Source organism: Crinia signifera, chromosome 3 (genome assembly GCF_055691185.1).
Source record: "Crinia signifera chromosome 3, ASM5569118v1, whole genome shotgun sequence".
Classification (NCBI taxonomy): domain Eukaryota; kingdom Metazoa; phylum Chordata; class Amphibia; order Anura; family Myobatrachidae; genus Crinia; species Crinia signifera.
Window position 1 is genome coordinate 66,107,804 of NC_139219.1, and position 576,716 is coordinate 66,684,519.

Sequence of the window (576,716 nt, forward strand, 5' to 3'; positions counted from 1 at the left end):
TCGCATTTTTTGCTGTAAATTCGCATCTCATTAAATATGCGAATTCGAGGCAAAAAAAAAGCAATTTTAAAAAGTGTGATATGGTGCGACAAAAAAAAAGTGTGATATTCGGAAAATGCGACAAAATCGCATCATATTAAATGTCACCCATTAGATTTGCACTATCTACATTAGATTTGCATTACTATTAGATTTCCACTAGATAGTCTTGCCTGCCAAGACTTTTTTCTATTCGATTTTCACTACACGGAATCGAATCTGCATCGAATGCTAATAAATTTGATGTGCATTCGATTGCATTCGATGCATCCGCAACCTGACGTATCTCTTTCTAGTGAAAACAAAACCAATCTATATATTAAATTAGATTTCTGTTATGATTAAAGTTACCCCTAAATTTATGAACATTTTCTATCACTTATGCCTTTCTTATATTTCCAGGTGTTCAACACTATGGGTGAGATTTAATCATGGTTGCCAACTTTCTGGCTGCTCTCTCCGGGAGAGAGCAGCCAGCTCAGTATGGCAGGGGGGCGGGCCCAAAGCCGGGAGGAAAAGGGGGCGGAGCCGCGGCTGTGATGAGCCATTTAGGGGCGTGGCTAGAGCGATCACAACATTTTAGCCAGGCCCCCCGTCGTGCAATGCCGGTATTTTATGCATTGCACTGCGGGGAGCGGGGTTTAAGTGACGCAATCACATCATTTGACCCACCGAACCCCCCACGGACCCCCTCTTTGCCGGAGAGGCAGGTCAATGCGGGAGGGTTGCCGTCCTTTCCGGGGGGCCGGGAGGGGGACCCGATTTCCGGGACCCTCCCGGACATTCCGGGAGGGTAGGCAACCCTGGATTTAATAGGATGAGAGATTCCGAAAGTGAGAGATGTGGTAAGAAATCTTCAGTTTTTTTAAAGCGGCAATCATTTACACTGCAAAACCAGTTTGATTTTGAAGTGTAAATGATTGCCGCTTTAAAAAACCTGGAGATTTCTCTCACTTTCTGAATCTCTCATCCTATTAAATCTCACCCTATATCAGAGTTTTTCAACCAGTGTGCCGCGGCACACTAGTGTGCTGCGGCCAGTCCTCAGGTGTGCCGCGTGACAGCGTGTCACGGCGACTCACCAGGGTCCTTTTTCCTCAGCGCCATTTTAGCCAAGCAGCCTGAGACAGCGCCTGTCAGAGCTGCGGGCCGCGCCTGTCAGGCCTGCGGCATCCCCGGAGCTTCCTGGCAGCAGCCAGAGCCCAGGCGTCCCGCTCCTCTCCTTTGCTGCCAGCCAGGCTTTGGCATCACCTGGCTGGTGGTCCGACACGGGCACTCATCCCCTCTGCTGCCGCCTTACCCCCAGCAGCGGCCGGCCGCGGCCCACCCTCCCTGCCTGCCACAACCACCTCAACGCCCTGCACAGGCCGGAGCGGAGCCTCAACAGCAACCACCATCATCAGCCAGGTAACCACTGCCCCTATGCCCAGCCAGCCAGCTGGCACATGCCATTCGCCCAGTGTTGCCTCCAGCTCTATCATATGATATGATGGAGCTGGAGGCAACACTGGGCGAATGGCATGTGCCAGCTTGCTGGGCATAGGGGCAATTTAACCAATTAATATGATTGACAGTGCAGGGCTGAGGGGCTTGGCAATGTAACCAATTAATATGATTGACACTGCAGGGCTGAGGGCCTCAGCTGTACTGAGAGGGGGCATATGTGTTATCTGGCATAGTGGGGGCATATGTGTTATCTGGCATATTGGGGGCATATGTGTTATCTGGCATATTGGGGGCATATGTGATATCTGGCATATTGGGGGCATATGTGTTATCTGGCATATTGGGGGCATATGTGATATCTGGCATAGTGGGGGCATATGTGTTATCTGGCATATTGGGGGCATATATGTTATCCGGCATATTGGGGGCATATATGTTATCCGGCATAGTGGGGGCATATGTGATATCTGGCATATTGGGGGCATATGTGTTATCTGGCATATTGGGGGCATATGTGTTATCTGGCATATTGGGGGCATATGTGATATCTGGCATATTGGGGGCATATGTGATATCTGGCATATTGGGGGCATATGTGATATCTGGCATAGTGGGGCATATGTGTTATCTGGCATAGTGGGGGCATATGTGTTATCTGGCATATTGGGGGAATATGTGTTATCTGGCATAGTGGGGGCATATGTTTCCCACTGATATTTTATGTAAGTAAAACCTATTTGTTTCTACTAATTTTAAAGGCAATAATAACAGATCTCAACATATATTAAATATATGTCAATATTTGTTATTACTTGTCTTATATTTGATTAAAAACTGTTGGTGTGCCTTGGCAATTTTAAAGTCTTGTCAGGTGTGCCGCGACCTGAAAAAGGTTGAAAATTACTGCCCTATATACACATATCTTCTCATGTCCACCTTTACATGCCAAGATTTTATTAACCATTGCAGACGATAGTACTGGGTGCTGCCAGTGTTTAGCATTGTTGCCTCACAGCACCATGGGTTTGATTTGAGCCACTGTCCGATATGTGTGGAGTTTGTATGTGCCCCCAGCGTTTGCATGGGTTTCCTCTGGTTATTTTCCACAATCCAAAACTCGCTGATAAGTGAACTGATTGTGTGTCCATATGGTAGTTCTTATTGATTGTAAGCTCTACTGGGGCATGGACTAAATGGTTGTATATTATAAGAACAGTGCTGCTTAATATCTGTATTCCCCACGCAGCGCGAGAGGCCCCCACTGTAGAATCCTTCAAAAATAGACTCAAGACTTTCCTGTTCTCTCAAGCATTTCACTATTATCCACTGTTAAGCTTGTTTTGTTTTGTGTGCTGTAAATGTAAATGGAAATTGCTTTGAGTCATATTGGGAGAAAAACTTCTATACAAATAACATTATTATTATTATTATTATTATTATTATTATTATTATACTTATCCTTATAGAGTGTAAGCTTGCGAGCAGGGCCCTCATACCTCTATGTCGGTTTGTTTCTACCCAGTTTGTTTAATCACTGTTGTTTCCAATTGTAAAGTGCAGCGGAATATGCTGCGCCATATAATAAACTGTAAATAAATACATATTATTATTGCACAACTATACTCACCTCAAAGTAATGCCAGGGACCACTATAGGCCATTTGACGGACCAACGTAAAGTGAATCCTGATCTGATACTGACACTGATCTGTTTCAAACTTGCCGGATATGGGCCCTTATTCTGATTCACTCGCAAAGGCAAATTCACACTCAAATCTAACTCTCTCTGCACAGGATACATCTGCCCCCCCCCCCCCCCCCCCCCCCGATACAGTGCACATATGGTTTTGTCCATTTGAGAAGCAATTTTTGGTACTTGTTTCCTAGCATGGCCACCACGATTTCTATCGTGTTGGTCGTGTCGGAAAAAATCGTGTCGGTCGCGTCGGGTGCATACCAAAACGCACACGACGCGACCGACGCGATGTACCCTATTTCTCCATAGGCTTCAATGTTAAATTATTTTAACATTGAAGCCTATGGAGAAATCGGGTCCATCGTGTCCATAGGATTCAATGTTAAATTTTTTTAACATTGAAACTGAGTCCATTTAACATAGTAAAAAATGTTAAAAGGGCCAATATGGGTCATTTCTCATTGGGTATGGCCCCGTCATGTGTGTAAAAAATAATGGCCCCCCATTGTGTCCGCCACCCCCACAATTGACGCGAACCCGAAGCGTGGCGAGCGGCGGCGGTGCGCGTCCTCCGACCTTTTCATTCCCCTACCATCCACGTCGGCGTGGAGTTGAGAATAGATTAGTGTGGCGAGCGCAGCGAGCCACCGAGCCCGAAGCGTGGCGAGCGCAGCGTGCCCCGCGAGGGGACGCTGATACCTTCACAGATCCCTGCGTCCCGTCGCGGGCTTCACAGGTATCAGCGTCCCCTCGCGGGGCTCGCTGCGCTCGCCACGCTTCGGGTTCGCGTTAATCATGGGGGTGGCAGCCACAATGGGGGGCCATTATTTTTTACACACATGACGGGGCCATAGCATATGAGAAATGGCCCTTATTCGGCCTTTTCCCATTTTTTTATATGTTAAATGGACTCAGTTTCAATGTTAAAATAATTTAACATTGAAGCCTATGGACAAATCGAGTCCATCGCATAGGCTTTAATATAAAATATTTTAACATTGAAGCCTATGGGGAAATCGTGGGCATCGCGTCGCATCGTGTGCCTTAAAGTTAAGGCACACGATGCCCGCGATTGTGACCGTGATAAGAAACCAAGTACCCAATTTCTCATATAGCGCAGCAGATTCCGTTGCGCTTTACAAATGTTGACAACACTGAAAGAACAAACTGGGTAAAACAGACAGATGTAGAGGTTGGAGGTCCCTGCTGCAAGCTTACAATCTTTTTGCCTTTGCGAGTGAACCAGAATTAGGACCATGGAGAGAGGACGCTGTGAAGACAGAGATTAGAGGTAGGAGCAGATAGCCACTGGGCATGGGGTGGACAGTTTGTGGGGTAAAAACTGTCACCGCTCAAACTGAAAGTAAAACCTATCACAGCTCAAACTGAAAATACATTGCAGAAGTCTACTGCTACTGCTATATATGGTATTATTATTATTAATAACAACAGCTGTGTAACCAAAATGGTATAAGTAACACAATTGTTGTGAAACCCTACATGGATTACACTACAGTCATGTAGATGGGACATGCATTACATTGGAGCATCTCCCAAATCACTGGCTAAAATTTCCATAAATTCCCCTGGAGCATCAATTGCTATGAAAATACCTTGGAAAATCATGGGTACGTTTTTTAGAACAAGTCCACAGAATCCATACTGGAAACGTCCGTCCTTACATATGTAGTACCCTGTGTGGAGATGCGATTTCTCACGCTATAGAACATAATTAGTCTCATGACAATTTCACCTTTTCCATTACCTATTGTATTTACAGACAGATAACACAACTCTAGCAAAATGCCAGCATTAGCAATGTGTTTTTATCACTGACTTTCATGTAGCTAATGGGCTTCGTATAATTTTCAGGTCATATTAGACAGCCTTGTGCCTTTATGCTCATAATTATAATCAATCTGTTTTGCATATTAAAATGCGTGTTACCTACAGTAGGATGCAACGCTCATAGCTCCAGCCTCTTACTGGTATTTCTTTTTCTATAAATCCATTATTTTATCTCACAAGACTGCGGTTTCACATGCCAAGCCAACATGCCTGACATATCAGTGCCAGTCTTCTAATGCATGTTGGGGATTTGCCTTCTTCCACGCACCCCTCTGCCACCTACACACGCCCCTGTGTTCTTCCACGCACCCCTCTGCCACCTACACACGCCCCTGTGTTCTTCCACGCACCCCTCTGCCACCTACACACCCCCTGTGTTCTTCCACGCACCCCTCTGCCACCTACACACGCCCCTGTGTTCTTCCACGCACCCCTCTGCCACCTACACAAACCCCTGTGTTCTTCCACGCACCCCTCTGCCACCTACACACGCCCCTATGTTCTTCCACGCAACTCTGCCACCTGCACACGCCCCTGTGTTCTTCCACGCACCCCTCTGCCACCTACACACGCCCCTGTGTTCTTCCACGCACCCCTCTGCCACCTACACAGGCCCCTGTGTTCTTCCACGCACCCCTCTGCCACCTACACACGCCCCTGTGTTCTTCCATGCAGCCCTCTGCCACCTACACACGCCCCTGTGTTCTTCCACGCACCTCTCTGCCACCTGTACACGCCCCTGTGTTCTTCCACGCACCCCTCTGCCACCTACATATGCCCCTGTGTTCTTCCACGCACCTCTCTGCCACCTGTACACACCCCTGTGTTCTTCCATGCACCTCTCTGTCACCTGCACACGTCCCTGTGTTCTTCCACGCACCTCTCTGCCACCTGTACACACCCCTATGTTCTTCCTCACACCCCTCTGCCACCTGCACATGCCCCTGTGTTCTTACACGCACCTCTCTGCCTCCTTCACATGCCCCTGTGTTCTTTTTTTTTTTGCTTGTTTTATTGAGAGATTTTCAAAGTTGTACATATAACAACATATAAAATCCTATATGTGGGTAGGGTGGGGGAAAGGGGTAAACAGAAAAGAGAAAAGGGAAAGTTAGGGTATTAGGGAAAAAAGGGCGGGGTACACAGTAGGTTTATATTCGGGTTCACTTAAATATGATGTCCTTTTATTAATATAATATAGTTTATCGCTACTTTTTTCCAATTTCTTACATCCAGGAGCATGGTCAGACATCATACAGCCTAGACCTGGCCCCCTACAGCCTAGACCTGGCCCCCTACAACTTCTTTATGTTTGTACAAATCAAGTGCAAGATGCATGAAATGAATTTTGCGTCACCGGAAGCTTCATCTAGCATGTAGCAAGACATACCTCCTTCCAACTTGTCCAGCTGCTTCACCAAGTGGTTTGAGCACATGCAACTCTGCATATACTCCTCTGGCAAATACTTTGAAAAAAAAAAAATGTAATGCTCAAGGTATATTACAGTGGTCTGCACTAGAATGCATCAGATCTTTGGTTATGTGTCCTCTAATAGTAGAACTACCCCCAAATCTTGCAAAATTTTAGATCTCATCAGCAAAGCCTTCAGGGGGCTCTCAGTGGATGTCCTTGACCACTCCACAGACAAACTTGTGATGCTTGATGACTACCCATGTGAATTGCCTTGAAGTGTCGCAAGGAGGGTGCGGGGCTGTCAACTACGCAGGGTGCTACCATTTCATTGGGTGAACCAAAATGCTGACTCCTCTGCATTGACATTCTCGTTTAGTGCCCGGCTTCTGCCTTTGAAAAGTCTCCAGGGGCGGTCCACCATCTTCAGGAAACTGATGTCATGCAGACTTTCCATGAGGTCACAGCCTTCCCTGTGAAGACACATTCCCGGATTGGTGTACACGTGGGCTTCATATGAGGTCACACCATCACAGTGAGGATGCCTCCTTGTGGACAGCATGCCTTTGGTGCACACAGGTGGCTTATTTGCCTCACCAGGTGTCACTAACCCCAGAGCCACTTTTTGGTACCTAGCTGCAATGGAAATGGAGTATAACCTTTCCAGCTTTCCTTTCCCCTCTTATCCTCACCCCTTTCTTTTACTTGGTGTTTGTTTTTTGTTATTGAAATGTTTAGACACAACTGTGACTTTGGTAATAGCATATCTGTTTGATTTTGTTATTTTTTTGCACAGTTATCTTATTTCTGAACCAGAGGCGTAGCTACCGTAAGGCAGCCACCGCGGCTGCTTGGGGGAGCAAGCGCCAGCGGGGCACCCCCAGTGCCCGGGCACCCCCCTTACCCCTCCGCATGCCGCCGCCACCGCATTCAGTCCGGCACCGCAGATAGCCTCCGGGCTCCGTCTCCTGCAGTAATGAAAAATGTCACGACAAAATGGCTGCCCCCTAATAGCAGACAGTTTTTACGGATGCTAGAGGAGGCCGCCGCCTCCTCTAACATCCCTACAAAAACTGTCTGCTGTACGGGGGCAGCCATTTTGTTGTGTCATTTTTCATTACTGCAGGAGACGGAGCCCGGAGGCTATCTGCGGTGCCAGACTGAATGCGGGGCCGGCGGCGGCATGTGGAGGGGTAAGGTAATTTTTTGGCGGGGGGGGGGGGGGGGGCGCCACAATATTAGTTACGCCTCTGTTCTGAACTTTGCGGATTGCCTACCACTATGTTATTTCTTTTCTTTCTCATGTCGTACTTCATTGTTCACTACTACAACTATAAAGAGTCAAAAATAAAATAAAAATAAGGTTATATGTCTCTAAAATATACTTCAATACTACACTACTATCGGACTTGCAGAAGGCTGTGACTGCTTCCACAAATACCATTGTGAACTGTGTGATCTATGCTGGTCGTACACAACTGATTACCCAACTAACCAACTGAATAATTATCTGACTCCATGGACTAATCCAATGTTGCCATCAGACAACGTTTCTCGCAAGCTGAGGAATTTCTGTTGAGAGTAAAGTAGATGGACCTTGTCTGCCATTTAAAACAGAATTGAAACAAACAAATCACCCACAATCTTTTGTCCTGAAACAATTATTGATTTCTGGTCCATGGTGTTAAAAATTATGATAAAAATGTTCAATATAACAGATACATTTTGGGGAAATCAATCTCAGTTACGAAAATCCCTGATTTACCCATCATGGTTTCAGCTAGGGTTATGGTATAAAACATCCACAGTGTCTAGGTCTACAGTCATATGGTCAACCACTAATGGTCGACAGTCACAAGGTCTACAGGGTCAAAAGGTTGACAAGGTTCAAAAGGTCGACAAGTTCAAAAGGTCGACATGGCTAAAAGGTCGACATAAAAATGTTGACATGGTCAAAGGGTCAACATCCAAAAGGTCGACATGGAAAAGGGTTGACATGATTTTTAAAATGTTTTTAGCATGTCTATGTCATCATAGGTCGACATGGACACTGTCTAAGTGTACCGCATTCCCTCACTGCGCCCGGCACACTATTTTATTCTCCCACCACGCCCTAGTGGATGGTAGGGCATGAAATACCGCCTGTCGGCACATGTTGGCTGAACATTTAGTAAAAAGTTCATGTCAACCTTTTCTATGTCAACCTTTTGTCCATGTCGACCTATTGCCTGTTGACCTTTAAACCCTGTCAACCTTTTGACTGTCGACCTTTAGACCCTGTTGACCTTTAAACCCTGTCTACCTTTTCACTGTGGACCTTTTGACCCTGTCTACCTTTTCACTGTGGACCTTTTGACACTGTCTACCTTTTGACTGTTGACCATTAGTAGCCGACCATATGACTGTCTATCTTGAGTCAGTCTATGATCAGTCCGGTTACCTCAGCTAGACCCATGCCACGGAAGCTGTGCCTGCAAAATTGGGGCTTACATCCTTGTTATAACCAGCCCCGGTCTTCCCTATTTATCCATTTTGAAGTTTGGGTTTCAGCATGTGGGGCGGCTTTGCCCTGTGCTGGGCAGTCGGCCGCAAGCTGACGCCGGCAGGTGTATTGAGAATCTTGGCAATACTACAACTGAAGGTGAATTAGTGCATACACACCAGACAAAGGGGTCAATTCACTAAGATGGGAGTTCTATTAAAGATGAGATGTCGTCTATATGAACCAATCAGATTCTAATTCTTATTTATTTACCACCTTCTAGAAGATAATAGATAGATAGATAGATAGATAGAACGAACTCCCATCTTAGTAAATTTATCCCAATGTTGAGATTTTGTCGTTCCGCCTCGTCACAATCAGCTAAATTGTTTAGTATGTACTCATCTTAAGTCAGGGTTCAATAACATTGTGTGTTGTACTACAGAGACCGCACGTGTTCTGTCCTTATGTATTGTATTAAATTTACATGATTTAAAAACAAATGATGTATAAAATATATGTCTAGCATTGAATATATAAATATTTACACATGATTATACATTTCATGCAATTAGTCTGTATGTCTTTATTGCACAATTGTTGTAAACTAAAATAAATTTGGATGTGATTATAATCATTAATAAACAATATAAGTCTGAAAAGCTCATGTGAGTACAAATTAGAACTTGCACCTGTTTCTTTAATCACATACATTCAATTCATGTCTAAATAAGACCATGTACTATGTTTTATTCATTTCATTTTCAAACAACTGCAATTCTAAGAAAATGGTTACCATAATCATTCACACACATCTGCAACTCTGTTTATGATAAATAATGTGAGGGAATAAATAGGTACATTTTATTTTATTTAAAAGTTTTGCAGTATCCTGAGTAGTGGGGAGTAGGCATCATCTCCCCCTGCAGGACAGAATGTAGAATGCAGAGGGAAGAGCATCATTGGTGATAAATTATAAACTTGACCATCGACTATAGATCTTAAATATCACATTTATTTAGTAGCATGAACTAAATAATCCCAGGCCTAGCGAACATGGACAAGTGGTTGCTGTTGTAATTAAGGTAGTTCATGATCCTCTTCTCAATGTCGGTTTGGTATCCGTTTTGCTGAAGTATGCGCTGTAAATATTTTTTGGGGTTTTCTGCAAGATATAACTCGTCATCTGTGACCTTATCGACTAGCTCCGATATAGAAGGCTGATCACATACCTAGGAAAGAAGTGATGCATTTATTAAAGAGTAGACAAATATGACATTATTTTAAGTACGTTATAGAAAACATAAGGGCAATTCCATGACAATATGGACGTAAAGCCTAAAACATGAGATTCAGCACAGGTACAAGACGTTGGGGTTATTAATCAGTTGATCTGCTCTATTTTGGGAAAAGATGAAACTTTGGATTTGTGATCTAGTACTTCATATTGTTGTTTTATTAAATTATCACATGCTATCTTAATATTAGGGTTAATAGAATGTAAATAAGGTAATTTAACAGTCAGAAATAATTCTCTTCATGGTACGGTTACATTAAAACGTACAACACAAAAGTTGATTCTGTTTTATCATTTACTCAGATTTTGAGACATTGGGGGAAAGTTACTAAGATGTGTATTTTACTTCACATGGGATGTTTCTATGGGCAACCAATCAGATCCTGTCTACTATCTTCTAGAGGGTGCTAAATAAATAAGAAGTCGATTCTGATTGGTTGCCCATAGCAACATCACATGTGAAGTAGAATACACATCTTAATAAATTTCCCCCCATTACCTCAAAATTCTTATATAAAGTTTACCATATTTAGTACCCACTGGGCCATTTCACTCCCAAAGCATGTTGGTGCAAAACCAGGTTGATCTTGCCATTTAAGTGATTGCCACTGTAAAGAATTGGGAAAACGCTCCCAAAATCACACACTCTGATTCTCACACTCAGTACTCTGTGAGAACACTTTGAGCCTCAGAGCAATATTGTGAAGGTGCTCCTGCTGCAATGCTTAGAGGAATACCTATTTACAGCAGTTGTTCATGTTATGACCCATAATAGTGCCCTACTTTATATTCTGGTCATTTATTTTTATGCTTCACAGTAGTGCCCTAATTTATTTTATGAACCATAGTAGTACCCTAGTTCATTACAGTGCCTCCAGTTCATATTGTGCCATATTACATTGGCCTTCAGTTCATAGTGTGCCACATTACAGTGCACCCAGTTTATATTATGCCAAACTACAGTGCCTCCTGTTCATGTTATGCCACATTACAGTGGCTTCTGGTTTATAATGTTACACATTGCAGTGCTTCCAGTTCATATTATGACATGTTACAGTGCTCGTAGTTCATATTATGCCACACTCTTGTGCTTCCACCTCATATTGTGCCACATTACAGTTCACCAATTCATATTATTTAATATTATTGTGACCTCCATTTCATATTATGCCACATTAAACTTTTCAGGTCAGACAAAGCCCCATCACAGTGCCCAGTTCCCATCATGTCACATTACAGTGTCCCCTTACCATTACAACATCTACTGCATACTCCTCTCACTGAAAATGGAATGTCGCACAGTTCAGACTGGGCAGCGCACTATATCTGAGCCAACTGCTTAGAGGGAAAGTGGGAAATGTGTATGCAACTACAGTATATAATCTGGGGCCCCTGAGCCTCTGGTGCCCATAGCAATGGCATCCACTGCACCAACTAAATCTACTCCCACGGGCCCAGGAATTATTAATGTATACAGACTGCTTTGACCTGACTGATAGTAATTCACAATGTCAGATACAATACTGAAAATGAATATAATGAATAAGATAAAAGGTGTTGAACATAATATACATATTATTGGATATAGAGGAATACCATTTTGGCCTTACAGAACACTGAACATCCCTATTAAAGTACCATTTTATAATCTCTTCAAGATATGTTTTTACATTGCACTTAATGACCAAAGAACGCGGCTTTCCCCCTTTGTTGGTAATCACTTTGACAAAATATATGTGTGAAAATCTTTTCTGTACTAATAAAGGTATAGGACAGGATTCAGGGGAGTGTTTCCCGCCAAACTCTTGTGGCTAATCGGGCAATACAGAATACTGTCACAGATGTGACCTGACTCACTGGCACACACAAATAGTCACCCGGGCTTGTGTGATATGCAGTACGAAGCTGTTAATGTAAATATATAAAGGCATGTTTTAAAATAACAGCGGCACGGAGGGAGAGTTTAGCAGCAAGCAGATTATGCTTAATTGAAAGTCAAAGCGGAAGGCACTTTGTGGTAGGAGCGAGGCGGCTATGTACAGCCCCGGGGCTATGTTTAACAGGTACTTGTGAGTTATCTGGACGCCCGATTTTTTGATTGTATGCCTTAAGTTAAGGCATACAATCAGATGCGATGCGATGCGATATCGCATCGCATCGCATCGCATCGCATGCGATATCGGATGCGATGACCCGATTTTTCCATAGGAATCAATGTTAAAATGATTCCTATGGAAAAAGGGGTCCTTTTCATACCCCTACTATCCAAGTGGGCATGGAGTTGGATATAAACCTGTGGCGAGCGTAGCGAGCCACCGAGCCCGAAGCGTGGCGAGCGAAGCGAGCCCCGCGAGGGGACGGTATTCCGTGTCCCCTCGCGGGGCTCGCTACGCTCGCCACGCTTCGGGCTCGGTGGCTCGCTACGCTCGCCACAGGTTTATATCCAACTCCATGCCCACTTGGATAGTAGGGGTATGAAAAGGACCCCTTTTTCCCATTGAATTCCATGTTAAAATGGACTCAGTCCATTTTAACATTGATTCCTATGGAAAAATCGGGTCATCGCATCGCATCGCATCGCATCGCATCCGATGGTCGCATGCGATGCGATGCGATGTGCCCGATCCGACCCGATTTTCAAATCGGGCGTCCGGATAACTCACATGTACCGTTTAACATATCTGTGATAAAAAATAAAAGGAAAACTAATCTGCACAGTTGAGCGATAGATATCGGATACTGGGAGAGAAATTAATGTCTAAATGCATTAACGTTTTTGACATAATACAGAAGAAAATGCTTACTTTAAGAGAGAGATTATGATTTGAGGATGGAAGATGGCTGGCAGAGGACAGCGTGGATGGGGACTGAGATTTCGAGATGCAGCATCAATTAAATCTCTAATACAATGTTAGTCAGTGTACAGGAGAGATAAGGATCCAGGGATTTATAATAGTGTAAAACCCATAAACTGAGACTCAGGTTTCCCTTCTTGGGCTATGTAACCATGCAATCGTACATTATTTATTATTCAGTGTGGACACTACATACATACATACATACATTTCATTGAACTTAAGTAAAAAGTGAATGCATTGAATTTTATGCTGGTAAATGGATTATAAAAAAAATCTGTTGAAAAAAAAAAGTGCATTAATATGTTTTCATCTGACTATAAAGTACATGATATTAAAAGTAATGGCATTATGCTGATTATTATAAAATGCATAATTTTCTGCTGAAAATTGAATGGGACAATGCGGTTTTGAAAAAGAACGAGAGAGAGAGAGCGAGCGAGCAAACTGTTATTCATCTTTGTCCTCAGGACAGCAGAGGCTCAGCCCTGCATCAGAAATGTGAATATTTGGGAGCATCGGCCCTCTAATAAGGGATGCTTGGCTGCTCTGTAAAAATGACTGTGTCTCAGGGGAGGCGGCAAGCTGAACATCAGTATTACTACCCAGAGGATGGTAATAGCTGGCCTCAGACATAAAGGCAGCTGGCTCAGCAGCTTCACAGCAGGAGCTAAATGTGTTTGGTGGCTGTGGCTATCTGAGAGGATTAGCTGAGCTTCTTGTATTTGCACATGGCACCTTGGCTGCCACATTATCTAGTAGGAAGAACATTCCTGTCCTGTAATCGCTCACTGGGCACAAAAGAACGGCACCTTTCAGCCCCCTCCCCCCACACCAACATGCTTATATTTGTTATGGGTTGTCAAAATTCATTAAGCTTAATCTTTCCTAAGTTATTAGTCATGTGCCATGAATAGTGATATATTAGGAAGGATGACATGGTTGATAAGGGCAGTGATAAAGTGGGTGGAGACCCTGAGTTTATTTATTTTCAAGTCTGTAGTCTTGTGGACACATTGGGATACGATGCATCAGGGGGATCAGTATGAAAGCACCGACGCTGGAATCCCGACCGCTACGCTCGGCACACTATTTTATTCTCCCTCTATGGGTGTCGTGGACACCCATAGAAGGACAAAGTGCCGGCATTGCGGCGGTCGGGATTCCAGCATCGGGATTCCGACTGCCGGGATTCCGACCGCCGGGATTTTGACCACATCCCGTATCAGGATGGCTTTTATTAACTAATACTGGGTTCCACAGAAGAAATACAGTAAGGTAACCACTTGTTTTAATCAGTTATAATAAAGCACATGGGTGGACTAGGGGATGGGATACTGATAGGGTTGAGTCTAAATTCTACCATGGTAAAGGACCCCAATAGGGGGAGGAGCAAGATTGGAATATGCAACCCCAAATGTTCCCTTGCGGGCTAACTTTACTCGCTATCTGAATACTAAAGGGAACAGATGTTCACATGGATAGTGACAGTGCTATCCCACTGTCCTTACTCCTGCCCCATATAGATATCTGTAGCAGCACTGTGGGACACCCCCCCCCCCCCATTTCCTGTGGCCCTTTCCTCATCTGTACAGGTTTTAAACTCAGAGATGTTGTAGGTTGTGCCGCCACGTGTCACATGGTTGTGACATCAGAGGTCCTTTAGCCCACTAGAATCTAGCAACTGCCATATTGTTAAGCTGTGTACACATGGTGCAATTTGGCCAGGTGATTTTGACTAGACTGCCTAGAAGGTTAGCCAAAATTGCAACATGTGTACACTGTAAATGAAAGCGATGTGCATCCCTGCGGCATCGCTATCGCCCAGTGATATAGACAGTGCAGGCAAGTCAATTTTTACTATCCCATGTCTGTGTGTCACACAAAGTCAAAATTGCTCAGTGCAAAAAGCCAAAACAGCAGCCTGGCCGTGTGTACACTGGGAATGGTCATTGACAATGTTGCTAGCGATGGTTGCCTTCGATGACGATAGTACAAATTACCATACATGTTATCATACTATGTGATGTATGACCATCGGTGGTCTTGACTATCGATGGCCATCCCATTTATTTGGGCCAATCAGAACATGGGGGTGGGGATTTACGGGTATCAGGGGCGGAGCTGTGCTTTGTGTCCTGGACCCTTGGCGAAGAAAAAAAAAACCTATTCGGTTATGCTTTGACATCGATGGAGAGAAACCATCTGATTCTCCCCCATCAATGAGAAAACTATTCTACATTGGCCATAAACCATCGATGATTTTGAATCCTTGATGTTCGATGGCCATCCCTAGTGTGTACACCCTTTTAGAGTTCACTTTTGAGGAGTAGTCTCAGTCTGATGTTGTCTCTGATTACTGGACTAATGCTAAGACCTCTATTCTGGCAGCAGCTCAGTAAACAAAATGGATGATAGGAATAGACAGTAATGAGGTAGTACATTTCTGGACTGAGTTAAAGAAACGTTTGTTACAGTATGTAAGAATTCCAGTTAGTCAGAAATTTACTTTTACTTGTATATGAGATATGAAGTTGAATTGTGCCTAAGCACCCCTTTGGTGGCAGCCATTGTATGCATCTCTGTGAGCCAGTTGTGCACCCTCTTAAAGCTGCAATTTTCTAATGAGATGTCAGACATTTTATGGTCTGAGACAGTATGCATTCTCATTCTCATGTGGCATAATTGCCTCAGTGAAGTAGCTATTTCATAGTAAATGGTGGAAATATAGTAGTCTGACATGCAGGCATTGGCGTCATTTTGGTGAGGTTTGCATTTTGAATGATTACCATTTTAAAATAATAGGCAGACACAGCTGAAATCACACTTATGCCTGCACCTCTCTGGATATTACATCTCCCTGTATATTAGGGATGGGAACTACACATCCCAGCATGCCTTGTTACAGTTTTGCTATGTGGCCACGTTACAACTGTTGCAGCAGGGCATCCTGGGATATGTAGTTCTCCATGATGTGCTAAGCTACATCATCATGACTAATCAGTTCTATCTATGTGAAGGCTACAGTCTCATGAATGCTGATAAAGGGGCAGATTTATCACCATACACATCGATAATTGATTACATTGCTCCAAATATCACTTGTGAGAAAACTCTGTCCCTGTGAATGTACCCTGACTATGAGCTACACATGCGTCGATGCTGCCAAGCACCCCCAACTACACTCATTTTCACATTATATTAGTAAAAATAATTGTAATGAATTGGCACAAAATATCAGTGTTCACAGGCAACAAGTTCACTTTAAAAAAAAATTCAGGTGTGGAGCGGTTTCCAGGCCCACTCTCCAAATAGGCCCATTTTATAGCTGAGGGCCGGGGCTTTCCAACGAGACCAGCCCCGCGTCTCTAGCCCCCCGGAAACCGGAGATACAGCCGGGAAAAGCTAGAACGTTTTCTCCATAAGATAACATGGGACCCACTAATTCCGACCCCCACCCGGTTCCAACGGCTGCCAGCATCACAGAAGCTCGAGGTTGATCTCAAACCCAAATCGCTGGGCCTTCAATCTGATACCAGGCTGGTCCATATGGGTTAATTGGTTCCAGAGATATTCATTTCTGAAATGTAATTTCATGGCTGTTCATGTTGTTTGAGGCCAGATTTCTCTGGAACCAAATGGCTCAGTTTCACGGGACCAAAATAATTCAAAGCCCACTCAAAAGTTCTTCAATATGATACTGATCTCATGTAAATGGGTCAGTTGGTTCCGAAGCTATAGCTGGTTAAAGGGGGAGGGGGTTATTATAGCTGGGACCTGCAGTGCTCTGAATACAGCCGGGCAGCCCCCTGCTCTCTGCACTGCTGTCAATGGCTGTCACTTCTGCCCGGCGGCGGCTGTCCTCCAGTTACCGCAAGCATGTATTCTCCCTTGGCAATGAGCATGTAATCCCACATGGCAACAAGCATGGAACCCCTGGCAATGAGAATGGAACCCCTGACAATGAGCATGTAGGTAAGCAGCACTTATGTAGCATAATTTTTAATAGGCATTATGCTGTTTGGCATAATACATAATGGAGATTATGGTGTGTGGCTTAACATGTAATGGGCATTATGGTGTAAATATTTAATGCGTGCCTTTGGCGCGCAGTGCCCCTATTTATAAAGCATATTGTGCATTATTGCTCAATCTGTTTGGTATAGTGCAGATATGTCCAAACTATGGCCCTCCAGCTGTTGTGAAACTACAAGTCCCATCATGCATTGCCACAGTTTTGTTATTAGGGGATGCTAAAACTATGTCAAGGCATGCTGGGATGTGTAGTTTCACAACAGCTGGAGGGCCACTGTTTGGAAATGCCTGGTATAGTGTGTATTTTGGCTCAATCCATGTGGCACAATGTGAATTTTGCCTTAATCTGTGTGGCATAACGTGAGTTTTGAATCAATCCGTGTGCCATAGTGTGAATTTTGTCTCAGTCGGTGTGAATTTTGGCTCATTCCATGTGGCACAATGTGTAAGAGGCAAGTACAGTATAAGGGGGTTACTATTGTGTTGCATGATTTGTATAAGGGGTATATGGTGTGGTAAACTTAGATGACCAAAAGGTGCTGAAGTCTACCAAGTTTCGGCTTTCAGTATTTTTTTTATGACTGGAGTGCCGCTTCACCCCGCAAGAATCTTAGGACATTGGCATCCTGCGGGTACACCTTTGGAGTGCACCCGCCAATATATCTCCCTGCATTTTTCTTATGCCAGCCCCCTGCCTTTTCCAGGCATATATAATTAGTTAAAAAGTATTTACACAAATACAGACACACCCATGAGCAGACCACCCAACCAGAACACTGGTCACTCCCCCCACATTATTAGGTGCTAGCCACAACCCCAATTATTGCGGATAATAGGCCCTTGATAATTGTCAGCTCCAGGCCCATTTAGACCTTAATCTGGCTCTGATATTACTGTATACAGTATTTCCCCCGTCTAGTCTGCTCTTTTATCACTGAGCACGTTAATAAATAGCAGTGTGTGAGCGATATTTTGCTTTGCCAGTCTATTATTTTATTTACCTCTCTCTATTTTATAGACAGTAAACCTGTCTTACCCATTACTTGCTGTGGTGGATTCTCCGTGTTATAGAACCCCTCTGCAACAGGTAGCACAGAAGCTGCTCAGACAATGAATCATGATGTGTGTAAGCCGAATCTGCCGCCAGTGCTTCCAATTGCCTCCAATGACATATTTATGTTTTCACACTCGAAAACATTTGAGAAACCTTAATTGCTGCTAAAAGCCGTACAGCTTTCCACTTAATGAGGTTGCCCATTTCGGATCCAGCACATGTAACGCTACACTAATGACCCCTTCATTTTATTATGATAAATGACTGCAAAATTATTTAATTTGATATATTTTCATCCATTTTTGTCCCATAAATATGTTATGGTCTGCTAAATGTAAAAGCAAAACTGTCTTCTGCAAATATCTACTGGTAACACTTAGAAACAGGGAGGGGGTTTCACAAACTTGTCAATATGGAAAATATTGTATAGTATAGTTGCCATGGTGAGGGGGATATTTCCCCACACACAGCGCTCTGCCAGTTGGTGATCCCGGTACATAAGCGATTTCTACAAACCGTGTACAGGTGGCGGTTACTAGATGGACAGTGTTTAGTACGACAGCCATAAGGACGATAACATGGTCAACCTGCCATTAGATTGACAGGTACAAAGGGCTGACAGAGGAAAGGTCGACAAGTACAAAAGGTCAAAATGGATATGGTCGACACAAATCATCTACACATTTTTTGGTTACTTCGTAGCAAACCTTGTACTATTACTGTTATTTGGCCACCATCAGTAGGAAATTCGACCCTTGTGGGTTTGCTTGGCTTGTCACGCTTCGGCTTAGTGGCACATGAGGTTGCTATTCCCACTAGTTGTTCAGGCAGATAGTAAATTAAGCAGATGTTGAAAAAATATATGTCAGCCATTTTCACATCGACCCTTTCAAGCTGACAACCTTTTGTACCTAAATCACACATGTAGAAAAAGAAGATTCCCAAAAAGAGTCTTCTTCTTCTTTTTCTACATGTGTGATTTATGTTACTTCTGACTCAGGGGAGCACCTCCAACCCTCTGAAATAGAACACTAACAGGTTATATAAATATGGATATTTGGATATTGCCAAAATATATCCACCTTATCGCGACTAATTGCAGTTTTGCCGTGGTGGAGAATCCTGTGTGGGAACCAATCAAAAAAAACCTTTTGTACCTGTCAACTATAAGGACTTTGAACCTTTCATCTTTTGACCTTTTGCACCTGTGGACCTAATGCATGTTGACCATATGGTGTTGACATATATAATATCATCTGGATACCCTGTGTACAGAGAATTACTGATAACTGAACAATAGCTGCACTGCAAATATAAAATCATCCTAGGTGTACATTGTATATTAGACATCGCAGTAGCTACTGCCTCACACCAATGAGGTAGTGGGTTCGATTCCTACCATGGCCCTAACTGTGTAGAGTTTGTATATTCTCCCCATACTTTCGTGGGTTTCTCTCCAGGTACGACCGGTTTCCTCCCACAATCCAAAAATATACAGGTAGGTTAATTGGCTCCCAACAAATTAACCTTAGCGTGTCTGTGTGTGCGTGTACATGTGGTATGGAATATAGAGTGTAAGCTCCACTGGGGCAGGGACTGATGTGAATGGTCAAATATTCTCTGTAAAGCGCTGTGGAATATGTGTGCGCTATATGAAAAACTGTAAATAAATCAAATAAATACCCTTAAATGAGAAGACACCAAAAGGATTACGCCGTTTCTCACATACTTGAAATAGGGGAAGACATGAATATTGAAATAAAGGAAGCAGACAATATGAATTCAGTAATGGAGGGGTTATATAATGTGCTTCTGCAGAATAATGTCCATTGTTAAGGTTTATAGAATAGATCTAGGTAATATGTATAATTATACTCCATGTTGTCAAATCCTCAGTTTCCTTATAAAGCTCCAGTATGAACTCATTGTGCGCTGGTCTTATAGGGCTGTATTTTAAAGTCCAATCCTAAATGGCTTATCTGAATGCGACGTTACTAACATTATACAGCCCGACTCCATAATGGAACACTCTGGACCAAAGGTCAATGCTGAGGGCTGCTCCGAGAAAATGATTAGTAGTGCAGTATTCCTAGATATTTAGGGACTACTGCTGAGGTGGGGACCAAACAGGCATGGATTGGGGAGAACATTAATATCCATACCTGGCATGGAGGTGGGAGAACATTAATATCCATACCTGGCATGGAGGTGGGAGAACATTAATATCCATACCTGGCATGGAGTTGGGAGAACATTAATATCCATACCTGGCATGGAGGTGGGAGAACATTAATGTCCATATCTGGCATGAAGGTGGGAGAACATTCATATCCATACCTGGCATGAAGGTGGAGAACATTAATATCCATACTTGGCATGGAGGTGGGAGGACATTAATATCCATACCTGGCATGGAGGTGGTAGAACATTCATATCCATACCTGGCATGGAGGTAGGAGAACATTCATATCCATACCTGGCATGGAGGTGGGAGAACATTAATACTCATACCTGGCATGGAGATGGGAGAACATTAATATCCATACCTGGCATGGAGGTAGGAGAACATTAATATCCATACCTGGCATGAAGGAGGAAAACATTAATATCCATACTTGGCATGGAGGTGGGAGGACATTAATATCCATACCTGGCATGGAGGTGGTAGAACATTAATATCCATACCTGGCATGGAGGTGGGAGAACATTCATATCCATACCTGGCATGGAGGTAGGAGAACATTCATATCCATACCTGGCATGGAGGTGGGAGAACATTAATACTCATACCTGGCATGGAGATGGGAGAACATTAATATCCATACCTGGCATGGAGGTGGGAGAACATTAATATCCATATCTGGCATGGAGGTGGGAGAACATTAATATCCATACCTGGCATGGAGGTGGGAGAACATTCATATCCATACCTGGCATGGAGGTAGGAGAACATTCATATCCATGTCTGGCATGGAGGTGGGAGAACATTCATATCCATACCTGGCATGGAGGGGGTAGAACATTAATATCCATACCTGGCATGGTGGTGGTGGAACATTAATATCCATGTCTGGCATGGAGGTGGGAGGATATTAATATCCATGTCTGGCATGGAGGTGGGAGAACATTAATATCCATGTCTGGCATGGAGGTGGGAGGACATTAATATCCATGTTTGGCATGGCGGTGGGAGAACATTAATATCCATACCTGGCCTGGAGGTGGGAGAACATTAATATCTATTCTTGGCATGGCGGTGGGAGAACATTAATACTTATACCTGGCATGGAGGTGGGAGAACATTAATATCCATACCTGGCATGGTGGTGGTGGAACATTAATATCCATGTCTGGCATGGAGGTGGGAGAACATTAATATCCATACCTGGCATGAAGGATGGAGAACATTAATATCCATACCTGGCATGAAGGATGGAGAACATTAATATCCATACTTGGCATGTAGGTGGGAGGACATTAATATTCATACATGGCATGGAGGTGGGAGAGCATTAATATCCATGTCTGGCATGGAGGTGGGAGAACATTAATATCCATACCTGGCATGGAGGTGGGAGAACATTAATATCCATACCTGGCATGGAGTTGGGAGAACATTAATATCCATACCTGGCATGGAGGTGGGAGAACATTAATATCCATACCTGGCATGAAGGATGGAGAACATTAATATTCATACGTGGCATGGCGGTGGGAGAGCATTAATATCCATGTCTGGCATGGAGGTGGGAGAACATTAATATCCATACCTGGCATGGAGGTGGGAGAGCATTAATATCCATACTTGGCATGGAGGTGGGGGGTACATTAATATTCATACCTGGCATGGAATGGAGGTGGGAGAACATGTCATCAATATGGGGTACATAGTCCACCAATGCCACTTAACTAATAACAGCAACATGGTGGCTTTGATGTAATACCAGTCTGTACATTAAGCCACTCATATAGTCCCCCCCCCCCCCCTCTGTGTGTATAATTATTTTGGCTCATGCCTCTATATTTTGCTAAAGGCTGATAGAATCCACAGCAAAGTGGCCAGTCCTAAGGAGCTGCAGGCACTAGGACTGAGATACACCTCTTACAGAAAAGAAGGTATTAGTGAGCCTCTTACTTTCTTGGATGTCAGGATTTCACGCACTTCTTGCTGGAAATCAATAAACCGATCGTGCCAGATAGCCATGCACCATGCTTCCATGAAGTAGCTGTTTTCAAAAGAAGAAGAAATTGAGTTATCTTGTGAACCTCTCATTAACGGCTAATAAAGTATTTACCTGATTATTTCCCCCACATTTTTTTTTGCTTTCATAATTTACAGCTCAGGACCCATCAGGACCGTTTGTTCATAAAATGCCTCGCCGTAACAGCATGGTCAATCAATTTTTTTAATGGCTGTTCCTGATGTACAGCCAGCTCTAGTAATTACATTTAAAGTGGCTTAATTCAGAGCTGTGGCAAGACCCAGTGAAGAATCCTGATTTTATCAGAATTTAAAAGCCTGAAGACCTGTGAGGGACCATGTCTCCATTATCCGGTCTCATTTGAGAAAAGCAGATTGTAGGATTAACTGAACTGGTGCATAAACAAATTAAATTTGTGTAGACAATGACACAAATGTTGTTCAGCATTAAGGTCTGAGGATTAATACATGACAGAAAAACAGGACACCACAGTGTTACAATACAGCGACGGGATTTCTAACCTCATTTCAAACTTTCCTGTTTTGTTCTAGATATACATATTTTCTAAGCATTATAATTCATTAATAAACATGTGTGGCGTCAGCTCCGTAACTGTAAGCTCTGTGTACAGGGCATGCAGGCAAATATACTGCTGTACTGTCAATGGATGCTTTTTGGCAACTATAGAATTTATGTAGGGACGTGGGGACATTGCTTATTTATTTCTAGTTTCTATTCCCACTGACGAACAATTTTTCATATATATGTTTTTCATTATAATACTGCCAGTTCCACAATGACAATCTCACTACCTTTTCTGTTATTGCAGATGTTTTGCAATGACATCAATAATAAGATCTGCTTCTCTTTACTACAACCTCTGTTTTGTGCCTGTTGCATAGTGTAAAGCATTTGATTAGTATTGCAACAATGAATTTTCCACCCCTGTGCCCGCAGAGAACACAGCCACCAGCCCTGGGTTCCCGGCACCTGCTCAATGGATATGGGAGGTGATGGGACAAGCACATGCGTAGTCGCTGCAATGAGAGTACACTGGGGAAAACCCCCAGATTCTATGGCATAACCAGATAAAGGGTGGAGGAAGGGTATACTGTACAGGCCGGAGCACACATACATCGCTAGATTTCCCTCTTTTGCAGCAGCAGAAGCAGGCAGTCAGAATGCGGGCAGGAGAATATGCAGTGTAAGAAGAGACTCAGGTATATAAGGTTTCATGAGCTATCAATGGAGCTTCCTGACCAGAGCAGAGATAGGAGAGGGGAGAGAGCTATAAGTGACACAGGGATCCCAGCTTTTCCTGCTCCCTGTCTGGGTGTCTGGGCATTATTACACTATTATTTTAAATCAAATATACACCATTGGTTTACATGTAATATACACAATACATACATCCCAACAGGACCTATTCCAGAAGGGACAAAATGCTCTAGATCTGGACTTTCTTCTTAAGATATGAATAAATTCACATGTAGTGAAGCACCTTCCTTATCAATTCAACAGTTCTACAAAGGTGATGCCAATCATGTAATAAGAGTGAAGTATTAAGAGTGAAGTCCGAGTAGAGAGCACTCTTTCCCTGGATTGGGTCAAACCCCATCCGCTCCCTTCACCAGGGCCCCCTTTCTTAAGTGCCCGGGCACCCCCAAAGCTTAATCTGCCCCTGTTCTAAGGACTGCACCCTATAGAAGTTGGATTGGAGGGGAGTGGTTTCCTATAGGGACTGCATTGTGTGTCTGGGTACTTATGTAATATGTGGGCTCCCGTTTTTCTTATGAAAAACGGGAGCCCACGGGCATGGTGGCTCGCTGCGCTCGCCACACTGTATAAAATCAACTCCATGCGTAGTTGGATAGTAGGGGTATGAAAAAATGGGGTGCAATTAACATGGGAGCCCAGATAATACATAAGACCTGTGTCTGTGACTGGCAGGTAGGTAGGGTTGCCACCTCATGCATCATCAATTCCTGGAGATCCCCCCGACTACAAGAGAGTGGGCGGAGCCTAATTCAGTAAGAGGGCAGAGCTATGATTGCGACCTGTGATCAGAAAAAAAAACATGGAGTGGGAGTTCCAACTCCCTCACTACAAATCTGGCAAAATCACCATCCACCTCAACACACACACTAGAAACAGGAACAGCGCACACTGGAGGTGCACACCAAAAAGGTACACTGTAATGCCTACTACACATTATGCCACACACTGTAATGCCTACAACACATTATGGGGGTTCTACTAATAGCCTCATGGCCAGAAGTATACGGGCGCCTAATAGGGTGTGTTGTCAAGCAGCTCCTTCTAGGGGGCGTCAAACCCCTAACATAGGATTATATAACAGCAAAAAGAGGGTGGAGCGCTATAAAAAATGAAAAATGGATCAATCAGTTAATAGTTAAAAGACAATGCACATTATTTATTGGTACAATTAGACAATTGATATGGTATAAAAATGTATGCGGCAATTAATTTGGCTTATAGTAAAAAGGAAAATTATTAAAAAGTAATAAATAATGATTGTGTATTGTACTTAATGGTGTGGAGTCCCGTTGGTGGTCTTTTTTTGGAGATTCTTAAAGATGGTATTTCCCCTGGGTATGTCCATAGATGGAACAATTAGGAATCCATAAACCTTACTGGATTAGATAAATAACGCTGGAGGATGATGATGGCCCCCGAATGGATGGGGGGATATCCTCAAAATGTTGCGATATTGTAATCCTCACTGTGCAGGTGGTGGTATCCCAAATAGGTGGTATTGTATGCGCAGTTGGAAGCCCAGGGGTAGTTGAATCCCAAATTGGTCTCCAAAACGGGAAGTCCAATAGTAGCCAAAAAGTGTACCAAACGTTAAAATCAGCCGGTGCTCCCTGACATGTTTAAGCTGTCTGGCTGACAGCTTTCAGAAAGCAACCCTACAGGTCACTGACAGTCACAGTCCTGCAGTCCTCTAGACCAGTGGTTCCCAACCCTGGTCCTCAAGTACCCCCAACAGTGCACATTTTCCAGGTCTCCACACAGAATCACAGGCAAAATAATTAGCTCCACCTGTGGATCTTTTAAAATGTGACTGAATAATGAGTGCACCTGCCGGGTGACCTGGAAAACGTGCACTGTTGGGGGTACTTGAGGACCAGGGTTGGGAACCACTGGTCTAGACCATAGGTAAAACCTACCACTGGTTGTGTGTGTACTGTGTTTACATTATTTACAATATTTCCTTTACAGGGGCCCTAATAGGTGCCAGCAGGCCATTAATGCTACACATAGGAAGAATCGGTACTTATGAGTTATCCGGGCGCCCGATTTCTAAATCGGGTCGGATCGGGCACATCGCATCGCATGCGACCATCGGATGCGATGCGATGCGATGCGATGCGATGACCCGATTTTTCCATAGGAATCAATGTTAAAATGGACAGAGTCCATTTTAACATGGAATTCAATGGGAAAAAGGGGTCCTTTTCATACCCCTACTATCCAAGTGGGCATGGAGTTGGATATAAACCTGTGGCGAGCGTAGCGAGCCACCGAGCCCGAAGCGTGGCGAGCGTAGCGAGCCCCGCGAGGGGACATAGAATACCGTCCCCTCGCGGGGCTCGCTTCGCTCGCCACGCTTCGGGCTCGGTGGCTCGCTACGCTCGCCACAGGTTTATATCCAACTCCATGCCCACTTGGATAGTAGGGGTATGAAAAGGACCCCTTTTTCCCATTGAATTCCATGTTAAAATGGACTCTGTCCATTTTAACATTGATTCCTATGGAAAAATCGGGTCATCGCATCCGATGGTCGCATGCGATGCGATGCGATGCGATATCGCATCGCATCGCATCTGATTGTATGCCTTAACTTAAGGCATACAATCAAAAAATCGGGCGCCCGGATAACTCATAAGTACCGAAGAATCTACACATTTATTACCCTGCACATGAAGTGGCAATTATGGCTGATGTGCATTTAACTCTGCATTAGCCAATTAATGTTTGAGCAGTCATATTGCTATTTAACAAATATAATTTTTTTTTGCAAACAGTGGGGTAGATCAAGTCCGGTGAAGTGATAAAAGATAACTTTTTAGTATTTACCGAGAATTTCACTTTAGTTTATTTTACAACTAAACTGATCATTCAATGTAATTATGGAGAGACGGGCTACAAGAATAATGAAAGCTCTTCAGTGTTAATATTAATAATACTGTTTTATCAATTATTGTATTAATTAAAACTGACATTATAAAGAATATTAGCTTTCTGTTTGCACTTTGCGGATTCATATTATGCAAAACTGTTGATACTGTCAGCTGCAGTGCAGTAAATAATATACCTTTGTTTCACAAGATTAGTTATTAAGTTCATTCTAATTGGCTAAATTGAATCATGTGAATTGTTCCAGACTTTCCATTTGTATGAGAGACCTGTTTAATATTGTTTTGTGTGTTTCCAGACCTGAAACTGGTTTTCCTCTGTGTTGAGTAAACAGACAGCAGCCACCAGACCACTCTCTGTGTAAAGTTTGAAAACATTATTGGGTACTTATGTAGTAACTGGGCTGCCGATTTTTTGATTGTATGCCTTAAGTTAAGGCATACAATCAGATGCGATGCGATGCGATATCGCATCGCATCGCATCCGATATCGCATCCGATATCGGATGCGATGACCCGATTTTTCCATAGGAATCAATGTTAAAATGATTCCTATGGAAAAATGGGTCCTTTTCATACCCCTACTATCCAAGTGGGCATGGAGTTGGATATAAACCTGTGGCGAGCGTAGCGAGCCACCGAGCCCGAAGCGTGGCGAGCGAAGCGAGCCCCGCGAGGGGACGGTATTCGTCCCCTCGCGGGGCTCGCTTCGCTCGCCACGCTTCGGGCTCGGTGGCTCGCTACGCTCGCCACAGGTTTATATCCAACTCCATGCCCACTTGGATAGTAGGGGTATGAAAAGGACCCATTTTTCCCATTGAATTCCATGTTAAAATGGACTCAGTCCATTTTAACATTGATTCCTATGGAAAAATCGGGTCATCGCATCGCATCGCATCGCATCGAATCGCATGGTCGCATGCGATGCGATGCGATCTCCCGATCCGACCCGATTTAGAAATCGGCAGCCCAGTTACTACATAAGTACCCATTATTGTCTAGATCAGCAGTTCCCAACCTTTCTTCTCTCTCGTACCCCTTGATTAGTGTTTTCATTTATGTACTTATGAGTGATACATCTTTGTTGATGTACACAATAAATGCATATGACTAAGAATGCAGTGTATAGTCACTGGAGTATCTAAAATGGGTGCAGTGTGTACTGTGCACATGGACCCCTTGGGTCCAGGCCGCACTCTGTATCCACTTTTTCAGAACCTATCCAGAGTCTGGTGTCCATTGCTACAGCCATGTAAAAGCACCAGGAAAATGGCACGACAGCCATTTTCCCAACATTTGTATGGGTAAAGGTATGGTAAACAGTAGGGTGGCCAATCCCGGGATCGACAGGATCCCGGGATTTGACCCCAAAACTGCAGGGATTTCAGGGTTAGACTGCACATGCACAGTCTAATACCAGTCAGCGTCTGAGCACCCGCTCAAACGCTGCCCAGCTGTTTCTGATGCATGGCCTGCGGCTCTGCACAGCGTGACAGTCAGAGGTCATGCTGTCCACCCACTTCCGCCACCCCCACAAGCGTTACGCACCAGGCTGCTCGATTTCAGAGGCATTCCCTCCCACTCTGCTCCGGCCGCTGCACTGGTAAGTGAATGTGTGGCGCGCCTGCTTTGGGGGGGGTGGGGGCATTTTTTTAAATCCAGGGATTGAAAAAATGCCCCAGGATTGGCATCCCTAGTAAACAGCATCTATTCCCAGAGACAGAGGGGCTGGAGGCATGGCCATAGCGGCTGTAAAAACTTGTTACCAGAAATAATGGAACTCACCAGACAGTTTGTGATAATTTTGTGTTGTGTGCCCCCATTTTTTGTGACCCCTTGTTTTATACATTTAATTATGTGATAGGAATTTATGTTATATTATATACAATCCTTTTTTTTTCCATATGGTTCCATGATACTGGTTTAATCATAGCATTGGTGGAAACAACACAGATTTCCCAATAATATATACAGGGAAGTAATATCTGTATGGCGTAGCGCTGGTGAGGGGTACGGGGCTGAAGAACAGTCCAAAATCAAATAGGGGAGATATGCCAACTACCAGTAAGTCAGTTTGGAATGGCAGTTGGTGGAAGTTGCTGTGCCGTCCCTATTTGAATTTTGAACTGAGCTACAGCCACCCCTTTGGAACCTCCCCTGATTGGCAGCCATCAGCACTATTTTTTTCTGCTACATGGACCATAAATAATTAGAATAGGGCCCAGACCACCAAACCAAGGCACCCCTGCTTCTGATAATAACAGATAATGATACAGAGAGCATTCCAGATTCCAGTGACTATACTGCTGTTGGGTATGGACCACAAATGCAGACATTACACACTGCCACCGCTGACTCAAAAATCTCCTCCAACAGAAATGCAGCCTAGAGTCTACAGTGCCTAATACCATCACTATAGGGTCAAGCCCTGAAAATCAAAGCTCTCCGGAGCTTGGTAAATGACTCCCAATTTTTCTATGGGAGTGGGGGGCAACACTGAATGGTATCTCTTGCTTTAGCCTATTGTTAAATTGAGCCTGTACCTTACCTTTATTATGTAGAGAAAGAAAGCAAACAACAGCCTTGTAAGGAGCAGCAGTGCATCCTGTACCACTGCCTCCCCCGTTCTTTGAGCGTATACCACCATAAAGCCGCACCCCAGGGATGGGACTACAATTATCGGGAAACTACTGCCCTGCCAAAAGCATCCTTAGGAGAGGCTATACAGGTCCAGATCCCTACAGGGCACCAAGGGAGTCTCCCCAAACTGTGGCTATGACTAAGTTGATCATCTTCCCATCCTCCCGAATTACCTCACCACCCTCACTTTATCTATTGACAGCACCACCATTTCCTGCAGCCCGCAAGTGCACTGTCTTGGAGTTATCCTTGTCTCCTCCCTACCCTTATATATGTTCTATCACTACATCCACCATCCCTTTATCAGACTCTTCACCTCTATACAGAACTTAAAATGGCTCCCAAGACCAATTTCTTCATCAAAGCCATTTAGCTCTAATCCCAGTACATTGCCCCATGTTCCTTGCTCACTGTCTCCCCCATCAGTGTTACCCCTGTCTGTCTCCCCTTTCCTGTAGAATGTAAACTGTTATGAGCAGGGCCATCCGCCCTCATACGCTTTTTATTCACCTGATTATCATCTAATCCATACACAACTATAAAACCGCCAGACCGTTGGGTTCTTTCACCCTGCAGCTTCCTTCAGTATTACAACCATGATGCAGCAATGTTTATAAACTATGTTATGTCTATGTCTATGGGTGAAATTCAATACTATGAGATATTCAGAAAGTGAGAGATTTGGTAAGAAATCTCCAGTTTTCTTAAAGCGGCAATCATTTACACTGCAAAACCAATTTGATTTATTTTAAACCACTTGAATGGTATGCCCGCAGCGGGCTGTCCCGGAAAATTTCCGGGCATGCCACTATGCAGTAGGTGTGCACCAGTGGTGCCTTTAGGCCCCCCCATCGCCCCCCCCCCCCACCTGTCATCCCCCCCACCCCCCATCACCTCCGCTCCGGCATTGATCACTGGAGCTCCCCTGTCACTTCCCCAGCCTCCAGCTGCCATTCACAGCAGTGACGAAGGCAGCAGGGTCGTGGATGTTTGGGGCGATTTAGGGGGACTCGGGAGCGATCAGGAGTTCAAGCACCCGAGTCCTCACGAGTCACTGCGAACATCCCCGATCCTGCTGCCTGTGATCACTGCTGTGACTGGCGGCAGGGGCATACAAATGCTGGAGCGGAGGTGGGGGGGCTATGTCCCGTGGTTGGTTTTGCTGGGGCAGGACAGGTTTGTTCTGCCCCGGTAGGTTTGTTCTGCCCCAGCAAAACCCACCACTCAAGGGGTTAAAGTGTAAATGATTGAAGCTTTTAAAAAACTGGAGATTTCTTACCAACTCTCTCACTTTATGAATCTCATCCTATTAAATTTCACCCAGTCTTAATTCTGATGTCATTAGAGTGTGAGAACATAATAAGGTATTTTTATGTAGGTTAAGTCCACAGAGGACATGATGACGGATGTGATCTGAGCTGAAGCATATCATTTACACTGAGTACAGGCAGGTGCATCTGTTGATGGTGATGTCTATCACTGTAAAATTGCATACACACTGAGCGTTTTTGCCCAGTGTATATGCACAGACATATTCCCCCCCTGGCCAGGGATTTTAACAGGGGGTGAACGGCTGTTCATAGCAGGAGCTATGAACCCTATGGAACGCCATCCACCTTGTCTCTCATCTGCTGGTAATACCAGCAGGAGAACGGCAGCTGCCAGCAATAGTGCGGGAGAGCACATAGACGCTCACCGCCTGGCCATACGCACTGGGTGGCTTTTTAGCTGATAGCAGCTCAAATGGTGAAACTGAGCTGTTTTAATCTCAAAATCACCCAGTGTGTATGGGCATTTAGGATGCCTATTAAGATGTGTAGAAATCTCCATATGAACAAATATACATTTATTCCCATGCGTACAATGTGGGCGTGGTCATAGCTTACTGTGAGCTTTGCATTAGGCACACTGTCTTTGGCTTTTTTTTATTGTTATCAACTAGCAGTGCTCCTCACAGTGACTGGGGAAACGCGTCTCTGTGTATGAAGCCAACGCCAAATTACTGCTTTTATTTCATTTTCTCTGCTCTGGTTTTCAGAAAATTTTGGATGACATATTTTCCAGTTAAAAGATACCAAGCTGCTCATGTGATCAAAATGATGGAACAATTTAATTTATAGATAATCATATTATTTTAAAGACCACCATTGACACCAATGGACGGGGGAAATGCAATCACAGGCAACATACTGCTACAGTTATGCCGGCATTGCGGGGTTTTCCTGCGCACCACTATGGGAGTAATTTGCAGCTCCATTGCGCTGAATTGTATTCCCCCCTAAGAAGTAATGTAGTCCTGATATATTCAGTGGTTAGGATAGGAGAGTAATATTTTATAGTGAGTGAAAATGGGTCATGCTGGAGAGGCTAGTTTAAAGGCACATACAGATGGAGCACACGTGTCCCAGTTTCAGGACGGCGCCGCTGCGGGTCCCTGCCCGTCTCCACTTCAGGGAGACGGGCAGGAATAGGGGGGGCAGCGGGGCAGCGAGGGGCACAGGGGGAGGCGGCGGGGACCTGTAGCAAGCTCCATAGCCGCGTGGCGCGCGCAAGTCTCGTGCGCGCCCAACCCCTGGCGAGAGCCGACCGCTGGCGGGGGCTGGCGATACTATCGCCAGGCCCTGCAAAACTGAGGCCGGCTCCATCTGTACACACGGGGCAATTTTGAGCTGAAAGCAGCTTAGTTTTGCCATTTGAGCTGCTTTCAGTTCAAAAGTCGCCCAGTGTGCACGGCCCGTTGGTGAGCGCTAATGAGCACTCCCGTATCATCGCCAGTGGCTTCTGCTCATCTGCTGGTGTCACCAGCAGATGAGCGACAGGATGGGCAGCTTTCCATAGCGTCCTACTATGAAAAGCCGTCCCCCCTGGGAAAATCGCTTAGATGGGTGAAAATCGCTCAGTCATAGTTGCCTACCCTCCTGCATTCTGCAGGAGACACCCTGAAATAACAGCAATCTCCCTCTCCCCCTCATTAGTCTACCAATCTCCCTAATTTCACCTAGCCCACATTACACTGTTACATTTTTTGGAGAGAAAAAAAGGAATGAGAGATAGATACAGTTACATTGAATCATCAGCACCATTTCCCAGCACTCCAGAAAGTATAGTATCTCTTACTGACTGCTTTGGGGCTCATCTACATTTGGAAAAGATTCCTCTCAGCTGTAGCAGTGCACACCCACGCTTCTAGGAGCCACGCTCACAATCTCTTTTCACAATCACTCCATATATGGAAGTAGACACGCCCTTTGGGTGGAGCATGACACACCCCCTCAATGGGGCGCTGTGCAAAATTCTACCACCAACTATAATCTCCCTGAAACTAGTTTTCAAAAGTATGCACGTATGCGCTCAGTGTGTATGCAAATTTCCATACAGTCACAGAGATTTCTTTTAAAAAAATTTTTAAATATTTAGGCCACAAATTCTGGTAATTTATGTACAAACAATTGTTTTAAGTAATAAAAATAATTACACAGAAACCCGACTTGTGGTGCCAAGCGATTTGTTAGGACCATTGGAGAGAAGAAGCACAATTGGATGCTTTTGGAACAAGATAGGACCTCTCGTTCGAGGTAATTGCAAGGACGAAAGACACAATGAAACCTGACACCTAATGCTTTGTGAGAGATGAGAGTCAGTAGGAAAGGGCCAAATGAGCCGCTGATAAGGCCAGCACAGACAGTAACCATGACTTCAGCATGGAGCCGCTTTACGTAACCACCAATAACAGACATTTCTGTGAAATGCTGAAATAAAATGTAAAGCCTCCTCGTTAGGCACTAAGCAAGAATTCCAAAGGGAAGCTGATATACTGTACGCTCCTGCGCTTACAGGACAGGGATAGAGTAACATTAAGTAATTAGAATAAACATGGAAAGGAGAGGCGGCTTACAAACCACATAAATATATGCTGATGGAACAGGTGCCTCTGAGAACAACACTGTAATGTCAGATGACACAGGCAAAGTTCATAACAAGATAAAAAGGAAGAAATGGCACCATGCTCGGGAATGGAAATTACCCATAAACACTGTTTTCTAATTTCTTCCTCCAAAGCCAGCAAGCATTACATTATTTCTGGGAAGAAACGCTGCTGAATAATACAGCTGTAATATAAAATCATACAGAAATTATATGCACAAACATCTTTCATAAAATAGACTTACAACACAAAAATCACCCTCCTAGCACATACAATCACTCCGCTTGCAGATCATGTAGTGATACCGTACTCTTCTAGGCTCACAGCAAGCCCATGTGTTAGTAAAGAGCGTGAAGTGGTCATGGTCCCGGTATGGGTTATAGGGTTGACAGTAATTAGGTCGGCAGTCAAAAGGTCAGTATGCATTAAGGACCTTATTCTGGTTGATTTGCAAGGCTGAAATTCAGCCACACGCACCTGCAGAAATGCGGCTGCGCATGTGCGAAACATCTGTCCTTGTGCGAACGTACATCCTTGCGAACGGACCAGAATAACCCCCTATATGATATGGTCAAAAGGTTAACACAGGCCATAGATCGATATAGAAAAGGTCGACATGAAAAATGGTCGACATGAGTTTTTCATGTTTATTTGGTGTCTATGTTTACATAAGTCAACATGGCCACCATATAAGTGTACCGCGTCTTCGCATGGCTCGCTGTGCTCGCCATGCTTCGGGCACGGTGCCTCACTACACTCGGCACACAATACAGCAATTTTTCGGCCGATCCGCTGTTTTTTTACTGCAATTTCAATCCGATGCGTACTACCGCGGATCTTTCGCTGGATCTATTGATTTTACCTGCGGCAGGGAAGATCAGAAGATGCAGCTAAAGATCTGTGGAACTCGGGTGTTTGAGTCTTTGTGTGTTCGGGTATTTGGGAGTTGAGGTGCTCAGTCGCTCAGGTTTTTGGGCGCGGGGGTGCATTCGGGCACCTCTGGCTGCGTTTCAGCACTCGGGTGTTTGGGCACGTTCACGCACTCGGGTGTGTGGGCATGTTCGTATGCTCGGTAGAGTTTTGGTGCTTGGGCACATTCGCGCAATCGGGTATGTGTGAGTTTGGGCGCTCGGAAGGGTTTGGCCATATTCGGGTGCTCGGGTGAGTGCGGGCATGCTTAGGTGTTTGGGGGCTTGGATATTCAGGTGTTCGATTATGATTGCGTTCGGGCACATTCGAATGCTCGCTTATTTGGGAGATTGGGCTGTTCGGGTGCTTGGGTATTCGGGTGCTCGGGTATTTGGGCACACTCAAGCGTTTAGGTATATATATATGGTACTTGTTTCCTAGAAGGGCGCCCACGATTTTGATCTTAGGCATCGCAAGGAAAAAAATCACGTCGGTCGCATTGCATGCGGCCAAAAAAATCGCATGCGATGCGACCGACGCGATTACCGCGATTTTACATAGGGAACAATGTTAAATGGGCCAATTGACCCGATTTCACATAGGGAAGAATGTTAAATGTCCCACAGATCCCAAATACCCACCCTGAAGTGTGAAATGGCCCCCCCAATTGTTAACGCCACCCCACGATCAACGTCAACCCCAAGCGTGGCGAGCGCAGCGAGCCCGCGAGGGGCGGCGGTACGCGTCCTCCGACCTTTTCATACCCCCACTATCCACGTCGGCGTGGAGTTGAGAATAAAAAGTGTGGCGAGCGCAGCGAGCCACCGAGCCCGAAGAGTGGCGAGCGCAGCGTGCCCCGCGAGGGGACGCGGATACCTTCACAGGTATCGGCGTCCCCTCGCGGGCTTCACAGGTATCCGCGTCCGCTAACTTTCCATTCCAAGTAGCTGGCACCTGTGCCCTCTTTAGAAGAATAACCCCTAAATATGTAGTGAATGGTGGAGGCAACACCCAGAGACTTCTTATTTGTGAAAACATGTACTTTTAATATCGAAATTTTGGGGATGTGCTCCTTTTCTTCAGGATATACTGAAGAAGGGGAGCACGTCCCAGAAACAATATTACAAGTACATGTTTTCACGAATAAGAAGTATCTGGGTGCCGCCCTCACAACCATTCACCATCTCAGGCAAAGGCTACATCTACACTACCATGGCACCATACAGACTGAGCAATGCACACGTGTCTCTGCCATCTGGTTTCACACCTGTATGTCCTACAAAAATATTCTCTTTGACTCTTGTCTACCAGCAATCATCATAGAAGACCACTCAGAATATTACTGTATATGGGGTACTTCCGTAATGTCCTCATCTCTGATTAGAGTCATTTTGATTACATTATGTTATCTTGAAAATGTCTGCTATTTGTTACCTCCCAAGTTGCGGTGATACTGTGTGTGCTCTTCTCTGCTGTTTAGGATGATGGGCTGTAATACTCTGTGGTACAGCTGTTGGACACTTTTTCTTTCTGCATCTCTGGATAAGAGATCATTTATGTGTAACCCATAGTGAAGAGATTTTGCCTCCTGTAATCTTAGCACTAGAGATGTTTAGGGCATTTATTTTAAAATAGCATTTCCACATAGACTAATGTTCAGTGATGCACAAATTACAGTCTTTGACCTTTATAGAAACATCACAAAACATTAACAATGTTACAGCATTTTCCTTTGTGTATGCGGCCCAATTGCTCAAAGATTTGGCTTTGTCATAAACAAAAATGTTTTCCAACTCAAAAACTAAAAGGGATTCAAGTTAGGACATGTAGGTGCTAATACATTTATTGTAATGTATTCATGGATAATTGTCCAAAACCATCTTTTCCTGGACATTCCATAATTGTCTACTCATCTGGGATGTCCTGGCGATTCACAAATTGTGAAGAGCTTTCCTGGATTCCCATGTGTGCAGGGGCGGATTGGGGACCAAAAGTGGCCCTGGAAAATCTCAGGAAGTGGCCTCATGTGGGCGGCACCAAAACAAAATGGGTGGGGCCAGCACAGCAGTAGGCGGGGTTACTACATCAGTATGGCTGCCAAACTTGAAGCTGAAAGATGCATGCTTTTCCACCTAGGCTTCATGGGGAAGGAGCGTGGCAACATAAGAGTACCAATAACACCATAATGCCCATTACACATTATGACACACACGGTAATGCCACACAGTACTGCCTATTTCACATTATGACACACATTGTGATGTGCTTACACATTATGCCACACACCGTAATTCCCCTTACACAATATGTTGCACACTTTAATGCCCATATGACATTATGCTATGCGTAATGCCCCAAGTACTCCTGCTTATACACACAATGCCCAGAGAAGTGCCTATTACAGTATGCCCATACCTCCTAACTGTCACGATTACAGCGGGACAGTCCCGATTTTCGGGTCCTGTCCCGCTGTCCCACCCGCGGCAGGCATTGTCCCGCTGCGGGGGGTGGCAGTTGGGAGACCCCCCAATCTAATAGAATAGATGTTGTGCGCATGCGCACAGCGTCTATTCTCGTATGAAAATGAGGTTGCGGCTAATTAGCATAAGCCGCACCCTCATTTGCATACGCCCCACCCCCTTTTGGGGTCCCTATTTCTTAAGCACAGAAGTTGGGAGGTATGGATGCCTTCAGTACTGCTCACTGTGTAATCCATTCATGTCCTGTCCTGAGCAAGGCACTACTGGACAGTCCTAAGCAAGGCACTACTGGCACACTCCTAGTTATTGCCCTGCACAGCAACTAGTGCCCCTTATTCACATTACTCTTCACAGTAGTGCAAATTAAACAAAATGTCCACAGTAGTAGCTTTGCTTATATATAGGGGTGTACACCGACCACTTTTCATGTTTTGGGTTCTGATTACCCTCAGGTTTTTTTTTTTTTTTTTTTTAAAGCATAAAAACTGCTAAAACCGCAGAATTCATTTCCACTCATTTCCAGTCTATTCTGAACACCTCACAATATTGTTTTTAGGCCAAACTGTTGCACCAAGGTAGCTGGATGACTATGATAAGCGACACAAGTGAGCGGCACAAACACTGGACTGATACGGCACACTTAGCATCACCCCTGGACTAATACAGCACACTTAGCATCACCCCTGGACTAATAAAGCACACTTGGCAGCACCCCTGGACTAATAAAGCACACTTGGCAGCACCCCTGGACTAATAAAGCACACTTGGCAGCACCCCATGAATTATATGGCAGACTTGCCTTATCCCAGGAATAATACGGCAAAGATGGTGGCACCCCTGACCTGATACAGCACACATGGCGGCACGCATGGTATTATACGGCACATATGGCGGAACCCGTGGACTGATACAGCACACATGGTGACACTCCTGCAGTAAAAAGAAAAAACCTGTTTTATTATATTAATGAAAAATTGCAGCACCCCTAGATTGAAACGGCACACTTAGCAGCACCCCATGAATTATACAGCACACTTGGCTTACCCCTGGACTGATATGGCACACTTGGCAGCACCCCATGAATTATATGTCAGACTGGGCTCACCCCTGGAATTATACGACACACATGCAGGCACCCCTGGACTGATACGACACACTTAGCAGCACCCCATGAATTATACAACCGACTTGGCAGCAACCCATGAATTATATAACACACTTTGCTCACCCCAGGAATTATGCATCACACATGCGGGCACCCCTGATCTGATAGAGCACACTTGGAATTATGCATCACACATGCGGGCACCCCTGATCTGATAGAGCACACTTGGAATTATGCATCACACATGCAGGCACCCCTGATCTGATAGAGCACACATGGAATTATACGGCACAGATGGCGGCACCCCTGGACTGATAAGGCACACATAGCGGTAGACATGGAATTGTACGGCACAGATGGCGGCACCCCTGGACTGATAAGGCATACATAGCGGCAGACATGGAATTGTACGGCACACATGTGGGCACCCCTGGACTGATACGGGACACATGGGGGCACCCATGGAATTATACGTCACACATGTGGGCACCCCTGGACTGATACTGGACACTGGGCAGCACAGCTGGACTGATATGGGACACTTAACAACTCTTGCAGGTAAAAAAAACACCTTTTTTATTTAAATAAAAAAAATGGGGGCAGCTCCATTGGACTGATACGGGACACTGGGCAGCACCCCTGGACTGATACGGGACACTGGGCAGCACAGCTGGACTGATATTGGACACTGGGCAGCACAGCTGGACTGATACCGGGCAGCCCTGCAGTAAAAATATATATATATATTTTTAGTTTGTTCCCCATTACAGTTACTTTGTCCCCCATAGTTTTACCCTCTTTGCAGACAGCAGGGACACATCCGTGTTGCCTGACTTTCATATGCCGAATGAAGAATGGCGCTGCTGCCGGGACTTATATAGAGATCCAGATCTAGCGAGAATCCTGACTCCGGGTGATGACGTTTTGCCCGCGTGCCCAGATCCGAGGCAGGCGGTAAACTCTGAACGCCGCTCGGATCCCCGGCGTTCGTGCGGGCTCGGATCTCGGCAATCCGAGCCTGCACATCCCTACTTATATATAATGTCCACTGTTGCCCTCAGTAGTAGCACTAACTATACGTAACACCAACACCAGTTGCCAAAAGTCTTAGCGCTGATTAAACATACACCCACACCAGTTGCTGACAGTAGTAGCTGCTGCTTTTATAATAATAATATAATAATGTCTTTATTATCATAAAATGCTCACATACATGAACATTAAACGAAATTCATTTATGAACAGTACAAAAGATAAGAAAAGACAATAAAAGTAGAGCAATATGCAAACAAGATCTGTACCCAGAAAAATTCCGACTAAGAGTTTAAAACACGAATTGCTGTTGGAAAGAAGCTCTCTCTGTATCGTTTAGACTTACACAAGACAGAACGATAACGCTTGTTGGAGGGGAGTAAGGAAAACATGTCACTGCTGGGATGGGAAGAATCCCTCAAAATACTGTTTGTCTTCTTGAGAAGCCTGGATTCGAATACATGGTGGATACTTGGCAGAACAACCCCCACTATTTTGCTTGCCACAGACACCACCCTCTGGAGGGCTTTACGATCAGCTGCGGAACAAGAGCCGAACCACACCACAATACCGAAGGTGATTACACTCTCGATAACGCCAGTATAAAAATTCACCAAGGTTCTTCTGCTCATACCAGCCAGACGTAGCTTCCTTAGGAAAAACATACGCTGGTGGGCCCTTTTTGTTGCGGCGTTTATGTGGGCACTCCACAGGAGGTCTTTGGAGATAATTATGCCCAAGAATTTAAACGAGTCTACCGACTCCACTTGATTATTATTCAAGACCAGTGGGCAATTTAGAGCTTTAGAAGACTTCCTAAAGTCAACTATCATATCTTTGGTCTTGTTTACATTAAGAACTAGACCGTTTTCCTTGCTCCAAGACTCCAACCTCGATATCTCCAACCTAAAGGCGGACTCGTTATCATTAACAATAGAACCCACAATAGCGATATCATCAGCAAATTTGATAATCTGAACAGAGTCAGAAACTGAGGAACAATCGTAGGTAAACAGGGAGTATAGCAGAGGGCTCAGAACACACCCCTGAGGGACCCCTGTACTAATTGTCAGTACACCAGACACTCGGTCTCTTATTCTTACTACCTGAGGTCTATCTGACAGGAAGTCAAGGATCCACCTGCACATAGGCCCACTCAAACCAATCTTAAGGAGTTTGCTCACTAATGAAGATGGAACTACGGTATTAAAAGCCGAACTGTAGTCTACAAATAAGACCCGAACAGAAGATCCTTTTACCTCAAGATGGGCAAGCGTACGGTGAAGTAAAATAAGTGCTGCGTCATCAGTGGATCTATTTGCTTTGTAGGCAAACTGATAGGGGTCGAAACCATGTGGGATACTTTCCTTAATATGTTCTAAAACCAGCCTCTCAAAAGCTTTCATGATGAGGGATGTCAATGCAATCGGCCGATAATCATTTAGGCAATCAGCCTTACCCTTTTTTGGAACCGGAGTAATGATAGTAGATTTAAAACACTTAGGCACATAACATGCACTAAGAGACAGATTGAAAATAAATGTAAAAATACCAGCAAGTTGCGCTGCACAGTTTTGTAGGACTTTACCCTGAATCCCATCAGGACCGGGAGCCTTTCCTGCCTTACTCCTAAAAAAACACTGTCTAACAGACTCTTCCTCTAGCATCAGAGACCCCCCACCCTGAAAATTTCCATCCAACAAAGGCGGAGGCGTAGCAGGTCTATCAAAACGGGCATAGAAAGAATTTAATGTGTCTGCTAAAGCAGGATCACTGTCATGAGACGTAGTGACTTTAGTAGCCTTGTAGTCAGTGACACTTTGAATGCCCCTCCAAAGGCATCTCACGCATTACTCTGGGAGAATGAACTTTCCAATTTATCAGAAAATGCCCTAATTTACCTAATGCCCACACCAGTTGCTGACAGTAGTAGCGCTGCTTTTACCTAATGCCCACACCAGTTGCTGACAGTAGTAGCGCTGCCTATAAGTAATGCCCACACTAGTTGCCGACAGTAATAGCGCTGCTTTTACCTAATGACCACACTAGTTGCCGACAGTAGTAGCGCTGCTTATACCAAATGCCCACACCAGTTGCTGACAGTAGTAGCACTGCCTATACGTAATGCCCACACCAGTTGCTGACAGTAGTAGCGCTGCTAATACCTAATGCCCACACTAGTTGCTGACAGTAGTAGCACTGCTTATACCTAATGCCCACACCAGTTGCTGACAGTAGTAGCGCTGCCTATACGTAATGCCGACAGTAGTAGCGCTGCCTATATGTTATGCCCACACCAGTTGCTGACAGTAGTAGCGCTGCTTATACCAAATGCCCACACCAGTTGCTGACAGTAGTAGCACTGCCTATACGTAATGCCCACACCAGTTGCTGACAGTAGTAGCGCTGCTAATACCTAATGCCCACACTAGTTGCTGACAGTAGTAGCACTGCTTATACCTAATGCCCACACCAGTTGCTGACAGTAGTAGCGCTGCCTATACGTAATGCCGACAGTAGTAGCGCTGCCTATATGTTATGCCCACACCAGTTGCTGACAGTAGTAGCGCTGCCTATATGTTATGCCTCCACCAGTTACCGATAGAAGTAGTGTTGCGTAACACTCACACCAGATGCAGACAGTAGTAGCGCTTCTTATACCTAACTCCCACGCCAGTTGCAGACAGTAGTAGCGCTGCCTATACGTAGTGCCCCCACACCAGCTGCCGACAGCAGTAGTGCTGCCTATACAGTGTGCCCACACCAGCTGCCGACAGTAGTAGTGCTGCCTATACGTAGTGCCCACACCAGCTGCCGACAGTAGTAGTGCTGCCTATACGTAGTGCCCACACCAGTTGCCAACAGTAGTAGTGCTGCCTATATGTTATGCCCACAACAGTTGATGACAGTAGTAGCGTCATTGTTGCTGCTGGCGCGCCAGATGCTCCAAAAAAGCAGGTGGCCCACCAGCATACATGGACATGCCAGCGTCTCGGACACTCGCATGTCCATAGCCGGGAATGGGGCGGGCATTGGAGACGCACACATGTCAGAGTTCTCAGCACACCGCGGTGATTGGCACGCTGGGGACAGGTACAATCAGAATGGCTCCTTCTGGACATAGGGCGAGATGTACTAAAGGGAAAATGCGGTAAAACCCCCGTTTTACCGCATTTTCCTATGTACTATTAACCGAACGCCACGTCACCGCAGTGTAGGGTATCGGTATGGGCTTCTTTTCGCCGCCCGACGCCTCCGCCGAAAAACCCGCCGACCCCCCCTCTCCCCAGGGGCGGGCTGGGCCGGGGGGCAGAGTGCCATATGCCCCCCGGGCCGCTTACCCACCCACTGGCTGCGGGCCGTGCTGCGGCTGGATCAGCTTCTCCAGCCCTCCTGCACTGGCCGCGGCTTACAGAACACGGCCGCGGCTACAGGAAAATGGCCGCCGGCCCCCTGCACTGAGGACATGTTCTCAGTGCAGGAGGCCGGCGGCCATTTTCCTGTAGCCGCGGCCGTGTTCTGGAAGCCGCGGCCAGCGCAGGAGGGCTGGAGAAGCTGATCCAGCCGCAGCACGGCCCGCAGCTAGCGAGTGGGTAAGCGCTCCCCCCCCCCCTCCCTCACCCCAGCATATGTGTTTCTGTCACTGTGGGGGCATATCTGGCACTGTGTGGGGGCATATCTGGCACTGTGTGGGGGCATATCTGGCACTGTGTGGGGGCATATCTGGCACTGTGTGGGGGCATATGTGTATCTGGCACTGTGGGGGGCATATCTGGCACTGTGGGGGCATATATGTATTTGGCACTGTGGGGGCATATGTGTATCTGGCACAGTGGGGCATATGTGTATTTGGCACTGTGGGGGCATATGTGTATCTGGCACTGTGGGGGCATATGTGTATTTGGCACTGTGGGGGCATATGTGTATCTGGCACTGTGGGGCATATGTGTATCTGGCACTGTGGGGACATATGTGTCTTTGGCACTGTGGGGGCATATGTGTCTTTGGCACTGTGGGGGAATATGTGTCTCTGGCACTGAGGGGGCATATGTGTCTCTGGCACTGTGGGGGCATATGTGTCTCTGGCACTGTGGGGGCATATCTGGCACTGTGGGGGCATATGTGTCTTTGGCACTGTGGGGGAATATGTGTCTCTGGCACTGTGGGGGCATATGTGTCTCTGGCACTGTGGGGGCATATGTGTCTCTGGCACTCTGGGGGCATATCTGGCACTGTGGAGGAATATGCGTATTTGGCACTGTGGCAGAATATCTGGCACTGTGGCGGCATTTGTGTCTGGCACTGTGGGGGCATATGTGTATTTGGTACTGTGGCGGAATATCTTGCACTGTGGGGGCATATCTGGCACTGTGGACATCACATTGTGCGGTGTAATGTGCATCATGGTATGGGGCGTAATGGACATTACGGTGTGGGGAGCATTGGGTAATTGCCATCACAGTATGGGGTGTAATGGGCATCAAGGTGTGCAGCATAATGTGTAATTAGCATCACAGTGTGCGGTGTATTGAGTAATTAGCATCGCAGTGTTGGGCGTAATGTGTAACTGGCATCATGGTGTTCAGCATAATGTGTAATTGGCATTACGGCATGTGGCTTTATGTGTAATGGGCATTACAAGGTTCGCTAAAATGTGCAATCTGCAGGTACACAATACAATCATGGTACAGGCAACGCCCCTTATGATAGGCCACGCCCCTAATTTTTCGGCGCGCCTACGGCGCGCAAAAGCATTCCTTCCGTCGGTGACTTGGCTGATTATGGGCCAGTGCTCTGGACTTGCCCCCTAGGCTAAAAGTTGCCAGCCAGCCCCTGCCTCTCCCCCTCCCTCTCTTACCTGGTCCAGGTCCTCCTGGACCCGGAAGGTAACACCTTCCTCCCCCTAGTGACGCAGCCGGACGTCCTTCCGGCTGCAGGGGGGTGAAGGAGGCCCCGGGGACAGCTTGCATAGCTGTCCCCGGCGTGAGGGATGCAGAAGGGGTCAGAGAGGTGACGGAGACCACCCGCACACCACATTCCAGGTATCGCGGGGAGCCTCCGTCACCGCATCGCGATGCCAGCCGCATATGTTAGTACATATGCGGCGGCATCGCGGCGGGGGGGCCGCGATGGGCGGCGATGTATTTTAATACATCCCGCCCTTAATGCCCACACCATTATGACAGTACACTCTCTCTCTCTCTCTCACAAACTTTTTTTTACCTTGCAATCTGTGTGGCAGGCAGCTCATCCTCTCCTTTCATCAGCCCTGCTGGTGTTCTCCCGTGTAGCTCCGCCCCTTCGTCCGTGTAGCCCCGCCCACTCGCGCCCCGTGTAGCTCCGCCCCCTGTCCAGTCTTTGATGCTGAATTTGACACTAATGTAGGTGAGGGGTGTTGTGACTTGGGAGCTGGGAATTAGCTCTCAGCTCAGCCGCCCTCTGCTTGATGCTGCTGGCGTCGCTGCCTGTACTGTGACAGACAGCGGCAGCCACAGAGTGCAGCAGCAGCAGGGGGCAAAGCAAGGGGGTCCTGTGTGTGACGGGGGAAAGGGGAGGGGGGGGGGGCTCCTTTGATACTTTGCCCAATCCCCCTGTGGCATCTCCGCTGTCTTCCCAGCAGCAGCTACACTACCTGATGAGCTGCTGCTGGTGTTCTTCTGGCTGGCCTCCTCCTGCTCACGCTGTGCATATGCGTGAAGCAGGAAGAGGGGCAGTCACCTGCAGTACAGCTTTCGGCCTCAGGGGCGGCCGGCCTCCCGGGAAACCTCCCGGTGACTTTAATGGCCAATCCGCCCCTGCATGTGTGGTCCAGTCTACTGGGTCTGCTTACCTGACCAGAAAAGTGTCGCAGCCCGGCAGCTTGCAGTGCCTGTGTTTGTGTGGGGGAGGGGTTATGGTTATATTATTTAAAATACCACGTTCCCCATGTTCCGGGGTAAAAAGTTGATAAATTGGTAGTTAATGCCTTTATGCTAAGGTGACTGTGATAAACTTTGGCATAACCCCTTTGTAGGTAAAATAATGCTTTAGCATAGCACCTACTGGGGTGATTCAGGACTGCTTGCTAATGAGCGTCGTTCACTGCTTAGCGAGCGGCTTAACACCACCCAACGCCTGGCTAAATGCCCCCACCCTATGGCAAATCCCATCAGTAACATGCGAGGGGATGTATGCAAACACATACCCTTACATGTGGCCGAAGAGGAGAGAAATAATTTGATGGTCGCCGACTAAACTGACTTTTATTTCCGCCGGTGTCTGCTGAAGACGGAGTGGGCGCTGACGTCATGTGACATCGGCTGCCAGCAGACATCTGCCCACTCGCATACCCAGGGGGCAGGGGACACCCATAAAACGCTGGACGTTGCCCTGCTCCGGCCCCATGTTGGCCCCTGCCCGACCCCAGGCCCACTGTGTATTTAGACAATTATAATGATATTTTCATTAAAATATCATTATATTATAATACAATAATAAAATGTGTAACCAAGACCCAGTATTAATGCATTCTTTAAAACAAAATCTACAGTAAATGCATTTTTATTATATCCATTATGTCACTTTACTATGTGTTTATGTTTTCTTTATGCTTTTTTGCCTTTTTGTCAAAGATTTTAGAATATAGGGTGGAATTTAATAGGATGAGAGATTCGGAAAGTGAGAGATTTGGTAAGAAATCTCCAGTTTTTTAAAGCGGCAATCATTTACACTTCAAAATCACACTGGTTTAGCAATCCGTGTTTCCATAGTGTTACCTAGACTTGAATATAATCATAATGGTCATGTTAAATTGTGTTTGGCCGCCCCATATAGACAAGGAAGCACCTTGATCATTCATACTTTCTCCACGGATGCATCAAATAACGCAGCTTAGAGGAAATCATTTCCTTTTATTGCTACCATAATATACTCCGGTTATTAAATGATGTGACTTTTATTGCCGTTTACAAATCCCAGAACCAAAAGCCGTTTAAATCTTGAGGCTAATGGTGTCATCATGAAGCCTTGATCTAGTGATTAATACTTGCTCTTTAATTTATATTCCATAGATCAGAGCAGGGTAATTTAGTTTACTTTAGTAATTATCCGAGGGCCATTAGGGCTTGCACTGTATTAACCACCAAACATAAAGGAGTCTCATTTTCTTGACAAGCTCTTGGTAACGTTTTGGTAATTTTGCACTCCTCGTGGTCTATCTTTTCTTCAGTGCATTAAGCAGGCAGATAGAGGAGACTTAGAATTATTAAAACTGTTTTGACAGGTCTAATTTAGGGTTTAAGGAAAAACATCAGCAGCTTGTAAAGTCTCAGACAATGCTTTTAAAAGACCGCCAGCAGTGAGGATATATAACCAGGAATTACACTACCATATGTCACTCTGTCCTCCTCAGCTACAATAAAAAGTATTGGCATGAACAATTAAAGTTAACACAGGAAATAGGTTGAAGGTGGAAAAATGCTGTTTCCAGGAGTGGGCGCAAATTACAGGGTCATATCAAGTGATCGTGCAAAAAAACAAAAAACATTTTTTTTACAGAATGCCAACATGCTAAATGTAGACAATATGAACTTTTTGACATTATGTCCATGTTGACATTCTGACTGTTGTCATTCAGTACCTGTTGACATTCTGGTATCGGCATTTTGACTGGGTAGCGCTACAGTCTGTGGGCTAAATGTATGATGGGTTGTTATGGAGGAGAAGTGGTATCAGCATGTTATGTGCCTTGATACTGCTTCTCCTCCATGTACAGTATTACTGTGACCATGTGTGGCAAGTGACAGGTCTGCACACTTGTCATTATCTGCACTGCTACTTTTAAGATAGCAAACTGATATGTGGTTCAATGAGAGCGGTCAGAAGCACTGACTGTTCTGACATCTGCAGCTATCGATTTCCACAGCTGCAGGTGTCTTTGTCCCCTATACAGCCACTGTATTGGCTACTGCAGCTGCCAGCTCCCCCTATACAGCCACTGTATTGGCTACTGCAGCTGCCAGCTCCTCCTATACAGCCACTGTATTGGCTACTGCAGCTGCCAGCTCCCCCTATACAGCCACTGTATTAGTTATTGCAGCTGCCAGCTCCCCCTATACAACCACTGTATTGGCTACTGCAGCTGCCAGCTCCTCCTATACAGCCACTGTATTGGCTACTGCAGCTGCCAGCTCCTCCTATACAACCACTGTATTGGCTACTGCAGCTGCCAGCTCCTATACAGCCACTGTATTGGCTACTGCAGCTGCCAGCTCCTCCTATACAGCCACTGTATTAGCTACTGCAGCTGCCAGCTCCCCCTATACAGCCACTGTATTGGCTACTGCAGCTGCCAGCTCCTTCTATACAGCCACTGTATTGACTACCGCAGCTGCCAGCTCTGCACACGGGAGATTTTGGGATAGTATTGAGATCTCACACATGCACACTGGAGCTGGCCTGGGGTGAGACACTAAGCCGATGTGCTGTGGGGCACTGGCAGGGATCACCAGAGGGGAGAGTATAGAGACAATGGAGGAAGACATAGACCTGAACGATCCATGCCATTATCATATATCCCCCCTGTGTTTGAAAAATGACTGGAGCTGGTTGGTTGCTACTTTAGCTTTCTCCAGTTTATAGCTCTCCAAGCTATGATTCATCCCGTCATATATGTTAAAGTAGCCATGTGACCTAGCCTACATAGGCAAAACCATCTGTTCTTATAAAGAACCTATTGCCAATGATCAGTCAACCATCAGAGTGATTCTATTATCTGGACAGTCTCACAATCCAGTGGTGCAACATTTTTTTGGGTACTCTTTACCTAGAACGGCGCCCACGATGTCCATCGCGGTCATCGGGGGTAAAAAATCGCGGGCATCGCATGCACTAAAAAATGCCCGCGATTTTCCCATAGGGATCAATGTTAAAAGTGTGATTGGACGCGATTTTAGTGTTAAATGCCTCAATGCCCGCGATTTTTCCATAGGAAACAATGTTAAATGGGCCACAGAGCCCTAATAGTTCCCCTGAAGTCTTAAATGGCCCCCACAATTTTTAACGCCACCCCACGATCAACGTGAACCCGAAGCGTGGCGAGCGCAGCGAGCCCGCGAGGGGCGGCGGTACGCGTCCTCCGACCTTTTCATACCCCCACTATCCACGTCGGCGTGGAGTTGAGAATAGAATAGTGTGGCGAGCGCAGCGAGCCACCGAGCCCGAAGCGTGGCGAGCGCAGCGAGGGGACGCGGATACCTGTGAAGCCCGCGAAGGGACGCGTTTACCTGTGAAGGTATCAGTGTCCGCTCGCCACGCTTCGGGCTCGGTGGCTCGCTGCGCTCGCCACACTATTCTATTCTCAACTCCACGCCGACGTGGATAGTGGGGGTATGAAAAGGTCGGAGGACGCGTACCGCCGCCCCTCGCGGGCTCGCTGCGCTCGCCACGCTTTGGGTTGCCGTTGATCGTGGGGTGGCGTTAACAATTGTGGGGGCCATTTCTGAGTTTAGGGTGACTATTTGGGCTCTGTGGCCCATTTAACATTGTTTCCTATGGAAAAATCGCGGCCATTGAGCCATTGAACACTAAAATCGCGTCCAATCACACTTTTAACATTGATCCCTATGGGAAATCGCAGCCATCGCGGGCATCGCATCGCACCCGTTTTTTAGTGCATGCGATGGTCGCGATGGGTGCCGTTCTAGGTAAAGAGTACCATTTTTTGTATAAGAAACACACATTGGCCTCTTTGACAAGCATTAGAATGAATGCTGATTCTTTATATGTGTCTGCCTGGCTCTGTGGGCAGCCAATCAGAATCTACTTCTTATTTATTTATTTTGTTATTTACCTTCTAGAAGATAACAGATTGACTCTAATTGGTTGCATATTGTAACATCCCTTCTGAAATAGAACACCCATCTTCGTAAATTGAGGCTGGAGGCGGGTCATGTTTTGATTATGTAACGAATGAGCAGTGGTGCCGATCATGTGGGTCTCCATGCAGCAGCGGTTCAGCATTAGGGGCACTGAAATGATCCTGATTGGGACAGGAGGATACTGTGAAATGCAGGTATAACTAATACTACTTTCAGACCGCAAATGCCGTGTCACACACGGGATTAGGACACGGGTCCCATCCCCAGAGCAACACGGCAATGCGGTCTGAAAGTTCCGACACGGCATATTGCCGAGTCGGTGACGTCACATGGGGCGGTGCTGGGCTGCGGCGCGTCATCGGGGGCTCGGGAGGAGGCAGTACTTGGAGCTGACAGTGCTGCCTCCTCCATACTGTGAACGGGACACGGGTCGCTCGACCCAGGCACCCGTTCACACCGCAGTTGACACGGGTCATAGCCGTGTTCAACCCTGGTCAATACCAGGGTTGAATAGCCGTGTTGCTAGACCCGTGGTGCCCTTTTCAGACCGCACCGTGACCCGTGTTTAGGCCCCGCGAACACGGCAATATGCCGTGTTCGGAGTGCGGTCTGAAAGCGGTATAAGTCATACCCAGGATGGATAACAGATATGCAGAGTCATTTCTACACTTCTAGTTTTGCAACTAAAGAGATTTAGATGTTCTAATTTTGGTTATTTATGGGAGCTATTTAAGGCAGACACATGTAAGGCAGGTCGCTTACTGCTGATCTTGGATGGATAATGTTGTGCCATGATTAGGGTCCTTGGGCCAAACGAAACGTTGGCTATGTTTGCTACACTGTGACACTTTATTATGGAATAGAAATATAATCTTCCCTGCTCTCTTGTGTTTCCATTAATACACATACTATACACACACACACATCTATAACATATATACCACACATACAGTACATACACATAAAAGCCGTATACATGCTTCTTGTTGTAGGTGGGCACCTCATGTAATTAGGCCCCACCTCTCATGGTGTAATGCTGTGATTTGTGAGATACGGGGGCGGAACTTGTTATATTAGCCATGTCCCACCACTGCCACCAGTGTACAAAATGAATTAGTCCACCGGTTGTGTCTAGTTTGTCCTCTCTGTCACAAGCATAGAGCTGGCAAACTTTGAGTCTCATTATACCATTTCAATAGCACACATTTTGCATTAAGCCTTGAAGAGAGATAAAGTGGACAGAGATAAAGGGGTCTATTTACTAAGCCTTGGAGAGAGATAAAGTAGACCGAGATAAAATATAAACAAACCAGCTCCAGTCATTTTTAAAACACAGGGGGTAATTCAGACCTAATCGATGCTGTGCGAATGTGCAGCGATCAGCTAACAGGTAGACGCTACCCCACTAAAGTGAAATCCCACCTTGTGAATGAATGTGTACACCAAGAGAAGAATTCACAGCCAAGCTGAAAATTACTAAAATCCTTTGTTACTGGCTCACCACCGAATGATTTTTCCACTGCGCACCAGTCAGCGCAGGCAAGGAGCAGCTTTGGAAATACTTTGCGGCGGCGATGAAAACAGGCGCCCTCCCCTAAAACGGTTTGGCACACCTAGCATTTTTTCTGGCATGCCTGCATTTTTCTTAGCACTACTACTTTCTATCAATCTTCTTGTGATTGGCTAGAGAAGGAAAAAGTAGCAGGCTTTTTTCACTAGCAGGCGTCGCAAATGCTGTACGGATGCGCGGTGTATCAACAATTGGCTGCTGTGCAAATACGCCAGCAGTGGTCAGTTCTAAATTGGGGCCACAGCCTCCATCCACTTTATCTCTCTCCAATGCTTAGTAAATAAACTCATATACAGTCATATGAAAAATAAATGTGTTTTTACAAATGAGGACATAACTAACAATTTTCTAGTAATAAATTAAGTTTTAAAATAATTCTATTCTACTTAATCATTATTTATTCGACAAAACATTAGCCAACCTGAAATAACCTCAATTCTTCCAAATGAATAAAGAAGGTAATTGAAGCTTCGTGCTGTATTGGAAAAAGGGGGTGAAAAGGTCGCACAGGGATATATAAAGTTTCAATTTTGGTATTGGACCCTCATATATTATTTTCTGAAATATTTCTTAGATGAGAGAGGGTGTGCTATCACTGGACACCAAAAGACACAAATTTACAAAAAAGAGAAAGATGTGTCGCTGGGTGATGCACCTGAAGAATGATTCATTTAAAATGTAACCTTTATTAGTTATATTGTTAAAAAATTTAGCGAAGTATTAGACACACAAATCACACAACACAAAGTGAATTTAAAAGGGATAATATACCCCAACTCTGTATTCTCCCCTTTCTGATCTCCCACTAATATCAGTATGGTGTTTTATTGTGTCATACACCCACTGGTATATGTAATAATAATTGTTAGTGACAGGTGTGGGAGTTGACTCAGATGTCAACCTGGCCGTGTATATCCAATGCAGGGATTATACCATGGGTCTTCAACCTATGGCCCCCCAGATGTTGTGAAACTACATGTTCCAACATGCATTGCCACATTTTTTTCCTATAAGAGTATGCCAAAACTTTCAGGGCATACTGGGACATGTAGTTCCACATCTGGAGGACCACAGGTTGAAGACCTGTGGATTATACCGTTATTAGTGGGGAATTGGATATTTCAATAATCCGCAAATATAACAATGGCGGGTAGCCGGTGGATGCAGCATACCTCCAGCGATACACGTACTTCAGGTTGGGAACCGCTGCTCTACATCACCCACTGCCTCCCTCTGGTGTCAATCACTGTCTTTCCGTCTCTCGCTATCTCTTCCTGTCACCCCCTGCATCACAATCTCCCCTTCATTCTCTCTCACCTGTCACCCTCTGTCTCCCCAATGCATTACACTGTCATACAGATACGTCATTCCTTGTTTGCGAGACACACACACACTTCCCCTTTTTTGGTGCTCCCACTCCTGTCATTTTGTTCTTTATCCACCTCTCTATTTCACCATTTATTTCTATTATTTGACTGAAGTAAATTCTCTATATATTCTCCATATATACAGAGAAAAAACTGTTTTGGCATCCATTTACATGTGCCCCAGCCAGTTTGCCCTAATGTCTGCAATTGGAGCAGCAACATGTAGAGGAAATGAAACAAATAACAGAAAAACACTATCTTCCTCTCTGAAATCATCTTAAGTTGTCAAGCGATTTTTATTGATTTAGTTCTGAGAGATGGAATTAGTAGTTTGAAATAGGGTTGCCATTTAATTCCAGTACAAAAGAAACATGCTAGATCTCTTGTGCCTTCATGTATTCCTCCCCTCCTCTTCTGCTGCTTGCTTCATAAAAAGCACTGCACACCTATTTATCTGTAATTAGACTGCAAAGTGTACCGAGCTGCATTAGTCCCACTCAGCAGCCCAGTCAATACTCTAGCCATCCCCATTTCCCAGTCCCCCTGTACTATCTGAAGGGCTTGAACAATGAGAACAAGATGATCCGGCTTTTATGTAATTGTGGACCTATTTATCCGCAGTACATTCCAGGAGCGGCTACTTTTTTTTTTTCCTTTTAACAAATGTACTTTTATTAAAACACTCTCATTACATATGCAGCATCTAATTCACATTTAGCATAATCTGATTGGTAATTATTATTGTGTAAAATCTCTATCAAACTCATTCATATCTTTTACCCAGTCTTCTGGAAATAAAAAACTCCACACTTATTATACAAGCTCTGTGCTCATTTTTCTGCTGTAATGTCTCTATTATCCATTATTGGTTTGGCATTTATTATAATTATCTCATTACACATGCAATTTTAATTTGGCATCTCATTAAAATTGCAATAATTATTTAATCACTTTTAGCCGGATGCAAACAATGACCCATATAAATTGGGTCTAAGTGAAAAGGTCGGTGGGGTCAAAACATTAGCAGGGCCGTTGCTTGTCTGTAAAAATGAACCGCGGAGCGCTGCCCGTCTAGGTGAGCAGCGCTGCAAGACTATGAGCGGATAATGTGGGCACAATTACTTTCCATGAATACGAGCCTCATTCTTTTGGTAGAAAATGTTCCTTTCAATACAATCAAAATGTTATTTTTCTGGTACAAATATCTATTCTGCGATAGGATTACAAATGGAAACTAATAGTATAAAAATGATGGTTATTCAACATCTAATTGGCCTGATGTACTCTGCAAATACATGATATCATCACATGCCTAATGTTCCGTGTTTCTAGCTAACAAAAGACAATAAAAGAAAGAACAATACAGACAAAAAAAAAAAAAAAAAGTAGATTATAATCACATAATGCCACAGTAATATCATTGTTCTATGGGCAGAAATCCACGACATGAATAACAAAAGTAGTATTATGTTACTTGTCAAAACTTATTTTCTCTGGGATTGCTCGTAAAGCTGCATTGCTAATAAGGAATGTATTTCTAGGTGCCCCCTCCGCCAGCCGTTTCCCTGGAGCTTCTACACTTCCCTGACAACCATGATCGAAAACTTTGGATGGAAAATTGTGAGCTGGGGGACCAATCACATGCTCCAATCATGGAAATGAAGCTTGGGATTGGTTCTCTCAATGACACCTTTCTCCACCTTTTAAAGAGGCTTCTATGTAGAGAAACCAGGTCACTCGATTCACACCGGCCACCTTCTGCTCTCAAGTCAGCTGATTGGGCAGCCAATATGAAGAAACCTTACAGGCTTTTCAAGGTTTTCGTGAAGTGTCAAGAGGTTGGATCCTGCTGAGATGCCTATCTCCTTCTCTAACTCATTCTGTGCCTTGATCACAGTTTACAACTAGACAGATTGTGTTTCACATCACCAGATGCTTTTTCAAGGATGATCATCCTTGAAAAAGCATCTGGTGGTGTGAAATGCGTTGGTTGTAGTGTGAGCCTCAGGAAGAAAAAATACCCCCTCATTCATACACTGCTGATGGAGACTCAACAAACCCGGCAAACCACGAGGCGCCGGCGGGTGATCAAAATTCGCTGCGGATCAACACTGAGACGCTGACCACCTGTAAACAAATTGCTTTTATATTTATTTTTATTTTCATTTTTTTTATTTTATTTCTATTAACCTGCCTTACTTCCTTCACAACTCTTTCTACCACTGTTGTCCACATCTATGTATCTTGTCCTACTCTTATAACCTCTTAGCGCTGTGTTACCATATTTTATATACCATACTTGTCAGATGTTTTTTAAAAAAATAGGATTTTCTGATTTAAAGGGCCACTAGAAGTGTAATGGTGCCCATACATTTATGCGATCAGATGCGACATCGCAATGCGATTTCCCATTGCATCTTATGGTGTCTAAAGTGCCCTCATCCAGCACTGAATGTTGCATGTCCTCTGCAATGCCGCATTGGGAGCTGGAAGAGAGCTGGCGGTGGATGTCAGAGTAGCATAGCGCTGTTAAGGAAGAGATTTTAGGAAACAGTTTAAAACACTGGGCAGCCCTCAAATTGGCTGAGAGAGCTTTCAGCCAATCACAGGCCTTACATTCAGCTCTCTCAGCCAATCAGAGGGCCACCCAGTGTTTTAAACAGTTTGTCAGTGCTCCTTCACAGTGGTACGCTACACCACCGGCCGCTGGCAGCACTCCTGCCCGCAAACCCGCCACTATAGCATTACTCTAGCAGCAGATTTCCATATTCAGATCAGAAACTCCTTAATGAATACAGAATGGCATACTTGCCTACGCTACCAAATCCTGTGGGAAACCCCAGGGTTTTGGGTAGTCACCAGCAGCCCCGGAAGAGTGGGCACCCCTCCTGCATTGTGCCCACTTCATACCATATAACAGTATATTTACTGTCCACCTCACACAAATGTTTATACACTGGATATACTGTAAGTACCGTATTTGCAAATATATGTAACTAAGATCTCTGAATTCGACTACCACATGCTTTTTAAATCTGGTTACCCAGTGTGCTGGGGGAAACAAATATTTTTTTTCTTACAGGGGTGTGGCATGTACACAGGAGTCACTAGCTATGGGGTGACACCAGCTGCAGCTCCTACTTAGTTTTAGTAAGGGGGTTTCTGGTACCGCCCTTCCTGGAGAGAACGCAGCCGCCAGCCTTGGGTCCCGCCACCTGAGCAATGGATCCTGCTTCATACTGTAAGTCTTTTTTTGTTTCTGTTCTGTACTGTGCATGGTGCTGCTAAACCCTTGTTGCACAATGTATCCATATATAGAAACAATTATACTAATAACCAAAAGTATACAAAATGATTGTATCCATGTATATTTTGGTCTGCCAAATGCCAATGAAAATTGTTATTGTTTCTATAAATGATTTCAATCAACGTTCTATCAGAATCAGATTTATTGGGCAGGTATACTTGCATATACTAGGAATTAGATCTGGATTGCTGTGTAACAGCCGTTTAGGTTAAACAGTGACAGTACAGATATACATAACACACACACAGGTATAGGCTCGACGTACCCTGGGGATTGTAGACGCAGGGAACATATATTCGCTGAGCTGCACAGCGCCACTGGTCATTGCAACAGCCAGGTAGGTAACAATATAAGCAGAGACGGTACAGTTATTACACAGGGAACACATACCCACCAAGCTGTAAGTTTAGAATAGATCAGTGCAGCACAATTTAAGTTTTAAATTGTATAGAACCATGCCAAGAAGCACAGAAATGTCCTATTGCTTATAAGAAGAAAGCTTCTGCCTTGACACCGTGTCCCTATCTGGCAATCCCCAAAATAACCCATGCATTAAGATCCACAGTCACTAGTAGAGTCACCAGGCACAGGCCAGATGGATGTTTAGTGGTAAGTTTCTGCATTCAGTGCAACTTTTTTTGCACTTTGTATTATAGTCAGTGCCTGATTAACCAATAGGCTGATTAAGTAGTTGCCTAAGGTGCCAGGACGGGGGACACGGGGGGACTTGCTGACTCCAGCCGAGGAATAAAATATAGGCCTAATTTATTCCATGCTATCAATGGTCTCAATGTACTGTGGGGGGGGTGTAAAGATCTTAAGGTGACGGCCAGATGGCTGTGCCAATGATGGACCTATTACTTTATGTACATTGTGCTACAGATTCAGCTGATCAGCTGAGAGGGGTCAGTGATGTAGTGTAGGTTATAGAGGGGTCAGTGAGGTAGTGTAGGTTATAGAGGGGTCAGTGAGGTAGTGTAGGTTATACAGAGGTCAGTGATGTAGTGTAGGTTATAGAGGGGTCAGTGAGGTAGTGTAGGTTATAGAGGGGTCAGTGAGGTAGTGTAGGTTATACAGAGGTCAGTGATGTAGTGTAGGTTATAGAGGAGTCAGTGATGTGTAGTGTAGTGTAAAGAGGGGTCAGTGATGTATGTAATGTAGGGTATAGAGAGGTCAGTGATTTAATGTAGGGTATAAAGGGGTCAGTGATGTAATGTGGGGTATAGAGGGGTCAGTGATGTAATGTGGGGTATAGAGGGGTCAGTGATGTAATGTAGGGTATAGAGGGGTCAGTGATGTAATGTAGGGTATAGAGGGGTCAGTGATGTAATGTAGAGTATAGAGAGGTCAGTGATGTAATGTAGGGTATAGAGGGGTCAGTAATGTAGTGTAGGGTATAGAGGGGTCAGTGATGTAATGTAGGGTATAGAGGGGTCAGTGATGTAATGTAGGTTATAAAGAGGTCAGTAATGTAGTGTAGGGTACAGAGGGGTCAGGTATGTGGTGTAGGGTATAAAGGGGTCAATAATGTAGTGTAGGGTATAGAGGGTACAGTAATGTTGTTTATATAGGGGTCAATAATGTAGTGTAGGGTATAGGGCAGTTATGACCTGGCTGTGTGCTTACACACATCAATTTATTTAAATACTGTACTACTCACACACCATATTAGCCGCCCCACTTCCCCAGTACACACACACACACACACACACACACACACACTGTGGTAACACACCCACATTATTGTCCCCCCCTCCTTCCCTAGGTACAACAGTGATCAAGCACCCTGCACAACAGTACACAATAGGCCCTTTATATATGTTATCTGCAGGCCCATGAGGACCTTAATCTGACACTGTTCAGGACATCAGTCTTTTAATGAATTCTGCAATCCTATATTGCAAGATAACAGTATCTGTAAAATAAATCAAATACTCATGGGATATATTAAAAAATGGTATACCACAAAACAGTATTTAGAAAAATATAAATAGATCTAAAACCATTTTTCTATAATTTGATACCGTGAATTATCAGTTCTCATATAACACAATTTGGCTGCAGCATCAGAGCACCAATTGGATTCGATTTGGAAACCCCCTTTTAGAAATCCTGGGTTTGCCGCTGTTAACTGGCACATGTTAAAAGAACCACAGATAGAACTAATGTCACTTGTGTTCACCCTAGTTTGACCTGCATCCTGCACTGTATGAGTGAAATCCCGCTCCTGTGCATATACTGGTAGGCTCCCAACAGAATTAACCCTAGAATGTCTGTGTGCGCATGTACATGTGGTAGGGAATATCGATTGTAAGCTCCACAGGGCAGGGACTGATGTGAATGTTCAACTATACTCTGTGAAGCGCTGCGGAATACACTGTAGTCATAGGCGAATCTAGGGGGTGGTCCGGGGGTGCACAGGACCACCCATTAGCCCATTTTGTAGCTGAGGGATGGGGCTTTCCAACGAGCCCAGCCCCATGTCTCTAGCCCCCTGGGAACCGGAGATACTGCCAAGCAAAGTTGGAACGTTTTCCCTATAGGATAACATGGGACCCGCTAATTCCGACCCCCACCCAGTTCAATGGCTGCCAGTTCCCCCTTCGGCATCACTGAAGCTCGAAGTTGATCTCAGTTGAACCCAAATCGCTGGGCCTTCAATCTAATCACAGGCTGGATCCATATGGGTTAATTGGTTCCAGGGATATTGAGCATACCTCCCAACTGTCACGATTTCAGCGGGACAGTCCCGATTTTCGGGTCCTGTCCCGCTGTCCCACCCGCGGCAGGCATTGTCCCGCTGCGGGGGTGGCAGTTGGGAGACCTCCCAATCTAATAGAATAGACACTGTGCGCATGCGCACAGCGTCTATTCTCGTATGAAAATGAGGTTGTGGCTAATTAGCATAAGCCACACCCTCATTTGCATACGCCCCACCCCCTTTCCGGAGTGTCGCGTGAGTGTCCCTATTTCATCAGCACAGAAGTTGGGAGGTATGTATTGAGGTTAAACCGTGTTTTTTTTTTCATTTCTTAAATGTAATTTCATGACTGTTTATGTTCTTTGAGGGCAGATTTCTCTGGAACCAAACAACCCAGTTTCACGGGACCAAAATCATATGAAGCCAACTCAAAAGTTCTTCAATATTATACTGGTCTCATGTAAATGGGTCAGTTGGTTCCGAAGATATAGCTGGTTGGTTAAAGGGGGGTAGGGAGAGGGGAGTGGTTGTCTCTCCCCCTCACACCAGAAAATGCAGGGACTAGGCTGGTGTATAAGGGGTCAGCCTGGGAATGTCCCTGCATGATCCTGGGACCATATTCCCGGGTAAATCCCTGCATTTTCTGTTGTGAAAGGGGTATTATTTCAAACAGCCGTGACCTGCAGTGCTCTGAATACAGCTGGGCAGCCCCCTGCTCTCTGCCCAGCTGTCAATGACTGTCACCCCTGCAGCTTCCGCTCCAATTCTTCTCCAAGCTTTCACCTCAGCCCGCCCCCCCTTTAATCATGTGGTGCCGGCGCCCGGCGTGCACAACAACAGCGTGCACAATATTTAAAATGTCCACTCGGCTAGAGGGGACACCAGGAGGGGAGTGGGAGTATGCTCTGTGCTGCACTCTGCTCCTCTCCCCATAGAAGCAGCTGCACCGCTCTCCACCTCTCCCTGCAGCAGCAGCGAAGGTTCATATAAAAATTTACAGTAAGTGGCACTTTTGGGGGCATTGCTGAAGGGACGCTACAAGTGGCGGTATGTGGGGGCATTACGCATAATGTGCGGCTTAATGTGTAAGGGGCATTACGGTGTGCGGCATCATGTGTAATGGATACTAGGATGTGCGGCATCATGTGTAATGGGTACTATGGTGTGCGGCATCATGTGTAATGGGTACTATGGTGCCATCAAGCAAGAACCCCCTAGCAATGAGCACATAGGTAAGCAGCACTTATGTGGCAAATATGTAATGGGCATTACGGTTTGTTATATAGTATGTAATGGGCATCATGATGTGTGGCAGAATGGGTAATGGGCATTATGGTGTGTGGCCTTATGTGTAATTGGCATTACGGCGTGTGGCTTTGTGTAATGGGTATTACTGAGTTTGCTAAAATGTGTAATGGCCATTACTGTGTATGGTACTGTGTAAGTGTAATACCACACCCCTTTTTGTGATGCCACGCCTCCTTCCCATGAGGCCACGCCCCCTTTTTGCTGCGCGGCTAAGCCGCGCAAAGGTCCCCCTGCTATTGTGTCTACATCTGGGACCACCCATTACCATAATTCTAGATTCGCCTATGACTGTAGTATATAAATAACTGTAATAATAATCTATGTTTTGGGCTCTGGTAACCAAGTGTAATTGTTTTCATCGATTTATTGTCTTTGGGATTTAATAGAAAAGCAATCATGGGAACAATCATAAAATCTAAAGTTAGTTACAAGGATATTATATAGAATATTTTTTCCAGTTATTTCTATCATTAAAAAAAATCTTCAAGCGGTCAAGAGAAATAGCTTTTTTGTACATCCTCCTCCATGGATTGAAGCTCTTGTAGAAATGGCTGCAGGTCACAGATCAGACAGCTCCACTTTAAGTGAATGAAGGGGCATTTATCCGGTTACATACAATGTTGAACAGATGAGTGCTGTATGTGGGTAAAGTTACTAGAATTAATAGAATAGTCTTCAAAGCAATACACAGGGCTGGATTGGGATACAGTGGCCCTAGAGAGACATCTTGGAGTGGCCTCATGCAGGCAGGACCAAGGCAAATGCTCGTGGATCCCAGAGGTGGATTTAGACCTCCTGGGACCCTAGGCAAGATACTGGTTTGTTGCCCTGTATTTTTGCTGCAAGGTGGTATCGCTAGAGTACCTTAGCGCGTACACAGTCTACCGATAAATGATCAGCTGCATGAACATCGGAATTGTGTACAAATATGAAGCAGGCTCTAGGTCATTTGGAAGTGGGCTTAATACCGGTCACATTTAAAGGAAATTTTAAAAGGACTGCCCGCTTCACTTTACAAACATGTTTCATCCTATCAAAGGGACTTTGGGAGTGTGGGCAGTTCCACATGATGTCCAGATATCACGCAGTGGTCGTGCAATGCTACTCTGGGAATATTTTAGATGGCCAAGATATCTTTATGTCTCTTGGAATCTGCTGGGCCCAGACAGGCGCCTATGCTGCCTTGTGGACAATCTGCCTCTAGTGGAGCCAGCACAAAAGTAGGCAATATAAGTACATTTTCCCTAGGACTGTGCCAAGCAAGAAACAAGGATAGGTAGGTAGAATTACAGTAACCCACTTTTATGAAAATTTGGTAAATGAAAAAAAAACACCACATCCACACACTGTTGCTAACAGGCCAAATCAGACATTTGCAGCATAATTGTTTCCTGAGAGCACAGTATCAGCGGACTCTGAACAATTCATACCGGGTATATTAGGTGTCACCATTAATATCGGAATGCAATCTATTCCTAGTGATAGATAGTCCACTTATTGATATGAAAAGAATGTATATGGTAGGAAGGAAACCTACATGCTTTAGCCTTGTATAACTTTGGTTCAAGTGGTTTCTTCTCTTTACATTTTTTTGTTGCCAACAACCAAACAATGTAAACTTCAATCTGTAATGATTAGACTCATTCAATGAGAGGTCAGTGTAGTGAGTAAATTCAATTTTGGGACCATGGTGAGCTTTTCCATGCATGCTTTATCACCACCGATAATTGATATTAGTCAGCACAAATGGTTTGCAGGTCACACTGGAATAAGGGAGAAAAGTTCTGGAAATAAGAGTTGGCAACATAAGATGCAACTATAAAGCCAGAAGATCTGCAGTAGAGAGAGCGGATGCTGAGTTCAAGTCACACCAGCTGCCAAGTGGAAATCAAGAAAGCAGCACAGCCAGCCGAGAGCAGAAGTACTGGAAGACAAATTGCCCCTACTGCTGACTCTCTACGCCTCAGGAACAGGTAAGAAGCCTTTATATGTTTGGGAGCACCCTGTCCCATCAACTAACACCATTAAACCTTCCCCATTAACCTCTTAATCTGGGTGCTATGCCATTACCTTGTCTTTCAGTGGGGAAAGCATTAGGCACACCTTCGCCCCCTCCTTGTGTCTTCACCTCAATGAGCACTACGCCTACACCATATGTATCCTGTAATGGACTGCAAGCTTCCCACGGATGATAAACCACAGGGACCACTTCCCACCAACATATATATATATATATATATATATGTACTTCTAAAGACATAAAGAGCTGAATATTTAAAGGATTGGCCACCAACTTGCTGCACAAGGTTCAAGTGCTCCTCTAAAAAGTAGACAGGATATTCCTGGCCTTACAGACCCCTAAAAATGCAGGCCATTTCCAATGCCCATTTACCCACACAAACCAAGTGCCTCTAGGGCAGGGATGGGGAACCTTCGGCCCTCCAGCTGTTGTTGAACCGCATATCCCAGCATGCCCTGCAACAGTTTTAGCATGGCCAAATAGCAAAACTGTAGCAGGGCATCCTAGGATGTGCAGTGCAACAGCTGGAGGGCCGAAGGTTCCCATCCCTGCTCTAGGGAATAATAGACAGATTAGGTGATTTGGCTTAGTAAATTTGCCTTTGATCCCCTAGTCAGGCCCACATTAAAGATAGTTTTGGGTTACTGTATTCTTATAGCACTGCCAGTGTGTACTGATCTGTATTTTAACTTATGTTTCTGTATTTTGCATTGTGTCTGTGATCATGTAGCTAAATCAGACGGCACAGAACCCCTACCGGTAGTACAGCTGCATAGTAACTGAGAGAACAGATTGTTGATAGGGTCAATACACTGATTGCTGTTAGCTTAGTAATGGTACAATAAAGCTGGTAGCTAGGCAGGCATTTATGTGGAAGGGCTATCGTGTACATGCCTGAGTGATGGCGACAGTAAAAGAAAGTGCAGCCTGTGTTACCCTATTCAGACATCCAGTCAAGGTAAGTTGCTAGATTATTATTATTATTATTATTATTATTTTATTTATAAGGCGCCACAAGTGTTTCGCAGTGCCGTACAAAGGAACAGTACAGGGAAACAAAACTTGGCATAACATTGAATAAATATCAAAAATAGAGTACAAATAAAGAGCACCACAGTACAATACACATTACAGCTAAAATATAAGTAGTGAGGACTCAATCAACATACAGCTAGAGGCTTCAGGCCAATGATGGAGATGAGTATGCAGACGAAGATGGTTACTGAGTGTATAGAAGAGCTGTGAGTGAAATGTGAAGAGAAGTGGGCTTTGACAACAGGAGGGAATATCTTCCTTTGCCCTTGTGTGAAAAAGATGATAGCGGGTGAAATCTTCCCTGCCACTGGCATCTCAGTTGACCGCTGTTGGCCAGAATAAAACCAGAATAGGTGAAACAAGGAAAAGCTCCTCTGCCATCTCCCTTACTCCTTAGCATGTACACTCCCAAAATGAGTTGGTGCAGCCCTGTACAACTCTATTGTTTTACAGGTGTATGTCTGGGTTGCTGTGAGCAGAATGTGCCAGGTTTGGTTCTGCTCAGTCATCTGGATCTGGTGATTCACCAATTCTACATACATGACATCCATCTTGTGACTGGAAACACACAGAATTGCCAGCCAGCAGGACACTCAACAGAGATGGTTTTCTCTTGAACACTGATGGTGCCATACTTCTGACTTTTTGCAAAAGGTAGGATCCATAGGATCCACTAATTGTTCTACACTAGTGTGCCGGACTATACTTTGACTGGTGTTGAACAATTCAAACTCGAATACATGGTAAATAATATATACGGTACAATATATATATATATATATAATTATTATTATTATATTTTTAAATAGAATACATGTATCTCTAATTCAGACTTCAACTTTGAAAAGCCATTTCCCTCTTTCACCATTCATGGTTAAAATCCTGTTTTATATTATACACATTGTATTAGCTTTTCATTTTTAAGTGCTTCTTTCTATCTATTCATATTCATGTCTAATGTTATAAGAGCTAATGTCTTCTGAAACCTATATCACAAAGCATTCTCCCTGTATAGAAGAACACGGCAGCGTAGCGCGACTGCAGAACAATGTCACCTATTTATTAATATTTCAAATGAACATCTCCTGAGCTCCTTTTATCTTTCTTCTGCAGCTCATGATAGTGTTTGTTTCAAAATGCTTTGAAGCATTACTGCTTCCCAGAAGGTCAGCGTGCTTGACTGCCAAGAGAGAAGAGCACATGAGTAGCTGGGTAATGCATGTTATCACGTCTAGCTATTCACTTGTAAGTAGCACTTACAATCCTTGTCCTAGGGAGGTTCAGGCTGATGACACTGGTGACCACAAAAGAAAGTCTTACACAAAAACCTCCTCTATTTTTTTTTCACCTCTTTGTTAAAGATTTCTTAGAAACATAAAATGATTTCAAAGTGTTTTCTTCTGCCTTTTGCCACTTAGCTCCAGACTATTTTAATTTACAATGTCATTTCATATCCTGGCTTGCTATGTATCTATAAAGACACAGTTCTCCTACACCATTAATGATTCAACTTGTAGGATGAGTTGCAACATATTTGTCTACTTTATGGATCACCAAGGGATCAGAGAAAATGACAGTAACCTCCACCACCAGCACCATACGCCATACAGAGATGAGTCTTCCGCACTTATGGCCAATTTCAGATGTGGACGGGAATATGGGAATAGGGCAGGAGACTTCACACCTTCTACTAAGTGATCTGGACAGCATCAACTGCATGATCCATGAGGTTGTGCCAGCCAGCCCAGATCCACCAAAGAGAACAGGAAATCTCCATCCTCCGTTGGCGATCCTGGCCTCATTCCATTCCCACAACAGCGGCAACATGCCTCCTTTTTGGGAGACATAGGATATCGCTGCCATACTGCGTCCTACATCCAATACTGCACATTCTGCAATCTGAACTTTTTGGCATGAGTTACACACTTCCCCATCTGAATTCAGCCCTTACTTACTAAGGAAGAGAAACAGACTCTGCATGGAACTGCTCTCCATGCAATTCAAGAGTTTTTGTGATAGAAGGAAGCAAAGAAAGTATGTTTGCCAAATGGAAATCAGGTGGTTCCAGTGTATATCGTTCTTAGGGTTCATGGAGATCACTATTTCTAAAAATGAAGGCAAATTTATAATATATAAGTGATCAAGCCTGACAACTTCCACTTCTACAGGTGACTGCAGACCTTAAAACTTTTAAATGGTGGCAACCGGAAAATTCTGCTTCTTCTGATCAGAGGAACATTGGGTAATCTGTAGTATCATGTAATATGTCTCATTAATATCAAAACCTAAAACTACATATTCCATTTCATGTTGGAGGATGAGCTATTTAAATAAGTTTCAATTGGTAATGCAAACACATTCCAACATTATCTTGGGATCATAGATTGTTTTAACCCCTTTGAAATATCTTCACATGTACATGCCTCTTTAATATGTCAACCTGCTGCAGGACAGTAGAGGAGTTTAGTGGGCATATATACGGTTCATATTTGGCAACATTTTTTACCTCCAGTGGGAGATCCTGGAGGGGAGGTTCAGGGGAAAGTGTAGGGGGGGTGTCACCAAGCCCAACCCACATCAACTTTAATTACAAAGTGGTCAGTCAGGGATCTTTCTATATTAAACTAGGGGTAGTATTTAAAGATCTGCTAGTTAAGTTGGACATCACTGAATTAAATAAACCTCCAAAACCTGCAAATTTATTGTTCAGACGTGCAGGAATTTATCGCTGCACAGGATGTATTAACTGCAGATTTATGCTGACGGGATTATTTTTATCATCCACATACTGGTACAAAATTTTATATGAAATATGCCCTTTTATGCACTTCAGAATTCATAGTATATACATTGTCTTCTCCTTCCAGGCTTTATGACATAAACATTTAAAGAATGTATGGCCAACCATCGTTCCTCTATAAGAGCAGCTCTTGAAGTTAAATCAGCGAACAACCAGTAGCATGATATTGTGTTCAGGTGGGCCACACTGTAGGGAGTAATCGTATTAGAAAATTGTTACAACTGAAGAGCCGATGAATATTTAAACTTGATACTTTATCACCAAGTAGGTTAAATGAATCCCTTGGGTTACATTGTCTCCTCTGACTTACCAATATTAGCTTATGATATGATGTGGTCATATGCTATTTAAGTTGTTTTTAAATGATCTAGAACGTTATGATTTTAACATTCATTGTTTAATTGGTCACTCTGGTGATATGCTGATTATCTCCCTAGTGGAGGCACAGATTGGCAACGTCATCTGTTTGCACACTGGGATCCCGACTGGTCGGACTCAGACAGCATGGCGAGTACAACAAAGCCCCTCGCCACGCTGTGGGCACGGTGGCTCCCTACACTCGCCACCTATTCTATTCTTCCTCTATGGGGGTCGTGGACCCCATAAGGGAGAATAGCCGGTGGCCGTCTGGAACCCGTCTGCCGGTGTCTTAACAGTCAGGATCCCGACGTTGGGTAAATGACTGTTGGGATCCTAACTGTCGGGACCCCGTCCGGCACCCAACCTGAGCTGGTGTCCCACAGGGGAGTATCATTTCAGCATATTGGAGGGAGGTACCATAAGTATATAAATGTATGTATTGTTAAGGTGCCCATACACGGTGTGTTTTTTCTCTCTCATACATCACATTGCAAAGTACAAAAAGCATGTGCAGCCTGTACTTTTTGTACTAGATCGCATCAAATCTAGTTGAAAACATACACTCTTGCAGCATATTGCATGCATTTTGGTCTAGATGCGATGCGATCTAGTGCAAAACGCATGGCGCACCGTGTGTGGGCACCTTTAATACATGTTTATCCCTGATTAGGGTATTAGTATTTATCAAGGGCACAGTATTAAATACTGCTAGTGCATGTATGATTAGTTTCCAGATTAATAACAGCAATGCACTGTATAAAATACATCACAGTCCTGTGCAGTATCAGATAAACAATGTATAACGCATAATTCAAGTGTGCAGTCTTTAACCCGATCCCTAGAAGAGGAGGAGGAGGAGGAGTTTCCCTGTAACCCTGTGGGTCAGTCCAACCCTGGTGGCACCAGACGCACGTTGTGGGATAAAATGTCCAGGTTGACAATCACTCAGTTGACCACTAATGGAGTGTAGGTCGACACCTAAAAATGCTCGACATACACTAGGTCTACAGTGACAGTAAGTCAACACAAGCAAAAGGTTGACATGAACATGGTTGACACATGAAACGGTCAACATGGCTTTTCACGTTTTTGGGTGTCTCAACATATATTTACATGGACACCGTATAAGAGTACTGCATCCCTCACTATGTATAGAACACTATTATTTTCCCAGCTCGCGTCGACTGGGATCGCTAAGTATGAACAGGTCGGTTAAAAAAAATCATGAAAAACTCGTGTCGACCTTTTCATGTGTCAACCATGTCTATGTCGAACTTTTGCTTGTGTCGACAATCTGACAATGTCAACCTAGTGATGTCAACCATTCTTAGGTGTCGACCTACTCACTGTTGACCATTAGTGGGCATCCTAGTGATTGTGGATCCTGCCGACTGGATACCCCAGACGCACACACCTTCCTTCGGCCCCATGGATGCAATTTTCAGTAGCTAACATGTTTATCTGGGCTATGTAGCATAATATTTACCAAGGTAAAGTAGGAAAAATGACATTACCAATAAGTTCTGTGAACATACGATGGCTGTTGTAGCACATTCAGGCAGTACAGGTTATGATGGACTCAGATGCCCTCATTGACAAAAAAGTATCCATCTAAAATATAAGCACACTTGGGCAGCTTTGGGTCTCACAATGTACAAGTGCGCAGGAATGAGCATCAAATGCTGAAAGCCACTAGTGCTCTTCTGTCTGTGTAAGACAGTGCATGCTCTTAACCATGATGCAATCAGGTGCAAATGGAAAGGAAAATACTTTAGAAGTCCAACTTTTTTTCCAGAAGCATTTCCCCTTTTGATTGAGGCTGAAACAACAAAATCAATGCATCCAAAGAAATGTTTTGCCTCTCATATAAGCAGGAATCGTGTGTTTCATTTGAAGAAAATGTACAAGTACACAAAGCGCCAGAAGAAATGTCACAGAGTCTATTAGTATGAATTATACTACCAGATGCTTAGTACAGAGAAAGCGATGGAATGTACTCAAGGAAATGGTTCAGTATTGTCTGTGCTTTCTCCAGTGTACCGAAAAGCTGCCTGTATCTAGAACACACTCTAATGTTCCATAGGGACTGCTTCTGAAGCTACAGTTTCCTATTTAAAAAAAAAACTAAAACCACTAAAGGTCCACACACACTGGGCGATTTTGCCCAGCATGTATGGACAATGATGATGGGTAAAATCGCCAGTCTGAGTGATTTTCCCAGAGGTGGACAACTTTCCATAGCAGGAAATACCAGCATATGAGCTGCGGCCGCCGGTGATGATGAGGGAGCGCGCATCAGTGCTCAACGTTCATTGTTGGCCCGTACACATTAGGCAGCTTTTGAGCAGGAACCAGCTCAAATGACAAAACTGAGCTGCTTTCAGCTCAAAATCGCCCAGTGTGTATGGGCCTTAACACTAAGAGCTTACTATGCGTACTTAAAAACACAATTCCAATCCTGAAGGAGCTATTTTCCAATGTTCAGTACTTTGCTCATACGCTGATCCATTCTGCTCATGTACAAATGGTTCCTGTGACACAGGACGCAGTACAGAATCAGAGTGTCACTGATGGACAGTGGAATCCAAGGAAGTAGCAGCAATACCAACTGTGAACGCAGGCGTGTCCATGTCTGCTTGGGGTGGACGGCTGACATCACATCACGTCAGCGCCCGCCCCATTTCATCCATTTCCATCCATGATAAAAGTAAGTATGGATTTACTTTTATCCACAAAGGGAGGAAAAAATCATTTGATAGTGAGTGACCATCGAATGACTTTTCCTACGTGCGACCGCATGCCAGCAGATGTGTAAGCATCCACATCCACTCACATGCTAGTGCGGGGATTTGCTCGGCGGGGAGGCGTGTGTTCGGCGGAGCAGAGGCAGCGAATATATGCAGCCAAGAGAGCAGATCTGAATCAGGCCCATAATACAGAAAATGTAGGTAACACAGCAACATACAAACCCCACAGGCATAAAGAGAAGAGCTTATCTGGAGAAGCAGCAGGCCAGAGCTAATTCCCCATGTGCAGAGGGGACTTTATATGGAAACCTATACAACAGCCGACTCTTACCTGTAGAGGTCTGAGATGAGCCCTTCTTGGAAGCGAGAACACAGGTTATTAAGCAGACGCTCATGCTGTCCATATAAACATTTGAAATTTGACTCAGGAAATGGTTTCCGAGAGAGACATGTTATGGACTCCACCATGCTGTACTGATTGATGTGTAGCCGGAAGTAATCACCATTAATTGCTTTGCCAGTTACGATCTCCTGACCCTAAATTAAAATCATAACAAAAATATTAATATTGCAAATCTTCCCTTTCTCTCCAAGGGTCAAATGACCCAATAAGAATTAGGCATATGCAGATCCGGATTTACCAAGATGGGATCTTATTGGCTATCCGGCTGTCACATGTTTTGGAGCCAAAACATGTGACAGCTGATAGCCAATAAGATCCCGTTTTGAGATACAAAACGTAAAAATATTATATCTTATTATAATATATGTGGATTTAGAAACGTTTACATTGAGATAGACAGCTAAGTTCATTCGCACAAGGACCAATGTTTGGCATATGCGCAGCTGCATTTCTGCACATGTGCATATGCTGGTTGCATGCGGCCATGGCGAACAGACTGTTTGCCGGTTGCATGCGCCCAAGGCTGGGGACGTGGGGCGGCAGCGGATAGTCGTGCCCATGGGAACGCCCAGCATTTCATGGACGTTCTCATGTAAACACTTGGTGTTCCCATGGTAATTGGGCCGGGGGCAGGCAGCTGACACCACTGAATGTCAGCTGCCCACCTACTTCCTCCCGAGGGTGCACGCAAATCTAAGTGACCTGAGAGTCACTTAGATATGCGTGCACGTTCCACATAACTCGATGGTCGGCGACCATCGAATGAACCACTGGCTGCGAATGGATGTTTGTTAAACATTCATTCGCAGGCCCTGTGTGCGAACACATGCTGCAGGGGAGGGCACCACCATCTGGTTGACTCACAAGGGTGAGAATTCGCATCCAAGCATCCAACCAGAATAACCCCCTTAAGCTCACTTATTACATGTTTTGGTAAAATCAGAGAATATGGTTGAGAGTAGTTTACTTCTGCATTCGGATCTCATCAGCACCACACAGGGAGGACAAGCAACACAACCAGTTAAAGAGGGAGGATGGTATTGTGTTCTCCCTAGCTGTGACTCTGCAGGCACTAGTGGAAAAGGTAAATGCTGGAGGCATGAGAAGTATGTGGGAAGGTCATGGGCAAATCTTTGATGACCATGTGGGGATGTCTGGGAGAGTTATGGATTAACGTATCGACCGGGTTTAGGTCGACAATACCATGGTTGACCATTAGTGGTCGACGGCATCTAGTTAGACCTTTATACTTGGTCGTCCGTGTTTACATAGACAGTGGTGCTAGATTGATGGGAGGAAAGCATCTACAGAAACCTGGTCGACAGTAGCAAGGTCGACACAGTTTTTTAAATCTTTTTTGGTGCCAAATGTCAGATGTGTGCCTGTGGACATTGCGTATGTGCAGAGTGTCTCCTCACATGGCTTTCTGCGCTCACCATGCTTCAGGCACACTATTATATTTTTACTTTATGGCCACTTAGATAGTAGAGTAGGAACCAAGTGAGCCGGCACCAAGAAAGACGAAAAACCAGTGTTGACCATGTTACTGTCGACCAGGTTCCCGTCGATGCTTTCCTCCCCTTAATCTATTGTCACTGTCTATTGCGGACAACCAAGTTTAGATGTCTAACTAGATGCTGTCGATCACTGGGATGTGGTCAATTTACCTACAATCAAAATCCCGACGTCAAAATACCAACAACCATTGACCGACGGTCAAAATAACGACAAGGTCAAAATACCGACTTGTACATACTTTACCATCCCAGTGGACATTGAGGGGTAATATAATAGTGTGCCGAGCGCAGTGAGGCACCGTGCCCGAAGCATGGGGTTCATGTCGACCTATGTCAACATACAGACCCAAAAAAAGTATGAAAAACATGTGTCTAATTTTGACCTGTCTATATTTTAAATGTAAGTATTTTGACCTTGTTGGTATTTTGACCGTCGGTCAATTGCTGTCGGTATTTTGACCTTCGGGATTTTGATTGTAGGTAAATCATACCGAACCCCGATCACTAGTGGTCGACCATAAACCTTAACCCAGTCGATCCGCCATCCGGATACCATCTGGGAGTATGCCTGGAGGTCTAATGACAGGATACTCAGGCACAGGGCCGCCATCAGGAGGGTGCTATGGGGACAACTGTCCAGGGCCCCATTGCTCTGACAGACAGTGGGGCACGGGCCGCTGCATCCCTGCATGTCCATCAGCACCCCCCTTCACTAGACCTAAAGCCGCCCACCGCCGCCGGGTCCTCTTGTCGGCATCTGCAGGAGCCATCTACCGACTCCCCTCATTCTTCTTCAGCGGTCAGGTCGCAGTTCGTTTGCAGCTCTCCGCACAGAGCCCCGTTGCCGGTGCTCTGCGGCTCTGACCTTCATAGTCCAACGTCCAGCGTTCATAGTCCAGCGTTCATAGTCCAGCGCCTGCTGCTGCTGCCCACTGCCGCCCTGGACATTGAGACAGTCAGTGCAGTAGGCATACAGCAGGGACGCCCCACAGGGATTAGGAGCTGGCACCACACGCTATCACAGTGGTCTGTACAGAAGTTTAATTATTGGCTACAACTGAATACCGCTTGTGTTGACATTTGGAATTGTTTTTTGGGTTACTATTTATTCATTTTTATCTCTTAAGATGCCCGTACACGGTATGTTTTGTACCGTGTGAGGCACTGTGCGCACCCATGCATCGCATCTATTTTTAAAGGCAACGTACGCAATGCACCATGTACGGGTGGCATTACTTTGGGAATCATTCTGTGCATTATATTGTGATTTTTTTTTTCGAATAGTGTCCCAATTGGAGTCCGCTATGTATTAAGGGGGTCGTACTGCCTGCACGAAACAACCCCCCCCCCCCCCCATCCACTTGCAGCCTTGATCACCGACCATTGAATGATTTCTTGAGCACTCGCAAATCTTAATCTCTCTCTGGTGACTCAGATTTGCCGCACCCTGCTATGTGAACGCTGTACACGAGCGCCACGCTGACAGTGCAGGTCGGTGAGGGCGCTTGCACAGATGGCCTGCTTATCACCATTGGTCCCTGTTGTGAATTTGCAACCTGGAGAATACACCAGAATGACCTCATAAATGCATTGTTTTGGCCAATATAAAAATATTTTTTTGTAATAATAGGGGGGCCCTGCCTATTTTTCAGTCACGGGACCCACAATTTCTGATGGCAGCACTGCTCAGGCATATGAACGATATCATATGGGCATGATGAAAAGTGGAGAACATGTTGGAGTTGTGACGTTGGGAGTTCTGAGGCATAAGTGGAAGTCTGTGAGCATGTCTCTCTATGTATGTATACAGTGGCGTAACTAGAAATGTGGTACTTGTTTCCTAGCATGGCGCCCAGATTTCCTATGTACGGCACCGTAGGGAAATCGCATCGCATCGCATGAGATTTTTATCGCATGCGATGCGTTTTTTTTCCGTCTTTTTTTCTATGGGCATTGTACCCCAGTATATCGCATGGCATCGCATCGCATGTCCCGCAAAATCGCATGCGATCACTTGCGATTTTATAGGCTGTGCGATGACATCCAAAAATAGGTTTAATGCACCCCCCACTATCCACGCGAACCCCGAAGCGTGAGGGGTGGTGGAACGCGTCCTCCGACTTTTTCATTACCCCACTAACCACGTCGGTGTGGAGTTGATTTTATATATTGTGGCAAGCGCAGCGAGTCACCAAGCCCAAAGCGTGGCGAGGGGACGCGTATTACTTTACATGTATTTCGCGTCCGCTCGCCACGCGATCGCATGCGATTTTGCATGAGGTGCAATGCTATGAGATGAAATGACCCTGGGGACAATTAACGTAGTGGACGCCGTGCTTGAAACAAGTACAAGAAATTTTGCTCCCCCCAGCCAAAAAAAACTGGCGCGCCCCCTAATTACACATTACACTGCAAGCCATAATGCCAATACATGTATGTATAATTATACATACACAGGAGGAGGAATTGTATATATAAATACAGATCATTCTACTGAAATGTACCTACTGTACATGTCTTTATTAAGCACTCATGCCTCTGGAAACAGGATCAGTCAGACAGTGACTTGTCTGCACTGATGTGAAGCTTAGCCATAATGTAGATAATAAATTCCCCTCTCTAGGCACACACTGGCAGAGCTGCTGCAGCAAGACAGAGTGAGTACCTGCAATTCGCGGGTCTTTGAAAAGGGGCAGAGCCAAATCACATAGGGGCGGGGCTTAAATACCGGACCGCGGCGGCAATAGGTATTTTTTTATTTAATTGTCCCTTACATGCCACCTCTCTCTCACGGCCAGTTACTACTGCCTTTTCCCACTCCTATATGCTGCAGCCTCCCTGCTCCCAGTGCTGCTTACGGGTAAGTCACGGGTGAGTCACGCTGCTCACTTTTTTATTAAGGTTCTGTCCGTAATCTGTGGACAGTCGGCGCCCCCCGCAATGGCTCCCCCAAGCCACCGTGGTGGCTGCTGAACCATTGTTACGCCACTGTATCTATACCTATTTTGAGACTCTTTGGGGTAAATTTACTGAAGCTTCTAAAAATGTAAAATGGCTGATGTTGTCCATTGCAACCAATCCGAATCTGTCTATCATTTTATAGAATGCAATAGAGAATAATAAATCTGATTGGTTGTTATGGACAACTTCACCTCTTTCCAGTTTTAGAAGGTTTAATAAAGTTACCACTTAGGGGTACTAAATCTCAGACGATATTTTTGCCAGGCGGAAACATTGTCTGTTTTCAACAAGAATAGGTTGAACTAATGCTGTGTACACACAGGGGAGATATATTGCTAGCAGTTTTTCAGAGGGACCAGCAATTTTCCCTGAAAATTGCTAGCAATTTTGACTAGAATTTTTTTACCCTCTATTTAAATTAATTTATGATTGACATGGGTTGTGGGAAGTCCTTCTGGAAGGGAATAAAAGTGTATATGGTGTATATACAGATGTAGCAGGGGTCATCTTTGTAGGGGCAGGATAATCTAGCGGCAGCAGCCGCTAGTGCCCCGCTCCTGCCAGGGGTGTGGGGGCACAAGACGGCCATGCGGCCCCTGCCACCCCAACACCAATGCCCCCTTCATTTATATTGAGCCCACATACTATTGGTGTGGGGCAGCAAGGTTAATGCTCATGCTGCCCACCGATGGTGCAAATCACCATCGATGGGCAGCATGAACATAATCATGCTGCCCGACACCAATGCCCCCTTCATTTTAAATGAGTTCACATACTATAGGTGTGGGGCAGCATGGTAATGCTCATGCTGCCCACCGATGGTACAAATCACATAATGAACATAATCATGCTGCCCGACACCAATGGCCTCTACTACAGCCTATGCACTTACTGGATAGTGCAGCTGTGCAGTACTAGTGTGCTGACACAATGGGGGGAGCTGCTGCTGTGTGCGGGGGAAGAGAACGGAGTAAGAAGCAGGGGCTGGCTCCGTGACAAGGCGGGTGGGCGGTGACTGACAAGGTGGGTGGGCGGGTCCCGGCCGGTGCAGGAGGCTAGTGTCGCTGGTCGTTGGTGCACAGTGCTTTGTGCACCAGCGACATGCAATTTTTAGGCAGAATCGGAGGAGCAAGCTCCTGCGACCATGAAGGGCTGGCCGCGGGAGCGCGCTCCCAGCCATTTATCGCTGGCTGCACATTAAATCACTGGCAATATGGTCGCTGAGCGACCATTTTGCCAGCGATTTCATGCATAATTGCAGCCGTGTGTACACAGCATAATTCAATGTCAACTCTATTCAATGTCAGCTCCATTTTATCCAACTGTTGGAAAAGATTTCGACAGATGGGAAATCCAGCTGCCGTTTTCACAAATGCAGATTCAACTTTTAACAAAGTTGAATCTGCATAGGCAAGTCACAAATGTTTTTGTCTGGGATTGAATACTGATGGATTATATTTCCACCAGGCGGAATACCGTCCGTGATTGAATACCCCCCTTAATTTCTGAGTGGTTGGCCACCCTTCTGCTAGTTGCTTCAGATGTGAAAGAAAAATTATGTAGCATAACTATAATGATGTCTACACCACATTTCCAAGGCCGCGGTCCCGGAGTGCAATTACTATAAAAATGAAAACAAACAATAACACTTATTTTTTTTTTTGGTAGCATTTGTTCCACTACCAAAAGACAGCTTTATCTATCACAACACCCCACTAAAATAAACAAATAACCCCATAACATGTGCTTTGTTAAGCCAAAGAACAAAAAAAACAATTATTTATGCAATACGATTTAGTTTAAGGAAGTAACTTACATAATTAGGTTGCATCATTTGAGCTTGTAAAGGACAAGGGATTGCTGGTTTAGCTACATGTAAGTAGTAATAACCCCCAGGAACAACACCACCTAATAGAGCAAAAACAAAAACAATGTATTATTATATACACATGCTAAAATATATCCATCGTTCTAGTTCCCAGCAGAAAATAGCATTTCAATCACTCAGTGTTAATTTCGTCAACGAAAATTTAGACTAAAACTATTCGACGACAAAGGTTTTTTTTGTGACTAAAATGTAAACAATAATGAAAATAGGATTTTTTTAATAACGAAAATGTTGACTAAATATTTGTCCAAGTTGTCATGACTTAAATTAACTAGACGCTGTATCATTTTCATCAGGACACCACATTTTTCAAATAATAGATTTTTTGGATTATTTTATTATTTACTGTATTTTATGCAGTTGTATCCATTCTCTCTGCACTGCGGTTGTGCAACATCTCTTTGTCATGAGGTTCACAGTCAGTTTTATGTAGCTAGCTAAATAGCTAATAGCTATATATTATAATATGCATCCTTACAGCTTCATTGTATTTTGCAGCAGACTAGTTCTGTACTATTTACTTGTATCAGGAAGGTTGTATTTTTCTTTAATTCTTTAATTATTTACATAAATCATTTTTTTTAATTATACAACAAACAAACAATTGTATTCTTGAAATGATATTTGCAGAAAAAAATGACCTGCTTTGCAGGAAATAGCATTTTTGTTGCACTTGTTTGATACTAAACACAGTGAAAGTTATAAAAAGTACTCAAGGGAATGATGGAGAAATGATCTTCAGCTAAATCCATTACAGTATCAATAAACTCCAAAGCTATGACTAAATCAATGACTAAAATGACGCGAAAATGTTCATCAAGATTCACTGATTTGACTAAGACAAAGTTACAAAAATTCTCATTATAAATGTTGTTTTTCTTTACTGTTGTAAGTGTAATCTGCACCGGATGCCGGTCACACTGGACATGGTGAGCGGTTAAGCTTAAAACAAAAGAAAGATAAAGTTCAAGTAATGCTAATTGCACAACCAAACCTGGGCAACGTCGGGTACCTCAGCTAGTGCTGACTAAAATAACATTGGCGTTTCTCAAATCCAGTCCTTTATGCTAACAGTGCATGTTTTCCATAAATTATATCAATATAGACTCATACTGTCGATTTTTACTATATTAGCATTCATAATGTCAACACCAGAATGTCGACAGTTATGTACTAATTATTGATTTTAAGAACATAATTACAAAAACACACAAAAAAAGGAAAAGGCAAGCAAGGGGAAAAAAATACATAGTCACACAATTATAACAGTCACATTAGTTAGTAATAGACACTATGCTGCAACAACTTCCCCTGCACACTTAGAAGGGTTTCCACATATTTCCCTTAAAACATCAGTTGGAAAAAGGCAAATATTCGCTAGTTTTCCAGTTTTTTTTTTGAAATTTTTTATTGGGTTATCTGATTGGATCGTCTGATAAAAAACTTACTTGTCAGTGGAAACACACATGTTCTGTTAAATTTGTGTGGTTTTACCCGATACAGTCCTGTTTTTGCCGCTAACAAGGTTGCTTTGGGGGATTTTGCTTTGCAGCAAAGAAAACCCCTGATAAGCCTGGTTTGCAGGGGCTAGTTAGATAGCCCCAAAGATTGCGGGTAATAGGATATCAGCACTAGATTGCTACCATCAACTCAAAATACTAGCAAATTTACATTCATTATTATGGGGAGGATAAAGATATCATGAGCCACTTTACTGTTATTTAGGTAGAAATGACATTCCAGACCCTCAGTGGCCACACAGGGCTGCCAATAGAGGGGTGCTGTGGGTACAGCTGTCCCAGGCCGCGGCCTCTGGAAGGGCCTGGGCAGCTCATTTTGTGTCCCCCCCCAACTGCCTCCGTTGCACTGAACAAAGCAGGTATCAGAATGCAGGCTTATTCAACCCAGGACGCCGATGGCCAATTAATATGCTGCACCAGCTTTTGAGCCAATCAGAGCTCGCTTACCCGAAGCCAACCAGAGCGGATGACAGCTCCGGGACCTCCAGGCTGCAGCTCAGCGGAAGAGGAGATGGGGAGCAGGAGCCGGGTTAAGGTAAGTCAAGTGGGGAGGGGTGCCCCAGGCTGGAAATGAATCCCAGGCCCCAAAATTCCTGATGGCAGGCCTGGCCACACAAGAGTGAGCAATGCAAACTTTGGTTGGTGTGCAGAGGTTTCTCACATAATGCCTAGTGTTGACAACTACATCATGCTCCAGAATGCTCCCTAGGGCACACACTGTAGGAGTTCGGGTAGATTGCAGGATACCCAAAGAAAAAAAATCGCTTAAATAGAAGTACCCAGAAAGCCTGGACTCTAGGACAGAACCATCAAAGATTCCAAAAGGTTCCCTGTGAAGTTTGACATTTAGTTTCAGTAGCCCTATCACCAAATCTCAACAACCTCAAGAAGTAAGGAACGTCCTGTGTACCGGGAACAACGGAGTCTGCCAGAATCTAACTGAGTCTGTAAACATTCTTGGGCTTCCTAAAGCTAACTTCCAAGACTAATCTTCCATAGGACCCAAGTGAGATTCACATTTTGCTCTACGATGAGGCAATCCTGGCAAAGGGTAAGATTTAGCATTAGGTCAGGGGAACTGCAGAGATCACCAGGAAAACATCATGACAACCATTTCTCCAGAGATTTGCACACGCACAGTAGGAAAATCACTGGGCACACAAGCCTCTTCCTCTCTTACTGCACGCCTGGCTTAGGGTTTAGTGCTATGGTTAGTGATAAATCACTGATGAAATCTTGGCATTTCACCAGTATCATGGTGAAGGTCAACATGATTTTTACATTATAAATGTTGACATACAGTAGTCACTGTCAACCTAATATGCCACACTGAAACCATTCAAGCTGTAGCAAAGGGCCGACATTCAAAGAGCTAGTAGTAGTTGCTCAAAGAGATCAAGAAAACATGAACTGTTAGCAAATTCAGAATCTCTACCATAGCCTATATAGGTATCAACTATATAGTGGCCCAACTAAGTAAATAAAGGCAGTTTTTTTATGAATACTGAGCATGAAATGTCTTAGTGATGGCATTTGTGGTGCGAACTAGAAGGAGCTAATACAGGTTGAGTATCCCTTATCCAAAATGCTCGGATCCAGAAGAATTTTGGATATCGGATTATTCCGTATTTCGGAATATTTTTATATTTCAAATAATATTGTATCTCAAGTATCTTGCCTTTATGCTGTATAAACACATCAAACACATGACATACACAAAAATATATTTTATTTGTGCATGAAACAAGGTTTCAAAACATGAAACAAAGTTTGTGACACAATGTCAGATACTGAATTTGAATGCCAAGCAATCATTTTCTTGCAGATATTTAGTGCCAGTTACATATCATGTCCTCAGTAGTGCCAGTTACATATCATGTCCTCAGTAGTGCCAGTTACATATCATGTCCTCAGTAGTGCCAGTTACATATCATGTCCCCAGTAGTGCTTTTTTTCACTTTCTGGAATGTATGGTTTTTGGAATCATTTGGATAACCAATATTTGGATAATGGATACTCAACCTCTATTGGTTCCACCAACAAATGTAAGGTTACACATCTTGGGATACATAACCAGTGTGCTCATTATAATATAAATGGGGTAGAATTGGTCAAATCAGAATTGGAAAAGGACTTAAGCAGCACAAATTTTACAACAAACTGGGGTGCAGTGTCATGGGGCAGCCATTACTGCCAACAGGATAGTATAAAATATGGCATGGAAACTAGGGTCAACACTGTCATTTTGCCACACTACAAGGCACTAGTTAGATCTCATCTGGAATTTGGAGTGCAATTCTAAGCTCCTCACTACAAAAAGGGCATTATAGAACAGAAAAAAGTGCAGAGAAGGGTGACCAAGCTAGTAAAAGGGATGAAGTCTTTAAGCTTTGAGGACAGATTAGCCCAATTAGGAATGTTTATGCTGGAAAAGAGACTTTTATGGGGAGACATGCTTAACATGTACACATATATCAGGGGGCAATATAATGAACTGTCAGACACTGTATTTACTTGGAGGTTGGAGACTATGACACATGGGCATGTGCTCAAACTAGAGGGCAGTAAAAGTATGGAACTCCCGTCCAGAAGAGGTTGTGTTGGCAGGCACAATAAATACATTTAAAATGGTTGTACAAGTACTGTATTTATTGAAAAAAAAAAAAAAACATTCACGGGTACAACCAATAATCATTATTTAGCCTAAAGTTAAACTTAAGAAATAATTCAAATAGGGATATCACATCTAGACCACACTCTCTAAGGGTCCTGCAAAAGGTTGTAATTGATGGACGCAGGTCTTTTTTCAACCTAAACTACTATGTTACTATGTTAAAATGTCCGCTCTCACTGTACACTATAATTAGATAAGGCCACCTTTAGAATACACACCTTGAATGAGAGGTCCTTTGTATATTGGGATGAGCTGATCAAGTTCCTGTGCTGGCTCACTCACTGGTTCAAGTGTTGGATCGAAAAGAGGCAACAAAGAAGCGGCGAGGTGAAAGCCAATTTCCTTAGAGCTGAAGTAGCTGTGGGACCACTCATTTGCGTAATACCTATTGGAGTACTTAGTCAGTGATCCCGCTGCCCGTATGGAGGCATCATTTGTGTGGAATGTGGTATCAATGACCAACCTTCCGTCATATACCAGACATGCACTGTTTATTGCCTTGAAGGCATCATAGTCTACTTTCTTCTGGAAAAAGTTAAAAAACACCTGGGAGAGAAAATAATAATAATATATGAGCAAGCGGAATAAATGCAAAATTATTTCTAACTTTAAAGCTTCATCTTAAAATATTTGTATTTCAATACCAACACCTATAACAGTAAATGGCAAAAAGGGGTATATTTACTAAAGTGTACGTGGTTAGAAGGGGGAGGGGTTGCCCATAACAACAACTCAGATTCCACTTATTTATCTAGATAATAGCTAGAATTTGATTTGGTTGCCATGGGTCTACCTCTAAAAACCCAAACTTAAATATAAATATACCCCATAGTGTCTAAGGAAAAACACGGTACTATCTCCATAATAGGGAACATGCACATGGTCAGGTGTGTAAGATATAACTCTTTGATGAATCTCAAAACAATGGATATCATTCATATGATTAAAAGACTCTGTCTGCTACTTCAGGCAGCTGGGAGGTGGGTAAACTGAGTTCATGGTGAGGAAATTATTTTTCCTGTCAACAGTGGCTGCACTGCAGGGGATCCTGTGGGCCTATTTTCAATGGAGCTCCATCTGCCCCATTGCTAATCCAGCACTTCAAGGGGCAGGTGGACACAGGGGCCCCTATTGCCGTACCTGCTCTACAGAGGAGACTTCACCGCCAGAAGCAACAGCTTACCACTGACCTCTGGCTGCCCGGCTACGCAGCCCCAGCACCAGCATCTTCTAGTAATCACCGCTCTGAAGCAGCAGTATGGCAAAAGCAGCACAACTGATTATAATGCCCAGAGAAATGTAGAATTGTCCTAATGCATGAGGCTGCATGTGTGGGTTGCTGCTTTTTTCGTGTGTGTGTGTGTGTGTGTGGAAGTGAGGGAGATGATAATATTTAATGGTTGGTGGCTACACAAATAAGTTACCCCTCTATCCATAATCCTAACCCTCCTTCCCTCACAGCCAGTCCCTCAAACTTCCGAATTGGGATGCCGGCTGTCGGTATTCCAGCATCGGCATCCTGATCCCTCCAAATATCTGGTGCCGGTTTTCAAAAGGTAGTAGGGATTTCAGCATCAGTGTACTAAAAGCTGGCATCCAAACCACTGGGATACTGACCCCATCCCACATGGCGAGGAGGCCCACCCAGGTGTGCGGTGATGACATGATGGCCTCTGTCTTAAGTGTCCCGGCCCCCCATAGTATTAATGTAGCCCAAGGCCCTGCCTACAGGTTCTTAGAATCTCTGAAGCTAAGAATTTACTATGGTACCATCTTGGTAATGGGGAGTTGGGAACAGCCGACGATACTTGTTTAGTTTCACGGCGGCAGCTTACGCTACGTTTGAAGCTACGCTATTAGCAGAGTCCAACGGCTGCCTTACTTGTGTAGTTTCACGGCGGCAGCCTAAGCTACATTATCAGCGTAGCCCAACGGCTGCCTTACTTGTGTAATTTCACGGCGGCAGCCTAAACTACGTTATCAGCGTAGGCTGCCGCCGTGAAACTACACAAGTAACTACCGTACTGTTGCCAGGAAGTGCATCTCTGTCCCCGGCGTCCCTGGCAAGCGTACTCAGCGCATCTCTCACATCGCCGGCGTCAGCATGATCCCCTCTCTTTGGCAGAGAGGGGATCATGCTGGCGCCGGGGGAGAGGCGCTCCATCTGTTTGACACGCAGGAGCATCTCAGACGCTCCATCAATGAGACGCCCCTGCGTCTGAGTAGCTATTACGTCAGGGTACAGCAATCCTGGCTACAGGGTTAGGGGTTCTGTAGCGCCTTTTAAAACCCCCACTATCCAAGGTAGCCTGAAGCGTGTAATCCGCGTCCCCTCAAGGGGCTCGCTGCGCTCGCCATGCTTTGGGCTCGGTGGCTCACCACACTATATAAAATCAACTCCACGCCGACGTGAAGAGTGGGGGTATGAAAAGGTCGGGAGGACGCGTAACGCTCGCCACGCTTCGGGCTGCCGTGGATAGTGGCACTACAGAACCCCTAACCCTGTAGCCAGGATTGCTGTACACTACGCTACTTCTGACTGACTACGGAACACACTACACTGCTTCTGACTGACTAGGCTGGTCTCGCTGGTCGCGGGAACACGCTAATTACATAACTGCCGCCGTGAAACTAAACAAGTACCCAGCTGACTGAATCAGAGCAGGTCTGAGGCTATTTTAAATCTCACAAGGGCCCACAAGCCACTTGAAGCTCGTGGCCCTCCCTTGTGTATCCATCCATCTGTTTAATTTACCTTTCTTTAATGTCTCATCATTATTCCTCTTACTGTGCTTCTTCCAACTTTAATAGACTTTATTCCTCCATTAACCTCACCCAATGTACCCCTGGCTCCTTCATTTGCTTTATCACCCAACTCCTTTCCTTCCTCTATCACCCATTTCACCTCTCACTCCCTCCTCTCATTTTCAGCCCTACTCCTATCCTTTCCTCCCTGTCTCACCATATGTACCTCTCACTCCCTCCTTCCCTTTCAGCCATATATCATTCCGACCTTTCCTCACCCTATGTACCTCTAACTCTCTCAACCTGTCTATCTCTTCCTCTATTCTCCTCTCTGTCAGCCATATACCTTTCCTTCCCTCCCGCTCTCACCCTATGACTGCTCTACCTTCTATTCTCAACACTGCACCTTTCCATAACTAGTGTACCTGACTCTGGTAGTGCCTAAAACGGAGGCAAAGGTACAATCAGCCGGCTGTGCAATGCTATACTATAGAGCACAGCCCAGCCTGGCAGCACGACGAACAAAGTGGACCCTCTGCGGGACGCTGTGCAGTTGCTCAGAGGTGGGGGGGGGGGGGGGCTGTGCAAGCCGTGGCTGTCCCTCATCTCTGCCGCACCCATGTCATGGAGGTGCTCACTTTGTTATGGCAGGTGTTAGTGCTGGCAGCAGCAGAGAAGCATACCACTTGGAGCACTGTGGCAGCCGGGGGAAATGTGATTGTGAGTGACACAGCTGGGCATTGTGGGCGGCCGTGGAAGGAGGCGGAGTTCTGTCTTCAATTACAACTGCCGGAACTCAGTTCCACCCCACTTTAAACCCTGGTCCTGGTGAACTGACAGCCTATACTTCACTTTTTACATTATATTATTTACTTAGATAATTGTACTTACAGAGCATTGCAGTTCTAGTGGCTTTGTATCAGTAGTGAAAGACACACACTGTATTGGGTCTGGATCAGCACCGTCATTCCACTGTGCCAGCTTACAGTTGTAGTAGGTAGTGACACCGGCTGCTGATATGGCTTTCTGCACAGCTTCCTCCACGGTGCAGTTGTTAAAGCAAGTGATGTTCGATGTAAGTGGAGGTTGTACCAAATGGATGCGAAAGCCGCTAATTCCCATTGACAAGAGAGAAGCAACTGTGGTGTAACTATCAAGTGTATTCCCATATACAATTACATTGCCTACAAATGAAATAGAAAAAGAAAAAAAAAACATTATGGGGCAGAAAAAGAACATATTGGTGTAATAGAATTTGTATGATACAGATTTGCTCTCTTTGACCCTATTATTTATCTGATGCTGGAAGCAAACAGCGTTGCCTGGCAACTCCAAACTAGAAAATCTACAGAAGAATCCGAACAAAACATCCCACAAGAGTAGAGTGTACTTAGCTCAGATGAATAGCATTTGGCAATTTCCAAAATAATAAGACATATACTGCTTAAATAGAACACAGTTTTCCATGGATTGCGCAGAAGAAAAGACAATTTTAATAGGTTTCTTGGCATCTCATTCTGGCCATGAAACTAGCACATACTAATTACAATGAGAAAGGTAAATAGCCTTGATCCATATTTGGATGTGATATTATAGTAGGCATTGTGGGTTAATGTACCTTAAAAATGATCATGCTCATGTCCCCTCTTCCTGCACACTCGTCTATAACTTCTACTAGTAAAAGACGGCAAAGGCCAATTAGGGTCGAGAAATAAAGTAAATACAATGTACGCACTTGCTGTAATACTGTTTGTCACCATTGTAAAGCAAAACAGAGTATGATGGAATATATAAATAAATGTTATTAATAATAACAATAATACTAATACTATTAATAGGTGCTGGCCGAGTTGAGATTTTCCATACCGATGGATATTTTGGCATGGGAAGGCTGGAATGTAGATACAACTCTATGCTGTAATATTCATTCTGAACTCCAAAAGATGGTTGTGATGATTCTTAAGGTCCACATACACTGAGTATTTTTCGTCCGTATTAGCGATTTTCCCAGAGGTGGATGGCTTTCTGGCAAGCAGATGAGCGAGGTGGTGGATGGCTTTCTGGCAAGCAGATGAGCGAGGTGGTGGATGGCTTTCTGGCAAGCAGATGAGCGAGGTGGTGGATGGCTTTCCATAGCATCCTGCTATGGAAAGTAGGTTGACAGTGAAAAGGTTGACCTCAATTGGTCGATAGGCAGAATGTCTACATATGGAAAAGGTTCACATGGTCAAAAGGTCAACACAGGCCAAAATGTTGCCATGGAAAAGGTTGACAAGGAAAAAAGGTGGACATGAGTTTTTCATGATTACTTTACCATCCCAGTGGGCACAGATGGAAAATACAGTGCCCATGTCGACCTATGTTGACATAGACACCCAAAAAAAACAACCAATGCACATCATGTACCTCATAGACCCACGAATCGTGGTATTTGCTGTACTGGTGTCGGGGCTTGATGACATGGATATCAGTGTCCACACCCCCCTCCCCCGAGGTGCAGCTGACAGTCTCCTCTCTGGGCTATTCCCAGATAGGAGACAGAAAGTACGGGGGTGGCGGGTGGAGCTGTGGATGTGGATGGAGCTACATCTGGTGTGGGACATCAATTGGTGCATGAACCAGTTTAGAAAAATGGTCAAGGTTTGGGCGGTGGTGTTGGGTATTATTATAATATTTCAATCTATCATATAAATTATGTGATAACCCAGCCCTGCCTTAGGCACCTCAGTATGATATAGAAATACCCTCTTCCAGCTACACACACACACACACACACACACACCCTAACCATCACCTATCCCACAAATAGGGCTTAATTCAGAGCAGATCGCAGGGCACATTTTGCTTGCAAATGGAGAAAATCATCACAGCAGGTGGGGCAAATATATTCCCATATAAGCCCATACACCCAGTCCTGGCCCAGCCGATTCCATCTCACACATATACCTTAACCCTACCATATACACCTCCATCTCCCTAATATACCGCAGTCCTGCCACATCCACATCCCACGTACAAATACCCCAGCCACCTTACTTTAACACATATATACATCCTAGCACTGACTCACCATTGTCAGCCAGAGTCAGAGTATGCTAGTTGGCCACAAGCCTGCAGACATAAGACTGACTATTATCTAAACATGATGCTTCCTTGTGCTTCTATGCATTTGTTAGTACATATTGTCAGTTGTTGTGTCTCCTAAATGGTGGTGGCTATTTTGTTAAGGAAATTGCTGTATAGTTTACATGTCCACATCTGCGGAGGCGGGTCCCCTCTCTGTGTGGGCCTTGGACTGTAGTCCCTGCAGTCCCCATCTGATGGCGGCCCTGGGTGGTGTCACCCATCCTGCTTCATTACTGATTCAGATTACTGATTTGAACTGCACTAGAGGATGCAGTATCAGAGCAGCATCTGTTGCGTGATCCATGTCCGCCGCAGTAGCTACCGAAATCTCCATCCTCTGATGGAGATCCTGCCTCGATCCTCCACTGTTTCAGCCCTCCAAATGCCAGCAGACTGTCAATCACTGAGTAGACTGAGTCTGCTGCTGTCCTGTGTTGCAGGACCCATTCGCAGAACAGGACATGCACATGCGCAAAGTACCGAACATCAGTGTGGTTTGACGCCCAACGGCACTGCGTCCACCTCTGAATTTTTGATATCTGTACTTTTTTATATGTCATTTGTACTTACAAGTGCAATAATTGGTACTTATGTAGTATCTGGGCGCCCGATTTAGAAATCGGGTCGGATCGGGCACATCGCATCGCATCGCATGCGACCAAATCGGATGCGATGCGATGCGATGGACCCGATTTTTCCATAGGATTCAATGTTAAAATGGACTGAGTCCATTTGAACATGGAATTCAATGGGAAAAGGGGTCCTTTTCATACCCCTACTATCCAAGTGGGCATGGAGGCGGATATAAACCTGTGGCGAGCGTAGCGAGCCACCGAGCCCGAAGCGTGGCGAGCGTAGCGAGCCCCGCGAGGGGACACAGAATACCGTCCCCTCGCGGGGCGCGCTTCGCACGCCAGGCTTCGGGCTCGGTGGCTCGCTACGCTCGCCACAGGTTTATATCCAACTCCATGCCCACTTGGATAGTAGGGGTATGAAAAGGACCCCTTTTTCCCATTGAATTCCATGTTAAAATGGACTCAGTCCATTTTAACATTGAATCCTATGGAAAAATCGGGTCATCGCATCGCATGCGATATGGTCGTATGCGATGCGATGCGATATCGCATCGCATCTGATTGTATGCCTTAAGTTAAGGCATACAATCAAAAAATCGGGCGCCCAGATAATACATAAGTACCCAATAATTATATAAAAAAAAAATTACATAATAAACTTCCAAACATTCCAATAAAACTAAACATTTCATAATTTCACTGAAAATGCCACATTTTAATAGTATAGTCCTCTTTAGCACAACCTAAAAAACATGTCATGGAGAAATAACAAGTTACGAGCCCTACAGATGAATAAATACTATAATTATTACTATGTACACAGTATAATTAAGCAGCTGGTAAATGAGGGCTAAAAAGGAACTAATATAATAAGTACTACATATTTAGCAAAGAGCTTTCTTTCTAATATTGGCAGGATTCCTGACAGCTGAAGACAAAAAGATTATTAACGATTTTAATTTGAACTATTACATAGAAATTACAGGTGTCACAAAGCATACTGGAGGAAAGATTGATAAAAACGCTTATTACAACAGTCAGCAATCTACTCTCAACGTAGTAAGACATTGTTGGATTTTAGAAAATTGCTAGGTAACTACTAATTAAAAGAATGATCCCGAATGATGGTGTTAATGTGAAACATATCCTATTTACAAGGGTAGGGTAAGGAAAGGGAAAAAGAAAAAAGATTTGAGGAAAAGCAAGGCAGAGCATGAAAGGAAAAAGGGAAGAGAGACGAAGAAATGAATATAAAGAGTGAATGGGAAATTAATAAAACATGGAAGCAGCCAGTATTTACCCTGCACAGAGACAAAATAACTCCCCCACATTTTAAGGCCCCCATACACTAGTGAGATTTGGTCCGATTTGACCCGATTCCGATGGATCGGGCCGATAAATCCAACCAAATCTCATTTGTTTGACATCCTGTCCGACCTAATCTGCACGCCCGTGTGCATCGGAGTCCGTAGGTCGGTTTGATAAACCTTATGTGCAGCCCGAAACGCCCGGCTCTCTCCCCTGGCATTACATGTGATAAATCGTGTGTGACCCCTCAGCTCTGACTTTTCCGCCTAATGTATGGGGGCCTTAGCTCTCTCTGCACATATTACATTTTCCCCACCTGCAGTGTACATGGTGCTCAATTCAGACCTGTATGCTGGGCTGCAAGTGTTTGTAGCCAGCAAGAATGTAGACACTGCCCCACTGAACGCATGCCCCCTGTACGGCCCCACCCCTGTGCACGGCTGCAAATTCAGTACTGTAAAGGCCGTGATGACGGCCGGGGAACATCCAGAAACCAATGGGGGCATGCCCCCATACACTCGCAGGGTGTCAATAATCCTGTGAGCAGCGAGCGAAGGTCAGCCTTTGGGTGGATGGCTCGTGCATGCGCACAGCCTACCGTGCGCATGCACAGTCCTTCGATAAATGCTCTGGCTGCAAATTCGCAGCCCAGTGTGTGGGTCTGAATCGGCCCTATGGTTTTGCCCATTTTGAGAACAAATTTGTCCTGCAAGAAGGTCTGAATTAGGCCCCATGTTACCCCAGATACTTCCTTCTTTATTGTAAAGCTTATAACATTTAATCTTACAGGAAATTGTCTGCAGCTATACCTGTCTTTTCTTCAACGTCATCTTTTAACTTATTACCGAGAATAAATGTAAGGTGTAGTTTATTTGATAGATAAAAAGTCTTCATTGAAGGGGCTGATCAAGATAGGGGAAAGTACATGTGCAGCCTCGGTACGGGCCCCCCTACCTCTCGCTCAGTCCTCAGTAGACTCTGGCACTATACACAGTGTCCGAGTCTACTGAGATAGGGGAAAGTACATGTGCAGCCTCGGTATGGGCCCCCCACCTCTCGCTCAGTCCTCAGTAGACTCTGGCACTATACACAGTGTCTGAGTCTCCTGAGATAGGGGAAAGTACATGTGCAGCCTCGGTATGGGCCCCCCACCTCTCGCTCAGTCCTCAGTAGACTCTGGCACTATACACAGTGTCTGAGTCTACTGAGATAGGGGAAAGTACATGTGCAGCCTCGGTACGGGCCCCCCTACCTCTCGCTCAGTCCTCAGTAGACTCTGGCACTATACACAGTGTCAGAGTCTACTGAGATAGGGGAAAGTACATGTGCAGCCTCGGTACGGGCCCCCCTACCTCTCGCTCAGTCCTCAGTAGACTCTGGCACTATACACAGTGTCCGAGTCTACTGAGATAGGGGAAAGTACATGTGCAGCCTCGGTACGGGCCCCCCTACCTCTCGCTCAGTCCTCAGTAGACTCTGGCACTATACACAGTGTCTGAGTCTACTGAGATAGGGGAAAGTACATGTGCAGCCTCGGTATGGGCCCCCCAACCTCTCGCTCAGTCCTCAGTAGACTCTGGCACTATACACAGTGTCCGAGTCTACTGAGATAGGGGAAAGTACATGTGCAGCCTCGGTACGGGCCCCCTACCTCTCGCTCAGTCCTCAGTAGACTCTGGCACTATACACAGTGTCCGAGTCTACTGAGATAGGGGAAAGTACATGTGCAGCCTCGGTATGGGCCCCCCAACCTCTCGCTCAGTCCTCAGTAGACTCTGGCACTATACACAGTGTCCGAGTCTACTGAGATAGGGGAAAGTACATGTGCAGCCTCGGTACGGGCCCCCCACCTCTCGCTCAGTCCTCAGTAGACTCTGGCACTATACACAGTGTCCGAGTCTACTGAGATAGGGGAAAGTACATGTGCAGCCTCGGTACGGGCCCCCTACCTCTCGCTCAGTCCTCAGTAGACTCTGGCACTATACACAGTGTCCGAGTCTACTGAGATAGGGGAAAGTACATGTGCAGCCTCGGTACGGGCCCCCCTACCTCTCGCTCAGTCCTCAGTAGACTCTGGCACTATACACAGTGTCCGAGTCTACTGAGATAGGGGAAAGTACATGTGCAGCCTCGGTACGGGCCCCCCTACCTCTCGCTCAGTCCTCAGTAGACTCTGGCACTATACACAGTGTCCGAGTCTACTGAGATAGGGGAGAGTACATGTGCAGCCTCGGTACGGGCCCCCCTACCTCTCGCTCAGACCTCAGTAGACTCTGGCACTACACACAGTGTCCGAGTCTACTGAGATAGGGGAAAGTACATGTGCAGCCTCGGTACGGGCCCCCTACCTCTCGCTCAGTCCTCAGTAGACTCTGGCACTATACACAGTGTCCGAGTCTACTGAGATAGGGGAAAGTACATGTGCAGCCTCGGTACGGGCCCCCCACCTCTCGCTCAGTCCTCAGTAGACTCTGGCACTATACACAGTGTCCGAGTCTACTGAGATAGGGGAAAGTACATGTGCAGCCTCGGTACGGGCCCCCTACCTCTCGCTCAGTCCTCAGTAGACTCTGGCACTATACACAGTGTCCGAGCCTACTGAGATAGGGGAAAGTACATGTGCAGCCTCGGTACGGGCTCCCCTACCTCTCGCTCAGTCCTCAGTAGACTCTGGCACTATACACAGTGTCCGAGTCTACTGAGATAGGGGAAAGTACATGTGCAGCCTCGGTACGGGCCCCCCTACCTCTCGCTCAGTCCTCAGTAGACTCTGGCACTATACACAGTGTCCGAGTCTACTGAGATAGGGGAAAGTACATGTGCAGCCTCGGTACTGGCCCCCCTACCTCTCGCTCAGTCCTCAGTAGACTCTGGCACTATACACAGTGTCCGAGTCTACTGAGATAGGGGAAAGTACATGTGCAGCCTCGGTACGGGCCCCCCTACCTCTCGCTCAGTCCTCAGTAGACTCTGGCACTATACACAGTGTCCGAGTCTACTGAGATAGGGGAAAGTACATGTGCAGCCTCGGTACGGGCCCCCCTACCTCTCGCTCAGTCCTCAGTAGACTCTGGCACTATACACAGTGTCCGAGTCTACTGAGATAGGGGAAAGTACATGTGCAGCCTCGGTACGGGCCCCCCTACCTCTCGCTCAGTCCTCAGTAGACTCTGGCACTATACACAGTGTCAGAGTCTACTGCACATGTTGCAATCTCAGGTGCCATTTTTACTCTGATTTCTGTAATGCGCATGTGCGTCTCTCTGGAAACAAGGCACCTGCATCGTGTTCCCAGTTATATCTGCTGATACTTTGCAAAATGATTTATGGACTTGTATTTTTTTTGTTGTATTTTTTTTTGCTTTTTTGTAGCCATCTGGTCCCTTTTTTCTTTTTGTTAGCAGAAGTGCAGTTGTGAGTTGCTGATTGTCATACCATGGCCACAGCAAATAACAATGAGTGGTGGTTCCCATTGTGCCTCATGAGGCATGAATCGATTCTTCCAATGAAGAGGTAAGTATTGTGAATGGGTGTAGGGTGCGTGGTGTGCCCCCCATGCACCCACTCTAAATGTGCCCATGCGGCCCTTCAAGTGTCCATACTGATCTAGACTACAGTACTGATCTAGACGACAGAGTGTAATCTGAATATGTAGGCATGTATTGAGAAGCCTTTAGTGCAAATGCCATACAAAATATTTATTAATTATTAATTAAGACTGTTCAAGTGGCCTGACTATGATTAACCAGCGTGAAAAGTGTAAATGCAGCTTAAAATAATCTATAGAATATCCATTCATTACTACTGGCATTCAGGGCTGGAATTTACATCGTATTTAAAGACTGACAGTTCTCAACATCATTAAAGAACAGAAATGCATAATATCCTCTACTAATTATTTTATAAGCACAGTGTTTGGCTGTGTGTGCTTCATATACAGACACATTTCTGATAATAAAAGATAAATTATACAGATTATAATGCTACATTAAAAATATGATAGATATATATATATATATATATATATATATATATATATATATATAGGAAAATAGGCGGCACTCAGAGACTTGGTAGTGGTTGAAGGTGAGGATATGTAATCCATGTGCAGGATAGACTATCCTGCACATGGAATCAATATCCTCACCTTCAACCACTACCAAGTCTCCGAGTGCCGCTTATTTTCCTGTATCTATATCACTGAGGCCTCATCCCCTCTTGTTGGAGGACACCGGAGCAAGCAACAGTGGCTTTCATCCCTGCAGTCCTGAGTGCCGGTCCCTTGGATCTTATATATATATATAAGTTCCAAGGGACCGGCACTCAGGACGGCAGGGATGAAAGCCACTGCATATATTTCAATTGTAAAGTGCATTTCTTATATGCTGCGCTATATAAGAAACTGTAAATAAATAAATAAGTAAATATACAGTATGTATACAGTATATAGTATATACAGCCAAACATTCCGGCACTTACCACAATCAAAATCTCTTGAAGCTGCGTGCCATTGCTTGAAATATATACAAAGCAGGGTCCTTCAGACAGAACTTGCACGTCACTGCAGCATCATGCATAAAGGTGTTATTGAAGCCTCGACGGGCTGTTTCGGGGGAAAATCCCTTTATCAAGAGACAAACACACACGTGATCCCTGTGGTGGCGATTCAGGTCAAAATAATGACACCAGCATCCCGATACGGAGGATCCCAACAGGGGCTCCTTAATGGCCCTCTCCCCCTACAGACCTAACCTTCCCCACTTGCAGTTTAAATATAGCCTTCCCCCTTCAGCCTAACCTTAAGCCTCCCTGCCAGTGTCTAGCCTTAACCTCTGAACCTTGCCGCCCAACAACCTAACCCTAACCACCCCACCTTCCCCGGCCTAACCCTAACCCGCCCCGGGTTCTGGCACCAGTGTCCTGATGACAGTTGGGATTACAGCAGCCAGCAGCCCGACCACTAGGATTATAACGACATCCCTTTCAAATGGTTATTAGCATTTGTCCACTTAAAAGATCTTGAAAATGATTAGTCTAGCAATTTGATAGTGTCAGGCACAAATCTTCTGAACTGCTGAGAAGAGAGTTTTTAATCATATTGTGGTAACAATTACCATAATTAGGGTCTTGATTAATTTATGTAGCAATGACCATATATATTATCGCCCACCTGCGCATGAGTTACGCTCACACTGTGCACGCCCCCAAGGTACCTATGTAAAAACGCTCGCAGTGAGGATTGATTTGTAAAGTGATTGACAGTCAGGGACTGATTGGGGTAGTTATGGGGAAAGATGGCACAGACATGCCATAATTATTTTCAGGGTGTGTCTCAGCCTAAATCTGTGTTGCAGAAAACATGGGATTCACATCTCACTTTCTGCAGCCAATTTGGGTGACCCTAGAATTTTTTCAGGTGGTCAATTATTGGAGGGTCCGTGATCACCACTGCAAGTTGGTACGCTGATGCTGACATTTGCGTGGTGGATACAGCATTAGCATATATTTGCCCATCCGCTGCACATGGACCTGCAGTTGCAATGCATTAGTGTACATCTTTGAATTAGGCCCTAGGTAAAATAAAAAGGAACTGACCCCACTGATGCATAGGCAGTTATACAAACCTTATGAAAATAAAGTTCCCGGTCCAAATCCATTTGTCCACTTAAAGCACCACTAGGAAAGCAGCTGGCATTCTGGCCCTTATTTTAGTTTGATCGCTCCCCTGCATGTTTGCACAGGGGAGCGATGTTTAGCAACTGTGCATGCGCATAAAATATATGTGCATGTGCACCGCATTGTGCCGTGGATTGAGTACTTGATGGCCGCTCGCACACAGCAGTGCAAGTGGGGGGTGTGGGGGGTGCGCCATGGTCTCACCCATGGGAGCGCCGAGCATTTCATGGGCATTCCTATGAAAATGCTGGACGGTCCCATGGAAATTCGCCTGTGACGCGAATGTGGGGTGGGCAACTGACGTCAGCAGATGTCAGCTGCCCACCGGCATCCCGTACAGGGAACCGCAGATCTAAGACACCAGAATGGTGTCTTAGATCTGCGCGCAATTGCAAAACCATTCGATGGTCTTCGACCATTGAATAATTTTGCCACCACATGAAAAGCTGCAAATGGATGTATATGGTAAACATCCATTTGCATGCGTACGGGGAAATTGGGGTGCAGGGGTGGGGGGCAGATGTTCGTATGGGTGGCGTTTAGATGACCCACGAAGCTGCGTATTTTGCAGCTTTGTGAGTCAACCAGAATAAGGGCCTCTATCCACTCATTCTTTTCCAACCATTAAACAATAAGCATTTTTACCACTCTAGAACAGTAACAAGAGTTGGAAGATACTGTCTGGTTTCTGACTGCCATACTGGGTGCACTCCCATTATACAATCAGGGATATCACAGTCGCAAGGTGCACTATTGACGTGGCATGTCTACCACATATGGGTGTGACAAGGTCTTTATAAAGATATACCATATATCGAAACCGGTTAGCTACAAGGGGGGATACCAGGACAGAAGGACTCTGGACGCAGTGTAAGGGAAGCAAGGCCCACCAGGGATGCCTGTTGATCTTACATTGTGCTTTTTTGTCTGCCATTCATTGTGGACCATCACTCCACTCCATACCCCTGTCTTTTATTATTTTATTGTGAAAAATTAAAATTGTGCTACACCATGATCCATCTCCTCTGTTTCATATACTGAGTGAAAGTGGATAAAGGTGGTCGTTTTATCCTGTGATGCTGGGTGTGTCCCTCCATGTGCGGTATCAGTCTACCTTAAACAGTAGACTTATTTATTTGGTAGGAGTACTACATAAATTGGATCTTAACAATACTTCACTATTCCACTGCATTTGTTTTGCTTTTTGGGTACCTTCTCATTGAGAGAAACCAGTCCACTCTAAGGTGTGTGATGTTAGTGTATTAGAATGCTTAATATTTGTAGACACTCCCTTACTAATATGTGTAAGCCTGAATCTTCAGTGATGGTCCCTAGGTCCAGGGGAATGCTGGGAAGTGGGTGGTCCTGAGGCAGTGTGTCTGGAGTTGGAGGGAATAAAACAGCACAGCAGTGAACTCTCATGTCTCTGTGTCCTTATGACTGGATTTACAAACATATGAACCAAACAAGGGGGTTATTTTGATTCACTCGAAAAGGCACAATCACTCTCTAATCTACAAAACCATATGCACTGCAGGTGGGGCTGATGTAACATGTGCAGAGAGAGTTAGATTTGGGTGGGGGGTGAACTTCAAACTGATACCTATATGGCAGTATAAAAAATCCGTATTTATCTGCACAGAAACAATAAAACACCCAAATGTAACACTCTCTGCACATGTTACATCTGCCCCACCTGCAGTACATATGGTTTTGTCCATTAGAGATTGATTGTGGCTTTCTGAGTGAATCAGAAAACCCCCTAAATGTGATCAGCGCCCTGGAACACACTGAACGCTCTTTCTCTGTGGTATTGTACGTGATGTATTGTTGATACATTTATTCAGAAGTGCTCCTAGAGGCTGCTCCAAGCGCATACGTTCATTAATTTCTGTTATTCTGGAATGTCAGAATGGATCCGACACTAACTGAATTTACCCCTAAATCAAACTAAGGCCCTTATTCTGGTTCACTCATTTGGAGTATGCTGAAGTAAGCATGCGTACCGTCTGCAGTGTTTGCTCACCCATACACGCAAGCTCCTTTGCGAACAGAAATATGCTTGCGAAGGATTCGGCATGAAAAGCCGGCGGTCGGGATCCCGGCGTTCAAAATCCGGACGCCGGAATCCCGAGGATTTTGAACGCCGGGATCCCGACCCCCGGGATTTAAACTGCATCCCCTTGCGAATAAGCACTAGCAAAGAAGGTGTGATGTGGCGTTTGTACGGGTGCTGACAGAATAGTGGGCAAAAATGGGTGGAAACTGGGGCATACAAAAGGATGGTGAGTACAAGTGCTGAGTGGTGGCTTTGCAGCACTGTGCGAGCACCCGCAGTGCTCAAGCTCAAAATCATTCACAAGAAAAAAACAAGTCTCTCATCTAGCAAGGCAACAGCTTAGACGACCAACATTCGCAACACCAATCAGCACGCAAAATAGCTAAAATAAAAGCACCTGCACATAATACCCACCCATGCACCATACAAGTTTCTCTCATTAACCAATTAACAATTTGGAAGCAAACACAACCATGATGTTGTGCTGACATTATATACATTATTAAAGGGAAAAACACATTTTCTTTTTTGGTGTTGATCACCACAGCATTCTCACTTTTTAGCAAATAATAAAAGTAAAGACAATAATGGAAAGTTTTGGAACATAAACAAACACAGGCACCAACCATATAATAAAGCTAACTTGCTCTTTGTTAATGGGCAGACAATTGATAAATCAGTTCCAATAAACACAATGAAATGAGGCAAATCATCTCATTAATGAATGGTTTGGATTTGTGACCTCCGAGCATATTGTTGCAGTGGCAAATGAAATCACACACAGAGCCTGTTCGCACGCACGCACAATGGATGGGCTTTCAAACACACCAATGTGCGTATAAACAGTTAAGTGTGCATGTATTTTCAGTCAACTCTCCTTTGGCTGTCGTTGCGAACGAACAGGTTTGCATGTGTTCGTGTGATTGGCGTTTGCACAGCCGCACGGGAAACTGCGTGCGAACAAATCAACCAGAATAAGGCCCTAAGTTTGGAGCTCAGTTCAGTTGAAAGTGAAAGCTTTATCTTTTACTACATCAAGGTAGACTGACAGTTTTAGATCAATACTATTCAATAAAAAGAGACTTAAATCCAGTAAAGTCAAAAATAATTGTTTGAGTTGGATCTTCAGAGAGACACTTAGACCAACAAGGTTTCAACACTAAGCAAAGGTTTCTCCTTACTATGTTGTCCAGTCTGATATTACTGACTACTGTGATATTAAGGGATTTCAGTCATTCACAAGTAATATACAAACAACAAAAGGTTAAACAGATTAAAGAAGCAACAAAAATAAATCCATAAATATACCTTTAAATGCCATGTTTACAATGTCTGTGAGCAATAAAATGATAAACCTATCAGTTTCTGTGCCACACAATTGGTTATTTTAATCTAAAAAGGATGAAACAAGTATCTAAGGGGTCAATCTAATTAGGTGAAAGTTGCAAAAACAAGTTTTTTTCATGAAATTTGCATACATTGCACGAATACACGCACCAGAGGAATGCAAGATCCAACTAGAGGGATGCGGTTAATTTCCCGGCGGTCGGAATCCCGGCGTTCAAAATCCCGACGCTGGAATCCCGACCGCCGAAATCCTTAAACTTTCTCCCTCCGTGGGTGTACACGGCACCCATAGAAGGAGAATAAATTAGCGTGCCGAGCGCAGTGAGCCCGCAAGGGGGGTCGATCCACGTCCCCCCCTTGTCGGGATTTCGGCGGTCGGGATTCCAGCGTCGGGATTTTGAACGCCGGGATTCCATACCGAATCCCAACTAGATATGTCAACTTGCTGTAGCGAGGTAGCACAACTGTCTACAAAATGCGACCTGGGAAAAGTGCATGAAAAAGTGGGAAAATCATCTTGGAACGCAAAAAAGTGACAACTGAGATAGCAGGACTATGTCATTCCTGAGATTTTAGTCTGTTCTGGTTTGGTGTGGGAGAATTGCTGGAGTGTAATGGGACCAGGCAGGCTTAATCTAGTTACTCCACAAACAGGTGAGGCTCTCACAGCCATAAGCGGGTCTGGTGTGAGTGATGCTGGTAGACAACTGATGCTGGAGACTGTAGTAAACTGTGAGAGACCAGCAAGGTCAAATGAGGGTCCGAATCAGAATGAAGACCCTTGTAATCAGCTGAAACCAATACACTGGAAATCGGCTGGGTCTGATGGAGACCCTTGGAATTGGCTAGGAACGATGTAGACCCTTGAAATTGACTGGGACCAATGGAGACCCTTGGAATCATCTGGGACTGATGGAGACCATTGAAATCCTCTGGGAGTGATGGAGACCCTTAAAATCTGCTGGGACCAATGGAGACACTTGGAATAGGCTGGGACCAATGGAGATACTTGGACAGGAGTGTTTCCCACAGGAGCTTTACAATTAGCATGCAGCTAGGCTGAAGACAACATTCCACTGACGATTTGGGAGTGGTCTGCCAGTGACAGAGGATTGGTTGCAGTGATCAGATGACAGATAAGCAAAGACAAGATTATTGGTGAAGTGACGGAATCCAAGATGGCTGCATCCATGTTTCAGTTTGGAATGGAACTTTAGCATGGTGCTGCTGGTAAGTCAGAAGCCTGGAGAAATGGAGGAGAAGTTGAGTACTGCAGGGAGCTAAAGGCCCAAACACACTGGGCAATTTTGAGCTGAAAGCCGCTCAAACTTGGTGTTTTGATCGGCTTTCAGCTCAAAGCCGCCCAGTGTGTACAGCCCGCATCATCGCCAGGAAAGCCGTTCATCTGCCGGTATTACCAACAGATGAGCAGCTTTGTAGATGGTTTTCCATAGCGCTGGAAAGCCGTTCGCCCAGGGGGGAAGCCACTCAGTGTGTATGCTAAATTACTATTTTTAAAATGTAGCCTTCTTATGAGTTAAGATTTAATAATCACACTATTGCCAACTGAGGAAAATTAATTAAAAATGTATTATGTATCTATCAGCTATAATCTGCATCTTATTAGTTTACAAATAAGAGCTGAAACTATACAAAAGAAGAAGGCTGAGGGGAAGCCTGGTGATTTCCGCAGTGCAGAAATGGGTGCAGGGTGTGCTGTGTGAGCCCACCTGGAGCTGTGTGCACACACTGCAACCATTGTAAATATGCCAGTGGCCCCTCCCCTTTAGCCATCAGGACTGTAGACTCTGGGTACTAGGGGACCCTAGCGCTGTCCCAGAGTCTACTGCATGAAACACTGGGAAATGTCAGCCGCACCATTTTCCTGGTGATTTCTGCAGTGCAGAAATGGGTGCAGGGTGCATGACCTTGTGTATCTATATGTCTTGCTGTGACTTGTATGTGTAATCCTGTATGGTTAATGCCGCCTGCCAGGCAAACGAATGCCCGTCCCCTGCCACTGACCGAATATACACTGTGTTATGCAAATGGATGTGCACACTCACACATCCATACACATGCGAGCGCACGGGGGTGAAATCATTCAATAGTCGCTAACCAAAGAATGATTTTTCCTCCGTTCGCAAATCAAATTCAGTTTAAATGTGAAGACAGCCACCTCCCCCGTGCAGGCTCCGACATGCCTGCGTTCGCATGGGGACTTCCAGCGTTTTCCTGGGCGCACCCACCAATTATTTTTTGGGGGGGGAGGCACTTGCTTCCAGTGGCCCTCCTTAGCACTTTTGCCACTGGTTTGATTCCTATGACATGCATCTAAAAGAAGCATATATTAACAGAGGCACTGGAGTGTATTCAATGCTGTCAATAAGCCCGTGATGGAGAGCTATACGGCGAGCAGTGCTGATAGCTCACCATCAGAGTATTCAATGCCCTCCTCTTCACTCGCCGTTTCTGGTTCTTTTCAGCATGGTGGAAACGCAGAGGCTCGCTACAAAATGCAGCGGTTTCGCTTCATTTGTGGCAAACCTCAGTTTAAGGGGATCCTCGCTGTCCAGTGACGCACAGGATTTCTCACAAACATTCAATACAGCGATGGGGGTTGGACGCTAAGGATGGCTTTATACTCACCGAAAATAATCCATCCTCGCTGTAAACCCCCCCCCCCTGCCGCCACTAACCACCACATTGAAACACCCCTATATATGCACTGCAAAGAGGCATAAGATGCTGTATATACTGATGTTAGATAATAGATAGCAGAGTTGCTGTATGGTAGACAAAAAAGAGATGGAATAACAGTGTGCAATGCAATTACCTAAGACTAGCCGAAGAAACGTTGGGTGTTCCCATATGGGAATGGGGCAGCCCGCCACCCCATGCCCCTCTCTGCCCTTTGCCCACAAGGTTGCTTGCATGCACCCAGGAAACAATTTGTTTGCCATGGCCGCACGCAACAAGCGCATGCACAATGCGCAGAAATGCAACTAAAGTCCCAGTGCGAACAAGGCCAATCTGTGAACGAACCTGAATAAGGTCCTAAGTGCAGAATCTCTATCAGAATACAGTATGGCTTCCAATGTATACGCCTAAGTGTATGATGGGTGAAATCATGCTTGTAAGCAACGGGCAATATTGTCGCAATAGAGCAATGATTGGCAGACTGCACATGTTCTAAGATCACACTGCGCACGCCTCAAGAGGCCACACTGATCCCGCTCGACAGGAAGAGACAGCTTTGAGGTGTTAACAGGCAGATAACAGGGAATGAGCGCAAAAACCCAGGAGTATAATTGCAATTATCGGGCATGTGCTCACCAGGAGGGAATCGCGAATCCTGGCAAAGGCCTCTTGGGGCACATCCAGCAGAGGAGTTCAAGGCCAGGAGAGTGGAATATCCGCGCAATATAGGCTGTGTGGAATCCCAAACGATGGACCTCTGGACGTCTTCTGGGTAGCCACCCAGGACCCCCAGACCTAAGTCCACAGAGCACACCAGCGAGTCTTTGTGCCTAAAACAACACTTTTACCATAAGACTTTATGTGTCTACTGGTACTGGTATGCCATCAGGACTTATGTTGACAGGTGGCAGTGTGAACTTAACCCCAAGGGACCCAAGCAGCTACCGGTAGGAGGGGGACCTACACTGCCTACAGCAACCTAGCCTAACCCAAAATGACTAACTGATAGATGAAACAAGATGGCACAGAGCGCATGCAAACACAAGACATAGACTCGGGTGATGATGGATGAATCCAGTTAAACGTCAGCTAAGAGGACCCTAGTGCCTAACTGGAACGGAAAGGACAAGACAAGAGCAGGGACAAAGTGTATTCTAAAACAGATATGAGCACATAAGGTATATACACAGACTGTGGCAAGAACAATTTAGGTATAAGGGTATACTTCTAAACAGATGCAAACACATAAGGTATATACACAGACTCTCTCAGCAGCAGCTAAGATGTATGAATCAATCCTGGTGAGCACATAAAGAATACATACAGACTGACACAAAATAACCAAAGTATGTACAAGCACAACTGGTGTGGCCTGACGCCACTGCCTCCACAGATACCCCAGTGGGGGCTGACTACAGGTTAAAACTGCAGTAAACTGACACTCCCAAACTGCTAACGAAAAGCTAGATGATACTTCACAGCAGAAGAGGAGGGTAGCAGCCAGTCAGTAGTTCAGGAATGCCCCCCAGAGTTAAGGCAGCAGGGAGTTACTCACAGGGACCAGATACACCAGCAAAGTCAGAGCAGAATTTCCACAGAACTCTATATCTGGCGCTGGGGCAGCCTATAAAAACTTCCCAGCCACCTGCTGCAGAGTGTCCGCCCCTGATTACAAAGAGCAAGCAGCTGGACCCTGCCTCAGGTGTGCTAATGAGCACTCCCCGCGGCCACCTGGCGTCCCCGTCACCCTGTTAACCGCTGTGGGAGAGGAGGTGCCTGCGGAGGGAGACACGCAGCATGCCTGGCCGAGGCATGTAGTTGCGGCTGGCTAGCAACCACCAGAACCTGTACCCCGGGAGCCGTCCGGACACTAGAAATGCTGTAAATACGGCACCTAACAGCATGTATATGCAGTCATGTACACAGAGAAATATGGCACCAGTGTTTCTACTGCCGCATCCAGTCTGTGCCATAGGACTACCCTAGCAGTCGATATTCTACTTTCTATATGAGTCTTTCTATATGAGTCTGCCACCTCCCACTCGCTGTCCTAGAACGCCCAGCACAGTCCAGAGCTGGTGCGGATCCATATGTCCATATGCAGAGGCCATGGGGCGCATGGGCTGTGTGACATTATAGGAATTAAGATGCACGTGCATTACAAATAATAAATCACACATTTACGGGAAAATTGGCAATGTATCTTACTTAGACACAACCTTATAACGTTGGATAGCTTATATTAGGTGCTTTGATCCTTTTCCCCAATAAATTAAATATACAAATAGACATAAAAAGAAGTGAATCCTAATGAGGCGGGTAAAAAACAAGGACATCTTCTTGGTAATTCTAGACAAACAATAAATCATAAATGACTCACATGTAGCATTTGTCCTTTATTAGAGTAAATGACTGCAAGCCAAAAAAGACATTATAAAAATGATTTTAAATACTTTGGAAATTATTTTCTAAATTAGCCATCTTTCCCTCCGCAGTGCTTTTTAGAGTTCATAATGATACATATTTTTTTCTCATAATTGCAAAACACACTTGTTAATTAAATTATTCTTTAATTAGTTAGCTAATGAGTTTCGCCATACATTGCTTTCACAACTTTCAATTTTTTGTTGCATAGTAATTATATATAATTGAACAGCACATGCTGATTATCCCTTCCTCCTCCCCCCCCCCCCCCCACCACCACCAAAAAACAGTCAACATGTTTTCAATAAACTAAGAACATACAACATTAACAAAAGGGACATGACAAATTAAACATTTAATTAACTGTTAATTATATGCTTAGGATGGAGAAAGAATGAAAGAACACAGTAATTGTTGAAAATGAAGTTCTGGAAAGGGAGAATACTGGAGCATTTCCTACCTTCCTCATTTACTACATTGTCTTTTATCCAGTCCATTGCCTTTAAGCAGTCGTCAACATCTTGCAGAGTAAATAGATTTGAAGGAATTCTTCGGGTATATATCTGCCTGGAGCAATCGGGTGCTTCTCGGTTAGTTAAAAGCTTACTAATATCAGCTCCGCTAGGGCAAGGTACCTACAAGATTATGACATAATAAAAAAAAATGTAAAAAACAAACAAACATAGTACTGTCATTGTTTAAAGTTTTAATTAAAGTACACCTAACATTTTGGATAACTCAAGTTTACTTTTGTGTATCCTGTATGGTATACCCCCCCTGACCATTACTTTTATGCTCGTTTACCAGAACTTTTTACCTGGTATGTTTAACTATTGATAAAGTACATACAACCACATAAGTAAATATGAAGTTTTTTTTTTTTTTTTTTAAATCCATTAAATTACATTCATAGTTTGAGTCTACACTAGATTCAGAGTGGGTTGTAGTTTAGTGAGGACTTGCTAAACTACAACCCTTGGTGGCAGGCTGGGGGTGGGGGGGTGGGGCGCCAAGCACAGGGCAAGGCCCTCCTACACACCTAGTCCCACCCAGTGATATTCAACACAGCAGAGTGTTCGCACAGTACCTGCTGCACAGCCTAGCAGGCCATGTTTTGAGTGGCTGCATAGAACATGATCCAGCTGCCACAGCCCTGTGCAGTCCGGATATGCTGCATTGTTCCATCTGTTCCCACAAAACTATACGTGGCCAACCCCCAATGGTCTGTCACTGCCCTGTTGATATCCTGTCGCATTGACAAAAACTCTGCCGCAACCTAAATTGTGTCATGGCTAAACTGCAGTTGAAGTGCACACCCATGTGCCCTGGCATGTGCACAGAAGTGCCAAATCGACAAATAGCAATTTCCACACTTCTGCACCCATCTCTGAATCGGGCCCTATGGCCGGTATTCAATTTGCCCCGAAAAAACAACGACCACTTTAAACAAATATTCCCAATGTTTTGCTGATTTTTTTATCTGGCTAAGATGGCCAAAATAAAATACATATTTGCTGAAAACACACAGTTTAAATGTAGTGAGTTTTTGTTCAAATTTTGCTTTTCGCAAATTTTACTTCGCCTGCCAAGGCCGGTGAAACAAATGAACTGAAGCACTGCACCTGCTGCACCAATGGTAGTTACTGTCTGTTGTGAAAATGAAATCTGGTTGAAAATTATCAGCAAAACCCCAAAATCCTGAGTAAAATCTGTTAGAATTGACAATGCACTTAAAATGAGAAATATCACGGGGAATAAAGCTATTAAAAAAAATAAACAAAATTTCCAATGTGTTTTCGCAATTTTATATACAAAATGTACAGTATTTTCTTATAACTGAATTCAGTTTGCTTTCCCAGTAAAATAACGAGGTAGTGAACTAAATTATACCTCAAAAAGTGCACTACAGTACTTCTTAAGTTATAAACCAGAATGCTGTAAAACTGTTCACTTGGAGGGAAGGGGGACAATTCATAAATCATTAAATGGGGATAAGAAGTAAAAATAATAACTCTAGTTCTACCGTATAGACAGTAATACATTAACAAAAACACATTATAAAAATGTTTATCTATATAAGATAATAACAACTAATCCATACTAAAACATACATAAAACATAAGTAAAAACGGTAAACAATTTCCATTCATTTATGTTGCATGTGCCCAATTTGCTGCTTATACTGGGATATCTAATGTGTAACAAGCAGATAGCTATGCATTAAGTCAAGTGGGTACAACATAACAAAGCCAGAAGCAAAAAAACAACCGTGAAATACATAAATAGCTCTGTGACTGTACATGTTTTTACACAATTATTTATGTTATATTATGTGAAAAACATGCTTGCCGTTCTGCTCTCTTAAAAGTCCAGATGTCTGTAGGCAGTAAAAGCGTACTGTAAACAAACATAATGGGTCAATAAGCTTGATACGCGCTATCAAAAACATTGTTTAAGCAACTTTGGTTGCTAGCAAACCATATCAATGTTTATTCAAGCTGCCACACAAGATATGTTGGATATCTTTTTTTTTCTGTACAAATATAGTATGTTTTTTGTTCTTGTGCTTATGTTAGTGTGTTTCTTTGGACTGTCCAAATAGTATTCTTCACCCTGGCTAATCAACAGGTGGATGGTACAGTAAAGTAAGAGAACATTTTCATGAAATATAACAAAATGAGCACAGTAACAAAGCAAATGTTTTTGTCCTTTATGAGATATAAATTTGTTCAGGAAACAAAGAAAGTTCGTAACCAATAGATGCACCAGGTAGATTATAGGAGCACTTTGGTCTGTCTGGTAGAACCGAAAATATCACTATCATATTTGTCGACTTTTGTATCCAGAGACACTGGCAAAGGATTCTCACATAGGAGGTGCAGGTAACAAACCATTCAACGCATATTCTCAAGTCTGCTCTCCAGCATAGTGTACCAAGGGTTCTCTGGTACAAATGTGGCAACTGAGGACCGTGAGACTATTATGTCTCAGCACTATTATATTAAGTCGACATAGACACTAAAAAACCCAGGAAAACCTCATGTCGACTTTTTTCACATTGACCTTTTCCATGTCGACCTAATGAATGTTGACCGATTTCATGTGTCGATCTAGTGAGTCCAACCTATCGTGGTCGACCTAATGACTGTCGTCCTATGTTCTGTCGACCCTATGACCCATGCCCAGTTGGTGCCCATGGAATTTTATTGTTCCTTTCTGTAAACAGCCTACTCTATGGGTAGTATTCAATGCTCCCATTTCTCTTTTTTTCTGGTGAGGTTCGCTTTTTTTTCTTGGTGAGAAGGCCAGTCCTCTCTCCAAAAATGTTCCTCGCCCTATTCAACGCTCCCGGTTCACCCAAAAATAAACAGAAAGGTTTGCCCTGTTCGCCACTTGGTCATCGCCATTGCTTTCCTATGGGGAATTTGTGTACCTCGCCGTTTGTGTATTCAATGCAAAAAAATGGAGAACGCTGCATTGGTTTTTTTTGGCTTGCCTCTCCGTTTTGGTCTTGGCATTTTTTTTTAGGTGAACTGAACTTACGTTTTTTCTTTTTTTTTTGGTGTCTGCAAGTGTCTTTTTTTATTATTTGAAGGAACTATGTTATTTTTTTACTTTAGAAGAGCCACATTAATATATTTCTAATTTTTTTCTCACTGATTATTCTACCCATGATTCACCTCTCCTTCCTCACTCCTTTGTTTGGAGATACACAGCTTTTCACACAGATTTAGCTGCTTTGAAATCGTTTATTAACCCCTTGAGTGGGGAATGTTCGCGGCGGCTCGGGAGGACTCGGGTGCCTGAGCGCTCCCGAGTCCCCCCCAGCCGCGACGACCATACCCAAGCCTGCCACCGACGCCACTGTAAAATGAGTGACGGGCAGCTGGCGGGCGGGCGGGTCAATGGAGCTCCAGCGTACCTATCACCGGAGCGAAGGTGACCGGTGGGAGGGGGCGCTACAGGTGCTGTGCCAGTGTTGCACACCTGGACACCACTGACGCACACCTATTCTATATTAGTGATCTGCCCGGAAATTTTCCGGGACAGCCCGCTGTGGCAGCGCAGCTGAGCCCGGAAAATTTCCGGGCATACCACTCAAGGGGTTAAGGCTAATTTGAGTTTTTCTGCATATCTCTGCAATATTTGAACACTGCCTACAAATGGAGCCATTAACTCCTCGTACGCCGCATTGGTCAGCGGGAGGGTGAGCGGGAGGCATGGCGAGGGGTAGAAAAAATGGAGAATGCACAGTGAACAAAAAATGGACAACCCTGTACTGTGCTCCCCGGAGCATTGAATACACCTCTAAATCCGTTAGGCATATCTGGAGGAGTCTAGTGCGAATACTCATTCCTTCACTTTCTCAAATGGGGCAACTGTAAAGGTTTTCTATCGATACTCCAAAAACATTTTGAGTTCTATCACTGCAAATGTAAAAATAAAAAATAAATAGATTAAGCATTATTATTATTTTTTTTTAATCAATATATTTTTTTCAAATGATCTTTTGCTTTACAATTTACAATATACAAGAAATACGCTATGATTAAGCATTATTTATTTAGTGGAAGACAATATGAATTCGATAATTTATGTAAAGCTTTTTTTTCCATCCACGACACTTGCTAATGCCATATTGTAAAGGCAATTTAGGTGGTAGTTACAAATTTTGTAAGAGTTCCCCAAGATGTCACCTCATCGGGGATTTTTGCACTTGGGCATATCTCCCTACCATACATAGGGGGAAATGTATCAAACCTTGGAGAGACTTAAATTACCAACCAATTAGCGCCTGTCATTTTTCAAAGTAGCGTGTAAAGTTGATTGATTAGTACTTTATCTCTCTCTCTCTCTACTTTCATCTTATCCGCATACCCCTAAGTACTTCAGTAAGTTTTAACACTAGTGCATACTGCAAGCAACACTGAAGTTAATGTAAACCATAGCGAAGAAAATGTTTGTCACAAAACGTGTCTATATACGGACAAATTAAATTGTAAATGATTTGATGCAAGAATACTGGAGCTGGCAAATGGCTGCAGGCGCTTCTTAACAGCATTGTAGGTCCAAAAGAAGCTCCGTTGGCAGCTTCTCAATGTGCCTATACATTAAGATGGCCCTGCCAGGCTAAAGGGTTTCTTTTCTTCCCTTAACCCCTGGTGACTAGTGGAAAATAAAAGTGTGTTTATGTCAGTGTACTTTAATGGTATTTCTTTATACAATGGTCTGGAACAGTTTAGCACCAGCATATGGATGATTACGATGAGCGATATATTATGCCAAAGTTCGGAAAGAATATCTTTTATAATCATAGATTTATAGATAATGTTTTTATGATTTGGCAGACAAATGAGGAGTCCTTTTACAGAATGGTTGACAGTTGGAATACTTTAGACTATCCAGTAAAATGGAGAGGGGGAGTCGGAACCGTCTTCTCTCCTGCATGCTCTTCTGATGTTGAAAAATGCAGCAGGCCTGACACCAGCCTCTTTCACATTCTGTCTCAAGCCCCATACACCCTAGGCGATTTTAAAAAGATATCGCTCAGAAGGGCCCTTCTGTGCAATATCTAAAAAAAAAAAAAGTCTAGATTGTGAGCTCAACATCGTTAAACCCGCTGGTTTAAGATGTTGATGATTGTGACATTTAATTGTTCTGTATGAAAATCTGACCTTAATAAAGAACTCTTGTCATCTGGTCTAACTGTTTTAATGTGATTCTTTTGCATGAATATATACAATGGGCTAACTACTCCTCATCTCTATGAGGTAAAGTACCATCACTGATCACTAGAGGCCAGTGGACAGACCAAAGTGAAAGCAATGCTGATCACTTGCTGGATATGGAGAGAGGGAGCTGTAAAGACAGAGATTGGCAATTGGAGCAGATAGTGATTGGGGTAGGCTAAAAACTGCAACAGCTCAAAGTGAAATTAAAAACTGTCACAGCTCAAAGTGAAACTATGTTGCAGAAGCTGCCATTTTGATGGGCTTTTAACTAGTGATATAGAAAATACATACAAAAGAAATAGTGCATCTTATGTAACGGTAATAAGAATGTACTTTACAGCAAAAGAAATGGCTGCAAACAATGTACTTGCAAAAAAGCTGACTAGCGCCATCGTTCCAGACAAGATTAAGAACAGGACACATGTGAAAGGAAAGAGTTTCAAGGCTATAATGTAAAACATGAATAGCTTTGTTTTATTTTATTATCCATACAAATGTCTATAAATGCACTACATTTGTAAATAGCACAGTGCATGAGCAGAATCAAATGCTTTGTCTTACCTGGTATTGTTGTCCGGTACAAAGAATTAGATGGTCATATGGTACTTTACTATTATCGGAAACAATCACAAACTTGGCAGCTCTGTCAATGCCAGTCATTTTACCAACCACAACATTAACCCAGGATCGAAGTGACATCAGTGCATAATCTTTATCATTATAACAGTGACTGGGAAGAGAGAAAAGCCGTAAGTGACATTTTAGCAGCTGACAGCAGGCATTAATTAGACATCTGGTGAGTTGGTGGAAGGCCTCTAGTGGTTTAAGTCTGTTGTCTTGCAGTGAGCTTTCCAAAAGCCTATAGCCAGAGATTATTCATAATTCAGCACTTTGTTGAATAACTGACATCCATAAACAAAACAGTATTTTACAACGGCCAATACCTCGACTGAGGACGCAGCCAGAAATGATTCTAATTCCTACTAATTCTTCTGGGTTTCCATAGTAATAGTATAAGAAGTGTTCCTTTTTCATTATCAAAAAGAATAGAATTTCTAACAATTGCAAAGGAGAACTAAATACATTAGGCAAATGCAATGGGGGATCATGTTCACCCCTGCCCTGCCGTTTCTACTATTATACAAGGACTTGCAGTGGCTTCTATTTGCAGAGTAGAATGATTTGTAGTCATTTCCGGAGTCAGAGTACTTCACAGGGCCAAATTCCTGCAATCCACCCCTGTATGGGGTCTATTTATCAAACAATAATTATATCTATTTACCAAAAAATACCCCTTTTTTAGGGGTTACCCACAAATATTTAGGTAACAATAGAAACCAAAAGCCCTGCACTCTCACCTTTAACCCAGGCGTTCGCTGGGGTGCCGTTTAGAGAGTATTGTAATGAGTCAGCACTCCCAATTACATACCCAGAAATCCCTCTTTTGGGATTTCTGGGTAAGTAACAATAGAAGTATATGGCCTGGGACTCCCACGAGTGGCATTGCCACGCTCGGAAAAGGGAGGTTCCCACTGCAAATTGGGTTGTGGATTTGCAGCAATGCCAGACCCCAATCCATGCCCCCATTTTTTGGCACTATGGGGGCATGGACAGCTCTCTCTGAGTTGCTTGCCATGACCCCAGTCTACGTGAGTAGATACTGTGCGCATGCTGCGAGTGACGGGACTCCCAAGTAACTCCCAAAAACTGAACTGTCCTGCAAAAATCGGGACAGGGGTTGCGATCATTGGGTCGACCAAAGGAAGGTCGACGCGCCTTAGGTCGACACCTTGAAAAGGTTGACATGGGTTTAGGTCAACCAGGTCATTAGGTCGACACAAGCATTAGGTCAACATGTCAGAAGGTCGACATGGGGTTTTCATGGGTTTTTGTCCCAAATGTCAACACTGTGGAAACCATATTGGTGCTTCGGGCAGACTATTCTATTCTCCCTACACGCCCTAGTGGATGGTAGGGCATGAAATACCAATACCAATGACCCATCGACCTGAAGCCATGTTGACCTTTTCAATTTGTCGACATAAGGCATGTGAACCTTCAGTGGTTGACTTAATGAATGTCAACCTTCCTTTGGTCGACCTAATGACCATATACCATTGGGAGGATATCCCTTGAATGTGTGGCCACAGCATGGATTTCCTATACTTGCTACTTTCACCTCCATTCCCGCTGGCAGCCACATCACACTAATGTGGGGTACACACCAGGACGATATGGCCCAAAACGAGTCAATTTAGATACAATCTCGACCGATTGTATGTAAATTGCCCATGTTTTGGGCCAGTTTGCTGTCCTCTTGATGCGATCCCGATCCGATGCGCGGCCCCCGGGTCGCTCGGTCTTTTCTGAGATCCTAACTGCTGCAGGTAGGATCTCAGAACTGACCATTGCAGTGGGTGGGGGTCGTGATCGGATTGCAATCACATCAGCGGCGTGTCGGAGGCGCCGTCAGCTCGTGAGCGGTTCGTACGTTCCTGTGACGACCCGCTCACGAGAACCATCGTCCTGGTGTGTACCAGGCATTAGGTTTCTATGGGTATGCGATGCTGCTAGATTTACCAATATCCGATATTGGCCCTCGAAGCCACTACAATCTTCAGATTGTGGTAGCCCATTGTAGGCTATGGGCTACAGATTGTAGATGTAGTTCCGTCAGGGTTACCCAGGAACCTTGTGCTGGAAATGACCAATGTGCCAATATCGCACCCAGATCGCATTGCAAATGTGATCCCGAACAATAGGCCACTATGGGGCAGATGTATTAAGCCTTAACAAGAGATAAATGCAAGGGTGATAAAGATAGATAAACGTCCAGCCAATCAGCTCCTTACTCACTTTTTTCAAACACAGCCTGTAACATGGCAGTTAGCAGGTGATTGGCTGGACGTTTATCTCTCCTTATCACCCTTGCATTTATCTCTTGTTAAAGCTTAATTCATCTGCCCCTATATTTGTAATAACACCACCTGCAGTGTAGCATGGTTTTGCCCATTTTGAGAACAAATTTCTCCTGTGATCAGGTCTGAATTAGGCCCATGGTTCAATATATTATACTTGTGTATGTAAATTTAATTTATAATGTTCATGCCACATTTTAACAGATGCTTCCCATGCCTAATGTAATTTGAATAACATATGCTACTGATTCCATTCTAGTGTTCTAGAGACGTTGATAACTCAATGGCTTGGTTGTATTGCTCTTAGTTAACATCAGGTTTAGCCACATTTGTGCATGGTCTAGCAGTCAGCCACAACTGGATGTTCTGCAGTCAGAGGTCTAGTTGTTTGCACACCCACCTGCTGGATAGGAATGTTTGCTCCATACAAGAAACAGGAGGGTTATTTCCAGGAAGACCATTAGTTGAAATCAAAGTGATATTGTTGAATTTCAAGTGTGGGCTGGAAAAAAAACAAATTGCATTATTCAATTAATGTAATGAAATAAAAGGCAAAGCTCACAAATGTGCTAATTGCTGAAGAATACACACTTGCTGCTATTAAGATATATATTTTTAAAATGACACATAGGATGAAATTTAATAGGCTGAGAGATTCAGAAAGTGGGAGATTTGGTAAGAAATCTCCAGGTTTTTTAAAGCGGAAATCATTTACACTGCAAAACCATTGTGGACTACCCTATATTTGGAACCAGGACCAGTCCAAAAGCCTGTGTGGTTTTTGACATACGTGGGAACCTCATTCAATTTATTCCCGATATTTCTGGAATCAGGATCGCTGCAAAAAGACATGGGGCTGGTTAAGCTTGGGAGGGTGAACCCCAAACCATTTTTTTTTTACTTTGTCCAAAAAAATCGCAACCTTCAGAGAAAATCACATATTCTGTTTATCGCCAGAAATCGCAATCCATTTTTGGTTTGTACTAAAAAATCACACCCTATAACATTTGGATCCATGTCCTACCTCTATGAAACACAGATATTTTACAAATAAATATTGTTGAAAAATGTTTCAGTCTGAACATAATAATGCATTAATTAGATCTTTTTTTAGATAAAACTTGCATCAGTTTAATAAACATGTATTACATTAAATGAAACACTCCATCTTAGTTCCAATGGGTGCGGTATGAGTGGCCAATGACGGTCAGTATACCGACATGAGAATCCCAGCCGCTGGTACTCCAACAGCCAGACGTGCACAAAAAAAGCCCCTTGCGGGCTCAGTGGCTCGCTGTGCTTGCCACAGTTTCTATTTTCCCTCTATGGTGGTTGTGGGCCTCCGCAAAGGAGAATAGTCATTGTTGGTCGGGATCACGACGGTCCAGTTGAAGAGTCAGGTATACTGAGCATCAGGTGTAAATGGTGCATTTTCAAATTGGATACCAGTATTAAGTGGTGTACCGCAGGGTTCGGTGCTAGGGCCTCTTCTATTTAACATTTGTATTAATGATATAGAGGATTAAATAGAAAGCAAAGTGTCCCTATTTGCGGATGATACTAAACTGTGTAGGGTAATTAAAATGGTTCAGGATATCAGCATTCTACAGAGGAACTTAAACAAACTATATGAGTGGGCAGATAAATGGAAAATGTGGTTCAATGTTATTATTATTATTATTATAATTTTATTTATAAGGCGCCACAAGTGTTTCGCAGCGCCGTACAAAGGAACAATACAGGGAGACAAAACTTGGCATAACATTGAATAAATAACAAAAATACAGAACAAATAAAGAGCACCACAGTTCAATACACATTACAGCTTAAATGTAAGTAGTGAGGACCCAATCAACATACAACTAGAGGCTTGAGGCCAATGATGGAGATGAGTATGAAGATGGTCACTGAGTGTTGGAGTAAAGGAGAGCTATGAGTGAAATGTAAAGAGAAGTGGGCTTTGACAACAGGAGGGAAGAGGGCCCTACTCGGAGGAGCTTACAATCTAGTAGGAAGGGGAGACAGACAGATTACAAGAGGTGCAAGCGAGGGGGTGGTGGTTAGATAGCAGGATGTAAACAGGCAAGGGGTCAGAGAACCAGCTGGTTTATGCAGTGGAAGGGTACGCTTTGATGAATAGGTGAGTTTTCAGTGCCCGTTTGAAGCTTTGCAAGGTCGGGGAGAGTCTAATGGAGCGAGGGAGTGCGTTCCACTGAAGGGGTGCAGCACGGGCAAAGTCCTGTACTCTAGCATGGGAAGCAGTGATCAGGGTGGAGGAGAGACGACAGTCGTCAGCTGACCGTAGAGGGCGGGAGGGTGTATGAATAGAAATGAGGTTAGAGATATATGGAGCAATGGAATTAGAGATGGCCCTGTATGTGAGTGTGAGGTGTTTGAAGAGGATTCTGTAGGGGAATGGAAGCCAGTGCAGATTTTGTTGAAGGGGAGTAGCAGAGTTAGAGCGGCGGGAGAGGAAGATAAGCCTGGCTGCAGCATTGAGGACAGATTGGAGAGGAGCTAGTTGGGATTGAGCGAGGCCAGTGAGGAGAACATTGCAGTAGTCAAGCCGTAAGATGACTAATGAGTGGATGATCAGCTTAGTTGCACTCTGTGAGAGAAAGGGCCTGATGCGAGCAATGTTGCGTAACTGGAACCGGCAAGAATGGGCCAGGGCTTGGATGTGGGGTGCAAAGGAGAGGGAGGAGTCAAGAGTGACACCCAGGCAGCGGAGTTGGGGAACAGGGGAGATGATGGTGTTGTTAACAGTGATAGAGATATTAGTAGGGGGCATAGCTCTGGGTGGGGGAAAGATAATAAGTTCGGTTTTGTCCATATTCAGCTTCAGAAATCGCTCAGACATCCAGGTAGAGATGGCAGCGAGGCAGTTGGAAACTTGAGAGAAAACAGTGGGGGACAGATCAGGAGAGGAGAGGTAGATTTGGGTGTCATCTGCATAGAGGTGATATTGGAAGCCAAAGGAGTTAATGAGTGCACCCAGAGAGGAGGTGTACAGAGAGAACAGAAGGGGGCCAAGGACGGAACCCTGAGGGACTGAGGGAATGTTGAGAAATGTAAGGTCATTCATCTTGGGAGACATAACCAGTGTGCTGCCTACAATCTAAATGGGATAGAATTAGGAAAATCACAAGTGGAAAAAGACCTACAGTAGAAGTACATACATAACAAAGTTGGGTGCGGTGCTCAGTGTCAAAGGGCAGCAACTAAGGCCAACAGCATACTAGCATGTATACAAAGGGGCGACACTGTCATTGTGCCACTCTACAAGGCATTAGGCCTCATCTGGAATTTGTAGGACAATTCTGGGCTCCATACCACAAAAAGGACATTGCAGAACTAAAAAAAACACAGCGAAGGGCAACAAGTTATTTAAAGGGATGGAGTTCTTGAGCTACGAGGACAGATTAAACAAATTGGGAATGTTTGCACTTGAGAAAAGACATGCTTAACACGTATAAATACATCAGGGGGCAATAAATGGTACTATCAGACACCCTCTTTACACTGAGGTCAGTGACCAGGACAAGTAGATCCCCAAAGAAAAGATTTCTTTATGGTTAGGGCAGTAGAGATATGGAGCTCTCTGCCAGAGGAGGTGGTGTTGGCAGATACAATAAACGCATTTAAGATAAGATTGGACAAGTATTTATTGGATAACAACAGTCATGGTTATAACCATCACAATATGGTTTTGTAAAGGGATTAAAGGGCACATGAATGTAAGCATATTCATTACTAAGGTAGAAAAAAAAAAGAGAATATTTGAACATTCACATCAGTCCCTGCCCCAGTGGAGCTTACAATCTTTATTCCTTACCACATGTACACACACACAGACATTCTAGGGTTAATTTTAGTTGGGAGCCAATTAGCCTACCAGTATATTTTTGGACTGTGGGAGGAAACCGGAGTACACAGAGTAAACCCACGCAAGTACGGGGAGAATATACAAACTCACAGTTAGGGCCATGGTGGAAATTGAACCCATGACCTCAGCATTGTCAGCCAGTAATACTAACCATTACATCCGTGCTGCTGATGCTAGTATCAGCCCTTCCCCTGGTGTACAGCTGTGTGCCTGTGACTATACAGTAATGCTAGTATCAGCCCCTCCCCTGGTGTATAGCTGTGTGCCTGTGACTATATGCTAATGCTGATATCAGGCCTTCCCTTGGTGTACAGCCATGTACCTGTGACTAGAGGCTAATGCTAATGCTAATCTGCATCCCTCCTACCCCTCTTAACACCTCCACCCCTCCACACCAACTGCTGTCATTTTCTGGTCATGGTTTGTTTTCTGCCACATCAGTTTTTACTTTGTTAACTGTATTATACTTCTTCAGATTGTGCTCACTGGGTGGCAAAGGGACCAGATTGCCAGGTAGCGTAGGAGAAGCCGGGCAGCAGCGGGCGCACATAGAAAAAAAAACACCTTGAAATGAATGGACAGCCAGTGGTTGGCTGAGAGCTCTCTGACTGAGAGAGCTCTCAGCCAATCACTGACTGTACATTCATTTCTATGTGCGCCCGCTGCTGTCCGGCTTCCCCTATGCTACAGGGTCTCTGGTACCCATCGCTGCTTTCACCGCCCGGACCACTGCGTCCCCTGCCTGGCTCTCTGCTTGCGGCGATCACCGCCCAGGTCAGTGAGTCCACGGCCTCTCCTGCCGGCTCCTTGGATCAGCCTGCCCCGCTCAGCTCCCTGCTTCCTAGATGCTGCGTCCCCTGCCCGCCTCCAGGCTGCACATAAGATTTCCCAAATCTTATGTGCAGCCCGTCCGACCTCCCAACCCCGAGCCGATGCGCACGGGACCGCGCATCGGGCGGGATGAGACGTCTGCACATACGATTTGGGCCGATTTCACTGCCCGATCCATCGGAATCAGGTTAAATCGGGCCTAAATTGCACAGTGTATGGGGGCCTTCAGACCTAGGCCAGTCTGCAGGTACGACAGTTGCTCTGAGGTTTAAATAAAAAGTAATCAAATAACAGCGGAAAGAGATGGTGCCTATTATTTTAAAAGTAATTGTATTCTAATTGTATTTTTTATTTCCTTTAGATTTACTTAGGTAAGGTTTAGTTGCTATCACAGAATTTTATTGTTATTATTTTTAGAGAAAAAAATAATTGGTTTACCATATTAATTGAGTTTAATGTAAATCTAGTCTTAATACAGAAAACAGCAAAGCCTGGATTACCCAATTAAATTAATTAGCTAATAGTTCATAGGAATATTATGGAACAGAGTTAAGCATGTCTAATTACTTTTAAAGCTATAACTAATCATGTTTCTTATTTATGTGTTGCTTCTCTAAAAAGGTTCAAGATAGGAGCACAATGCCACTAAAACATTTAGCAAGTGCACCTGCATTTTAGCAGCGGTGGCTAATTCCAGCAGGGATTTCAGGTTGCTGTGGATACAAAAAAAAAGAGATCGGCTCAAAAGACTCTTCTGCAGAAGGAAGGTATTAGGGTATCCATAGAAATAAGTAAAAACACTATTGAATTTCATTGCATGGCGCTACTGAATGGGATGTGCATAGTATGAGAGCTAAATGCCAGTGTCCTTGAAATACAAAAGGTCACAGACTCAGATCGTTTTGAATATAATGAAACAAAACACAAAATGGATTGTCATGTAAAGGTCCTTTATTGGTGGATATGTCATGTATTTAAAAAGAACATCTGAAAGTCCTACATGACCTGCTATATACTGAAATGTAGACAGCATGGTGTCTTTTCAGCCTCACCTTGATCAAGGTAAAGGGTTAATTTCTAAAGATCAATGTCATAATGATGTCATTTTTTACCACTTCACCGTTATTTGCCTTTTTAAAAGCTACATTGAAGTGTATTTAGCAAACACTGCCATGGTTTATGGTACATTTTCATTTTCTCTGAGCTACTACACTGAATCCCATTCTTTATATCAGTGCTTCTCAACACAGTAATTCAAACAGTCCAGACTCCAGGTGTTAAGGCTATCCATGCTTAAGCACAGGTGACTAATTAGTTTGTCATTCATTTTCATTTAACCATCTCTGTTCAAACATGGATATCCTTAAAGCAGGCATGTCCAAACTATGGCCCTCCAGCTGTGGTGAAACTACAAGTTACATCATGCCTTGCCACAGTTTTGATATTAGGGAATACTTAAACAATGGCAAAGCATGCTGGGATGTGTAGTTTCACAACAGCTGGAGGGCCACAGTTTGGACATGCCTGCCTTGAAGCCTGGACTGGTAGTGTGTCTTATGGAATGATTTTGAGAAGCATGGCTTTAGGTACAGTAGACTCCACCCATTTCAGGCCACTTATAAAGCTTAGACGTGTGGGATGGGGGTGGTGGAGGTAGGGGTTTACACTTCCTGTAAAATAATATGGGTTGTGGTATTGGGGCAAGAGATGGAATTAAAGTCACTAGATCAGCGGTTCCCAAACTGACCTAGAACCAAGTGATTTAAATCTCTTTGGACCATTACAGAAGAACCCGAGTGCAAGGTAATGCACAACCGATGGTGAAGTTCAGCTAGCCCTTATATCCTGGCCATATATATGAATATGTACAAGTTGAATGCATATACACAATGTAGAGGTCTTGTTACCATATTTATTGACCCTCTCTCATATTTTATAATAGCTTACAGGCATCGGTAGATCACCCTAGATAAGACATTTACATGTCACAAATCTAAAACTCACCTCTTGATTAGAGTTAACACCTCCCACTATTAGGCTCCTGTGTGGAACATCTGAAAGAATTCCACACCTTGGGCCTGATTCGGTACCGCTTGCTAAGCAGCCCGGCCGAACGCTCTGCCACTTACTCCCCTCAGTACCATGCGAGGGGATGTAGGCGAACACATCCCCTCACATGCGGCTGAAGGGGAGTGAAATCATTCGATGATCGCCAACCATCGAATGATTTCTCTCCCCTTTGGGAATAAAAGTAATTCTAAACCGTAATAGAGGGGGCGGGCACTGACACATTGTTACATCAGCCGCCCGCCATGACCAGGCATCAGCCCACCTGCTTTCCCAGGGGAACGCCCAGTGTTTTCATGGGGACGCCCATACAACGCTTTGCGTTCCCCTGCTCTGGGCTGGTGTCCATTACCGCCACCCCCCTTTCTCCCATACCCGTGTGACCGGCTTGGGACTGTGATACTGAAAGTGCTCGTACAGGGGGTCTGCAGATGTGCATATGCACAACTGATAATTCTCAGATGCTTTATCGATTATCGGAACCATCAAATGATTTCTCTCCCCTTCAGAAATAAGTCATTCTAAACTGACCTTTATTTCCGTTGGAGTCCACCGAAGACGGGGCTGGCGCTGACATCATGCTACATCAGCTGCCCGCCCAAGCAGACAACGTTGCCCATAACAACTTATCAACTTTAAGGTAGCATTGATCAACTTCCCCACTGGTCCACTTCTCCCCTCTTCTTCACTGCTTGATACAGTACATCATCTACAAGATACGGTCACTAGGTCTACAGCATGATGGTCGACAAGCATTCGGTCGACACCATTAGATCGGCATGCATTAAGGCCAACATGTAGGAAGGTCGACATGGGTTAGGTAGACAGGTTCATTTGGTCGATGTAAGCATTAGGTCGACATGGGGAAAATTGACAGTCAAAAGGTTGACATGGGGTTTTTCACTATTTTTTTTTTGAGTCGACATGTGCTGACAGGAGGTATTTCATGCCCTACCATCCACTAGGGTGTGGTGGGAGAATTAAATAGTGTGCCTAGCATAGCGAGGCACCGTGCCCGAAGCATGGCGAGCGGACGCGGTGCTACATTTCAGTGTCCATGTTGACTGTGTAGAAATTTGGGACAAAAAAAAAGTGAAAAACCCCATGTCGACCTTTTTGACTGTCAACCTTCCCCATGTCGACCTAATACTTGTGTCAACCTAATAACCCTGTTGACCTAACCCACGGCGACCTACAGTCATTTCGACCTTCCTGCATGTCGACCACAATGCATGTCGACCTAAATGCCTGTCAACCTAATGCTTGTCGACCATTCTGCTGTCTACCCAATGATCCATACCCTCAACTACAAAGTCCTTATAAAACACAGAGATACACATCTATAAATTATAAAGTAAAAGAATAAATGTTAGAATAATAGAATGGCACAAATTAATATTGTAAGGATACTGACCATCATCAAGTTGATATAACAATGCGACTGTTATGCCGATATCATTCTGTTGTTTTGTGATAGCCACGATCAGACATTAGCCCTGTACACACACATCGATTTGCTTTTGATTCGATGTTAGATTCGATTTTCTATTAGATCTGGCATTAGATCATCCCATTCGATTTGGCATTAGATCTGTACTTTTGCATGCGATTTCGATTTCACAGTGTAGGCACAATGTACTCATTCAATTTACTGGATCGAACTTGAGATTTCCTTGGCTGCACAGTCTATTTTTCTTTTCGATTTTGAGAAAACAGGAGCGCGCATCGAATCGAATGCAGATCGAAAGTGTCCTATCAAACCATTCGATGTAAATTTGATTTAGCTTCCATATGCAAAATCGAATCGAAAACAGGGAAAAATCTAAGCGTGTGTACACAGCTATTCTCTTTTTCGTGCCTACAGTATTATGTTTTTATTGTTTCTTCAGTGGTATAATTGGGTCTACTTTTCGGACCTGATTTCCATCACCAATGGGACATGCCAGGAATGTCCACGCGTTATCCTCTTCTTTTTGCATTGTTTTTTAGGCCCCTTTCAGGTTAGTCTCACTTCATATCAGGAATTAAAGTGATTTCTGTCCCCTATGTGAGCAGTTTATGGATTGTTTCATGCTTAAGTTAACTGGTTTTACTCCCCAATCATACGATTCACATATCCCATCTGGTGGCTTACCAGACCTGGAGGTGAATGCTTTGAAGACAGGTACTTAAAACAGGGTTGCCGACCCTCCCGGAATTTCCGGGAGTCTCCCGAAAATCTGGTCCCCCGCCCGGCCCCCCCGGAAGGGTGGGCAACCCTCCCGGATTCAGGGGGGACCCCCGCTGACCCCCGGATCGCGGCATTAAAATGCCGCAATCCTCGGGTCTCAGAGGAGGGGGCGGAGCTAAAATGACACAATCGCGTCATTTTAGCCCCGCCCCCTTAACGGAGATCCCTGAATTCGCTGGTTTACCAGCGTGGGGGGCGGGGCTTAGTGATGTCACGCTTAAGCCCCGTCCCCTGAGCGGCTACTGAAACTCTCCTCTCCGGGCTTCTCCCGGAGAGGAGAATAAGAAAGTCGGCAACCCTGACTTAAAAATGTAGTTTCCTTTTCTGTGAGGTATTACGAAGAAGTGGATTCACACAAAATGTACACACACCAAAGATATTTTAACAACACAAAGTAATGTGGGATTCACACACTCAGATATTATAATCAGTGTGTTATGTTTATGTATCTGAGTTTCAACACCCCAATTGTCAGGCACTTTTGCTTGTATACTCGTTATACTTTTATATGATGTAATAGTTTACAGGCAATCTGATGTTGCCTGGGCGGATGACCTGGGTTAATTGGCTGACTATGGAACAGAGAAAGATGTATGGATATAGCCAAACTCACAGCTATTATGCCTTGTTCAACAGCTTCTGCTGCATGTTTCAGAATGATCTTCCTTTAATACTCTTATCTAGTGTTCAGAACTGAATGTCTATCAGCCACTGACACTAAGGGCCTAATTCAGACATGATCGCAGGACAAATTTGTTCTCAAAATAGACAAAACCATGCTGCACTGCAGGTGGGGCAGATGTAACATGTGCAGAGAGAGTTATACCCCTTTGACACTGCACTTGTTAAACGGTATATTGCCATTTTTTTCCATTTCAAAATGTTTAAGGCTGCAGTGGGAAAGATTTACCGGTTAAAGATAAACGTTTAAAAAGCCGAGTCCTACACGTTTCAGAGACATTTTTTATGCAGTGAGAATGGCTATGAAAAGGTATTTAGTAAAAACAACAGATTCCAGACCTGTGATAGGCTGTCCCCTGCATTCTGCTTTGAAACGTGTTCAGGGGATTAAACGGGTTGACTGATGTGAATGGTACTTAAATGGTATTTAAAAAGGTAATCTACTGCAGTGTGAAGGCTCAGACCCGTTTTAAATACCGTTTAAAAATACAGTTTTTTAAAAGTTTTGGCAGTGTGAAAGCGATATTAGATTTCGGTGAGTTATTTTGTTTAGGTGCAGGGTAAACATTGGCTGCTTTATTTTTACACTGCAATCAAAATTTCACTTTGAACACTCAAATCTAACTTTCTCTGCACATGTTACATCTGCCCCATCTGCAGTACAGCATGGTTTTGCCCTGCGATCAGGCTGAATTAGACCCTAATTTTGGTAAGAGATATTTTGATAGATCAAATAACCCCACCCAGCAGGGGATACAGTCATTAGGTCTGCAGCAAGAAGGTCGACAAGCATTGGGTCGACACCATTAGGTCAACATGCTGAAAGGTTGACATGGGTTTCGGTCGACACAAGCATTAGGTCGACATGGGCAGGGTCGACATGGGGTTTTCACTGTTTTTCGAGCAGACATGTGCCGACAGGCGGTATTTCATGTCCTACCATCCAGTAGGGCGTAGTGGGAGAATAAAATAGCGTGCCGAGTGTAGCGAAGCACCGCACCCGAAGCATGGTGAGCGAAGCGGGCTATGCGAGGGGATGCGGTGCACTTTAACCTATGCCCATGTCGACCTAATGCTTGTGTCGACCTAGACCCATGTCTACCTAATGCTTGTTGACCTTCTTGCTTTAGATTTAATGATCCATATCCTCCAGCAGATTGTTATTCTTCTCTAAAATAAATTTTGGTACTTGTGTAGTTTAACGGCGGCAGCCTAAGCTACATTGTCAGCGTAGCCCAATGGCTGCCTAGCGTAGTAAGCGTAGTGTCTCCGCAGCAGCCCTGCGTAGTTAGCGTAGTCACCGCACTGTCCCTGCGGCAGCCCTGCGTAGTTAGCTTAGTCACCGTACTGTCCCGGGAGCTGCAGCTCTGTCCCCGGTGTCCCTGACAAGCTCACACAGCACCGTTAACCGCAAGATGCCCTGCGCTGGCGCACGCCGGCGGAGAGGGGATAATGCGGGTGCCGGTGGAGAGGCGCTCCATCTGCCTGAGATGCATTTGCGTCCCAGATGCTTGTGTGTCTCAGTAATTCTTGCGGCAGGGTACGGCAACCCTGCCCGTGTCCGCTTCAGGGAGACGCGGTTAGGGGTTCGGTAGCAAGTGCGTCTCGTGCATCTCATATACAATAAAGGAGGCATTTGCCAGTGCTCCATGTTACATACCGGCAAATGCCTCCTTTTCAAACCCCCACTATCCATGCCAGCCTGAAGCGTGGCGAGTGGACACATTACGCGTCCTCTCAACCTGTTCATACCCCCCCACTATCCCCATAAGCGTGGAGTTGATTTGATGAAATATGAAGTGTAGAAGCGTCATAAATGAAATATGAAGTGTAGAAGCGTCATAAATGTCAGGTGGCATCCTTGAAACCACTGTGCGGCCCGAAGACTAACCTTCGTGCCGCAGCTTCTTATGTGGCAGCGCCACATCCGCTCCTTGACATTCTGTCTCATTGGATGCCCATTGACACAGGTCTGTGTCTCTGGCAGCAAGTGGTGGCGTTGTAAAAACTCCACCGTCTGTGGCAGGTTAAAGATAGTTAATTTGTCGGCAGCCATAACTGACACAATGTAATATGGTGGTGACAGAATGCTGACTGACTACGATAACTGCGTAACGCTGACTGACTACGCTGGCCGCGGGAATACTATGCTGATTCTGACAGGGACGCTGACTATGCTAACTACACTAGCCGCGGGATCACTACGCTGACTACGTAACTGCCACCGTGAAACTACACAAGTACCTTAATTGTAATCCTAATCTTTTGTGGAAACTTGTACTGCAAAGTCTTCAGGCAGCTAGACGGTGGCCATACAATGACTTCATTTGAGCAGGTTAAAAAAATAAGGTCAATTACATTTTGCTGAATATGTTCTTTTTGAGTGCTAGTGTAGTAATGAGTTGATGATGATGATGATGATGATTATTATTATTATTATTATTATTATTATTATTATTATTAGACTACTGACCCAGCTGACCAGATCTATATAATACAGGTCTGAGACACCTTTGAACGCATTAATCTATTTCATAAATTGAAGGCTGGAAGCTAGGTCACCTCAAACAGCTGATTGATAGGTCATTCAGCACTGATTTGATCTGGGATTATATTTTCCTATGCCCTCCTCCCTCACAAGAAATGCATTGGTCCTACCAGGGCTTCTTGTGGAGAAGCATCTGTTTGTACTATAAGATTAGAACCCCAGCATGAAGAAGTCACACAACTCAATGCATAGCTTGGCCTAGCTGATTAACCAACAGCTGGAAAGGCCTCACTATCCAGACCTCCTGCATTGTTTGTTTGAATATAGAATGCTCTGGACATACAAAGTAACTGCGCAATATGAATCTTAATTTTTGCTTTATTAGGGTTACTTAATAAATCATATTACTTTTCTCAAGCCCATTTTTAGCATCACCAGTAAAGACAAACTGTACTTGTTAGGCTGCTTAAGGCAACATTCTCTAATTGTCCCACAATCAAAGCTAATATTATTTTTTCTATATCATCAGTTGTTTTCTTTTAGTGACACAATATTAATTAAAGGTCTTATTCAGAGTTGCAAGGATTCAGAGATCTTTAAAAACATGGTACGTTTTTGTTCAATTTGTGGTACATTGCACGTTTCCGGCAAATCGAACATGCGATATAGTGCATGTTTGCTGTAACCAAAAAATCGCACTTCAAAAGTCGCATCCAGATGTTTTCACATTGAAAACATCAAAATCTCAAATGTAATAGGGTGCAATTTTTTCATATCGCATACTTATTCTGACTAAAAAAATGCACCAAAATAGACCTGGGTGTGGCAGGTGAAGTTGACTAAAGCATGCACAGATCAGTGAGATCCATGCATGGGTCTGTCCGGAAAAGTGTGTAAAAGTAAAAATGAAAGAAAAAAATGACATGAGGTCCCCCCCCCAACCCTCGAGCATAACCAGCTCCGGACTATTTCAGCAGGTCTTAGGTTGAAGAAATACGTGGGGAAATAATGACTAGGAAACACCCGTACATCCAAAACCAGCACTTGGGACCATGCACCTCATCGCACCTGCGTTTTTTACACTTTTCACCACAAATGCATGAAAAGGGCCCAAATCACATGTAAAGCACCTTAAGATAAATCAGACCAAAGCTGGCCATTTACTGTATGAGAAGTCAGCGCAAAGCTGGTCATCTGTATAACTCACTAACCTATCCTAACTTTGTTTCACTATATATTTCTTTCAGTCTTGTGTTGCCCTGGGGTTCACTCGGCTGCACCGTTTTGGGGTGCCCTGTGCCCTAGATTTGTACCCCCAAAATGTTAGGGACTTGCCCGACTAATGAGGTCACCTGGACGCGGTGGGCAAGCCGTTACTTATGGCCATAAATAAGCGAAGAACCTCGCTAAAAATGCAAAATTTTATTGCAATATTTTAATTGGGAGTTTGATTTGTGCACCTGCACCTTTGATTTTGTATGCAGTTCTACTGAAAGGTCTCCGCAGGGTCGCACCTCTCAATTGGTGTGCACCCCAGGACCCCACCCCTGTATATCTAATGCCGTGTATTTCCATACACTATAGAAGGCCAGAGACTCCTTCTGCACCTGGTGGTAGCACCCACGCCCACCTGTCCTATATATTGGTTTTAATTAGGTTCCTGACATTTCTTAGACTGCATGCAGAGCAAGGTGAGACCTGCACAAATGTATAATGGATTATCAGATGGGGGGGGGGGGGGTGCATTTCTGGGTTGTGGGCCCCCCTGGACTGGTGTGGCTGTTTGGCCTCAGGAGCAACACAAATTAACACTTATTTTCATATTCACTTTCATCCCTATTATGTGTTTTATTTCAATGTAATTAATTTCTCACCTTCACCTCTCACTACTTCACCTCTCACTACTTTATCTCTCATTTTTTTACCTCTCACTTACTTACCCCTGCTATTTTTAGCAGCCTCTCTCACTAACCTATCCTCACTTTGTTTCACTATATATTTCTTTCAGTCTTGTTTTGCCCTGGGGTTCACTCGGCTGCACTGTTTTGGGGTGCCCTGTGCCCTAGATTTGTACCCCCCAAAATGTTAGGGACTTGCCCGACTAATGAGGTCACCTGGACACGGTGGGCAAGCCGTTACTTATGGCCATAAATAAGCGAAGAACCTCGCTAAAAATGCAAAATTTTATTGCAATAATTTAAATTGGGAGTTTGATTTGTGCACCTGCACCTTTGACTTTGTATGCAGTTCTACTGAAAGGTCTCCGCAGGGTCGCACCTCTCAATTGGTGTGCAACCCAGGACCCCACCCCTGTACATCTGTAAGATAAGTCAGAACAAAATGCTGGCCATACACTAAGATAAATCAGACCAAAGCTGGTCATCCACTGTAAGATAAGTCACAGGGATCACTCAGCACACATTGCTGCTCACCCACGATGTGTGCTGAGCGATCTGTGTGTTGCAGCGTTACGCTGTGATCTTAGCAGGAAAGACAGTGCATGACCGCACATCGCCATAGCTGGGGGGCATACACAAGGAGCAATCTGTGCTCCATTTCTATGCGATCTAGTTAGACTGCTTAGAAATGGGGCTGAAATCGCCCCGTGTGTATGTCTATTTAGGACCACAATATGAGAGATGTTGTGAAGTGGCTGATGGCTTAATTGTATCTTTGCAAATATATGTAGATAAGATCTCTGCATTTTTACTACCATTTATTGGTCCATCATAGAGTGCTGGAGAAATTCTGTGTTGTTGTTTTTTTTCTTGTCTACATTAGCCCCTCCCCTGCAAGCACCTGTAATGGATTAATACATTTCTGTGTATACCCATTAGTACGCATTGTGGCATCGATGAACATGACAACATGTATACACTGATACATACCTCCCAACTTTTGAAGCTCTGCAGGCGGGACGATGCTCCTGCGCGCCGGAGCATTTTCGGGAGGCGTGGCCTAATTTGGGGGCGTGGCCTATACTCGCGGCTCTCCCGCGAGGCCCCGCCCCCATTTTGCCGCTATGGGGGCATGACCCAGAGGCTCTGTGAGCCTCTAGCCATGCCCCCAGTCCCCTGGCTGCGGGAATAGACGCTGTGCGCATGCCCCCCCCCACCCCCGGCCACAATTGCGGGCATCATGTACCTTTAAGTTAAGGTACACGATGCCCGCGATGGACCCGATTTCCTTTGAAATCAGGTCCATTTTGCCGGCAAAGGGAAAATCGCGGGCATCGCGTCGGTCGCGATCATTAACATTCGCCCCGACGTGACCGACGCGATGCCCGCGATTTTGCCATAGGCTTCAATGTTAAAATATTTTTTAACATTGAAATCGGGAGCATCGCGTCGGTCTTGTGCCATTATAATGGCACAAGATGAGATGGACTTCATTAAGTCCATCTCACATAGTAAAAAATGTGAAATGGGCCAATATGACCCATTTTACATTATATATGTCCCCGTCGTCACCCCACAATTGACGTGAACCCAAAGCGTGGCGAGCGCAGCAAGCCCGTGAGGGGCGGCGGTGCGCGTCCTCCGACCTTTTCATTCCCCTACTATCCACGTCGGCGTGGAGTTGAGAATATAAAGTGTGGCGAGCGCAGCGAGCCACCGAGCCCGAAGCGTGGCGAGCGCAGCGAGCCCCGCGAGGGGACGCGTATACCTGTGAAGTTATACGCGGCCGCTGGCCACGCTTCGGGCTCGGTGGCTCGCTGCGCTCGCCACACTTTATATTCTCAACTCCACGCCGACGTGGATAGTAGGGGAATGAAAAGGTCGGAGGACGCGCACCGCTGCGCTCGCCACGCTTCGGGTTGGCGTCAATCGTGGGGTGGGGTTTACGGTGTAAAATTGGGGGTCTAGGGAATATTTTTCATTGAATCCAATGTAAAATCGGGTCCCAGGGACCCTATTCACATTTGATTCAATTAAAAAATCGAGTCGGTCGCGTCGGTCGCATCGCATGCGACCTAATCGCATGCGATGCGACCGACGCAATTTTTCCGACACGACCACCCCGATGGAAATCGGTGTGGCCGTGCTAGGAAACAAGTACCGAAAATATTTACCTAATTAAAATGTTTGTCCTTAGTAGAATTCCTCCCCATTAGCATCACACAGAATGTCTCTGCACTTTATTCACTTGCGACAACAGAAGCCAATAACTTCTGAGCGATGAGAGCTTAACGACACCGCAGAGAAAATGCTTAGACCGCAACAATGTCATTCCCCCTGTCCAGCTACCCATCATGTGGCAATAAACACATGGCACAAGGAAATGCAATGGAGGAGACAGTGCCCCACAATATAAAACATCAAAACCACTGATTACGTTATCTCTGTGAGACATAAGTGAGCACTAACTATTTAATTAGTGAACTAATTAGTGACGGACAATGTTAGAAGGCTTCTGATGTCCAGAGACAAATGTAAAGATAAAGATCCTACTTAAACAGCAAGTGTTGGGATAGTGATTGCCAGGCTGGACAGATGTGAAATATATTGTGTATTGCTGTGCCAGATAACTGTGCTGCTGCATGTAAATAAGAACTCAGTTGTGGTTTCTTTACATGCAAATAGCCACCTGTATTCGAAGTAAAACCACACAACCCTATCCATCCAATTGTGAAAGTAGTTGTCATCACTACCGGCATGCGTTTGCACCAATCCTATCCTTTCATCATATGGATTTTTGCATTCTCACAACTCTGAATAGCATGCAATTCTGCTTACACGCCCAATGCACACTGATACATGCAAACACCCAACTGCTGCCCAGTTACACCGGGTGAGCTGCAAGTGCAGCAGTAACCGAGGGGCAGATGTGTTAAGCCTGGTGAAGTGATAACATGGACAGTGATAACACACCAGCCAATCAGCTTCTGTCTAGTTACTGGCTGGGTTTGAAAAATGACAGCTGTTGTGCTATCACCAGACACTTTATCACTTCACCAGGGTTAATAAATCTGCCCCTGAGATCTTTGTAAATCGTAACCTTCCAGTTGTTGTATGCTGGCTCGGGTGCATCGCGTAAACTAAAAATCAGATGATCTGTCCGCTACCATCAAATCAGAATCAGTAGGAATTTAACAATGCACTTGTTGCATGCATTGCTGATGTTTGTACAGTTGAGCGGATGTTTGTGCAAATCATGTGTGCAAAGTCCTATGCATACCTGTACCATGAGTGCAATGGCATATACTGCACAGCTGCATACAAAATTGCTATTATTTGAGACGTTTGCTATACCTTGGTATTTCAAGAGGATTAAAGTCATCGCAAAATATGAGGTGTCATGGGCGTGTTATGGGAGTGTCATGGGCGTGTTATGGGAGTGTCATGAGCGTGTTATGGTAGTATCATGAGCGTGTTATGGTAGTATCATGGGTGTGTTGTCAGAATTAGGCAGAGCTGTTTTTCGCAGCGCCACAGCCACAGTAGCCATTTTTAAAGAAAGCTACACTGGGAGATTTTGTGACAACCAGGGGCTGCTTGAGGAGTCGATGTCCATCCGATGGCATGCCAATGGTACAGTGGACCCACCACCACACTTGAGCAATGCTCATCTAAGAAAAGTGGGCATTTACTCAGTCAATTGCACAGAGGATGGATATTAAATGGGGCCTAGTCCAGGGTCAGACATGTCTAGTAAGTTGTAGAGACGCTTTTAATAGAAGTACAGCAGCAACATGATCGGCTTTCTGAGGAGATGTGTAGCTAGCTTTTATCATGGCCCCTGAATAATAGTCCACAATTTCCTAGTATATGCCAGTGGTGGCATTGCTCTACTTACAACATCCCACGTGTGTTCTATTGAGCTGAAATCAGGTCATAATCTGGTAGCTATGGACCTGTTTGGTGGCTGTCAGGCAAATTTCTAGCCTTCTCTATTGTGCCCCAAACACATTCTTAACCTCATGGAGCCCTAAGACCTCTTACTATGAGCTGTTCTCCTAGTTCAGGACTTTTTACTCCACATAGTCAGATGACAACTCCTAGTCTCACCTCATTCCCAGCTTTCAGTCTTCTCTGTTTTTTTCCCTCTGCCTTCTATACTTGTAATGTAATAATAACAGATATTTCTAATGTGTTTGCTACTTTATTCTGTGTAATGATCCAGATATGAAAATGCATGACTAGTCTCTGTCACCGAGGTTCTGATGTCATTTTTATACTTTTAATGGAATAAATTTACCATTTTTTACTGCTGGAATGGTTATAAGATCGTCTCCTATTGGGGGCAAGCTATTATACATATCCTAAATCAGCAAGATAACAAGTTTAATGGCAACAAAACAGTAAATGAGGTGTCAGATTTGATTGAATATTATACATTGTACATAAGATACAGGCCTTTATGTAAGAGACTGTGGGTTGCAGGGTTAACCATCGGTGGTCACCATGGGATTTTGTGCCCTGGTAAATTTTGGTGCTTCTTTATTATAGATGGTAGGACACCATCTGGTACTCCCCATCAATAGTGAAAATATTGTATATCGGACCATGATTGATGGTCAATAGCCATCCCTAGAACACAATTACTTTTTGCGTTTATGAAAATGGGTTCTCTGATTCTCTGTACAGTCCAAGGGGCTGATTTCTCACAATTCACATCCTCAGCAGGGAGGTAGGTGAGTATGATTTTTTTATTTTTTTATTTACACAATGATCAGCTTGTGTGTCGATGGTTGATCAAATTGTCCTGGTTCCCACAATGCATTCTCGGCAGAATCGCTGTGAGCCTTGTGAATGCGCCAGTTGAAGATGGCATAAGTAGCACTGGGCTCACTGCGTTTTATATTGTTTATATTGTTTTTTTTTGACAATTTTTTTTTTCCACGTAAAGTAAATTTGGCTAGATCGCATCTCCCATTTTAAGTATGGAAAATGTGTTTTGGTTACTAAACAAATGTAATTTGGACCGGTTTCTCATGAAAACCGCTTCAAAAGCCCTGTAATGCATTTACGTGATACTAACATGTAAAAATGATGTTAATAAATGTTAATAAGTCTGACCCCACAAATATGAAAGCCAGTAAATAAAACAGTTTTAACAATACAGATTAAGGACCACCCTAGTTGTATTGTGTCTAATGATGGTACTGTCATTCATTTTGTAAGCAGCTCTCCATTCACTAAGCAATGGGCCTAATTCAAACATGATTGCAAAGCGCCTTTTTTCTAAAATGGACAAAACCATGCTGCACCGCAGGTGGGGCAAATGTAACGTGAAGATAGATTTAGATTTGGGCGAGTTATTTTGATTTTGTGCAGGGTAAATACTGGTTGCTTTATTTTTGTCACTGCGATTTAGATTTCAGTTGGAACACCCCCCACCCAAATCTAAATTTAAATCTATCTGCAACTGTCACATCTGCCCCAGCTGTAGTGCAGCATGGTTTTATCCATTTGAGGAAAAAAGTACTTTGCGATCAGTTCTGAATTAAGCCCAATGCAGGTAATGTTTCAATGGCATGATTGTTTCCCCAAATAATATTTACATTTATACCCCAAAATAGAATTTTTCATAATTATTTTACATTCTGGCTTCTCCATTAGCTAGACAACTAATACAATTGTAGTTAATCACATAAAAAGAATGATGAGGTAGAGACAAGGCAGGTATCAGATGAGTGGACAGAGCAATATTCAAATGTATCTTTCACAATGAAATGGTCTCATTTCAAAAACATCAGCACATTTGCAGCGAAAATAATCCCCCGCACATATGAATGATAAATCAGGTTCCTTAATCCGTATACAGAAACGTCAGTTTATTTCATTTCTATTTCTAGGCTCATGTAATTTCCCTTATCTCTCTAGTATTTACATTACATTTCTCCATCTCTTTGAAACTTACTTCCAGTACCGGACGGATTAAAAAGATATTTTCAATCATGGATTACAAAGGATATTTACCCTTATCAAGAAGCAATTACATTACTTCCACCTGTATACAAAGGGAAGGATTAAAACCCACTGCTAAACTGAGGCGCAGACAAGATACTACAGAGTCAAAAGGATTTGAGCAGTTGTTAAACCCATCACTCCAATTAGCCGAGGTCATTTCAGAATTGTGGCATATGAAATGTCACATATAAAATGGGTTTAAAATCTGCATGTTCTTATTATGCAATCATGTCTGTGGCGGCATGCCACAGGCACAAGCAGCAGCCTTTCTGTGTGATAAACTAATAATGAGAAGAATGCAGACTAGCATTTTACCAGGGACCAGTGACATCACTTAGACATGGCTCATTGCGAACTGAGGTTCAGGCCTAAAACTGCCTATCTAAATTGTGGATAGGCAATTGGTCCACTTTACATGGAAAGCATTGTCACTTAGGCCCCTATTCTGGTTGGTTTGGACGGATGCGTATTTGCGACTGGAACCGAGTGTTCTTAGCCCCGCCTTCCGCTCACACCGTCCGAATGTGGTAAGACGCCGACCGAACGGACCGCGTGAACACCTCCTCCATCTGTGGGAACCTCCCCCATCATTCAAGGAGTGATAAAGACCTCAGTAGAGGTAGAAACGCGTCGGAGGGGCCCAGGAAATTGCTGTGTGGAGAGCAACGTGGATGTCTTTACCTGTGTCCTTGGATCTCAAAGAAGGTGTACCGGTGCCTACCTAGAGTCCTTGGATATCTGAATGCCATCAATGAGAGCTGCTTAAACACAGTTCTCTACCTTAGAGGGTAATTATCCACCTGCACCTTACCAGTACCTGGCCCATTATTGCTTGGTGTGTTATATGTGTTTCACTTTTGCATGTTTTTGATATCGGAAAATTTATTAAAAACCTACTTCACTATATTGGAAATTTCTGTACCTCTATCCCGGTCTGCAAACCTACGGTTCACACCGAGGAAGCAGTTTCCTGTACAGGGAGAAGAGAAAGGTGCCCGAAATAAGCTAAGGGGTAACTCGGGAGAAGTAGCCTTATCCCCGATTCGGAGGCGGAGAAGAGGAACGGTGCCTACCTAACAGGGACGTAACATTTCTCTATTTTTGGTGTGCGCCGGTGAAGGGATCTCCTCAAATTGTGTATTTATACACTAAACTTTCCGAAACTTGTTGTGAGGTGTGGGGACACCTAGGAGTAGATCCCATCTGTGGCTGCATAGACATTTGCGCAGATAAGTTGGAGGTTTTCTCAAATTTTTCCTAGTATAACTTTAAACTAGCTTATCACTGAAAAATAAAGACACGGACACCAACTGCTAGATTTAAAAAGTCAAAGCTTTGACTGCTAGTTGTCAGCGACTTTCCGCCCATCTGGCTACAAACTTAGCCAACTAAAGAGAAAAAAGCACCAATCCAAAATGAGCAACCAATCGCAAAAATCGAAATCGGGCGGGCCGGAGGGCATCCAATATGGCAAGACAAAGATGGCCACCTGACTAAGGATTATATACCCTAACATACACTCCTCCCACTAATCACTCTATAGTGATTAGTGGGAGGAGTATATGTACACACATAGTAACACATGACCTTTGAAAGCTAACCCACTGAGTTAAACTAGCTGTCTGCATGACTTAACTATTGTCACAAAAATCAGGGCTCTTTTATGGCCTTGGGCTATACAGACCTTGGCCAGCTTAAGCAGCAGTTATTAATAAATGCAGGTCAGGACTTTTAAAACCAAATATCATTTTTAAAACTAAATAAATATATATATAAATCTTTAAGAAAATTATACACAAAACTACATATTGAATATTTAGCATTTAGCTATGTAAAATTTAAATGTGAAAAAAACCCTTCCACTTCCTTATATTCGTAGCAAAAATATTTGCAAAGCGCTGTCTTTAATTAATCAATTATATTTTGCGGAATATTACAGATTTAACCGAATCTGCTTGTGTATCCATGGATACAAACAATTTCAAATAATTACAAAAAAAATAATAATAAGAAAATGACTTCATCTTTAAGGGATTAAAGGCTGCTAAATTGCTTCAATCACTCTGTTTTCAGTGAAAGAACCCTTTAAAATGTACAGTAAAAGTGCCTGAGAAATTATATAAATTGGTTGTAAATGTTTTTACAGCACTCTAATTTATTAATTTATCAGCATGTCAATGGCGTAGTGACAAATGCACATACGGATTTTTTAAAATCTCCACTTTTAAACTCTGTACTATTAACTTATGTCAGTAAGACATGTACAATAAAGAAAATGTATAATTAATTCTAGGGGTAATTTAGAAAGCAAAGGAGAATCTGCGTGACACTATTTGCGCTCTGAATACTATAATGTTGCCTATTGCATTTAAGATTGTTATGAAAATTTAAGGTAAAGTATGACTAATTTAACAATTGCACAGTATGTAGCATTGTGAAGGTTAGATGTGCGTCTTATTTAAACAAACTTAAATGTTTAGAGTCACACATAGATCTTTATAGCACACTGCATAAAAATGTGGTACATTTTCCACATTTTCGCAATACAAATTCTTTGTATTCGTTGGAATAGATATTGTGCACTCTTTCAGTTATTAAATTAATTTGTGACTACAGATTGAGGATGACACAATTGATCAAAAGGCACTATATGAAGAGAAAGCAGTGGATTGCACTGCAGTTGACCCACCAAATACATGGATATGTATCTCCTACAGAGCCAGATTAAGGTCTAAATGGGCCTGGAGCTGAAAATGATCAAGGGCCTATTATGCGCAATATTAGGGGTTGTAGCGAGCGCCTAATAATGTGAGGGGCGTGACCAGTGATCTGGTTGGGTGGTCTGCACAAGGGTGTGTCTCTATTTGTGTAAATACTTTCAACTAATTATATATGCTTGGAAAAGGCAGGGGGCTGACATAAGAAAAATGCAGGGAGATATATTGGCGGGTGCACTCCAAAGGTGCACCCGCAGGATGCCGATGTCCTAATATACTTGCAGGGTGAGGCGGCACTCCAGTTATGAATAAAATACTGAAAGTCGAAACTTGGTAGACAACATTTCAGCACCTTTTATTTGGTCACCTAAGTTTACCACACCATATACCCTTATACAAATCCTGCAACACAATAGTAACCCCGGTACTTATATGTTAGTTGGGCGCCCACTATAGTTAGTACGCTCATACCCCCACTATCCATGTCGGCATGGAGTTGATTTTATATAGTGTGGCGAGCGCAGAGAGTCACCGAGCCCGAAGCGTGGCGAGCATAGCGAGCCCCGCGAGGGGACACGGAAAACTAAGCAAATAGCTTAGTGGGTGCCCAACTAACATATAAGTACCGTAACCCCCTTATACTGTACTTGCCTATTACACATTATACCACATGGAATGAGCCAAAATTCCCACTGATTGAGCCAAATTCACACTATGGCACACAGATTAAGGCAAAATTCACATTTTGCTACATGGTTTGAGGCATGAGCCAAAATACACACTATACCAGGCATGTTCAAACAGTGGCCCTCCAGCTATTGTGAAACTACACATCCAAGCATGCCTTGACATCGTTTTAGAATTCCCTAATAGCAAAACTGTGGCAATGCATGATGAGACTTGTAGTTTCACAACAGCTGGAGGGCCATAGTTTGGACATGCCTGCACTATACCAAACAGATTGAGCAATAATGCACAATATGCTTCATAAATAGGGGCATTGCGCGCCGAAGGTGCGCATTAAAAATTTACATCATAATGCCCATTACATGTTAAGCCTCACACCATAATCTTCATTACGTATTATGCCAAACACCATAATGCCTATTAAAAATTATGCTACATACAGTAAGTGTTGCTTACCTACATGTTCATTGCCAGGGGTTCCATGCTCATTGCCAGGGGTTCCATGCTCATTGCCATGTGGGATTACATGCTCATTGCCAAGGGGGAATACATGCTCGCGGTAACTGGGGGACAGCACCGACGAGCAGAAATGACAGCCATTGACAGCCGAGCAGTGAGTAGGGGGCTGCCCGGCTGTATTCAGAGCACTGCATGTCCCAGCTATTTAAAATAATACCCCTTTCACACCAGAAAATGCAGGGACTTACCCGGTAATATGGTCCCAGGATCATGCAGGGACATTCCCGGACTGGCCCCTTTTACACCAGCCTAGTCTCTGCATTGTGAGGGCGAGAGAAAACCACCCCCGCCTCCCTTTAAACAACCAGCTATATCTTCGGCCATATCTATATATAGCTATATCTTCAACTGACCCATTTACATGTAGGCTTCAAATGATTTTGGTCCCGTGAAAATGGGCCGTTTGGTTCCAGAGAAATCTGTCTTCAAACAACATGAACAGCCAGAAATGAAAAAAAAAAAAATTGGTTTACCCGCAATATCTCTAGAACCAATGAACCCATATGGACCAGGTATCAAATTGAAGGCCCAGCGATTTGGGTTCGAAACCTCGAGCTTCTGTGATGCCGGAGGGGGAACTGGCAGCCGTTGGAACGGGGTGGATGTCGGAGTTAGCGGGTCCCATGTTATTCTATGGGGAAAATGTTCCAGGTTTGCCTGGCGGTATCTCTGGTTCCCGGGGGGCTAGAAACACGAGGCTGGGCTCGTTGGAAAGCCCTGGCCCTCAGCTATAAAATGGGCCTATTTGGAGAGTGGGCCTGGAGCTGTAGCTCCATCAGCCCCATTGTTAATCCGGCCCTGATCTCCTATGATAGAGACAGTTAATAGCTGCTGTAAAGTTGTTCCGGTATCCCTGTACCACTAGTCATTTGCAATATACACTTATTAGCTAGTGAACTGCATGAAACACTGCTTTGCTGCAGCCCTGCTCCATTACCAGTGTACATGTAACAGTGAGTACGGCTGTGTACCTGCTATCAATAAACCAACACCACTGATCCAGAGTTTGAACCATTCGCTAGTGTGTGCCCATTAAACTATGAAACATCATCATCAACTGCCCACACTTTATTTCAGAATAAATCTGAAAAGGCAGCGGTGTGGGACAGATTTATGAAGACAGTAGTCCAGTGGTACCCAAACTTTTTTAAATCACGGCACCCTAGAGTATCAGATTTTTTTGACAGCTCCCCTAGGCAACCCCCAATTTTTTTTAAATTAAGTACATTGTGTTTATATGTCATTCTTTGGTCAGTTATGTGATGAGGGTCAGGATTTGTTTCTGTTTGTCCACATATTTTATGATTGGTAGCCACCAGTTCTGGTCTTGTCTATTACATTGACCATAAATAATATAAATTGCTCCTAGATCACTAACCTGTGGCACCCCTGCAAACATCCTAAGGCACCCCAGGGTGCCACAGCACACAGGGGCAGATTTATTAAGCTCAGTGAAGTGATAAAATGTCTGTTTTTTATCACCGGCCAATCAGCTCCTACAGTACCTGTGAAGCTACAGGCTTGGTTTGAAAAATGACAGGTAGGAACTTTTTCACTTCACCGAGCTTAATAAATGTACCCCACAGTTTGGGAACCACCGCAATTGTCTATAGATCTGCTGCTGTGTCTCTAGAACATGAAAATAAAGTTGTGCAAAATTTCTATTTACAAAATTGACCATTTCAGTCAATTAAGCCTCCAGCAGATATTAGTGCCGTTATAAATTTTGAGGTCAAAGCTGTCACTTTGCAAATCTAGTCCATGGTCTCCTTATAGTCAAACTATGTGTTACCAGGAATATCAGCACAGGCTGGGCTCTGATTGGTGGAGGTGTGTCCTGGAGCATGTCTTTGTGTATATATGTGTTTTTAAAACTTGTTGTACTTTGCTCCCTGATGATGGGGATTTATCCTCGAAACATGTTTGAATAAAGTCTTCTACTTTTGCAACTTAAACATCTTGTGAGTGCCGCTGATATTCCTCCCATTTTATATATATATATATATATATATATATATATATATATATATATATATATATATATATATATATATTATTATTATTACAATTAAAATCTAAATGTATCATCTTCATTTAAAGTAGAATGTCATCAGAAATTACTTACCAAAATACAAGAGTTTCCAGAAAAGAGATGCCGACATCCGATGCTCCCACTACCACAATACGGGCATTGATGGTGATTTTTGGCTCTAATGTAAGCTTCCGATTTATATGGTACAAAGCGTAAGCTGCCTATACAAAATAAATTGAAATGTAAACAGTAAAGTAGAACAACTATTATTGTAAAAAAGTACTTGCCATTTCAGTTTAGTAATAATGCCAACTTTATATGATACTAGCGTAATATTTTTGTATACATTTTCAATACGTTTGTAGTGCTGTGCTCCGCTCCTTATTGCGTGTGTTAATGATGACTGACAAAATGGGTATTGTGCAGAAATTTTAATTAGTAAAAAAGCAAGTATACACGCATTATCATACAATGGTGACAGGTATGACATATCTTAATATACACATACAATGGGAGTGCGCGGTTGACCAACTGGGGGTGGTGATGGTCAGCGATGGTCAGCGGTGATGGTCAGCGAATTCGCAGCCTTGTGAGTCCACCAAACCCCGTCTTGTGAATGGTTGGCTGATGCCACCCATTCGCAAGCGCGATTCGCATGCAGGGCATGCAAATGGAGGTTACACAGTAACCTCCATTTGCAGGCCAGGGGTAACCTCTCACATCTTTCAATGGTCAAGGGGTTCAGGGGGAATTGAAAAGCTGGGCATTCCGATATGCTAATGGGGCTGCCCAGTGCCCCATACCCCTCTCCGCTAACAAAACATTGGTCCCTGTGTGAACACAGGCAAACCAGACCAGAACGAACGGACCAGAATAAGGCCCCTTTTTACAAGTAGTTATCACAAAAATATATGAATATGTTTATTCAATTTGCTATACTATAAACAGAGATTATTTTGTAATATATTATAATTGAAAGAGAGCTGGCTGCAAGTGCAGAAAGCAAACCATGGATAAGGCGTGTACTCTGTGCAGCTGTTGTTCTCTGGTGAGGACAAGACTCAAAGCCACAGATACAAACCAGGGATGATCAAAGTTCTTCCCCATTATCCAAAATACATTAGAGATGGAGCACCTCTCGTTTAGCAGGGGTCTGGCGGTCGGATCGCCAATCACCAGCCCTCGCCAGCCGCCAGAAGGGGATGAGAGTGATCACGAGCCACTCGTGCGTCCCCTTCCAATGGGGCTCCCCGACACCTCTCCGCACCCCCCTCTAACCCTGCCCTTCTCCCTGAAGCGGAGACAGGCTGGGTTCCCACCCCCAGAAAACTTGGATGCGTCTGCATGTGAGATGCTCCTGCATGGGGGTCATTTAGCCATCAGGGTGGGTATACAATTAAAAATGGGGTCTGGGGGGCCATTTCACATATGAAACAGGCATCTGGGTGCCTGTACATATTAAAATCGCATCAAATCGCATTGCATGCAATACAATGCAACGCGATTTTCTCTTCAAGGGAATTTCAAGGGAAATCGCGTCAAATCGCATGCTTAGGGTACTGGCATACAATTTCAACATCGGGCGCCCAGATAAGTCACAAGTACCTGTGATACTACAAATCCCAGCATGCCTTGCCACAGTTTTATACACCCTTATAGCAAAACTTAGGCAAGGCATGATGGGATTTGTAGTTTGAAAACATCTGGAGAGCCACAGGTTGGCCAGGCCTGTTCTAGAGGGTGCTAAATAAATAAGTAGATTCGGTACTTTAGTAGTTTCACGGCGCCACCGCTCTAGCTGTTATCCTAGCTGTTCTCAGCGCTACGTAACCAGCGTAGCGTGTGCGCGTGCCACTCTAGCTGTTCTCATTGCAGCGCTACGCTATCAGCGTAGCGTAATGTACACGCTTCAATTGAGACGCTTTAGCGTCTGAATCCCGAGTCCTTGCAAGCCGCTAAGAAGGGGGTTATCTGGATAATGCGGTAATTCGTCTGAATTTGGTAGGGTGTAGGGGTACATACTAGTCGACATAACAATGTCAATGAGAACAGCTAGAGTGGCACGCGCACACGCTACGCTGGTAACGTAGCGCTGAGAACAGCTAGGATAACAGCTAGAGCGGCACGCGCACAGTTAAACAGAGACTCTGGCAGGCTGCCAAGTTTCTGAAACAGACTGTGCGCGCGGTGGCGCCGTGAAACTACACAAGTACCGTAGATTAGTAAATTTCCCCCTATATATGTTGTAAAAATCTATTGTCTAGATTCACAATATATTTCACATTATATTTAATTGTCTTGCATGTGAATTTTTTTTTTATATTTTATGTTCCCAATTCCTGTATGTAGAGATAATAAAATGGAAACTGCAGCGCCACCTAGTGATTTTGCTGCAGTGTTGTGTTAAACACAACTATAAACAAAAAAAATTTCACTATCAACAGGTTCAAGAGTCAACGCTATGAATTTTTTGTTTCATTGTTCACAATTATGTCAATTAACATACTGTTTTCAAGAAAGGTATGTGAATAAAGTGTTGGGCAGGACATATGACACTATGGCCTGATTCAGACCTATTCTCTAGGCTGCGTATAGTCGCAGCCTAGAGAACCGGTCAGCACCACCCGCATCCCCTCACTAGCATGCCAGGGGATGTGTATGAGAACACATCCCCTTGTATGTGACTGAAGGGGAGAGAAATGTCTCTCCCCTTCCGTAATAAAACGCAGGGGGAGGCGCTGAGTTAAGTGTGGGTGCCAGGGGTCTGTGGGGTTATCGATACACTGCACTGCTCGGGATCAGCCTACCTTACCCCTCTTTTTTCCGCCGTCGGGACCCGCAGATCTACTTGTCTGTGGCTTCCTCCAGCTTCCTCAAAAACGGTCTGCTGTTAGGGGGCAGCCATTTTGTGATGGTCCTCTTTATTAGCAGGAGCCAGGAGGAGCGCCGGGACCGCAGAGAAGTAGATCTGCAGGTTCTGGCAGCGGCACAAAGAGGGGTAATGCAGGGTTGAGGGAGATATTTATTTTATGGGGGGAGGGGGGGGGATTTCCACAATTTCAGTCTTCACTGCTGCCGAAGATGTCAGAAAAGGGGGTGGGCAATGACCCGTCTTCATTCCCAGGGGGACGCCCATAAAAAGGCTGGGCTTTCCCCTGCACCAGCGTTCGCACAATGGGTCTGCACATGCACAAATGTCCGATGCACATGTGCAGACCCAAACAATTGAAAAAACAGCCCGACCGATTGAGCTGTATACTGTATATCAGTCTCCTGTGTATCGGTTACTCTACTCCTGAGTCTCTGGCCTCTAGCTTTAAATGTGACTTTTTTTCTCATTGCAGCTTATTGCATTAATAGCAAATCTCATTTTGCCGCAATGTATCAATGAAATTGTGGATATCTATGGGACAGATGAGTAATACCAGACACACACACATACACACACACATACATACATACATACATACATACATACATACATACATAGTGTGGCAGAGTCAGCATTCCCCCACATGAAAGTAATGTAATCGGCAGCACCTGGGATGTCCTGATTTAAGGCTTCCCATGGTAGAGTCTCCTTGTTCTCGATGGTGGACTGTCTACCCGAGTGATAGGCCAGGGGTGTGGATTAGACTAGGGACCATTGGAGCCTGTTAGGAGTCTGCTATGCCTGTATGCTACTGCCTGTGATACCAGCTGTATACGAATGTCACCTGCTATGCTGTACCTGCTGATGAGAATACCAAGTCGTCATCTGAGACCCTGTGTTTGTGATCTTTGGGGCAGGGGTATGAACCAGCGTTAAGTGCAGAAATGCACTTAACGCTGGTTAACTGGGGGGGGGGGGGGATTACTATTTCCCTAATGTATTACTAGTGCACCTAACGTGCGCTAGTGACAGCCCGCCGAGTTACGCTTCCCTGCAATCCCCCCCAGTGTTTAGCGACCAGGGCAATGTATTAACAGCCGCCCAGGCGTTAATTCGCCCCGACCACTTCGCCAGCTCAGGGCTAGCGTTGTCCTATCCCCCAATGTGGGGACAATGCTAGACCTGCTTCTAGCTCGGACTGCGCTAGAGAACTCGCGGTTTTAGAGACGGCCGGGGGGAGAAAGGGCACTGCGCATGCGGGGGCCGCCGGGGGCCGCCGGGGGCCAGTAAGGAGAGCCGTAAACGCTGAACATAAGGGCTCTCCTTATCGGCTTTGGGGGATCATACATCTGCCCATAACGCGTGCCAGCTTCTATGCTGGAGAAGCGGGATCCATTATTTAATAAACGTTATGGGCAGATTCATACATCTGCCCCTTTGTCACAATACATACACACACACACACACATAAGCTAAGTAAGCATGTGAAGGGAATTGTGAGCTAGACCGTGGGAGTCAATGTTATTTTTTTTTGTGTACAGTGGCAAACGCAGGATTTTCAGAAGGGGGTTTCCAGAGGGGCGGAGCAAAGCATGGAGATGGACACTTAGGTGACCCAGTATACGCCGGGTCAGTTAAAGTATTATAGATAGACCAAATGTATATAAATAATAATAATAATAATAATAATAATAATAATAATAAAATTTTCTGGTAGGAGGACAGTTTGCTTGACTGCAGATATCTCCAGTTCCCGGAAAAAAAAATTCTTAGATTTTAATGGAATTAAAAACTAGAAAATCCCACCTACCAAATGGTATTGGGGACTAGGGGATCAGAGTTCAGGAGGCAGAGCAATCTGCCAACGAGAATATAAAACTACATACCAGGTATGTGGAGCTGGAGCAGTAACCAGCTGCTGGAAGGCTGATATCTCTGGTTGTGGGAACAGTAGAGACAAGCTACTACTGTCCATCAATGGAGGAGAGTCCCAGCTTTTGGAATATACCCTCAGAAAAACTCTAAGTCAGACAGAACCTAAAATATATGACTGGGAATAGCAATTAAAAGGCTTGGATGGGGACCACTGCTTTGAAGTCAGATATCTCCGGTTCCCAAGGGCCGATTTTTAAAATTCTTGTACCTATGGAAAGAGGGGACCCTCAGCTTTCAGCCCGGGGCCCTTAGACTCCTGGGGGGGTTTCTGGGTACTCAGAAACCCCCCCCTGCGTGCGCTACTGGTGTATACTTGCAACCTAGCGAACAGGTCAGCGTACAAGATCTCGTACACATCGCTAGTATACGATGTGTATGAGAACACATCCCCTCGTCCATCGAATGATTTCTCTCCCCTTCGGAAATAAAAGTCAGTCTGTCACAGATCATTGAAAGGGGAGCGGGTGCTGATGTTATGTGATGTCATCCACCTGTCCCCAGCAGGCATGGACCTGCCTTCATTCCCAGGGAAACGCCCAGCATTTTTATGGGGACACCTATAAAATGCTGGGTGTTCCTCGGCTCCAGCCTCCGGCCACTGCAGCGAACCGCACCGGCGAGTGTGAAATTCGCTGAAGCCGTTTGCTCCAGGGTTTGCACATATACATATTCGGTACTTGTGTATTATCTGGGTGCCCGATTTTTTCATTACATGCCACTACTTAAGGCATGCGATGAAATGCAATGTGATTTTTCATTGTAAAGACCTGATTTTTCATTGTATAGTCAACTATGGGTGATTTCATACCCCACTATCCAACTACGCATGGAGTTGATTTTATATAGTGTGGCGAGCGAAACGAGCCACCGAGCCCGTAGCGTGGCGAGCACAGCGAGCCCCGCGTTGGGATGTGGATTACTTTACATGTGTTCTGCGGCCCCTCGCGGGTCTCTCTACGCTCGCCACGCTTCGGGCTCGGTGGCACGCTGCGTTCGCCACACTATATAAAATCAACTCCATGCGTAGTTGGATAGTGGGGGTATGAAATCAACCACGGGTGACTATACAATTAAAAATCAGGTCTTTACAATGAAAAATCGCATCGCATGAATTGTATGCCACTATATTGCATGCAATGAAAAAATCGGTCGCCCAGATATTACACAAGTACCGCATATTCACATGCACATGCGCAAACCTCCCGCCATTGTGAAAGATCCCGAATCGGCCTCAAGTAGGTGATTCAATACTTAAAGTAAAAAAAAAACATTGGTTTATCTGTGAAACACTTAAGAAATCTATTCTTGTGTGCTGCAATGGGTGTGAGCATTATGTGTTGTGAATCACCACTAGGGGGCCCCTGTGTTTATGGTGTACAGCAGGGATGGGGAACCTTCGGCATTCCAGCTGTTGTTGAACTGCACATCCCAGCATGCCCTGCAACAGTTTTGTATTTTGGCACACTAAAACTGTTGCAGGGCATGCTGGCATGTGTAGTTCAACAACAGCTGGAGGGCCGAATGTTCCCCATCCCTGGTGTACAGCATGCCTGTGATCACTAGACATGATTATATATGATATTATACATACCTCCCAACAGTCCAGATTTTAGCGGGACAGTAACGATTTTCAGGGCCTGTCCCACTGTCCTACCCGCGGCCGGCACTGTCCCGCGGTGAGGGGGGGCTGTTGGGAGTCCCCCCTGTCGGCTGCTAAGCAGCGGGGAATAAACGCTGTGCTCATGCGTCTATTTCCACAGCCAGGGGGGCTGGGGGCATGGCTAGAGGCACGCAGAGCCTCTGGGTCATGCCCCTATAGCGTCAAAATGGGGGCGTGGCCTCGCGGAAAAGCTGTGAGTATAGGCTCCCCCCCCCGAAAATGTTGGCGTGCCATCGGCGAGCATCAACTGTGTCCCGCCTCCTTCAAAGTTGGGAGGTATGTTTTATATATACTGTGTGTATATATATATATATATATATATATATATACATATATATATATATATATATATATATATATATATATATACACACACACACACACACACACACACAAGACCCCACATGCAGATTGAATATACAGGGCTCTTGTGCATTTTACTGATAAATCAATTTATTATAGTGCTTTAGTTAACGTCTAGCAGCTGGGACAGCGATTGAGAAGCAAACACCACACAGGAAGGAGGGCACTTTAATGTTTCCTCTATAGTACTGTTTTCACCTGTAAATGTCACTGGACAATGAAACATGAGACACCAGCATCATGTACAGTGTGTAAACTGTGCCTAATTGAGGTAACTGCTCTTGTATCAATGCTACAAAGCAAGGCTGGAACAGGATGGAATACTTTTTGTTGACGACTCAAAAGCTCTAAATCCAGCAGCTGTCATGCCTGGCAAAGCACCTTTCTTCTAGATAAGGACACAAACCGCCCCCAGGGAGCAGGGAATTAGGTGTCCTGGTTCCATACCAACAGCCTTTTCTATACACTGTCAGCACAAATAACTACATGTCTCCCTGGAGAGTAATCAAACCTGGCATCTGATAACACCCGGGAAGCACTATAGAATCGCAGCACTGCCCACTATGTGTTCTTGGGGCCAATATATTTCCATGAAACCAAATTTTTCCAACACTGCATACATTAGGAGACCACTAAGTATTATGTCTCCATATGACCCATAGCCGGTTTAAGGTTCCAGGGGCCTGGTGTACTCAGGGCTGGCGCCACCACTAGGCAAATCTAGGCATTTGCCTAGGGCGCCGGCCACTGGAGGGCGGCATTTCGCCCCCCCCCCCCCCCCCCCCGTGCCGCGGGGGTACCTGTCCTGCGGCTGTGTATATAAAGCTTGCGGCGGCGGCGGCAGCGGGAGGTCCCTGCAGTCAATAAGAATTTAATAACGAGCGCTATCCGCCTGGCTACGCGGAAGCGCTTCTGTTGTGGAAACACTGGCCGCACGCTGATTGGCTGAGATTCAGCCAATCAGCATGCGCCGTGCGGCCAGTGTTTTCACAACAGAAGCGATTCCGCGTAGCCAGGTGGATAGCGCTCGTTATTAAATTCTTATTGACTGCAGGGACCCCCCGCTGCCGCCGCAAGCTTTATATACACAGCCGCAGGACAGGTACCCCCCCCCCTCCCTCCCCGGCACCGGGGCGCCCCCACCCCGACTCGCCTGGGGCGCTCCGGTGCCTTGCACCGGCCCTGGGCGTACTTAAGACAAAGGGGGGGGGGGGGGGCTAAGGACTCAATAAACATGCACACAGCTTACCTAAACCCAACACACACATCACATATACACAAGAAACACACATATACACATATACAGCACACACATCATACATACAGTACATACAGCTTACATATACACAAGAAACACACAAACTGAATACATCCATGTACAGTGCATCCGGAAAGAATTCGCAGCGCTTCACTTTTTCCACATTTTGTTATGTTACAGCCTTATTGCAAAATTAAATAAATATTTTTTTCCCTTCAAAATTCTATACACAAGGGACCGATTCAGACCTGCTTGTTCAATTCCAAATCCAGCCTGTCTCCAATGGTGGGGGCTGCACATGCCTACAGACACTAATACGCATGTGCAGAGCCCCGCAGCGAATGCCTCCGGTGACATTTTCACTCACCAGAGCATTCGCACATTGATTGGCAGTCAGGGGGTGTTCTGGGGTGGACAAATGGCGTTTCATGGGCATGCCCACAAAAACTTTGAGCGCACCCATAGAAATTTGCAGAAGAAAGCAGAAAGGTAAGTCCTGGGTTACTATTCTGCTGTGAACAGAGGAGAAGTCAACCGATAATAAGTAACCATCAAATGAGTTCTCCTCTGTGCGGGCGCATGCGAGTGGATGTGTAAGCATACACATCCCCTCGCAGCATAGAGAGGGGATCCGGCCAGTGGGGGAGGGGGGCGTGCATATGCCAGGGCGGCATTAACCTGCTTGCTAGAAACCTAGTGAGCAGGTCTGAATCAGGCCCAATACACCCGAATGACAACGTGAAACAATTTTTGGGAGATTTTTACTAATTTATTAAGAAACTAAGAAATCACATATACATATTTATTCAAAGCCTTTGCTCAGTACTTATATTATTATAATGATTGATGCACCTTTGACAGCAATTTCAGCCTCAAGTCTTTTTGAATATGATGCCACAAGCTTGGCACGACTATCTTTGGGCAGTTTCGTCCATTCCTCTTTGCAGCACCTATCAATCTCCATCAGGTTGGATGTGAAGCGTCGGTGCACAGCCATTTTCAGATCTCTCCAGAGATGTTCAATCGGATTCAAGTCTGGGCTCTGGATTGCCCACTCAAGGACATTCGCAGAGTTGTCCTGAAGACACTCCTTTGATACGTGGGCTGTGGGCTTAGTGTCGTTGTCCTGCTCAAAGGTGGACCGTCGGCCCAGTCTGATGTCACGAGCCCTCCAGAGCAGGTTTTAATTTAAAATGACTCTGTACATTGCTGCATTCACCTTTCCCTTTATCCTGACTAGTCTCCCAGTTCCTGCCACTGATAAACATCCCCACAGCATGATACTGCCACCACCATGCTTCACTGAAGGGATGGTATTGGCCCGGTGATGAATGGTGCCTGGTTTCCAAACAGGACGCCTGGCATTCACACCAAAGAGTACAATCTTTGTCTCATCAGACCAGAAAATTTAGTTTCTCATAGTCTGAGAGTCCTTCAGGTGCATTTTGGCAAACTTCAGGCAGGCTGCCATGTGCTTTTTACTAAGGAGTGTCTTCTGTCTGGCCACTCTACCATACAGGCCTGATTGGTGGATTGCTGCAGAGATGGTTGTCCTTCTGGAAGGTCCTCCTTTCTCCACAGAGGAATGCTGTAGCTCTGAAAGAGTGACTATCAGGTACTTGGGAACGTCCATGACTAGGGCCCTTCTCCCAGATCGCTCAGTTTAGATGGCTGGCCAGCTGTAGGAAGAGTCCTGGTGGTTCCAAACTTTTTCCATTTATGGATGATGGAGGACCCTGTGCTCATTGGGACCTTTAAAGCAGCAAATATTTTTTGTATCCTTCCCCAAATTTGTGCTCCAAGATAATCCTCTCTCGGAGGTCAACAGAAATTTTCTTTGACTTCATGGTTGGTTTGTGCTCTGACATGCACTGTCAAGTGTGGGACCTTATAAGATAGGTGTGTGCCTTTCCAAAACATGTCCAATCAACTGAATTTAACACAAACGGACTCCAATTAAGCTGTAATTCCATTTTGGAATAAGGCTGTAACATAACAAAATGCGGAAAAAGTGTAGTGCTCTGAATACTTTCGGGATGCACAGTATACATACAAATACACACACACACAGAGCATACATACATATACACACACATATCATACGCAGGGGCGTAGCGAGGGCGGAGCACGAGCTCCGGGCGCAGACAGTTAATAGGGCGCCGGAGCCGTGCACCGCAAAAGGCACCTGTGCCGCTCGCACGCCCTCTGTGAGCGTCTGTCCGTCTTTTGTGTGCGCCCGCCTGTCCTCTGTGTGCCGCAGGCCCGACCATCCTCTGTGTGCCGCCCGCCCGTCCTCTGTGTGCCGCCCGTCTTCTGTGCGCCGCCCACCCGCCCCGGTCCTGTACACAGAGCGCATGGGGCAGCAGGAGCGGTGGTGCTGTGATGGTGAGTAGCAAGGACCCCTGTGTGGCTGCCCTGTGCTTCTATATGTATATATAACATACACTGTACATAGAGTTGTATTGAATTATCTCTCCTGTGTTTATATCTACAGTATATCGCACATTGCTGCCCTGCTATTTTATTTATATAATTTCATTGATATATATTAAGATTTGGGTTCCTTTCCCATGCAGGACATGCTATATAAATAAACACCCAAGTTTGCTGTGTACCCACAAATATAAATTACCACCCAGGGAGGATAGTGCTTGTATAAGGGTAGTACAATGTAAAGTAGTGTGGGGGGGGGGGGGGAGTGGTGGCGGGTGGCCTGCTACAAATTGTGGGGGGGGGGGGGTCTGCTACAAATTGGGGGGGGGGGCGCAAAACATGCTCCGGGCATCGTGACACCCAGCTACACCGCTGATCACACATAACTAACCAAAAGAGGACAGGAGGACATCAATCACTACTGGGGTCCATGTAAGCATGGAGCTGCTGTTGCTGCTGGGGATCCACATGGCTGCTCAGTAGCTCCCTCTGCTGGTGCCTGTGATATACAGAGAGCTCTTTCTGCCAGTAGTAGCACCACTGTGTAAACGGGCTAAACGTGGAGTGCAGAGATGTAGGCAAGCCTGTATCCATCTCTAATTGCATTGCTTGACGGGGCCCTTAAGAGACACGGGGACCCAATATAAGTACCCACTGCCCCCCCTTAATCTGGCTTTGATGTGACCTAGCATATTGCTATATAAGACTGTGGTAAAACAAGAGCTGAAAAAAACACTTACAATCTAAAATAAAGCAGGATAGACAAAGGGCATATGAACTTCGTGAAGAATCCATATGTGGTGAAATGCAATTGGAAAGACGGTAAATCAAGCATCTATCTATCTATCTATCTATCTATCTATCTATCTACCATTGTTTCTTTATTAATAAGATATTTCTATGATGCAACTAGTCTGAGCAAAATTCAGCATTAGCACAACTGGCAGCAGTAGCCCGCCAAGCACAGTGCAAGAGAAGCGCTTGGCCGCTCGGCGGGTGGAGTGGTGGGGGAATGATGGGGCGACGGAGGGGAGTGTGCGTGTGGGTGGTGCTGCCAGAGCAATACAGTGTGGAGTAATGTGAATAAGGACTGATGAGTAAAGGACAGAAATAGTGACAGTGCTATGGGTACCAACCAAAATCATTTCTAGGGTATAAATTTAAACGGGAAGGCTGTGCAATTCCATAAGAACATGAATCAGGGTGACATATATCACAATTATAGGTTATTACTCAATATACACATAATTCTGAGCTTGTTTCATACAGAAGTTGTGGAGCCTGTACTGTGCTCCTCAATACTGGTCTGGTACAGCTCTACCAGCGAGAGAGACAAATGCAGACTTTGAAAGGTAGTCAGAATTGTGGAGAAGATCATTGGGGTGGATGTTCCCTCTGTCCAGAACCTGTCCAGAGCAAAAAAGCGGGCAACAAAGAAAGTCAAGGACTAACTACATCCTGGCCATGGTTTGTTTAACCTCCTGTCATCAGGCAGACGCTACAGGGCCATTCCCACCAGGTCCACCAGAAGACTAAAAAGTTTCTTTCCTCAAGCGGTTACCTGCTGAAATGTGAACTCCTGAACATCTCACTGCCATAACCCTCTGCACAATATTTAACACTGTGTCCCCATGGAATATTTTTCTGTATGACTGTACATGACTGTACATGACTGTATTGTTTATATCGTATACTGTTGTAAATTGTATACTGTTTACGTATTACCCTCCTGGCTGTTGCACAGCAAACCCGAAAAAAAAATTCCTAGTATACACAAGTATACCTGGCCTATAAAGCTGATTCTGAAGTGGTAATAAAGAATATGGTTTCTCAAAACCTGTCCTCATGGGTTTGGGAATAGGATATGGGAAGATAATTTAGGAGCATCAGCAAATAATAAAATAAAGTTTTAAAAAAATGTACTTTATTGTAAAATAATATACAAAGTGTACAATCCAGGATTAATAATAATAATTATGCTAATATCCAGATTAAGCTGGATAGAAATGCGGCTACTTTTCTGTTTATAAATAAGAATCACTTACACATACTTTTCATTCATAGATGATACAATGCAGCCAGTTATAGGCAGTTTTGCCCCCGCCCATTTCATATGTATATGCAAATATGTTCTCATGTTTAGGAAACTATAAGGTATTCAACTAATGGATAGAATTCTATACAATACATGTTGTGTTATACCAAGGAAGAAAATATCTCATGGGCCATTCTAAATTAGTATATTAACAACATTCTTTTTAAATGAAGAATCATTTATCTCATGGATGCCTATAAAACAGTTAAGGTCTAAGAGGTCTTTGCATACTATTATCTGTTGGGAGGCTTATTTTCCAACGGAACAAGACAGGCAGCAATTGCCACGGTAACTGTTGAGTATTTTAACCTTTAACACTCTCAGTGTTTAAGCAGATAAAAGACTCATATGACATGCACATAGAAACCATTTTTGTTTCATTAGACCTAGAAACCAGATTCCAGATAAGTCCACTGGTGTAAAACACTGCATTATACAACTTTATCACTCATTAGGCAGAAAACATATGGGGAAATGCTTATCAATCATGGTGCGAAGGTATCTGCTGGTAATGCTTGACGGGTAATTAAACAAAAAGGCAAACCGTAGAGGTATTTATCAGCTGTTGTCTACGCTTTGTTCCAAGCCTGTAAGCTCATCAATATTGTATAGGACTTAACCAATTGTTTCACACAGACTGTATAATGGAAAGGCGGAAGCCTTTGAGGGATTCATCACAATGCAAATAGCTTTGAGGATCTTGCACAGACCTTTGTAGCATTTTATATGAGTTACTCTCTGACACTATACAGAAGTGATGGACTATATTTTAAATGATAAAGCAACAAAGTAAACCACAAATACCAATAAATGTTTGAGGGCAGCAAAGATGAATTGTCAACAAATGGCAAATGCCTCATTTAAATTTAATGCAAGTGGAGTGTAGTATATATATGCAAATATAGTGTTGTATATTTATAAAAGTATGTTGTATATTTATAAAGGTGTGGTGTTGTATCTGGGCTGTAATTAGGGTGGCACATACTGTATGGAGCCAAGCACACAATGCATTTGCCGTGCACACCATCCACATGAACCCACTATTGCTTGCCTATGTATTCGCTGCCTGCTGTAATGTGTAACAATGCAACAAATACAAATAATGGTTCCTTCTCTGCTGAATTGACCACTGCTCACTGCTAATATACATTAAAGCATGCAGTGCGGCAATTCTACAGCACATGCTCTGCCCCCTTCTCGTTATGTACAAGAACTTCCGCCAGGCACAGGAGGGCCTGCAGGGAGTTTGTTCTATCTTTTTCTAATGTGGATAAGGTGCTATGGCTTAATGAGTAAACAGCGCTCTGTGTCGTATTGTGTACTGAGGCATAATGTGTATAAAGGGCTTTTCTGTGGTGTAACATGCATAAAGGCTCTTCTGTGTTGTAACATGTATAAGGGACTCTTCTGTGGAGTAACATGTATAAGGGGCTCTACTGTGGCACAACGTGTATAAGGAACTCTACTATGGTATAATGTGTATAAGGAACCATACTGTATGGCATAATGTGTATAAGGAAGTACTACTCTGTGACATAACTAATGGACTCCACTGTGCAGTATAATGTGAATTGGTAATTTTGAAGCATACCTCTATATTTTGGTATACACCTTTGGCGCGTACTGTCCCTGTTTTGCATATGGGGAGATTGGCATAGGGTGCCTAGTTACGGCTCTGTGTTGTATATTTATATACTGTATATAGTAGTAGTAGTAGTAGTAGGTTTATTTATAAGGCGCCGCAAAGTGTCCGCAGCGCCGTACATAGCAAACAAAAAAAACAAATTACAAGGTAACGTACAGGGTGTGTTGAAAGATACAGTATAAATAGGGGTATAGCTGGTAGAACTAAAATCAGCATCAGTTCAGAAGTAGGTGTCAAAATTGTCAAGGAGACTGAAGATGAAGTAGAGGAAGGGAAGAACAGGACAGGAGCACAGGTGAGGTAATGAGGTAGGGTGAGTACGTGAGGAAGGAGGGCCCTGCTCATAAGAGTTAACATACTAAAAATAGGTGGGTGGACGAACGAAATACAATAGGATAAGTAGGAACGGAGGGGAACGGAGGCAGGATAGGAGGATCAAAAGAGGTTAGGAGGAGGGATAGGCTAGTCGAAAAAAGTGGGTTTTGAGGGAGCGCTTGAAGGAGGTAAGGGAATCAGATAGCCTGATGGGTGGCGGGAGGTTGTTCCAGTGCAGGGGGGCAGCGCGAGAGAAATCTTGGACACGGGAGTGGGAGGAGGTGATTAGGTGAGAGGTCAGTCGGCGGTCAGCGATGGAGCGAAGAGGACGGGAGGGAGTGTGGATAGAGATTAGTGAAGAGAGGTAGGGAGCTGTGGAGGAGGAGAGAGCCTTGTAGGTGGTGGTGAGGAGTTTAAAGAGAACTCGGAAAGGAATGGGGAGCCAGTGAAGATATAGACAGAGGGGGGAGGCGGAGGTAGAGCGGCGGGAGAGGAAGATGAGCCTAGCAGCAGCGTTAAGAATGGATTGGAGAGGTGCGAGGCGGGTGAGAGGTAGCCCAGAGAGAAGGATGTTGCAGTAGTCAAGGCGGGAGATGACAAGAGAGTGAATGAGAATTTTGGTCGCGTCAGTGGAGAGGAATGGTCTGATGCGTGAGATGTTGCGTAGGTGAAAGCGGCAAGACTGTGAGAGAGCACGAATGTGGGGGGTGAAAGAGAGGGAGGAGTCAATGATGACACCGAGGCAGCGTGTTTGGTCGGTGGACGTGATCTCGGTTTCACCAATGCTGATGGAGATAGTGGGAGAAGAGGGGATGTTCGGGGGATGGAAGATTATAAGTTCAGTTTTAGCCATGTTTAGTTTCAGGAAGCGTTGGGTCATCCAGGCTGAGATGGCCGTGAGGCATTCGGAGACCTTGGACAGGAGTGATGGGGATAAGTCGGGGGAGGAGAGATAGATTAGGGTATCATCAGCATAAAGGTGGTAATGAAAACCATAGGAGCTGATGAGGGTGCCCAGAGAGGTGGTGTAGAGGGAGAAGAGGAGAGGGCCAAGAACTGACCCTTGGGGAACACCGACTGGCTGCGGGGTAGTAGGAGAGGAGGAGCTCGGAGTGGAGACGGAGAAGGAGCGATCGGAGAGGTATGAGGTGAACCAGGAGAAGACCGTGCCAGTGATGCCAAAGGAGCGGAGGGTGTTGAGCAGGAGAGGGTGGTCAACAGTGTCAAAGGCAGCCGACAGATCAAGCTGGATGAGGATAGAGAAGAGGCCTTTGGATTTAGCCGATAGTAGATCGTTAGTGACTTTGGTCAGGGCAGTTTCAGTGGAATGTAAAGGGCGGAATCCGGATTGGAGGGGGTCTAGAATGGAGTTAGCAGTAAGGTGGCTTAGGAGACGATTATAGGTCAGACGTTCTAGGAGTTTGGAGGCAAAAGGGAGGAGAGAGATGGGCCTGTAGTTGGATGGAGAGTTGGGGTCCAGATTTGTTTTTTTTGAGAATTGGGGAGACAAGAGCGTGTTTGAAGGAGGAAGGGAAGATCCCAGAGGATAGGGAAAGATTAAAGAGGTGAGCCAGGTGAGAGCAGACTGACGGACTGAGACGACGGATAATATTGGAGGGGATAGGATCGAGCGGGCAGGTGGAGGGAGAAGCGGATTGAAGGATAGAGTGGACTTCAGCAGCAGTGGTGGGGTAAAATGAGGACAGGGGTTGGAAGGAGGGGAGTGGAGATGTAGGAGGGGAGGAGGGAGAGGGTGAGGTCATGGCAGCAGTGATGGCAGTCCTGAGAGAGGAGATTTTGGTTGAAAAGTAGGTAGCAAAATCAGCGGCTACGATGGAGGATGGAAGAGCTGGAGGAGGGGGTGAGAGCAAGGAGTTGAAGGTGGCGAAGAGCCTGCGGGGATTGGATGATTGGGAAAGGATGAGGGACTTAAAGTAGGATTCCTTGGCCAGAGAAAGGGCAGAGCTGAAGGAGGAAAGAATGAATTTGAAATGGAGATAATCCGCAAGGGAGCGTGATTTCTTCCAGAAGCGCTCAGCAGTGCGAGAGCACTTTTTAAGGAATCGGGTGATAGGCGAGTGCCACGGTTGGGGGTTGGAGCATCGAAGGGGGATAGAGGAGGGAGGGCAGGCAGAGTCCAATGCCGAAGATAGGGTGTCATTATAGAGGGAGGCAGCGAGGTTCGGGCAGGACATGAGGGCGATTGGGGCGAGAAGAGGACACAGCGTGTTTGAAAAGGCAGCAAGATCAAGTGTGTTGACGTTATGCCGTGAGACAATGCGCTTGGGAGGGGGGGTGGGAGAGGGGGAAGCAGTGAGGGAGAAGGAGATGAGGTGATGGTCAGAAAGAGGAAAAGCCGAGATAGTGTAGTCAGTAAGGGAACAAGAGCGAGAGAAGACTAGATCGAGGGAGTGTCCTTGGATGTGGGTGGGAGAGGTAGTCCACTGAGATAGGCCAAGAGAGGAGCAGAGAGAGAGGAGTTTGGAGGTGCCAGGATCAGCGGGGTTATCCAAGGGGATGTTAAAGTCACCAAGAATCACAGATGGCAGGTCAGAGGAGAGGAAGTGTGGAAGCCAGGCGGCGAAGTTGTCAAGAAATTGGGAGATAGGACCAGGGGGGCGGTAGATTGCAGCGACACGGAGGTGGTAGGGGTAGTATAGACGGATAGAGTGAGACTCAAAGGAGGAGAAAAGGAGAGAGGGTTCAGGGTGAATGACACTGTGGGTGCATGAGGCTGAGAGGAGAAAACCCACACCACCACCTTGGCGACCGTCAGGCCTGGGAGTGTGAGAGAAAGAGAGGCCACCGTGGGAGAGAGCAGCTGGAGAGACAGAATCAGAGGTGGAGAGCCAGGTCTCGGTGATAGCAAGGAGGTGGAATGCTCTAGAGATGAATAGGTCATGGATGGCAGGGAGTTTGTTGCAGATGGATCTGGCTTTCCATAGTGCACAGGAAAGAGGGGGGGTGGGTTGTGTATTTATGTGGATAAGGTTTTTGGGATTGCAGAAGCGAGGGGGGGTCATTGGGAGGGTGGGGGTGCGGGGGCGAGTGGTCAGGATAGGTATGGGATGGGAGGGGGGAGGAGCAGTTGGAGAAAGTGAAGTTGAGAGATTAACAGCCATGAGGAACCGAAGGTGAGAGGGTAGGTTAGTGAAAGCAGACAGAGGGATTTGGGAGGACAGACAGCGTCTGTAGTAGATTTGCGAGGATGTGGTAGAAAATAGAGTGAGAGAGAAGGTAACAGGCAAGGAACTACTGTCAGAGAGGAGACTAGTGGGTAAAATCAGGTTGATTGAGTAATCCAATTAAGTATGAAAAAACAACAAGTGAGAGGATGAAGGGAACAGAGAAGGTCAGAAGTGAGGCAAATGTGAGCAGGCGTGAAGAGGGAAACAGAGTGCAATAAGAGAAAATAATAGTGAATGAGTAAAATGAAATACAATGTTGGAAAAATATAGATAAAATGAATTAAATGTCAAAATTGAGCAACAGGTTACAATAGGATGAAGATGAATATATATATATATATATATATATATATATATATATATATGAATATATATATAGGAAGAGCATTGCATATTTATACTGGGTATTTATCAAACTGCATTAAAACACAAGGAAAAAACTATTTCACCAACAAGTCTTGCAAATTCCAGTAAGTCTCTTAATGTTATGGGTAGATACAGTTATGCATATTCATCCGTACATAATAGATCTCTCATAAAAATCAGATACTTGCTGTCATTTCAGAGAGTGTGCTAGATATATGACAGAAGCTGTTGTTTTGGGCAACTTCTGAGTACAGAAGAATGCACAATACTATATTTGGATATATACACCTACATCTGGAAGTTGGTTTACTCAGTGGCACTCACTTTCCATGATTTGGACAGTGGCTGTACCTTCTAGTTCTAGATTTTTTTTTATTTTTTTAAACAAACAATACAATTATTATATATCAGTAAGGAAAACATTACCGCTTCAGTCTTAAGTCAATAGGGCTACACCAAAAGTTCAACATGCAATAGGTCCATAGCTGAAAAATGTCTGCAGGGTAAAAAAGTCAACATGGAAAAGGTCAACATGAAAAGGTCGACATGGGATTTTCTACATTTTTTGGTACCAATGTCGACATGGACCCCCTAATTAGTGTAATGTGTGCGCTTGCATGGCTCGCGGCTTCGGGCTTGGAGCCTCGCTTCCCTTTGCACACCTTACCATTCTCAATTGTAGTCCACGTGGACGGTAAAGTATGAAAAATTCCCAAAAATGTCAAAAATTTGAAAACCTGAAGTCGCCCTTTTCATGTGTCTACCTTTTTTATGTCAACCATTTGACCCTGTTAAATTTTTTCAAGTCGACATTTTGACCCGGTCGATCGCATGTCAACCTCTTTGACTGTTGTCTATCTAGTGTCTATCTAGCCACTGTAGGTCTATCAACCACAACCACCATACATCAGGAGTTCTAGAGATGTTTGAAGATTGACAAAATCCAACAATTCTAACAAGGAACGGAATCGGTGAGTCAGAGATATTTAACATGCTGTATTTTGTCAATCCTCCAACAAACTGCAGATCATTGGAGTCTGTGGATTGGGTTGGCAGCAGGGAACTGAACCGTAGCATCAGGGGTATCTTAAGAGAGGAGGAGGCCCATGTGCAGCCTCCTCGGCCATGCCCCTTCCTCTCTGCTGGAAGCAGCACCAAGAGCAGTAGGGTCTGAGCGTTGTAGTGCTCAGACCCTCCTGCACATGCGCGGACCTCCGCTGCAATGTGGAGTCTGAGCAATAGAGTGCTCAGACAACACTGAGCATGGGCAGATCAATGGAAAAATGGGCGCACCATTTTTACGGCAATTTCTGCAGCACTCCTGCTGCTGCCTTAGGACTCCGGGGGGTAATATCATCATAATGGGTGCAGTGAGCGAGGTGTGGGCCTCCAGGGACTCGGGGGCCCATGTGCCACCATTATAGATACACCACTACGTAGCATGGTCCGTAAGAGAGCCATCTAAAAATAGGCGTATGCCCAATTACCAACCAGCAACACCCTTTCAAGTGGAGATGCAACTGAACTACATACACTAATTAATCTGTGTGAGTTCATCTCTACATTGACACCAGAAATAGGGACATGATGCATACAGGTCCTTATTCTGGTTCACTCGCAAAGGCAAATTCAGTTATCAGTCTGGCATAGGCTTGTAATTTGTGCATGTATCATGCATGTGTGCATATACACTGTGGCCCTTATTCTGGATCACTCGCAAAGGAAAATTCCATCTCGAATGAACAAAACCAGTGCAGGTGGGGCAGATGTAACATATGTAGAGAGAGTTAGATTTGCTGATAGATCTCACTTTGAAGTAAAACCCCACCCAAATCTAATTCTCTCTGCACATGTTACATCAGCCCCCCCAGGGACGTGCGGTGAGGTAAATGGCTCAAGAGTCCCTAACAAGTACCAGAGCCAAATATGCACACAATGTATGAGCCATGGGGTACATGTGGGCATTATACACAAGTGCAGCAGTATATACTGCTGGAGATTCACTGAGTTTTAGTAAGAGATGTGCAGAAAAGGTAGCCAGGTGAGGCACTGCCTCACCTGCCATAGACTTTTTACTCCAGAGTTTTGACTATAAAAAATATTAGAATAACAAAAATAAGAATTCTTTTATAAATTATTTCTATTTTTGACATACTTTGCCACTGAGCCCCCCCCCCCCCCACCACCACCACCGCAGTGCACATGGTTTTGTTCATTTGAGCAGGAATTTGCCTTTGCGAGTAAACCAGAATAAGGGCCACAGTGTATATGCACACACGCATGCACATGCCAGACTGACAACTGTATCTTTTAAATATGGGGGTGGAGATTTACTAAACCACTCCAAACTGAAAATAGTTCTAGGCTAGAATTAATATATTATAAAAACTTCCAATTATACTACTATAGAATTACTGTTTATTACACGACAGAATAGTTCATCTATTTTACAGTACTGAAGCCTCTTTGCTTATTATAAAAGATGTTCAGGCTCATCTGCTATTCTCCAGGTACATTTTATCCTCATTAAATCTTCTTGCGATCTTTTATTAATGTAATGCCTTTATTACATCTTTACGTATTCAGATGGCTACTTGTTGACTAATCCGGGCTATTTGAAAGACTGTCTTGTTCTTTACACACAATGATTATTCAGCCTTTCTATAAATGCCATTAACACCTGTATGCTGCTGACATCTTGCTTTCAAGCCAAGGTAGGTCATCTTCCTTTTAATTTCACAAATACGCAGAAGTGACAAACATTGAGGACATTCCTGCTAACAATGCCATCTGCTTCCTGTCATGATTGGGCAATAGGCAGACTCTCAAATGAGATGCAATGGGAACAACACAGTAAACCTGCTGACATTTACACTAAGGAAATTTACCATCAGCCGTCACTTTACATGTAATGTGTTTGCAGTGCAGACCTGTGCTATAAATTTACTGACTTGACAAGGAAAGAGGAAGCCAGATAAACAATGAGCTTTACTTGTCGTATTGAGAAAATCAATAACAATATTTTAACGTCAATAGACATACAAAATAATGTTTAATGCTTGTTAGACGTATTGAATAAATGAGTGAAAACTACTTGTAATAAACAAGCCAATATCAGCTAATGTATTATCAATAAGTGTTTGTCAGGGTTACACTGAGCGGGGTCTTTCTAGTTAAAATATGTTATGTATGTACTAAGGGCCTTATTCGGATCTGAGCTCAGTACAAATGTGTTTGGAAAATGGGCAAAACCATGTGCAGTGCAGGTGGGGCAGATGTAACATGTATAGAGAGAGTTAGATTATTGTGAGTTGTTTTGTTTCTGTGCAGGGTAAATACTGGCTGCATTATTTTTACACTGCAATTTAGATTTCAGTTTCAACACACCCCACCCAAATTTAACTCTCTCTATACATGTTACATCTGCCCCTAACTCTCTCTCTGCACATGTTACATCTGCACCACCTGCAGTGCACATGGTTTTGCCCATATTGAGGACAAATATTTACTGCGATCAGATCTGAAGGGCCTTAATCTCTAACCAGTGAATAAGCCTCTCACAGTGTGTAAGGGCCCCCATACACTATGCGATTTGGACCCAATTTCACACAATTCCGGTGGATCAGGCCATGAAATCGGCCAAATCACATATGTATGACATCCCATCTAATCCAATGCGTGGTCCCGTGCGCATCAGATCAGATCCAGAGATCATATATGCTGCATATAAGATAAATCTTATGTACAACCATCAGCACATTCATTCTGATGCTAGAGTACTTAAAGAGCCATAGGTGGGGATGCAGAGAGCTGGGCAGCGGGCACATTTAAAAAACAATAAACATACATATGATTAGGCAGCCTCTAATTGACTAAGAGATCTTCTCAGCCAATCAGTGGCTGCCCATTCATTCGTTTTTTTTTTGTTTTGTTTTTTATATACTTCTGCAGCCCGGATCCCGGCTTCCTGGGTGCCTAATCATGTGCCTAAGCTGCCAGGGAAATGACATCCAACTTGGACAAGTTGGCCTAATGTATAGGGAGTTGTCTTCCCTGTCTGCAGTTTTGAGGTCATCAGCAAAGCCAATCAGGCCATATTGTAGGTGTTTTGGCAGGTATTCCAAGCTTATGCCACTCTGGAATGTGATATAATGAGGCCAGAACTGACAGAATATCATCCAAATGGTTAAAACCCATCACTACAAGAGAATATGAAACTCTGATGAAATGAAAGACAAAACTCTCACAAGTATTATTTTGTGGGTCTATCTTTGGAGCTTGGAGATTGCAACTCTGTTGTCTAATGACATTGACAAACCACTTGACCTGATGTCTCAGTGTTCGTTATTTCATAAGAAACTCAGATGCTTTTTAGATGCTCAGAACATAGAGCAAGAAAAAAATGTTTAGAATTTGTTTCTGTCCATTTTGCATTCAGTTGTTAGGGCCACTGATTCTTTAATACATGTGAGTAACCTATATCCTTGTCTTAATAGTAAATTACACTGATATATTACATTAGGCTAATGATTCAGACACATAAAGCATTGCTGTGGAACACAGCTATAGAAATCCAAGGTATAAAGGGGTGATGACAAAACATATTTGCCTAAAGAAGTAATCTAAGGAATGCTGCATATACAGTAGCTATAGAGATTACATCATGTGGGACTTCCTCCCCTGGGCTAAAGTCTTAATCAACCATGGGACACAGAAGCCGGAGCTTATCTTATTTTCTCAGACTTTCGTAAGTTTCCCTTATATCAGACCAATTAGCATTAATTATACCAGTGGTTCCCAACTCAGTCACAAAGGCAACATAACAGTCCACACTGAAATTATATCCAGGTGACTTAATGAATAGTTTAGTCCAGGGGTGTCAAACTCAAATTCATCGGGGGCCGCATCAGCAGTTTGGTTACCCTCAAAGGGCCGGTTGTATCTGTAGGACTATGTGTCCACTCTTTATTATCATAATAGTGTCCTTCATACAAGTATGTCCCAAATAATACCACTGTAACTCAGCAGTAGCATTTCCCTCCTGCTATTGCTGTGAACTGCAGTGCATTAGGGCACACGCTGCCTGCACAGGGGGGCAGCATTCAGTCTTAGGGCATATGTCTAGCTTAATATCATGGGACACAGCAATTAATGATGGGCTGCAATGTGCCAGTGCACACACACACACATAGGCAGAGAGTTTTAAACTTACCCGCTCTGATGCGTCCACTCCAGTCTGAGCTGCTCCACCACCAAGGACACAGCTGCGCTCTCACACAGGCGCATTTCCCCCTCCCTCCTGTGAGTAGCGCTCCTCGCACTATCTATCCAGGAGTGGGGGGGGCAGCGTGCTCCCGGTCACTGTGCAGTGCACACTCAGCAGTAAGTGACCTGGAGCGCACAGCAGCAGCAGCACCATTCACCACGACGGACCTGCTCTTTCCTCTCTCTGGCTCCTATACAGCAGGTGGGAGCAGAGGAGGGGTTGACGACCGGTGGCACTGCGCTAGAGGGCAGACGTTCTCTGGCTTGTAGGCTGCCGCGCATGCGCTGAAGAGGCGGCTTTCTTGTTTAAAAAAAAAAATCGAGAATAAAAGGTGAAGGCTGGCGACGGCTGCGCGGGCCACATGAAGAGGTCTGGCGGGCCGGATTTGGCCCGCGGGCCTTGTGTTTGACACCCCTGGTTTAGTCCATTTGATTATACCATCATGGATACACACGCAAGGATTGAAATAAAAGCTGGACTATTAGGGTGCTATGAGATCTGAATTTGGAAAATCAATAACTGCACAGTAACAAAGCCAAAAATGGGCTAAAAAATAAAAAAAGATCTTTTACAGCCTTGCACAGGGCGGGATTTCACTCCGGCAGGGCGGTGGTTATCTGATCGCAGGCTCTGTTAATTAGCATATCTGAATAAAGCCCCACGCAACTCCCACGCATCTCATCGTACGGTACAAAAAGTATGTGCTGCACATACTTTTTGTACTAGCTGGTTATCACATCGATGCGATGTGTACTATATAAGTCCCAAACGGATCCGTTAAACGGACTGTGTATGGGCAGCTTAACCTCCACTAACACAAACAACATACTATGTGGAGATCATAGTTTGTGATGTCCTCACCTCTAGTCTAGTATTGTCCATGTACTATGCTTACCCATGTCTCTCTGTTCCTGCTGCCAATTTCCTGAATCCAACTTTTTATAAATGACCACCTAAACTCAACTACTTCTTACTGATTCTTATTCTATAAGTTCCACTGTAGAACAGGAGGTCCTGCTTAGGATTCTACCAGGGGAGTACTAGTTCCCATAGATTTACATTTAGGGGGGTATTCAATCTTCAGCCGCTATTCCGGATGGGGGAAATAGTGGCGGGGCCCTATTCAATGCTGTCTTCCCCAACAGCATTGAACAGTGATCTCAGCAGAATGGGCCTGACTTCACAAGCAGTTGGGCCCATTCTGCCGGCCACAGCTCGATGATTTCCATCCGTTTCTCGCACCCTTTTCGACGCTCGGCAGGTGGGACATTGAACCCCACCTGCCGAGCTGACATTGAGCCAGTCGAGAACGGGACCGTGTCACGGCTGTCAGGCTAGCCCAACAGAAGTCACGCCGGATTGGATACCCCTTTAATCAACGGTACATCCTATTTGGAAATTCTCCTTGCAAAATGTAGATTTTATCCTAGCACCCATCTGAACAGCAGCAGGGCTTATCTCAGCTTAGAATTCCTGTCTAGGAAGGCGCCAAATGCAGGTGGCAGACACTTCTTATTCTAGAATTCCACCGGTGCCCCTTAAGTGTCATTCTAAAATCACACTTAAGGGACAGAGTGGCAATGGGGATAGCATTTTTCCTGAGATCTTTCCAAAGGATTGTGTATTTTTGACTCTGTGACTTTATTTACGGTCATGTACAATTATGTAGTATTTAAGAAAAAAAAACATGCTCAAAGCTGTTAAAACAGGTCCGTTATGCTACACAATTATTTCACCTATTCTTCTCTTGTATAAATAATGACATAATTACAAGGAACAGATGGTTTGCAGAACAATACCAGATGGTGAGTATGTAAACAGGCTAAAAATGGATGATTGTGTTGTTCTGAACATTTCATTGTTAAAAATGAGTAAATGACTACAAATATAGATTGGTGTTATACAGATTATATCCAGATTGCAATCAAATAAACCCAAAATATACAAATGACGATGTTGAGGGAAATTCTTCATTCTCAATTATTAAGGATTAGAACAAAAGTTTTTCGGTTTTTTTTTTTAACGCAACGTTTCGTTAAAAAAACAAAACGAAAAACTTTTGTTTATAGGTCCGGTAGAACAATATTACAGTTTGGAGATGAAGGGCCTGATTCACGTTGACTCTCCAAGCAAAATAAATTTGCTGCTTAGCGAGCAGGTAATCGCCACCCTCTGGCCTTGCAAACAGCCTCCCTCTGCCGGCTTACTTTCGCCAAATGCACTGCCGTATTTGCATGCGAATGGATGTGTACGCTCACACATTCATTCGCATGGTCTGCGACCATCGAATGATTGTGCCACCCGTTGGCAAATAAAAGTCAGCCTCAACTGACTTTTATTTGCGAGCGCCTGGATGCAGACGGGACGGGCGGCTGACATCCTGTGACGTTGGCCACCCGCCCTATCTGCAACACTGTGTATGGATGTCTCGGCAAGTGTACTATTCGCCAAAGGCGTTTCCACTGCGGGTCTGCACATGGGTATTTTCACCGATACGCATGTGCAGACCCGCAACATCGGATCCCAGTTGCGAATTCGGCTCATTACAAAATCAACCTGAATCATGGCCTAAGTCACGTTTTTCAACTGGAAGCTAAATTATAATGAAGTTTTAAAAAAAAAAAACAGTAAACACAGGCAAGAACGGGGAGAATATAAAAACTCCATGGTAGTGGAACCCATGACCTCAGTGAGGCAGTAATGCTAACATTACAACACTCATACATGGCAGATAATCTATATTATAAGGTCCCATCACAATCATCAGGATGAAGGCTTGCACTTTAGGGCACAGTTTATGAATACTTTAAGTATAACCAGTGGCGTAAGTTCGTCCCGGTTGCCCGGAGGCAAGATGTGTATGGCTCCTCCCCCCCCCCCCCCCACACACACACAAAACCTTACATAAAGTTTATACTGTATGTCTGTTATTAAATATAACAGGCATATATACAGTATGTATACAGTATATCTATATCTAGAGAGAGAGATAGAGATAGAACACATATTTCAGAACTCCAGAAGTGATATCAATGGCCTTCAATTAATGGATTTAAAATTGCAGGGGAGGAGAGGTGCCCCCTTGAGAGCAGGAGCCCGGCGGCAGATGACTCCATTGCCTCCCAGAGTTCTGCCTCTGAGTATAACACAAATCATACATGTGACTGGAATAATACAAATATAAATGTTATTGGATACGATATGACCAAGTAAAAGGAAATCTGGACAAAAGTCTCTAATCCAGTAAATGGATCATTTTAAAACTGATTATTTTCTTATTATAGCTAATTGATTTATAGCAACTCATTTGATACCATAACACCATAACAACATATCGGATAGCCAGCTTAGGGCATCTATTGTTAAGGTGGTCTTCATAGCAAATCTTTATTGAGTTGCTGAGAGCTACTATATATGTTCTTCTCATAGTCCATATGTTACTGAAACATACATTGGAATACAGCAATGTATCATTGCGGCTCAGCCTGTAAGGGTATGAATACCCAGTTTTGTGTAATTAAGAAGCAACCTATTCAAGCTAAGACAGTAATTCCATGCCATCTGCCAAAGCTTGTAGAGCCTGGCATGGTGCCTGTTGCCTGCTATAGCTTCTGTTACCCACCTGATCCTTGGAGACCTGCTTTGATGGAGCATTTATGCCAAGCTTTTCCAGAGGATAGACAATCTGTCGTCTTGGTCGCACAGGAACCATGTAATGAAGGGCAGATGTCAGTGAATGGGCGCAGGGATTCTTAAACTGAAAGACAACGTTCTGCACTTTAGTGAGGCGAATGTCAGCTCTGTGCCTCGCAGATGTTTGACAAACAGAGAATTCTTCACAGACTCGGCTAATTGTGAGCGGGGGTACGGGAAAAATAATAACAAATAAACTCCTAGAGCAGTGGAATGAGTCTCACATAATACCCACCACTAATGAAGATAATTATGAGAGTAATTACATTACCATCTCTGTGGGAATGACAGATAAACAAGTGGTGGTTTATGGCATTTTGCTGCACCAGTATTTTTCCCAGGAGCACGATCTCTCAGCACCAATCAGATTATCTGGATCTGATCTGCGGCTCCTTATTGTCAAGCATTATATGATTAGAACCTGCTGCTTCACCAAGTCATGAGACAAGCATTAAGCTATGTCATTTTAGCAGTCAGTGCTCTGCCATAAGGTTCTTTTAAGAAAATGTAAACCACAATGCATTTTGCTTTATTTCAGGGGTGAGCAATTAGCGGTGTCCTCTACGTAAATGACAGTGGCTTGCCAGCCAAGATGGTAGCCTGAAAAGGAGGTGTTGGGCAGAAGCAGTATATTCCTTACCGAGGACAGACTAGGGGGGTTATTCTGATTCACTCTGAAAGACACAATCACTCTCTAATGGACAAAACCATGTGCACGGCAGGTGGGGCTGATGTAGCATGTGCAGACAGTTAGAGTTGGGTGCGGGGGGTGTACTTCAAACTGAGATCTATATTGCAGTGTAAAAATAAAGCAGCCAGTATTTACCCTTCACAGAAACAATAAAACACCCAAATCTAACTCTCTCTGCACATGTTACATCAGCCCCACCTGCAGTGCATATGGTATTGTCCATTAGAGAGTGATTGTGCCTTTCCGAATGAATCAGAACAGCCCCCTAGGTACATCAGTGACCACTTTTGCCCCAATGTACAAAATTATATTTAATTTAGGTAGACTCGAGTATACAAGTGTGTCCACATACACCTATCCATAAATCTTGTGCCTAAGCTGTGCCATGCATCCCCTAACACAGGAGTAAATGTATGACGCTTGGAGAAGTGGTATCTATCCCTATAAAGGATGCTATGTGAAAGGTGATAATACAATAGCCAATCAGCTACATTATATACATTGACAGTGAGGAGCTGATTGGCTGGAGCATTATCACCTTACACATGACATTCTTTATGAGGATAGATATCACTTCTCCAAGTTTCCTATATTTACCCCACAGTTCTGTAATGATTATTCACATCACTAACGCTATAAAAAATATAATGCACGTGAATTCTGTACTTTGACAATAGGATCTGTGTATACAAAGCAGCCATTAATAGTACCATTATTAAAAGCCACCTTAACTTGTAAACTCATACACTGCTGACCACCTATAGGCAGTTCATGATGTCACATCTGCTGAGCCCTACAGCACCAATACCCAGTAAATGAGCATCATTACTATCATTACCTTAATGTTTTTTTGTTTACAAATGATGTCACATACAGTATATGCTTTCTATTACGTCACTTGTATTGGGATAATAGGCAGTTGGCCAAGTGTACAGTCTGCTAGTTGTGGGCAGTAGCAACAGTTTGGTTTTGCCTTTCAAACAATCTCACCAATCATTAATTTACTGAGCGCTGTTCCATATAATGCCCACTTACCTGATTGTTGTCATACGGTGGGTATATAGGGTAATACAAGGAGGACTTGTGGGATAAGCGCAGAACTTCTTTCAGGAAATGCCTACTGTAGTGTTTAAATATTGGATTCATGGCATAATGGTGAAGATGTCCGTGCTCATCCCGTTGATGATGGTTGAAGTAGATAAAATCTTCAATGTTGTAGTGTGAGCGAATATACTCAATGTCCTACAGAGCAATGGAACAGCAGCAAGAATGAAACGGGAGATGTTTGAGAATGTTATACGATATTTAAGAAATGAAAGAGACATAACACAGGTTTCTGGAACACAGGCACAATAGGTAATACCTTTTATATGGAGTGGAAAACTAAAGGCCCCATACATTAGGCGACATGTCCGGGACTGGACAAGCCGGCCTAATGTATGGTACTTTAGTACTGGACAAAAGGGACGTTCCCGACAGTCGGATTCACGGCCGTTTGGCTGTCGAGTGTCGGAACGGCCGCGTGTTGTCAGAATCGGCTGCAAATTCGACAATTCGCGTCCTTAGTTATAGTGGCTGACATCTGCCAACATTTAGCAAACAACTGTATTTGTTTATGACTGTACTGCTTATGCCCTACAGATGCCAGCAATAGTGACCCAGCAAAGCCTTTCGGGATTCAGGGAATTCTCCATGTTTTGTTTAGTCCCTAGCAGGCTGTAGCAAAATGAGCATGTGCAGATGACTGTGACACAAGTCCATCAGTCAGATGACCATTGCTTGCACCAACAGGCTGCTGGTAACTCAGGTAGCCACAGAGCAGGGGGACACCGCTGGACCTTGCTGGACAGGTAACCGATGCTAAATACCATCTGTATCACTGTGATACTAAATATTCTGCTGGCATATATTATCATTGATGAATGGGCCCATAGAGTTAATGTCTGTATCATATTCACCATACAATACCTATGTGTGATTGTAGCTTATGGAATGACCTAGTTACACTGCACTTACAGACAGTGTAACATGTAGTTAGGGAAGCATATAGGAATAAGTTTGTAGCGGAACGTCATTTTATTAGTCGTGAACTTTTCTCTTGCTGGCCCACTCTTCCATTTACTTTTATTCAACATTATAAACCACACACAATGGGATAATAAACATCTAATATAGCCCCAGATATATAGTACCAACGGAAAGCTGCATAAATGTCTTCAGATTGAAAGTGTTCAGTACAATAACTGATAATGGTATCTAATAGCAGCCTATTACATCCTTTTTGTATGTCAGTACATTGAACCTGACAGCAGCTCTGTCACACTGAATAATAATTATAGAATTCATGATGACAAACTATTATGCCATTGCTGTTATGTGTCCATGTTCTCTCCAGCTATAGGCACAGTCATGAACATATTTAGGAAGAGGTGATCTTAAAGAGACTATAATGTACAACATACTCATTTATATTTATGGAAAAACCATAGCTGTGATGGATCTCTAATCTATTGTCTGGTTTAAAAGCAAAGTATGCACTTTGTGAGCGAACACTTGCCTGTTTGAGCCCTCAGTCTAGCATAGTTGTTGTGTATTGTGATAAAAATGCTGCACCAGCATACGTCCCAACTGCCTCGATTTTGATGGGACAGTCAGGAATTTTGTGACTGTCTCGCATCCCGCCTGGATGCAGCAATGTCCCACGGTGGGGGCAGCAGTAGGGAGTCCCCCTGTCATTTGCTTTGTACAGAGAAAGGGGGCATGGCCAGCAGCTCACAAAGCACTGGCCATGTTCACTACAGTGACATGGAAGGGCGTATGGCTCACGGTAACATTATTTTGAGGCCATGCCCCTTTCCATATAGACTACAGTCATTTTTTGGGAGTGCATGTCTCCGCTGTGAGCCGGAGTCCCCATTCCTTTTTTTATTAAGTTGGGAGGTTTGCACCACAGTATGGCCCTATTCTGGTTTACTCGCAAAGGCAAATTCCTTCTCAAATGGACAAAACCTTGTACACTGCAGGTGGGGCAGATGTAACTTGTGCAGAGAGAATTAGATTTGGGTGGGGTTTTACTTCAAAGTGAGATCTATATTGCAGTGTAAAAATAAAGCAGTCACTATTTTCTCTGCACAGAAACAAAATAACCCACCCAAATCTAACTCTCTCTGCACATACCATGGCTTGCAACTCGTGACACTACTGCACAGTTAGAAATTGGCTCATCGGCTAATTAAAGTAATGGTAAAAGCAAGAAAAGGGTACATCAGTGTGTCTCTTTATTGGTACATGAAAAAAAACAGTATTCGTTTAGGTTCACGGCGGCAGATAAATCGCATGCGATGTGATGCGATTTTGTACCTGTTCATAACCTCACTATCCACAACGCATGGAGTTGATTTTATATAGTGTGGCGAGCCACTGAGCCCGAAGCGTAGCGAGCTCCGCGTGGGGACGCGGATTACTTTACATGTATTCCGCGTCCCCTTGCGGGGCTCGCTGCGCTCGGCACGGAATACATGTAAAGTAATCCGCATCCCGCCACGCTTCGGGCTCGGTGGTTCGCTGCGCTCGCCACACTGTATAGAAACATCTCCATGCGTAGTGGATAATGGGGTTATGAACAGGTACAAAATCCTATCAAATCGCATCCCATCGCATGCAATCACATGCGATATATCTGCCATCTTGAAACTAAACAAGTACCAGAGAAACTAAGTGGAGCGCTTAAAACAAAATTGGTCAATTAATGAATAATTGGTTAGATCAATTGGGTATCACAATGATAAAAATAAATTTATTAAATTAATGAAAGAATAATGTTGAAATAACACATGTAATTGGTGCCCAGGCAATGCAATAGATATAAAATCATAAAAACAATAGCAGCTTTGATGTATTATATGAGTTTTGGGGTATAAAAACAATAAAATATTGGTATACTTATACCAGTCCCGCTTGTTCCTATAATGCTTCCATGTAGAAATATAAAATCCCCATAAAGGCTTGGTACAAAGTTAAGGATGCTGTATATGAAGGGTGTCCATAAACCTGACTGGGTGCGGTAGCTTGTGTATTGTCATCCACTTTGGAGAATATCTTTCCTCTTGGTTAAGATCCCAAAAATAAGCAGGTGGTGGTTTCCCAGGTAATTGTATCCAGATGTGCCAATGGACCTCGGGTAAGGAGTTGGAGTGGAAGCTGATCCAAGACGGGTAAAGTGCAAGTGTTCCCAAAACAACACGTTTCATTGTCCCCTGATGGTGGTCACATACAATCAGGGCATTCTCTACCTGACTTCAAGCATCTAGCCAGACAGTGATTGGATGTCAGAATGCTTATTGATGGATGGCTGGAGCTATCCATCAACCAGAGTGCTGACAGCCATTTACTGTATGGAAGCATGTGGAAAGATAGCGCAGGCCGGCAGGACGGGTATGTGATTTTATTTTGAATTGGTTGCTGTTAATGGGTAAGAAGACGACTCCAGGGGTGCCAACAGGTCGGCCGTGCCCTGGTAAAAAGGAAGGGGGGTGTCCACCGGTGGGCATCAAATAATAAACGAGAGGGAGAGAGATGACAGGCTGATGCTGCAGCTGACTCTCTCCCCAGCTCAGCACATGGCACTAAGCAGCGTGTGCTGAGCTGGGAAGAGAGGCTGTGCTGTGGTGGCAACCTGTCACCTATCGCCCACTGCCCAGCACCCTGCAATGGGGGAGTTGGAACGGGGCCCCTCCAGCAGACCCGGGTAAAAAGTAACCCTTCCCTCCACCCCTCTCGACGCCACGGGACATCTCAGTGCATTGCTTTGCCCAGGGCCTACAATGCTGTTCAGAAAAACCTGTCTCTGTTTACGCTGAGTCTGTTCAAGGTGGGATGAGATATCCAATAGAATCATCAATAATGATAAAAGCAAAACTACACAGGTAAATGACAATGTTCCACAAATTCTGACTTTTATTTGTTCTGCTGACTGCAAATACCTGTTTTACCACATTAAGCTGTAACTACAGAGAGGTTAAACAATAAATACAGGTATTAAGAGAAAATTAAAATAAGATACCTCTTCATTTCTGAGAACCGTAACTCCAACTATCTGGCCGGCAACTTCTGCAACAAATGCCTGAACCGGTGTTCCGTCCTAAAACACATTTCATGGAAAATAAGTATGTCACCATAATGTATCACTGCAGTCTTACAAACTATAGGTCACTGTTTTCACATCAGGTAATTATACAGTATATTGTACCTTCTACATTTCTCCACCCACCAAACACCCTTTAGAACCAACCATTCATGTAATGTTTCCCTCTTCCTGGAAACTGCAATAGCTTTAGATGACCAGAAAGCATCCAATCAAAAGCTCCCAATACATATTGGGCAATGCCCCAGAATGATATCTACTATGGATTATCTTGTGTGGAACAATATCTGAATTCTCCTGGATACCACCTATGGGTAATAGGATGTGAGAAGCCAGAGGTGTAATAGTTTGTCCGAGAATGGCAGTATTTTAAAAATGCAACTCTGGCTTCTCTAACCCTATTATATTTACCCCCTCATTATAGCAAATACAGGCATATGGAAAAGATCCGGTTAGAAGTGGTGTCAGATTATGGCCCAATAGTCAGGATTCCGATGGTCACTATACGAACATTGGAATCCTGACTGTTCAAATGTCCGACAGTTGGGATCCCAACTGACAGGGGCTATTCTCCCTCATGGGGGTCCATGAGGGCAGCCACCTCATGGATGTGCTGGACAACCTGCTAAGCGGCTAATAACGCTGTTGATAGTTATATCCACCTTATTGTCACTTAACAATTTGAAGATTTAAATCAGGGAAACGCTGTGTAATTTAGCTTGTATTCGATATATGTAACTTTGCACGAGACACATTTTTACTAGTTTATTGCTGGAAAAATTGTCTTACATACTAGGGCTCTAGTACCCCTTTCACATCGCATAAATAACCCGGTACTGACCCGGGAAAAATGTGCAGTGCGAAAGGCCCTTTTCAAATGACCCGGGTCCAGCAACCCGGCATTCGAACTCGGGTTAAAACTTAAAAGAAGAGTTAGTCGGACCCAGGTTACTGTGCAGCGTGAACGGGTAACCATTCACACTATATTGAGGAACTGCCTCCTCCCCCACCCTCCAAGGACGCATCACCGCTCCGCCTTGCCTGCCTCCTTGCTGACGCCAGCAACCCAGACCATGATTGCAAATGCAGGGTCGCTCCTGGGACAGACCCGTCTCCAAATCCTGGATGCGACCCGGCATTTGCGATGTGAAAAGGGTATATGTAACTCCAAACTAGTCAATGAACTCTGAAACTCTGGCCCCTTGTCTTTAAGGTGGCTTCTCCTCGCTGTCCACTGCAAATTCTCACATTAGCGATCTATGCTGAATTAGCCCCAATATCTCTGTTTGTCCTCTTAAAAAATGTTTAATAAATCTCCCCTAAGTACATTAAAAGAAATGCTCAGGCCACCATATCGCGGTGCCTTAGTACAACCCTGGTATAATGGGACAGATGTATTCAGCGTTAACAAGAGATAAGGGTGATAAAGAGAGATAAAAGTCCAGCCAATCAGCTCCTGGCTGACTTTTTTCAAACACAGCCTGTAACATGGCAGTTAGCAGGTGATTAGCTGGACGTTTATCTCTCTTTATCACCCTTGCATTTATCGCTTGTTAAGGCTTCATACATCTGCCCCAATGTCTGCACAGGATCTTCCCACAGATGCGTTTTATACTCTAGATGTTATTATATATCTAAGGGCATGTTTGTGTGAAGCAGATGAATGCTATTGTGGCGTATCAGTATATCTACACTTTTATTATAGTAAGACATCACACTAACAACTTCACCACATTAACTCAATCAGTTTTGATAAGAATCCACTCACAGGATCCCTCCGAGCTGCGTTGTAGAGCTTTAGGTCATCCAGTATGCATTCATGGAGTGTCAGTGTCCTGATCAGCTTCTCCACAGCTGGCACATCACTGGACTTTGCTGCCCTCACCTGCAGCAAACTGAAAATAAAGGTAAAACATTCATGCAAATGGCTACTATCTGCATGAAACGTAATTGCAGATTATCCGTGTACTAATGCAGCCTATTATAAAGCAGAAGCTGGTAGATACACACTGTTCAATGCAAAGACCCACAGGAGCTGTCCTTTCAGCACCATTATTCCGAGGCAGGAAGCAACACTGAGAAGCTGGGGAAAATGCAGCTACAATACCATTAGCGCATTAATCCCTTGGGCTTTTTAGTACTTAGTACACGTAGCCTGGTTTATATCTCGGGGAGAACGGTGTATAGCCTGGCACTGGGATAATATGAAACCCACACGTTCCTCCTTTATCAAAACACAAAAAAATGTGATTCCTGAAAAATGAAAGATTTGACTACATGTTATTCTTCTTGTCATTATGATTCGGTATATTGCTCTTATTGCCCAGTTACATATTACAAGAAATGTTCTACAGAAGTGGCTTCTTTGTATTTCCTTATTAGCTTGGAGTAAAATCTGTGAGCCTTGGTTAGCTGCCTATCATACATGTGTCTGTTTAGTTAACAAATGACACTGCATGGCATGCTCAGAGGTTCCATAGAAAGTAGTGACATGACCATCAATTAAACATATGGACTTATGGCTCATTCATGAACAATGTTACTAGTTACTAATGAACTTATAGGCTGCATTGTCATAAACACTGGTTCAGTCCACATAAAGACTGCATTCTTCAGAGGTAGGGAAGGGAAATGTTTTACAGACCTACAGAGGGGTCAACAGCAGGGCCAATATGGCACTCAGCAGAGGCAGTGTTCCTGGGGTAAAGGGACACTGCCTGGCTCAGACACCAACTCAGTTATAACCCCTGGAAGGCTCTCGTCAAATTACTTTGCCTTCAGCCACTGATCTTTTACCTGGCCCAGAAGTGTAGCATGCACAATGTATGTGTTTAGTTAGCCAAGTCATTTACTTTGCCCGAACTGCCTAGATACAGTACAGACCAAAAGACTCAAAATGTTACAGTAATTATGTTATTATATGAATGGTAATGTACCCTGTGTGCTCCAATAATATATTTTATTGTCTAGAGCTCTTTTCTCAGGATAAACACAATTAGCTGTTTTTTTTACCCAGAATGCTCTGCCCAAGGCAGTTCTGAACCACTGGCCTTCTTGTGGTTAATAATAGGTGGGTGCAAGAGGACTTGGTGTGGTGTCTTCGGTCACAGCGGATCTGAGAACATGCAGAATGTTATGCAATTGGCCAACCATTAATGCCGCAGGAGCTGTCTTTTGTAAAAACAAACAAACAAACACAAAAACCCGCTCACAGCTTCTCGATCTGGTGCCGTTGTCTAAAGATGTAGCATTGGATTAACACTGCACAGACTATTGGACATTTGAGCAACCCTAGAGTTGCTGAGAGTAACCATGCAACTAAGCTGTCGATGCCATTGAATCTGCAATGGAAACCTATCTATATAAAGTACATATTGTACATATATATTTTTTATGCTGCTGCTAAGATGAGAGCACTATACTTAATACTTTTTAATATTTAATTATTCATTCAAGAACAATATATGTTATACCTACTTTATAAGCAAAACAATGATTTCTTAAGTTGTGTTCTGAAAGTGTAAGACAATTCACACATACCCCAATCTACTTTAAACATAAATGTGTTGGTCTTATATTGTACATGTAATTTTTTTATCAGCTCTAGGTCACCGCCAGAGAGAGAGCCATCAGAAAACATAATATTAATTAAGCTTAGTATTCTTATCCTTAGGATCTGTGCTTGTTAATTAGAGCTTAGTCCCATGGCACTGATAGGTGTCTGGATTCTATTATCCATTTGATTAACTTCATTACTATTTTACATCCACTTTCTGCATACAAATCTCGCATTCAGAACACACTGGTGCATAAAATATTGCAACTGGAAATGAGCTAGGTGGTTGTAATGAAGGGGGTTACTTACTTTTTGTTTTGTTTTTCAAAGAGAATTTATATTAACTTACATATAATATATGAAGTAAACATGACACAAAGAAATATACAGTATAACTCTTAATGTGTGCTGTATGCCTCAGACAGCATTTGTAGAATGCTTTCACAGATCATTGTTAATGTTATATATATATATATATATATATATATGGAGAGAAGCAAAACGGCACTCAGATGTTTAAGGAATGATGCGGTGCAGGGTCCAAGGGGGATAATGATAGACAACACTTACCTATCCTGGGAACCAGGTTGGGAAACAGACCAGCACTCACGTAGTTTGAGTTGAAGAAAAAAAGGTGTATTTTCAAAACATTATATAAAGTGTAGTGCAGCAAGGCTGACCCAACAGCCGTTTCAACTGGAAGGCATCCAGTTGAAACGGCTGTTGGGTCAGCCTTGCTGCACTACACTTTATATAATGTTTTGAAAATACACCTTTTTTTCTTCAACTCAAACTACGTGAGTGCTGGTCTGTTTCCTAACCTGGTTCCCAGGATAGGTAAGTGTTGTCTATATATATATATATGGAGTGGGAACCACTGATGAGCAAGAGAATCATCACAGATTATCAGATACAGTATGTGTCTTATGTTAAAATAAGGCTCCATCTTTTGTAGCTTATGTTTTGAGCGCATGCAACTGTAATATTTCTATATGAAATAGTTGCCAAAATCATGTATGATGTATGATGACAATCACTGAAATTTAAATTAAGCTGAATATTAAAATGAGTCAGCCAATGGTTAAAGGGCAGTATGTAAGCAAGCCAGACTACAACAGCCCTCTGCAATCTGGAACTCAGCAGACAGGGGGCCATCTGGTACAAATACAATGTGTTTTTGTTTCATACATACTGTATACATATAAGCAATAGATAAGATACAGTAATGTTCCAAGACATATGCAACCCTTGACTTGAAAGGAATATATAATAGTTGCTTTCTATGAAGGAACATGGTTTATATATGAGAATTATGAGGGTAGATGGTAGTACATTAATACACAATAATATATATTGGTAAATAGCAGGAGACGAGACAGGAACAAAGGCTTGTCTAAAGGAAACAGGCAGCACATGGAGTTGAAGTATTCCGCAGTTGCAGCACCATTACATCTATCAATCAATACACCCATGTAGTTATCGGTGAGATGCAGCAAAAAATTAAATGCGGGCAAACCCCGAAAATGACATTTTCTGAGGTTTCTGTGCTTACCGCATATGTGCCAAGCCCGAAATGCAATAGATTCCAGGGCTTGGATGGACAACCCCCAACGTCAGATTGGTATTGCCCTATAGAAGCTTACGGGTTTCTATTGTGCTTGCCTGCTGTGAGAGATCCACCCGAATCCCTCCCAGCATCGCCCTCGACGTGTGTGCAGTGCCAGATTAAGGTCTAAATGGGCCTGGAGCTGATAATTATCAAGGGCCTATTATGCGCAATAATAGGGGTTGTATATAGCACCTAATAATGTGGGGGGCGAAACCAGTGTTCTGGTTGGGTGGTCTGCTCATGGGTGTGTCTCTATTTGTGTAAATACTGTACTTTCAACTAATTATATATGCCTGGAAAAGGCAGGGGGCTGGCTTAGAAAAATGCAGGGAAATATATTGGCGGGTGCCTTCCAAAGGTGCACCCACAGGACGCCGATGTCCTAAGATACTTGCGGGGTGAGGCGGCACTCCAGTCATAAAAAGAATACTGAAAGCCGAAACTTGGTAGGCAACATTTCAGCACCTTTTATGTGGTCACCTAAGTTTGCCAGGTAACCCACTTATACTGTACTTGCCTCTTACAGATTATGCCACATGGAATGAGCCAAAATTCACAACAACTGATCCAAATTCACACTATGGCACATGGATTGATACAAAATTCACGTTATTCCACACAGATTAAGGCAAAGCTCACATTTTGCCACATGGATTGAGCCAAAATATACACTATACCAAACGGATTGAGCAATAATGCATAATATGATTCATAAACAGGGGCATTGTGCGCCAAAGGCATGCATTAAAAATTTACACCATAATGCCCATTACATGTTAAGCCACAGACCATAATGTCCATTACGTAATAAGCCACAGACCATAATGTCCATTACGTAATATGCCAAACACCATAATACCTATTAAAAATGATGCTACATAAATGCTGCTTACCTAATGCTCATTGCCAGGGGTTCCATGCTCATTGCGTCACAGCATCAACGTCATCAAAGGACCGCCCCAATGCGTTTCGTCGAAGTCATCCAATGACGAAACGCATTTGGGGCGGACCTTTGACGACGTTGATGCTGTGACGCTGTGATCGTCTCTTGGTCTATCCAGGTCCCGGCCGTGAGTTTCAGCCGCCGACGTGAGTTTGTACAAGCGTGTGGACGTCTGATGAACTCTCTCCGGGTTAATATACCTTTGCATACCGGCTATCTTAAACCTACATGTATGTGACTTTATTACATTTAGTAAAAGTGTTGTTTACTTTTATACTCACATTGTGCGCTTTCTGGTTTTTTCCTGCATGCACTCCTCCATGAGGTTTTGGTGAAACCTCTCCCCAGAATTCAGCTGCACTGCATGATTTACCATTATATGGACGGATCCTTACCATAAGGAAATATTTGCGCGATTACTGGACTCCTTTGTATGTATATATATAAATATATATCTATATATATATATAGATATATATATATATATATATATATATATATATATGGTTGTAAGCCCAGCACTCCACTGCCAAATGAGTATGTTCAATACCCGGTGCCCTCCTGTTCTGGATGGTCGGCCTTGGATATTCAGGTGGATTTAATAGGCGGCACTCTCGGTTTTTTAAAGTGAAAAAAACTCCTTTATTGGTCCGACATGTTCCGAAACATGTCGGACCAATAAAGGAGTTTTTTTCACTTTAAGAAACCGAGAGTGCCGCCTATTACATCCACCTGTATATCTATATCTATATATATATATATATATATATATATATATATATATATATATATACATTCGTATATGTCACCAATGGAATATCTGCTCCACTTTAAACAAAAGACAATGTCCTATAAGAAGTAGAACGCTCTCAGAAAATCATTTAAACAGGCATCTGGCCTACATGCTCCAGTCGGACATCAGTGCCGTGTTACAGATTTTATTAAGCTGTCTGACAAAAGAAATAAAAGCAGCCTCGCCAGGGCCGGGAGCTGTGCGCTGACATGGTAATATTGTGATACTACTTTCACACAAATGCAGGTGTAAAAAGACAGGCAGAGATTGCGGGGCTGATTTTCCACTTACTTGATCAGACCAGCGCGGTGGAAAATATAAAGCTCCTGAGGCAAAGTGCATGTACTCAAAGGGACAGCTCGAACAAAGCTCTGAAGCAGGGGAAATTCAGGGGTGAGGTGAGGGACCGTGATGATGCAGAACTCTTTATCCTTAAGCAATGAGACACAAAACAGATTACTGGAATCCATGCATACCATACACCTGGGAATTCATACTAATTAATTAAAATGTTTCATGCATCGGAGATCACAGTATTAGCTTGGAATTATTTCATGCGCCGGAGGTGGAACAGGCTGGCAGGGGAACTTATAAATAAAGAATACCACAACGCTACATGAGTGATAATATTTTGCCTGCATTAATGTTGTTATTAGTGTCATTCTGATGCTTGTTTTTGTCAAACATTTATAAATCGTGTTGTGTGAAATCCCCGCTTATTTCTCCAAGTTCCTCCCTACAGTCTGCCATAGGAATTCACACAGGTCAGTGAAACTAGTACCTGAACAAAAAGCCACACGGCCTGTATTATTAACCCATTCATTACATGAGGACACTGTGTTGGACCTTTGATGGATTTAGGCAACTGTGTGTTTAAAATGAAATGCATAGAGATATGTATATTGGCACTGCCGCTGCTCCAGGCAAGGATTGCCACACAGAGCTGTTTTCCTGCTCTTACCCTCATTTCCATAGCTAATCAGTGCCTCCTGGTGCACAATGTCGGAGTGGGTCTGTGTGCATGGCAGGGCCACACTTGCATCCTCTCTACACTTACTAGGATTAACCAGCTTCTGACAAGTTAGTAAATGAGACACTGGTATCTCTGAAGATTCAGTAGCTGCTAGCGCCATTTGTACAGTGAAACCTCACGTACATGCAAAACCGGTATTATATCATCAGTGCAGACATAATGTACAACAGAACTATATGTAATGTGTAATATCCTTAACTCAGTTTATCTAATAACTTTATTATCACATATCTTTAGGATGACTTATTTATCTGTGTTTATCCAAATATATATCCATACTCAACATACATTTGAAACTAGAACAGGGGAGAGACATACACATCAGTGTGTCCTTACATATATCTGTAACTTAATAGCACATATTTTAAATATATTATATTCAATTATACTTACGGGAAACAGGCTGAAAACATATTTCAGAAAGTCCATAGACCTTAAATACAAAAGCAAAAAACTTACTTAGCAAACTCACACAGTATAGTACATATGGTACAATGATAAACATCTCCGACAGCCAGACTGGTACTGTATTTATAGGTGTGCTTAGATCTTTCATTATGCTACAAATAAGTAATGATTTACTTAGGGCATAATGGGCCAGATTATGTAATGGGCCAAAAAAACTGGATCAGGATTACTATGGGTACTTGTGTATTTGCAGGGCACCCACTAAGCTATTTGCTTAGTGGGCTATTCTGCGTAGTGAAATCGTATCGCATCTATGCGATGCGATGCGATGTGATGCGATTTTCCTTAGTTAATTTTTAGTGCACCCCTGCTCGTGGATCGCATGGCATGCCATTTGTGGTGCGATGCGATGCAATTTTTCATTGTATAAGCACCCATGTGATGAGATGTGATGGTACCCATGCACACCCCCACTTTCCATGTCACCCCAAAGCGCGGCGAGTGCAGCGAGCCCCGCAAGGGGACGTGCCTACACGTCCTCCCGACCTTTTCATACCCCCACTATCCACGTTGGCCTTGAGTTTATTTTATAAAGTGTGGCGAGCGCAGCGAGCCACCGAGCCCGAAGTGTGGCGAGCGCAGCGAGCCCCACTAGGGGACGCGGATTACTTTACATGGATTCCGCATCCGCGCGCCATGCTTCGGGCTCGGTGGCTCGCTGCGCTCGCCACACTTTATAGAAGGAACTCCACACTGACGTGGATAGTGGGGGTATGAAAAGGTGGGGAGGACGCGTAACCGCGTCCACTCGCAATGCTTCGGGGTGACGTGGATAGTGGGGGTGTGCATGGGTGCTTTTAAAATGAAGTACCATCACATCTCATCGCATGGGTGCTTATACAATGCAAAATCGCATCGCACCGCAAATGGCATGCAATGCGATGCAATCCGCGGGCAGGGGTGCACTAAAAATTAACTAAGGAAAATCGCATTGCACCACAAAATTGCATGCGATGCAATGCGATTTTCCTACGGTGCCGTATGTATGTAAATTGGGCGCCCTGCAAATACACAAGTACCTTATTATGTTTTATAAAACACCAATATGCTCAGCACAAATAATTATATACAGTACAATGACATGACACATAACTTAAAGACGGTTCCACTCCTCCAACCCCTGATCCCAAAATATTGGCATCTACTCTGTGAGTGGTGAAAAAAATACAGTGTACTAGGAGAGAGACCCCCACCAGACTGCAACACCTCATTCCAGTGGTTCCCAAACTGTGCACTCCGGCACAAGCAGGGATGTCCTCGGTTTGTGCAGGACCAATTCACATTATTTATGGTCAATGTAACAGGCCAAACTAGTGCTGGTAGCTTCCAATCATAAAATGTATGGGCAAATAGATGTGAATCCTGTCACTCACCACATAACTTGAACTAAGGAGCAGTCATGGGGGGGGGTTGCACTTTATCAAGCCCCGCCCCCAGAAGGCAAATCTCGCAATTCGTGGGTCTTCGAGGAGGGGGTAAGGCTAAAATTACGCAATTAGCCTTTTTAGCCCCAACTCCTCCCTCCCGAAATGCCGCAAATCTCGGTTATTTACCGCTGCTGGGGGTGGAGATGCGCAGGGGTCCGGCGTTATCTGGGAGGGTTGCCCACCTTTCTTGGGGGCCGGGAGAGAGATCCGATTTTTTGGGAGCCTCCCGGCCATTCTGGGAGGCTAGCTAACCCTCACACACACACACAGACACACACACAAATACAATGCTCAATCTAGTGGGTTGCTCTTGCCTTGTTTCATGCTTTTCACTGATGCAAAACAGCTGTATGCAAAAGGCAGTGACTTCTCCTTTGTATATGGGATGGAAGGGCTGGCTCTCTACTGCTGTGCTGGGGGTCTCCGGGGTCCTGCAATTCACACCTTTGATGGCATCATCCACACTACTAGCTCTGCTCGGCAAGCTGTTCTGCTGCAAGAAAAGACAAGGGACCAGAAATGTTGTGTTACACTAGGTATCAGCAGTCAGTTCAGGCATTACTGAGGCAATGGGCACAGATTGTATTATGCAGAGAGGAATAACCAGTGCTATAGATTTAATGCTCTATTTTTTCTATATTTTCTTTTATTCCTACAATAATTTTTTTTAAATTTTTTTAATCATTCCAAGTGATCACAGTCCCTGATCCTTGGACGCATCATCGGATCATTAAGTAACCATTGGCACCGATGGAGCGGAGCAAGCTGCTTGTTGCAGATGCCAGGAAATCTCTGTGCTACCTATTCCCACACTAGATGGCGGCAACACAACTCCATTTTCAGAAATCTAGGCTGTCACCACCCCGAAATGGTATGACTGTCAATCACTGACAGTCTAATTCTGGCCAGTGTCCTATACTGCAAGACCCATTTCCACATATGCAGAACAGGTCCTACGCATGCACAATGTACCGAAAATAGATATTTTGCGACAATGAGCACTCTTACAACTGGACCAAAATGAGGCCCCGTGTGCATTATCAGATCACCATCGCAACCATCAGCTTGGTTTGGACAGGATGCGTAAGCTGAGGCCAACTCATGCTAGCTGGTTCCTGGCAGCTTTCTAGGCCAGACCCTGGCCTCATAGCACCCAGAAAACGGGGGCATCAGGATCCTGTTTATGGAAATGCTTGCCCAAAAAGACCATGCTCCCATGCCCCCCCCCCCCCCCCCCCAACGTTTCCCACACTGTAGCACGTTGATCATAGAGGGGAATCTGTGAGCGGATTTGCAGATATATGTCTGCACAAGCACAGTACACATCTCTGAATAAGGCACTAAATCTGGTTTATAATACAATATATTCAGTATGGGGATCTTTAAAAATGTCCCAAGATGAGATCAGTAAAATTAGTATTACAGGAAATTTTTTTAGAAGAAAACATTCCTTTACAGATACTACCACATACATCTAAGTCATGCTCTTCGCTGGAAGCCTCCGCCATGTTATTTCCATTGGAAGGAGTCATTACACCTTCCAGGTTTCTGTGCACCTGAAATCAAGACAGCAAATTAAATAATTGTCAAGACAATAAAGTGAATTTAAAACACAGTAGCTTGAGATCTGCAAGATACCTAAAATTCTGATACTTTATGGCGCCATGATTCCAAAGAGTTTGGGAACCACTGGTCTAGACCACAGGTTCTCAAACTCGGTCATCAGGACCCCACACAGTGCATGTTTTACAGGTCTTCTCACAGAATCACAAGTGAAATAATTAGCTCCACCTGTGGATCTTTTGAAAAGTGTCAATGAGTAATGAATGCACCTGTGCACCTGCGGGGTGACCTGGAAAATGTGAACTGGGGTCCTGTGGACCATTTGAGAACCCCTGGTCTAGACCATAAAGGAGCTCTAGTTGTTTCGAGAAAGACAACCACAGCTTAGAAAATGATGCCCTATATTAAACAATTACATTAAATTTTCTGAAATACTTGTTACTACCACATTAATTAAGACTATGATGCAACACAAGCTGATTTCAAAATGAGCCCTATTAATTAAAGTATTGTACTGTACCTTCCCATCTGTCTCGTGAATGCTGATGACGTCTGACAGCTGCAGTAATTTGGAACCTGACCTTTGACTTTCTTGTCTGCTTAACATTACATATTCTAAAAGAAAGTCACAGTGTTTACATCAAACAGTGAGATCCAACTGGTAATGGCTTAAGACACATTAAAGTGCTATTAGATGTTTATTTTCAAAAAATTAATTAAGATGAACGTTCTGTTCTAAAAGAGAGGTAGACATGATCCTGGATTCCATCAACAGTGGCAGATTACCCAGAGTAAGTGCAATCACATCACTACAAACAAGGATAACAACATTTTCTCTATTTTAGATGTTAGGTTCTAAGTTGCATTTTCTGGCTTTTTAGTAAAGCAGACATAGAGATGATTTATCAATGTCAATTTCAGGATTCATACAAACAGTGAGATATATCAAGTTCTGGTTTAAAAAAAGGCAAGAAAAAAGATGCTTAAATCACAAGTGTCTGGAGTATAGGTCTGGACACAGAGGTGTAACTCTGGGAGACAATGGAATCATCTGCTGCCGGGCTCCTGCACCCATGGGGTCACCTCTCCTCCCCTGAAAGTTTGAATCAGTTAATTGAAAGCCATTGATATCACTTCTGTGGCTGACTTCCCCTTCTTGCAGGATAGACATCACACTCTTTATTTTAAACATAATATACATCATACATACACACATGCATGCATACATATATTTATATAAGGTGGTGTATGTATGTGTGTGTGTGTGTGTGTGTGTGTGGGGGGGCACCAATATTTATCTGTATATATAAACATTGATTTTGGACTACTCCAGTTTTCGAGATTTATTGATAGTTAAAGGAAACAGCTTCAAACAGCACATTCCACGTTCTTATTGCTAGCAACATTGTGATTGATAGCAATAAGGCAGCTGAAAACAGCTGACATACGTTTACATAGCAGCGTCCCTCTGTTTGACTAGATTGTCCATGACTGGTATGATCTAGTACAGCAAGCCACTGGGCCACCACTGTACCTTATACCCAGAAAACTCCCAATATTGAGCGAAACACTTGGCCCAGCTGGAGGTATTGCTCTCAGTCACATGATTACTAACAATAGGGCGGATGTATTAAGCCTGGTGTAGAGATAAAGTGGAGATAAATAGGAGATAAAATAGAATGTGATAACGCACCAGCCAATCAGCTATGTTTGAAAAATGAAACTTAGGAGTTGATTGGCTGGTGTGTTATCACTTTCCATGCTTAATACATCTGTCCCAATATCTGCCATGGTGTCCTTGATTCAATACGGAGCAATTTTGCCTAGATGGGTCTAGTTCAAGCCAATGGCGAAATCTGAATGGTCAGCCTTGATCTTGTTACCATAACATATGGCAATAACCCAAGGGCCTAACTACCATAGCAGAATTATTAAACCAGTCACTAGCTACTGGAGTAATCCCAGAGGACTGGAAAAACAGTGAATGTAGTCCCACTGCACAAAAGTGTTAAGGTGCCCACACACTAGAAAGATCTGCGATCTTAAGATGTGCGCATAAATTAGCCTTCAAATCTTTGGTCAGCCCTGGATCAAAGATTTCAGGCAAGCGCACATTTTTACCAATGATTTTTCTTAAGATCCTGTGTGCTTTCCATTGGATCTTTTGTTAAATCTTCTGATCTTTGGTGCAGCACGTAAGATCAGAAGATTCAGCTAAAGATCCACGGGAGCGCGCATTGGACCGATATCGGCCGATTTTCGACCGATTATCGGTAAATATCATATGATATATCGGCTGATTTATCGAAAATCGGACAATCGGCCAAAAAATCGTTCTAGTGTGTGGGCACCTTAAGAAAGGAAGAGGTAAGCAACTACCGACCAGTGAGCCTTACATCAGTAGTAGTGAAATTGATGTAAACACTCTTAAAACAAAGAGTTGTAGAATATCTCAAAACCAGCAATTTACAGGATCTGAAACAGCATGGGTTTACTGGGGGAAGATCATGTCAAACAATTGACGGTACTTGTTTCCTAGAACGGCCACAATCGTGAGTGATCGTGGCTCTTAATTAAGGGACACGATCCTCACGATGTGGCCGATTTTTTACAATTTTTTCACTTTGATTGACAGAAATCGGGTCAATCGGTCGGTCGCGACCAATTAAAATCGGCCGCGATGCGACCGACCGATTGACCCGATTTTTCCATAGACTTCAATGTTAAAAAATCTTTTAACATTGAAATCGGTCGGTCTTGTGCCATTATAATGGCACAAGATGAGATGGACTTGATTAAGTCCATCTCACATAGGGAAAAATGATAAAAAAGGTGAAATGGGCCAATATGACCCATTTCACATTTTTTATGTGCCCGCCATGACCCCACGATAGACGTGAACCCGAAGCGTGGCGAGCGCAGCGAGCCCGCGAGGGGCGGCGGTGCGCGTCCTCCGACCTTTTCATTCCCCTACTATCCACTAGGGCGTGGAGTGAGAATATAATAGTGTGGCGAGCGCAGCGAGCCACCGAGCCCGAAGCGTGGCGAGCGCAGCGAGCCCCGCGAGGGGACGCGTATACCTGTGAAGTGAGACGCGTCCCCTCGCGGGGCTCGCTGCGCTCGCCACGCTTCGGGCTCGGTGGCTCGCTGCGCTCGCCACACTATTATATTCTCACTCCACGCCCTAGTGGATAGTAGGGGAATGAAAAGGTCGGAGGACGCGCACCGCCGCCCCTCGCGGGCTCGCTGCGCTCGCCACGCTTCGGGTTCACGTCTATCGTGGGGTCTAGCACACTTATTAACATTTGGGGGGGCAATTTAAAGAAATCTGGTGTAAAAAAAAAAAAAATCGGGTGAAAAATCGGCAGATCGGATCGGTCGCATCGTATGCGACCAAATCGCATGCGATGCGACCGATCCGATTTTTTATCTTACGACCACAACGATCTAAATCGTTGTGGCCGTTCTAGGAAACAAGTACCCAATTGACTTTTTTGACTGGGTGACTAAAGTAATAGATCAAGGTGGGGCTGTAGATGTAGCTTATCTAGACTTTAGTAAAGCTTTTGACACTGTCCCACATCGCAGACTGTTAAATAAACTTGAAAGCTTGGGATTGGATTTTAAGATAGTTAAATGGATAAGAGCATGGTTGCAGGACAGAAAACAGAGAGTTGTAGTAAACCGAGTACAGTCAAAGGAGGGAAAGGTTACAAGTGGGGTACCCAAGGGATCTGTAATTGGACCGGTGCTTTTTAATATCTTTATTGATGATATTGCAAATGGAATTGAGGGTAAAATGTGCCTTTTTGCAGATGACACAAAGGTATGCAACAGGGTAGACACACCAAGAGGGGTAAAACAAATGATTGATGATGTGGTAGATTAGAGGAATGGTCAAGAGCATGGCAACTACAGTTTAATGCCAAAAAAAGGCAAAATCATGCACTTGGGTCTCAAAAATCAAAAGACTCATTATAGTATAAATGGCACTATAATGGAAACTACTGAGGAAGAGAGGGATCTAGATATCACTATTTCAGGGGACATAAAGGCAGGTAGGCAATGTAACAAAGCAATGAAGAAGGCAAGTCAGGTGCTTGGTTGCATAGGGAGAGGTATCAGCAGTAGAAAGAAAGAAATAATAATGCCACTGTATAGGTCATTGGTACGACCTCATATAGAGTATTGTGTTTAGTTCTGGATGCCATATCTCCAGAAGGATATCAAAACATTAGAGACTGTACAAAGAAGGGCAACTAAAATGGTGCATGGCCTACATCACAAAACGTACCAGGAAAGACTAAAAGATCTTAATATGTATACTTTGGAGCAGAGAAGGGAAAGGTGGGACATGATAGAAACTTTCAAATATATCAGGGGCTTTAACAAGGTACAGGTGGGAGACATTCTTCACAGGAAGAGGAGCAGCAGAACAAGAGGACATGCACTGAAACTAGAGGGAGGAAGATTCAGAGGAAATTTGAGGAAGAATTACTTCACAGAAAGACTAGTAGATAAGTGGAATAGCCTCCCATCAGAGGTGGTAGAGGCAAATACAGTAGTACAATTTAAACATGCTTGGGATAGGCATATTGATATCCTTACAAAAAAGTAAGGATCAAATATGGTTTGAGGTAACATGTTTTAAAAAGGAGCAGACTAGATAGGCCAAGTGGTTCTTATCTGCCAACAAATTCTATGTTTCTAGAGATTGTGAATGTGGCACTTAGACACGTGGGTGCATACTGCTGCATCTGAGAGGTATCTTTTAAAATTTTCTTATATCCAAATGTAGATGAGCCCCAAAGCAGTTAGTAAGAGCTACTATACTTGCTAAAGAAAAGCCACTGACACGTGTCAGGGATTGTTCATCTATTGTGTTTTACACATGGTTCCATATAAATGGCCACAAGAAATGCATGCAGCCATAGGGATCATTGCCCAAAACCCCTAAAACACCTGTTTAGGCCTTCTGCCTATTTCAGATGCTCCCTGGCCAGGGAAACAATCACTGTGCCTTCAGAAAAGCATAGGGAAGCCTATTTAAAAGGACAATGGCAATTCCGTGGCCTCCTATTGCTAACCCATCTCAGGGTTACAATAACAAAGGCTCAGGACAATAAAAATGTATCAAATCACTTGATTTCCCCTGACACTTCAATTTGTAGTGAATATTCCACATTTAAAATATTTGCTTTAACTTAAGTGTTGTAAAAGGTGGGTGTTTCACAACTTGTGTACGCCATATTCAGCATAGGACGCTTCCAGGAAAAGACCATTAAGGCAGCTTTCAATAAAATACTGTCAATAAGTGCAGGCAGAACAGAGTATAGACACAAAGCAAGTCATATGGCATGGTGGCACAGTGAATAGCAGTGCTGCCCCACAGCACTGTAGTCATGGGTCAGTGTCCAAATAGGAATCTGTTTGTGTGGAGTTTGTATGTTACACCCATTGTTTTTTCAGGGTAAATTCTGGCTTCTATGGTTTCCTACAACTATTTTTTAATTGCTGGTAGGCTAATCTGGCTGTGATGAAACAAGCCTTAACCCTTTGAGTGCCAAGTGAATTTGTCAAAATAGGTGTGAAAATTGCCAAGCAAACATTTGTATTCATCATATTGGCCTGTAATGTTAACCTTATATAGGAAACAGTAGCTTTTTTCGGTACTCTTTACCTAGAACGGCGCCCATCGCGGTGATCGCGGCATCGCGGGCAGTACATAAACGTCCGCAACGCGATGCCCGCGATCACCGCGATTTTCCCATAGGGAACAATGTTAAAAAGCCTGATTGACCGCGATTTTGCATTCAATGCCTCAATGCCCGCGATTTTCCCATAGGAATCAATGTTAAATGGGCTACAGAGCCCAAATAGGCACAATTAACCCTTAAATGTCCCCCCAATTTTTGTACGCCACCCCACGATCCACGCCAACCCGAAGCGTGGCGAGCGCAGCGATACGCGTCCTCCGACCTTTTCATGCCCTACTATCCACGTCGGCGTGGAGTTGAGAATAGAATAGTGTGGCGAGCGTAGCGAGCCACCGAGCCCGAAGCGTGGCGAGCGCAGCGAGCCCCGCGAGGGGACGCGGATACCTTCACAGGTAAACGCGTCCCCTCGCGGGCTTCACAGGTGTCCGCTTTTCGCCACGGATACCTGTGAAGCCCGCGAGGGGACGCGTATAACTGTGAAGGTATCCGCGTCCCCTCGCCACGCTTCGGGCTCGGTGGCTCGCTGCGCTCGCCACACTATTCTATTCTCAACTCCACGCCGACGTGGATAGTAGGGCATGAAAAGGTCGGAGGACGCGTACCGCCGCCCCTCGCGGGCTCGCTGCGCTCGCCACGCTTCGGGTTGGCGTGGATCGTGGGGTGGCGTACAAAAATTGGGGTGACATTTAAGGGTTAATTCTGCCTATTTGGGCTCTGTAGCCCATTTAACATTGATTCCTATGTGAAAATCGCGGGCATTGAGGCATTTTAAAGTAAAATCGCGGTCAATCAGGCTTTTTAACATTGTTCCCTATGGGAAAATCGCGGTCATCGCGGGTACACGATTTTTATGTACCCGCGATTTACCCGCGATGCCCGCGATGACCGCGATTTTTTACCCCCGACGCCCGCGATTCTAATCGCGGGCGCCGTTCTAGGTAAAGAGTACCCTTTTTTCTTTTCAAAACATTTTTTATTTGAGTTTATATAACAAATGTAAGGGATGCTGGCATTTTTAGCAGATATTCTGAAAATCTCACAGAGATGCTGGCACTCAAAGAGTTCAAATGTGTATGCGTGTGTGTGTGTGTGTGTGTGTGTGTGTGTGTGTGTGTGTGTGTATGGTAGGGAATCTAGACGGTGAGCTGCAATGTTGCAGGGTCTGATGTGAATGATTAAATATTCCCTGTAAAGTGATGTGTAATATGCAGGCACTATGCAAATACTGGACAATAAATAAATAATAATAGTCTGTCTTGCTTATCAGTACTCGTGCACTTTCCAGGCAGCAATAAAAACGACTGAGTGATATGCAAGCTGTCCTATTGTGTCTATTCAGTGAGGGTTGGACGCACATATCATGCACATGTCAGCCATGTCCTTTATCACTCCAACACAAGGTTATTAATTGTGTAAGGCTCTTCCAATCTGTGTCCAGGATTTTAAAACAAATAAGGATGACATGACATCAGTGTGGACGCTCACAAAGGAATCCTCTAGTTGTGTTGCTGGTGGTTTGGGAGCGATTCATTACAATGCACGGCAGATCCACACCGCATGATATCAGTAGTACACTCACAGCAATGACATGGGTGGCTCTTGTGCCAACTAACTACCTTAAAACTGCAGGAGTTTTTGTCTGATCACAGAGTTCTGATATGGGGGTTTACTGATCCGAAAAGTATATTTTTCTATCACTGCTCACTGCAGTATTATAAAAAGAAAATATTTAAAAAAATAAATTGATAAAAAATTATTTTCTATAACTGTAAAACAAAAAAGCTTATTTATGGAATCTGCTTTAGCCATCTTGTGATGGAGGTAGCATCAGGGCCGGCGCCACCACTAGGCAACTTTAGGCATTTGCCTAGGGCGCCGGCCACTGTAGGGCGGCATTTGGAAGCAGCTCCCACCCCCCCCCCCCCCCTCACCCCACCCGTGGTCCTAATCTGCAGCATCCGCATTCCCCTTCCCTCGGACTCAGCGGTAGCCACATCAGGCTGAGAGAGACAGTAAAGTATGTAAGTATGTATGCTTGAGGCTGTGCGTGCATGCATGTATGTACAGTATGTATATGAGAGAGGCAGTGTATGTATATGAGAGAGGCACATATGTACGAAAGAGACAGTGTATATATGTATGAATGTGTATATATGAGAGGCAGTGTACAGTATGTATGGATATATGAGAGAGTCTGTATGTATGTACAGTATGGATATATGACAGGTAGTGTATGTATAAATGGATGGATGGATGAGAGAGGCAGTGTATGTATATGTATGAATGGCAGCAAAGAAACATAAGATGCTGCCTATGCGTGTGTGTGTGTGTGTGTGTGTGTGTGAGTGTGGGGGGGGGGGGGGTGCAGAAGGCAGAAATTTTGCCTAGGGTGCCCAAAAACCTTGCACCGGCCCTGGGTAGCATCAAATACCAGCTGACATTGAACATGTTAGCAGGTTCACAATGTTAATACAGGTCGGGTCGCCCTTATCCGTGTATTTCAAAAACTGAAATATTCCAAAAACCGTGGTTTTTCAGAACATTTCAGGTTTTTTTCAGGGTTTTTTTCCCCACCCATTTTTTTTCATACTTACCTTGTCCCCTGGGATCCTCTTCAGCAGCATCTCCAGTCCCAGGGGTGCATTGCGCAAGTGTGCGGGCATGCAATACACCGCTGGGACCGGAGATGCCGTTGAAGAGGATCCCCGAGGCCACCGTGGACGTCGGGGGACCATCGGTAAACCACTAGGGCACCAGGTAAGTATGGAAAAAAAATATATATTCTAAAATCTGAAAAAATCCCTTATCCAAAATGCTCGTGGTCCCGAGCATTTTGGATAAGGAATATTCAACCTGTATATGAAATGCAGCAGAGGATTAGGGTTAGGACAGGGCAGACTCTTGGATATGCCAGCACAGTGTAAAGTTGTTCATCTACATCTGGAGATTGCAATGAATATACTAATTACGATGTAGAGTTTAGAAAGAATGCCCAGTTAACCCTGTGTGCCAACATATCTATGGGAGATGTTTAAAATATCCACTACAAAGGCCAGCGTCACTCACTTTTTTATATAAATTAAAATAAAAGATGTTGTGTAAAAAAGATTGTATTTCTTGTAAAAGGTAAATATTACAGGTCATTATGATGAAGAAAAATGTTTGCTGTGGCCATTTTTACACCTATTTTGACAAATTCACTTGGCACTCAAAGGGTTAAAGATGTAGCATTACTGACAGCGATCTTCTAGTGCAGCGGTGGCCAACCCGCGGCTCGCGAGCCGCATGCGGCTCGCCGAGCTGTAAACTGCGGCTCCAGCCTCCCGTCTGCAAAGCGGGGTTTTGAATTTGGCGCCAATTCGGCTGCCAAATTCAAAACGCCGCATCGGCGGCCAATAGGAAACGACCGCGGCGAGCCATCAGCGCTCGCCGCGCCGTTTCCGCCCTGCCCCCCGGCGTCTGACATCAGACGCCAGTGGGAGGGCGAAAAGTCTTCTCCACGCCGGCGGAGCGCAGGAGCGCTCCTGAAGACGCGAGAAGCCGCCGGAGGATGGCGCAGAAGACGGCGGCGGGGAGAAGGGTTCCGGCGCCGCTGAAGAGGCCAGAAGACGCCGGGATCAAGACAGAAGATCTCCGGCGCCTTCTGCAAGAAAAAAGAAGATGGCTCCCGGAGAGGCCAGCGGGGGTGGGAAGCAAAAGAGCTGACGAAGCTCCCCCCAGCGGCCTCTCCCAACACCAGGTAGGGGCCTTTGGCCTCCTACCCTCCATCCACCCTAGACCACCGGGTGTCGGGCACTAGGCCCGTGGGCAAATTCAGGCCCTTCTGGCCTGTGTGCGCATTAGTCGGGCCCTCTTGGCCCGTGGCTCATTTATTTGTTGGGCCCTCCTGGCCCTCTAGGTGGGCCCTTTAGTTAGGAAGCTGGGCCCTCCAGCATAGGTGTTGCACTGTGGGCAACACCTGTGCTGGAGGGCCCAGCTTCCTAACTGTGGGGTCATATGATGTTTGGCACTGTGGGGGGCATATGTTTGGCACTTTGAGGGGCATGTGATGTTTGGCACTGTGGGGGGCATGTGATGTTTGGCACTTTGAGGGGCATGTGATGTTTGGCACTTTGAGGGGCATATGATGTTTGGCACTTTGAGGGGCATGTGATGTTTGGCACTGTGGGGGGCATGTGATGTTTGGCACTGTGGGGGGCATATGATGTTTGGCACTGTGGTGGGCATATCTGGCACTGGGGGCATAAAGTTTTGTCATGTGGCCACTCTCCTTGTGTCATATGACCACGCCCCTGACCATTCCCCTGACCACGCCCATTTTTGGCGCGCGCGCCTTCGCCGCGCGCATGACGTTGGCTCTTTGGCTTGACAACTGATATTTTTCGGCTCTTTACCTCTGACCGGTTGGCCACCCCTGTTCTAGTGGTTTCATTTTATATTGCAACAGTGTATAGTACATTTTGAACAATAGTTGATTCATTGTTTGACAAATAAATTGTTAGATGTGGAAGAGGGTCTCACTTGGACTGGCATATGTAACGCGCCCAATGGGTGACTGTGAATAGGCTCTTTAGAGGGAAATATATCCAACTTTCCAAAGAGAGCAAAAAGGAGAATTTGCCCATAACACACCATCAGTTTCTAGCTATCAGTTTATGGAATGTATTGGAGAAATTATAGTAAGAAGCTGATTGTTGCTATGGATTGTTAGATATGTGTGTACAGTTTGGTGGTTTAGCATACACTCTAATGGAATGTGAATGACCCAAGGCCAGTCCACTTAAGCTTAACCAGGAAATATAGATTGTAAGTTCTACTGGGACAGGAACTGATTTGCATGTTGAAATATTCTCTGTGGAATATGGAGGTTATTCTGGTTAACATGCAGCATGGCAAAGTTCGCAACACTGCGTGTCATTTTAAGTCCGCCCGCTGCTAGCACATGCCGCCACTCCCCTTTGCAGGGGGCTGAACACACATCATTCGATGGTCACCGACCATCAAATGATGTGGAAGGTACATGCAAAACTAAGGTGTCTTAGCTTTGCGTGTGTCCTGGAGGGGAACATGGCGGGCAGCCCAAATCCAGTAATGTCAGCTGCCTGCCCCCGGCACCCGCGTCACTGGGACATTACCATGGGAACGCCCAGCGTTTTAATGGGAATACCCATGAAACACTAAGCATTCCCATAGGCCCGACTACCCGCCACCACCCCACGCCCCCCGCCCGCACTGGTGGGTGCGAGTCGCCTGGCAAACACTCTGTTCGCCGTGGCCACTAGCACCCGGCGCATGCAAATGCGCATTTGCAATAAGAAAACATCGCTCACCGTTGCAAATTCGCAATGGTGCGCTAGACTAAAATATGGTCCTATGTGTGCACTATATAAATAACTGGTAATAAATAAATAAATATAGCAATGCTTTTATATAAGTTATGTGAGAAACATAACTATCTTTTTATTTTAAAAAAGTTCTATTTATCTTTCTTATAACACACATGAGATCACATTTAAACCTGTTTTTTTTATTTAAACTGAATGAAAGGTATGAGATTAGATATTAGCTTATTCATATTCTGTGCAAAATATCCTTTCATCACTGGCAGATACTCATCAGTTGTCATTACTTTGGAAAAGCTCGGCAATTCTGGATTAAGACGAGATCACTTCTAAATTCAATAAAGAAAAAATTAAAAAGCTGTTTTAGGAAACAGAAAAGACATTAAGGTTTTGAGTGGGAAGAAAGCAGCAGGTTCCGCATGGCCCAGTGTGTTACCTAGAGGCAAAAATCTTTTCAATACTTTGAAATCAGTGTTCTCAAGCGACTAATTCCTGACCTCACATAGAGTAACATCCAAATAACTGTAATTATCTCCTGACATAAACGGCATATCGACAGTATAGTTAAAATTGATTTTTGCCTAATTATTCCTTGTTGTCGTTCAACATGGATTTCTAAGAGGAAAACAATAACTACCTGCGGACAGTGCAAAGATTTAGGAAATTAAGGCACTGGGTGGGAGAAGCGCACGTGGAGATTATTAGAGAGCTGAACTTTCGTGTCTATTAGCATAAACCATCCCGCAGAAGGAAAGGAAATGAAATTATAAGGAATTCTGTCAGTCCCACTTGTGCCTTCTCTGGTCGGTTCTCACTACTTACTGTATTTATTCATAGCTCCCTGTATCGTAACCAATGTATAACAGTGGAACATGAATAAGGCATTTGGGACTCAAAGTAATCTACAGTACCATATAATACAGTATGAAGAGTTAAAAATGTACCAAGAAGTTCTGATACCACATAGTGGGGCAGATATGTTAAGTCTGGCACCAGCCAATCAACTGTTTTTGAAAAATGACAGTTACGAGTTGATTGGCTGGGGCATCGTCACCTTCCGCTTAACCACCATTTGTCACATTTTCAGGCTTAATATACCTGCCCCATCGGGTGATATCCTATTTGCCCCCCATGTATTTTCGGCTGCTATAAACATCCGGATATCGAGATTATTGACCAATGGTCATTATCGCGGTATCTAATTAGCAGACTTTTTATCAACCAAAAATACATTCCAATAAGTGGCTGCTTATCATGGATTAGGTTTTACATGCCTCAGGCATGCGAAGCATAATACCTTATAACAGCAGGTAATGGGGCTAAGGGACACAGGCATTGGGCCTAATAGAATAGCCCCCGCCAAACCTATTAACTGCTAACAGAATAGAGCCCATAGGGGGAGATCATGATATATGAAACAGAGAAAAGAGTGGATAAATCATTCAAAGTCAGTGAAGTTGCCCATGGTAACCATTCAGCTGCTACCTATAATTTTATAGAATCCACTTGCATACCTTCCGACATGACCCTTTCCAGGAGGGACAAAATGTCATTTGTCATATAATATTTGCGGTTAATTCCCCGAAAACACCTGTTTTGAGGGGTTAGCCACAAATATTAATTATCCCCAGGATGTATCAGGGATCTCCGATCCCTGCTGCGGTCCCTCCTGCACCACCGCTAGCTCCTACCCCATAGGTTTATATGGGGGATGCAATGCTGCCCGATGTAGTCTATGGGCTACAGACCGTACTGACAACAGAGCCACTGTGCTTATGTCTGAGAGGACATACATTAGGGAGAAAGCTGTAAATGCGGTCCAGATCGCATTACGTATGTGATCCAATACATGGGCCACATAAAGAGAGAATTCCAGGAACAGATCATTTTGTTCATCCTGGAAAGGGTTATGTTGGGAGGTATGCACTTCATAAATGTTACTTAAAGCCATGTGCAACTTTTCCATATATATATATATATATATATATATATATATATATATATATATATATATAAATACACTTACCCCCACCCAGGGTGAAGGAGTTCAGACCAGCACTCAGTTGTGAAGTGAAGAAAATGAAGGTTTATTTCTTGTACATCAGAAACAAACAGCAGCTGTCCCATATATATATATTTAAATATTTATATATATGTTAGCCAATGCTTCGAAACAGAGCCGGATTAAGGTCTGTCTGTGGGGGCCCTGGACAGCAAAAGGTCCCCCCCCTGGACGGAGGCAGGCCCCCCCTGGTACCTGGGCAGCACGGAATCTGGGCAGCAGGGTCCGTGCAGCACTGGGGAGGCAGCTGGGTCTCTGCTGCGGATGGGCATTCAGCGGCGAGGTCCCTGTTGCGGATGGGAACTAGTAGCGCTACTATTTCCCATCTGCCTCAGGGACCCCGCCACTAAATTCACATCCACTGCAGGGACCCCCTGCCTGCCCCGCGCTGCCTGACCCCGCGCTGCCTGCCACCCACCCGCCACCACCGAAGCAGTGCCGATGTGTAGGGGCCCCGGGGCGACCGACCCTGTCGCCCCGTGGATAATCCGTCACTGCTTCGATAGCTAGTCTTCTACCTTGTGCATGTCTGATAGAGAAAGAGATGTAGTTTCACTCGCTGCCAACAGATGGCAGTGTTTCGGAGTGACACAGATGCTAGAACCTGTGTAAATAACAGATGTTTTGGATGAAAGGGATATCATGACCACTCTATATACAGTATAAGTGATATTTAAATTGTATTAGTTGCTTTGTGCAACTTAGCCAATTGTTTGATGAAGGTTTTCTACATCTCCCCTTGTGTGGGAGAATAAAAAAAAGACCAATTTGGAAAACAAGTGTGAAATACAAATATGGTGATATCCCTCTACAGAATAGATGTTAGGAGGGGATACAAACTGACGACCGGTAGTCAGAATTCAGGGGCAGATTTATTAAGCTTGGTGAAGTGATAAAGTGTCTGGTTTTTATCACCAGCCAATCAGCTCCTAACTGTGAAGTTACAGGCTTGGTTTGAAAAATGACAAGTAGGAGTTGATTGGCCGGTGATAAAAATCACTTCACCGAGCTTAATAAATCTACCCCACACTGAGAAGACCAAAGCCGGCAATGATGGAAATCCGTCAGGGATAGGCTGAGAAGAATACTTCCCTTACCAATGCACGCACGCACACACACACGGTCCTGCATATAGCTTACTGCTGGTGCCCTAGGCTAATACACATGTAGCTCCTCCTCTTGTAATGCTGTTAACACACATGTATGAGCACTCAGATACTCGCCTTTCACACTCCCCATGTGCATGTTATGAAGGGTATACAACTGACATGTATTTATTTATTATTTCTTACCACTTGTTTATTTATATAGCACACACATATTCCGCAGCTTTTTCTAGAGAATGAAAAAAAATTGACACCAGGCCACGTGCTCCCGCACCCTGCATACTTACTGATCGGGAGCCCGGCTGTCGGTATTCAAGCATCAGCTTCCTTAGAGTTTAGAAGATCGGGTGCTGGTCTGCTGAAAGCAGTCGGGATGCCTGCATCGGTATACTGAACGCCAGCATCCTGCTGGGAGGTGTACTATAACAGCACTATCACTACTAGTCATCAGGAAAGTGATCCAGCAGCCTATACCAGTCCCAGCACATGGGAATCTGGGTCAGCAGAGCCTGCACTACCACAGCTCGGATCTGCTTTCACAGCATTCATATGGTAACATCACATTCAAAAACAGGGGTAAGGGCTCATTATGAAAGCAAATGACACTGGGTCAGAGGTTCACAAACTCGGTCCTCAAGGCACCCAAATGGTCCAGGTTGCAAATATATCCATGCTTGGCCACAGTTACCTTAATTAGTACCTCAGTCAATCTCATATATCCATCTGTGCTGATCCATGGATAAATCTGAACCACTGGTGGTGTCTTGAGAACCGTGAAGAGAACCAGCCTGAACGGAATAAACGCTGTGTGCATACGCACAGCATCTATTCAGCATTGTAGAGGGTGAAACCCGGGGCGTGGCCAGATGGCTACCTCATTTGAATAGGAGACGCCCCCGTTTGCATAGCCCGCACCCATTCTTGTCGCTGCTATGCCGCGCGAGGGTCCCACTTCATAAGTTATGACTTATAGTGGGAGCATGTGCCAACCTATTCAGTATCTGTCATGATCACAGGCAGTACAATGTTAAAACAAAGTCTATAGTCTATACATAAAATAATGATACTGTACTGTACATACAGTGGGCGAGATTCACCAATAATCCCCGGTGCACATCGCCGGCATTTGCATAGTTAATAATATATTAACGCAAAAGCGATGCCCGGCGATGTGCACCGGGTCCCCCCCTCCCTGCCGGAACCCTTACACAGCTGTAAGGGCTCCGGTTCCTCCTCCCTGCACTCAGAAGTGGTGCAGGCAGGAGGAAATCACTGGTCCGGGCAGCACCGCAGGAGACTGCCCGGACACAGGTGAGGGGGGTGCGTCGCAGATCGGCGGGGGGCGCGCAGGGCGGCGGGGGACTCCCATAGGCTTCCATGGGGTTACGCCAGCGATGGGGCTTTGCTGCATATGAAAATGCGGTAAAAACCCCGAAAACTGGGTTTTTACGGCATTTTTAGCTTGCTGAATCTCGCCCAGTATTGGCTACAAAGGCGAAAGTCTGCGTTATGTCACACAATGAAAAGCTGGACATATGCAACAATAGGAACAGTTCCACTGTTAAAAAGTCCAGATATTTGACATTCTGTCCACACGTGCACAAAGGCCTCTTTTATTTATCAGTTATTGGTATTTTAGCTGTAATTTGCCAAGCTTTACAAACATATCAGAGCAGCAGCGAATGATAAATTGTTGGCTGCAGGGAGTTACACAGATGAGTGCACATCAGCGGGCGGTGTCCTCTCCATGTAGGTGAAAGCTGAGCACGGGGAGTGAGTGTTAAGCCATGAATATAGCCTGCTGTTGCCGTTTAGCAGTATTTCCATGAGCACCTGCTCCATTATTGCATTACAGCAGCTTTCACCTGGTGACAATGCCCAGCTTGATGATAACAAAATAAGGGATTCAGTATTGAATCCCGGCGGTCGGGATCCCGGCGTTCAGAATCCCGACGCCGGAATCCCGACAGCCGAAATGCCGACAAGGGGGGGACGTGGATCGCCCCCCCTTGCGGGCTCGCTGCGCTCGCCACGCAGCGGGCCCGGTGCCTCGCTACGCTCGGCACACTAATTTATTCTCCCTCCAGGGGTGTCGTGGACACCCCAGGAGGGAGAAAGTGTCGGCATTTCGGCGGTCGGGATTCCGGCGTCGGGATTCTGAACGCCGGGATCCCGACCGCCGGGATCTTAACTGCATCCCCAAAATAAGTACAGGACATAGGCAGCCACTATTAATGCTACAACTATTTGTTCCCTGTGCTGCTTTTTCCAAGCTGTGTCTGGCAGTTCAAAGGGAATGCAGGTTGAGTATCCCTTATCCAAATAATTCTGAAAACCACAGTCTCCAAAATGTACTTTTATTTATTTATTTTTTTTGCTAAAAAACATCTGTAACTGGCAATACCCTACTGGGGAAACAACATGCAACTGGCACTAAATATGTGCAAGGATATGATTGCTTGGCATTCAAATTCAGTGCCTGAGATACCATACAAACTTTGTTTCATGTTTTAAAACCTTGTTTCATGCACAAATAAAATATATTTGTGTGTATTTCATGTGTTTGATTTTGCTTATATAACATAAATGCTAGATACCTCAAGATACCTCAGTAAATATAAAAATATTCTAAAATACAGAATAATTATCCAAAATTCTTCTGGTCTCGACCATATTGGATAAGGGATACTCAACCTGTATGACATTCACATTGTTTTTACTTTATTACTATGTAAATATGTCGGATGTGTTACAGGGGTACGACAGTCAGGATCCCGACAGTCACTAGCCCAACGTCAGGATCCCGACTGGCCGGACCCAGACAGCATGAGAACCCAGACAGCTGTGCTCACCACGCTTGCTATGCGAGACATCTATTCTGTTTTCCCTCTATGGGAGTCGTGGACCCCCACAAGGGAAAATAGCCCGGCTGTCGGTGTTTTGACACGACGTCGGGTAAATGCATGTCGGGATCCCGACCGGCACCCCATATGTCAAATCATGTGGCTGTTGGTGTCACATGGTGTAGAAACTCATGGTGTCACCCCCCCCCCCCCGTGCATGTCATTGTCGTCGTCCCCTGTAGCTATATATATATAAAGTTACTATATATGTGGCAGTCACGTGGCTCAAATACGAATCACAGCATGTACTGTGGAGTCATCAACGTTTCGGTTTTTATTATAACTGTCTTCAGGATACAGTTTAAATACAAAAACATACACCTTAAATAGAGAATACCCAGTGCATAGACACGCTGTCCACCGGATGCCGCTGCCGCCACTGATTGCAGGGGCGGAGAATTTATACAGGTCATCAAATAGTACAAAAAACATCTAAAAGTACATCCACTGCACAAGCACAAATGCAAGGGCGCTACAAGGCGCACCAAGCGCCGTCAATACTAATTAGAATATTCCAGTCAGACAGACATTGGGCCTTATTCTGATCGGTGCGGCCAAACGTGCGTACGTTCCAAAACAACGTACGCTATCCGTACGCGGCCGTAGGGGTTAAGTCCACCCACAACTCAGCCGCATACGTACGGCCAGAAACAACGTCGAAGGGGAGTGGCGTACAAATGTGCGTACGCCAACGTACACGGACGGGCCAGCCCTTACACTCCGACAACTGGCGTACAATTGAGCGTACACCACCGTTTACGGACGTCTCTCGTCCGTCTTCCCACCGACTTCTTGCGGCTATCTGAGCGTACGCCAGCTTGCTGTCACGACTGAAGGGCTGGATGAAGTCGTGTGGTGTGTAGCAACCGGAGACGGACCAGAGGAGGAAGGATTAAATCGTGCAGGTTTAATAATAGAATTCATAAATAGGACAATACACGCTTGAATACTTTGTTAAGTGGCAGTTTAGCAGTAATAAGAATTGAGCCGGCACGGCACTTTGTAAAGAAGAAAAAGTTCATTTAAACAATGACAGTTCAGGCACTGCGGACTGCAGGCTGGGGTCTTGGGAAATGGAGAAATCCGGAAAGAGAATGTACTTGATGGTAATGAGGGATCCTTGAAGACTGAAAGAAGATGGATGATGACAGAAGAATGGGAAGTTGCTTGGAAGCAGACGACTTGAAGAACTTAGGCCAGGAAGCTCAGGGATGCAGGCAGAGACCAGACTGTGGAGAGATCTGGCAGCGATGGGGTTAAGCTGAATCGAGACCAACACAGAGCACTGAAGCAAGGCACCAAGTCAGGAGAGGTGAGTCAGAGAGCCGGAGTCAGCTGGGAGCTGTGAACGCCTCTGGAGACTCTTTGTACTGACACTGAACAGGCCTAGGCAGATCCCCTATATCCCTAGAGGGCGGCTGCCATTGGCTGTCAGGTCAGTATGGGCGGAAACCTCAGACAAGGACCAATCTGCTATTTGCCCTTAATCAAGATGGCGACGCCGGCCTCCCGGTGCCCCTACAGCACATACCGCTACACTTGCTGGCGTCCCACGCTGCCTGCTGCCCACCAGACTGCCGCTGCCTGCTGCCGCTGACCTGGAGACCGCTACACGCTAGCCGACGGCGGGCGCGAACGGGTGAGTAGTAAGCCCGCCGCGCACCGCCGCGGCTGCGTGTGACAGTACCCCCCCCTTTCTGGGTGACCCCAGGGCACCTACGCACCTTGTGTGGATTTCTTTGAAAGAACTGTCTCACCAGACGAGGAGCATGAAGATCTGCAGCATCAACCCAGGAATTCTCTTCAGGACCGAATCCAAGCCACTCTACCAGATACTGAAGATGGGTATTGCGGCAACGTGAGTCGATAATGCGCCTCACCTCGAACTCTGTTTCTCTTTCCGAGCCAATCTTGGGCGGTTTAGGCACCTTCTTCTGATATAAGTTCAAACGCAAAGGTTTCAGAAGAGACACATGGAACGAATTTGATATTTTTAAGGAAGGAGGGAGCTGTAGTCTGTAGGCCACCGGATTAATCACCTGAGTGATCGGGTACGGCCCGATGAACCGAGGAGCCAGCTTCATGGACGGTAACCGAAGGCGTATATGGCGGGTAGACAGCCATACTCGATCTCCGACCTTCAACTTAGGAGCCGCTCTTCTTTTCCTGTCCGCCATCCTTTTATATCGAGCGGATGCTTTGAGGAGAGCTGTATGGACGTCTGACCAGATCTTTGCAAACCGTTGTAGGGAAGAAGCAGCTGCAGGGACTTCGGACAATGATAGATCTGAGAACTCCGGAGATCGGGGATGCTTGCCAAAGACAGTGAAAAAGGGAGTGGTGCCAGAGGAAGAATGATAAGAATTGTTGTGCGCAAATTCCGCCCAAGGCAGAAGGTCTACCCAGTCGTCTTGAGAGGAAGAGACGAACAAACGAATGAAAGCCTCCAAGTCTTGGTTGACTCGTTCTGTCTGCCCGTTGGTTTGTGGGTGGAAAGCAGTGGAGAACTTGAGCTTGACTTGAACAGCAGAACAGAGGGCCCTCCAAAACTTTGCGACGAACTGCACGCCACGGTCAGAAATAATCTCTTTGGGCAACCCATGGAGTTTGAAGATGGTGGAAATGAAGAGCTGAGCCAACACTGGAGCAGATGGAAGACCTTTCAATGGGAAGAAGTGCACCATCTTTGAAAAGCGGTCGACCACCACCCAAATTACTGTATGCCCTTTGGAGGGAGGAAGTTCGCCGATAAAGTCCATAGACAGGTGGGACCATGGTTCTGTTGGTATGGCTAGAGGTAGAAGAGGACCGACAGGAGACGTTCTGGAGGACTTATGCTGAGCGCACTTTACACAGGAAGCGACAAAGGAGTTTACATCGCGACGGATGGTAGGCCACCAGTATGACCGCAACAGGAACATTAAGGTCTTCTGTGCCCCGGTATGCCCTGCGAAACGGGAAGCGTGTGCCCAGGACAGCACTCTCTTCCGGAGATTGAGAGGAACGAAGGTCTTGCCTGGTGGAGGTGAAGGCTGGACTGTTACTTGAGCAAAGACCAGAGGATCGAGGATGGGTCGAGGAGGAGTCTCAAGATCAGCGGAAGTTTCAAAAGAGCGTGAAAGGGCATCGGCCTTGGCATTCATCGTCCCGGGTCTGAATTTGATTTGAAAATCGAAGCGTTCGAAGAACATGGCCCAGCGGGCTTGACGAGCTGTAAGACATTGGGCCTGCTTGAGGAATGAGAGGTTCTTATGGTCGGAGTACACCGTAATTTTATGTCGTGCCCCCTCCAGGAGGTACCGCCACTCCTCCAACGCTGATTTGACTGCCAGTAACTCCTGCTCTCCAATGGGGTAATTCTTCTCCGCTGGAAGAAACTTCTTGGAAAAGAAGGCACAGGGATGAAGCACCTGGTCCTCCCCTCTCTGCGACAAGATTGCCCCTACCCCCTCTGAGGATGCGTCCACCTCAAGAATAAAGGGTTTGTCGAGGTTTGGCTGGAGAAGGATTGGGGCGGAGACAAAAGCATCCTTTAGTTGTTGGAAGGCTTGAGAGGCTTCAGGTGACCACTGACTTGGATCAGAACCCTTACGGGTTAGAGCAGTAAGAGGTGCAGCAAGGGTAGAGAAGTTCCGGATGAAACGACGATAGTAATTTGAAAAGCCCAGGAACCTCTGGATGCCTTTGAGCGTGGTGGGCGCTGTCCAGTCTAAGATGGCTCTTACTTTCTCTGGATCCATCTCTATCCCAGTGCTGGAGAGGATGTGGCCAAGGAATGGAATGGAGGTAACCTCAAAGACGCACTTGTCTAGCTTGCAGAATAATTTATTTTGGCGAAGGCGCCGCAAGACCTCAGCTACTGTTTGCCGATGGAGATGGAGGTTCGATGAGAAGATGAGAATGTCATCGAGGTACACCACAATGGAATGATACAATAAATCTCGAAATATGTCATTTACAAATTGTTGGAAGACGGCTGGAGCGTTGCAAAGACCAAAGGGCATCACCAGGTATTCATAGTGGCCGTCTCGGGTGTTGAACGCCGTCTTCCACTCATCTCCAGATCGTATACGGATCAAGTTGTACGCCCCTCTTAAATCTAGTTTAGTAAATATGGAAGCCCCTCGGATTTTGTCGAATAATTCAGTGATCAGAGGCAAAGGATAGCGGTTCTTGATCGTGATATCGTTCAGGCCCCTGTAGTCGATACACGGGCGGAGGGTTCCATCCTTTTTTTTCACAAAGAAAAACCCCGCTCCGGCTGGCGAAGTGGACGGGCGAATGAACCCCTTATCCAAGTTCTCTCGAATGTAGTCAGACATGACTTTGGTCTCTGGCAAAGACAAGGGGTAGATGCGACCCCGTGGTGGGAACTTCCCAGGTATCAACTCTATCGGACAGTCCCAGGAACGATGAGGCGGCAGGGTATCGGCACCTCCTTTGCTGAAGACGTCAGAAAAAGAAAGATATGGTGTGGGTAACGACAAGGGTGGAGCTGGTGAAGACGAAAGACTGGAACCTCCTACTTCTTGAGGATTAGTTTGATGGAGTGGAATGACACGAGGCATGCAAGTAGTTAGGCAGTTCGTACCCCAGGCTGTGATCTCCATACTGGTCCAATCAATATGAGGGTTGTGCTTAGTAAGCCATGGTAGGCCCAGGACTACCTGGTGTGAGGACTGAGGAAGGACAAAAAATTCTAGAGTCTCTTGATGTAAGGCACCGACGAGAACTGTCACTGGATCGGTTTGAAGGGTGATTTGCCCGCTGCTGATGCGACTCCCATCTACTGCAGTGAGAGCCAACGGATGGGCCAAAGGTTGCACCGTCAAGGAATGTTGAAGAATGAAAGAGGAAGAAAGGAAGTTCCCGGCTGCTCCGGAATCTAGTAGAGCCTGGACCTTGATTTTTCCCTGAGGGCACACAAGAGTAACGGGAATGGTGGGCACAGTTGAAGAGGGAGATGAAAGCAGAACTCCTAACCTGGCCTCCCTCGGGGAGGTTAGGAGCGGTCGTTTCCCGGGCGCAGTGGGCAGGAAGACAACAGATGAACGGAAGAACCGCAGTACATGCAAAGATTCTCACGACGTCTACGGGATTTTTCTTCAGAGGAAAGCCGAGAGCGGTTGATCTGCATGGGTTCGTCTGGTGGTGTGGTTGTGGAGGACCCAGGTCTAGGAACAGGAACAGCGTTGGTGGTGAGACGAGGGCGGAGACGGTCGGAGCGATTTCTCTCTAGTTGACGCTCCTGCATCCGTAGATCTACTTTGTTGCACAAGGAGATGAGTTCAGCCAAAGTAGCAGGAGAGTCACGGGTAGTTAACTCGTCCTTGATACGACCTGCCAGCCCATTCCAGAAGGCGGAGACGAGAGCCTCTTCGTTCCACTTTAGTTCCGAAGCCAGAGTCTGGAACTGCACAGCATATTGTCCCACTGAGCGACTACCCTGGCGAATTCTCAGGATCTCAGTAGCGGCAGACGACACTCTGCCAGGTTCGTCGAAGATGTGACGGAAAGAGGTAATAAAAGCTTCATAGTCATTGAGCAGGGGATCAGCACGTTCCCAGAGAGGGGACACCCAGTCCAAAGCTGACCCTGCTAGGAGAGACACAATATAAGCCACCTTTGCCTTGGAAGTAGGAAAGTGAGAAGACTGTAAGGTGAAATGCACATCGCATTGGTTCAGAAACCCACGGCATCCTTTCGGAGAACCATCATATTTGCTGGGGGTTGGTAATTGCATGTGATGAGGAACTATTGGTCCAGGTGTAGGAACAGGGACTGGAACCTCTGGAGCTGGAGCCACAGAAACTGAGGGAGCCGCCTGGGGCGGAGCCAAGACCTGAAGGAATTGGGCCACTTGACGTTGGGTAGCCTCCACTTGCTCCAGACGAGCCATGATGCTGTGAAGTGCGTCCGCCATGGAAGCCTGTTCTTCACCCGACTCCATCGGGTCAGTACAAACTGTCACGACTGAAGGGCTGGATGAAGTCGTGTGGTGTGTAGCAACCGGAGACGGACCAGAGGAGGAAGGATTAAATCGTGCAGGTTTAATAATAGAATTCATAAATAGGACAATACACGCTTGAATACTTTGTTAAGTGGCAGTTTAGCAGTAATAAGAATTGAGCCGGCACGGCACTTTGTAAAGAAGAAAAAGTTCATTTAAACAATGACAGTTCAGGCACTGCGGACTGCAGGCTGGGGTCTTGGGAAATGGAGAAATCCGGAAAGAGAATGTACTTGATGGTAATGAGGGATCCTTGAAGACTGAAAGAAGATGGATGATGACAGAAGAATGGGAAGTTGCTTGGAAGCAGACGACTTGAAGAACTTAGGCCAGGAAGCTCAGGGATGCAGGCAGAGACCAGACTGTGGAGAGATCTGGCAGCGATGGGGTTAAGCTGAATCGAGACCAACACAGAGCACTGAAGCAAGGCACCAAGTCAGGAGAGGTGAGTCAGAGAGCCGGAGTCAGCTGGGAGCTGTGAACGCCTCTGGAGACTCTTTGTACTGACACTGAACAGGCCTAGGCAGATCCCCTATATCCCTAGAGGGCGGCTGCCATTGGCTGTCAGGTCAGTATGGGCGGAAACCTCAGACAAGGACCAATCTGCTATTTGCCCTTAATCAAGATGGCGACGCCGGCCTCCCGGTGCCCCTACAGCACATACCGCTACACTTGCTGGCGTCCCACGCTGCCTGCTGCCCACCAGACTGCCGCTGCCTGCTGCCGCTGACCTGGAGACCGCTACACGCTAGCCGACGGCGGGCGCGAACGGGTGAGTAGTAAGCCCGCCGCGCACCGCCGCGGCTGCGTGTGACACTTGCACGGACGGGTCCCTATTGTTTTCAATAGAAAAGTCAGCTTATGTCACCGCTCGTGAGACTGAGCGTACGTCCGTGTACGCTGACATACCCTTCACATATATGGACCTGCAAATCTTGCCTTTCAACTATAATTATGAAAATTAATTAATTGATTGAATTAATTAATGTGCAAAATAGTGGCCATGGGCTTAAAACATTGCTGAAACATCCTTTGTAGGTGTTAGATGTGGTTTATGTTATTGTATCCTAAATACAAAACCTATGTTTGTATTAGAGTGAACACGTTGACACATGTCGACTTGTGTAGATTGAGTGTGCTACTGTGTAAAGTCTATGAAAGCACGTAGTGAATGTGTATAACTGTTTAACAAATACCTACCTTAGCATATATAAGCAGGTCTTAAAAAGATTCTTACCTTAAATTAAACAAACCTTTAAATGTAGAGAAGTATAGAAAGATAAGCTTCCAATGTGTTTGAGTGATGTGTGTGGCTTGCAGGTAGTGAAATCATGGTTTGGACTTAATAGACTGCAGCATTGGTTATAACATTCAGGTGTATGTGTTTGGTAGTAAGCAGCGTAAATAAGCAAACCCAGGCGCACGCTGGCATGCGGTATCTGTAGGGGTGGTTTGAGATGGCGGTTGGCGGCCGCCTGTTTTGTGTCCGAAATGAACGGTGCTGTAGTCGATCGTGCGGTAGTAGCACCGCTCATTTTTGGTGCACACCCCCGTGTACGCCCATATTTACGCCCATTTTCCCTCATTATTTCGGCCGCTCCCCTCATCACGCCCCTATGCCGCCCCCAATGCCCGTACACTCGCGTATAGGTTTTTTCGCACGTATAGACCCGTCCGTAAGCGTTGTGGAGTGTTCGCGCCTGCGCATTAGCGAATGTACGCATGCGCAGATCATTAAAAATCCCGGGACGTCCGCGTACGGCCCGGCCGCTCCAACCAGAATAAGGCCCATAGTGAGACATAATATAATAAAACTTAATAACCCACCACACAGAAAACATAGGGCCTTATTTTGGTTCTTTCTTTCTGACAAAATCCTTCTTAGATGGACAAAACCATGTGCACTGCAGGGGGGCAGATGTAAAATGTGCAGAGAGAATTAGATTTGGGTGAGTTATTTTGTTTCTGTGAAGGGAAAATACTGGCTGCTTTATTTTTACACTGCAACATAGATCTCACTTTGAAGTAAAACCCCACCCAAATCTAATTATATCTGCACAAGTTACATCTGCCCTACCTGCAGTGCACATGGTTTTGCCCATCTAAGAAGGATTTTGTCAGAAAGAGTGAACTAAAATAAGGCCCATAATTACATAATATAATACATAAACAATTATAAAGAAACTATTATAAATACAATTGCAGATACAATTGCCAGAGAAAACTGCAGAAAAAAAAGCATCCCTTAAAGTAACCTCTGAATGTCGTCCAATACAATTCACCCCCCCCAGGCCTCAAAAAGCACCCGACTGTCACACAAATTCACTCCGCTGTAGCCGGGGTGACAGTGGTTATTGAGAATCAGAAGTGACTGGAGAAGAGACTGAGGGGTAGATTTATTAAGCTTGGTGATGTGATAACGTGTCTGGTTTTTATCACCGGCCAATCAGCTCCTACCTGTGATTTTTTCAAACCAAGCCTGTAACTTCACAGTTAGGAGCTGATTGGCCAGTGATAAAAACCAGACACTTCACCGAGCTTAATAAATCTACTCCTCACTGAGCTGCTGTGGGGAGTCTCACTGCTTCCGTGTGATTTCTGGTCCCAGCCCCTCACTATGATGGTGTGTGTTTACAGTGCGGACGCTAATTGCTGGTCGCGGGTGGTGCGAACCGCGGATGCGGGGTGAGTGCAGCTCTTTTTTTGGTGTCAGGGGCATGGCTTGTGTCATGCAATCCTGCTGCTGGAGATGGAGCTGACTGACCGCTTGCTGTCTAGACGCTCAGCCGCCGGTGTCCGGGAGAACCAGTAGGTCCAGTGAGTGAATCCATGCCTGTGAGCCTGCACCTTTGCCAGTGGCTTGCGTTTTATATCTTGTGGTAGCCAGCCCACACCGGAGGAGCACTTCAGTACGGGCACTACATTTGAAAAAAGGTTTTTAGAAAAACTGAACATACGTTTTTAATAAACGATAATACACTATCAGACGCCTCCTCTATTTTTGTTTTAGATATATATATATATATACACGCACACCACGTACGTATATGTACATAAAGCCCCCAATGAGAATCCTGCGTTTGCCCCTGGGCGGCCATACTTGCAGTCTTTTGGAAATTCAATAAGTTTGTTTAGCAATGGCAGATGTTTCAATTCGAAAAGTAGACATTTTACTAAGGAAAGAATGATGTTTTTATTTGTGGTTTGTCTAGAATCCTATTGTATTACTGCATTTGCGGCTGCAATTCACCTACCTACCTAGACAAAGACCTCTGGCGGAGTACTACATGCCAATGCTGCTGTCTACTGATGTGCCTTTAACATCATCCATCTCCTTTCATTTCGTTTCCTATGCTGAGGATTTCATATGGCAGGAGGCACAGTATAATATATGTTTAAGTGCTGATTATACATCTATACTGACTATGCACATACCCTGTGGTATTATGTCATGTGCGTTTTGTTTTATTTGCTTTTCTTACATGTTCATAATGAGATTCCTGCTTAAAGAACTTGATTATTACTTTGAACTTAAATTACTTTTTATTATTTATATTTGAAAATTTAGGGGTATATTACATTTACTAAATGTCGGATTGTCAAAGCTACCAATGATCGGAGGCTATGACTGATGTTTTTCAAATGGCGATAGTCATTAATGCTAAATCAGGAATTTTGGAAATCTGACGTTTAATAATTGTGCCCATTGGAATGTCGTAATCTTTACTCTGTTTATATACATCGACATACAATTCTTGTTCATCATCTGCACTGTGCCAAATGCGTCATCCATGTCCACATTCTACAGATGTATGCGCTAAGTACAAGGGTATTTGAGGTTGTCTGGTCAGGGCACATCCACCCACGACCTAGTTAGAATTTAAGAGGAAGTTTTGTCGTGGCACTGTCATTAGCAGAGAACTTACTGTACATTGCTATGACATAGCATATACTCAGCATACTACTTGGGGGATGATAAACAGAGGACTTACACTGCTATGATATAGCATATACTCAGCGTACTACTTGGGGTATGATTACCAGAGGACTTACACTGCTATGACATAGCATATACTCAGCATACTACTTGGGGGATGATTAACAGAGGACTTACACTGCTATGATATAGCATATACTCAGCGTACTACTTGGGGGATGATTACCAGAGGACGTATATTGCTATGGCATAGCATATACTCAGCATACTACTTGGGGTATGATTACCAGAGGACTTACACTGCTATGACATAGCATATACAGTTACTCAGCATACTACTTGGGGGATGATTACCAGAGGACTTACACTGTTATGACATAGCATATACTCAGCGTACTACTTGGGGGATGATTACCAGAGGACTTACACTGCTATGACATAGCATATACTCAGCATACTACTTGGGTGATGATAAACAGAGGTCTTACACTGCTATGACATAGCATATACTCAGCGTACTACTTGGGGGATGATTACCAGAGAACGTATATTGCTATGGCATAGCATATACTCAGCATACTGCTTGGGGGATGATATAAAAATATCCAGGAATCAGATGAACAAGCTTTCCCTATCCTTTTGGATACGGATGATGAGAAAGCGTTAGAAATATTAAATGAATTACTAGAGGAAAACAACTCAGGTTTATCAACTACACAAAAAATATTTGACATAAAAAAAAGTGCCTTTAGAAGAAATCGTTTTTTTTTTTTTCCAATCAAATCGAAGAGTCCAATGGTAGGGTCTTTTTGTAAGACCACGCTAGAGGAATTCAAAGTATTCAAGAAATACTTTGTACTTCGATTAGTCCGCTTAAAGGGCCATTTGAAGCATAATGGAGTGAAAATACCGATCTTTCCAGATTTTGCTATTGATATAGAAAAGGACAAATATATGGCTAAATATATGGAGGTAAAAAGAAGGCTACGTGACAAAGGAGTAAAATACTCTATGCTGTACCCAACCAAAATTAAGAGTTGTTGCAGAGAGTTAAACAGTTTTCTTTCAAACACCAAATGAAGCAGCAAGATGGATAGACAAATGGCTTCCAGGGTCGCATCAGCTTGCAGACAGTGAAGCGTAAAAGAAAACTAAGGGTTTAAGGTCCAGGGAGCTAACCGCACTATGGTGGCCTTAGAGAGTAAAAACTCTACAGGGCTGGTTAGGGTAAATGGGAAGGGTTAGAGGTATGCCACAGGGGGGTTGGTATAGAGGGAGGGGGGTAGGGATGGAGTGTTGGGATGTTGGTTATATATTTGTATGTGTCCAGTATTGCACAGAAATTTTAGTCGGTTTGATATGACAATAAGTGGTCAGAATGGTAAAAGTTATGTCATGGAATATAAGGGGTTTAAATTACAAAATTAAGAGGTCATGATACAAGTGAGTACAATACAGTACTGATATTATGGCCCTTATTCAGATCTGATCGCAATACAAATTTGTTCTCAAAATGGGCAAAACCATGTGCACTGCAGGTAGGGCAGATGTAACATGTGCAGAGTACATACGCTAAAAAGCTTCCGGATCTGTCTGAGATTGCGTACCTAGTATATGAGTTATACCAAGGGTTCTCAAACTGTTTGAATCATGGCACCCTACAGTATCAGCATATTTTTCATGGCACCCCTAGGCCAAGAGTTTGTTACTGAGCATTTCAGGAAAAAAAATATTAAATTAAATAAATTGGGATTACATTTTATCCTTAGGTCCAGTTATGTGGTGAAGAACAGGATTCACTTCTGTTTACCCACATATTTTATAACTGGAAGCCACAAGCACTGATTTTGCCTATTTCATTGACCAAAAATAATTAGAATTGGTTCTAGACCAGCGACCTGAGGTATATGGCACAACAGATAGCCCATATACCATTATCACAAAAATAACTGATACGGCAGGGAAAATAGTATTTACAAACTTTGAGATGGAATGTTTTCAGGGACTATTTTACAAAAATCTATGAGTCAAGACTATTATATAGTAAACCAGAAATTGAAGATTTTATGAGTAATATAAGATTGCCCCGTTTACCGGCAGAAAGTAATGAGGATTTGGAAGTTCCATTAAGATTACAAGAAATAAAAGATGCTATTAGTCTACTTCAAAATGGTAAATCACTAGGGTTGGATTGTATACCAGGTGAAATTTATAAGAGATATTCAGAAGTATTAGCTCCCATGTTACTAGAAACATTCAATGCTAGTTTTAAAGATAATGCTATCACTAGATCTATGTTGGAAGCAAAAATAGTGTTTCTGCTAAAAGCAGTAAAAAATCCCATGTTATTAGACTCCTACAGACTAATTTCCTTGATATCTACCGAAGCCAAGATCATGGCCAAAGTAAGATTAGCAGTAAGATTGAATAGACACATTGGGAAGGTAATACATATAGATCAGACCGGCTTTATGCTTGGGAAATCTACCTTGATAAATCTACACAAATTACATACTCATTTGCAGATCCCTTGAAGTGGTGATCCATGCCTGATAGTGTCACTCGACGTCGTGATGGTACTCAATGCTGTTGAGTGTCATTTTCTCTGGGAAGTAATGAGATCATTTGGGATAAGACCTAGGTTCATCAAATGGGTCCAGTTATCATATGCAGCCCAAGTGCTAGAATGGCCATAAATGGGTGTCTCTCAACCCTTTTCCCTCTTTAGGGGAACAAGACAGGGGTGTCCTCTGTCACCTAGCTTGTTTGCGTTAGCAATAGAACCATTGGCTTGTATTCTACGTGATCATCATGGAATTGATGGTTCTGGGACAGGTGAAAATACAGAGGTGGTGGCATTATATGCTGATGACCTCATGATATTTTTAGATATTTTATTTGGGGGTCCCGCCAATAAAAAAAAATATTAACAGATGGCAGCAAGGTTACAAGGGTTTCAAAAATATATGTTCAATTATTACAAGCTTAAAATGAGGATGGGTTGGGTAGTTAAAGGGAGGAATGGGAAAGTGATATCGGGCAAATAGATATTGAAGAATGGAACACCACGGTATCACCAGTTTAAAAAGCTCCATTAGAGTACAACAAGTACAACTATATATGCTGCATAGATCATATTTTACTATGGGAAGACTGGTGAAATTCGGAGGCAAAGTATCAAATATATGCCCAAAATGTTACAATGCTTCAGGTTCCTTTTACCACCTAGCATGGGAATGTCAGGCAGTACAGGGGTTCTGGTATAAGGTTAAATCGACTTTGGTAAACATAGGGATAAATGAGTTCATTCTTACACCTAAATGTTGCCTTCTGAACATAACGGGGACAGATGGACCAATAGAGATGAAAAGGTATTTATCGCTAATATGTGTTCACTGGCTAAGGTCATAATAACCAGGAAGGGGATGGCAAAAACAGGGCCAGACTGTGAGGTTTGGTTGTCCCTTTAGTTCTTTTGAGATATATATATCTCAACAAAACTATATCACTAAAAATTGCGCTAGATATAGAAAACGGTCGCCAATAACACTAGACCCCCTACTAGAGGAATCTACACAATCCAATACACAACCCAATAGTGTTATTCAGCGCCCATAAACAATTCTTTAGTGAATTCAGTCTTTCCACACTTTGTACAATTATAAAATTATCAACCAAGAATTCTTCTTAGATATAAAATATTTATTATAAAACATATAAAAAACAAATGCTCTTGTAATAGAAGTATCCTCTTGGGATTGGGATCATACCAAGTACCTATATATATCCTATAGTATCCTCTCTGGAGGAAGGATGCCAGGTCGCATGTCTACCTACAGTTGTTTGTAATGCTGTACCTAGTCCTGAGGATGGTCTATATTGGACCGAAACGTAACGTCACGTCGATACGCTTGGTTATCAGATGCCAATAAAAACCAGTTGATGTTTTACCATTTGGTGAGTGCCCTCTTCAATTTCAATATATATATATATATATATATGTAGAGATAAGATCGCACTCCATCCAACAAAGAACATCTCCTAGGGTGTCATCCAGAACCAAAGTCCATGTATGTAGAAAAAAAAGGACGCACTCTCCAGTATTTTAAATGCAATTAAAATTAGCTGTGTATTCACAAAAAATGTACAAAAAGGATAAGTATCAGGGTACTCAACGTTTCCGTCCACTTGGGACCTTCGTCAGGAGGTAAGCAACAGGTACAGCAATCCAACAGAGGGCACAGCTCAGACCACACAGCAGGTTCCTACATATATATATATATATATATATATATATATATATATATACAGTGGGCAGCAGGTCGGCACTCCACATACAAATGAAACGGCTGTCGGGTGCAGCTGTTGTATGTATCTACTGCACATTATGGAATAAAATATGGAATAAAATCCTCTTTCTTCAAACTATTGCTGAGTGCCGGTCTGGATCCTTCACCAAGTGTGGGGGGTAAGTGCATATATATATATATATATATTGGGCTGTTTTAGATTCGGCACTCCTCTCAAATGAACAACTGGCCCCGGGTGCCCTCAGTAAAATACACACACTTCCAAAAGAAAAGCTGCTTTGTTTGTTTATGCAGCTTTGATACATGTGGTCGTGAGCACGATGTTTGAAAACATCGAAACGTTGACCTGCTGAGCATGTAACTTGTATGGACATTTCTATGCACTAAAAATACTGAAAAAAGACCCCTGGAGTGACGCAGCTTTTCTTTTGGAAGTGTGTATATATATATATATATATATATATATTCTTTTTTTATTTTATCTTTTATTCTCTCTTTTTCTATACTCTATTCATAAACACATGAAATAAAATGTAAATAAATGAAATATATAAATGCACAAATATACTAAAAGAAATGATAGAAAGAGTATTACAAATATAGTGAAAAGCACAAGATGATATAAAAGGGAGAAGATAAAACACATATATATAACTAAATAGAATAAAGTATAAACATGGTTACCACTCTCCAGGTACCTTACTGGCTGATATAAGCTTTGGGTTATAATCTCTTATATATTTGGCTACATCTGTCACTCAAAGTGTGTGAGTGTGTGTATAACAGGAGGGACACATTGCTCTGTTTCTGGACTTCTCCCTTAATTAATGATTGCCAGCACCTGTGTTGAAGCACCTTTCTAATCAATTAATAACATGTGTGAAACAGGTGATGGCAATCATACATTATGAGGGAAGTCCAGAAACAAAGCAATGTGTCCCTCCTGGAGAGGGTCATGTTGGGAGGTATGTGACTGACTCACATGACAGAGAACCAGCCCAGTGAGCCCACAGTGCCAGACATCCTCTGCCTCCCCATGTTGCCCAGCAAAGACACTGCCCCAGGTGAGCGCCCCCCTGTGACCCCCCTCCCGCAATTCGCGGCACCCCCCCCCCCCCCCGCGACCCCCCCCCTCCCGCGGTTCACGGCAAAACACCCCCCCTGCAACCCCCCTTCCGCGATTCGTGGCAACCCCCCCGCGCCCCCCCTCCCGCGGTTCGCGGCAAACCCCCCCCCCCCCCCGCAATGCACGGCACCCCCGCGACACCCCCCCTCCCGCAATTCGCTGCAAACCCCCCCCCCCCCCTCCCCATGGCTATGGTCGAAAATGAAAAAGGTTGACATAAGATTTTGAGATTTATTTTTCATTTTTTGAATGTTCTTGTATTCATTCTCATGTGTCGACATGGACACCAATGAAATGCCACACTTATGTCAACATTTACATGTGTTGACCTTTCTGTGTTGATTTTTTCTTGTGGCGATTCGCGGCACCCCCCCCTCCGGCGATTCACGGCACCCCCCCTGCGACCACCCCCTCCTGTGATTCGCCGCCAACCCCCCCTCCCACGATTCGCGGCAACCCCCGCGACCCACCCCTCCCGTGATTCACGGCAACCCCCCCCGCGCCCTCCCTCCTGCGATTCGCGGCATCCCCCTGCCCCCGCTACCCCCCCTCCTGCAATTTGCTGCAACCCCCCGCGCCCCCCCTCCCACGATTCGCGGCACCCACCCCCCAACCCCCGCGACCCCCCATCCCGCAATTCACGGCACCTAGGGTTACCACCTAGTCCCTTTAATTCCGGACACATGTTAATTACACAGGTTCTGTGGCAGTTTAAAATCAGGTGAAGTGGAGTCTTGAAGTCAGCCAGCCACAGAACCTGTGTAATTAATATGTGTCCGGAATTAAAGGGACTAGGTGGTAACCCTAACGGCACCCCCTGCGACCCCCCCTCCCACAATTCGCAACCCCCCCTTGCGCGATTCACACCCCACTCCTGCGCTTTGCGACCCCCGCCCCCTACAAAGATTCACCGACACCTGCGCCCCCCCCCCGCAATTCTGCCCCCTCCCTCGATTCACAGCACCCCCCGCACCCCTCCCACAATTCACGGCACCCCTAATCCCCTCTTTAGTCCCCCGTATGCCCACACACCCCTATCACTACCCAGCTTCCTGCTCTCCTGAACCATAACTTCCACCACTGGGGAGTTGCTGACGCTGTGTTGCCCACATACCCCTATCATGCCTCATAGCCCAGCCTCCTGCTCTCATGCACCCTAACTCCCACCCAGTAGGAGGAGACACTGACTCAGGGCCACCGTTCTGTACTCCTGTACTGCCACGCTGGACCCTCACCCACTGGCAGAAGCTGCACTGTGTCTCCCACCCTCCTCTTTAGTCCCCCTTATGCCCAGACACCCCTATCACTACCCAGCCTCCTGTTTTCCTGTGTTGTGACCTCCACCAGTGGGAGCCGCTGACTCAAAAACACCCTACTATACTATTGCACACACACACCTAAACAACATGCACACACAGCCCCCCCCCCCCCACACCCACAGATGTCACTGTACCATCCACACTATCAATGTACATCTTACTCTGTAACTGCTTTTTAATTAAACAAAACAATACACACCCCCTTCCAAATCATATGCTCTCTATTTATCACATTTCACCTATAACTCAAGTTGCAATACAGGCATCTTTCATACAATTCTAACCATATTTCTCACAATACAAACATTCACAAATTAAGGGGGCGCAGCCCCTTACGACGGTGTGAAGAGCGCCCGTAGGGCACGATGAATCACCTAGTGTAGTAATAAATATTATAGCTAAATGAAACTGATAGACAGTAAATCCATCTTTGTTATGTATGCTATGGGTGTATATCTCTGTGTATTTGTATTTATGTGTATTGGACAACAGTAGTGTTGTAAATATAGATCGCAGATGAGTTGTTAATAGGACATTTAACTGTCCATTGAAATGAATATAAAGTGCATTTCTTGTCCCAGTAGGGATCCCTTGCGATAGATAATGGGCAACATTGAATAATCAAACTCTGTATTTTATTAAGGTGGGTAGGAAAAATGGGCAATGCTGGACAGCTGGTGTATGTCTGTTTGTTTATATATGTGCAATGGGTAATTGTTATGTTACGTAAACATATATAGTGAATTGACTGTTAATTTGACATCCTTAATTACCTATCGTATTGTATGTCTTTATTTTTTTTTTATTGAAATTAATAAAAAATTAACAAAAAAAAGTTTATTACGTGTTAAAAAAAACATAACAACATGTTACATTAAAATATCTTTATGATTTCATTACTATTTGTACGTTTTCATGTATGGGTTTTACAATTAATTTACTTTTTCTCCATCATGCGTCAATTTTATTGTCAACCTGTGCAAACCAGATAAACTGTAGGAGCAATGAAATAGGTGGAAATTCCGTCAATTTCTCTGTCAGATTATCTACTATACGATGTCATGCCGGTTTTGTGGCCTTTTGGATGTAATGCCAAACAAAGGAAACAAAATGTGCTTTATCACAGGAGGTTGTCTGTGGCTAGTTTGCAGCTGTTGGCCTATTGTGCCGGGTGGGTAAATGGCTGAGGAACAAGTGATTGAGACAGGGCTGTGTTCAATAGTTTCTATAATTGGCACCCTGCAAAGTAAATACAAATTATGTGACTAACCCATTCCTTGCTGAATGTCACATTACTTATGTGATTTGTTACTGTCCAGTAATGCTAACAGTATAGTATGCTTCGGGTGCCTCTAAAATGCAATCGTGCAATAAAGTCACTAAAATATATCAGTTTATTTACAGATAAATACAAAATATACAGTAGATGGCCTCATTCAGAGGAGGACGCACTGCAAACATCTTATGTGTGTATGTGTTGTGCTAAGCATGTGTCTCTATAGTTACCATTAGTGGCTGCAGAACAAAACCATTTGGAGGCAGGGATGCAATGTTGATGGGCATTACTGGAAGGTAATGAGGGTTGGCTAACCAAATGTTGGCGTGTTTGTTCGGGGGAATACCATCACTGGCAATCCGATTCTGAGGATCCCAACAGGTGCCCCATTTTTTTGATGCCTGAGTCTAACCCTAAACCTAAATTCCCCCTAGTGCCTAAATCTATCCTAAATTTCCCATTGGTGGAACTGTTCTGTGTTGCAAAATGAAGGACTTTTGTTGGGAAAAACACCCCACTAACTAATGACCTATCAAAGCAAAGTATTCCCATGGCAGGTGGTCTGGGGTTCCTGCTCTCTACTGTAGCACTGGACACAGCTTGGCAAGCCATGGCTCACTGTAATGTCATGTGTCTATGGGCCTGATTAGTAAGGCTGCAATTTTTGCAGATGGACAAACCATGCTGCACTGCAGGTGGGGCAGATGTAACAGATGCAGAGAGAGATAGATGGGGGGGGGGGGGTTATTTCTGTGCAGGGCAAATACTGGCTGCTTTATTCTTACACTACAATTTAGATTTCAGTTTGAACACACCTCACCTGAACTAACTCTATCTGTACCGGTGTTGCCGGTGGGCAAGTGTAACATACGCAAATAGATCTAGGTGGGATATATTTTTCTGTGCAGGGTAAATATTGGCTCATTTTATATGTAGCCCCCCAAGATTTCAGCGTAAATAATGGCTGCTTTATTCCTTCACTGCAATTTAGATTTCAGTTTGAACCCACCCCACCCAAATCTAAATCTCTTTGCACGTTACATCTGCCCCACCTGCGGTGCAGCATGGTTTGCCTAGTTGCTTGCTTATTGGCTTTACTTAAAAACATGAATCAGGCCTTCTGTACTGATAGCAAAACCTTAATAGTTGGCATGTTGGTCCTTTGTTCTTCTTCCCATAGGGTTGTAATTCAGATCTGATGGCTGCTGAGCGAATGAGCCCCACTATAGTGAAATCTCGCCTTGTGAATGAATGTGCTCACTGTGCAAAAGCATGTGTGCCCCTTTTGTAGACTTTGTAGCTGAGCGGAAATGTCCAAAGTCCTTTTACAGGCTCACCATCGAATGATTCTTCCACTGGGCACCAGTCATCGCAAGCTAGGAGTATCCAGAGTCTTAAGGGATGTACACACTGAGCAAATTTGTGCTAATTTCTAACCAATCTGACTAAATTGCTTAGAAAGTAAGCACAGATCTCTCCGTGTGTATGCTCCGAGAGATTAAATATCTCTTGCTAACTAAGTCAGTGCATGCAGTCACAATCTAGTCAGATTGCTTAGCAAATGACTGCAAATCTCTCTGTGTGTACAGAATGAGAGATACTGATCACAATCTCTCATTCTGAACAATTACCCTGACTTTTTTTGCTTAAGCAAAACTGCTTAGCAAAATCGCTTAGCAAAATCAATTAGCACAAATCTCTGCATGTGTATGTGCTCCCCATAAATAGCTTAGCAAAATTGCTTCGCACAGATCTCTACGTGTGTATGCCCCTTTACTCGTCGGCTGCAATGAATACAGGCTGACCACACACACCCTCCCCTAAAAGGCTTTGGCTCTCTGAATTTTCCTAGTCTAGCATGTCTAGCATTTTTTGTAGCACGTCTGCGTGTTTCATAGCACTCCCACTAAACGTCCGGTTACCACCTCCAGATGCTACTTTCTGTCAATCACCTTGTGAACGACTAGCGAAGGAAAAAAGGAGCAAGATTTCTTCACTAGCAGGCATCTCGCATGTGTACCACGGGCCATACATATGCGCAGTGGCCCTTATTCTAGTTCACTCTTTCTGACAAAATCCTTCTTAGATGAACAAAACCATGTGCACTGCGGGGGGGCAGATGTAACATGTGCAGAGAGAATTAGATTTGGGTGAGTTATTTTGTTTCTGTGCAGGGAAAATACTGACTGCTTTATTTTTATACTGCAATATATATCTCACTTTGGGATGCAGTTTAAATCCCTGCGGTCGGGATCCCAGCGTTCAAAATCCCGACGCCGGAATCCCGAACGCCGAAATCCCGACACTATAAATTAGTGTGCCGAGCGTAGCGAGGCACCGGGACCGCTGCGTGGCGAGTGCAGCGAGCCCGCAAGGGGGGGCGATCCATGTCCCCCCCTTGTCGGGATTTCGGCATTCGGGATTCCGGCATCGGGATTTTGAACGCCGGGATCCCGACCGCCGGCTTTTCATGCCGAATCCCTCACTTTGAAGTAAAACCCCACCCAAATTTAATTCCCTCTGCACAAGTAACATCTGCCCCACCTGCAATGCACATGGTTTTGTCCATCTAAGAAGGATTTTGTCAGAAAGAGTGAACTAGAATAACCTCCAGTGTAACGGTAATCAGCCGCTGTGTGAATTCGCACAGCAGCGATCAGGTGTGAGTCGGGCCCAAAGTTTTCAAAGATGGGGAGAGACTTTTGAGCTGTAGGAAACTAATACATTCATATAAAGTACCTGTCATACATGAAAGAGATTACTGTATCTAGATATTATATTATAACAATAATAATAATAATAATAATAATAATAATAATAATAATAATAATAATAATAAAATAGTGCGGAGCAAGAAGCCTTTCGGCTGCATGCAGCATTTATAAGATAATGATGAAAAAAAGGCTGTTATTATCCTGGATAGATTCTGTTATATATTTGTTTTTCTATGCATATTTTTATTCCTGTTTGAAACCTATCTGATCTATCCTTACATTGCATAGGCTCTACACCCTGGCCCAGCTGCACAGCGCTAGTGCTTGAGACCCTCTGCCAGGTCTAATCACCCGTTTCCATCAGACACCAGCTGCACAACAACAGTGCTAGGCAAACTCTGCCAACCAAGTCTTTCAGCTTTCCTCCTATATTACAGCCAATAACCTTCCAAACTGACGCCTGGCTATCAGGGCCAAAACGAGAGGTTCCCATATGGAACGGCTCATTTATTGCTTTTCAACACTGGTGTTAAGGTTGCTCCAACATTACTACTGGAATACTACTACCGTTTTCCTCACTGGGACTCAGCACACCTTTATCGCAATACAGCCACTATGGGCCTTAACCGTTATTGTACACAATATGGTCGATGTTTACAGTGTGCATGTGCAGCAAGTGAACTGCAATGGGAGTCACAATGGGAGAATAGATGCAAAGTGAGTGAAAGGGAGACAGTGTTTGGTGGTAGTAAGGGGAGTGGTTGGCCAAAGGCAGGAGTGTCATGATCGTTCAGACGCCATTTCCGGGCCATGCATAAATTACCAGTTGCTACTGAAGAGACTTCTGCATCCAAAGATTGCAGGCTACACATGCACAGATGAATCAGCAATTGTACGCTGCCGGACGGAAATGATGTTACAGCAGCGGGCGTCCCTATGCTCAGATTAGTTTCTGCCCATATTAGCATATACAGGTTGAGTCTCCCTTATCCGAATATCCCAAAAAACAAAATATTCAGAAAACTGCGGTTTTTCAGAATATTTTGTTTCCCCCGCACCTTTTTTCATCCTTACTGTACCTCGTCCCCCGGTGTCCACGGTGGCCATCGGAATCCTCTTCAGTGGCATCCCCGGTCCTAAGAATGCATTATGCGGGCGCGCCAGTGACATCACTCGTACACCCGTGTAATGCATCCTTAAAACCAGTGATGTCGCTAAAGAGGATTACGATGGCCACCGTGGACATTGGGCGACCATTGGGCCACTGCCATGGTAAGCATATTTTTTAAAAAAATATTCAGAAATCTGCAAAAATCCCTTATGTAAAATGCTTGTGGTCCCGAGCATTTCGGGTAAGGGATACTCAACCTGTAATTGCAAATGCGCATGGCAAAAGACAGCAACAGCAATTACTAGAAGTACAGCAGGCCCTATAGGCTTTACTGACAAATAAATGATTCCAGAAATGCTTAGATCTCTAGACTTTTACCTTTCATGAATGTTCTTCTTTCATAATTAACACCAACCAATAATGAAGAATAGACCACAATGTAAATAAAAATTGTGATGGATGTTTAACTAATTTATGGTTCTCAATGCATCAAAGTATATTACTAGATGAGATCCTGGACGCAGAATAGTAATGCATTAGGGGCCTGATTCAGAGTTGATGGCAAAAGCAAATTCTCTCTCTAATGGACAGACACATGTGCACTGCGGGTGGGGCAGATGTAACATGTGCAGAGAGAGTTAGATTTGGGTGGGGTGTGTTCAGACTGAAATCTAAATAGCAGTGTAAAAATAAAGCAGCCAGTTTTAACCCTGCACAGAAACAGAATAACTCACTTAAATGTAACTCACTCTGCACATGTTACATCTGCCCCACCTGCAGTGCACAAGATTTTGTCCATTTGAGAAGAAATTTGCCTTTGCGAGTGAACCAGAATAAGGGCCATGGTTTTACCCATTAGAGAAAGACTTTGCTTTTGCCATCAACTCTAGGTTAGACTGCAGAACTAAAGCCGATTTACAATCATCTCTAGCAAATACGGTTCACTTTTTTTTCACAATAACTTGTTAAGCTGTGATTTAATTAACCCCTTCCCGACATATGACGTACATTTACGTCATATGTCGGTTGCGGGGGAATCAAGCCAGCTCACGGAGTGAGCTGGCTTGAAAGAGAGCAGGTAATGGCTGTATATTACAGCCAGGTACCTGCTCTCACGGCCACGAGCGGCGAGTTCGCTGATCGTGGCCGTTTAACCCTTTAAGCACCGCGGGCAAAGCGCCCGCAGTGCTTAAATAGCTGATCGGAGGGGGGGCGCCCCCCTCCGGCGCCGATCGGGGCCCCCCGCGGCGAGATCGGAGGGTGCCGATCGGTTGCCATGGTAGCCAGGGGTCTAATGTAGACCCCTGTGCTGGCCGTGTCAGTATTCCTATTACATCCTGCCTGAGGCAGGATGTAATAGAAAGTGCTGAAAATCACTATGTTCAGCCATAGAGCTCTATGGCTGAACCTAGTACAGGCGATCGCGCCCCCTAGTGGTCAAGTACACTAGGGGGCCTTGTAGTAAAATTAAAAAAAAAAAAAAAATAAGTTTAAAAATAAAAAAAAAATAAAAAAATATTAAAAGTTCAAATCACCCACCTTTCCCCATTTCACAAATAAAAATAAATAAAAAATAAAAAAATAAACATATTTGGTATCGCCGCGTTCCTAAAAGTCCAATCTATTAAAATATAACATTAGTTATCCCGCACGGTTAAAGGCGTAAACGGAAAATAATTCCCAACGCCAAAACTACGTTTTTTGGTCGCATCGCCTACCCAAAAAAAAATAACTAAAAGAGATCAGAAAGTCGCCCATATCCCATAATGGTATTAATGAAAAAGTACACTTCAGCCCGCAAAAAATGAGCCCTCACCCAGGTCCGTAGGTGGAAAAATAAAAAAGTTATAAGCCGCAGAACATGGCGACGCGACGCAAATTAGAAAAACCGTAAAAGTTGCTATTTTTTTTTTTAGTGGTAAAACATAACGAAAACTATATAAGTTTGGTATCACCAGAATCGTAACGACCCATAGAATAAAGATAACCCATCATTTTAAACGAACTATGAACTCCCAAAAAACCGTAACCAGCGCAAAATTGTGGAATGGCGTTTTTTTTTTTTTTTACCCCACATTGAATTATTTCCTGATTCCCCAGAATATTATACGGTATAGTAAATGGTACCATTAAAAAGTACAACTTGTCCCGCAAAAAAAAAGCCCTCATGTGTCTATATAGCCGGAAAATTAAAAAAGTTACGCTTATTTGAACGCAAGGAGGAAAAAAAAAAAAATTAACAAAAAAGGCCTGGTCGGGAAGGGGTTAAAGACACCGCTTAAGAGACACTGAAATAATGCAGATGATTAGAAATAAAGATTTTTAATGTTATGCATGAGGTATAATAAGCATTTGTGGCAATACCTTTCTCAGAGGCTGGTTCCTGGTTTGCCTGAAGAACATCTTCCGGATGTTGTTTACACAGGCCATGGAAAGGGCCCAGGTCAAATGAATCTTGCAGCAGTTGGGCATTGACCTCAGAGCATACACTCATAAAACCCACAGCAGTGCCGTGGTCCTACGGGGAGAGGCAGAGATGCAACATGCATCATTCCATATAGACATGTCATTGCTTTTAAGATATAGGGTTAACATACAACTTCTATTAACTTTACAGCTCCAGGAAATAAATTATCTAGGGCAAAGATCAGACATCTCTCTGTTTTATAGTCATTTAGTAAGTTTAAAGGAGCAATCCCATGAAAAGGTAATGCGTTTTTAACAGAAATCAATACAGGAGGCTATAAGCGTTGTAATTACCATTTGTTTTATCCTCAGGCTGTTTCTTCAGACTGCTATTAATAACTGTAATTACTGTATGCTAATTTTTGCACTGTTATGTGGCTACCATGGCAACCACAGTAACGTTGTTGTGACTAGCAGAGATTATTGGAATTCCCTTTCACTGTAACATTTTTCCCATCATAGAAACAGAGGGCGGAATTTAATGCCGCCTGGGTTCAGCGGCAGTGCGAGATATCTGCCGAACTCAGACTTGGAGAACCACAAGTCCCCGCTGGGACCGATTAATAACAGGGAAGTTTGAGGTGAGAGGGTTATGATAACACATAGTGAATGGGTGTGATACGTACGTGGCCGCCAATCGATACCGATATCGATGGATGCTGGATGGGGGGAGCATTGTGCTGCACAAGCTATTTCTAGCTGCCATTTCCCACCCACACAGGGCCCTGTATCAGTATCGCAAGCCCCCTTAACACTGTGCGATTTTGGCTAATTTCACTTTCAATTTTGAATATATTTTGTCAAAATTGTAAGGAATAAATAGTTTTTAGTTTGAGGACACCCCACCAAATCTAAATCTCTTTGCTCATGTTACATCTGGCCCACCTGCAGCGCAGCATGGTTTTGCCCATTTCGTACTTTTTTCTTTTCTAACAAAATTAGCCCTATATCTCCAAACATTAACAAAAATGTGGTTATTGTCAATCCATACTACAATCCACCTAGTAAGGCCACCAACCCCTGGTTGAAAAAAGACTGTCCTGCAGATATAGGGATGCAGGATGAGACAAATCTGCCAGGCCACTTCTCCCAGGTAATGTTTTCTTACATGGATTAAACACTAATGTTTACACAACTACACTAAGGCCCTGATACTGGTTGGCTCGCAAAGCAGTGATAGTTTCCTGCTTTGTGAGCCATGTAACAGCCGCCCGTACAAATGCCCATCCCCCGCTATTTGGCAAATCTCCCCACAGCACTGCAAATGGATGTTATGCATAAACATCCATTTGCAGGCTTGCGTGCGGGCCAGAAATTATTCGATGGTCGCCGACAACGGAATGATTTCTGTAGTGCTCGCAAATCTAAGTCCGTCTCTGCTGACTTAGATTAGTGGCGCCCTGCTCCAAGAACAGGGTGGGCAGCTGACATCTGCCCCGGAAGGCAGGTAGCGGTACTCTTTACCTAGAACGGCGCCCACGATGTCCATCGCGGTCATCGGGGGTAAAAAATCGCGGGCATCGCATGCACTAAAAAAACGGGTGCGACGCGATGCCCGCGATTTTACCATAGGGATCAATGTTAAAAGTGTGATTGGACGCGATTTTAGTGTTAAATGCCTCAATGCCCGCGATTTTTCCATAGGAAACAATGTTAAATGGGCCACAGAGCCCTAATAGTCCCCCTGAAGTCTTAAATGGCCCCCACAATTTTTAACGCCACCCCACGATCAACGTGAACCCGAAGCGTGGCGAGCGCAGCGAGCCCGTGAGGGGCGGCGGTACGCGTCCTCCGACCTTTTCATACCCCCACTATCCACGTCGGCGTGGAGTTGAGAATAGAATAGTGTGGCGAGCGCAGCGAGCCACCGAGCCCGAAGTGTGGCGAGCGCAGCGAGCCCCGCGAGGGGACGCGGATAACTGTGAAGCCCGCGAAGGGACGCGTTTACCTGTGAAGGTATCCGTGTCCCCTCGCGGGGCTCGCTGCGCTCGCCACGCTTCGGTCTCGGTGGCTCGCTGCGCTCGCCACACTATTCTATTCTCAACTCCACGCCGACGTGGATAGTGGGGGTATGAAAAGGTCGGAGGACGCGTACCGCCGCCCCTCGCGGGCTCGCTTCGCTCGCCACGCTTCGGGTTGACGTTGATCGTGGGGTGGCGTTAAAAATTGTGGGGGCCATTTCTGACTTTAGGGTGACTATTTGGGCTCTGTGGCCCATTTAACATTGTTTCCTATGGAAAAATCGCGGCCATTGAGCCATTGAACACTAAAATCGCGTCCAATCACACTTTTAACATTGATCCCTATGGGAAATCGCGGCCATCGCGGGCATCGCATTGCACCCGTTTTTTCGTGCATGCGATGGTCGCCGTTCTAGGTAAAGAGTACCCAGGTAGCCACCCACATTTGTAAGTGGACCCCCAGCGTTTTCCTGGGCACACCCAGTGTTTGAGGGTACCCGGAATTTTGGGGTATGGCCTAGCGACAAGGGGGGTTGCCTATAGCACCAGGGTCAAGGGCCGGTCCTGGTTCTCAAATTCTGCAGGACAAAATGAGTAGAACTAGTAACCTAGGGGCTCCGCTACGATGCAGACTGTACAAACCCATGGGTAAAAAAACAGATGAAATCGGGTAAAATCGTTATATGGTGTATGGCCATCTTAAGAGCTTGCCGATGGCTGCATGGCAATTGCGATTGTGCTTGAAATGTGTTATCACTGGTATTTAAAACATCTCCAAAAGGTAAAGGCCCATACACACACTGGATGAGTTTGAGCTGAATGCAGCTCAGTTTACTCATTTGAGCCGCTTTCAGCTCGAAAGCCGCCCAGTGTGCACGTGGCAGCGATGATCGGTGAACGATGATGTGTGCTCCCGCCTCATCGCTGGCCCCGCCGCTCATCTGCTGGTATTACCAGCAAATGAGCGAAGGAGTGGACGGCTTTCCAAAGCATCCAGCTATGGAAGGTCATTCCACCCCTAGGAAAATTGCCACAAAGGCCAAAAAACGCACAATGTGTATGCACTGAGTGTTTTTCAGCTCAACGATTTTCCCCATCATCTGGGCACACACGCAACAAATCTTTACAATGGGCAAAACCGCCCAGTGTGTATGCATCCTTAAAACTACCTATCTATCATTGTTGAGTAATTACAATTACAGTAACTGAATTATTGACATAAAATGTGAACCAATTAAACAATATTTGGGTATATAGAACTACTATTTTGATACAGATAGAACGATTTACCATCAAACAAGCCAGAGCGACCAGCTGTTGTATAAAACTAGCAGGAGAAAGATCCAACACAAACAGGCTGACGTTCTCCCTCTCTCTCTCTCCTGCAGACGGAACGCTTGTTTGCGTCCCAGCCGAGAGGTTGCACAATAGCTGAGGCGTTGCAGTTATCTGGCTGCTCTGTATTTTTGGGGCAAATGCTTAGCGGAGGCTGATTAACCAATCCATCTACCATATGTGAAGAGAGGGTTTGCCAGCTTTATGCTCGGCAGGGGAAACTGGCATGGGCTTTGGCTCGCACAGACTTGTCTATCCAATCTACAACCGTTCTGGTGAAGATCTACTGTTATGGCCTGAATTGTTGTTTTCTGCCTATTCCTGATCTGGAAGCCGGTGACATGAATATATTATTTGTTGTGTTGCTGTTTGCAGTAAGCTATTACCCTAATGGCTCATTGTCAGTTATAATTAGCTCCAAAACAACATACAATACACATATGGGCAGAAATCACAAGTAGGAAATGGAATACAGCTCGAGCACACAAACAAATAACTAGAAGCGGTGTATCATAAACTACTTTATTCGTTTGGATTTATTTTGGATTTCTTTTATTGGAGTCTAGGGGGAAATTCACTAAGATGGTAGTTCTATTGAAGCTGGGATGTTGTTATTTATTTAGCAGCTTCTAGAACAGTGATGGCTAAACCTTGACACTCCAGCTGTTGTTGAACTACACATCCCAGCATGTCCTGCATCAGTTTTACTATTTGGCCATGCTAAAACTGATGCAGGGCATGCTGGGATGTGTAGTTCAACAACAGCTAGAGTGTCAAGGTTAGCCATCACTGTTCTAGAAGATACTAGATCAAATCTTATTGGTTTTTTTTATAGACGACACCTTATTTTAGTAAATTGACCCATAAAACTATAGAGCTGTTATGATTAAAACAATGAATATAATTATCTAGCATACTTCCCATCTGCTTAACATGTCAAAATTTAAGTTCATTTTTTTATACTCTTGGGGCCAAATGTAAAAGGGTATGAAAATCAGAAAGTGAGAGGTTTTGGAAGAGTTTTCCCATTTTTTGAAAGTGGCAATTATTTACATGGCAAAATCAACCTGGTTACTTTCACACCCTATTACATTAGATCCTTGATATTTAGATATTAAACTCACACAGTCCATGGGGCTTCTGGGTACTCTTGCGGTGTGTACACACGGGTACAATCTGCAAGAGATTTTGATTATATATAGTCAAAATCTCATCGGGATCGCATGCACCAATTCGCGTTCACGTAACGCAAGCAGAAAGTCTTGGCTGCCTTGACTATATAGTGCAGATCTGCACTATATAGTCAAAGTTGTATGCAGATTCCATACATGACGTTCGATGCGATCAGATCCCACGGTACTCGCACCGTGTGTACACAGCATTACCGTTACCATTATTTGGCTTACTCTTGACATTACAAACACTTGTAATAGTAATAAATAACTAAATGTACGCAGAAACAGAGCTAATATTTATGTGATGTCAAACAAATGGGAGTGGACGACAAAGAACAAAGCTGCTCACTTTTGTGTCATTGGGGCAGATGTATTAAGCTTTAAAAAGAGATAAATCCAAGGGTGCAGGGGCGGATTGGCCATTATATTTACCGGGATCTTTCCCGGGAGGCCGACACTAGTGAGGCCGCCGCCGACATTTGCACATGCGCACAGTCCGCACACTCTTAAGCCGGGTTGGAGCCTGCTTTACTGGTAGAAAAGTAGCGGCAGGTGAGTTTGTCTGGTGCGGCGCCCTGCAGCCTGATAAGTGGGCGGGGACAGATGGTGGGAGCCTGTGCGGGGGGTTGCATTGCTGTTAATGTATGACCACCTGTGTCATCTGCGCAGCGCACATGACACAGGTGGTCATATACATTAACAGCAGCGCAGCGTAATCAACGTCCTGTGCTGCTGTGTCCTGCCAGCGCAGCTCCCGGCTAAAAGGATCCTAAGAGAGAGAGAGAGGAGGAGAGACTCAGCACCGGGGAAAGAGTGGAGGATACCCAGCACCAGAAAGAAAGATGATGAGACGGCGCCCCTGGAGCAGACATAGGAGACTCGGCCCTGGGGAAAGAAAAAAAAAACCCCGGCGCTCAGAACAAGACTTTGCGCCCAGGGGGAGAGAGAGAGAGGAGGAGAGTCGGCACCATGGAGAAGGAGCAGATGCGGCCGGTGAGAGTGCAGTGCAGATGAGAGGAGGTATACTGTGTTTACATTCACAAATTTTTCAAACGCCTGCGCCCCCTCCCCTGCCCCATCTCCTTCTTCTCCTCCCTCCTCTCCCCTTCCCCCTCTCCCCCTTCCCTCTCTCCCCCTCCACCTTCCTCAGCACCCTAGGCAAATGGTCTGCCTACCCCCCCCCCCCACACACACATACACATTATATATAAAGAGCAACATACATATGTGGAGCAGTGTGAAAGGGGAATAGGGCCAAGTGTGGGAGGACCCGGTAGGGTTAGCTGGCACTTGCCTAGCTAGGTGAGCCATGGGCACCATGGCATTGCCACTCTTCCCATCGTTGTAAATAACCACAGCTGCTGCCTTCCACGTTCACCACTTTATGAAAGTGCAGCCCAGTGGCGTAACTACAGCACCGCAGTCCCCACGGTCACGGGGAGGCGCTGGGTAAGTGCGGGCGCAGGGGGGCTGCGGTGCTATTATAATGCCCCTTCCCCCGCAACTTTACCTATGTTCGCAGCTGTGGTCCCGGCTCCCCTGGCTTCATTCTGATGCTATTGCGACGGGCTATCATAAAGTGTCCGCCCCCATATAGCAGACTGTTCTATGAAACTGTCTGCTGTAAGGGGGTGGCCATTTTGTGATGGTCCGTGTTTAGCATCAGAATGAAGCCAGGAAGGGACCCGGGACCAGTGCAGCGAATACAGGTAAATATGCGGGGGATGGGGGGGGGGGGCATGGGCGGCCGGGGTGGTGGAGGGGTGCTTTATTATCGGCGTGGGGGCGCCCAAATTATAGTTACGCCGCTGGTGCAGCCTCCCTGGGCTAACCGCACTATCCAGGGCTCGCCTTCCTCCATTACCTTGGTGCTCATGCCGGGTCACTGTCTAGTGGGTGTGGGGTCACAGTCCTCCAGGTTTCCCAGATCCCTCAGGAACCCCACCAGGCCCTGCAGTACTTCAAAAATAGTAGCTTTTATTACCTAGACTGATGTAATAAAATAAACTTTTTTTTTTAAGTACTACAGTGATGTGCCAGTTTTTTGGACCCCTGCTGGGCTCTGCTGGGACTGCATCCGGCTGTAATTCCCGCTGCCTCTGGAGCAACACAGGGTACCCACGTGGGGTGCGACTGGCAGTAATTTCTGCTGCCACTGGAGCACCACTGGACTCCTGGTAGGCTTGCACAGTAAATAGCTTGCTATAGTGCTTCACTGTCTCTGTATCCTCGTCGTCACTGTCCATGCGTCCTCACCATCAGTTTCCCTGCTTCCACGCTGTCTGTATCCCTGAATCCCCCCGTCTCTATTCCTGCATCCCCGTCAGTCCTTCTCCAAGAATTTTGCCTTAATCTGTGTTGTAAAATATGAATTTGGCATTAATCCGTGTAGAATAATGTGAATTTTTGACTCATTTCATGTAGCATAATGTGAATTTTGACTAATTCTGTGTGGCATAATGTGAATTGTGTCCCATTCCGTGTGGCATAATATGTAAAGGGCAAGTAAAGGGGGTCTATTATTGTGTTGCATAATGTGTATAAGGGGTATATGGTGTGGTACACTACACTACACCCGTTTCTTCTTTTACCGGCCCTGGACACGTCGCCTCAGTCTTCTCCATGTGACCCACTGCTGGCCGAACGGAGCTCCCTCCACACAGAACTCGCTGCTTCTACCACAGGACCTACCGCCTCTGCCTGCCTCTTCCACAGGACACCTGCTGTTGACCTGCTGCCTCAGGTACACTATTTGTCTTGTATATATTGAAAGTAAAGTATGGGGGGTTTTGCTGGGTTCTGTTTCCCCCACTCTTCCCTCTCTTTCTGGTCTATCTCCTCCCCCAATCTCCTCTTTTTCTCACTTTGCTCTCCTTCTCTCTCCCTGTACTCCTCTCGCTCTCCTCTCTCTCTCTCTCTTTCTGTGCGCGCTCCATCTCTCCCGCTCCACTCTCATTCTTTCTCTCTTGCCGCTCTCCTTCTTTCTCTCTCGCTGCTCTCCTCTCTTCTCTCTCCCTGCACACACACTCTCTGCACTCTCCTTGTCTCTCTCTGCGCTCACCTTGTCTCTCTCTCTCTCTCTCTGAACTCTCCTTTTCTCACTCCGCACTCCTTCTTTCTCTCACTCCCCTTTCCTTTATTCTCTCGCTGCTCCCCTTTCTCTCTCACTACTCTCCTTCTTTCTCTCTCGCCACTCTTTCTTTCTCTCACCACTCTACTCTCTCACCGCTCTCCTTCTCTTGCCTTCTGCACTCTGCTTTTCTCTCTTGCCGCTCTCCTTCTTTCTCTCTCGCCACTCTCCTTTCTCTCTCGCCACTCTACTTTCTCTCTCGCCACTCTCCTCACTGTCTCCCTGCTCTCCTTGTCTCTCTCTCCTTCTCTTTCTCTCCTGTCTCTCTCTGCTCTCCTTCTCTCTCCTCTCCTTTTCTCTCTCTGCTCTCCTTCACTCTCTTTCTCTCTGCTCTCCTTCTCTCTCCGCTCTCCTTCTCTCTCCCTGCTCTCCTTGTCTCTCTCTCTCTCTCTCTGCTCTCCATCTCTCTCTTTCTCTCTGTTCTCCTCTCTCTCCTTCTCTTTCTGCTCTCCTCTCTCTGCTCTCCTTCTCTCGCCACTCTCCTCTCTTTCTCGCCACTCTCCTCTCTCTCGCCACTCTCCTTTCTCTCCCTGCTCTCCTTGTCTCTCTCTCTCTCTGCTCTCCTTCTCTCTCTCCTCTCTCTGCTCTCCTTCTCTCTCTCTCTGCTCTCCTTCGCTCTCCATTCTGAAACCTCTCTCCCCTTTTCTCTTCCTTCCCTTTTCTCTCTCCCGCTTCTATCAGCTCTTGTTAGCCCCTACTCTCTGCTCTCCATCTCTCTCTCCACTTTCCATCTCTCTACGCTCCATCTTGCTCACTCTCTGCTCTCCAACTCTCGCTCTGCTCTCCATCCTTCCGCTCTCCATCTCTCTATTCTTTTTCTCTCTCCCTTTTTTCTCTTCCTTCCCTTTTCTTTCTTTCTCGCTTCTCTCAGCTCTTGTTACACCCCTACTCTCCTCTCTCCATCTCTCTCTCCACTTTCCATCTCTCTGCGCTCCGCTCCATCTCTCTCTTAGGGGCTAGCATAAAAATCATAGGTAACACTAACAACGGTTCTTGTACGGCACTAGCCATAGTGCTGTAGTGTAATCGTTATTTGGGGGGGGCGGGGGCCCGGCACCAGCAAGCCTGGCAGGCCATCATTGCATGTGGTATACTATGTAATGGGTGTATGATGTGTAAAAGGCATTACGGTGTGAGTTTTCGACGCGCGCCTGCGGCGCGCATTATCCATTTTATCCCTATTTTACGAGAATTTGAAAAGCCCTGACATGATGTGTAATGGGCATTACGGTGTGTGGCATTAGTTTTGCCTGTCATCAATGTATCTAAGTATAGTGATGTAATAATCGTGCCTACCGTTATTTTGGCTCCGCCCTTTATTGATTTGTTGCCGCCCACATGAGGCCACTTTCAGAAATTTTCCAGGGCCACTTTTAGTCCCCAATCCGCCCCTGCAAGGGTGATAAGGATCTGATTGCCTGCCAAGTTACAGGCTGTGTTTGAAAAAAGTCAGTAAGGAGCTGATTGGCTGGACGTTTATTTCTCCTTATCACCCTTGCATTTATCTCTTGTTAAGGCTTAATACATCTGCCCCAGCATTACTGTGCGGCTCGTGAGACATTGGGCAGTATTCAATGAGAATACTGACGATGTGCAGCGAATCCTGTTTAGGATTCGCTGCTCATTCGCCACTGCTCGCTGCGTTCCGGAGCCTCGCCGGCTCCAGTATTCAACGAGTCAGGGGCTCAATGCCCCTGACTGGCGAATTTTAACTCCTGCGGCGATGCCGCAGGGAGCCCGAGGACGGCGGCAGGCAGGGAGATGAAAGTCTCCCTGCCTGCCCCAGAACGTTTGATCAGGAAGACACGTTTGATCAGGAGTTTCACCCTCAGAAGCTTGAGTAAAGGGGCGGTGAGGAGGGAGATCCCGGCTGCCCCAGTACCGGCGCTGTACTCAGAGAACAACCCAGCATCAGGGACCACTGCCGGCAACGTACACTTGCATTTCCCCGTGTGTTACCGGGACTCTGACACTTGTGTCTTCCTGATCCCTTTGGCGACTTCCTGGAGGGATGATGGAGCAGCATGCGTGATCTTATTGGAAAAGAAACCGTTATATGAGGATCCACCACGAGGATAATGTAAGCATACAAGTGAGCGTTTGAAAGATACCTTGATGTGTTTTATACCACCTGTTTGAATGTAAGCTTATTGTAAGCACTATCCATTACTACGCACACAGAAGGTGAACCCATAAAGAATAACAACACTGTACAGAGGAGAACCTCATTTGTGTCCTTTTGGGGAAAACAGTCCCATTATGAACTATTGAGAAACAGATTACGCTATATGTGCATTTTTTTCTGTTTTCTATGTACGAATCATCCTTGAATTGCGGATGGTACACATTCCATACCTGGGACATACGAAGCATATAAGCACGTAACTACTGGTTTAACCCCTTCCCGACATTTGACGTATATATACGTCATGGCCGGGATGTACTTCCCGACACATGACGTATATATACGTCATGACTTTAAACGGTCACCGCGTCCAGAGACGCGGTGACAGAGGGATGATGTCTGCTGTCCCTGACAGCAGACATCCTCCCTCATTGCCCAGGGGGGGTAGCGATACCCCCCGCCGTGGGCGATCGCTGCTATTGGCTGTTCAAAAGTGAACAGCCAAAACTAGCGTTAAAATGCGTATAGTGTAAAATTTAGACGCTGCTGCCCCCTAGTGTCCAAAAAAAATAAAGGAGGTTAAAATAATGATTTTTTAATAAAGTATAGATATGGTCTTTGTTAGTTATTAACTATTTTGAGTGGTATGATTATTTGTCTCACAAGCAGAAAATGTAACATTTTGCAAATAGCAAAATGTTCCATTTTTTTACGACATTTTGGTATTTTTCACAAAAAAAAAAAAATTGTATCGACCAAAATTTACCACTAATTTAAAGTACAATGTGTCACGGGAAAACAATCTCAAAATCACTGGGATAAGTAAAAGCAAAAAAAAGTTATCCCCACTTAAGTGATACCTGTCAGATTTGAAAAAAAGGCCTCTGTCAGGAAGGCAAAAACAGGCTGCGTCGGGAAGGATATCATTTTTTTACTATCTCTTTTTCTATGTACTTATAACTTTGAGCGCTACGAGGATCACACCGCATCTTGTGTTTTGTATCATTTGTGTAGAGGGACCGAACTATCCCTCATTGTGGTTTGTAATCTTCATTGCTGCTCTAGGCGCAGTTGCTACAGTGGAGAAAAAAAGTTTTGTGTATACACAGTGGTTATTTGCCTACAGCGATGGCTGTCCATCCCACTTTACATGCGCCACAATTTCCAACTGCAAACAATGTTCTTTAGATAGAAAATGAGCTTACCTCACAGACAATGGTGTGGTTGTCCTCGTCCTGAGCTTTGATTAGCTCCGCCAGGAAATATTCTCCATAAGTGGCTTTCAGGGTATCATTGTGATGCATAAATATTGGAAACAGGTCATCGTGATCTTCTACCCTAAAACAGGGATAACAGAAAGATACTTTTATAGGAAATGGAAGCAGGACATTACCAGTATCAGGGATTTTTCTTATTCATATATAACTTAATAGAGACCACCACGGTAGCCCCCTCAACCACACCCACGTACACCTATTATAAGTTACTATGGCCCTTATTCTGGTTCACTTGCAAAGGCAAATTCCTTCTCAAATGAACAAAACCATGTGCACTGCAGGTGGGGCAGATGTTACTTGTGCAGAGAGAATTAGATTTGGGTGGGGTTTTACTTCAAAGTGAGATCTATATTGCAGTGTAAAAATAAAGCAGTCAGTATTTTCCCTGCACAGAAACAAAAAAACTCACCCAAATCTAAATCTCTCTGCACAAGTTACATCTGCCCCCCCTGCGGTGCACGTGGTTTTGTCCATTTGAGAAGGATTTTGCCTTTGCGAGTGAACCAGAATAAGGGCCACATGTAACATATTTACTCTATCCAGATAGAAGAGTTTTCTAATATGTTCTAAACACTTTTAATAGAAAAGTAAAATGACTAAAGTGACACATCCACTATTATTATATAATTCCATAACATACAGTTCACATAAATGACATGTACAGTATAGTAAAAACACGTGCATAGAACTGAGAGATCACCAAATCACCATAGTAAGCATACAGTACAATCATGTGATTGATAGGGCAGGACTGACAAATAGCTTTCCATTATCTGGACTCAAGATTTTTACTGTATCCATACCTTAACCCTTTGAGTGCCAGGTGACTGACAAAATTGTTGTGAAAATTGCCAAGCAAACAATTTTATTCATCACAATTACCTGTAATGTTTACCTTATATAGGACATATAATCTTTTTTACACAACATTTTTTATTTTAATTAATATTAAAAAATGTGAGCAACACTGGCATTTTAAGTGGCTATTTTGCACATCTCTCAAATGGTTAAAGATACCCTTGTACCAAATAACAGCATGTCATTACACAGTGGCCTTTATTCAGATCTGATTGCATTACAAATTTGTTCTCAAAATGGGCAAAACCATGGGCACTGCAGGTGGGGCAGATGTAACATGTATAGAGAGAGTTAGTTTTTTGTGAGAGTTATTTTGTTTCTGTGTAGGCATCATTTTGTCATACCTCCGAAACTAAAAAAATATATAGACTGTATTTTTCATGATACTTTTAAATGATTCTGTCATAGGGGGGTATTCAATCTAGGGTCCCGTTCTTGGCCAGCTCGACTTGAAATCGGCAGGCGGGATTCAATGTCCCACCTGCCGATCATCGAGAAAGGGGCATGGCCACGAGATACGTCCGGGAGCTCGATGATCCACGGCCGTTCTCGGCAAAACAAGCCAACTGCTTCTAAAGTCGGGCTTGTTTTGCTGAGAAGCCTGTTCAATGCTGTCGGGGAAGACAGCATTGAACAGGCTCCTGCCGCTATTTCCGATGAAGGAAATAGCGGCGGAGGATTGAATATCCCCCTTAATATTAAAAAATCATGGGGTACAATTAAGATAAAATGAAACATAAAATAATTTTGGTTAAATTTAGCATCTATATAATTTTGTAGATTTTAAATAGTTTTTAAGTTAATTGTACTCATCTGTCTCGATATTGCTTGAATGTGACACAAAAGATGACTGTATTATTTCAAGAGCTAGAGTGACCTCCAGTGGTGATACCCCACCACTACAACCTGATGTTATATGGGTGAATTCCCTAATGCAAGAACTGCTGCTGCACAGCATTCATTTATGGACAAACCAGGTAGATTAATAAGAAAAAATTACATTTACATGTAATTTCCTCATGCAATAAGCGGTACTTGTATACTATCACGGCTCCCACGATGGGCATCGTACAGGGAAAAATCGCATTGCATCGCATGCGATCGCATGTGATCGCATGCGATGCGATCCGATGCAATGCCATTTTTCACAGAAATCATGGACATGTGTTCAAATCATGTAAAATGCACCCCAAATGTCATTTTTCACACTGTATCACCCCCACTATCAACGCCAACCCGAAGCGTGGCGAGCGCAGCGGTACGCATCCTACGACCTTTTCATACCCCCACTATCCACGTCGGCGTGGAGTTGAGAATAGAAAGTGTGGCGAGCCCGAAGCGTGGCGAGCGCAGCGAGCCCCGTGAGGGGACGCGGATACATGGATACCTGTGAAGGTATCCGCGTCCGCTCGCCACGCTTCGGGCTCGGTGGCTCGCTGCGCTCGCCACACTTTCTATTCTCAACTCCACGCCGACTTGGATAGTGGGGGTATGAAAAGGTCGTAGGACGCGTACCGCCGCCCCTCGCGGGCTCGCTGCGCTCGCCACGCTTTGGGTTGGACGTGGCTAGTGGGGGTATGAAAAGGTCGTAGGACGCGTACCGCCGCCGCTCGCCACGCTTCGGGTTGGTGTTGATAGTGGGGGTGATACAGTGTGAAAAATGACATTTGGGGTGCATTTTACATGATTTCAACACATGTCCATGATTTTTGTGAAAAATGGCATCGCATCGCATGCGATCACATGCAATCGCATGCGATTTTTCACAAATGCGTTAAAAACCCGGTAAAATCGCATGCCATCGCATGCCATTACATATGGCATACGATGGGAGCCGTGATAGTATACAAGTACCCAATAAAAATATCAAACATTCCATACATCGCAATGTCTCCTTGCTCTCATCACATTTAAAAAGATTTGTAACAGCAATAATGTAAAAACAGAACTTAATAAGCGAGGGTGGGAGGGAGTTGGCGGACATGTTTACAGAGACAGACAGAGAAAGTGGAATGTTGGAGCGCATATATAATAGGTATATTTGTCCATAATTAAATATTAGTCAATGTCTGCTGTACTCCAGCTTATAAAGGACCCAATGCAGGGGGCAGCTGTGATGTATATAACCATTACTCAGCATGATCCGTTTTCCCTGGAAACAAAATAAGGCAAAAGACAAAAAAAGAAGCCTCTTTAAATGCGATGAAAATTAATAAAATGAATAAAAATCTAAAACATCAAAAGTAATAAAAATCTTAAACGTCAAAAAAAAAAGCCTATTTGCATTCCTGTAACCATAAATGTACATACAATTAGCATGCAAGAAGCTTCAGAAAGTGTTTTTAATTCAGAATAAAATGATAAAAAACTTTTCTAGGCCTCCTGTTTTGTTTTGTTTACAAATACTGTGGAAACCAAGCTGCATTGCATTAAATAAAAAGGTTACCGATCGCTAGCTACACCACAGATGATCCCAATGGAACCTTACTCTGGACAATAAAAGTGTTACCTGGCTTTCCGGATATAGAGCTGGGGACAGTGTTTGTGCCTGTAACACATATACATGGAATACTCCTCAGCAAGCTTCGCTCCCGGAACCATCCTCACAGGTTCAAATGTAGATGCCAAGGCTGGAGCTAGTTAGATAAGATATATATATATTATGTTCTTCCCTGTAATCACAAGCTCGCCATTTTACCCATGTAATTTCTGCCAATCAGTGAGGTTCTATTTTATGGACCTTGGGGGTGGTTCTAGTAGGCTGGAGCAGGGGAATGCCCAGTGATTTATGGGCATCCCCATGAAACCGCTGGGCATTTCCCTGGGCGTCCCAGCGCTCGCAAATAAAAGTCAGTTGATTTCTTTTGCTAGCGACAGCATGCAGGGGATGTGTTCTCATACACAGGGACAGGTCAGGAGGGGAGAGCAGATAGGACTGGAACAGGTCAAGACCGGGACAAGTTATGAGGTTGGTGCACATAAGACAGGGACAGGTCACGAGGTGGGTGCACATAAGACAGGGACAGGTCACGAGGTGGGTGCACATAAGACAGGGACAGGTCATGAGGTGGGTGCACATAAGACAGGGACAGGTCATGAGGGGAGCTCAAACAAGACAGAGAGAGATCATGAGCAGGGTACAGATAAGACTGGGACAGACCATGAGGTGGTGCAGAAAAGACCGGGGGCCAGATGCACTAATCTTGAAAAGTGATAAAATGGAGAGTGATAAACAGTCAGCCAATCAGCTCTTACCTGTCATGTCACAGACTGTGTTTAAAAAATGTCAGGCAGGAGCCAATTGGTTGGTTATTTATCACTCTCCATTTTATCCCTTTTGAAGCTTAGTCCATCTGGCCCTGGGACAAGCATGGCCGGCTCTACCATTAGGGCGCCAGGATCTGGGGGGCACCACCAAGTCTGCCTATCAAAAAAAATCAAGGATGTCTATGAGGATCTTTGTTGTACTTAATGCAGTGTCTGCTGTGGAACTTCCAAGACCTCACCTCCATACTTTCCCTTAAGGCATACTGTCCAACTTTGCTGCCCCCCCCCCCCCCCCCCCCCCCCCCCCCCTTCTTGTAATCTATTGTGGATTTGTGGATTGCAAAGGACGGCCTCCAGGGGACTTGCCCAGTTGTTGCTAGGTGGACCACCCATTTTTTTGGGGTGCCTCCCTGTCATTCTGGAATGTTGGGCAAGTATGCCTTAAGGGGTTGGAATTGGTGGCAGTATTATGGGGGGGGGGCAGTAGGCTGAACCTTACACCGGGCCCTGGGGATATACACACAATTATAGCCATAGTAATTAACTAGCTATTTTCTACATCAAAAGAAAAACGTTTTTAAAATTACCATTTCTTTGCACCATCTAAAATGCTATCATATCTGTCACCTGCCGCTTTTTAACATAGAATTTGTAAGTTTTTCTTTTCTTTCTTTAACCCCTTCCCGACATTTGACGTACATTTACGTCATGGTCGGGAAGCACTTCCCGACACATGGCGTAAATGTACGTCATGGATTTAAACTGTCACCGCGTCTATAGACGCGGTGACAGTTTCAACATGTCTGCTGTCCCTGACAGCAGACATGTCCGTGCATGCCCAGGGGGGGCTGCGATGCCGCCCCCCCGTCGGCGATCGCTGTGATTGGCTGTTCAGTGTGAACAGCCATTCACAGCGTTTTCCTGTGTCACCGGCGAATAACGTTCGCCGGTGACACGGGATCGGAGGTGATTGGTGCTGTAAAGTACAGCACCAATCACCGCGGGGTGTAAGGGTGACACTGGTGTCACCCCACCTCACCCCGCACGCCCCCAAAGGCCGTGATTGGTCCGTCGGACCGACGGACCAATCACAGCCATGGAGGGGGGTTTAAACTAACGGTGACTGCACTGCAGACGCCATTCCGGTCTGGAATAGCGTGCAGTGCGGTCACCGTGCCCACCTGCCGCCATATACTGACCAGAACCTTGCTCCATACTTACCTGATCACTGCTTCATCACTGCTTGATCACTGCTTGATCTGTGCTTGTAGTGTGCTGGATGCTTCCTGGATCCTGTTGCTACTTGTGCCTTCCTGTGCTGTGAAATTGTGCTGCTGCAGTGTAATAGCTAGATAGAGAGATAGATAGAGAGAGATAGAGAGAGATAGAGAGAGATAGTGTCAGAGAGTGCTATATTTTGTGCTGCTGCAGTGTGATATAGTTATAGATAGAGAGAGAGAGATAGAGAGATAGAGAGAGATAGAGAGAGAGAGATAGATAGAGAGGCCTAGTGACAGAGTGCTATATTTTGTGCTGCTGCAGTGTGATAGTTATAGAGAGATAGAGAGAGAGAGATAGAGAGAGATAGTGACAGATTGTGCTATATATTTTTTATATAACTGACTGCTGCCCCCTCCTTTTGTGCTGATCAGTATAAATTAACTGATCAGCAACTTTTTGGGGGCGCAGGTTTTTTTTTATATATAGATATACCTGTCAGTGCTGCTGCTGCAGTGTCATAGAGTGATAGATAGTGAGAGATAGAGAGATAGAGAGAGATAGTGACAGAGAGTGCTAAATTTTGTGTCTGCTGCCCCCGCCTTTTGTGCTGATCACTATATCTGAGGTGATCAGCAACTTTTTTGGGGGTACAGAGGTTTTTTTTTTTTTATATATACCTGTCAGTTGCACTGTCAGTTGCACCAAAGGTTGTGCACCTGCTGCCCCTCACTGGTAATCAGTGTCGCATCACTGATCACCTTTTTTTTTTTTTGTGGGTGCTGTGTGGTCTTTTTTTAATTTTTTTTTTACACACACTGTGATTTTGTGGGTGTCCTGTGGCCACTGTGAGCTGATCAGTGACGTACATCACTGATCAGCTTTTTCGGCACAGGGTTGATCTATTTTTTTTTTTTTGATCAAATTCCTGTTGCCTTTGAGCGCTGTTCAGTGACAGACGTTACTGACCAACATCTGTGCTCAATTTTTGGCGCAGGACCTTTTTTTTTTTTAACCCCTTCAATTTTTTTTTTTGGTATAAAGTATTTTTTTTTTCTGCACTACATACACATTACACACTACATTCCCCCCAGGTTGAAATAAAGTTTGTACCCCCCCCCTACACTATACACGTGTTGAAACATTTCACTACCAGTAACACAAAAATAAAAATGGCATCCCAAATGTCCTCCCAAATGTCCTCCCAGTCATCCAGGAGAATGTATTCAGTGGAGGAGGCATATGCCATGCTTGCCTCTGACTCTGACACAGCCAGTGATGCAAGCGGGGAATTTGAAGGATTCGTCTTAAGCTCCTCTTCCTCCTCTGGTGATGAGGGACCCCCTCAAAGACGCCCCCGTAGAGCAGCTGAGACCCCCCCCCCCAACAATTGATCTCGTATGGACTCCACCACCAGACAATTTTGAGCCCCAGGTTCCTGAGTTTTTGGCCATGCCAGGAATCCAATTTGATTCCACAGGTCTCAGAGAAATTGACTTTTTCAAATTATTTTTCTCTGATGATTTTATAAATTTAATGGTGGACCAAACTAATTTATATGCCCAGCAGTTTATTGCTCAAAACCCCACGTCATCATTTGCTAGGTGGACCCCTGTAGATGCAGTAGAGATGATGACGTTTTGGGGTCTGGTGTTTCATATGGGCATAGTAAAAAAGCCAGAAATTAGGCAATATTGGAGTACAGATGTTCTGTACAGTACTCCATTTTACCGTATGGCCATGACCCGGACTCGATTTGAGACAATTCTTAAATTTATACATTACACCGATAATGCACAGTGCCCACCCAGAGATGATCCCACCTTTGACCGGCTATTCAAAGTCAGGCCGGTCATTGATCATTTCAGTGCCAAATTTGAAGAGGTGTACATCCCTGAAAAATTTATTTGTATCGACGAGTCCCTTATACATTTTAAAGGAAGGGTTAAATTCCGCCAGTACCTTCCCAGTAAGAGGGCAAGGTATGGCATAAAAATGTATAAACTGTGTGAAAGCACCTCAGGGTACACCCACAGGTTTAGGGTTTATGAAGGGAAGGATTCAAGAATTGAACCGCCAGAATGCCCCCCCTCCCTCGTAGGTGTTAGTGGGAAAATTGTCTGGGATTTAGTGCACCCCTTCCTGGATAAAGGTTATCACCTCTATGTGGATAACTTTTACACCAGCATCCCCCTGTTTAAGGCCCTTGGTTCAAGAGGTACAGCAGCTTGCGGTACTGTGCGCAAGAACCAAAGAGGCCTCCCAAAAACGCACATTGCCCAAGTAATGAGAAGGGGTGAAAGCAGGGGAATATGCAACGAAAATATGTTGTTGGTCAAATATAAGGACAAGAGGGATGTCCTTATACTGACAACAATTCACGGAGACAGTACCACCTCCGTCCCTGTACGAGGTACCAGTACCCACACCTCAAAACCTAATTGTATCCTGGATTACAATAGGTACATGGGCGGAGTGGATCTTTCAGATCAGGTACTGAAGCCGTACAGTGCCCTGCGGAAAACAAAAATCTGGTACAAGAAGGTGGCCGTGTATATCATCCAGATGGCACTGTATAACGCTTACGTGCTATTCCGTTCTACCGGCCAGAGGGGGACATTTATGCACTTTCAAGAGGAAGTCATAAAGGGCCTAATATTTGGGAACCAGCAGGCAGAGGGCCCCAGTACTTCTAGTACTGGCCCCCGTATTGTACCAGGGCAGCATTTTCCTGATGAAATCCCCTCCACTGGAAAAAAGGGCAGGACACAAAAAAGGTGCAAAGTTTGCTATAAAAAGGGAATAAGAAAGCAAACTATTTTCCAGTGTGACACTTGCCCCGACAAACCCGGCCTATGTATAAAGGAGTGTTTTAAAATATACCACACATCTATGGAATATTAGGTTCATAATTTCACCGTGCTTCGGGGGTCTTGCTAATGCCACATAGCACCCACCATTCATTCCACCAGAATCTGAGCCGCAAAATCCAAAAATCACTCCTTCCCTTCTGAGTCCTGCCATGCACCCAACTGGTATTTTTTGGTCACATGTGAGGCATTGCCGTACTTGGGAGATATTGGGGCACAGATTTTGGGGTGCTTTTTCTCCTTCATTCCTTGTGAAAATGAAAAATTTTGAGCCAGAACTGCATTTTTGTGTAAAAAAATGTAATTTTTCATGTTCACTGCCCAGTTTTATCAAAATTGGTGAAACCCCTGGGGGTTTGAAATGTACACTATACCCCTAGATGAATTCCCCGAGGGGTGTAGTTTGCAAAATGGGGTCACTTGTGGGGGGGTTCCACTGTATTGGTGCTTTGGGGGTCTTGCTAATGCGACATAGCACCCACCATCATTCCACCAGAATTTGTGCTGCAAACTCCAAATATCACTCCTTCCCTTCTGAGTCCTGCCACTTTTTGGTCACACATGAGGCATTGCCGTACTCGGGAGAAATTGGGGCACAGATTTTGGGGTGCTTTGTCTCCTTCATTCCTTCTGAAAATGAAAAATTTTGAGCCAGAACTGCATTTTTGTGTAAAAAAATGTAATTTTTCATTTTCACTGCCCACTTGTATCAAAATTGGTGAAACCCCTGGGGGTTTGAAATGTACACTATACCCCTAGATGAATTCCCTGAGGGGTGTACTTCGCAAAATGGGGTGACTTGTGGGGGGGTTCCACTGTATTGGTGCAACATAGCACCCACCATTCATTCCACCAAAATCTGAGCTGCAAAATCGAAAAATCACTCCTTCCCTTCTGAGTCCTGCCATGCACCCAACTGGTATTTTTTGTTCACATGTGAGGCATTGCCGTACTCTGGAGAAATTGGGGCACAGATTTTGGGGTGCTTTTTCTCCTTCATACCTTCTGAAAATGAAAAATTTTGAGCCAGAACTGCATTTTTGTGTAAAAAAAATGTAATTTTTCATGTTCACTGCCCACTTGTATCAAAATTGGTGAAACCCCTGGGGGTTTGAAATGTACACTATACCCCTAGATGAATTCCCTGAGGGGTGTAGTTTGCAAAATGGGGTCACTTGTGGGGGGGTTCCACTGTATTGGTGCTTTGGGGGTCTTGCTAATGCGACATAGCACCCACCAAAATTCCACCAGAATCTGAGCTGCAAAATCCAAAAATCACTCCTTCCCTTCTGAGTCCTGCCATGCACCCAACTGGTATTTTTTGGTCACATGTGAGGCATTGCCGTACTCGGGAGAAATTGGGGCACAGATTTTGGGGTGCTTTTTCTCCTTCATACCTTCTGAAAATGAAAAATTTTGAGCCAGAACTGCATTTTTGTGTAAAAAAATGTAATTTTTCATGTTCACTGCCCACTTGTATCAAAATTGGTGAAACCCCTGGGGGTTTGAAATGTACACTATACCCCTAGATGAATTCCCTGAGGGGTGTAGTTTGCAAAATGGGGTCACTTGTGGGGGGGTTCCACTGTCTTGGTGCTTGGGGGGTCTTGCTAATGCGACATAGCACCCACCAAAATTCCACCAGAATCTGAGCTGCAAAATCCAAAAATCACTCCTTCCCTTCTGAGTCCTGCCATGCACCCAACTGGTATTTTTTGTTCACATGTGAGGCATTGCCGTACTCGGGAGAAATTGGGGCACAGATTTTGGGGTGCTTTTTCTCCTTCATACCTTCTGAAAATGAAAAATTTTGAGCCAGAACTGCATTTTTGTGTAAAAAAATGTAATTTTTCATGTTCACTGCCCACTTGTATCAAAATTGGTGAAACCCCTGGGGGTTTGAAATGTACACTATACCCCTAGATGAATTCCCTGAGGGGTGTAGTTTGCAAAATGGGGTCACTTGTGGGGGGGTTCCACTGTATTGGTGCTTTGGGGGTCTTGCTAATGCGACATAGCACCCACCAAAATTCCACCAGAATCTGAGCTGCAAAATCCAAAAATCACTCCTTCCCTTCTGAGTCCTGCCATGCACCCAACTGGTATTTTTTGGTCACATGTGAGGCATTGCCGTACTCGGGAGAAATTGGGGCACAGATTTTGGGGTGCTTTTTCTCCTTCATACCTTCTGAAAATGAAAAATTTTGAGCCAGAACTGCATTTTTGTGTAAAAAAATGTAATTTTTCATGTTCACTGCCCACTTGTATCAAAATTGGTGAAACCCCTGGGGGTTTGAAATGTACACTATACCCCTAGATGAATTCCCTGAGGGGTGTACTTTGCTAAATGGGGTGACTTGTGGGGGGGTTCCACTGTATTGGTGCAACATAGCACCCACCATTCATTCCACCAAAATCTGTGCTGCAAAATCCAAAAATCACTCCTTCCCTTCTGAGTCCTGCCATGCACCCAACTGGTATTTTTTGTTCACATGTGAGGCATTGCCGTACTCGGGAGAAATTGGGGCACAGATTTTGGGGTGCTTTTTCTCCTTCATACCTTCTGAAAATGAAAAATTTTGAGCCAGAACTGCATTTTTGTGTAAAAAAATGTAATTTTTCATTTTCACTGCCCACTTGTATCAAAATTGGTGAAACCCCTGGGGGTTTGAAATGTACACTATACCCCTAGATGAATTCCCTGAGGGGTGTAGTTTGCAAAATGGGGTCACTTGTGAGGGGGTTCCACTGTATTGGTGCTTGGGGGGTCTTGCTAATGCGACATAGCACCCACCAAAATTCCACCAGAATCTGAGCTGCAAAATCCAAAAATCACTCCTTCCCTTCTGAGTCCTGCCATGCACCCAACTGGTATTTTTTGGTCACATGTGAGGCATTGCGGTACTCGGGAGAAATTGGGGCACAGATTTTGGGGTGCTTTGTCTCCTTCATTCCTTGTGAAAATGAAAAATTTTGAGCCAGAACTGCATTTTTGTGTAAAAAATTTAATTTTTCATTTTCACTGCCCAGTTGTACCACAATTGGTGAAACCCCTGGGGGTTTGAAATGTACACTATACCCCTAGATGAATTCCCTGAGGGGTGTAGTTTGCAAAATGGGGTAACTTGTGGGGGGGTTCCTAAATTTTAGCATCTTATGGTGCCTAGAAACCTACATGGTGCCTAAAAAATAATCTCATAAAAAGGAGGCTCCAAAATCAAGTAGGTGCTCCTTCTATTATGAAGCCTGTGGTTTGGTCAACGTGCACACTAGGGCCACATATAGGATATTTTTGAAAACAAAATAATTGGGGGAATCAATTTTTAGTCACATTTCTCTAGTAAAATGTACTGTGTTCCTTAGAAAAATGTATTAAAATTGCAAATCTGCAAAAAAAAATGAAATTTTGAAATTTCACCTACACTTTGTTTTAATTCCTGTGAAACACCTAAAGGGTTAACAAACTTCCAAAATGCTGTTTTGAATACTGTGAGGGGTGCAGTTTTTGAAATGGCATCATTTATGGGGGTGTCTCACATACAAGTCCCTCAAAGTCATATCAGAACTGAACTGGTCCCTAAAAAAATCAGTGTTTGAAATTTTCTTGAAAATTTGAGAATTTGCTATTCATATTGTAAGCCTCCTAGTGTCCAAAAAAATTAAAAGGAAGTTGAAATAATGATGGAAACATAAAGTAGACATATGGTCTATGTTAGTTATTAACTATTTTGAGTGGTATGATTATTTGTCTCACAAGCAGAAAATTTAACATTTTGCAAATCGCTAAATTTTCCATTTTTTCACGACATTTTGGTATTTTTCACAAAAAAACACAGACTGTATCGACCCAAATTTACCACTAATTTGAAGTACAATGTGTCACGAAAAAACAATCTCAAAATCACTGGGATAAGTAAAAGCAAAAAAAAGTTATCCCCACTTAAGTGAGACATGTCAGATTTGAAAAAAATGGCTCTGTCAGGAACGCAAAAACTAGCTCTGTCAGGAAGGGGTTAAAGTGGCAATCATTTACACTGTAAAACCAGGTTGATTTTGCCATGTAAATGATTGCCACTTAAAAAAAAAAAAAAGGTGGATAACTCTCACAAAATCTCTCACTTTCTCATACCTCCCAACTGTCCAGCGTCCCGCCTGGGGCCACCATTGTACCGCAGTGGGGGGGGGGGGGGGGGGGGAGTTGGAGTCTGAAGTTGGAGTCTGAAGAGAATAGACTATTCAGCGTCTATTCAGAGTTGCAGAGTGGCAAAAAATGCCCATTACCCATTCCATCGGCCACGCCCCTTTTTGGGCACGCCGCGTTTGTCTCGATCCTATAGCACAAAAAGTTGGGAGGTATGCTTTCTGATTCTCGCACCTTATTACATTCTCTCCATGATGTCCTAGGCCACGAATTTGGAGAAGAGGATTAAGTGGAGCTTTTTCACATTATGCACACTCTGCAACCGAGCACAAGCATCTTCCAGCATCTACAGATGAATCAGGGTTGTACACATCTCAGCTGCGTCCGTACTTGTGGCCAAATGTGTGCAACTTGGCAGCAACTGTATGTACACAGCTGGGCTGAGAGTTCTGGGGGCATGTATGGGCATGTGTAAGCGCATTGTGTCCGCCATGTATACACAAACATCTGTGCATCTCTGATTACAACTGCAGATCCGCATTTATTTCCTAGCACAAAATGCAACTGCATCTTCCATAGATTTTGTGTGCGACTCTGAATCAGCCCCATTGATAGTAATGTACTATTTCATCAGACAAGACGCCATAAACTTCTTCTGTAACTGCTGTAGCGACTGGTAATTCAGAAGAGAAACCGTCATACTTACACAGAGTCACACTGTGCGGGGCGACGAGACAGATGAACTGCACATCTACGACTGCATTATACACGGTCCTGGAAATAGACAAAGAGGTCGGTGTCTGATTAGCAAAGGTATGTGGTCGACCCATATTATGTCAACATGCATTGGGTCGACCACTGAAAGTCGACATTGCTTAGGTTGACACATGAAATAGGTGGCATGGCTAAGGTCGACAGGGTTGGAAGGTCGACACAAGCATTAGGTGGACAATGGCAAGGTGAACAGTCAGAAGGTCGAAATGAGTTTTTCACATTTTTTTGAGCCGACATGTGCCGACAGGTAGTATTTTATGCCATCCACTAGGACGTGGAGGGAGAATAGAATAGTCTGCCGAGCGTGTGAGGCACCGTGGCACTGTGAAGCAAGGGGATGGGGTACACTTTGACGGTGTCCATCAAAGAACAAAAAACTGTGAAAAACTCAACCTTTTGACTGTCGGCCTTGCCATGGTCAACCTAATGCTTGTGTCGACCTTCCAACCATGTCGGCCTATTTCATGTGCCAACCTATGCCATGTCAACCTTCAGTGGTCGACCTAATGACCCATACCCTTAGCAAAGAGTCGTACACAAGGTATTGGGTGAGGACATTTATTAACAATGTAGGAATCAGAAGTGACTCGCCCCAACTTGCAGAGCCAGCAATATACTGCAGCAGATTCAACCCCAAATTGTAAAGAAACACATTACTGTGCACAATGAGGCTAGCACATTTACATGACGTAGTGTACTGACAACCTGACGGATTATGCATCATTCCAATGCCAATACGCTACACACAGGCCAAAGGTTGCTCCCTGGACTGAAGTCAATGGCAGGTATTCAATGCGGCCGGCGAGGGGGTCAAACAGCGAGGATTGCAGAAAACCAGCGATCCTTGCCGTTTAACCCCCGCGCCGGTCGCTCGCTCTATTCAATGTTCTGGGGAAATCCTCGCCGAATTCCCCAAAATCAGCAAGACCCGCGGCTAATGCAGAAAACTCACTGTATTTAGCCGCGAGTCTCGCTGCTTCTGGAGCCGCATACGCCAATTCGTTGAGCCAACATGTGCCAACAGGCGGTATTTCATGCCCTACCATCCACTAGGGCGAGAATAAAATAGTGTGCCGAGCGCAGCGTGGCACCGTGCCCAAAGCATCGCGAGCGAAGCGAGGGGCTGCGGTTCACGGTTCACTTCAAACTGCGGTTCACTTCAAACTGTGTCCATGTCGACTGTGTCGACATTTGGGCAAAAAAAAAACAGTGAAAAACCCCATGTCGACATTTTGACCGTCGACCTAGACACTGTCGACCTAATGGCAGTGTCGACCTAATGGCATGTCGACCTAATGGTATGTCGACCTAATGGCATGTCGACCTATTGAGTTGTCGAACTAATGGTTTCGACCTAATGGCTGTCTATCTTCTTGTTGTAGACAAATGGTCCCGCATCCGCTTGCAAGACGCAGGCATGTCGCTGACTATATGTATAAAGACACAGTACCGCTGACTCTGGATGCCATGTTCAGATGGAGACATTGCACCTTATATAGGGCTGATGGCGACTTTGATCTTTAAACTGATGGTGCGCCTAACTACGCACTGAGTTGCAATACCGCTGCTGCAAGTGGGCATCTCCGCAGAATCGGTCGCGGCATTCACATAAAGATATTTTTTCCAGCCATATGCAGCAGGGACATTAATAATAGTTTCCAGCCGGAAACACAATAGGTAATTGGAAAACTAGCTAACTCTAATGTATAGTAAATATGAGTTATTCCTTCCATATAAGTATTATAATTGTATTTGTATTGTAGCCGGCTTATTTCATAAAGGCTGCATTTGTCAACAAAGTTCCTGATAATGCATGATGGAAACAATTGCTTCATATGCAATGTAAGAGCAAACATTACAACAGATGTTCCTCTCCCATAGAGCTAACAATATAAACATGCAGAACAATACATCCTGCTAAGTGTACACACATGGGTTCTGCTGTATACACATGGGTTCTGCTAAGTGTACACACATGGGTTCTGCTAAGTGTACATACATGGGTTCTGCTAAGTGTATACACATGGGTTCTGCTAAGTGTACACACATGGGTTCTGCTAAGTGTACACACATGGGTTCTGCTAAGTGTACATACATGGGTTCTGCTAAGTGTATACACATGGGTTCTGATAAGTGTACATACATGGGTTCTGTTAAGTGTACATACATGGGTTCTGTTAAGTGTACACACATGGGTTCTGTTAAGTGTACATACATGGGTTCTGCTAAGTGCACACACATGGGTTCTGCTAAGTGCACACACATGGGTTCTGCTAAGTGCACACACATGGGTTCTGCTAAGTGCACACACATGGGTTCTGCTAAGTGTATACACATGGGTTCTGCTAAGTGTACATACATGGGTTCTGCTAAGTGTATACCCATGGGTTCTGCTAAGTGTACACCCATGGGTTCTGCTAAGTGTACACCCATGGGTTCTGCTAAGTGTACACACATGGGTTCTGCTAAGTGTACACACATGGGTTCTGCTAAGTGTACACACATGGGTTCTGCTAAGTGTACACACATGGGTTCTGCTAAGTGTACACACATGGGTTCTGCTAAGTGTACACACATGGGTTCTGCTAAGTGTACACACATGGGTTCTGCTAAGTGTACACACATGGGTTCTGCTAAGTGTACACACATGGGTTCTGCTAAGTGTACACACATGGGTTCTGCTAAGTGTACACACATGGGTTCTGCTAAGTGTATATGGGAATGATTAGGCACAAATATAAAAATGTGATGTAAAGACTTTAAATAGAGAGAAGTTGTAGATAGAATCTGATTGGTTGTTATGAACAACATAACCTCATTTCATTTTTAGAAGTACATTTATGCCTTGGGGAGAGAATTTAATCTAGGTCAGTATTTCCAATTCTTGGAAAAGTCTGTTTTCACGTAGAATAGATCGAATTGGCATTCCATCTATTCAATCTTTTTTTTTTTTTTTTTACTTCCAGAAACAATCAAAATGGATCTGCAAATCCATGTCTATTTCCGCTGAAACGGCTGCTAATTAGCAAATTTAGTGGCCCTTTCCATGAATGCAGATTCGGCTTTTCAAGGAGACAAATCTGCAGCAGCGGACCCTAACTGACCGGGCAAAGAATTCCCCTGGAACCCTCCCCAGAAGTGGCCTCTGTGCAGTACGGTCATTGTGACCGTGCATGAGCAGCTCCCCTGGCAGTGTCAGGGCACATCGCAGTGATGTCCCTGTCTGTGCCCAATAATACATCCTGTCGAGGGGGCCGCTTATTACAATGCGATCCTAGGCTGTAAATCCCGCCCAGATGGGTCCCATAGCCTCATACCTAATATGGCAAAAGTTGCATGCAGTTGCTGTGTGCCAGTCTTGTGCTAAGAAGAAGGTCTGATAAAGTGGTCTGCACCATGCTTAACGCCACATCGCTCATCTGGGTCCTTATACCAATTACCTTGCAACAAAAATACTAATTCTAAGCACCTAGGACACTATAAGTGACTTTCTATGTGGCCATGATGCAAATACAATCTATGGGCCTGATTCAGAGGGATTGTGCACACCCATTCTGCACTATACTGCAAATGCCTTAGCCTGAGAGACAGAGTCATTTGCAGAGAGGGACGGGAGCAGCCAGCATTCCGGAACATCACATTGCATCACAGTTTTTTAAGGGATCAGTATGAAATCCCGACGCCGGAATCCTGACCGCCGCAATGCCAACAAGGGGGGGCCGTGGATCGCCCCCCCCCCCCTTGTGGGCTCGCTGCGCACGCCACGCTATGCCGGCACACTATTTTTTTCTCCCTCTATGGGTGTAGTGGATTTTGACCGTATCCTGTTTTTTACAATACATTTGTATTGTTATGGATCGCATAGGCTAGGCTTAGCTTAGCATACTGAATCAGACCTTATATTCCCTACTATACAGTATGTAGACACACAGGGGTAGTTTTGTTGGGAGCCAATTAACCTACCAGCATATATTTGGATTGTGAGATGAAACTGGAGTACCCAGAGGAAACCCATTTAAGCACAGGGAAATTATACAAACTCCACACAACTAGGGAAAAAAGTCAGAATCGAACCCATGACCTCAGCGCTACACCATCTGTGCGGCCCAAGAAACTATTTGTCTACCATCATATGATGCAAAAACTATAGGTGTTTGTATGCTCCAAAAAAGTGGGCACCCATGGAGATTTGCAGCATTCTGCCATCTATGCATACTTGTTTATATAGATACTTTACTTGTGGGCGTTCTAACATAGGGCAGTATTCAATGCTCCTGATTCACCGTTTTTTCGGCGAATCGGGCTGTTTGCACTCCTTGCAGTGAATCTTTTTTACTGAAAATCTGATTTACTCTATTCAATGTTCGCACAGTGAATGGCGGCCAGTTCTCTGTTTCAGGCTCGCTGCAAGTCGCTGGTGTATTTCACTGGGGGTTTTCACTGGGATTCGCCGATTCGCATGTATTCAATGCTAGGATGGAGAACTGCTTTCAGCATGATTTTCTAAACAGGATTTGCTGCACATCGCCAGCAGCAGCATTGAATACTGGCCATAGAATGAGTACAGTACATACAAACTATTATTTGCAAAATGATCACGTGCCTAATATAGCTAAGGTGTTTATTGCTAGTAGTAGTAGTAGTTGTGGCTTTTGTAACGAATGCGAACAGCAGCTATGATTTGGTGTCTCATTTCAGCCTACCCTGGATCAGCCACAATATGTTCTGTGCAGTTGGCTCACCTCATGAGCTCTTCAATGCTCTGTAAGGAACATTCCTCTCTGGCCACAAAAAGGTGTAAAAACAAAGTGTTCAGGGGCTGAAAATATAAGAAACCATAGTTATAAATAAGAAAGGAGCAGAAATGTTGGGAGAAAATACAGTATTTGTTTTATTTTGTCTGAGGAATGCTCAGTACCCCTCAGCTCAGGGACTGATTCTGAGGTTGGAGAAAATAATAATAAGCAAGTAACTTTTTAACTTTGCATCTAGAACATACCATGGGCCTTATTCTGGTTGATTCTCAACCAGAATGCATGGGTTCGGGGACCAATGGTTGCATTTCTGTGCATGTGCATACTCAGGGTGCGTGCACCCACGGTGAACAGACTGTTTGCCAGGTGCATGCACCCAGGACAGCGGGTGGGGGGCGGTGGGGAGTGTGGGGCGGCGGGCGACCCCATTAGTATATATGAATATATGCCCAGTGTTTCATGGAACGCTGGGTGTTCTCATGCTAATGAGGCCATGAGGCTAACGAGGCTAATGAGGCCATGACGCGGGTGCAGGGGGCAAGCAGCTGACGTCACCTGATTTCCGTCCCAGCGTGCACACATATGTAAGTGACTTCAAAGTTACTTTTATATGCGTGCACCTTCCACATCTTTCGATGGTCGGCGACCATCGAATGATGTGGGTGGTTCCCCCTGCCCTGCGAATAGATATTACTCTGTAATATCCATTTGCAAACCCCTGCGTGCAAATCACCCTTGCCAAACAACCAGGGCAAGGCAGGGTTTGGTGGACTCACAAGGCTGCGAAGGCTTGTAAATCAACCAGAATAACCCCCCATCTCGCAATGCAAGAGGTTCAAGTCCAAGTGGGAAATGTGACTGCTTGTATAGTAGATGTACTGTATATTGGGGTACATCTACAAGTAGTCACATTACCACTTGGACATATTATTTATAATTTCTCATTATTGCCACAACGCTAATCAATCACTAAGACAACAATAACGATTTGGAGTCCAATTTCCGGTTCCATTTATGGACAAACACTTAGGGGGAATCCAATGGAAAACTTGCATACCACAAGCCCAATTTTGGATTACCGGGATTTTCTCGATACTAATTGAATCCAGTTAGCACATTCTAAAAAAATACTTACCTCTCCAGGGGTTTCCGTGGCTTCCAATAGTCTTCCCTACACCCTTTAATTGGGAAGGGGCCTTCCAGTAGTCCCTGGGGCTGCTGAGAGGTTCCAGAGATGCTGGGCAGGCACAAGGGCTACTGGGAGATGTAGTTCTTCCAGTAGCTGACTCGGGGAAGGGGGAAGGAGATTGGGTCACTCACACATCAGGAGGTCATACACACACACCAGGGTTACATACACACAAACACACACACTTTTATTCATTCACTTCACACACTACAGACATTAACAGACACTCCACACACCTAACATACTCACCACTGCTGCAGAGAACGGAATACCATTACTGGATGCAGAAGACCTTAACTTTAGAAGATGAGGAACTACAGCCTAATTCCGCTTAAATGGAGACTTACTAAAATGACCTATTATACAAAACATCAGACTAGCTCTGGAGGTGCGTGAATGAAGATGCGTTAATTTCTATAGAAAGTACTGCGTCCCATTTTGTGTCCTGTAATTAAATACCAAAATTCGAATTTCCTGATCGCAGTAGTTGGATTTCCCCCTTTGACCTTGTAATCAATCTGCCATGAATTGACTGACAACAACCATTGTGTGGCATTGCTTTCTTTTACCATTGACTTATTTTACCCTCTGCTTTTCCTCCTATACAACAATCATAGGTCTAATCAGCGATGGGGACGAGTCCACCTACAGATGGGAAATGGACCGGCTGGATTCATGGTGCGACAGCAACAACCTTGCCCTTAAACCACTCAAAACGGCAGAGATGGTAGTTGACTTCAATAGGAAAGTGACTGTCATTCTCTCCCCCCATTCATGATCGCAGACAATGTGGTGTCGCCAGTGGATTCCTTTAAGTTCTTGGGCTGAAAGATCTCCTAAGACCTAATTTTAAGATCTCCAGGGACGTGCGGTGAGGTAAATGGCTGAGGAGTCCCTGGCCATGGGGTACATACCAGCATTATACACATATGCAGCAGTATACACTGCTGGAGATTCGATGAGTTTTGATAAGAGATGTACCGAAAAGGTAGCCAGGTGAGGCACTGCCTCACCTGCCATAGACTTTTTACTCCAGAGTTTTGACTATAACAATTATTAGAATAATAAAAATATTTTTTATATTTTATTTGTATTTTTGACATATTTAAAAAATTCAAAACTCCGGCATATACGCTAGTATGACAGGAAAGGGTGTGCCTCACCTGCCTCACCCCACCGCACTCCACTGAAGATCTCAAGACCTAAAATGGGGGCCTAACTCTGCAGCCATGATTAGAAAGGCTCAGCAGAGGCTGTTCTTACTGAGGCAACTCAGGAAGTTTAATATCCCTCAGGAACTGTTGCTTCTTTTCTACTCCGCGATTGTCGAGTCTGTACTAAGCACCTCCATCATAGACTGGTATGGATTCACCAGTGAGAGGGATAGACGCAGGCTACAAAAGATGGTGAGGACAGCAGAAAATAAACCATGTTGCTATGAAAGTGGAGAAAATACATTTATATTCTTTCTGTGCAGTTTGAACACACCCTGCCCAAACCTACATCTCTCTACACATTACTTCTGCCCCACCTGCAGTACAATATGGTTTTGAAAACTTTCTAGTATTGGTTTAAGTAAGTCTATGTGTAGATGGATCCTGGACTTTTTATCTAACAGGCCACAGGTCGTCAGGATGAAAGACCAGGTATCTGGTGAATTGATAGTCAACACAGGGGTCCCCCAGGGGTGCGTTTTGAGCCCCCTATTGTACTCACTGTTCACCCATGATTGTCTTTCACGCTCCAATTCTGTTCAAATTGTCAAATTTGCAGATGATATTGCTATACTGGGTCTTATCGTCAATGACGATGAGTCAAATTATAGGCTGGAAGTATCTAGATTGGAGTCATGGAGTAGGGACAACTGCTTGATCTTGAACATAAATAAGACCAAAGAAATGATTGTGGATTTTAGGAAATGACATAATAAAGCATACTGCCCATTGGTTTTAAATGGTCAACACGTGGAGACGGTTTATTCTTTTAAATTCGTAAGTGTAAACGTGTCCAAAGACCTTTTATGGAGCACCCACATTAATATTGTTATCAAAAAGGCCCACCAGTGTATGTTTTTTCTCAGGAAGCTACGCTTGGCTGGTATGTGTAGGAGAACCCTAGTGAATTTTTACACAAGTGTCATTGAGAGTGTTCTTTTTTTTAAATTGAGTCTTTATTTAAATTCATCATTGAGAGTGTTCTTACCTACGGTGTTGTGGCATGGTTTGGCCCCTGCTCTGCTGCTGACCGTACATCCCTTCAGAGGGTAGTGTCAGTCTCAAGCAAAATAATTGGGGTTGCCTTACCAAGCATACAACATGTATTTGGGAAGCGGCTTCTCTCAAAGACAAATAGTATCTTGAGGGACCCTTCTCACCGAGCGGTGATTTGTTTTTCCTACTCCCTTCAAGCAAGCGATTTCGTTCAGTCTTATGTAAAACCAAACGATACAGAGAGAGTTTTTTCCCGTAAGGCAATCCACACTTTAAATACCTTGGGTGAGATTTAGTAGGATTAGAGATTCAGAAAGTGAGAGATTTTGTGAGAATTCTCCAGTTTTTTTAAAGCGGCAATCATTTGCACTTCAAAATCAAACTGGTTTTGCAGTGTAAATGATTGCCGCTTTAAAAAAACTGGAGAATTCTCACAAAATCTCTCACTTTCTGAATCTCTCATCCTATTAAATCTCACCCCTAGTGTCAACTGTGAATCATGCACAATCTAGTACTCCAGTGTTACCTTTTTCTTCCATTGTTTTTGTTCTTGTCTGTATTGGTTAAATTTTATTTTCGTTTAATGTTCATCACATGTGGTGCATTTTATGACAAATAAAGATATTATTATAATTATTTTGCCCGTATTTGTGAGCTTTCTTGCTTTACTTACAAACATGACTGGCTGAACATGCACTTAAATATAAATGTGGCAGAAGAGCATGTTATGCAGTGTTAGCACAGAACCGTAGTATCTGTGATTGTCGGCGTTTATACTCACTGTGCACTTGCCGCTGTCTTCGTAGTTATCATGCAGCCATTCTTCCCACGCCGCCTGGTCCACTACATCCCAGTTAGGATAGTCCAGCAAAGCAGCATGGGCAATTACACTGTTGTTCTCATTACAGATGGACACTGCCAAGTTGGATTTTTCACTATTTAAAAAACAAACAGATATTTTTACCCACTTGTTGCATAATAGTTTGCAGTAGGACACAATCGATGGATGAATAGTACAATAAAAATTTAGTTTAACACTTTTTACCAATATTATCAGAAAGACATTCCAAATACTGTAACGCAAAGACAATCCCACAAATTCACATGATCCACACCATAAAACAAGTATTATAAATTCCACTGAGTGGGTTCATTGATAATAATATTGGTTCTGTTGCAGACCTGGAACATAACCCACAGAGCTGGGGCTACATACTCAGCAAGGGTATGCAAAGCAGGGAGGAGCCAGGCTGAAGGGGAGTTCTCCCTGCCCTGCTATTCATCTGTCTTTGCCGCTGCGCATGTCAAACTGGCTGACAGGCAGTGGAGTAGGCAGCATGTAGCACAGCTCCAGGTGTTCTTCTGGGTGCCGGACAGCTCCCCGACAGTCGGGATTCCGACAGTCATTCCTCCGACGTCGGAATCCCGACTGCTCCCTCGTGGGGGTTCTTCTGGCTCCCTCTCTCCTCCCAGCTGCACCTGTGACAGTGGTGCTGGCATCTTGAAGCAGAAGCTTTTCCAGTGTAATTAATGGACTCCATTCTCTCTCCCCTCCACTCCTGTGGACATGTTAAGTGTATGGGGAAAAACTAATGTAAGCATTATATGTGGCACTACCACTGTGAGTGTTATTTGTGGCACTATGACTGTGGACATAATGTTTGGCATTATTACTGTGAGCATTATGTGTGGCACTACTACTGTGAGTGTTATGTGCGGCACTAGCACTGTAGACATTATGGCCCTTATTCTGATCGGTGCGGCCGGATCCGAATATGCGGCCAGCACCGTGCGTCCTAAACCCCGCCTTTAGTACGGATCGCTCACTCCGTCCGTACGCGGTAAGAAGCTGTCCGAACGGACCGCACGTGTATTTCTCATGAATACACCTCCTCCATCTCAGGGAACCTCCCCCATCATTCGATGGTCGCAGACCATCGAATGCAGAACCGAGTGGCCAGGCAGCTCCCGCAACCTCAGACCACACGGGCATTTCTCCGTGCAAAAGCAGGGATCTGGGCGGGCAGCTGACATCCGGCAATGTCATATGTCCGCCCCCTACACGTGCGTCATGGCCACATTACCATACGTACGCCCAGCGTTTGCATGGGAACGCCCATGAAACGTGGGGTGTAAACATATGGTAATGAGGCCAAACAGCCCTTCACACCCCTCTCCACCCCCTGTTCGTAGTGTACACATTTCATGCGGAATGTGGCCGTGCGTCCCGCTTGCACATGCGCAGAGACGCACGTGGATATTACCGCACCAACCAGAATAAGGGCCTATGTTTGGCATTACTACTCTGAGCATTATGTGTGGCACTACTAATGTGAATGTTATGTGTGGCACTATTACTGTGAGTGTTATTACTACTGTGTGCACTATGTTTAAGGGGCACTACTACTGTGGGCATAATGTGTAAGGGACATTACTATTGTGGGACTTATGTATGACACTACTAATGTAGTTGTAGAGCTCTACTGTAGGCATTGTGCACAAGGGGTACTATTGTGTAGCATAACATCTATAAGGGGCACTCCTGTGTGAAGTAACATGATTAAGGAGCACTACTCTGTGACATAACGTGAATAAGGAGCACTACCATGGGGTGTAATATGAATCAAGAGATTTATGTGTGGTGTAATGTGAATAGGATTCTGCTACTGTGTTATATGATTTGAATAGGGGCACTATGGTGTGGCCACACCCCTCCCTTGTGAGACCCCATTTGGCATATGCTGTCCCTTTCTTCCGTATGGGAGGGTGCAATTTATAATTTGCAGGGGGTGCCAAACACCCTATCACCCTAGCAACGCAGTATAGATTAGAATACCAGACCTTTAGGACACTAGGGTGTCTAGAATAAGAAGGGTCTAGTAATAAAGTGTCAGCTTAAAATCAATAGCAGTGTTATACCAGCGTGTTATTAGTTATACCTTCAATGGATAGCGATTGTGAATTGACACCTCCTCTATCCTCATCAATAGGTAAATCTGTTCAGATCACTATTGCAGACTATGGGCCTAATTCAGTAAGGATCACATATAGGACCTTATTCTGATTCATTGGGTTCGCAGCCTTTGCGGGTCCATCAGAAGCTGCCCTGCAAATGCCGATACGCACAACATTAACATAAAAATCCATTCACAGGCTGTGGGGGAGCACCCACATCATTCGATGGTCGACGACCATCGAATGATGTGGAAGGCACACGCACATCTAAGGTTATTCTGAGGTAACCTTAGATGTGCGTGGGCATTCAGAAGGAAGTGAGCGGACAGCTGACATCCGGTGCGGTCAGCTGCCCGCCCCCGGCTCCCATGTCACCGGGCTCGGCAGCTCATGATCGCATCTGCAGATATCTGGTGCAGTTGGTGTGCCAGGGTTATAGTTTTGTAGAGTAAAGAATAGAGGTAAGGGAAGTGGCTTGTTCAGGGAATGAGATAGAGAGAATAGTGAAGAGAAGTGAGCAAACAGGGAGGTCAGGAAAGTGGTGCCAATAGCCTCAATGTTATGCTTAGTGATGGTAGCCATAGGAGGTAGAGCTGGAGAAGCAGAGAGAGATAAGTTAGAAAAGAGAAAGCAGATGGTGGTCAGAGGGGGTAAATGAGGAGTTGGAGAACTGAGCAGTATAACAATGGTGAGTGAAGACCAGATCAGGTGAGCTCCTATTGACACTGGAGGACAAGGAGTTCCACTGGGAGACACCAAGTGAAAATGTGAGATGAAGGCATTTAGAGGCAGAGGATTTTGCGGGGATATCAATTGGGGTTTTGAAGTCACCTAAGTTAATGGAAGGAATGTCAGAAGAGAGGATGTGAGGAAGCCAGCAAGTTGCAGAGGAATTTGGAAGGAATGCCAGGGGGATGGTAAATCACAGTTATTTAAAGATGAACAGGTTGGAAGAGGCATATATAAATGGACCTCAGATGTAGAGAATGTAAGTGATGGATTTGGGGGTATGAATTGGTAGAACTAGCTAAAAAGACCCCACAAAACCACCATGGGGATTTCCAGGCTGGGTGTGTTTGAATGTGAGCAGGAGAAATGGTGTATAAGGGGGTAATTCAGGTTTCAGTAATGGCTAGGAGAGGCAGGTATGGAGATAAAAAGTTCATGAGTGGGGACCAGTTTGTTACAAACAGATCTGGTATTCCAGAGGACACAGGATAGGGGCGCAACTTTGTGGGAGAGATGCAAATGTGATTATCAGGGTTGCTGTAGCATTTAGATGAGATTCCTTTGAAAGGCAGGGATACAGAGGGTGTAATAATGGTGCTGGCCACTGAGCTAGGAAGATAGACTGCTGGAGTTGGGCATGCAGGAAGTATAGTGTGACACTGATGGAGGTGAGGTAACGGGATCGGGGCAGAGTTTATCCATTTGTTCTATAGAGAATCATCACACAACTGAGAATAGCACCTAGCCCACTTACAGGTAAATAACACTGCTATTGTTTAGCACATCATCTTTCTGGCTGCACGAGGCCCCTGGACTTGCAAGAAACCTTGAATCTTGTGATAGAGGGTATATATTGAGTCCATAATAAACCCCCCTTATGTATTTTTCCAGTCATTGATTTAGACACAAAATTCATTAATGTTATTTTCAAAAAGATTCAACATTTCAGCAAGAAAACAAGACAGGTCTAAATATATCCTATTGTCACCCTTATCAACTGCAGAAAATTACAGGTTCCCCTCTAGAGCAATACCTCCTAGTGTACTTACAGTAAATATGTGACGTTCACATTTCCGAATATTTGCTGTGTGACAATTGTTTTAAGCTTGGAGATGTCATCCACATCGAGACACTCAGTTCTCCTGATGGTTACCAGTTCTGTCGTGCCACTTGTTGAAGTTAGAGTAGTCATTATGCTCTGAAACATTAAAAATAGATACAATACAAGGATGACAAACATATTTGGACACACAAATGGGTTTTTAAATTATGAGTATAATAACATAAAAAAACCTATCATGCAATAATTAACCTGTGTTTTTGTAATAAAATTTTGAATATATATATATATATATATATCAGAAACCTCACAGCACTACAATATAGATCTGCTGCACTGTATAATCACATCCATTTGTTTTAAAATGACACTTATAATATGCAAGTGTGTTCAGTAACAATAAGTAGATGGATTGAAAAACAGCACACACTTTTCTTTAATGGTAGTATGTGCATTTATTTCTGCTAAGGAATCTAGATATCTGCAAAACATTTGTGATGAAAGGCTGAAGTTTTCATTGGCTGATGAGCGGAGTTGGGTACAATGAGCACAGGACTCACACAGGGGACTAGGTAAAAACTGGAACTGGACAGGATCCCGCAATGCCAGAGTGGACAGGCTGCATTCATAAAACTCTGCTAGTCCGGAGCTTGTAGTGTCCCGTCTGGAGGGTGCCTGTCCAAGGAGTCTTCTGTCTGGGGGTTGCCTGAGACAACTGTCACCAGGAAGATGGGAGGGGAGAGATTACAGCCTCCCCAAATGATCTGGACTGTTCCGGTTTTAAAAAAACAGGTAGGTATTAAGGAACTTAGTTGGGTTCCAAATCAGTACTGCCCAAAGAAACATTGCTAGGGTATTTTGGTGAAAATAGAGATGGAATCCTACCAAAAAGCAGTAGTGAGTGTCAGGAGGGATGGTAAGGAATAGGGAGTCTGCAGTTACACCCTGTTTCTGACACTCACAGGTTGATAGGTAGTGTGTTCCAAAGTCACGATGGCAGCATGCAGGCAGGTTCAACACATTTGCTTGCGCCCGAAACTCGTTGGACCTGCCTGCATGCTGCCATTGTGACTTTGGAACACACTACCTATCAACCTGTGAGTGTCAGAAACAGGGCGTAACTGCAGACTCTCTATTCCTTACCATCCCTCCTGACACTCACCACTGCTAGTTTTTGGTAGGATTCCATCTTCATTTGCACCTTGACCATTTTGCAATTTTTATACTGTACATTGTTGTTGGGGATATTGGATTGGAACGCTTGTGAAAATAGGGAGTTGCTTCGGACTCCCTAGATTGATTGCTATTGTCCCTTTTGACACTCGCCATCGATTATTGATATGATATTACCAATGATTCTATAAAATATATGTATATGTTAGTTGGAATAATTTTCTTTTTCCTAAGAACATAGTGCACCTGTAAGGATTTGTGCTTATCACTTTATATACTGTTCTGGTTTTTACTACATCCCCTGACCATAAAACAAGGTTGTAATCTCTCCCTCCTTGTCTCTCTGGTGACAGGTGTCACTGGTAACCCACCCGACCGACATCCCCATGCGGGAGAAAATGCTCTGCTCCTGGACTTCCTTGGTAATGTATGATTGCCAGCACCTGTGTTGAAACACCTTTACCTAGCTCCCCACAGGTGCTGGCAATCATACATTAACAGGGAAGTCCAGGAACAGAGCATTTTCTCCCGCATGGAGAGGGTCAGGTAGGCAAGTATGCTGGCTAGGCACCACAGAAATAGGATAATGACAGAGATTGATGAATGCAGCCTGCCTGGTCTGGCGTTCCGGAGTCTGGTCCGGTTTCTAACCATTCCCTTTACATAGTATGCAGTGGATGTATCTGAAGGGTTAAATCTAGAACCCATGTCGCATATAAGAATTTGCACGTAGAATGCTCTCATTTTCAGTAGACTGTTTCTCTATAGCTACATTTCAAGGTTACAGAATAATAAGTCTGTGTGTCTTATCACTTCCTCACTGAGCTTCTACTTTTAACCCCCCCTTTGGAATTGCTATGCAGTGTGTTCATGCTTAAACTCCTCTATAATCGAAAACCCCCCTTGTTACTCATTTTCTTTGTGTATGATATTTTGTATGCCCCCCCCCTGTAGAATTTGGCCTGCAACCTAACAGACCAATCAGAATGTAATATGCACTTGCATACACCCATGTATCATGTCTTTTAACCTACTGTTAAACTCTTAATAAATCAGAATGTTTCTTGACTCGCCACCGTGTGTTTGGTGTGTAGGGTTAATTTACATTCTCACTGGTACCTAAGGGGCCACCAGGTCGAGGGGCTACACATTTATCCTTACAATTTGGGGGCCAGTCCGGGGTCCAGACGATCGTCCCCTGATCGGTAAGATAGAGAATTACTTGTCTGTCTTTTTCCGCTAAGGGATTGCGACCATCTACTGGATCTGAACTCACTCCGTGTTCCGGGAACACGTGACAAGGTAATATTTAAGTCCGGGACTTAATATTACGTAATTGTATGTAAGGAAATTTATGACGCCATAAATGTATCAGGGATACAAGGACCAGCGGTCCATGTCATAAAAAAGGACCTGGGGTCCACGTAAAGGTAATTCAAGTCCGGGACTTGAGATTACGAAACAGGTATCCGGGATACCGCAATTGAACCAGGGGTTCACAGAGAAAGCCTCCTCGATCTGATCGCCTAAATATATGTATGTACATGTTTGTCTGTTAATGTTGCAACTGTGTATTTGTTTAAACACTCAGTGAACGGATGGTAAGTGCACGTACGCTGAAGTGTTCTGTCTGTCTTATATACAATTGTACTGCATATTTTTGTATTAAGGATACTCAGTGGACAGTTGGTAAGTGTGCGGCCGCTGAGTGTCATTACTGTGTAGAGCGATTCTAAGTAGATTTGCAAAGTGATTTGGCTACTGAATGTCATTTTGTTTAAAGTAATTTTAAGTACAATTGCGACTTGACTTGTGACAGATATTATTGTGACCATATTGACTGACATACTGTTATATTATGGGATTATATTAGAGTAAAGAAACAGAATATTCCCCGCTTTTACCAGGAGAGACATGTAAAGAATATGTTGCCCGTGTCTCCCCCACAAATTACTATTTTATTAACTCTTGAGTAGACAATTTAGCGGGATAGATAGGATAATTAAAAATTGTCCCAAAACAATAATAACACCAATAGGATGTATAATATATTTAAAGAAAGCATGCAAAGGACGCAGTTTTACCCAAGGAGATATGAGACTCATTGTTAATGATATAATTGACCATTACAATAAATGAGACTGGGAAAAAGTTCCACTTATCAGTGTACCCTCAGTCACACAAACAACTGTAGGTTACCCACTTAATAGACAAGAAGGCATAGATGCTATGTGGGATCAACTTGCTGCACATATGAATGAAGTGTTTAAAGCACGCTCATCTCTCCCCATAGCTGTAAGTTGTAAACAGAAATAGTGACAAATTTCTGGAAAAGATTCAAGAAGTGCGGGACCGAGGAAGCAGGTCTGCCGCTTCTGCATAATGATAATTTACTTGTTTCTACTTTCATTAATAATCTGCTGCCGATATATATATATATCCTCGCTGTGAAGCAGAGTGTTTCAACTTGAACCTCTGATACAGTGAAGGATTTTAAAAAAACATTTGTATGAAAAGGAAGCAGCAGGTTGTTTTGAAGTTAAAAGAAACACTGTCACACCATCACATACCCCGTTCACACGCTTCCAAAATCAAAACAATCCTAGGAGACAGAATAAACCATTCCGTCCTCCTAGAGACAGGCTACCTCAGAGGGCTCCTGCGGGACCCCCACCCAACAGGCAGACAAGCTGCTATAACTGTGAAAGGGATAGCCATTGGGCTAGAGACTGTCCGTTCCCTTCAAACAAACCCCGACAGGTCAGTAACCCCATGCAGCCCAGCCAACCCAGACCTAGAGACAACCCCAGATTTCAGATTGACTGGCAGGGACAGACCTTAAAGGGCCATGACATAGGAAAACATGAATTTACTGTAATACCTGACTGCCCAATCAATTTGCTAGGCAGAGATCTTCTCTCTGTGCTGGAAATCACAATCAGTCCACCAGAAGCAGGAAAGGGAATCGATGTTTCATCACCACACTTGCTCATGACTGACAGTTCTGACTCAAACACAGAATTAGACACTGTAAATCCTCAGATATGGTCAACAGGACCTCAGAGCAATAAACCAATTAATTGTTCCCATTGCACCCATTGTACCTGATATAAACTCACTCATCTCAGCCATCCCTGTAGATGCCGCCTACTTCTCAGTAACCGATTTGAAAAATATATTTTTTAGCATATCTGTGGACACCCAGACACAACTGTTATTTGCATTTTCTTTTGAGGCCAGCAGTTAACATGATGCAGGAGTATATTGACTCCCCTGTTGTGTACAGCATCGTGCTCCAAGCCACAACCCCCCTGGCACCCCCCCTATGGTTCAGTCCTGCTACAGTATGCAGATGATCTGCTTATCTGTAGTTCAACAAAGGAGGCATGCCGAGAGGATGGTATATCACTGTTAAACTGGCTCTGTGAATGTGGGCACAAAGTGTCAAAAAGCAAAAATGCAATGGTGCAAAAAGAATGTTGATTATTTAGGTTTTGTCTTGACAAAAAGGGAAAGGAAAGTCAGCCCACAACGCATACAGTCTGTACTGGGTCTGGTCCGCCCAAACACTATTATTGCAGACAGTGGATTCCTGACTGTTCCTACTATGATAACATTTTGAGACAAGCCACACTCAATGACAAACCTAAACAGATACAATGGTCACAAGAAATGTTAAATGCATATGAAAGCCTTAAAAATGTATGTTGATGAAAAGTCTGGCATTGACCCTCCCAAACTATGTACAACCATTTCATTTATATGCAAGGGACAAAATGTAAAACCATCGCGGGTGTGCTGACACAAAAATATGGAGGTAAGCTGCGCCCCGTGGCATTCTTTTCCAAAGTGATGCCGGTGTCGGTCCAAGGTATGCCTGCCTGTCTTTGGGCACTGGCGGCCTGTGCAATGGTAGCTGAGATGGCAACCACACTCATCCTAGGCTCACCCACTGTTCTCCATACCACACATAATGTTGTAGCATTACTTAAAGGGCTACACACACAACATGTCAGCCCAGCGTCTTAGTGGAGATGAGGTTCTGTTGCTAGGAAGCCCCTCACTCACCATTAAATATGCAAACGCATCCTCAGGCCCCGCACCCATTCTTAATGCACTTTTAGGACTAAAGGGCTCCCAGGATGACATTCCTGACGATCATGACTGTTCTGCATCAATAGAGTCAGAGACCTCCCCTAGACTTGACATTTCCCTTGTACCAATACCAGGTTCTGACCATGTATTTGTGGATGGTTCTTGTAGTAGACCCAATGACTCGACATATCAGGCAGGCTACGCAGTGGTACGCCTCCCAAATGACATTTTAGAAGCGAGACCCATCCCATATCAATCAGCACAAGCTGCAGAACTCATAGCGCTCACAAGAGCTTGCCAAATATAGAAAGATAAACCTGATCACTGAACTACAAAGCTCAGCATCACAAAAAAGACTTGGATGACTGGTTATTTCCAATATTGCAGAAAAATCCTATAACAGGATTGATCTGCAAAGAGGGGAGACCATGCATACCACAATCAAGCGCCCCATTGTTCATTGCTCACTATCATGGGGTAGGACATTATAGCAAAAACACCACAGCTATGCTTTTAAACAAAGATTTTTACATCACAGATGCAAAAACAGTTGCACGCATACTAACACAAGAAATCATCCCTAGATGGGGATGCCCGCTCCAAATAGATAGCGACAAAGGCACTGCCTTTACAGCAAAAAAAATCACACAAGCTTTAGTGAAAGCATTTCAAATAGAGAGGAAATTTCACATTCCTTATCATTCTCAAAGTTCAGGGATAGTGGAAAAAATAAATAGGACTTTAAAAGGACAAACTTAGGAAAGCAACAGGAGGAATATTTAATAAATGGAAACAAACCCTCCCCATAGTCCTAGCAGAAATTAGAATGACCCCCCCAACAGACTCTGGGTTATTCACCCTTTGAAATTTTAATAGGAAGACCTTTCCCCACGCCCTGGGCTAAGAAACCATTAGTAGTCCAGGAGGGAGACCTAGAACAGATTAGAGAAGAGTATGTTAGGTCCCTCATCACCAGACTTAGTGAAATTGAACATAGTGTTATTTGTAAAAATCTTTTTAATCCACAGGAATCAACACATCCTTTCCAGGTCGGAGACAAGGTCGTTGTGAAGGTTCTCCCCAGGAATAAAGGTCCAGGAGATTTCACCCACGGTCCAGAGACAGAGATCGTAGCAGTAACCAGGACGGCTGTCCTTACAGAAGAGAGTCCAGTGTGGATACACGCATCCAGGGTAAAGAGAATCCCGAGTAACGTCCCAGATAGAGAACAGATCAAGGCGAGGTACTAATGGGGGCAGACAGCCCTAACCTCCTACATGATGGAGAAGACGACTCACCAGCAGATGAGGTCATTCTAGAATTCTGGACGATGGTGGATAACGTATATTATTCTATTGATTCTTGTTTGCCAGATACCTTTGCACAAAAACTGAAGTGGACATGACTGAAAAGGCAGGCGTATACATTTTCTGGTACAATTTTTTCAGCACCGAAGTAGCCGCCTACCAGATAGACTTTTGCACCATTAACCCCTGTGTCTCCAAACGATGGACATAGGGATGTAATAAAAATGGTCACCCAAATGGTATAGAACAGGCCCTTGTTCAATTAGCAATCTATATATTGATTATTCTTACTATTATCTGTATTGTCGTTTTTTGCATTATACCATGTTGTAGAAAACTTGCTACCAAAGGTATTGAAAATACTCTTATGTATGAATCCATTGCCCCTGCACACGCAAATTCCCCTGAAGGCTACAAACAATATCTCGCTAAGCACAGAAATAAGGAATTCCGTAAGAAGAATCATATCATCTAAATTCATGATTCTAAGAGGGGATTGAAGGGTTAAATCTAGAACCCATGTCGCATATAAGAATTTGCACGTAGAATGCTCTCATTTTCAGTAGACTGTTTCTCTATAGCTACATTTCAAGGTTACAGAATAATAAGTCTGTGTGTCTTATCACTTCCTCACTGAGCTTCTACTTTTAACCCCCCCTTTGGAATTGCTATGCAGTGTGTTCATGCTTAAACTCCTCTATAATCGAAAACCCCCCTTGTTACTCATTTTCTTTGTGTATGATATTTTGTATGCCCCCCCCTGTAGAATTTGGCCTGCAACCTAACAGACCAATCAGAATGTAATATGCACTTGCATACACCCATGTATCATGTCTTTTAACCTACTGTTAAACTCTTAATAAATCAGAATGTTTCTTGACTCGCCACCGTGTGTTTGGTGTGTAGGGTTAATTTACATTCTCACTGGTACCTAAGGGGCCACCAGGTCGAGGGGCTACACATTTATCCTTACAGTATCAGTCCTCCTAGTTTTGTTTAATATTACAGAAATGCATTTTAAGGCATTATTTACTATGCAGAGTAGCGCTAAACCGCATTTCCCACATCTCATACACTTGGTGAAATGAGCAGGAGTGTGGTAATGCAGTCTGCATTATGCCATGATTTCCAGTGTTACACACAGCCTACACTTTTCATTTGGTAGAATGAGATAGATAGATAGATAGATAGATAGATAGATAGATAGATAGATAGATAGATAGATAGATATAATATAGATATATTTTCCATCTCCAAAAGTGCTGCTCACCTGTTATACCTGCGCGTCTCCCCTGTGCCGGGTAATTAGAAAAAAAATCCTAATGATAAAGAACAGGAGGACGCTGTGTTTGGTTGCTATGGAAACTCAGGGCCGGCCTCTGCCTTTATTTTGGTATCCGGGAACATGGCCGACATGCAGCCGGTTGTGATATCCACTATAGAGAAAACATGTAAATTCCTCGGAGTACAATGAGTATGTCACAGACATGGCCGCTATCACGCAGACATGATACTCTGGGACACATAGATCTCTAGTGTGCAGAACGTAAAAAAAAAAAAACAATGTTGGGGGGTGGGGTCACGCGCTGCTCTACGTCGTACGTCCTGGTGGGCGTGGCTTTGGCGTGACGTTTCCGTGTGCGCCTGCTGCTTGGCCCGCTGGTGCTGCTGCTGCTTGTTGGGGTGAGCGGTGAGGGGGCAATCATGGCGTCCACGGCGGCTGGCAAGCAGCGGATCCCCAAAGTGGCCAAGGTTAGTGCTGAGGGGTGGCTCTGTGAAGGGAATGCATGTAGTAGATGGTGGCACAGTTCAGCAACAAGGACCCTCTCTGTCCCAGGACCTGTACCCCCTCAGCGCCCATACTATTTCCCTGACTGCGTGCTGACCATCTATGACAGGCCTGTCCAACCTGTGGCTCTCCATATGTTGTCAAACTACAAATCCCATTATGCCTTGCCACAGTTTTGCTATAAGGGAGTGTTAAAACAGTGACAAGGCATGCTGGGATTTGTAGTTTCACAACATCTGGAGAGCCACAGGTTGGCCTGTCCTGATCTATGTCATTGGTGTTGTAGAAATATCTGGTAATTCATTATAAGGTGCTGGCAGCTATGATTAAGTAGGTCTTGCTGAGCCGTTCATCCCTAGCTGGAAAGCCACCTCTCATCTGCAGGCATTGCTTTCATGCTTCCCTACCAACATAAGGACATAAACTACAGCTGTTTACGCCTTATTACACAACCTGAGCTTCTCATCTATATAATTACCTTGCTGGTAGCCAAATACTTTGGAACGTGTAAGCAGTAAGTGCTGGAAAATCTATGAATATGATCCATACACAGTGCCGTGCATCTTCTGAGCGAGCTCATGTTAATTCTTCCAACATATAGGCATTTGAGGAGCCTAGTAATTGGTTGCATTCTTTATTAATAACAGCTGTCACAGTGGGGCTGTAAGTACAGGGAAAGATTACTTGTACATGTAAGTGGGAGCCATTTTGCCATAAATGTCTACTGGCAGATGTTACATACCGCTATGCCAGAGTGTTCAGGGCATAGAATTATTCTCAGTGATTGTAGTTGCATTGCAGTGGGTCACCATACTAATGTGAGTTTGTTCTGCTTTTGGCCTGCGTTGCTGCTGTTTATGTATTGACAACAGGTACTCCTTATAGTAAACTGGATCTACAGTATACTTTCATGTCCTGGCAAACTACTTGTCTATAGAAAATGACCATCTTCCGAGGAGAACGTTACTAATGCAAGTGCAGTTTCCTATGGGGTGTCGGATGCTTTGATGTACTGTATTGTCAACTTGCTGTGCAGCAGAGTAATGTCTCCATTCCATCGAGGAGTTTTTAATGTTCTATGGTTAATCCTTCTTAAACTGCATGTGCCTATGTCAGGATTATTTTGAATAGGAATAAGTGATATTTTTTGTGAGTTTATGTGGCTAGATTATGATACAAATAAATGTGAATATTTCCATTGAAATGTGTAGATGTGTCACTGATAACACTTCATCTCGCTCTTCCTAGGTGAAAAATAAAGCCCCGGCTGAGGTGCAGATAACAGCTGAGCAGCTGCTGAGAGAGGCCAAGGAGAGAGAGCTCGAGCTGCTTCCTCCTCCTCCCAAACAAAAGATCACAGATGAAGAGGAACTTAATGACTACAAATTAAGGAAAAGAAAGGTAAGTACTGTGTAGATTGTTACCAATGCAACCTTTGTAATATGCTTTAAGTTCCATATTTGATGTGGTTGTACACTGACTGATTCTGCCTTCCAAGTCTGGGATGTCCTTCCCCTTTTATAAAACACTTAAGGGATATCATTGAGAAAAGCCTTGGTTTAAAAATAGCGTACTGTTTTTTAATTTAATTTTTTATTTATTTACAGTTTGTTATATAGCGCAGCAGATTCCATTGCGCTTTACAATAGTTGACAGTGATAAAAAAAAACTGAGTAAAAACAGACAGACTTGGAGGTAGGAGAGCCCTGCTGCAAGCTTACAATCTATAGGAACATAGGAGGGAAATACAAGGACAGGCACCAGTAATAGCATAGTTTGTAGGTTCAAAGGGGAAGCTATATACTAAAAAGTGCCTCAGAGGGTTATGCGTATAGAACTTAAATATGATAGGCTTGCCTGAAGTGGTGAGTTTTCAGGGAACACTTGAAAGTTTGGAGGCTAGTTTTATAAATATGTATAATCAAGCTTATTAAATATATTTATTAAGCTTGATTTATAATACAGATTATAATACACAATATAATGACAAGTCTTGTTTATCATACAGGTGTTGTCTCATGGGCCCTTATTCTGGTTGGTGCGGTAATATCCGCGTGCGGTCGTGCCGCCGATGTTTTGTGTCCGCGCATGTGCAGAGGCGTCTCTGCGCATGTGCGAGCGGGGCGTACGGCCAAATCCCGCATGAAATGTGAACACTCCGACCAGGGGGTGGAGAGGGGCGTGAAGGGCTATTTGGGCTCATTACCATATGCATACGCCCCGCGTTTCATGGGCGTTCCCATGCAAACGCTGGGCGTACGTATGGTAATGCGGCCGTGACGCTCGTGTAGGGGGCGGCCATATGACATCCCCGGATGTCAGCTGCCCGCCCAGATCCCTGCTTTTGCACGTAAAAATGTCCGTGTGGTCTGAGGTTGCGGGAGCTGGTGGACCACTCGGTCCTGCATTCGATGGTCTGCGACCATCGAATGATGGGGGAGGTTCCCTTAGATGGAGGAGGCGTATTCCATGAAAAATACACGTGCGGTCCGTTAGGCCAGCTTGTTACCGCGTACGGACGGAGTTGGCGATCCGTATGGAAGGCGGGGTTTCGCACGCACGGTCCTGGCCGCATATTCGGATCCGGCCGCACCAATCAGAATAAGGGCCATGGTGATGTCCTTTTTAAATAGTCTAGGTCAAGGATGGCCAAAATTGTCCTCAAGATCTATCAACAGTTTATGTTTTTCAGGCAACCTGTGGATATATATAGTAGGAATGAATGCATCATGTTTGATAATGTGACAGTTAGTAAGGACTACAGCTGTGCACCAGCTAGGTGATCTGGAAAACGTGGACCATTGCTAGGTCTTGAGGACTCCTGGTCTAGGTTTTAAGCCTACACCACCATCTAATATATACATATTAGTAAATTGTCAATTCTATTACTGTGTGCAGCCATTATTCTCAGTGAATCTCATCAAAGCCTCTGCTGAAAGTCTGGCTGTGTAATGCTACAGGGAAAGCAGTGCAGAAAGACCAATCAGTAGTCACAGAAGATGGATTCTGATTGGCCCTTCAGCTTATACCCAGATGCCACTATTTCAGAATGCTGAATTCATTTTTCTGTGTCTGAATTGCAAAAGTAGCGGAGCCCCTGTAAGAACAGGTACATAGTACAGTCCCTGTGGCTCCTGCTACAGAAATCTCCATGTTAATATGTATTTATACTCAGTTTTGGTGCGCCTTTAAACACTGTTCTCCATCCATCAATAAACTTTCTTACTATTCACAAATTGGAACAAGTTTTTAATTCTTTTTCTTTTCCTTCTATTTTTCTTTTTCAGACCTTTGAAGATAATATAAGAAAAAACAGAACTGTTATTAGTAACTGGATAAAGTATGCACAATGGGAGGAAAGTTTAAAAGAGGTTCAGAGGTGTGTACACAGTGTAATTTATGGATGAGCTTGTGTGTTAATGACATCTTTAGTACTTGCTAATCTTTTTTGGACTTAAGAACCGGATCCTAGGATTCACTGTACCATCCATTATGGTTTATTATATAGTGCAATATTAGGAGTAGGGATGCCAATTCCGGGGCATTTTTTTCAATCCCGGAAATCGGAATAAAAAATGCCCGATCCCGGGATTGGCTTCCCTAATAAGAAAAACCCTCCTTGGCCGCCCGCATATTAATTTACATGTGTGGTGAGGTGTGGCCGGGAGGGTGGGCGGTGAAGCTGGGCAGGCGTTTTGTAGCCGGGTGGTCGAAGCCACGATCCAGCAGGTGGGTGCGCAGTGAATATGGGTGGTGTCGGGAAGCCGGAAGCACGCTGTGTGGCCTGCGTAGCGTGACCTGTCACCTTGCTCAGATGCTGCCCGGCTTTAGACTGCGCATGCGCAGTCTAATCACGGGATTGGAAACTCCAGTCCCGGGATTGGAAACTCCAGTCCCGGGATTGGAAACTCCAGTCCCGGGATTGAAATCCTGGCGTTTTTTAGAGGCCAAATCCTTGGCCACCCTAATTAGGACCCATTATCACAATACTATTGCCCTATACTCTCTTGGAATAATTAAGAAGCATGTTATCCACATGTATAACAATATGCCTTGAGCTCCCTAGTGGTGGTCTGTATAGAATACAATAATTTATGGTCCAAATGATAGGCAACATTGGTGCTAGTGGCACTTTATTTACATGTCTGTTGGTACCACACAGTATAATTTCTGTGTAAGGTTTAACACACACTGCATTACTTTACTATACTTGATTCATATTGCGTCATATGTTCAGTACTTGCTCTGATCTTTTGATTTGAATGTGTCTGTGCATCAATGGAGGTTTAATGTGATTTTTGTCTGTCTAGGGCACGGTCTATATACGAGCGTGCATTAGATGTGGATCACAGGAATATTACATTATGGCTGAAGTACGCAGAGATGGAGATGAAGAATCGCCAGATTAACCATGCGCGGAATATTTGGGATCGTGCCGTTACCATTCTTCCCAGGGCCAACCAGTTCTGGTATGTGAACCAAAGACAACCATGCACTATAATGATTGATCGTTCAGCCAGCCTTTGGTATAGGACACGTGGTTAAACATTGTATGTTAATTTCTAGGTATAAATACACCTACATGGAGGAACTGCTGGGTAATGTGGCAGGAACAAGGCAAGTGTTTGAACGCTGGATGGAGTGGCAGCCGGAGGAACAAGCGTGGCATTCTTATATCAACTTCGAGCTTCGGTACAAGGAGGTGGACAGAGCACGCTCTATTTATGAAAGATATATCCTTTCTGAGGCTTACACATTCCCTGTTTTATTGATATTAAACATTCATTTTCAACTTATACATAGAAGTAGAAAGTGCTCGTCACGCATGTGGCAAACTTTAAAAAAATACTGCAGGAGGGCACTGATAAATTTATTACTAGGGTAAACTTAGAACACGCGGGCATGTACTGAGGCTCGAGGAAGAGAAATTCCATACTAAATGAAGAGGATTCTGCACCATTAGAGCAGTAAAGTTCTGGAACTCATTGCTGGTGGGGGTGGTTACAGCAACTATTGTTAATGAATTTCAATCAAAACTTGATACATTTTTGGCCTCTAAGGGAATCCTAGAGATATGACTTACTCAAGTCAGTAGTTACAAGTTAGATAGGTTGAACTCATAATTACTATGTTACTATGTAAGTGAAGAACTACTGACTTGATGATATATAGCCATCATTTTAGCATTTGAAAAGTTGATTGAGAATCCGTATATTTACGTTTTCCTGCGTAATTACTTTCCACTCCACTGGTTAGGGTCATGTGGCAATTGGTGATAAGATCTTTGCACCTCTTTGTTAGTGTAAAAATAATACTGAGGCTATAAATAAAATGCTGTGAAGTATTTCTTATTCAGATCACCTCAAGGAAGATAATAGGAGAAAATGCAACGTTTGCTTTTCTGACTATTTCGTGCACAATAGAGATGGCAAACTTTTTTCCGAACTTATGAATGCTTGCTAAAATGTGTGGAGATGAATTTAAATATTTAAAGAATAGGTCGACAATGTCGTATTTTGTAGACTGATAGTGACATCATCTTAATTTTAAAATCAGTTGATGACATTCAGACCATGGGGATTATGTGGGATTTCCTGTAGTTTCCTGCCTGTAGTTTTTAAGTGGCAATAATTTACCAGATGATACCAGGTTGCTGTAATTCCCACACATCCACATCTCACAATTACATAAGCTACAAAATGAGCCTACGCTGTACACATATACTGACTCTGGATTATATCTGTTCATAGAAACACCTATAAGATATTGCAAACTATTTTTGACATTTCCCTTAACACCCATGCACTTGTCCTTGTACATCCTGATGTGAAGAACTGGATTAAGTACGCTCGCTTTGAGGACAAACATGGCTACATAGCTCATGCAAGGAAGGTCTACGAACGAGCTGTGGAGTTTTATGGGGAGGATCACATGGATGAGAATCTCTTTGTTGCATTTGCCAAATTTGAGGAGAATCAAAAGGAAGTGAGTTGACTTTTTACTTAATTTTCCAGTTGCATAGGAACAGAACGTTATAATGCTATAAAACTCTGCAATTAACTAACCCCGTATAGCATTATATGCTGACTACCGCTGGTATTGAAACTTTATTAGGTATAAACATTATAAAAAAATCAAAATACAGTCGTAGTGTTCTGTTCCACCATACGTCTATTGTTCACCTTAGTTCCAATACCGATTCTTGCTTCCCTGACCCACTTTGTGTAGTGGCAGGACCCCTTTTTGCGCCCCACGGACCCCCATGTGGTCGGGTATGGGGTCTTAGTGGCCGTGACCCTAATCTGGATTCAATCAAGCCACCTTGCGTTGTTTTGGGCTAAATCGGTCTAACAGTGTCTGAATGCATACCAACAAGCAAATAACAGATTTCAAATATGTAAGACATCAAGTATGCAGTGCATCTACTAAAATACAGAAGAGCGATGACCACATTGTTGGTATCCTCTGTTCATGGCAGCAACCACCTCGGCAATGGTTAAACATGACATCTACATTGAAGATCTAGAATGAACTTGCATATAGCCGTATGGAAATTTCTCGCTGACACACATGACACATATATCTGTAGCAAATCTCACTACAACAAACTAAAATGGCAATATATGTGCACAGGGTCTATTATAGAGAGTCCAAATCTGGGCTTGACAAACTTTTTTTTTTTTTTTTTTTAAATGTAGGAGCTAGGTAGAAAGTGTAGGACCCAGACAAGTTTAAGGGTGCCCATACATGGTGCGATGGGCACCATTTTATTTAGATCGCATCACATTTAGTTCTGAACGCATGCGATATGCTACAACAACGTCCGTTTTTAAGTAGATTTAATACTTATTGTACCCTGCAATGCTCGGAGAGCGCATCGCCTTGCGTAGTATAAAACGTACCATGTATGGGTCCATAGAGAAGAGGTAAGACAGAGAAAGAGAGGGGGCAGGTGGAAGAGAGTAAGGAAAGGGGGGGGGGTGGACAGCAGGGGTGTGAGAGGGTGACTGACAGGGTAGGTGAGAGCACAGGAGAGCGAAAAGGGGATGGGAAGAGAGCAAAAAAGAGGAAAGAGACAGGGTGGGGTAGGGTGAGAGAGATGCTGGCCCACGACCAGATTCTGCTTCCTCCCTTGTGGCAAAAATATCTGGTCGCCAGGTTAATTGAATTCTCTCAAGTTACTTATTTGTTAGTATTGTTGCATTTGGATGTATTAAAGTACTCAATCTTCTGTGTATGTTCCCAACTAGGGAAGGCAATCCCACCTCCTTCTTTTTTTTTTTTTTCTTCTTCAATTTCCCCTTGAAGAAGTCGCAAAGTCAGTGGGTCTTTATGGTCGCTTGGTGACTGTGGCAGGCCTCTGCTAAGTAAGCAGCCCACACAGTAGACTCCATACACACCGTGCTGAGGTGTGGGGCTGCACAACCATGGGAGGCCTGAGTGCAACGTCTGGACCAAGTACTAGTGATCAGCGCTGTCCAGGCTGAAAGCAATTGTCTGCACCTTAATTCTGATAATTGTGGCATTTGAGGCACCGTTCTCATGTTCATAATCCCAGCATTTTTGTATCACCATATACTACCCCGATTAGCTTATCTATTACCAACACATCTAACTAGCCAGATTGTCATTTGTAAGCATTATTCTCTTTAATGGAAATTAAGGCTTGTTTGTCTTGCTAAGACACATTTTATCTATACATTCCTGGGTGTATAAATAACATGTATCGCTTGTTGAGATGCATCTGGTATGCAGTAATATTGCATTTTAAATATTGGGGAAGATATATTAAGCCTTTGGGGATGAGTTTGTATTGAGCTCTACCAGGATTAGGGTATGGGATGGGGGTGCTAGGTGGGTTGGTGCGGGTTACTGAACTTTGATTGAATTTTATGCTAAACTGTGCATTGACCAGATTTGAACATTGATGTGGGACTCGCCCAGTGGCCTCAAAAAAGGCCACCATTAAATCAACAGGGGGGACGACATAGGATCCAGTTAGGGTCCCTATGATAATGGATTCCCTTACACCTCTACTAGGTCCCTCAGGAGTGACACTGTGCTGGTCCTCCTGTGAGACACATGGTCCAGTATCAGGAACCCCCCCCCCCCCCCCCCCCCTTTTCAACCCTCTCCAAAAACAGATGTATTAAGCCTGATAAAGTGGAAGGTGATAAAGAACAGGAGTTCATTGGTTGGCATGTTATCACTTTACCAGGCTTATATATGTGCCTCATTATGTGGCTTATTTTTGCTCCGAGCTAAAAGGCCTCTGGGTAATGGCATCAGTCAACGCTCCCCCCACTTTGCATATTATTCACATTAAATGATGGGGAGAGGACGGGTAGGGAATTTGTCTGCACACTCTTGATGGGTCGTCAATCTTTTTATTTTTAGACCCCTGTTGCCCGCTATTTTTTAGTTCACTTGCGGGGGTGCCACTCAGGGTAACTTGGAGTATACAGAAAACTGTGGTAGCACAAAGAGTGGTGCCAGGAAAGAAGTTACGCTGTTTGAGTGCACACTATTTAATTTTGTTTTTTACTGTATTGTAATCATGAGTACAGGGTAAAATTTAACTTTTAAAAAGATTTCCTCTTTGTTTTTATTTTTATTCCTTTATATTCATAGGATGATTTGCACCTCCCGTAATGCTTGGCAAAGTGGTTTTGTTCATTCTAAATCTCCCCAGCACACTTTGGAGCTAATCACATTGACCTCATAGACTTTATATAATGCTTATAAATTTAGCATTTGCCTTATTTAACAATATTTGTTTATTTTTGTTTAATCTAGTCAGAAAGAGTGCGTGTCATCTATAAATATGCCTTAGACAGAATCCCGAAGCAGCAAGCCCATGATCTGTTCAAAAACTACACTATTTTTGAAAAAAAATACGGGGACCGGCGAGGTATTGAAGACATCATTGTGAACAAGAGGCGCTTCCAATACGAGGAAGAAGTCAAGGTGAATGATTCAATGTTTTTGTTTTGTTTTTTACCCCACTGTATATGAAATGTAATGCATAACTTATTTTAGTAATCGATTTTTGGGATTAGAATTTGCCACCTCCTTTGTGTTCACCAATGTAATCGTTTGATCTTTTATCAGGCCAATCCCCATAATTATGATGCTTGGTTTGACTATTTACGGTTGGTGGAAAGTGACACAGATGCCGACACTGTACGGGAAGTATATGAACGAGCGATTGCGAATGTCCCACCCACGGAAGAGAAAAGACACTGGAAACGATATATATACTTGTGGATTAATTATGCGTTGTATGAGGAATTGGAGGCAAAGGTACAGACAAGTCTGTGTCCATGTTTTTATCAAGTCTCTTTAAAAAGCAATTTGATGTAGCCCATTTGATTATATTTATATTGTTTGCAGGATCCAGATAGAACCAGACAGGTGTACCAGGCTTGCATAGAGCTAATTCCTCACAAAAAGGTAAAAACAGCTAATCACTATTTATACTGACAGATAGTTAGTGGTGCTTATGTTTAGTGGGTACAGGAGTCTTTCGGCACCAATAGACTGTTGGTAAATATCTCATGCAGTTATGCTCCTGGTATTCTGCAGCAAGAAAGGGAAGTGCCAGATTCAAAAATGGAAATATAAAAAGTGTTTTACAAGTAGAGATATGTGGGTTCGAATTTACTGTTTACTGTTCTGAAATCGGGATCGTATTGGCTATTCAAAACATGTGACAGCCGATAGCCAATACAATCCTGATTTGAGAACAGAGTAAAACTGAACCCGCACATCTCTAATTACAAGTGTAAGTGGTAAACTTGCTTAATAATTGGTTTCTAAATATTCTGATAATTTCTTATGATAACATTAAATAGAGCTTATGTTTAAGATCGGAAGTGTTACTCAGGGTTGCCGACCCTCCCGGAATTTCCGGGAGTCTCCCGAAAATCGGGACCCCCCTCCCGGTCCCCCGGATCGCGGCATTAAAATGCCGCAATCATCGGGTCTCAGAGGAGGGGGCGGAGCTAAATCGGCACAATCGCGTCATTTTAGCCCCGCCCCCTCCACGGAGATCCGTGAATTATGTGTTTTACCGCCATGGGGGCGGGGCTTAGTGATGTCACTATGAAGCCCCGCCCCCTGAGCGGCTGCTGAACCTCTCCTCTCCGGGCTTCTCCCGGAGAGGAGAATAATAAAGTCGGCAACCCTGGTGTTACCCCTTGTTTCCTTTTTGTCCACAAATAGTTGAAATAATTATTTGTAAGTTTATTAATATTAAGTATAAGGAATCTGCATTATAGGTGTAGTTATTATGTCTATGCCATTTCGGGCATAAGCCCGTCTTCAGGACTAAAATAAAATGTGCATTTTAAATACTCGCACTACAGAAGCTCAGGCATCTCCCGTCCATCATCCTCTTGGATCGTGGAACTTCTGGGCGGAAGTGACATCTTGCCAGTACTAGAGGGCAGACGGTGATGTCAGGGCACTGGAAAAATTTACAGACAGTGATCAGAATTATACAAACAAAGCAAATATACTGTGTACAAACATATGCATTTTGTAAAATAACATAATACAAAACTACATAGCAAGTGCTAAAAATATTTGTTTTTGTTCCTGCTGTGATTCGGGGATCTGTATGGGTGTATTAATAGTTGAAAATCCATTTACTTGGTGAGAACTAATATGTACTGGATTGTTGTGTGTAATGTATTGTGGCCCATGGGAAGGTACATGTATGTATACTTTTTTTTAATTGCCATTTGTTTTATTTTCCCTTTGCTTTACAGTTCACTTTTGCAAAAATCTGGCTGATGTACGCACAGTTTGAAATAAGACAAAAAACTCTTCCTATGGCTAGAAAAGCATTGGTAAGTTCGAGTGGCGGCTGTTCCCCTTTAAAACACCTAATAGATTATCCATTCAACAATGAACAAGTATAGTTCTGTAGCCTATAGAACCACCTTATTGGGACTAATTCAGATCTGATCGCACAGCCATGAATTCCCAGCGGCCAGCATTCAATTTAGACACCATTCCACCAGAGTGAAATCCCACCTAACTAATGACTGTGCTCCCATGTGTGGATAGTTGTGTATGGCTGCGAATTGACTTGTCTGCCATGCGAATATATCTAAAACACATTACAACCGCGCTCCATCGAATGACTTTTGACATTGGACATCTCATAGCAGGTCCACAGCAGCCAGAGACTGATTGGAGAAAACTGTATATCAAGCCTGTGGCTGAAGTTACACACCCTCCCCTAAACCGCTCTAGGCAGGCCTAGCGTTTTTTTCTGGACTCCCACTCCAACCTGCCAGAAAGTGCGGCTTTGGAAATAAAGTCCATTAACTTAAAGTAATTATTTTCTATGTTACATATCCTGCATAATACTAAAAAAACAAACGCTTAGGATAGCGGGATATTTCTCTTCCATGTAAGCCATGCTCATTCATGGTTTTATAATGGTATAGGTATCATATAGACCAGGCATTCCCAACCTCAGTCCTCAATGCACAATAACAGCCCAGGGTAAGTGATATCCATGCTTAAGCACAGGTGACTTTAATTAGTCCCTCAGTTTTTTATTTAACCATTTGTGTTGAAGCTTGGATATCATTAACACCTGCAGTGTTAGTGTGCCCTGAGGACAGGAGTTGGGAATGCCTGATGTAGATCTCTGGGGGATATATACAGCTGACCAGCAGTGGGGATGTAGGCATTCGGAATACTGATGCCGCCATCCTGATGGAGGAATCCTGACAGTGGTCAGGTACGTATACTTGCCTTCCCCCTGCTCCCTCCTCGCAACCTAACCCTATCCTTCCCGGGTAGTGCCTATCTCTAACCACCATACCCAGCAACCTAAACTTAACACCTCTGCCTAACCCTTCCTCCCCACAGCCTGACCCAAACCTTCCCCACCACCTGTAGTCTGAACTATAAGGGGGAATTTTTTTGTGGGCGTCTAAAAATCATGATTACCTCTCTGACCAAGCCTATTGTTTGTCGCGGTACCATGTTTAGCTGCACAAAGCTGCTAAACCCATACAGAGTCCTGGTTATGATGCTCAAACTCCATATAGGGCACATATCCGTTCGCCACTTAAGGAAGTTGTGTACTAAAGTCAGGACCACACACACACACACACACTGCATACTTGTTTGAATGGGGTGAAATTGAATTGTTCCAACTGACACAATCTAATAGCAGTAGGGGGGGGGGGGATAACGAATATCCCCGAGTATAATTTTGATGATCTCTCATTCTGATCCAGTTTGTTATTTAATATGTTGCCAATGAATGGATAAGCTACTGTTTTGGCATAAAGAGCCATTGCATGTTTATGCTGTTCCTCCATGGTCAAGATACATAGCTGAAAGTCTTTCACTCGTCAGTCTGGGAGCTCCCCTGGGATATCTCCTCTCTGTTCTCAGCGGTTTCTTAGGAGGCCATAAACTCCCTTCATGTCCCTAAAAGGAATCTGGTTCAACTCATTTATTATGAGTACCTACTACGATGGCACACATAAATATCGGGCCCTGTGAAGATCATTCTAGACACCCAATTGCAGAAGTTGTGGCAGATTAGGACATGACTATTTCCTTCACATGATAGATAGATTTTGTCAATTTCTAAAATGGAGAACCCTTCATTTGATTTCTGATTGGTCTTCTTTTATTTAGGGCACGTCTATTGGCAAATGTCCCAAACACAAGCTGTTTAAAGGTTACATAGAATTGGAGTTGCAGCTTCGGGAATTTGACCGATGTAGAAAGCTGTATGAAAAGTTCTTGGAATTTGCCCCGGAAAATTGTACAACGTGGATTAAATTTGCAGAATTGGAAACTATTCTCGGTGATACGGAAAGAGCTCGAGCGGTGTATGAGCTGGCTATTGGGCAGCCACGTCTTGATATGCCTGAAGTAAGTGGCTTGTTTGTTAGTTGTTTTAAGAATGAATAAACCATAACAGAGGGACTGGAATGTAGTTATACATTCTCTGTTGCACAATGAGTGTAGACCAGTGGTGTAAAACTCATGGCCCTCCAACTGTTGTGGAACTATACATCCCAGCATGCCCTGCCACAGATTTTATATAATGGATTGCGAAAACTGTGGCAGGGCATGCTGGGACATGTAGTTCTAAAACAGCTGGAAGGTCATGAGTTTGACATCACTGGTGTAGACTGATTTGGCCTTTCCACCAATGAAACTTGATTCTTTGGACAGGAGTGTATTGGACTTCAGTGACTAGGTAAGAGTTTCCCTGGCCAGCTCGAGGATTTTCTCTGCACATGCATAATATATATGAACTGTATATATGTACCAACTTTTTGTGCTCATAAGTTATTGACCTACCTTCGCCATGATGCTCATCTGCTGACTGAAGTACAGTATGTCAGTCTCTGAATTGGGCCTTTTGCATCTTGTTTATGCTTCTTTTTGCGATTGTTGCCTCCGAAATAAATTTTGGAAGCGACTTAAGATTTTGAATTTATATGAGCATTGTACGCTTCCTCTCTCCCTCTGTACATAATTATGCTATCTGTAGTACACAGTCTATTAGGGTGTACTTCTGTATCTTGTTCTTCTTATATTCTTGTACAGTGCAACAGAATCCTTGTGGCGATTTTATAAATGCCAAGAATAATTGACTTCCTGCTCCCACATAAATACTTTTATATAGCGCAGCCATCACTATTTCCTCAGTTTGGCTGGTGCTGCAAGTTCTAAATAGAGATTGATGTACAATGGTATTGCTGAAGATTCATTCTAAACATGGGAGTATATTCGGTGTGAGACTTCTTGGTATTCAGCAGCTGTCGCCCAATGTAATGTTAGTATAATGACTGTAGACATTGGTTCATGTTTTGGATTTATTTTCCTCGCGCTCGCAGGTCCTCTGGAAATCCTATATTGATTTTGAAATAGAACAAGAAGAATTTGAGAAGACGAGAAATCTGTACAGGAGACTTCTACAGAGAACTCAGCATGTTAAGGTATCCCACTGATAGGCTGTAATATGGGCAGAATGGTAACTATGTAGGCTAGCTGTCTGACATAATAACATTTGTTCATGTCATAAACGTGTCTGTTTTGTTGACTGATTCTCATTGCCATGTTATGTAGAAGTAGAATAGCGTATGTATATTTTCTGCATGTAAATCATTCCTCTGAGGCTCAGTTTTGCCCCATGTCATGAAAGGACACCATAGTGTGTTTTATATGGAGTTGCTTTGCCCACAAGTGGTGGGACATCTCACGCTATTAATGCTTGTCCGTATACCATAGAACTGCAATGTTTTTAGTGAAGGTAGCTTTATGCGAATATATTATTCCATGTACCTTACTTAAGCACTTTGCCCATTACACAGTGTTTATCCTCTTGCTCTCACAGGTCTGGATAAGCTTTGCACAGTTTGAACTGACCACTGGACACGAGGACACGCTGAGTAAATGCAGACAGATCTATGAGGAGGCAAATAAGACTCTGAGGAACTGCGAGGAGAAGGAGGAGAGATTGATGTTGCTGGAGTCGTGGAGAAGCTTTGAGCACGAGTTTGGTACTGACTCCAACCAAGAGAGGGTGGCTAAGCTCATGCCCGAGAGAGTCAAGAAAAGGAGAAAACTCCAAGCAGAGGATGGGGTAAGAAATCTGTATATGGGTGGAATTATGACCAATTTCTCCTTATATGCCCTTGTTTTGAGGGCTTTAGTACACTGTACCTTTCTAGTCTTCTGCCTATACCCTTACAGTACTTATTGCATTGCATTATAGCCACATCCGTGTCCTCAGTCATACGCATGTTACCACTTCCAGTTGTCATGTGATCACAATATTACGCAGTATAGTAACAGCACATTGCCACTGGCAACAGTGTTTGTGAGCGGCAGGCCAACTGTTCACTAGAAACTGGAGACCTCTCTGAGAAATGAAGCATCCTGGGGCAGATGTATTAAACCTCATCCTGGGGCAGATGTATTAAACCTTAACAAGAGATAAGTATGAAGGGTGATAAAGAGAGAGAAACGTCCAGCCAATCAGCTCCTTGCTGACTTTATTCAAACACAGCCTGTAACGTGATTGGCTGGACATTTATCTCTATCACCCTTGCATTTATCACTTGTTAAGGCTTAAATCATCTGCCCCTATTTGTCTCATGTCTCACTTATTTCTCTGGTTCTTGGTTGATATCCTGAGTTTGTGCAAATGAGCTAGCTACACGTTTCTGTATTGTAACACTGTTTACTCTTTCTAACTAGTCTGATGCTGGATGGGAGGAATACTATGACTACATCTTCCCTGAAGATGCTGCAAATCAGCCCAATCTTAAACTGCTTGCCATGGCCAAACTATGGAAGAAGCAGCAGAAAAATGATGATGACGACGAGGAGGATGATGATGAAGATGGACAAGATCCTGACAAAGATATGGATGAGAGTGCTTCGTGAAGCTCACATTTGTAGTATTGCTGTGTTCTGGTCGTTTTTTACCGCCCTTTTATATTTCCTTGTACATATGTGCCAGACTGGATAATTTTGCTATTAAACAACTAAAACGACCATTTATGTGAAAATAAAACCTGTAAATTAATAATTTTACCATTCAAATGTAAGATATATATTGGTTTCACCTTCCTGGACTATATTAGTCGCTTTGTCCCTTGGTACTTCTGGATGTAAGGTGTAATTTAGGACTTCCTGTGAGATATGTATGATGGCCAGATCAGCCATTGGAACAGTGCACACATAGACACATACTAAATCTGATCCATCTCCAATTCTTATGTTTACTGTGTTAATGCCTACCAGAGACCATGACTAAAGGTGTGACATTTTGAAATCGATCATTTTTGATAGTTTCTCATTCCCATGGGTATATTTTATTTGTGACCGTCTGTAATGAAAGGGTTAGGAACTGGGTCTGTTCCTCATAATTTTCAGGTCCATGTTTTTCCTCACGGATTGTGGTGGATGTGATCGAAGATCCAAGCTTGTGCTTCTTTCTGACCATTGGTGGGTTAGGAGGATAGGTTTTTTTTGTTGTTTGTTTCTGTTTATTCATAGTCTTTCCTGTACCAAAATGGATGTCTATTGCTTGCTGATCAGCGTTGTAATAGCCCAAAGAATTACCAGATCAGGAGGTAAAATCTGTCTGTCCGTCTCCTGGACCTGAACAAGGGCTATCTGCAACCACTATGCTGTGATGGTATTTATGCATTATTATTTTTTTGAAACCTGAATTCTTGCACCCATGTTCTCCACTTTCTGTTCTATAGAACATATTTCTCTTTCATCATTTTGTGTGGTTTGTGATTTACAAATGTCAAACTATATTCTATTCTAAGTAAATAACTCCTTTTTGACAACAAAATAAGAATTCTAGTGTTCTTCTTGTAAGTTATCCACCTGCAGTCTGACTATTTTTCATCTTCCATCTATCAACTACGGTTATAAAATGATCAGTCACTCCCATAGCCCATAAGCTTCCATCATGTAATGACTACAGTAGGACTTGACTGGCAACCATAAAATAGGATATTTGTACTCACCACCCCACCCTGACTAAACAACCCCACCACACACCTTTTAAAAAAAAACCAAAAACATTGTAAAAGCCATATTCCTGTTAGAGCTGGCACAGTACTAATACACCCTGTGGGCTGAGGACTTAATGTGAGGATTCCTTAGCATGGAGGCTGCAGTAGGAGTGCAGCTAGAACCTATGGTGAAAGCAGTCTAGTCAAAGGGGAGTTGTGGCTCTGAGATGGGCAGGGAAATATGGCTTTCAAACAGGAGGCCCAGCAGCAGTAGCTCCTGGACTGTAGTGGCTGCATTTGGGAACCAGGCAATTGGGGTGTAGGAGGGATTGGAAAAGCCAGGCAGATACCGAGCTCCTGAACCAATTGGAGCTCAGGGTATAGCCTTCAAGCAGGAGCCGCTGCCAGGCGACAATGCTCTGATTGGCTAGTGCGGTCTATCTCCTCAGCCACATACATCTTGTTATAGTTGGACCACCTATGGTTGCTGTGGAAAACTACATCAGTGCTTAATAAATCCCTGACACAAAAATAAAGGCAGGTAGTCAATGCGGTCGGTGAGGGGGTTAAACAGCAAGGATTGCAGAAAACCAGCGATCCTCGCTGTTTAACCCCTGCGCTGGCCGCTCGCTCTATTCAATGTTCTGGGGAAATCCTCGCCGTCACAGGACGTCGAGAATTCCCCAAAACAGCGAGAGCCGCGGCTAATTCCCGAAAACTCGCTGCTTCTGACGCCGCATACGCCAATTCCCCCTCACTCAAAAAATGGAGCGAGGGGGATGCGTTGAATACTGACAGGGTGAGTGGTGACAGCGAGCAGGAAGCTCTGCTCGCTGTCGCCGCTCGCCCACAGCATTGAATTACCCCCCAAAGCCTATCTCGGGACACAGCCTGAAGCATTAGGGAAGGCAATTCCTATTATATCTGTGAAAAAGGATATATCTGTTTGGAAGAAAGCGAGGGCATGCTTGTTTTCCCATCTGGTATACTGGTGACTCTTGATGGCACAAAGCTGTACCTAAAGAAAATGCTCAGTTGCTGTGTGTAACACTCCTCCTTCCAGAGCAGTCATCTCTGGAAGTGAAAACCTTTTAATGGTAGCATTTTACAAAGCTGTGCACATACCACATCGCTGCCATGAAAATAAGCCTTTACAGCAGAGGTTCCCAAACGCGGTCCTCAAGGCACCCCAACGGTCCAGGTTTTAGGTCTATCCATGGCTCAGCGCAGATGGTTAAATCAGACTGACTGAGCTACTAATTAAGTCACCTGTGGCCAAGCATGGATAAACTTAATACCTGGACCATTGGGGTGCCTTGAGGACCGCGTTTGGGAAACTCTGCTTTACAGTATGGGGATTATTAGCTAAAATTACTGCCATAAGGCCATTAGGTCATGTGTACAACTTAATGACGGTTCTTTCCACATAAATAGGAATTGCTCGTCCTACTGTATTTCTAGGGCATGAAGAAAATGGTCTGAGAGCTGTCTGGGCAGTATCTCGGAAAGCGGAAACCACAGCTCCTTGTTTATGTAACAGGATGAAAGGAAAGCTTTGTTCTGAGCATCCTCTATGCTTCTGGAAGATGAAGAAAGGGGACCGAGCACTAAGCTCAGATACTCTACTATTCTTGCTAAAGAGATACCTGGCAGGAAAACTTTCCATACATGATATTATAAGCACCAGAGGTTCAGAGATTTGAAGGTTGGGACTTGAGAGTCTTTAAGAATGTGATTCAGATCCCATGGTACTACAGTGGCACAAAGGGAGGCTGGAAATGATCGGGATACGGTCATATTGTCTACAGCAACTAGGTCGACACAAGCATTTGGTCGACAGTCAATAGGTCAACATAGGGTTTTTGTTTTTTTACTGTTTTTTGAGCCGACATGTAATGACAGAAGGTATATCATGCCCTACCATCCACTAAGGCATGGTGGGACAATAAAATAGTGTGCTGAGCATAGTGAGGGGATGCGGTGCTACGTTTTAGTGTCCATGTCGATATATGTGCCAACAGGCGGTATTTCATGCCCTACCGTCCAATAGGGCGTGGTGGGAGAATAAAATAGTATGCCCGAAGCATAGCACTTTAACCATTGTACATGTTGACTGTGTTGACATTCGGGTAAAAAAAAAAAAAGTGAAGAAACCCATGTCGACCTTTTGACTGTCGACCTTCCCATGTCAACCTAATGCTTGTGTTGACATAATGACCTGTCAACAATGACCCATGTCGACCTAGTTGCTGTAGACCAAATGATCCACACCCATATGATCTACCCCCTGTAAAAAAAATACATATGAACGGACATCTTTCCTGCAAAACTAAATGCAGACACCTGAATCTTAAAAGAATCTAGTTGTAGAGCCTAGAAAGGCAAAAAGTTGAGGGACACAAAAGCCTTTTTTCCTTGCATCAAAAAAAGTAGGTTTTCTAGACTGATATAACTTTGTAAGTATTGCTCTCTACATCTTTAGCACTGTCTGAACAACAGTATCGGCAAACCCCTCCCTGCCTTCATAGCTATCCTGTTCAAGCCAACAGAGGCAGGGCCCTGTGGAGGAAGGAGCCCCGACTGAGGAGAGTCGTGCGAAGTAAGTCCATGACACAAGACCTTCCAGGCCAGTCTCAATAAAAAAAATGTTTTGGTGTTTTTTGAACCCACGAAAGCATTACAATTTGCCATAGAACATGGCTCGATCAAAGTGTCTATGGGAAACTCCTCAACCGCTCGTTCAGTTGCAGTGCCTGGCCACCTTGTGGTTTGAATGCCTAAGAGCATGTAGAAAACAATTGTCTAGTCTGGCAGTTGTTATTTTAAAGATGTAATAGCCGCCGCTGCCCGCCCGCTGAGTGACAGCATGAGGATTATCAATGCTGCCCGCCCCACTGTCACTGGCATCCCCCGCTGCACCCAGAGACGCTGCTGCCAGCAAGCTGCACAGTGAGAGCACGGTGATTATCACCGCCGCCCGCCCCACTGTCACCGGCATCCCCCGCGGCACCCAGAGATGCTGCTGCCAGCCCCCACTACCGCCGCTGCTCACCGGCACCACCGGTGCCTGCCCCCCCCTGCTCCTCACCGCCCGGCAGCTCCCTGGTTTATTTTATATGTGATAAATCGAATGCGATTTATCACATGTAAAAAATGGCACATCAAGTGCCACATTGTATGTGAGCTTCCTGGGGAGCTGCCGGGCATCTCGCAGGAGAATTGGGTCCGACTTGTCCCTAGGACAAGTCGGCCTAATGTATGGGGGCCTTAAGCCTTGGAGAGATAAGGTGCAGAGAGATCAGAGGGCAGATGTATTCTGCCTGGTGAAGTGATAAAGTGGTTACACAGTGGGATGTGATAATGCACAGGCCAGTCAGCTCCTACCATTATTTTTCCAACCAAGCCTGGTACTTGACATGAGTTAATTGGCTGGTGCATTATAACCTTCCACTTTATCTCTTCATAAGGCTTAATTAATACATCTACCCAGGGCTATTTTTCAGCAGGCACTGAGGCCCTTATTCTAGTTCACTCTTTCTGACAAAATATTTCTTAGATGGACAAAACCACGTGCACTGCAGGTGAGGCAGGTGTAAAACCCCACCCAAATTTAATTATCTCTGCACAAGTAACACCGCCTCACCTGCAGTGCACATGGTTTTGTCCATCTAAGAAATATTTTGTCAGAAAGAGTGAACTAGAATAAGGGCCTCAGTTCCTGCTGGAGCCTACTGAAAAATAGCCTTGCATCTACCCCAAAGTACCATGCAGCTCCTGAGTTTTTAAACATGGCTGTTAGGAGCTGATTGGCGCGCCAAGGCTTTGTGCATAGACCCCAATATCTGTCTCAGTGAGCATTAGTGCTGTTTAACTGCTAGTGCACTACCTGTGGCCAATCTTGTTTGCTGGGCAGGGGCAAAATCACTGTTATGCTGGGTAACTGGGAGGATGGATCAGATCATCTGGCTGATCCAACTGATAAGTGCATATACAGTCACGTACCGATCCACTGCCCCTGGGGTCGCACTTGGCGTCACAACTGGGCAGGCAATAAATGAATCACCAGCAGTCGCTGGGGATACAATCCTGAAGTCAGGCTCGCCATCATCAGCGGTGCTGCACCGCTGGCACACACCTACGGATTGGACCGACACATCATGTGTGCTAAAAAGCACCAACGACGTGTCACAGATTTGTCCGATCTGACAGATTGAACCTGCAGCAGGCTCAATCTGTAGGGTCCGAACTGATGCGCGCGGGACAGCGCATTGGGTCGGGTCAGTTGTCAAACATCCAATTTGGCCCGATTTCTCAACCCGATCCATCTGGATCAGGCAAAATCAGTCCGAATCGGACAAGTGTATGGGGATTTAAAGGGTTAAACTCATCAGAATATCCTTTAAAGAATTAATTGGACACCGAAAACAATGCATTACCCACCATAATCCACCAGAGGGCAGCTGAGATACTTTGCTGTAATGTAATGGGGCTGTATCTCCTACATTGTATCAGACATTGCTAGACTCCAGGCCAAAGCAAAATTACCGGCGTTAATGAACACAGCAAACACGAGCTACAGCAGCCTGATAGTACATCGGGCTATCCAATTATAGCTCATTTATTGTGCAGTAAATTACCAATTTTTACGCAACAACTCATGGGACTCACGATAAATTCCCTGTGACCTACACGTTATCGCTCAAAACTGGTCTCCAGCGGCTGCTCATCACGAATTATGCTGTGAGTTCCTGAGACACCTGAAGCATAATCCCCAATAACTGAGGCTTCTCAGGACTAATTGTATTGCCCAGGTCAAATCCATGATGTGCAGTAAATTGCTGCACGATGGGCCCAATTCAGACCTGACTGCTAATATGAGAATTTGCTGCCCAGACTGAAAGAGAATTCACACTTTGCAAAATTGCAGAAGGATCGCTAATCAGTATCTCCTTACAGATCCATACGCCATTCACGGAACATCAAAAGGTTTTACTGCCTGTGCAAATGCAAGTCTGAGGCTTCCGCTAATCTGCAACTGAGATTGTTATGTATGCACAGTCAATTGATAAATGCTCATTTTGTGAATTCCTAGCAGTGAAGTCTTAATTAGGCCTCCAATTGTATACTGGCAAAAGTATTCAATGTTCCTTGTATCTGTCCCTTTAAAATATGAAAAGTTATTCCCAGGACAGTACAGCAACATCAATAATGTCATTGTAGTCACATTTCCCTATAGATTGTAAGCTTGCGAGTAGGGCCCTCATACCTTTCACTGTCTGTAAATACCCAGTTTGTTGTATCACTGTCTCCTATTGTAAAGCAAAGCAAAGTACAGTATATCATGTGCTATATAAGAAAGTGTTAATAAATAAAAATAAATAGAACAGCAGCATGTTTTATTATAGATAACCATTGTCTGACACATCAGCTTTTTACAGCATCATTAACTCCTTTACACAGGAGCATGATAAAGATCAGTGCATAACATCTTTAAGCTATATTTACAACATGGTTCTTGGGCCCAGTGGTGTATATACACACACACACAAGTAGTAGTATTTTAAATGAAAACTTTCAATGCAAAAATCCAGAAAGGCCGTAGACAATATGCAATATAAACTGAACATCCTCTTTTAAAAAAACAAAAAAACACAACAGTCAAAAAGAACTGGGGTGGGTTTATTCTGGTTCACACCTTCTGGAAAATTCCTTCTCAAATGGACAAAACCATGTGCACTGCAGTTGGGGTAGATGTTACTTGTGCAGAGCGAGTTAGATTTGGGTGGGGTTTGACTTCAAAGGGAGATCTATATTGCTGTGTAAAAACAAAGCAGTCACTAATTTCCCTGCACAGAAACAAAATAACTCACCCAAATCTAATTCTCTCTACACATTGCATCTGCCCCCCTGCAGTGCACATGGTTTTGTCCATCTAAGAAGGAATTTGATAGGAGTGAACCAGAATAACCCCCTGGGTCCTGTGCCCATCTTGCAGAGCACCATGGTTCCAGCTCAGGGAAGAAGTCGTCCACATCACTCCTACTTGCAGTCCGGATTGCTCAGAAATATTCTGTAATGCAGCACATAAAACACATAGGGGCATATTCAATTAAACGTGGTAGATTACTGCGGGCTTATTGATCCCCAGCGGGGCTATTCAATTACCCCCAAACCGGCAGTCATCTTTTTTTTCCATCAGTGTTCGGCAGGTGACAAAACCGCCGCAGTTAACGCAACCCGCAGAGATGTTCCTGCTGGAATCCATCAACTTTTCCTGGATTCTGTGTCTAACACACGATAACCCATATTAACAAATGAAAGAAACGGCACTAACCTGCCTGTCGGGAAAAGTCAAAAGGCTGAGTAGCCTCCCGTGTTAAACTCAAGCCACCTCTATTTATTACCCATGGTAAAGTATCACGGGGAATTCATTATCCCCCACAGTCACACAAAGTTTTGGCGTTTGTGTAATCTACATTAAGGGGTACATTTACTAAGATGGGGGAGTTCTATTGAAGATGCATCAATAAGTTTCTACTTATTTATTTAGCACCTTCTAGATTAGAAGATAAGATAGAATCTGAGTGGTTGCTATGGGCAACATCTCATTTAGCAAATGTACCCCTCAGATTCTAGCGATTGTATCTTAGAAAATGAAAGACCAAATCTGATTGGTTCATATGGGAAACAAATTTTTCATTTTAGACGATTTTGCAAATCGACATGAACAAAACAATTTATCTGACCATAGATGAATGGAAATGCGCCAAGTAAATACTTAAATAAATTATATTTCAGTGTTTAGTTTGCAATAAGCACAAAGCAATAACTAAAGACATTGCTACAGAATATGCAGAGTCTTCCATTACTTTGCCCGAGAACCACAGCTAAGGTTATTCAATGTCTTCCGGCCGCACAGGGTGGGGTAGAGGTATAATGGACTTTTTCTCTGTGTCTCTTGATAGTGCTTTCCTCATATCTGGGACAAAAGAAAAAAGTTTATTCATTGTTTCGCTTGTCCTTCTTAAGTGCAAATAAACAGTTTACAGAGTCACAAATATAAGGACACAATCCACATAACATACCATGAGTTTTAAGACACTGTCTGGACTATGCAGGATGGTTTTACATTATTAATGTTAATGGAGGTGCTATTGTAGGTCTGCACATTATAGGATCACCCTACTTCACATGGTCAGGGTTCGCAAAAACACGCTATATCGCGTATTTTACCCTAAAACGGTCCCCGAGGACTCAGTTTTTAAAACTAAAGGGGTCCCCGAGGACACGCTGTACTAAACCTGTGAGCCTCCGCCGTGAGCCAATCACTGCAGCGGCCGCCGGGACCCAATCATTGAACAGTGGCCGCCCGACAGCCAATCACTCTAGGTTTTACAGGTTGCTGCCGCTGCGCACCCTAAAGCCGCGCGCCCTGCATTTTGAGAGCAGGTTACCGTTTCAAAGTCACTCTGCGTCCTTCGGCCGCCCCCCCGCCATGTAAGTTCATTCCGCTGCTGAGAGCGGGGGGGACAGGATGGGATGCGGCTGTAACAGCCGCTCTCAGCAGAGTAGGTGAGCGCGCTGTCAGGGTGGCAGGGGACTGGATCAGATGAACTCAGAGCAGCGTGTCAGCTATTCCAGCCACATCCAGCCCCCCGCCGCGCTGATAGCCCGCTCACCTACTCTGCTGAGCAGCATGTCGGCATGTTTTCCAGCCCTTGGGCAACTTGTGTGCTGTAATGTGTACTGGGCATAACGGTGTGTGCTGTAATGTGTACTGGGCATAACGGTGTGTGCTGTAATGTGTACTGGGCATAACGGTGTGTGCTATAATGTGTACTGGGCATAACGGTGTGTTCTATAATGTGTACTGGGCATAACGGTGTGTTCTATAATGTGTACTGGGCATAACGGTGTGTTCTATAATGTGTACTGGGCATAACGGTGTGTGCTGTAATGTGTACTGGGCATAACGGTGTGTGCTGTAATGTGTACTGGGCATAACGGTGTGTGCTGTAATGTGTACTGGGCATAACGGTGTGTGCTGTAATGTATGCTGGGCATTATGGTGTGCTATAATGTGTACTGGGCATAACGGTGTGTTCTATAATGTATACTGGGCATAACTGTGTGTGCTGGAATGTGAATTGGTACTACTATGTGACCACACTACTTCCCCCCCCAAAAAACATGCCCTTAATTTTTATCTTCGGCACGCACTGTCCTTGTTTTCAGGTTTAGATAGTTTCTAGTATATATGTATCTTTATGCGAGTGGGCCAATTGATACTTCCCCCCTCAATTTACCACAATAGGCAGAACCGTGTACAATTGAAGGTCATGGGATATATATAGTAGCACATCACCTCTACATATGCAGACTGGGGCTATTTCAGCATGGATCACTACTGTGAGAATTCACAGCAGACTGAGGAGAAACCGCCGCCCAGACAGAGAGAAATTGTGAGAGAATGGTGAATGGATCGCTAATCGCTATCCTCTTGCAAATCCTAACGCAATCCCCCCCCCCCCCCCCCCCAAAAAAAAATCAAACAGTTTTTGCCATCTGGGCAAATTTGAGAAGGTCTGAGGCTTCCGCTTATCTGTTACTGAGACAGGGTGAAAGCGGTCAGTGCTGACGTCACGGACCCTCCTCAAAAACGCCCGTGTTTTTTCCAGACACCCCCAGTAACACCAGCTTCCTGTCAGTCAAAATGCAAGGGGATATCGTTTGAACCATATGCATTTTCTGACGCCAATTTCTCCCGCGCATTTGTCATGTGAACAAGCGCAGCCATTCAATAATCGCTTGATTTGTGAATTCTCTATTTAGTGAACCATGCTGAATTAGCCCCACAGTTTCCTAGTAATAATGCACATGCAAGAGTTGGTACAAGGCAACTTCTCCATGTACAAGTTCCCACAGTCAGTGTAAAAAAAAACAACAACCGTACAAAATCAGGTTGCGCTTGATAAAATCGTTTCTGCAGTTTAGGTGGAGCCAGTATGTTTCAGCACCAGAATCCCAATTTTTGGTGCATGAAAAATGCTACATTACGTGAATAGCCTTTCCCTGTGCCGCAGGGATTTTTTGCTGGGAATTAGCCCCCTAATTGTGTACAATAATGCATTTTCCATCACTGAGACATTGGTAAATAAGACAGGGATAGGACAGGACCATGCTTGTTCTTACCATAGGCGTCCTCATCTGGCTCCCCATTGCTGGCTGAGTAGTACTCTATCACCGTCCTGTACACGCTGTAACCCAGCTGTTTATACATGTTGACTGCCACTTGATTGGAAACTCTGACAAAAAGATCCACGAAGAATCCTTGTTTCCTGAAAGCAAGGACAAACAAAACTCTGCAGTAAGCACAGATGACAGGAGTGTACGTGCCACAGTGTTCTATTCCGTGGCTGTCACCTTTCAGAAATCTCTTCCAGAAGTTCCATCAGTTTAGCAGCTAGGCCCAGGCGCCGGTATTCAGGTGCTACAGAGAGAGCGGTGACGTGTCCATGCCACTCTTCACGGGCCACCGAGCCTTCAGCTTTCCCCATTACTAGAACACAAACATCGGTAAATTACATGCATTCCATGTGGTTTTCTCAAGTAGCCAATAGCTTGCATCCATGTTATGGAGGAACAAATGAGGACATTACTGCCACATTGGCTTTCCCTGACACAGTTGTATTCAATGTGTCAAAAACTCCTGACAGGCATCTGCTGGGCTCAGCACAACTATCCGGCTCCTATATTTCTGCTCCAACCTCCTTGTTTCGCCTCCTCCCGGCATTTATCTGCCTCATATTACATGAAATATACTTCAAGCGCCCATGATGTTCTATCACAGAATATGTGTGTACAGAACCTTAAATATAAATACATACTGTACATTAGTTTACTATTATCCTCACTATGAACAAACAATTTCAGAATGTCCTTAATCATATTAAACTATTATATATTTAAATTTTATTAAAATAGATAACATCCCTTCAGTGTTCTTCCCAGAAAGTTTTCCATTTAGGACGCATCAAGTAGTACCAGGGTAAGGGGCCATTGTGGAAAAAAAAAAAAGGGGGGGGGGGGGGTCGTGACCCCACAATAGTACGAATTCATTGTTTCCTCACAACCACACAGTAGCAGAAGTCTCCAACAGGATACATACAAGTAACCTGGTGCTATTGCCAGCTTGCAAAGGGCAATCCTAAAGGTCCCCATACATTTATGGAAACTTCTCCCCTCTGAGAAGTCGCACGCAATGCCCCCTTGAGGCACCTTGGACCTTCCCAAGCGGCAGGATCACGTGCGATATACCGCATGTGGTCCTTTTGTAAGCAAAAGATTGCGGGATGCGGGCATTTGGTCTACAGCATGATGGTCGAGAGTAATTGTGTCGACATGGTAAAAGTTCGACATGGTTCTAGGTCGAAAGGTCATTAGTTCGACAGGTTGTTAGTTCAACAATGTCTAGGTCGAGAGTGATCATGTCGACATGGGGTTTTCCACTGTTTTTTGAACCAACATGTGCCGACAGGTGGTATTTCATGCCCTACCATCCACTAGGGCGTGGTGGGAGAATAAAATAGTGTGCCGAGTGTAGTGAGGCACCGTGCCCGACGCATTGCGAGCGCAGTGAGGGGATGCGGTGCACTTGAAACTGTGTCCATGTCGACTGTGTTGACATTCAGGTAAAAAAACAGTGAAAAAATCGTGATCTCAGCCAAGCCTTAACAGTGATGAGAAGTTACTTACTATAACCCATGAGTTCTCCTCCAGGAGCCTCTGCGACTATAAAATATTCCGGCCAATGTGCCAGATACTGTAAGTAGAAAGGGATCCCATACTGGCATCTTTATTAAGGGAAATGTTAAATAAAATAAATCACATTTCGCTATTTTAGCCTGGTGACCATCATTTAATTTAAGGATATTATACATTTTACTAAACTTTAACAAGGATACAGTTTCTGTAAGAGGATCCAAATTTCTGTGAAAATAAATAAATACAAAATTAATTCAAATAACTAAAAAAAAAAAAACCACATGTAGAAAAAATATATGATGTCATTTTATTGAAACGCTGAGAATAAACTAGTGCTACTTGGAACAATGTTCAGTAAACCAGGTCAGTAGCATCAAATAGAATCTATTAACAGTGACCTGGACTGTGCTATACTGACTGGAAGTCTATGGGTGAAATTGAATAGGTTGAGACATTCAGAAAGTGCGAGATTTGGTAAGAAATCTCCAGAAGCGGCAATCATTTACACTGCAAAATCAAACTGGTTTTGAAGTGTAAATGATTGCCGCTTTAAATACAACTTCCTGAACCTCTCATCCTATTAAATTTCACCCTATATTCCAAGCTGACCTTAATGTTCTGGTACAAATGGCTTTCTATTCCCACCATGGCAGGTATTCAATGCTGTGGGCGAGCGGCGACAGCAAGCAGAGCTTCCTGCTCGCTGTCACCACTCACCCTGTCAGTATTCAACGCAGCCCCCTCATACGTCAATTTCCCCTCAAACCATTTTTTGAGCGAGGGGGAATTGGCGTATGCGGCTCCAGAAGCAGCGAGACTCACGGCTAAAAACAGCGAGTTTTCTGCATTAGCCGCGGTTCACGCTGTTTTGGGGAATTCTCGCCGTCCTGTGACGACGAGGATTTCCCCAGAACGTTGAATAGAGTGAGCGGCCGGTGTGGGGGTTAAACAGCAAGGATCAATGGTTTTCTGCAATCCTCGCTGTTTAACCCCCTCGCCGGCTGCACTGAATACCTGCCCATGGCTCTAACTGTGCGGAGTTTGTATATTCTCCTTGTACTTGCGTGGGTTTCCTCCGGGTACTCCGGTTTCCTCCCACAGTCCAAAAATATACTGGTAGGGTAATTGGCTCCCAACAAATTAACCCTAGAATGTCTGTTTGTGCGTGTACATGTGGTAGGGAATATAGATTGTAAGCTCCACTGGGGCAGGGACTGATGTGAATGTTCAACTATACTCTGTAAAGCGCTGCGGAATATGTGTGCGCTATATAAGAAACTGTTAATAAATAATAAATCATAAATACTACTAGGGGCTGGCCGCCATAACCATCTGGAGAGTATGCGGACAAAGACGGTCTTTGAATATGGGAGAGCTGCAAGTGAAATGTGAGGAGAAGAGGGCTTTGACAATAGGAGGGAAGAAAGCCCTGCTCAGAGGAGCGAACAATCTAGTGGGAACGGCTGACAGACAGATGACATGAGGTGCAAGCAAGTGGGAGGTGGCGTGGCGGTAGAGACTAGTTCCCATGCAGTATAGGTTACAGGATGTGACGTTCAGTTAGATGCCCTCACAACGTTTTTTAATTTATGTGTAATTCATGTAGGTGTCGGTTATTTTGTTTTATTTTTGCAGCATTGTACGCTCGCACGCTTCGGGCACGGTGGCTCGCTTCGCTCGCCACAGATTTATATTCCCCCTCCAGGTATACCTGGACCCAGGGCATGATGGGAAAATTACCAAAACTGCATGGGATCTAGACACTACCGTGGCATGATAGCACAGATGCTCGAGGCATTATACCTAGCTATTAGCCTACCTCTGGCTTTGCTTTTAGAATTACAGATTTGTTACCAAAAGTGACGCTTCAAGCTAGATCATAGAAGAGGTCAGCAGGGGTGGGGGGGATTTGATATTTGCACATATTTTAGAGATTAGTTAATATGTTTTTTTACAGAACTTAGCCTATGCCAAGCAATAGTACACTAGTCAGCTACCACTACCCACATGAAGATCTGATAGGAACAGAGGATATATGTTGTAATGGTCCTGAAGTAGTAATGCTGACTGATGGTGTCCAAAGGTCTGAACTTAAAATGTATAATATAAATTGTATTGGGGGATTGCACTATTGCACCTGGGCTAGTAACCCCTCTTGTGTACACAAAACAGAGGGACATGTGCCTACAGCAACTGTGGCAGGCTAGCTAGCATCTATCAGGTGACCATGTGGTTATTCCCCATGTATGTACCAGCAGCAGGGTGACAAATACTAGCAGCCCTCCCTTTGCCCCCATTTAAACCTGACTAGCCCTAGGGTCAGGGAATCCTCCAACTGTGGGATAGAGCGGTAGGGATCCGCCCGGGGTCTCACATGTTGTTGAAGCGAAACAAATCATCGCAGGTGAAGGCTCGCAGCGAGGTCATCTCTCCGTGTAGAACCAAGCAAACACCGGCAGGAAAGTACTGACGGAAGCTGGGCATGTACCGGAAGTGTCGTCATATCACCGGACAAACCCGTGGCAGCCATGCTTGATGCTGGCTAAGGTTGTCATGGAGATGGACTGGCAGCTGTGCTGTGGCAGGCTCAGGTTATCTATCTGCACAGTAGATTCTGAGTCTGCCAGTACTAGAGAGGATAGTTTAGCTTCCTTCTCATGGTTGGGGCACACGTCACAGCACATGACAGCTGCGTTGAAGCATAAGTTCTACTCAGCTCCTAAAAATAGGAGCTGACTGCCTTACACGTTTCACACGTGTTTGATTTTTTTTCCTTTATACTAGACCCTTTTATTTAGACAAATATACAACCATCCAATAGTGGGGTTAAAACATAGGGTACTTGTGTATTATCACGGCGCCTGATTTTACTACGTACGCATACATAGTGAAATCGCATCGCACCGCATGCCATTATGGCATGCAATGCGATTTTACCTGTTATAATGGCATTGAATGTACTATACCATTAAATGACATGAAGGGTGACATTCTATGCTATGCGCTAAATGCGCATGTTTAATTCGCACCCTGTATCGCCGCAAATCGCCTATTTAGAAATCGCATTTTTCAGCCTAAATGTGCATATTTAATGTGATGCGCATTGGAGGCTGAAAAGTGCGAATAGGGGCGATTTGCGGCGATGTGGTGCGCTGGTTTTAGTCCTGAAAATGTGCGATTTTCATGTGTGACGGAGTAACATCTCTGCTCTGGATGCGCTGAGATGTTACTCCGTCGGCGTCTATATTCAGAATGATTTCTGGCCAATCAGGAGCCGACTTTCTCGGCTCCTGATTGGCCGAGAAATCATTCTGTTCAGAGACGTCGAGGGAGCAACATCTCAGCGCCGGACCAACTCCTTGAAGCCGGGTACCAGTCGGGAGCAGCGCTGTCACCGGAGGTCGCCGCCGGGGAGCAGGTGAGTAGGATTTTCCTCCTTAGGTACCCCTCTGGACTACCACGGATCCCGGACCCCGGATTCTTCACGCCAGGAGCCCCGGAACCCCAGGACCAGCCCCGGAACCAGGACCAAGGCCCCGGAACCGGACTCTTCTGCCCTGGAGCCCCGGAGGACGAATCCAGGATCCAGGGACCGACCTACGGGCTCAAGGTAGGTAAGTATCAGTGTGTTTTGTGTGTATTAAAGTTTTATTTTTCAGGGTGTCAGTGTGATTTTGTGCACTATTTTTTACACTGCAGAACTACAAGTGCCAGCGGGCACTTTAATGCCCCGCATGCTGGGACTTGTGGTTCCCAAGTCCCAACATGCGGGGTAGGCTTGCTGGGACTGATAGTTCGCCAGTGTAAAACAATAGTTGACATTCTTTTTTTTACACAAAGCATCAGCTCCATGCCCACAGCCCAGGGGCATGGAGGACAGCCCCGGACTATCAGCATGGGCTGGTAAGTCCTGGAGGGGGGGGACCCCTTCATTGGGAGGGTCCCCACTTCCCCAGGACCCCTGCCCATGCTGACCAGCCAGGGGGTTAATGCTTTGGCCGGGGGGACTTGTATAAAAAGTCTCCCCCCGGCTGTGGCATTAGCCTGCTGGCTGGTTGTGTCCGGTGCTGGTTCTTAAAATACGGGGGACCCCTAGTCACTTTGTCCCCCGTATTTTGGGAACCAGCGCCGGACCTTGAGTCTGGTGCTGGTTTCATAAAATCAAGGGGACCCCTATTTGTCGGGGACCCTGATTTTATGTCACCAGCACCGGCTCAGTGAGCCCGGGGCTGGTTAGACTCGGGCGGGGGACCCCGCGCTCGTTTTTTTTTTTATTTAACCATTTATTTTATTTTTTACAGCAGAACCCTGCACGGAACATTGCGATCTGTGCAGGGTTCTGCCTAATTCGCCTAACAGACCCAGGTCTGAAATAAGTGCGATAATTAGTCACTTAAATAATGCGATGTGCAAATGCGCATAGCATTAAATAAGCGACTTGTATACTTTTCTGTGCGCAAACATCTGGATGCGATAAAAATGCGAATTAATCTCGCATTTTTATTCACCAGACATTTACGCACAAAATATGCGATTTCAGCCCCTGTGCGCATCCCATTAAATCGGCGATTTAATGGGAAAATGCGATAGCGCCATTTTGTGGTCTAATTACCGCAAAATAGCGCTAATCGCATATCATAGAATGTCACCCATAATGTCATTTTTTTAGGCACTCATCCCCCCCCCCCGTATCCACGTCATTCCGAAGCATGGCAAGCGGCGGTGGAACGCGTCCGGCCGACCTTTTCATACCCCCCACTATCCACGTCAGTGTGGAGTTGATTTTATATAGTGTGGCGAGCGCAGCGAGCCACTGAGCCCGAAGCATGGTGAGCGCAGCGAGCCCCGCGAGGGGACGCGTATTATGTTACATGTATTACGCGTCCGCTCACCACGCTTCGGGCTCGCCACACTATATAAAATCAACTCCACACTGATGTGGATAGTGGGGGTATGAAAAGGTCGGCCGGACGCGTTCAGCCGCCGCTCGCCGCGCTTCGCGATGACGTGGATAGTGGGGGGCCCAAATAAATGCCATTATATGTCATTTAATGGTATAGCACATTAAATGCCATTATTATATGTCAAATCGGTACTGATATCTGATCGCACCGCGTATTATGTTACATGTATTACGCGACCGCTCGCCACGCTTCGGGCTCGCCACACTATATAAAATCAACTCCACGCTGATGTGGATAGTGGGGGTATGAAAAGGTTGGCCGGACGCGTTCAGCCGCCGCTCGCCACGCTTCGGGATGACGTGGATAGTGGGGGGGGGGCCCCAAATAAATGACATTATATGGGGGGGGGCCCAAATAAAGCACATTAAATGCTATTATTATATGTCATATCGGTACTGATATCTGATCGCATCGCATGCCATACAATAATGGCATTCGATGCGATGCGATTTTTTATCTGACCCGATTTTTGTAATGTATTCACTGACAGAGAGCAGTGAATACATTACATAGGAAAATCGCATCGCATGCCATACAATAATGGCATGCGAATGCCCTAGTGGGAGCCGTGATAATACACAAGTACCAAACATAGATACAGTGGTGTAACAATAAATCTACTAGGACCTTTAGCATCTGTCTCCTAAAAGGTAGCAGCCATTTTTGGGAGATTCTGGTTCACTCGCAAAGGCAAATTCTCTCTCTAATAGACAAAACCATGTGCACTGCAGGTGGGGCAGATGTAACATGTGCAGAGAGAGTAAGGGCTGTTTCACACAGTACGGTTCCTGCCGCACGGTGAAATCCCGTACGGTCAGGGAGCCGCGCCGCACTCAGAATTTTATAATGGCAGGGATGGCCACAGCCCGGCAGCCGTCCCTTCCAGTGGGGGGATCCGGCTGCAGCCGTGCGGCCGGGCCGTGGCCGTCCCGTGTGAATGGACACAATAGTGTCCATTCACAACTGCTGAGTGCGGCACGGCTCCCTGGCCGTACGGGATTTCACTGTGCGGCAGGAACCGTACTGTGTGAAACAGCCCTTAGGCTAGCTATTCGATCCCTAGCTATTCGATCCCAATGCGATCAGATTGCATTGGGATCGAATCGCACAGCAAGCCAGCCGACATGCATGTGATTTGGGCGATATAGTGCAGATCTGCACTACATAGTCATTGCAGCCCTGTCTATCTGGGTTTCGATTTGTGCTGCCACAGGAGCTCTCATCGGGATCGCAAAGTAAAAACCCTGTGTGATCTGTATGCGATCTGCATGCAATTTTGATGGGTACAATCATGCTGATTGTACCCGTGTGTAGACACCATTAGATTTGGGTGTTATTTTATTTCTGTGCAGGGTAAATAATGGCTGCTTTATTTTACACTGCAAAATAGATATCAGTTTGAAGTACAAACCCCACCCAAATCTAACTCTCTCTGCAAATCGAAGTATCCAGATGGCCAGATCACATTGGTATCTGCAGAGATCATGTTCCCAAGCCACCACTGCATTGCTACGCCACCACTAGATAGATAGGGCCAATAAGACAGAAACACTCTGATTCTCGTACGAAAGGCAAATATATTATTGCATACAGTTCACATGGCAGCCCATACACTGTCTTTGTCCCGGCACACGCAAATATAAGTCATTATCCACTGACTTATATTGGTGAGTCCAGGAGAAACCATTTGATGGTCGGCGACCATCAAATTATTTCTAGTGCTGCGGGACATGTGAGGAGATATGTTTTCATAACAGTGGTGGTGGCCGTGTATTCGCCGGGGCGGGCTCTCTGGGACTCGGTAAGCTGCGAGCTTCACCGCTTACAGAGTCTACAAGAATGAGGGCCTAAAATTCAATTCAGACTGATTTTTTATTTCCAAAGGGGGAGATATCATTTGGTGGTTGGCGACCATCGATTGAGTTCTCTCCCCTATGGCGCATGCGAGGGGATGTGTTGGCGTACATCTTCTCGCATATTACCGAGGGGTTTTGGTTGGGGGGGGGGGCATTAGGCCGGGAAAGACTGCAGCTTAGCGAGTGGTCCTATGACTACAAGCACAACACTGTGACGTGGTGAATTTACCACTAGGCATGGGAGGCACGTGCCTAGGGGCGGCACTTGGATGCTTGTGTTTATACGGGTAGCCTGAAATGTACCAGTAACTGCAGAATATTTGTATACTGTACTGGGCCATATGACATCTTGAATGGAGTGTAAATGTGCAGGACAAGCTGTCCTACTTAGTAAATGTGTACACATAATTACAAAATAATAATAATTGTTAAAGGCTTTTTAACCCCTTACCGACGCAGCATGTTTTTGCCTTCCTGACAAAGGCCTTTTTTTCAAATCTGACATGTATCACTTAAGTGGGGATAACTTTTTTTTGCTTTTACTTATCCCAGTGATTTTGAGATTGTTTTCTCGTGACACATAGTACTTTAAGTTAGTGGTAAATTTTGGTCGATACAGTTTTTTTTTTTTGTGTGAAAAATACCAAAATGTCGTAAAAAAATGGAACATTTTGCAATTTGCAAAATGTTACATTTTCTGCTTGTGAGACAAATAATCATACCACTCAAAATAGTTAATAACTAACATAGACCATATCTAAACTTTATTAATACATCATTATTTCAACCGCCTTTAATTTTTTTGGACAATAGGGGGCAGCAGAGTCAAAATTTTGACTCATAGCACAGTAAACGCTGCTTTTGGCTGTTCACGTTTGAACAGCCAATCGCAGCGATCGCCCATCGCTGCCCCCCCTGGGCAATGAGGGAAGATGTCTGCTGTCAGGGACAGCAGACATCGTCCCTCTGTCACCGCGTCTCTAGACGCGGTGACACTTTGAAGTCATGACGTACATTTACGTCATGTGTCGGGAAGTACATCCCGACCATGACGTAAATGTACGTCAAATGTCGGGAAGGGGTTAATGAGGGCTTATAACCAATTAATGAAAATAATTAAATCAAGTGGGGTGGTACCGTAATTTATCGGGCGCCATCTAATGGCTGCTGGCACGCACAACACTTAAGGAGCAGTGTTAGCCTCTTATTATATAGGATAAAGGGCAGGATGCTCTAACTTCCGACGCCCCTCTTCACCAGCTACCGCATTCATACTGATCGCATATGCACTAACATATGCGATTAGTAACGCAAAGGACAGCTCTAGCGATAAGTGATGTCCTTTGTGATACGGTGCTGATCCTGGACTTCCAGGTCTCAGAACTGGAAGTACCTCTGCGCATGTGCTGAGTGATAGTGATGGGGCTGGCTGCGGGGCATGCTGGGAGGGATCCGTGATGGGGAGAAGCCTATAGGATTTTGCTTACTATAACCTCCGCAGCAGTGTCCGGATGGAGAAGCTTTACCATGGTTGCCTACCTGACCCTCTCCTTCAGGGAGAAAATGCTCTGTTCCTGGACTTCCCTTGTAATGTAGGATTGCCATCACCTATGGTGAAACACCTTTCTTATCAATTACCTAGCTCACCACAGGTGCTGGCAATCATACATTACCAGGGAAGTCCAGGAGCAGAGCATTTTCTCCCTGAAGGAGAGGGTCAGGTAGGCAACCATGGGCTTCACTGTTTACCACATTTTTGGTTTATAACATTCCACCCATAGATATCAATCAAAGATTTCCAGTGTAACACAAACTTATCACTATGTAAAAACCCTTTACAGCTCCATGTAACATGCAGACACAGTATATAGCAGTGGTCAGGGAACTCTGTCCTCATTACCCCACGCAGTGCATGTTTTGCAGGTCTCCTCACAGGGGCCCTTATTCTGATCGGTGCGGTCGGAGCCGATTATGCGGCCAGGACCGTGCGTGCGAAACCCCGCCTTCCATACGGATCGCTAACTCCGTCCGTATGCGGTAAGAAGCTGTCCGAACGGACCGCACGTGTATTTTTCACGGAATACGCCTCCTCCATCTAAGGGAACCTCCCCCATCATTCGATGGTCGCAGACCATCGAATGCAGGACCGAGTGCTCCACCAGCACCCGCAACCTCAGACCACACGGACATTTTTCCGTGCAAAAGCAGAGATCTGGGCGGGCAGCTGACATCCGGCGATGTCATATGTCCGCCCCCTACACGTGCGTCACGGCCGCATTACCAAACGTACGCCCAGCGTTTTCATGGGAACTCCCATGAAACGCGGGGCGTATGCATATAGTAATGAGCCCAAATAGCCCTTCACGCCCCTCTCCACCCCCTGTTCGGAGTGTTCACATATCATGCGGAATTTCGCCGTACGCCCCGCTCGCACATGCGCAGATACGCCTCTGCACATGCGCAGACACAAAACATCGGCGGGCCGAACACACGCGGATATATCCGCACCGATCAGAATAAGGGCCAGAATCACAAGTGAAATAATTAACTCCACCTGCGGACATTATAAAATGTGTCTGTGGGTAATTAGTACACCTGTGCACCTGCTGGGTTACCAGCAAGACATGCACTGTGTTGGGTAATGAGGACCGAGTTCCCTGACCACTGGTATATAGCATCCTGAGTATTCAACAAGCGTAATCATCCATACCTGTACATTGTGATCAGCTAATTCTATGACACCAACATAGAGCCTCATGCTAACATATAGCTGCTAACTGCCAACACATACAGTCCAACATGACCCATCCAGGAGGGACACAATGCCATACTTCCCAACATGACCCTCTCCAGGAGGGACACAATGCTCTGTTCCTGGACTTACCTGGTAAGGTATGATTGCCAGCACCTGTGTTGAGCAGGTTAAGTGATCCGAAAGGGGTTTCACTGCAGGTGATGGTAATCATAAATTAAGAGGGAAGTAAAGGAACAGAGCAATGTGTCCCTCCTGAAGATGGTCATGTTGGGAGGGACACTACTCTGCTCCTGGACTTCCATCTTAACGTATGATTGTGTCAGGGTTGCCTACCTGACCCTCTCCTTCAGGGAGAACATGCTCTGTTCCCGAACTTCCCTGGTAATGTATGATTGCCATCACCTGTGGGGAGCTAGATAATTGATAAGAAAGGCGTTTCACCACAGGCAATCATGCTTCCTTTCCCATACACATGACTCAGAGCAGCATTGAACTCAGGCCACATGCACACAACACTCCCATGACACTCCCACAACACAGTTCTGTGCAATCACATTATCGCTGCACAGTTCACTTCCCACCCTGGAACACTATTTCAAAATGAGATCAGTCTGACATGTCAAAACGCAAAGTCTGCATCCGCGCCGTATGACAGGGTTGCCTACCCTCTAGGGCAGGCATTCCCAACCATGGTCCTCAAGGCACACCAACAGTGCAGGTTTTAGTGATATCCAGGCTTCAGCACAGGTGACTTAATTAGTACCTGAGTGATTCTGATTAAACCATCTGTGCTGAAGCCTGGATATCACAAAAACCTGCACTGTTGGTGTGTCTTGAGGACCGTGGTTGGGAATGCCTGCTCTAGGGAATGACCGGGAGGCTCCCGAAAATTGGGTCCCCCTCCTAGCCCCCCGGAAAGGTGGGCGTCCCTCCCGGATACCGCCGGACCCACCTGCATCTCCCCGTGGCAACGTCAATTTACATCAATTTGTCGCTTTTCGGGGATGGGCAGGGCTAAATATGCAAATTTAGTCCTTTTAATGGGATTTACCTACTGGGGGTGGGGCTTGATGTCTACATCAAGCCACGCCCCCAGGATTGCTGCTGACAGACTTTAAAAAAAGGCAAGTATGCCATATGATAGAACTTGCTCTTTGCATCTGAGAAGAGGGATATGTCTCAAGCTGGGTACACATCTATACAATCCCTGTTTTCTTGCGACCGTTCAACCAACCATAGACGCGTCGGACTGTCCACAAACAACAGCCGATACGCGCATACACACCTGTACAATTTTACTTGCGACGTCCGATGTACTCCCATCCAAACAGTCGCAAGAAAAAGATTGTACCATCGTACATACTCTCTCGATTTGGGCTTTTGATATGATATATATAAACAAAATTATCATAATGGGCTGGGTTAAGGGCATACCAAAACAAAGAGGTGTGAGTACAGAACCTAAACAAAAGTCGGGGTACGTGGGGGAAAGCATCTACAGTCAGCCGGCAGGGTGACTATGGACAGATACGGCAAACTGCTATAAAGACGGGGGAAAGTGTCTACAGTCAGTTTGCGGTATCTGTCCATAGTCACCCTGCCGGCTGACTGTAGACGCTTTCCCCCATCTTTATAGCAGTTTGCCGTATCTGTCCATAGTCACCCTGCTGGCTGACTGTAGAAGCTTTCCCCCGTCTTTATAGCAGTTTGCCGCATCTGTCCATAGTCACCCTGCCGGCTGACTGTAGACGCTTTCCCCCATCTTTATAGCAGTTTGCCATATCTGATCTTCTGTCCATAGTCACCCTGCTGGCTGATTGTAGATGCTTTCCCTCGTGTACCCTGACTTTTTAGGCTATATGTGTAGCTATATGTGAAGCCCGGAGTCCTGTCACTGATGTTGCAGCAGCATGATGCAGCTCTGGGCTACACAGCGGCAGCGATGATAAATCACATCAGGGTCGCTGCTCCCTGTCACAACAGCCGCCAGTCACTGCTCTCGACACAGCAGCTGGTCACTGCTCCCAACACACTGCTCATTTGTATATTAAGAGCTTTTACCATATGTGCTATATATACATATATATATTTTATATATACTCCCTATTGAAATGCTATAGGGAGAGGTGAACGCTTCTTGTGCTGTAGGAGAGATCATGCAGCTATGGAACGCCCACATGGGCGTTCCAGCTTTGGCAGTATAGACGCAAGAACGGCCAGCATATCGGTTGAACGTGCGTACACACTGCACTTTTGTTCTGATATGGGCCCGTCCTGTCGGATGAAAATTAAACAGCACTGAACCTTCGACCGACCGAGTATGGACGAACAAGACCATTTTTGCCCGTTTATCGCTCGTACGGGACAGCGTACACCCCTATACAATTGAACGGTCGTCCGACCCAGAACGGAAGAACGGCCCGACGATTGTATGTATGTGTACCCAGCTTCACTCAGAACCAGCCCCATAACTCCAGAGCCCCATGACAGCCATAAGGTGCGTACACACGGGCATTTATCACTGGCAATATGGTCACTGAGCGACCATATTGCCAGCGAGTGGAGTGTGCACCGGCGATAAATCGCTGGGTGTGCGCTCCCATTTTTAGCCCCCTTATGATCGCTGGTTCCCTCTGCGGCTCCCCCGGCAGAGGTTCCCATTCATCAGCGACCATCTCTGGTCGCTGATGAAAAGGAGACACTGAGCAATATATTGCTGAGCAATATATCTCCCCATGTATACACAGCTATAGTAATATTTTTTCCCCTCAGTACATAGGCCCTTAATCTAGTTCATTCTTTCTGGCAAATTCCTTCTTAGATGGACAAAACCATGTGCACTGCAGGTGGGGCAGATATAACATGTGCAGAGAGAATTAGATTTGGGTGAGGTATTTTGTTTCTGTGCAGGGAAATACTGGCTGCATTATTTTACACTGCAATATAGATCTCACTTTGAAGTAAAACCCCACCCAAATCTAATTCTCTCTGCACATGTTACATCTGCCCCACCTGCAGTGCACATGGTTTTGCCCATCTAAGAAGGAATTTGTCAGAAAGAATAAACTAGAATAACCCCCATAGTGCTGCTGTCACTAATGACACTGCCATATTGCTTTCACTCAGACAGGTGCAATAATAAACAGCAAGTAACTATAGAGCTGTTACTGGTTAGCTAGCACAATTTGAAATTCCTAGTGACCTTTTACTGGGGATTCTGGAGAAAGTCAAAACAGCATTATGTGAGTGAGTGCAGCAGTAACGTTACTTGCAGGGTAGTTTTTGTAATTATTAGCTTTGGTCAATGATCAACTATGTGCCTTCTTAGGAATGTATTAACCAAAAAGAGAAAACCATGTAGGACACAGCTGAGCAAAACACATTTTTAGACATTACCTCTTATGACCGGGGCTAGAACACTAAAAATAAATATACATTATTATCTACAGCATACTTGCCTACCTGACCCTCTCCATGAGGGAGAAAATGCTCTGTTCCCGGACTTCCCTGGTAATGTAGGATTGCCATCATCTTTGATGAGCTAGGCAATTGATAAGAAAGATGTTTCACCACAGGTGATGGCAAGGAATGTGCACTGCAGGTGGGGCAGATGTAACGTGCAGTTACATTTGGGTGGAGTGTGTTCAAACTGAAATCTAAATTGCATTGTAAAAATAAAGCAGCCAGTATTTAACTTGCACAGAAACAAAATTACTCACCCAAATCTAATATAACTCTCTCTGCACATGTTACATTTGCCCCACCTGAAATGCAAAAGGGTTCTGCCCATTAGAGAAAGATTTATCTTTTGCGATCAACAATGAATCAGGCTCAATATCAGTCCAACAAAGGAAAGAGTGGTATGCTGCGCTGAACAATAGAAGATGATGCAATTTACCCATAAAAAAAAACTGCTATAAATATCAGTCCAGGCTTAATTGATATCCCTGCTTTGACTTCATTAAAACCTCAGTTATTTCGAGATATCCTTCTGTGCTGGTATCACTTATGCTGCGTACACACTTATTAATATATTGTCCGTTCAATTGAACGGCCTATATATCTGTGTGGTCTGTCGGCCAGTGTGTACCAGCGACATGTTTGTGAATTACGTAGTTTACAGACATATTGCATTGGCTTCACATTAGTTAACCTATGTATCTAAAGATATATCAGTGAATTGTTCTGCGATCCTCTGACTGCCACTGCACTTGCAGTAATGGCCAGCGGTGATAGACAGTACAACTGGACAGGTGCATGTAATGCCCGCCCAGTTATGACGTCAGTATGTGTGTACCCAGCCTAAAATATGCACTGTTAGTGTGCCTTGAGGTTGGGAAATCTGCTCAGTGGCGTAACTATAGCCCTGCAGACCCTGCGGCGGCATGGAGGCGCTGAGTAAGTGAGGGCGCCGGGGGTCTGTGGGGCTATTGCTGTGCAGCACTGCCGCTGGGACCTGCTTAGTCTGAATAAGAAGAGGTATGGAGTCTAGCGACTCATATGTAATATGCCTCTTTATAAAGCATTGGCTAGACAGCACCTAGAACATGGAGTACAATTCTGGAAAAAGTCCAAAGAAGAGCAACAAAGCTAATAAAAGGGTTGGAGAACTTAAGAAATGAAGACAGATTGGACAAACTGGGTTTGTTTACGCTACAAAAGGGATGTTTAAGGAGAGACAAATATATGTACAAATATATCAGGGGCCAATATAAGGAATTGTCAGGCAACATTTTTGGATATGTGGGCAGGAGTTTAGACTAGAGGAGAGAAGATTTCATATCCTTTTTGTCGGCAGAGACAATAAATTCATATAGAATAAGGTTGGACAAACATCTATTGGGCAAAAACATCCAGGGGTACAAACAACAATCATAATCTGTATATAATGACATCAGATTTCAGTTTACATAAGGGATGTAGCAAGTACATTATGCACTCTAACCATAGTTTGAACTTATGGCCGCACGTCTTTATTCAGCCTTAACTACTATGTAACTATGACATGAGTTTTTCATGTTTTTGTCCCAAATGTCGACACAGCCGACATGGACACTGTCTCTGTGTACTGCGTGCACTTGCATGGCTCGCTATGTTCGCCATGCTTCAGGCACGGTGCCTCGGTACCCTATTATATTTTCCCACCATGCCAACTGCCTGTCGGCACAAGTCGGCCCCAAAAAGTGAAAAACTTCATGTCAACCTTTTGACTGTCGCCCTTCCCATTGTTGGCCTAATGCTTGTGTTGACCTTCTGACCCTGTCCACCTTAGCCATGTCAAATTATTTCAGGTGTCCACCTAAGCGCTATTGATCTTCAGTGGTCGACCTTTATAGGGTGAACCTAGTTTTGCGTGCGGGTTTTCAGGACGTACTATATTTTTACTATACAAGTGCAGCACTTTGTTTCCTAAGTACTCAAAAATAAGCAAAACAGGTATTTATCCAAACCACATTACAGTTTATTATGTGCAAAATACATATATATCACAAGACATTTGAATGTAGGTAAGTCCCTATTTTCTTGTGTCGAAATACAGCTTGAAAACACATATTTCCATTTCTTAATACATCATCTTTGTTCCATGAAAAAACACAGGTTTTTTTTAAATATTTTTTTCCATTTATTTTGAAAGCAAACTACATAAAACATAATTACTTTAAATAATTAGTGTTTTATTTTCATGAAATCATAAGTATGTTGTACAATCTAACAGGATTACAGGGTATGTGCCAGCAAACCCATTTCAAGATTTGTATCAAAACTCTTCGATTACATTTTGTGTTGTCTAAGCCAGCAGACAAGTACAGTACTGATACAGTCCTAAATATTGCATCACTTTTTACCACTTACTACATTCTTTTCCTTTCCTACTGCTCTTGCCAAGCAAGAGTTATGTATAACTTCAGCTAATTCCATCTACAAACTTTTTCAGTGCTGGTGATAATGAACTTGGTAAGATGAAAAAATACATTATGGCCTCATATCAAGGCCCATTGCAGTTCCTTACTCATAACAAATTTATTTAAAGGTTCTGTTCCAGTGATTATATTTATAGGTTCTATTTTACATAGGCTGTTATGTTTCAATTGAATGTAATGATTTTATTACACGTAAAGCCCCGTACACATGGGCCAAAGGGATCCCTGTGCTTAGCAATGTACTGAACCACACATGGCTCAGCACACATGCGCCATACATATGGGGCGATGTGTGCTTAATATCTAAGCGATCTAGATGAATCGCTTAGAAATAATGGAAAAATTGCCCGTGTGTATGGGCCTTAAAAAGAAATTAGCACATACTGTAACATATTTGCTAATTACATTGTACTGAGAATTTTGCGTAATATCTATTTGGGATTTTTTATAGCCTAACGAAAGACATAAAAAAAAAAAGATAAGATGAAATGAATAGGATTAAATATTCCAGCCACATCAGATTTGTTTGTTTTTTTTAGATACAGAATACTGTGTTTTATTTAAAGTTTTTTTTTATTAAGGAGTAGACTTTTTTTTTTATAATTGGAGAATAGTCTATTGATAATATTCATATGCCTGGACTAAAATAACATACCTGAAAATGCAATTACGCATATGGCATTTAAAATACTGGTCAAAATATAGAAACTGGCTTTGCATATTATGAGTCCACTCTGACTACCCTGTTAGCACTGGAGCAGGGACCACTGCTGTCCTGTGCTGCCTCTTAATACAGAACATCTTGCAACTAGGCAGAGCCACTGTAAGGAGAAAGTAGAGGACTGCCAAGGTGGCACTACATAGTGCATTGTGGTGGCACTGAAGCAGAGTTACTGGCCCATGGTAAACCCCAGGTTACACAGAATGGCTGGCCTGTTCACCCTGCTGGGGGGCAGGAAACCTACATCCAAAGAGGTGGACTTTGGCCTCGCCAGCAACCAAAGAGGTGGTCTCTGGCCTCGCCAGCAACCAAAGAGGTGGTCTCTGGCCTCGCCAGCAACCAAAGAGGCAGGCTCTGGCCTCACCAGCATGACATCCAAGCATTACGGAACTTTGTGCAGCTCCACCCACCCCCACCCCTAAACACCCACAGCCTATGGACGCGAGGACGCATATACACCACCATCAGAGATGTAAGGCAATCAGGTTTATGCACATCTCAGTAACAGTCATACGACTGATAGGAGCTGGATTTCAGTTGTGTATTTCATCATAATGAAAGACGGGAGTTATTATTAGAAGATGAGATTATATAAAGGACAGGCCTATGCCAGAAATGTTACTGCTTTCTTTGCCTATTCTTTAAACCATTGAAATACATTGATGTTTTTCTTTAAATGCTGGAGGGCCTATATGTTTGTATTTGCAGACAGGAGCTGGTTCATTGGTACTTAACCTCTCTCCAAAGTTAAGTGCATACTGTAGATTTATAAAATAAGTCTGAGTTTTGGCTGTGGAATTGTGCGGTGGGTCTTGTCAGATCATATAAAACTAGCAATGCATTTTTCCACCATTCTTTTCACTTGCAATGATTTCCTCTGTTACTGGTATATCTTCCCTGCTATACTGGAACTGCCATATGTTACAGATTCATTCTGGCAGCTGGTACACATAAACAAGAAATATACCAAAGACATACACCAAAACCTTCTAAAAAAAACAATGAAAGGTACAAAATTTGAGAAACAAACAGAATCTCGTAAAATAATAATTGCCTACAAACAATCCGTGTTATATTAAAAAGTATCCATTAAACATATACGTAGATGTGATGCTCTAGAGCCAGCAAGAGATAACATGTTCTTTATATATTAAATGTTAATCACATGCACAGTAATGACTTATAGTTAAAATAAAAAGAAACCCTTACAGTTTGCCCGAAACTGTCATAGAAAACTCTACAAAACATATCTATGATAAACTATAGTAGTTTTGTTTGTTTTGAAACGTTTACATAATAACCAGGTAACATTACTCTGATGCACTGCATCAAACAGTGTAGTCAAACAAAGGCTGGCGTAGATGAGAGAATTCCAGAAACAGTAATATGTAATCGCCATTTATAAAAACATGCATCTCTGTTTCCAGGAAGTGAAATTATAAAAATACTTTGGGTGTAATTCAATTGTTTTTATTGCCCGCCACTAGATTATGTCTGCCAGCAGCAATTCAATTGTGCTGCCGCAATCAGCACTGGCAGCGACTTTTCTGCTCACCGGCTCATTTTTATTTTCCTGATAAACAGAAATGTGCAAAAAGTGTCCCACATGGGCATCCAAATGAACCTTTTTTGCATGGCGGGCAATATTTTTGTTGGGTTTTGACACTTTGCGCAGCTAAACCCGGTGCTTTTGGTTGTCTGATCGAAGCAACAACTGAAATGCTCTGATGGACACGCTACAAAAAAAAATAAAACAACATTTCAATCACCCCCTTTTGAGTCATTAAGGTGACTTGTAATATATTTTAAAAATTATATTGTAGGGAGAATGTTATGCCATATAGAACATACGATTTTCTAATAAATACTGCAGTGATGACATCAGAAGCCAGAGATTATAACTATGACATCAGTACGCATTGCTTCTATATTTCAAGAAATGTAAATGATATCACTATTAAAAATCATTGAGTAGCTTAGTGACCATACTAAACCACAAGGCAGGCCACAGAATCCAAGGGACTAGTAATAGCTATAGTAATGTAAAGGCCACATTATCCCATAGGACACACAATACTGAAGTGTTGATGATCAGAACTCACCAATTCTAAGTGATGACCTCAAAACTAATTTTTTACACAGATATTATCTACAGGAGTCCAAACATACATTGACAGAATTGATATCACTTGTATTAGAGATCAAGGGGCAGGTGTGGGAGACGTGTTCGCATGAGCAGAAAAGTTTCCCTGTCACTATACTTTACTTTTCAATTATTCAATTATATTCATTTAATTGCTATTTAGTTAGCCCCAAAGAAATAGCGGGTGTGGGATTTTCCCAGTGTGTATAAATGGGTCTGATTTTTGGTGACTTTGCTTCACCTGCCAGAGGCACGCGTTTGGCTTATTAGGGCTAATTAGATAGCCCACCACTGAGACAATTAGCTATACCTGCTGTGAGGCACTCAGGACAAGTGGTTTTACATTATGTGTGGTCAGATGTTATTTTAAAGAATGATTTTTTTTCTCTGTGTGTATGTGTGTGTGTGTGTTTTGTCTTTTTATGGCTCCACTGCAATCAAATAGTTTTTTTTTTTTAAATGTTCAACCTGGCAGCAAGAAAACATGTCATAACATTCACTTTAATTGGACTCAATATACTGTAGTATATGTTCCTATTATAACATGCTTGCTGTCATAATTACATTGTATTCATAGGTGGTTTTCAAATCTTAAGAAAATTGGACCCATACATGTTATGTTATTTCAGTTTGATCTATTTCCAAGGTGAATGGCCAAATAAATGATGCAATTGCTATTTAAGAAAATATGAAGACATTACTGATAGAATCAAAGATGTGTATTCATAGATAGGCACACTAGAAACCAAATCGGCTTGTTTTGTCTAGTGACGTCACCAGTGATGCACATTATCAATTTTATTTGTTCTAAGCGCCCTCTACCATATAGCCTATATATTGACAAACTATGAGGTTTAAATAAAGCCTCAACCACACTAAAAACAGCTGCTTATAATATAAAAACTTACTATTTTTACAAAAATACATAATATATACATAATACAAAAGACAAACTCGACTCCTAAGGTATTTTACAAATGAACAACTCATCTGAGGAAACACCTTTGAACTTCAGGATATTTACACGTATTGGAGAAGTCATGTGTGTGTGTGTTTCATTGACAAATTCCGTTTCAGTGCCAATAAATGCGACCATTTAGTAATGCTCCCCCATCCCCCAAATTCCCTCTATTCCTTAGAAAAACAAACCCGTTTATCAAAAACGAAAAATGTACAGGCATAATGCTTGAGTCCTTCAGTACTGTCCATAACCAATAGCTAACACCGGCACCCAGCATCTCAACAAATACTGACTCCTCATTAGTCCATAGCTCCAAGAAATTTCCATAGGATCAGAAGATGCTCAGTCCAGGAAAACTTGTCATGCTGATTGCCGGATGGCTTTCACGTGCCCATATTTTGGCCTCTGGCAACTACGTAAGTGGACACTGGCACACAATTGCAGATACAGCAAGAGTCCAATTAGATGTAGACAAACATTTTGAGTGCAAAACTATCCATTTTGGGATGGTGTTTTAGAAATCTAAATCATCATCGTTGTCATCATCATTATAACTGATGATCCCCTGAGGGTCGTAATTTATACGCTTATACACAAAATGAAAGACTTGGAGGTTGGGCCGACTGTGGAGTTCTGCTTTGATTTTCTGTGGGTAAGTGTCCTCACTGAGCTGCTGCCAAGTGTCATCAATGAAAAGGAAGAGACCATAAATTTCGGGGTCCTTGATGTTAAACCTCTTTGCACACATCTGGCATACGTCTTCTGTAGTCGTGTAGGGCTTAACTATTAGTGTCTTCCCTGTACATCCGCTGTTCACTTCCTGCAGGGCCACCCTCAGATAGTTCTGTAACAAACAATTCAGAATAAGGATAGATATATAGTATGGAAAAATATTGTTGAACCTTCTAAAGAGTATATGTTGAAGTTCAACCCCCCTAGCATCCAATAAGGTTCTAGATACCATTTATCTAGCACATGCTATAAAAATGATAACTAGAATCTGATTACTACAGACAATACCTCCAGTAATCCACTTTGGTAAAGGTTTGGTAAATTTCTTACTATATTACACAGCATTCTATTTGTGTGACATGCAATTACAGGTCGGGTCTACCATATCCGTGTATTCCAAAAACTGAAATATTCCGAAAACCGTGGTTTAAAAAAAAAAAATATATATATATATATAATTTTTTTTTTGGGGGGGGGGGGGGGGTGTGACATCAACGGCGCACTCGCGCAATGCACCCCTGGGACCGGAGATGCCGCTGAAGAGGATCCTGAACAGCACAATTCTCAGTACACAATACAGCTGAGATGTAGGGAAGCAAAGCAGTTGTCCAGGGGCAGGATGCTGTATGAAGAGACAAATGATTACTAGTGAAGAGATGTGGGTATAGATGGTCCTGGAGTTTAAAAGAGCTGTAATTGAAGAGGGGGAGGAAAGGGCCCTGCTCCAAGGAGGTGTAAGCAAGGTGGCCTAAAGGCAGGAAGTGAGCATGGTAGGGATGGCCAGGACATGAGGTGGCAGGTAGGGAGAACGGCCTCAATACTAGGTTATGCAGAAGGGTATGCTTAGATGAACAGGTGGGTTTTCAGTGCCCGTTTTAAACTTTTTTTTAAGGCCAGAGAGAGTCTAATAAGCAAGGGAGCTTGTACCAGTTAAGAGGAGCAGCATGGGCAAAATCTTGTATATGCGCAGGGGATGGGGTGACCAGGGTAAAAACAAAGGCTATATGAAAATGGGTAAGCTGTCCAGAACACTAGGAATCCTAGATACTAGCACTTCCTGCTGCTAGAAACCCATAGCAGCGGCCTCTTGTTTCAAAATATTTTATTATTATTAATAATATTTTTTACGTGAAATGCTTACTCATTTTAAACATAGAATGGAAGTAGCCAAACCAACATTATCACTACAACATATCTAATCTTAAATTATTCTCTAATATATCCACTTACTGTAGTTCTGCTATAACAGCATGTCAAACTCAAATTATATTAAAGGATAAACTGGAACAGCATCAGACTAGGGTATGAAGGGCCCACCAGGGAATACAATGGTTCGGGCCCAGACTCAATCATTGTGGCCAGCAAGCCTAGAGGGAGTTGGCCAACCATTAGAGAGAACATGCAAAACACCTTTGGAGGTGGAGGTGCGGGGCACATTGATTGGCAGGAAGGCTAATCTTAACATAGTTTTCATAGAAACAAGATGATCCTGCTTTAACAAGTTACTGAGCCCTAGAGGTTTGGGTGTTGCCCTCAGGCAGTGGGGCCAATAGGGGATTTCCCATAGAGGAGTCCAAGCCTGCACTGGACATTTACCAAAACTGGTGCAAAGAAAAACGTAGTGTTACCCGGAAAAAAACACATCATATCGAAATAGAATACTTTGATTACAATTTTTCTTGTGGCATGTAAAAGATGTGACCGATCGGGTGTGATGTGTCTTACCTGAAAGTCATCTATTGATGGGATGGTTCTATTTGTGGTCCTCCTCTTGTGCCATTGTTTCAATGTATCTCTGGTCTCAGAATTTAGTAATCGTGCCGCCTGCTCTTCCTGGAAATTCTTTATTAAGGAAAGTGCCCCATAAGCACTTGTCAAGTAATAGCCACCTAAAAGACAAGAGACACGGGTGTGAATGCACAGCCGAAAAAAACATGTCTGCAACTGGGACTATTTATCCCATATATAATCTATTTATATCACAGCAAAACAGTAAGTGGAGGAAAGTATAGGAAATGCTGCCTCAATAGTAGAACTTATATAGATAGGAAGGAAAAATGCGGCCATGTTCAGTGTACAAATGTAGCCTCAGTACAGAGCAGTGAAAGGGTCGTCAGGTCTCATTTAATAGGGCCAGTGCTGTGACATCATGATGAACAATTAGCTGCACACAATGTAAATCAAAAATTTCCAGGACATTTTACAAAAATACCTTTATATGGAACATTCCCCCCTTTTCCCTCATCTAACTAAAGGGGGAAATAGCGGTGGGCGCCTATTCAATGCTGTCTTGCGCGACAGCATTGATAAGGCAAATCGACAGAATGGGCCCGACTTCAAAAGCTGTCGGCCCTGTTTTGTCGATAACGACCGTGAATTGTCGCGATCACGGACGAATCTCGACAATCCACGGCCGTTTACGCAGACACACCCCCTTTTTGCAGATCGGCAGGCGAGACATTGAATCCCACCTGGCGATATGCGGTCGAGCAAAAACTACAACGGGCCAGGGTCACGGCTGTCGGGACGGATCGACAGTCGTGACCCGGGATTGAATACCCCCCAAAAACTGCAGTAGAATGTTTTAGCTGGAAAACACAGAGATAGGTATAACGCAGACACCGCCCCAGCCAGGAAACTCTACCCCCTTGATGGGTACATTGTATAAGAATCTGGGATATATTGTTGTACATTGCAGACAAATTATGTTTTTTAACACTATATTAAGAGGTTTGTTACTTTTTTGGGAGATACGCTGAACAGCCAATATATAATAAAAAGCTAATGATGCAGCACATTTCTATGGGGCAATTAAAGTACTGCATGCGGCCATTAGATGGCGCCAATGGAGCAACTCAAGTGTTGCTCCATTCAGGCATGCAGAGCTGCCGGTAACTAATTTCCATTTAAATGACTCCCAAATTGTAATAATAATCAGGACTTAATACTGTGACAAGGCACAGTGCCGCGGTTATCTGCCGGTACCAGGCTTTGCACAGGGAAGTATTTTCAGTATATGATAGGAGAGTTTCTATTTGTAGATTTGGGTATTAAACATCAGGAAGGAGCTGGCCACACTGTTTATCTGGGACATGCCATTCACTGAGAGTTGGAACTGTTTGGTAACACTTCACCATAACAGGAATTCTGCAATGGAAAATCCCGCTGTGCAAAATACAATTCTAGAGAAAACATTTGTTGCATAATATTACTTTCCGGGGCTGTGACCCAGATCCGGTCTGTGTTGTTCCTATTAGTATTAATAATACTGCTAAACCAATTGCCTGATGGCAGAGAATACACTGTGCCTGCAAAATTTCCAATAAAAAAATGATTGAGTGAAAGATTTTAAATTGATGTCAGATTGTCATAGACAGCGAGCCTCATTTGCAGGCTGGAGATGCAGGCGCAAAATGAGAACCCTTAAAATGGCGACAGCTGCCAGTTCTAACCTGGCAGGCGCTAGAGGAGAGGATATGGCCACATACTCTCCATCTTGCAAAGGAGAACTCAGCCCCTTATGTAGTTGTCTTACAAGTTTTGCTCTGTAACATGGAATCTTATTTCGCACTGCTCAGCAAAACTCATTTATTTCCTTTACAGCTTCCTTCTGTACTTTTCAGCCATGTTTGTATGTTATCGAGCATTTCATAATTATTGCTTCTCTGGATCAAGTCAAAAACCTACCCTACTGATATAAATATACATATATTCCAGGGAAGCATTCATAGAAAACATTGTTCCGTAAAGCAGGAGAGATAGGCAGAATGAGAAAAGCAAAGCATTTAACCCTTTCAGTGCCCAGTGAATTTGTCACAACAGATGTAAAAAAAATTGGCAAGCAAAAACTTTGATTCATCGTAATGACCTGTAATGGTTACCTTATTTAGGAAATATATATATATATTTTTACATTTATATAACAAATGTGAGCGACGCTGCCATTTTTAGCTGATATTTTTAACATCTCTCACAGAGATGTTTGCACTCAAAGGGTTAATAAAAGTTGCAAGCCAATCACAATGCAGAAAATCCCCTGAGGCTCTGCAAAGTATGGAGCAGACTACATGTTGTGTTTTATGTATCTTATGTTTCAGTCCTTTGCATTGTATTAGCAATGACAAATAACTTACTGTACTATTAAAAAAAAAGATTTTTATAGTTTTTGTAATGACTCAGCTTTGGTTGCAGTGTGCAGTGTGTGCATACCTCCCAACATGACCCTCTCCAGGAGGGACACAATGCTCTGTTCCTGGACTTACCTAGTAATCAGCGGCGTAACTATAACACCGCAGCCCCCGCCACCGCGGGGGGCGCTGTGCACGTGGGGGCGCCGGGGGCTGCGGTGCTATAGTTACACCCCCCCCAATCCCCCGCAGACTTACCTATCTCGCTGGTCCCGGCGGCTCCGTTCTTCTGCTGAGGACCACCACAAAATGGCCGCCCCCATATAGCACACAGTTCTCTGAAACTGTCTGCTGTATGGGGGCGGCCATTTTGTGGTGGTCCTCAGCAGAAGAAGAACGGAGCCGCCGGGACCAGCGCGATAGGTAAGGCTGCAGGGGATTGGGGGGGGGTGTTTTGCATGGGCGGTGGGGGATTGGGGGTGCTTGGCGGGGCAGCGGCGGGGGGGCGCCCAAAACTTAGTTACGCCACTGCTGGTAATGTATGATTGCCATCACCTGTGCTGAACTAGTTAATTGATAAGAAAGGTGTTCCTCCCGGAGAGGGTAATGTTAGGAGGTATGTGTCTGTTTAGTGGGGCTAACACTGCACCCATTTTTTAAACACTTCCCCCTCCTAAGTTCCACAGCCACAGCAGCAGCGCTGGGGAATTTATTGGAGAGTTAGCCGCTGCGCAGTTTCCCCGGAGATCTGCATGTCCGCATTGCGCCCTCTAGTGCTAAGACTCTGCAGTGCTGCACTGCTGCTGCCGGCAGAGAGGAGGGGTCCGGGCGGATGCTGCAAAAGGGCTTCTTCCTCACTAACAACCCCCCCCACTGCTCAGGATCAGTGCAATGATCCTACACCTACTGATATAAAGGCACATATTACCTTCCCCGTGCAGCAGAGTCGGATCCAGCAACTCCATCATATATTCTATTTCAGTGTCAATCTCCAGCATGTCACACTGAGCGATGACATAAGTTAATACTGGCAAAAAGTCATCAGCGCCATACATCCTTCCTGGGAGAGAAACGGGACATGTCAGAAACATAACTGCTGCGTACACAACATACACATACTATAACAGGGCTTTGTCATTTCATACAATGTGATCTGGGTAATAGCCCCGGATAGCAATATCAGGTTATTAGAGAACACCTGTACTACATACTGAAGCAGCCAGTGGCAGTGAGTAAGTGGCCCTCCAGCTGCTCTGTGACTACACATCGCAGCATGCCCGTTTGCTGTCACAGCCCACAGAAATTGTGGCAGGGTGTGTTTGGAGGTGTAGTGCAACAGGTGCTGGGGGACCCTTATTGGCCACCCCAATAAGTAAGTAATAAGACCTACATAGTATAATAAATAAGGCTACAAGCTGGAAAGCCATTTCAAGGTCCAACCCACAGCAATAATTTTTGAAATGTGTATTGTCATCTATATCCTTATTTAACTTAAAATACAACTTCAACTCTTTCTGCTTAAAGGGAGCCTTCTCAGGTCACATGTTAGTCTGTAGCTCATTTGCATATGTTTGCATAGTAATTCTCCATATTAGTTTCCAAATAGATTCTGTAACAATCTGTCAGTATGAAGCGCTATTGTCCACAGCCATAACCTTGACAACTTATATGGTCATGGAAATATTAAATGAGATGGCAATACAAATCTGAACATGCAACATGCAAATCAGCAGATTTAAACATGGATGCGGTCAGGATCCCTGCAGGCAGAATATTAACAGCAGCATCCCAATGGTCACAATCCTGAAGGATCCTGACGTTAAGTACTAGGGTTAGGGTCAGATACTAGTGGGAACATTAGAGATAGGCTGTAGGGCAAGGATGGGGAACCTTCGGCCCTCCAGTTGTTGTTGAACTACATATCCCAGCATTCCCTGCTACAGTTTTGCTATGTGACCATGCTAAAACTGTTGCAGGGCATGCTGGGATGTGTAGTTCAACAACAGCTGGAGGGGCGAAGGTTCCCCATCCCTTCTGTAGGGGAAGAAGGGAGGCAGGGTGGTTAGGGATAAAATACTCAATGGCATCCATCCCCTTTAAAATGCAATTACCGTACGAGCTTTACAAGTGTGTGGAGATAATGGTGCTGGCATTTATGTGTGCACATAACTATTGTTGGCATCATGTCTATCAAACAATGTTATTGTGTTGAACCTATATCTCCAATCTACCTATCTGGGTGCAACTGGGTGCCCTTATTACATATTCCATTACACTACCATGAACTAATACAGATTGTGTGCTGGGACTAGTAATTCTTTTTGTGGGTGGAATGAACCAAACTCTGACGGTACATACCACTGCCCATCGCCACAATGCTTATTACATATGTACTGTACTGACATGAGCTGCCCTTTGTGATCACCACCACTGCCAAGACCCTGGAGTACCTCTGCACATGCACAGAGACAATGGCTGCCGCGGAGCATGCTGGGAGGGATTCATGATGGATCCCTGACACAGCAGCGATGCATCAGAGCCCTGCCAAAGGGGCTTTAGTATATTGAAAATGTAAAATACCATAAAATTTCAATTGAAAATAATAAAAACCATGAAAATGGGGCTTTTACTGTTTTTTTTTTCTTTATTACATCCTGTCCTGTGTGTTTTATTTATTATATCATTAAACTGAGGTCAAAGAACTGTCGTACCTGAGTTATTCTCCATGCATGTGTAAATGAGTTTGCAGATTCTCAATAGTAGCATCACTTTCTTTTCTGGAGAGTACATCTTCTGCATGGTGTAGAACTTGATCTTGATCTTTTCCACATCCACTGACTCTGGTGTTGGAGTTAGGACCCCCAGCTCCTGCGGGCTTCTCTGTTTTAGCAACAGCAGGTTTTCCTTTAGCTCCCTCCAAGCCCCACTTGTTGTGCGGAAGTTCTTCAGCATGTTCTCAATATATCCTTTCAATGGCTTCAATATACATTTGTGCATGGCCTTCTCCAGAACGGCATCTGAAACACGGAATGGAAACAGGTCACCGTCAGTCAGAGTCACTGGAAATAGAAGCCAGATAACTGGTCTAACTGCTGTACTGGAAACACTGTCTGCAGTGTTTGAACTCAAGTGGCCTTACAGAGGCATTTCTAGGAGAGGGCAACAGGGACATAAACTCATGGTCAGACAGAGAAATTGCTAGTAAGCCTGGTGTATGGTTAGACGGTGTGACTAATGGTGGTGGGTAAGGACGCACCAATCAGTATTATGTACAGCATGCATGGGTGCCAAAAGTGGGTGTCTCAGACCTTGCACATTCGGGCACACGGATTACTCAGCATCTGCATAATCCCACAGACGGGTGACCTGGCATATGCTTTTTGTTGCGACTCAGAATCTTTAAATCTTTCCTAAACAAAAAGTGCATGCAACATATTTTAAACTTAAAAAGTTGTAATGCCGTAATAGTGCCGCTCTGTCTGTCTCTAGTAAAGTCCCTGATGGTTTATACTGTACATCCAATACTTGGCCACTTAATGACTCACATACAATGGAATCGTTCAGAATGCTGGTGTCTCAGCTCTCCGTCCACTGGGCCTGTCATGTAGCTGCCAAATCACACAACCTGCACGTTCACTAAAGCTTCTCCACATAGCTACAAATAGCAACTTAGTGGCCACAAAATGCCAGCTCAGGCGGGATCCCGACTGTCGGAACCCTATACCACACCCGCTCAGGCATGTCTACTGAGTAACAAGTACTGTAGCATATTCATACATTCACCAAAAGGAGAGAGTGGCCCAGCATTCGCCTGGAGACCGATGGTTCAGGACAGCGGGCGGGGGGTGGAGAGGCCCCATTAGCAAATGGGAACGCCCAGCGTTTCATGGGCGTTCCCATGAGAATGCTGGGCTTTCTCATGCTAATGAAGCCATGGAGCGGGGTGGGGGGTGGGCAGCTGACATCACCGGGTGTCAGCTGCCCGCCCATTTCCTTCCCAGCATGCACGCACATGTAAGTGACTTGGAAGTCACTTTTATATGCATGTACGCATATTTTAAATTCATCGAAAGATGTGGGCGTTCCCCCCTGGCCTTTGAATGGATGTTACTACGTAACATCTATTCACATGCCCTGAGTGCCAATTGCGCTTGCGAATGGGTGGTGCCAGCCAACCATTCACAAGGCGGGGTTTAGTGGACTGCAAATTCACAGAAATGCCCCCATAATGTCTACGAAAGCTCCATATTGTACAGAGAATGTATGCAATTCTATATTGCAGGGAGAATGTTTGTCATGAAATTTGTTGTCATTAATAGCTAAAAATCAATTGATGCTCAAAAAATAAAATGACATACATGAATGACAGTAGCAAGCTGCGATAGTAATGGGCTTAATTGCAATAAAAAAATGATTGTGGCCCTTTGTTCAAAGACATGCTTTTAATATGACCCTCCAAGAAAAATATTTGGATGCCCCTGGTTTACAGACACGGCCGGCTTACAGCATGCAGAATGATTACTGTATAGTACATAACACTTCTACACACATATCATTACAATGGGAAGATTACTGCTCAGGGCGGACAATTTACCAGAGACACCCGGAGCATGAAACTACTGCATCTAATTGGTTAGAATTAGGGATATTGAGTTATCATAAGAAAACTGTTTGCTCACATTCTGCAGCTTTCTACATGCATGAAATTGTATCTTCCGTTACATCAGAGAAGAAATATAAAATGAAACCACATCACAGACAGTGTAATGGTTAGCATTACTGCCTCACAGCTCTGAGGTCATGGGTTCGATACCCACCATGACCCTGACTGTGCATAGTTTGTATATTCTCCCCGTTATTGTGTGGGTTTCCTCTGGGTACTCCGGTTTCCTCCCACAATCCAAAAATATACTGGTAGGTTAATTGGCTTCCAACAAAAATTAACCCTAGAATGTCTGTGTGCGTGTACATGTGGTGGGGAATATAGATTGGAAGCTCCACTGGGGCAGGGACTGATGTGAATGTTCAACTATACTCTGTAAAGCGCTGCAGAATATGTGTGTGCTATTTAAGAAACTGGTAGTAGTAATAATAATAATACTATCAAACTATAGTGTATTTGTGTGAGAAGAATGGGACATAAATAAAACAAGGAGATACAAGGAAGGCAAAACAAATACAGACATGGAAAGAAAGTGTAGGGAGGGCCTTGCTCATTACCACTTACATTATAATGGGGAGAAGACACTTGTAAGAAAGAGGGGTGATGACATAAACGATAGATTGACTATAGGTCGACAGTCATTAGGTTGATCACTAATGGTTGATAGTGGGTAGGTCGACAAATGTCGACATACTCACTGCCGACAATGACAGAATGTCAATTCAAGCAAAAGGTTGCCATAGACATGATCGATGCAGAAAAGATTGACACAAGTTTCTCATGTTTTTTAGTGTCTATGTCGACATATGTCATCAAGGACACCATATAAGTTTACCGCATCCCCTCGCACGGCGAGCTGCGGCTGCCATGCTTCAGAGTGGAGATTCTGTCAGGTGAACACAATTGGTGCAGTACAGCACTGCTGGCCATACAATGGCTAGAACAACTTTCATCCAACTAGTTGGGTGATTGGAATGGATATCTGTTAATGTATGGGACCAATGAAATGACTATCAACAGTTTGTTCCTAAAATGACAGAAAACAGGAAAAATTGTAGTTCCAGATACACTCGGCAATTCCCGAGGGGGAACCAGCCAGCACATATATTACATACATGATAACATGTATGTTTATATGTACTTAACAGTTCCCCTCTGCACTACATGGTCGGTGCTGCAGCCACCGCTGTTTATAACGATAAATATATCAGAAATAAATCACTGGATCCTGCATGAGGGTCTCTTCCTGCACACTGGGCCCCAGCACTGCTCCCTCATACCGACCTAGTCTGGGTACTTCTCCAACTGGGATGCAGTGTAAATCCCGGCGGTCGGGATCCCGGCGTTCAGAATCCCGATTGCCGAAATCCCGACACTTTCTCCCTCCGGGGGTGTCCACGACACCCCCGGAGGGAGAATAAATTAGTGTGCTGAGCGTAGCGAGGCACCGGGCCCGCTGCGTGGGGGGGGCGATCCACGTCTCCCCCTTGTCGGGATTTCGGCGATCGGGATTCCAGCGTCAGGATTCTGAACGCCGGGATTTAATACTGAATCCCTCCAACTGGCACAATTCCACACTATGGGGCAGATGTATTAAGCCTTAACAAGAGATAAATGCAAGGGTGATAAAGAGAGATAAATGTCCAGCCAATCACATCCTAAAAAATCAGTAAGGAGCTGATCGGCTGGACCTTTATCTCTCTTTATCACCCTTTCATTTATCTCTTGTTAAGGCTTAATACATCTGCCCCATTGGCCCTTATTCAGATCTGATCGCAGTACAAATTTGTTCTCAAAATGGGCAAAACCATGTGCACTGCAGGTGGGGCAGATGTAACATGTATAGAGAGCGTTAGATTTGGGTGAGTTATTTTGTTTCTGTGCAGGGTAAATGCTGGCTGCATTATTCTTACACTGCAATATAGATATCAATTTCAACACACCCCACCCAAATGTAACTCTCTCTGCACATGTTACATCTGCCCACCTGCAGTGCACATGGTTTTGCTCATTTGGAGAACAAATTTGTACTTGGTCAACAGGGGGACTCTGTCGTAGCTGTCTAAATAGACTTCTTGTTTGTATTGGGCAGAATGATGTAACAGGGCCTATTTGTATCGCTTTCACCTTTTCATGCCACAATTAACTCTTGCTGATTTATACCGTGTCTCCTACAGATATATGTAATAGATTCGTACTGTGGTAAAGGGAAGAGATACTTTATTCTACAGTAGCGGCAGTATTGACATCATTGAAGTTCTAGCTTAGAAAAGCCTTTAGTACAATATTAAAGGCCCACATACTGTAGATGAACAATGTCCCAACATACGGTAAATATGAGTTCTGTGCATCACACATATTCCTGCCTCTAAATCTGGAGACACATTGTGCGCATTATAGGAACCTTCTACTTGAATATTCATGTCCATCCCCATTCCTCATTCAAATGCGCTCTCCCACTCCAGATATGAGACAGGGATGCATTCATCTCCCCAACTATTGCTTATGTGGTCGCAGCTACAAGCAATTCATTGTAGTTAGCCATGTTTCTTCTAAACCCATAGTATGTTTACTTTGTAACTATACAACATAACACTTATTATGTAGACATTTTGCTATTTACAGGCTACAATGTTATAGGTCGGTAACTAATTAGCACCGAATCCAGGAGTTATCTGGGATTTTTTCCACCTGCTTCAGCGGTTCAAAAGGAAATCCCTGATAACAAGCAGGTTAATGGGTGCCGCCACCCTGTTACCACACAAATCTGAACTTTTCATTTATTAGCGATCCATTCTGATTTAGAACCTTAACTCCTTTCCCTGGCATGGAGGCGTCCAAGAATGCATGTTTTTCTCTCTTTACCAATCAGACATTTCATTGTCCTACCAGCATTTAATCTCAATATATTATAAGATAACATAACATGAATAACACAATATGTTGGACAGACACAGAGAACACTTGTGCAGTAGTGCTCAGTGGTATTTGTCAGGGCAACATACTGCAGTGCTACATTTAAATACTAAATAGGAATTATTTGCATCTGGTCTTTGAGACTTTTGTTTATATCTTCATAAGTATTAATGATCTTTATCATTTTATTCTAATAAACTACAAGTTTAAGTAGCTCTGCACAAAAACATTTACAGGCTCAATCAAAGAGCTCGCAGCCCGGGGGGAGATATAGCATCCAATGAGGAACTATCATGTTATAATCATATGCTTGCTAAATGCTAGCCAGGAGCTGAATGGTTGCTACAAGCAGCTTCCCCACTTGTCCTTTTTAGAAGGTTTCCTAAAAAAATAACAATAATAAAGTCAAGACAATAGTGTTTACAATGGGTCATATACATCCTATATAACAAAAGGCAAAGGCTGCTCCTTACCTCTGATGGGGAATTTAAATGTATTGCATGCCGGCAGCCACTAGATGGCGTCCAACGAACCAACTGAAGTGCTGCTCCGTTCGGGTGCGGACAGTCACTGGCGCTGATATTACTGTTTTGTTGCTCCATAATTTTGACGGGCTAGTAACTACTGAAGTCTGAAATAAAGCACTACAGGCTAAGAGGACACATGCGCCCAAAACAATTAGCCCTAGATCAGCCCATACATGCTGCTTTGTGGGCGTGCTTTCCGTGCTGTACTAGCATGGATCACATTGCATTGCATGTGCATCCGTTGTGCATGCAATGCGATGCAATGTGATGAAACCTAAGTACAAAAAGTATGTGCAAGCACATACTGTTTGTACTGTGCGATGAGGTGCCGTGGGAGCGCGCACCTCAAAGCACACATCGGGACAGCACGCTTAGCAGCGTGTATGGGCAGCTTAATAAACAGAAGCAGCTAGTGCTGATCCTCGTAAAGCTGGCCATACATTAGCCTCACCTGCATATGATACTTGCACAACTACCCTACATAAACTGGTGTGAGTTCATGTGAGTTCTTGTCCGCATCAGGCACTTTCATGTATTTTATGAACATGAGAAATGTAATGGTACAGCACAAATGCTACTTCCCCTCCTATTATGTCTGTACATCCATTCCTATTGGAGGAATAGGCAGTGAGTTAGGATGTCAATATGCAAATGCTAATTTCCCGCATCTCCCATTTACTGTCCCAACTCGGGCTTACATTCCTTCACGGACCTCCAACAGACATACTCCCTCCCTGCAAGGTCGTTCTGGGCATACTTACAATTCCGACATTACATACAATCTTTCCACCCTTCTACACCTAGAGGGACACCAACCAGATTTGAACAATTATGTTTAGACGACAAACCACCTAAACATCTTGTATATATTATTTACCAAATGTGCTCAGAAACCATTTTACCCTAACTACCCCCCTATGTTAAGGCATGGCAATCTGAGTTGACTACTATACCAGATGATCAGTGGCCAACGATATTTCAATATATGTTTGCCAGTTCATCTTCGACTCAGATTCTCAAGGCCCAATACAAAATCCTCTCCAGGTGGTACAGATGTCCGGTGCACATACACTGGATGTTTCCAACTATCCCTGATACTTGTTGGCGATGTCAACGCTCCCACGGCTCCCCGTTGCACATCTGGTGGCAGTGCTCCGAGCTGACTGATTTTTGGACAACAGTTAGGATACTATCCATGCTGATTACTGGTATTCCCTTACCACACACTCCAGAGTTCTGGCTGCTCAATTACATGGATATCCCTCTCTATTTTGAAGAAATCCCTACTCCGCCATTTAATGAATGCCGCAAGAGCAACTATACCCTGTTTCTGGAGATCCTAAACACACCCCCCGATTTCCCATTGGTTCCTAAGACTTGACCACTACATCCTCATGGAAGATCTTACATCTTCCTTTCCCTTATTGTGGCTTCACTGGGAAGCTAGTTTGCACGCCTGCACACCAATTTTTTTATATACAAATTTTTCAGAGAGGACACCCCAATTTTCATATATGTATAAGAGGGGGTGCTGTTCCCAGCAGTCAGGGTTACAGTATTTTGAACAGGAAGAGAAAAAGGAGACTGCTATTAGGGGGAACGCACTGAAAAAATAGAATCATAAAACGTAACTTTTAATTCTTACACATTAATAATCCCACAATGTATTTATTTGGGAATACAGCGAAAAAATAGAGGTTAAAATCAAACATACAGAACATATACACACTATGTGCTCAAAGATAAGAAAATGTGTGTTTTAAAATTACACTTGAATCCTATCTGATAATGACTTGTTGAATTATAGCCAGTGATGTAATGTTTTACACATGAGAGTTTATACCCTTATTGAATGGGTCTTAGCTGCTCTTAAGTATGAAAATTTCTTATGCTTTCCCTCCTGTCGATCAACCCTTAGTGGTTCATTTTAACACCATAATTAAGGACACAGAGAATATATATGTATAGGTTACCACCGAATTGCACTCTGTCTTACACCTTTATTGGTGGGCAGGTAGTAAAGTGCTTAAATGTGATCTTCTCGGTATTTATCCTTTGGTGCCACCTAGTGGTGGTTTGGACAGAGATAAATGGGATTTTTATTGGGGGTCACAAGAGGATTTTGCAAAAAAGAGTTGTTACTATTGTATCGTTTTTTATAGCAGCAGAACCAATTTCAAAGGTCTTATAAGAACAATAATTGTCTGGGATTACTCAGTGTATTTTAGGAGCGCCCAGGTGGGTAGATTAAGTTATAAGGTGGGGTTTGAATTACCCCTTATTTAATCAAGGCAATAGCCCAAACACACCTGTAGGGTGGTTTGTACCTTGCTTCACCTCTGGTGTTATCTATAGACACCTGGGTGAGCTAAAGGCGCCCCAATACATTAACATCACAAATTTAACATTTTTAGGCTAACAAGCATATCAGATGGTAGGTGTTTAGCCAACGCAAGCGTTTCGCTGGTTTCAGCTTTTTCAAGGCCTTGAAAAAGCTGAAACCAGCGAAACGCTTGCGTTGGCTAAACACCTACCATCTGATATGCTTGTTAGCCTAAAAATGTTAAATTTGTGATGTTAATGTATTGGGGCGCCTTTAGCTCACCCAGGTGTCTATAGATAACACCAGAGGTGAAGCAAGGTACAAACCACCCTACAGGTGTGTTTGGGCTATTGCCTTGATTAAATAAGGGGTAATTCAAACCCCACCTTATAACTTAATCTACCCACCTGGGCGCTCCTAAAATACACTGAGTAATCCCAGACAATTATTGTTCTTATAAGACCTTTGAAATTGGTTCTGCTGCTATAAAAAACGATACAATAGTAACAACTCTTTTTTGCAAAATCCTCTTGTGACCCCCAATAAAAATCCCATTTATCTCTGTCCAAACCACCACTAGGTGGCACCAAAGGATAAATACCGAGAAGATCACATTTAAGCACTTTACTACCTGCCCACCAATAAAGGTGTAAGACAGAGTGCAATTCGGTGGTAACCTATACATATATATTCTCTGTGTCCTTAATTATGGTGTTAAAATGAACCACTAAGGGTTGATCGACAGGAGGGAAAGCATAAGAAATTTTCATACTTAAGAGCAGCTAAGACCCATTCAATAAGGGTATAAACTCTCATGTGTAAAACATTACATCACTGGCTATAATTCAACAAGTCATTATCAGATAGGATTCAAGTGTAATTTTAAAACACACATTTTCTTATCTTTGAGCACATAGTGTGTATATGTTCTGTATGTTTGATTTTAACCTCTATTTTTTCGCTGTATTCCCAAATAAATACATTGTGGGATTATTAATGTGTAAGAATTAAAAGTTACGTTTTATGATTCTATTTTTTCAGTGCGTTCCCCCTAATAGCAGTCTCCTTTTTCTCTTCCTGTTCAAAATATCTTCCTTTCCCTCCAAATTACCCTCAAATACATTTACCACCACCTGGTCCCCATGACTGAAAGAAAGCCATGAGACTAAGCATTATATGTTGATATACCCTCACCGGCACCTGCCCCACAACCCTAATATGACACTGGTTGGATATTCCCTTCCCCTTTCCCTGTTCTTTCCACTCTCCTCTTCTCTCCTTTTCTTCACGTTCTTCTATCACTACCTCTATTTCCAGTCTAATGCAGCCCATACACGGTCCGTTTTTGCCGGCTCCGTTTAGTACTATGCGATGCGCGCTCCCGCGCATCACATAGTACGGTACAAAAAGTATGTGCTGCACATACTTTTTGTACTAGTTACACATCGGATCGGATCGCAGTGCATGTACACTGCATGCACTCAGGATGCGATCCGATCCGATGTGTACTGTTTAAGCACACAACGGATCCTATTAACGGACCGTGTATGGGGGGCATTATGCTTCTATATCAAAGTGTGTTATTTTCTCAGTTTGAAATGTTTATACATATGTCTAAATCTTAATATGGACCATATGTTATTTCAACTTGATGTTCTTTATATTCATGAATGTCCCTCTGGAACTGTTTACATCACAATGTATGATTGTTGTCTCAGCATAATAAACACTGATTGCGTAAAAAAAAAAGATGCAAATACTGTTCAAAGATATATTGAATAGACAACCAAGGGCTAGATACACTTAGCTTAATAAAGTGAAGGAAGATAAACAACCAGCCAATCAGCTCCTACCTGTCATTTTTAAACCCCAGCCTGTAACATGAGAGGTAGGAGCTGATTGACTGGTAGTTTATCACTCTCCACTTTATCATTTTTTGAAGCTTAGTGCATCTGGCCCCAAGTCTTTCAAATGGGCACATATAGATTGTTATGCTGTATACACACTAGACAACACTGCAAACTATACAATGTTGCTCATCATTTCCCTTGTACTCCCAGACAATAAAGTGCGTACACACTGAGCAATTATACAAAAGATAACGTCAGTGGCCACATCCAGGAATATACTGTCGTTGACAATATGACTGAGCTGAAACTCGCATCACCTGACAGGCCTGCTCTCAGGTAGGATCCTGTAACATAAACGCTACAAGATAAATAACTGAAAAATAAGCTCTGTAGGGATTTTTTTGTTTTATTTATTTTCTTTGTTTCAGCTTTATTGAATAATTTAGCTATGGTAATAAATTACACATTTTTGCGATCACGACGGCAGTTAAAACACGAGGATTTGGGAATTCTATGTTTTTTTGCCCCCAAACTTTTTTTTTTCCCAAAAAACATATTGGGCAGAAAATCATGATAAAGTCCATATTTTTTTACACAAAAACTATTGGGCACTTAATGTCAACAAAGTAGGTTTAGGTTCTGTTCTAGCACAGGTGACAAGTCCCAAAAATAGTTGCATAGGAAGTAGAAATCATTTTTGGGAAAGACACGTAACTTTTTTCCTGACAGCTTTAGACCCAGCCAATACAATACAAGCCACTCTTATGAAATATAATTAGAACATGTACATAACCAGAAACTATGTTCCCACATCTGCCATCACTGTTGCTTTGAGGCAATGCTGTAATGATGTAATTTTTGTACAATCAAACTCTTGTACCTGAGGAAAGCACCTGAGTCGTCGCAGGTTATAAATAGGAACAATGAGCTGTTACTCAGTAATGTCTGTCTATCTCCTGCCCCCGCAAGGCTGGCTAAATCTATAACTTCATATTCAATTCTTGAGATGCCAAACCGCAGTCAGTTTCAAGTATTAGTCACAAGTTTCTGGATGGTTGAGCAATGCCTTTATTTTGCTGATAAAGGGATGTCCAACAGGTTTTAACAGGAAACCTTTTAGGATCAAGTGATGATGAGCGCTAAATAAAACACACTCTATGGCTCACTCGCAAAGGCAAATTCCTTCTCAAATGGACAAAACCATGTGCACTGCAGGGGGGCAGATGTAACATGTGCAGAGAGAATTAGATTTGGGAAAGTTATTTGTTTCTGTGCAGGGAAAATACTGACTGCTTTATTTTTACACTGCAATATAGATCTAAATTCGAAGTAAAACCCCACCCAAATCTAATTCTCTCTGCACAAGTTACATCTGCCCCATCTGCAGTGCACATGGAATTTGTCTTTGCGAGTGAACCAGAATAAGGGCCTATACACGAATAGATAGAAACTAATAGAGTGAAAAGTCAGGTGTAATCATACAAGAAACCTGTGCTAACAAAGAAAACCCTAGTGAGCAACTACAGTATCTACAGCACCATGTATCTGCAGCACCAGTATCTACCGCGCTATGCACAAAAAATATAGTAACATTTTACAGCATGGTGTCCCTCCACTCAGAAAGTAGACGTCACTTCCCAGGAATAGCACTAGTAAATGAACCTAAGTCATACATAATGGTATGCAGTCACTAGATCTACAATGTCTAGGTCAACATATAAAAGGTCGACAACTATTGGTAGACAGTCAAAAGGTTGACATGGGTTTTTATTCTTTTTTTTTTTTTAGCCGGCTTGTGTCGACAGGCGGTATTTCATACCCTACTCTCCACAATGGCATGGTGGGAGAATATAATAGTGTGGCGAGCGAAACCTATGTCGACATAGACAGCAAAAATATCAAGAAAAGTCATGTTGACCTTTTTCATGTCAACCTTGTGACCTTGTCGATATATCTAAAACTTGTGCACAATAGTGTGGGCGTAACTAACAGGATCAGAGTCAACGAAAGAGGCACAAAGAGTGAGCAGACAGTCCTAGGAGGAGCTGCATAGAGAGTGGGGGGGGGGGGGGGAGATGTACAAAGCCGTGAAAAAGTGATAAAATGGAGAGTGATAAATCACCAGCCAATCATCTCCGAACTGTCATGTCACAGACTGTGTTTGAAAAATGACAGGTAGGAGCTGATTGGCTGGTGGTTTATCACTCTCCATTTTTAGGGGTTAAAGTGGTCCTGGAGAGGTGGTGGAACTCCTTTCCCCCAACACCCCTGGTCCTGGGGTGGGACCCATTAGGCAGAGAATAGACCAGTGCCAGGGAATTTGGGACCTACTGTAAAGAGACAATGGTCCTACAAGGAATGAGTGTGATCATGTACGGCTGCCTAATTTTATATAAGTTATTCGTGAATGTCAGATTACATGAAATGGCTCTTGGTACAGTATGGGATAAAACAACTTGTTTCTCTAGAGAGAATGTCACATAATGGCAGGTATTCAATGCTGTTTACGAGTGGTGACAGCAAGCAGGGCTTCCTGCTCGCTGTCACCACTCACCCCGACAGCATTCAATGCAGCCTCCGCATCCGCCAATTCCTCCTCGCTCCGTTTTTTGAGCGAGGGGGAATTGGCGGATGCGGCTCCAGAAGCAGCGAGACTCGCGGCTAAAAACAGCGAGTTTTCTGCAGTAGCCGTGGGTCTCGCTGTTTTGGGGAATTCTCGCTGTCCTGTGACGGCGAGGATTTCCCCAGAAGGTTGAATAGAGTGAGCGGCCGGCGCGGGGGTTAAACAGCGAGGATCGCTGGTTTTCTGCAATCCTCGTGTTTAACCCCCTCGCCGGCCGCTCGCTGCAGCATTGAATACCCCCCAATGACTTGTGATACAGAACCTGAAGGTGCGTTATCACTAATTAGTCCAGAAAATAAGCGTCTTCCCCTAAAGTTACCCAGCCAGCATGTCTGCACTGACTCTTCAATCGCAAGGTTATCCCTGTCTGTGACATATAATATTCATAAATTGCACATAAGAAATAACTATACAGCAAACAACTTAAAGTACAGTTTAGCTAAGAAATAGAACAGTGAGCTACAAATACATCCATACATGCTATGTGGGTGATTCAGACCTAAACACGCAGGTAAACACGACCTGCCGAACATCCCCTGCTTCATCCCCATGCCCCCCCCTTCCCGCCCACCACTGAGCAAACGGCCCGGCGAGTGTGAAATTCACCGAAGCCATTTGCTATGTCACACTAAATGGGATACGGTCACTAGGGCTACAAGCATTAGGTCTACACCACTAGGTTGACATGCATGAAGGTCGACATGGGTTAGGTCGACAGGGTCATTAGGTCGACACAAGCATTAGGTTGGCATGGGGGAGGTCAACCGTCAAAAGGCCGACATGAGGTTTTTCACTGTTTTTTGAGCCGGTATGTGCTACATAGTTACATAGTTACATAGTAGATAGGCTGAATAAAGACTTGCGTCCATCTAGTTCAACCTACGTTTTAATAGCTTATCCCTTGTAAAAGACAGAATATGGTTCTTATTAGTACCCCTGGATGTTTTTATCCAATAAATGCTTGTCCAACCTTATTTTGAACGTATTTATTGTATCTGCCAACACCACCTCTCCAGGGAGAGAGTTCCAAAGTTTGACTGCTCTGACCGTAAAGAAATTTTTTCTTTTGAGGGAACAAAAGGTACTTGTTTCCTAGCACGGCCACACCGATAGCAATCTTGAGAGTCTTGAGCATCGCGTCGCATCGGTGGTTTTTTTGTATGGTAACGATGCTCCCGACCGATAAGATACCCCCGATATAGTTATGTACTCACGATGTTTTTTTTTCGCGTCGGTTTTCATATCGGCATCTTGTTGATTGAGTCGTGGCCCTTTTAATTGTATACCCCCGACCGACGCGATACTACCGATTTACTTCTTTTCTCACGATCTCTCTATTAAATCGCGTCGGTCGCGTCGCATGTTTAAGTTAAACCCCCCAATGCTCACGATGCACACGATTTTCATCTGTCCCATTGGCCCAACGATTTTCCCGCTGTTTAGGCCCATTTTAATAGGCCCAATTAATCTATATAGTCCGACCCCCTATAAAATCTACCTAGTAACATATGTTTTAATGTGTTGGAGTGTGTGTTTCTATGTCAATATGAAATCTTCCCTCTGTAATCTGCTCAGTTACAGCATCAATGTCAATATTTATTGTGATAGTCCGGCCCCTTACTTTGACAGCCCCTTCTGTTCTTTTTTCCCCTACTGCCTTTGTGGGTTTGTCTCGGTAGGAGTGAGACGTGTATTCAGTTGCTGGTGATTTCTTGGCTGATTGATCCTTTGCTGGTGATATCTCCCTGATTGATCTTGTGCTTTGAATACTATTTGCTGTTGTTCGTGAGCCTTGTGCTGCGGATTGCTGCTGTTCCAGTGGATTATTGCTGATCCTGATTATTCTGCGATTGATTTCTGCTGATCCTGACCCTGAGCCGTGCTGATCGTTAGTCCTGAGCTGTGGATTGGTCTGCTGTGGAGTGCTCTGTGGGTGATTTCAAGACCTCTGAGATGGCTGAGGTGAATATGTTCTCACTGCCTACAAGTGAGGAGGAGGCAGTGGCGTTTCTGCAGCGCCATCATCTGCTGCCATCAGAGGCTACATGCGACAATGGTCATCCGATGCGGCTGAATTTGAAGGAGACCATGTGGCGCTGTAACGTGAGGGACTGCCGTTTGAAGAGGAGTCTGAGAGCAGGACTGTTCTTTCCTGGCTGTCGTTTGCCTTTCGCTACGCTGGTCCGCTTCATATTTTCCTGGGTGCAGGAATATACCAGCATTGACTACTGCGAGAAGAATTTGTCCCTCTCTAAGAAGACGGCTGTCCTGTACAACAAGTATATGAGGGAGGCCTGCCTGCTGGACCTCATGGCGCAGCCGCAGCGCCGGATCGGAGGTCCCGGCATGATTGTCGAGGTGGATGAGACCCTCTTCGTCAAAAGGCAAGCCAATGTTGGCCGAGTACTGCCCCAGCAATGGGTATTTGGTGGCATATGCAGAGAAACTGGCCAATGTTTCGCCACCAAGGTTGCCACTCGGGACGCCAACACCCTCATGCAAGCTATCCTGCAGTTTGTGGAGCCGGGCTCTCATGTGTACACTGACTGCTGGAGAGCCTACAGTACAGCCCAGCTGAATGCTGCAGGATATGAACATGCCCAGGTCAATCACCGTTATAACTTTGTAGACCCTACAACAGGGGTACATACCCAGAATGTTGAACGGATGTGGGGGGCATGTAAGTGGCGGAATAAACGCCACAGGGGCACCGCCAGGCATATGCTCCAGAGCTATCTGGAGGAGTTCATGTGGCGGAAGAGCCTGGGACAAGAGAATCCTTTTGCCCGCATACTAATTGCCCTGACTTTATTGCCCAAGGACTCTTGAGATTTACCCCCATTTCTGTGTCCCCCATTAATGCTGATGTCATATGTTTTGTTTGCCATTGAAGTTTTTCTATTTTCAATTCCAAAGTAAATTTTCAAAAATGCTTTTAAAACACTTGTGTTTCTTGTCTCAGGTGAATGATTTGTGATGGATGAATGCTATGGAGTCACACCACCACTATCCAAATAATTTTTGGAGCGCGGTGAGTGTAGTGGAGTACTAAGTTAAAATCGTGGTAAGCGCAGCAAACCCCAAGAAGCCTGTGTGGGTTATTAACATTATAATTGTCATAGGCTTCTGGGGCTTGGGGCCCTCACCATGGTTTGGACACAGAGAACCACTTTTTTTAAGCATACTAAGCATGCTCAACTTTAAGTTGACATGTTTAGTCGACATGTCAACATGATACACATGTTGACATGTTTAAAAGCATATCGCGTCGGCCGCAATGTACTGTGAGCTTAACAGCTCAATGCTGCCGACCGACGTGACATGTACTTGATTAAGCACTATATAGTGCTTAATCAAGATCTTAACATGTCCGTCGCGTCGGGGCCGTTTTACAACGGCTCCGAGCGACAAGACCGATCAGTATAAGCACTATACAGTGCTTAATACTGTTCTTAACATGTCCGTCGCGTCGGGAACATTTTACAATGGCTCCGACCGACGCGACCGATCAGTATAAGCACTATACAGTGCTTAATACTGTTCTTAACATGTCCGTCGCGTCGGGAGCATTTTACAATGGCTCCGACCGACGCGACCGATCAATTTTGAAGTAACTCCCTGTATTACGCGCGGTATTACGCGCTACACCGTCAATGTACAAAGAAATATCGCGTCGGTCGGTCTTATGCATTGTCGTGAGCGTAACATCACCGCCCGACCGACGCGATTTTTCTGCCTGCCGGAAAAAACGCGCCAAAAGCACTCTGGGGAAGGACATCAGCAGCCATTTTGATGCTAATCAGTGAGAGCACTACGCAGCAGCTGTGTCTGTCTCCCTGCCCCTGCACAAAACAGTAAGTAGATTTACAGACTTACTGAGCATAGGTGGGCCTTTGGGTTTGTGAACAATATATACAGGGTTAGAAGGGTGGGGGTGGGGGGGGGATTTGGAGAGGTAGGGGTGCTTACTGTGGTTATACATGTGTCCTTCATATATCATTTGTTTGAGGATTAGGGGTTTATCATTGGCTGTATAGAGTGGATAATGCTTATGTTCAAGGGGTAGTGCTTATCTAAATAGCTATAAAGTGTTTATGTGCAGTAGTTAATGAAGTGTATGACTTTAGTGTCAAGGAAATAATGATAATATGGATAACACAGGTTTATGTGCAGAGAATATGTGCCTGGAAATGATGTACTGTGTGTTATAATACATACAAAATAGTCTGTTGTTTCTGATAGTAATGCATGGTGACATAGACTGTAATGATTTCTTGGTACATATTTGTTAAATAGAGCAGTTTGAGGTGTGTTGTGCTTGTTATTGAAATGGTGCAGCAGGCAGTATGCTGTGTCTACTTTATAGTAATTTGCATGTAAAGTGGTTGGTAATTGAAGTGTGAAATGGCCCCCACAATTGTTAACACCAGCCCCACTATCCACGTGAACCCGAAGCGTGGCGAGCGCAGCGAGCCCCGCGAGGGGCGGCGGTACGCGTCCTCCGACCTTTTCATGCCCTACTATCCACGTCGGCGTGGAGTTGAGAATATAATAGTGTGGCGAGCGCAGCGAGCCACCGAGCCCGAAGCGTGGCGAGCGCAGCGAGCCCCGCGAGGGGACGCGGATACCTTCACAGGTAAGCGCGTCCTCTCGCGGGCTTCACAGGTGTCCGTCGTGATGTGGACACCTGTGAAGCCCGCCAGGGGACGCGCTTACCTGTGAAGGTATCCGCGTCCCCTCGCGGGGCTCGCTGCGCTCGCCACGCTTCGGGCTCGGTGGCTCGCTGCGCTCGCCACACTATTATATTCTCAACTCCACGCCGACGTGGATAGTAGGGCATGAAAAGGTCGGAGGACGCGTACCGCCGCCCCTCGCGGGGCTCGCTGCGCTCGCCACGCTTCGGGTTCACGTGGATAGTGGGGGTGGATTTGAATGTCATTCCATTTTGATTATTGATGTTTTTTTTATCTGTTTTGTGGAATTGCAGTTGCGGTTATCGGTGAATTTGACCAACAAGATATTTTGAATATTTTGGAAGGCAATTCTACCTTTGAACAGAATAATGTAAGTTGTGCTTAAATTGTGCTTCTAATAAATTTGTTAATGTACCTAAAATGACTTTTTTTCACAGTGTACCACCCCCACTATCCACGTGAACCCGAAGCGTGGCGAGCGCAGCGAGCCCCGCGAGGGGCGGCGGTACGCGTCCTCCGACCTTTTCATGCCCTACTATCCACGTCGGCGTGGAGTTGAGAATATAATAGTGTGGCGAGCGCAGCGAGCCACCGAGCCCGAAGCGTGGCGAGCGCAGCGAGCCCCGCGAGGGGACGCGGATACCTTCACAGGTAAGCGCGTCCTGTCGCGGCCTTCACAGGTGTCCGTGGTGATGTGGACACCTGTGAAGCCCGCCAGGGGACGCGCTTACCTGTGAAGGTATCCGCGTCCCCTCGCGGGGCTCGCTGCGCTCGCCACGCTTCGGGCTCGGTGGCTCGCTGCGCTCGCCACACTATTATATTCTCAACTCCACGCCGACGTGGATAGTAGGGCATGAAAAGGTCGGAGGACGCGTACCGCCGCCCCTCGCGGGGCTCGCTGCGCTCGCCACGCTTCGGGTTCACGTGGATAGTGGGGGTGGATTTGAATGTCATTCCATTTTGATTATTGATGTTTTTTTTATCTGTTTTGTGGAATTGCAGTTGCGGTTATCGGTGAATTTGACCAACAAGATATTTTGAATATTTTGGAAGGCAATTCTACCTTTGAACAGAATAATGTAAGTTGTGCTTAAATTGTGCTTCTAATAAATTTGTTAATGTACCTAAAATGACTTTTTTTCACAGTGTACCACCCCCACTATCCACGTGAACCCGAAGCGTGGCGAGCGCAGCGAGCCCCGCGAGGGGCGGCGGTACGCGTCCTCCGACCTTTTCATGCCCTACTATCCACGTCGGCGTGGAGTTGAGAATATAATAGTGTGGCGAGCGCAGCGAGCCACCGAGCCCGAAGCGTGGCGAGCGCAGCGAGCCCCGCGAGGGGACGCGGATACCTTCACAGGTAAGCGCGTCCTGTCGCGGCCTTCACAGGTGTCCGTGGTGATGTGGACACCTGTGAAGCCCGCCAGGGGACGCGCTTACCTGTGAAGGTATCCGCGTCCCCTCGCGGGGCTCGCTGCGCTCGCCACGCTTCGGGCTCGGTGGCTCGCTGCGCTCGCCACACTATTATATTCTCAACTCCACGCCGACGTGGATAGTAGGGCATGAAAAGGTCGGAGGACGCGTACCGCCGCCCCTCGCGGGGCTCGCTGCGCTCGCCACGCTTCGGGTTCACGTGGATAGTGGGGGTGGATTTGAATGTCATTCCATTTTGATTATTGATGTTTTTTTTATCTGTTTTGTGGAATTGCAGTTGCGGTTATCGGTGAATTTGACCAACAAGATATTTTGAATATTTTGGAAGGCAATTCTACCTTTGAACAGAATAATGTAAGTTGTGCTTAAATTGTGCTTCTAATAAATTTGTTAATGTACCTAAAATGACTTTTTTTCACAGTGTACCACCCCCACTATCCACGTGAACCCGAAGCGTGGCGAGCGCAGCGAGCCCCGCGAGGGGCGGCGGTACGCGTCCTCCGACCTTTTCATGCCCTACTATCCACGTCGGCGTGGAGTTGAGAATATAATAGTGTGGCGAGCGCAGCGAGCCACCGAGCCCGAAGCGTGGCGAGCGCAGCGAGCCCCGCGAGGGGACGCGGATACCTTCACAGGTAAGCGCGTCCTGTCGCGGCCTTCACAGGTGTCCGTGGTGATGTGGACACCTGTGAAGCCCGCCAGGGGACGCGCTTACCTGTGAAGGTATCCGCGTCCCCTCGCGGGGCTCGCTGCGCTCGCCACGCTTCGGGCTCGGTGGCTCGCTGCGCTCGCCACACTATTATATTCTCAACTCCACGCCGACGTGGATAGTAGGGCATGAAAAGGTCGGAGGACGCGTACCGCCGCCCCTCGCGGGGCTCGCTGCGCTCGCCACGCTTCGGGTTCACGTGGATAGTGGGGGTGGATTTGAATGTCATTCCATTTTGATTATTGATGTTTTTTTTATCTGTTTTGTGGAATTGCAGTTGCGGTTATCGGTGAATTTGACCAACAAGATATTTTGAATATTTTGGAAGGCAATTCTACCTTTGAACAGAATAATGTAAGTTGTGCTTAAATTGTGCTTCTAATAAATTTGTTAATGTACCTAAAATGACTTTTTTTCACAGTGTACCACCCCCACTATCCACGTGAACCCGAAGCGTGGCGAGCGCAGCGAGCCCCGCGAGGGGCGGCGGTACGCGTCCTCCGACCTTTTCATGCCCTACTATCCACGTCGGCGTGGAGTTGAGAATATAATAGTGTGGCGAGCGCAGCGAGCCACCGAGCCCGAAGCGTGGCGAGCGCAGCGAGCCCCGCGAGGGGACGCGGATACCTTCACAGGTAAGCGCGTCCTGTCGCGGCCTTCACAGGTGTCCGTGGTGATGTGGACACCTGTGAAGCCCGCCAGGGGACGCGCTTACCTGTGAAGGTATCCGCGTCCCCTCGCGGGGCTCGCTGCGCTTGCAACGCTTTGGGTGCGTGTGTATAGTGGAGGGACACAAATATATAATTACTTCTGTTGTCAAATGTGGTGTAAATTGCATTTATTATATCATATGCTATCAATATCTCAGATAAAATTTTTTTTTTTTGCGGATTGTATTTCAGTTTGATTGTGTTTTTTTGGCCGTTTAAGGGAATTAGTTTAAAACTCTTTTTTTTTTTTACACCTGCTACTGACTGAGGTAAATGTTTTTTTTTTTTTTGTAGTGTGTTAATGAATAACAGTGCAGTGCGTTCATTTTAATAGTGTAAACCTAATTTTTTTTTTTTTTTTACAGAATGGCCCGTGAGGTTGATAGAAACGTCATGAAGAAGTTGATCGATCTCTACAAAGAGAATAGATGTCTGTGGCGAAAAGATCACATGGATTTTCACAACCAGGCAAAGAGGAATGAGGCCTTTGGGAAGATCTCGGCCTACGCTTTGAGACGTGTCCCTAATGCAGACGTCACGTGGGTCCGAAAGAAGTTCACTAATATGCGGACAGTGCTGGTGAAGGAGCACAATCGGGTCCAGCAGTCGCAGTCTTCAGGAACTGACCCTGCAGATGTGTACCAGCCAAAGTTGTGGTACTACGACCGTATGCTCTTTATTGTGGAGGAGCAAGGAAGGAGGGAAGCAGAGGGAACTGCTACGGATGAAGACTCTTCATCCACTGCACAGGAGAGTGCTGACGTAGTAGTTCCCTCTGAGTCGTCGCAGCAGGGTGAGTCGTTGTCGGAGGTGGCGCCTCCTGCGGTGGCGAGCACCTCATCAGCTCCCCCCAGGAGGCGTAGAAGGAGACGTGCGACAAGACCTGCTGCTACCGGCCAGGAATATTGCTGCCCATACAAGGAGGAAGCAGTAAACAATCCCTCAGATGACTGCAAAATGTTCACGAATCATGTGTGCGCAGAAATGCGAAAGTGGAAGGGATCAACGCAACACCACTTTAAGCGTGTGCTGTATGGCCTGATGTTGCAGGCAGCAGAGGATGATATCTGTGCTGACTGCAACGGAACGTCATGCCGCAATGCGCACAGACAGCCACCACGCCCACACCCACATCACCCCCCCATGTTCAGTGCGCCGGTTGCTCCTCCGCCTGCCCCTTACTATGCGCCGGGACCCCCTATGCCACCTCCCACTGATCCCTCGACTTTGCCTGGTGCTGTGTACTCCGCATTGCGGAATGTGCAGCCCTCCACCCCAGGCGAAGAGCGTTATTCAAATTATTAATTCGGCTAATTCGGCTAATTTGACTTTTAATTTATAATTTGGCAGCAATGTTCTTGTTTCTCTTCCTTTCTGAGTACTCTACAATAATGAGTTTTTAGTCATGTACTACAATTTTGGTTGGTGAACGTTGCAGTGCGGTCTTCCTGAATTTTGCGATGGCTGTACTAGTTTTGCTCCTTCACTAACCACTGTTCTGCATATTTGTAACTTCTTTCGGATTCATGTGATTGTTTGCATTAGTGGGCACTGTTTTGGAGTGTGCCGTGATCTTCCCACGCCTCATTTCAATTTGCCTGGTTGTGATAGCCAGGCATCTATTCTCTTTGTACTGATCGATCAACTTCTTCTGATTTTGTATTTTGTGTGTCGACATGATATTTAAATTGTTAAAAAATTAAAAATTAAAAAAAGAAAAAAAAAAACAAAAAAAAAAAAGACAAAAAACATAATATTTGTATTTATTGAGATTTTGTATTTTGTGTGTCGACATTCGTATTGTTTAAAAATAAAAAAAAATGAACCTAAAGAAAAATGTCAAAAAATATTTTAAAAATGACATTTAAATTGTTAAAAAAAAAAAAATTAAAAAAAGAAAAAAAAATAAAAAAAATAAAAGACAAAAAACATAATATTTCTATTTATTGATTGTTTTCTATGTAATGTAATAAAATATGTTTCATTAAAAAAAAAAAAAAGGAAAAAAATAATAAATTTTGAAATACGTTTAAAAAAAAGAAAGGTAAAAAAAATAACTTTTCAATAAAAGTGTTGAAATATATTATCATGTGTCGTGTTATTTATTATTTCGGGTGTAAATGTGTGTTTAAATTTGCGTCGCTCGCATCAGGGCCATTGAATAATGACATTCAGTGCTCCCGATGGGAACGATAGTTCAGGTGTAGTTTGAAATAGTGTGTAAATTGTAAATGGGTGTTTGCAATAAAACACATTTAATCGCTCGCGTCAGGGGTATTGAATACAGACATTCAGTGCTCCCGATGGGAGCGATAGTTCAGGTTTAGTTATAAATTGGGTGTAAACTGTAATTGTGGGTGTAAATGTGGGGTTCAATTGGAAGCAGCCATGTAAAACCATAAAATGGCTGCTTTTGATAAAAAAAATGTCGTAGCTCATGTCAGGGGCATTGAATAGTGACATTCAGTGCTCCCGATGGGACCGATAGTTGAGGTGGAGTAATGCTGGGTACACACCAGGACGACTAGGGCCCGATCAGCACAATCTAGATCCAATTCCGATCAATTGGATGTAGATTGTGTGTTGATTGGGCCCTTTTCTGACCTGGTGTGGAACGATTCCGATCCGATGCGCGGTCCCGCGGGTCGGTCGGTCGTTATTGAGCGGATCGGACCCGCTCACGGTGCACATCGTGAGCGGGTCGTGCCCTCCCGCGTCATCGTGAGCGCGTTGGACCAGACACTGACGACCCTGGTGTGTACCCCGCATTAAAAATAGGGTGCAACTTGTACATGTGGGTGTAAATGTGGGGTTGTATTGGAAGCAGCCATGTACAACCATAAAATGGCTGCTTTTGATAAAAAAATCGCGTCGGTCGCGTCGGGGGCATTGAATACTGACATTTAGTGCTCCCGATGGGACCGATATATGTTAAAACCCCCGATATCGGTGAATGCTTCAATTATCGCGTCGGTCGCGTCGGGGACAATAAATCCTGTCATTTAGTGTTCCCGATGGGACCGATATCTGGTAATCCACCCGATTTCAGGAAAATCTTCAATTATCGCGTCGGTCGTGTCGCGGTAATTGAAGCATGGTACACGATACACAGGATTAGCAAAAATCAAGAGAATCGCGTCCGTCGGGGGTGATCGCGGCCCTTAAAGTGCACTAAATAAGAGCCGCGACCGATCCCGATTGTGGCCGTGCTAGGAAACAAGTACCGAACAAAATTTTCTTTCCTCTAATCTAAATTCGTGCCCTCGTGTCCTAGATTCCTTTCTTGCAGTAAAAAGGATGAGAGTTCCTTATATTTGCCCCTGATATATTTGTACATGTTGAGCATGTCCCCCCTTAAACGTCTCTTCTCTTGTGTAAACAGTCCCAAAATCCTCATTCTGTCCTCGTAGATTAAATTCTCCATTCCCCTAATAAGCTTTGTTGCTCTTCTTTGGGTTTTTTCCAATTATATGATGTCCTTTTTATAGTGTGGGGCCCAGAACTGTACTCCGTATTCGAGGTGTGGTCTAACCAATGCTTTGTACAGTGGCATAATTACTTTTGAGTCCCTAGTTTCCATGCCCCTTTTAATACATGCTAGAATTCTGTTGGCCTTTTTTGTTGCAATGTGACATTGAACACTGCACCCCAGCTTATTATCTATATGGACTCCTAGATCCTTTTCAAGTGCTGAAGTACCTAATGCCTCCCCGCTTAGGTTGTAACTTGCACACTGGTTACGTCTCCCGAGATGCATAACCTTGCATTTATCCACATTGAACCTCATCTTCCACTTTTTAGCCCACTCATCTAGTTTGTTAAGATCATTTTGAAGTATGTTCATATCCTCTGTTGATTTAATAACTCTACTCAGTTTTGTGTCATCAGCAAAGATGGATATATCGCTGAGAATCCCCATCCCGTTATCGTTAATAGAAATGTTAAACAAGATGGGCCCCAGTACCGAACCCTGTGGCACTCCACTTAGTACTGGTATCATAGTTGATACTGCACTGTTCACAACCAATGTGCTGACAGGAGGTATTTCATGGCCTACCATCCACTAGGGCACAATGGGAGAATAAAATAGTGCCAGAAGCATGGCGAGCGCAGCGAGGTATGCGAGGGGACGTGGTGCTATGTTCAGTGTCCATGTCGACTGTGTCGACATTCGGGACAACAAATGGCGAAAAACACCATATCGACCTTTTGACGGTATTCTTTCCCACATGTCGACCTAATGACCCATGTTTACCTAACACATGTAGACCTTCAGTCATGTTGACCTTCCTGCATGTCAACCTAGTGGTGTCAACCTTCATGCATGTCAACCTAGTGGTGTCAACCTTCATGCATGTCGACCTAGTTCATGTATATCCAATGATCCATACCCCACTAAATATAGGATCAGCTACAGAAATAGTGTAATTTATGCATGTATTTATATGTTATCTAAGCTTCCTGATGTAAATAAGAGTGGCTTATACTGGGACTAGCTGGTGCTTGACGCTTATTCTTGCTGTCACTGACAAATGCCCTTCATGACCCAATCTGCCTGGTTCACAATGTGTGGTGCCTGTACCACAAATCCCTTTGTTCTCCATGACAAAGACAGCGTCTCGGGGAGAACCAATGTTTTGAATTAGTTATCATGGATTCAGTATATTACACAGGGGTTCCATGGGTTAAATATTTTATTATAATGGATACTATACAGAAGTTCTCAGGGGATAAGTTTATTAATACCGGGGTTATCAATCCTATATTGACTCATCTGTATATACTTAATATATTATACAGATGAGTGAAGACTGGCAGAAAGCTATTTTAATTTGCATTTCTCCTGCCAAGCAAGGCGACTTTCCATTCGGAGTCTTAATTTTCACATGAAAAACTAGATTGAAAGCAGTGAGCTGTTGGCAGGACCATCTTCCTGGCAGAATTCAAGGAAAAAGGGGTAGGACCCAGCTGCAGAAATTCCTAGCAAAGCAAGGAGTGTTGGTACCAGCACACAGTAACCTCTTCATTGCTGGAATGCACCTTGTAGCACAGCTAACAACAGAAAACTAGGCACATACAGGTGAACTTTCCATAACTTAACTGTACAAATCTATAGCGTAGTGCAAGTTGAGACTTTGCATCGATTATAAAACAGCCTGTAGTGTTATTTTGTTATGTTTACCACTGGAAAGAATGGAAGTTCTTATGCAAATAGTTCATCTTAAATCTAGCAATACGGAGCACTTGAACATTGCACTTTAATAAGAAAAAGCAAATTTGGCCTCACGCTGAACACACAATAACAAAAGAAATATGGTATTAAATACATTTGTATTGAAGTGGTCTTCAAAGCTGTATTGTTCTGCAAAGTTCAGCATGTCAGCGACTGAATGATCCCCACATTAGCATCTTAACAATGCCTGACAATGAAACTCCTAATGAATGATGTGGTGATAGACAATGGTCTGGCAGTACTCTGCACCACTCACATCTCTCCATGTTTCTTGTGCTGCGCCTTTAATGCATCAACACGAAACAGCTGGGGCAGCGCCTGTGTTTACAACGCCATTCACAGATCATTTAAAAGATGGATACAGAATGCGATTTGGATAAATGTATGCTATATTTGTCATGGCTTGTTGATAACCTTACCCGTAACAAACTTAAGCAGCAGATGCAGTAAATGCTGAGTGCCACCGTCATGTGGGGTTCCTAGCTGCTGTATAAGGAATATGGACAGTCAGTTATGGTATAAAGCAATGGAATCTTTTCTTACCTATTTGATCTTCCGGAATCAAGGATTCGATTGGGGGGTCCAGTTCGGAACTCTGTGATAAATAATTCTTAACCTGTGTCATGAACTGTCGGATGGTGTGCAGCATATCTGTGCTGGAGACGTGGCATTCCTTATTTTCCTGGAGGAAACTGATGTAATCCTGCACGAGGCACCCGAAATAAGTGCGCTTGTCCCGGGACAAAGCTGCTATTTTTTTAACCATCTTCTTCTCCGGCGTCACGAAGGAGCTGAACACCCCACTCACTTTGCGCAGGTGGGTTTTCATGATCTTGGAAAAACCCAGAGGCGTCCCCCTTTTTTTCCGGGACTTCACTGGTGGTGCCATGCTCTCCTGATCGCTCTCTTCCTCGCAATCCTCCAAGCTGTCGCCTTCATAAAAAGAGGGCACGACGCGCTCATACTCAAAGGAGTCTGACGACGAGGTGGAGATGCTCATGTCGCTCAAGCGCTGTATACGCAGTGTGCCTTGCACTGGGGAATTCTGGCTCAGGTTGATGTTCTGCATGCTCTTCTGCGGTGGAGATTCTTCAGTCTGGGACTCAAATGAAGACCTGCAGGAACTGTTAAGTGATGGGCTCTGGTTGTTGCTCTGCCACCTGTTAATGGTCGCCTGTTTCTTCAAGCGAGGCGGAGGGATGGGGGTAGGAATCGGAGCAGAGTCTAAGGTCCCGAGCTTATTTTTAATAAGTGTTTCTGGCATGTTTGGCTGTTGCTGTACAGCTTTGGACAGCTGAAGGGATGTGCGATGACTGTTAATGGAGGGGGGAGGGGGCCTGGGAGGTGGTGATCTCGCCCTCCCTATGCCATTTGCTTCTTTAGTTCTTGTGCTCTCCCTCTTCGAAGTTCCCTCTGAGTCCTGGCTGTGTACTTTTAAGAAGAGAGGATTAATGAAACACAGAGCTCCGTTGGTCTGGCTACATTCCAGTTCTGAGGGCGTTCTGGTGCGGAGAGAATGCACTCCATTTATAAGAGGTAGATGATGTGACTCCCTTTTGACGTAGCCTTGGGGGAGAGGCTTGGGGGAAGGTGGAGGATATTTTGGTCTGATGTTTACAGGAGACTTCCAAAAGTCTTTAAGAAAAAAGAAAACAATTAATCAATACGTGAATACAACATGTTACATACATTTTGATAACTTTGAGCAACAGATATAGGAGTATAAGCAGAGGGCTTTAGAAGTTGTTCACCAGCATATCACTTTACCCAACATTTCACAGCATGGATGCTAAAAATAAGCTGCGTGTGGTTAGTAACATTCCGACATTGTATACCACAAGAGAGCAAGCTGCAAGTCTATCCATAATCCATCAATGTGACATGACAACACTGCTCCTGAGTAACTCAACTGAAGGATTACTAAACAAGATTAGTTATTTAGGGGACATGTTTTCCCATTACAACATTATATTACATAACTATGGCGGAATTGGGACATACTGTAGAAGCTATTTTTCTTCCCTGAAATGTTTGTCCTTGAATTAGAAACACTAGTAAGAATAAATATATTAAATCAAACGAAAATACCATGATTCTGCTATCTGGTTCTATTTTTTACTAAAGGTAAAAATACACTTTAATACTGTTTATTTCTATTTTTCTGAGTGATCAGTTTGACACTTCGCTAGATATTATTGTATAAGTAGAACACTTTGTCGCAGGACTGTTTGCGTGGCGTAAAATGTGAAAATCTGCCAATTGCGCCTCTTGTGCTCCAAGAGACAAGGCTTGGGAGGGAAAGGGCATCCTTTAGATTAGAACATAAGCTCTGACGGGCAGGGCCCCCTTCCCTCATGTGCTTTTCCTTCTCTTACTTAAACCATCTTTGATGGCACCAAATCCTGCTGTTTTCTGATACTTATTCCAGTGCCCTCGACTGATGCAGCTATGGTTGTGTACCCTGTACTTGTCCTCTGTTGTATTCATTCGTAAGTCACTGTTTTACTTATTTGTATATGTAATCTGTAATCCCTTGTGGTGCCATAAAAATAAAGGATAATAATAATGAGTGCTTGCCTTTTTTATTATGACAAATTATATGTGCCTGAGGCTTTACCCAAATACTGAAGATGATGGCGATTATCAGCACTAGCTGGCTGCTTCTCTTGGATGATCAAGGGTTCCCCACTGAAGATAACACTTTCTATATTCACAGCTTGAGCCCAGATTATTTGAATTTGCAGGTGTACTACAGCTAGTTTTTTATTATTATTATTATTATTATTATTATTAATAATAATCATATTGTACAAAAAATGGAACATTATATCTGCTGTGAATTATGTCAATTTCATAATCAATTTTATTTTTAAATAACTGGCCATCTGATGCATATCATGTTTGCATCCCTCCCATTTCCTAAGCACCAGTGTCTTTATATTTGCTTGCATTAAATTAGTGGTATGATTTACAGACCACTATGTAATGGTGCCTCTAGTGGACATTGTAAAAACTGTAATTGCTACCAAATGTATATTCTATTTTTATATATTGGTATATATTTGATAACATAGTAAACAGCCCAAATGAACCAGTAACCAGTAGTAACCAGATTCAGCTATTAGCAGTTTAGAGTTGTAAAAAAAAAACATTATTTCTTAATTTGTATTAGTAGGATTAATTTATCTAAAAAAGAATAATTCCTTCTGCACGGTACATAGCTTCATCTCTTAAGGGGCCTGCATACGGGGCGACGGGGGAGGCTGTGCTAAACAACGCGCTCGAGCATGGATTGCTCAGTACACATCACTGCACACCCACAATGCACTAGTGATGTGTGCTGAGCGATCCATGCAGGCTAGTGTTCTCTGGTGAGAGAGAGCAATGGTAATGACTAGATTTTGACGACATGCAGTCAAGATCTGGTCAGGCGATAGCGAGGTGCGGGACCGCCCATCGCAATCACCAGGGGACATATACTTGGAGCACCTGCAGTGCACATGGTTTTGTCCATTAGCAAACCAAATGTGCTTTGCGACCAACCAGAATCACCCCCTTAATTTCTAAGCGATCTAGTCAGATCACTTAGAAATAGCCCTCACCTTGTCCCGTGTGTATGGGCCTTTAGATTGTACACTCATTTTGGCCGGCTGCCATCACATGATTTCCGTAACATACATTGCTGAGTAATATACCAGCACTTTATCAATAAAAATAATAAAATATCAATGGAGGATTTCACCTCAGTGAGCTTCATATTGGAAGTGCTACCTGCCAGACACCCGCAGTTCAGGCAGTCTGATTGGGAGGTGTTTTGGTGCTCTGGGACTGCCAGACCAGACCGTATGTAGCAGACAGCGTGCTTCCTGTAGGAGGCGGCTCTCTGCCCTACCCAGCTTCTATGGGCTGCAGTGGTTTCCAGTCCATAGCCCAGTCCACTCTTGCTACTGCAAGCAGCACGGGCAGCGATAGCCCCCTCCTCCAAAGAGGTAGGATCTGCCACTAATAATAATAAATCCAATTCAGTAGTCTGCAAACACAATTTAATACAATACATTTAAGATTTCAGCTAAATGTGCCTTATAGTAACTAATAAAGTCTACAACAATAGTGTACGGAAAGCTACAAATCTAAAATTCATGAATAATTCTACGCTGGTTAGTTTAAAATGAAAACAGCCGAAGGTCCTCCTTCGTCACCCACTCACTGTTCCTTAGTCCAGATGATCAGCTGCCTGGATATTTTTCCTATCTCTCTGGGAGCCTGTAAACACACATCTGCATGTGTGTCGCTTGCACAACTCCGACTTTAGCATAGCGTGTGGTAAGAAAAATGGCATGCTGCGCGCTTTTCAAGATTCTAACAATGAGTAACAGGAAACTCTGCTAAGAAGTCTAACATATGTCTGCTCGACTTGTCCGAGGCCCAAGACAACGCGAGCAGCGCACAATAGACTGTTTATGTTACACAGGCCAAGTAGGTTGACAGAAAATCTGGTTTTTGGTATATTTCTGAACTTTGTTTTCAGCTTGATTTAGCTGTGTCAGTAAGAGAAAACAGAACCCTACTGCAAGACGATATTTGTCTTTTGGCATTAAAAATCCAACTTGTAGTATCCGAAAACACAGGTGTCCGGAGTAATGTATGTTTAGGTTCGGTCACTTTGGGTTAATATTCTATGGGGATCATTTATGAAGCACAAAAACAGTGCAGAAGAGTTTATTCAGTGGCTATAACCAAAAACAAAACAAAAATTTTCTTATACCATCTGGTCAGATGATTAGTGGCAGATGTATTAAGCCTGGTGAAGTGATAAAGTAGAAGGCGATAATGCAGCAGCCAACCCGCTACAGGCTGGGCATGAAAAATGACCATAAGCAGCTGATTGGCTGGTGTGTTATCACTGCTTTATCACTTCACCAGGCTTAATACTGTACATCTGCCCCATAGAGAGACCATAGTAGGTGTTTGTGTAAACTAATGCATATTGGGCGTGATTCAACATCACTTATTCTTGCCAGGGACCAATGGTGGGGCTCTGCACATGCTCGATTATACGCATGTGCAGGGCTGCTGTGCAAATGCCTTTGGCAACTATCACAGGTGTTTGTGGGGGGTGGCGGGGTGCAGTGGGTGGACGGGGGATAGCATATGGGGACGCACTTGACATCACATTACGTCAGCGCTCGCCCTGTTCTCGGACACTAGTGAAGCAAATATAAAACAGTCCAGACTGACTTATTTGCGGATGCCTACAAAAATCATCCGATGGTCGGCGGAGCTCAGTGCTGGGAGCAGGCGTTTGTTCACCTGGCGGGCAGCATTAGCCCTCTCGCTAAGCAGCGAAAGAGAGCTGCATAGCGAACCAGCGTGAATCACCCTCATTATCTACAGAAGTGTTCTTCTAATGTACGGCTTATATCACCCACTTTGACTTCTATAGGAATCATTAAAGGAAGAAAACTGGAGCATGATTTGTATATATAAACATATATTCACATGCTTCTGCGGAAGTGTTTTATTTTGCTTATATCATGCCTACAATGTCCAGGGTCAGTATAAGGTGGACCCTGGGGAAACTAAGTTGTGGGGCCCGCTTCCTGTAAATAGGGCGCTTGCCTTGGCTCTTCCCCAAATATGGCCACAATTCTATCTCTGTATGCTGCATAGTGCACCTCCCCTATAAGGAAATCTGGACTATAGGGTTGAAATGCATTAGGTCGACATGTACAATAGGTCGACACAAGCAAAAGGTCAACATTTCAAAGGTCGACAGTTTTTCACAATTTTTTCCCTTTTTTTTTTTTTCCTTTTTTCCTTTACCATCCACGTGGACTACAGTTGGGAATGGTGGATTGTGTTAGTCCCGTGTCCCCTGACTACTCACTTCTGGCTGCCATGGCAACATGCTCCCAGATCCGCACTCTGCATGCACAGACAGGGCAGAGTGGCAGCTACAGAGTCCCCTTATCCAAGTGGCACAGAAGTGATGTGTCAGATGACGCTGATGACTTAGGAGCCGCTCAGCGCTGTATGCAGTGTGTGCATGCACAATGTAAGGCCGCGGCAGCCCCCTACCGGGAACAGGTGAACTTTCCCTCTCCATGAACTTTCCAGATTTTATATAGGTATATGTTTCATCTGTTCAGTGCAAGTCACTTATTAAATGCAATCAGGCATGAACTCCCTTATACTCTGACCTGGCAGCACAGTGTAGCTGCAGGTATACGAGGGATGCTGCACACTGAGGGGTTTATTCAGACCAGATCGCAAATCGGCAAATGCGCAGGCCAGGCAATTATCGAATGACTGCGCATTCATACGTCTCGCAATAAGCATGCAAGTTGATTGACAGGAAGCCGGTGTTTGGGGGTGTCAGCCGGCCGTTTAATGGGAATGTCAGGGAAACCACAGGCGTGCCCAAGCGCCTTCAGGGAGGGTGTGTGACGTCAGCTCCGGCCCCGATCAGCCTGTTTGAGCAACCTAGGCCGAGTAGGTCCTTAGCTATGCACAGACTGGAAACAGATGGTCAGTGAGGTGTGAATGGACTTGCCGCTAATCACAGGGCTGCGATATATTTGCAAGCTTTTCGCAAGCTTGCACAGGGCGGGATTTCACTCTGGCTGAGTGGCGATTACCTGACTGCAGGGCTCTGCAAATGATCATAGATGCCATCAGGTCTGAATAACCCCCTAGGCACACAGCTGCTAGAGTAAGTGCATCAAGTATAAAGGGACAAGTGTACACCCCAAACATTGGTTCTGCTCACCGATTCCAAGTTGAGAAATCTCTTCAAGTTCAGCCTCTGATTTGGCCGTTGCAATGGAGTGGGGCAACTTCAGGGTGAACGGGAGAACGTCCCTGTTGTCAAGAGAAAATGACATAATTACATATTTCTGCAGCTATCACTTCTCATTATCTATAGGTGTGTATACATATTACTGCAGCTATCCCCTGTCATTATCTATAGGTGTTTATACATATTACTGCAGCTATCCTCTGTCATTATCTATAGGTGTATTATATCACTGCAGCTATCCCGTCATTATCTATAGGTGTGTATACATATTACTGCAGCTATCCCCGTCATTATCTATAGGTGTGTATAATATTACTGCAGCTATCCCCTTTGATTATCTATAGGTGTGTATAAATATTGCTGCAGCTATCCGCTGTCATTATCTATAGGTGTGTATAAATATTACTGCAGCTATCCCCTGTCATTATCTATAGGTGTGTATAAATATTACTGCAGCTATCCCCTGTCATTATCTATAGGTGTGTATAAATATTACTGCAGCTATCCCGTCATTATCTATAGGTGTGTATAATATTGCTGCAGCTATCCCCTGTCATTATCTATAGGTGTATATAAAATTGCTGCAGCTATCACTTATCATTATCTATAGGTGTGTATAAATATTACTGCAGCTATCCCGTCATTATCTATAGGTGTGTATAATATTACTGCAGCTATCCCGTCATTATCTATAGGTGTGTATAATATTGCTGCAGCTATCCCCTGTCATTATCTATAGGTGTGTATAATATTGCTGCAGCTATCCCCTGTCATTATCTATAGGTGTGTATAAATATTGCTGCAGCTATCCCCTGTCATTATCTATAGGTGTGTATAATATTGCTGCAGCTATCCCCTGTCATTATCTATAGGTGTGTATAATATTGCTGCAGCTATCCCCTGTCATTATCTATAGGTGTGTATAAATATTACTGAAGCTATCCCAACATTATCTATCGAATGATGGCAAAAAGCGCATGCATATAAAAGTGACTCTCAAGTTACTTAAATATGCATGGATGAGCGTGAGGAAGTGGGTGGGCAGCTGACATGATGTCAGATGAGCCCCCCCCACCCCCGCCAAACGCATCATCGACCCATTAACATGAGAACGCCCAGAGTTCTCATGGAAATGCCCAAGAAACACTGGGCATTCCCATTCGCAAATGGGCCGGCTCGCCACCCCGTGCCCCTCTCCGTGCCCACCTGCACACTTGGGTGTGTGCACCTAGCAACCATCTCTCAGAGATGTTGACATTCAAAGGGTTAGTATTGCACATAGGACACTACACTAAACCATAGTAACCAATCAATAATGAACTTTTATCTATCTATTGTAAGTTAGATAATGAATATAAAAATCTGATTGGTTGTATTGGTTAATGTCTAAAATTGCGCCTACATGCAATCTTGGTACATAAACCTCAGATTTGTTCTTTCTTTTCAATGCAAACAACGTAAATACTCATATATTTATGAAGGCAAAATGTATTGTTTGACCCTGTCATCCTACTACAAGTTTGCTTCTGTTAACTAGGAGACTGCAAGATAAGATGCCTCTGCTCTCTTAAGTAAGGGATAGGACAGACAGTATGGTATACTAGACAAGTCTCATACGTCACAAGCCACTGACATTATATTGTTTATCTCAGTAATGCATAGGCATTAATATATATTGGTCTGACCCTGGTTTATTTGTACTTTAATCAAGAATTATTAAGTGTAAAGTGAGATGTAACAGAACTATCACCCTGCGTGAAGCCAGGAGGAATTAGACACAGCTTGAATGCATCCGACTTATCTCAAATATTTTTAGCCCTATATCATGGAGCTCTGTCTAAATACAGTAAGAAAGGAAAGTTTATTTGAGGCTGCCTGTAACGCACAGTCCAAACACATCATTGTATAGAAGAGCTTGGAAAATATCCAACAGCTTCAGGAAAAACTCGGCATGAATGAGGTGCACGTGAGTTCAGGCACAATGTGGTTGCTCACTAGGATCGTGCTAACTTTGTTACTCTGTAATCCATTCTGCAAATGTGTAATTGTCTCCCAAAGTATTATAATCATAGTAATGTACAAATTATGTTATTAAGGTCAACAGTGCAAAGAAGGTCCCATCTGAGCCTGATAGGGGAGGGGGCTTTGCTGGGTCCCGTAGTGGCAGTTCCTTTTAGTTCTGCCACCTCTGAGCCAGCAAGCTAAAGTATAGCATGCTCATTACAGTCAATTTGCTTTATTTACAGGATAATGACAGGGATTCTCGCCACCCAATCCATGCACGTATTGTTATCATATCCAGGACCCGGATATGTGACGCTCTAGCCCACCCCCTTAGTTGCGGCCCTGATAATGAATAGCTCTGTATAACAAGGCCCCTCCCCGAATGATGATGATCTACAGCGTACCTCCCAACTTTTCATTGTCTCCCGAAAGGCCCTTTGGGGGCGTGGTCTGGTTAAAATGGGGAGTGGCCTACAATTTGCATCGCTCTGGTAAGGCCACGGCCCGTTTTGCTGCTGAGGAGCATGCTCTGTGAGCTCCTGGCCATGCTCCCAGCCCCTCCCCTCCTCACGCTGCGCAGAGCCGCACTGTCGGGGACAGGAGAAGCCGGGTGGCGTCTGAGCGGGCGCACAGACACTGCCCAGCATTAGACTGTGCAGACCAGTCTAATTCCGAAATCCCGGGATTGGAAGCTTTAGTCCCGGGATTGAAATCCCAACATTTTTTGGGGTCGAATCCCGGGATCCCGCCGATCCCAATCCCGGGATTGGCCACCCTAGATGTTGCTACGGGAAAACCAACCTGAATCTACTGCTTATTTATTCGGCACCTTCTAGAAGATAATAAATAGTACATGATTGGTTGCCCATAGCAACGTCTCATCTGAAATAGAACTCTGTAAATTTCTCCCACTGAATGTACACACTAATAAAATATTGCTCAGAAGGCCCTTCCTGAGCGATAGCGTTACAATATCCTTTAATGTGTATGGGGTGTAACAGTAAAACCCGCAGAACTGATCCCATTTTGACTCTGAGCCCCACTGGCTTCTTTAGCTAGAGCTCCCACTAGGTAATATACTACTACTACTTGTTTTCATGTCTGCAGTAATTTGAACTATAATTGTTCGTCCATGATTTTCCCACTGTCCGGCACTGTGGGTTACTGTGGCGCCTTACAAATCAATGTAAGAATCACAAAGGAGCTCATTTAGAGTTGGATGCATGTATGTTTATACTGTATTTCTTTAATTTAGATGGTAGTTGCTCCAAGCATATGCACAGAAATATGTTACATATTTCGGTACTTGTGTAATATCTAGGCAGCCGATTTTTTAATTGTATCGCATCTAATCGCACTACTTAAGGCATGCAATGCAATGCAATGTGATTTTTCATTGTAAAGACCAGATTTTTAATTGTATAGTCACCCATGGGTGATTTCATACCCCCACTATCCAACTACGCATGGAGTTGATTTTATATAGTGTGGCGAGCGCAGCGAGCCACCGAGCCCGAATCGTGGCGAGCCCCGCAAGGGGACGCAGAATAAATGTAAAGTAATCAGCGTCCGCTCGCCACGCTTCGGGCTCGGTGGCTCGCTGCGCTCGCCACACTATATAAAGTCAACGCCATGCGTAGTTCGATAGTGGGGGTATGAAATCACCCATGGGTGACTATACAATTAAAAATCTGGTCTTTACAATGAAAAATCACATTGCATTGCATTGCATGCCTTAGTAGTGGCATGCAATGAAAAAAATCGGGCGCCCAGATAATACACAAGTACCCATATTTATTCTAATTGCGCTCCTAAATAAGCCCCAATACAAACAAAACTACCTTTATGGAAAAGCCTGCCCAGAGCACCTTACAATCTAGAGGGCAAGGAGTTCACATATTTTCCAAATCCGATTGCTGTATTAACTTCCTGCACAGTGACAAAATGATCATTTTAGAGTACAAGGTACAACAAGTTTTCACCGTGACTCATTGTTCCGTCGGCCTGCTACAAACTGTGACTCCTATCTAAATTATCAGTGAAGGAAAAGTCCCTTTTAAAGTGGAAAATAAGATCACATTGCGCCTAGCGGTGGCACAAACCCATCATTAGCCGGCTCTGCCCAATGAATACATGGGAGCATCGGGTGCAGATGACCTCAAGCCACTTCCTTTCATAGGAGCAGATCTTATTACATCTTTCCTTGGTCGGCAGCCCAGACCAACATTGTCCTCATTCAACCAACAACATGCGCATATCACAGGAATTCCTAACACAAACTCCTGCAATCATGCTTTCACTCCACAGCCTGAACCGCAGATTTTTATCATCTCAACAAATATAAATATGATAATATTGAAAAAACAACTCGGGAGCAACAGATCTCTAATAGTCTTGCACAGCCTCAGAAGAAACAACAAATAGACTTAAAAACATAAAACTTTAAAAAAATACTTAAAAACTTAACCAAGGTTATAGGGCTGATTCTGAGTTGCACAGGTCTTTCCTCACAGACAGAAATTGTGAGTTATTGCATACGCTGTAGATCACAGATGCAAATAGTAAGTTATTGCATACAGCACATGCACAGATGCAAATTGTGAGTTATTGCATACGCTGTAGATCACAGATGCAAATAGTAAGTTATTGCATACTGCACATGCACAGATGCAAATTGTGAGTTATTGCATACAGCACGTGCACAGATGCAAAAAGTAAGTTATTGTATACAGCACATGCACAGATGCAAATAGTGAGTTATTGCATATAGCACATGCACAGTGAGTTTTTACATACTGCACGTGCACATACTCAAATAGTGAGTTATTGCATACAGCATGTGCACAGACTCGCATAGTGAGTTATTGCATACAGCATGTGCACAGATGCAAATAGTGATTTACTGTATTGCATAAACATGCATAGAAGCGACTTTATGCATTTCTGCATATACCCATTCTGTTGTGAGTCAGATACAACTTGATTGGATCAGTCACTTCGTGTAATAGGGTGTTTCAGGGTGAGAACTGGTAGGAGGCAAAGCAATTGTGTGGAACCACCCTGTTTTGGGGCAGCGCTACGATAGTATGGTAAACATGAATCAAATATGAGGTGTGTACGAGGAGGGGTGCATATGCGATGTCTGGTGTAAATCACCATGTTTTGTGTCATTATGCAGTTTTTTTAATTATTCCTCCCACTGGAACATTAGCTTAATTTTACACAATTTAAGTACTTACAGGATGAGTGGTGGTGCACAAAAGACAAAAGTGTACATGCATGCTGGGGGTTATTAATTTAATGTTCTCATTCTGTTCCTGTGTGGATGCAACCCCCCAGGGAATACAACCCTGTCCTTCCTGCACTAATAGCTGGTTGGAACTATGGTAGGTGCGACTTTGTGCTTCCTTGCTTTAGTGCCACTAGCCCTTGCTAGCCATAGCCCATTGCTGGAAGCTGGGAAACCATATGGTTTTGCCTTACCCAACCTAGGTTATGTGCATCGGTGTTGGCTGCACCACTATGGATGGGCTGTCATTTATTTTTCATTTGTGATTTTTTTTTTTAAGACCTTGCAACATCTGTACCGAAGGCCATCACCAGTCCCATTACAACCCAGTCATAGCTCTTCAGTTAAGTGTAGCTGACTTGTATCAATGTACTGTACCTGTAAACTGTTGGTTCTAGAGTACCATGCAAGACACAGTATGCTCTGCCGCAAGGCATGCACTCGACTCTTACTCTCTCTGTATTTCTCAGACCCCAAAAACTATATTATTTTGAACTTAATCCCCAAATTGATTTAGGGGTACAGATCTTCCTTATAAAGATCTGCTTGTTTGGACAGATACTGAAGTCATCTTAGACTTGCTGCTCATTAGGAAATAACACCCCTCCAAATCCAGTAACTAAAGCAGACAGACTTTCCCCAACTTGGAATTGGTACAGCGATGTCTTAGATGAGCAATCCTATGTATAGCCTCACAGCAGCATAATATTTGACCAGCGTACAGTATACTTGAACTATATATAGTAGTCAATGCCTGTTGCCAATAAACAGTGGTGGCTGATATATTTCATTCAGAAGAAAATATTTATTTAGGATTTAGGAACAAGACCCATCACTGATCCACCAAAAGTGAATAGACCATCACCTGAATCCCTGGTGGCTGAATTATCGTGGATGACTACTAGAAACTTGATTGTGTTTGGACAAAGCTTCTCTTAAGGTGCCCATACATGGTACAACGGGGCTGTGTGATGCGATGCGCGCTCCTGCGGGCATGCCCATCACACAGCACATAAAGTGTGCCGCCCGTGCTTTTTGAACTAGGTCCCGATCACATCGCAAGCAAATCGCACCCAAATTGTATGCGATTTGATCGCATGCAATGCAATCTAGTTCAAAAAGCACAGGGAATATTGTACCGTGTATGGGCACCTTAATTCAGTGCTACTCCTGTCTTATTCTGCAACAACAGGCTGAGCTCTCCTTGTTTTCTTTTCTTTTAAGTAAGTAATCTTTTAATTTCTTTGTAAGCATCATAATAGAACTGTTAGTGATTAGCAGGAACTGTCCCTGTTTTCACAGGATGTTTTACTGGATCCAGACCTCATGGATGTTCTCCATAGCCAAGAAGCACAAATCACTGGTTATTGTACATATGTGAGGATTAACAGATCAAATCGGTTAACACCATATGGTCGGCAGTCAATAGGTCGACAGGTACAAAATATCTACAGGGTCAAAAAGTCAGCATGAAAAAGATAGACCGTACAAAGGTTGGCATATAGAACAATTTGGCAGGGTAAAATGGTCAACACAATAAACAGCAATACATTTTTTGGGTCTCATTTTGTAGGTTTAACCATATATGGCCCAAATTAGTAGAAACGTGTGCACTCACCCCTAAGGATAATAGAGAATAAAAAAATGTAAAAACCAAAACATGAAAACGACCCCCCCCAAAAAACGCATTTTAGCCATTGTCATGTTGTCTTGTTGTATCGTCTCCATTTTACACGTCAACCTTTTGACCTTGTTGGCCTTTTATACCTGTCAACCTTTTGATTTTTGCCCTATTGATTGTTGATCTATCATCCACTACCCATAAGTATCAGAGCCTTGATTATTTCAATGGAGGGCCATAGAAGTATCATACAGAAAATCTGTTGGGTTTGAATTAAGTTTATTGAAGATATTCCAATATTGTTCACATGTCAAACATGTAGGTGTTATGTATTGCCCGCAAGCTCCGTCTTACCTGGTCCAGCGGGAGTTATTCACTGTGCTACCTACCCCCACCCAGGCTGCAGGTGTCTTTCTTTTGCGATGCCATCCTCCTACCGTCCCGTGGCTCTTCAAGGGGTGAGCATGTGGGACTGACAAGTAATTTGTCTCTGAGGTATATAGGTGTGGTAGCATCAAATTCAAAATGGGAAGCATCTCTAACTATTTGGTGCCAGGTAATACGGTCGTTAAGGTGCCCATACCGGTGCGATAAGAAGCGTGCAATGCGACGCGTTATCGGGTGGATCGCATCGCATCAGATTGCACGCGATGCAATTTTCATGCGATGCAATCAGCGGGCAGTACAAAAAGTATGTGTAGCACATACTTTTTGTACTGTGCGATGCGATGCCTGCGGGAGCGCGCATCGCGTCACATTGCACGCTGCTTTTCGCAATGTGTACGGGCACCTTTGCACTAGAATCTGTTTTTATTTTCCTGACTCACCACAGCATAGTTCCTCAGCTGAGTCTGTACCTGTCTCATTGAATTCTTCTTGACTTATTGGTTCTGCACCTGAGAGCGTAACACCTGACCGTTTGCGTTTTAGTTGTTACTGAGGGAATGCATCTATAACCTATATATTAATATACGGCACATGAATTCCCACCCAGTTAGTCACATTGAGGGGTCAGTAAGAGGGCCGTCAGCTGTAGAGTTCTGACAGTGACGCCCATATCGCCATGCAGCACTACTTGGTGAAGCTTGGGAAGCCCATAAGACTCTGCTCCTCGATAAGGCTAATATTTAACTTGCTAAGAGTCCGGATATCCTGCCTGTATGACAGTAATATAGGTCATAACACAGCAAGTTTATTATCCATCTGCATTGATATCTTACATTGCCACACGTTACACTGTTATTATACTTTATAGGCGTGCATTCGCATCTTACCTGCTGATGCAGTAAAATGCGACAAGTCTAAACACATCGGCAAAACTGATTCCAGAGCCTTCCAAGGAAAATGCTGGGGAGACAAAAGATAATGGACACCACATAAGACCACAAACAAGACGAGGTTAAATCCGATCTTGGTGTTTTTCTGCCGAGAGTAAGCAGTAATGTTTTGCAACTATCAAACAAAGCAGTGTTCTCCTAATTGAAAACAACTGTGTCGGCTGCAGTTCTTTGCCAAGAGAGCAATTCAACTAAATATAAGGAGTCTGGAAGTTATGTCCTTTTCCTCATTCCTAGAACATGTTCTCATCCATTAAAAATGGGTCAAAACAGATATGGGTTGCACAATTCAGAAGTAACAAAACAAAAGCCCTCACGTGATTCACAACTCAATCAGCCTTTGTTCATACACTTGTAGTATTATTGTTTACTTCTATATTCAAGGTTTTGTAACACTGCATCTTCTACACATGTGTTTAAGCAAAAGTAAAGGAAAATATTACCAAGAAATGTTTCCTTGAAAGACCAACAAAGACCAAACAAACAGACCATACACACTGGGAGGATTTTGAGCTGAAAGCAGCACAAGTGGTATGAAAAAGCACCCTGGGGAAAATCGCATGCATGGGCGAAAATCGCTCAGTGTGTATGTACTGAGCGATTTTCCCCATCAACGCTGTCCGTACATGCTGGGCAAATACGCCCAGTGTGTATGCACCTTCACTCTTTACTAGGAGGTAGTGACATAAATAAGGCACTTGTTATAATTGTTTATTTATAAGGTGCAACAAGGGATCAGCACCACCCTACATAAACAAATAGGCAAAACAGGAAACAGTGACTTGCAGTTGATTACAATAGAGGACAAGTACATTCACTTAGCTGCAGATGACGCTGAAATAAGTATCAGGGTGGCAGAAAACCACAGGATTTAGCGCCATCAAAGATGGTTTAAGTAATAGAAGGAAAATAACATGAGGGGAGAGGGCCCTGCTCGTGATAGCTTACGTTCTAAAGAGGAGGGGCAGACAGACAGGGTGAGACAGATGGGGTAGGTACATTAGGCACTGGTTCCAAGGGGCCACTGTGTCCTATTTAGCCTACTAAATAACTACATGTAAAACCATATAACGCACAGCTGCAGTTCAGTTCAGTCAAGTCTTATCTGTACACACACACACACACACATATATATATGTGTGTGTGTACAGATAAGACATATATATATATATATATATATATATATATACACACACATACTTGGACCTTAGTCATGGTGCAGTCCATCACAGAAACTACTTGGACTAAGGTCCAAGTTTAGGACCGAAACCTTAGAAATAAGCAGCGTTTCTGAGGAATAAAAGCATTTTTTACTGCATAAGAAGTTGGTGCGTGCCCTGTCTATGGATTTATATATATATATATATATATATATATATATATATATATATATATATATATATATATATATATATATGTGAGATTGGCCATATTATCTGCCAAAGCTGTTAACAGAGACATTACTAAGAATAGTTCAACGGGTCATAACAGTCACTCTTTAAATCAATGTCAACAAAATGGGGGTCATTTTGGAAGATTACGTCTGCTGCTTAGTGTATGTGTTTTTTGTTTTATTACATCCTCCAATAAGACACTCAGATAAGGCATGCTGGGACATATTGTTCCACAGCAACTGGAGTGTTACAGGTTGCCTGTGCCTGGTGTAGACGTTTGCTCTTGGCTGCTTGAAGGGTGATGACACACCATTCCAGACAGAGATGTGTTTTTATCTGAATGTCTGCATGGAAAAGAAAGCTGCTCTGTACTAGTGATGGGTAGTTCGTGAATGATTAGTTCAAAATGAACTAATCTTCAAAGTGAACTAAATCGTTCAGATCACTGCTCTGGCAAAGATTAGTTCATTTAGTTCACCAGGAAGTAAAGCAAGTGGGAGGTGTAACACAGACAGACAGAGCCCAGCAGCTCCAAGGCTCATTTACTGGATCTTTACTTCCTGTATCTAAAGTTAAAAGTACAGCAAAGCCCAGCAAATACAAATCTAATAAAATAAAAATATGCACTGCCTAGACATAGTTGTGTGGTGTGTCTGTGAGTGAGCATGTGTGCTCATGCTGCTCCCCTTTATGTGATACTATCATTATATGATTAGTTCATATGTCCAAACACTTACTGCTGCTGCTTCTGGTACAGGGTCCTGAGCATACTGCTGGGCTAAATCTGCTGCTGGGAATTGTGTAGGTGCTACTGCAGCAGCCATGTTATCAGCTCTCATGCAATACTCAGGAGGCAGTACATGGTAGCTGCCAAAGATGGCAGTGCTGAGCTCACACATGGTCTGGACTCTGCGGATCCAAATGATCTACATTGTCCTGATGACTCATGAGTCCTGCAAATAGTTCAGTAGTTCAATTAGTTCACTGATCATACAGATCCCTGAACTAATCTCTGACTATACACCATAATGAGACTGTACAGTACCTGTGAGCTACCATGTGTGGCACTGCTGTGCTCAGGCATATGTATTGTGTGAATGCAGCCACAGACACAGTGCTGGCTGCTGCATGTTATACAGTATACTGTAGTAGCTCTGTTTATTCCACATTACAGTCAGAGATGGATATGTATGAACCTTCATGATGCATACAGTGGAGCAGTTGCCCCTAGCAACCAATCAGCAACTGGTTACTTTGCAAAGTCTCTACTTTATCTCTCTCTAATGTCAGCTAAATTGGGGCAAGGGGACATGTTTTTTTCTAATTACTGTATTTTAAAAGCAGAAAAAAATTGACTTATTAAAAAACTCTGAATTTGGGTATTTTACTTGCATATTATGGAAGGTAAAATAATAACCACAATGGGATTAATATTGCAGAGCTAAACAATAAGCATGTCCCTATAAGGGTGCTGTATAATTTATTGCTTTTCTAAACTAGAAAATAATCTGATTTATTAAACATACAGTATATGATCATTCTAACAAGACTAAACTCCTACAATGAGCTGGTATTACAATGCCTGCTCTGTGTGTCATAATCTAGTCTAGTTCATCTAGATCCATGCACTCCTCTCAGTCTCTGAGTCAGTGCTGGAATAATGAACTAGATGAACTAATCTTCTGATCTAATCTTTTGGGTGAACTAGATCATAATGAACTAGTCACCAAAACGAACTAGATTTCCCATCACTACTCTGTACAGCTACTCAGTGCTACTGTAGATAAGAAGCTGCCAACCAGATACCAATGTGCATCACATGTATCTCTAACATTAATACTACACACAGCTGTAATCTTCCTTCGTATACAGTAATGTCAGCCATCATTGTTATAATATTCTCTTGTAGAAACGTTGAACACTAAATATAGTCATATATTCTGTTGTGTAAACTCACTGAGAAATGTCAGGACTTGAATTATTTACTCCAATTAACATGATTTATGAATTGAAGTCACACAAAGCTACCATACATTGTTGCCTCAGATTTGAGGTGGGCCCATCACCTACACATAGTGGTGTCAAACTCATGTCCCTCTAGCTGTTGTGGAACTACACATCCCAGCATGCCCTGCCACAAATTTTATATAATGGATTGCTAAAACGGTGGCAGGGCATGCTGGGACATGTAGCTCCACAACAGCTGGAGGGCCATGAGTTTGACACCATTGAGTCCTACACATATTGTAGTGGGCACAGCCTTTTTCTCTCAGAGATGTCACTAAAGAATTAACAGGCTTCAATCTCAAACATTGGTCCTGCCCACATAATGGCCGCCTAGGGGTGACAGGCAGAGCTGTGTTTATCAAGATTCATTAGAATATCAGTTTTGCTCCCCATGGTCTTCTTTTCAAAGCTTTATTAGGTCATTTGTTGATTGGTAAAGGAAAAAAAAAAAACAGAAAAGCTGGCAAAATAAACAGGCCATGTTGTGCTGCCCACTGTAATGGGGTTTTGATTGATTTATGAGTGAGGGTATGACAGACTTACTATATGAGCTTTCTCTTATCACAAATTCTTGGAAACATGATCCAAACTCCTCAGGAACTCGCAGTGAAATGACTTTCTTCTGCAGCTTGGTAGACTTTCTCACCACAAAGGTCTGTGAATAGGAAAACATATAATTAGGGACATTGTGAAAGCAAAATAAAATTCCATAACCTTTTGTGAAAGAATCATGAAGTAAGGGTTAAGCAAATCTTTTTTTTTTTTTGGTTCAACATTTTTACTATTAACGCCAACATTTTAATTAGTGACCATTTGCCATTATTCCCTGTGAATGTGTATCTTTGATCCCTTGTTATTCACATGACTGGTTCTCTCCTTATCCTAGCTAGAGGTAATGATGTGAAGTTGTCCGTGGCAAGCACATAGCTATCATTGTATAGAATATCTCTCTATATATGAAAGAAAATCAATACAGTTAATCCTTCACATATGTCCCTGTCCTCCCCTCTCCTTAATGCTCCCCCTTCTCCTGCTTCATGTGAGTCATCAGTAATATAGGCAAGTCTTGCCTCACTAAACATGCCACTGATCCCCCTCCCTAAAAGTGCCTCTGCCTCCCACCTCCTCATGTGCACCTATCACCTCCCCCCTATATGTACCTTTGCCCTTTGCCTTAACAAGCATGCCTCTAGCCCCCCTCCCTAAAAGCCCCTGTGCCTCCCACCTCCACATGTGCATCTATCATCTCCACTCACTATAAGCGAGATGCAGCAAAGTAAAAAATGCAGCCAAACCTCCGAAAATGCCGTTTTGGCCGCAGCCACCATATGCACCAAGCCCGGAATGCGGTAAATTCCGGAGCTTGGATGCGGTGGGCAACGCGATTATAAAATCAGCGTTCACCATAGCAGCTTCTATCGCACTTTTCCTGCTGTGAGGGATCCCTCACAGTCACAGCATCCCCGGCAGCACGTGCGTCACTCAACACAGATAGGACTCCGGGTGCAGAACCCAGAATCCTATCATCGCAAAGGATGGCTCTTGCGCAAGAGCCATCCTTTGCCAAATATTTAATGCATATGGCGTTAGCAAATGCCGATATGCCTACGGAGGCCGGTGGCAAGCATTGCAAGCTTGTTGCGATGCTTGCTGCATCTTGTGCCATATTTTGTTCTGCCTCATGCCTCACCAAGTATGCCTCTTGTCCGCTCACCATGGGAGCCTCTGCTTTTCCATATATGCACCTATTATCTCCCATCCACATATGTACTTGCTTCACCAATCATGCCTCCCCATAACTGCTTCTGCCTCCTCACACAGGGATCTAACTCTGTCTTCTGCAGACTCTGATCAGCAGCGAAGCAATCTGGTTGGAATTAATAAAATAACTGTCATTTTACAATTGAATTGACTAATTTGCTTTTAGATTATAAGTGAGGGTCTATGGTATTCCTATTAAGTAGAGGCATGCAGCAACAACTGAGTTTAATGTCAGGGTAGGTGGTGGGTTTGAGTGACAGAAAGTACAAACAGACTAAATAGTGTATTTGGGCATCTGATCATATGTGGGCATTTTATGGCATAATATGGGATGCTGAGATTATGGTGGGAATTTACTAAAGGAAATTTGTAAAAAATAGGTGTATTTGTATCCAGAAATACACTTATTTTTGACATTTACAATCTGAAAATACGGCAATTCCTATTCGTATTGATAGCACATCAATACGAATTGCCATATTTTCGGGATATTAAGAGGGAAATTTACTAAAGGAAATTTGTAAAAAAAATAGGTGTATTTGTATCCAGAAATACACTTTTTTTTTACATTTACTATCCCGAAAATACGGCAATTCGTAGTCGTATTGATGTGCTATCAATACGAATACGAATTGCCGTATTTTGTCTTTCCTGGGTGTGGTATGTGGCTCTGACAGTGGGGATCCCGACAGCCGGTGCTCCGACAGGGGGGCAAGCGCAAAGAAGCCCCCTGCGGGGGCCCCCACAAGGGAGAATGGCCCCTGTGAGTTGGGCTCCTCCTTGTCGGAACACCGGCAGTTAGGATCCCAACGTCGGGATACTGACTGTCGGGATCCCCACTGTTGGAGCATCATCCGGCACCGGGTTTTTCCTAGGCCGTGATTTGGATAAAAAGCTTAGTTATCAAGGATAACTAAGGGTGCCCATACACGGTGCGACAGGGCAGTGCGATGCGCGCTCCCGTGAACATCCCATCGCACAGCACATAAAGTCTGTACAGCCCGTGCTTTTAGTACTAGGTTGCACTGTATCTAGTACATAAAGCACGGTGCTGTAGCACATTGTATGCTTTTTGTAATGATGCTATGCAATCTAGTACTAAAAGCACGGAGTTCATCGCACAAGGGGCCACATGTACTAAGCTTCAAAAGTGATAAAATGGAAAGTGATGAACCACCAGCCAATCAGCTCTTAACTGCCGTACTCAAGGTTGTGTTTGAAAAATGATAGGTAGGAGCTGATTGGTTGATGGGTTTTCACTCTCCATTTTAACACTTTTCAAGGCTTAGTACATCTCGCCCTGTGTATGGGCACCTTAAGCATATGAAATAAAATGCCTGAAAAAGTGGCACGATTGTGGCTAATAGGATAGCCACTGTATACTACTGCCACTAACTGGATGATTACAATTGCAAGAACATACTGAAGATGATCTGGAATTAAAGTAATCACATATATTCAAACTAATCAATGCCTTAAAATTATATATAAAGCTTGTACTGTGGCTAAAAGAATGATCTATTTTAAATTGGACAGATTGTATATCTTATGACCCATACACACTGGGCGATTTTGAGCTGAAAGCAGCTCAGTTTTGTCGTTTGAGCTGCTTTCAGCTCAAAATCCACTCAGTGTGTACAGGGCAGCGATGAGCTGTGAGCACTGATGCCCACTACCAGATCATCACTGGTAGCCGCCGCTCATCTTCTGGTATAACCAGTAGATGAGTGATGGGGTGGACGTCTTTCCTTAGCGCCCTGTAATGGAAAGTTGTCCACGCCTGGAAAAATAGCTTAAACGGGTGAAAATCGCTCAGTGTGCATGCAATGAGCAATTTTCAGCCCAGCTAGTTTCCCCATCATCCCCATTGCCCAGTGTGTATGGACCTTTATACATTTAAAGATAAATAGAGGTCCAATATTACATTTTGAAATTACAAACTAATTTATCATTTGGATGAAAGGATTTAAAACTGACAATATGGTACTTATTGGTTAAACATGTGGGAAAGGAAAATGTCTCAAAACTCCTGGATAGTATACCAGAGCCTGTAGGAACAATATTACAGCAACATTTTCTGTCAAAAGGGTGGAGATTTCCTTGAGAGAAGAAATGTGTGGCAGGAATCCAGCCCAATTCACAGCACTCCAAAAGCAAACAGAGCCAAGCTCAACTTTATCCTCAAACGCTCAGCACAATCTCAGGCCGCAAAAACCTAGTAGCCTTACAGGTTCGACTGGGGTTCAGCAGCATAATAATTACCCAACTCTAACGTAACAGCCATTTACTGAGCAACATTCACCAAGGTGTCGCGTTTATGAAGCGGATGGGTGCACTCCACACATTTGTGCTGCGTATAAATAGTATAACCAAGCTGATAATCACAGGGCTGCAGCTGCTGAGGGCCAGGAATGTCATACAGTACTCTGGGAATTCTAACTCATAATGTACCATTGTATTTCCAAATTGTTAACATTTGCAATAACAGGTGCTGGATAGCATAGCGTGCAAGTTGCAATCATATGTATGTATAGTTTGCATGTGTTGTGATCTTGCTTGTACTGTATGGAGCAGCAACAAAGGCCAACAATGTCTCAATGTATAATATCTGGTGGTGCAGGCTGTGAGTAAAAATGCTAGAATGGATACCTTCACTGCAACCCAAATCTCTGGTGCCATCACCTGTTACCTACTGTGCCTCCACAACATGTACGTACCGCGGGAGGCTGATCTTGCAGGATGTCTAGAACCTTGTCATCATTCAGACTTAGCTGAAGCCAGACGGGGTGAGTGTGGAGGAGCTTGTCTAGGATGCTGGGCTTGTAGGCGATGCTCTCGTATCCGGAGTCTCGAAGGAAAGCTTTTTTTTCAACCAGTACATTTTTCTCCATTTCCTTTTCAATGCTATAACATAAAAAAAAATAAAAATGAAATGACATGTTCTATTGGTATCAGTAAATTAATGCAATGCTCAATACAGGCGTGATCAGCCGTGCTGATCTAATATTACAGTAATGTACAGTACGGATATTAATGTTATGTATTTTTGCCATAAAGGTAGCAATACTGCCAGATAGAAACACAGAAGGCTGATTAAGCCTGAAGGGACATAAACCACTAAGGGTTCTCACAGGGTACACTCTGCTGTTGGTCACATGACTATGTTGATGAGGATGGGCACAAGGCCTATCAGAACAGGGGGGAGGGTCTAAGCAGGGTAGGAAGGATCACGCTGTTAAGGCCCCCATACACTATACGATTTTGGGACGATTTCATCCGATTTCGGCACTTTGGGCCGATAACCAGATGAAATCGCCCCAAAATCGCAGGTGTGTGATGTATGATCCGATCCGATGCGCGGTCCCGTGCGCATCGGACCGGATCAGGGAGGTCGGACGGTCAGCACATAAGATCATCCGACCTCCCTGTATGCTATGCATATGCCTGCCCACCTGTCAGGCATATGCATGCAGACACCGGGGGGCGGGGGAGCACGGCGGGCAGACACACTGACCTGGCCGGCTGTGATCACAGATAGCAGCGGCAGTAGTGGGGGCGGGCGGCGGCAGTAGTGGGGGCGGGCGGCAGCTCACAAATAAGTTCCCGGCGGGTGATGCTTACCTGGCCGGCATGCTGTGGTCTCAAATACAGTAGTAGCGCTGCCGCTGCGGGACGCACAGCGGCGGCTATTAGATTTTCAAAATAGCTGTCAAATGACCGGCCGTTCTGTGATTGGCTGAGAGCTCTGAGCTCTGAGAGCTCTCTCAGCCAATCACAGAACGGCCGGTCATTTGACAGCTATTTTGAAAATCGAATAGCCGCCGCTGTGCGTCCCGCAGCGGCAGCGCTACTACTGTATTTGAGACCACAGCATGCCGGCCAGGTAAGCATCACCCGCCGGGAACTTTTGTGAGCTGCCGCCCGCCCCCACTACTGCCGACGCCCGCCCCCACTACTGCCGACGCCCGCCCCCACTACTGCCGCTGCCCGCCCCACTGCTCCTCACCGCCCTGCAGCTCCCCATTTGTTTTACATGTGATAAATCGCATGCGATTTATCACATGTAAAATCTGGCTCATCAAGTGCCAAATTTTATGTGAGCCTCCCGGGGAGCTGCCGGGCGGCTCACAGGAGAATTGGGTCCGACTTGTCCTAAGGACAAGTCGGCCTAATGTATGGGGGCCTTAAGAGTGATCTGCCCCTGTCCAAGAAGCTGCTGACCAGGCAAGACCTCCAGTGCAGCTTCTCCTCTGAGTCAGGTTTTTTCTCAAAATTACTAGCTGTTTAATCCTCTCTTTTCTTATCTATTTATAGACATACTCTGTCCCCCTTCTGTCTATATTTGCCTACCTTGCGCTGCTAGCATGCCCCGTCCTTCCAGGGTCTCAAGGCTGCCTGCCCGCCTGGCGGAATCTGCGCTCGCGTGCAGGAGGCACGCTGTGTCCGGCTCCGAGGTCTCTCCGGGTCCTGTGGCCCGGGGGGGGTCGCGGCGGGGACCGGCGATGGCTGGCGCACGTGGGCGCGATGAGCCGGCTGGGGCGCGAGTGGATGACGCGGCCGGGCGTCCGGCCGCGTCACACGCGAGGGGAGGCCGCGGCCGTGGCGCCGCTGCCTCTCCGGCAGCAGGGGGGTCGGGCAGGCGTAGCGCCCGTGGAGCAGTAGCGTTCCCGGCCGGGGCGCAGGTGGATGACGCGGCCGGGCATCCGACCGCGTCACACGCGAGGAGAGGCCGCGGCCGCAGCGCCGCGGCCTCTCCTGTTACAGGGGGGTCGGGCAGGGGTAGCGCCCGTGGTGCTAGTAGTCGCGGGCGCGGGCAGGACACCCGCAACCCGCGTGGGGCATCAATGCGACGGGTGGCGACCAGGTCAGGCACCCGCCAAGCGGGGCCTGATTCAGGCCTGGTCGCTCCTGCTGCTCCCAGCGCTCCCCCGCCACAGCAGACAAGGGGCAGGCCCAGTATAAGGGCTAGGGACGCTCCCAGCGTCCCCAGGCGAGCAAATAGACCAACGCAGCCTGGGGGGAGATACAGCCAGCCCCCAGTCACACTTCCTGCACGTACAGTTAGTGCATTGAGTGCCCCCACTGCCACCCCCACCAGGACAGGGAGAATGGCAGCTTTAGCCCCTTTGCGACTGGCTAGGAGGCGCTTATTGCAGGGGGCTAGGAGGATCCCTCAACAGCACACAGAAGGTGGGCTCTCAGTGGTCCCCACTAGCGGGGCCCCATCGGTAGCCCAGGCAACCCCGGGCCCCCGAGCCCCTATGGAGGGGGAGGATGCGCGGCAGTTCCTGGCGCTACTGTCATCTTTCTTGGGGCAGTCTCAAAATGTGGCGTCTTCCCCTGTGGCATCCCCACCTCCTCTGCCCGTGTTGCCCACCACGTCGGCCCAAGCATCGATGGGAGCAGGTGTCACTCAAGCTCCAGAAGCTTCCACATCCACGGCTGCAGCTGTCCGGCCAGCCTCCACGGATGCTCCTGCCCACGGTGGACCTTTGGAGTTGAGCCTCGTGCCTCGGGATGACACTTCAGGTGGGTCAAAAAAGAAGAGCAAACGGCGCAGGCGTAGGGACTCCCGCACCTCCTCCTCAGCCTCGGGGCGTTCGGCCTCAGAGACGTCCGGGGAAGAGGGTGGACGTAAATCACGGAGACGTTGGCGTCGTCATGGGCGACGTCACCGCCATTCCAGCTCCAGTGGTAGCTCAGGGTCCCCCTTATACCCTAGAGGTCAAGTGGTGCAGTGCGAGAATACCGCTGTGCTTAGAGGCCTGAGACGCAGTGTGCAGGAGCGAATTAGAGACGGGAAATATGTGAATTTCTTTAAGATGACAGCACAGGATGAAAAGGATTATCGCGCAGCAACGCGAAAAGGGGGGATTGGGGAGGAGGCCTTTTGCACCTACCACCGGTGGCAAGCGGGCCTCTTCATGTTTGCCGCCTGTTACCTGGAAACTAGGCCCCAGGAACACATGAATATGGTGCGTTACATGCACATGATTCATGCTATGTTCCTTACTGATGGGGACTCGACATGGCGATCCTATGACGAGAGTTTCAGAAGGAAACAGTCAGGGCTAGCAATCATGAACCTAGGCTGCAAGGATGTGGAGATTTGGATGGGCCCAAAACCCGCAGCTCCACCGACCGTGGCCCCCACCCCTCCTCCAAAGAAAGCCGCGACGCCCTTTCGCGCAGGAGGGGGGGCCGGGGGACCTTCCGCTGGTCGCTGCTACGGATATAACGGGGCGGGCTGTTACCTGGGGGCGAGATGCAAGTACAAGCATTGCTGCACTAAGTGTTGGGGCCCCCACACGGCTAAGGAATGCAAAAAAGGAAAGCAGGGAGGCCCACCAGCTGCGCAAGCGGCAGGTGGACACCCTCACTAAGGCCCCTTCCCCAGTTAGGCTCGACCGCATGGCCAGTTGGCTGGCGGCATACCCCCAAGAGGAGGAGGCTTCCTTCTTGCGGTCGGGATTTGACGTGGGTTTCCGCCTTCCCATTGACGGGGAGGTGTCGACCTCGTCACCCCGAAATTTAAAATCTGCCATACAGATGCCCGGGGTGGTCTTGGATAAAGTTGCTAAGGTGGTTTCACTGGGTAGGATGATAGGTCCTTTCCAGTTCCCCCCAGTGGCCAATTTAGTTTTATCACCAGTGGGAGTGGTTCCCAAGAAGGCCCCTGGCAAGTATCGGCTCATTCAACACCTGTCCCATCCTGTGGGCAGTTCGGTGAATGACGCCATCCCCGAAGAATTGTGCCGGGTTCGGTACCAGTCTTTCGAACAGGCTTTAACAATGGTTCGGGGTTTTGGCCCTGGTGCACTGCTGGCAAAGATTGACATCGAGTCGGCCTTTCGCCTCCTTCCCCTGCACCCGGAGTCGTTTCGGTTCATGGGCTTTCGCCTCCCCACAGGCTTTTATGTGGACAGGTGCTTGCCCATGGGCTGCTCGATCTCCTGTGCCTTCTTCGAACGTTTCAGTAGCTTTTTGCACTGGTGCGTTGTTACGGGATCAGGGGAGTCCGGGGTGGCCCACTACCTGGATGATTTCCTGTGTGTGGGCCCCGCGGAATCATCACGCTGTGGAACTTTGCTCGCATACATGCAGGGCCTGTTCCAGTATCTAGGGGTACCGGTGGCAGCTGACAAGACGGAGGGGCCGGTTTCCTGCCTTTCCTTCTTGGGCATCGAGATCGACACCATTGCAGGATGCTGCAGGCTGCCCCTGGACAAACTGGCTCGTCTGAGGGCGGCAATATCCCTCGCGCTCTCCACAGGTAAGCTGCAGCTGCGCCAAATGCAGTCTTTGTTGGGTCTGCTACATTTTGCGTGCAGGGTGATTCCCATGGGACGGGTTTTCTGTAGAAAACTTGAGAGATCTGTCTCTGGGGTCAGGCATCCCTTACACTTCATACGGCTCTCAGCCGAGCTGAAGAGGGACCTGCGAGTGTGGCTGGCCTTCTTAGAGCAGTTTAATGGGGTCCTCATATGGCCTCCCCCCCCCTGCGACAATCACCAACTGCAGTTGTTTACTGATGCCGCGGGAGGGGTGGGTTTTGGAGCATTCCTGGACGGGTCATGGTGCGCCGCACCATGGCCTCCGGAGTGGGTCACCGAGGGCCTCGCTAAAAACTTGTTGCTCCTCGAGCTGCTCCCCATAGTGGTAGCTTTGGAGATATGGGGCGATAGGCTGCGCAATGCTAGCATTGTTTTCTGGTGCGATAACTTGGGAGTAGTGCACGCTATCAACCGCCAGGGTTCCTCCTCCCTTCCAGTGGTTCGCCTCTTAGCGCGGCTGGTTTTAAGATGTTTACTGCTGAATGTGCACTTCGTGGCAAGGCATATTCCCGGGATGGATAACTCCGTGGCGGACGCCTTGTCCAGGGCTGACTGGGCCAAGTTCCGGGCCCTGGCACCTCATGCTGCTCCCGTTGGTGAATGTTGTCCCTCTTATGTTTGGCAGATGATCAAGCCGGAATGGAGGGGCTAGCCATGCGGGCTATTGCGCCCACTACGCTGCAATGCTATCGGGCAGGTTGGCAGGAGTGGGAACAGTTTCGGCTGTCTGCCCCTCAAGCAGGTAAGACACCTAATGCGGCCATGGTGGCCTTCGTATGGAGTTTATACTCCTTAGGTCGTTCTGTCGCCTCCGTGCGCAGGATACTGGCAGGGGTGTCTTTCTTTTCTGCCTTGCAGGGTAGGGCGGACCCGTCCCGGTCGTTTTTGGTGTCGAGAGCATTACGCGGCTGGCGGAGGGCCTCGCCGGCGCCCCCAGACCGGAGACGCCCGATTGATATGTCCTTGCTACCAGCCTTGCTGGACGCCCTAGGGGACATTTGTTGGCCTGCCTACGAGGTCCTTTTGTTCCGAACGGCGTTTGCAATGGCGTATCACGGGGCCTTCAGGGTTGGAGAGCTGGTGGCTCCGTCGAAACGGGCTCCTTCACCTTTGTCCGTGGATGATTTAGTGGTCCAGGAGGATTCGGTGCTTTGTCACCTGCGACGATCCAAGACAGACCAGGCTGGTAGGGGGAGATGGCTGTCCCTGCTCCCATGTACGGTGGAGGGGGCGTGCCCTGTGGCGCTGGCCACGGCCTTGACGCAGGCACGCCCGGATCTGCCTGGTGCTTGGTTGATGCATGAGGACGGGTCGCCTCTCACCAAATACCAATTTGGGCACGTCTTGGGACGGGCGCTGGAGGCCATAGGCCTTGATCCGAAGGAATTTGGGTCGCATTCCTTCCGGATCGGGGCTGCTACCTCGGCGGCTGCGGAGGGCCGCTCCGACGCAGAGATTCAATCTCTGGGTCGATGGCGCTCTGCAGCATTCCGAAGGTACATTCGGCCATCTCTATCTATCACTGATCACCATGGTCGACTGGACGCATAAGCGCTCGCCAACTTCCAGTGGGGGCCTTGAGGTGTGTTTTCGCATTCGCCCGGGGGCACAATTTGGCTATAATTACAATCTGGCATGGCGTACTTGGTAGTTTACTCCGGGCGGTGTGTTTTGTGCCTCAAGAGCTGGTCGGCCACGGTTTTTCCTCCTCCCTATCTTCATAACCTGTTCAGCGTGTGATTGCAATGATGAGTTTTCCTCCAACTAACTAACCTCTTGTATGCATATTTCAGATCGACGGGACGTTAAGTCCGTGTGGATGTTGGGCCATTCGTTTGTCTATTGGGCCTCGCAGGCAAAAATCGCCTCTGATGTATGCATGTTTCCGCAAGCTGGGGAGGTTAGGTGGTTAGGAGTGAGGGGCATGAGGTGGTGTTCACTGCAGGCCCAAATGATCAGTGCCGTTAAGCAGTTTGGGGTCCCGGAGGTCATTATATTTCACCTTGGCGGGAATGACCTTGGACAGGGATCCGTCCTGGAACTGCGCTCCATGATTGTCCGGGACCTTCACATCATCGCCCAGGTTTTGCCTTCATGTATGTTGGTGTGGTCCTCCATGATATCCAGGATAGTATGGAGGACAGCGAGATCATGCACCAGCATAGAGCGTTCACGCAAGAAGGTGAACTCTATGGTGGCGAGATACCTGTTAGCTAATGGCGGGGGTGTCATTTGGCACAATGCCATCAGCTTCCAGCGCCCTGAGCTATACAGGAGCGACGGCGTGCATTTGAGCCCAGAGGGTATGGCTTTGTTTTTAGGCAACATCTTTGCCTGGTTAGCGACACGGTGCTGAGCGTTTTATTAGTGGTGGCGGTGGCTGCGGCCTAGGGCCTGGCTGTGGCGGTAAAGAACGGTCATGCTTTAAGAACTCTGTGTGTGTGTAGGTAGTGGGGTACACTCTCCCTCGACAACGATTGTCATGGGCCACGCTTCTGCCCGGGGGATGGCCGTCAACACCAGGCCTGGTGGTTGACCAGGGAGAGTGGTCATCCAGCGTTGTATGTATGACTTAGTGATCTTTAACCCCCTCCTTCCTATAATGACCGTTCTTTGGCGCCGCCACCATTCATAGTCTTAGTTTAATTTGTCAAATAAATTTGACATTCTGTTTTGAAACGCCAGCACTTGTGTCGTGTCTTTATTTTAGGATAAGTTTGTTCGATAAGGTTATATAAGTTATATATTTAAGTGTATCAACAGCAGGTGGGACCAAAGGGATACCCGATGGTGAGTTTAAACAAAATCATTTGGCAACGACACAAACATTGGTGCTTTCTAGACCAGATGCACTAAGCTTCAAAAGTGATAAAGTGAAAAAACACAGTCTGTGACATGGCAGGTAGGAGCTGATTGGGTGGCTGTTTATCACTCTCCAATTTATCACTTTTTGAAGCTTAGTACATCTGGCCCCGGGTCTTTTAAGTGTTGTGCTGTTTGGAAGAGTACCACATCATACTGGCAGAGTACCACTTTATCAGAGCTTCAATGTAATGTGAACTATGTGACAGTGACAAGTTAGTCTTATCTAAGACCGCACAAGGAGCTTTCCTTTGTACTTAAGAGGCACTTCAGTCTTGCTCATAAAGGAATATAGCAGTTTTATGTCATGAATCACTACGGTGATACATAGCAGTGTTGACTTGGTTTATTTAAATACTATGTTTGAATCAATTAAGGCTTTTATAAGTGTATATCTTTTTATTACTTAATCCATGCATTACAGAATAATATTTTTTTATATGTACTGACAGATATGGTACAAGGATGCTATTCTTTTTAGAATAAAACACTTATACCCCTTTCACACAGAAAAGTCTGAAAATCCCGGCAAATACACAGCATTTCAAATGCCGTATCATTTTGCAGGGAGCAGCCTGACCCCCCTTCACACAGAAGAACAAATTACCGGGTTGGAAATTTCTACCCGGTAATTTGCTGATTAAGGGAAAGGGTCAACACGGGTCTTAAGTCCAGTGTCCTCGACCCTGGTCAATTCCAGGGTCAGAGACACGGGATTTATGACACGTGTGCCCTTTCACACAGAAAAAGGACCCGTGTTATTCACGAAATTACTGGTTAGAACTGCTTCACCCGGTAATTTCGTTTTCTGTCTGAAAGGGGTATAATTGTAGATTACAGTTTGGGTTTGTATAAGGTAACTGCACATATTACTTATTATATTGCAACTTTATTGATTCATTTTCAACTTATTATTTATTTATTAACAGTTTCTTATATAGCGTAGCATATTCCGTTGCACTTTACAAAAGGAGACAGTGACACAAACAGGGTATTTACAGACAGTCAAAAGGTAGGAGGGCCCTGCTCACAAGCTTACAATCTATAGGAACTTAGAATTTCAAATATAGAAAAATATGTTGTGGTTTATATAAACCAAACCAAATAAAACCATTTTAAACATGAGAGAGGGAGGGGCCTATATGTCACAAGTAATCTTACAAAAATCCTGGTTACTTTACCCAAAGCCCAGACCCCGAGATGTAACTATAGTGGGCAAAGGGTCAGTGACACACCCAGCATCCAAAACAGACTCTGTTCCTGTGTCCCCATTTCCAGTTTCCGTGATGTAGTCAGATAGGGTAACCCAGAAGGGAGAGCCACACACCACACAGAGAATCTGTGCATTTGACTATGGCACCCAGGAGGCATGGTAGAATCTGATAGACAGAGGAGGAAGGAAAGGCAGAGAGACACATGGGGAGGCTGAAAGGCAGAGGCGTTGGCTGCTGGAGGCTGATACACAGATGTAGGAGACTGATAAACAGGGGAAGGCTGAGAGGCACAGAGGGAGGGTGAGAGACACAGGAGAAAGCTGAGCCACAGGGGGAGGCTGAGAGGCAATGGAGGAGGCAGCTAAACATAGGAGGAAGCTGGGAGACACAAGAAAATGCTGAGACACAGCATTTTCCTGTGCTTCGCTCGCAATGCTTCGGGCACTATTTTATTCTCCCACCACGCCCTAGTGGACGGTAGGGCATGGAATACCGCCTGACGGCACATGTCGGCTCAAAAAACAGTGATAACAAAAAACAGTATGGTTATAGGGTAGATCTGAATGCTGAAATCTACTTTTTACAGACCGGAGAGACTTTATATGACCTACACATAGTATGTTTCACCTGTTGAGAACTTCAAACTGTCAAATTTGCTTAAAAGTTGACTTTTGCTATTTGTAACATCGGGACATTTGGGAAATATGCGTTACTTGTCCTATACTGTCTGGAACTGTAACTCTTGTTTTGCTTATTTGTGTATGCACTCTGTAATTGGGTGCTGTGGATCCCTATTGGTGCTATATAAAGGATAACAATTATGATGATAATAATAATACCATTTATTTTAAACTACATTGTCTTAATATCAACACTTGTTATATTGCTCTCTGTCTCCCTCTATTGATCATAAAAGGTAATGAGAGGAAATCACTGCTACTCTTTTTTAACATTTAACACATCATTGTAAACCACAAGTCAAGTCCAAATGCAGGCAAACGACATGTTATTTTTAAATAGGTTTGATATAATAGTTATTGTTTATTTTTAATGCCAATCAGACACACTGAAATCAAAAGAGTTTAAGTCCTCCAAGTTCTCGAATTAGCACATTGCAACGTAAATGCACATACTGTAAGAATACCAATATGATCATGAATGGATTTATTCTTCTACTCATGCAGTTAACAACATGTGTTAAATATATAAATGTACCTCCCCTCAGACGCTGCCAGTATGTATTACAGATTATATGACACTTTGCTGCCCATACTGGTCCATAATACATACTCTCAAATATCCCTCATTAGTTCCCTGACCCCTCCTGGAAACTGTCAGACATATCTAAACGCTGCATAACCATAAAAACTCACTAACAGCGTTTTTTTTGTTACCCTTTACTGTTACCTGTAATTAACTACATATACTGTACCTAATTTAACTACTAAGAATAAATATGCATACAACAGTGCTTGCGTTTTGCATTTTTTGTTAAATGTTAAAAAAAAATCAAGTAACATTTTAAAAAACATCCAGGAAAACCAAACACACACACACACACACACACACACACACACACACACACACAACCATTCCACAACCCACCAGCTCTGGTGTATCCCCTCACCTTCATTCCACAACCCACCCATCCAGATGTCACATAGCAAACACCCCCCCCCCCCCCCCCCTTTCCTCCACACTCCACCCCCTAGGGATGGCCCTGGATTCTGGTCAGCCTAACATATGGAAAATATTACATAACTCCTGAGAAACTTTTAAAAAAACATGGGATTATATTTACTTTGAAAATGCAATTAATGTAGGTGGCTTTGCCCACAGATTTGAAAATGGCAACAATATTACCTGCTTTTGTCTTGAATATTATTGCGGTTTTCGATTGTAGCTGCAAAATTGCTGGCAATTGGCAGCTTTGAAATGCTGACGTTTAGTGCAAATATCACATGTAGTATAATCCAAATTGTTTTCTTCTATTCTAAAAATGCAGACCTCCCCCCCCACCCCCCATTTCCTCCACCAATGGTCATTCCTGCTTTATTATTAACTAGGGTGCCAGCCAATCAGAGCTATTGGGCGGGGTTTCATCGGTGTAGGGGGCAGAGCTATGCTCAATGTCCCAGCACCTTATAAAAAAATAAAATCCCACAAAAGTATCAGGTTATTATTTGCCAACGATGGAAAAAAACATCTGGTTCTCTGCCATCAATAGTACATTTTTCTATGTCAGCAGTAAACCATCGATGACTATAAATCATCGATGGATTACCAGAACTGCTGCACTCGGCACAATTTACCTTACAAATTCGGAGTCCACATGGATAGTGAACTATGAAAAAAATTCAAATTGTTTTTAAAAAATGTGAAAAACTCATGGTAACCTTTCCACCTATCAACCACTGCCATTTTAACCTACTGCTTGTGTCAACTTTTTGTCCATGTCGACCTAGACATTGTGCGTTTGCACTTGAAGCCTCGTTCAGACCAGTTACCAAGTTTTTGGTTTCTACTAATACCGTTCTCTCTCCCCTTCCCCCTCATTTTCTTGTACTTTGCAAATCTTGGATTTGTTGTCAATTTATGTTTTACTTTCTGTTACTGTTTGTGGATGCCAATAAAAAAATCTATATAAAGAAACTCGTCCAGAGGGTATGAAAGCTGTTTTTAAAGAAAATACACCTGTGCTAAACATCTGTTCATATTTTGCAGATGTAGCTGCATAGAAAAGCCACAAGTTATTGTTGGACATATACAGATGAAATGAGACGTTTGTCCCTATTTCTGGAAATGCTTACTTGTCAAATACAATATTTCCTTTCTCTCTCATATGTTTGCAGTTAATGTTTAACCCCTTCTGTGTTACATGCAAATGTGCAAATTAAAAGTGAAATGCATTTGCACTTGTAGCACTGAAACATGGTTTGTCCTGGAGCACATGGGTTGTGCTCCTTTATTTGCTGGTATTGGAATAAACCAAAATAAAATCAGTGGTAAAGGGGTTAAAACGTTCCACTTACTAAAATAATCAAAACATTGTTTTAAACAAAGCATTGACAAATGTCTGCCCCAAATATGAGGTTCTTCACCCTTTGTTTTGTCCATTAGAGAGAGAATTTGCTGGTGCAATGAACCAGAATCAGGTCTCTAGTCGATGCCGATTATATTGTCTTCCTACCGAAAAACAGGCAAGTTGTCCAAATCATCCTAAATAAGCTCGACACAAATGCTGCAAAGCCTGGCTTACAAATAAATATGGAACAGCTAATCCTAGATGAAAACATCGAACATGTGAATTCCTTTAAATATCTGGGTTCAAATATCAATGGTCAACAGATAGCTGCTACAGCCAACATCACAAGTCCTAAAGGTTGTGCCACAGCTGTCTGTGCATCTCTGAAAAAAAGGCCCCTGGAACCAAAGGACATTTCTATTGCCACAAAAATTAACTTATTAAATGCATCGGTTAGAACAATATTATTTTAATAGCTAAGCCCTCTCGCAGCAAAAGTTTTGAAACAATGTAAAGCACAACGAAATCTGCTGCGCTATATAAGAAACTGTAAATAAATAAATAAAAAAAATAGTCAGCTACCTTGTGATTGCCTCTTTGTTTCTGTATGTGTGATTGCCTATGTGTTTCTGTATGTGTGAAAGAGATGTAGTTTCACTCCCTGACAGAATATGGCAGTGTTTTGCTTACACATGGACAATAGATTTAATACAAGAGGACATTGTATTTAGTCGACGTTTCGATCCACCACAGGGATCTTTGTCAAGACTCAGTCATAGGAACTGGATACATGGCAAAAGGTAGATTATGAAGATACTCTACCTGTTGGCATGTATCCAGTTCCTATGACTGAGTCTTGACAAAGATCTCTGTGGTGGATCAAAACGTCGACTAACTACGATGTCCTGATGTATTGAATTCTGGAATAAAACATTACATTTTTAACATTTACGGCACTGGTGAGTGCCTGCATTTCCTACAACTCTATATTTGGGATTGACAGTCCTTTAAAGTGGAGTACCACCCTGTTTCTCCTTATGGTGGACTGAGTGCGGTTCTGTCTTCTATCTATCTATCTATCTATCTATCTATCTATCTATCTATCTATCTATCTATCTATCTACCTGATGATACTTTTTAGTATTGAAACATTGTAACAGATTACTACACATTAAAGAAGGATTACAAATCTGCTGGAGTGTTGTGCTTCCGGTCTCTTTCTTTCTATATATAATATAGTTCAAAATGTTGGGCAATCATTAAAAACAACCCAACAAGGATGGAACTTTTCCAAATGAGGGGATTATTAAAAACATACTACAATGAAAACAAAAATGAAACAAGAACATCCAAAAACTATGCCAAGACCTACCCACAATTTAGTCCTATATTAAAAGACAGCATTTAAAGTGGTTTGGACATGTCTGTAAAATGAAGGGTAAAAGAATGCCAGGCCAGTGCCTAAATAACAAAAACCCGCATGGTTTGAAAATAAAAACAAGATGTGCCAAAGAAATCATGGCTAACGCAGATTGTCAAAGAGTTCGGAGGTTATTCTGATTGACTCGGTCGGATGCAACTTTGCTCAGGGCACGTTTCTTAGCCTACTGCGCATGCGTACCATTCGCTATGTGCATGTGCAGGTTCACTCAGCCGTGCACGGACGTGACTCAGCGAACAGAAATACTCTGCCGAGCATGCTCGGACACAGTAGGCATAATGTGGGCGTATCCTAGGGTGTGGCATCAAAACTGGGCAGCAACCGGGGCGTATACAAGGGTGGTGACAACAAGTGCTGGACGGCGGCTTCGCTTGAGTCACCGAGCACTCGGGCCGTTTCACATGAGAAACACTTGTGCAAAAAAAGCAAGTCTCACGCCTCCCAGTCCAGCTGCCTTAACGGGCCCGCATTCGCTCGGACAATCAACACACACAATAGCTAAATAACTTTCAGCTGCACGCAATACACACCCATGCAGCATAGCTGTTTCTCTCATTTATCAATTAACCCAGTGGTTCCCAAACTGTGCGCCTAGGCTCCCTGGGGTGCCTTGGGACATTTGCAGGGGTGCCTCGGGTTGGTCGTCCAGGACCAATTCAAATTATTTATGATCAATTATTTCTGGACAAAACCAGTGCCCTTTACCACATAACTGAGCCTAATAAGCACATACAAACACATTCTACTTAATTTTATATATTTTTTGGGGGGGCCTAGGGGTGCCTTGGAAAAATTCTTATACTCTAGGGTGCCGTGATTAGAAAAAGATTGGGAACCCCTGAATTAACTAACTACATGGCAGCAACACGGGAAACACACTTTTGGGAATCGGGTAATGCTTTGAACATTACTTCTGTGCAGATTCGTGCTGTGGTGTGTTAAACACCAGCAGAGCCTGTTCGCTCGTCGTCCGCACACTGGAAGTCCAAGTGGAGAGGGTAAGATGCACGGTAGCTTACGTGCATTGGCATGCCACTCCCCTTTTTGTGTTGATCCGATCAAACGGCTTCAGTGCCCTTATAGGCATGCCTTCGCTCCCCGTGTGAGGTCCTTTCGCTTGGCTGCGAGCGAATGTGTAAGCGAACGAACCAACCAGAATAATGGCCTTTAGCCATTGCACTTCCATATTGATGATGCCAAGCACGCCACGCTAAACCGATTCCAGCAGTGTGCGATTAGAGATTCTTTGCCTTTGGCTATCACAGTGCCAACAAGTTTACCCTACCAGTGCTAACTACAATCAAGTCTAAGCTGCCCATAGACGGTCCGTTCCCGGAACGTCCGTTCTGTACTATGAGATGCGCGCTCTCTCATCGTACGGTACAAAAAGAATGTGCTGCACATACTTTTTGTACTAGCTGGTTATCGCATCGCATTGCATGCACACTGCATGCACAAGGCATGCGATGCGATGTGTACTATATAAGTTCCAAATGGATCCGTTAAATGGACCATGTATAGGCAGCTTAAGACTATGGGCCGGCTTGAAGGTAGTAAGGCCTACTGGGAAATTTCCAGTATACTAATGGACTAGTATGACACTAAGGCCTTTATTCAGATCTGATCGCAGTACAAATTTGTTTGGAAAATGGGCAAAACCATGTGCACTGCAGGTGGGGCAGATGTAACATGTGCAGAGAGAGTTAGATTTGTGTGAGTTATTTTGTTACTGTGCAGGGTAAATACCGGCTGCATTATTTTTACACTGCAATTTAGATTTCAGTTTCAACACACCCCACCCGATTTTTAACAACCAGCCCCAGGCTCCAGGTCCGGGGCTGGTTCCCAAAATACGGGGGACAAAATGACTAGGGGTCCCCCGTATTTTAAGAACCAGCCCCAGGCCAAACCATCGGTCTACACCATCGATAGGATATGACAGGAATCACCATTCAAAAGAATGGTGGTTCCTGAATTACTAAGCAGCCGTATTGATAATACGGCTGCTAATTGGTGTAAAACAGGCACGAAAATACGACAGGAAAATACACCTTGATTGTCCTGTAGTATTTGCTTTAAGCCTGCACGGATCAGTCAGATCCGTGCAGGCTTTAGTGTAAAAAAAATTGAAAAATAAATACATTTAAAAAAAACAAAACAGCGTGGGGTCCACCCCACAGCTGTAACCAGCACCTGGCTGAAAGAGCCGGGGCCGGTAATTAAAAATCAGGGAACCCGACAAATAGGGCTCCAGGTCCGGGGCTGGTTCCCAAAATACGGGGGACAAAATGACTAGGGGTCCCCCGTATTTTAAGAACCAGCCCCAGGCCAAACCAGCCAGCAGGGTAATGCCACAGCCGGGGGGAGACTTTTTATACAAGTCCCCCCCTGACCGGTCAGTCTTGCCAGGGGCCCTGGGGGAGTGGGGACCCCCCAATAAAGGGGTCCCCCCCTCCAGGACTTACCTGACCAGGCTGAAGCCTGGTGCTGTCCCCGGTGGCCCTGTGCGGTGGCCACCGGGCTGATACTGGTGTAAAAAAATAGATGAATAAACTATTGTTTTAAACTGTGGCACTATGAGTCCCAGCAAGCCTCCCCCGCAAGCTGGGACTTGGAGAACCACAAGTCCCAGCCTGCGGGGCATTAAAGGGCCCGCTGGGTCTTGTAGTTCCACAGTAAAAAAAATAGTTCAATAACTACACACTGACACATGAAAAATAAAAGTTTAATACATACATTACACACATACTGATACTTACCTATCTTGATCCCGTAGGTAGGTCCCAGAGTCTTGATCCGGTGCCTTGTCCTGGTTCCGGATCCATGTCGCCATTCTTCAGCATGTCGATTTCCATGTCGGCGTCCGGTCCGGGGTCCGAAGAAATCCATGGTGGACCTGTGGAAGGAAATCCAACTCACCCAGGTCCTCCATGGAAGTTCTTCAGGCTTGATCCGATGTAGTCCAGGTTTTCTTGCATCTTCTTCAAGCTGCCGGCGACTCCGGCATCTCCCCGCTGCGGACTGTCAGAGGCGCAGAGATCCATCCTCCTCTGCGCCTCTACTCAGAATGATTTCTGGCCAATCAGGAGCCGACTTTCTTGGCTCCTGATTGGCCGCTAGGCGGTCTTCTATTGGCCAGTCGTATGCAGTCTATTGGCCAGTCGTATGCAGTCGTAGGGAAAATACTAATACGAAAAACTAGATTTTTCATATTAGTAAATTTCCCCCTAGAGGTCATTATGATAAATAAAGCTTGCTGGGCAATTTTCACACCAATTTTGACAAATTAATTTGGGTTAAAAAATGTGTTTTTTTTTTCATTTTTAACCAAAATGGAAAGTCATTAAAATGCACCAAGCCAGGGCCGGCGCAACCCACTCAGCGAGGGATGCAAAGCAGGTAGGCGCCGACCAGTAGAGGCGCTTTTCCTGCTCTGCACCCTGCTGCTCCTGCCGGCTGCCACTGCCTGTCACACGCCATGACAGACAGAGGCGCCGGTAACATTATGCTCTCAGCCGCGCCGATGATGTCCTGCACGAGGGTCAGGGGAGGCAGAGCAGAAGAATGTGATCTGCAGAGGAAGGCTCTGCAGTACTTCTAGGAGCCACTAGATGCCCCCATGTGATCCCACTGTGTGGAACTGGGGCCTTATCAGTGGTGAGAGAGAGAGGCTGTCCGGGACGCTACAGAAGAGGAGCTGCCTGACCGACTGAGTGAGTTTGTTTTTATGTCTGTCTGTCTGTCTATAGCTATCAATCTCTCTCCCCCTCTCTCTCTCCCTCTGTCTATACCTGTCTCTGTGTGACACTCTCTCTCTGTCTATACCTGTCTCTCTCTCTCTGTCTATACCTGTCTCTGTGTGACTCTCTCTGTCTGTCTGTCTCTCTCTCTCTCTGTCTATACCTGTCTCTCTCTGTCTATACCTGTCTCTGTGTGACTCTCTCTCTGTCTATACCTGTCTCTGTGTGACTCTCTCTCTCCCTCTCTCTGTCTCTCTCTCTGTCTATACCTGTCTCTGTGTGACTCTCTCTTTCTGTCTATACCTGTCTCTGTGTGACACTCTCTCTCTCTCTCTCTGTCTATACCTGTCTCTCTCTGTCTATACCTGTCTCTGTGTGACTCTGTCTGTCTGTCTCTCTCTCTCTCTCTCTCTCTCTGTCTATACCTGTCTCTCTCTGTCTATACCTGTCTCTGTGTGACTCTCTCTCTGTCTATACCTGTCTCTGTTTGACTCTCTCTCTGTCTCTCTCTCTGTCTATACCTGTCTCTGTGTGACTCTCTCTCTCTCTCTTTCTGTCTATACCTGTCTCTGTGTGACTCTCTCTCTCTCTCTTTCTGTCTATACCTGTCTGTGTGACTCTCTCTCTCCCTCTCTCTCTTTCCCTCTGTCTATACCTGTCTCTGTGTGACTCTCTCTCCCCCTCTCTATTTCTCTCTGTCTATATCTATCTCTGCCTTCCTGCCTCGCTCTCTCTCTCTCTGTCTATACCTGTCTCTGATTGACTCTCTCGCTCCCTCTCTCTGGGGTAGATTTATTATCATGTCCCTAATGTTCATTATGCTGCTAGCCTCGCTTCACCACTTTTTCGTGGTGAAGCAGACCCCAGTTCGCCCGAATGTATCATACCTTACGTTTTCGTTATGGGAAGTGTGTTATCCCCACTCAACCAGGATACGCTGTCTCCCATAACGGATGTGCGCTTTTCCCCGGCTGTGTGTTCTGCCCATGCGCCGGTTTCCCTGACACGCGATGTGTCACCGGCACTGGGACAGCTTATGCTTAAAAAAAAGGTTTGCTGGCAGAGTAGCGTAGCGCTGTGAAGTAGCACTAGCGGGTGTCAGGTGTCAGGACAGCGGCAGAATTAGCATTTTTTTTATGGGCTATGGAAGGGAAGGCACAAAATTTTAGGTTGCAGGGAGGCGCCAGACACCCTAGCACCGGCCCTGCACCAAGCATTTTGCTTTTGGACAGTAACATCTACAGTATAATGTCATTTTTTTCCAATACTTAATGTGGCTTTAAACAGATACAATTATAATGCACCTTTTTCAACTGGAGGCTGCAGGAATCAGGAGCATGCATAGCTGCAGTAACAGGAAACTGGACGTGTTGGGCGCAGTCATATTTGCCGCAAAGATCCTGCGGCTATTTGAATACATCCCTCAGTGTGTAGATCAATAGATAAATCCAGTGAGCATTGCCAGAGCATAGCTCAGACGGATTTATAGTTGAAGACTCTGTACAGAAATTGCCATCACTTGATGTTCTTTTAAGAACCGCGTGTGACAGGCGTAAATACTCAGCCGCAAAGTGTCCATGGAAATTCTGTTAAATGTTGGCAGCTTTGCCTTATTTAAGGGCACTTTTCCTGCCTCATTAATCATTGAGGGATGGAGTCACCTAAACATGAAGAAATATACTTCTGTACAATGACATGTCCTGGACGCAGCGTACTGTGACATATACAATCGCTATTGTGTGTGTGTTTATAGATTTCCTGCATCCCACAGGCCGGCACATCCTGTATGACTTTTCATCGCTGCGGACAATTAGAAATATGCAGCTTTGGCGACAGATTCTGGGGAAAGAATTAGAACATTACCCAGGATCTGGTAAACACATTATAACTACAAGCTCTGCTTTCATTTCATATCCAGCTGGACGACCACATAAAAACGAAACCAATACTTATGTACTGTAAAAACTATTTCATGCCAGTCTCAATTGGTTTTTAATTAGATTTATTTAATAGATTCTGCCTTAGAAAAGCTTCTTACATTTAAATCACTTCAATAGCTACATGTTATTCGGGTAATCCAGGTTTTATGTATAAGAGTAATGATATTCCTAGATAACCTATTGGGAAAATCCTATATAAATAATTAGTAAGCAGTCCCGCTGACCTTCAGCGTGCAAAGGATTAAAGCATATTAATGGGGACTTTGTGGCTTGGCGGCCAGATCCATGCATGTTATGTCGGTGTACATAGAAGACACAAAATTACTACACGTACTCATCAATACTCTATCCTAATATAGAACACTGCACCAACCCAACATCAAATAGAACGGTTCTGGGATATAGGATAGACCACGTTTAGGTCAACAATACCATAATCGACCACTAGTGGTCGATGGAGTCTAGTTAGACAGTGATGGGAGATTGATGCCCTGTGAATGATCGATGGGACTGTGGACGACAGCAACAAGGTCAACACAAGTTTTTCATGTTTTTCTGTTGCCGAATGTCACAGGGGTCCCCGTGGACACTGTGTATGTGCACAATGTCTCCTATCTAATTCTATGTCCACTTAGTGGTAGGATAGTGAAGTATGAACCAAGTGGACCTGCATCAAAAACCATGAAGAAATTGCGTCTACCTTGCTACTGTCGAACACGTTCAGATTGATCATTCACAGGCATCGATCTCCCATCACTGTCTATTTAGACCCGTTGACCAAGTTTAGGTGTCTAACTAGATGCCTTGACCACTAGTTGTCGTTCATGGTTTTGTCAACCTAAACATGATCCATCCACCGCCCAGATACGAAATAGAACACACGTCAAGACTATAAAATAGTCCTATGTTAGGCATTGACAATAGACCTGTCTAGAAAAAGTGGGCAGATTGAGCAGGCACTATTTGCATAATCAAGACCCAGCTGTGGCCACATCACACCTCACAGTGAACCATGAGTAGCAGCATTTGTGGGAAAGGCATTATTACCACACAATATACATCACTAGAGACTTCCATTAATGCACAATGACAAGTTTTACACCATTACAAATCAATGGCAACAGTGAGAACACCATACTCTCATCTCCGCACACTTCTTCTTCCATCTTGGAGAGTCTTTTCTGAAATCTAGACACCAGGGGCCAAATGTAATAGGGTGAGAGTTTCAGAAAGTGAGAGATTTTGTGAGAGTTTTCCCATGTTTTTTAAAGCAGCAATCAATTACATGGCAAAATCAACCCGGTTTTGCAGTGTTTTGCATCTGGCCCATAGTACTATATAACTGACCAAAAATAGTAAAAAAATATATATATATTTATACCTAGGAATCTACAAAATATGGAACAATCCTTAGAAATAGTGTAAGGGCACTTGGCAACACATTAAGAAGTAAATGAATGTATTGTGGTGTCATTTGGATGTGGAAAAAAAGGAATAAATTCCTTTTAAGAGGATTGCACTACAGGGTATGGAGCAGCTTGATGTTTATGGACGGTAAAAAAATTTGGGTTTTTACAAGCGCTGGAGGGATGAGGGTGGGTGGGTACCGTAAGTGAAGTACAGAGGCAAGTATATATAGGAGCAGTAAGAGGAGTAGAATCAAGAAATTAAAAGTAAAGGTGAATAAATAAAGCAAAAAATAAAAAATAATAATAAAAAAATAATAAATAAAAATAAAAATAAAAAAATAATAAAAATAAAAATAAATATAAATCAAAATCAAAATGAAAATAAATATAAATAAAAATAAATAAAACAAAAATAAGAATAAAAATAAAAATAAATATAAAAATAAATATAAAAATAAATAAAAACAATAAACGCGACCAACTAAATGTTTACACTCCTTTTTGGAGTTTGTAGAAGCAGTCCAGTAGTGGGAGAGAATAGGAGAGCGTTAGGCTGGCTTACCCTGCACTAATAATGTACTGCCGCAAGACGCAGGCTAAGTACCGTTCTGCCGGAGTTCCAGAGTTTCTTTTACAAGTGACGTCACCTGCCGGCTTTTACCTTGCGCTTGTAGCGGCACTGGCGGGCGGCTTGCTCTATGTCTCCGTCTCCGTCTGGGGGGCTTCCTGGTTCATCCAACGCGTTTCACACAACAGTGCTTTGTCAAGGAAGTCCTTGAACTCCGGAACTCCGGCAGAACAGTACTTAGCCTGCGTCTTGCGGCAGTACATTATTAGTGCAGGGTAAGCCAGCCTAATGCTCTCCTATTCTCTCCCACTACTGGACTGCTTCTACAAACTCCAAAAAGGAGTGTAAACATTTAGTTGGTCGCGTTTATTGTTTTTATTTATTTTTATATTTATTTTTATATTTATTTTTATTCTTATTTTTGTTTTATTTATTTTTATTTATATTTATTTTCATTTTGATTTATATTTATTTTTATTATTTTTTTATTTTTATTTATTATTTTTTTATTATTATTTTTTCTTTTTTGCTTTATTTATTCACCTTTACTTTTAATTTCTTGATTCTACTCCTCTTACTGCTCCTATATATACTTGCCTCTGTACTTCACTTACGGTACCCACCCACCCTCATCCCTCCAGCGCTTGTAAAAACCCAATTTTTTTTATTGTGGTGTCATGGTGGAAGAAAGTCATAGGCCAGCATTCAATGAGAGAAATCGCTATGTGCAGCGAATCCTGTTTAGGAATCCTGTTTAGGATTCGCTGCACATTCGCTAGGTTCCGGTGGGGTGGAGCATTTACTGCAAGCCCTCCCTATCCCCCTATTCAACGGCTCAGGGGCTTGCTGCCCCTGGCTACGAATTCTAAAACCCCCCCCCCAGCAAATGCTGCAGGGAGCCGCAGGGGGACGGCCGAAGGCAGGGAGATGGAAGCCTGCGCCGGACACTGTGGGGGAGAAGGAGGCCTCCTGGGGACACAGGCAGCACAAGCTGCCCCCCGGGAGAGCTGGCAGGGGACACGGTTGAGGGAGCGCTGTGCCCGCTCCATGCATATGTAATGAGCGGGATCAGTGTGCAGTGAATATGTAATGAGTGGCCCCCTGCCCCCCTGCGGGCATAATGTGTAAAAAAATAAATAATTAAATATATTTATGTGCTGCAAGTTAAAACGGAAACAATGATGAATCGGAAGCATTGAATGCTGCCCCTAGTGTGTTATTTATAAGAAAAAGGCTGTATATTCACACATTATACTGTATGATATAAATGTTTTTGTAAGAACATATGTGATTTTTACAATTTATATTTTTCTCTAAAATTGGCACAAACTAATGTATATTGCACTTGACATTGTCACCGGAAGTGATGAAACGTATAGTGTAAAACTGAACATTTGAGGCTGTCTATAAAATAACACAGCTTAAACTGGACTAGAAAACGCAGCATTGCCTAAAGATGCTACACTGTTACCAGTAATAACCCTAATGGAATTGATCATTTACATTTACTAAACACTTTATTATTTACATATCATTTTTTATGTTATTTTAGAGTGGTTTCAATAAAAAGGCTACTATCCTGCACCCATGATTTTTCTATTTTAAAAAAATTAATAACTCAGGAAACGGTAGAAGTTTTCGAAATGTACTTGCCGCATTTACATAATACATACAGTACGTGTTCAATACAATAAATATGACTGTCAGTACAGGAAGCATCCATGACAAAACTAACAGTATATTTATGTTAGCAGACCTATCCCCTCCCTCCACCCTTCCCGTCTCCTCTCTCCTGCTGTTTATCTATATTATACAGATGGAACAAAAGAATGGGCCAAGTACATCACTAAAGCGCCTTTTAAAATGTTAAAATTAGTTAAAATATATTATAATATACCTCCACATTTAAATGTCAGATCTCTAACAACTTCTTCCTTTGTTTTTGATATGTGATAGTTCAGTTTAAAAAGAAAATAATAATAAATGTTTACATTTTAACACTTTGTACTAGCCGCCAGCAAATGAGAAAGCGGGATGAAGATCAGGGGCATTCGTCTTCAGAAAAAGGAATTCCCCTACCATAATAGCTTCGGGTAGAAGAACAAAAATTGGCATTGCAAACAGCTGCCTAACCACAACGCAGATTAGACTAAACCTCAAACTATGGTCCTCAAGGAACACTAACAGTCTAGGTTAACCAAACTTTAGCACAGGTAAGGTAAGTGTCTATTGTGTAGTTCTGCTATTATTTATCACTATGTCCGGTATCCTATTAGGAGACAAGAACAATGGGCTAAAATCACAATTTCAGACCGATTGTGATTATTATCTCCCATTAGCAGGCTCTTTAACCCCTTCAGTGGTGTTTTCTTTTTTTTAGGGGAGCGCTCCCCACTGGGCAAGGTTTTTTGGGGGAGCGCTCCCTAACCCCCCCCCCCCCCCTACACTGCGTTTCCAGGGTCGGGCAGCACCGCTGAGGACTCCATCAGCTGCTGCCCGGCCCTGCCCTCCACAACCCAGCTGTGTGTGGCGTGATGTTACCAAGGTTACGCCGCACACACCCGGGGGAAGGAGGCAGGGACGGGAAGCAGGAGCTAGGCAGTGGCTGAAGCTGTAAAGAATCAAGCAATGAAAAGCAGTTATCACTAATAAAGGCCTTTTAACTGCTCAATGAATAGACCTCTCAATTAGTACCACAGTTATTATGATTAAACCTTCAATAATAACTATCACTAAAAACCGGCACTGTTAGTGTGGCGTGATGATCGAGGTGCAGAAAGACTTCTCTGTACATTACTTGAACATACAATTGTGTTTTCAAATTCTAGTAAGGATATTTAAGGATATTTACTATATCAGGTACGTAGCCAAACCTTTAAGTTCATTATGAACTAACTGCAGTTCTGTGGAATTGTTATAGAATAGGAAGTAAGGGGTTATAGAGGGTAGACTGCTGCATGGAAAATTAAACCAAAATCTATACAAATATCCTGTGGTCCTATTTACGGAGTTGTGTATAGTGGAGGACATTGCCATGTTATTTTACTTGAGGTCAACTAGAGTTTATAAGCTCGGAGCTATCCGATTAAAGACCTGCCATTATCTAGCGAGCAGCCCTAGAGGAGTTAACATTAATTTCTGATGGCATACTTTGCATCTTGCAAGCAAACATATGTGTTAACTGCTGCCTCAGGATGCTTGCATATTAGATGACAGGTCTGTAATTGATTATCTTCAGGCACTTTTAAGCTGGAGAACAAACTGTGTGTCAACTAGTGGCTACACGACTAACCCTTAGTCCACTGTGTATATTGCCTTTCACCATGGGCGGAGCTGCTGGATACAATTAAGCCAGTTCCCCCGGGCTCAGTCCTGAAGGGGGCACCTCCACCATTGTTCCATGCCTTTCCTCATTCCTGTAGTCATAGAGGAGCACCAGCACGGGCACTTCTTCACTGTGACCTGGAGACTTGCTCTGTCTGCAGTGCTTTGAGCACAGTCGGCTGTTACCCTGAGTCTAAGGAGACAAAGTCCGGGTAGCAGCAGGCACAGCAGTGGGAAGACAGAAAATGTATACAATTACTTTTAAAAAATTCAACAGACAGGATGCCGATGGTCAGAATACAGACACATTTTGGTAAGTAGGCTAACCCCACCCCTAACCCTCCCCACCTGCAGCCTAACCATCCTCTCACAGCCTAACCCTAAAGGTGCCCACAGACGCATCAATTATCGAATGCGTTTTGTACTTTTTAAGCACAAATTGCCTCTTATGTACAATTATTGGATGGTCTTTATGTTCCCTGGAGCCCAATATTGTATGTCTAAAAAAGTACGTGCTGCACGTACTTTTTAGACTACATCTGAAATTTAGCATTACAAACATGGGTTCATCACATGCATCCAAGTGCACATCTCATAGCAAGCTGGAAGAAAATGTGTATAGAACCATTGTACAGTCAAAAACGCATAGCACAGTACAATTGTAGCGTCTGTGGGCACCTTAACCCTCCTGCAACCTAACACTACCCACCACAACCTTACCCTAACCTCACCCTCCCACAGGCTAACCCTCAACCTCCCCTCCCACAACCCAACCCTCCCCTTCCACAGCCTATCCCTAACCGCCTCCTTACTACCTAACCCTAACCTCTCCATTCCCAGCCTAATTATCTTACCTTACTACATAACCCTTACCTCTCCTCCACTTATGTTCGGGAGTGTAATGCTGGATAGATGAGCATTCGCCCAGATGTAGTGTCCGGTGGCTGCAAACAGTTTCAGGTTGGCCCTAGCCTTATCTACATCTTAGTAAAGAGAAGTCTGTTGGGCTTAAACCTTGGCGTGTGTGAATCCACTCACCTTTCGACCACCCACAGTTTTCGCACAATCGCCTATTTTCCCCTCTGTGGTTCACAGTAGCTCGCTTAACTGGAGAAGGCGTTGAAGGAGCTATGCATCAGATGAACACTACTAACACTTTCTAAGACACCTGGGTATCTGCAATGATCTTAGCATAGCTGTTGTCACATGATACAGCATCCACATTCCGAAAGCATTGTGCACCGAAACAGAGGCAATCCGGCTACTGTGCACCAGAGAGAGGAAAGGAGGGGTGGTGCAAAACACTGTGAATGGTTGGAAAGTGAGTCTGCAGTATAGGAGGTGTGAAATTAACTTCAAACATTGTATTCTTATTATATTCTATGGCGATGAGCTCTTCTGGGTAATAAATAAGCTGTATAGTACTGTACCAGTACAGTTTTAGATAACCAGTTTCTGATTGCCTAAAACCAGCATCTGCTTCATGCTCCTCAGTGCGTTAAAGGCATACTTACAGACTCCACGCAGGAGTGGGCAGCAAGGCTGGCACAACACAATACTGATATTGTAAAGTAAGGGGATGTGGGGCTACGATGATGCGATTCGGCGTGATTTGTGTTATCGGCCTGGACTGCCAGCTTTCAAGGATGGCTGAGGGTGTGTGTGGGAGGCCAGCTCTGAGAGACATGTCTACCTTTCTGTGGGTCATAGAACAGGGTGAGGGTGAACTGGAAATTCTGCACAGGTAAGTACTCCTAGTACTAATATTGAGGCCCCATATATTCCATCATTATTTATATGCATCAATCAGAATGGGGGTGCAGCCAAGGACAATAAGGATATTCATAAGAACAAAAAAACATTTCCGCGGGTACAGGATCACCACACGATTTTCAGGAGCCTCCTGGCCTATCCAGGACACTGCAAGTCTCAGCATTCCTTATTAATACTTGCCAAGTTTCACTTGACGAGCCACCGGTTGCACATCGCTGACCTAGATAATAAGTAAGTGGAGTATTTTGCCTGTTGCTTGTGTGAGACATCACTTTGCAAGGGGCTGATGTGTCCAGCACAATATACTGTAATTAGCATAGACAGCCAATGAGCACATACATAATAAACATCCCAGGGCTAAATGCACACACATAATACCACTTTCACATCGCAGACCCGTTTTAAAAACCGGTATTTTAAACCGGTAATTAAAACGGGTCAGAGCCTTAATAGTGGCCAGATTAAACGTTTTAAAAGCAGGTTCAGTGTCATTACACATTGCAGTTGAAACGTTTCAATCTGAACACGTTTCAAGGCAGAGTGTAATGCACTGATCAGCGCCATCCCCGGTGCTCGTCCGTGCGGCGCGGAGGTACCTGTTAAGGGAGAGCCTGGAGGTCCCTGCGCCTGCGGCGCTGAGTATGATGCTGCCGGGGTCCCTGCAGTGAAGTGGAAATAACGCGCTATCTCGGAGATAGCGCGTTATTTCCACTTCACTGCAGGGACCCCGGCAGCATCATACTCAGCGCAGGCGCAGGGACCTCCAGGCTCTCCCTTAACAGGTACCTCCGCGCCGCACGGACCCCCTGCCAGCTCCCGGGGACGTCTTTTAACGGGGGGGGGGCAAGTGCTGGGACCCCCTGCCAGCTCCCGGGGACGTCTTTTAACGGGGGGGGGGGGGCAAGTGCTGGGACCCCCTGCCAGCTCCCGGGGACGTCTTTTAACGGGGGGGGGGGGGGGGGGGGCAAGTGCTGGGACCCCCTGCCAGCTCCCGGGGACGTCTTTTAACGGGGGGGGGGGGCAAGTGCTGGGACCCCCTGCCAGCTCCCGGGGACGTCTTTTAACGGGGGGGGGGGGGGGGGCAAGTGCTGGGACCCCCTGCCAGCTCCCGGGGACGTCTTTTAACGGGGGGGGGGGGGGGGGGGGCAAGTGCTGGGACCCCCTGCCAGCTCCCGGGGACGTCTTTTAACGGGGGGGGGGGGGGGCAAGTGCTGGGATATACAGTACAGTATGTTGCAGCAAGTTCTAGCCATGATCGGGCAAGTGCTGGGATATACAGTACAGTATGTTGCAGCAAGTTCCAGCCATGATCGGGCAAGTGCTGGGATATATGTTGTCCGGGGGGGGGGGGGGCTATCAGTGCTTGTGCTTGTGTTGTTTGCCTGAAATACCGTTTCAGACAAACTGCACACATTCACATTGCACAAAAAACGGCAAGGAACCGTGTAGGACTCTGCTTTTTACACGGTTCGAAATGCCAGTTAACTTAAAACGGTAAATTGCCTGTGGTGCATTCACAGTGCACCCTTAAACGTTTTAAAAAGGGAAAAAAACGGCAATATACCGTTTTAAAAGTGCGATGTGAAAGGGGTATAAAAGAGGCACATGCTTGTATCCTAATGATCTCACTTTTGTTGACATTTTCTGTGTTTGCCCAAGTTAATTCGATGCCGGTAAATTGAAGGTGTTTTCTACTGGAATGTAATTATCTGTGCCGCTTACTGGCATATCTGCCTAGCTATAGCACATGTGTGCCTAGCTACAGAGCATGTTTACTGGGTAAATAATAATTGTTATTAGATAGTCATCAAGACAGTTTCTATGTAAGCACAAACCTCAGGTATAGAACAGTCTGTATACAAAAAGAAGACATTCATTTATAAGCCGAGTTATACAGGTTAAATGCCTGGGTGCCGGACGGGGTCCCGACAGTCGGGATCCCGTCTGTCAAAACACCTACAGCTGGGTTCCTGATGGCCACCTGCTATATTCCCTTGTGGGGGTCCATCACTCCCATAGAGGGAGAATAGAATGCGTGGCGAGCGCAGCGAGCCACTGTGCCCACAAGGGGTTTTGTTGCGCTCGGGATCCCGATGTCAGCCTAATGACTGTCGGGATCCCGACTGTCGGGCCCCTATACCACACCCAAATGCCTAACCATAATGAGGTGCAGAATATGCAGAGCTTTATTTATCAGATCTCAGTACGAGGTCTATTTATCAAGCTTTTACCAAGTCCAATTTGAGCTGATCCTGACAGATCGGCCTGAGAAATCGGCGCATATCGGATGTGTTTGACATCCCATTTGGGTCCGATGCACGGCCCTGAGCACATTGTATAAGAGTCGGAGGTCGGACCTGCGTGTAGGTCTAACCTCCGACCCCCTCTCCGGGAACGGGGTCGCATGCCATACATTTCTTGTGAAAGTTCCCGGGCAGCTCAATGGGGGTCGGGTGGCCAAACACTGCTGCAAGAGTATGGCCAAATAACAGCTGATCACCTCCTAACTGCCATATTACAGGCTGTGTTTAAAAAATGACAGTTTGAAGTTGGTTGTTAGGTAGTTTATCTCTTTCTTTACTTTAGCTATTTCCAGTGATTAGTAAAGTACCCCTTAATCATTGTATCCACCTGTGTCACATGATTGTTGCCAATAACAAAAACTAGTTACATATACATTATTTTAACAAACATAGATAGTCCAAATAACCCCAGAATCTAGTCAGATCGCTTAGAAATGGGGCTGTAATTGCCCCGTGTGTATCCCCCATAAGCATGATCCACATTAACCCCTTCCTGACAGAGCCAGTTTTTGCGTTCCTGACAGAGCCCTTTTTTTCAAATCTGACATGTATCACTTAAGTGGGGATAACTTTTTTTTGCTTTTACTTATCCCAGTGATTTTGAGATTGTTTTTTCGTGACACATTGTACTTCAAATTAGTGGTAAATTTGGGTTGATACAGTCTGTGTTTTTTTGTGAAAAATACCAAAATGTCGGAAAAAAATGGAAAATTTAGCAATTTGCAAAATGTTAAATTTTCTGCTTGTGAGACAAATAATCTTACCACTCAAAATAGTTAATAACTAACATAGACCATATGTCTACTTTATGTTGCCATCATTATTTCAACTTCCTTTTCATTTTTTGGACACTAGGAGGCGTAAAATATGAATAGCAAATTCTCAAATTTTCAAGAAAATTTCAAACACTGATTTTTTTAGGGACCAGTTCAGTTCTGATGTGACTTTGAGGGACTTGTATGTGAGACACCCCCATAAATGATGCCATTTCAAAAACTGCACCCCTCACAGTATTCAAAACAGCATTTTGGAAGTTTGTTAACCCTTTAGGTGTTTCACAGGAATTAAAACAAAGTGTAGGTGAAATTTCAAAATTTCATTTTTTTTGCAGATTTTCAATTTTAATACATTTTTCTAAGGAACACAGTAGATTTTACTAGAGAAATGTGACTAAAAATTGATTCCCCCAATTCTTTGGTTTTCATAAATGTCCTATATGTGGCCCTAGTGTGCACGGTGACCAAACCACAGGCTTCATAATAGAAGGAGCACCTACTTGATTTTGGAGCCTCCTTTTTATGAGATTATTTTTTAGGCACCATGTAGGTTTCTAGGCACCATAAGATGCTAAAAGTTAGGAACCTCCCCCACAAGTGACCCCATTTTGCAAACTACACCCTTCAGGGAATTCATCTAGGGGTATAGTGTACATTTCAAACCCCCAGGGGTTTCACCAATTTTGATACAACTGGGCTGTGCAAATGAAAAAAATTAATTTTTCATTTTCACAGCTCAGTTGTATCAAAATTGGTGAAACCCCTGGGGGTTTGAAATGTACACTATACCCCTAGATGAATTCCCTGAAGGGTGTAGTTTGCAAAATGGGGTCACTTGTGGGGGGGTTCCACTGTATGGGTGCTTCAGGGGTCATTCAACCAGAATCTGTGCTGCAAAATCCAAATATCACTCCTTCCCTTCTGAGTCCTGCCATGCACCCAACTGGTATTTTTTGGTCACATGTGAGGCATTGCCATACTCGGGAGAAATTGGGGCACAGATTTTGGGGTGCTTTGTCTCCTTCATTCCTTGTGAAAATGAAAAATTTTGAGCCAGATCTGCATTTTTGTGTAAAAAAATGTACTTTTTTACACAAAAATGCAGTTCTGGCTCAAAGTTTTTCATTTTCACAAGGAATGAAGGAGACAAAGCACGCCAAAATCTGTGCCCCAATTTCTCCCGAGTATGGCAATGCCTCACATGTGACCAAAAAATACCAGTTGGGTGCATGGCAGGACTCAGAAGGGAAGGAGTGATATTTGGTGGTGGAATGAATGGTGGGTGCTATGTCGCATTAGCAAGACCCCGGAAGCACCAATACAGTGGAACCCCCCCACATGTGACCCCATTTTGCTCACCAGATTTTGGAGGGGGTCTGGCGCTGCGGCTGGTGGGGGGGTGGGAGGGGTGCTGGCGCTGCGGCAGCCGGGTGAGTGGGAGGGGGGACTGCCGGGTGGGAGGGGGGGGGGCTGGCGATCGGTGGTGATCGGTGCTGTACTTAACAGCACCGATCACCACCGATCACTGTGTTACCGAGCGGCTTAGCCGCCGGTAACACAGAAAACGCTGCAATTGGCTGTTCACATTTGAACAGCCAATCGCAGCGATCGCCGACCGGGGCTCAGGGACAGCAGACATCTCCAAACTGTCACCGCGTCTATGGACGTGGTGACAGTTTAAAACCATGACGTATATATACGTCTTCGGTCGGGAAGTACCTCCCGACCATGACGTATATATACGTCTTCGGTCGGGAATATCTATCTGTATATATATATATATATATATATATATATGTATATACACACATATATATATATATATATGTGTGTATATACACACATATATATATATGTGTATATACACACATATATATATATATGTGTGTGTGTATATACACACATACACACACACATATATATATATATATATATGTGTGTGTGTGTGTGTGTGTATATACACACATACACACACACATATATATATATATATAATCATTTCATTTCATGTCTCATTTTATTTTTTTTCATTTTTAAACTGTCCCTAGTGCTGCTGCTGCTGCTGGCGGGGGGAGGGAGGGGGGAGGCAGCGCTGCGGCGCATAGCAGAGGGAGGAGAGCGGCTGCCGGGTGCCGGGTAAGCACATAGTGCTGCCGGGTGGGAGGGAGGGGGTGTCCGCGGATCGGTGGTGATCGGTGCTGTACTTAACAGCACCGATCACCACCGTTTTCTGTGTTACCGAGCGGCATAGCCGCCGGTAACACAGAAATAGCTGTGATTGGCTGTTCACATTTGAACAGCCAATCACAGCGATCGCCGACCGGGGGGGGCATCCCTGCCCCCCCCGGGCGGCGAGGGGGGATGTCTGCTGTCAGGGACAGCAGACATCTCCAAACTGTCACCGCGTCTATAGACGCGGTGACAGTTTACATCCATGACGTACATTTATGCCATGTGTCGGGAAGTACTTCCCGACCATGACGTAAATGTACGTCAATTGTCGGGAAGGGGTTAAGTATAGCAGGTGCTATGAACTAGGGGCAATGATAATCTGTGTTTTATTACTTGGAAGAGATATCTATAGATTGTATGCTTGCGAGCAGGGCCTTCCTACCATTTTGACTGTCCGTAATTGCCTGCTTTTTTTACCCCTATTTACAATTGTAAAGCACAACGGAGCTTGCTGCGCTGTATAAGAAACTGTTAATAAATAAATGTATAAATAAATACTGGTACGGTCTGACTCACAGAATAAGCGCGCTATTAGAGGCATGGTACAAAGAGAAAGTGCTTTAGAACGTCTCTTACAGACCTAACAAGACAAATAAAATGTCACTAGACCTGAATGCTGCTATGCCCACAGTCCTTATTTACTTTTAGGGCTGGTTCTCATACATTCACTGGGGAAATGGATAAAGATGTGGGCACAGGCACTGTGTTATGGATGTGGTTTCTGTGCATTTTTATGTGCCGCACTTTTACTATACAATCTATAGTAGTGATGTAATGTGATAATAAGGTGTGCTGTGCTTTACAATGTTAGGCTCAGGGCAGGATACACTGAGAGTTATTCAATCCCTGACGCTATTTCCGAAGGGAGAGTTAGAGGCGGGCGCCTATTTAATGCTGTCTTTCCCGAAAGCATTGAAGAGGCAGATCGACAGAATGGGCCCGACTTTAAAAGCTGTCGGCCCTGTTTTGCCGATAACGGCCGTGAATTGTCGCGATCACGGCCGAATCTCGTCAATCCATGGCCGTTTACGTGGACACGCCCCCTCTTCGCCATTCGGCAGACGGGACATTGAATCCCGTCTGGCGATAAGCGGTCGAGCAAAACGAAAGAAAAAGGGCCTGGATCGACAGTCGTGACCCGGGATTGAATACCCCCCACTGTCCTCAAAAAACCACGGTCAAATCTCTGAATATGCCAATTTCGGAGGTTTGGCCACAGACCCCCTTATGTAACCCTTTGAGTGTCAAGTGAATTTGTCAAAATAGGTGTGAAAATTGGCAAGCAAAATTTGTATTCATCATAATGACCTGTACTGTTTACCTTATATAGGACATATCATCTTTTTTTACAAACTTTGTATTTGAATTTATGGTACTTATGTAATATCTGGGCTCCCGTTTTTCTTATGAGACCGCGTCCCCTTGCGGGGCTCGCTGCGCTCACCACGCTTCGGGCACGGTGGCTCGCTGCGCTCGCCACACTATATAAAATCAACTCCATGCGTAGTTGGATAGTAGGGATATGAAAAAATGGGGTGCATTTAACATGGGAGTCCAGATAATACATAAGTACCGAATTTATATACCAAATGTTAGCAACACAATGCTGGCATTGTTAGCAGATGTTTGCACATCTCTCACAGAGATGCCGGCACTCGAAGGGTTAAGATAGTGTTGTCTAATAGAAGCCTCACACTGCAAAGGTTAACTTGCAATTCTTAATGTACATGCATGCGGTTTCTACTTGCCTCTATGCATGTGGTCAGTGGCAGGAGGTCATTCCTGCCCGCAGTGATACATATTCATACGAAATGTTACCAATGACTCATTAATCATATTGTACATGAACTTTCCACTTAGTATTTACACAAGTAAAATGCATTAAAAGCTGGCAGGTGTCACCGAGCGCTCAGCATCCAGTCACATTCCTTCTGGTGCATTTCACAGGCAGGCTGACTGGTGCTTGACTGTGTAATGTTCTATCACCAGTGGTTATAACAAGCTCTAAGAAAATAGAAAATGACCCACTTCAATTAGGCAATTCTCTTGTATCTACATTCAGACTCGCAAAGCACATTCCCCCTCTAATGGACAAAACCATGTGCACTGCAGGTGGGGCAGATGTGACATGTGCAGAGAGAGTTAGATTTGGGTGGGGTGTATTCAAACTGAAATCTAATTGCAGGGTATAAATAAAGCAGCCGGTATTTACTCTCTGTGCGCGTTACATTTGCCCCACCCTTGGTACATTTACCCCACCTGCAGTGCACATGAGGCCTGATTCAGAACTGTTCACTAGGCTGCTTGTAATCCATTTGAGAAAAAATGTGCTTTGCAATCAAGTCTGAATTAGACCCATAGAACATAGAGTGGTTACATGGTGGCAGTGATGACACATTTAATATGGGCGGTGGCACATGCAGGAGAGTTTCTAAATGCTCAGAACACCCCCCACGCACACAGATTCTAGAGCAGTCACCATATCATTAAAACCCTCCCCTTGCAACAAAATGATGTGATTTGCAGGGCGAGAGGATGGGGCCAGTATGAAACAATTCTATTAGAATCACATAATATTGGCCCTGCCCCCTCCCAATTATATTATTATATATTATATTAATATATATTATAGGGGGGAAGTAATATCTGGTGTGAAAGCTTAGTCATTTTTCTCCACGTTTCTATATTTTTTTGAGCTATCATATTTGGTCCCAAAAACACAAACGATCAGTGAAATCTGTGTGTTTTTGCTGGCTGCAGCCCCGTTTTTGCGCGAAAATATGCTTTTTTAAGGGGGGTTGTTGATTTCACCTGCCTGAGGCGTGTGAAAGAAAATCCCAGATAAGTTGCTGCACGTGCTATTAGTGATAGGTATAGGGATGTAACAGATAGAACCAGGCACAGTATCCACATGTAAAAATTAAAACAGGAAAACCATAAATCACTGAAAGCCTTCATAGCACTAATCCTCCATACACATAACGTCAGCCAGGCCCTAGGGCAACCCATGCACAGGAGGGTTCCAGACTGGATCTTCCAGTCACATTCATGAAGGCAATGTCACATTTTTAGAATATGTATTGTCGTAAAGCATTCCATTTGCACCGCTGTTAGCCATGCCCAGTGTTTATGCATCTAACTTACTATGTAAGACTAGTATGAATCTTTACATTTGTGAGTGTTATATTTACATTTAAACCTAAAAATATAGATTTCACAATTATAGTTGCACAAATGGTGCATGGTAAAAGATCACAATGTACGTGTGATTTAAAAACTAAGATAAATGGTAAAAATCATTGGAGAGTAATCTTTAGGCCTATATTATAATGCTCCTTCCAGCGTGCTTTCAAAGCCTGTTATATATTTTGCATAGATTACACATGCTGTACATTGTAGACACTACTGAGGTCAGTAACCTGTGTGGTTGCTATGAGTCGCACATGCAATATTTACCTATCAGTGTAAGTCACTCGTGTGATTACGGCTCAGGCAGGAGAGGCCATGTGAGTGCCTGTCCTTATGATACATGATGTATAACTAAATGAGAATTACTGTGAAAAATAATATAACTTACCAAGGGAAATCTGTGCCTAAGGGTGTTATTTATCAAAGCTTGGGAGAGATACATTTGTGAGCGATAAAGTAGCGACCAATTAGCACCTGTAAGTTTTCAAACAAAAAGGTAAAAGCTGATTGGCTTGTACTTTATCCCCCACAATTTTATCTCTTTTTTAATCTTTTATAAATACCCCCCTTAATGGTGTCACTAGCGGAAAGGACACAAATGTTGGGTGAAATTTAATAGGATAAGAGATTCAGAAAGTGAAAGATTTGGTAAAAAATCTCCAGGATATATTTTTTTAAAGCGGCAATCATTTATACTTTAAAATAAAACTGGTTTTGCGGTGTAAATGATTGCCGCTTTAAAAGAAAAAGCGGGAGATTTCTGACCGAATCTCTCACTTTCAGAATCTCTCATTCTATTACATTTCCCCCGTTGTGTTAATATGTACAGGATACTATAAAACATGTAAACCTCTATTCTTATCCAGTCCCCATTAACCACAACAGGTACTCTGTTACAATTCACATGGTGACACATAGGAGTAATCCAAAAAATACCTCACAGAATCCTGCAGACACATTTTAGAAATTTGCACTAAATAGTAATTAGGTTGCAAGTTCTAACTGAAGCATTCCCAAAACCTCCTCTATGATCCTATCTTTAAGAAGTATTTTGAAAGTGTAAATAGTAGTGAAAACAGAGATCACTCACCACTGAAACCCATCAACGAACAAATCCAGAGCCTTCAAATGTAGTGTACGGTTACAATTCCAGAACATGCAGCTCTTACAGAAATGAATGTCTATGAATTCTATATCATGTAATCACCTCAAGCACCTGACGGGCTCCTCTTCATAGTGGACGCTGAATTCTGTCTGTACCATCTCCTGGTTAAGTTCCCCGATCTCTGTGGCGATGGTGTCAATGAGCTGGGAGAGGAGAGAACACACTGACGTGAGTTGGCTGGAAGAGGCGTGTTAGTAAAACCCCAGGCAGGTTTGGTCACTTTCTTCTGAACAGACAGCGAGCGCTGCATTTCAGCACTATACACCCTGAACTTCCCCAAACAGAGAAAATGATGAATCAGAGCCACGGGCTCAAAGGATGCGGCGAAATAAACACTCTGAATTGTAGAACGCACACACGCAAGACATGTACTGCCTGCCCTCTGTACTGACAGCCTCACTATTAATATGTAAGAGTCATTTACATTATTGCCTGACGATCTTCAAAGATGATGAGAAATAGCTCCACAACGACTTAGAAAACAGAAATTGATGATGATTACCTTTGTGACACTCAACATTATAGAACATAAATAAAGCTCTCTGGATGGAACATGATGGATTATAAAATAAGACCTGCATTGTTGAGCTAGGGGGGCTTTGCTTGTTACTGACTTACGGACAGCTGTGTTCTGTGGCTGGTAGGTTGGATAATAGTGATAACACCAGGGATTTAGGGCCAGAAGTACTAAGCTTAAAAAGTGATAAAATGGAGAGTGATAAACCACCAGCCAATCAGCTCATACCTGCCATGTCACAGGTTGTGTTTGAAAAATGACAGGTAGGAGCTGATTGGTTGGTGGCTTATCACTCTCCATTTTATTACTTTTTAGGGCTTAGTGCATCAAATAAAGATTTTATTTTTTGTTTTGTTTTAAAGTACTTTTGTTTGTATTGAGCTCTATACTATCACCCACAAAAGACAAGAACCAAATATGTCATTGAAACAAGAGAACAATTTTGAGAGAACATCCAGCACATAAATGTGGTACACTGTTCACAGAGGTCTCACTGATACATGCTTAACTGAAGGAGACAAATGTACATTATTCCCCACAGCAGTGGTTCCCAAACTGTGTGCCGTGGCTCCCTGGGGTGCCTCGGGACACATGTAGGGGTGCCGCGGCTTGGTGGTCCAGGACCAACTCAAATTATTAATGGTTAATTATTGAGGAGCAAAACCAGTGCTGGTGGCTGCCAATCATAGAATGTGTACAAACAGAAGCAAATCCTGCCCTTTACCACATAATTGCCGCTAAGAATCGCATATAATAAACCCAATCTAATAAATTTTTTGGGACCTAGGGGTGCCGTGAAAAAAATTCTGATTCTCTAGGGTGTCGTGAATCAAAAAAGATTGGGAACCTCAGCCCCACAGGATAGCCATGGAATGTTAATACATGCTTCTAGTATATGCAAGTGCAGGAGATTGATTATTGCAAAATTGTCTCATCTGTACATTTATTTCAGAGTTGGTTTACACAAAGAAGTAACAAATATAATAGGAGACATTACAACATTGCGGTTTCACAGCCGCACAAACTACATTAAAAAATAGGCATGACCATCCCCCTTTTGGCCACACCCCTCAGTTTGCAGGGCCCAGCAGAATTATTGGCACTCCTGGTCATGACCTGAGTTGTGAACCGGGGTCAGATACCCCAAACCATTTACACCAACACAAGACCTAGGTTTTATCCAGGTCTCTGCTTCATTGTGATAAGGGTATTATTAGTACAGAGCTACTGGAAGGTAGATATTATAGCTACCGGAAGTGATAAGTTGACATCCCATAAATTAATACAGAAGGGAAGCAGGATTTGGATTTATTTGTTTTTATCCTTAGGATTTGCCGTGATCTAAATATTAATTTTAAAGCTTTACATAGCAGGATATATTTAAAACATAAGAGCTGCACATAAGTTGGCTGAAGATAATAAATCCGGATAATCGCCCGGTTTCAGAGTTGCCCCATCTACGTTGCCTCTGCAACAATAGTTGTCATTACTCTCTCTCTGCTATCTAGTCTTGGATGACCCAGAGCATTTAATTTTTAGAATAAAAATAGTGAAGACTAAGCTGTTCTTCATCCCACCCTCCTGCATAAAACCCAACCATGTTGAACTAGATGGACGCAAGTCTTTTTTCAGCCTTACCTACTATGTAACTATGTAACCTCTCACCCTAACCTTCTCTTTATGCTCACTTCTACCCCATCGATGTCACACCCGTCTGTCTAACCCTCCCCTTTAGAATGTAAGCTCCCAAGAGCAGGGCCCTCTCTCCTCATGTGCTTTTCTTAGAATATATATATATATATATATATATATATATATATATATATATATATATATATATATATGATAATTGCTTCAGTGTCCTGTCCCCTGATGCAACTATCCTTATTTGCCATGTACTTGTCCCAAATTGTCTTGTACTATAATTCTTTTTTGCTCATTTGTGTAATGTTAGGCGCTGTGGAACCTTTGTGATGCCATATAAATAAACAATGATAATATTAATAAAAATACCAGATCTGCCCCCAGCTGCTTCTGCTCATACGCAGCACTCGGATCTCGCAGATTCATGCATTCCTATTTGCATTTAAATTTCTTGCATTTATGACTTAGGGATCATACCACACACCCTGCACCCAGGAGAAATATAAGGACCTGATGGTTGTGCTGGGACCTTACTCCAAACATTAGGATGCTGAATCTACCCACTTTGTGTAGTTTCTTCTGGCAGGAACTTATTCCACCCAGGGTAATTCTTTGGTGGGTGTGTCTCACCTGCTACCTTTGGTGGGTGGAATATTCAAATTCAAATATCGACGTTATTACCCAAAATGTCTTCCCAGCCATACATTACTCTTATTGTGAGACAGCCAATAAAGTCTGGTTCCAGCTGAGAGATCTACAGTGTCTAGATCCACAGTCAGTAGGTCTACTCCAAAAGGTTGACATGCAATAGGTCGAGAGGGTCTAAAGGTCAAGAGGATAAAAAGGTCAACATACAATAGGTGGGCAGGGTCAAAATGTCGACATGAAAAAGGTAGACACATGAAAAGGTCGACGTGAGATTTTTTTAATATAATTTTATTTAAACCGGCTTGATCTTAAGCCTCCATACACTACTGCGACTTCTCCGAGGGGAGAATTCAAAGCCATTCCCCCTTGAGCCAACCGGGAAGGTCAGGCCCGGCGGCAGGATCGCATGCAGTATGTTGCATGTGGTCCTTTTGCATGTGATATATCGCATGTGATCCCATTCCCCACTGCAGGATTCGATAGATAGGGATCCGATGCGCAGGGGACAGCACATCGGATCAGAATTGAAGGTTAAACACCTGCGATTTGGGCACTTTTTATCCAATTCCTTGTCCCGATGCCTTGGAAGCGGATGAAAAGGGCCCAAATAGCACTTGTGATGGGGGGATTTACATCATTATCCATATCGGCATAGAGGGAGAATATAATAGTGTGCCAAGCTTAGCGTGGTACTGAGCCTGAAGCATAGCGAGCGCAGTGAGCCATGCAAGCCCTCCGAGGGTACCCTAATTGGGGTTCCACGTCGACAGTTTTTGACATTGACACAAATAAATGGTGAAAAACTCATGTCTACCTTTTCATGTCTACCTTTTTTATGTCAACATTTTGATCCTTGCAACCTTTCCCATGTCAACCTTTTGACCATTTCGAACTTTTGCACTGTCTACTAATGATCCACACCCACTTTAATCATGCTGATGTTTTCAGCCATCAGCAAGAAATTATATAACAGAAAGTAGAAATCACATAACACTGTAGCAAGTCATATAAGTACCACCCTATCCACTAAGCCGAGTGCAAGCAACTAACAACTGTGACCGGTGGCTTTTAATCTTATCTTTATAACTTAGCATCCTGCATGAACAGAGAAGCGGGGATGAGTACTTCATGTCTCAAAATGTGGCCATTGTTTTCTCAGCCCATTTCTGAGATAGGGGTTTCCGGCCATGAAGAATAAGGGAAATCACACTCCGAAAGCAACTCTAGCTAAACGTGTAGGGACAATTGTGTACTCTGGGCCTCATTCAGGGGGCGATTCTCTAACACAGAAATGCGGTAAAAACCCGTTATGCTCTAACCCTAGCAGTGGCAGCGCTGCGGAGGGAATCGCCAGCAAAAGCTGGCGATTCCCTGCAGAAGCCTATGGGCTTCTTACCGCAGCGCTGTGTGAGGGATCCGTCACCGATCCCTCCCAGCATGCCCTGCAGCAGGCTCCGGCGCTCTGCGCATGCACCACATCGCAAGGGACAGCTCTTATCGCAAGAGCTGTCCCTTGCATTAATAACCGCATATGTTACAGCATATGCCGTTATTAATAATGCGATGTCCGGCGATAATGGGCAGCGGATGTTACAACATCCCGCCCTCAGACCAGATCGAAAAGCACCTTTAGTTCTCAAATGGACAAAACCAGACTGCAATGCAGGTGGGGCAAATGTAACATACAGTATGGAGAGAGAATTACATTTGTGGGAGTGATTTTGTTTGGAAAAAAAGGTGCTTTGAATTAGGCCCTTTGTACTTGATTATAAGAGAGCTCAGATTGCACTGGAAAGCTTATGTAACAAGTATCGCCATCACCATATGAACTGCATACTTCACAACTTTTGTAGTGATGAATGCAGAACAATTTGTGCACAACCCAAATGAAGGGGTGTGGCCTCACATGGATGCTAAACCCACAAGACACGCCCCCATTTTCCATCATGTTGTGGGCTTGCCCAGCGCTTCAGGAGCTGCTGGAATGCTCTCAGGCTCTTTCCCTGCCTCTCTCCCAGCAGGCACCTTGTGTGTGTCTTGGTTGCGAGGGGAGGCGGGGGCGGCGATTTGGTGGAAGCCCATATCATCTATATATGTCTAGTTGTCCGTTTCTGTGTCTTCAAAAAACTGCCATCTGTTGGCAGCGAGTGAAACTACATCTTTCTCTCTTACCCAACACAGACGCAATCACAAAGTAGCAGACTAGCTTTCAAAGCATTTGCCTCGAGCGGGCTTACTAGTATGGCATAAACTGCTTGCATGAGTGTCTCTATTATGCCAGTGACCAAATTGCTAATCTGCATTAACAGTGCTTCAATTCTGTAATGCATATCTACATAAAATCATAACAAAACATATGTAATTATGATTATGTGGCAGCATATTCTGACTACCCATATTTATGCTAATGGTTATTGGTACTTATTAATTACATGGTAGCTGCACTTGACACGGGAATGAGCAGTGCAGCTGTGGATCCTGCCTTGTACAACAACATATAAGGTACATTTATATAATTGCTACTTTATTCTGTGGTAGCAGATGTTTTCTACCCATATTTATTTGAATGGATAATAGTATGATGGCCACACTTAACCTAGAAGTTCAGCTATGCGGGATCCAGCCTTGTGTCCCCCACTGCTCTCCAGTATTTACATTTGTTCACAAACATCTGGGGCAGTATACAATTGTTTTCACTAGCATTGCAGCCCGCTATCTCTGGGATGGTGAGCTGAAATGTGCAAACGCGCAGCTAAAACCTGGCTATAATGAGCACGATATGCGCAAAAAAAATAGATCGACTAAATAATGCCCTATGATCTCCAGTCATCTTATATGGGAGATTGGGCGCTTTTAATGTTGGTGTTTTAATGCTGGTGCACATCAGTAACATGTGCTGAGGTAAATGGCTGAGGAGGCACTGACTAGTACCAGAGACAGATTAACACACACATATATGAGGACAAGGCATTATAGAGGTGCAGCAATATATACTGCTGAAAATTTGGTGAGGTCAGATGTGTGGAAAGGTAGGGTCACCTGTCACTGACCTTGTACTCCAGAGTTCTGACTATGAAAATGATTAGAATAATACAAAGAAGATATTTATATTATATAATAATTGTATTTTTCATATCATTTATTTAGGCAAAACAGGAAAGGCTCTACCTCACCTCACCGCACATCACATATTTACTGTTGGGTGAGGTTAATTTATGAGAAGCTACTCTATTTACTGTAGAACCCTTATAATTAACTTGTGCCTGGAAAGCTCCACCCAAAACCGAAAATTTAAATGTTAGTAGAGTTTATACTGCACAGTTACTTCCTTGGGGAGATCATTAGTCCAGGGGTGAACTTCTTTCTCCAACAAGTCTGGGTTTCTTTTCAAAGAGCAGCAATGTTGTCAATGTTCTTCCTCTGTGGACATGAACAAGAAGTTCATGATGTAGGGCAGGGTTTCCCAGACTCCTCCATTACAGTCCAGGGTTTAAAGCTATCCCTGCTCACCTGTGCTCATATCCTTCAAATCTGGACTGTAATGGAAGAGTTTGGGAACACTAATAGCATACCTCCCAACAGTCCCAATTACAGCCGGACAGCCTCGCTTGGAGACTGACCCACATGCAGGCCACAGTGCCTCCCTAGTGGGGGGGGGGGGAGGGGGTTGCAGTGTGTTATCACTGAGTAGATACCCTGCACATGCAAATGGCATCTATCAGTGCAGGGAGGGATGCCAGGGGCTGCCCAGCTGCTCGGGGAGTGCTGGGCATGCACCCCAAAATGGAAAGGAGGTTGTGATGCTTGGTCCCCCCCTCAATCAGAGGCCCCACTCCTCTCCCATGGCCCCATTTTGGAATCAAAAGATATGTTATATGTAATAGAGAAAATGTAGGACGGAGTTGTGGCCTTATAGGAGAACCAAGATCATAGGCCATGCCCCCTGGCCACACTCCTATTTTCAGCCACGTGCCGGCTACAGTAGGTGCGCAACTGTCCCTCCTCCACTGCCACCAATGTTGGGAGGTACGATATTGCCTAGTGTGTATGGGGCTTATCTTTTAAAAGAACTGCACGTTTCTGTTTGACTTTCACTGGAACTAAAGTCATTATTAAAAGCAGGGTGCAAATACAGCTTAATGAGCACTTGCTACAATTTGCGATAGCCGGCAATTTGTTAAATATTCTTCAAGCATTATTAAACTAACTAAATGAATACATTTGCATACGGCTTGTTGCACATTTAGTTTTTACAACAGGCAGTATTATATATGTAGTTGTAATAAACAGACAAACAAACACAGAAATTGTGACTATTGTTGAGAAAGTGTATCTATTTTGCGGCAAAGACAGCATATCTCCACATTTATTATTTTATTTATTTACAGTTTCTAATATAGCGCAGCAAATTCCGTTGCGCTTTACAATAGTAGACAGTGATAAAACAAACTGGGAAACAACAGACAGACTTGGAGGTTAGAGGGCCCTGCTGCAAGCTTACAGTCTATAGGGACATAGGAGGGAAACACAAGTACAGGCACCAGTAATAGCATAGCTTGTAGGTCCAGAGGGGAAGCTATATAATACATAAGTGCCTCAGAGGGTAATGTGGAGGATCCAGACCAGGTTTTGAAGCAATAGCCGAATCCGGGTGTGTAATCAGCAGCACCCAGGATTTCCTGATAGAAGTGCTTCCAGGGTAGAGTGCAAATGTTCTTGATGGTGGATTAGCTGCCCAAGCAATAGGGACCACTGGTGCATTTGCAAGAGTCTGTTTATGCTGTGATTACCTGTATGCTGCTGCCTGTAACTACTCTTGCCTAAGGAATTAATCTGGTATGCTGTGACCTGCTTTATAAAATAAAGATCAAAGTCTTCATTTGAATCCCCGTGTATGTGATCCTTGGCACAATAAGCAATACTCATTCTATTGGCTAGAACCCATCCAATACCCTGCACTAGATACACATGCATGTGGCAAGGGTGCATTTTTCTCTAAGCAGTACATGCCCTTCATATGTACTCTGTTTTAAATGCCAGACCTACAACGGTTGGGCTGCACCTAGCGATGCCAATCCCGGGGCATTTTTTCAATCCCGGAATTTGGGATTGAAAAATGCCCAATCCCGGGATTCCCGGGATTGGCTTCCCTAATGCAAAAACCCGCCCCAGCCGCCCGCATATTTACTTACAGGTGAGGTGCGGCTGGGGCGAGTGATGGAGCTGGGAGGATACAGCCAGGCATTTTGGCGGGAGGATGTAGCCTGGGTGGGTGGGTGGTTGTCGGGCGATGGTACGGGGGTCCGGGTAGAGGCAAACGCAGGCTGGGTGGGCGGTCAGCGCGGTGCGCACAAGATGAGGCTGCTGTTGTGTGGCCTGCGCAGCGTGACCTCGGACGTCGTCACGCTGCGCAGAGCCGCACTGCCCGGGACGGGAGAAGCCAGGCAGCGTCTGAGCACCAGCTCAGACGTTGCCCGGCATTAGACTGCGCATGCGCAGTCTAATCCCGAAATCCCGGGATTGGAAACTCCAATCCTGGGATTGAAATCCCGGCATTTTAGGGGCCAAATCCTGGGATCCTGCCAATCCCGGGATTGGCCACCCTAGCTGCACCACATAAAATACTGCAGAATACAACTCTGCTTTCAATTACGTTTTCTGTTTTGTCTCCATAATAGCATGTAATAAAATGTCTCAACATTTGTTGCTATGTATGTTTGAGGCTCTTATAAAACACTGAGAAACAAAACAGAGTTCTGCTTTACATCCTTCCAGCTACTTCCTGCTACTGTACAGAAGGTCTTTGGAGAGGAGCCAGGTTAAAAAAAAAAAATAAAAAAAAAAAAAAAAAAAAAACACTGGATGGATCAGTTTCATAGCTAGCTAAAAATAAAGACCGGATGCCAAAGCAATCAGCGAAAAAACTTTATTTGTGAAACCAGATTTTGGAAATTATATAATAAATTACATATTGTGCCTTCAATTAACAAATAATATCAGTACTTATACACATACTTATAAATACATAGCCGGCCATGTATCAGGGCCAATATGGAGGAAGGAGAGGTATAGAGAGAAGGATAGGTGTGGCTCCAATACCTTTCCGGTCAAATCCCTATTGAGATTTGACCGGAGAAGTCAAGGTGATAAGGGGGCACAAGATATTGACTATTTCCAAGAGGCCTATTGAACTTCTCTGCTCTGACTTCCTCTGAATGACTGTGTTAACCCAGATAAAAGCTAAACATGGACCCAGTGCAACCGTTTCCAACTAATTCTCAAAGCAGGATTTAAAAACTCTGATTCCCTGTATGTGTGGTGGGGAAATTACAATCTCTACTGGAGTAGTAGGATACTACATCAATGTGGACTTTATAAATATTAACAAAAAATATAATATGCTACTAAGGCTAAACCTACTATGTGTAATAATACATACAGTGTTTGAAAAAATACAGTTAGGAGCTGAGTGTTTGGTATTATCTCTATCCACTTTATCTCACTCCAGCACTTAGTACATAGACCCCTGTGCGTTTTTAATGGAGACTGTCCCCACCACTTGGTAATATGCTAGCAATAAGGCGGTTTGAAATGGTCTCATCAATTTCCCTGCATCAGGTTAATACTCTAAGATCCTTACAGTATGTCCTTATTTGTCTGATTAAAAAAATTGAATTTAATATAATACATGCTATAATATATACTATTTATAATAGTAGTGTAGCTACAAAACAAATGCTCAGTAGAACTGAAGAATACATATTTTTAGCTTAGGATAGACTTGTGGATCGCATCCAACATTACCACTGCTACACCGATGCATCTCTAGAACTATCACTGGAAGTCTCAGGCATCTCTGGAACTACCACTGCTACTCTCCGGCATCTCCAAATCTACCACTGGTGCACTTAGGTGTTTCTGGAAATATCACTGGTAGTCTCAGACATCTCTGTAGCTAACACTGGTACTCTCAGGTGTCTCCGGAACCATAACTGGTATTTTCAGGCATCTCCAAATCTACCACTGCTACTCTCAGGCATCTCTGGAACTACCACAGGTACTCTTAGGTGTCTCCAGAACTACAACTGGTACTTTCAGATGTCTCCAGAACTACCACTGGTACTCTCAGGTGTCTCCGGAATTATCACTGGGGTACTTGTGTATTATCACGGCGCTCATCGCATCGCATACCATAAGGCATGCGATGGTATGCGATATCACGCGATGTTGAACAATGTCATACAATTTTAAAATTGTATGGCATTGTATATGGTATACAATGCGATGGGATGCGATTATAAATTGTATAAGCACCCTAATGGGTGCTTACATTGTTAAATGCACCCTAATGGGTGCTTACAATGTTAAATGCACCCCCATGCCACCCCCCAGTATAAACATGAACCCAAAGCATGGCGAGCGCAGCGAGCCCCGCGAGGGGACGCGCACAACTTCAGAGGTATACGCGTTCGCTCGCCACACGTGGATAGTAGGGGTATGAAAAGGTCGTAGGACTCGTCCCGCCACCCCTCGCGGGCTCGCTGCGCTCGCCACGCTTCGGGTTCACGTTTATACTGGGGGGGTGGCGTGGGGGTGCATTTAACATTGTAAGCACCCATTAGGGTGCTTATACAATTTTTCATCGCATAGGGGGCTGATATCACATCGCAGTGCATCGGGTGTATGGCATGCCATTCGATTAAAAATTGCGCGATCACATATCGGGGGCACCGTGATAATACACAAGTACCATCACTGGTACTCTCAGGTGTCTCTGGAACTACCACTGGTACTCTCAGGTGTCTCCAGAACTACCACTGGTACTATCAGGTGTCTCCGGAACTACCAGTGGTACTCTCAGGTATCTCTGGAATTATCACTGGCACTCTCAGGTGTGTCCAGAACTACCACTGGTACTCTCAGGTGTGTCCAGAACTACCACTGGTACTCTCAGGTGTCTCCGGAATTATCCCTGGGAATCTCAGGTGTCTCTGGAACTACCAATGGCACTTCCGGGTGTCTCCAGAACTACACTGGTACTTTACGATGTCTGTGGAATGACTAGTGCTACTCTCTGGGATCTCTGAAACTACCACTGATACTATCAGGTGTCTCCAGGACTACCACTAGTAATTTCAGGTGTCTCTGGAACTGCCACTGATACTCTCAGGTGTCTCCAGAACTACCACTGGTACTCTCAGGTATCTCCGGAATTATCCCTGGGAATCTCAGGTGTCTCTGGTACTTCCACTGGCACTTCCGGGTGTCTCCAGAACTACACTGGTACTTTACGATGTCTGTGGAATGACCAGTGCTACTCTCTAGGATCTCTGAAACTACCACTGATACTATCAGGTGTCTCCAGGACTACCACTAGTACTATCAGGTGTCTCTGGATCTGCCAATGGTACTCTCAGGTGTCTCTGGAACCTCCATTGGTACTCTCAGAATACAGTAATTGCTGGTCTAGAGAAAAACAGTGGTTGGCAATCACTTCAAGGTGGTGGGGCCACCTAATAAGTTACAACAAAATGTCAAGGGCGATATACAAAATATGCCATTCACCCCCTCCACATGGTCTTGTAATTTAAATACACCTATCAAAACCACTTTGCTTTTCTATGAAAGTCAGGTGGAACAGCAACATTCTTTCTCCGGCTCCCATTCGAAAACAAAGCTCTCAAAGGGCCTGACTCGCATGACCTCCTCCATTGTGTAAACCAGCAGCTTAGGTCCTCTCCCAAGCCACTACAAGCCTCTGCTTCGTGCCAAGGTGCATAAAGGTAATGCTGACGTTCTGTCTAACATCTGACACATGCAGTGCAGTACAGGGTAGCTGGGACTGGACCACATAGGCTACATGGGGAAGATGGTGGGCCAGACTATGCTGCCTTGCAGGCCATAATTTGCCCGCCCTTGGCATAGATGTATGATCCACATCTACATTGTCATTTTACAGTCATCACTTTGGAGGTTATTCTGGTTGGTGCGTAAATTTCTGAATTCTTTCGGAGCGGTCCGCACACCACGCTGTGCGGACATCGTACGAAGAAACGCCCACCGGTCCTCCGCATTCGGACGGACTCACACTTTAAGAACAGGGCGTGTTTACAGACAACATCCAAACCTTGCGTGTGCGGTGGACACACACATATTCTGCACGGTCTTACAGTGTCTGCACGGACGGGAACCTGCCCGTACGCACCGATGTTATTGGTGAATGTAAAAGTGACATGGATATTTATATTAGTGATAGCAAGTTCTGTCCATTACTTGCAGTGTAAATGTGTGTAAAAAATGCAGCCGTGCTTTGAGCATATATTTGTGTGTTTTGTAATGGTCCATTTAAGCTGCAATGGTTCCAAATGAAGCAATGACAAGAGTGTAATTAATGAGTAATGAGTAGAGGAGTGGATTGTATTGTGTTCAGCTGACATTGGTTCAGGTGCGGCCGTACTAATTGGGCGTTCCGAATGCCTAGCGCATGACCGAGTGGTGTCCGCAAAGCAATACTTGCTTATGGAGACCGCATATTTTCTGCCTTTTGGTTCGTTTGCAGTCGGTGTTCTGTCCGAATGCACGCCTACCAGAATTAGTGCACTACCTCATGTACGCCCATGTTTATGCCCAGTTTAGCCCACTTTGAAACTACGCCCCTGTGTAGTTCCGAATGACGCCCATATTACGCCCATATTTCACGAGTGAATGCGGTGCACTTTTCTGTACGGTATTAGTGAGAACGAGTACGGAGACCTTGCGTGGCACATGCACATAGCGTTGCCCACGCATGCGCAGACGGCTAAAAAACGCCATCCGAAAGAATTCGGAAATTTACGCATCGACCAGAATAAGACCAGAATTACTATGGCAAAGTTGACAGTAAATAATGCGTATAGTGTGTACACACGGTCCGATTTCCTTTCCGATGTTGACGATATAGTCAACATCGGATCGACATCGGATGCAGATCGCAAGGGTTTTAACCCTTGCGATCCCGATCCGATCCCGATGCGCGTTCACGTATCGGAAGCCAGAAAGTCTTGGCTGCCTTGTCTATATAGTGCAGATCTGCACTATATAGTCAAGATAGGATGCAAATCGGATGTGCCTTAAGATCCTATCCACGATCCTATCTGATCGGATCGTGGATAGGATCTTAAGGCACATCTGACCGTGTGTACACACCATTAGGCTGGCTCTCAGCGTTTTATGGGCGTGTCCATAAAAACACTGGGCGTACCCCTGCAGACGCAGGCGTGTCGATGTCTGCTGATATCACATAACGTCAGCGCCCGCCCCAAATTTGGTGGATTGTGGGTGCTATAAAAGTCAGTCCACGAAAGCTTAGCGAAAGCAAGAGAAATCATTTGATGGTGAGCAACCACTGAATGATCTCTCCTCCTTTTAGCTGCATTCGAGGGGATGTGTTAGCGTATACATCCCCTCTCATGCTAGAGAGGGGATTTGATCAGTGCGGGGGGGGGGGGGGGATTCGGTCGGGCGTTGTGCAGCATTTATCTGTTCGCTAGGCTGCCAACAGGTCTGAATCAGGCCCTTCATTCATTTGGAAGAAACTGAAAAGTTTACTCCATCCATGCTCCAAATTGCCAAGTTGAACCCCCATGCAGTAAGTCAGGACAGTTAAGAATGAAGGAAAATTCATTCATCGATTAAAATCCATGGGTGGTATTTGCCTGATGATGCCTTTAGCAGCATCAATGAGGGAGGACCAAATGGTTTTACACCATCCATGCCTCAGCACCCATCCCCGATAAGCAGCCCTCGGATCAGTAAGAGCACTAGGTCTGGGAACTTATATGGGGAAATGGGAGGTAACAGGACTACAAAATGTTATTACAAGCAATAGGCTATAATCCAGGACAATAAATGAACTACAGCTTGGAGGTTAATTAGGTGAGCACAGAGCAGGTACGATGGTGTGGTCACATGTCTTGGCATCACAGTTATGTGAGCTGATTAACTGGCAGTCCTCAACCCATGGAAAAAGCATACTGTAGTTTTTATATATACAATCTGTGTGATATATGTTGGCAAAGGATGCAGAGCAACTCTCATGTATTTGCTAGTCAGTCTAGGGACTGGATATAAGCATCGTAATTGCTAAGGGTATACACACAGAGAGATCTATGCTTACTTTCAGTCAGATTGCTTAGAAAAGAGCACCAAGGCCATGTAGTTCTGGGGGGAGATTTTAATGCCATGCAAAAACAATCGTTGGATAGAAGTAATAATGCATGCGGTGACACGCCGCCTCCTGCCTTGGGTTTATTGATGTGCTCTCTGGATCTCTCGGACCCTTGGCGTTACATGCACCTGGTTGAGAGAGATTACACGTTCTATTCTCACCCCCATCACACCTCCTCAAGGATAGATTTTTGGTTACTTTCCACGCATCTGCTAAATAGGGTTAAAAGATCACATATTGAACCCATACTGGTTTCAGACCATGCCCCTACATGGTTTGAGTTGGCATTGCCCACTCCCCTTGCAACATTCCTATAACTGGAGGTTTCCTTCTTATCTAGCAGACTCCCCTGACTTTCAATTGGAGCTAAAACAGCACTTCCTAAATTATGTCGATGACAACTTTCAGCATATAGATAATATTAATCTGTTCTGGGCCGCGTCCAAACCTGTGGTACGTGGACATGTAATCTCGTACACCGCAACCAAAAAGAAAAAGTTGAACTCCCGATTCTTAGAACTAAGCACAGCCGTCTCGGACTCCTATGCAGCTATGCTAAGAAACGATACCCCAGCCAATAGACAAAGTTACATTGACACCAAAGCTCTATATGATATCTTGTGCACAGAAAAAGCGCAGTGTTTAGACTTTCAAAAACAACGTTATTTCAGGTGGGGAAACAAATCTGGGAAGTTACTAGCTTCCATTGCCCGTGGGCAGCGCCCACAACCCCATGTAAATAAGATAATTGTGGACCAGGAACAACTCACTAAAATGGCAGATATTGCCGACTTCTTTTAAAATGACTACAAAACCCTCTACTCCCCTCCTACCTCAGGCGGGCGGCACTCCCGACACTAACTCAAACAGAAAGAGATGCCTTGACGACGCCCATCACAGAATTAGAACTAGAATCGACTATAAAAGGCCCCCCAAAAGGGAAGTCACCGGGCCCAGATGGATTAGGAGCGGACTATTATAAAATTGTACTACCACACCTTAAGACACATTTATTGTCTCTTTACAACTCTATATTAACTGGTAATGCCGTACCTCCTGATTTTAATTTTAAGCTAAGATTATACTAATAGCAAAGCCGGGTAAGGATCCTAACTTGGTCAGCTCCTACCGCCCAATCTCCTTTGTAATCAAGATCTAAAAATATTGACCACTGTAGTGGCCCGTAGGTTACAAGTGGTTCTGCCGAAACTGCTTCATCCGTCCCAGACAGGTTTTGTTAAAGGCAGATCCTCAGTGCATAATATTAGGCAAGTAGTGGCCGCTATAACTAAATCCCAGTCAGTGAAACATGGGAGTTCTATACTAGTGAGTTGCGACGCAGATAAAGCTTTTGACAGGGTATCCTGGTCCCATCTCTTACGGGTGCTCCACACCCAACAATTTGGGTTTGGCTTCATTTCCTTTTTTCGTAGACTTTATAACAGCCCTACAGCAGTCCTCACCGTGAACGGCCTAAACACAGCCAGCTTCACATTAGCCCGCGGCACCAGACAGGGGTGTCCACTTTCCCCGTTTTTATTTGATTTGGCCATTGATCCCCTGATTAGACTATTTCACCGGCAAGGTGATTGGCATGGAATAAGGTGTGGAGGGACGGAGCTGAAGGTCTCGGCATATGCCGATGACTTGCTGCTCTATTTCACTAACCCGCAGGAAGCGTTTCCTGGTTTCTTAAGAACATTAAAAGAATTTGAAGATATATCTGGCTTTGTGATAAATAAATCAAAAACCAAAGCCTTGGCATTACACAGAGGGGCTAGGTTTGGATGGCATAGTGAGTTTCCATTTCTATGGGCAGATGGCTCTTTAATATACCTAGGTCTCACAATACCAGTAGACCCGACTCAATTATACACAGTAAACTATCCATCACTTATAGCAAAGTTGTTGGCAGATCTTAGATCCTGGCGGTCTTTGCCTCTGTCTTATCTAGGGAGATGTCACATGATCAAAATGATTTCCTTCCCGCGAATACTGTATGCTATCCAGATGCTCCCTCTTTTAATATCTGAAACTGATTTGCGCATTATAAATGCGGCACTTAGCAAATTTATTTGGGATGGGAAAAAACCCAGGATTTCCATGTATAAATTGTCACAGCATGTATCATTGGGAGGTATTAATTTACCATGCCTAAAAAGCTATATGTAGCAGCCAATTTTAGGTACGCAATTGACTGGATACATTCCACCAGCTACTATGCCGATACAGTGCTTGAGCAAGCTATGAGCCCGAATGTCCCATTGCCGAGTCTTCTTCACATGAGACCAACGGACTATATACCCCCCCCCCCCCCCCCCCCCCGAAATTACAGGGTATTTATTGTTCACCACGACGTGTAAGGCATGGCGGATGACACGTTCTAGACTCAAACTATCCACACATGATACGATATTCAATTCAATCTTTTATAACACTACTACTAATGGGCAGATAATCCAGAATACCAGATTGATCGGGCACTGTGAGGCAAGAGGTCTTAGATTGCTGTACCATTTCATGGGTGACGGAGACGATCCCATCATGTCCTACCAGCAAATCTGTGATAAATATCCAGAAGTAAATCTGCCCATCTATGTATATTATCAATTGAAAAGCTATGTATCCAGTCAGGTTAAACAGATCCCGGTAACTGATATGTCTGCAGGCATGGATGTTATGATCAAGCATGCTCATAATAGGCCGTGTACTACTTCCCTATTATACCTGCACATAAAAAGACGCATTGCTATAGACACCTTAGACTCAGGCATGGCAAAATGGACTGTAGACCTACCCAATATATCATTATCTTCTCTTTTATCTGCCTTTGTAAGGTTAAATAAAACATTGATATCTGCCTCCTATATGCAAATGCAGTACAAACTATTACATAGAACGTACTATACTCCGAAAAGAATGTTACTAATGGGTACTGCTGAAGATTCCTGCTGTTTTAAATGTAAAATACCTGACGCTGATATACTACATTGTATGTGGAATTGTTCAGAGGTGAGGGCCTTCTGGGGCACAGTATGTACTTTTGTTAAATCGCAATATAATATTACATTTAATGCCACCCCTGAATGGGCATTATGGGACATATACCCAACCCCTAACACTATTCGACAATCAGCAGGGCAAAGAATATTTTTATCTAAAATAGCTGCTGCAACGCGAAAAACCATTTTATCACAATGGATTCAATCCAGCACATTGTCTATATCTTTATTGGTTCCTCGGATATCACATCTTTTTCAGATGGATTGGCTTGAGATGTCATTAAATAAGGATGCAAAGGCTAAAAAGTTTTTTGCAATCTGGTTACCATATGTAAAGTCCCTGCCAGAATCCACAAAAACTAATCTTAGGAAGGCTGTACAACTAACATCCTGGGATAATCTAATGCTACTGCAGCATAATACACCCCCCTTTTAACCCCTTCCTGACAGAGCTAGTTTTTGCGTTCCTGACAGAGCCATTTTTTTCAAATCTGACATGTCTCACTTAAGTGGGGATAACTTTTTTTTGCTTTTACTTATCCCAGTGATTTTGAGATTGTTTTTTCGTGACACATTGTACTTCAAATTAGTGGTAAATTTGGGTCGATACAGTCTGTGTTTTTTTGTGAAAAATACCAAAATGTCGTGAAAAAATGGAAAATTTAGCGATTTGCAAAATGTTAAATTTTCTGCTTGTGAGACAAATAATCTTACCACTCAAAATAGTTAATAACTAACATAGACCATATGTCTACTTTATGTTTCCATCATTATTTCAACTTCCTTTTAATTTTTTTGGACACTAGGAGGCTTACAATATGAATAGCAAATTCTCAAATTTTCAAGAAAATTTCAAACACTGATTTTTTTAGGGACCAGTTCAGTTCTGATGTGACTTTGAGGGACTTGTATGTGAGACACCCCCATAAATGATGCCATTTCAAAAACTGCACCCCTCACAGTATTCAAAACAGCATTTTGGAAGTTTGTTAACCCTTTAGGTGTTTCACAGGAATTAAAACAAAGTGTAGGTGAAATTTCAAAATTTCATTTTTTTTGCAGATTTGCAATTTTAATACATTTTTCTAAGGAACACAGTACATTTTACTAGAGAAATGTGACTAAAAATTGATTCCCCCAAATCTTTTGTTTTCATAAATATCCTATATGTGGCCCTAGTGTGCACGTTGACCAAACCACAGGCTTCATAATAGAAGGAGCACCTACTTGATTTTGGAGCCTCCTTTTTATGAGATTATTTTTTAGGCACCATGTAGGTTTCTAGGCACCATAAGATGCTAAAATTTAGGAACCCCCCCACAAGTGACCCCATTTTGCAAACTACACCCCTCAGGGAATTCATCTAGGGGTATAGTGTACATTTCAAACCCCCAGGGGTTTCACCAATTTTGATACAACTGGGCAGTGAAAATGAAAAATTACATTTTTTTACACAAAAATGCAGTTCTGGCTCAAAATTTTTCATTTTCAGAAGGAATGAAGGAGACAAAGCCCCCCAAAATCTGTGCCCCAATTTCTACCGAGTACGGCAATGCCTCACATGTGACCAAAAAATACCAGTTGGGTGCATGGCAGGACTCAGAAGGGAAGGAGTGATTTTTGGATTTTGCAGCTCAGATTCTGGTGGAATTTTGGTGGGTGCTATGTCGCATTAGCAAGACCCCCCAAGCACCAATACAGTGGAACCCCCCCACAAGTGACCCCATTTTGCAAACTACACCCCTCAGGGAATTCATCTAGGGGTATAGTGTACATTTTAAACCCCCAGGGGTTTCACCAATTTTGATACAAGTGGGCAGTGAAAATGAAAAATTACATTTTTTTACACAAAAATGCAGTTCTGGCTCAAAATTTTTCATTTTCAGAAGGTATGAAAGAGAAAAAGCACCCCAAAATCTGTGCCCCAATTTCTCCCGAGTACGGCAATGCCTCACATGTGACCAAAAAGTACCAGTTGGGTGCATGGCAGGACTCAGAAGGGAAGGAGTGATTTTTGGATTTTGCAGCACAGATTTTGGTGGAATGAATGGTGGGTGCTATGTTGCACCAATACAGTGGAACCCCCCCACAAGTCACCCCATTTTGCAAACTACACCCCTCAGGGAATTCATCTAGGGGTATAGTGTACATTTCAAACCCCCAGGGGTTTCACCAATTTTGATACAAGTGGGCAGTGAACATGAAAAATTACATTTTTTTACACAAAAATGCAGTTCTGGCTCAAAATTTTTCATTTTCACAAGGAATGAAGGAGAAAAAGCACCCCAAAATCTGTGCCCCAATTTCTCCCGAGTACGGCAATGCCTCACATGTGACCAAAAAATACCAGTTGGGTGCATGGCAGGACTCAGAAGGGAAGGAGTGATTTTTGGATTTTGCAGCTCAGATTCTGGTGGAATTTTGGTGGGTGCTATGTCGCATTAGCAAGACCCCCCAAGCACCAAGACAGTGGAACCCCCCCACAAGTGACCCCATTTTGCAAACTACACCCCTCAGGGAATTCATCTAGGGGTATAGTGTACATTTCAAACCCCCAGGGGTTTCACCAATTTTGATACAAGTGGGCAGTGAAAATGAAAAATTACATTTTTTTACACAAAAATGCAGTTCTGGCTCAAAATTTTTCATTTTCAGAAGGTATGAAGGAGAAAAAGCACCCCAAAATCTGTGCCCCAATTTCTCCCGAGTACGGCAATGCCTCACATGTGACCAAAAAGTACCAGTTGGGTGCATGGCAGGACTCAGAAGGGAAGGAGTGATTTTTGGATTTTGCAGCACAGATTTTGGTGGAATGAATGGTGGGTGCTATGTTGCACCAATACAGTGGAACCCCCCCACAAGTGACCCCATTTTGCAAACTACACTCCTCAGGGAATTCATCTAGGGGTATAGTGTACATTTCAAACCCCCAGGGGTTTCACCAATTTTGATACAAGTGGGCAGTGAACATGAAAAAATTACATTTTTTTTACACAAAAATGCAGTTCTGGCTCAATATTTTTCATTTTCACAAGGAATGAAAGAGAAAAAGCACCCCAAAATCTGTGCCCCAATTTCTCCCGAGTACGGCAATGCCTCACATGTGACCAAAAAATACCAGTTGGGTGCATGGCAGGACTCAGAAGGGAAGGAGTGATTTTTGGATTTTGCAGCTCAGATTCTGGTGGTATTTTGGTGGGTGCTATGTCGCATTAGCAAGACCCCCCAAGCACCAATACAGTGGAACCCCCCCACAAGTGACCCCATTTTGCAAACGACACCCCTCAGGGAATTCATCTAGGGGTATAGTGTACATTTCAAACCCCCAGGGGTTTCACCAATTTTGATACAAGTGGGCAGTGAACATGAAAAATTAAATTTTTTTACACAAAAATGCAGTTCTGGCTCAAAATTTTTCATTTTCACAAGGAATGAAGGAGAAAAAGCACCCCAAAATCTGTGCCCCAATTTCTCCCGAGTACGGCAATGCCTCACATGTGACCAAAAAATACCAGTTGGGTGCATGGCAGGACTCAGAAGGGAAGGAGTGATTTTTGGATTTTACAGCTCAGATTCTGGTGGAATTTTGGTGGGTGCTATGTCGCATTAGCAAGACCCCCCAAGCACCAAGACAGTGGAACCCCCCCACAAGTGACCCCATTTTGCAAACTACACCCCTCAGGGAATTCATCTAGGGGTATAGTGTACATTTCAAACCCCCAGGGGTTTCACCAATTTTGATACAAGTGGGCAGTGAACATGAAAAATTACATTTTTTTACACAAAAATGCAGTTCTGGCTCAAAATTTTTAATTTTCACAAGGTATGAAGGAGACAAAGCACCCCAAAATATGTGCCCCAATTTCTCCCAAGTACGGCAATGCCTCACATGTGACCAAAAAGTACCAGTTGGGTGCATGGCAGGACTCAGAAGGGAAGGAGTGATTTTTGGATTTTGCAGCACAGATTTTGGTGGAATGAATGGTGGGTGCTATGTTGCACCAATACAGTGGAACCCCCCCACAAGTGACCCCATTTTGCAAAGTACACCCCTCAGGGAATTCATCTAGGGGTATAGTGTACATTTCAAACCCCCAGGGGTTTCACCAATTTTGATACAAGTGGGCAGTGAAAATGAAAAATTACATTTTTTTACACAAAAATGCAGTTCTGGCTCAAAATTTTTCATTTTCAGAAGGTATGAAGGAGACAAAGCACCCCAAAATCTGTGCCCCAATTTCTCCCGAGTACGGCAATGCCTCATGTGTGACCAAAAAGTGGCAGGACTCAGAAGGGAAGGAGTGATATTTGGATTTTGCAGCACAAATTCTGGTGGAATGATGGTGGGTGCTATGTCGCATTAGCAAGACCCCCAAAGCACCAATACAGTGGAACCCCCCCACAAGTGACCCCATTTTGCAAACTACACCCCTCAGGGAATTCATCTAGGGGTATAGTGTACATTTCAAACCCCCAGGGGTTTCACCAATTTTGATACAAGTGGGCAGTGAACATGAAAAATTACATTTTTTTACACAAAAATGCAGTTCTGGCTCAAAATTTTTAATTTTCACAAGGTATGAAGGAGACAAAGCACCCCAAAATATGTGCCCCAATTTCTCCCAAGTACGGCAATGCCTCACATGTGACCAAAAAGTACCAGTTGGGTGCATGGCAGGACTCAGAAGGGAAGGAGTGATTTTTGGATTTTGCAGCACAGATTTTGGTGGAATGAATGGTGGGTGCTATGTTGCACCAATACAGTGGAACCCCCCCACAAGTCACCCCATTTTGCAAACTACACCCCTCAGGGAATTCATCTAGGGGTATAGTGTACATTTCAAACCCCCAGGGGTTTCACTAATTTTGATACAAGTGGGCAGTGAACATGAAAAATTACATTTTTTTACACAAAAATGCAGTTCTGGCTCAAAATTTTTCATTTTCACAAGGAATGAAGGAGAAAAAGCACCCCAAAATCTGTGCCCCAATTTCTCCCAAGTACGGCAATGCCTCACATGTGACCAAAAAATACCAGTTGGGTGCATGGCAGGACTCAGAAGGGAAGGAGTGATTTTTGGATTTTGCGGCTCAGATTCTGGTGGAATGAATGGTGGGTGCTATGTGGCATTAGCAAGACCCCCGAAGCACGGTGAAATTATGAACCTAATATTCCATAGATGTGTGGTATATTTTAAAACACTCCTTTATACATAGGCCGGGTTTGTCGGGGCAAGTGTCACACTGGAAAATAGTTTGCTTTCTTATTCCCTTTTTATAGCAAACTTTGCACCTTTTTTGTGTCCTGCCCTTTTTTCCAGTGGAGGGGATTTCATCAGGAAAATGCTGCCCTGGTACAATACGGGGACCAGTACTAGAAGTACTGGGGCCCTCTGCCTGCTGGTTCCCAAATATTAGGCCCTTTATGACTTCCTCTTGAAAGTGCATAAATGTCCCCCTCTGGCCGGTAGAACGGAATAGCACGTAAGCGTTATACAGTGCCATCTGGATGATATACACGGCCACCTTCTTGTACCAGATTTTTGTTTTCCGCAGGGCACTGTACGGCTTCAGTACCTGATCTGAAAGATCAACTCCGCCCATGTACCTATTGTAATCCAGGATACAATTAGGTTTGGAGGTGTGGGTACTGGTACCTCGTACAGGGATGGAGGTGGTACTGTCTCCGTGAATTGTTGTCAGTATAAGGACATCCCTCTTGTCCTTATATTTGACCAACAACATATTTTCGTTGCATATTCCCCTGCTTTCACCCCTTCTCATTACTTGGGCAATGTGCGTTTTTGGGAGGCCTCTTTGGTTCTTGCGCACAGTACCGCAAGCTGCTGTACCTCTTGAACCAAGGGCCTTAAACAGGGGGATGCTGGTGTAAAAGTTATCCACATAGAGGTGATAACCTTTATCCAGGAAGGGGTGCACTAAATCCCAGACAATTTTCCCACTAACACCTACGAGGGAGGGGGGGCATTCTGGCGGTTCAATTCTTGAATCCTTCCCTTCATAAACCCTAAACCTGTGGGTGTACCCTGAGGTGCTTTCACACAGTTTATACATTTTTATGCCATACCTTGCCCTCTTACTGGGAAGGTACTGGCGGAATTTAACCCTTCCTTTAAAATGTATAAGGGACTCGTCGATACAAATAAATTTTTCAGGGATGTACACCTCTTCAAATTTGGCACTGAAATGATCAATGACCGGCCTGACTTTGAATAGCCGGTCAAAGGTGGGATCATCTCTGGGTGGGCACTGTGCATTATCGGTGTAATGTATAAATTTAAGAATTGTCTCAAATCGAGTCCGGGTCATGGCCATACGGTAAAATGGAGTACTGTACAGAACATCTGTACTCCAATATTGCCTAATTTCTGGCTTTTTTACTATGCCCATATGAAACACCAGACCCCAAAACGTCATCATCTCTACTGCATCTACAGGGGTCCACCTAGCAAATGATGACGTGGGGTTTTGAGCAATAAACTGCTGGGCATATAAATTAGTTTGGTCCACCATTAAATTTATAAAATCATCAGAGAAAAATAATTTGAAAAAGTCCATTTCTCTGAGACCTGTGGAATCAAATTGGATTCCTGGCATGGCCAAAAACTCAGGAACCTGGGGCTCAAAATTGTCTGGTGGTGGGGTCCATACGAGATCAATTATTGGGGGGGGGGTCTCAGCTGCTCTACGGGGGCGTCTTTGAGGGGGTCCCTCATCACCAGAGGAGGAAGAGGAGCTTAAGGCAAATCCTTCAAATTCCCCGCTTGCATCACTGGCTGTGTCAGAGTCAGAAGCAAGCATGGCATATGCCTCCTCCACTGAATACATTCTCCTGGATGACTGGGAGGACATTTGGGAGGACATTTGGGAGGACATTTGGGATGCCATTTTTATTTTTGTGTTACTGGTAGTGAAATGTTTCAACACGTGTATAGTGTAGGGGGGGGTACAAACTTTATTTCAATCCGGGGGGTATGTAGTGTGTAGTGTGTATGTAGTGCAGAAAAAAAAAAATACTTTATACCAATAAAAAAAAAAAAAATGAAGGGGTTAAAAATAAAAAATTTAAGGGGTTAAAAAAAAAAAAAAGGTCCTGCGCCAAAAATTGAGCACAGATGTTGGTCAGTAACGTCTGTCACTGAACAGCGCTCAAAGGCAACAGGAATTTGATCAAAAAAAAAAAAAAATAGATCAACCCTGTGCCGAAAAAGATGATCAGTGATGTACGTCACTGATCAGCGCACAGCGGCCACAGGACACCCACAAAATCACAGTGTGTGTAAAAAAAAAATTAAAAAAAGACCCCACAGCACACACACAAAAAAAAAAGGTGATCAGTGATGCGACACTGATTACCAGTGAGGTGCAGCAGGTGCACAACCTTTGGTGCAACTGACAGGTATATATAAAAAAAAAAAAACCTCTGTACCCCCCAAAAAGTTGCTGATCACCTCAGATATAGTGATCAGCACAAAAGGCGGGGGCAGCAGACACAAAATTTAGCACTCTCTATCACTCTCTGTCACTATCTCTCTCTATCTCTCTATCTCTCACTATCTATCACTCTATGACACTGCAGCAGCAGCACTGACAGGTATATCTATATATAAAAAAAAACCTGCGCCCCCAAAAAGTTGCTGATCAGTTAATTTATACTGATCAGCACAAAAGGAGGGGGCAGCAGTCAGTTATATAAAAAATATATAGCACAATCTGTCACTATCTCTCTCTATCTCTCTCTCTCTATCTCTCTCTATCTCTCTATAACTATCACACTGCAGCAGCACAAAATATAGCACTCTGTCACTAGGCCTCTCTATCTATCTCTCTCTCTCTATCTCTCTCTCTCTATCTATAACTATATCACACTGCAGCAGCACAAAATATAGCACTCTCTGACACTATCTCTCTCTCTATCTCTCTCTATCTCTCTCTATCTCTCTCTATCTCTCTCTATCTCTCTATCTCTCTCTATCTCTCTATCTATCTCTCTATCTAGCTAGTACACTGCAGCAGCACAATTTCACAGGAAGGCACAAGTAGCAACAGGATCCAGGAAGCAGTGATGAAGCAGCGATCAGGTAAGTATGGAGCAAGTATGGAGCAAGGTTCTGGTCAGTATGGCGGCAGGGGGGTACGGTGACCGCACTGCACGCTATTCCAGACCGGAATGGCGTCTGCAGTGCAGTCACCGTTAGTTTAAATCCCCCTCCTTGGCTGTGATTGGTCCGTCGGTCCGACGGACCAATCACGGCCTTTGGGGGCGGGCGGGGTGAGGTGGGGTGACACCAGTGTCACCCTTACACCCCGCGGTGATTGGTGCTGTACTTTACAGCACCAATCACCTCTGATCCCGTGTCACCGGCGAACGTTATTCGCCGGTGACACAGGAAAACGCTGTGAATGGCTGTTCACACTGAACAGCCAATCACAGCGATCGCCGACGGGGGGGCGGCATCGCAGCCCCCCCTGGGCATGCACGGACATGTCTGCTGTCAGGGACAGCAGACATGTTGAAACTGTCACCGCGTCTATAGACGCGGTGACAGTTTAAATCCATGACGTACATTTACGCCATGTGTCGGGAAGTGCTTCCCGACCATGACGTAAATGTACGTCAAATGTCGGGAAGGGGTTAATAGAACCCTTAATTGCTTATTGAAAAATATCTTTAAGTGTGCATATTACTGTTTCTTGCCAAAAGACCTATGTGAAAGTGACCCACTGTAAAGGAAAATATCTGTATTGTAATCAGAATTAATCAACACGTTATTGTCGTTGGAAATTTATTTTATGGATCGATTTTATATTTCATGTGTAATGTTTACAAAAATTACTTTTGATTTTTTTTTTTATTACAGATGCATATTGATTTTGTACTGTACAGTTCTTCAATGAAAAATTTATAAAAAAAAAAAGAAAAGAGCACCAAATCGTTCCCTGTGTATGCCCCTTGACGTGGTTGGCCGGCTTGACAAATCATTGCAACCGCTATCTGAATTTATATGAAATACAATTGTGAGTGTAATTAGGCAGTGCAGACCATGTCTGAATTTTGCCGCCCTTGAATGTTAAGTATAACCAGAACAATATCTTCATTTCATCAGAACATTTTTGTCACATCACTGGGGTTTAGGTGATTCAGATGGGGACCCCTAAGGCCAGCTACACTTGTAGGAGAGTGTATGATGCAGGAGGGGCTGATAATGCTTCTCCTCATGCAGGTCTCTGTAACAAGTATTATATACAGTTTGATGTGCAGAATACAGTACAGAGTAGAGACAGGTATCTGGATAATCTGCAGTAGCTGCAGGCTGGATAACAGTGGAGTGAGTGCTGGAAGCATGACAAAGCAAACACGCAGGAGAGCTGGACTATAGGTAGTACAGAGGAGGCAAGATGTTGCTGGTATCAGAGTTGGGTGTTAAGCACACTGGAGGCAGAATGCAGGTGGTTTTGCAATTGAGTCCTTTTCAAAATAGAATAGGGTGCAGGCGATGGTTGACACTGAATACTGTGCCCACTGAAGGCAGGCTGCAGGTGAGGATTGTAGAAAGCTTGGTAGCAATGCAGGAGACAGGTGACTGGCACAGGTGCTGATCACAAACTAATGAGAGAGAAGTTCAAGTCCAAGTTTAAATAGGACACTCTGGGCACCGATAGGCTGATTGGAGCAGGTGACCAAAGTTGCTGGAATTTTGTTGGTCCGTACAGTCAAGTGACCACAACCAAAATGGTATAGTTGGAAGTTTAAAGTGTGTCCCGATACTTACTGCACCCCTGTTGGGATAAACTCCATATGAAGTCTAACACGTTGCTTGTCCGATACTAAAGGAGATGATGGGATCCTTCATGGTGGAGGACAGGTTTTAGTCAGTGATACCTCAGTGCAGATGAAACTAGAACTGATGAGATCCGTATGTACTGTAGCTTTTTTTAAATTGTTATAAAAAGTAGAATTATCTTATAATTGCAATTATGGTATAAGAACCCCAAGAAATAGGCATTTTGTATGTATTATTACATTGTATTGGTGACCCGTTAGGTCTTCGGTCTCAATATTTTGTCCAGCTGGTTTCCCTGCAGTAAACATAATGACTAGAGCAGGTACAAGATGAATAGGAAGTAGGTGAAATAAGAGCAGGCAGTGTGTGTGTGCAGAGCCCAAGATCAGCATCCTCCAGTGCAGAGTATTGTCCTCAGATGATCTGCTGAACTTCCAGCCTCCGCTCGGTAACATTTCTCCACACAACAAAGAAGTACGTTCTTGGCAGATTAAGCTGTAGCTGAGAAACCTTTGAAGTAAAATACGATTGGCCTTTTGATGTCTTGTTTGAAATATGCAAAATGTTGTTTGCTGTGAAAATAATTAACTGTACCTCGAAAGAAGTGTCGACGGTACCGTATCTGCCAAGTCTGAGACCTCTTATATAGAAATGGTCGTCACCCGAAGGAGTTCATCATTTATAAACTTGATTAGAGCTGCAATGGTTAACATGACATAATTACCGCCCCCAATAACATATACATCTATGTAATATTACACTGTATATCATTATACAGGATACCCCCCTACTCTCTTGGAATGCCAGGAGGCTCTAGAGAAAATTGGGTGTTTCTCCTGGTTTCCCTGATTGAGTGGGCAAATTTCCTATCCAGCTACCAACCACCTGCCTGCACCCTCCTGAGGTGGCAAGCGGAAATGAAGTGCAAAAGGTACCGTTTTACAAGCATTTTCAGCCGCAGGTCCAATAGTTTATGCATTTAAATGTGGTATTTAGGAGCAATATGACTGTGTTGATGACCCACTCCCTGCCTCGTGATCACATTTTCAGTACAAGTAGAATTTCACTTCAGTAACCATTCTATTTTCTGAATAAACTTACCACTAGGGTCCCTGGAGTCTATCCTTGGCCACATTAGGAAAGGAAATATAATTTGTTATATTAAATGCATATATCCAGTGAAAAGGCATATACAAATACAGAGACTAATTATGTTCCTTTAATCCTGTCTAAAATAGAAACTTTTCAACATTTGCAATTGTTTATTAGAAATGATTATCTATTTAAATGTTGGTAGTTAGAAGTCAAAATGTAGCAAAACATTCTTGCTTCCAACGCTGCATTCATTATATTATATATATATACACACTGAACAAACGGGACGCACTACCATATACCGCAATAGTCCGGGTGCCCTCCTCAGGTACTCAGTTGAGTCCAACATACAAGAAGCAATGAGGCGGCACTCCCACAAGTATACCTGCGCGTGAGACCGTTTCCTTGTGGGAGTTCCGCATCATTGATTCGTATGATACTTATATATATATACATACAGTAGAAGGTCAGTCCATGCGCACGGACCCCTTCATTCCCAAGGGGTCCGATGGTTTGCCTCTGCACATGCGCAGGGTCATACAGATTGAGAGGGACTTATCTATCCAGCGGATGGCGATGCCAGCCGCCATCCCCTGCCCCGCGCCATCTGTATGCCGGAAGGGGACGCGCGCGCACAAGGTGCGCGCGCGTCCCCTTCCGACGGTGCTGCCGGCGGTAGCCTGGTGTCTACACCGGGTCCACGCACCCCCCGCAGCCCCCCGCAGCTCCCTGAAGTGGGAGGCGGACAGGATTGCGTCCGCCTCGCCGCCCGGATACTGAGACGTGCGTGCGTGGGGGACGCACGCGTGTCTCAGTCAGATGGAGCGCCGTGTTGCTGGCGGATCGCCAGTAACAATAAGAACCGCTCCATCTGTATATGCGCATGCGAAGACGCTGGGTGCGTGCACCCACTGCAAACAAACTGTTCACTGGGTGCACACACCCATACTTGTGGGCCGGGGACGGAGCGGAGTGTGGGGCGGCACATTAGCATATGGGAATGCCCAGCCTTTCATGAGCATACCCAAGCTAATGGGCTGATGACGCAGGTGCGGGAGGCGGCAGCTGACATCACCGGATCTCAGCTGTCTGCTCACTTCCCCCGAGCACCCACGCATATATAAGTGACTTCAGAGTCACTTTTATATGTGTGTGCTATCGCCATCATTTGATGGTTACCGACCATCGAATGATGTGGGCGGATCCCACAAGGCTGCGAATGGATGTTACTGTGTAACATCCATTCGCAGCAGTCCCTGCAAGCGAATCGCCCTTGCGAATGGTGGGCCAGCATACCACCTCTCAGAAGGCGGGGTTTGGTGGATTTGCAAGGCTGCGAATTCGGAGCCTTGCGAATCAACCAGAATAACCCCCTTATAGTCTGTAAACTCCACTGGGGCAGAGACTGTGTATGATTAAACATTCTCCATAGCGTACTGTGTAATATAATGTGCTATGGAAATAAACTCAACTAAGAAACATTCTTTGCCAATTCTTTTGACGTTTCTTTCTCAATTTGGATTAATATGCAACCAGCAACTACTTTCCAGGTGTGAAAACCTCCTTATGGACGTTTACTATGTTGTTCTAGTCACTTGTGATTTATTTTCAGATATTGTAACTGTACCAATATGCAAATCTCAGCATCTCAGCAATTGTGGAGTCAATATAAAAAACATTTAAGCATTTCAGTGTTAGTGAAGTTTTAAACCTGGTAATTCAAATATATATATATATATATATATATCGCTTCACTCACAAACAAGTCTTCATATTTACAGAATAAAAGATATATAAAAATAAACAGATTAATGGATAACACAAGAAAGAGATGTAAGCATTAGCAGGTATAAAAATAAGTTACATCAAATAACGCCTTGGATTAATGGGCAGAGTAAAGGAAGCATACGGATGTGGTGACCCGTGACCCGTGCTCCCTGCTGAGCGACGGGCGTAATCACCATAGCTCAGCACACATCGCGGTGCACCTGCGATGCACTCGGCGATGCTGTGTGATTGTGCTGAGTGGGGTTTTGGCTATAATAGGCAAAGCCCCGTATTCTAGCAGGAAAGTCGGTTCAAGCACTGGTTTTCCCTGTGGGCGATAGCGTAGCGCAGCTCCATCACTGCAGGGCATGCACGCGGAGCGATTAGTGCTCACTAAGACAACTAGTCATTTCACTTATAAATAGGGCTGAAATCGCCCAGTGTGTATGCCTCTTAAGTCATCTGTCTGATTTTCCAGACTTCTTTAGAGGTGGTGAGTTCCACGAAGGAGCTGTAAAGATACAGTAGGAGTCCACAGGGGCGGATCCAGGATAAAATGACAGGGGGGGCACCATGATAAAAGAGGGTTTAGGTGGGGGAGGGCCAGTGTTAGTGGTGCCAGTGTACATGCTAAGAGCGGCAGAGAGAGGGTGGGAATGGGATTAAAAATAGGCCCACCATGGCAACAAAAGTGAAGGACGTAGTTGTGCGCGCGCCGAAGGCGCGCTCTGGAAAAGGGGGTGTGGCCACTCAACAGGGGGCATGTCCTTGAGTGTAGTGTACAACACCATATACAACTTCTACACATTATGCTACAAAATACTAGACCCCATTATACTTGCCCCTTACACATGATGCCAAATGGAATGAGCCAAAATTCAAACAATGCCACATGGGTTGTGTCAAAATTCACATAATGCCACACGGATTGAGCCAAAATTTACATAATAACACACGGATTGAGCCAGAATTCACATAATGTCACACACATTGAGCCAAAATTCACATAATGGCACACAGATTAAGCCAAAATTCACATAATGCCACATGGATTGAGCCAAAATTCACAAAATGCCAAATGGATTGAGCCAAAATTCACATAATGCCAAATGGATTGAGCCAAAATTCACATAATGCCACACAGATTGAGACAAATTCATAAGATGCCATATGGATTGAGCCAAAATTCACATAATGCCACATGGATTGAGCCAAAATTCACATAATGCCACACGGATTGAGACAAAATTCACATAATGCCACACGGATTGAGCCAGAATTCACATAATGCCAAACAGATTAAGACAAAATTCACAATACGCTTCATAAACAGGGACATTGTCCACCAAAGGCGCGCATTAAACATTTACACCATAATGTCCATTGCACGTTAAGTTACACGGCATGATGTCCATTATGTATTATGCCAAACACCATAATGCCTATTAAAAATGATGCTACATACAGTAAGTGCTGCTTATCTACATGCTCATTGCCAAGGGTTCCATGCTCATTGCCAGAGGTTCCATGCTTGTTGCCATGTGGGATTACATGCTCATTGCCAATGGGGAATACATGCTCATGGTAAATGGGGGACAGCCGCCGGCAGGCAGAAGTGATAGCCACTGACAGTGGCAGAGCCTGGCTGTATTCTGAGCACTGCAGGTCCCAGCTATTTGAAATAATACCCATTTCACACCAGAAAATGCATTCCCAGGTTGGCCCCTTTTACACCAGCCTAGTCCCTGCATTTTCTGGTGTGAGGGGGAGAGAAAACCACCCCTCCCCCCTTTAACCAGTTATCTCATTTAACCGGCTATATCTTCGGAACTAACTGACCCATTTACATGAGACCAGTATCATATTGAAGAACTTTTGAGTGGGCTTTGAATGATTTTGGTCCAGTGAAACTGGAACGTTTGGTTCCAGAGTAATCTGCCCTCAAAGAACATGAACAGCCATGAAATTACATTTCAAAAATAAAAAAATCGATTTACACGCTATATCTCTGGAACCGATTGACCGATATGGACCATCCTGGTATCATATTGAAGGCCCAGCGATTTGGAATTGAATGACATCAACTACAAGCTCCTGTGATACCAGGGGGGGAACTGGCAGCCGTCGGAACCAGGTGGGGGTCGGAATTGACGGGTCCCATATTATCCTATGGGGAAAAAATGTTACAGCTTTGCCAGGCGATATCTCCAGTTCCCGGGGGGCTAGAGACATGGGGCTGGGCTCGTTGGAAAGCTCTGGTCCTCATCTACAAAATCAATGACAGGGGGGGCACGTGCCCGGGTGCCCCCCCCCTGAATCCGCCACTGGGAGTCCATATGAAGGTGTAGCTATGAAGGTTACAGATGGAGGGTGTGATGCACTAAGCGAAAAAGGTGGTAAAAACCCCGTTATGGGGAAGGTTGAAATTTAAAAGGTCGACATGGGGTTTTTCACTATTCTCTGAGCCGATATGTGCCAATAAGCAGTATTTCATGTCCTACCATCAAATAGGGCGCGGTGGGAAAAAAGTGTGCCAAGCGTAGCGAGCAATATGAGGGGACATTGTGCATTTCTTTTGTGTCCATGTCGACATTCGGGACAAAAAAAGTGAAAAAACCCATGTCAACATTTTGACCGTCGACCTTCCCCACATTGACCTAATTCTTGAGTCGTCCTAATGACCTGTCGACCTTCAGTGGTCGACCTAATGCTTGGAGATCTAATGTATGTCTATCCAATGATCCCATTCTAGTGTAAGGCAGGGGGAGGCAAAGGGTGACAGGGAGAAAGTGACAGGGGAAGACAGTGGGTGACAAGCACAATGTCCTGCTTGGTGCAAATAACAGGAGGCATGTACCTTGGTAGAGGCATACTTGGACATTGTCGATTACACCGGTTGTGAACTGCCTTTAATAAACAGACAGAAGTGAATCTGAAAAACAGCAGCATGTGACTGTGATCCTCAGCGCTTATAGGTGGCAAGACTCTGCTATCCGGCTGGAACACAAGGTCATCCCTGCCTCTCTAAAGTAAGGGCAAAGTCCCTCAGGCAGTGGGGCCCACCCTGCTCCCTGCACTGGGTCATTTATTCAACACTGCTCAAAATGGTCTGCGGGAGGGACATGGTATAACTGATTGCTGGTTTGGCCAGCAGTGGGCCCCTGAGTCCTCAGGGGCCAAGGTGCAATGCACCTGCTGCACCAATGGTAGTTCCACCTTTGGTTGCAACCTTCCACCAGATACATACAGTAAGATACAAAGGAAGTATATGAACCACAGCACTGACTGAAAGTTGGGCTAGAGTTTGTGTTATAATTGCATTACTCCAGTTAAAAAAAAAATGTCTCAACAGTCATTTATGCAAATAAAGCTCCCTTCCTGGTTAATATCATTCACTTGACAGCTGCTGGTGTCTCTTCACAGTTTATCTAAGATGTCACCATACACGTGTTTCTATTACTCAGCATCAATGACAAATGAAACACATGTGAATGTGTGCACAAATCTGCCGCAGTCAGTGCATAACTTCACATTTTTAACCTTTTTTTAACTGACCATAATAGATGTCAATCATTTCAAATCCTCTATTTTTACAATTTAAACACAAATAAATATTTCCAGATCATTAGATCATTAGCTGGTGACGTCTACTGTTACCAGCCATTATCCATTATTCATTTTTAAAGATTTTTCGGATTGGAATTCCACACTTGAAACATTTCTGCTTTGGTAATATAGACACGCTGGAAAATACATTATTAAAGATTGGTTCGTATAAAAAAAAGAAAAAAAATCTTGTTATCCTGACCAGCTACATTTATCATTTTACCATGTGTGATGGAATTTCAACATTCTCTTTACTGGCACAAAATAAATTGCAAGTGTTATAAATAAGAAATGTAAAATTGGCAGAGCTTTACAGTACCCATAATTGGCTTTCTAAGTGAGCGCTCCACCAGAGAGCAGGCTGGCCAGCCAAGCTTAGAACCGATACATCTCTACATGTGGTTTTGCTTTGCAGCAGAGGCAGAAGCAAATATCCTTCCAAGCTTTACTTGGAAAGTTGATGGGAAAATAAAACAAGTATCTGACAAAAATAGCAGGTGCTTAAATAAACCACTGTTCTAGTTCAGAAGCAGTAAAACCCTTGATCCGAGCCCATATAATAACCATAGCAGACCAGGGATACAGGTTTTAAAGATGTTATATAAGACACCTAATATGCTCTACCCTAACGCGCAGTAGAATGGTCCGATTTCTGTGTTAAAGTGGGCGCATACGACTTGTTCTGTAAGACAGATAACTGAAATCTATTTAACATGGGAAAAAAGTCACTGTCCTTATTTGCATTTATAAATACAATTATTATTATTACCATTTATGTGGCGCCTCAAGAGATCCGCAGCACCCAGTAACATAAACAGAACAACAAAATGTTGCCTTACAATGCAAGACAGTGGGGTGTATTCAATGCGGCCGCTGAGGGGGTTAAATGGCAGGGATTGACGAAAACAAGTGTTCCTCACCATTTAGCCCCCGCGCTGGCCACTCACCGTATTCAACGTTATGGGGGAATTTTCGCGGCTAATGCAGGGAGCCTGCTGCATTTAGCCGCGAGTCTCGCTGTTATAGCGGCTGTACACGCCATTTCCCCTCCCCCCAAAAACCCAGCGAGGGGAACACGGCGTGTGCATGGGGTCAGTTGAATACTGACCCTGCGAGCTGTGACAGCAAGCAGGCAGCCCTGTGAGCTGTCACAGCTCACAGCAAGAATGGAATACTCCCCAGTATAGGACAAGCACAGGGTATATAAACATATCTGCATCAGCAGACAATACTGAAATAAGTATCCGGGTAGCATAAAACAGTGACAGTTTTCCATATTTTCTTATAGAGTCACAAGTGAAATAATTAGCTCTACCTATTTATCTTTTAAAATGTATTAGTTCATAATGAGTACACCTGTGCTCCTGCTAGGTGACCTGGAAAATGTGAGCTGTTTGGGGCCCTATGGACAGAGTTTGCAATCCCAGGTTTTATAATAAACAAGGGATGGAACACTAACTAGAGAAAATGAAATACAGACTATTATGTGCATGGAGTTCACAATGCACATGAGCCCCCATAATGTTCAAATGATTCTGTGTGACAGGAATCAAGCGTTTGGAGGTGGAAAAAAGGTGTTTTGTGGGTGTGTTCAAACGCAGGTGTGCCAAGACGTTTTTTCAGGTGCGTCTCTGATGTCAGCGATGACCACTTGCATGTTGCTTTAGCAGAATTGTGGATGCTTTTGACTGGCGGAGATGGAAGGTACTCTTTGATGCTCCAATTTCGGGGAATTATTCTGTGTATACCTCGCGCTTTGCAATTCGACAGCAGTTTCTGCAAATAAGTGTTTTCTACATCTTTCTAGGCAGCAACTATTGGATTGTAGCAACAGTTAGCGATAATCGGCTAGTGCAGTGGTTCTCAACCTCAGATGTCAGGACCCCCAACAGTGCACATTTTCCAGGTCTCCACACAGAATCACAGGTGAAATAATTTGCTCCACCTGTGATCTTTTAAAATGTGTCAGTGAATAATGAGTGCACCTGCCGCGTGACCTGCAAAACGTGCACTGTTGGTGTCCTGAGGACTGAGGTTGAGAACCACTGGGCTAATGTGTTCGCACATTTAAATAATTGAAATCCATACAGCTCTGTACCTGTGCAGGTGGTGACTGGACAGAGCTCTGTGCAATCACATCTGTTCCATTGCTGTTTCCATTTTCCCATGTAACCATGTACACAGGCATCATCACATAAGCATTGTATTGCTGTGTGCTCAATGTATGTTATTTATGTAAAACACAATAAATGAAATGATTTTACGAGAAGCCTATGTTAAACTTGCGTATGTATGATGGTTAAAGAGTGAAGCAAGTAACTTTAATTAGCTTGTATCAGTTCTATAATCACACACATCATGCACACATCATGCACACGGATAGGAGATGTTGGACTGACTAGCTATTTTTTAAATACAGTTTGATTGACCCATTGGATGGGATACGGTCGGTTGGTCGACCTAAAGATGGTCGACAGTCATTAGGTTGACACCACTAGGTCGACATACTGCAATGTCGACATGGGACAAGGTCGACACAAACATGAGGTCGACATGGTCTAGGTCGACAGTCCAAAGGTCGACATGGTTTTTCACTGTTTTTTTGAGCCGACAGGCGGTATTTCATGCCCTACCATCCACTAGGGAGAATAAAACAGTGTCTTGAGCATGGTGCACTTAATCCTGTGTCCATGTCGACTGTGTCGACATTCGGGTAAAAAAAAACAGTGAAAACCCCATGTCGACCTAATGCCTTTTGGCTGTCGGCCTAATGCTTGTGTCGACCTAATGACCTGTCGACCTTGTAGTATGTTGACCTAGTGGTGCTGACCTAATGACTGTCGACCATACAATCCATACCCCATTGGATATGACTAAACCCTGCACTGTTAGTGTGCCTTGAGGACTGCGGTAGAATAATAAAAGCTTCTCACAGCAATAACTTTATAGCAGCGTCGGCAATTGCTCTACAATAGGAAGTTTCAGCACAATGCACCACTTCAGCATCAGACCGTATGCAGATCCTGCGCAAGTACAGCAGCCGCCATCTGTGTGAGCTCTATGTAACCACCAGGTAGTAACATAATAAATGTAACTTTCCCTGTACCTTAAAGAAGCTCTCTCGATCTTCCGTCCGACACACTTCCATTGTCATCTGGGCAGACTCGCACTGGAGGGCGCCTCTGTTTTCCCAGCTATTCTGAAAGCAAAGAGATGTTAATGGTTAGTTCTGTCTGTAGGAAATTCCTCTACAAGCCACAGAATCAGTCACAACATGCACCCTGCCAAGAGTATTCTGTCAACAGTGCCCATCCGCTGCTTCCCGAGCACAGCCTCTTCCAGTCACTTCCCTAGCACACAGAGATGGGACAGCGAGACCATTACAGGGAATTTAGTGGTCAGTGACTGGCGTATGAAGAGCATTTCTTTTCTCACATGTGTTTTTTTCTTTGCTTTGCCTATAATTGTTAAAAGCATGTTGTATTACAGACCCAAACTGGGAAATGAGGCACAAAAAGGAAAGAATGTTCCAGTCAATGTATACACATGGACTTTACCATCATGCTAAGCAGGGCCGGATTAAGGGAGGGTTTTGTGCATGGGAGTGGGGTAGTGCTGCAACTTCACCTATCTGCCAATGTGACAATGATTAATGGTGCTGAGCATCGGGAGCCAAGGCACACTGACTGCACAAGTGTGCAGTGCATTAGTGAGGGGTTTGTGCTGAGCTCTGATTGGTGGAGCTCATCACATGCTTCTCAGGCCCATGGAGAACAGCAGAGGCAGCAGCCTCGTCATGGGAGGGTTTTTAATCAGAGGCAGAGGGTTTTTAATCAGAGGCAACTACAGAGTAAGTTACAGAGAACAAACATAGGCTTTTCATGTGGTATATATAACATTTATCTCCCCCGCAGTTACCAATTGACCAAGTTTATACTGTTTTTACTCTGTGTATTGAGAGTGCAATATTCTCCATGCAGTTTGCAGCCAGTAATGACAAATGCAAGGGGGTCCCCCTGTCTAAAGTGACCTGGGCCCCCGAAGTCTTAATTTGGCCCTGATGCTAAGGCAAAACCAGAACTTTAGATTATTCAGGTACAGTACTCCAATCTTCTACCCCGATTCAATCAGTGCCTTACAGCACTACTCGCTGCTATAGGTGACTCTGTTCTGTCCATCACTGAACTCTCGGGCGATATTTACTCAAGCACAGATGTTGACCATAGCAAATAATCAGATTCTACTTATCATTTATCTAGCACCATATAGGCTAGAATTTAATTGGTTGCTATGGGCAACATCCCGCACTTTAGTAAAATTACCCCTCAGTTATTATCACATGGATTCCTGTACTCCCTAGGTCTAGGATAATGAGTCATGTGGGCAGATCACTGTATGGCACAAAACTGTAAGTATTTAACAATCTAATGCTGCTTTCAGACCGCAAAACTCACTTTGACCAGGTATTATAAAACGTTTCTAAAAACAGGTCTGCCAGCTGAAACCCCTTTCACACCGCATGTCTTTAAACGGTATTTCAATGCAGTATTTGTTCCTTCACAACTCTGAACCCGTTTTAACCCATAAAAAACAGTGGATAAAAAATCGGGTCTGAAACGGGTAGGACCCTGCTTTATTACCGTTTAGAAATACCAGTTCAATAGAACCGGTAAATTCACTCTGCACCTTTCAGACTGCACAAATTACCGTTTTAAAACGGTATAAAAACGGCAAAATAACGGGTAAAAGTGCGGTCTGAAAGGAGCATAATTGGGTACTGGTGTTCCTTCACCCATCAATTAAAATATAGATGACCATGTATGCATATAAGCTGAGGATTGAATACAGCAGTATGGCCAGACCCCAGCTAAAGCTCATTTAAACACATTTTTTAGAAATCTCATTGTGCAGAAAGCTTTTGAGTAAACTTGCCTATTAAGATCAAGCGTATTGACTTAGGAGGCCAGTATAATAGGAAAAATGCTTTTCTCACAAACAGACCCCTACAGTAGGTCTTTAATGTTTGATGATGAATCCAGCTCAGAAGGAAACCAGTCCAGATGGAAACCTTTGATGTATTCCACACTTACTTCTATAGGGATTATGTACAATACATTGTTACGTAACCTTGCTATAGCATAAGAGATGTAGCTAGAAACTGCAAATACAGATACTGTACTTTGGAGTACTTAAAATTCAGAAATTCAACCAACACAGGGGCGGATCCAGAACAAAGTGAAAGAGGGGCACCGTAAGAGGGGTAAAGGTTACTTCCGCACATTCCAGGTAAAATGAGCATGGCCCCACAACACAGGCATAGTCTCAAAGGGAATACAGAATATATATGACAGGGACAGGGTGAGGTCATGGAGAAGCAGAGGGTAACATGGAAGAGCATGATAGGGAGATGGTGTTGCAGAGGAAAGGCTGAGGCAATGGAGTATTGTTGGTGGGGGGGGGGGAATAGGGCGAGGCTGCAGAGTAATGGTGATTGCAGGAATAGGGTGAGGCTGCAGAGTGATATTGGTGGTGGGGGGGGGATAGGGTGAGGCTGAGGAGTGATGGTGGTGGGGGGTATAGGGTGAGGCTGCAGAGTGATGTTGTTGGTGGTGGGGGGATAGGGTGAGGCTGAGGAGTGATGGTGGTGGGGGTATAGGGTGAGGCTGTGAGTGATGTTGGTGGGGGTATAGGCTGAGGCAATGGAGTGATGTTGTTGGGGGGAATAGGGTGAGGCTGCGGAGTGATGGTAGTGGCAGGAATAGGGTGAGGCAATGGAGTAATGTTGGTGGGGGGGGAATAGGGTGAGGCTACGGAGTGATGTTGGTGGGGGGAATAGGGTGAGGCTGCAGAGTGATGGTGATGGCGGGAATAGGGTGAGGCTGTGGAGTGATGGTAGTGGCAGAAATAGGGTGAGGCAATGGATTAATGTTGGTGACGGGAATAGGGTGAGGCTGCGGAGTGATGTTGTTGGGGGGGGATAAGGTGAGGCAGAGTGATGGTGGTGGCGGGAATAGGGTGAGGCAGCAGAGTGATGGTAATGGGGGAATAGGATGCTGTGGAGTGATAGTGGTGGGGGGAATAGGGAGAGGCTGCAGAGTGATGGAGGGGGGGAATAGGATGAGGCTGCGGAGTGATGGTAGTTGCGGGAATAGGGTGAGGCAATGGAGTTATGTTGGCGGGGGGAATAGGGTGAGGCTGCGCCACCCATAATCACTGTTAAACCTCATTCAAAGCTGTGACACCTGCAAAAGTACATCAGGCAATGTGTGTGTGTGTGTGTGTTATCCTAAAACTTGCTTGCCCAATAGTACATAAATAATACTATTATCAAACAGGCCTGTGAATTTGCCAGAAGATGTCTGCTAATAGCTGTTGTGTGTGTGAACATTCTTATTGCACTAATAGGTAACAGACTAGGCTAGCCCATGACCCAAGCAACAAACGGCATAAACCTGCGCACTCGGGACGCCCACATGAGTTATCTTGTGAGTCAGCCTAAACAGCAGGATAACCTTGTGCAAAGCTGAAAGTCAACATAATGAAAACCCGTCAAGACATAAAGCGCTTGTTTATGGTGCCATTTGTCTGTACACCATGAGAGCCTTATGGAAACATGATCAGTTTACATGGCCCTGTATAAATAAATGGATTATACTGGAAAGTGTTAATAAGCTAAACTGCAACCACAAGTAAATCGCTATTTTAAAAGATTAGGTTTAGAACCATATTTACAAGATTTATATTTATCAAGGGATCACGGTACTGTCCTAATTTTTTAAGAATGCAAAGACAGCTGTTATTGGTTTACTGAAATACCCTTTTGGTCAATCAGCCAGATAAAGTATTTCTTTACGACTCAAACTATTACTGTGAAAAACACAGAACAGTTCTGCATGACATATGATCAGTACGTTTGGCTATAAACAAAACCACGTGCTGGTAAATTTGTTTTAGTTTTGTCTGATATTTCCATTCAAAGAACAAAATAAATGACTAAATCTAAAAAGCTGATGATAAATCATAATTACAGTGAAAATATATACTGTACGTTCAAAAATGTATTTAAGTTATACACAGTTTGCATCTGTTTTATAGGATTACTGGGATGAAAAATAAATATACCAATTGCTGGCGACAAGCCCAAAACGTACACATTACTTAAGAAACCTGTAAGTAATTTTAGTTCCAGTAACAAAGATCTGTATGACTAGAGCAAAGGTCACGTCAGATGCCACAATTATTGTTTTGGTATGGGTAAACATTGCTGTATATTGGATATACAACCTATGATGAGAAGGAGTCCGATACAAAGTTATTTCTCTGTATTTCTGCAGAAATCTGTCCAAATGAGATCAGAACTTCATTGAAGTCATGTAATACAGAAAGTATAAACTTTTTTCATTCAGTTTGTTCCCTAAAATGATCAAACAACAAATGTCTTTGTTGGGAAAAAGTATTTTCAGTAACCTGTGTGAACCCCAACCCTCACCGCACCCCAGACCCCCCCCATCCCCAGTGAAGCTATGACTTCAATCTGTTTTTTAGGGTCATTTTGGATCCGTAGACATTGGTCCATCATTCCTTCCTAATTACCTGTTTCAGCTCACGAATGTTGATGTTCTTTCTTGCATGAATTCCCGATCCAAACCCTGTCACATCATTTTTATTGGATTAAGATCTTTGACTCAGCCATTCCAAAACATAATTATTTCTGCTTCAACCAATTTTGATGTAGACGCACTTGTGATTTTATGTTTGTTGTCTAGTTGACCCACCGACTGTTGCCCTACCTTCAGGGATGGATATTCTGACATTCTACTGTAGAATCCACAAATAATGCAAAATTCCATGTAAAGCCAAACCCTCAAAAGAATCCCCGAACTGCTAAAACACAGATTTCACTGAGCCTATGTGTCTTATGAGAAATAACTATTTTACTGGCAATCCTAATTGGATAGCTCAAAAAATAACCATAGGAGAAACAGCAGGAAAAGCAACAAAAAAAAAAACCCAAGCATTTTTCACTCCCAAATGTTTCTTCAGGGCTAATTGGATACCTCCTAAGGGTATTCAGTCAATGCCCCAAAAGTCAGAAATATCTAGTCGGTCTAATTTACATTCAACCTGTCCGACAGTTAGAATTTTTCAGACGACCCGATAGCCTGTGGATTGGCAAAAATAGGCAGCAAATTCGACAATTTAATGGCTGTTATTGCCAATTCAGATTCAAGTTTTCAAAAAGTTGAATCTGCTATGGGCGAAAATGGACGAAATTGACAGATTTGTGGCTATCTTTGCCGATCTGCAGCTGCATTGAATAGGCAACCCATCTGCTTAATGTAACAGCAACAAGCCATGTGACAACTGTTGCCAATAACTGCCGATACGTGGAGATATGCAGGTTTGTAGGTGCTGAATGTGTAGACAATTGGAGTCCCCTTTTTATCAGGGCCAATATAAGTGGTGCCTTAATCCCGTGCTTCAATCACACAGTCTGTGGGTAATGAGTCAATGACCTATTGGCTGTCAACCTAGACACAGTCGACCTATCAATCGGAACCTTGTCTTGAATGTTAAGAAAAAAAAACCTCCAGAGTCTGATGCATTTATTACATATGCTGCATTGCACCTGGAGCTACCTGATACCCCATACACACTAGCTGCCCTAAGCTGACCTGGCCGCAGTAGATATAGTTAACAATCGGCTGATGATATGGTTCAGTGACGTCATCAGGGCCCACTGAAAATGCAGGCTATATAGCCACTGCAAGTTCAGTAGACATCAATCATTGTTAATAAACGAGTATCATTAATGATTTGAGTGTACACTCTATATAGTGAATGAAAGCTCTTTGTGAGCGATATCTTTCACTATATCCTCTCGTTTGTATTGGGCTTAACACAGGCAGTGGACGTGCGCACAAATGGGACATATGACGATTATACACTATAATACACCGTCCATAAAAATGTTATCTCTGAGCATAAGATTAGCATAACTTATCCGGGTTCACATGCGAACTCATTAGGGAAGAGAGCCAAGCTACTTTGCTTGAGCAGAGTCATATGTTTTTCTCCATGTAGTTATGTAATCCACTTGCAACATCCAAGCATAATATTAATCTTCTGAAAAGTGCAAGTGGCAGTGACGTGTAGTCTGAACGGAATCGGTACATCTGTCAGACCACACTTAGGTCTACAGTCATTAGGTCGACCCCACTAGGTTGACTGGCAGTAAGGTCGACCTGACTTAAGGTCGACATGGGCCAAGGTCGACATGACTTAAGGTCGAATTTGCATAAAGGTCGACATGAGGAATGTCGACTGGTCATAAGGTCGACATGGGGTTTTCACTGTTTTTTTACCCGAATGTGGACACAGTCGACATTGACACAGTTGGCAATGACAATCGGACCCTCGTGCTTCGGGCACGGTGGCTTGCTTCGCTCGCCACAGCTTTAATAACCTCCTCCACGCCCTAGTGGATGGTAGGGCATGAAATACCGCCTGTCGGCACATGTCGGCTCAAAAAACAGTGAAAAACCCATGTCGACCTTATGACCAGTCGACCTTCCTCATGTCGACCTTTATGCAAATTCGACCTTAAGTCATGTCGACCTTGGCCCATGTCGACCTTAAGTCAGGTCGACCTTCCTGCCAGTCGACCTAGTGGGGTCGACCTAATGACTGTAGGTCGACATGGGCCAAGGTCGACATGACTTAAGGTCGAATTTGCATAAAGGTCGACATGAGGAATGTCGACTGGTCATAAGGTCGACATGGGGTTTTCACTGTTTTTTGACCCGAATGTGGACACAGTCGACATTGACACAGTTGGCAATGACAATCGGACCCTCGTGCTTCGGGCACGGTGGCTTGCTTCGCTCGCCACAGCTTTAATAACCTCCTCCACGCCCTAGTGGATGGTAGGGCATGAAATACCGCCTGTCGGCACATGTCGGCTCAAAAAACAGTGAAAAACCCATGTCGACCTTATGACCAGTCGACCTTCCTCATGTCGACCTTTATGTAAATTCGACCTTAAGTCATGTCGACCTTGGCCCATGTCGACCTTAAGTCAGGTCGACCTTCCTGCCAGTCGACCTAGTGGGGTCGACCTAATGACTGTAGACCTAAGTTCATTCTAATAGATGACCGCTTCCCGTCTGAACTTGGTCTGTTCTTTGTTTCTGGAGCTATATAACGACAACTCAGTTGTTATAAAGGACCAGACTCAGACGTGGACGCACTGCCAGGGTCAGACGTATAACTAATGCAGCTGCTCATGTGTTTGAGTCCCACTGCGCATGGGTCCTGCACATGGAGAAGCATATTGAGAATGGAATAGGCATTGGTGGGAGGTAACAGGGAGATGTATTAGCGCATATATGGTGATGGTCGATCATGGACGTACTATGAGTGTGTCGCACATGTGTCAGTGAAAGTGGTGGCATCACATAGGAAGACATACGGAGAAACTGCACCTGCCATAGGGCTCATGCACAATTCCCATGTTGGTACGCCTAAGGACGCACTATTCGGCATAACAGTGTGTACGGATGCTGAAAGCGACTGTCTCGGTCTTTGCACAGTCAGTTGTATGGATGGAAAGACTTTGTAGTGGTATTTATATAAAGTCGCAGTTATACGACCACCAGTAGACATCACACAACTACCTGCGCTTCTGAGTCCGTCGCTGAATCAGGAACAAAATGAAATACCACAATCATTTAATATATTATATAATAGTTCAGCAGTCATAAAACGCTGGACAATTTACCATAGTTGGCTGCATATTAGTTACTGGGAATCTTTTTATTACTATTTATATAACAACAATGTATTACACAATGATGTGCAGTCAAACTATATAATTCAGGTATCACAGTACCAGCACCAGGCAGACGGCCAATTTATACTGTGGCAGACTAGCATAGCAGTGTTTCTATGGCATGTGGGAAGTCAAAATCAAAACAGTTGGGGGAAACACAGACAAAAACATACAACCATGCAGATACCAGCCATGCCGGATATATAGATACATATTAGTCATACTTGCAAAAGGAAGTTATAACCTATAAGTAATTAGCATATTACAGTTTTGAACAGATTAGTGTGGTGCCAGTTTAATGATTCATAACGTACCCTTACGTGATATTGCAGAATGTTGCTAGTGCTTTCCTCTATGAAAAAAATGTGGCAGTATGTAGAATAAAAAGGCAGAACAAAAGGTGTCGGGACGCAGAATAAAAGGCGTCGGGACGCAGAATAAAAGGTGGCGGGACGCAGAATAAAAAGCTCCATGATGCAGAAAAGGTGGATATAAGCAGAATAAAAGGTGGCGGGAAGTAGAATAGAAGGTGGCGTGACTCAGAATAAAGGGTGGCGCGAAGTAGAATAAATGGTGGCGGGACTCAGAATAAAAGGTGGCGGTACGCAGAATAAAAGGTGGATATAAGCAGAATAAAAGGTGGCGGGAAGTAGAATAAAAGGTTGCGGAACTCTGAATAAAAGGTGGCGGGAAGTAGAATAAAGGTGGCGGGACTCAGAATAGAAGGTGGCGGTACGCAGAATAAAAGGTAGATATTGGATTGCCGCATTAAAAAAACCTGGAGATTTCTTACCAAATCTCTTGCATTCTGAATCTCTCATCCTAATAAATTCCCTCTAGGTGTGATTTTGCTTGCGTTTTGATCCCAATTCGATTGCAATCGAATGGTAAGCAAAACGTGAGATTCCCCTTAATCAACAGCAGCCATAGACTGTCAGTCCTATTCAGCGGCAGCCGCCGGAGTGTGGGACGGCTGCAGCAGGACAATTTGCAAGATAAATATTTACATATGGCCCCCGAAGGATTTTTTCCCCTTACAAACGGCCCTTGGCACAAAAAAGGTTAACCACCCCTGCTTTATGGAATATAGTATATTTTCTGTCATCATCCCTCAGATTTATGACATAAAATAGCAAATAAGGAGAGCACCATCACAGCTACATTAGCCACCATTAATTGCAATCCTTCAAATATCAAATGATCAAAGAAGGATTTAATTCTATATGGAAACTCACAAGTTTATATTTGTGCAAATGATCAAACAGTTGAGCTACACGAACAGAGGTATTAACTCTAATGGTTCTAAAAGAAAATACACAAGAATTCCAAAATTATAGACCGTCCTCTAAATCCCTGAGTAACTCCTGAGTTCATTATATAATCAGTGACTTATTTCCTCTTTACACTATGAGTAAGGCCTGTCTATTGTAGTGGCAGGTTTGTACCACCCACATTGGCCTTTGATGTCCAACCACCTCATACAGTGAAGCACATGGTATTGTAATCTGTTTAATCCCAAACAAAGTTGCCTGTGCAATTATTTTTTAAAGTCTAGTGAGTTAATCAGCTACTTAATCTGCAAGCAGCACAAACATTTTACCAGAACAAGAATTAAGAGTACAAAAATCATCACTTCGAAATACCAACATTCTCCCACTTATTTATTTCAGGATTCCGAAAAACTGCAGGATTCTATGGCACTAATTCAGGGATGACATGCTTTAAAAACCACATGTTCAACCCACATATCCCTCACTTGTTCCATAATGTAAAAGGAATGAGACTATCTTGAAATGAAAACATATAACACCTGGACACATTTAAAGGGGAAGATATTACTCCAGGGGTACTCCAACACCATCACACCATAATTGGTAACATTTTAAAAACTATTAAGATACTGAAAGTCAAATGAAGTGATATAAGGGGGGGGGGGGGGGAGGTGCTCCGGAATGTTTTAGCTTGGGGAGGGAAGCAGTGGCGTATTTATAATGTGCACGGTGCACCCATTTCTGAATACTTACCACCCGGAGTCCTAAAATTAAAGCAGCAGCTTTGCCCTAGTGCTCAGACTCTACTGCATGGGCCAGCCAGAAGAGAGGAGGGAGCATGGCCGGAGGAGGCTGCACATGGGCCTCCTCCTCTCTTGAAGTGCCTTTGAGAGGAAGACACACACACATATAAAGGGCATGCTTGGTCCCCTTGTTGCTGTAAAGACCCAGCATTTCCTGCCTATGTAAACCACATTCCTGGCTGATCCAGTTTTCAGAAGAGATGAGGTAGACATGGCATAATAACTGCTGGGCTGATTGATGATAACGGGGGGAGATTTACCAAAGTTTGGTGACGGATAGATTGAGAAAAAGCATCAACTTGTTATTTTACAGACTGTTTGATAAATGGCAGTGCATTGATTGGTATTTTATCTCTCCTCAAGCATTTATATCTCACCCCCAATTAGAGAGAAGCTCACACATAGGGCCTAATTCAGCATGGACCACTAATCAGAGAATTAGCAAATCGAGCGATTATCATGCGACGGCGCATATTCACCATTCATGTGGGTCGAAATAGCAATAAACTATCCGTACGCATAGATGTCGCAGTAGCTGGCGCTTAGTGATGGAAATTAAGTTTTATGTGTATGCTTGTGAATGTGCAGCTGTGCCCAGGTGATTTTTGGGTGGGTTTATGATGTCAGAGATGACCAATTCCAGCCTGATTTTTGAGCAGATCAGCGGAAACCCTAGATTGGCATTAATGTAAAAAACTGATGGTTCCGTTTTTGTGACTGGATCTACGAGTACATCGCTATTTGCTATGTGTTGCCAATTTCGCAAGTGGCGACTTGTCTTTCTGTCTGGGCTGCGGCTTTCTGCTCGCAGACCACTGTGAATTCTATGATTAGCGATCCATGCTGAATTAGGCCGATGTGGCTGGCAATCAGCAGGAGCACTCTGGGTGATGCAGAATAGTATGACGCGGTAGGGTTTTCGGGTTGAGAGCAAAATAGAAGTGTCATAAAGGCACTGATATGAAAGGCATCTAATTACTTTGGTTCCCGCTACACTTGCACTAAAACCTAAATAAACTATTCCTCCCCAGTCAAAACCCTGGGGCTGCCATATGAAGCTGTTTTTGTTGTTGTTGTTGTTGCTTGTTTTTTTTGCCTGGTGCTCACATACTGTAGTTTTATGTTGCACAACCTGTACGTCTATTTCATTCACCGGTTTTAAATAAAATAGGGGTGTTGGTGATGAGTAGGTGGTAGGGTTGGTCATCAATCATTCATAACTATCAACCATCGGTTTGCTACTGATGGTTTAACCATTGCTAGCTATGACCTGCTTGGCTATAACTTAACTTATGTCTTTGCACATGTGCAGACACGGACTCCTTTCCACTTCACAGAAAAGTTACAAACCATCAATGATTTTCCACCAAGAACTAGAAATGGATAGAGGAGCAAGCAGAAGTCACAGGATATTGGGTCTGATTCAGATCTGCTCACTTAGCTGCATATATTACTTACTTTTCAGATGGCTGGAGGATAAGTAATAAGTGGAGAGTGATAAATAGCCAGCCAATCAGCTCCTACCTGCAATGTTACAGGCTGGGTTTGAAAAATGAAAGGTAGGAGCTGATTGGCTGGTTGTTTAAAACTCTCCATTTTTATCTCTTTTGGAATCTTGATACATCTGGCCCTAGAGATGACCCATAACTACTACTTTATGTACTAATCTTTATTATAAACCTAGCTGGTGTTATTAATTATGCAATCCTTGTGAGCTTAATGCCAGGGGAAAACCAACTTCCTTTTTAAACACATTAATAAAAGTAATTACTATAAATGGGGATATTTTTAAGAAGTGAAGGGAATTCATTATGCTATAGTACGCAATCCTCCGTACAATCTAAATGGTAGACTATATTAATTATACTGTATAGTTTAGTTTCCAAAGATGAATCCACAAGTATACATTACCATTTATTTCACCAAATGCCATGCCCATTCATTTTCATGAGCTCTGATTAGGGCATTCCTTGTTGTGTGGGCATGTGCAGTGCAGTGCCATTTTCACTCTTTAGAAGATCAGTTCTGAACTGGAAAGTTAGTTAGGGGCTGATTTATCGGGTGCCGAATGACTGCCCAACAGGGGGGATCCCGATGGTCAGTATCCCGACGTCAGAATCCCAACTGCCGGTGCTCCGACAGCGGGGATCCTGACTGACAGGGAGAATAGAACCTGTTGTGAGCAAAGCAAGGCTTCTCTGCACTCGTCCCCCTGAGGGAGCACCGTCAGTCGAGATTCCAACTTCGGCATGCTGACCATCGGGATCCCCCCTGTTGGACCACTATACCACACCCGAGTTATCACCATCTGCATCCCCAGAGATAATATAATTCCAAATTATCGCATGCAGGGACAGAGCTTGTGAGAATATCTGCCCCTGCATTGCCAGACCGCAGCCATATCAAGGTATTTGTCATCAAAAATACCCTGCCCATGAGCTGCACATATGTTGCTGCTACCATCGCACCTGGCACCCAATCCCCGCTGCTTATACTCATCTACAGTGGGGAAGCTCCCTTTTTCTGTGCTGTAAAGTGTGCTGCCACTTTGCAGCATCACTTTACTGCACAGGGGGTTACAGGAGCAGCAGGGAGCCCAAATGTTTTTGTTTTTTTTTACACAGTGATCAGCTTATGATATTCAATGTCGGGTCATGACTGTCGGGCTTCCCAGACAGCCATGACCCTGTCACGTTCTCGTCCCGCTAGAAGCTCATTTCGCAGGCGGGATTCAATGCCGAGCCTGGCAAACGCTGAGATGTAGGCGTGGCCTTAAGAAGCAGCCAGAAATCGGCGAGCTGTGGCCAGGAGCTCGTCAATGGCTGTTCTCGGCAGAACGAGCCAGACTGCTTGTGAAGTCGGGCTCATTCTGCCGAGATCCCTTGATCAATGCTGTCGGGGAAGACAGCATTGAATAGGGCCCTGCCGCCATTTTCCCCACTGGGAATGGCGGTGGGAGATTGAATATCACCCAATGTGTCAATTTAAAAAATATGTAGAAGCCAAGCTTCAGCATGAGCCCTATGAATTCACCAGCTGAAGCTGGTATTATTATCACAGGGCTCATTGCGTGTTTTTTTTTTTACAATATTTTTTATTACATTTGTCCAGAAGTAAGAAAAATTAGATCATGTTCTTAAAAATAATCACATAAAGGAGTTGGAGCAGTATATCATGAATCTGCCCTTTAGTATTACCTAAATGCATTAAAGGGCTTTTGGAGCAGTTTCCGCTGTATGTGAGCATGATCAGCGTTGGTTAGAGTCGTGGAGCTGGGTTGGAGGGTCATCGCGATGGGGTGGGAGGTCCTGGCGGCACTGAAATTGGTGGAAATTTCAGTGGCAGGGTAAAGCACAGCTCAGGGTCGGGGTATTTTTCATTCAAAATCCCCCAATATGGCTGCGGTCTGGCAACGTATGGACAGAGCTTTCTCGCCATCTATGTCCCTGCATGCTATAATGGATGACCTTGTGCGATGTAGTCAATTATCGCATTGCAAATTAGGATATTATCTCTGCACATCCACATCCAAGGATACCAATGGTGATAAATCGTCTCCTTAATCACAAAATGTAGACAGATACATGCTCTTACATACACTTATTGTAATGTAGACCCTTTTTGTGTACAACATAAATCCAACCTTCAAAACAATGGCCTACGTTGAGAAAAGCAATGGATATATTGGCATTCCTTATAAAAGAAAGGGCTTCCTTTGTAGAAACGAGGAGTTAATGAAAAGCTATTGGAAAGAGGGAGACAGAACTGCGATGATTCCGGATGTAAGGAGCTGTACTATTTCCTTGTGGGTACAGCTGCACTAACACAAAGCTGCCTTCAGCTGCTCAGTCTAACAAATGCTGGCACCGGCGTACAGTTTTTAAACGTTTTTGACTGGGCTGCTTTGGAGAATAAGCAGGAAAAAAAATTCTTCAAAGCAGGTCTGTGTTCAGTTTCCACAACGCTCAAACGGGTGACTTTGGGTGACATTAACAGAGAAATAGTTTCTATACTAAGTTGTAGTATTTGCCAAGCAGTGTGCCACAATGAAGAAGTGAGCACTGGGCACAGCGGAAGCCGTTCATCTTTGTTGCTTTATAAATTCTAAGCCCCTGCGGCACAGATTATGCACAGACTGCTTGGTAGCTGAAATGAGAAAAATATTAGTTATCCTCATACATAATACACACACACACACACACACACACACACACACACACACTGTATACAACTGAAAGAAGCTCAACAAATGCAGATTATTCTAGAGGCAATTGTAACCAGCTTTCAGAATTTGTTATTTTGTTAAAGCTGAATTACCACCTAATCTGATTATCCTTGCCAGTGGGATGTGAGCAGAAGAACCAATCACAAGCTGCAATCATTTCCCGCTCAAACTCTCCAACCTGCAGCACCCTACAGCCCCAGTTTACAGGACCCCAGCAAGCTACTACTGAATACCTGCCACATGTGTGGTCAGTGAAGTGACCGCTTTTGTGACAGGGAGGCAGTGGGTAATGGGTGGTGGAAAAAGGGTGGCAGGAGGATGGAAGAGGGAAGCAGTGGGTGTTTACTTAATGCGTTATACGTTGTCCCCCCTCCACTGACACATTAGCCTGATGATCAGCAACATAGAGCCATGACCCCATGCTGAGGTGGTGTACAAATACATGATTTGCAAGGGGAGGTATACAGTATATCACGCACAACTGCAATGCAGCAGCTCTTGTTGGGACAGGGTAAGATAAATAGCATCATTAGCAACCCCTCACGTAAGACACAATGCTGCAGTATGCGGGAGTATGGGAGGAGTCACTCGCAAATCCCAGAATTACACTGTGCAGGGAGGGCTGGCGAGCAGGTCCAATAGTAGTCAGGGAGGGTTTCCAAGTTCTCAGAAATACCCTGCATTTGTCACAGTGTTTGAACCACTGGATGTAGAAGGAAAGACTGATAGACTGAGGGAGAGCAGTCTACATGTTAGGAGCTGCAAACTGCTATGATACTTAAGGACCATACACACTGGGCGACTGAGCTGAAAGTCTTGAGTTTGAGCGGCTTTCAGGACGGCTTTGCATAGCCCTGCACTATGCAAAGCCGTCCTCCCCCCTCCGTCGGCGCCGGGGGAAAGCCGCTCAGTGTGTATGCACTGAGCCGCTTTCCCCCCAGCGATAATAGCGATCATCGCTGTCCATACACACTGGGCATAGTCACCCAGTGTGTATGGACCTTTATTTGGGTAGGACCAGTACAATTATTGATGATCAAGCCCCTAATAGAGCTAAGTGAGCATAGTTATTCGCTCCTACATTAGAAACACCATATGTCACTCATACTAAGCCAGTAGTCTATCCTATACAATACGGTTGTGTGACTTGTGGCTAGTGACAATGGGTCCGATTCAGACCTGGTCACATGGACAGCGATCAGTTTAGCTTCTGCCCGGCTCTCCCACCTTGTGAATGAATTTGCCCGCTGTGTGAATAGATGTGTACGGCTACAGATCTGTTTGCACTCTTGCAAATATGTCCAAAATCCTTAGTAATAGGGCTCACCTTTGAATGATATTTACACTGGCCACAACTCATCGCAGGCTCCATGTAGTGCAGGACTTACTCAGCACTGCGATGAAAAACATGCACACCCGGGCAGGAGCTGGCGTCACACACCAAACACTAAAAGCCTACGGATGGCATGCCTGCATTTTCCCTCACACTCCCTGCGGGGTTTTTTTTTTTGCACACCCAGCATCTTTTTTTGGCACTACCACCCCCACACGTCTACTACCTGTCAATCATTTGCTTACGACCAATGAACAGAAAAAGTTGCAAGACTTGACCGCAGCTGGATGGCACGCATGAGCATTGAGGCCAATATGCACACTGGAACCGCCTGCCCTGCGAATCTGCAGCCATGCGAACAGGTCTGAACGGGCGCAATACTTGGTTGGCGTAATGCTGTACACACAAATATATATCTTTGTCTTAGCTTCAGTTGATTTAATTAGAGACTAACGATGACCCATAACTACTAAAGTACAGTATGTACTAATCTTCATTATAAGCCTGGCTGGTTTGATTAATTATGCAATCCTTGTTAGCTTAATGCCAGGGAAAAACCAACTTCCTGTATTAAACACATTAATAAAAGTAATTACTAATTGTGGCAGTACGGACGGTGTAATGGTTAGCATTACTGCCTCACAGTGCTGAGGTAATGGGCTTGATTCCCGTCATGGCTCTAACTGTGTGGAGTTTGTATATTCTCCCCGTACTTGCGTGGGTTTCCTCCAGGTACTCCGGTTTCCTCCCACAATCCAAAAATATACTGGTAGGCTAATTGGCTCCCAACAAAATTAACCCTATAATGTAGGGGCCGAACTGGAGGCAAAGCCTGGGGGTAGGCTCCCCTGACAGGGTTTGTAGGGAGCTGATTAGCAGGATAGTCATAGAAGGGGTGTCAGAGGAGTGGGTCATAGGGGGAGGGGCTTAACGGGGTGTTGGAGGGGTTTATAAGCAGGGTTCAGGCGGGAAAAGGGGTCACTGGGAGAATTTTTTACAACAGCTGAACAGCTCTGGCAGCTCCCATGGCTTCCCCAGGCGACGCTGATGCGGAGGTATCCGCTGCGCTTGCTGCCCTTAGGGAGGCAGCGGGCACTAGAGGGGCTGTATGGCTTCAGCAGCAGATGTCCGGTCTGCTGGGGGGACTGGGAGCAGCAACGCAAGAGGCTGCTCCAGCGGGCGCACGGCCTCGGAGGTCTAGGCCTCCGGAGCGCTTCAGCCCATCTGTGTCCCCTAGGGTTCAGCGCCGTTCACGGAGCCCCGTCAGGGACCCTCCAGGCCGGGCTGCGGGCCGGGCACCTTCCGCCCGCAGGACCAGGTCTGGGAGGAATCCGGCTAGCAGGCGGAACCCTCCGCGCGGGGGGATCCCCCCCCCCCGTGCAAGAAGATCCGGCGGTGCGGGGTACTGGACCTGGAGCGGTGGGGCATGCGGAGCATGCTGCTGCCCAGCGCGGGGTGAGTCATGCCAGGGGGGCAGAAGTACAGGCAGAGGAACGCAGGCCTGGTACACGGAGCGAGCGGCGCCCAACTGGCTCCGCCTCCAATGAGGTCACGCCGGCTGGCGCTGTACCTGAGGGTCGCGTTACCAGGGGAAGAGTGATGCCATCGTCAGCGGGTGACGGAGAAGTACCTGGTCCTTCTACAGAGGCTGGGGCACGTCAGGACGCTGGAACTGCGGCTGCTGGGTTCACAGCCCCCAGGCAGCCTGGTGAGTCTGTCTCTATGTCTGTTAATGCATTAGCGCAGAGTCAGGGGGGGGGGGAGGGGCAGCCCTCCAAGGGGAAATGAGCAGGGGTTTTACGGAATTATTGAGTGGTTTTGCAGATTGGTTGGCTGGCTTGCGGCAGGGGGCGGGGCCGTCCCCGGCGGCGGCGTGGGTGCCGCAGAATGCGAGCACGCCAGCCAGCAGTAGTGGGACAGTTAGCAGTGGGGTGCCGGTGGGCAGTAGCATGACAGTCAGCAGTAATGTGCCGGCTAGCAGTGGGGTGTCAGTTAGCAGCGGGGTGCCGGTGGCCAGTAGTGCGCCAATCAGCAGCAGTGTGGGGGCTCAAGCGAGCAGCGGGGAGACGCAAGAGGAGGTAGGGAGGCTCAGTGACACTGCGAAAGGGGAAGTGTACGTCTGCTTTGAGGGGCCGTTGGGGGCCCACCTAAAGCAGGAATCGAGGGAGAGGATTTGGAAAGGGGAATACGTGGATATATTTTCACTGCTCCCTTTGGAGCGTTTTAATCTGGATAGGCCCCGTAAGGAGGAGAAGAAGGAGGAGGAAGAACGTCGGCGGTATCGGCTGATACCGCGGTCGTTCACGAACTGGTTACAAGCATTCGCTATTTTGGCTAGCGTGATTGGGGAAAAGGCACCTGAAAATTGTTCAGGTTTGTTTTGTTACATGGATGCGATAGGGGAGGCGTACCGGGTGTATGGGGGCCTGGCTTGGCTCCGGTATGATGAACAGTTTAGACAGAGGAAGGCGGTGCGTCCTAACTTACGTTGGGATCATAAGGACATTGCTTTATGGTTAAAGGTGACGGCTCCCATGAAAAGCGGGCAGCCCTTTCGTGGGGACGGGGGGGGGGGCCGAGGGAGGCTTCAAATGGATCGGCCATGCAGAAGGGACTCTGTTTTGCCTTCAACGACGGGTCATGCCGTTTTGGGGCAAAATGCAAATTCAAGCATGAATGTTCCGGTTCGGCTGGAAAGGATGCTGGGCTATCTGCGTAGATATCCTGATCAGCAGACAGCCGCATTGTTGGAGGAAGGGTTTAGGGAAGGTTTTAAGATACCTTCCGATGTCCGGGTTTCCGGGGTTTTTAGGAGGAATTTGAAGTCTGCAAGGGAACACCCGGAGGTGGTTCAGGATAAACTGTTTAAGGAGGTACAGCTGGGTCGTATGGCTGGGCCTTTTGGGTCGCCACCATGGCCGGATTTGATAGTCTCACCATTGGGGGTGGTGCCTAAAAAGGAGGCGAACAAGTTTCGTCTTATACACCATCTGTCTTTTCCGAAGGGGGCGTCGGTCAATGATGGCATTGATCCCGACATCTGTTCGGTGGTTTATACATCTTTTGACGCGGCTGTTCAGTGGGTGAAGCGGTTTGGGAAAGGGGCCCGGTTGGCAAAGACTGATATTGAATCGGCATTTCGTTTGCTGCCGGTTCACCCAACCAGTTTGCGCTTGTTAGGTTGTTGTTGGAACGGGGAGTTTTTTGTTGATCGATGTTTACCGATGGGTTGCTCCTTGTCATGTGCTTACTTTGAGGCCTTTAGTTCCTTTTTGGAGTGGGTAGTTAAGGATGTCTCTGGGTGCAGTTCAGTTATTCATTACCTAGATGACTTCTTATGTATTGGTCCTGGGGGGACCGGGGTCTGCGACTTGTTGTTGAGGACGGTTGAAAGGGTGGCGGCGGACTTTGGGGTCCCGCTTGCACCTGGTAAAACAGAGGGCCCTGCGACAGTGATCAGTTTTTTGGGTATTGTCATTGATACCGAGAATATGGATCGCCGCTTGCCTGAAGAAAAAATTCTGGGTTTGAAAGCTGAGGTAGGGAGGGCATTGCTGTTGAAGAAAATTAGATTGCGGGAGTTGCAATCCTTGCTGGGTAAATTGAACTTCGCGTGTCGCATCATACCTATGGGCCGCATATTCAGCAGGAGGCTGGCAGCAGCGACAGCGGGGGTGGTTCTTCCTCATCATTTTGTCAGATTAGGTAGAGAATTAAAAGGTGACTTGCGGGTATGGGCAACATTTTTGGAGGCTTTTAATGGCAGAGCGTTGTGGATGTCAGACGCATGCGTGGCCACGGAGCTAGACCTCTTCACGGACGCGGCTGGGAGTGTCGGTTTTGGGGCATATTGCCAGGGACATTGGTGTGTGGGCCGGTGGCCTGAGTCTTGGGTGCAGAGGGGCATGGTAAAAAACTTGGCTTTGTTGGAGTTGTTTCCCATTTTAGTGGCAGTAGTGATTTGGGGGGAGTTGTTACGCAATAGGAAGATTTGTTTTCATTGCGATAATTTAGGGGTTGTCATGGCCATTAACCAATTGTCGGCATCTTCCCCGCCAGTGGTCGCTATTTTGCAACAGTTAGTATTGGAATGTCTGGCGTTGAATTTGTGGGTGGTGGCCAGGCACGTCCCCGGTGTCTCTAACGGCATTGCGGATTCTTTATCTCGTTCACAGTGGGAGCGTTTCCGGGAGTTGGCGCCAGAGGCGGACAGGGAGGGGACCGAGTTCCCGAGTCGGCTCTGGTATCTGCTGGACGGGTAGTTGACCAGCTCATCAGGGAATCTCTGGCCCCGAATACATGGTCGGCGTATAATCAGGACTGGCGGAGCTGGTTGGAATGGCGTGAGGTAGCAGGTTTGAGGGAGGATGATGACGAGTTGGCTGTTCTGTTATATATAGGCCATTGTAAGGAGATTGGTTGGTCAGTGGCAAAAATCACGCGCTGCATGGCGGGTTTGGCTTTTGGGTTCCGTTCAGGTGGTAGGCCTGATGTCACTAAGAATTTCCTGATTGCGCAAGCACTGAAAGGGTGGAGGAGAGGCCATGTGGTCCAGGATCAGAGAAGGCCGGTTTCCTTTCAGTTGTTGCAGAATATGGGCAAGAAGTTAGGGGCGGTTTGTAGTTCCAATTTCGAGGAAAGGTTGTTCGGGGTAGCTTTTTCGCTTGCTTTCTTCGGGGCACTGCGGATAGGTGAGCTCGTGAGTCCAAGCGTGTCCAGGCCAGGGGGGTTGTTAGAGGAGGATGTGGATTTATACGCAGACAGGGTCGAGCTAGTGGTTAGGAGGTCAAAGACGGATCAGTTAGGGAGGGGAAAGAGGGTAGTCCTCTTCTCTGTACCAGGGTCGGAGATGTGCCCGGTGGCACGACTAAGGAAGTTTAAGGAAGTCAGAGGTGGCAGGGGAAGTGATCCTTTGTTGGTGCATGCAGATGGGTCCTTTTTGTCACGATTCCAGTTCACAAGTGTGTTCAGAGCAGTCCTGCGGACGTTGGGCCTCAAGGGGGAGGAATACGCTGGGCACTCTTTCCGTATTGGGGCTGCAACTGAGGCTGCTAGAATGGGGTTTGGTGATGAGTTAATTAAGCGTATTGGGAGGTGGGAATCGTCTCGTTTTCGTTCTTATGTTCGCCTAGGGGATTGTTAAGGTTGACTGCGTGTTTTTCTGTTTTAGGGCAGCCTCCGTGCCTGATTTGGATTTTAGGACATTCATATGTCTTTTGGGGAGCGTTACGGGCTGATGTGAGACCGAATGGCCGCCAGCTGGGTTTGGATAGAGAGGAGGCGTTGGTCCGCTGGCTGGGGAAGCGCGGTATGGTATGGAGTGGAGTATGGCAGGAGTTCCACCGCTTTGTTCGTCTCGACAGGGCTCCCGATATATTAGTGTTACATGTGGGGGGGAACGACCTTGGGGGCAGACCATTTAGGGAGTTGATACGGGATATCAAGTTTGATCTCCTGCGTTTATGGTCTATGTTTCCGGAGGTGATCACGGTTTGGTCGGACATTGTGCCACGTCAATTTTGGAGGGATGCAAGGTCGGCTGACAAGCTCAATAAGGCGCGGATTAAAGTTAACAGGGCGATTGGGCGTTTTATGGCTAGGAATGGGGCAGTGGTGGATAGGCACAGGGAACTCGAGTCCGGTGCCGGGGCATTTTGGAGAGGGGATGGTGTGCACTTGAATGCTGTGGGGATAGATATTTGGTCTTTGGGACTACAAGAGGGAGTAAAAACAGCGTTCCGGATGTGGGGGGGCGCACGGGGTTAAGGGTTTAACCCCGTGCTTGGTGGCGGAGGGGGGTCCTCGAGGTTAGTGACATTGAGGCTTAATTATGCGGCGGGGAGGGCCCCATGAGGGGGCTGGACTCCCCTGGGTGAGGTTAAGTAATGAGCACTGGGTGTTGACAATTGGTGTCCTCGAGCCAATCGCTATCGGCTGGGGGTAAGAACTCCTGGAAGTGCTTGAACGTGTGGATAGATTTATTGGGGGCCTCGGGGACCACCTCCGTTGGGAATGTTTTTTGGTTATTGTTAAATTTGTATTGTTTTAATAAAGATGGCCGCTGTGGCCAATTTTATCCAACAGGAGTGTTGTGTCATTTTTGGGTGGATTTATGGTCACAGCGATTAGACAATACCCTGTCATGTAGGGGCCGAACTGGAGGCAAAGCCTGGGGGTAGGCTCCCCTGACAGGGTTTGTAGGGAGCTGATTAGCAGGATAGTCATAGAAGGGGTGTCAGAGGAGTGGGTCATAGGGGGAGGGGCTTAACGGGGTGTTGGAGGGGTTTATAAGCAGGGTTCAGGCGGGAAAAGGGGTCACTGGGAGAATTTTTTACAACAGCTCCCACCCACCCTCCCGGTTTTTTATAAGGTTTTAGGTAGATAATTGATAGTATGTCTTTTTCTGTCACAGTGGCCTGTGCGGAGGGGGGTCCTCGAGGTTAGTGACATTGAGGCTTAATTATGCGGCGGGGAGGGCCCCATGAGGGGGCTGGACTCCCCTGGGTGAGGTTAAGTAATGAGCACTGGGTGTTGACAATTGGTGCCCTCGAGCCAATCGCTATCGGCTGGGGGTAAGAACTCCTGGAAGTGCTTGAACGTGTGGATAGATTTATTGGGGTCCTCGGGGACCACCTCCGTTGGGAATGTTTTTTGGTTATTGTTAAATTTGTATTGTTTTAATAAAGATGGCCGCTGTGGCCAATTTTATCCAACAGGAGTGTTGTGTCATTTTTGGGTGGATTTATGGTCACAGCGATTAGACAATACCCTGTCATGTCTGAGTGTGCGTGTGCATGTGGTAGGGAATATAGATTGTAAGCTCCACTGGGGCAGGGACTGATGTGAATGTTCAAATATTCTCTGTAAATATGCATGTGCTATATAAGAAACTGTAAATAAATAAATAAATAGGGATATTTTTCAGAAGTGAAGTGAAATAATTATGTTAAAGTACGCAATCCTCGGTGCAATCTAAGGGGTAGACTATATTAATTATACTGTATAGATTAGTTTCCAAGGATGAATAAAAACCTTTTCCACAAGTATACACTATTGTTTATTTCACTAAAATGCCATACCCATTCGTTTGCATGAGCTCTCATTAGGGCATTCCTTGTGGGCATGTGCAGTGCCATTTTCACCCTTTAGAAGAGAAGTTCAGAACTGGTGGTCTGGTGGTCCTGTCCAATACTAATTATACCCTCAGAATAAGTTATAGCATCTGAATTTTAGCGCAGTTATCTCTTTATCATTTTCTGTATACATGGATCTGTGAGGCCGCGGCTGTGTGCTGTAAAGGTATTGGGATGCCAGTCAGGTATAGTGCATCCTTACCAATAGCGGGATTCTGTGAACTAAAACAGTGTCCGGACTTAGTTCAGCATCCGTGACAAAAGTGTGCTGGGCTCCTGGACGATAGCACCAGTCTCTTTTAACGTGTTTCACCGCTCAAAGGGCGGCTTTTTCAAAAAGATCCTGATAATTAAATTTTCAGCTGAAATCCAGGTGTCTGTCACTGACTTATGCCCCAAAATCCTGTGTTTGACCTGGGTTTTGAACATGGTTCCATCTAGGTCAGACTCTGTTTACCCTGCACCCATGTGCAGTCTCTCGGTTCTGATAAAGCTTGTAAATGACATCATCTCCAAGCGACGGTGATCTGGCTTTCCATAGGCTTTTATTGGGACCCAGGCCACCTGTTTACACTCCAGCCTTTCCTGGGTCTGACCCAGTTATACTGCTTTCACATTGCAGAAATGGGTAATGACACGGTATTCTTAAATGGGACTTTAAAACGGGTCTGAGCCTTGAGACCTTTCACATTGCAGGTGAAAACCGTTTTAAAAATCATTTAATACCATTCAAACATTCAATCCGTTTAACCCCCAAGGGACACGTTTCAAGCCATTGAAATAGAGCTGTTCAAACTGCCAAAAAAACGGCTTTAAAACGTGTAGGACTCTGCTTTTTAATCGTGTTGAAATACCGGTTAACTTTAACCGGTAAATCAACTCTGGCACTTTCACATTGCAGCCTTAAACGTTTTAAAATGGAAAAAAACGGCAATATACCGTTTTAAAAGTGCGATGTGAAAGGGGTATTAGATTCCCAGGTAATTGGGCCTAGGTTATTTTTCTAGGACCCATTTCCATCAAGCTGTAACCTGAGCAGTTAAAGAGGGGTATTATCAAGCCGAGCGCAGTGTGGATAACATTGTCCCAGCATTACTAACAGTTAACACTGTATACATGTACGTGTACATGTAGGCATGTCCGAAAATGCAGCGCCTTTCTTTATTATATAATACAAGCATGTAGACTATATGGTTTCACACATATTTTACAGCCATTTCATCTACTTTTGATATTAGCCTTGTTTATTTTCTGAAACGGGAAAGACGTGGTTATAGAAACTCATTAGAAACTCAATCAAACCTTTCTTTCCTTAAATTACACAATGAATTATCTGTAAACAATGTGTAATAAATCACTGAAGGGGAATTTTATGGCTCATATGAATAGAGGGTGTCAGCTTCTCAGCGGATCTACAGTAAGTGTAGAAATCTTAGACAAAGCATAATGTACTTCAACATTCACTAATTAAAAGGGAACTTCCTTTGTTTTGCTTTAATGGCTACGATGACGGCGTTTGGTGCTGGTTATATATAACTCATATTCACACTGAAAGAGAATCATTGAGTAGAATTACACAGTATTACACAGAATTGCTTTTCAGACTTTTATGGCAGCAATTTATGTTGGAGACTATTTACAAGGACAAAGCAGCACAGTAAACGAAGGATGGTGCAACATTAACAAAGGTTCGAAATCATATCCTGTAAATGTCAGTCAAGCTTCATGACTAAATTTTGACAGATACATTCAAAAATGGCTGGGAGTGTATAAGAGGCAGCAATAAGTAGTTCCAGGTCACTAGTATTTATTCTGCCACATAGACACAGCGCATCATTGTCACTGAAGCATCCCAGAGCTGACATATTTATGAGGTACTGCTTGCTAGAGACATCAGGAGCTACATTTCCATATATATTCGTCCAGTCCGTACAGTGGATGCCTTTAATGTCAGGAATGGGATACAGTCATTGGGTCAATCCTATTAAGGTTGACGATTAAAATAGGTCAACATTGGTTGGAAGGTCGACATAAGCACAGTAAAAGAGTCGACATGAGTTTTTCAGGGGGGGAAGGTTTAGCCGACAAGTGCCAACAGGTGGTATTTCATGCCCTACCATCCATTACGGTGTGGTGGGAGAATAAAATCGTGTGCCCAAAGCATGGCGAGCACAGTGAGCCATGCAAAGGGATGCAGTAAAATTAGACTGTGTTCATGCTGACTGTGTCAACATTCAGGACCAAAGCGTGAAAAACTCAGGTCGATCTTTTGACTGTCATTCCCATTGTCGACCTATTGCTTATGTTGACCTTCCAACCCTGTCGGACGGCCGCTATGCATTATGGGATGCAGCACTACATAAAGAGCAGTTTGTTGTATGGGTCATAGGGTCGACATACATTGGGTCAACCACTGAAGGTCAACAGGGCTTAGATTTACACCTTAAATAGGTCGACATTGCTAAAGTCGACAGGGATGGAAGGTTGACACAAGCATTATGTCGACAATAGGAAGGTCACTTTTTTTGGTCCCAAATGTCAACACGGACAGCGTCTAAGTGTACCGCACCCCCTGGCATGGCTTGCTGCGCTCGCCATGCTTCGGGCACCGTAGTGGATAATAGGGCATCAAATATCGTCTGTCAGCACAAGTCGGCTAAGAAAAACCTGAAAAACCTTTTGACCGTCGACCTTCCCATTGTCGATCTAATGCTTGTAACGAACTTCTGACCCTGTCGACCTTAGCCAGGTCGAAATATTTCAGGTGTTGACCTAAGCCAGGGTTCGCCAACCCGTCGCTCGCGAGCGACGGGTAGCTCGCCGGGACTTTTCTAGTAGCTCGGGGCTGTTTAAGTGACCTCCTGCCGCGTAGCGGTACCTTGCTTGACGGCAGGAGGTCAGAAAGTGATTTACTGCAGCTATTGTGGTCCTGACGTGGCGGAAGTGACCTCCTGCCGCGTAGCGTTTCCATCCTCACTTGGCGGCAGGAGGTCTGAAATTGACTTCATGCCGCGTCCTCCTGACATCCCCAGCGCACTTTCTCATGGACGCCACGGCCACAGCCTCTGCTCAGCGCCATTGATGTTGCAGCCTCTGCTCAGGTCCTGCGCCACAGCCTCTGTTCAGACTACATTAGGTAAAAAAAAAATGAAAACTGTGTGCGCACAGTGTGTGGGGCATATGTATAATGGAGCATCACAGTGGGGCATATGTATAATGGGCATCTGTGTGCGGCATATGTATAATGGAGCATCACAGTGGGGCATATGTATAATGGAGCATCACAGTGGGGCATATGTATAATGGAGCATCACAGTGGGGCATATGTATAATGGAGCATCACAGTGTGGGGCATATGTATAATGGGCATCACGGTGTGCGGCATATGTATAATGGGCATCACGGTGTGCGGCATATGTATAATGGGCATCACGGTGTGCGGCATATGTATAATGGAGCATCACGGTGTGCGGCATATGTATAATGGAGCATCACGGTGGGGCATATGTATAATGGAGCATCACGGTGGGGCATATGTATAATGGGCATCATGTGTGTGGCATATGTTTAATTCAACGTCATGCTGCGGGACGTTTGCATAATGGAGCGTCACGTTGTGGGGCATATGTACTGTATAATGGGCATATGTATAATGGGCATCATGTGTGGCATATGTATAATGGAGCATCACGGTGCGGGGCATATGTATAATGAGCATCACAGTATGCGGCATAGGTATAATGGGCATCACAGACTGCACTATTGGGGTCATGTTTATCTGGCACTGTACTATTGGGGACATATGTGTATCACTTCTCATTTTCCATGGCCGCACCACATGTGGCTACAGCTCTTAGAGAGCTGACCATGCCCTCATATTGGAAATTTTGGGGGGATGTAGCCTCGCAGGAGTTCCACGGTAGTAGGTGATCCCTCTAATTTTGGGCGCGTGCCTTCGGCACGCGCAGATGTCTCCTCTGCCTCGTGTTGGGAGGTATGTTTGTGACATATTGGACATTGCAGTGTGTGGCATAAGGTGTCAGGGGCATTACAGTGTGTGGCATAATGTGTAAAGGGAATTTTTTGGGATATTATGCAGATTTTAATTTTTTTTAAACTTAGTAGCTCTTCGGGCGGTTTATTTTGTCGCGAGTAGCTCCCGCCCCGAAAAAGGTTGGAGACCACTGACCTAAGCCATGTCAAATCTAACTCTCTCTGCAAAAGTAACATCTGCCCCTTTATCCCTTCAACCTATGCTCTCTCCCTCCTCTGTAGCTGATTACTGTGGGCGGTGACTACAGAGGTGCCCCTGGGACAGGGTGATGTCACAGTACCTCAGTCAGTGCAGGAAGTGTGACCTGTATCAGATGCCATGAGGACACAGTGAGAATAGTTGCAGCTGTCTGTAATGCTCTACATTCCCTGCAGTAGAGAATGATGCTAACTAACTAGCTAGCTAAATGTACAAGGTGTTTTACCATCATGCATAATATCTGGAAAAGTCAATATAGTGACTTAGATAAACAAATAAACATTTACTGCCTGCCATTTACTTTCCTAATGGGTGTTGTGTGTCTGTGGTCCAGAATTAGATCATCCCTTAAATGTAGCAGTGAAGTAAAACATTTAATTGCATTCAAACTGGAATTTCTGCATTGCTTATTACATGGGTGATTGTACCAATCTTACCGGCCCAACAGGACACCGCAAAGTATTTATAGTGCAGAATTGATCACGTTTCTGCAGCTTAATTGGGTTTTAAGTGTTTCACATAGAATTCACTATAATATATGTTCTGCCAGGATGGCTGCCTTATTATATTCCAGCCACACCAAACAGAAGAATCACTTAACGTGGTTACGGCCCTGGCTCGGTTTCTAGGCTGTAACCTCCATAAAAAGCAGAGTGCACAATTAACAAAGGCAGTGAGAATGCCCATTAAACAGATGTGTAAAACAAAAATGGAACTCAGAATCTGTATCTTATCTGTATTTACTGTACCTCTGCGCAGCGGCCTGCAGCTCCCACAAATATTTATAATTACAATTATTGTGTACCTCTTCTCTTTGATTTATAGCTTGCTGTTACAAAATGGCAAAAAAAACTATTAGAGAAAGGAAATTTATCCTAAACCACCGCACATGACATAAGAAGGAAGTGCTGGGCTGCGTGTGAGCTGCATGTTGTCACGGGTATAAACCGATGTCTGCAAACTCCACATATTATGGCTATATCTATAGGGTATGCAGTCAGCGGATAGACAATGTCTAGGCAGGGTTGCCTACTTTTTAAGTCTCCTGTCTAGGAGAAGCCCAGAGAGGAGACTGTCAGCAGCACTTAGCGGTGTGTGACCTGATGTAGACATCATCAAGCCCAGCCCCCAGTACTGCAAATCTTGCAACTTGTGGGTCTTCCAGGAGGAGGCGTGGCTAAATGGTGTGATTTGCATCTTTAGCCCCACCCCTCTTTATCTGCGAATCACAGAAAGTTACCGATGCCACGTGGAAGATGTGGGGGACACTGGTATCCGGGAGGGTTGCCCACCTTTCAGGGGGGCCGGGAGGGGGACCTGATTTTCCGAAGCCATTCCAGGAGGGTAAGCAACATTGTGTATAGGTCGACAGTCACCAGATCGACCACTAATAGTTGACAGTGACTAGGTCGAGGTGGCCAAAAGGTCAACATAGGAAAAGTCAACAATCAAAGGGTCAACAGTTTCCCCTGATTTTTTTTTTAAGAAAAGGTGTTTTTTCATGCAATTTAAGTCAGCATAGAGATAATAGTGTGCAGCGAGAAACTGTGCCCGAAGCATGGCGAGTGTAGCAAGCCATGCCAGGGGACGCACTTTTATGTGAAGTACAATTACATAGTCACCAAAAAGCCATGAAAAACTCATGTTGACCTTTTGACTGTGAACCTTGCCTATATCACCTATAAGCCTGTGTTGACCTTTTGGCAGTATCGACCTAAGGTATGTTGACCCTTTTTCCAGTGTCAACCTAGTCACGGTCAAGCATTAGTGGTCATCCAAGTGACTGTTGATCTAGACATTGTCTATGATCTGTACCCCTGATGGCGAACCTATGACACGCGCCTGTGCGGAGAGATATGCTTGACGCTTGATTATTACGTCTGGGCAGGGAGCTTCGCTCTTTTCCCAGGAGACCGCGGTGACTGCAGTACAGAAGTCAGCCCAGCTGCTGCCATGGCTGGCTGTCTTACAGTACCTGCTGAAGTTAATAGGCGCTGCCTGGGTGTCTCAGAAAGAGCCGCTGCTGCTGCTGTGTCTAAGCCGCCGCCGCTGCTGTATCTAAAGCCCGGCGGCTGGAGAGAGGAAGCTGTCGGGCAATCGCCTGCCCCCTTGCCGAGCCGCTGACTAGAGGAGACCGCCTGCTAACCGAGCCGCCGCTCCGCTGCGCCCAAATTTCGGCGCTGTCTGGCTGGGCTAGAGGAGTGAGGGTGTCAGGGAATCGGCCCGCACCATGGGTTGCTGCTGCCGCTGATGAGAATTTACAGGCAGCCGATCTGTCCATGGCCACCAGCATCCGAGCACAAATAAAGGTAGTAAGCTGCTGGCTACCGAGTAGGGAGAAGAGCAGGGCCTCAGCAACAGGAGAGCGGTACTCGCGGGGGTGCTATGGATGGGAGTGAGTGCAGGGGGTAGGGTGTACATAAGTGATTAGGACTGTGATGGGATTCTGAGTTCAGCACAAGTGCGCAGCTGTCTTGTCTCCTCCTCTCCTGCCCAGGAAGCCCACCAAGCAGCAGTAACAAGTCACCAAGAGTGACCTATTTAAACTTGAGAGTGGCTGCAGGGGTGGCACATGCTGGCTGGGGATGGGGTGGCGGCGTATCTATAAGGCCGCAGACCCCGTGGTGGATGCAGTGTGTGCGGGGCAGGCAGACATGGTGTGTGGAATATGTATAATGGAGCATCACAGTGTGTGGCATATGTATAATGGGTCCGTTTTGAATTTACAGATTCAAGAAAACCAATAATTCAGAACGGTCCTACCCGTTTCAGTGTCCCTCTGTAATGTGATGGGACAAAACGGCATTGAAACGGAAATACCCCTTTCAGACCGCACTTAAACGGGTAATATACCGTTTAAGATATGTGCTGTGAAAGGCTGTCTGACCCATTTTTAAAAACATTTTAAATTACCGGGTCAATGCCGTTTTTGCAGTGTGAAAGCAGAATCAGTGTTTGAGTATTGGGAGCTGTGAGGAAATGTGAAGAGAAGAGGACTTTGACAACAGGAGGGAAGAGGCAACATAAAAAAATCCTACTTTCTTAAATGACTGCTTAATAAATACTACAAGACTGTAAGAATGTATTATTATTGAAGAGCTGAGAATGTTTATGTATAAGGGCAACATAAATGTATACATTCAAATGTTGCATAACCCCCCCCCCTCCCGCCTTGTAGCCTAACTCAAATCTCCTCCTACAGCCTAAACCTTACCTTCCCCACAGCCATCCCCAACCTCCCCCCAGTATAATAACCATACCCTCCCCCCGCAGCCATATTGACATTGTTGACATTCTTATAATATCGACATGTTTGTCGATATTTTTAAAATCCTCATGTTTACATTATGACTACACCCTGTTGCCTAGTGTAGTACAAAGAATATGCTGGAAGCCAAGCTGCTGTACAGCCTCAGGTAAACCTAGGAGTATTGGCTGCACCCCCTTTGCCCACAAATTGCACTTTTTAGATATTCTCACATGGCCAATATGAGCAATGCCAGAGAGATGCTGTATTCATTGCACAGCAATAAAGCTGACAATAGGGCTGGGGCAGATATTGAGAGATACATGGGATAATGGTACCTGTCCCCCAATAGTACGGATATCAGAAGTTAGCGAGCAGTTCTGTGGACATACTATAAGCACAAGTCTGTACCCCTGTGCTTTGTACATTGTAATACACATATTTTTTATGAATGAACACTGAAGTGATCAGAACTATAATCCGATTATGGGATAGACAAAAGCACAAACTCTGCAGTCAGATTACACTCGTCAATCCTTCTGTGTTAAAGCCAAGGCAATTCCTGCAACCATGTCATATACATGAACCCTTCCACCTGTTGTTACCCACCATGTGGCTCTGAGGTGGACAAGTGCAGCTGCACCATATAACAGGTGGCATAACAAGTGTGTCCTCAAAGGCCTCACAAGCATAACACGAATGTTTCTGAATGCCATAATGAACACACACGCCACGCGTGGAGAAGACTGGGGAAAGCACACTTGCAATACATTACAATGTTGCAGGGTGTTGCAAGTGACCCAGTCAGACTAGAAAGTGCCATCAATTCAGAAAGAGCGGCGTTGTACAACTTCTGTATAACAAGCATCAATAGCTGGAAACACAGGCAGTGAGATGCTAGTTGCTGTTTGTTGGCCATTGCTACAAAAATTCATTACTGTGAGAAAGGAAATCCAATACAAGAAACAGTTCTATACATTTCCCTCACTAGCACAGTGAGTGGAATTAGGAAGCTGTCCAAGCTACACTCCCTATAACACAGAAACAGCCACAGTAGAACAGACTTCCAAGTTACAATGTATATATGTCTCTTCACAGGCAACACCAGCATGGGGCTGGGACTGGGAAGATGAGGGATATATAGAGAGTCACAAGGGGTGTAGGGGCAGCAGAGAATGAGAGGTGGGGGCGTAGGAGAGCTGGTCAGAAGAAAGGAGCACCAGAGAGGGGGTAGGGAGAGCTGGACAAAGGTCTCCGCTACAGTACAATGAATCATAGGATAGGCTGATGGGAATGATTGAGAGGTAGGTGGGGACTGGGGGGAACTAAAGGGGAATACAATAAAGGACCTGATAGTTACACTGACAGTGTTATTTTATGTCACAGTGACCGCATTTGTAAAGGTAGGGCCTACTTTTTTCAGTATGTTGGTTTGTAACCCTTCACATATGTCACAGCTGGTAACTATGCTCATGGAGAGAAGTGGCTTGTAATACAGATGCCCATGTAGAATAGGCTGAAAATAAAAGTGCAGGGCTTAGTGTGACGGGATACACCACAGGTGGACGGGACTGTCCTTCCCAGAGGTATGCAGGCGGCCCGTAACAGCATGATATAGTGGATGTGGCAGACATTGGGGGTTATTTTGGTTCACTCTTTCTTACAAATTCCATCTTAGATGGGCAAAACCATGTGCACTGCAGGTGGGGCAGATGTAACTTGTGCAGAGAGAATTAGATTTGGGTGGGGTTTTACTTCAAAGTGAGATCTATATTGCAGTGTAGAAATAAAGCAGCCAGTATTTACCCTGCACAGAAACAAAATAACTCACCCAAATCTCTCTGCACAAGTTACATCTGCCCCACCTGCAGTGCACATGGTTTTGCCCATCTAAGAAGGAATGTGTCAGAAAGAATGAACTAGAATAACCCCCCTTGTCACAGGAGCGCTGTCGGGTTCAGCAGTAAAATACGTTTGGGAAAAGAAATGACATCAGCCCATTCATAATATTGTACGCAGGTGAGGGTTCTCCTTACAGGGTGACATGTTACATGAATAGCAGTGCCCTGCAGAGGAAACCGCATTGGTAATGTCAATCTGTGTCCTCAGGGATTGTCTTTATGTTACCTATATAGTCAGGTATCAGTAGGACTGTGCTCAGAACAATGCATAGATTCCTTTGAGCACTTGGGGACTCTAAACAATGGTGTCTTCTGTTACACGAATATGCTTCATACACAAGTTGGTGCTCAGAGAACATCCTGTGGAACTACTGTATATTATATAACTGATGCTTAAAACATCACAGTAATAAGGATGGAAAAGGGTGACATGTGTAAGCAGGCAGTTGGTTTCTTTATAACAGTGTTATACAGTAACGTGTTTGAAAGTGATCATTCTACTAATGAATCCAGGCATAGGAGCCCCTCAGAGGTTCCCGTTGTGTCCTTATGAGCATGCTGAGAAGATGCAAGCTGGGGCCTGACAGTGGATTAGCAGTGGTGCTTACTGTATATAAACTCTCAACTTACCTAAACAGCATTTAACATTTATTTGGTCATAGGGTCAACAGTAATTAGGGCATCAGTCAATAGGTCAACCACCATTGGTCGACAGGCAAAAAATTGACACATGAAAAAAGGACAACATGCATTAGGTTGGTCTTAATCAATGGATCGATATAAAAACTGTCAACAAAGGTCAACACTAGTGGTCATGTTTTTTTGGTTGTCTGTGTTGACATAAGATGACACGGATACCATATAAGTGTACCACTTCGCTCGCAATGCTTTGGGCGCATAGTTAAGTATGAAAAAGCGCATTTTTTTTTTAATGAAAATCTCATGTCGAACTTTTTCTGGTCAACCTTTTGACCATGTCGACCTTTTTTCATCTGTTGACCTTTTGCCTGACAACCAATAGTGGCCGACCTATTGACTGTCGACCTAATTACCTTCGACCAATTGAAACTAGACCATGGTGTGTTGTAAATCAATAATAATGGTGTACTCATAGGAGGTTATTCTGGTTGACACGCAGCGCTGTGTGTCATTTTAAGCCCGCCCGCCACTCGCACATGCCACCGCCCCCCTTTGCAGCCCGAATTCGCCTGCACGGCTGCAAATGGATGTTTTGCATTAACATCCATTCGCAGCCTATAGGGCAAAACCCACATCATTCGATGGTCGCCGACCATCGAATGATGTGGAAGTTACACGCAAAACGAAGACACTCTCAGGTGTCTTAGCTTTGCATGAGTTCTCGAGGGGGAACATGGCGGGCAGCTGATATCAGGCTCCCACGTCACTAGGTAATGACCATGGGAACACCAAGCATTTTCATGGGTACGCCCTTGAAACATTGGGCGTTCCCATGGGTGCAACTACCTGCCACCTCCCCACGCACTGGGGCGAGCGCCTTGCCGAATATCTGCTTCAATTCTAAATAATAAATAAATATAAATATAAGATAAAGTTGTAAGCCGTCCTGCTGTTTGATTTCTCCGCAGACTTTAATGCACTGATCTGATTTGCAGGATGAAAGGCTCCCCAGGAAATCTGCTGTGACTGCATAATAAATGAATCCCTTCTTTTATTATAAGCCAATACAAATAAACCCAAGTTCAAAACCAATATATTCACAATGTATGTAATAGTGTTATTCATGTACAACAGACAACTTGAAGCAGGAGCAGAACGGACCACCAGACTCCAAAGGAAAATAAATGTGATATGAAGGTATATCAGGTTTGTTCCTTGATCTAATAGCAGATTGTAATCATCAAATCACCACCCAAGCGTCATATGGTCAGTGACGCTGCGAGAAAGACCTGTCACTCATCATGCAGCTTGCATTCGGACTTGCATTAATCATCTCATACATACAGCATACAACATACAGCTGTACTGCAGCAAAGTACCAGCCACTTTTGTATACACATAATTATATGTGTACCAGTCATTATACAGATGAATGTAATCCAAAGATAATAACAGCACAGCTAATGATATACCGTTCACAGGACAACATGAATTCTAAAATTAGTTTTTAATGATGGAACCGTCTTTAGTGCAGCATTCATAGATAGTCTGCATTGCTGCAGGATAGCTGTCGTTTCTACTGAGAGAAACAGGCCAACCTATCATTTTGTGGGTGTGGTAAAGTGGAACCTTGTCTGGGCAGAGAAGTGGGGTGGTCAGATGTTTTGCAATCGATGTGACTGGAATGTGTTGGCAGCATGCCTTTCCCTGACCTGACTCATGAAGTATCACCATTTCATACCTCCCAACTTTCTTTGCGCCGGACCCGGGACACAGCTGCTGCACGCCGGAAATTTCGGGGTGTGGCCTAATTCTGGGGCGTGGTCTATACTCCCCCCGTGAGGCCACGCCCCCATTTTGCCGCTATGGGGGCATGACCCAGAGTCTCTGCGAGCCTCTAGCCATGCCCCCAGCCCCCTGGCTGCGGGAATAGACGCTGTGCGCATGCGCACAGCGTTTATTCCCCACTGCTTAGCAGCCGACAGGGGGGACTCCCAACAGCCCCCCTCACCGCGGGACACTGCCGGCCGCGGGAGGGACAGCGGGACAGGCCCTGATAATCGGGACTGTCCCGCTGTAATCGGGACTATTGGGAGGTATGCCATTTATTGAGATAAAATGAGCCAGCCGGTCATGAACTTTAATTAGAAATTGAGGAACCAAAGAGAAATGTTTCTTCGGTCCAGATGTATCGAGTTTCAAAAAGTTTTAAAATGGAGTGAGATAAACAACCAGCCAATCAGCTCCTAACTGCCATGTCACAGGCTGGGTTTCAAAAATGACAGGGAGCCAATTGGTTGGTTGTTTATTGGTTGTTTATCACTCTCCATTTTATAACTTTTTGAAGCTTGATACATCTGGCCCTCAGTCAATAAAGTTATGAATCCATGCCACAATTTCTTTTGAACCACAGATCCTGCTCATACTGTATATTCCCTGTTATAATTTCTGTTTATTATGCAATTAATGTTTATAGATATGTGTCTGAAAATATCTGACAGTCCTATTTCCTCATAGGTCATGCAGCACTGGAAAACGATACAAAAGCCTTCATGTAAAATGTGTAAACCATACAGGGATGAGCAGGTTGGAATACTAGGATTTCAGACCTGTTCGCGAGGCTGCATGTACCCGAAGCCTAGCACCACCCGCCACCCCCCCCCCCCCCCCCAACCCTAAAACACCCCCCCCACACACTTTAAATGTTGCCAAAAAAAGTCTCTGGCGACCCCCCCCCCCCCAACAATCTGGACGGATGCTATGCCGTGCTCACACCCCGGGGTCCAGCCACCAGTGTGGGCTGTGCATTCTATGATGTACAGGAGGAGGTTGGTCACTAAGGACAGATGAAGCATACAGCGCAGTGTGCAGCTGTGACATAAGGCAAGCTGACAGGGGGCGAGGTGACTGTATCAAGAGGGTGACATGGCGGGGTGCGAGGTGATGGGGAGTGAGCTGACAGAGGGGAGAGGGGGTTAGTTGATGGGGGTGAGGTGACAGGTGGAAAAGGAGAGGGTGGGGAGAGGAGGCAGGTCTCATTCTCACCATGATCGGTGGGTCTCCCGTTTCCCGGCGTCAGTCTCAACGCTTTCCTAATCCCTGGTTCCCTGGCCGCTGCTGCTCTCCTCGGTCTCAGGCCGCCACTGCTCTCCTGCTCCTTGCTCCCAGACCCCGCGTATTGCTGCCGTGTGAAATGTGAAGAAGACTCACAAGTCAATCGGAGATCGTTGATCAACAGCCAATCAGGATCAGGATGCCTGATTGGCTGCGGAGCTATGAGCTTCTATTGGCTTACCGACAGTGCCAAACTTTAAAAGTAATGGAGATGTCAGTCAGTTTCTATTTATTGCGGCTGACAGAGCGACCTGATCCCAGCGGGGCCTTACTCAGTGTACATGGGTAATGGTCAGACTGGCCCTGTCCTGGGCCCCTGTGGTGCCGGCTCCCCCCCTGCCACCGCTAGGGCTGCGAAGCCCTAGTTACGCCACTGATGCCCAGTATGAGCTACATCTACCATATTTCTAAAAATGCAAAGCAGGTTGAGCAGCTGTCTTGAAGTGCATGGGGGGGGGGGGGGGGGGTAATGTAATAATGTAATTTGCTCAATTTGCTGATAATCATTGGGAGAAAGGAGCAGTAGTCCAATATGAATTGCCATAGCTCGCATCCTGATTGTTCAGTGTTTTGAATACAAATTGTTGGAAGCAAAAAGCATTTTAAGCCTCAAATTGCTTAATTTTAAATCCGACAGCTCGGCTCCTAAAGTGTCCGGCGGTCTGCGGTCAGCTTGAACTGGAGGCCACAAATGGACCTTATTACTCTCCTCCTGGGAATTGTAGTTTAGGAAGAGCCGGACAGGCAGGAATTGCCGAAGTCTGCTATAATGCAATGTGTTTGTGGAATGTTATAAGTTTGGATAATGCGGTTGTCTGGAGCATTCCTGTCTATTTTCAGCACATCCTTATTGGCAAATTGAATGTGCGTCTGGTCTCTATTTGCACAACATATTATGACAAGTGCCGGCTGTCTACGCTTGATGACAGTTATTGCATAGTAAATGACTGTTAGCAGGTAATAGCGGTTTGGGGACTGGGAAATTCCAGTTTCCACATACACATTTATTTAATATAAAATGTCCAGGGTAGGCAGAGCTTAGGGGGGATGTATCATCAATATATCCTCTGCAATATATTATGTGAATGAATCACAGTTCTATAAGGAAAAACACCTGCATAAAGGCCCTTATTCAAGTTCACTCGCAAAGGCAAATTCCTTCTCAAATGGACAAAACCATGTGCACTGCAGGGGGGCAGATGTAACATGTGCAGAGAGAATTAGATTTGGGTGAGTTATTTTGTTTCTGTGCAGGGAAAATACTGACTGCTTTATTTTTGCACTGCAATATATCAGTTTAAAGTAAAACCCCACCCAAATCTAACTCTCTCTGCACATGTTACATCTGCCCCACCTGCACTGCATATGGTTTTGTCCATTTGAGAAGGAATTTACCTCTGCGAGTGAACCAGAATAAGGCCCAAAATGTATTATGTGTGTGTATAGTGTGTAGGAGCCTAGGAGTGGAAAATAATCCCAGGAAGCATATTCCTTGGTATGTGTTGTTTACTAGACCCACTGGGGTCCGTGATGACTGTAACCCTACCCATAATGCTCTCCGTTCTAAAGTGTCTGGTCTGGCAGGAAGGGTAATGGTGATGTTTATCTTAACTTCTAATAGTGGAAAGGAATTAACACCTTCTTGTTAAACTGGCCAAATGTTGAGACTGATGGTTGAGCCTAGGGACGCAGTTATTGTGAGAAATGTCCATACAGTATAGGCCCCACCGGATCTGTCAAGATATGACTGAGAAATAGGGGCCTGATTCAGACCTGTTCGCTAGGCTGTGTATACTTGCAGCCTAGCGAACAGGTCAGCACCACTCCGCCGACAACACATCCCCTCGAATGCGGCCGAAGGGGAGAGAAAATGCTCTCCCCTTTGGAAATAAGTCATTCTAAACTGACTTTTATTTCTGCTACAGATCGTCGAAAAAGGGGGCGGGTGCTGACGTCATGTGATGTCAGCCACCAGCCATGAGCTGGCATCGACTCGTCTGCATTCCCAGGGGAACGCCCATAAAATGCTGGGGGTTCCCCTGTTCCAGCCTTCTGTCCACCCCCTCTGCTAAAAATGGGCTGGCGACTGTGAAACTCACCATAGCCGTTCGCTCCCAGGGTTTGCGCAAACCCCCCACCATCGGACACGGGGCCAAATTTGAACACGAACGAACATGTCTGAATGGGCCGCTAAGTGTTTTTTATTTATTTTTTAAAGCTCTTTTTGTACACAAAGTAGATGAGCAGTTCAGATTTACTGGGTTCTTTTGTACATGCCAGCACCAGATCAGATATATCTTGTTGGCTGGCGCAGGATATATTGCTCTTCATTTACAGTACACTAATTAATACCCCTTTTACACCAAGGAATAACCCAGGTTGGACCCAGTTCCGACCCAGGTCAGCGTTGGTGTAAAAGGGGCCAACCCAGGTCCAGTAACACCGGTCTTCTAACCAGGTCCTGACCAGGGTTGAACACTGGTTGGACCTGGGTCGTGGGCAGTATAAATGGTCCCAACCCAGGTTGGGACATCCTGATAGTGCTGAAAGGATACCAGAAGTGCTGGAAGTCTTTCCACAGTGCGCTGCAGTGTCAAAAGACAGCAGCCAGGAAGGATACAGGCAGTGCACACAGAAATCATAATTCAATGCAGTATCATTTTTGGGGGGGGGGGGGGGGGAACTGGGACAGCACATGGGAGATTCGGTCTGCTGCTGCAGGAGAAGGGGCTGGGGAGAGCACATGGGTGATGCTGCACTTTTATACTGCTATGTGTGCTTGAGCACTGAATATAACTTTCTGAAAAATATTTTACAAAATAAACATTATTTTTCAATGCTAAATTGTCATGTCTTTTAATTTTTATTTTGAATCATTGAGGGAAGGTTGGCTAGCAGTTTATCAGTCCTAAAATGGACATTTTTAATGTCATCCATAGGGGAAAGCAGGGCTGACCCAGGTTCAGTGTAAACGGCGCAGACCTGGGTCCGACCTGGGCCACAGTGCTGTGTAAATGGGGTATGAAGCTGGGTCCAACCCTGGAAACTCCCGTGTTCAAAGACCTGGGTCCGACCAGGGATTTTGGTGTAAAAGGGGTATAAGCCGGAAGTGGTGTACCGACTTTCTATACTACCTCTTTCAGGCTAAAAACCTGGCTCCAAACTGCATGGTTTCAAGCAGGATGGATCCAGGTTATTGATGGGTCATCTCTGTAAGATCACATCATCTCCAAGCCCCAGCAATCTGCTTCTCTGTTCATTTTTGCATGACCCAGGTTGGATAACTAGGTTGCAGGTTCACACTGCAGACTACCTGGTTGCCACCTGTGTAGCAGACCTGAGACACATAAATCAGATAGATCCTTTCACACCAAGCCATGACCTGGGTAATATGCCAGGTCAAAAGGAGGAGAGTGATAAACAACCAGCCAATCAGCTCCTATCTGAGATTTTTTAAACCCAGCCTGTAACATGACAGGTAGGAGCTGATTGGCTGGTTGTTGATCACTCTCCATTTTATCACTTTTTTCAAGCTTGAGACATCTGGCCCTCAGGGCTAGATGTCTCAAGCTTCAAAAAGTGATAAAAGGGAGAGTGATAAACAACCAGCTCCTACCTGTCATGTTACAGGCTAGGTTTGAAAAATCTCCATTTTATCACTGTGCGAAAGGCGTATAAGTCTCCTTCATCTATAGATCTTGTTAGAGCTTGACACTTTTAAGGCCCCATGCAGTAGTCTGACTTGTCGGACCCAATTTCACCTGAGCTCCTCCGGCAGAGCTCACTTTTGATTTGACACTTGATGTGCCAATTTTTACATGCGATTTATCACAAGTAAATACTCCCAGGTAGGGAACTGCGGCAGACAGGAGATTAAAAAAAAATAAAAAAAAAATAGGATTTTAATACCTACCGGTAAATCCTTTTCTCGGAGTTCTTATGGGATACAGGGAAGTCGTTCATAACGATGGGGAAAAGAGGGTTTCCGTAGAAGACAGGCACTATAAAAATTTATACAGGGTGTACTGGCTCCTCCCCTCTGTTCCCCTCCCTCTAGCCAGTTAATAGAAACTGTGCCGAAGGAAAAGAACAATATGAGAGGAATATGTGTAATATTTAACGTGGTGAGATTCATCCACCACACCCAGACATAACTTTCAACATACAGAGACCACTATAGCGACCACAGAACACGTGGAAGTCTCAGGGCCTTAATAATATGTCAACTATTGACAACATTTGTAAAACTTTGTGTCCCAACTGGGACAATTTGATAAGAAATGTCACCTAAGTGACAACATAAACTCGTGAACAGCTAAGGTACACGATGTAAACAATAAAGGTTACCCTTGTAACCTTTACCCTCATGACCGCCAGGAACACAGGGTAATGAAAGGACCCAGTATTGGTCCACGGCTCACCAGAGTGACTAAGGCAAAACTCCGCACAGAGGCGGGCGCCCTGTATCCCATAAGAACTCCGAGAAAAGGATTTACCGGTAGGTATTAAAATCCTATTTTCTCTTACATTCTTATGGGATACAGGGAAGTCGTTCATAACGATGGGAATATACCAAAGACATCAGAACGGGCGGGATTGTGCGGAGATTGCCGCAGCACCACTTGCCCAAACTGAGTATCTTCAGTGGCCAAAGCATCAAATTTGTAAAACTTGACAAAAGTGTGTTGGCCTGACCATGTAGCGGCTCTACACAATTGTAATGCCGACACTCCTCGGGTAGCCGCCCAGGAAGTCCCCACTGAACGAGTTGAGTGGGCTTTCACCCCAGCAGGCATAGGAAGCTTCGCCACCACATAAGCCTGTTTAATGGTTGCACAGATCCAGCGTGCAATAGACTGCTTGGAAGCAGGGCGCCCGATTTTTTGGGCATCGTATAAGACAAAAAGTCCTTCAGTCTTTCGAATTTTTGCCGTTCTCCGGATATACACACGGAGAACCCGAACCACATCCAAAGCTGTCGGCACCTCAGACTGAGGGCCACTAGCCGGAACCACAATTGGTTGGTTCACGTGGAACGCTGACACCACCTTGGGAAGAAAACGCGGATTAGTGCGTTATTCTGCCCTGTCTTCATAGAAGATCAGATAAGGGCTCTTGCAGGTTAACGCCCCCAGCTCAGAGACCCGCCTAGCTAAGGCTAATAAGACCACCGTCTTCCATGTAAGATATTTAAAATCTATTTCCTTCAGCGGTTCGAACCAGGAGGATCGTAGGAACGTCAGAACGACATCCAAGTCCCATGGTGGAGTAGGGGCCACAAAAGGAGGCTGTATATGCAAGACGCCTTGCAGAAACGTCTGCACTTCAGGTATATTAGCCAGCTTCTTTTGGAAAAAGACAGACAGTGCAGATACCTGCACTTTCAAGGAGCCTAAACGTAGGCCCAGATCCAAACCAGATTGAAGGAATCTGAGGAATCTTTCAAGTTTAAACTCCGCCGGGGCAAACTTCCCTTGTGCACACCATCCTACATATCTCCTCCAGATATGATGGTAATGTGCAGCCGTTACTGGCTTCCTAGCACTTGTCATGGTCTTGATGACTGATGTGTGAAATCCTTTCTCTGTTAGGATCTGCGCTCAACCTCCAGGCCGTCAAACGAAGCTGCTCTAAGGCCTGGAAGACGCACGGACCTTGCATGAGCAGGTCTCTTTGCAGAGGTAGACGCCACGAGTCCCTCGAAGACTTAGAAGATCTGGGTACCACGTCCTTCGTGGCCAGTCCGGAGCCACTAGAATGTCTTCGGCTCCGTCTCTCCTTATCTTCCTTAACACCCGAGCCACTAGGGGAATTGGTGGGAAGACATAAATCAGGCTGTTGAACGCCCACGGTATGGAGAGGCCCACCCCTGAACTAGACTAGTCAACTTATAAACCCGAACCGGTCATAGATAGTAATAGCAGACTGGATCCTCAGCTTGGTCAGTGAAATGCACAGAAGAATAGACTAGCCAATTCCAAAAGACATCCAAGCATATGATTATATGCATAATAATCACTTGAATCAGAGAGTAAATGTTTATAGATGAAGTGTGCATTTAAAATAAAAGTTCTAAAAACATCAACTAGATTTATCATGTTATCTTGACTGACTTTTGTGCTGCTTCTGGAATAATCAGGGGTGATGGCTCCTTTGGCACATAAACTCTTAATGCATTCTCGTTTTGGCAGGATTTCCTGGAAAGCTGCAGCAGGTACTTTAACAAATACAAATAGCACCAGTCACACTGCTTATGCGGCCTGTCACACAACATGATGGACCAGTGTGAACTTGCCCTAGCAAGATAGATCAGAGTATTCCATAAGATAACTCTCCTTGACCTTCACTTCTTCCCCTTTAATTGGTTTAACATTTGTCTCATTGTTACTAACAGTTACGCCTGTCATCTATAACGTTTGTTTCCTTCCCGAAGTAATAAAATGGATTATAGATCAAAGACTTCCCTGCGTTTGCTTCATGGAGTCCCCTATTTGAAAAGAAGCAGTGACATCACCGGGACCCACTGAACATGCAAGTCGTTGGCTATATAGACAAAATTGACCTGCATGTTCCGACAGGATTGGTATGGAATCCCGGCGGTCAAAGTCCCGACACCGGAAACCGCTGCAATGCCAACAGGGGGGGGGGGGGGGCATGGATCGCGGTAAGAAGCCCATAGGCTTCTGCAGGGATTACCTCTGCAGCGGTGACACTGCTGAGGGGGGACAGAACATTCAGAAATGCGGTAAAAACCCAGATAACGGGGGTTTTACCGCATTTCTGTGTTAGAGAATCACCCCCTATGTTTGTAAAGTGATATTTCAGCTATTTAATACCGTTTTGTAAAAAGTTTTATAATAAACACTTTTTAGCTGTCATTTTCGGGTTCAAAATCTCCTCTCCCATCAATGCAGCACCAGGTACCTGTCCACATCATTTACACCTTAGGGATGTATCCAATCTAGGATGTCCAGACAGAATCCCGGGCCGTTTTAATTTTTTCCAATTGTAACTCGACAGCCACAATTCAATATTCTGGCTGACGAGTATCCCGAAACTCCACAGATTGGCAAAAGCGGCTGCTAGTTGTTGAAAAACAGTTGTGAATTCGACAAACTGCAGCAGTTTCCGACAAAACAGATCCAACTTTTTTTTTTTTAAAGTCGATTCTGACATCCTTGATTGCCGTCGTTAACGGCAGCATTGAATAGGTGAGCTCCGATATTTCTCCAGATTGAATACCCCAATAAATGTACCTGCCCCACATCATTTCCACCTCTGTAGGTTTTTATATAACACCATCGGCACCTGCCATCCCCGTTGTACAACGCCATTGGCGTCTGCACAGCTATGCATGGTAAGGTGCGGCTGGAATGAGGAGAGAGACAGTGGAGACATAGAACATGACTTTTATGTCTTTCGCAGTTTATATTTGCTGGACATCCTTCCATTGTTGCTTTAAGAGAACTTTTGTAGGTATGCTAATGGCTGGTACTGAGCATATTTAAGGGCCCGCAGAATAACCTGATGATAAAATTTCTGTCAATATGCGTATACAAGGCAAAGAAGAAATCTCAAAACCTCAAAAATAAGTTCTCTGCAAAGTAATTAGAAGCCTCTAGGGACAGTTGGAAGAGGAAAATCAAGCTGAAATTTGGGAGAGATTTAATGAGATTATACATTTAGAGCTTTGAACTGATTACAGGGATGATAGCTGCGAGAGTAGGGAAGCAACCGTGGGAACTAAGCAAGGATTAATTCATTTCTGAGATGTTATTAACTAAATCAGAATCATTCAGCCTTAGGCAGACTGTGTGCAGAGAATCACCAGCTGTGATACACGTAGAGAACCTCAGGCAACGTACCAGCAATACTCAACTGCAGCTTTCTGCACACTCTGATCTGCATTTACTTGTATGAGTTCCCTGACAGGAATATGCTAATTCAACTGCAATTGTCAATTCAGGTATCATAGAAATAAGGTTTATCACTGTAACGGCAAACGTTAACGCAATATAAATACAGCCTGGCTGGCAAAGTTGCTGATGTGCTGCATGCCGCATGGGGTGATGTAATGAATGATGTAATGTACATCATATGAGGTTGCGATGAATCAAGGATCTCATTTGCATCCGCCACTCAGCGCAGCAGCATCTAGCAACGCCATATACATGAGAAAATAGCACAGGACAGCTCTCCCGATAAAAACTGTCCTGTGCAATACAAGATCTTGCAGGTGTATGACCCAGGAGTCCTTCTCTGCATGGATTGGATGACGTGCGTGCCGCAGGGGACACAGATGGCCATTCTGGAGCTTGGTGCATGTGAGAAATGCAGACAAAAAGACTGGTTTCTGCGGTGTGACTGTGTTTTTACCTTTGAACCATGCTGTCCATAGTGTTTACTACGCACAACCAAACATTGGGCCTGATTCAAACCTGTTCACTAGACTGCTTATGTTCGCAGCCTAGCGAACAGGTAAACACCACCCACCCCCTGCCCGCCTTCTGTTGTCCGAATTCGGGGCAGGTGGGTCATGTAACGTCTGTCGCATATTCGCTTATGCAAAAAACTCAGCCATTGGGCCCAAATATACGTCCCGCAACAAGCGGGTCTGAATCGGCCCGTACAGGAATAACGATTACTTGGATTCGCATGCTCAGTGCAATATATTGTGCTGCTGAATGGCAGATTGTGTATACACAGGCATGATATGTGTGTATCGTCACAAGATCTGCTTCAGTCTTCCTACTGTAGCTTCATTTGTATCTCACCACAAAACAAAATGTATCATTAAGTAGAGTTGACCAAAATGATTTCCTTTTATACTTGTACAGTATCTTAAACATTTTGCATGACTGGTATAGACAAGCTATCCAAAGCTAAGCGCCATATCCTATTACCCACAATCGCTGATGCCTTTACAAGCCGAGTCTTATTGGGGATCCGCATCTCAGACAGGCGGAATATAGTCACTAAGGGTGCGTACACACGGGTGCAATTTCAGCACATATCGCTGGGAATATGGTCGCTGAGCGACCATATTGCCAGTGATTTGTGTGTGCTGTCGGCGATGAATCGCCGGGTGCGCGCTCCCGTGTGCAGCCCCTGATGGTCGCTGGTCGCAGGAGCATGCTCCTGCGACCAGCGACTTCCCCCGGCGCTGAGCAGGAGGTCAGCGGAGATCAGCGGCAGAAGGATTCCCTTCTGCTGCTGCTCCCTCCTCCGTTCGGGTCTCTCTCGCCGCTGCTCCCTCCCTCCTCCGTTCGGGTCTTCCCCCCCACTGCGTGCTAGCAGCAAGCAGACGCTGCTGCTCCCCCCCCCCCCCGCCCCCTGACAGTAGCAGTGTCTCCTTTTCATCGCTGATGAAAAGGAGACACTGAGCAATATGATTGCTGGCAATATATTGCTAGCAATATATCGCTAGCAATCATATTGTACCATGTGTACACAGCAGAAAAGAAGCTCCATGTCCAGTCTTCTTCATATACCCCTTTCACCTTGCAAAAATAACCCGGGTTGTTGCCGGGTCGAACCGGGTCTCTGTGCTATGTGAAAGGGCCTTTTTCAATTTTCCGGGTCCAACAACCCAGCATTCCGACCCAGGTTCCAAGAAGGGTGAATCCCTTAACATTAACTTATAAATACCCACTAAATGCTCACAGTCTAACAAATACTATAACCGAATGGACCTGTACAAACAATTTCTGACAAGTGTTTGTTTTACTATCCATCAATTTCCACATTGCCTGCAGCATACAGAAGTATTGACGCTTTGTAAAAGGGGAACTCCCATTGTGTGTATAGTACAGTGTGTCACACGCTTCCAATACCCTGTTATAGTATGTTGTACGCTATGTTTTCATGTTTAGATTTAGATTGTGTTTGTTTGCAAGTTGTTACCCACAGACTTTTAAATGATTCTAAATGATGAATAGGATGCATCTGAAGAGACAAACGCAGTTTAATCAGGTTTCTTCTATCATAATGCACATGTCCATCTGGGGCTGTTGTTTCCTACAGTGGGAATATTATTTTTACAGCACATGTACCATAAAATACAGACAAATACAAACATACCACCATTGCAGTGGGTGGGGGTCGTGATCGAATCGCGATCACATCAGCGGCATTTTCGCGGCGTGTCGGTGGCGCCGTCAGCTCGTGAGCGGGTCGTACGTTCCTGTGGCGACCCGTTCACGAGCACCATCGTCCTGGTGTTTACCGGGCATTACTCTCCAAGGATAAGATACATTCAGCAAAGTACCAGAATTAATGCCTAGTTCCTGTGATAATAGTAGTATTGGCCCTTCTGTATTATCAGAATACATTTGACATTCTTCAAAGCTTTGCTATAGGTCTCTCCGGGGGTTATTTACTAACAAAGAGCAAATATGCTGTTATCCATAGACACCAATCAGGAATTTGCTTTCATTGTTTAACTTGTGCTAGCCTGACTGAACTTTGTTACTATAAAAACTGCATCTGTAATGATGGACAATCTTAGTAAATAACACCCCCGTGTGTTAAGCCTGGTACACACCAGAACGATCCTGATTGTTAGTAGATCGTTAGCAGATTGTGTGATGCTCGCACGATCTGTTGGAGCCACACAATCTGCTAACGATCTGCATCCAATCTGATCCAAATCCGATCTGAGTCTGTATCCAGTTGAATGGATCTTTTACAGATCCTCACTGCAGTAGGTAGGATCTGTAAAACGACCAAACGACAGCGGGGACGCGCATCGGATTGGAATCGGATCGGAATTGGACCTAAACATGCCCAATCTACATACAATCTGCATCCAATCGGTCGGAATTGGATCCAGATTGATGGAATTGAGCCCTAATCGTTCTGGTGTGTACCCCCCCTTACAGATACGTTCAGGGATAATGTCACCGAATAAATGTTTACATCAAATAATAAACTTATTTGCCCACGCTCCCCACATACTGTAACCAGTAGGTGCTACAGATATTCTATTGGTTTCCAGTAAGAGTTAACAAATTAATGTTTCAAACAGTGGGGCATATGTATTATCCTGCCCATAACGATTATAAAATAATGGGTTCTGCTTCTCCTGCATAACGAGGAGAAGCAGGCACCCTTTACAGCTGAATGTATTAACCCCCCTTTGCCGATAAGGAGATCCGTTATGTCCGGTGTCCATGGCTCTCCTTATTGGCGCCCCCGCAGTGCTGTGCATGCGCATTGTATTTAAAAAAAAAAAACTCCCGCAAGATCTAGCTATTATTGCGAGATCTCGTGCGCATCCCAGAGCCAGCAGCAGGGCTAGCATTGTCCCTGCAGTGGGGATAGGACAACGCTAGCCCTGAGCTGCTGAAGCGGCCGGGGAGGATAATGGGTGATGTTTGCCTAGGAGGCTGGTTATACATCACCCTAGCCGCTAATTGCTTGGAGGATTGCAGGGGACAGCCCGCCGAGCGTTATTCGGCAGGCTGTCCCTAGTGCATGTAAGGTACCAAAGAGAACTGCAGGATCATATTCTAAGGCAGCGGCTCTCAAACTGTGGGACCTGACCCCAAAGTGGGCCCCGACCTTCTCAGCATGGGGTCGCGACTCCATGTTGCTGACCATCAGGCTGATGACTTTTCTAATCTCAGGCCTGGTACACACCAGAACGATCCTGATTGTTAGTAGATCGTTAGCAGATTGTGTGATGCTCGCACGATCTGTTGGAGCACACAATCTGCTAACGATCTGCATCCAATCTGATCCCAATCCGATCTGAGTCTGTATCCAGTTGAATGGATCTTTTACAGATCCTCACTGCAGCAGGTAGGATCTGTAAAACGACCAAACGACAGCGGGGACGCGCATCGGATTGGAATCGGATCGGAATTGGACCTAAACATGCCCAATCTACATACAATCTGCATCCAATCGGTCGGAATTGGATCCAGATTGATGGAATTGAGCCCTAATCGTTCTGGTGTGTACCCCCCCTCAGTCAGTTGAATTGTCTGTTAATCTGTTGAATTGTCTGTTATTTTAGACTCCTCCACAATGCTGCCATGTATGTGCTGTCTGTCTGCTGACTACACATGTGATGTGATAACCTTCTGCATCAACTTGCTGGGGTCCTGTATTTATTTTTATTGTCTGATGGGGTCCCAGAGCAAAATAGTTTAAGGACCCCTGTTCGAAGGGATCCTAGCTACATGTCACCTCTAACCCCCACCCTTTCCCACCAAAAAGCCATCACAAATGCTAATAGGCAAACACATTAGGTTGCATGTACTAAAAGGGAAAATCTGACTAAATCTGTTTTCGGGCTTTGGCAGCATATTCCATATTTTCCTGGACACTGGGGCTTTGGTGTGGAGGGTAATGCCAGCATTTGCTGCTGTTACTCTGTAGACGCCTATGAGCTTCTTTCTGCATCCTTACTGAAGAGATCCAATCAGATCCTCGCCTGCGCCCACCAGGACCACTAAGATGCTATGAACTGCTTCTAGGGCTGAAACCCAGAAGTGTCAGCATCACAAGGCACAGCTGTTATCAGAAGAACTATCCTTAGCAATACTAATCACATATGTTTGAACATATGTGATTAGTATCAATAGTGTACATGGCAGGATATACAGGTCGAGTATCCCGTATCCGAATATCCGTTATCCGAATTATTCCGAAATACGGACATTCCAGAAAGTGAAATTTTTTTTTTTTTTTGCTAAAAACTCACTGGGGACATATGTAACAGCACTACTGGTGACATGATATGTAACTGGCACTATATATGTGCAAGACAATGATTGCTTGGCATTCAAATTCAGTGCTGAGATAGTACACACATTTTGTTTCACGTTTTGAAACCTTGTTTTTTGAACAAATAAAATATATTTGTGTGTATTTTATGTGGTAATAAAATATATTTGTGTGTATATTATGTGTTTATACAGCATAAATGCAAGATACTTCAAAATACATCATTGAAATATTAAAATATTCCGAAATACGGAATAATCCGTTATCCAAAATTCTCCTGGTCCCGAGCATTTTGGATACGGGATACTCAACCTGTACCGCAAATGGTTAGTACATCCCGCCTAATATATTTATCGGTAAAGTAACTAGTTCGTGTAGATTTTTTTTTTAAATTCACAATAAAAAAAAACATCCTACATATATATATATATATATATATATATATATATTATATATATATATATATATACACAGTGAGAATTATCTGTTCCTTTTAAATGCTATTAATATACTTGTATGGGTTGCTTATGTGGGTACGCATAACACAATGTTCACTAGAATTATGAAGTATGTAGCTCATGCTTCCTGTCAGTCATTGTGCAATAGTCTATAAGGGATGAATCAGAGCCTATATTTTATTTACAACATGATCACACCGAGGCATCAATCCTCATGATCAGACAGATCTCTACCTCAGAAGTGAAAAGTCACTTGCCAAGATCTGTACATCTGAAAAGCATAATGTCTTTCATCTCCAAGCTTCATAACCCTTCCACCTGTCCCTGACATTTACAGGGGTCTTATAGTATTGTTGCAGTGCAAAGAGTGGCTTTAACTGAAGCTAATGGGGCCTACACACATGCCGATTTTGTGCCATTTTCTAAGCGATTTAGCAAGGTCGCTTAGAAACTAAGCATACATCGGTGTGTGTGTGGGGGCTAAACCGATATAGATGCGCGGCCCCGTGCGTCTAAATCGCATTAAGATTAAGAATGAGCATGTCCCATCAATCTAGCAAAATCGTTTAGCAAGACCCTGCATATTGGGTGCCTTTTGCTTGAGAAGAACCTGGCATGCTTAAATCGCTAAGCAGAATAGCTGAGGCATATCGTTGACACATTTTGCACGTTCTAAGCAATATAGATGATTTTGTGCTCAAAGGAAATCTGCTATGCTAAATCTGGCATGCTATATCTCTGGCCAAAATCGGGATGTGTGTAGGCCCTATTAGTATACAGCAGCCACCACACTGCTGGTGTTACTTTTTCCAGTGATACAAAGTTTCTTGCTTATACAGTTTCCTGATTGGATTTTTCTGTTTTGCTGAAGTGGCCATAAAACAAGTTTACACAGATCATGTCTACCTTATAGTGCAACACGTCACCTTCATGTGCACAAACAGCAACTGCAGACACACACACAAGTCTATAGTAGAGTATCAGTGCACTGGAAAGATGCAACAAAAACTGGATCGCTCGTCAAGTTGTGGAACAATTAATAGCATGAATTACCCCAGTCACAGTCAGCTCAGTGCCAGAGATCACTCTGCAAAGTAACCCAACCCCTAGAGTGCTCTGCAGGCTAGGTCAGGAGAAGCAGCTTATCCACAGTAACACAAAGCCCGGCTGCCTGCACCTACTGTACCTTATACATAGTCATTGTCATTCTGCCCACATTTGCTGCTGCTGGGTGTTAGAATGAACAGTGCTCAGTGCACAAAGGCAGAACCACAGTAACTTACTGAGATTCTTAGTGATAATTGGGAAATTAGCTTAGATCTGGATATATGGAGTACAGTATGCCTGAGTACAATGCTGCTAAGAGTCACAGCCCACCAGACACTGATCACGGAAGCCGGTGTATGGTGGTGTGCCCAGTGCTATAGTGTGCCCACTGCCCAGTACTGCACAGCACAGTAATACGGTGTGCCCAGTGCTGCACAGTACTATGGTGTGCCCAGTTACTCCACATAACTATCATGTGCCCAATTGCTCCACATTACTTTGGTGTGCCCAGGTGCTGCACAGTACTATGCTGTGCCCAGTGCTGAATCTTACCTGCTGCCAGTTTGCCTCTTTACTCCTCCTGGGTTGCTCAGAAACGGTGGCAGCAGAAACTGCTGGTAGCCGGGGGATCCGACGTGCACTGTGTGCAGCAGCTGCTGAGAGTGGACCCAACAGGATGAAATGTCCCTCTCCCTTTCCAGACATTCATAAGGCAGCAGCAGCCAGTGTGAGGAGGGCAGGACGCATGTGCGAGTCTCTCCTCCTTCCCTCCCTCCCCCTACTGCATTACATACTGACTGCTATAACCCAGGGCAAGACAATGACAGTATAAGGAGGAGGCAGCAGGGTACTAGAGTTTACTAGGATAAAGAAAACATTTCCCTGTTGTTGTGATTTCCCCGGAAGTGCTGCTGCTGCTATCTCCACTCCAACCCCAGGGCTTGTCCTCAGTGCTATATCTGGTGGCTACTGTATGCTAAAGACTAATGGCAGGCCACTGCTGCAGCCCTCACCAGTTTTAATTTTCAGTTTATATATATATATATATATATATATATATATATATATATATATATATATATATATATATATATATATATATATAATTTTTTTTTTTTTTTACAGTCAAAGTTCTACAGAGAGAAATATCAGCCACTGGGACCTTACCACGTCACCCTGCGACTTTCTCCAGTCTCCTAAATTTTGGGCGCTGGCACCATTATCCACTAAGATGACACTATTCCACTGAGCTCTCACCATTATCCACTAAGCTGACACTATTATCCACTAAGCTAGCTTTTTTCCACAGAATTGTAAAAAAAAATTTCCAAAAGATTACATTAGGTAAAAAATTAATTAAATTATTAAATCTGATTAAAAATCATTTTTATTACACAAAAAAAGGAAATTTAAGTTTATATATGTATTTACCTAATGTGATCATTTAAAAAATGACCATTCCTGGGACAAAAAAACAAATGCAAAACTTAAGTGTATTAGCTTTATTATATTTACATACATAATGGGATTCCGGTGTTCAGTGTACCGACAATGACATCCTGAACGTAAGTGTGCCGGGGCGGGTTTGGGTCATAACGGGGATGATTCTCCATATCGGGAAGCCAACATTGGTCTTTTGGCCGCTAGCATCCTGAGTACTAGGATATTGTATATATATACCTACATAATATCTATCTATATTAATATATGTACACACAAGGGCATAACTACCATAGGAGCAAGGGGTGCAGCTGCTATGGGGTCCAGAGCTGAAGGGGGCCCATCTTTAATATTTAAGTAATGTTTTACACACATTTATCACCATCAGTTGCTAAATAGGGGGTCCTTAAAAAACCTTTGCTATGGGGCCTACGAATATCTATGGAGCCTACGAATATCTAGTTACGCCCCTGTGTACACATTTTAAGCAGCACACACATTGATAGTTCAATAATACAGCATATATACTCTCCGGCCATAAACTCCAAATATACACAGAGATAATGGCACTCGGATTATAATCGACCAAATAGATCGCTAATCGTAAATTAATTTACAATTCCTGGAACATTAATCGCTGACGTCAGGGACCCTCCCCAAAATTGCCTGGGCAAGGCTGTGTTTTTTTCTGACACACCCAGAAAATGGAAAGTTTCCACCTAGAAACGTTGGCTTCCTGTCAATCAAACTGTGACTACTTTAATCAAACTACGGTTACTTAGTGAGCCGGAATTTTGGCGCCAATTGAAATTTATGCGATCTGCACGCACTGTGTCACAGCCTCACATTATTGCTGACGTTCCAAACCAGTCGCCTCCACTGTTTTTCTACGTACTTCCAATCACCTGGACTCTATGGTGAAAGTTCCCTGCATTTGCCTTATGTTTTAAGGAACTACAGGCTAATCTGCCTTCCATTTGGATTCATGCCTCTAACGGTTCTTACGTGGTAAATATACACACAAAGGGACAGATCATCATTCTTCCAGGAATCATTATTGTGAACTTACTATAAAATTTGTAATTAACATAAGAACGGATTGACTATATATACTTAATATTCAAGCGGCTTCATATGTATTTTGATCTATTTTATTATTAATATTATTAAATATTAATATTAGTTTTCATTGGTTGTCTCAGCGCCACTATATATTTTTTCTACTGTATTTTCCTTGAGGTCTAAACTGTTACTCTAGTTTTCTGTTCGAATTTTGGATGCTTCTGGTTCTCCCCATCAATGATAAAAGTATTTACCATCGGTCATAGAACATTTATGATTTAGAAACTTTGAATCTCTATGGCAACGCCTATTTCATCATATTCAACCTCCCTTTTGCTGTCTACTGCACTGCAGGAGAGAGCAGATCCTCTGGCGAAGGTTGGAGTGTCTGGGTGCCCTATTTAGGGCGTTGTTTCTGGTAGTTCCACTAGAGTGTGTACAGAATGTGGGTGAGGTGTGTATGGAAAGTGGGTGGGGAGCAATTTGACATACCAGTGGCATAACTATGGTGTCACAGACCCTGCGGCGGCTTGGGGGAGCCAGCGCCAACCGGGTCTGAAAACACCTTAGGCTGAGCTGCTGCTGCAGCAAGAAGAAACAGACTTGCGGCATGGCTGTCTGCTGTCAGCCTGACTGTCTGTCGCAGTCTGCAATGGCCTGGCCAGTATTCGTCAGCGGTCGTGGCTAGGCCTTCTGGAACACACCAGCCCTAAGCATGTAGGAAAAATTATAACGAATGTATATGGGGGCAGCAAAACCTTTTTTGGCAGGGTGACACATTAAGTTATAAGACTTAAGGCCCCCATACACTACTGAGATTTGGGACGATTTCACCCATTCCTGAGTGTGATATGTATGTCCTCCACTCTGCCCCTTCACATTATATTCCCCTGCCTGGCCATCCTTCTCTGTATGTCCCCCAGCCTGCCCCTCCTTCACTGTATGTCCCCCATTCACTGTATGATCCCCACTTTGCACCCACTCACTCTGTCCCGTAGCTTGCCCCCCCCTTCTCTGAATTACAGGGGTTGGACGCACACTCACCCCAAAGCCGCCAAACACATCTCATTGTGGTGGCCGGCACCTCCTCACTGATGCAGACAGCAAGGTAAAGACGCGCTCGCCGGGACCCCACCTTTAGTGTCCTGTGCTGTGCATCCTGCATCTGATGCTCCGCCCACTTCTGGCTGGAGGCAGCAGGCCACTTGAAATTATGTCACGGGCCGCAATTGGCCCCCGGGCCTGACTTTGGACATGCCTGCCTTAATTACTTCTAAAGCCATACACTATTCAAGAGATCGCATTAGTGTATGGCCAGCTTTAGAAGTAATTGAATTTTGTTTGCACTGCTTTTATTTGTTGCAATGGATTTATTTCTTCAGAGTTGTAACTACTGTGGTTATATGTGAATATTACACTTTTTTAATGCATGCACTCCTAGTTCGGCAGGTCACATTTGAGCTGCTCATAAGCGTTGAACAATTTATTCACTTACAAGAACACGTTTTCTTTTTTTCATTATATTGGCCCTTATTCTAGTTGAATCGGACAGATGTGTATTTCGGACAGGAACCGAGTGTTCTTAGCCCCACCTACCGTACGGATCGTTTACACCGTCCGAATGCGGCAAGACGCCGACCGAACGGACCGCGAGTGGATGTTTCATGTGAACACCTCCTCCATCCCAAACAGCACATCACGCCGCTCTCCACCCCCTGATCGGATGGTTCAGTATGATCATTTTCTGAATGGAACTTACACCAATTTCGTACGTGTGAGGCATTCGCACATGCGCAAACACCAACGGTACTCTTTACCTAGAAGGGCGCCCGTCGCGGGCATCGCGGGTACATTTATGTATGGCCGCGACGCGACCGACGCGATGCCCGCGATTTCCCATTGAAACCAATGTTAAACATGGAAATCGTGTCGGTCGCGTCGCGGCCGGCCATAAATGTACCCGCGATGCCCGCGACGCGATGCTCCCGATTTCCCATAGGAATCAATGTTAAAAGGCGCGATGGACCCGATTTTACTGTTAAATGCCTCAATCCACCCGATTTGGCCATAGGAATCAATGTTAAATGGGCCACAGAGCATTGATTTCTATGGCCAAATCGGGTCCATTGAGGCATTTAACAGTCAAATCGCGGTCAATCAGCCTTTTTAACATTGATTCCTATGGGAAAATCGCGGTCATCGCGGTCATCGCGGGCATCGCGGCCATCCCGATTTACCCGCGATGCCCGCGATTACCGCGATTTTTACCCCCGATCACCGCGATTTCAATCGCTGGCGCCCTTCTAGGTAAAGAGTACCACACCAACCATCGGCCGTCCGTCCGCATTCGGAGACATCCAACTCAATCAGAATAAGGGCCATAGAGATCTTAGTATAATAAGAAATATAAGGTGTCCTGTTTTGGTCTCACCCCAGGTTATGTGTTGTTCTTTGACCAATTTATTTTACTGGCAGAACATATTAATGCTTGTGAAATAGTTTATATGGTGTTCTAAATCTGTAAATACAGCGTCACATTTAGAACACAATGGTTGGAACGAGTCCATACGAACAAGTCATCCTATTATTAATGCTGTTTTCAGATACTAGTTAGTGGATTAAATGATTGACAGCAGATCTACAGTATGTTCACAAGCCCTGAGGCCTGAAGGTATATGACCAATTAGAGGGTGAAACTTTGGGAGTCAAACGGTTTCTCCCAACAGGCTCCAGAAAAGTATGGGGTCTATTCATGGAGCAGAGAAAAGCCTTATTTTGCGTAAAAAGGTTTTTTTTCTGCCTATAGAAAAACCTACAGGGCGGGATGCCGTAACATCCGTGGCCCCACTTCACCGGCTACAGCAAAGAGAATTTTCGCATATGCCCTAACATATGCGAAAATTATTGCAAAGGACAGCTCTTGCGTTAAGAGCTGTCCTTTGCGATGTGGCCGGCGATGTGCAGTGGGTCCATAGTTGCCTACCCTCCTGCATTCTGCAGGAGACTCCCTGAAATAGCAGCAATCTCCCTCTCTCCCTCATTAGTCTAGCAATCTCCCTAATTTCACCTAGCCCACATTAGATTGTTACATTTTGGGGGGAAAAAGGAATAAGAGACAGATACATTTACATTGAATCAACAGTGCCATTTCTCAGCACTTTACCAAGTATAGTAGCTCTTACTAACTGCTTTGGGGCTCACCTACATTTGGATATTAGTCATTTTAAAAGATTCCCCTCAGATGTAGCAGTGCACACCCACGCTTCTAGGTGCCACGTTCACAATCTCTTTTCACAATCTCTCCATATATGTAACTAGACACGCCCTTTGGCTGGAGCATGACACGCCCCTTCAATGAGGTGCTTTGCAAAATTCTATTTCCAACTATAATCTCCCTGAAACTAGTTTTCAAAAGTAGGCAAGTATGCTTCAGACCTGCCCACCAGGCTGTGTGTTTTCGCAGCCTAGCAAGCAGGTTAAGCAGGTTAATGCACCCCCCCACCCCCTGCTGAAGGCTTCCCTGTGCAGGTTAACTAATGGATGCTGAGCAGAGCAGTGGCAGGCAATGGGGACTCCCAACTGCCCCCCCTACCACGGGGCACTGCTTGTGCTGGGCGGGACCATTGGGAGATATGTGGCTGTCAGGAAGATAGCAGAGGTGAGGAAGCTCTAGTATTAGCCAGTGCCGCACACCCCTGCAAAATAAGCATTATACAGATGTGTCCTATTTGGTTGATGCCCACTCATACTCCTTTCACATCACACAAATAACCTGGGTGGGACACGGGATATTGCTGAGTCAACCCAGGTCGATGTGCGATGTGAAAGCACCACAGTCAGTATTATAACCCAGTCAAATAATCTGGTATTTCAACCCGTGGAAAAAGAAGGGTTATACACGGGTCAGACCCGGGTTATTATGCGTTAAAACTGCAGACCCGGGTTATTTCCTTGGTTTCAGTTTCCAGTCATCTGAGGCCTGCTGAGCACATAATACTGCATTGCACAGTGAGGACAAGCATAACAACTACAATTTGGCAGCAAGAAGTGTACTGTACTGCACTGTACTTTCTACCTACTATACTGCACTGTACTGTACTTTCTACCTACTATACTGCACTGTACTGTACTTTCTACCTACTATACTACACTGTACTGTACAGCCATGTCAAACAGGAGTAATGAAGAAATCATCAATAAGGGGTGAGGAGGAAATCTTTAGGCAAATCACGGGCACAGTCAGGGATGCATACTTTGTCGCAATATCAGTAATATGTTTTCTGCATCTGGCTTTTTTAGGACCCAGCATTATGCATTCCCTAGCCCCTTCATTTGTTCAGACCTCTGAGACTGATGAAGTACTTTAAAAATGACATTACACTGGTTTTAACATGGGTGACCCGGGTTGAGTAAAAATGCACCAACCCTGCAATAACCTGGGAATAACCCGGGTCAATAATGCGTTATAAATGACTATGACCTGGGTCGGACCCGGGTCTGATCCATGTTCAAAACCCGGGTCTGACCCTGCTTTTGCAATCTGAAAGGGGTATCATTAGTGTTTACATCGTGAGCTGCGTATAGGAGCAGGGAATGTACGTGCGCACGCACGCTGCAGATGCATATGCTATGAATAGGGAGCCAACGTCTGCAGGAGGCTGCACTATGTATAAACCTATTTCATTAAGATTACAGGATATAATTGGGATAATGATAATTATTCAGCAATATTTTATTACTTACTGATGAACAGTCCTTCAATATGACATGATACCACAGCGGCTGCTCCTAAAACTTATGGTAGACAAACGGTCACTGTGTCATTTGACCACCTGTCTAGAACTTTTCTGCAGCTGTTATTCGATGTCAATGTCTGAGTCTCTTGTTACTTGGAAGTTACTAAAAGGACACTTAAGGAATCCCCACTGTGGCAAAGTATTGCCTTTTAGTGGTGTAAACAAACCATGACTTATCACCATCATGTATTAAGAAAACTAGTGAGAGCAGCTGATCCCTCCTGTGGTCTGAGCGGGAGGTGGACCAAGGTGGCCCTGCATATGCTGCTCCCTTTCCTAGTATATGCACAATATAAGTAAATGTAATATACAACATTGTTTTTTACATAATTTATAGGCATTGTATTTTTTATCAAATAATCAAAATGAATGTTATTAAAGTGTTGCCTTTAAAAAAAATTGCTTTTCTTTGATGATTCTGTTCACTTAATTAGTAGTTACCTATATACAGAACTTTCATGGGGTTTACTTCAGAAATGGTCGCAACCGCAATTTTATCACAGTTGAGCGATTATTGGCAGTCTGCGTATATGTCGCACTGCACAATCAGATTATCTATTATCTTGTAGAAGGTGCTATATAAACCTATTACAAGTTGAGTATCCCTTATCCAAATATCCGTTATCCAAATTATTCTGAAAACCATACATTCCAGAAAGTGAAAGAAAAAAATTCTTGCTAAAAACATACTGGGGACATCTGTAACAGCACTACTGAGGACATGATATGTAACTGGCACTACTGAGGACATGATATGTAAATGGCACTACTGAGGACATGATATGTAACTGGCACTACTGGGGACATCTGTAACAGCACCACTGAGGATATGATATGTAACTGGCACTACTGGGGACATCTGTAAGAGAACTACTGAGGATATAATATGTCACTGGCACTACTGGGCATCTGAAACAGCACCACTGAGGACATGATATGTAACTGGCACTACTGAGGACATGATATGTAAATGGCACTACTGAGGACATGATATGTAACTGGCACTACTGGGGACATCTGTAACAGCACCACTGAGGATATGATATGTAACTGGCACTACTGGGGACATCTGTAAGAGAACTACTGAGGATATAATATGTCACTGGCACTACTGGGCATCTGAAACAGCACCACTGAGGACATGATATGTAACTGGCACTACTGAGGACATGATATGTAACTGCTACTACTGAGGACATGATATGTAAATGGCACTACTGAGGACATGATATGTAACTGGCACTACTGGGGACATCTGTAACAGCACTACTGGGGACATCTGTAACAGCACTACTGAGGACATAATATGTAACTGGCACTACTGAGGATATGATATGTAATTGGCACTAAATATCTGCAAGTAAAATGATTGCTTGGCATTTAAATTCAGTATCTGAGATAGTACACAAACTTTGTTTCATGTTTTGAAACCTTGTTTAATGCACAAATAAAATATATTTGTGTGTATTTCAAGTGGTTGATGTTGTTTATATAACATAAATGCAAGATACCTCATGATACATCATTGAAATATAAAAATATTCTGAAATACAGAATAATCCGTTAATCTGTAACCCAGAAAATCCTGAACATATTGGATAAGGGATACTCAAAAAAAAACAAAAAACAGTTATACTTTTATAGAAAAGGGGCACTTGGAGCTGTAGAGGATAGCAAGGGCCTTAAAGTTCAGAAAAGTCGGAAGCTTAATAATAATAATAATAATACAGGCCCCATAAAACTGTCTAAATACTTTGAATGACATAATACAAATACATAGAAGCAGAACTACATATAAGATTAGTTAATATTCAGTAGGGATGCTATGGTGGTATGAGAATAATGCATTGTAGACTGGAAAATATTCTGTGTTTTTTTATTTTATTTCTTGACAACAGTAAATTACTAAAAATTACCATTTAACAAATGTATACGAGTTATAGATAAGACACCTAAAACAAGCTAAAAGCTAGTATCATGTATGGTGGTGAGGAGCAAATATAATCTAGACATTTGCATAAATCAATACTAATACAAACATAATTAAAATAACGCCATGAGTAGCCTCAGTCGCTATAAAATAAGGATAATTTAAATATGCAAAGTTGTAAACAAAAATAATATGGTGGAATGAGAAAGAGAGGCCAGCCAAACAGTGAAGCCACCTGATAAAGATTTGGACAACATCGGCATAGACCAATTGCCATAACAATAATGGTAAATGGGAAGTTTCTGAATCCCATACCAAAAACACGTGAGGTGCACCCAGTAACAGCAGCTTACACAGTATATCGCAGTTGAGCGCACATTATTGTAACACAATGTCTACTGGACTGTTCTTCTTTTCCGTCCCACCATTCATAAAGTAGGGATGGCCATTGATCATCGATGATTCAAAATCATCGATGGCATATGACTGAAGTTGAATACTTTTGCTATTGATGGGGCAGAACCAGATGGTTTCCCTCCATCGAAGGTACAGCAAACCAATGTTTTTGTCTTTGTTTTTTGTTTTTTTTCAAAGGGACAAGGAGCATAGCTCTGCTGGCCGACATCCGTAAAACTCCTCCATTGTGTTTTGATTGGCCCACAGGCCAATCAGTCAAAAAAAATGGATGACCATCAATAGGTAAAAACATTGATGGTCATCCATTGCGTAGTTTAACACTATCGATGGCCAGTTGCTCTATTGCCATCGTTGGCAACCATTGTTGGCAATGGAAAAATTGTCCATCCCTTTCATAAAGCTGACAAAACGCAAAAAGAGAAAGAGGGGAAGAAAATCAGAAAACAAATCTAAAGTCTCCCACCCACTATAAATTCACAAGACCCACCCCAAACACCCACCTTCCCACAGCCATAGGATGAACTTCCGCATAACAAGCCCCAAGTGGGGACCACAATATCAAAATACCCGTTAGCATACTATAAGTACCGACTTTGGAGTCTACAGACCAGCAAGCTTATGACAACCCTCCATTATTATTATTATTATTATTAACATTCTCTCACCATGATTGCTTTGCAAGGGCATCTCTGTCATTGTCAAGCATCCATATTAGAGAGGTCCCTGCATGAACAATGATAACCCTTTATACTGTGCAGTAAAATACTCCTTATTAAAATACCTTTTTATTAGCATTAAAATGGTATGAAAAAGTAAGAAATCCCTGATTCATCAAATGTGGTCCTGTCCTCCTGCAGTGATTGCCGCTTCCTCTGCCTCTTCCCTTTTTATATGCAAGCTGTTCTTTTGCCATACACATTAGCAGCTACTTCAATGATTCGCAACAGAAAAGCAGGTTGAAACATGTATTTTCTTCTGGCTGATAAGCAGAAATACTGATTGTTTCTGATGTTGGAACTAATCAGATCTTATGTGGTTATTTGCATGTTGGGGATAGTGAAGCATTATTATTCACCGAACCGCAATTCACCAAAAGATGCCTGGCATGAGTGGGATGCTAGCAGTGGTGCCCACATAATTTTCATGAGACATGGCCTAATCACGGGAGGCAAGACCATGCAAATAAAATACAGAAAAAAATTGATGTCCTCCCATATTCAATATAGGTAGGTAAGTAGATTTTAAAATTCCTATTGAGACCAACAGGAAACCGCTGATTAGCTCCGAGCCGTGACAGATGACTCTTTCAGGAAGTCAGCAGCTGCCCATTGATTTCATTTTGAAATCTCCTGCCCACCCACCACTACTGCTGCCTGTCCCCACCGTCCCTCTGCTCCTGAGCCAACCTCTCTATCTGCATTAGCCAGGCAGCAGCAAGATGCAGAGCAAGGAGCGGGCTTCTCCTGCCCGGTGCTTCCCCGCTCTGCAGACTGGGGGCGAGATGTACTAAGTCTTGAAAAGTGATAAAATTGAGAGTGATAAACCACCGACCAATCAGCTCCTTCCAGTCATTTTTCAAACACAGCCTGTGACATGACAGGTAGGAGCTGATTGGCTGGTGGCTTATCACTTTCCATTTTATCACTTTTCAAGCTTAGTACACATTAACAATTGCTGGGTTGAGATGTGCTGCTACAGCTGCCAGGTAATAGGGCCCAGGTAATAAGTATCCCTCTCTCGGCACCACTGAATGCAAGCTCCTGTGTAACTTTGCTAGCGTCAGGTGTTTTTTGTTTTTTTTAGTATCAAAAATGCATTTTAGTCACAATGCAATATGACTAGGACTAGGGTTACCCACCCTCCCGGAATGGCCGGGAGGTTCCCGAAAATTGGGACCCCCTCCCGGCTCCCCAGAAAGGTGGGCAGCCCTTCTGGATACCACCGGACCCCCCCCACCTGAAACTTCCCAGCGGCAGCATTAAATTGCCGCAAATCGCAGGGAGGGGCAGAGTTTGATGATGTCTACATCAGGCCCCACCCTCAGAAGTGCTGCTGACATGCCCCTCTCCAGGGTTCTCCTGGAGAGGAGACTTTAAATGTAGGCAAGTATGACTAGGACACCCTGAAACTGTGCAGAACTAGAAATTTTACTCAACGATACAGAAGCTCAGATGCCACAAGGTGAGCACTGAGCGCTGTTATTTATAGATACAGTCCATACTTTGACACATCTTCCCACTGTGTATCTATCAGCAGCAATGGAATCCAATCTTGGCACGCCATTTCATTTTCTTTTACTGCCCTGACCTTCCACACAGATTAATGCCCTGCTGTGTTGTCTTGTTGTGAATACGATACACACTGCGGTGAGAATGTGGCTGTGTATTAGTGGTCTCATCCATTAATTTGTGCCCCAGGACATACTTGCTGAAATCCATGCTGATCTAGCTCGCTAAGAATGTCATTAACATTAAAGACACCCCTATGGTCTAATAAAGAGACATATGATGAATAGGTTGTATAGTTCTAGGTTTTTACATTTTGCACTTAGCTGTGTTATTATGTTAGGAACAATCATTGTAAATAATAGTTCTGCTCTCTGTAGGGCCACTGTCTAGCAGATGGTGTTTTACATGTAACATAAACTAAAACCAGCGAAGTACAGAATTGTTTGTTTATCTTTGTACCCATTGAAATGTAGAGAGTCTGCGTAAAGGCCATCATACACAAGTCTGATTTGGCCACTTTGAACCCAATTCTGATGGATCGGGCAGAGAAATCGGGTAAAAAGTGGCCAAATCGCATGAGTTTGCCATTCAGTTGAAGGTTGGACTTGCTCGTCCAACCTCTGACTTGGCCCCTATCCCAGAAGCGGGGAGAGGGATTGCATGGGATACGTCACTTGCAGAAGGACTGCATGCGAAGTATCGCATGCGATCCTGCCACCCGAGAAGGTTGCTGGTGGCTCAAGAAGGATCAGATAGACATAAACTGTTGTGAGAAATTACAGAAGTCTATGGCCACCGTAAGGTCCTTAGTGGCCTGGGATACATACAGTATGGTTAGACAACAGTCAGATTACCTATGCCAGCATCCTGATGAAAGGATTCCCAACATGGATCAGGTAGTTATACTTACCCTTCCTCTGCCCGCCCTTACCCACCCTTCGCGCAGCCTGACCCTAACCCTCCCTGCTAGTGCCTAACCCCCACACTCCACTACATACACCTAGGGCAGGATGCTCTAAAGCAAAAATGCTGTAAAAACCCCGCTACTGCGGTTTACACCGCATTTTTGTATGCACTAAGATCGCAAACAAAATCTGGCAATACCCCACAGAAGCCACACCCCCCCCTCACCTGATGGGACCCACTCCCCCCCCCCCCCCCACTGCTGCTTTCCAAAGGTAGCTCTTATAGTCGCATATGTTAGAGCATATGTTATTGGTATCGATTCAGAAGTTGGCGGAGGGTGGCAGTAAGGGGTGGTGGATGTTAGAAAACCGCCCTTAATCTCATCGCCCCTTAGCCTAACCCTAACCTTCCTCACTCCAACAGCAAAACCCTAAATCCTCCCTCTACTGCCTAAAACTAACCCCCCTTTCCTGGGCTGGCACTAGGAATTCCCAGTTACTCACCGTTCGGCATCCAGCAGTCTGTATTCCGGCTCTGGCATCCTCATTGATGTCGGGATTCCGGAGCTAGTCCACTAGCAGTATTCGGGATGCCGGAGTCAGTATTACCAATGCTGAACATATACCAGTGGCCCAGCTGCTAGCACTGCTACCATGGTACTTACACCACTGTCTCGATGACTGTACATAAAACCTGTTATGGTAAATGAGTAAATTTCACACGGATGGTGTTCTTGCATGCAAGCTTCTCTAGACCTTGGAGAAGTTATACTGTATGTGTTACATCATTGTGTTTATTATGCTATGTCATTAATGTTGGTGTATAATCACAGCTAGGAAGAAAAAAGTGTATGCTGTATAACAAGCTGTCACAGAACAGTCATGGTTGTGACTCAAACCTTATTGTTGTGTTATTTTTTTTACAGTTTATTATTTTTTTTCACATATATATACATAAAAATGAACATTTGCAGTTTATGATTCCAATTTACTTCATCACATTAAAGTTTAACTTATAATAGCACACTAATAATATGCTTTATTACTCCCTTTCCTCTAACTCAAATTTCTATCCTTATACTTCATAGACAAACTCATACTGACACATGCTTCAGTAACTATCATTACATCTGGGAGTTGCTTTCCTCATATTGCTTTCATATTTTAATGAGGGATACTTCACCGATATTACTATCATATCGGGTAATTAATATTTACTCTTTCTTTCCCCTCTCTCTTTACCTATATACAGGTCTTCATAACTCAGCCGTGCTATTTCCAATTAATGTTTTCGCTTAAAGAGTACCTTTTATTTCCTAACGCATCCTTTATATAGTTGGGGGGGGGGGGGTAATATATGTATTTACTGTGATGGTGAGCTACTGTGTAGTGCCTAATATCATTACTATAAAATGTGAAATGCTAATTACATAATTAAATAAAGTGTTTCCTAAATTACGTTGTCGCCTAAGGAAAAGGTCGTAGGACGCGTACCGCCGCCCCTCGCCTGCTTGCTGCGCTCGCCACGCTTCGGGTTCACGTTGATCGTGGGGTGGCGTTAACAATTGTGGGTGCCATTTCACACTTCAGGGTGCCTATTTGGCCTCTGTGGGCCATTTAACATTGTTTCCTATGGAAAAATCGGGTCAATTGAGGCATTAAACAGGAAAATCGGGTCAATTAAGACATTTAACATTGTTCCCTATGGGAAATCGCGGGCATCGCGTCGCACCCGATTTTTTAGTGCATTCAATGCCCGCGATGGCCGCCGTGCTAAGTAAAGAGTACCGTGCATGCAGTGGCAAATTCAGAATTTCTAAAGGGGGTTTCCAGATGCAATATACAATCTCCCACTCTGCAGAACATTGGAGCAAGTGCAGGAGATGACACGACATGAGCGTAAACTTTGGTCATTGTATACACTGGATACTGCATCGAATACAGTTGTAATATCTAACGGGTGCCGGATGACTCATCAACTGTCAGGACTCCGACGGTCATTTGTCCAAAATCAGAATCCCGACTGTTACAAGCCTGACAGTCGGTATCCCGACTTACAGAGCCTATTTTCTCCCGTGGGGGTTTCACGACCCCCATAGGGGGAGAATAGAATAGGAGGTGAGCACAACGAGCCCGCAAGGGGCTTTAATGTGATCTCCCCCTGCCAGGCCCCTGACAGTTGGGATTCCAATGTCGGAGAAATGACCGTCGGAATCCCAACAGTTGGCAGGTTATACCATACCAGTATATAGGGGGTTATTCTTGTTCACTCCTGGCAAATTCCTTCTTAGATAGACAAAACCATGTGCACTGCAGGGGGGCAGATGTTACTTGTGCAGAGAGAGTTAGATTTGGGTGAGTTATTTTGTTTCTGTGCAGGGAAAATACTGACATGCTTTATTTTTACACTGCAATATAGATCTTACTTTGAAGTAAAACCCCACCCAAATCTAATTATCTCTGCACAAGTTACATCTGCCCCACCTGCAGTGCACATTGTTTTGTCCATCTAAGAAGGAATTTGTCAGAAGGAGTGAACCAGAATAACCCCCATAGTCTGTATCATTAATCATTTAAATAATATAGTGGTCAGGAAAAGATCAAACTTACCATAATAAATAAGTACACCAACATAATAGAACTGCGCTTTCTAAGCTCACATTCTCCCACCTCATGGTAAAACTCCTGTTTCTTCTTCCTGGCAGCTACTCTCTGTAACGTGCAGCAGTATTACATACTATTGCTATTGTCATAATAGAGCCACTTGCTCACTCGCCATTGAATGATTTTACCAGTCTGTGCAATGTTAGTAACTCTGACCCTTCCACAAGTCTGCGACAGAGACAGGCTGATCAAGGCCACTGCAGACATCACACACCTCCCTACACACTGAAACTCACAGAAAATGGACGGTTACCACCAGTGGCGTAACTATAAATTTTGCTCCCCCCTGCCAAACAGTTTGTGGCGCGCCCCCCCCCCCCCTGTTCCCCTCCAGCATGTTTCTCCAGTGTGTGACGTGATGACGTCACATGCATAACGAAGAAGCTGAAGCAAGGTAGAGGAAGAGAGACCAGCAGACACTGCTGCTTCCCTTGGCTCAGACGCATCCCAGGCCGCCCTAGCACACCCATCCGCCCACCCAGCCTGTACACAGTAGCCAATAGCTGGCTCTGTGTACAGTCAATTGAATCAGTGGGGGGGATTTGTCATCTCTGCCATGGTCGCACCCAGTGGCGTAACTATAGCTCCGCAGCCCCTGCGGTGGCGGGGGGGGGGTGGGGCAGAGAAATTGGGGGCGCCGCCGGGGGGCTGCGGGGCTATAGTTACCCGCAGTCTGCGTCTCGCCCGGCTCTTTGTCGGGACCTTCCGATTAGAAAATGCAGACAGTTTTCTGTCTGCAGTATGGGGGCAGCCATTTTCTAAGAGTCTGTTTTCATTGTAGCAGCAGGAGCCGGCCGGGACCGTGACGTCAGGAAGGTCCCGACAGAGAGCCGGGCGAGACGCAGACCGCGGGTAAGAAGGGGGGGCAGGTTAGGTGCGGCGGGGGCGCCCCCCCCCACGTGCGGCGGGGGGGGGGGGGGGGTTGCTAAATAATTAGTTATGCCCCTGGTCGCACCCGCGCTGTGGCTGACTCGCCTCCAGTGCTCAGTCAGTGCCCCCAATCGGCTGCTGGAGCTGCCTTACAGTAGTTACGCCACTGGTTACCACCCACAAATGCCGGCTTGCTGTCAATCAAACTGGGGGTGATTTCAAACAGATTAATTATTGAATTTTGTTGTTGTCTGCTGCAATCCAGACTCATCGACAACAGTGGTCAGGTCTGCATAACCCCCTGTAAACTGAGTATCTCTTATGCAGGATAACCCCTATGTGCTGAACTACTTTATTACAATGTTACAATATTTTTTCCCATTGAACATGTCATTTAATTTTATTTTACAGCTTTTTCTAAGAGTTGATACTAATTCTGTTTTGTGTCCTGAAATGCTCGGAGAGGAGATATACATTAGTGTATATACTGTATACAACATATCAATAGTCAGACTGTGGTGTGGGATAAGGAAAGCACGGTATGTTAGGGAAATGACACAATGTACAAAAAACCCTGATAAACGCAGAACAAAGAACAACCAACAATCCTACGAATGGAAGCAGCGCACTTCAGTGTTCCGCAAGTGAATGGCTGTAATTCTTTGATAAGAAGTCTTCTACAAGCAGATGACGTTCTGTGAATTCTAATTACTTAGTAATGGAAAAACGGTACTTGTTTCCTAGCACGGCCACACCGATTTACATCGGGGTGGTCGTGTCGGAAAAATCGGGTCGATCGCATCGCATGCGATTTGGTCTCGCATGCGATGCGATCGACGCGACCGACCGATTTTTGACCCGATTTTTTTTTTTTATGAAATGTAAATCGGGTCCCTGGGACCCGATTTTACATTGGATTCAGTGTAAAAATATTCCCACCCCCCCCCCAAATTTAATGGCGTACACCCCACCCCACGATAGACGCCAACCCGAAGCGTGGCGAGCGCAGCGAGCCCGCGAGGGCGGCGGTGCGCGTCCTCCGACCTTTTCATTCCCCTACTATCCACGTCGGCGTGGAGTTGAGAATAGAATAGTGTGGCGAGCGCAGCGAGCCACCGAGCCCGAAGCGTGGCGAGCGCAGCGAGCCCCGCGAGGGGACGCGGATACCTTCACAGGTAAACGCGTCCCTTTGCGGACTTCACAGGTGTCCGTGTCGCCACGGACACCTGTGAAGCCCGCGAAGGGACGCGTATAACTGTGAAGGTATCCGCGTCCCCTCGCGGGGCTCGCTGCGCTCGCCACGCTTCGGGCTCGGTGGCTCGCTGCGCTCGCCACACTATTCTATTCTCAACTCCACGCCGACGTGGATAGTAGGGGAATGAAAAGGTCGGAGGACGCGCACCGCCGCCCCTCGCGGGCTCGCTGCGCTCGCCACGCTTCGGGTTGGCGTCTATCGTGGGTGACGACGGGGACATCTATAATGTGAAATGGGTCATATTGGCCCATTTCACATTTTTCACATTTTTTTCACTATTTCAATGTAAAAAATTTTTTTTACATTGAACACGATGGAAAAATCGGGGGCATCGCGTCGTGACCATTGTTAATGGTCACGACCGACGCGATGCCCCCGATATTTTACCTTTCCCGACAAGATTTCAATGTTAAAATATTTTTTAACATTGAAGCCTATGGGGAAATCGCGGGCATCGCGTCGGTCGTGTCGGGACCATTGTTAATGGTCCCGACCGACGCGATGCCCCCGATATTTTATCCTAGCCGGCCAAATGGACCTGATTTCAAAGGAAATCGGGTCCATCGGGGTAATCATGTACCTTAACTTAAGGTACACGATTACTCCAGATTGTGGCCGTGCTAGGAAACAAGTACCGGAAAAACAAACCTGTTTTCCACTAATATGTTGCAGAATATTTTTTTCTGCTAATATATCATTTGGATTGGCTCCATAAATTGTGTGTAAAATATATATAAAAATATATAAGTGTATCTGTAATTCATAATGGAAATAAAACAGACTAATACAATATTCCTATACAGGTGTCCAAAACATGGTTACAGCTTACAGAACAGACAGCACTACTCAACCTCTATATTGCTCCAAGGGGAATGTGACTTTTTTTTATGGCAAATTATTTGTGATAGACTTCAGTCCTGTGCCCCCATTCTTGTGAGGCTTGTGGCGGCATCATCAGGTTCATATATATAAAAAAAATGATCTTATAGGCAATTTCCACAGTGATGTCACTGCAGTAATTTCCAGGGTACTTTGTCCTGCAGCCAAGTGCCTGGCAGCAAAGGGACTGAGAGGGGAGCAGGTGGCGGAAAAATCCTGGGATGACCTAGTTTGGACTGTGGAGGCATATTTGTGCCACAGGAGCGGTGGCACAAATATAGTGGTAGCTGGTGCAGCCTCACTAATTTTCTCACGTGTGGTGGTGGCCTACATTTCAAGGAGTCTCCAAATCTCTCTTGGGTTGGCAGTGAGTGAGTTTTGGAGTCAGGGATAAAATTGTGGCTGTGTTCTCCTACCTATCCCAAAATACCACCCTGGCCTTCTGTATAACCAGTGCTATTTTTCAGCAGGAATCAGCAGGAACCCAGTTCCTGAACCTCTAATTAAATATGACATCATCAGGAAATGGTTCCTGAACCTGTCCTGGGCCAAAATGTACTTTCCATAAGATACTGTAAGTTTTATTTTAAAGTCACCTGTGAGTCTCTCTCTCTCTCTCTCTCTCTCTCTCTCTCTCTCTCTCTCTCTCTCTCTCTCTCTCTCTCTCTCTCTCTCTCTCTCTCTCTCTCTCTCTCTCTCTCTCTCTCTCTCTCTCTCTCTCTCTCTCTCTCTCTCTCTCTCTCTCTCTCTCTCTCTCTCTCTCATAGAACAATTTCTGTTACTGGGGATGTTATTTTCACTATAACCACCAGAGGTCTCTGCTTAACATGAGCAATGTTATGAAACTCCCTGTCTTTGACATGGGACATATTTGACCAGATGTAACTTTCTCAAAAATGTAAGCCTAAACGGCCATAATGTGAAGCAAGACCTAACTTAAAAACTTGGAGAGAGATAAAGTGAATAGAGATATAGGGTGGGTGTACTAGGTCAGAGATGTATTAAAACCTGGACACTGGGGCTCTGATACATTATAAAGGTGGCCATACATGAGAAAGATATTGCACCCAATCATACAATCTCAATGGATTGTATGCAGATTGTGTGTACACAATCATACAATCACACAATCTCCCGGCCCCGGGAGTTGGGATTGGGAGAAGATCAGTTGGGATTGGGAGAAGATTGCAAGTGCTTTTAAGTACATGCAATTTGTCTTTAGATGGCTCAAACAACCAGAGTCATGTGACACTCCCTCCCTGACTAGCAGAGAAGAGAGGTGCAGCTTTCAGGCGTCCCATGGCAGTGAAGATGCTGGGAGCCACAGAAGTTTCCAAGTGGCAGTGGACGTCTTTTTGCTCAATTCTGTCACTACTCTGAAAACAGCTTTCAGAGGATTGCTTCATTAGGACTATTTAATAATGGTATAACACAGCAGATGTGAGCAGTAAGTACCTGTAAATAAAAAAATAAATAAAAGCACAGTCTGCTGTGAGCTTTAGACCAGATAGCATGCCTGGAATCAAGCATTGATGTGATAGCTATGTGTATTGTAGCCATTTAGTGTTAGGACCTGCAGAAAAGTGGGGTCCCGTGATGGGGGATGCAGGTTTAAATGCATTGATCAATTCATTAACCAAATCTCCAGTATTTATTTTCAGTTAATTTAGTGTGTGCAGAGCACCTACAATGTCTGTTTAAACAATGTGGTCACAAGCCATAGGGCACCCCAAAACTAGGAAAGGTGAGTGCCGATGTTTAGTGTATATATTGTTTATTAGATTAATTTTTTAAATTAGTCTTATTGTAGTCACATCCTCTCATGCACCGTGTTTTAACCTATAGTGCATAGCTTAACCATTTCCCTAGATGATTAGTGACAGGTGTGTTGGTAACTGCTCACCTATAAAAGCACAGTCTGCTGTGAGTTTTAGACCAGATAGCATGTCTGGAATCAAGCATTGATGTGATAGCTATGTGTATTGTAGCCATTTTGAACGATAGTGTTAGGACCTGCAGAAAAGTGGGGCCCCGTGAAGGGGGTTGCAGGCAGGGCTATTTTTCAGCAGGCTCCAGCAGGAACTGAGGCCCTTATTCTAGTTCACTCTTTCTGACAAAATATTTCTTAGACAAAACCATGTGCACTGCAGGTGAGGCAGATGTAAAACCCCACCCAAATCTAATTATCTCTGTCCATCTAAGAAATATTTTGTCAGAAAGAGTGAACTAGAATAAGGGCCTCAGTTCCTGCTGGAGCCTGCTGAAAAATAGCCCTGGTTGCAGGCTTAAATGCATTGATCAATTCATGAACCAAATCTCCACTATTTATTTTCAGTTAATTTAGTGTGTGCAGAGCCCCTACAATGTCTGTTTAAACAATGTGGTCACAAGCCATAGGGCACCCCAAAACTAGGAAAGGTGAGTGCCGATGTTTAGTGTGTGTGTGTATAGGAGGAGTGTGTGTATAGGAGGAGTATCGTGGCACACTCTCGGACTTGTGATACCAACGTTTCGGGGTTTATTCGGGGTTTATTCCATTTTCAAGGTAAAGAACAAATGACATTCATGCATAAACGTACCTATATACCTTCTGTTCAGTCCCACGAGTCCAGACCTGTGCGCCCGCATCCCGACTGTCCAACCTGTCAGAGCCCGCCCTGATGACATCATCATCAGCAGCTGGTTCATGGATCTCCGGCTCTGCGTCAGTGGTTACTAGGCAACAACAGGACCTGTACTCTGTAGACGGAGAGAGAAAGTATGTTTACATGACAAGAATCACCATAAGTGCACAACAATACATTGTATCAAATAATAAAGTGATGAGATCAAAAGTACACACGGGGCCCATAGTCAGGGACTGTATGGAGCAAACGGCTGTTTATAAAAAGATGTTCAGTGAGAATTGTTCATTGAGACCTTTGGGGCGTACAGTGTCCAGTTTAAATATCCATTTAGCTTCAAGTTGACAACAGGTCCTGTTGTTGCCTAGTAACCACTGACGCCGAGCCGGAGATCCATCCTCATTTATCACAAGTCCGAGAGTGTGCCACGATACTCCTCCTATATGCTTCTCCTGCGTGTGCACCCCGGACAGTTACATCATATTGTTGTGTGGAGTGCCATCCCTTCCCTATCTATCTATCTATCTATCTATCTATCTATCTATCTATCTATCTATCTATCTATCTATCCTCACATCCTCACATCCTCACATGTCAAGGTAATAGTAGCGGTGCCATCCACAGCCCCTCAGTGGGGATTCACACAGCAAACAGAAGGCGGCACTGGACTCAATAATAGGCAGGATACCAGCAGTTGTAATCAACGTTTCAAACCGACTTTAATGGGTTCTTCTTCAGGTATCCTGAAGAAGAAGAACCCATTAAAGTCGGTTTGAAACCTAATGGCAGTTACAAATGTGCGGGATGTACCACTTGCAGTTCCCTATTAACTGGGAGCTATGTGCTGCATCCCTACACTGGAAAAAAATTTCACATTAATCATGTCATTACGTGTACCACCAGATATATTGTTTATGTGATTCTTTGCCCTTGTGGTTATTTGTATGTAGGAAAGACTGACACCACTTTGCGTGAACGAATGGCAAACCAATGGGCTGCCATTCGTTCAGAAATTGCCACTGGCACAAGCGATCAGCCTGTGGCCAGACATTGTGCAGAAGCTGGCCACAGTATCGCCAGCTTACACACAAAGCTTATTGATCACCTGCCCGCATTGAAGCGGGATGGGGTGGGGGGGTTATGGTGATAGAAGTAAAATTTTGCTACATATGGAAAGCCGTTGGATGAGGAGTTTGGATACGGGGACATTTACCAAAATGGATTCGTAGAAAAAAGGTGTATTCGTAGGGAGAAATACACCTTTTTTTTACGAATTTGTATTTTCGGGATTTACAATCCCAAAAATACAACAATTCGTAGTCCTAAAGATGGAACATTCGTATTTGTAGTTACAAATACGAATGTCTACACCATCGATAGGATACGACAGAAATCACCATTCAAAAGAATGGTGGTTTCTGATTTACTAAGCAGCCGTACTGACAATACGGCTGCTTAGTGGTGTGAAACACCCACGCAAATACGACAGGAAAATAGAACACCATTTTCCTGTTCTATTTGCGTTTTAGCCTGCACGGATCAGTCAGATCCGTGCAGGCTGCAGTGTAAAAAAAATAGAAAAATAAATAAATAATAAAAAAAAACGGCGTGGGGTCCCCCCCACAGCCATAACCAGCACCAGGCTGAAGGAGCCGGGGCCGGTAATTAAAAATCAGGGAGCCCGACAAATAGGGGTTCCCCGATTTTTAACAACCAGCCCCAGGCTCCAGGTCCGGGGCTGGTTCCCAAAATACGGGGGACAAAATGAGTAGGGGTCCCCCGTATTTTAAGAACCAGCCCCAGGCACAACCAGCCGGCAGGGTAATGTCACAGCCGGGGGACACTTATAATATAAGGTCCCGCGGCCAAAACATTCTCCCTACCGACCAGTCAGCCTGGCCAGGGGCCCTGGGGGAGTGGGGACCCCCCCAATAAAGGGGTCCCCCCCCTCCAGGACTTACCTGACCAGGCTGAAGCCTGGTGCTGTCCTCGATGCCCCTGGGCGGTGGGCATCGAGCTGATAAATGTTGTAAAAAATAGATAAACCATTGTTTTTTACTGTGGCACTACAAGTGCCAGCAAGCCTCCCCAGCAAGCTGGGACTTGGAGAACCACAAGTCCCAGCCTGCTGGGCATTAAAGGGCCCGCTGGCACTTGTAGTTCTACAGTTAAAAAAATAGTGCACAAAACACACTGACACACTTTTAAAATAAAACTTTATTACACACAAAGCCCACACATACTAATACTTACCTATCTTCTCTCCGTAGGTAGCCCTGATGTCCTGTGTCGGCGTCTTCTGGTCCTGTGTCGTCTTCTTCCTCCATGTCGACGTCGCTGTCGGCGATGGTGTCCCCGTCCGGATCCGAAGAAATCCATTTGGGAAGCTGTGGAAGGAAACCATACTCACCTGTCCCAGCGCGACGTAGTCCAGGTAAGGGTCTTTGCAAAAAAATAAACCGAAAACCCCGAAACCAAACCGGACACGACGGAGACGCACGTGTGTTTGTTTACATCGTGCGGCTCCGCCTCCCGAATGCCGCTATTGGCCGCTAGGCCGCAAGGCGGCCAATAGCGGCATTCGGGAGGCGGAGCCGCACGATGTAAACACACCGTGCGTCTCCGTCGTGTCCGGTTTGGTTTCGGGGTTTTCGGTTTATTTTTTTGCAAAGACCCTTACCTGGACTACGTCGCGCTGGGACAGGTGAGTATGGTTTCCTTCCACAGCTTCCCAAATGGATTTCTTCGGATCCGGACGGGGACACCATCGCCGACATGGAGGAAGAAGACGACACAGGACCAGAAGACGCCGACACAGGACATCAGGGCTACCTACGGAGAGAAGATAGGTAAGTATTAGTATGTGTGGGCTTTGTGTGTAATAAAGTTTTATTTTAAAAGTGTGTCAGTGTGTTTTGTGCACTATTTTTTTAACTGTAGAACTACAAGTGCCAGCGGGCCCTTTAATGCCCAGCAGGCTGGGACTTGTGGTTCTCCAAGTCCCAGCTTGCTGGGGAGGCTTGCTGGCACTTGTAGTGCCACAGTAAAAAACAATGGTTTATCTATTTTTTACAACATTTATCAGCTCGATGCCCACCGCCCAGGGGCATCGAGGACAGCACCAGGCTTCAGCCTGGTCAGGTAAGTCCTGGAGGGGGGGGACCCCTTTATTGGGGGGGTCCCCACTCCCCCAGGGCCCCTGGCCAGGCTGACTGGTCGGTAGGGAGAATGTTTTGGCCGCGGGACCTTATATTATAAGTGTCCCCCGGCTGTGACATTACCCTGCCGGCTGGTTGTGCCTGGGGCTGGTTCTTAAAATACGGGGGACCCCTACTCATTTTGTCCCCCGTATTTTGGGAACCAGCCCCGGACCTGGAGCCTGGGGCTGGTTGTTAAAAATCGGGGAACCCCTATTTGTCGGGCTCCCTGATTTTTAATTACCGGCCCCGGCTCCTTCAGCCTGGTGCTGGTTATGGCTGTGGGGGGGACCCCACGCCGTTTTTTTTATTTATTTATTTATTTTTCTATTTTTTTTACACCTTGCAGCCTGCACGGATCTGACTTGATCCGTGCAGACTGCTAGAAATAATTCGTATTAGCGGCCGTATATACGGCCGCTAATACGAATCATTACACCATCGGAGGGTTACAAAGCAGTCGTATCTGACTGCTTTGTAAATCCCCCTCCGGAACACGACTTTGCATACGACTTAAACAGTCGTATGCAGTCGTAGGGAAACAACCAATACGAAAAACTAGGTTTTTCATATTGGTAAATTTCCCATTATCCCCAAAAGGATTGAACGAGAAACTAGGCTTGCATTGTTTTTATGAGATGTTTACCATAACAGCGATGTGATATGATTTCAGATAGGAAGATGCTAGTGATGTAACAAATTGTGGATATTACCAATATTAACCTTTATTATGTGACACCGTTCTTCTTTATGGAAATTTGTCCAATTTAAACTTATAAATGTTTTGACACTTGTTATAATACACTGAGTATATTGAACTTTGATTTGTTTTTAATGTAATACATGTACTCTATGAATTAAGGGTGTGTATCTTTTTAATTGAATTTATATGTAACAGTGCTGTTTGGGCATAGGGAGGTCTGGCTTGTGACGACGCGCTGTTGGACATGTTCACTGGCGCGCAGTCACAGGTGTTGACACCTGACGCTAATTGCACACTGAATGGTGGAGGTGTGTCTTTTGGTAGCTTCACTGCTATACATTCTGTCTATTTGGAATTTTTCTTTGCTCCCTGATGACGGGGATTTATCCCCGAAACATGTTGGATTAAAGACAGCTTCATTACTCAACAAGACTTGTGAGTGCCTCCGTTATTTCTACAAGTATATATATAATTAGGTGATTCATCTCGCCCTACGGGTGCTCTTCACACCGTCGTGAGGGGCTTTGCCCCATTAAACTGTGAATATTAGTAGTTTTGTAGGTGTGTGGCGTTGGTGGGTGAGGGAGTGGTGTAAAAAAATTGTGTTTTGTTAATGGAGTGACGTTGTGTGTGCAAAGGAGTGATGGGTGATTGAGTTTGGGGGGGGGTACGGTGCTTGTGGAGCGGATAAAGCAGGGTTGCCTACACTCCCGGACCCCCAGAAAGGACGGCAACCCTCCCGCATTGTCCTGCATCTCCAGCGGACCGCCCCTCGGGGGGGGGGGGGGGGGGGTGTGGTGTGTCCGTGGGTCAAATGATGCGATTGTGTCATTTTAACCCCGCTCCCCGCAGTGCAATGGATAAAATACCAGCATTGCACGGGGGCAATAGACTCTGTAGACTCGCCCCCAAACAGTTCGGCCCGGTAGTGGCTCTGCCCTTGCACCACCCCTTTTTTCTCCCGGATTTGGCTCCGCCCTCTTGTCATATGGAGCTGGCTGCCCTCTCCCGGGCGGGCAGCCAGAAAGACGGCAACCATGGGTTAAAGGGGTACTGTGGGTTAGGAATGGTGTATAGGTGTAGTGTACAGTATGTGGTAGATAGTCCGTAGTGGCGTGGGTGTGGTATGGTGAGGTGTGTGTGTAGTGCAGGATGGAGAGGTGTACAGTGAGGCGTTGGTGGTATGGTGGTATTGGGTGATGGGTGGGTAAAAAAAGTAATGATATACCTGGTAGCATTTGGTGTTAGTGTGCTCGATGTCCGTTCTCCAGGTGGTGTAGTGAGTGGCGTGTCGTTCCAGGTGTGATGGTCGCAGAAAGCGGGCGGTTGAGGCTGGTGGTTGCGTGATGCTGCTTTCAGACCGCATAACTGGCTTTGACCCTGTATTTGGAAACGTTTCCAAAAACGGGTCTGCCAGATAAAACCCCTTTCACACCGCAGCACTTAAACGGTATATTACCGTTTAAGTGCCGATTTTTTGACACTGGCAGACCCGTTTTTGGAAACTTTCCAAATACAGGGTCAAAGCCAGTGCAGCCTTCAGCCCTCCCCTCCGTGCAGCTCCCCCCCCCCCCTCGCGTGTCGACCGAGAGCATGTCGACGCCCCCCGCGCATGTCGACGCCCCCCGCGCGTGTCGACGCCCCCCGCGCGTGTCGACGCCCCCCCCCACCCCGCGTGTCGGCGCCCCCCCCGTGTCGACTTACCCCGTGCCGGTACCTCCGTTGTGGACTGCAGCTCAGTATGCTCGGAAAGCACTTATGAAAAAAGTGTCTTCCAGAAAATGGCTGCCCCATAGGAAACCCTGTTTAAAAAAACTGTCTTCCGTATGGGGGGCAGCCATTTTCTGAAAGACACTTTTGGTACTTATGTAGTATCTGGGCTGCCGATTTTTTGATTGTATGCCTTAAGTTAAGGCATACAATCAGATGCGATGCGATGCGATATCGCATCGCATCGCATCCGATATCGCATCCGATATCGGATGCGATGACCCGATTTTTCCATAGGAATCAATGTTAAAATGATTCCTATGGAAAAATGGGTCCTTTTCATACCCCTACTATCCAAGTGGGCATGGAGTTGGATATAAACCTGTGGCGAGCGTAGCGAGCCACCGAGCCCGAAGCGTGGCGAGCGAAGCGAGCCCCGCGAGGGGACGGTATTCGTCCCCTCGCGGGGCTCGCTTCGCTCGCCACGCTTCGGGCTCGGTGGCTCGCTACGCTCGCCACAGGTTTATATCCAACTCCATGCCCACTTGGATAGTAGGGGTATGAAAAGGACCCATTTTTCCCATTGAATTCCATGTTAAAATGGACTCAGTCCATTTTAACATTGATTCCTATGGAAAAATCGGGTCATCGCATCGCATCGCATCGCATCGAATCGCATGGTCGCATGCGATGCGATGCGATCTCCCGATCCGACCCGATTTAGAAATCGGCAGCCCAGATACTACATAAGTACCACACTTTTTTCATAAGTGCTTTCCGAGCATACTGAGCTGCAGTGCCGGGAACCACAACGGAGATACCGGCACGGGGTAAGTCGACAGGGGGGGGGGGGTAAGTCGACACGGGGGGGGGGGGCCGACACGCGCGGGGGGTCGACACGCGGGGGGGCCGTCGACACGCGCGGGGGGTGTCGACACGCGCGGGGGGGGGCTCCAGTGCTGTGAATACTTAATGAGCGCTCATTAAGTATTCACTGTGCTGAATTTAGGACCCAGCTCATTGGCTGGGTCCTAAATACCGTTTCTGAGCCGATTTTTGCGCTAAAATACCGGTTCAGAAACGGGTAGGACCCTGCATTTTAACCGGTTAGAAAAAACGGCATTTTCTAACCGGTTAAGTGGGACTGGACCTTTCAGACCGCACACATTACCGTTTTAAAACGGTAAAAAAACGGCAATTTACCGTTTTAAAAGTGCGGTCTGAAAGGGGCATAAGTAGCAGGCCACGGGTGAGGGTGCTGGGAAGTGGGGGGTGTGGCGGCTGGCGGTGTCCTAAGCAGCAGGATCGGTTGCTATGCACTTTTGTGGGGCCAATCGGTGGAAGTTGGGTGTCTTCAGGTGTCTGCTTATATGCAGGCTTTCCTGCGTTACTTGCCGGTGGTCACGGCTGTCAGCGCGTGTGCCTGCTTTCCCAGGTTACATGCAGGTGGTCGTGTGACAGTTCCAGCTTGCTGTTCCGCGGCTATGTGGGTGGTGAGGCTGGAGGCTAGGCAGTGATACCGCAAGACGTCCGTGATGTGGCGCGAGAGTTGGGAATCGTAGGGCACCGGGCAGGGGTAAATGCGGATTGGGCTGCTGTGCTTTATGTGAGTAGCAGTGGGTTCCTGTAATGAGTATGTGTACGGGGCTATGTAAAAGAGGAGGCCAGATCTGTGAATAGCTGGACTCTGTGTATAACGCTGGGTGGGGGGGCGGAGTTCACTGTCTGATTTGACCCAGCGTTATACACACAGTCTCAGATTGACAGATCTGGCTAAATATATAAGAGATATACACATATTACACAACATATTATATCATAATGCGCAGTGCCAGATTAAGCCTTCGGGGGGCCCGGGGTACTTTAGCCAGGGGGGCCCCCTTGCACTTGTCATTACTGGCCGCACACTGCATGGGAGAATATTACACTGTCAAAACACAGAGTAAAGGCAGTATAAACTTGGTCAATGGGTAACTGCATATATATATATATATATATATATATATATATACACAGTCCATGGTACTGGCACTCACATCAATATGGTTATCTTGCTGGGGTGACACTCCAAGGTAAAAGACTTGCTAGCAGGTCATTACTTTGTATAGAGAAATGGAATGGAGTCACTCACCAGTCTCAGGCAAATCAAATGATTTATTCAGGCAGCATGGCAATATTGGTGGGCATCGACGTTTCGGTCCGCCTCTGGGACCTTTTTCAAGATACAATACAGGGGCTAATGCCTCACTATTTATGCAGCTTATGACCCGGAAGTGCTTAACCACAATTAATCAATTAAGTAAACGAACAAGTTAAAAAGTATACATATATCTCAATAGTTTATATAGGTCTATGACACTGAAGTACATTAGCGCAGAGTCCAAATATAAAGTGCAAGTGCTTATGTGCAAATTTAAGGTGCTCAAAATCATGTGCAGAAGACTAAACATACCTGTGGCCCGCATGTGGAACGCACGCCACCGGACCCGGAAGTGACGCGCGCCTAGTAACCCTGCCGGCTCACGCGATGTATACCACCAGCGTCTCCGGCGTATCTGACGTGTGTTATGTGTACTGTATGGCCCGCATGCGTGGAACGCACGCTATCAGGCCAGGAAGTGGCAGAGGACTTGTGTTACTGGTCCGCGCTGCATGTGGTGTCAGCGTCACCAGTTGCTGTGGAAACATTGTTTATGAGGCTATCTATCGTGCCTCACAGATTGTACTAGCGCTACTTATATCAGTGATGTTTCAAGTGTATTATTAGTGTATGTATGTTGTGTAGTCTAAAAAAACTTGAAAGACTAAAACCAATTAATAAAATTGGGCTCTGAGAAAGTATCAACAGTGTCATATAGTATTACTGTGTGGTGTGTTCACAACTACAGGGTCAACAGCTAACACAAATATTACATTCATGTAGACCATATTTGAAAGCCTATATCATTACTTGTGCTAGACAAAAAAATAAATAAAGGAAACTTATCAAAATGTGTGAAAAAAAGAAAACTTACTAAATAAATAATGACTACTATATTTACATAATATACAAATGCTTATGATGCCATCCGCATAAGGGTGCATATAATGCGATATTTTAATCTACACTCACTCATGTGAGCGATAAGCATATACTCCGCTTGGTTTTGTTCATGACATTGTCATTCTTGTATATACACATCTATATCACACTTATGCCACAAGTTGTATCGAAAAAAGGGGGCAGATGCTGGGTAAAAAAGAAAAACTGGCGAACTTTTTGTATATAGTCATCTATTAGTGACTTTAGAGCTTTTGCAGGGGTTCATGCCATAGAGTAGTTACTCGTTGCGGTTCATGTCACTCTTCCAGAAAAATACTATAGTGAATCGATTCATTAAGGCCCCTTGGCCATATGGTGTCTAGCTTGTGAATCCACATGGCTTCGCGACGTAGAAGGGTCTTTGCCCTATCTCCACCACGGCTTAGTGGTGGGATTCGATCGATTATCATACATCGGAGGGCCGATAGTGGGTGCTTCGCCTCCATGAAATGTTTGGCAACCGGTTTGTCAGTAGAGCCAGTGAGTAATGCTGTATTGATAGATGATCTGTGGTTTGCCATCCGCTGTTTGAATGCGCAAACAGTTTTTCCCACATAGATCAATGAGCATGGGCATTTCAGAATGTATATCACGTAATCAGATGTACATGTGAGCCGGTGCAATATATTTATCTTCCGTCCTGTGTAGGGATGGTGGAAGAAGGCACCTGGCGTCATACTTCTACACGTGGTGCATCCGGTACAGCGGTGGCATCCCTTCTTGGGTGTTGCTAGCCACGTTTCGGTATTCGGCCTAGATGGCATTTGAGGCCTCATTAACTGATCCTTTAAGTTTAGCCCACATTTGTAGCTTATCAGTGGCTTTTTGGGTAGCCTGTTTTTCAAAATTGGATCACTCGCTACAATGTGCCAATGCTGCCTGATGCTTTTTTGTATTGCCCCACTTGCTGTACTGTAAATAGTTGGAATGACAAATAGATTGTCCTTTTTGGTGATATTTTTTGCTGCCTTCGATGTATAGATGTTACGGGCCTTTTGAAGACACTTCTGTATAGTAGAATTGTTGTAGCCTCTGGCTTGGAAGCGTTGATACATTTCCTGCAATTGCATTTCCGCTATTGCTTCATCTGAATTATTGCGGAGGACTCTTAGAAATTGTGAAATCGGTAGATTTCTTTTAAGTCCTACCGGATGAAAGCTTTCCGATCTCAACAATGTGTTCCGATCGGTTGGCTTACGATACAACTTGTGGCCATAGCCACCATCAGTCACATAAATGGTTACGTCTAGAAATTCAATAGATTCACTTTGTACATTGGTAGTGAACCTAATAGGAGAGTCAAGAGAATTGAGTACTGTGAACATCTGCAGCAATTGCTCATGTGAGTCTTTCCACACTAGAAAAACATCGTCAATGAAGCGATGGTAAGCTGCAAACTTATCTCCAAACCGCGGGGCGACATGGGTCCTCTCGTATGCATCCATAAATAGGTTTGCATACGAGGGCGCGATGTTACTTCCCATAGCCGTCCCCGCGGTCTGGAGATAAAAATTGCCATCATATTTAAAGTAGTTACAGGTAAGTGTTAACTCAAGCAACGATACTAGAAATTCCACCGGTGGAGTAGTTTGGCCACTCAGGATAAGTGCCTCTCTCACTGTCTGGAGCCCCAATTCATGAGGTATTACAGTGTACAGTGACGAGACATCCATCGTCACTAGGAGATGTTTCTCTCTGTACACAACCTTTTTGAATTTTTCTATAAAGTCGGATGTATCTTTAATGTAACTGCCAGTTCTCTGCACCAAAGGTTGCAAGAAACTGTCCAGGTACATTGCAATATTTGAGAACAACGACTGCCTGGCGGAAATTATTGGCCGCCCAGGCGGGTTCTGCAGCGTCTTGTGTATTTTTGGGGTCAAATACAGTATAGGACAAATAGGATAATCAACAAGTAAAAACTGGCTGACATCCTGATCTATCCATCGGTGAATGAGGGCTTCTGAAACTAGTTTTTGGATTTTATTTTGAAACCCAATTGTGGGATCATTTTCCAGCAATCTATACGTGGTGGGGTCATTTAACTGGCGAAGGGCCTCTGTGTGGTAATCTGTGGTGTTCAATACCACCACAGCACCCCCTTTGTCTGCGGGCCTAATAGTTATTTTCTCATTGGCCTTTAGGTCTTTTAAGGCTTGTCTCTCAGCCTGTGGCAGGTTGTGTTTCGTTTGACTAGGGTGTGATGTGGTGGCCACATTGCTAGGTATATCACGTTCTAGCAGCATATTGAAAGTTTTAATGCTAGAGTTAAATGACTGGGGATCATAAGTACTCTTTCTCTTAAATGAAGATCTAGTCTGTTGGTCAACGGTATTGTTAAATCTTTCAGCCAGGCGTAATTTCCTTGACATTTTATATTTGTCAATGGTCCACTGGAAGTGGTTAAACGGTACCGTTGGTATAAAGGATAAACCCCTGGCCAAAAGATTAGTTTCAGCTGTAGTCAGCGTTTCTGAGGATAAATTGATCACCGTGTTTTGCCCGACCTCGGTCCCCTTCTCTTGTCGGTTTTTGTAGCGGCCCCGCCTCGGGTGGGGCCGCCTTCGCCTAAAGGGGGAGTATTTAGTTGTGATCGGGTGAATGTGCGTTGTACAGGTGGGCGTTCCTTAATGCGCCCAGATTGCTCAGCCTCTGAGGAAGATGCGGATGTACCGCTATCAAGGTTATATGTCTTATGTTGCTGTCTATATGGTCTGGGTCTGAAGGGGGTGGTATCTGTACCAACTAACCAGCCATATACACGATGTTCCTGGTAATCTCGTTTTACCTTTTCAAGTTTCGTTCTTTTAAATGATATAAGATCTTTACGATAACGGTCGACTTGATCCTTTAGTTTATCCAACCAAGGTTCAGTGGTGTCAGTCTGTAACTGTTGGACGGCTGTGGATCTCACTGTGGACAGTTCTACTCTTACTTTTTTTAGCTCGGCTCCTACCTCCTCGACCACTAATAAAAGTAGGTCGAAGGAGCATTTATTAAGGACCGAGCACCATCGGCTGCAAAATATAGGGTTATTCCTACCGATGGTCGGAATGTTTTTCAGGCGAAAGCCCCTAGGTATTTGTTTTTTACGATGGTAATCTGATAGGAACTGTCCATGTAATATGAGATCCACTTCCTTCTTTTCTAGTTGTAATAATTTATGATACAAGTCGATTGTGTTATCTGCAGGTAGAGACCCAAATTCATCAGTGTCATCAGTTCATCAATGTCATCAGTTGTGAACACACCACACAGTAATACTATATGACACTGTTGATACTTTCTCAGAGCCCAATTTTATTAATTGGTTTTAGTCTTTCAAGTTTTTTTAGACTACACAACATACATACACTAATAATACACTTGAAACATCACTGATATAAGTAGCGCTAGTACAATCTGTGAGGCACGATAGATAGCCTCATAAACAATGTTTCCACAGCAACTGGTGACGCTGACACCACATGCAGCGCGGACCAGTAACACAAGTCCTCTGCCACTTCCTGGCCTGATAGCGTGCGTTCCACGCATGCGGGCCATACAGTACACATAACACACGTCAGATACGCCGGAGATGCTGGTGGTATACATCGCGTGAGCCGGCAGGGTTACTAGGCGCGCGTCACTTCCGGGTCCGGTGGCGTGCGTTCCACATGCGGGCCACAGGTATGTTTAGTCTTCTGCACATGATTTTGAGCACCTTAAATTTGCACATAAGCACTTGCACTTTATATTTGGACTCCGCGCTAATGTACTTCAGTGTCATAGACCTATATAAACTATTGAGATATATGTATACTTTTTAACTTGTTCGTTTACTTAATTGATTAATTGTGGTTAAGCACTTCCGGGTCATAAGCTGCATAAATAGTGAGGCATTAGCCCCTGTATTGTATCTTGAAAAAGGTCCCAGAGGCGGACCGAAACGTCGATGCCCACCAATATTGCCATGCTGCCTGAATAAATTATTTGATTTGCCTGAGACTGGTGAGTGACTCCATTCTATTTCTCTATACAAAGTAATGACCTGCTAGCAAGTCTTTTACCTTGGAGTGTCACCCCAGCAAGATAACCATATTGATGTGAGTGCCAGTACCATGGACTGTGTATGTAAGGATTGAGGACTAAAACCCCCCAACTCTGCAATACTGGGCACCCATAAAATATCACTGACTGATATACCAATAGCTGCTTAAAATTTGTCGCAAGCTGATTTGAAATTGCATGGACTATTTTCAACCTCACCTTATTCATGGTTTCCAAAAATGAAGATGTTTTTCAACGTCTAATAGTAACAAGCAAGTTACCTTTACCTTTTTGAATTTTTTTTGTCACATCAATGCTTGTGATAAGATTTGGCATTTGGATGCATTGAATAAGCCACCATCAGTTCACATTTAGTAGCCGATGTTAGCTCGATTCTAGTCTCAATTTGTATATACTTGAGTTGTGTTGTATTTATTTTGGATATTATTGTCGTCATAGATCTTGTAATTGTGGCTCCATGAATGGAGAATTTAGTCAGCTCTGATTTGTTGCATAGAGCTGAGCATGATTTATTGGCCTTAACTGATGAAGATGCGGACCGAGTATTATTTGACACTGATGAATTTGGGTCTCTACCTGCAGATAACACAATCGACTTGTATCATAAATTATTACAACTAGAAAAGAAGGAAGTGGATCTCATATTACATGGACAGTTCCTATCAGATTACCATCGTAAAAAACAAATACCTAGGGGCTTTCGCCTGAAAAACATTCCGACCATCGGTAGGAATAACCCTATATTTTGCAGCCGATGGTGCTCGGTCCTTAATAAATGCTCCTTCGACCTACTTTTATTAGTGGTCGAGGAGGTAGGAGCCGAGCTAAAAAAAGTAAGAGTAGAACTGTCCACAGTGAGATCCACAGCCGTCCAACAGTTACAGACTGACACCACTGAACCTTGGTTGGATAAACTAAAGGATCAAGTCGACCGTTATCGTAAAGATCTTATATCATTTAAAAGAACGAAACTTGAAAAGGTAAAACGAGATTACCAGGAACATCGTGTATATGGCTGGTTAGTTGGTACAGATACCACCCCCTTCAGACCCAGACCATATAGACAGCAACATAAGACATATAACCTTGATAGCGGTACATCCGCATCTTCCTCAGAGGCTGAGCAATCTGGGCGCATTAAGGAACGCCCACCTGTACAACGCACATTCACCCGATCACAACTAAATACTCCCCCTTTAGGCGAAGGCGGCCCCACCCGAGGCGGGGCCGCTACAAAAACCGACAAGAGAAGGGGACCGAGGTCGGGCAAAACACGGTGATCAATTTATCCTCAGAAACGCTGACTACAGCTGAAACTAATCTTTTGGCCAGGGGTTTATCCTTTATACCAACGGTACCGTTTAACCACTTCCAGTGGACCATTGACAAATATAAAATGTCAAGGAAATTACGCCTGGCTGAAAGATTTAACAATACCGTTGACCAACAGACTAGATCTTCATTTAAGAGAAAGAGTACTTATGATCCCCAGTCATTTAACTCTAGCATTAAAACTTTCAATATGCTGCTAGAACGTGATATACCTAGCAATGTGGCCACCACATCACACCCTAGTCAAACGAAACACAACCTGCCACAGGCTGAGAGACAAGCCTTAAAAGACCTAAAGGCCAATGAGAAAATAACTATTAGGCCCGCAGACAAAGGGGGTGCTGTGGTGGTATTGAACACCACAGATTACCACACAGAGGCCCTTCGCCAGTTAAATGACCCCACCACGTATAGATTGCTGGAAAATGATCCCACAATTGGGTTTCAAAATAAAATCCAAAAACTAGTTTCAGAAGCCCTCATTCACCGATGGATAGATCAGGATGTCAGCCAGTTTTTACTTGTTGATTATCCTATTTGTCCTATACTGTATTTGACCCCAAAAATACACAAGACGCTGCAGAACCCGCCTGGGCGGCCAATAATTTCCGCCAGGCAGTCGTTGTTCTCAAATATTGCAATGTACCTGGACAGTTTCTTGCAACCTTTGGTGCAGAGAACTGGCAGTTACATTAAAGATACATCCGACTTTATAGAAAAATTCAAAAAGGTTGTGTACAGAGAGAAACATCTCCTAGTGACGATGGATGTCTCGTCACTGTACACTGTAATACCTCATGAATTGGGGCTCCAGACAGTGAGAGAGGCACTTATCCTGAGTGGCCAAACTACTCCACCGGTGGAATTTCTAGTATCGTTGCTTGAGTTAACACTTACCTGTAACTACTTTAAATATGATGGCAATTTTTATCTCCAGACCGCGGGGACGGCTATGGGAAGTAACATCGCGCCCTCGTATGCAAACCTATTTATGGATGCATACGAGAGGACCCATGTCGCCCCGCGGTTTGGAGATAAGTTTGCAGCTTACCATCGCTTCATTGACGATGTTTTTCTAGTGTGGAAAGACTCACATGAGCAATTGCTGCAGATGTTCACAGTACTCAATTCTCTTGACTCTCCTATTAGGTTCACTACCAATGTACAAAGTGAATCTATTGAATTTCTAGACGTAACCATTTATGTGACTGATGGTGGCTATGGCCACAAGTTGTATCGTAAGCCAACCGATCGGAACACATTGTTGAGATCGGAAAGCTTTCATCCGGTAGGACTTAAAAGAAATCTACCGATTTCACAATTTCTAAGAGTCCTCCGCAATAATTCAGATGAAGCAATAGCGGAAATGCAATTGCAGGAAATGTATCAACGCTTCCAAGCCAGAGGCTACAACAATTCTACTATACAGAAGTGTCTTCAAAAGGCCCGTAACATCTATACATCGAAGGCAGCAAAAAATATCACCAAAAAGGACAATCTATTTGTCATTCCAACTATTTACAGTACAGCAAGTGGGGCAATAAAAAAAAGCATCAGGCAGCATTGGCACATTGTAGCGAGTGATCCAATTTTGAAAAACAGGCTACCCAAAAAGCCACTGATAAGCTACAAACGTGGGCTAAACTTAAAGGATCAGTTAATGAGGCCTCAAATGCCATCTAGGCCGAATACCGAAACGTGGCTAGCAACACCCAAGAAGGGATGCCACCGCTGTACCGGATGCACCACGTGTAGAAGTATGACGCCAGGTGCCTTCTTCCACCATCCCTACACAGGACGGAAGATAAATATATTGCACCGGCTCACATGTACATCTGATTACGTGATATACATTCTGAAATGCCCATGCTCATTGATCTATGTGGGAAAAACTGTTTGCGCATTCAAACAGCGGATGGCAAACCACAGATCATCTATCAATACAGCATTACTCACTGGCTCTACTGACAAAACGGTTGCCAAACATTTCATGGAGGCGAAGCACCCACTATCGGCCCTCCGATGTATGATAATCGATCGAATCCCACCACTAAGCCGTGGTGGAGATAGGGCAAAGACCCTTCTACGTCGCGAAGCCATGTGGATTCACAAGCTAGACACCATATGGCCAAGGGGCCTTAATGAATCGATTCACTATAGTATTTTTCTGGAAGAGTGACATGAACCGCAACGAGTAACTACTCTATGGCATGAACCCCTGCAAAAGCTCTAAAGTCACTAATAGATGACTATATACAAAAAGTTCGCCAGTTTTTCTTTTTTACCCAGCATCTGCCCCCTTTTTTCGATACAACTTGTGGCATAAGTGTGATATAGATGTGTATATACAAGAATGACAATGTCATGAACAAAACCAAGCGGAGTATATGCTTATCGCTCACATGAGTGAGTGTAGATTAAAATATCGCATTATATGCACCCTTATGCGGATGGCATCATAAGCATTTGTATATTATGTAAATATAGTAGTCATTATTTATTTAGTAAGTTTTCTTTTTTTCACACATTTTGATAAGTTTCCTTTATTTATTTTTTTGTCTAGCACATGTAATGATATAGGCTTTCAAATATGGTCTACATGAATGTAATATTTGTGTTAGCTGTTGACCCTGTAGTTGTGAACACACCACACAGTAATACTATATGACACTGTTGATACTTTCTCAGAGCCCAATTTTATTAATTGGTTTTAGTCTTTCAAGTTTTTTTAGACTACACAACATACATACACTAATAATACACTTGAAACATCACTGATATAAGTAGCGCTAGTACAATCTGTGAGGCACGATAGATAGCCTCATAAACAATGTTTCCACAGCAACTGGTGACGCTGACACCACATGCAGCGCGGACCAGTAACACAAGTCCTCTGCCACTTCCTGGCCTGATAGCGTGCGTTCCACGCATGCGGGCCATACAGTACACATAACACACGTCAGATACGCCGGAGACGCTGGTGGTATACATCGCGTGAGCCGGCAGGGTTACTAGGCGCGCGTCACTTCCAGGTCCGGTGGCGTGCGTTCCACATGCGGGCCACAGGTATGTTTAGTCTTCTGCACATGATTTTGAGCACCTTAAATTTGCACATAAGCACTTGCACTTTATATTTGGACTCTGCGCTAATGTACTTCAGTGTCATAGACCTATATAAACTATTGAGATATATGTATACTTTTTAACTTGTTCGTTTACTTAATTGATTAATTGTGGTTAAGCACTTCCGGGTCATAAGCTGCATAAATAGTGAGGCATTAGCCCCTGTATTGTATCTTGAAAAAGGTCCCAGAGGCGGACCGAAACGTCGATGCCCACCAATATTGCCATGCTGTAAACAATGAATGAGTAAACAAGTAAATTGCGCCTCCAGCGGCCAGACAGTCTATTATTCCTATAGGTTTCCTCTAAACCATCACCAATCACCAAATAACAAAAATTGGAATAAGACTTAGCCAGCGCTTGGAATAGTCACAGGTTGTCACAGGTTTTTTTTCTCCCATACAGCGGGTAACATGTGAGGATAAGAAATGATATAAAAATAGTGAAGTACGTCTAAAAAAGCTTCATTTAATACATATAAAATACATGGCATATGCTGATAAAAACACACAGTGGGTACATAGATGCTGCCACTTAGAAATCCTTGCAAGCAACAATGAAGAGTAATTACCGGATCCACAGGGAACTGACTGTTTAAGCAGTTCCACAAGCGCATGTGAGAGTCACAATCCAACGTTTAACTGCTGGGCTCATCACCATGTGTTTCTCCCGGTCTCTTCTGGCTTCAAGGTAACTTTGATACAGATCACCAACGCGTTTCTTCCCTCTGCTGGGGACTTTTTCAAGGTGTACTGCTTAGGTGTATCAAAGCTCTTTAAATACTGTTCAGTTTCCCGCGCCGCAGCTGGACTCCTAATTACGGTATTGTGCCTACAAGTCCCATAGTCCCCCGCTGCGGCGCGGGACTTCCTGTTCGGCCGTTTCCGGCTTCCAGGGTTTCTATGGCTACCACGGCGTCTGACGCAGCAGCACGTCGGGAGCCAATACTACAATCCGGCTGGGCGTGTCTAGTCCATTGATTCAGCGGCGTCATTTGACAGGATCGCGAGACCCGATACGTCACTACCGGTCTCTCGTTTGTGTAGTTGTATAGGAGGTGATTTAATTCGATATCCCCTCCTCCTGTAGCCGCATCAAGTGGAAGCATTTGGTTGCTAGGTAACGCCTGTCGGATGTTTACAACCTATTGAACAATACATAATAAAAGATAAAAATACAGTAAATATTTAGATAAAGATACATCGGAGATATATAGATTCTAGTCAAGCATTTATTTTATAGAAACCATTTGATTTCAAAATCTGCATTTAAGCCAGCGGGACTCAGTGTATTTAGATCATAGATGGTCTGCATTTCTGCTTTGGCTAATCTACTAGCTAGATCCCGCTGTCTCCAGTTTGATTTTATTTGTCTGAGACCACAAAAACATTTGATCCCCGAGGGGCAGCTATTATGCTTAACTCTAAAATGCTCGGACAGCGCATGAGTTGTAACACCTTTCTTTATATTCCTCAGGTGTTCGCTGATCCTGGTTTTAAGTGGTCTCGATGTACGACCTATATACCATAAGTCGCATTTACATCCAATAGCATATACAACATTACTGCTGTTGCAAGTAACAAAATCTCTTATTTTGAAATTATTATTGTTAATGGTAATTTCATTAATTTTGGATGAATTCCCCGGTATTCCCCTACAACCGAGGCACAGTCCGCACCTAAAAAAGCCCTTTGATTTAATGGTGGTCATAGGCCTGGTTGGGGGGGCGGCGCTTCTGACCAGGCTTGTTCTTATTGTTGGTGCTCTTTTATATATGCACTTGGGTTGTTCCGGTATTAATTTCCCAATAATGGGATCCTTTTGTAGCACCCTCCAATGCTTTTTGAGTGATTTTTCAAGCAGTTTAGTCTGGCTGCTATATGTGGTCACAAATGACCATTCGAATTTTGTGTTTCTATTTTCCCCAAGTTTCTCCTTGGGTTTTAATAGACACTCTCTATCTAGATCGGCAACTTTAGTATTAATAATTTCCAATTTATCTTTATCATACCCCGAAGAAACAAATTTATTTTCCATAGTTGCAGCTTGTTCTTTATATGTATTTATATTGCTGCAGTTCCTTCGAAGTCTCCTGAACTGGCCTTCAGGAATTGATCGTAGCCAGTCGGGATGATGACAACTATTCGCCTGGATATAAGCGCTTGAATCTGTGGGCTTACTAAAATTTTTTGTGAGTAGCTGACAATTTTCCACATACACTGATATATCCAGGAAATTTATGGAATTTTTACTAAACTCGAATGAAAACTCGATATTCAACAGGTTAGTATTTAAATAAGTAAAAAATTCATTTAAAAGCTCTTCTCCACCATTCCAGATAAAAATGACATCGTCTATGTATCTTTTCCATAGCACCAGGTTCGCCCCAAAAGGGCAGTGGTTCCAGATGACATCCTCCTCCCACTGCCCCATGAAGATGTTCGCATAACTGGGGGCGAACCTGGTGCCCATAGCGGTGCCGACATTTTGAAGATAAAAATTCCCATTAAAAGCAAAATAATTATTTTCTAAAATATAGCGTACTCCATTAATTAAAAACGTTTGTAATATGTCCTCAAGGTCGCTAGTGCTTAGTGCTTTCGTTAATGCCTCAACCCCTTTTTAGTGCTCTATTATAGTGTAAAGGGATTTAACATCCGCAGTCACTAATATCATACCTTCTTCCCACTTAATCCCTTTTAGGGCATTGAGTGCATCCCTGGTGTCCTTCAAATGTGATTTATTATGTGAGACCATAGGTTGTAGGAAAAAGTCAATATATTCGGATAAGTTGGCACTCACTGACCCAATCCCGGAAATAATTGGTCTTCCCGGGGGGCAGATAGGGTCCTTGTGGACTTTAGGGAGGATGTATAAAACCGGGATTGTTGGCTCTTCATTGTAGAGAAAGGCGAATTCTTTTTCTGATATCACCTCTTTTGTTTTATACTCTATCAATAAAGTTTTGATTTTCTCCAACATCTTAGTGGTGGGGTCATTTTTCAATTTGGTATAAGTTTGGCCATCTAATAGCTGTCTATAGACCTCCTTGTCATAGTTTTCTCTTGACATGATAACTATCCCCCCCCCCTTTATCTGCTGGTTTTATGACCAAATTTTCATTTTCTCTAAGACTTTTTAGAGCGTTTCTTTCTTTGAATGTTAAGTTACATTTGTTAACTTTATTGTCCATCTCCTTGATATCATCTGATACCAATTTCAGAAATGTCTCCACAAAATTACCTCTGGAGTGGGTGGGGTTAAAGATAGATTTTGGTTTAAACGGAGTTTTACTTGGTTCTACTTCTGCCTCCGTTTTTTGGTTGATGAAGAATTTCTTGAGACTTAATTTGCGTACGAATTTATTGAGGTCCACAAATGTTTCAAATTTATTGAGGGGAAGGGAAGGGGCATATTTGAGGCCCTTCTCTAAGGTAGAGATCTCGGCCACCTGTAATTGGTGTTCTGAGAGGTTGAATATTTTAATTTTACCTTTTTCCTTTAGGTTTGCCTCTTGTACCGTATTTGTCTTTCTCTTCCTATAGTGTTTTCTTTTCTTTTTCTTTCTCTTCATTTTGCCCCCCCTTTTTCCCCTCCTAGTTAACGGGGCCTGAATGATTCTTTCCTCCTGGATAAACAATCCCGGGAGGAACAACGTTCGTCTCTTAATGGGTTAAATCTATTTCTAGTTTCCCATCTAGACGATCTAGGTTCCTCATCATATCTTTTTCTATTGTTAAATATTGTTCTATCTCTCCCCCTTAGGTTCTCATATTGCTCCTGTTCCCTATTTGGGGTGGGGAGTCTCCTTCTGAAATGTCTACTGATGGGTGGGGTTTCATATTTGTTGTGCTGAAAATGCATATTATTTCCCTGATCAGTTCTTTGTGGTCTTTTATGGGGTGGAAGCCATTTGGCACTAGCTTGATTTTCTCCTTTTGTCCTGTTTGTGTTCCCCTGTCTTTTTTTATTCTTTTTAATGGGAGCATTTTTTAACAGAATTTTGGGGGTATCAGGGACCTCTTCTTCTACCTCTCCTAATTCTTCTCTCTTTCTGTCTCTGTTGTATTTTCTTACTTTGCGCTCTGCTATAATATTTTCACTTTTTCTTAAATTGTCTTCTATTTTCTTTTCTAACTCCATATATTCGGGTAGTTTTGTAAAGGGTTGTATCAGCTCTTTTAAGCTGTTGATCTCTTTTTCTAAATTAATCAAATCCCTCTTCCTCTCGAATATAATGAGTTTCATAAGGGACAGAGAACATGTTTTCAGAATGTGTCTCCACTCCTTATCAAAATTTTCATCGGCTGATGAGAAGGATGCATCTTTTTGGATAAGGAGACCCTTGGGGACTATATCAAATGATAAATATCTTTCAAGTGTTACGACTTCCCACCAAATTTTGTTTTCTTTTAGTAGGGCCATTTCTAGTTTTTTCATGACACTTTCAAGATTTTCGTCCATTAATACAATAGAGTCTCCCTGCTCCTGGAAAACATAATTAAATTTGGTTTTCCTCCCTTCTCTTAATGTGAACATAATGCAGCAGTTTTACTCAGTTTACTGATATAGAGGAAATGCAGCACTAAATGTAAACAATGAATGAGTAAACAAGTAAATTGCGCCTCCAGCGGCCAGACAGTCTATTATTCCTATAGGTTTCCTCTAAACCATCACCAATCACCAAATAACAAAAATTGGAATAAGACTTAGCCAGCGCTTGGAATAGTCACAGGTTGTCACAGGTTTTTTTTCTCCCATACAGCGGGTAACATGTGAGGATAAGAAATGATATAAAAATAGTGAAGTACGTCTAAAAAAGCTTCATTTAATACATATAAAATACATGGCATATGCTGATAAAAACACACAGTGGGTACATAGATGCTGCCACTTAGAAATCCTTGCAAGCAACAATGAAGAGTAATTACCGGATCCACAGGGAACTGACTGTTTAAGCAGTTCCACAAGCGCATGTGAGAGTCACAATCCAACGTTTAACTGCTGGGCTCATCACCATGTGTTTCTCCCGGTCTCTTCTGGCTTCAAGGTAACTTTGATACAGATCACCAACGCGTTTCTTCCCTCTGCTGGGGACTTTTTCAAGGTGTACTGCTTAGGTGTATCAAAGCTCTTTAAATACTGTTCAGTTTCCCGCGCCGCAGCTGGACTCCTAATTACGGTATTGTGCCTACAAGTCCCATAGTCCCCCGCTGCGGCGCGGGACTTCCTGTTCGGCCGTTTCCGGCTTCCAGGGTTTCTATGGCTACCACGGCGTCTGACGCAGCAGCACGTCGGGAGCCAATACTACAATCCGGCTGGGCGTGTCTAGTCCATTGATTCAGCGGCGTCATTTGACAGGATCGCGAGACCCGATACGTCACTACCGGTCTCTCGTTTGTGTAGTTGTATAGGAGGTGATTTAATTCGATATCCCCTCCTCCTGTAGCCGCATCAAGTGGAAGCATTTGGTTGCTAGGTAACGCCTGTCGGATGTTTACAACCTATTGAACAATACATAATAAAAGATAAAAATACAGTAAATATTTAGATAAAGATACATCGGAGATATATAGAAACCCTGGAAGCCGGAAACGGCCGAACAGGAAGTCCCGCGCCGCAGCGGGGGACTATGGGACTTGTAGGCACAATACCGTAATTAGGAGTCCAGCTGCGGCGCGGGAAACTGAACAGTATTTAAAGAGCTTTGATACACCTAAGCAGTACACCTTGAAAAAGTCCCCAGCAGAGGGAAGAAACGCGTTGGTGATCTGTATCAAAGTTACCTTGAAGCCAGAAGAGACCGGGAGAAACACATGGTGATGAGCCCAGCAGTTAAACGTTGGATTGTGACTCTCACATGCGCTTGTGGAACTGCTTAAACAGTCAGTTCCCTGTGGATCCGGTAATTACTCTTCATTGTTGCTTGCAAGGATTTCTAAGTGGCAGCATCTATGTACCCACTGTGTGTTTTTATCAGCATATGCCATGTATTTTATATGTATTAAATGAAGCTTTTTTAGACGTACTTCACTATTTTTATATCATTTCTTATCCTCACATGTTACCCGCTGTATGGGAGAAAAAAAACCTGTGACAACCTGTGACTATTCCAAGCGCTGGCTAAGTCTTATTCCAATTTTTGTTATTTGGTGATTGGTGATGGTTTAGAGGAAACCTATAGGAATAATAGACTGTCTGGCCGCTGGAGGCGCAATTTACTTGTTTACTCATTCATTGTTTACATTTAGTGCTGCATTTCCTCTATATCAGTAAACTGAGTAAAACTGCTGCATTATGTTCACATTAAGAGAAGGGAGGAAAACCAAATTTAATTATGTTTTCCAGGAGCAGGGAGACTCTATTGTATTAATGGACGAAAATCTTGAAAGTGTCATGAAAAAACTAGAAATGGCCCTACTAAAAGAAAACAAAATTTGGTGGGAAGTCGTAACACTTGAAAGATATTTATCATTTGATATAGTCCCCAAGGGTCTCCTTATCCAAAAAGATGCATCCTTCTCATCAGCCGATGAAAATTTTGATAAGGAGTGGAGACACATTCTGAAAACATGTTCTCTGTCCCTTATGAAACTCATTATATTCGAGAGGAAGAGGGATTTGATTAATTTAGAAAAAGAGATCAACAGCTTAAAAGAGCTGATACAACCCTTTACAAAACTACCCGAATATATGGAGTTAGAAAAGAAAATAGAAGACAATTTAAGAAAAAGTGAAAATATTATAGCAGAGCGCAAAGTAAGAAAATACAACAGAGACAGAAAGAGAGAAGAATTAGGAGAGGTAGAAGAAGAGGTCCCTGATACCCCCAAAATTCTGTTAAAAAATGCTCCCATTAAAAAGAATAAAAAAAGACAGGGGAACACAAACAGGACAAAAGGAGAAAATCAAGCTAGTGCCAAATGGCTTCCACCCCATAAAAGACCACAAAGAACTGATCAGGGAAATAATATGCATTTTCAGCACAACAAATATGAAACCCCACCCATCAGTAGACATTTCAGAAGGAGACTCCCCACCCCAAATAGGGAACAGGAGCAATATGAGAACCTAAGGGGGAGAGATAGAACAATATTTAACAATAGAAAAAGATATGATGAGGAACCTAGATCGTCTAGATGGGAAACTAGAAATAGATTTAACCCATTAAGAGACGAACGTTGTTCCTCCCGGGATTGTTTATCCAGGAGGAAAGAATCATTCAGGCCCCGTTAACTAGGAGGGGAAAAAGGGGGGGCAAAATGAAGAGAAAGAAAAAGAAAAGAAAACACTATAGGAAGAGAAAGACAAATACGGTACAAGAGGCAAACCTAAAGGAAAAAGGTAAAATTAAAATATTCAACCTCTCAGAACACCAATTACAGGTGGCCGAGATCTCTACCTTAGAGAAGGGCCTCAAATATGCCCCTTCCCTTCCCCTCAATAAATTTGAAACATTTGTGGACCTCAATAAATTCGTACGCAAATTAAGTCTCAAGAAATTCTTCATCAACCAAAAAACGGAGGCAGAAGTAGAACCAAGTAAAACTCCGTTTAAACCAAAATCTATCTTTAACCCCACCCACTCCAGAGGTAATTTTGTGGAGACATTTCTGAAATTGGTATCAGATGATATCAAGGAGATGGACAATAAAGTTAACAAATGTAACTTAACATTCAAAGAAAGAAACGCTCTAAAAAGTCTTAGAGAAAATGAAAATTTGGTCATAAAACCAGCAGATAAAGGGGGGGGGATAGTTATCATGTCAAGAGAAAACTATGACAAGGAGGTCTATAGACAGCTATTAGATGGCCAAACTTATACCAAATTGAAAAATGACCCCACCACTAAGATGTTGGAGAAAATCAAAACTTTATTGATAGAGTATAAAACAAAAGAGGTGATATCAGAAAAAGAATTCGCCTTTCTCTACAATGAAGAGCCAACAATCCCGGTTTTATACATCCTCCCTAAAGTCCACAAGGACCCTATCTGCCCCCCGGGAAGACCAATTATTTCCGGGATTGGGTCAGTGAGTGCCAACTTATCCGAATATATTGACTTTTTCCTACAACCTATGGTCTCACATAATAAATCACATTTGAAGGACACCAGGGATGCACTCAATGCCCTAAAAGGGATTAAGTGGGAAGAAGGTATGATATTAGTGACTGCGGATGTTAAATCCCTTTACACTATAATAGAGCACCAAAAAGGGGTTGAGGCATTAACGAAAGCACTAAGCACTAGCGACCTTGAGGACATATTACAAACGTTTTTAATTAATGGAGTACGCTATATTTTAGAAAATAATTATTTTGCTTTTAATGGGAATTTTTATCTTCAAAATATCGGCACCGCTATGGGCACCAGGTTCGCCCCCAGTTATGCGAACATCTTCATGGGGCAGTGGGAGGAGGATGTCATCTGGAACCACTGCCCTTTTGGGGCGAACCTGGTGCTATGGAAAAGATACATAGACGATGTCATTTTTATCTGGAATGGTGGAGAAGAGCTTTTAAATGAATTTTTTACTTATTTAAATACTAACCTGTTGAATATCGAGTTTTCATTCGAGTTTAGTAAAAATTCCATAAATTTCCTGGATATATCAGTGTATGTGGAAAATTGTCAGCTACTCACAAAAAATTTTAGTAAGCCCACAGATTCAAGCGCTTATATCCAGGCGAATAGTTGTCATCATCCCGACTGGCTACGATCAATTCCTGAAGGCCAGTTCAGGAGACTTCGAAGGAACTGCAGCAATATAAATACATATAAAGAACAAGCTGCAACTATGGAAAATAAATTTGTTTCTTCGGGGTATGATAAAGATAAATTGGAAATTATTAATACTAAAGTTGCCGATCTAGATAGAGAGTGTCTATTAAAACCCAAGGAGAAACTTGGGGAAAATAGAAACACAAAATTCGAATGGTCATTTGTGACCACATATAGCAGCCAGACTAAACTGCTTGAAAAATCACTCAAAAAGCATTGGAGGGTGCTACAAAAGGATCCCATTATTGGGAAATTAATACCGGAACAACCCAAGTGCATATATAAAAGAGCACCAACAATAAGAACAAGCCTGGTCAGAAGCGCCGCCCCCCCAACCAGGCCTATGACCACCATTAAATCAAAGGGCTTTTTTAGGTGCGGACTGTGCCTCGGTTGTAGGGGAATACCGGGGAATTCATCCAAAATTAATGAAATTACCATTAACAATAATAATTTCAAAATAAGAGATTTTGTTACTTGCAACAGCAGTAATGTTGTATATGCTATTGGATGTAAATGCGACTTATGGTATATAGGTCGTACATCGAGACCACTTAAAACCAGGATCAGCGAACACCTGAGGAATATAAAGAAAGGTGTTACAACTCATGCGCTGTCCGAGCATTTTAGAGTTAAGCATAATAGCTGCCCCTCGGGGATCAAATGTTTTTGTGGTCTCAGACAAATAAAATCAAACTGGAGACAGCGGGATCTAGCTAGTAGATTAGCCAAAGCAGAAATGCAGACCATCTATGATCTAAATACACTGAGTCCCGCTGGCTTAAATGCAGATTTTGAAATCAAATGGTTTCTATAAAATAAATGCTTGACTAGAATCTATATATCTCCGATGTATCTTTATCTAAATATTTACTGTATTTTTATCTTTTATTATGTATTGTTCAATAGGTTGTAAACATCCGACAGGCGTTACCTAGCAACCAAATGCTTCCACTTGATGCGGCTACAGGAGGAGGGGATATCGAATTAAATCACCTCCTATACAACTACACAAACGAGAGACCGGTAGTGACGTATCGGGTCTCGCGATCCTGTCAAATGACGCCGCTGAATCAATGGACTAGACACGCCCAGCCGGATTGTAGTATTGGCTCCCGACGTGCTGCTGCGTCAGACGCCGTGGTAGCCATAGAAACCCTGGAAGCCGGAAACGGCCGAACAGGAAGTCCCGCGCCGCAGCGGGGGACTATGGGACTTGTAGGCACAATACCGTAATTAGGAGTCCAGCTGCGGCGCGGGAAACTGAACAGTATTTAAAGAGCTTTGATACACCTAAGCAGTACACCTTGAAAAAGTCCCCAGCAGAGGGAAGAAACGCGTTGGTGATCTGTATCAAAGTTACCTTGAAGCCAGAAGAGACCGGGAGAAACACATGGTGATGAGCCCAGCAGTTAAACGTTGGATTGTGACTCTCACATGCGCTTGTGGAACTGCTTAAACAGTCAGTTCCCTGTGGATCCGGTAATTACTCTTCATTGTTGCTTGCAAGGATTTCTAAGTGGCAGCATCTATGTACCCACTGTGTGTTTTTATCAGCATATGCCATGTATTTTATATGTATTAAATGAAGCTTTTTTAGACGTACTTCACTATTTTTATATCATTTCTTATCCTCACATGTTACCCGCTGTATGGGAGAAAAAAAACCTGTGACAACCTGTGACTATTCCAAGCGCTGGCTAAGTCTTATTCCAATTTTTGTTATTTGAATATTGCCATGCTGCCTGAATAAATCATTTGATTTGCCTGAGACTGGTGAGTGACTCCATTCCATTTCTCTCTCTCTCTCTCTCTCTCTCTCTATATATATATATATATATATATATATATATATATATATATATATACACATATATATACACACATACACATAAATACATACCATATGAAAAGTCTGTTTGTCCCTCTGCACCTTACTCTGTAGGAGACCTCACAGTCCTAGTGCTGCCTTTGATTAAAAATCCTCCCATGACTAAGCTGCTGCTGCTGTTCTCCATGGGCATGTAATGAGCTCCACCAATTAGAGCTCAGCACAATCCTCTCAGCCTCTGCCCTCTGGTTTAAAGTATCATGGGACTTAGACAACTCCCAGGAATGCACTGCACACTTGTGCAATCAGTGTGCCTTGGCTCCTGATGCTCAGCACCATTAATCATTGTCACATTGGCAGATAGGTGAAGCTGCAGCACTACCCCACTCCCATACACAAAACCTTTAGCTAAAAAAAAAAAAAAAATGTTTTTTTTTTTAAAAATACATGCCAACCACAGGGGGCCCCTAGCTAGTGGGGGGCCCAGGGGCACTGACCCCTTGTGCCTCCATTATAATCCGGCCCTGATAATGCGCATGCTATGCAAAGTGTACTGTAGTATGCCAATCAACGCATATGCATACATAAATTGCATATACATGCAATTGCTGAAAAATGCCATAATAACCCCCATTTCAAAATTTCTCGCCAGTCAGGATACCGGAGGTCGATATGCCGATGCCGGTATCCCGAATGCTGGCGATGTCGACAGTGGCTCGGAAGGTAAGATTTGCTGCCTCTTCTCAAAGAGATACTGGATGCCTTCTCTTTATGTGCAAAACAGCAGAGATTGATATTTTATAAGAAGCCATCTCCTGGTATAACTTACAGAGCAGCAGCAGTATCTGTCAAAGAATAACTTTACACTGAACTTGTTGTACACATGGGAAATATAATACGCTCTGGTGAAATATGTAAGAATAAGGCAATGGAGCTAGTTAATGATTTCAATACCAGTGCATACAAATACAAGCCAGAGCATTACGTAAAGCACATAAGGCGTGTCATCTAGAGGGGTCACCATTACTGAGAGCTAAACCTAGGATTACTGCTTCTAAGGTGACTGTTGTCACAAGCGTCTCACCTAAATCCTAGCATGTGCATCACATTATATGCAAATACTGGATTAGGTGAGGCCCCACCACTTATTGCCTTAGAATGGTCATGTATAACAGTGATCAGATGGTAAGAGCACAAGCTTAGCTGCACTAAAGGTGGAACTAAAAATCTTGCACCCCCTGCCCAAAAAAATTTTGCACCCCCCTCCACCATATACTTATTAATTTTAACTAAATGGTAATTGCCAGGAGTTACATACTTGTTGTTAGGCGTTTCATGCTCATTGTCAGTGGTTACAAACTCGTAGCTGGGGTTTCATGCTCGTTTCCAGGGGTTTCTTATTCATTGCCAGTGGTTTTTTGCTTGTTACCAGTGGGTTACATGCTTGTTGCCAGGGGCAATATATATCTGCCCATCACGGAACACCTATAAAAATGTCCCCATTCCACCAGCAACATAGCAAGACTCCAGAGTGTCCCATGCAGTGCTGGACTGGCCATCTGGCACTTATGGCAAATGCCATGAGGGCCAATGGCCTTGTGGGCTGATTTTGTGCAGCCAGTTCACAGCAGAAGGTGCCTCTTGGGAGCGTGGCTTGGCGGCAATCGGCAGCAGACGGATTCTGCCGAAGCTTCTGCTTCTAGCGGCATTTAATTAATTTTCAGATCCCTGGGAAGGATGAAAACCAGCCCCATTAGTGACCCCGCTCCTGCTCCACTTACCACACCAGGAGGGGTAATCGCCGCGGAGCTGGGAGGGTACTTCTGTCCCTCTGCAGGTTGCAGCCTGCCTCCTTCCCTAAGCCAGGACCTAATTTTATAGCTGAGGCCCAGTGCCTCCCACTCGCAGCGCAGCGCAAATGTTATCAGTAAGCACTGTATCCCCAAACTTAGCAACATGTGAATCATGGTGTGCAATACAGAACAGAAGTGGATAGGTCGATAGAGTGGCGCAATTTTAAAGCTGCCAATAAGTAAAGTTTCAGTGGGTCCCTCAAAAACCCTTCACCAACACCAAATAACAAAAATTTAAACAAAACTTATCAGGCGCTCAGTTTCTTAGTTCTGCAGGGAATCCTCCCATATGCATGGTTCATGTAAAAAAATATATCAGAAGTACAATGGTGAAGAACGTTCCAATAAACCTTTCATACTTTTTAATACACAAAATAACATGAATCCACAATATACAATCTTTAAAAACAATTCATCCGGGAAAACAATAATTTCATATGCGGCACTTATAAAAAGTGCTTAGGGCATACTAATCAATCCTTAATACAGATCAATCCTTAATACAGGTATAGACGAGCAATTACCAGGTTTAGTGGGAACTGGTGAAAACACAGTCCCATAAGCGCATATAACACAGTTTGGAATTGGTGTTAGCACTGCGGCGTCTCCCGGTTCTCCTCGTCCACCCTCAGGTTGAAGATCAATTGCCAAGTTCACCTTTTTACATGAACCATGCATATGGGAGGATTCCCTGCAGAACTAAGAAACTGAGCGCCTGATAAGTTTTGTTTAAATTTTTGGTATTTGATCATAGTGTGCAGCAGTTTGTGTAATGGGCATCACGATGTGCAGCATTTTGTGTAATGGGCATCACGATGTGCAGCATTTTGTGTAATTGGCATTACGGTGTGTTCCATAATATGAAATGCCTCCTTTTTGTTATGCCACGCCTCCTTTACATGAGGCCACACCTCCTTTTCACACTGCGGCTTTGCAATGCAACGGTCTCACCTTCTACAGGTGGGCCTGTGTGCTCAAAATACCAGGGCCCATTTTTCGTCTCAGTCTGGCCCTGGTCCCATGTCAGCCCCATAAGCATATGATTTTCCTGAGTATGCTCCAAGTGACTGCTCAGATGGCATTGATAGCACCTGGAGCATTCAGGGGGCACTTCTGCAGCAATATTGGCTGTAGGGTGCCATTCCAGTACCCTGCTGGCATCAAACAGGGTCCATGGGGCAGATCTCTGACCAGCTGCACCACTCCACAATTATAATTAATGGAAATGATTTAATTATTGTTTCATTAACAATTCCATGAGTGTCCTTAGTACAATTATTGTGGAACAGTATACTTCTACAGGTGCCCATACACGCTGCAAAGTTCTCTGTACTTTTATGTACTAGATCGCTTTGCATCTAGTACAAAAAGTATGCAATGTGTTAAAGCGTGTTAGTATACCCAGACTCCCAGCAGGTCAGGCAGGAGACACCCCATCAGGTTCACTTATTAACCTAGAGCACACCTGTTATTATTCCCATATGCAGCTGTCAATTAAGGGAATACCCAACCCGTAGATTTTGAAAACCAAACAAAAAGAAAAAGATAGACAGTGCTTTTGGAATTAACCAAAATATTTCAAAACTATAGATGCTCTCTACAATTTACAAACCCATCTATTTATTAAAGCTTTCTCTACTTTCACCTCTATTACCCAGACTAATGCACCATCACCCAGCTCCTGTTGACCTAGACACTGTTAACCCTTTGATCAACACCTATAAGCAAGCAGAAAATGTACACCCCATCCCCCGAATCTCTGGCTCTATGCTCACTGCCTGTGTATTGGGTTACCGTTGACTACTTTTAAAGTCTCCTCTCCGGAAGAAGCCCTGTCAGCAGCACTTCGGGGGGTGGGGCCTGATGTAGATGTCATCAAGCCCCGCCCCCAGCAAGGCAAATTCCACGATCCGTGGGTCTTTGAGGATGGGGCAAGGCTAAATGAGGTGATTTGCATCTTTAGCCCTGCCCCCAAAAACAGCGAATCGCAAGAAATTAACACTGCTGCGGAGGAGATGCAGGGGCCACCGGTATCCAGGAGGGTTGCCCAATTTTCCGTGGGGGGCCAGGAGGGGGACAGATTTTTGGGAGCCACCATGCCATTCTGGAAGGGTAGGCAACCCTAGTATTAGCTTGGAGTGGGTTATCGAGGGTTTCTGTCATCTGTACATGCAGCTGAGTTTTCCCTATGCCGTTCACAAAAATGTTACATGCATATATACTGCATATTACTAGACTCTAGCTAGATTGTTCATCATTTATTATACCATACAGTGTGTTTGCCTACTATCGTTTGTCTAGGATGCTGGAAAGTTCAAGGGAAATTGTTCAACAATATCTTTAACTAAACACAATCTGGGCCTTTACTCTCTTTACTCTTTCTGTACATGTTACATCTGCCCCACCTGCAGTGCACATGGTTTTGTGTTTTCCCTGCGTTAACCTTGGCACTCCTATGAAACGGCCAGTTACCACCCATAGATGTCATCTTCCTGCCAATCACCTTGCGTACGGCTTGTAAATAGAGAAAGTAGCGGGATTTGATCATTGACCAGCATTGTGCATGCACATTGAGGCCCATACTCATGCACAGTCTATCGATAATCTGCCCCTGTGCAAATTTGCAGTCGTGTGATCAGGTCTGAATCGCCCCCTGAATTAGGCCCCTTGTGTGTTCATGCATCAAGAGTTTAAGGGGGTTGTACTGGGATAATATATCATTTTTAAGTTTGTATGATAACGGCTAAAACAATAGATTAGGTGAGACTTTGTGATGTCATAAAGGGACATATGGAGTAAAACGACTGCTGTGAATTAGCTGGGAAAGTGATACTGTTTGTCTTTAGGGTGTGTGGAAGAATAAAACCAGACTCTTATTATTATAGTGTGTGAGATGGAAGCCTTGTGGATAAAAGGAATCTGTGCTTAGTAAAAGGAGTTGTGAAGAATGCCACATTGTGAAAGGATGCATATGATGAAGCTATGTACTGTATATGTATATGCAACCAATACAACTTTTCTACCAAAATCCCAGATCAAACCCAGGACGTTTGACCCAGGATTTTGTCCCCGTTTCCACTGCACTGTGTTCCCAGGTAGACACGTTTCTACTGAAGGGAAAACCCAGGAAATCAGGGCAGTGGGCACAGGGCCGGCGCCACCACTAGGCAGCTCTAGGCATTTGCCTAGGGCGCCAGCCACTGGAGGGCGGGGGTTGGAGCTGGTGCCCCCCGGATGGCATGGAGGTGAGCGCAAAATTCCCCCCCCGCGCCGCATAGCCCATTCCCCGCTCCCCGTGGAGTGACCCCACCCCCGTGTCAGCACAAAGGCCCCCCCCCCCACCCCCGTGTATCGGCAGGCAGGGTAGCCGCCCAGCATCACTCCCCACCGCGCCGCATCGCCGGACCCCCCCCCCCCCTGGAGTCATCCCCCCCCCCCCGCCTGTGGAGTCATCGGTACTCACCCGTCCGTGTGGAAGTCAGCATGGGTGTCTGCAGCGTGGTCCCGCTCTAGGCTGTGTCCGTCAGCTTGCTATTGGCTATTTGACCCCATTGCTCATTCCAGTCACGCTTCTCCCTGGTACCCTTGGGTGCTACCTCCTGGATTCCTAACTCCGGTCCCACTCCTGGATCTTCCAAGAATCCGTCTCCAGCATCCTCAGGTCTCAGCCATTCCTCATAATTCTTTCAGTCTCCGGATCCATTGTTGTTGCCATCCTTCCACTTCTTTACCTGTACATTCTTCATCATTGTTATCTGTCCATTCCTCATCATTATACTCTGGATATTCCTCATCATTGTTATCTGGACATTCTTTATCATTGCTATTTATTATTATTTTGCCTGCCTTTATCTCAAAGAAGTATTTGAGTCCCTGTATGACATCATTCATTAAACCGGCTTGTTTTAACCCTACTGCTGCTGCCTCGTCTCCAGTCCCTGTGCATCACACGACCCAATCTGAATCTTCAACCGTGACAGACAAATTGCTCTGGTCCTGCACTTCCCCTCTTAATATGTGATTGCCATCACCTGTATTGAAACACCTTTCTTATTAGGGTTACCACCTTTCCCCTTTAATTCCGGACACATATTAATTACACAGGTTCTGTGGAAGTTTAAAACCAGGTGATATGGAGTCTTGAAGTCAGCCAGCCACAGAACCTGTGTAATTAATATGTGTCCGTAATTAAAGGGGAAAGGTGGTAACCCTATTTCTTATCAATTAACCTGTTCAACACAGGACGGTGATGGTAATCATACATTAAGAGGAAAGTCCAGGAGCAGAGCAATGTGTCCCTCCTGGAGAGGGTCATGTTGGGAGGTATGGTAATGGTCTAGGTTCATTAAAAGATAAGTATATACTCATGCAATGATAAAATGCTGTGTCTTTGGATGCAGCAGCAGATCACAAAGCCACAGTGGCAATGTGTGGGGAGGTGTGGCCCTACCTCTCCTTATGAAAACTTAAAAGTTTTGTTTTACATGCACTCGGCAGGGGGATGTGGTGTGTGATTTGGTGTGCTGGCGGGGTGTGCAGGTGGAATTGCTTCCCCACACAGGGAGAGAGAGGACTGGTTGCTGCTGCTTCTTTCTCCAGCCCTGCACACATCAGCATGTTATGGGCTGGGGAGAGAGGCTGCTGCAGTAGTCAGTTCTCTCTCTCACTGTACTGGGGAAGGGGGGGGGGGAAAGGAACTTGGGCCCCTGGAATATGCCCCAGCCCCGGCAAAGAATCTCAGCACCAATGGATTCAGACCTTGTGTTCTACTACTAAGGTGTGGTTCCAGGGTCTGATAGAGAAATGCCAGGGTCTGATAGAGAAATGCCAAGCTTAAAGCCTGTTGTTCAATGCTTCCCCGGGCTTTAGGAATGACAAGTATCCCATCCCAAACTCCCCAGCCAACCCCTAAAATGACTATAACTCACTCAATCGCAGCAGCAAGAATAACATAACTGTGATTTAGATTAGGTAGAAATGAACAATACAGTTCTTTGCTTATGTTAGCGCACAGTGAGCGAGACTGAAAATATTTGGAAGAACCCACTGGGAGTTTCCTTTTGACAGCTTGCATTTCACCAACACTGCTGGTCCCAGATATGGCACATACTGTAGAGAGGGCAGAAAATAAAGTGCAGACATGTTTAGAGAAATGTCAGGAAACAACGCAGCATGGGGCTACCCGAAATGTAATAAAGTCTGACATTGGGAATCTTACCAACGCAAAGGCCGCCCGCTCCAGCTTTCAGCAAGAAATTCCCACTTACTCCATGTACTCTGTAAGCTGTGCAGGATTTGTGCTTGTGACGTGCTGACATGTTTATGAGCATAGAAAACATGTTACACTGCACATTATAAAGTCAGGTTTATGATGAACTCACGAGAGTATCAACAACAACAAATATAAATTGCTAGTGATTAGTTCCAGTCAGGGGCATCTTTAGAGAGGAGGAGGCCTCTGTGCAGCCTCCTTGGCTCGGCCCACTCCTTTCTGTCGGGATCAGCACTGGGAGCAGCAGCTTGTGAGCACTGAAGTACTCAGGCTCTGCTGCGTATGTGTGAACCTCCGCTACGCTGTGGCGTCGGAGCCTAGAGTGCTCAGACCCCACTCTGCATGCGCAGATAACTGGAAAAATGGCCTCCGCACCATTTCCTGGCAATTTCTGCAGTGCTCCTGTCGCTGCTGTGGGATGAGTTAGTATTTCACAAATGAGTGCAGTGTGCACTGCACTCATTATAGGGGTTGGGATCGTTTGTTCTACAGCAAGTTGGTCCACAAGCATTGGGTCGACAGCGTTAGGTCGACATGGTTCTAGGTCGACATGGTTCTAGGTCGACATGGGACAAGGTCAACATGGGTATAGATCGACAGGTCGTCACAAGCATTAGGTCAACAGTCAAAAGGTTGACATGGGATTTTTCACTGTTTTTTTTTAAACCGAATGTCAACACAGTCGACATGGACACAGTTTCCAGTGCACCGCATCCCCTCGCAACGTTCACGATGCTTCGTCCACCATGCCCTAGTGAATGGTAGGGCATGAAATACCGCCTGTCAGCACATGTCGGCTCAAAAAACAGTGAAATACCCCATGTTGACCTTTACACTATCAACCTAATACTTGTGACCTGTCAACCTTAACCCATGTCGACCTAGACCCATATCGACCAAACGGTGTTGACCCAATGCTTGTCGACCAACTTGCTGTAGACCCAGTGACTGTATCCCCAGTACCCCCAGTAATGATCAACTTTCATGTATGCTTTCGGCAAATGCTTACTACAAAACTGTCAGCTCCTGTCAAGTCATAGACTGCATTTGAAAAATAGCAGGAGCTGATTGGTTGGAAGCTTATCTCTCTCCACACTATCACTTTCCAAGGCTTTACACATCTGCTCATTTTACATGTTTTGGTACTTGTGGAGTATCACGGCTCCCATCGTATGGCATCGTATGCCATATGTAGTGGCATACGATGGCATACGATGCGATGCGATGTTTTACCGATTTTTGAGCATTTTTGCTCAAAAATCGTATGCCATCGCATGGCATCGTATGCCATATGTAGTGGCATACGATGGTATACGATGCGATACGATGTTTTACCGATTTTTGAGCATTTTAGCTCAAAAATCGTATGCGATCGCATCGGATGCCATACGATGGCATCCGATGCGATGCGATCGCACCCGATTTTGCATTGAAATGCATCAGAAAGCATTGAAATGTGTATTAAACTTGTGAAATGCCCCCAAATGCCATTTTTCATAGTGCACCACCCCCACTATCAACGTCAACCCGAAGCATGGCGAGCGCAGCGAGCCCGCGAGGGGCGGCGGTACGCGTCCTACGACCTTTTCATACCCCCACTATCCACGTCGGCGTGGAGTTGAGAATAGAATAGTGTAAAAATCGGTAAAACATTGCATCGCATCGTATGCCACTACATATGGCATGCGATGCGATGCGATTTTTAGCATACGATCTGCATACGATGCAGGTCGTGGGAGCCGTGATACTCCACAAGTACCCATGTTTTTCTTCAGTTATGCTGTGCACAGGAAGGTCAGCAGGAGAATACGATCGCTGTTGGGGTTTATCTCCGGATAATGATTTTTCTTTGAGAAAATGTTGGTGCTTTAGAAGGTGCAGATCATCCGCGGTAAGGAAGCAGCGGTGCAGACCTAAGGGCAGACAGAGGGAGGAGATGACCGGAGGGAAGTTCTTGATAGGAAAGTATCCAGTAGGTGCAGGGGCGGCGCCACCACTATGCAGGACTAGGCATTTGCCTAGGGCGCCGGCCACTGGAGGGCGGTACTGAGCCGCCGAGGTACCATAGAGAGGTACCAGAAAGCAGGGAGCGGGGAGCAGGTGAGTCTGTAATCCTCCCTCTCCCCGACCCCCATCCCTCCCGTTAATCAACGCTGCCCCCCGCACCCTCCCCCCCCCCGTGCCGCATCGCACCCCCGCCCGCCCCCCCCCTACAGCATTACCGTCCGCACACACCCCCCCCCCCGACGGGCGGTGCGGGGGGGCTTTTGCCTGGGGCGGGCGGGGAGCTTGCACCGGCCCTGAGTAGGTGCTCCGATGGGCTATGAGCCATAGAGCGTCTGTGCCAAAATAAAATATGAATTCATTAAAAACATTTTTTACATTTATGGAGTGAAAAGAAACGGTGTTTAACTTATCATAATTGTAGAGCGAATGAGATGAGGGTGGGCTTTAAATGTTAAACTTACCCAAAGTGTTTTCCTGTTGGTATTTGCCATAGGAGTACAAAGCATGTTGTTAATGTGATAACTGAAGTCTTGCAAATCATCCAATTTTAAACATTTGTGCGACAGGATTATTTACAAGGCCTCAGATACTCTGGCTACTCCTGAAATAAATAGAAATCCAACATGGGTTAGGTTGACAGGGTCATTATGCATTAGGTCAACATGGGGAAGGTCGATAGTCAAAAGAGTCAACATGGGTTTTTTCACTTTTTATGTCCCGAATGTTGATACAGTCGACATGGACACTTAAAAAATGCAGCACCGCATCTGCTTGCATCGCTCGCTGCGCTCTGCACACTATTATATCCTCCCACCACGCCCTAGTGGATGGTAGGGCATGGAATACCTCCTGTCGGCACATGTCGGCTCAAAAAAACCCAACATGTTGAACCTTTGACTTTCGACCTTTCCCATGTCAACCTAACACATGTCAACCCAATGACCCTGTCGACCTAACCCATGTGAACCTTCCGTCATATTGACCTTCCTGCATGTCAACCTTCAGTCATGACCTTCATGCATGTCGACCTAGTGGTGTCGTCCTAATGCTTTTCGACCTAATACTTGTAGACCTAGTGATCGTATCCCCCTCTACTGCAGAAGGGACCAGAAATTAACTTATGGTCCAGTAACTGGCTGAAGGGCTGCAAAATTCCTCCATTGTGCCAGGTTAAGAGGCAAAAAAAAAGTAATATAATTATTTGTACATACTGTTCATTCTATAACCACATTGTACAGTGATGCTGTTCTCACATACTCATATGCGTACTGAGCTATAATTACTACTATATCACCTTGATTTATTCAACCACTAAAAATATAAAATAGTTCTTTACCAGTAACTCTGAACTTTCCAGTGACTAATTAGTACTGTATATTATTTTAAAAGCAGTGCCATATGCACTATGATGATTACATAACTGTTACTACATATGATTGGTCAAACTGGAAAATATCCTGGCACTTAGACCAAGCAGCGTAATGACTTCTGACAGTGGGCATCATCTCATCTCTCTAACCAATGCACCCAATACAGAACAGGGAATTAAATTGTTCCCATTCATTTTTTATCTGGGAAAAAAAAAGGTCTGTTATCAAAATTATTTGCCCAAGTGTCTTTTCAAGCAATTAAATTCCATCCTATATTTTACACTCAAATATGTATCTATTTTCCTGTGAAAACACATGGATCTGGGATAAAATGGCACTTAACAGGGATTTTCTTTCTCCTGCTTCTGGGCAAGTGAAACAAAATCCCCAGAAATTATGATTATCGGCAACAATTGATTTATCCCCTAGGCATTAATTAGCCGTGGTAATTTAAAGTGACTTATTGAATTGAGTCTACAATATAAAAAAAAAATAAAAAAAAATGAAATATTCAGAAACATGTAATTTATTTACACCTTTACCTTCTGGTGGCTCAATATAATCTGTTTCATGCACAAACCTATTAAAAATATTGTATGCAATTACCTTCAGGCTGTGCTTATACGGTATACTATATGACACATGGGTCCCATCTCCCAGATATCTCAAGTATATAACTATATAATGAGATGCAAATACACACACAAACAGGTTTTTTGTTAACCCTTATCTTGCACTTATTATTGGTCCAAGGTGTATTGACGACTTTAAGAAGTTGCTCCCCCTGGACAGGTCCCTGATACATCAGACCTGACAAAATACAAATAAGAATAAGGCATTTATAGCGTAGTAGATTATTTCTACTAAATCCAATATGACATATATAGATTTCATCCATATATCAAAAGATCATTGTATGTGGCTTAACTGAATGGACATGGAATTGGAAATCCCCCCCCCCCCCAACTCTAGGTTGTCTTACACTCTTTCCAACTGGGACATTGGATCCTAGAATAAACTGCTTCCACCACAATCACCAAAAATATGTCCCAAGCCTTTTCATTGTGTAGTAGAACGTTAATTTAATACAAATATTATAACAGCTCAAATACACTTACATTACAATAAAGATTTTGTAGTATGTAACTGACAACCAGCCATGACAGATGTTAATAAATCCACTATGAGCTCCTGGTGGGCTTGTGTGTCATTTAGAATAGTTCAGCTGCCTACAGTCATCCAGTGTATTTCATCACACGCGACTTCTTCAGGGCTGCTAAGGTGTCTTCTGTTGACTTTTGACTACTCCAAATATGCAACGCATTTAACTATGATAAAAACCATTCCATCTTTGAATAGATTCAGGAAACCACTACTGTATTTACCAATGCCATAGGAATAATTTAAATATTCTATATATTCGATCCCTGGCCGTCTCCCTGAAGCGGAGACAGGCAGGGAAAGAGCTCCCCGTCGCCATGCTGATGGGGACGTGTGTACATGTGAGATGTCCGCGCATCCCCATCAGATGGAGCACCTCTCTGCCAGCCTGCGCCAGCTAAAGGAATCTGGGTGCAAGGCGCTCCATCTGGTTATTAAGTTGCTGTACAAAGATGGATACTTTTGTTGCAATAGGCAATTAATTGCATATCTAATACAATAATTCAAATGACTATTAACTGATGTTCAACTTTAATGTTTCAAATTTTTTAACTCTTAAATTTGCTTTGTGTATCTGTAACACACTTGTCTACTGTCCAATTCTACCTTGACTTTCAACTAAGTAGTCTCCCCTCTCAGATAACATCTCACTTTCTTCTGCACCATACCATCATTGCCTTACCCCCAATGTCAACCACAAGCTCAGTGCATGTCCATGCCCCGTCCTCCAGCAATGTACAGTATATGTATAACCAATAGACTTCATTTGAACACCTGAGTACTCATTGCTGTATTCTCATTGCGCTGGCCTGCTTCCATTTATAGCAACACATATTTTTAATAATCCAACCATTTTGCCATTCTTAATCTTTTGTCGACACCACCTTGTGCCATAATTAAGCTGGCCCATTATCAATACTGATTACTGATCAACACCAAACACTCTATGTCATAGAAAGCATCCACCAAGTCTCTACTTACGGGATGAATTTATATCTCTCTTAAAATATATTTAATTATTTACATACACCGCATATTAATTGGTAAATGTATATATTCAGAAAAATAGACTTTCTAAAGAAAAGACACACACATAGTTATCACACAACTCAGATAACGGGACATATATTCTTATTTTACTTTACATCTTATGACAAATATCAAAAACTATTTGTTTCTTCAGCATTTTATCACAATTTCAATGTATTACTGTTTTTGGTACTTGTGAGTTATCCGGGCTGCCGATTTTGTCCTTAAGTTTGGTTAACTTAAGGACACCTGACCGACGCGATGCCCGCGATTTAGCCCCAAATCGGGGGCATCGCGTCGGTCGTGGCCGTTATAAGGGGCCGCGACGCGATGCCCACGATTTCCCATAGACAGTAATGTTAAAAGACACGATGGACCCGATTTCCCATAGACAGTAATGTTAAAAGACGCGATGGACCCGATTTCCCATAGACAGCAATGTTAAAATAAAATGACAATGTGAAATTGGCCAATATGTTTTTAAAAAAAATGTTTCATGGCCCCCCACCACCGTTAACGCCACCCCACTATTGACGCCAACCCGAAGCGTGGCGAGCGCAGCGAGCCCGCGAGGGGCGGCGGTACGTGTCCTCCGACCTTTTCATGCCCTACTATCCACTAGGGCGTGGAGTGAGAATAGAATAGTGTGGCGAGCGCAGCGAGCCACCGAGCCCGAAGCGTGGCGAGTGCAGCGAGCCCCGCGAGGGGACGCGGACACCTGTGAAGCCCACAAGGGCACGCGGATACCTGTGAAGGTGTCCGCGTCCCCTCGCGGGGCTCGGTGGCTCGCTGCGCTCGCCACACTATTCTATTCTCACTCCACGCCCTAGTGGATAGTAGGGCATGAAAAGGTCGGAGGACGCGTACCGCCGCCCCTCGCGGGCTCGCTGCGCTCGCCACGCTTCGGGTTGGCGTCAATAGCGGGGTGGCGTTAACGGTGGTGGGGGGCCATGAAACATTTTTTTTAAAAACATATCCAATGTGAAATGGCCATATTGCCCAATTTCACATTGTCATTTTATTTTAACATTGCTGTCTATGGGAAATCGGGTCCATCGCGTCTTTTAACATTACTGTCTATGGGAAATCGTGTCGGAAATCGGGTCCATCGTGTCTTTTAGCATTACTGTCTATGGGAAATCGTGGGCATCGCGTCGCGGCTCCTTATAACGGCCACGACCGACGCGATGCCCACGATTTCGGGCGCGATGAAAAAATCGGCAGCCCGGATAACTCACAAGTACCCTGTTTTTACAGTTTATTACAATAAAAGTCTGAAACCAATTTCATTGTTAATCGTCAGTTAGTCATGGTTTCAGCATAAACTGGGGCATATTTGTTATATAATTTTAAGGGTGAAATGTTAAATGTGATTTCAAAATAAACAACACAAGGATGTATTAGTTCAAGATGTAATTGTGCATATTCAACAAAAAGACAGTTTAACTACAAAGGCAAATAACATAAAAGTTAAGTTGTAGAAGTGTTTTCTGAGACATTACCTGACACAAAAGGGGAAATTTAATAGGATGAGAGAATCAGAACGTGAGAGATTTGGTAAGAAATTTCCAGTTTTTTTAAAGCAGCAATCATTAACAAGGAAAAAAACTGTTTGATTTTGCAGTGCAAATGATTGCCGCTTTTAAAAAAAACTGGAGAATCTCTCACTTTCTGAATCACTAATCCTATTAAATGTCACCCAAAGTAGGTACAGAATAACTGCAATAATACATCTAAACTGACATTTTGTAGATGACTAGTTACCAGCCCGTCAAATTGACGGCACAATATAACAGTAATGTCAGCCACGGCAGTTGTGCACGCTCAAACGGAGCAATACTTAAATTGCTCTGTTGGGCACCATCTAGTGGCCGCGGTGCACAAAACAATTGAATTCTCCCCATAGAGGCGAGGATCAGCATTAGCCTTTTTTTGCAAAGAACTGTCCAATACTGTAGATGTTTTTGTGTTGATTGTGTAGTCTTAGGGTCAGATTCAATTAGCCACACTAATTACTGCATGCGTGTAGCAGTGACCGGAGGCTATTCAATTGCAGCCCAGAGGAAGCACTTAAAGCCCTCATACACTGAGATGATTTGGTCCGATTTCAGCCGATTGCGACCAATCGGGTCGTTAAATCAGACCAAAACGGCTGTCCCTGACATGCCATTGGGTCCGATGCACGGTTCTGTGCCCATCGGACCTGTGTCGGGTGGTCGGACCTGCTAGCCATCTGACCACCTGACCTTGGACCTCCCTCATGGTGGCGAGACGTCACAACAAATTGTGATGGATCGCATGCGTCCCCGCCTCCCGGGAAGGTCCCGGCAGCTTGCAGGGTATCAGGTGTCCGTACATTGCTGCGAGACATCGCAGCAGCGGATGAGCACCTTTACAGTAACACAGATATTTGTATGAGCCTAAGGGAGACACTAAGAGAAATATGTGTTACATAGGGGTTTATGCCCTCATTGCAGATGCACTTAAAAGTAACTCCGTGCACTTGATGCTGTGTACACATGATACAATTTGACATTCGATTTTGACTCTATAGTCAAAATCGAATCGGAATCGCATATACAGCCAATGGAGATAGAACATGTTTTTAAGCTTTCTATCCCGATTCGATGGTGATGCGCGCTCCAGTTCAGCTGAAATCGAAAAGCCAAATAGACATTGCAGCAATGATTATATAGTGCAGATTGAATGTAGATAGCATGAATTATATGTAAATAGTACATGAGTTAGCAAAGAGTGCATAGCAATCGAATCTTAAGCCGAATAGCAAAGGAATCTCACCAAGTGTCCGTGTGTACACACCATAAGTCCCATATACATATATATTGCTGAGAAGGGCTGTTCTGAACAATGACTTTTGTGTACACTGAATATCATTTGCCAGGGAATTCAGAGGGAAACACTGCCGATATTACTCATAGATCATGGGTATATGGGGTTGTATGGGACTTTATACATCCATGATCTATGGTTTAACATGCATTAGCTGAGAATTTATCAGGCAAGAAAAAAGGCTTGTAATTGAATAGCTCCAGGCATAAATAAATCTGGAGCTTCAAGCACTTTCCCTTGCGTGGTAATTAACACGGCTAATTGAATCCAGTCCTTAGTGGACTGTACCAATTTTGCTAACAAATGATTGCTGTGAAATCACATATTATTGATGAACTTTTCGAATTATAGCCAGAAGAATAATTTTGATTCCAGAACTTATTAAGGTACTTGTGTATTATCACGGCGCCCATCGCATCGTATACCATTACACTAAATAAAGTATACGATGGTATGCGATGCGACGCGATATTGTACAATAAAATATCACATCGCATCGTATGCCATTAAATGGCATGCGATGCGATGGTATACAATTTTAATTGTACAAGCACCCTGATGGGTCCTTACAATGTTAAATGGCCCCCCATTGTCAACGCCACCCCCAGTATCAACGCCAACCCGAAGCGTGGCGAGTGCAGCGAGCCCGCGAGAGGCGGCGGTACGCGTCCTCCAACCTTTTCATACCCCCACTATCCACCTCGGCATGGAGTTGATTTTATATAGTGTGGCGAGCGCAGCGAGCCCGAAGCGTAGTGAGCGGACGCGGGATACATGTAAAGTAATACGCGTCCCCTCGTGGGCTCACTGTGCTCGCCACGCTTCGGGTTGGCGTTGATATTGGGGGTGGCTTTGAAAATGGGGGGGCATTTCACATTGTAAGCACCCATCAGGGTGCTTGTACAATTAAAAAACGCATCGCATGCCGCTATATGGCATGTGATGCGATGACCTGCCCTACGGTGCACATCGCGGGCGCCGTGATAATACACAAGTACCCTTATTAAAACTAGTGTTGCTTGTACATTAGCTCATCAGCTTTTGTAAAAAAGTTAATTCTCAGGTTCAACTTTAATCAGTCTTAAGTATCTACAGGTATGTGTTCCATAATTGACACTACTTCCTGTAAGCGTGGTGACATGGGGATGTACTGTACTTCTAATTATAAATTCAATTTGAATATCTTACAATATAGTCACTTCCTTTGTAAATAATAAGGATGTAAAATATAGTTATATATGTTCAAAATGTATCCTTTTATTATTTTAATGCAATTGTTTTATTTATTTTATATTCATTCAATTTGTAAATGATCCCATAATCATGACACCTCTATGGTGAGTTGTTATCCTGCAGTCCCATAGTGGCCTCTACTGGGTCACTGGGGTCTGTGTGGGTAATTCATGATCTTTGAAATCACATTGCACACAACTCCTCCCAGCAGATGCACCAGAAAGTTTTTTTTTTAAATGATCATAGTTTATTATATGATGCAGATATCTTTATGATAATTGAACTCATTGAAAAAAATATCTTTCACAAGCTGACAACAGGATGCAGTCAGAACACAGACAGCAGGATCATGATGGTCAGGATCCCCATGGATCCAGGAGATAAGTACTGACCTTGGGGTTAAGTTTTGGCACTATGGCCATGGGGTGGGGGATGTTAGAGTCAGGCTGTGGAGTGGGGCACAGTGGCAAACGCAGGATTTTCAGAAGGGGGTTTCCAGAGGGGCGGAGCAAAGCACAGAGATGGACACTTAGGTGACCCAGTATATGCCGGGTCAGTTAAAGTATTATAGATAGACCAAATGTATATAAATAATAATAATAAAAAAAAAATATATATATATATATATATATATACACACATACATATACATACATACATACAGGGGCGTCAACAGCAGTGTAAGACCCCTGGGCATAGCAATGTATTGTGGCCCCTACCGATCCTCCAGTGGTAGGGGTGGGGGAAGATTTGATGTCCCGCGGGTGGTAGGGGGTATTATATCAACCGCTCAGCATGTAGGGCCTGGATCAGTAATTTCCACTAATTACCCCTTTACTGCACAGATGGTGGGAGATGGGGTGGGAGAAGGGGGCATTGGGCTGAATGAAGGGGTCCTAATACATAACTTCCAGGGTGGTAGAGGATGTTTAGTACGCAGAGGAGGGGTGTATAGTGGAGTGGGCTTATTATTCATTATTTTCTGGTGGGAGGACAGCTTGCTTGACTGCAGATATCTCCAGTTCCCGGAAATAGATTTCATAGTTTTTAAAAACTAGAGAATCCCACCTACCAAATGGTATTGGGGACTAGGGGATCAGAGTTCAGGAGGCAGAGCAATCTGCCCACGAGTATATAAAACTACATACCAGGTGTGTGGAGCTGGAGCAGTAACCAGCTGCTGGAAGACTGATATCTCTGATTCTGGGAACAGTAGAGACAAGCTACTAGTGTCCCTCAAAGGGGGAGAGTCCCAGCTTTTGGAATATACCCTCAGAAAAACTCTGTCAGACAGAACCTGAAATATCTGACTGGAAATAACAATTAACAGGCTTGGATGGGGACCACTGCTTTGAAGTCAGATATCTCCGGTTCCCAAGGGCCGATTTTTACAATTCTTGTACTCATGGATAGAGGGGACCCTCAGCTCTCAGCTGAAGACCCTTAGACTCCTGCGTGCACTACTGGGGCATATTAGGGATAGGCAGTGGGGTGAGGGATATTAGGGTTAGGCTGTGGGGTGGGGGATGTTAGCATTAATTTGCAGAGAGAGGGGAGTTAGGTTTGACTGTGGAGGAAACAGTTAAAGTTAGGCTGCAGGTGGGGGATGTTAAGGTTAGGCTGCAGGAAGTGGATATTAGGGTTAGGCTGTGAGAGGGGTTTGTTAAGGTTAGGCTGCAGGATAGGGAGAAATCTGTTGTAAGGCATGAGGGGGATAATTTGGGTCAGATCTATAGAGATTCTGTTGGGATACAGGATCCCCTAGTTTACCCTTCGGATTATTCCTGGATTTTTTGGTTTCCGGAATAATTTGGATACGGGATACTCAACCTGTATATGTGTGTATATATATATATATATATATATATATTGCATTATATATATATATATAGTATATATACACACAATCTATTAAATGTATTTACATTTTTATTGAATGAACTGCTGCAGGTGTGACTTTTGTTATTTTGAGAACATAATCATGATCAGTATATTTGTACCAAAAATATTTTTTTTTTTTTCGCAACAGTGACATCTACAGGCTGCATAAATTAACGCGGATGGCAAAGATAGCAATTCACACAATTAAAAATATGTATTTATTTCATCACAGGTGGTCATTCCTCTCATATTCTAATGAAATCTGGTCACTTTTTTTAGTTTATGTGGTGAAAGAATACGGAAACTCATATTGACCACCAAGGTGAGCAGTAAACACTTTGAGGTCAGTTCAATTAGGAGAGAGTTTGTATTATAAGTGATTTATGGGCAGATGTATTAAGCCTTAACAAGAGATAAATGCAAGGGTGATAAAGAGAGATAAACATCCAGCCAATCAGCTCCTTACTGACTTTTTTCAAACACCGCCTGTAACATGGCAGTTAGCAGCTGATTGGCTGGATGTTTATCTCTCTTTATCACCCTTGCATGTATCTCTTGTTAAGGCTTAATACATCTGCCCCTTAATTAGAAATGAGAAGTGCGGGACTTGCAATGATGTTGCGAGCTGGGAGAAGTGCATGAAAACGCGGGGAACCCTGCCATTAATTGGACATATCAGTAATTGCAGTTGACAGGTATTGGCAAAAGTCATGTTTTGCAAAGCAGACCACCAAGTGTATGTCAGCACTTAAACATGGTTGTGACCTGGAGCATATAGGAGAGGGTTTGTATGCAGCTTTCATCTGGGCCCCCTCCTCTCCAGCAGGCAGCAGCAGTGACTCTGATTGCTAGGTAGTGCCGATTTCCCCTACAGCACATATACAAAACTATGGAAGAATGAAACCACACCATTTCTTTGGAGACCTGTCATTGCCACGGAACTCCGGAGAGACAAGTATTTAAAAAAATGGGTGCAGTGTGGGCCCCTCTGGACACATGGGGCCTATGTGCACCGCACACATTGCACCCATTATAGCTACACCGGTGGTTGTGACACACAGAGCCCAGATGGAGGAGGAGCAGCAGGATTGCCTTCTGAGTGGTCAGATTAATACAGGTCGGGTCTCTCTTATCTGTGTATTCCAAAAACTGAAATATACTGTGGTTTTACAGAATATTTCGGGGATTTTTTGGGTTCCCCCCCCGACCCTTTTTTTCCATATTTACCTCGTCCCCGATGTCCATGGCAGCCTTAAGGATCATCTTCAGCGGCATCTCCGGTCCCAAGGGTGCATTGCACGCAATGCACCCCTAGGACAGAAAATGCCACTGAAGACGCTCCTGCAGGCCGCCGTGGATGCCGGGGGATACTGTGGACATTGGGGGACCAGGTAAGTATGGGGGGAAAGGATGCAAAAATCCAGAAAAATCCCTTCGTGGTCCCGAGCATTTCGGATAAGGGATACTCAACCTGTACTAGCTAAACACCAAATATTGGAACTATAGACACAGCATGGGACATATGTATCAAAGCTTAGAGAAAGATAAAGTGGACAGAGATAAGTACCAAACAATCAGCTCCTACTGTACCTGTCATTTTACAAGCTTTGTTTGAGAGCTGGAAAAATATGTACGCTCTAGAATTATATTATAGGGTCATAGTAGTCATATGCAGAATACAGTACCATAGTGACCCACCTACTCGGCCACAGTGCCTAATAGCCAACCTGGCCACCAGTCACTTAGAGAATGAGTATAACAGGCCGCATGTAAATAAGTTCAGAGACTTACAGTAAATGACGGTACCATCATTCGGAAGAGTACAATAGTCTGGCTCCTAAAATGTGCAACAGTATATTTCATTTTTTTCTTTCTCTTTCTTTGACTGATATGGTCTTATGTATTACACTGTGAATCTTATTTGAGGTATCAGATTCTGGGCCAGATTCTCTAAGCTTCAAAAGTGATCAAATAGAGAGTGATAAACAACCGGGCAATCAGCTCCTACCTGACATTTTTCAAACACAGTCTGTGACATGGCAGGTAGGAGCTGATTGGCTGGCTGTTTATCACTCTCTATTTTATCACTTTTGAAGCTTAGAGAATCTGGCCCAATGCCCCTTAATATAATATATTCAAAATTGTTGTTTGGTTCTACAGTCATATTATTCAATTAATGTTAACATCATCTGAACTTCTAACATGAATTCACATCCCAAATAACTGATGAGTAAAGTCCTTTTTAAATCACACTATCTAATAATATACAAATTAATAATAATAAATACATTTATAATTGTCTACTCACATCGGCACCATCTTATAAAAATAAAATAAATAAAAAAATAGGATTTCATTGTCGAAGTTTAGAAGTTTAGAAGGAAAAATATTTTTTTATTATGCATCTATAGGCCAATGGGAAACATCACATTGTGTGAGTACTGCTATTTCACATGTCTTTATTAGATAGATAAGCTACTATTATGCTGCTTTCCCACTGCCTACACGGGTAATGACCCGTTTTTTTTAAACGGGTCTTTAAACGGGTAAGAGCCATAAGACTCTTTCCCACTGCAGCTTTTAAACGGTAAATTACCGTTTAAAAGCTGTTTTTGTCACATTCCCACTTACCCGTTTAAAAACCCGTTTAAGCAGTGTAAAGATAGGGGGGGGGGGGGGAGAATTTAAAAAAAAAAAACGGCGTGGGGTCCCCCCCACTGCCGTAACCAGCACCAGGCTGAAAGAGCCGGGGCTGGTAATAAAAAATCAGGAAACCCGACAAATAGGGGTTCCCTGATTTTTTACAACCAGCCCCAGGCTCCAGGTCCGGGGCTGGTTCCCAAAATACGGGGGACAAAATGACTAGGGGTCCCCCGTATTTTAAGAACCAGCCCCAGACCAAACAAGCCAGCAGGGTAATGTCACAGCCGGGGGACACTTATAATATAAGGTCCCGCGGCCAAAACATTCTCCCTACCGACCAGTCAGCCTGGCCAGGGGCCCTGGGGGAGTGGGGACCCCCCCAATAAAGGGGTCCCCCCCCTCCAGGACTTACCTGACCAGGCTGAAGCCTGGTGCTGTCCTCGATGCCCCTGGGCGGTGGGCATCGAGCTGATGGTATGGTGTAAAAAATAGAATAAAAACCATTGTCTTTTACTGGTGAACTATGAGTCCCAGCAAGCCTCCCCCGCAAGCTGGGACTTGGAGAACCACAAGTCCCAGCCTGCGGGGCATTAAAGGGCCCGCTGGGTCTTGTAGTGCCACAGTAAAAGAAAGAGTTAAATAAACACACTGACACACGTGAAAAATAAAAGTTTAATACATACATAACACATACATACTGATACTTACCTATCTTGAGCCCGTAGGTAGCCCTGGTCCTGATGTCCTGGTCCGTGTCGGCGTCTGTATCCATGTCGGCATCGGCGGTCCGGAGTCCGAAGAAATCCATTTGGGAAGCTGTGGAAGGAAACTATACTCACCTGTCCCAGCGCGACGTAGTCCAGGTAAGGTCTTTGCAAAAAAAACAAACCGACACCCGAACCAAGCGAACAGGCAGAGAGCCGCACGGTGTGTTTACATCGTGCAGCTCCGCCCCCGAATGCCGCTATTGGCCGCCTTGCGGCCTAGCAGCCAATCAGGAGCCGCTAGGCCGCAAGGCGGCCAATAGCGGCATTCGGGAGGCGGAGCCGCACGATGTAAACAAACACACGTGCGTCTCCGTCAGTCCGGTCTGGTTTCGGGTGTCGGTTTTTTTTTTTTGCAAAGACCTTACCTGGACTACGTCGCGCTGGGACAGGTGAGTATAGTTTCCTTCCACAGCTTCCCAAATGGATTTCTTCGGACTCCGGACCGCCGACGCCGTCGCCGACAGGGATGCCGACATGGATACAGACGCCGACACGGACCAGGACATCAGGACCAGGGCTACCTACGGGCTCAAGATAGGTAAGTATCAGTATGTATGTGTTATGTATGTATTAAACTTTTATTTTTCACGTGTGTCAGTGTGTTTATTTAACTCTTTCTTTTACTGTGGCACTACAAGACCCAGCGGGCCCTTTAATGCCCCGCAGGCTGGGACTTGTGGTTCTCCAAGTCCCAACTTGCGGGGGAGGCTTGCTGGGACTCATAGTTCACCAGTAAAAGACAATGGTTTTTATTCTATTTTTTACACCATACCATCAGCTCGATGCCCACCGCCCAGGGGCATCGAGGACAGCACCAGGCTTCAGCCTGGTCAGGTAAGTCCTGGAGGGGGGGGACCCCTTTATTGGGGGGGTCCCCACTCCCCCAGGGCCCCTGGCCAGGCTGACTGGTCGGTAGGGAGAATGTTTTGGCCGCGGGACCTTATATTATAAGTGTCCCCCGGCTGTGACATTACCCTGCTGGCTTGTTTGGTCTGGGGCTGGTTCTTAAAATACGGGGGACCCCTAGTCATTTTGTCCCCCGTATTTTGGGAACCAGCCCCGGACCTGGAGCCTGGGGCTGGTTGTAAAAAATCAGGGAACCCCTATTTGTCGGGTTTCCTGATTTTTTTAATACCAGCCCCGGCTCCTTCAGCCTGGTGCTGGTTACGGCAGTGGGGGGGGACCCCATGCCGTTTTTTTTTTAACGTGTAAGGGCTACCCCTTTCCCACTGCCGAAAAAACGGCTCTTACACGTTAAAAACACTGCTTTTTACACGGGTAACAAAAACCGGTATTTGTTACCCGTGTAAAGCAACCTGGAGCTTTCCCACTGCAGCTCTAGCCGTTTAAAAAGGCTAAAAAAACGGCATTTACACGTGTAAAGCCTGCAGTGGGAAAGGGGCATCTGATGTTATACCAATAAATATCATTGTGCCTACAGTGGTGTTTTACAAATTTGTAAGGAGACATTGGGATGATTCAATCACACTGCGCCACATTCAGCAATAGAAACATTTCAGGAATACGATTTTAATAATAATAAATATAGGTGTAAGTAAAGCAAAAACAAAACAAAAAAACAGCAAGTTTGTGTCTGGAACAAACCATGTTGCCATGCAAGGGGAGCAAATACAGGGCACGATTCATGTTTATTTGCAATTTAGCGAGTTCAGCCTGTCCCGACATTTTGTGGACTGCGCATGTGCATGCTCTATTATGCACATGTGCGCATACCTCCCAACTTTCTGCACATTAGAATAGGGACACTCGCGCGAGTGGCATATGTAAATGAGGGCATGGTTTATGCAAATTAGGATGTGCCCTCGTTTTCGGCCGCAAATAGACGCTGTGCGTATGTGCGCAGTGTCTATTCTGTGAGATTGGGGGGGACTCCCAACTGCCCCTCCACCCCCCGCAGCGGGACACTGCCGGCCTCGGGAGGGACGCAGGAACGTCCTCAAAAATCGGGACGTTCCCGCGTTTAGCGGGACAGTTGGGAGGTATGTGTGCGGCCTTACTTTGAGAATGGCTTTGGCGACTTTTATTGCCGACAAGCTATTCCCAAGCATCCGAGCTGGCCCAGGGTTGGACGTCATATGATGTCAGCACCCGCTCCATTCTCGTAGCCGCAAATATAGGTCAGTCAAAGGCTCACTAAGCTGCGAATCTTTGCTGCTTAGCGAGCCATCCTGAATCAGGGCCACATTTGTTCATGTTTTGTGCAGAGTAAATACTGGCTGGTTTTGCATGTAGCCCACAGAATTATTTTTTAACACTGCAATTCAGCTTTCAGTTTGAACACACCCTGTCTAAGGAACGCACCCTGTCAATCCAGGGTCACGATTGTTGGTCCTTCCCGACAATCGTGACCCTGGCCCGTTTTCGTTTTCCTCAACTGCATATTGGCAGGCGGGATTCAATATCCTGGCTGCCGATCAGCGAAAAGGGGGCGTGGCCGCGAGATACATCCATGATCTCAACAATCCACGGCCTATCTCGACAGAATGGGCCCAATAACTTTTAAAGTCGGCCCCTTCTGACGAGATGCCTCTTCAATGCTGTCGGGAAAGTCAGCATTGAATAGGCGCCCGCCGCTATTTCCCCCGTCGGAAATAGTGGCGGGGATTGAATCTGCACGTTACACCAGCCCTACCTGCAGGGCAGCTTGGTTTTACCCATTTCTTGCTTTTTTGCTTTACTTACAGACATTAATCAGACCCAAAGTCTGAAAAAGTTAGACGTTAACAAGGAAAATATGATCAACTCCCAAACTAGAGCCTTAGTTGAAATATACTTTTTCTAATTTAAGCTTCAGCTTCTTTGAACCTTATCACATAAGGGCAAATATGTACATTCACTAATACTTGTTTCTAATAAGAAAAAGTAAAAAAAGTAGGGCACATTATTGCTTACGTTTAGTGTAAAGCAAAGCGGCAAACATTTACAAAACAGAATAAACCAAACGGAGTATAAATATGACATTTATAATTATATCTTTACATTTAGAATTTCACAGCAATGTGTTATATAGTTACAAGGTATCTCAAGTTTTGAATTGTAAGATTTAAATGGAAACTCCGGTTAGTGCAGGTGAAGTGACTTGCGCCAGGCTGGTGAAGTGTGTACTAATACTTTTCACTACAAGCCTCTGAGTTCTATATGATCCCGCGTAACTATAGCTGTGTCAGCGGCAGTCTTCAGTTATTTTTTAAATTAAAAAATCAGCAGACAAGTAATGAGTTACAAGTTTTATAATGTACTTTAACCCTTTGTTGCATACTGTTGAAAATGTGCTACATACCCATATACCCATATACATAATGTATATAGGTATACCATTACAATCATATTTTCTACAGAGCGGTTTTTCAAAATATTTTTTTTCCCTTGTCAGTACAATACACAAGAAGCATGAAAATATTTAAAATGGAAAAAAAAAATCATGCAACGAAGGGTTAAGCGACTACGGGTTCCTTGGTGTTTTGAATAATTTTATATAAGTGTCCTTTGTAATTCAGACAAATATTGACTTTTTATGCAGTTAAAAACTTTTGCAAACCAGATTAAAATGATGTGTCCTTATATGGAAAATATATAGTGTCGTTCATGGGACAAGAAAGTGTAGGAGCATCCTCCTACCAGCTAAAGTCCTTCACTCTGTGTCTGGGAGGTGGTTGGTTGGGTTGAGATCCTGGGAGAAATATGAATGGAAAATTGCAAACAACCTGACTGTACTGCCTAAAAGCAGAGGAATGATGAGGGCTTTGGGTAAGAGCACATGTGGGTGCTGATCAGTGAATTTGCAGATGGAGCGATTATTGAATAATTAATATTGAATGCGCATGGCGAAATAGGAAAAATAATTGCATAGGGATAGCAAATGCAAAATGGCCAGACAGTGGCGTAGCTACGTTTTGGGCGCCCCCCCGCCGTTAGGGGGGGGGCGCCCATACCCACCCCGTCAAGCACCCCCCCGGCCGCCCCGTCGCCTATGCTAACCCCCTCCCCCCGCAGTCTTACCTCACGCTGCGCTGGTCCCGGCGGCTCCGTTCTTCTGCTGAGGACCACCACAAAATGGCCGCCCCCATACAGCAGACAGTTTCAGAGAACAGTGTGCTATATGGGGGCGGCCATTTTGTGGTGGTCCTCATCAGAAGAACGGAGCCGCCGGGACCAGCGAGATACGTAAGTCTGCGGGGGATTGGGGGGGGGGGTAACTATAGCACCGCAGCCCCCGGCGCCCCCACATGCACAGCGCCCCCCCACGGTGGCGGGGGCTGCGGTGCTATAGTTACGCCCCTCTGGCCAGAGCTTGACTGACAGGAAGCCGGAGTTTTGGAGTGGTTACCCATTTTCTTGGAGTGTCCCAAAAAAATGCAGGCATGATCAGGCTTTTTAAGGGTCACATCAGCACTGGCCACGATTAGCCTGTCTCAGTCGCAGAGTTTTGGAAGAGTCAGACTTACTCACTGACTGGGAAAATGATTTGATGGTTCATGAATTGCGTATGGATTTGTGAGTGGATAGCGGTTAGTGATCCATTTGAAATTCACCCACAAATTTGCACAGGGCGGGTTTTCTATCTGTCTGGGTGGCAGCTATCTACAACTGTGCAGATCAGTGATCAGGTCTGAATCAGATCCTTAATCTACCATGTCACTGCCTGACCACCACAAACTTTAATTACTTGCAATTTCCAATTCTTATATCTTACATGACCCCAAACCCTTATTTTCTTTTAACTATCCTTAATGTTACTGAACATACTACGGACATGTCTGCTCAAATACCATCTGTAATGCACAAAACTACAGAAATGTCTGTGAAACCAAATGTATCACTTCCTACCAATGTTACTGCTGATCACTGTTGATCACTGTTGATCACTGTTGATCACCCTGTTGTATTTGTAATCTTTTTACTGACGTGTGAACCTTAATAAACATAATTTGAAAAAAAAAAAAAAACTATCCTTAATGTTGCATTAAAATAAGTATCTTTCTATTAATGTTATATTCACCTTGCCTACTTGAACATAATTTGTAAAGTGTTCATATGCAGTTACCAACCAGTAAAATAGAACTTCACAATGTTCTGCAGTGAAAAGGGGTGTGGCTTCTCAGAGAAGAGGTTTAGTTTCCTCCAGCTGGGTGTGGTTTTAACAGACATGGATGCGATTGGAGCAGGTTAGCGTGGTATTTGGTCTTATAAAAGATGTGAACTAATTTGTCACAGCTATATTATGTTTACATTCAAACATCAGTTTAGTTATATAGTTATTCTAAAATAAACAACAAAAATCCCAATCTAAAGGATCAGAAACAATTTAACTCACCATACTAATCTAATGATGAATTTCTATGTACAGTAGCTATTTATGACCAATGAATCCATTTTAGTTTACTGGACCTCACACTGAGTGATGTGTATAACTAGTATTAATAGTCAAAAATAGCATTTCTTTTCCCATGCCTCTTACCAGTTTTATTATGCAAACACTGGAGCAATATATTTCTTAAAAACAATAATAAAACTGCAAACACCCGAATACCAGTCACTGTGGAATCGCACAGTACTTACATCTTCGGTCCTATAAGACTGTAGGCGCCCCGCAGGTAAGAGGCAGTACTGCAGCAGCTGTGCTTTCCCTACACACTCACCAACCTGTATAAACAGCAGCCATTCAAACACACCTATGCAGCTGCCTATATATATATATAAATGTGCATTTAAATGATATGCCATTAGAAATAAATTATATTTACAATGATAAAAATCCTTTCAACGTTTTTGGACACTACTGGTTTTAATTCTTCATCTAGTCTTCAAATGAATAGACAATGTGACATCTTCCACTGAAGTAGCATTGCTATCTATAGATAAATTAACAACACACATACAATTGTGTTAATTCCAGGTATCCAGTGTGACTTGTTATGTCTAATACTGCTGCTTCAACTCACAGTTCATTAAACATACAGCAACACAAATGTCCCTTCATTACAGTTCAACATGTTAATGCATGATTTTTATTATTTTGGATGTACTAAATTAGCCATTGTTTCACACATAACACAAAAAGATGAATGAGGTGAATAAAATAAAGAAACAGCTTACTGACTGCAAATAACGAATGTTTACAGTACAAAGCAGCATTGCTTCATGATGGGAAAGTACACAGTAGATGGAATCAGAAAGTCGCATCTCCTTATTGCCATCATGGCTCCATGTGGTTACAAAATGTCTGGTTTTCAAGTTTCAGCTGTCAGACAAAATGGTTTCTTACAACCAGAATGTACCAAAAACTAAAGTGGTAAAGTCATTATTCATATCTTTTGGTGATGTGCCAATACTGATAAATGTAATAACTTTAGTTAAAATACCACAGTTTACCCACTGATGTAACAAGACAATGCCAAGTGATTTTTACATGTAGACAGGTCTATTACTGTTATATAAATGAAATAACTGAATATTTCAATCGCCTTCATAACAGAAATTGGCAACCATTACAATACGGTCAAACCTCTTCCCATAGGATTTACCGTAGAGCCTCAACCCGGTTGCATGCAGCTTTGGCAAACAGCCCGTGGTGGTAGAAGCAGTCCAGGGTTAGTGTGACTGTAACGACCAATAGAAAGCTACGGATCCATGTAGTTATGTACTTCGTACCTGCTATCTCCTACCTCATGGGACCAAAGCATATCAGATCTGTCTTCTAATTGCTACTTGACATTTTGATTAATTGAAGGGCAATCTCACACAAGATGAATTAATTGCAGGTTTAGGAGCCTTATCTAGATATTTCCTTTCTGAAGGAAGAACAGTAAATGACTCTAGAATGCACAGTGACATTAATATTCGCTATGTACAATGAAACATTCAATTTAGTTGAATGAAAGGAATGATAAGGGGGTATTGGAAGAATTTCTTTGAGTGTTGCTTTAATAAAAGTAAATTTTTTTCAGCATCCATAAACTTTGTTTGAGTTGCTATATTAGTTAGGCAGGACAATGCACTACAATGAATCAGATGTGTATATATATATTTTACGTTTACAAAAATAAGCATCGCTGTGCGTATGTCCTTCACTAAATCCCTGAATTACAGTCAGCTTTCATGACTCACAGAAACTAGTCCTAGTTTTCCTCATATAGTTTTGCTTTCTATACATGCATAATAAATTAACGGTTTACTCTACAAAACATGGCTGGTCTGGGACAGACTTTTGGATGTACTGTATACTCATTGGCTTGGTTGATCCCATATTATGAGGTTTTTAAGATTAAACTGTAAATACATTATCTCCACATCCAGTGTACACTTCAGAATCGATTATGTTGTATTGTCATTGAAAAGCATTTGTGCAAAATATGCCTTTTTTTGTTTTTTTTTAAAGAACCCAGTGTCCATAACTGTATTAGCAAATTATATATGACTTTTGATTACATAGAGGTCAGCGCCTACTATGTAACTATGTATACAAAAATACTGTACCAGGCAGATTCTAATTTAGCTAGAGGAGACAGCAAAGTACCTTCAGCTGTAACCATTTAACCTGTGGGTTAAGAATGGACCATTATAGCGCTGAACAATGATTACCCTATTGCATTGAATGCCACTGTTGAGAACCCTCCAACACAAAGTACACAAGCCAATAAACTCTGCAACCAATGCTGTGTCACATGACTATATCAGTGACCGACACAGAGAACAGTTTCGTACTGTCTCCGAAAATCTACCCTTCATCTATTATAATTTAAGAAAGAGATTTGTTCATTGTATAAAAATTTCTCATTAATGTTCTTTCTGTAGCATCGAATAAGAACGGGATCTATTCCTTTGAAAAGTTCCTATGTCATCCTGTGTCCTTTTTAGATGGGCATCGTAGTCCGTCGGGCTCATCCAAGGTTTTGTTTTTGATTTTCTCCATGTGAACAAGGATTTCAGCTATTTGATCCCTTGATGTTCCTCATAATTGATCCCTGGTAATGAATCGTTTCCATTCTTCTGCAATCTCAAGTCATAAATTACATTAGTCGTCCACCAAATAACTTAATATAGAAGGATTTGTAGCAGACATGATTTGGGCTGGCTCTGGGCCAGTTAGCAGCCTTTAACCTAAAACCCCGGTCACTGTTTAAAAGGACAAAATATGAATCTCGAACAGTAGAAAACAAAAAAACTGGAGGAATTTTCCCCATATGTAACAGAATGAGGAAAATTAGGAAGTAAGAAATTCCCCTGAACAGAGACCAGGACAGAACGACCTTCGGGTGTGCCGTCGTTTCCTAACGAGGGTCGTGTCTTTGTATTGCACCAAGAAGTAGGATGAAGTCTCTCTGACATGTCTGCAAGATGGATTAGATGCCCCCTCTGCACATGGGCAAGTTCACAAACGTAAAAACATTGAATTCTGTGAGGATGGAAATACACAGGAAGATGCCATACAGGAACAGGCAGGTCACCCCGAGCTTCTTATCCAGTTTCCACTTGTTTAGGTGAACACCACAGACCTATACCAACAAATAAGCAGAATGCAGTCAGCTTTATAGTTATTAACTATGACACAAAATAGACAGCAACAGTATCTTGTGTCCAGGGGCGGGCTGGGCCGGGGGGCAGGGTGCCACATGCCCCCCGGGCCGGTATGTAGTAGCTGCCGGGCTGGGCCGTGTGGATTGCCCGGCTGCTGCTGTCTCCAGGTCCTGCTGCGGCGCTGCCACACACAAGTGACAGTCTCCATGTATGGCGGCGGCCCCTTCAAAAATGGCCGCCGCCATGGAGGAGACAGACACTAGAGGTACTGCTGTACCTCTAGTGTCTGTCAGAGGAAGACAGCGCGGCCAGCGCCACCCCGGAAGTGCGGCTTCGGGTAGCGCTGGCGCGCTGTTTAAAAGGAACCCCTAGGCAACGAGCATTTACCGGGGGGGGGGGGAGGAGGAGGAGGAGGAGAGGAACGGAACGGAACGGACCGGACTGGCCGGGGACTGGGAATAGTTTACCTGCGGAGGCCGCCGGCGGGAGCGCGGGTGGCACTGCACCAGGTCTGCCAGGGGAAGCTGCATGTAGGCCCTGGAGGAGCTCATGGAGGCTGAGCTCAAGCTGACCCTGCCTGTCTTGTAAGTACATTGCTCTACCTAGGCTTATACATATAGATATTCTGGTGTGTGTGTGTGTGTGTGTGTGTGTGTGTGTGTGTGTGTGTGTATGTGTGTATGTGTATATATGTGTGTGTGTACATACCGGTAATGAATAAACAGTGGCACTCCATGGGTTAAAGCAGGCAAATATATGTTTATTGGGCATTACAGTGTGTTGCAATATGTGTAATGGGCATTGCGGTGTTGGCATTATGTGTAATGGGCATTGCGGTGTTGGCATTATGGTGTGTGGCATTGTTTAATTTGGCATTACGGTGTGTGGCATTGTTTAATTTGGCATTACGGTGTGTGGCATTATGTTTAATTGGCATTACGGTGTGGCAATATGTGTAATTTGCATTATGTATAATGGGCATTGTTTAATAATGGGCATTGTTTAATTGGCATTATGGTGTGTGACATTATGTGAAAAGGGCATTTCGTTGCTGGCATTGTGTGATGGGCATTACGGTGTGTGGCAATATGTGTAATGGGCATTACGGTGTGTGGCATTATGTTTAATGGGCATTGTTTAATTGGCATTATGGTGTGTGGCATTATGTTTATTTGGCATTACGGTGTGTGGCATTCTGTTTATTTGGCATTACGGTGTGGCAATATGTGTAATTGGCATTATGTGTAATGGGCATTGTTTAATTGGCATTACCTTGTGGCATTATGTTTAATTGGCATTACCGTGTGTGGCAATATGTGTAATGGGCATTACGCTGTTGGCTTTATGTGGAATAGGCATTACAGTGTAAAATTTTACAGCACGCCTGCGGCATGCGCTGTCCCTATTTCGGGTGTGTGTGTTTTGTGTGGGGGGGGGGGGGGAATGATTGTTTAATAATTGCTGCATACTAGATAGAGGGGAGAGGGTAGGGCGGTGAAACGATGGTGATGATGGTGGGCCACTTGCTTGTGTTGCCCCCCAGGCTGAAAGTTGCCAGCCAGCCCCTGCTTGTGTCTGTCTCGGGATGAGAGAATCGCTTGTTTGAGTCTGCAAGAACACTACTAAAACTCTGTATTAAGAGAGGAGGAGGTCCATGTGGTCTCCATCAGGGCCCCCTCCTGTCTACCTGGCAGCGCAGTGGAACCCTCAGCTAGGAGACCCTAGCGATGTCCTAGAGTCTAGTGCGCATCCCTACTGCATATGCCAAGATGGTTGAAAAATGTCTGCCACACCAATTTTCCTGTAGGTTTCTGCACCCGTAGAGGACTCTGGGGGGAACATATTGAAAAAATGGGTGCAGCGTGTGCGGTATGTGCCCTCCTGGACCACGTGTGATTTGTGTGCACCACACATACTGCACCCATAGTGCCGCGATTATAGACCACGCCCCTTTCCGGTAGGCCACGCCCCCGGAAAAAAATCGGCGCGCACCCTGTCCCGACCCGGCACATGCAAAAGTTGGGAGGTATGATAACTGGTAATAAAGTAAGAGAATGGTACTATGGAATTACTGCAGTTTAATCTGAGCATAACATTTAAACGGTAAGTTTTGAAGTCTGCATGGGCAGTCCTCTGACAGGCCATTACTATGGACCACTGCATGATCCTTGTATATAGTAGATTTGGAAAGTTGTCTCTGCCTTTGAATCTTACATCCCCAAACCCATATCCACTTTGCTTCCCATGTCTGTGTATTCCCACTTACTGTATACACACTGAGTAGGCAAATGGGCACTACTTACCGTAACAAATAAGGAAGCCAGGAGCAAAGCCACAGAGTATATAAGGCCCCTGCTGTTCAGCTGGATCTGTAACACAAAAATTATTATAGTATTTCTCCTAGAAAACTAGAACTTTCTAGTGAATATTTCTTTGATACATTAAATACTTGAAAAACCTGTGTCTGTATCACAATCAATTGTAAAAAAAAAAAAAAAAAAATAACAGAAAAAATATACCATAAAAACAAAAGTAGAAACAAGGCATTAAAAGCATCTGCACACACTGCCAGTGTCCCTTTATGCAAGGTGTGATACCTGAGCCTAACCAGAGCTGCACAAATTAACCCTCACAGTACGTAGCAGCTATGGATGAAGCATTATCAGCCTGATTCAGGATTGTTTGGATGGTGGGGGATCTGCGCATGCACGATTATACGCGTGTGCAGACCCCCTGTGCGAACGGAGGGAAGGGGGCGGGCAGGGTGCAGCATCAGGGGCGAGGCTGACCTGTTCGCAAGGCTGCGTGTGTATGCAGCCTAGTAAACAGGTCTGAATTAGGCCCCATGTACACATTCTGCAAAGCTCTCACTCAGAACGCTCTTGAGTATTGCTGACACTATCTGCAGAGGGGACCTTGATTCCAATGACAGTGCCTTGTAAACCTTTTTTGACTAAGTATATTAAATAGGTCATTCCGCACATACCTCGGGCACAGAAAGAGCACTTGTGTACCAGTCTATAATCAGCATTCCACTCTCCAGAGCTTTTGAAAATGTTGATTCAATCAATAATAGAACAATGCATTACTACTAGAACGCCTCGTTCTTCTTACAGGTCTAACCAATGACAACTAAGAAAACACATTTTCTGCCACACTGCAAATCAAGAAGTAACATTGTGTTCTAGAGAATTACAGAAGGAAATGAAATCTAAAGGTTTAGGTTTTAGAAATTAGGACATGACAGCCGGGGAGAAGAAGTATTTTCCATTGTATACAAAGCGTCACTAATGGAATGAGTCAGCCATTCCACATGGCAGCTCTGCAAAATGTTATTAGGCTGTCTCAGAGGGGCAAAGCCTTGGGTTTGTCCAAAAATGCTGCTTATGTCCAAGATGCAAAACAGACATGTATAAGGAGCGATGATCAATCTCTCGCGCAACTGCAGTATCCCCGGTTGCCTTAATTGCCATTATGGGCATTAATTAGCCGATTAGGTTCATGTTATTACAATCAGACTGTGACAGGAGCCGGGATGGCAGGTATGCAGCCTTATTTGTATTTGTAATATGAAGCCACGGGTAACCTTTATCACTCCAGAAGGGCTGTATTGCAACTAGTAGTGTGCTAGGTCACTGGGGTTGCCTGGGGTTGGCTTGGTGGCTGCCCAATGGCTAGGGACGGATTGAGAGCCTAATGGGCCTGGAGCAGAACATTTTAAGGGCCTTTTATGAAAAGTGGAGGAGGTGAGGGAAATGCCATATAAAATATAAGCCCCAGTGTTTCCCTAAATATATATATACACTTTTTTTTTTTATAAATGTGTAAATTGAAATGCAATTATAATATTGATAATATATAATATGATTTATGGCCAACTGGTGATCATCATGCTGTCATAATGATGGGCCTATTTTTATGTAGAGGGATGGAGCTGCAGCTCCATCCATCCCATTGTTAATCTGGCCCTACCATGGCACTTGCTTCTGGCTAGCAGTTAGACTGGAACGACACCCAGAAGTCAGTATCACTGCAGCAGTAACACCATGATCATTCTTCATACTTGCCTACCCTCAAGGAAAGGCAGGGAGTGTCCCGCAAATCAGGTCCCCCTCCCGGCCCCCTGGGGAGGTGGGCAAGTCTCCCGCATTGCCCTGCAGCCCCCCGCACCCCCCTTCCCCGCTGATTCAGACTTTCGCGGGTACACTGGGATGGGCTAAAATTACACGATCGCATCATATTGCATCATTTTAGCCCCTCCCCCAATCTGCAGACCTGGAAATTGCCGCAGCTGATTGTCATGGGGGTGGGGCTTGGTGACATCAGTCTTGTCCTGCCCCCTGACACATAGCCTCGTCCTGCCCCCTTTCACTCCTCTCCGGGCTTCTCCCAGAGAGGAGTGTAAAACAGTAGGCAGGTATGCCATACTTTGGACACTAAACAGACACTCTGTGACCTGTGCAGCTGGTTGTAGCATTCTCTAAATGCTTGGGCAGTGCTGCACTCCGGGTGCTAGTGTTGCTGCCCTCTCACAGAAAGATTATGACTTATGGGGTAGATATATGAAGAAGGGAGAAGTAAGCCAGTGGAGGTTAGCCACGGCAACCAATCAGCACTGAAGTACAGTAACATCTATTATTTGCATACTATAAAGTTATACAGAGCAGCTGATTGGTTGCCATGGGAAACTTCTCCACTGGCTCACTTCTCCACTCTTATCACTGCTTCATACATCTGCCCTTCTGTGATAGGGGGCTGGGCAGGCACAGAGGACTCCAGCTAAACAGATATGACCCTGATCAATGCCATTCCTTCCTATAAAACTTCCCTGCAATTGTCCAATGTCAAGAGCTTTACATAAACATCACTGGAAATAGTGACATCTATAGGCTAGTAAATGCAAAACAACCTAAATACAAATAAATCTAACTAATATGAAAATTGCCCAGATTTGTCTTTATAATTAAATAGTTTAATATGTGTGGAGAAAGTCTAATGCTGGATATTGTTAAAATAACTAAATTCTAACTAAATGAAAAAAAAAAAAAATGCTGATTTTCTTTATTGATAATGCCACATCTAGAGTTTTATAATCATACTTGACAAAATATTCTCTTAGCTATATTGAATCATGTGTCCAGCATTCTTCAAGAAATCCACTTCTTAAAAGCATTGTCTTCCGCACACAGGGGCTTATTGTGGTTCACTCCTGGCAAATTCCTTCTCAAATGGACAAAACCATGTGCACTGCAGGTGAGGTTGATGCATACCTGCCGACTTGTGACAATTCCGGCGAGAAGCCCGGAGAGGAGTGAAGGGGGGCTCGACGAGGCTTCGTTTTGGGGGCGGCGCGAGGTTAATGTCACTAAGCCCCGCCCCCACGACACGCAACCTCATTGATTTGCGAGTCCGTGGGCGCGGTTTAAATGATGCAAAATGACGCGATTCGCACCATTTAGCCCCGCCCCCTCCCTGCGGACCCGCAAAATTCGGAAATTGATACCGTGGGGAGGGGGGGGGGGGGGGGGGGGAGAGTAGGGGCTGTGGATAGAATGCGGGAGACTTGCCCACCTTCCCGGGGGCCGGGAGGGGGACCCGATTTGCGGGACCCTCCCGGCTATTCCGGGAGGGTAGGCAAGTATGGGTAGATGTTACTTGTGCAGAAAAAGTTCGATTTGGGTGGGGTTTTACTGCAAAGTGAGATCTATATTGCAGTGTAAAAATAAAGCAGTCAGTATTTTCCCTGCACAGAAACAAAATAACGCACTCAAATCTAAATCTCAAAGAATTTGCCAGAAGCAGTGAACCAGAATAACCCCCATAAACAGGTTGGTAGAAGGACTTTTAATGATTCTAGAATGTTTCTATTTGAATAAATCCCAGAATTGAATAAAATGAGTTTAGAAATCAGTCTGACCCCCATAATTCCTATTTTATGACACTTCTGTATTGCATTCTGATTGCACATTACCTGTGTAATTTAACATACATGCATAGTTTTAGCAGTTTAATTGCAAATCTTTGTACTGAAAAATTGTGCAATTTACTTTATGCTAATTATCTACCGATGTCATTTTATTATTAACGAACTGTATGAATAAAAAGTCACAACCCTTTACCAAATGTTCTTGTTTGCATTAGCAGCTGTCTATCTAGTTGGCAATTGGTATACAGTCTTCTGCAGTGATGTAATGCACACAGGAAATAATGTCATGTGCCGTAATGATTGCATGCCGTCGCTGCTCTTACAATCAGCTGCTGCTCTCTATTTGTTTTTAAGTCACTGAACTTTAGCAAAACGCATTGCTTAGCTATCCAATGTACATAAGCTGCATGTACTGTGTGTGACAGCCAGGCAACCGATAGCTAGATCCTTGGACTGGAGAACAAAGCTGTCTTGATGCTCCCAGAATAAAGATTGGTTGCGATTAGCAACTTCTCCACAGTTGATTGGTTGTCATGGGCAACTTCTCTACAGCTGATTGGTTGCCATGGGCAACTTCTCCACCGTTTTTGGTTCCATACATCTCCTCCAGACTTCTTTCTCATATTTCTCTATGCTTTTAGTCTGCATTGGCCAAAGTATTCGATGGAGAACAAATATTTTCACCTGATGGATCTCTGTAGATCGAGAAATGTTAAATGTTGATTATTTTTTAATACAAAAATTGGCATCTTATTCCTTATTTTTGGGGCCTAAATATACAGAATGCACAGTATTTGAAAGTAGCTACTGCAATCATGAGGAGTATTTCTTCAGCTAACAGTGTGTAAGAGCTCTGGGGAAACACAACAGCCAAGGAATTCTCTCTGCCAGGAATCACACATGTGAGTAATAGGTCTCACAGCTGGTCCTGTTGGAACATTATTTGC

The 576,716-nt window shown here is 44.4% G+C and overlaps 5 protein-coding genes across 10 annotated transcripts in view; 1 reads left to right on the forward strand and 4 right to left on the reverse strand.

Moving 5' to 3' along the window:
• Positions 1–9,916: 9,916 nt before the first annotated feature.
• On the reverse strand, positions 9,917–266,166 carry CFAP61 (cilia and flagella associated protein 61). 4 transcript variants are annotated; one of them, XM_083175927.1, is made up of 27 exons: positions 265,902–266,166; positions 258,046–258,194; positions 254,094–254,247; positions 249,902–249,978; positions 245,092–245,159; positions 235,399–235,525; positions 231,960–232,092; positions 220,927–221,080; positions 180,150–180,244; positions 179,539–179,622; positions 178,381–178,556; positions 176,565–176,604; positions 175,430–175,569; positions 170,006–170,132; positions 168,157–168,234; positions 164,130–164,336; positions 162,333–162,467; positions 135,408–135,535; positions 109,664–109,765; positions 106,907–107,075; positions 101,074–101,248; positions 82,290–82,582; positions 78,872–79,199; positions 74,388–74,479; positions 68,022–68,227; positions 22,298–22,388; positions 9,917–10,153 (listed from the first exon to the last, which is right to left on the reverse strand). In XM_083175927.1, the coding sequence occupies exons 2-27, from the start codon at positions 258,186–258,188 to the stop codon at positions 9,953–9,955; spliced, it is 3,723 nt and encodes a 1,240-aa protein (XP_083032053.1). In that variant the 5' UTR covers positions 258,189–258,194; positions 265,902–266,166; the 3' UTR covers positions 9,917–9,952. The 4 variants fall into 4 exon arrangements, with proteins under 4 accessions (XP_083032053.1, XP_083032052.1, XP_083032055.1 ...); XM_083175926.1 differs by having other exon boundaries at positions 178,381–178,559; XM_083175929.1 differs by lacking the exon at positions 179,539–179,622.
• A 61-nt stretch (positions 266,167–266,227) lies between these two features.
• On the forward strand, positions 266,228–282,179 carry CRNKL1 (crooked neck pre-mRNA splicing factor 1). The gene is made up of 14 exons (XM_083175930.1): positions 266,228–266,383; positions 267,669–267,821; positions 269,708–269,799; positions 270,731–270,889; positions 270,987–271,153; positions 272,227–272,405; positions 275,217–275,387; positions 275,532–275,723; positions 275,814–275,873; positions 277,193–277,273; positions 279,093–279,332; positions 280,307–280,408; positions 280,807–281,055; positions 281,673–282,179. The coding sequence occupies exons 1-14, from the start codon at positions 266,336–266,338 to the stop codon at positions 281,859–281,861; spliced, it is 2,082 nt and encodes a 693-aa protein (XP_083032056.1). The 5' UTR covers positions 266,228–266,335; the 3' UTR covers positions 281,862–282,179.
• A 6,145-nt stretch (positions 282,180–288,324) lies between these two features.
• Positions 288,325–296,217, reverse strand: NAA20 (N-alpha-acetyltransferase 20, NatB catalytic subunit). The gene is made up of 6 exons (XM_083175931.1): positions 296,088–296,217; positions 293,914–293,938; positions 293,705–293,795; positions 292,373–292,508; positions 292,142–292,287; positions 288,325–289,928 (listed from the first exon to the last, which is right to left on the reverse strand). Exons 1-6 carry the CDS (start codon positions 296,195–296,197, stop codon positions 289,843–289,845), a joined length of 594 nt encoding a protein of 197 aa, XP_083032057.1. The 5' UTR covers positions 296,198–296,217; the 3' UTR covers positions 288,325–289,842.
• A 15,309-nt stretch (positions 296,218–311,526) lies between these two features.
• RIN2 (Ras and Rab interactor 2) lies at positions 311,527–491,080 on the reverse strand. 3 transcript variants are annotated; one of them, XM_083175932.1, is made up of 12 exons: positions 490,912–491,080; positions 440,480–440,572; positions 404,125–404,225; positions 368,505–368,691; positions 364,570–364,681; positions 360,563–360,635; positions 352,345–352,436; positions 346,119–347,210; positions 320,605–320,910; positions 318,822–318,953; positions 315,492–315,655; positions 311,527–313,878 (listed from the first exon to the last, which is right to left on the reverse strand). In XM_083175932.1, exons 1-12 carry the CDS (start codon positions 491,062–491,064, stop codon positions 313,549–313,551), a joined length of 2,835 nt encoding a protein of 944 aa, XP_083032058.1. In that variant the 5' UTR covers positions 491,065–491,080; the 3' UTR covers positions 311,527–313,548. The 3 variants fall into 3 exon arrangements, with proteins under 3 accessions (XP_083032058.1, XP_083032059.1, XP_083032060.1); XM_083175933.1 differs by having other exon boundaries at positions 440,480–440,567; positions 490,912–491,041; XM_083175934.1 differs by lacking the exons at positions 440,480–440,572; positions 490,912–491,080 and having other exon boundaries at positions 404,008–404,143.
• A 75,190-nt stretch (positions 491,081–566,270) lies between these two features.
• Positions 566,271–576,716, reverse strand: part of SLC24A3 (solute carrier family 24 member 3) — a 376,099-nt gene continuing 365,653 nt past the window's right edge. Inside the window, exons 16-17 of the mRNA XM_083175935.1 lie at positions 572,147–572,212; positions 566,271–569,821 (exon numbers count right to left, since the gene is read on the reverse strand). Coding sequence (XP_083032061.1) covers positions 569,669–569,821; positions 572,147–572,212 — 219 coding nt within the window. The 3' untranslated portion in view covers positions 566,271–569,668. The remainder of the gene's footprint in view (positions 569,822–572,146; positions 572,213–576,716) is intronic.

Bases quoted from the DNA above. Each gene is read 5' to 3' on its own strand.
- CFAP61 (XM_083175926.1), bottom strand. From the start codon at position 258,188: ATGACTACTCTAACTTCAACAAGTGGCACGACAGAACTGGTAACCATC. The intron at 245,160-249,901 runs GTGAGCCAACTG...GTCTATTTCCAG, and splicing joins AGCATTGAAGAGCTCATGAG to GACCGTGTATAATGCAGTCG. The intron at 22,389-68,021 runs GTAAGAGTCGGC...TTTTGAAAACAG, and splicing joins CTCATCTCAGACCTCTACAG to CTACTTCATGGAAGCATGGT.
- CRNKL1 (XM_083175930.1), top strand. From the start codon at position 266,336: ATGGCGTCCACGGCGGCTGGCAAGCAGCGGATCCCCAAAGTGGCCAAG. The intron at 277,274-279,092 runs GTAAGTTCGAGT...TCTTTTATTTAG, and splicing joins CTATGGCTAGAAAAGCATTG to GGCACGTCTATTGGCAAATG. The intron at 280,409-280,806 runs GTATCCCACTGA...TTGCTCTCACAG, and splicing joins AGAGAACTCAGCATGTTAAG to GTCTGGATAAGCTTTGCACA.
- NAA20 (XM_083175931.1), bottom strand. From the start codon at position 296,197: ATGCCCAGCTTCCGTCAGTACTTTCCTGCCGGTGTTTGCTTGGTTCTA. The intron at 292,288-292,372 runs GTGACAGCCACG...CCTTGCTTTCAG, and splicing joins CTGGAAGAGATTTCTGAAAG to GAAACAAGGATTCTTCGTGG. The intron at 289,929-292,141 runs GTAAGAACAAGC...CTTTTGTCCCAG, and splicing joins GCCAGATGAGGACGCCTATG to ATATGAGGAAAGCACTATCA.
- RIN2 (XM_083175932.1), bottom strand. From the start codon at position 491,064: ATGTCTGGAAAGGGAGAGGGACATTTCATCCTGTTGGGTCCACTCTCA. The intron at 404,226-440,479 runs GTACAGGGAAAG...CTCCTCTCCCAG, and splicing joins ATCGAGAGAGCTTCTTTAAG to CTCATTGACACCATCGCCAC. The intron at 315,656-318,821 runs GTAATATGTGCC...CTTGTCTTTTAG, and splicing joins GACTCTGCTGCACGGGGAAG to GTGGCTATTACTTGACAAGT.